The sequence below is a fragment of the Pleurodeles waltl genome, chromosome 4_2 (genome assembly GCF_031143425.1).
Source record: "Pleurodeles waltl isolate 20211129_DDA chromosome 4_2, aPleWal1.hap1.20221129, whole genome shotgun sequence".
NCBI classification, from domain to species: Eukaryota; Metazoa; Chordata; class Amphibia; order Caudata; family Salamandridae; genus Pleurodeles; species Pleurodeles waltl.
Window position 1 is genome coordinate 363,174,360 of NC_090443.1, and position 576,716 is coordinate 363,751,075.

A 576,716-nucleotide genomic window follows, 5' to 3' on the forward strand; every position below is an offset into this window, starting at 1 on the left:
ATACTTTCCTGGTTCAGCTCATAATCAGATTCAGAGCCTGTGTCTCCCTACTAGGCCAAGTTATTTACTCTACCCCCACCACAGTAGGTTCAAAGGCCTCACCAAACAAAAAAGGAATTAACATTGCTTGATCCAGATCTAGTGAAAAGAAGCGCTGGTCAGGAAATCTACATCTGTTAATTAGCTTATCATACTGCAACTGTGCTGAGACATTCCTGGCCCACACAAAGGAAGAGGGCCTGGACTCTAGAGTCAACACAGGAGGGAGCTTGCCTTTGCCATTTTGCTGTAAAGACTCAGGCAGCTGTTTCACCTAGGAGCGAAGGCAAGGCTCTTTCAACTGACAACTTGAAATCTCCAGATTGGATTGTCACAGGATGCTCTGCAGGAGGGTTGGGACAGGGTGTTGTGAGATTATTTGAGCGACTTTTGATGGACGCGTTATTTTATGTATATGCCTTCAGTTTGTGCCCATTAGCTTAGTAACAATTTATTTTTATTCATTTTTTTTTCTGAGCAGGAGCTTCATTTTGCGGTAATGTTTTATTTCTTTTTATCACATAGCCTAGAAACTGTTTTCAGCTCTTTTATTCTGACATTCTCATTATGTGCTTTGCTCAAGGCTGTACCCGGTATTGTTGTCAGTACAAAGTGGAACACCTCAATCTTTGCCACTTCATGAAAAACATATGTGTTTTTGCGTTTGGGCAGTTTTCTCAGAACACCAGCTGTTTTATTATAAAACATCCCTCTGCTCCTTATACATTATAGGGAGCGTTCCAGCCAGAAAATTGCCACTGCATGCTGTTGCTTCATTGCAGCTGTCTGCTGAGACTTGACATCTTCTCGACCTAAGTAGACCAACAGCCCTTTTTGCTACTACCATATCCAGGTATGGGAGATGGTATCTTCCTGGGGATCCGGAAGGGTGGATTAGGGCTAACACTGCTGTGCTCTAGTAGTGCTTTAGTGGCATAAGTAGGAATTCCATCACTTAGCATTCTGACACTATGGTACGACTTTTCTTATGTTTCATTTTCTTTGTCACCGCATTGCTATTATTATGTTTTATCATCCTAATTATTGTAGTACATGCCATTTTATCTAGAACGCAGTTGATGCAATAAAATATATTGAACTAATTTTTGCTTCTGTTTGTCTTTGCATGTGTGAGACAAATGTAACTGAGAGAAAATTATGGCCTGTGTACACCACGAGTTCCCTGAGAAATCAGAATGTCATACGCATGGCTGCCACAAATCACCACCATTTTCAGGTGCTGGTGAGGTACTGCTAGCTGGCCGGAAGGGTTAGGCAGACAGTTGTCACACTGTCTGGAATTAGACTCAGTTCCCACAACCTGGTGGTGCTGCCTCCAGAATCCAGCAGTCTCATTAGTATAATGAGAGCCAACATGACAAGGGGAGGAGTGATAATGTCACCTTGGGACTTTGACTCCAGCTGATCCTCAGGACTATCATGGGTCTCTCCAGGAGCATGGGCGCTGGCCTTTTTATGCCCCTTGAGGAACAGTTGGGTGAATGGACTGGCTGGAGGACCCTGGATGGTTCCCCTGGCCCTTGACTCTACTATTGACAAAGGTGTCTTGCAAGATGGCCAGGAGGCCCTGGGTAGTGCAGCAGGGAAGGTGTTCTGCTTGCTGTGCAGGGGTTGTGGAAGACACTTCCCAAGCAGAAGAGAGCCTCAGCAGTGTAGGCAAAGGACAGGTCTGGTGTAGGGAATACGAAAACCACGCTCCCCATGAAAAACATCATTTAAAGGCCAGGATGCCTGAAGAAAATGCTGCTGGTGGCTAGGGTCGACCACCAGGAGCAGAATGATGTCAAAGTCTGCAAGACTGGCCGAACTTACACTCATGTATAGCTTGGTTCCCCTGGGGACCGAGCGGAGAACAAAAGAAAGGGCATGGCTCTCTGCCATCCTTTTAGAAGATTCCCTGGGTTGGGCCAGGGACTGGTATTCAGCACAACAACATTATTTGCTGTCCATTATGCTAACTGGCATGTAGCACAGCAATGGAAGGACCTGCACTTCCATATGTCTTGGGCATGGGCTGTGGTTCAGGGTCTTCTATCGTGTTTCCACAGTTTGCCTCCAGTTGTTCTTTGGCCTGCCTCTCTTTCGTTTGCCTTCTGGAGTCCAGTGGACAGCAGTTCTGGTGATGGAGTCTTGTTCTCATCTGATAAGTGTGGATTATCCATTTCCATCTTTTTCTCATAATAATAGTGTCCATGTTATCTTACTTGCATCTGGTGAGCAGTTCCTGGTTGGAAATGGTATACGGACAGAAAATGAGCAAGACTCTTCTCCAGTTACTAGTGTGGAAGGCTGACAGTTTGGTGATCTTTCTTTTCTTCATCTACCAACATTCTGATCCATACAAGAGTGGGGACAGAACTCCCTCAGTAGGTGAACTCTTCAGTCAAGGCTAGGTCGTCTCCATGCATCTTGATTAGTGAAGGATTTGGGATGTTGAGTAACATGACTTCTGATATCTTCATGTTGATCTTCAGGCCCACTTGCTGTGCATAGGTAATGAGACAAGATGTATTTTCCTGCATATGCTGGTGTGTGTGAGAGAACAAGGCTAGGTCACCCACACAGTTAAGGTCCTCCAGTGTAGATAATAAGGTCCATCTGATGCCTCTTGTTTTGTAATTTGTTGTGCACCGCATCACCCAGTTGATGACTAGACTGAAAGGTAACACTAGCACCATGCATCCCTGTCTCACACTGGTCTTGACTTCAAACCTATACTCACCATCTCCCACCTTGCAGGTAAAATTATCATAGAAGATCTTGATGAGGAGAACTATCTGCTGTGCTGTGTTACAGGCTCACAGTACATGCCAAAGGCTATGGATACTGTCAAAGGCTTTCTCAAAATTAATGAAGTTGATATACAGTTTTATCTTGCACTGATATATGATGTTGGATAGATAAGGATCTGATCAACACACCCTCAGCTCCAGCGGATTCCAGACTGTTCTTTTCTTAACTGGCTGTCTACAGCATCAGAAATGTGCTATATGATTTTCACCAGTATTTTAGTCAATAATGACAGAATGGTGATTTCATGCCAGTTGTTACAGTTGGTTAATGCCCCCTTCTTTGGAATCTTGACAATGATCAGGGGTGTGGAATTTAATAAAATATCTACTTGTCCTTGGGACAGGTTGCTTCATAAATCTACTTGTCCTGTAAAACAAATCTAATAGTCCTTTTGGTGCTATGGAGTATGGTGGCAAATTATGGCAGGAATCTCATTATGTAGGAGCTCTGATAATAGCCTCTCTGATTATGCCAGGGATAATACTATAGTAGGGCTTGTCCACTAGTAATTTTAAGCCCTACTATAGCAATTGCCTTACCTTGCCACCTTTCCGCAGATCTAAATACTGGGGCTGGAGGAAACAGTAAGCAATAGTTCAAGGGCTGGAATGCCTTTCAGTCCGTGCAAACCTACTAAAATGCATTTTTAAGAATTTTGACCAGCTCTTCTCAAATCTTTTTCCATACTAAGAAAGGTTGGAAATTTACTCCTGACAAGGGCAGAAGTATACGTTCCTCAAGGGTTGGGAATAAAGTGGTTGGAGAGAAAGTGAACTTATAAACGTTCAGTAAATTTTCGCATGAACAGCTCTGCATATGCATATTCGCTCATGCTAAAATACAGTTCACAAATATTTTCTAGGAGGACAATTTCCTGGTGTACTTCTGTACATTCTTGTGAATTCCTGAAAGCCACTAATGCAAAGACATTTACCATGCATGACCTTTTGTGATTTTAAGAATTGGGCCCCTAATTGGGTCTGGAGTTACCCAAGACATTTTGTTTTTATTAAAATTCTGTTTCTCTCTCTATCCATCGATCAGCTGGCTTTAAGGTGAGTGATAGCATTCTGCTCTTCCACAGGGAGCACATTGGCACACAAAATAGTTTTGCTTACTGCCAGGAACTACTGTGGCAATGTGTGCTTTTTAAGAACAATTTGTTTTTATTTTGTTGCCAATGTTTGTTACAAGAGTGAGGGACTTGCAGCTCCCACAACAATAAAGTGTTACAAAAGCTACAACAATAAAGCATTGACAAAACCAAAAGTCTGACCATCAATGTCAGATCGGTTAGCTTTGCCAATCAATGCTTGTTTATTTTCATGTTTTCTAAAATCTTGTTAAAAATGGTTACACTGATTTTCCATTATGGATACTTTTTGGAAATACTAGCATGCATCAACAGTTTGCTAAATGATGCTTCAAAGAAATAGTACCTAGAATTTCACAGTAATTTAGCATTTTACTTGCATTTTTCGAACATTTTATTTTGAAAACAAAGAATCATCAATCTTGCTTACAAGCTTCTGAAATCATTTGCATCTAATCAAAGAGCATTCTGCGAACATTATGCGTAGCCTCATATTGTTATAATTTTCAAATGTCTGTACACACATTTATTTTACTGGAACTACTGTCAGTAGTGCAGTGCGATTTTACATCGTTTATTTGCAGTGCTAATCCTAATTTTAAAGGCTTTGCATTAATGAACCAGAAATACAAGTTTGAACAGCATTAACATATGGACACAAATATTACCTCAACTGTAGACAGTTCCCTTCCCTGTAAACTGGCAGCCCAAGGGTTTCTCCTGCAGGGGGTTGGGCCTACCTGTCCCACGGACAAAACAAACATGAAAACCTGTTGTCTTTGATTCAAAACAATGTGACCTGGGCATCGCAATATAAACAGTGTTGGATGATCTTGGCTGATGTTCCAGAGTCGGCCTTGACCATTTCTGCATTCAGGCTATCTTGGCCAGCAGCTTTTCCGTTCTTGAGCGATCGGATGGCAGTGATGATTTCTTCTTTCTGTGGGGCAGTGGTGTTCACATCCATGTCTGTCTCGGCTTCTTGGATGTCTGCTCCTTTGAGGATCGCCACCTTGGGGGGCTTACGTGCCTCTGACACCTGGAGAGTTATGTGGTGAGAGTTTAGTATTCTGATAAAGTTGCCATAGATGGACTGGTCAACGGGTACAGACCAGACAAAATGCAATCCACTTGTCCTTCGAGTTGGGGGTTAGGCACAAAGCTAGTAACCTTGTGCCATAAAATAGCGAGAAACACTAAGGGGGTCATTCTGACCCCGGCCGGCGGCGGTAGCCGTCGGCCTGGTGGGGACCGCCAGAATACCGCTGCGCGGTCAAAAGACCGCCATGGTAATTCTGGGTTTCCCGCTGGGCTGGCGGGCGAACGCCAGAAGGCCGCCCGCCAGCCCAGCGGGAAACACCTTTCCACGAGGAAGCCGGCTCCGAATGGAGCCGGCGGAGTGGGAAGTGTGCGACGGGTGCAGTTGCACCCGTCGCGAATTTCAGTGTCTGCTAAGCAGACACTGAAATTCTTTGTGGGGCCCTCTTACGGGGGCCCCACGACACCCCATACCGCCATCCTGTTCCTGGCGGCCGAACCGCCAGGAACAGGATGGCGGGATGGGGTGTCGGAATCCCCATGGCGGCGCAGCTTGAGGATTCCATGGGGCAGCGGAAAACCGGCGGGAGACCGCCGGTTTTCCGTTTCTGACCGCGGCCAAACCGCCGCGGTCAGAATGCCCAAAGGAGCACCGCCAGCCTGTTGGCGGTGCTCCCGCGGACCCTGGCCCTGGCGGTTTTTACTGCCAGGGTCGGAATCAGGCCCTAAATCTTCTGGGAACAAAAGACTTTCAAAGTCTCTGCATGAGACATGCATGACTGACAATAGTCAAAGTCATAAAACAACCTACTGACAGATTGAAGTAAGCTCTGAGTGTCAAGTTCAAGACCAAAATCAGATTCTGGAACGTACAGACTATGTATGACATGACCCCGGTGTAGGGGTTCCTATTTGGTTTTATTGGGAATCAGGAGATAGCTTAGACTGCTGGCTTGCAGGCCTGTGCCCCTGTCACCTAGTGACTTTTAACCTACTTAGCCTTCTCTGTTTTAGCACATTAATTTAATTATTTCTTTCAAGATGACTGCTATGTTTACAGTTAGGAGGATGTTTTGATTTCAACTTATCAGTGCCACACTGTGAAGGTGTCATTATCAGCGTCAAAGACAAGTGATATACATAGGTATTCACATCATGTACTTTCCCACTTATGTGGGACAGTAACATAATGTACTTTTCAGGGAATTATTATTTATATAATTGCAGCCCCAAGCATGCCTTATCTATTATTTGGGAACATACCTGTGTCAGGGGTCCTACAAGATCTGTATAAATATATCTCACAGAGACAAGGTTACCAGAGGGATTCCTATCAGATGCTATCAATGCTATCTATGCTACACGTCGCCTTGATGCAAACCCAAACTTCGTGTCCCCACGGGGTCTGATCTAGAGACCTCATTCCAAGGTAATGAGGGTTGGGGGGCTCTACTCATGGTCATGGCCCTGGCAGATTAGGCTTAACACACCTAGCTCTCTTTAGATTACAGATTAGGCTTATCATGCTAGGGTTTTAGGGATCTTTTTCATTTTATGTTATTGCAAGATGGAGGAGGTCCTCATAATCACGACTCGTTGTTACAATTATGTTTCTTGCACTTTAATCCTAATCATTGCATCCCATACAATTTACAGTAGATTTCAGTCTTGTTAATAAAACCTCTTGAAAACTTTACTGCATATCCTTCATTGCCTGTGTGTGACTGTGACTTGTTGCTCATGTGAGAAAAGGGTAATCTCTGTTTAACCACGATTCCCCTGAGATGTTGCACTGTTGAGTCCATGCGTAAAGACTGCCAAAAATCACCTTTTACTATTTAAGTTTTTGGTGAGGTGCAGCTTGTGAGCCGGCAGGCTTTGGCCAACAGTTGTGACTTGTTGTGGGATTGGCCTAGTCGTCTACAAACAAAAGTGCTGTCATCCCTAAATCAGCAGTCTTGCCTAGAGCAAGAGTCCCACTACGACACAGGAAAGCTGGCTCGAGTAATATCTGAGATGAGGCGCTACACCTACACATCCTGGGGACCAGAGAAATTAGGTGGACCGGATCTGTCAGAATAAAAACCACCACAGTAGGGATGGTACTATACTTGGGAAGTGGCGATGACCAGCATCACAAAGAAGTAGCCATCACTCTTCCTAATTGAGTGGAAGCCAGTCAACAGAGGACTTGTGACAGCCAGGTTAAAGGGCATGCACATCAATACCACTATTATCCAGTGCTATGATCCAACAAATGATGCACAGGAAACTGAACATATTCTACAAGCAAATACAAGCTGAGCTTCAAGACGTGCAGAACCACAACCTGAAAATTGTGATGGGAGACTTGAATGCCTATAGTGGGAAATGGCAACACAAACACTAACACAGCCATGGCAAGGGAAGGTTGTAGAAACATGAATTACAGTGGATAATGACTGTTGAAATTTTGCAGCACAAATGATTCTGGTCAGAGGAGGGACTCTTCCTCCACCGTAATATTCACACACTAAATTGGTGCTCACTCAAAGGCAGAGGCAGAAACCAGATTGACTACCTGATGATAAGTGACACAACTGGAGACGTTCACTGCAAGATATCAGAGTGAAACAGACTTCATCAATGATCACCGTCTAGTGATTGCTCTTGTAAAGCTGAAGTAAAAAAAAAACAGAATGCAAAACATCAGAATTACAGCACTTCGATATGGCATAATTACAGGACACCAAGAGGACATTTGTCTTACAAATCAAAAACAGGTTTCAACTACAGGCAGACATGGAGATCAGTCTGAGTCATCTGCAGATGCAATAAAAAAGAAATGAAAACAAGTCTCTTCAATATATGTGAAAAACAGTGAAACATTCCTGGGAACCCAAGACAAGAAGAGGAAAGTATAGATAAAACATGACACATGGCAAGCTACTGAAGACGGGAGAGCAGCAAAAAAGAATTCATGGAGGCCAAATCTAAGAGGCTTCAAGAAAGATACAAGCAACAGTACATAGAAGCAAGCAGAGCAGTCCAAAATGACAAGAGCAGACAAGCTGGATTACATGAATAACCTTACCAGCCAAGCAGAGGAGGCAGGAAGTAGAGGAGGATGGGAGAAGGTGCTGAAGATCACAAAGATAATCAGTGGTAAATCTTGTGCAACAACAATACCCCTATCATAGACAAGGGAAAGGCAGACTACTCATAACAAAGAAACAGCTGGAAGCACTCTGGTCCGAGCACTTCAAAGATGTCTCAAACAGACCAGTACCAACAAGTAAAGCAGCACAATGACATCAATTTAGGATTAGCTGGAAGGGGAGGTGTGAGGGGCCACCTACCCAGTACAGTTTTTGCCCCTGAGGGCCTACCCCTCTCATCTCCCTGGGATAGGACATCACAAGAGGTTGACACACGAAGGTGATCTGCTGAAAAAGAAAGATGCAAAGCATTGCTGATTCTTTGTACTGGGCTTTGCCTTCTTTGTCTCACATTGCTAAAGAAAACATGTTATGAAAGGGGGGAAACTCCCAGAGGCTGATAATTTAATCTAAAAGTGTACATTGCGTGAGAATGCTGGCTGTCTTCTATGTCTATGGTTGCAAGCTATTGTGAAAGTTCCTGAAAAATCTATTCCCACTCCCAGGTTACTATAGAGTTTACCCTCTCACCTTTCACAATAAATGTGTAGCACGTCAAGGTACTATTCACTGGTTTGCTTTGAAGGTACATAATACTATCTATACCTGCGAGGCATGCTTGATGATACACAATAGTCTTGTAAGACGCAGCGCTTCTACAGTTTATAAACGATCTGAATAACAGATTTCACTACTAACTTCCGAAGGCTGGAGTCAGCTTTCCTTGGATTCAGACTTGTGATCTACGGGTCATTGCACATCCCAGCCATGGGTGTTAATCTGACTAAGTATCCACTGGCCAAAGAGTTACATTTAGCTCATTGCCTTCTCTTTCATGGAAAATTTCCGTTCCAGCACAGTTCCCTTGATACACGAGAAAGTGCACGTATGATGCAAAAGGGGGCTGTCAGGGGAGTAAGGGCTAATTCCTTCACTAAAGACGGAGATCTAATAACAGAACAAGACCTATGTCAATCAAAGTAGATAGGATCCCAGTTACGGACTGCCAAATGACAAGCAGACTGAGAGGAAAGTAGTGACAGTACTGGTATTTGTGCATGTATGTGTAAAAAAGACAACAATGTGATGGGAACAACTTTACAGGAATAATACTAACAAAAACTCCAGTACTTATAGTTTGTGACAAATTAAAAAGGTGGGAATATAAGGATAAGGGTAAAAAAGGTTCCATTTCAGTAATCTATTCTCTGACATGTTTTACAGCTTCCCAAACGTCACAGAAATCCGCAGGGGGAAGCATGCAAGTTTGCGGAGGCAACCACATATTGGTTTTTAGTATGTTACATGCAATGGTTTGTGACAATCTTCAATTCTCTAAGATGGGTATTTTGTCATGCTGTGTTGCAAAACACAAACTATGGCAAGAGAGTGCTTCAATCCTGTTTATTTGCAGGAACCCAAATTACAGCCAGCATTAAACCACTCTATGTACTTTTCCTTTATGAAGATGAAAACACTAAGGCCCTCATTACAACCGTGGCGGTCGGTGATTAAGTGGCGGTAATTACCGCCAAATTATGACTATGGCGGTGATATCTCCGATAGACAGCCAATGTACCACACCAGCCGCCAGGGCGGAAACAACAGTCACCACGGCCATAGCCGTCTACAGCCAAGTGGAAGACAAAGTACCGCCCACCATATTTTGACTCATGAAACCGCCTTTTTCGGGCCGGTACCAATGCCATCAAAATCCTGGCGGAAACATAGCACAGAAGAGAAAGGACTCACCATTGGAGACAGAGGGAAGAACCACGCCTCCATGGAACCAGAACTGCAAGTCTTTCAGATGATCTTCTATGTTATGCTCCACCTGGAACACCAACGCCGGCGAAGACGACGGCGGTGAGTACAGCCTCCTAGCACACAAGGGAGGGTGGGAGGAAAGGGACAGTGACACGCACAACACACACCCAACACACACACAATACACACAACCATATGCATTACAAAAACAATTTGATCACGAAAATCTGCAAAGGCAAAAGAAATTTATGAAAATGATTGTAATCAGTCCAACAATAAAATTACAAATCTGATTTACACATTAAACAGATCTGTACACACGTATAAAAAAGGGACACTGCCCAGTTCATAGTTCACAGGGCCCACGTGGCCACAGGGCACAGTCCAAGGCCCCACTCGAATCCACCACCCCGAGAGAAGACTGCAGTGGCATCAGTTGGCAAATATGCAGGCACCTCGGGGGGAGGGGCACCTCAGCCGGATGCGGGAACAAGCCTTCTGGTTCTGGAGGGGGCAACATGCCCTGTGCTCTTTGTCCTGGGGAGTGCAAGGCCACAGTCTCTCAAGTGGGTGTCTTCCCCACTGGTTCTGGAGGGGGCAACATGCCCTGTGCTCTTTGTCCTGGGGAGTGCAAGGCCACAGTCTCTCAAGTGGGTGTCTTCCCCACTGGTTCCGGAGGGGGCAACATGCCCTGTGCTCTTTGTCCTGGGGAGTGCAAGGCCACAGTCTCTCAAGTGGGTGTCTTTCCCACTGATTCTGGAGGGGGCAACATGCCCATTAATTTGTCCTGGGGAGTTCCAGGTCACAGTCTCTCAGGTGGGTGACTTGCCCACTGGTTCTGGATGGGGCAACATGCCCATTGCTCTGTCCTGGGGAATGCAAGGCCACAGTCTCTCAAGTGGGTGTTTACCCCATTGGTTCTGGAGGGGGCAACATGCCCATTGCTCTTTGTCCTGGGGAGTGCAAGGCCACAGTCTCTTGAGTGGGTGTCTTGCCCACTGGTTCTGGTGGGGGCAGGCCACACAGCAGCCCTTGGAGGCTGGACTATATGGAGTCTGCCACCGGTGACGGCTGCACTGTGGTAGTGGTTGTGGGAGGTTCCTGCTCAGCCCCTGCACCCTCCCATGGCTGCACTGTGGTGGTGGTTGTGGGAGGCTCCTGCTTAGCCCCTGCACCCTCTGATGGCTGCACTGTGGTGGTGGTTGTGGGAGGCTTCTGCTCAGCCCCTGCACCCTCTGATGGCTGCACTGTGCTGGTGGTTGTGGGAGGCTCATGCTCAGCCCCTGCGCTCTCTGATAGCTGCACAACCACGGCTGGCAGTAGGTGTCCTGTGACAGCTGCGGGTGGCGGCGGTGTTTGGCTGGCAGCTTCCACTGGCGTAGATTGCCTCCTCTCCTCCTGCTCATGGGTTGGGGATCCCTTACCCTTTCTGGCACTGGTGGATGGGCTCTTCCTCACTCTGCCTGATAGTGCAGGCTCCTCCCCCTTCTTTGCAGCTGCTGCAGGCTCCTTCTCCTTCTTTGCAGCTGGTGCAGGCTCCTTCCCCTTCTTACCAGCTGGTGCAGGCTCCTGCCCCTTCAGTTGTTGGCCTGGAATCCTTTCCACCACTAGTAGGTGGTGCTACCACTGGGCCCGTGTAATGTTTGGCTGAGGTGCTTGGCTGTGTCCTTGCTACCGTGCCCATACGTGCAGCACGGGGGAGGGGTAGGGAAGAGGTCAATCTGGGAAAGGAAAAGCTTTTTAGGGATGTTGGGGCAGGAAGAGGGTGGGTTAATGGGAGTGGAGGATAAGGGAGTGGTTGTTGGAGGTGTTTGTCTGCTGGATTTGGGTGCAGGTGCTTGGGCTGTATGCAGTTGTGAGGTGGATGGCTGTTGGGTGTCTAAGTGCTTCCATTTGTGTACTTTGGGGGGGGACAGACACAGTGGGAGAGGACACAGGGTACACGTGCATGGATGTTGTGGAGGTATCTGCCAGTGAGGTGTGTGTTCTTCTTGGTGTGGTGATGATGCTGATAGTGGATATTGATGTAGTGCATGCAGGTGTGAGTGTGGACGTAACTGGGTGGGAGGTGGGGGAGGGGGATGAGGAGACAGTGGAGATAGTGGATGTTGTTGTGTCTGCAACTGAAAGGTGTTTGTCTGAGTGCCTGTGGGATGAAGTGTTGTGGTTGTGTTTGCCTGTGACACTCTTGGGTGTTGTCTTGTGTGCATGCTCGTCTGGCTGTGTGCTTGGGATGGGTTGGGGTTGAGAAGAATGGGACTGGGAAGTGGAAATTGGAGGGGGGACAGTTGAAACAGGGACAATGGCTTCCATCAGAGAGGAGGCCAGAGCCTGAATCTCTGTTGGGCCGCCAATCCACAGTGAATGCCCTCCAGGAATGCATGTGATTGCTGCATCTGGGCTGCCAGCCCCTGGATGGCATTCACAATGGTTGTTTGCTCTACAGAGATGGATCTCAGGAGGTCAATAGCCTCCTCTCTCAGGGCAGCAGGGCTCACAGGGGCAGGGCCTGAGGTGCCTGGGGCAAAGGAGATGCCCACCCTCCTGGGTAAGTGGGCACGGGTAACTCGCTGAGGGGCTACTGGGAAGGCAGTGCTGGGACGGGGGTGGCGGATGTACCTGTAGCTGGGGTGGGCACAGAGGTGTCCGCCACCACCAAGGAGGTCCCATCGGAGGAGGTATCAGAGTATGTATTGTCCCCTCCAGTTTCCGCTGTGGTGCTCCCCTCGCCCTCCATCCCACTTGTGCCCTCAGCGTCGGTAGACTCTGCCTCCAAGGTCCTGTGGGATGCAGCTCCCTCTGTCACCGATGCCTCTGCTCCTCCGCCAGATGATGCTAATGCACAGAAGGACAGGATGACAAAACAAGACAGGGGGGGAAGAGAGAGAGAGAGAGACAAAGGATACACAGGGCCAATGACGGCACCAACACCTCTGTTGGTGTACACAGCATCCTCACACACAGGGAACAGGCCTACGCACGGCACTACCAGTGTAATGGCTAGTCAACAAGGAATGAGAAGGGGCACACACCGCCAACTGCGGCACACCTGGGACCCACGCAGCCCTGACCAGGAGTGAATACTAACAACCTAGGTAAGCAGTACTTCACATTCAAACCCTTAGCCACCAGAGGACCTACGCTGCGATATCTGGCCTGGCCTAGGGGCATCCACTGACACACAACTACCACCCAGATACCACCACTCCAGTCATAAGTGGGAATGATAGCCACTGTACTCACCCCCTTGTGGCTGCTGTGATGCCCTCAAGTGCCCATCCAGCTCAGGGTAGGCCACCACCAGTATGCGGCCATCAGGGGGGTTAGGGTCAGGCGGGCACCCCTTCCTCGTTGGGAGGCCATTCCCAGCTGGGCTTCCGCGGTCTTTCATGCCCAGTTCTCAGTTCCTTCCACCGTTTGCGACAGTGGGTTCTCCGCCTGCCATAGACCCCCAGGGTCTACACGTCCTTGGCGATAGCATGCCATATTCCCTTCTTTTGATGGGCGCTGACCTGCAGAGGCAATACAGACAGAAGAACACCATTAGACAAACAATCCAGCCTGTCACACAAATGGCCCACCATACCCGTTTGCATCACCATTGGCACACACACAAAGTCCAGCCCAAAACATGTACACTGCCAAGAGGACATCCACCCACCCCCCTTACACCAGGCCTTCACACACAACTCCATGCATTCATGCCACATGCATCGTGCACACATTGTACTCACATGTTGGTCTGGAGGCCCATACAGCAGTCCGTACTAGGGTAGGACCCCATCCACCAGTCGTTCCAACTCCTCAGAAGTGAAGGCTGGGGCCATTTCACAGGCACACAGTCTATGGATGTTTCCAGACTCAGGTCACAGGAGCACATGCAGTGTAGGTCCTCTCCTATGGAAAGTCAGGAAGCAAGTGAGGAATCTGATAGAAAATGACAGTCACGTCCATGGCGGTGCATACCGTCACCGCTGGCGTAGATCACCATTGGCCACTGTACCCCATAGGGCCCAATATAACCAATGAGAAATTGCACGGTGGTTCACAATGCCTACTACAACGGCGCACAGCGTCAGCGGCATTACCTCACTTCTACCTGTCCCTCCACACGGGACACGCAGACGTTATTTCAGGGGGATGAACAGGTCTATCGATTGATGCTGCATCACAGGATAAATAGGCACATACTTCACAAATTACGCTGTCCCATAACATGATTGCACATTGAGGACTGCTGTTGTGGCTCCATTGTTCAGTTTGTGACAGACTATTCACTCTTGTGTCCCTTTGATACCTACCACTGTGGATGAATAGGAGATGGAGACATATCCCAGTGTACAGATCCCTGGTGGACATGGCTAACCTGGAGGACAGGCACATAATACTCATATATAGACTGGACAGGGCCACAATCACAGAGCTGTGTGCCCAATTGGAGCCTGACCTGTTATCTGCTATTCACCCCACTGGGACCCCCCCCTCTTGTGAAAGTGCTATCAGTTCTCCATTTCCAGGCAACTGGTTCTTTCCAAGTGACAGTGGTCTTGGCAGCAGGAATGGCACAGTCAATGTTCTCAAATGTGCTAACAAGAGTGTTGTCTGCCCTGATAAATTACATGTGCAGCTACATTACATTCCCCCAGGTTGAGGACTTGGCCACTGTAAAGTCTGGATTCTATGCAATGGGACATATTCCCAATATAATTGGTGCGATTGAGGGAACACATATTGCATTTGTGTCCCCACGCCAGAGTGAACAGGTGTTCAGGAATCGTAAGAGTTTCCACGCCATGAATGTGCAGATGGTGTGCCTGGCCGACCAGTAAATCTCCCACATCAATGCTAAGTATCCAGGGTCGGTGCATGATGCCTTTGTCCTGAGGAATAACAGCATCCCAAATGTGATGGCCCAACTACAGAGGCAGAGGATGTGGCTAATAGGTGAGCCCTGGTTCCCACCCAGTATATGTTGGTGTATGTCTATGGTGTGGGCCACATAGGATAGTGTGTGGCTAAATGCTGTCCCTCAATATTTGCAGGTGACTCTGGTTACCCAAACCTATCATGGCTGCTGACCCCTGTGAGGAATGCTAGGACAAGGGCAGAAGAACGTTATAATGAGGCACATGGGCGAACCAGAAGGATCATTGAAAGGACCTTTGGCCTCCTGAAGGCCTGGTTCCGGTGCCTCCATCTAACAGGTGGATCCCTGTGCTACTCACCCAAGAAGGTCTGCCAGATAGTAGTGGCATGTTGCACAACCAGGCCCTCAGACGCCGTGTACCTTTTCTACAGGAGGAGGAGACTGGAGATGCCCCTGGGGCAGCAGTGGACCCTGAGGACAGTGAGGATGAGGAGGCAGAGGAGGAGAATGTGGACAACAGAACATCTGTGATACGTCAGTACTTCCAATGACACACAGGTGAGACAGTACAACTTTACATTTCTATGACTTTGGTTGTATTCTGTGTGGCATTGGCATGCTGGCATTTCCCACTTCTTTGCCCACTTACGGTTTGTTACCTCTGGATATTCATTTTGCAGATGTTGGTGATATGACACATTCTCCTGGTGTGATCACAACTGCCAGCTATAGGTCATTAATTCTATGCTAATTCTATATACAGATAATTTGCAATGGCTGTAGCTGTTTCAATCAATACAAATTTGAAATACAAGAAATACTAGTAGTCGATTTTTATCCAAGGGTGTTTATTGCAGTGCTAAAATATAGAGGAGAAAGTGCAATGGAATGGGGTGATGATGGAGGAAAGTCCAGGGTACTGCTCCAGTCTGTTTGTAGCACAGGTGCATTGTCCAAGGGGACATTGGAAGGGGAGCAATGGTAGTTCAAGGTGGACAAGGTGACTGAGTGGGACACAAGGGGGACAATCAGGAGAGTCTCATTCCCTGGCGGAGGTCTTGGCAAGAGTCTCTGGCTTCTGCCTGGTTTGCAGGGAACGGTTGTAGGGTGGTTCATCTTCTGCAGGGGGAGGGGAGCTGGTGGCCTGTTGGTCCTGTGGCGGGGCCTCCTGGCCACTAGCGGCAGCGGAAGTGGAGGGCTGTTCAGATGACTGGATAGTGGTAGGGGCCCGCTGGTGTGACACTGTCTCCCTCATAATGTTGGCCATGTCTGCCAGCACCCCTGCTATGAAGATCAGGGTGTTGTTGATGGGCTGCAAGTCCTCCCGGATCCCCTGATACTGTCCTTCCTGCAGCCGCCTGTTCTCCTGCACGTTGTCTAGGATCTGTCCCATCGTGTCCTGGGAATGTCGGTAGGCTCCAAGGATTTTGGAGAATGCCTCCTAGAGAGTCGGTTCCCTGGTCATGTCATCCCCCTGGCGCACAGCAGTCCTCCCAGTTTCTCTGTTGGCCTGTGCCTCTGTCCCCTGAACGGTGTGCCCACTGCCCCCAGGTCCCTGATTGTCTTATGTGTGAGGTGTGGCCTGGGGCCCCTGTACAGGTGGGCACACTGCTGATTGATGTGTTCTGGGGACAGAGGTGTGGGTACGCTGGGTGGGTGCTGTGGTGTTGGTTCCTGATGGGGGAGGCTCTGTGGTGGTCTGTGACTGGGCTGGGTGACCGACTGTCCAGTGGTCCCTGAAGGGCCAGGTAGATCGTCCAGATCCAGAAGTCCAGAGTTACTGTCATCATTGTGGGCCTCTTCTGTTGGGGGACTGGATAGTGATGGCACCTCCTCTCCAGTGACATTGGCTGGGGCACCTGTGGGGATGTAAATGATGTATTATGCTTCAGGTGTCTGACATTTGTACTTCCCTAGCTTCCGCTCTATGGTTGTTGTTCCCCTGCCAGCTTTTGCTTGTGTATGTTGGTGTACTGTGGGATTGTTAGTTTCTCTATGCTGTGCATGCTTTAGTGACGAGTGTCCATGCAGGGCTGTGAGGGGTGTCCATGCATTGGTACAGCATGCAGGGCTTGGCATAGGGATTAGTGTGATGTGGTGGTGGAGTGTGTGGGATGGAGTTGAATGATGGGAGTGAGGGTGAGCGTGTGTGATGGCATGCAGGTCTGGGGGTGATAATTGTTGAAAGTTGACTTACCAGTGTCCAGTCCTCCTCCAACTCCGGCCACGCCCTCAGGGTGCAGTATTGCCAGTACCTGCTCCTCCCATGCTGTGAGCTGTGGTGGAGGAGGTGGGGGTCCACCGCCAGTCCTCTGTATAGCAAACTGGTGTCTTGCTGCTATGGATCATACCTTCCCCCGTAGGTCGTTCCACCTCTTCCTGATGTTGTCCCTTGTTCTAGAGTTCTGTCCCACGGCGCTGACCCGGTCCACGATTCTTCGCCATAGCTCCATCTTCCTTGCTATTCATATCTGTTGCACCTGTGCTCCAAAGAGCCGTGGCTCTACCCTGACGATTTCCTCCACCATGACCCTTAATTCCTCCTCAGTGAAATGGGGGTGCCTTTGTGGTGCCATGGGTGTTATGTGATGTGTGTTCATGAGGGTGTGTTGGGTAATGTGTTGGGGTGTGTAATGTGGAGAGCGTGAGGGGGGTGTGAGTGGTGTGTGTGTCTAGTTTTCGCAGTGGTCTTGGTGTCTGGTGGCAATCATTTGTATTCGTAAAGTGTTTGGGTACTATGGGTATGTTTTATATAGTGGTGTGTGTGGTGTGTTTAGGGGTGTCAGGTGTGTGTTGTTTGAATTGTCCAATGTGGTGGTGTTTTGTCTGTGGGTGTCCATTGTGAGCGCAGCAGTATGTGCCGCCAATGGTGTACCGCGTTGAATGTCGCTGTGGTGAATCATTGGTCATAATGTGATGGGTGTCCTGTTGGAGTAACTGTGTGGGTTTTGAGACCGCCAGTTTATCAATGACCTTAGGTCTACTGGATTTGTGTATGTGGCTGTATTCTGTCGGATTGGTGTCTGTGTGTCATAATATGGTGAACGGATACTCGCCAGCGTGGTGGTAAGTTGGCGGCGGTAAGCATCTTTTACCGCCAATGTCATGAGGACCTAAGTCCCATCCTGGGCTCGGCAGCTTCTTAGATGCAACACAAGTCCAAGCCATCAATCATTTTTATAGTAAATAAACGCGAGGCCCCTGTTCCTGCACACAGTGCCCTTTGGCCTCAGAAGGGAAGGATCCAACAGCTTCAATTTGTTCCGGGACAAGTCCCAGTACACCGTATTTTGCCTGGCTCGCTTGAACTACAGTTTTATTAAAATAGCTACTATTTTTTCTTTAACTCCTTGTAGTTATACATGTACTGTTACTTGTGTGATGTACTGCAAGAGATGGAAAGGTGGAAAGCTATGCTACACATTTGCTGAGCTCTGCACCCGTAGTGCACACTTCCCTTGTGTATGTAGCAGTCCAGTGCTAAGTTGCCGCTCTCTAAGTGCAGTGCGGGAAGGAGAGATCTCGAGTCTGTGTAATGTCTCCTCAGAAGTCGTGACGATATACTGCTCAGACTCAAGATCTCTGCTTCTCACTTGCAGCCTCTTTCCCACTCTTTCACAACTAGTCACAGGGTAGGGTGTGGTCAGTGATCCGACCTTGTGATGAGCTGTGAAATAGTGGTGACTTGGCTTACTGGCCCCAGACAGAAAAAGTTCCTGGTGCTGCAGGGCTTGAACTTGAAGTGCCCAGGACCAACTTTAAAGACAAGTCATCAGGGGGTTCAGATTAGCCCGGGAGGTGACAGCTTCACCGGACCTCACAGGACTGAGAGCTGGGAGATTGTCAGCCTGACAAACGCTGCTTGCAGCCAAGTGGCAAGTCTACACATTTGCATCAGTGGCTGATAAAGTCCCATGCTTGGAAAGGAAGCTAGAGTGGCACCCCAACAAGTGTGTGTATGTGTGGCCTCTTTTTTAAGAATGTCAAAACTAAGTATTCATACAAAATGAAAATCAATTTAGCCTAGTGAAAAAGATAAGGAAAGCGGAGTTGTGCTACTCACGTTGGCAAGCCGCCACTGTTGGCTGCTGCTTAAAGGTAAAATTAATATGTGGTTAAGTTTATTTGGTAAGTACTGGGCTGTATGTAGATGTTTGTAGATTCGGGTCAGCCATAAGGTATTTTCATAGGGTTAGAAGTTGGTGTTTCTCTCACTTAGAATACTTCATGCTGGCTGTCCGGTGGCCTGGAAATGGCTTTTCTACTGTTCTGCATCCAGGCTGCATGGTAGACGATGTAGAATGCAACCAGGCCTCTACCATACTATGTATCACACATGCAGCCAGAGTATGAGTGTTTGCAGTTATTATGCGCCCAGCACACAATACCTTGAACTGCCTGTCTCCTTGCCACAAGACCTTACACTGGCAACAGGCCTGTGTGCAATGGGCGATTGCCTCCAACGCCAGACGAAGACGGCTGCGACCCAGAGTGAGGCCTCCGTCGCAAACAACCACTGCCGGCAGATGACTGCAGCCCTGCACGCTGGTGGGAGAACAGCACAGGCACTAGGCTGCACAGGCACTAAGTGCCCTCCCAAGCCTATCACTGCAGCCCCTGCATGGGCGGAGAAGCCCATGACATCGGAGAGACTACCACTAGTTTGGAGGAGCGGATGTTATGCCACCTAGCAGTCGCTCACTGCTTCGCACCCAGCCTAGTATTCCCTAGACGGTGCACGCGGCTCACAAAGGGCCAAGGGGAGATCTTGAGCATTCTGATAGTGCTACAGGTGTGCAGGGCAAGGCAGCCCCCGTAAAGACATGACTGAGGCTGCACCACCCCTGTGCTGCTGGAACCAGTGATGACGACTGTAGATGCACAGAGCAATGCGTTCATCTACACCTGAGGTCAAACTAATCAAAACATTTTTTTTTTTTTTTAAAAGAAGAACAACACAAAGCGATCTTGTGTGATAAGGGTGAAGGACTGAACAGTGTGTGTGCCTGACACTGTCACAAACTCTGCAGAAACAGCCCAGGAGCAGTGTGACACTGAAACGGGAGGTGATTTGAACCTTAAAGCGGAGATATGTCAGCTCAACAACAGGATGCAGAGCCACCTGCACCCCAAAAGTGTGAGCATGCGTCCTTCATAGCGTTGCCGCCATTCAGCCAGATAGTAGATCCTGCTACGGCCACCCAACACTGGCACGAGTGGATTGGGCACCTTCAATACTATTTTTGCACCCTGTGTGAAACAGGCAGAGCAGTGAAGAGGTTCATGATGCTCCACAACTGCTGCGTGGAGTTATACGATTTATTCAAACACTTCCCCAACACTGAAAGAGCTGACTTTGATGCTGTTGTGACAGCCCTCAACCGGCACTTTGACCCCCAACTGAACCCTGACTCTGAAAGGTTCAATCTGAAGCATGTCCTCAAGCAGAAGAAGAATCCGTGGACATCTTTTATGCGTGCATCTGAAAGCTAGCAAGCACCTGCACGGACATCAACCAGCTGGATGAAGCTGGGGCTCAACTAATCCAGGCTTGTGCTTGTCCACCCTATGAAAACTCATACTTTGTCCGCCAGGCATCTTGAGATAAAATATCCTGATATTGGCGAGATTTCACCAACTGGCTGACAACAGGGCTGATTACATAGAAGTAGCACTGGCTAGAGGTACTGCCCTGTCAATATTGACTCGGACGGTCATTATCAAAAAGGAGTAGGTTGATGCCATCCGAAGACGCCCCACCCAGTCACTCGACTCTCCCCTTCCATAACACCCTGAAAAAGTGCGCAGTAACTGCAGACCAAGCACAAGGGAGGTGCTGCTAGGTATGCGGCCGCAAGAACCATTTCGCAAAAGTATGCCACAGTGGTGTGTCGAACACGGGCACAGGATATCGCGGGCGAGGGCGACCTACCCTCCTGCAGCTATCCCTCAAAGATGCTGAAGCGGGACACTTGGCAGAGCGGCTTGAATGCTTGAGTCACCCCAAGGACGATGATGACAACAAAGTCTTCAGAGTGTCTTTTGCTGGTAGAGGGAGCCATCGCAGAAGACCCCTGCTGATGTGCAAGGTGATGATTGGTGGGGCACAGCTCTCCACTCTTATCGAGACGGGCTCATCTGTAAACATTATGGACACAACCCAGTTCCACAAACTGGTGCCACAACCAAATCTGGCACCCTCCAAGCCCAGAACTTAAACGTATGGGGGGATGGAACAGTTGCCCTTGAGATGTGTTGTGGGTGTAACTGTAGAAAATGAAGGAAAGACAACTCATGCCAGATTCCATGTAACCAAGGGAGACATGGGCACCCTCTTTGGATTCTATACAGCGGAGGACTTAGGTTTAGTCTTCTCTGCCCAGCAGGTGCACGAATCGCATGCATAAAGCATCTTCGAGGAGCCCCTGCAACAGTTTGGAGGCCTGGGACACCGGAAAGGCCTGAAAATAAGGCTCCACATCGACAAGACCATCTGACCCGTAGCTCTCAGACACAGATGGGTGCCATTTCAGCTGCACCCACTAGTAGAAAAGAAACTGGAACAACTCTAATGACTGGGGGCTGTTGGACCTGACAAGCGTAGGGTGGTCACCTCAACTTTTTGCCTGACTCCCTCCACTTTTTGACACTGTTTTTGCTGGTTTTAGGACTCTGCGCACTTTACCACTGCTAACCAGTGCTAAAGTGCATATGCTCTTTGCCTTAAAACTTGGTAACCTTGGCTCATACCCAACTGGCTTATTTAATTTATTTATAAGTCCCTAGTAAAAGTGCACTACATGTGCCCAGGGGTAGAATAAATGCTACTAGTGGGCCTGCAGCACTGATTGTGCCACCCACATAAGTAGCCCCCTAACCATGTCTCAGGCCTGCCATTGCAAAGCCTGTGTGTGCAGTTTCACTGCCAGATAGACTTGCCATTTAAAAGTACTTGCCAAGCCGTAAACACCCCTTTTTCTATATATGTTACCACTAAGGTAGGCCCTAGGTAATTTGCATTATGTGATTTACCCTGACTAGAGCGAAGGTCCTTGCTTGGACAGGGGGGAACCTGACTGTCAACCAAAGACCCCATTTCTCACAGGGGTGATTGAAAAAGTGACAGGACCTGCCCATGGGTGTCCCCTTTGTAATAGGCCCTAAACCTAAGCAGCCAGGAGCCACAAGACCATGCACTGACATGCAGCTACTGTACAAATCAATATGCAGTGAACACATCACCCACACAGTATACCAAATAGTGGCAGACAGAAATGGAGCTTTTTTGTTCTTGAAGTTAGCTTATAATGCAGCTTACCACCAGCTAGAACTCAACACATAACATTGGTCTTTGCAGGTACCAGCGTCTCAAGTTTGGAATTTCATCTTACCCAGAGTTCTTCCAGGATGTCATCCAGGAGACCCTGTCCAGGTTAGTCGGTGTGCTGAACGTGAGTGAAGACATCTTGATATACTCAAACACCCCGGAAAACCACCATGTGAGGCTAAGAGTTACACTAAAGAGACTGGCTGACTGTGAGCTGACCCTCCACAGACAAAAGTGCTCATCCTACTCCAGTGCTGTTGAGTGTTTCGGATACCACTTCTCGAGCAATGGATTTCAGGTCGACCCGATGAAAGCTGGCACCATAGAACAGCAGCTGTCCCACAAAATGCGTGACATGTGAGAAGCTTCCTGGTGATTGTTAATTACTGTGGGCGGTCCATCTCCAACCTAGCATACTTTAACCCCTGATGCAGAACAGAAGAATGTCTCCATGTCAGTGTTACTTAGCTGCAAAAAAAATGATTTTTCAGACCTTTCAAACTGAAAAAGGAGACTCATAACTGAGTGCTACTCCTACATCGCACCTTGTGCACCGAGTGCGCCAGTAAAGTATTTAGAGTTGAAAAAAATGCGAAACATTTAGCGAGAAGCAACTCAAAATTCAGTTTAAATGAGTATTCTATAACGAATTCATTCGTGATAACGGAGTAGCGGAAAACAGACTTCGTCGGGTGGCGGTGCAGCCAAAATACTTCTGTTGATAGAAAAATACACATGCGGCACTTGCGCCCTCTGTATGCTAACGATAACGTCCCGACATAGAGGCTCTCCTTCCCAGTTATAGACACGCAAGGCATCCCCATAAGGATCGTACAACCTATACTAACAATCCAAGCAAATGCCTGCACTAGAGACCCACGTTTCATCGCCTGGGGAACACGCTCCTTGTCAGGCGTCTAGTTCGTCACGTGATGTTGCGTCGTTGTTAGGACGTTCCACTATTGGGAACTACGTTGATTTGTTAACTGCTCCAAGTTTTTGAGCAACAATACTTAGCATACTGGGACTTGTAGTTTCACCATTTCATCATAAACCCCAATCTACAAATATTTTCACTTTTACAATATCGGAACAGGCCTACAAATACCACTTGGCTTGGTGTTGTTCGCTGAAAAAACAGTACCGAGTCTGACTGAAAATCACCCTCGCAGTAGAAGAAAGGTAACGGCTATGGGTGGAAAAGCTATTCCAGTGTAATCGGCACTGCTCCAGGAATGAAGAGGGTTTAAAGCTGATAGGAGTTAAAAATGGGTTAAAGGCCAGATTGGGAGTAAATAGCGTTACGAGATTAGATCCGTGGTAGAAAACCAATTCAGCTGACAGACGTAAGAGAACCCCTCCGTCCTACAAGAGGGTTAGGAGTTCTGGATTTAACAAGGAAGGGGAGTTGCTCCTGGGAGGGCTATGAGAACTGTGCTCGAGGAACAGTGGGGTAGAAAACTGTTCCAGGTACGATTGCTACTGTCGCGGGAGAAGTTCTGCAAATCTTCCCTAGGGGTAGTAGAAATGCTGATGTGAAACGTATCCAGGGATGGAGGGGCAGTAGGACTGTTGCTGTAGTAGGAGAGGTTCTTTAAAACTGCTCCAGGGGTACAGTGTGTGGAACTGCTGCAATAAATCTGCCCCCGAGATAGAGACGCTACTGTAGAGGCAGCTATGGTAAAACAAAAAGACAAAACAGCTCCCTTGACTTCTGTGGGAGCTGCACGGCTTTGCTAGGCGGACTTGTTCCATGGGTGCTGAACAGCTCCCATGCGTACATTACTCCACTTCTTTGGTAAATATCGATGTAGAAGGTTTGTCCCATCGATGAAGGAGGTATTTGGGGCGCTTTTTTGCGGGTAATGTTGTGGGCCACAACAGGGAGGGCGGTGGGAGAGGCCGGGATGAGGAGAGACACGAGTAGGAAGTTTAGCACTGGAGCTATGTACAGAGACTTTCTATAAACGAGCAGCAGTTCTCGTCGAAGGCAGTCACTGACCGACGAGAGAGCCAGAGGGGCGGAGACTCGAGATGTCCCTCCCCAGGAGCAAATTTCAGCCCCGCCCAGGAATCGCAGGAACTTCTCCAAGGTACACTAAAGTTGCGAGAGCACAATCTTCTGTATCTTCTTCCACTGCCCTACAACCTTAACTGCGCTCAATGGAAGGCACCAGACAGCTGCTGAGGCTCTGCGTCCTGTTATTCCTTCAGCCCTTTGGGGGCCGAGCAGGTAAACAAGGTGGCTTCAAGACAGAGAGGCTATATTTTGTGCAGGGCGTGGAAGTTAGATTGCCACCTTCCTCAGAGAAATGCTGCCAGTTTTGGAATGCGAAAAATATACTTTGGTGATCCATAAATTGGGAGTCACCGTGTGGCAGGGGAAAGGGGTGGCATCACGAAGGGTGGTGTATTGACAGGCAATTTATATACATTTATGTTCTTATTAGAAAATATGCTGCAAAGAAATTGGCTAGATGGAAAAACGTGACAGAAAAATGTTCTGCTTAATTGTTCTTCAAGAGGCTACATGTTGAAATATCTAATTGGTTAAGGCATCTGGTGCAGAGATCTTGTGTGCCTAGCACATTTCAGGGGATAATAATAATGATAAGGTCACATTGGTGGCACGTGCACTTGTTGGAGAGATCTGTGTTTTGTCTAGTGTCAGTTTTGACGCATAAAGGGTTAATGTACCTGCCGCAAAAAACATTGTGTAACATGCAGATAACAGATTTGTATTTTATGTAGATAGGTTAAGTAGGTGTACTGCCTAACACAGAGGCCCCTTTGTTCCTTTCAGTTCATAAGTTGCAGTCCTTCTAATATCAACTGTGTGCTATTAACAGAAATCAAGGAGCTGCATGCAAAATGAAAACCATGGGTTTACATCCTTATTGTTTTTATTTCCAACCTGTTATTAGTCTAAGTTTGCAAAGAAGAGTTCTTTTGGGTAGTAGTAAAGTTTTGCAAGTATAAACAGCCCCAGCCAATGCGTTACAGTTTAAATCCTAATTTTGTGTTTCTCCCTATTATGCACTAAACAAATAGGCCCTCATTAGGACAGTGGTGGTAACATCTGCCTACCGCCACGGTGACGGCTGCCAAAACACCTTTGCCGTGGCTGCCAGTCGACCGCCATATTATGACCGTAGCCGGAATTCCGCCAGAAGGATGGCAGAATTCCAGCGTCAGCCATGGCGGCGGACGGCGGTAAGGTGCAGCAGCGCCATGCCAGTAGACCACTGCAGACCGTATCATGACCCATGATATGGCCTGGCAGTGTTCTGTTGTTGGATGCTGCTGCTGGCAGCAACGCCCCATCCTGTCTCCTGCCGTAGGACCCCCTGAAATCAGGTGTTGGGTGCTCCGACAGGGGAGGGGTGGTGTGTGTGTTTGTATATTTGTGTGTGTGTGTGAATGTGGGTGTGTGTTGGGTGTGGTATGTGTGTGCATGTGTAGATGTGAGTGTGCCTGTACGTGTGTTGTGTGAATGTGTGGGTGCTTGTATGAATGTAAGTGTGTGTATGAATGGATGTATGCATGCGTGGGTGAATGTGGGTATGACTGTGTGTAGGCATGTGTATGATGGTGCGTGCAAGTGCGTGTATGTCGGGAGGGGGAGGGTGGGGGAAATCCTTGGGGAGGGGGATGGGGAAGACCCCTATCAGTGACAGGGAAGGAATTCCTTATCACTGATAGTGCCTACCGCCATGGTTTTCGTGGCGGTACGGAAGCTACGAAACCATGGCTGGTGGCGGGGTCATAATCCCACGGGTGGGACAGTGATGGCCGTCTGGCTGGAGACTGCAGTCTAACAACCAAATATACACTGTTCCAAGATAGAAAAGAGAACACAAGGAAGTCCTATTGTTTGAAGCAAGAGCCCTCAAACATCCACATGGATGTTATGCTTCATCATCGGGCCTGCTCCTTGTCAGACCGGCGCTGCAATGTATGATGGGCACCCCACGAGGGGGAATCTTTGCCGGAGATCTTTTCTCAATGTTTTGGTGCCATAAACACAGATATAGGCACAGAATAGATAGGAGAGAAAAAAGGGAAAGAATAAAATTAGCTCAAAATCCAAATACAAAACAAATATTTATTAATCCAAAGGGGGGTCTTGGCCAAGGTTAAAACAACAAGGAGAGTGGGGAATGAGATAATGCCCATTCATTCTCTGAATAACATCGAAAAGCAAGGGGCGGAATTGCCTAACAACCCCTTTAATGGGTGAACATGTTTCGCGTCTCAAGGGTCCATACAGATCCAATGACTCTTCTTCAGGACCAGATAGCTCAATACTTCTCCTTTATTTTACATATGGATCTCAATCAGTCTCCAACGTTCCTGCAGCGGGGTAGGTTTTCCACAGGAGACCGAGCAGCGTTGAATATTTGCACTAGACTCCTGGCCCGTGGTTTCCTATGGAGCCTGATCCATAATGGGGGATGGTTGACCTTTACATGTGACTAGCCTGATGTGCAGTTGACTTTTGTAAGCGACCGGAGACGTTGAAACTGACAGTTGGAGACTGAGAACCCCAAAGAAGGTACCGGAGCGCTTCACAGGCACAGAGAGATTAAGTGATTTGCACAGAAACATTGGATGTTGTGCCTCCACTGAGACTCAACACACTGATCGCAAGTGCACTCACCAGTCCCCCAGGGGCAACAGGTACTCACCATCCCCCCACACCCCCAGCCGAAGCAGGCACCCACTCTAGCGCTTGCCAGCCTTTGGAAGGACTACTATGAGGGCCTCACGTAGTGACTCCATTAGTTGCCCCGCTGTATGTGCCTCATTGAACATGGTTAGCATGGGCTGCAAAAGGTGGTTCGCATGTGCTGCATAGTATTCAACAAGTAAACCGTCCGTGCCCGGAGCCTTATTGCAGACCATTTGGGTTAAAGCAGTACGGATCTCCTCTATACTAATGGGACCATCCAGTGCAGTGGTTTGATCCGGCTGTAGGCGCTGAAGAGGTAGCATATCCAGAAAGGTGGTCATTCGCCCAGGTAGGGGTGCGGGGTGGCCGCGTATAGTGATTGATATTAGGAGTAAAAGACAGTATTTATAGCCCCCTGTGTGTTAACTACTGTGCCTGAGTATAGTCTCATTGCCCCAATAGGAGAACGCTGTGGGGTGTCCCGGGCCACCCAAGCCAATAAGCAGCCTATCTATCACCCTCTGCATACTGTCTTCTTGCCTAGTGCCTGTAGTCATGTTTGCCTAGCCTGGCATCCGCTTCCGTATAGTTTGCCCGTATTGCCCAAAGAATCTCAGGGTGCGTCTCCCCGTTGGCCACAGCCACCTCTGCATCTCGCATTTTTGCCTCCACTGTGACCACCTCACGGAGCAGCACCCGCCGGACGCCCAGAGAAGTAGCCATGCAATGGCCACGCAACACTACTTTGTGTGCATCCCATTCAATAGCGCTGTGAGATGTTGTGTTATTGTTTTGTGCAAAATATGTGGATATGCATACGGTTAGCTCCTCATGAAAAGGGGGGGTCAGATAATGTTTCTACTCGCAGGCGCCAAGTCTGTATTTTCATGATCGGACGGCCCCACTTTAAGACCACCCTTAAGGGGCAGTGATCAGACATGGTTTGAGCAAGGTATGCAGAGCTGTGCACCCTTTGGATCATGGCTGCTGGTGCCAACATCAAGTCTATTCTAGTGTGCAGGTCTTGGACCGGGGAATAAAAGGAGTATTCGCGCTCCGCTGGGTGGCCCTGCCGCCATGAATTGTATAATCTGCTTTCTGATCTCCAGGCTGCAAACTCGAGGGAGGTGTGCCTACTTGGGGCGCTCGGCAGCTGGGGGGAGGGAACGATCTAGTACAACATGAGGTGCACAATTAAAGTCGCCACCCCACAAACTGTCCCCAGCTGGATCCTGAAACAAACTGGGTGTCAATGTGTTCAAGAAGCTCCCCTGGGTAGTATTGGGTGCATATATTACTATGAGTGCCAATGGTGTACTATCAAGATGGCCTTCAGTTACAACGTACCGACCATTAGAGTCTATTTGTGTGTGGTCTGCCACGAGGAGCACACCAGGTGTGACCCATATTACCATACCTTGCGCAAAGGATGTTGTAGTGGTACCGAATACTTGCCCCTTCCGGCTGGAGCGCAGCTTCCCAAGGGTGTCCTCTGATGAGTGTGTTTCCTGTATCATAGCTATATGTACCTGATGGCGCTTCAATTATGCATGAATACGATGTCTCTTGAGTGGTGTTGCCATGCCCTGCACATTCCATGTAATCCCTTTATAGCGTGTTATAAAAGATTGCGTCTGTGTAGCCATACATATAAAGGAGTCCAAAACTGCCCTAGGTTCACACTTACCCTCCCCGTTTCTACACTGATAAGGTTTATTTGCACCCTGTGTGAGATGTTGCTTCTACTCATGCATCTTCTGTTCCTCCCTGCTCCCAACTCACAAGCATTGAATGGTGGCAATAACAAATCCATTAAACATACTGAAATAAGGATACAATTTGGCCTAACAGGGGACCAAGACAACACTTCACGAACAACATTAAACTATAACAACGTGACCTGAGAACAGGCATGAGGGTTAACTGATCCATATGGAATAGTTCATGGGGGTGAGTGCCTTGTGTGTTGGCTCGAGTGCTCGGCTCACTGGATGATGGACTGGACCCTCCAGCCACTCCATGCTGTGAGGGGACCGATGTTCCTTCAGAAGGTGTTTCGGTGCTGGCACCTTTGGTATAAACTTATTTTCCCTGAGGCTGAACAGGTAGTCTCCAGGGATTGTTAGACTTTTTAACGAGGGATTTTGGTCTTAATTGTCATCAGCTGAGCGAGGAGTAAGTGACGGCCCATGGTTAGAATTCTCAGAGTCACTGCGATCTCCCCATTCAGGATTCGAGTCCGGGGATTCCTGTAGTGTTGCGAATGGATTGGATGTAAACTGCGTAGCCTCAAGCAGTGCCCGGGATCGTTCCTTGGCAACCTGTGCTGCAGTGGGTTTAGCCCTCAGTCCTGTACAACTCTTGCGTTTCTTCCTGGGGATTAACCATTGCTCCTCGGTGTCCGCCTTGTGTGGCGGTTGGGCCAAGCCCTTGGCATGGAACCAGGTCCCAGTGTCCTCAGGTGACATGAATATATGAGTTTTTGCACCATCCTGCACTCGCAAGTTTGCCAGATACAATAGGGCATACTTGAGGTTATGTTCACAAAGACGTTGTTTTGCCAGAAAGAAGAAGTTGCGCTTTTTTTTAACCTCCGCTGTGAAGTCTGGATAGGCAGTAATGTTTGCATCTTCGAATTTCCATGGCCCATGTTACAGAAGAGTTGGAGCACTAGGTCTCTGTTGAGATAATTGAGAAGGCGATCGATCAAAGGTCGCGTGTGAGCCCCTGGTGGAGGCAGTCTGCCCGGCACTCTATGAGCCCGCTCCACTGAAAATAATTTCGGCACCCTGTCTTGCAGACCGTTTCAGTGAGCCACTGTTCCAAGAACAGTTCCACATTGGGGCCTTCCACTCGTTCCGGAAACCCCACCAAACAGATATTGTTGTGCCTTGATCTCCCTTCTGCATCCTCCGCTCTTCATTGTAATGATGTCACCTCCATACTCAACTGTCTCATGTGATCCTGCAGTTCCTGGATTGTTGGGCGAATTGCAGCTATGTCTGCCTTTGTTTCGCCAACTCTTTCAGACGGTTTACCGTGGTCCGCACGCAGTAAGTTAACATCCTGGGTTATGGCATCAATTTTTGTTTCTAAATAAATTTTAGTGTCTAAGATGGCCTGTAGAACTTTTTCAAATTGAGAAGTATGATTATGAAGGGTGGCGTCCATTTGTTGCATGGCATAAGATGTCCCTTCCGACACTGCAGGTGGAGTATTTGGAGCAGTCATTACCGCAGCGGGCGTCCTGGATGTTTTCAGTTTGCCCAGTTTGGTTTCCTGTTATTGGGGTCCACCCCAGCAGACGACTCCCAGACTGACAGACTAGAATCAGTATCCACAGGGTGTATGATATAGTCCAACCTCCGGGGAGCGCAGCGTGTTCAGCTACTCCACTAGCGCAGGGGGACCTACTGCCCTGCCGTCGTGCACACCACCACGTGGCTCAGAGAGGTGGGCTGTTGGCACCAGGCTGGTTCAGACGTGCGTCTTAAATAGTGGGCGATGACTACCATATGACCCCCAGGCTGTGCCGGTAGGCGCTATTCAGCCTGGACACTTAAATACCGCTACGGAGGTGGCGTTACCACTATCAGTCTATGCATGTTCAGTGTAGGACAGTGCCATGTGACTCGAGTTCATCCCACACCGGCGTGCTAGTGAACCCAGTGTTGTTGGCGATGACACTGGGCCCCCCGGACAGTGCTTGCCCCAAATCTGGCTACAGGACCAAGAACTGGCCTGAGCCCAACGTGTCCCGATATTCTCGGGGTGCCCCTCAGCTCCTCACCTCTCTGAAAGGGTGTCCTTGCGTTTCCTCCCTCGAGAAGCCGGAGATCCGGCAGGCCTCACCACAAGGGTAATCCCGGGCCCGGCATGACTGCCGATGTTCCCCAGGCTCTGCACTCACCCCGCGGCCCCCACCAAGGCGAGCTGCTGGGCCCAAGCCGGCCAGGGAGAACTGTGAGGTGCTGACGCGGGCCGATGCGCACTGCCGAGAAGGATCCCCCGGTCCTGGTCGAACAGCCAAAGCGTGCACAGCTCTGCCTTCGCTTTGTGCTGCCCCCTGTAGTGACCCGCCGGGTCTCGAGATGGCCAGGCAGGGGTGGGTCGATTGCGAGGTGCTGGAGTGATCCAGTAGCCGTCTTGAAGCAGGATATTTAGCCGGCCGAGCGTGGAGCTCCAAGTTATGCTGCCGCTCCGGTTGCCATCTTGGCCATGCCCCCGTATTCCATATAAATCTTAAAAAGGGCTTACATTCCGCCCTTGATTTTCATTGTTTCCTGTGCTTGCCACTTACTTTTCTTTCACTTCTATTGGCTGAAGCATACTTTTTCCTGCATTTACCAATGCTTGTTCCTTGTTTCTTCTTATCTCCGCACCACTCAACTTTATGCCAATACACTCTCTTCTACAACCTCCAGTCTAGGCCACTCCACTCTCCTCTGCCCAGCTCCACTCTACGCCACTCTGAAACTCTGCACTCTATCCCACTGCACTCCATGCCAATACTCTCTATGCCTATGCACTCTGCTCCGTACCACTCCACTCTACGCCCCTGCATTCTAAGCCAGTTCTCTGTGCGCCACTCTAATCTACTCTGCACCACTGCACTCTATGCCACTGTATTTCACTTTATGCCATAACTATGCCACTGTTCTCTACCCTGCACCACTCTACTCAATGCCACTTCACTATACTCTGAAACAATCTACTCTATGCCACTGCACTCTACACCATTGCATTCTATGCCACTGCATTCTACACCACTGCATTCAACACCACTGCACTCTACTCTGCACCTTTGTAGTCTATGCCACTTTACGTCACTGCACTCTATTAGAATGCACTCTACGCCACCCTATACTACTGCACTCTACAACACTGCACTCTCCACCACTGAACTCTATGCCACACTACTCTGCCCCACTGCACTCTGTCACTGAACTCTGTTCCACTGTACTCTACACTACTGAACTCTACGCCATCCATCACCATGCACTGAGGCACTTTCACTCTGCACTCACACACTTATCTACCTTCACTCATGCACCACTCACTCTGCACAGAGAGCACTCACCATCCACCCAGCACTTATACACTGCTCCCACACCTCTTATCATTCCCATAGGCGAAACCTGATGCATTTACCAATGCTTGTTATTGGTACGTGAAGCAGTCTGTTGTGTGAGCGCTATACAAGAGCAGCATATTAGCTAATAAAACAGAGGAGTGGAAAAAAGCTGTTTACATATTGAAACTTGTATCTTTCCACACATTAACAGGTAGGGTAACTTTTAAGTGTAATGACGTGCCACGTTTTCAAAACGAATGCTTAGTTGATACATTCAAAAGGGGCAGTTTTCTATGTTCAAAACAAACGTGTTGAGCTCTTGGTTTAAAGTGCTAATGCTCATACTGTGGCAACTGTTGTGCTGCCATGCAACCTAGGGTATATATGTAGACTCCCTGTTGCCTACTGACATCTTAATCTAAACAACATTCTTCCACGTTCTGGCAATCGGCAAGCAGAGCCGTAAGGTGAAGGGTTTTACTTTCATCTTTCGGAGATGCCCATGTCCTTCTCCCTCAGCCTTTTGGCAGATCAGGCGAGATTCGGCATGCCGCGTTCATAAACCTTTGCTAGAAACCAGGCTGCCTGCCGCTCCCCATAACGTGGTACCTAATGTGTGGGGCTCATATGTCTACAAAGAACTTAAGGTGAGGTTAAAGTAGGAGCGGTGTTGGAGAGAAGGAAGGGGTTTTGTTGGTGGGAAAATAGTGGGAGATCGATACAGCTACGGATGTGGGGATATATGGGTCGTGGCATAAAGCGGATGGAGTCATGAGGGCGGAGTCACAAAGAGCTGTTTAGTGACAGATGGCTTTTGCAATATACTTTACAAACTCTTACCCCAAAAAAATTGGGAAACCTAGACCAAAGTGATAGTACAGCTATTATTTTTTACCTAATAGGACACAGATTTCTGGTACATCCTGCAGACATCTCTGTTGCACAGCATAATGCTGGTAAGACAACTGGGGTGGTCAAGACAGTCAAGGCACTTCCTGACGTGATCTGTATATAAGCTTTGTTTATAGGTTTGAATAAATAAGTAGCTCGGAAGATTGATATGTTTATTGCAGAGAATAGCACGTAGGTAACAAATTTCTGTTTTAGGTACGACAGCTCAGTAGTTTTAACTTTGTTTGAAGTGAATCTTATTTAAAATGCAGGCCCTGGTGACACCCTTAAACTCCCATGTCCTGGGTATCACTAGTCCTTCCTCGACTATGCACTCTAACATACAAATGCATTCATTTACAAGGCATACTTTTGATTCCTAGCAGATTAAACTCAGTCAATCATTATTTAATGTTGATACATTTGGTTTGTCTGGGTAGTAATTAATACTGGTAAGTGTTGAACACATTCATTTTGCATTGTGTGCTATGTAAATGGTTCTTAGTATAATTTCACACAGACTTAACTAACATTCCATTCCATGATATTACACTTTCATAGTCAATAAGTCTTAGACGTGTTGGAAATGACAGCTTCGTCTGCTATGCACTCGATAGTCTATCAGAAAGAGAGAGGCGGAACCAGGGCAGACGAGAGTGGATGTCAAGACAGACACATTTCGTGCAGCTTCCTATTTGAGGTCCACAGGTTGCTTCCTTTAGTTCAGCTCTACAGCTGTAAATAATTCATTACGAATGTTCAGTTTTATATTCAGCTTGCATCTTTACCGGAGTCACCCCAGCAGTACTCCGGCAACGAGGCAGTCCCCACTCTGCCTGTATTGGCAGCTTGTCACCATCGCTCCCTATACCTACTTGTTATGCCTGGTTAATATTTGTCTTGATGTGGTTTTCAGATGAGGGAGTTGTCTTGTTCATCGTTAAGAAGGAAACCGTGTCACTGTGAGGGAAGTGGCCTGAAGCCTGTGGTGAGAGGCATTGCTGTTTCTCCAGCCTCTGTGAACACAATGGCATTAGGTATACCACCACCCTATGGTGTGGGTGAGTCCTCTAGCCTCGCCATACGATTTGCAAACTAGATCAAGCACTTTTACATCTACGGTGCCATCATGGGAATCACAAATGATGTGCCCTAGAAGGGTCTTCTAAGCTGCGTGGGACTTGACCTACAAGACGTTGTTTTTGAACTTCCGTACTCGGGCTCTTGGTCTCAGAGACAGTTTGTTAAAGTACTTTCAGCTCCAGAAAACGGTTGTGAAAGATGTGTTCCTCTGCATGAGTCATTTATCAGATGAATCATTGAAGCTTTTGTCACATGCCTGGAAGTGCATGGCATGTAAACAAGTCAATGTGGAAGTGGCACTAAAATATCACGTCTTTGCTGTATACAAACCATCAACTTCAGGCAAACCCTGTTACAGAAGCAAAGGCGAGTAGAGAACCTTCCAGATCCAGTGAGTGCCGCCCAATCATCGAATATACATTGAGAAGTGCTGGATTGACACAGGTGCATTGAAACCACCTAAACCATTTCTGCGGCTTGAAAGACTTTCATATACCATCTCTGAAGTAGACTGAAGACTGTTCCAGGTGCAGACGTTAGTTCTTACACATACGTACACGACTGCCCTGTTCTCCACAAGAAATGTAGACACTATAGGAAGTTAGGTAATTTACGTGATGTATGCAGATGATAATTTATTTTACAGCCTGATTCTGTATCTGTCCAGATCTGCCCCCTACAGTGCCAAAATGTGCCACTTCATCTCACAGTTGGTAAATTAGTGTGAGAATTCACCACAGAAAGAATATTGTCAAGTTGCTCCCCATCATCTGTTCACTCTTTATCCACAGGAAAAGTCAAGGTATTTACCATTAAACGCTGCCTACTAACTGAACATGACAACATTAGTGAGCTAATGTTAGACATCAACATTTGTGGCACACCAGTATCCATTTTGGTCAAGGCAGAGCTTACTATAAATATGCTGACTAACACTGAATTAGTCAAATTACACAGTAGTGCATCTGTTTGCACCACTAATGTCTAGATATTTTTATGGCATGTGCCCGCCGTTATCTTATGAGGGCTTTTTCTGCTCATCTGGCTTTATGAAGGGAAGACTGGTGATTTTTTTCTGCACGATTCATGATGGCAGAGGCTGAATCATGGTTCCTCTTGAGCTCCTTAAATGTAGTAAAACTTGGCATCATTCAGGGATTATCTTTGACTCATTTCACGCATTGAAAAGTTGGATCACCTGGATTGTCTCGGATGTTTCCAGAGCCCCTTTGGCTTGGTAAGCTCACGATTAACCATATATAGCTGCACATCGATTACCATATTAAGCTGATCGCTCAGGATATAAGGGACATTTCTTTAACTTCCAGGACCATGTTGAGACTGGAAAAAAAAACTTCTACAGAAGGCCCTAATTGAACCTGTGTATGGACCTCTCACGTAGGCTCTCATTATCCTAATGAGACTACTGGATTTGAGCAGCAGAATCACTTGCGCTGTGGGGGACTAAGTCTAACCCACTACAGGTGACACCTGTCGGCCCAATCCGGGTTTTGCTCCGACTAACTAGCAGTGCCTCATCTCCACCCAAGAGCAGGGATGATTGGGCAGCCGAGCGCATGACACAATTGATTTCTCAGTGGTCACTCAGATTGCATCCGTGTCTCTCATTTACATTAGTCTCACATATACAAGGACAATCAGGCAGTATATGTTTCAGTAAGGTTTTAATGAAGCAACTGCATCTTAGATAATAAAGCATGTACTGCAATAACCAGGATGATAAAGCATGACAGGATTAAAATTGTGGCAAGGAAAGTGAAGCATAAAAATAATACTTCCATATTGTCACTAAAGTTGTTAAAATAATTCCTACCTAGGCTACGTTAGAGCACAACATGTTAAGCTCTAGTTCTGCCCTTCAGGTTCCCCTGAGCAGACATCATCCCTCCTACCTGAGCAAGAGGCCTATAGTCTACATAAGCAGCTGTAGCGAAGCGTTCAGCAATCAGCATACAGTTGTGGTCATCTGGCTGTAATCTCCCTCTAATGTGTACGGGACAAAGACGTTTTTTTATAATAAAACAGCTGGTAATCTGAGAAAATGTCCCTACGTAAGGATGTGTATGTTTCTATGAACACCAGAGACAAAGCGTTACCACGTTTACCAGCAACCTATCTTACTGCAGCCTTGAGAAAAGCACAGAGTGAAAGAAATGTCTTGTTTAAGAACTCAGTGCTGGCCTAGGCAAAGAACAGCTAGATAGAGAGGAATAAAACAAGACCGCAAATGTGGCTATTGTTAAAATAATAAACAAAGCTGAATAAAATATTTCTAGGTTAAAGTGCACAGCGGCAGGCCTTGTTAGCTAAAATAACATATATGAAGCTATAACTAAAATGGCTACACATTAGACGCATGCCCTGTATGTTTCCTATCCAAAAGACAATCTGGGTGTCAGATCCACATTTGTGGGGTCAGGCAACAACTGAATCTTGCCATTCAAAGAGGGACATTTGGCACCCCAAAATGATGACAGTTATGCTTTCTCAGTGGTGCAGTTATTCTGTAACCTTGACTTGAATAAAGGTTGCTTTCCACTGGAACTAAAGGAGGCCTCCTACAACGTCACACATTTTGTCATGCCCACAAGCCTGTTGAGATACAGAAGACAAATTTTCAGTAAATCTGCAGTTTGGAGGTTTTTCCCATGATGATACGCAAAGTGATCCTGAAAAGTTTGAATTTTAGTATAGCTATTTTGTTTTTAGCAAGCATATGAGACACCTCAAGGCTCTAACTGCAGCTGGCCTCACAATGAGCAAGAAAAAGTATGAATTCTGTAAGCCAGCCCTGAAATTTAAAGACACATATTCTCCCACTGTACCTATAATTACAGGCTCGGACAAGGTTGCATCACTTGCCTCAGACTATTTCCTTTGATGCACTCTCCTTGTATTTATTTCTTGGAATGGCTAGTTACTGTGCCAGGTACATTAGGACTTTTGCTTCTATTACTGTGCCCTTGTACAAACTGACTAAGAAAGAACATGACTTTTACTGGTATTGTCAGTGCGCAGCTTGCTTCAATGCCGTCAAGAATCACATCTCTATAGCCGTGCCTGCACACAGAGGTCACTGTAGATGTAAGTCGCCTTGGTCTTGGCATAATTCTGGCTCAGCATGAAGGGCACCCTGAAGTACCAGACATGGCTAAAGTCAAAGCCAGCCTTCCCACCTGAGATGGCATATCTCCAGGGGGGAGAGGATGCCCTAGCCATGCTATGGGCCTATCAACACTTTTATTTGTTTCTATATGACCAATCCTTCTAGGTCTTCACTGACCATCATGCCCATAATTTGCATATTTGAGGAAACCAGATTAAAATGGCACCAAGATTTAAGAGATGGGGTCTTTATCCCCAAGAACACTGATTCAGGATTGTTCATAAACTAGACAAGAAACATAATCCAACTGACTCTTTCTTCTCATTTTCCTTTGGCTAAGGCATCCACAAACTAGATACTAGACTGATTATACTCAAATCCATGGGAAGACATGTAGTTTTTCTTACACATGAAGGGCACAGAGTCATTGTTGCCATAAAAAAAGTATGCATAGCGAACTCTGATTGACGTTTCTTGGTCAGCTAGAGGAGAAAATACTTGATGCATGTCACATGTCAGAAAATTGGTAAACAGAATGTATTGAACCACTTCAGATGTCTTCTCTACTGAACGATTATTGTCTTTTCTGGCCACATACCAACTGAGAGTAGTTGCTGGTCGTCATGAACAAATATTTTCAGTTTCTGTAGAGTGTAGCTGTGGCAAGCACCACAGCTCATTTTGTAATACTCTTATTGAACTGGATATTTTGAACATATTCAGATTACACATGATCATGATGTCAGACAATGGGCCCCATTTAATGGAAACACATTTTGTGACTTAGCAGAGGGCTTACTATTTTGCAAGATAAGTCCACTTTGGCCTCAGGTAAATGGCATGGTAGAGTGATTCATGGCAGCCCTAAGGAAGGCTGTGCTGGTATCCTGGTTCACCCGGCAGCTCCTGCACTGCCATACTATGAGGTATTGTCAGGATACTCTTAACAACATGACTAGAAAGTCTCCCACTAATTTAGTGTTTGGGAGAAAAATATGTTTTTGCGTGACACATTCAGCCTCTGTTGTCACCCATTGATCATGAAGAAATACTGCAGAGGGATGCCTAGAGGAGAAGGTGAGATAAGGCTATTGCTGACAGACCACCCTGGCTTGGCCACAGATGTGCGGTGCTGGTGCATTTCAAAGGCTCACACAAAAACAACCCTCTTTTTGACTGTAATTTCTTATTGATTCCAAAAGTCAAAGGATGAATGCCTACATTAAATTTGGACCAGGGCCAAGACTGATTTGTATATGATTGATATCAGCCAGTGGCATATTTGTTGAAAACGATGAACTAGAATGCAATAGAAGGCATTGGCAGTGACTGAAAGCTTGCTGGTATGCCACCCGTCACCTTTGTGTTTTTCTTCAGGCGACACTCTTAAGTGCAACAGGGATAGCCGACCATGGGTCCCGCTGCAGGAAGGTGGGATATTATGTAGAGAGGCTGGTTAGACTTCAGTATGCAATACCTTCATGTTCCCTTCAGTAAGTCCTTTGGATTCCCTATAATAAATCCCGAGATCAGTCCTGGTAATATGACACAGGCTTTACTAGAGGAACATGTGTTAAGCATTTTAGAGTACCAACATGGGTGATAAGTAATTGACACAACTTGAAAGAAATCTGACACCAGTTTATAAAAATAAAGCAGATTTTTATAGAATTTTAGACACCAGAAGGAAGACAATCAGATAAGTATAACTGGTGGTATCAAGTTTTGAAGGGAAAATAAAATCAGTGCATTTCACTCTTGGAAAATAATAATGCTGCGGTCAATGTGAAATCCACTAGTGACGGTCTGTCCCTTGCATGTCAGGGTCAGTGAAAACCACTGGGTGGTAAGGTAAAACAGGTCCCAGGGTCCAAAAGCCAGTTGAATTCTGCCAGGCTTATAGGGCCTGGGTGCAGAGATATCTTGGCTGTCCTTAGTGCTGAACGCGGGAGCCGTGAGTGCTGGTTTTGCTGCTTGAACTGTGCTGGTGAGGAAGGAGATGCAAAATCTCGACAACAGGGCCACTGAGGCATTGGGTTGAAGATGCTGCAGGGTTCCCTCGAGGTACAGCATTGAATGAAGTTAGTGGTAGCCAACTGGCCACCAACAAGCCTTGACCACAGCAAGTCCAGTCTTTGGTCACTTCGAAATCCTGGAGTCTGGAAGAAAACAGTGGCCACCTGAAACTTGCTGGCAGGCAGGACCACGTTTCCCACAATAAACTAAACCATTACTTTTGGGTGATCCCCTGGCGGCACGATGGCCAGTGATTCTTTGGTTCCAGGAGTGCCTTTCTTGCCTGCTGCTGCAGGGGACTAGTACCTCTAGTACTAGCTGCGGAGAGGTTCCATTTTCCTTTAGGACCAGTCTGTGGTCCAGGATGAGTCACAGTCGTGCAGTGGCAGGATGGTAGTCACAGGTGCAGTCTTTGGCTCCTTTTTCTTTGGGCAGGTCCTGAAGAGGCAGACCCAAGTCTCTTCTTTGTCCTTTGTTGCAAGTTGATCAGATCTGGGGTTTGGGTGCCAGGGGAGCCCCTTAAATCCTAGATTAAGGGGTGTTAGCAGTGTTGGTGCTAGTAGCCAGTGGGCCTCTTGCCCCACCAGCTAATCTGCCCTCGAGCTGACCACTTCCAGAGGAGTGTGGCTCCTTTTCTACACAGAATCCTCTATTCTACCACTTTTAGAAATGGCAGAACCCATCTTCGGCTGTACAGACTAGGTAGCCCACCCTAGGAGTTGGCTAGTCTTCTGGGGGTGTATGCCTCCTCACTACCTAATTTTCCTGCCTCCCAGGGTGCAAATGTGCCTGAGGCAGGGGGTGGCTCCTTCCTTCTCTGGGAGGCAGCCTATGTGCATATCAGAGGGAGTGTGGGCTTTGAAGCTCACTGCTGTGATATGCAACTTCACTAGCCATCATGTCAGGGGGAGGTGAAACTTTCTGCCCAGAGGCCTTTATTTCTGATTCCTGGGAGTGTTCACACCTCCTATCAGGGAGTCAGATTTCTGTCTTGGCGGCAGCAGCTGAGGGCTGTCATCCAGGGCACGGGAAAGCCTGGGGCAACCAGGTGGGCAATATCTAAGGTAGCCACCTGGGTGCATGCCACATTAAATCCAACTTAGGGAACAGGTCTGTTTGATGAGATAAGTTGTTTGATACCAATCAGTGGGACCATAATGGATCTGGCAACCTTGGGATCGCCTCCGTGTCCTTATTAGAATTGAAACCTTCCTTTACAGTAGCTAGGACATTTTTCATTCTATGTCAGGACCAGAGGCGTGGATTAGGCTAGTTTAAAGCTTGCCGACCACTAGCGAAACCATACTCTGGACTGGTTTAAAATAGAAAGACTTAAATATGGAATCCAAAGACCAGTCAGCCTCATTGAGAGCCCCTAAGGAAAAAGCTTTGGATGCCATAGCCCCTCTCACTGAATGTGCGCCAAAAATAGATATGTCTATCACAGCCTCACCGATGACCCACTTAGCCCAACTAGTGATCGTAGGGGATGAAACAGCTCTTTGGGGGTTTGTCAGGGCAATAAGCAGTTGTCTTTCTCCTTGTGGACGGAGTTAATGCGTCATACCCTCATAAGCCTTGATCGCTCTGACCACAGATAACTTTGGGGCATCTGGAAACTTTGGAAATGAGATTATCCTGGAGTTATATTTAATACTTCTATAAATGTGAAAGGTCACTCTCTCTGGAGTGAATAGTCTACCTGTTATAGCCAACGCCCTGACGTCCGATACTCTACGGCAGGAAATGAGACATAGCAGGGTTGTCAGTTTTGCAGACATTTGCTTTCTGGAAAGGTGTTTATTGAAAGGCCAAGATAGAAATAAACACACCATCTTATAAACATGCTATAAGGAAGAATAACTAGGTTGAGGAGGAAACAAAACCTGATGCCTCTCAACAATTTGCACACTGAAGGATGCTGCCCTGCCAGGTGGCCCTCAATCAGAAGGTGACCCCCTGGGATGGAACGGAAAGTATTGATCGATCTACAGGCCAATCTGACAGAGGCTAGGGAAACCAGGAAATTAATTATATGCGCAATTTCCTGCCCCCATAGGATCCAATTTGCATTGGAGATACCAACCCAGCCGCCGATTCCGTGCAGAGCTATATCATCTATTCAACCCCTCCAAATAGGCCTTGGCGAGTAACGAGGCAGCTTCTCGCAATATTCCCAGGACTTTACATCTTTCCTGGTAATCCTCCAGACCATGAGACTGAGAGACCCCTTTGCTATCAGAAGGTGAAGGTTCCCAGAGGGGCAGAGAAGGAGATCTGGGAGAGGGGGTAGACAAATTGGGAAATACCAAGAAAGTTCCGTCCGAACTGGAAACCAGGCTTGCGATCTCCAAATCTGCATCACCACGTCCATCTTTTGTCTCAGAAGTTGGGTAGACTCCCTCATGATCATTGCGAAGGGGGGAAATGTGTTCCCCTGTTCAAGGGACCAGTCCTGGAGAAACGCATCCGCCAAAGTCGCCCGGGGTCTGGCCTCCAGCTACAGTAGCTGTCCAATAGATGGTCCAGTCTCGAGGTGATGATGTCCATGGAGAAGGGGCCCCATCTGTTCTGAATTGCTTGAAAAAAAAACCTTGTGGAGTTTCCAAAGACTTGCGCCGTGCCAATGACGCAATTGACAGTCCACCATCTGGTTGATGTTCCGCCAGCACCGAAATCTGGTTGTCGAGGCAATAATTCCATAAAGATTTCGCCAGGTCAGACAGGGCTTTCGAGCAGGTGCCCCCCAGATGGTTGATGTAGTGGACCGACACCACATTGTCCATCTTCAGGAGGATGCAGCTTTGAGATCTGACCTTCATCCAACATTTCACTGCAAAGGACCCCACCAATAACTCCAGGCGAGTGATATGGAGAGATTGTTCTTCAGAAGACCATTCTCCACCTGTGGTGAATTCCCAGCAGCGCGCTCCCCAACCGGAGGCGCTGCCATCGGACTCTATAACTAAATCCGGTTGAGAGCTGAAAATGGCGCACCCATTCAATACCTCCATGTGGGAGATCCCCCATTGTAGTTCCTCACTTTCCTGAGCTGAAAGGGGGATTACTTAGGAATAGATGGGACCCAAGCGTTGCAGGGCCCGGTAATGAAGGGGTCCCGGAAAAATGGCTTGAATGGAGGATAGGAGACCCACAATGCGAGCGAGGTGGCACAGGGAAAATGTTTCTTTGGCCAGAGTCCGTTTGAGTTTGTGATGGATCTTTGACAGTTTCCGAGAGGGAAGACTCAAGGTGACTTTGACTGAGTCCACTATGAAGCCCAGGAATTTAAGAGATTTGGAGGGAGTCAGCGCAGATTTCTACTTGTTGATGACGAAGCCGAGAGATTCCTGAAGATGAATGGTGGATTGGAGGTGAACGGACAGACAATGAGGACACTGGTCCATTAGGAGGAGATCGTCCAGATATATGATAAGCCTGATACCTCGGGACCTGAGGAACTCTATCACCGGCTTTAAGAGTTTGAGAGCTTTAAGAGTTTGGTGAAGCACCAAGGGGCCAAAGAAAGCTCAAAGGGAACAGAGGTGAATTTGAATATCTGTGCTTGACATTGAAACTGGAGAAAGCGACGATGCAGAGGGAAGGTGGGAATCGTAAGGTAGGCGTCTTTCAGGTCGAGACACACTAGCCAGTCGTCCGTCTGTAAGAGATCTTGCAGAAGATGGATTCCCTCGATCTTGAAATGACAGAAGACTACCCATTTGTTGAATTTGCTATGATTGATAAGAGAACAGTGCCCCCTGGTCCTCTTTTCCACTAGGAAGAGATTGCTGAGGAATCCTGAAAGATGTAGATAGGATCGGGTTAGCACCTTTTGTCCAAAAGCTGGAAGATTTCTTCATCCCCCAGTTCCATTTGGGCTGGGGAGATAGTTAAAGGCTGTAGTCTACTATTTTTAACTGGGGAGCTGTAGAACTCTATATGGAACCCGTTTACTGTATGCAGGATCCAGGCATCTGACATAAGCCTTTCCCAGTTGTGGAAGAAGCGTGCTAACCTGCCTCCCAGGTGACACCCCAAAAAGGGAAGTACACTCACCTTGAGGGGAATTTAAGGCGTTGTTGCCCTTTCTGACATCTCTGGAGCCACATTGTCTGGGAAATCGTCTTGTAGAAGGTGTCAAATCGGGATGTGTCCTGCCACTGTCCCCACCTGATGTCATGTCCTCTGGAGGCATTCTGAGGTGGGTGCTGGCCGATCACCCTCTTCTATGACCCGCACAGGCAAAAACACAGGGCGTGAAAAGTTTCGTAATGGATGTTTGAGTTTTATCCAGTGAGTTAAAGGTGTTCTCAATTTCCCCAGCTCACGGATGAAAGACTCCCTGAAGTGACCCCCTTGGGCTACTGGGCTAAGGTTTCATGTGAAATGAAGTTTTATGACTGAATACATTTCTTGGTTAATGGCTGCTGTTGTTGTTTTGCGTAGTTATGCATCAGTTTTGTAAATGTAACTCTGTTTACCACAATCCAATGGGGTTATGGTTAATTATATGCCCCAGCATTGACGTGAAAAATAGTTTAGCAGTTTCTCTGCTTTCAATCTATACACCGGTTATAATCTATGAAAGAGTTTGCTGACAGCCGTAAAATATTCGTCCACGCGGCTTTCAAAATAAGCATGTGTTTCCTGTTTAGTAATTCATTGTTACATTGTTCACATTGCATAATCTGTTTTAGAACAGAGTTCAGAGTGTCAGGTTGTTGGTTAGTTTTAGCCCGAAGCAAGTAAACGATTCACCTCTTACGGTAGTGAATCAGTTTTCAAAGCAATAACTCCTCAACAATCATTCTAAATTACCTTCTCCCTCCATACCACATCTTTCCCAGACCACCAGATCATCACCAGAAACACCGCGACTAAGAGAGGAGGCTACAGTCTATGCAGCTGAACTAACTTACTTATAGTTCCATCTGATCCGTTGTCCATAAATTGAATGCATCCCTCCACGCTGCTCTAGCAACCCTAACAGCACATCCAGGTAGCACAAACATATTGTGCAATATAAGAAGTTTATTCTTGTTAAAATCATTCGCTCAGTAACCATATTCTATACAGCCTACAGTATGCATCGTTTTAGTTTAAATGAGCACAGAATGCTGAATAATTATTATATGGGTGTTAGCATAGTCTACAAAAGCATGCTTCGTGCAACGTAGCCTGGGTGCGGTGTCGACTCTTAGTGAGCAAGGTGGAGTGCTCAGTTTAATGTGCAACACAGTATTACCCAATTCAGGTACATACAACAGTGTGGTGTTATTTTTAAGGTTGACCGATCCTTTCAGCTGCTCATGGTCTGTTAAGACAGCGGTTGGAACAGCAGTGTGCAGCTGCAAGTCCAAGGCTGCGGGCTGAGTATCCTGGGGTTGACTAGTACAAGCACATGGGTCCTATAAGGGTGGTGTGCCGAAAATGTGGAGGCTGGACATTGCAGCCTTTCAAGGGCAGTGATGCTGGAAGTCAAAGGGATTAAAGTCTGGAGACACAAACACACGCTCACAAAACAAAGCAGTGGCCACCCAGTCCCAAAACTTTGAATAATAACAGCAGTTTGGCCACGCAATTCTTGAGCTCTTTACTTGTGCTTCTGGCAGCTGGCCTCGGGATTCTGTCTTGTTCATGGGAGACATGCAGAGGATACACAGAGTTCCACTGTTGGTGGTTGCTGTCTTAGGTAGGGCTGGTGTTGGGACAGCAAGTCCCCTACCTGGCTTTGGGGAGCTGTGTGCCTTGCCCTCTGTCGTTTTCCTGTGGTTTCTGTTGTTTTCCCCAGTGAACCTGGCAATCATGCATACTCAGTGTGTGTTCTCCGTCTTTAAGTATGTGGTATTGCAGTGTAACCCTTTAGAGAGTGGGTACTCCCCTCTCTACAGGCTTTGTGGGAGTGTCAGAGGTAGCAAAGTGAATTAAATGGCCTCCCCCTACCATGTAAAAAATCTTCCCAGTTTTCCTGAACTAGAGTCCTTTACCCCTTTACCTCCAAACTGTGGGGGTCATAACTGCACACACTAGTACACATGTTGGTGAGTCTGAGGAGTGTGAGATATGTGAGTGTCAATGACCGTGTACATAGTGGAGTCCATAGTTGTGAATATCACAAGTGGTAGCTGTCATTGACCATGGATCCCTGGCCTTTGCTGACCTGGGAGTCTGTTTGTTTACAACCCTATCCCTTCTAAACCCTACCCCTCCACCCCGAGGTGTTCCTCTGGATGGGATTTCAGGCCATCAAACCTTTATACTTAACCTATAGTTGCCTCAGCACCTCTTCCAGAGAGTTCTCTGCCTCTCCTCTTCCTGTCTTGAGCTGCACACCTGAAGGATCTGGCTCGTTGGTTTGGAGTGAATAAACAGTCTTCCTGGAGTACCTGAAACCAGCCCAGAGCAAGCTGCTGTTTATTATGACCCCATACACATTCTTGTCATGCAATGCTAATGCCCGTTTTGTCAGGAGTAGCCCCCGGTGGTCAGTTTGCAGGTGGAGAGATTAGTTAGCTCTGGCCATAGGTACTGGCCGTTATAACTAGTACAATGTTCCAGAATTTTCCCGCATCCGAGGTAGAGATGCACAGAAGTGTAGCTAAGAAGACTGACATCCAGAAGTATGACTTTGTGGGTGGCTATCTGCCTGCAAAAATGGAGATAAGCTTGGAAGCAAGATTGAATAGAAAATGGTACTGCTCCCATCCTGCATGGGGAGACACCTCTCACGTAGGACCGTGGCTTTGTATAAGAATGCCTATTTTCAGGGAAGTCTAGGGCCCAGGCGACTTAAGAGCCTCACAGGAGCTGTCGTAGGACTCTGTTTCCTCAGAAGGTGAAATTCCTTCCAGCCACTTCCTTAAGTACTTTGCCGAATCATCATCTGCTTGGCATGTGGCCTATGTGAAAAGCTGTCACAATTGGAGACGAGAGGATAAGCCTGCTTCATTCTTGACCCGATCATGGCTGTAGGAAATCCTTCCGATTGACTCCAGAAGCCTTGAGAGTTACCTCAATTTAAAGCACTGACCTCAGGAGTATGAGACGTTGTTGGATGAGGTTACCCTGAACTCAGGACCATTGTGTACAGCTTTTATCCAAACCAGTTCCTGAGATATCTTAATTTGAACTTGAGGTCACCATCCTGTGAAGTTAATTGTCTCCAGCTTAGTATTTGCTTCCGACATTCATTGTGTGTTACCCAGAGCACCACCATTGCTGAACTATTTTTGACCGTGAACAGTGGAAACAGTTGTCTCAATTTTATTTATTCGAACTATTTTAGTGTCCCAGTATGCAGGCACTGGAGAGAGAGTGAAAGAGAGAGAATTAATTCATTAATTAATTATTATGAATGTGTTTCATCAAGTGTGTTTATATTTTTGCTCAGCTCTGCCCCAGTAGACAGGTGGCGGTACTGCATGCTTAAACACTCTGCATTTGAACATACTTTGCTCACCAGAAACACATGCTAACAGCAGAAAGGACAGGCATTCAAAAGGAAAAGCGGCACAAGCCTGTATTTATCTAAATATTTTCATGCCAATTAACATTTTCTCCATTTATTAAAGTAAAACGTTTTTTACATGAAGTTATTGAATTTCAACTTTATATATCTGAAAATTGTTAGTTGTTTTATAAACATTGCTAAAAGCAATTTGATTCAGTTTTCCATCCCAGAATACTGCACTATTGGCGTTTGATCATATCTGCAATTAAAGGAAGGTGGTGCACTGCACTTCGATACTGTATACACTGATTTGATTGTTTTTTCAAATAAACTTACAGCGAAATGCACTTTTGCATCCAAAATTTAAATTACTCACAGGCCTAGTAAATATCACAGTAAGTGCTGCAGCGATGTTAACTTTACTGGCAGCCATTATCAATATTTTAAGAGCTAAATATTGGTAATGACGAATAACCAGCAATAATATGCCTAGCGCTGCTCCGCTCATTGATTCCATTTGAGTCCATCAGAGCTATTAATCACACAGAGATTAACTTTAAGTAGTTTATTTTTAGGTGATCAATCTTCAATGAGAAAAAATCATGCAAAATGTTGGTTTATGTGAAAACGGGAAAGTTCACACTTTTCACATAACACAAAAATTAGGAATTTTTGTGGACTCTCTAGTAGCATGTATGTAAACCTTGTGGTACTCTGCCTAGTAAACCTAGGAAGCCAATGACGGCTCTACAAGTATACATCTACACCTGTTGCTTGTGGGTAGACTCTATAAACCACTTGCTTTGTGGTTTGTTTACATGTACAATGAGTTGGACCTCTGTTGTTTTTAGATGTTCTTCATATTTCTTGATGGCTTATCAGTACAGTCTATTGGGTGAATCCTCTAACATCCCTGAGCAAACTCCATATAGGATTCTTGTGTTGGCTTACAGTGTCTCCCATGGAATTGGTCATTTGATGCTAGTTGGTACACTTCAAAACCCTGGTTGTCCTAACTAATATCCATCAAAGTTAGGCTCTGCATTTGAAAGTGTCAAGCTTAAAGTTGGAGAGTGCCTGAATGCTTGACTGCATCCATTCTCACACTTTCCTCGACACTCCATGCTTATGTGCAGCTACATTTGGCACGCTGTGCTGCCTCCTTATTGTTTCAAACTTACAAACATCAAAACATGTTCCTCATAGGCCAACCTACAAGCAACATACTTTCAACCATTTACTTCTAAAGATACAGAGAACACAAAAGTAAATCGGTGTGCTTCACAACCTTACCAGGAGGTATGAAGCTCTAAATAAATTACGCAGTCGGAGCATGCAGAAAGCACTTAAGGATTTGTATGCGGTATGGAAAGTTCTGTATAACTCCCACTTTGCTAAAGGAATAAACCTGTTTCCCTTTTTCCAATGAATGGCGAATATCTCGACTTGGAATGGCATTGCACATTTGATGAGTTATTTTTTTGAAGCAAGTCCTTTGATGGAAGGGTGATTTTTTTTTTGTGTTTTTTTTTTTTTTTTAACTGAAATGTTTCTGCTGTGTGCTTTTTGCCAGCACTGGACATGTGGTTGTATTTTCCTTAAAGGTCTGGTGGGTCCTGAGCCTTCTGGTATGCTAGTGGTGTTTATAATACTGAAAATAATTTCTGGGGAAGCTTTTACATGACACTGGACACCGCTTTCACTTATTATTGCAGTGTTCAAGATGGCTTCCTAGGCTAGACTGATTGCCATCAGACAAGCAAGTCCTCCTTGAAGTACAGACATAAAAACCTCTCTCCTTCCTGTTTTAACAATTCTTATTACGCTTGTAGGTTAAATTTAGAAAATTTAGAAGTGTAAATAAAAACACAATTGTCACAGAGTGCCAAATCATATAGGTGACTGATTTATTAAAAATATTATACTATGTAAAATCAAAACTTAAGCTGTGGTTTAAATTCGCCCACGGCTCACTTTGAAATGCGGACGTTCTTAGGCCCCCTGCATTTTTTTTAACTCTGAGCTGTCAGTGACTTTCATATCAGATAGAATAGGATGTCTGTGTGCCCCTTAAAGCAGGAAGTGATGATCTATAATGAAGCCAATGTAACGGTGCTCAACCTGTCAGGGTCTGATTTTGACAACCATTCCCCTGCAGTATCACACACAAACATGAGCTAATTGATTGCATTAGCATATCTATAGGTAGTAGGCAAATGTCCCGTACCTAATTGCCTTGCCCTTGTTTTTCCACTTTTGTTCAGGAGAAAGGCTTAAAGCACTCAAAGGGCCTCCGAGTTCATGATTCTAACCTGGCCGCAGCACAGAGATGTCTTGACTATGCATATTCAACAAGGAAACATCAGATCTCAGATAGTCAGCCACAAACATGAGGTCATGTTGTTTAAAAAGTATATAGCTGAATTCCAAACACTTTGCACCATTTCAGTCCCAGTAATAAGCAAATTTCCCTGAATGTGGGCCTGAACGCTATCCAGATGTATATACACCAACCTGTGTAAATGTCACAGTTATTTGGCTAAGTACTAATGGATTTGTTTTGCAGACTGAAGCATTAGGTGAAGTTCAAATGGTTAATTTAGTCAAATATGTCAGCTGACTGTGCTTGAAATTATTCTGTTGTTCCCATAAAACAAAAAAGGAAGTCTTTCATGAGTCAGAAAAGACCTGAAGTGTCAGTGATGGCAAACCATGAACTGAGTTGATATTCTGTCCACTTGACGAGGTTGGTGAAATCACCTCAGAAGCTGCGGCCATGACCCCGAGGTGAAAGAGCTCCGTAACAAGGGAAACACATACTCAAACACTGATATAGTTTAATGCACTAAAGGTTCCTTAAGAAAGAGTCTGGGCTCTTATACAAGCAAGATCTTGGGTCGATGGTTAGTGGTCGCTAGCAAAGGTCTGCTACCATGTCTGAGAACAGAATCATGTTTAGAAATCTCTCACGAATTCTGAAACCACCCACAAGTCACCTCTTTAGAGGGTTGTTTTCTTTTCTTCCCTAAGAAACTGACCTAATGTTTCTAAAGTACTAAAAAATGTATCTTTGCAGATTGCTGGGTATCTACTAGCACATAAAGCTGTCTAAATCTTGGGCTGAACAGCCATTGCAGTATTTAAACACACCATACTGAGCCCAGACAGATTATACACTGCTGATTGGAAAAAAGATAAAACTACAGTGAGAGCAATCACTGGCATATGGCCATGCATTTGGAAACATAGAAAATATACTTCCTATATTTAAATTGTTGTTAACAATTTATTTACTGAACTCTGAAGGGGTAAACCAAGTGCAACTGTAGTTATTAATAATGGAGGGGGGAGAAGCGACAAAGAAAGTCATAACAGTATCTGGAGGCTGTGGCTCCCAGGAAGAAGACAAAGAGGAAAGAGAAAAAAGTACAAGGTAAGCTAGCTACTTAGGTGTATATAGTACATTAAATGAAAGCAGCAAATCCAAAGTAACGGGGAAGAGAGTAATAATGTTCCCAGTGTCTGTTTTGCAGAGTCATACATTATAAGTAAGGCTCCCAATTTTCAATTTTTGCTGATTTTTACAGATAAATACAGACAGAAAATAGTCTTAAAAGCGAAAAAATAAAGAAAATTGTGCTTGTTGCAAGTGACTCTCCATGCTGTCTTTCATGAATTCCGGGCCAACAGCTGAGCAGAAAGAAGGCATGGGGAGCTAAAAGCAGTATGAGATTTCCTTAAATACAGGCATTAGTTAACACATATTTGTATATAAAGTTAATATTTACATGGGGATGTAGTGTTTTGTTACATTTATCTGATTAGTCTGCTATATCTCGACAGGCATCAACGTATGAGTGCATGCTTATCAGTTAAATTAATGTGGAAGTATACTATTTTATGACTGTTTATTCTCAAAACACAGAATAAATATGGATTAATACCATTAAGATGGCCATAAAATAAATAGGGATAAATACAGACGGAACTGTGAAAAGAAAAAATTCCAGAAAACCGGAAGCCCTGATTATATGCTTCATAATGTCTTTCTGGTGTTTCACAATTCACAAGTCAGTTCCTGGCGCTCCACTCGAGGATAGCTCCTGTAGGCCTGCAGGCCCCTCAGTATCTGTGATTCTGGCCTGTAGCAAGTGAGAGAATTAGTCTTGGGCAGCCCTGTGCTTGCTAAACAACATTCAAATCATCCCTAACTTGCCAACCACCCTGATTCAATGTCTCTTATCTCTTCCTCCTCTGTGGAGTATAACATTCTGGGCATTTCAGCTATAATTAGTAAATCTGGGACATGTTGGGACATTCTCAATTATGCCTATTACATGTGTCTTAATGGCTTTCAGATTTTGCTCCAAGTGTGGCATCCTATCCAAAATAATAGCTAATAACGTTTCCATTGCCAAATTGTACCAAATTTTGTACCACCAATTTCCTGTTGGGGGTGAGGCTTCCTGCTTCCAGAATTGGGCCAATGGTAATCTTCCTTTTAAAATAAATGTGATAATAATTTGGCCAGAGAGTGTGTTTGGTTTGTGTGCTATCTTCATGGGAAGACTCAGGAGTATGAAGACTTGTGACAATAACAATTCAATCGGAGCCAGGTCTTTACCATGTTTTTACGCATTTCTCACTTGAACCCACCCAGTGTAGAGCTTGCATTAGTTTGTATGTATCCCTCTAGAGCAATTGATATTACCTTTCACTCGCCATTCTAGGAGTTCCCCCACCTAAAACCCTTTAGCCTTTCTGTGCCAAGCCATTATTTCCCAGAATAAAATTGAGGTTGAAATTAGTTGAGTCAAAGGAGATTGGAAAGTCATCACTTTTTTTACTTTGTACCATGTTATTCCTATGATTAGGGAGGGTCATTGTAGCTGGAAAAATACTACCAGAATTCACTCTGTTACATTATGTTTGGCACCATACGTGTCTCAAGGGGCTCGAGGTGTATCTTTCTTAGGTTAGCATCCATGGTTCCGTTCTTCATTCACCTATCTAGTCTAGGACTTAGCAAATTTGGGCTGCTTCTAAATTTAAAGAAATTTCTGGAAGATCTAGTCCTCTCTCCAGAGTTTTTTTTAATAATGTAATTTCACCACTCTAAGTAACCTAGTCCCCCAGACAAAAATTAATATGCACTTCTGTACATCTCTCAGTTAGTGGGAGAGTTTGAGCCATGTAGAGGATCAGAGGAGAAAGTTTATCTTTATAGAATTAATCCTGCTTAACCATGACAAGTCCAAGCAACCTTCAAAACGATGTCCAGCAGGGAGCACCTGCCTCAATCATTGTGCTGATTTGGGATAATGATGCTCATGTAGAAAAATTAGCCTTCAGCATACTCAATTCTCCTTTATTGAAGGTGAGGCAGGGATGGGTCTACTTCATAGAGGCAACATGATCTATATTTTGGGGGTTTAGGCATATGTATCCCCAATGACAAGCTAATTGGGTAGTAGTCTGTCAGGATTTCTACCCCTAATGTAGCATCTCAGACCAGGTCAGGGGAGCTCCATTCACAAGACAAATGTAGATTCTGGATTGAGGGGTGAAGCAGGATGAATAGTCTCTTTCCTGGGGGTGTTGTAGCTATCAAACATTGTGCGGGCCCTGGACCTCAATTCCACCTTCTAATGCCTTAGGATGATCCCTATCAATGTATTGACTTGTTTTTTTAACAATTTAATATTGTATTAAAGCTCCCCCACTGACAAGTAGGCCTTCTGTTAAAGTGGCGATTTTGGAGTATTGGGAGGTAAAACTTTGTTTTTTTAGCCTCATTGAGTCCATAGATACAGAAGACTGTTATTTTGCAATTGTTTATGCCTCCTCTGCTTCCCACCATCCTATTTGCCCTGTCTGTAGTTGCAGATCTGAGTTATAGGTATCTTTGTAGTAAGACTGACACCACTTTTATCTTCTAGATTGCATTGTGTAAAGCTGTCTAGGGAACCAATTGATGGAGCCTTTGTGTATTTTTCTAGTAGGCGACATTCTCTGAGCCATTCTCACAGCAAGGGTATTTCAACCGACTTCATCTTTTTATCAGGGTGCTTAGGCCCTGAACATTTATTGACACTATTACTAAGTCTGTTTTTCTCAGGGAACTGTAAATTGGATCAATATTTGGGTTCTTTTTTTAAAAACCCCTGATAGAGTAGATATATGTTGAGAACACATAGGGCCTGATTCTAACTTTGGAGGACGGTGTTAAACCGTCCCAAAAGTGGCGGATATACCACCTACCGTATTACGAGTCCATTATATCCTATGGAACTCGTAATACGGTAGGTGATATATCCGCCACTTTTGGGACGGTTTAACACCGTCCTCCAAAGTTAGAATCAGGCCCATAATTTGCTAAAGATTATCCATGCTACTTAACTTGGTGCTCGCAAGGATCTCCCTATCTACCTGTGACCCACTACTGCTAACTGGCATCTTATCATGCATTTAAACATCTTTAATTGTGACCACAGTAACCATATAAAAATCCATAATGTAGGGTTAAGCTGTTGTCCTTGTTACTGCACTTCTTGTGGTCAGACTGTTGTAGTGCACTAGAGGAGGCCCGCCAGGATACACGAAGGCAGATGGCCCACCACCTATGTTGTGTTGGAAAGTCAACATGAAAAGATTTCAAATGTCCGTGTTTCTTTGGATGCTTCACAACTAGGGATCTCTGAGTGTCAGGGGAGATGTTTATTGTTGGTTTAAGCTGGCTCCTTCTAGGATAAGTTTCATTATCGTCCAGCTTTTCCAATATGCTTATGAAATGTCTCTCCAATGATGTCACCCTTTCCTTCCAATTTATCTTGTTTGCGTGCTTCGGCAATAAAGGTTTCAACCTGTTCAAATCTTTTCTCAGTTTTTTAGAGGCTGTGATCTAAATCTGATGTTGCTTTCCCAAGGTCCTAGCATAAGAATATAATTAGGAATATAATTATGCTTTAAATTATCTTATTAACATCTGTTGCCCCTTGTTAATTGAGATTCGGCTTCAACTGTGTCTAAACACTGGGTCTAAAACATTTTAAGATTTTGGGGATTAATGAGTGCTTTGGCGGCCTCCTGCTTAGTGTTTCTTGCCGCGCTTCTGTGTAGCCAGTACCTCCTTTATGGGCAGGGTTTTGGGCTATTTAGTCCTCAAGGACACAAAGTTCCTCATTCATCACCAACCCCACTCCCAGTTTATGTGAAGGGGTCCCACGTCCTTTGGAAACCCATGCCAAAGGATTGTTCATCTAATGTGCTGTTGTTGCTGTGTGGCTGTTGGGCACATACACATTTTCATGCCCACAGGGAATCATTTTGAGTCTCTCAATGCATACAGTGCTAATGAATGACTCCAATCTCCCACGAGGAAGGATCAAGCCCTCCCTCAGGCAGACTGAAAGATCTAGCCCCACCCACAGCTTCTCAATCTAATAAGGCCATACTTGAGCAATCTACGAGCCATTTGTCATCTATAAACATGATGGGCTTGAATCTTTGATACGGTCTCCCAGCATACATTCATCACAAGACTGCACACCCTAGGCATCCCAGGAGCTGCTCTCAAATGGATCGTCCCTTCCCTCACCAGAACAATGCAAATATTCTGCCTTCCCCTTCACCTCCACACACAAGGAAATCATCTGTGGAGTAGCCCAAGGATCCTCGCTTAGCCCCACTGTCTTCAACACTTATATGACACCTCTGGCCAGCATCATCAAAACCCACTGACTCAACATCATATCTCAAACCGATGACACACTTATCCTCTCCCTCTGCAAAGACCACACCAACTTCCACAAATGTATGACAGACATCACCAACTGGATTTAAGACAACTGCCTGAAGTTCAACACGGACAAGACATAGGTACTGATTTTCGGAAACAGAAGTTCCCCATGGGACGCATCATGGTGGCCTTCAGAACTCAGACCTACTCCTACTCCCACTGATCATGCTAGGACTCTAGGAATCATTCTAGCCAACAAGCTAACCATGGCAATTCATGTCAGCTCTGTCTCCTCCGCCTGATTTTTCATCCTCTGCATGCTTCATAAGATATTCAAGTGTCTACCCCAAAGCTCAAGACGCCCCATCACCCAGGCCTTCATCTCCAGCTGACTGAACTACGGCAACGTTCTATACGCAGGGATTGCAGCTCACCTCCTCGTATGATTACAGACCATACAGAACTCCGCAGCCAGACTCATCCTGGTTCTCCCTAGACAAACCCACATCCCCCTCTAACTCAGGGAACTCCACTTTCTTCATGTACCGAAGAGATGCCAGTTCAAACTCCTGACTCATACATACAAGGTCCTACACAACTGCGGACCCACCTACTTGAACCACTGCCTGAACTTCCATCAGCCCACCAGACACCTCCACACCACGTCCCTTTCTCAAACCACTACCCCCGCATCTGAAGTAGCAGATGTGGAGGTCGCTCCTTCTCCTAACAAGCAGCAAAGACATGGAACTAGCTAGCTTTTCTTCTATGGACCTCCCCATCTCTTCCAGAGTCCCGAAAGTATCTGAAGACCTGGCTATTCAGCAAATCAACTGGACACTGCCAGCACCTGGATACCCTCGCTGGTAACAAGTAGCACTCTACAAATCTACTGATTGATTGATTGATTCTGATCTCTTGGAGTACAGCTGGTGCCTATACCAAAGTATGAAATACAAAATGATTGACATTCATTAGTGCACATGATATTATCTATTGCCAAGACACCTGAATGATAGAAACATTCCAGGTTGAAAGATTTTATTCTTTTTGCCTACAGACCATAATCTCTGCTGCTGGTGGGGCTAAGGGAGGCCTAGCTACATTTATCTCTCATAAAATTCCCTCTATTGGAGCTGAAGATGTCTGTTCTTCGACACACATTTTGGTTATATTACTCTCCCTTCCAGGAACATTTGATAGAGTATTGTTTAATTTTTATTATAATATTTTTAGCCATATCATTGTCATGTGATTGATCAATTTGATGTTTTCCTAGAGAATTTTGACTTGAAAAGTAAAAGTATCGCTTTTATAATCTAGGTGGGGATTTTAATGTTACCTGTCAATTCAGAGGCCAGCCTGTTTGAGTACTGTTGATGTGACCCATTCTAGACACATTCTAGATCAATATAAAAATAATTATTAGCTTTTGCAAGTAATATAGTTAATAGGGAGTGCAACCATATTCACACTTTAAAAGGAAACTCATAGGGAAGTACTATTGATTTTATACTGGCTGCCACTGACCTTTCCTTCTAATTAAACAAGTTTGAAGTGGTCAGCAAGTGTATTAGTGACCATAACTCTGTTGCTTCATGGAACCCAAACTTGAAGAACGATGGTCCATCATGAAAGGTCCTCAAGTTAGGGTTTACATATGAATAACTGCTTGAGGATAAAATAGGATAAGATTAATCCAGACTCCTTTATACATAAAGTAATTATCGAACATGAGGCAGCTCTCCTAATCCTGTCCGATTTGGCTGAGACTTGTTTCATTTGAAATGTTTTTCAACTATTATGGTGGTCTTTATGACATTGGCAGTCTATTCTGAAGATCGCCGTGGTGACGGCCACCAACAGACCGCTGCGGAGGCGGTAATCAGCCTGCGTGATTATGACACACAAACACAAAGCCGACAGAAACCAGCCACAACCACAAGTCTGCCAGACCTAACAAAGGCAAAAAACTATCAGACCCACCACCCAAACCGCTACGCCAGCAATACACCGCCCTCCAAATAATGACACACGAATCACCACAGCAGAATTTCAACAGCAGTCATCCATTGGCGTTGCACACCGCCGTGGCGGAATTGGGCACCCAGCACCACTTCAAACCCACACCTGACACATATACACACACCCTACATATCCACCAACAGCACTATAAAATACACCCTCACATAACCCACAATCCTTTGCAAACTTGGAAAAACTGCTACATCTTGTCAGGCCAATCCCGTAGAGAACTGCTCACACACACCACATCTACCTATACATCCGTCACGCATCACACACCACATACCCTACCACAACACTGAACACCCTCTGCACAACACACAACACACAATAGGCATGTCCCCACAAAAGCACCCCTGTTTCACTGAGGAGGAGTTGCGAGTGATGGTGGAGGAAATCGTCAGGGTAGAGCCACAGCTGTTTGGTGCATAGGTCCAGCAGATCTCCATTGACAGGAAGAAGGAGCTATGGCAGAGGATCATGGACAGGGTGAACTCCGTGGGTCAATAACCACGCACAAGGGACGACATCCGAAAGAGATGGAATGACCTACAGGGGAAGGTGCGTTCCATTGTATCAATGCACCAGGTCGCCATCATGAGGACTGGCGGTGGATGCACATGTCCTCCCCCACAGTTGACCGCATGGGAGGAACAAGTCTTGGAACAAGACTCCAGTGAGGCCTACATCCTGAGGGCCTCACTGTAGGGCTGGACACTGGTAAGTCACCATTACTAACCTACTTCCACTGAAACCTGCATGGCATGTTACCCCCTCACCACAACTCCCTACATCCTACTCCATCCCACACAGTGCACCACCCCAATGACCACACTTAAATGTGTACCCATGCATGCCCTACCCACTGCAAGCACATCCCTCCCAGCACTGCATGTTCACCCCCCAGCAATGCATGGACAGCATGTAGAACTACCAATCCCACACTCCATCACCATACACAACCAAAGGTGGGAGGACAGCACCAAACCCACAGGGAAAGCTGGAAATGCAGAATATGTGACAGACAATGTCCCTAACACATCACTTACTTCCCCACAGGTGCCCCAGCCAATGTCAGCGGTGAGCAGGTGCCACGGCAACCCAGTCCTCTACCAGAAGATGCCCTCAGTGATGACAGCAACTCTGGATGTCCCAAGCTGGATAAATTCCCTGGCCCATCTGGGACCACTGGTCAGTCGGCTTCAACATCCCACAGTCAGTCCACCACAGGCCCCCCCCACTCCGACTCCAACACCACAGCAGCCACTCAACGTCCCCAGACCCCTGTCCCCAGGACACGTCGATCAATAGTGTGCCCAGCTGTACAGAGACCCAAGTCAACACCACACAGGCAAGAAGGTGCAGGTGTAAGTGGGAGTGGGCATACCATTCAGGGGACACAGGCACAGGGGGCCAGTGACAGTGGGAGGTCAGCTGTGCGCCAGGGGGAGTCCAGGCCCAGGCAACCGACTGCCCTGGAGGCAGTCACACATGTCCTGGGGGCATGCCAAAAATCCCAGGACAGTCTGGGCCAGGTGATCACCATCATGCATGAGAACCAGAGGCTGCAGGGGGTATACCACCAGGCGGTCATGCAGCAGTTGCAGGGCCTAAATGCCAACATTACCTACATTGTAGGAGTGCTGGGTGACATGGCCAACACCATGCGGGAGAATAAAGCACACCAGCAGCCCACTTCCACTAGCCGGTCCACTCACTAGCCATCAACATCTAGTGGACAGGAGGACCTGCCACAAGACCCTCAGGCCACCAGCACCCCTCCCTCTGCAGCAGAAGAACCACCCCGCAAATGGTCTCTGCGACCCAGACAGACACCAGAGACTGTTGCCAAGACCACCGCCAGGAAATGAGCCCCTCCAGAATGTCCCCCTTGTGTGCCACTGAGTCACCTTGTGCACTTTGTACTGCCGTTGCTCCTCATCCTATCGCCCCATGGACACTGGATCTGTGCTACAAACCAACTGGCCACTACACTGAACTTTTCCTCAACCATCACCCCACTCTATTGCACTATCCCTTCATCATTATCACTTCAATAAACACCCTTGAACACAACTGGAGTATTAGTGATTTATCATACAGAAATGTGCAATGTATTGAACTGTATAATCCTGTGCATATTTCCTGTAATGTGTGAATCTATCAAACACATATGTTTAAGCAGTCTGTTGTCATCACATCAGTACACAGTTGTGATCACACCAACATCTGCAAAAAGGAGAGCACAGACACCGAGGGGACCAGTATGTTGGAGGGCGTGGGAAGCACCATGTGGGAGACAGAAGCGACGACTACAGACTCTGATTCCTCCTCCAATGGAAGCACCCTGGTGGTGGCAGACCCCTTTGAGACCACCCCAGCTACTAGATCTTCCGCCACCCACGTACCAGCACTGCCCTCCCAGTAGCCCCCCACCCAGTTGCCCGTGCCCACTCACCCAGGAGGGTGGGCATCTCCTTCGCCCCAGGCACCTCAGGCCCTGCCCCCGTCAGCCCTGCTGCCCTCAGTATGGAGGCTATTGACCTCCTGAGATCCATCTCTGTAGGGCAGTCAACCATAGTGAATGCCATCCAGGGGCTGGCATCCCAGATGCAACAATGCAATGCCTACCTGGATGGCATTCACAGTGGCTTGGCTGCCTTACAGAGATCGTTTCAGGTTCTGGCCTCCTCTCTGATGGCAGCTAGTGTCTCTGATTCTACCGTCCCCCCTCCAACTACCTGTTACCAGTCCCAAAGCCCTCTCTCCTAACCCATCCCACGCACACAATCTGACAGACATGCACCCAAAATAACAGATAGGACTCGCACAGACAAACACAGGCACCACACTTCACTCCACAAGCACACACACACCCAACACACAGATGCACATACTACAAAAGCCACTGCCTCCACTGTCTCCCCCTCCTCCTCCTCCCTCACAGTCACATCAACACTCACACCTGCATCCACTGCATCATCAGTCCCAGATCCCGCCACCTGTGCAGCCTTGCCCACAGTCACCACAACAGCAGGCACGCAGAGATGCACCCCACACACCACATGCGCAGTCACCACCACCACCATCACGACCTCATGCAGCACACCCACCTCACTTGCAGTCACCATACCTACATACATACACACGTCCTGTTTGTCCTCTCCCACCCTGTCTGCTCCCCCATTACACATAAATGCTCCCACTTAGACACCCAACAGCCAGCCACCTCACACATGCACACTGTCCATGCACCTGCACCCAAGTCCAGCACACCTACTCCTCCTACAGCCACTCCCTCTACCTACACTCCCAATCCTCCACCCACAAATTGCTTCCTTGGTCCTAAGAAGCTTTTCCTTTCCCGCCTTGACCTCTTCCCTCCCCACCCGTCCTGCTCATAAGAGAAAGATCCCTCCCCCCAGCTCAGTACCTCCACCTCCCATTTGACTTCTGTTCCTCCCCCTAAGACTGCACCTGCCACTAAGGGGCACAAGAGTGGCACTCCGGCCGCCCACACGAAGCCCACTCCTCTGCCCCCTAAACAGAAGGGTCACAAACTCAAGCCAAAGGACCTGCCTCCCAAGAAGAAACCATGATGTCCGCGGACTCCTCTGTGTCCCTGGAGGTGAGTGTCTCCTTTTATATGATGTGTTTCGGCCAGGCTTTTGGTGGAGGTGGTCACACCCCGGAAATCCTGGCGGTCTGCTATGTCATAATATGGTGGGCGGGTCGTTGTCTTCTGCCTGCCGGCAGATGGCTACCACCGTGATCAGTGGATGGACCACACTGGCGGTTCATTGGCTGTCTGTGGGAGGGATCACGGCCATGGTCATAATTTGTCAGTCTTCACCGCCAGCCTGGCAACGGTACTACTGCCATCGCCGGCTTGGCGGTCAGCTGAACGCCAAGGTCATAATGAGGGCCTATGTTCGTCAATTCAAAGTATGTTAACTTCTAAGTCAATCTGGCCTGAGGTGCAAACTTGTAGATGGTTTAATGTAGCCTGTTTAATGGTGCATAGACAACTGAAAGCAGTACTCCAATCTCACCCTAGATGCTCCCAAAGAATTATAAACGGTTGCCGGTTATGTCAAACTACCTTGGTGGCATGAAAAGAGACAAGACAGAAGTCTTGGGAATATCTAATGGAGGCAGGGAATGTTGAGGATAATACAAGATTTTGGGAAGTTGTAACTTGCACATTCGTTACAGACTATACACCTCGTAAGATTAGCGGAGTTGTGGGTGGATCACTTTTCAAAAAGATTCAAGTCGGATCTTAAAGAAGGCCAGCTACCTGACACATTTGGAAATGCTGAGATCTAATTGTGCTGCACCTCAATCCCCATTGCTTCTTTTGACACCATTTGCTGTCAACACATGCGATTCTCTGCCGCCAGTTCTCAGAGTTGTCTGCCTATTTCCTTTCCCCTTTATATCAAAAGAGGAGCCTTTTCGGAGTACCATGCTTAGGTTTTTGGGGATCAGCCATCTTGCCTTAAGCTCTGTCTCCAACTGACACCATTCTTAAACATGCACTCTCTATTTTTCATTCTCTGTGCTGGACATATATGAAACATTAATGTGCTTCATTCTAATCGCAAGTATGCACCTTTCTGTTTCCTTATTAGCTTCTTCTATTTCTACGTTCCTGTTTACACCTGTTTACCTCCCTAAAAGGTCTGTCTCTATTTGCTTTTGCTATGTCTTCTCACATTAACTGTACCTTTTGTCTTTTTCTCTGGGAATCTTTTCTTGCCATTTCCTTTTCTATCTCTAACTTCCCCTGTGTTCAACTTTGGTGAGTAGTTCCTTTTTTCTGATATTATATCTGTTCCCTTCCACTGGGAGTTCGTCTCCATCTCCTCACTGTCCTTAGCAATGTTTGCTTTTACACCATTCACTGACTACTGTGAATGCTATACTGATATCCTCACTTCTCCTGTTTCTCTCTCAGAGCACAATCCCCTCTCGTTTAATTTTTTTCTGTGTAGTAATCACACCTCAGAAGGTACTGCTCATCCTTTACATTTTATATTTATCAGTAGTTTCTGAGCATTCAGTATTACTTGAGTTTGCCATATATCCATAGACGTTTCTACTTGCATCACATATTTCCTGTATGCCATTGTCCAATAAAAAGCTGATTCTCTCTTTGCATTATACTTTCTTACAGTCACAGTGGCATCCTGAATACATTGGTTCTTTTGTTTTTGTTTTTTCTTACACATCCTACTCTATTTGCATGCTATCTCAGTTAGGGCTCTTGAGTACCCTTATCTGGCAATCTGTCCTCTGTAGATTCTTCATTCTGTGTTTCCCCTTAAATCTCATATGTCCACTGCAGTTCTCAGATGTCTCAAGTTATTAGATATTAGGTAGAATTTGCTTATACAACCCTGTGTTTTTCTTTACATTATTTTACTGGTAACTATGTTTCCCCATTACTCATGCCCAGCAGCAAGTTCCACCATGCAAAGAAAAAATACAAACAGCACTAGATCAGATACTCATGTCCTACACTGAGCAATTTGACTGTGTTGTTGCACCTCCCTATGTGTTTCCCTTATCTGTCCATCTCTCCATAGGTATTTCTGCTCTCCCTGTATTATATTTGTCTTCCATCTTGTCCCCAGTCATTTCTGCTCTCTGCGTTTTCCCTACTTGCCCATCTCTCTTTGACAGTTCTTGCCATCCTGCCTTCTCTGTAGCTCTTGATCTTTCTGCATTGATCAAATCATGTGAGTGAGACAAATCAACAAACTTTTTGTCAATAGCCCCTTATCTGTCAACATTAGTGATTGCACCATGCTGGATGAAAAATGCTGGATGAAAAATAATATGTTAAGTAGCATGGAGATGTCACAAGGTACTCTCTTTTGGTAACTTTCTTTTCCGTATGTGTGCTTCCTGTGGAACAGACTCGTGCATAATGATTATCAGTGGCTCACAACTATATTGCATGCCCACTTTTTTGATCCATATGCACACACATTACGACCTAGTTATATTGAAAAATGTGCAATATGATTCTATGCAAAAACCTGCAGTATTGCATCGTGCAAACCACGAATAATTGAACTGCTTTGTGTTGGAAATGTGCTGCATGCTGGTGGCATGCTTAAAAATGAGTATCTTCATGACGTAAAAAGTGAATTAGTGTTACACCCAGATCAAGGTTAAGCACGCACTTCTTTGTGTGAATGTTCACACTCTTATCAGTCCCTCCTTTACAAATCTCTTCATGCATACACACGTTTTAAGGTCAATTGTGTACTATATGTACTTTTCATCAAAATGACATGTGTGGAATAACATACGATTTCCTTCTGCCCATTGTTTCAACCTGTTTTAACTGGGCTCTACAAATCCACTAAAAGCCATATCAGACTACTTGGCAGGCTTTTAGTTGATCTGGCTTTGCATGAAATCGGATAGTGTTTCCAATATTTTTGCGTCATTATTCCATTTGAGATGGATTATCAGGGAAAGTGCAATATGCAGCGCAATTGCATTTGTCACTGTGCTTGCATCAACTTTCTATGCAAAATTCCCTTTGAGAGTGAAAGTTAGTCATTGATATAGTTTAAATCCCTTTGAGTCGCAACAGCATTCTCATTAAAGTTGAGTAAATCGGGACCTATGTTGCTTTTAATCTGTTGCACAGTCCAAAATAACTAACTTGTAATTGTATTTATATAGTGCTTACTACCCCTGACAAGGCATTGAAGTGCGTACTCCAGAACCCAAACTGGTTAGTGGTGGACTTGCGTAGGAAAATATGAGTTAATTTGAGCAGTGGATTAGTTTTCATGTTGATGAAGCTTGAGTTTGCTAATTTGTCCACTTGACTTGTGCATTCATTGTTAAATTGGAGTCCATGGTAATTCCGAGGTTTCTCACTTTCTAAGACACTTTACGAGGTGGTCCCAAATCATCAAGCTTGGCGCAAAGTGGGTCATAATTTTTCCAATTGTCACGTGAGTATTTCCATTTTGGAAGCATTCAATATGAGATGGCATCATGTCATCCACTGATCAACCGCTCTGGGGCAACTTAAGATTTAGTTTAGTTGATTTACCAATGTCTTTGAGGCTTTCCAGTTTAAGGAGTATTTGTGTGTCATCTGCGTAGTTGTATCATGTGAACTAAAATTCACTGGTCACTGCCGGTAATACCTTCATCATTAGTTAATGACCAAGTAACCAAGAAGTTATTAGGCACACAAAGATCTGCGTTTCTCCAGAGGAATTGAAGTGCTACATGCATCTTTAACCTTATATGGCCTGTATAATCACTACTTATTGTGCTAAAATAAACTAATGGTTTCTGTATAGTGGAAAGATTTTCTCTGTCAACACAGATAGATACAGGTTGGTGAAGAAGAATAAGTGGAGCACTCATGTAGAAAGGGAAGTTTAAGAACGGATGGTACAAAGGTACTAGAGCACACACAGCGGTTCTTATAGGTCAGTAGACTATTTCTAAGTGCAGCTACTTCTATCCATGACAGATTTGAGGCTCAGGAGATCATGACTTTGCCCCTATGCAGCGATATTCAGAGTACTGCCCCGGGGGCCACTTGTGGCTCTCTAGACCTTTACATGCAGCCTCCTAGTGACCAGCAGGAAGGGCTGCTGTTTACTTGCCTGAGCACTAATATTCTGAAAAAAACTTATATAAACGGTCAAACATTTATTTGCTAGTTAACTGAAGTTATGAAGTAACTTAGGTGGTATCCTGTACCACTTAAGCTTAGGAAATGCTTTCTTTTTAAAGACATCTTGCAATAAATGTGTAAAAGTAGGATTACATTAAAAAAGAGTATTTAATTAACATGCAGAAACGTTTCACCATACCACCAAACTGATGATTTATAATATCAGTGGAATAGATGTGGCGTGGATACACAGGTAGGCCAGTAAAGTAAAAATATTTTCGTCATAAAACATTAATTCTTGGTGTATGTGATATGTATTCGGCATGTTTAAAAAGTATCATCCATTTATATTAAAGTTCATTGATTTTATTTTGCTAATAATATAAAATGTGTAGCATAATGCACAAAATAAGTATGCAACTATATTCCTCTCACTAAAAAACATGGATGTAGACAATTTCTTGGTGTCTGTTCATCTTTCTGTCTTTTGAAGTATAGATAAATCCTAAATAAATATGTGAAAAGGCCCTCCAATTGAGCGTGCTATTTTCAACTCATCAGCGGCAGGATTGCAGGTTTTTGGGAGTTAACTGATCTCTGATCTCCATACAGTGTAAGGTGACGGTGTTTCCTGTAGCCCGAAGCCGTAGGGGAGGGGATGGCAAGCTATTCATTCTGAATGAGCAATTAAGTCACCTGGTGGGCCCTGCTCTAAGCTCTCTTATGCAAATTGACCTTGGCCTCCCACAATGTATTTAGCCTCCCTGGCTTGTCTGCTTTAAGCATGAGATTGGCCCGAGATGGTCGTCTGTTTGGCGATCCTGAATGTCCGCACAAGAGCCCGCTTTAGCAGATCCAGTGAGCCGAGGACCATCTGATGTGTTGCTGAAGCTGTGCTTTTGTACACCAAATAATGTTTGAAATATATTATCATCAAAGTTTAACGCTTTCTGGTTTCTATTGCTTTTACAAATACAAATTGCAAAATGTGTTTTTGGCAAGCTAAGATGCTTCTCTTTTCACTTTGGCCTTCAGACACAGAATGAAATGAACATTAGTTTAGATGTGAGAAAATGATTGCATGCCAAATTCATAGTTAATGCGCGCGTCCTAATCTTGTGCTTTAGAATTACAGTTATTCTAAATATGAAAGCATGCACTGTGATCTGCATGCTTCCACTTTTGTTTCTATAAATGTATATATTTATATCAGTCTTCGATGTTACAAATCTCCACAGTGAGGCTTTAACCCACCAAGAGCACTGACACATTTTTATTGGTGGTTACAACTTCGCACATATAGAAAGTTATTAAGACCAAAAGCATGCACATTTTTACAAACACAAATACTTCAGGTAGACGTTTTTATTCGATTTTTTGTTTCCATATTATTGTTGATCAATATTTGTTAGATACTGCAGTCAACAAGTATGCCAAAATACTCCCTTGGGAATGATCACTGAAATTGAAAGGAGATAGCGAAAAGTTGGAAAATATGTTGTTGTGCACTAATGCGAATCTTACTGTGTTAATAATGCAACATACAGAACGTGGTGGATGGAATGCTTGAATTAATCCCAGCAACTGGTAATTACTTGGTGCTACATTTGGACCTAGCCATATAAAATTAAGGTTTGACTCTGCTCCGATAGGAACTGTTTAGCCCAAACTGCCAGGCCAGTTCCTCCCTGAACTAGAACACAAGCACCCTTGGATTAATTTCACCCTCATTAGGGCTCATCATCGGGTTTAGTTTAGTTCTGGTGGAAGTGTGCACATGACCCCCTTCTGGGCATTCCCGTCACATCTTCAGTATGTTAATACTGCAGTCAGAAATCCCATTAAAGTGAAATACAGTAGTTTCGGGACGTGGACAAGGTCGGAGTGGCCTATAAGCAGAGCCACTGGAATTATGAGATTCAGGGGCAACAGCCTTTTTCATGTAATTGTGGATTTGCCACATAATCCATCATCTGCTACATAATCTTCAAGGGTTAATAAAAAAAAATTTCAGCTCACATGGTTCAAAAGTTGCCAAAAACTCTGGGACTTGGCTTCGTGCACAGCGGAAGACCCTTTTCAAAGATTGACAGGTTCAATCGCTTCTTGCTGTATGGTACTGTTAAAGTGAAACCATTTCCCAGACAGTTTTATCAAATGTAAAAATGACAAAATAATGAAGTCATTTTATCATGAAATGTGGCATTTTACGCCTTATAATTTGGCTTTCCATTTCACATAGTTTAGTCAGACCTGCTGCATAATTTGGTGTTTACCTGCTGCAGAACTCCAGTATGTCTGCCTTAGGGGCAATCTTGCAGTGCTACACATGCTCATTTAACAGGCCTGTGTGTGGACCGGTTTTTAGGCTTTTTGTGGGCCTGTTTTATACTCTGATGAGATGGTTTTACTGTTGATTTTCTTGATATTGCAAGCAATATTGCCCACAGCTAGGGCAAATGCACAAAGTTTTCCATACCTTACATAAGACTTAGCATACCTGTACAGTGTCTAAACTGCCCAATTTGCAAGCATGGGTCACTGTTTTAATATGATTCGTTAATATGGGCCACTTCTATTTCAGTGCTTGAGTGTATTTTCTGTCACAATCTGACCTTGGGCGTGGGATTATCATTTCATTATGAGGTGACTGCTTAGCAATGGGACTGATGAGTAACAGCAGAAATCACTGTTTCCACAGCGATTTTGAAATGTAATCCAATTTTCTGGAGCTTTTATTGCAAACGTATTTCCAGGATTTGCCTGTCAAAATGTGTCTTTGCAAACCCGATAATTTTGTATGTTTATAAATACAAGCTCAGGTGGACCCTCTCCTGCCGAATTAATAATTCCAAGATATTCTTAATGAGAACCTTAGAGTTTCCAGAGCAGAGTATTCATCTTAGTGTTACATCAGTGATAAAAGGTAGGGCTTCCTTGTCAAGGAGTGTGGAGATTTTTAAGAGGGTAGGTTGAAACCCTCCTGTGGTAGCTACGTTCACCTCTCTGTCAGTTATTAAAGTTAAGAGTTTTTCTTAGGGAGTGGATTTGCAATGGCCATTGAAAAACAAACACATTTAATTCCAGTAATATGTGAGGTTTCCAGTACAGAGTGTAACTTCTCTGACTTAAATTTTAAATGGAGGTCAAGGTGGATCAGGCTTATTGTTTTAGTGCCTTGTATGAGCAGTTATGTTTACAGTAGACAAGTGGTATTGCTTTGAGCTGAAAATCTGTACTATACAAAAACTGCGGGAATTGAAGTACATACTTAAGGTTTGTGACCACTGTTTCTTATGCTGTATTGTCTTAAAGTGGGTATGAAGTTTTGCATGCCTGTGGTCAAAATAGTTACTATTATCTGTTCAGACCTAATGATCTGCAGAGTAAATATCTGAACATTCCTTTTCGAGTGTTCCATCTGTTTCTACTCAGTTTGACTGTATGTGAGGTGCATCATTGTTGATACCTCTCTTATTAACCGCATGCTCAGAATGACTCTTGATGTACACTGTTACTACTCCTAATGTACCATACTTGTTTCTTTTCATTAAAAAGCAGTTAAAAAGTAACATGATCAAAATTGTGACCAAAAGAGCTAAACAGTATTTTTCTTCAAGTTCATAAGTTTGAGGTGAAACGCGGTGTGGGGTGAAATTCATATCTGTTTGCCTAGGGTGTTTGCTCCTGTGTCTTTTCACTTGGGTAATATTTATGTGATTTGGAAACAAGTCATTTTTGCATTCTCCATCTTGTGCAGCGGGTGTTTTTTTTTTTCCTTAGCATTTTAGAATAATACAAAGTGTATATCATTTTAACAATGAGTAAAAGTATGAACAGGGGTAGCTTGTGGATATTTCTGGATGGGAACATGTACAAAATGTATTCCTATTAAGACCAGGTGTGAGTGAATGTGCCACCAAATTCATATGGATATTGAAGAATCGTCTTCCCCAAAAATGTTTTTAAGTGTGCTTTTTTTCTTTGTTTTTTTTTTTTTTTGGCTGCATGGCTATGGCAGCGACTAAGATGGCCGTCTGCCTGTGAAGCTCCGGCGTTTGCGGCCCTGTTGCGATGGGAATATCAGCCATCATTGCCAATAATGAAACCCCCTGCCATGAGGATTGGTGGCTGAATACCTGGTTGCCCTAGCCACGGGGCGACCCCTTGCAAAATCCATCCGCTCTTCATGATATACCAGGGAGGTCCATGCAGCCCAGCACTGCCCCAGAGGCCCGGCGGTGACAGGGGCTGAGGGCGAGCCTGAGGCGAGACCACCGGGTCTCTTCGGTGCCACATGCCACCCTGCTCCTCACCTCCCTGGCACTTGCGCTGCCCCTGGAGATCGGGGCCTTGCATACCTGCATCGGAATAGCTCCCTTCGCTCTCAGGATGGCGCCACCCTGTATGGGCACTGATGGCTACTCTGGTCGATGCAGCGCAGAGGACCGGTCTTGCTAATGGAGGACCAGTGAGTGTACGGCGAAGCTACAGCAGGATTCTGCGCCAAGTTTGCTGTCCCCCTTCTGCATTACGGAGCGAACTTTGTGCACGATCATCCTCGGGTGGCAGGTGTGGTGGGGGCCACCCACCCCTGGCCTGTGTTTAGAACGTTTCTACCTTGACCTAAGGTGGGCCTGCCTCTGTGGGACCAGCTGTGGTCTGTGATCGACCTAGGAGCTGCTGGAGTCTGTCTGTCCTCCCCCCTGCCTGTTACTGCTCCAGAGGGCACCTGCCATGGGCCTCCACATTGATGTGTTGGCTGAAGGCCTGGACCCCCTGACACCACCTGTACAATGCTCCGACATGACTCCACCTGATACCCTATAACAGCGGTGCTTCACTCATCCTTGGGGCCTAGGAGCTGCTGACTGTAACCCTTTGCCTGCTGAAGTCATCAGTGGCCCCTACTGACTGCATCTGGAGCTCCTTACTACCGCCGAGGATACTCACCCAGGTGAGTGCATACTGTACCTTAAGGTCACCGCATGCATCATGCTACTGATATCAAGTGCCTGTACTATGGTGAGACTAACCCATCCTCCACCCTGCCCACCCTCTCTAAGATGGGCCGCAGGGACACCAAACAGTGCAAACTCCTATTTGATCAGCCTAAACTGCCACACTGCCCAGGTTTTCACTTTGACGTAAATGAATCCCCAGATAGATGCAAGGACCCTGAAACTCACAGCGGCACGATGGTCAAACTGACAGAACTAAGAGCTGGGTTTCTCTCCATTGACTCCCGATTCGACACCCTCAAGGGCTACACTGACCAGATAGGAGAGCGCCTTGATCATCAAAAGACTAAAATAGATGAAGCAGATGGGTGTATGTCTAACCTTGAAGATAGGGCTGGCTCCATGGTAAGGCGGCTAGAAAAGATGAAGCACTTCTTAAAGACAATGGCAATTAAAAATGAAGACCTGGAGGTGCAGTCCTGCAGGAATAATATTCAGATTGTGGGAATCGCTGAAACCACCAACATGGGCAGAGCAGATACGTTTGTTGAAAACCTCCTGATGGAGCTGTTCGTTTGCAGTATCTTTTCTCCAATGTTTGCGGTTGAGAGGGCCCACCATTCTCTCGGCCCACGTCCACCAGTAGGGACCCTACAAAGACTGCTCATAGCTCACCTTTTAAATTACAGAGATACAGTGCTACGCCTAGCCAGTGAAAAAGGTCTGTTGCAGTACAAGGGATCTGCCAGATCACTCTACCCATCCTTCACCATCACGGTTCAGGAAGACTGCACTAAACACAATGATGTTAAACTGTCACTACGTAAACCCAGTGTCAAATATGCTGTGCTTTATCCTGCCATGCTCCGTGTTGAGAGAAATGGAAAATTCTGTGTTTTTGACATCCCGGCAGAGGGTCAGGATTTCTGTCCGATGCACCTGGCCAACCAGTCGTCCAAGTGGACAACTCCATGTCCCCAGCCTCCTTGGCGAAATCACCTCCTGGTTGATGATCACCACGCTTCAGCATATTGTTGGCTCCTGCCAGTTCTCTTGCCTTCTAGTCGACATCACACGGGAGACTCCTTGGTGACACTGTCATTGATTATGCTATACTAATTGGCGATACAATGTTTGCAATTCATGTCTTTTCCTTTCAGGTCTCTTTGAACTAATGGGCCGCATCGTTTGAGGTGTTACCTACCCCCCAGTGTACACCAACCAGTTCTTCTGTGGGATGTGTGGTTTTTTTGCATGCTGTTATGGGATTTACTGGATAGTTTATAGTCCGGTATGGCTGGGACAGGAGGGGAATGAGTTGTGTTGTTGTGTTGGAAGTTTGTTTTTGTTTCCATTTCCACGCTGCTTTTTTTCATACATGGCCATTACATTGTGCTACACATGCATGCATGTGACACTCCACTGCATTACCATATAACTTGCCGCTGCCTATGCCCCCTCACATCATAGACATCCAGTGCCTTAAATGGAACATTTGCTGTTTAAATAATCCTCTGAAGGGGAGGCAGGTGCTGGAGTACCTCACCAGACACAGAACAACACTATCCTTTATCCAGTAAACCCAACACTATCCTTTATCCAGTAAACCCAATTGTCACTCTGTGATGACTGTCAGTTTGCTCGCACCTGGGGCCAGAGTCACTTCTTTCCATTTTACAGCGCCTACTCCGGTGGGGTACGTATTCTTGTCCCTAAGTCTGTGCCCTTCATCTACCAACTACACGCCACTGATGAGGAGGGCAGGTACCTTCTTGTCTTTGACACAATTGCGGACAGGACAATACCACTCACAAATGTACACGCTCTTAACATTGACATCCCTGAATGTTTCCATGGCCTTACTGCCCTAATGACTCACCTGCCCACTGATATTACCATACTTGGTGGCAACTTCAATATAGTAGCATCATCCCTTGCAGGACTCCATTGGGTCATCCACCAGCCTTAAACCGTGCTCACTCCATGCACTTAAGAGAACTATTGGATACACAATACCTCTCTGATGCATTGCGCACTCGCTACCCGACTGTTACAGGTTATACCTGCTATCCTGCCATTCCCCCCCACGATTCCTGGTCACACCTAGTCTACTGGTTTGTTTCTCAAAGCATCCTGCGCCGGACACAAGTTGTGAAACATCTACCTCGTACCCTCTTGGACCACTGCCCATTTCACTTGACTCTCTCAATGCAACACTCTCATGCTATTCCTAGGCACTAGCGATTTCTGGAGCTAGCAATTCAGGATGCCACATTTCGGTCAGATATTTTTGCGGCTGTTAATGAGTACTTTTCGTTGAACTCCGGCTCCATCGCTAAGCAGGCTGTGTTATGGGATGCTTTCAGAACTTATATTGGAGGGGTTTGCATCTCCAAGCGCTCTGGAATTTTAAAATGCTTCCACGGTTAGCCGGCTCGGGTGGAGAGAGAACTCCAAACTATAGACTCTGCCACCTCAATGGGAGCCCAAACACCTTGGGCGGCATAAGCAGCCACTCCTTGACTACTACTGCACATTATACACTATTCAGCATACAGACAGCGCCAGGGACATCGCATCCTACTTATCTGAGTTTGCCATGGTCTGGCTCACACGCAGTCAACAAAAATTCCTCACGGCCCTTATCACACCTGAAGAAATTTCCCAAACCATTGATGCCCTAGTTAGCTCTAAGGCCCCTAGAATCAATGGCTTTTAAGGGCATTTCTACAAGACCTCTAAAACGGCCCTAGTCCCTCACCTTTCTGAGGTATATGCGAAAGCCCTCGAGGACAGAATTCTCCCCCCCCCCCTCCATGTGGGAGGCCGTGGTGACACTCCTTCTTAAAACTGGCGACCCCCCACACCTCTGTACTTCATACAGGCCTTTGTCACTCAACTACGATAATAACATTTTAGCAAAAATAGTTGAAACACAATTGGCTCTCCTATTGGAGCATATCACCTTCCCCCTCCAGACCAGCTTTGTGACGCAACGTTCCACTGCCATCAACCTGTTCCCAATATTTGCAATAATCAACCAACTTAACCCCACCCTACAGGCAGTTGTTGCCCTTATGGACGCCGAGAAGCCATTTGATTCTCTTGCATGACCAATCCTGCGGGCACCACTTAATAAGCTGGGCTTCCCCTGGGGCTTCGGAGACTTAATTTAACTATGCTACACTAACACTGTGGCCCGGCTTTGGGTCAGTGGCCATCTAATTGAAATGTTTGTCATATCCCGATGCACGTGGCAGGGATGCCCTCTTTCTTCATTCCTTTTTAATATCGCCCTAGACCCCTTAATTCAGCATTTTCAAGAATGCCATCTGCATAGGGGACTTCGTTTCCAGAAAGGCCTCATTCCGGCTACTGTTTAAGCAGATGATATATTGCTTTTTGTGCGAGACCCTGCCCTGCATCTTCCCACTTACCGACATCACGGTCCCTTCGAGTATTCCCTACAATGGTGTGCAGACTCGGCTAAATATTTAGGCATCTCCTTTCACCGACAAAAAAATTAAATTATTCACTGTAACTATGGGCCAGCTATTGACACCCTCTCCTCTTAAGTTGACCAGTGGATCTGTCTTCCACTTTCTATAGCAGGTCGTATTGCGATCATAACAATGGTTGTATTTCCCCATTTCCTCTGTCTGTTCCTCAGCATCCTGATACCACTGAACATCTCCTTTTTCTCTACAATACATACCCTGTTAACTTTGCTAATGTGGGATGGCCGCTGCCCCAGAATTTAATGGGAGACCTTTACTCTCCCATACTCTAAGGGTGGTTTCCGAGTGCTGGATCTCCACCTTTACTACTAGGTGGCCCAATGCCATTTTTTCTACCACTGGTATCATCCAGATGCTAGACTTCCATACCTGAGGCCTAAGAGGCATCAGGTGGATCTGTTTTCCATGCTTTAGATTCTCCCGAAAGGCCTACCTCAAGAACCCTGGGACATCATACCCTTTCCATGATTTGGTGGCCATGGTCAAGGCTTCGCAAATGCTTAGGGTATGACTTCCTTTACTCAGCTGATATTCCCCTCAACGCGTATTCTCCACACACCAAATTTGCACCCTTGGTGACCTTTTCACAAATGGTAAACTAGACCTACGCTCCATCTTTGAAGTTGAGGGAATGACCTCCTCGATGGACCACTTTGTCTGCCTCTGCTTATACAGTACACTGAGGGAAAAATTGCCTACCTTCCCTGAGGAGCCACCTGACATCTCCCCTCTCACCATAGTAATATCGTCGGCAGACAGCACTAGGCTTGTATCCCGGCTATACAGCATCAGCTTTAAGCTGCCTCATCTATGCCGAATCGTGATGCAAATGGCTTGGGAGCAGAATCTGAACTTCTCCATCTCTGATAAGGTGAGCAGTTCTGCTACTTGCAGACCTAATTGGTGTCAGTTAATAGTCGACACAAACTTCTACATTACAAGTTCTTGCACCATGTATACCACTCCCCAGAGCCTTGCCAGAATTGACCAATCGTGCTTGCATAAATGCCCTAAGTGCACAGCTGATCAAGCTGACTTTGCACATCTGACATGGAATTGCACCATTATACAGGAGTACTGGCATGATATATTCACACTCATATCACTTATACTTGAACAAGCTGTTGACCCTGACCTTGTCATGGTGCTCCTGGGGTATGTCAGGCCTCTTGCTCCACACCACAGAAGATTTGCAGCTATGACGCTTCTACTCGCTAAACGACGCATTGCAGTACTGTGGGGCAGCTATAGAAAACCCACCATTGATGACTGGTTGAATGATCTTACCTTTTGTGATACCACAAGTGAACTATATGCCTCATTGTTGCCTCCCACATTTCGATCAAAGGATATTTGGGCTCTTCTTCGCTCATATTTACTAGAGGTGGGTGAAGAATTTTGCTCCGCCAAAGTGACGTGGAGCAGAGTTTTATTCTCTTGCTCGTGCTCGCCAATGTTAAGTTGCGAGCTAGAGAAATCACTAAGTTGGAGAGTGTCATTTCTGAACGTGAACAGTTGCGGTAGGCTGCGCCTGCTCGCAATGAGAAAGCCACTGCTGCGTTGAAGAATCAGCCGCTCGAGTAGAACATCTACTCAAGCAGCAGAAATAAGTTAACGTCCTCTGGCGCTCCGCTTGATGCAGTTTGCGCTGATTTTACAGCGTGGGTGAAACTCCTGGCACAGAAAATCAGGGCGAACAGCACAACTTACCCAAACTCCGTTGCTCATGGAACTCCGTGTAGCGCAACGTTTTTTTGGCCCTTCGCAGAGTTCCGCATAGCAGAACTCTGCGAACTCTGCCCAGGCTTAATATTTAGTGACTCAAGCTAAGGCTGGTATGACTTCTAATATGTCAACGGCATGGCACGGAAGTGGTGCTGCTGTGTTCTGAGCAGGTCGGTGTGACTAAAATGGATTGTCACACTTCAAGCAGCAGGTTGGAATATATGCAGCTAATTTGAAAATTCACTTCGAATTCGCCTACTAAGGATTTGTACTCTTTTCATGATTCTGTCTGGCTCCAGCAACCCACTTAGGGTGGAACTATAAATGCGCAGGACTACCGTAACCAGCATGCACATGGGCTGGTATTTGAATATATTAATCAGGTGCCTGCAATTGAATTTGCTGAACGAGCCAGGTATGTGGTCTTTAAAAGGAATGAGAGTCTGTAACACATCCAGCAATGGCTGCACCTACGAGGGTGATATATTTTTTAGTTTTTCTCTGCTGATGAAGGGATTAACTCTGAAACACGTGTCCAGAGATGTTTTATCGATATAGGCCTAAATTTTGAAAATACTGAAAGGAATTTGCTGTGAGTTGCTGAGTTTCGATTTTTCTAAATTAACCTGGTGGGAGTGCGCTTTCACTGAGAGGACGCTTTGTTTATAATTAATATAAATATATATATATATATATATATGTGTGGAATTGCACTGGTCTGTAAACATACACTGTTGGTACACAGACCTAGGCATCACTATAATCACATAATATCTCTGGGGATTTGAAATGAGTATCATTACACATTATCACTGTGGGGACTTGAACAACAGTATCATCACACGCTATCTCTGTGGGGACCTGAGCATCACTATATTCACACACCATCTCTCGGGGGACTTGAACTAATCTATCCTTACACACTATCTTTATGGGGACACGGCCTTCACGATAATCACACAATATCATTGTGGGGTCCTAGGCATCAGTATAATCACAAACTATCTCAGTCAGTTCTTGAACATTAGTATAACCACATGCCATCTCTAAGGCAACTATCATTACATGGTCATTTGAAGCAGACAACGTGTAATGGGAAGTTGATAAAAATTAACCCAGGAAATTTAACTTTGCCTTTCTAACCTAAACTATTGTATGTTTTATGGTCAGTCAATTATTATATCTACATGTACTTTCCTTATCTCCTAACATTTGTGAGAACTTAGAAATAGGCTAGGTGTCTTTGAGCTCCTTTAGGTGGAGTTGCAAGGCTACATTTTACTAGTTGGAAGTCCGTTTTGCATGTGCTCCTTGGGAAAAAAGCATATATGAATCAACTATCATGTGATCTAGATAGAGCAGTGAAAAATAAACATTTAACCATTGTGTTGTGAATGTATTCAATCACAAATTACAGTTTTGGAGTAAGTCCTCATAAGGGTAGTAACACATGTTCAGGTCCCCATTAGGATGGTTTTGTGCGTGCTATTAAATAAAGCTTTTTTGGCACAGTTTAAGCATGATTCTGTGTCCTGATTTTTTTTCTTAATGTTTGTTTGTTATTTGCATATTTTAAAATCATTGGGAAAGGCTAGTCCCCACAAGGCAAGTATCCAAACACAATCTCCACAAGGATGGTAACATATATATATGTTAGGACCAATTTTTCCCATAGACTTTATTAAGGGCATACTTATATTTTGCTTATAACCTTGCAGCCATTTGACGAATCTTTGTGCAATTTTCAAAACGTATTTACCATTCACTTTAGCTGCTGTGTGGAAGTTTTTGTGGTGACTTGTGAAGCAGGGGCTGAGAAAAGGGGGGACCCCAAAATGCCTTTTTTGCATTTTAAGTCAATGGGTATTTTGCGATCTTTAGACACGGCTGTAGCCCAACCTGCTGAACAGAATTACACCTGATTTGGCAGGGAACTAGATCTCAGTGCGCAGATCGTGCTTTTTGTGATTTGGTGTAAATCTGTTCAGTAGTTTCAGGGTAAAGGGAAAAAATATAGATCTCTATAGTCGCTGATCCTCTGTGCAACCTGCCTCGTAACTGTTAGGGTTTGTGCACAGCAAAGAGCATGTCCCCTCTCACTGCACTAGTGGGTTCTGTAATAGCTCCCTTTTAAACTTACTATTCAAACCCTTTCTTGTTATCTCACCTTCCCCCCCCCCCTTAGGCTTCTGTGTATGTTGTTTAATGTGCTGTTTTGTTTACACATTGGGCCTTGCTTTTACCAAGGCTTCTTTAAAACACTCCTCCCTAGGCCATGTGTTAATTCAACTCATTTGCATAATAACTGAAACTCTGCACACCTTTCAAGAACATGTGCAGCATGTGAGGACCACACCCAGCCCTTCAAACCACACCCAGCTCTGCTCACCTTTCAAGAACATGTGCAGCATGTGAGGACCACACCCAGCCCTTCAAACCACACCCAGCTCTTCGAACCACACCCAGCCCTGTCTATAAAAGGCAGCCCCCGAGCCTCACCCAGTGCTTGTGCTCGTCTACCTCCCGCTTACCTGAGAACAGATCCCTCGGCGCTGGCACTCCTGCTCTCTACAGACTTTCATTGGCTTCAATGGGCGCAGCTGCTGGCTCTTCCTTCTTCTGGTTTCCGGTTCCTCCTTGCCTCAGCCTCTCTCCTACAAACAACCTGCAAAAGAGAAAGAAGACAAGGTTAGACTGATCAGTATCTCTTGCCAGCAACAAGTAAGTGCAAAACTTTTTATTACCTGAAGGAACTTTGACAACAATTTCTGGATTCGTGTGTGGACGGTTTGAAGCAAGATACCTTCCACGAACATTGTGATTCAGGCTCTTTGTTGCAAGAATACCTTGCGGAGCTTTGTGAAACAAACATTGTTTTTTTTTTTTTATGGAACTTTTTAAGAATCGAACAGTGGAAACCATTAACAGCAAGGCAAACAGTAAATCAAGGACTTGCACAAATTACATGCTGTATTTTGATGTAAAAGTACAGTATTTGTTTTCCAAAAGATTCTGGAGATATGGGAAAAGTGAGTCTGCTATTGGGAATTTAGGCTTTAGTTATATTAAGATGAATGTTTGATATTGGTAATTCTGATAACGGTATTTGTTTAATGTTTTAGAAGCTTTACAGTAATAGAAAGCACATCCCAGAGCAGTAACACATTCCAAACCTGGAAACTCGAGACCAGGATCCAAGAGGTACTTTTAGAAGAGAATTTCTAATAAATAAAGGGATAGTCAGGAACCCATTTAGGAATAGGTTGCACTTATCTGTTCTTTGTTTATGTTTCATTAGGCACCAGTTTCTACAGAAGTCAGAAAGGGCCGCAGATTTGTGCAGCACTTCAACAGTGGAAACGCAAGAACGGTGTTGTCTCTTTTTTTATTTTATCCACTTCCCCCCTACCCTTGAGCTTCTGTTCTTAGTGCACTGTGTTAAAAACTAGTGTGCTGGAACAAGCAGTTTCAGGGTGGGGTCGGATTGTCTTCAACCTCCATCAGAACTGAACAAGAACTCAGGTGAGCTGGGCTTTGACAGAAGCACAAGCCTTAAAAAATTTCAGTTCTGGTGGACGATGAATACCGGGGAAGAAATAGAGGGCATTGACGTCACGGATATGGCGCAGACCCTAAATGAGGACTTGGCTCATAATGAATCAGTGTCTGGCATCTTACAACATATGCAAGAGGAAATAGAGAGATTAAAGATGGAGAATACCTCTTTAAAACAGGATTTAAGCAGGTATAAATTTAGGGGATCTCAGTGGAACACAGCTTTTACGCCTTTGTTTAAAACCACCTCAGAGACAGGGGCGCCATCAAAACATACAACTTTGCCTCCCCCAGTTGAGGTTACTGTTAATGTTCCTAATGCTGTGCCCTTAGCAGCACCTGAACGTTTTCATGGAGATAGTAACAAATTCCATGTTTTTATCCATCAATGTCAATTACACTTCGTTTGTAAGCCACAACAGTTCCCTACTGATGCTACGAAAGTGGCATTCGTCTTGTCTTATTTGGGTGGCACAGCAGCCAATTGGTCAATTCCTTTCGTGGATAGAGATGATCCCATCCTCCATAATTGGAATCAATTTAAACGTACCATGACCAGCCTTTTTGCAAAACACACTTTCATGCAGGCAAGTGATAATGAGCTTTTAAATCTTAAACAAGGTAACAAGGATTTATTGACCTATCTCACTAGTTTTAATCGTTTACTCACCGAGACACAGTGGCCAGAAGGAAAGCGTGTCTCCCTTTTTTATAAAGGTTTGAGAGACGAGTTAAAAGACGTGCTGGCTCATATCGTTGATTTGCCAGAAGACTATTCGGACTTTGTAGATTTAGTTGTGAAATTAGAACATAGACTAGGAGAAAGAAAGGGAGATAAATACAAACTGGAATCACGGTTAACTTTTATTAAACACGAGAAGAAAGACACAGATAATAAACTCCCTGAACCTGAGCCTATGCAAATAGGGACACTCAGAGGTCCACTCACATCAGAGGAAAAAGAAAGAAGGAGAAAACTTCAATTATGTTTATATTGTGGCAGGGCAGGTCACTTTGCCAGAGAATGTCCAGTAAAGCCTAAAACTCCACAAAAGGGTGCTGTTTCCTCCACCTCCTCAACTGGATCGGGAAACGATTAAGCTCGACAAGGGGAGAGGTTACTTGTTCGAGAAAACATCTTAATCAAACCTCTAATGCTGCAGCCTTCATGGTACCGCACATACCTAGACATTTCATAATTCAGGTCGTTTTAATTGTTACTACCCAAGTGAGGCATTCTCTCCCTGTCCTACTGGACTCAGGCGCGACAGGAAATTTTGTGGATAATAAGTTAGCTGAAAACTTAGGACTTCCTATGTGCCTAAAGCCTTGTCCAGAAGCAGTATGTGCAGTGGATGGGTCAGAATTGACCTCTGGATTAATCACAAAACAAACAAGTCCACTTGTTATGGTCTGTCAGAACGGGCACACAGAGGTGATTAGCTTTGATCTGATAGATACTCCTAATTTTGGTTTGATTCTCGGGGTACCCTGGTTAACAACTCATAACCCAAAAATTGACTGGGTGAATAGAACTGTTACTTTGGATTCCTCTTTCTGTAGAACCAATTGCTATCAAGAAGCAGGTACAGAACAGAGCACAGTATTACACTGTGCTAGTGTTACACAAGATGAACCAAGTCTCCCTCCTGAATATTCTGACTTTAAAGACGTCTTTGATCCAGTAAAGGCTAGTGTGCTGCCCCCACATCGGTCTTATGACTGCCGTATAGATCTTATCCCAGGGGCCCCTTTACCTAATAACAGAGTATATGCTTTGACTGACGAAGAAACCAAATACTTAAGAACCTACCTAGATGACCTACTACAGTCTGGGTTCATCCGTCATTCCACATCTCCGGTATCATCTCCACTCTTTTTTATCCCGAAGCCGGATAAATCCCTGCGCGCGTGTATCGATTATAGAGGACTAAATAAGGCTACAATAAAGAATAAATATCCTCTTCCTCTAATACCTGTGTTGTTGGATCAATTAAGACATTCTACTGTATACACTAAACTAGATCTGCGGGGAGCTTACCACCTGGTCCGAGTAAAAGAGGGGGATGAGTGGAAGACAGCTTTCAAGACAAAGTTTGGTTTATTTGAGTACACAGTAATGCCCTTTGGGTTATGTAATGCCCCTGCGGCCTTTCAGTTCTTTATAAATGAGGTCCTACACGAATTCCTGGACGTTTGTGTCATAGTATACATAGACGACATCCTCATTTACTCTAAGAACTCAGAAGAACATACTCAACATGTTCGTGCAGTATTATCAAAGTTAAAAGAAAATCATCTTTTTGCTAAGTTAGAAAAGTGTACTTTTAATGTCAGCAAGGTGGACTTTTTAGGATACTGCCTGTCACCTCAAGGAATAACTATGGATGTAAAGAAAATCAGTGCTATTGCTGATTGGCCAGAACCATCCTCTGTAAAAGATATTCAGAAATTTCTGGGTTTCGCCAATTTTTATAGGAGGTTTATTGCACATTTTGCAGACATTGCGGCCCCAATAACTACCTTGTTGCGGAAAGGGCAACAATTTCTTTGGACTGATGAGGCGGCACACGCCTTTCAACTCCTAAAACAAAAGTTCACTTCAGCCCCAATTCTGAAACATCCTGATCCTGACTTGCCCTTTTTTGTTGAAGCGGATGCTTCACAAGTAGCTTTAGGAGGAGTTCTCTCTCAACGAGATATAGTAGATGGCCAGTTACATCCTATAGCCTTCTATTCCAAAAAGTTATTACCAGCTGAACAAAATTACACTGTGGCTGAAAGGGAACTACTAGCTATCAAAGTAGCCTTTTCAGAATGGAGGCATCATTTAATGGGAGCCAAGTACCCAGTTACAATCTTTTCTGACCATAAGAACCTACAGTTTTTTGGATCACTTAAAGCACTAACACCACGTCAGATGCGCTGGTTAAATTTTTTTAGCACATTTGACTTTGTTATAACCTATAGACCAGGTGCACAACAAATTCAATCTGATGTGTTATCTAGATACGGACATACCTCAGACATGAAACAAGATAAAATAGGAGAACCCATTATTCCTCCCCAAAAGTTTTTGGCACCAGTACAACAGAAGGATTTCATCACAGATCTATATAATGCACACATGCAAATAGCACCTCTGGATTGGTTAAAGGATTCCCATAACACAATACAACGAGGTTTATTGTATCACAACAACATGCTGTTAGTGCCCACCTCTGAATTACAAACACAGGTGATAATTTGGCATCACGCCTCACCGTTGGCAGGTCATCCTGGTTGGGTAAAAACCCTGGAAAATGTGCAAAAACACTTTTGGTGGGACACTATAAGAAAGGACATTAAGCAATTTGTCACTACCTGTCCAATTTGTGCAAGACATAAATCTTCTCATAAGGCCCCTGACGGCTTGTTAATACCAATGCCAACACCCAAGCAACCTTGGCACACTGTGAGCGTAGACTTTATTGTAGGCTTACCACAAGTAAAATCCTTCACAACAGTGTTGGTTATAGTGGATTTTTTATCTAAAATGGCACATTTTGTACCATTACGGAAATTACCCACGGCGGCAGAATTTGCCGATATTTTTATAAGGGAAATTGTGCGTTTACATGGTTTGCCAAGCAAAGTGGTGTCAGATCGAGGGAGCCAGTTCAACTCTAGATTTTGGAAAAAATTATGTGAAAAACTGAAAATAGATGTGGCATTATCCACTGCTTTCCACCCAGAGACAGATGGACAGACTGAACGACTGAACCAAACCTTACTTCAAACGCTACGTTGTTTATTGGCTGATTATTCTAGTGAATGGTTGGAAGCTCTCCCTGTAGCGGAGTTTGTTTATAATAATACTGAGCATTCAGCTCTACTTTGCTCACCATTCTATTTCTTGCAGGGGTATCATCCAAGAGCTATACCCATTTTGTTAGAAGAGTCCCTGTTGCCTACAGTAACGGATAGACTAACAAGGTTAGGTGACATACAAGACAAAGCCAGGAAACATTTATTAAAGTACAAGGAAAGCATGAAAAGACAAGCAGACAAACACAGATCTGAGGCCCCAATGTATAAAATTGGTGACAAGGTATGGCTCTCCACAAAGAACCTAAACATAGAGGGATCCCGAAAGCTGCAACCACGTTTCATTGGACCCTTTAGTATAACTGCCATAGTAAACCCGGTAACAGTAAAATTAGATTTACCAAAAGAATATCCAGTACATACTACATTCCATGTGTCCTTGCTTAAGCCGTACAACCCAAAAACCCGACCTGAACCACCACCTCCACCCATACCAATTAAGGGAAATCTAGAATATGAAGTGAAAAGCATAAAAGACTCAAAAAGAATTAGTGGACATCTGTTTTATTTAGTAGAATGGAAAGGATATGATGAATCTGAGAATTCATGGGAACCAGCATCATATGTACATGCCCCACAGCTGATTAGACGGTTTTATTTAAAAAACCCAGGAAAACCCCGTCCTGTAGGAGGGCCTTTGAGGGGGGCAACTGTTAGGGTTTGTGCACAGCAAAGAGCATGTCCCCTCTCACTGCACTAGTGGGTTCTGTAATAGCTCCCTTTTAAACTTACTATTCAAACCCTTTCTTGTTATCTCACCTTCCCCCCCCCCCTTAGGCTTCTGTGTATGTTGTTTAATGTGCTGTTTTGTTTACACATTGGGCCTTGCTTTTACCAAGGCTTCTTTAAAACACTCCTCCCTAGGCCATGTGTTAATTCAACTCATTTGCATAATAACTGAAACTCTGCACACCTTTCAAGAACATGTGCAGCATGTGAGGACCACACCCAGCCCTTCAAACCACACCCAGCTCTGCTCACCTTTCAAGAACATGTGCAGCATGTGAGGACCACACCCAGCCCTTCAAACCACACCCAGCTCTTCGAACCACACCCAGCCCTGTCTATAAAAGGCAGCCCCCGAGCCTCACCCAGTGCTTGTGCTCGTCTACCTCCCGCTTACCTGAGAACAGATCCCTCGGCGCTGGCACTCCTGCTCTCTACAGACTTTCATTGGCTTCAATGGGCGCAGCTGCTGGCTCTTCCTTCTTCTGGTTTCCGGTTCCTCCTTGCCTCAGCCTCTCTCCTACAAACAACCTGCAAAAGAGAAAGAAGACAAGGTTAGACTGATCAGTATCTCTTGCCAGCAACAAGTAAGTGCAAAACTTTTTATTACCTGAAGGAACTTTGACAACAATTTCTGGATTCGTGTGTGGACGGTTTGAAGCAAGATACCTTCCACGAACATTGTGATTCAGGCTCTTTGTTGCAAGAATACCTTGCGGAGCTTTGTGAAACAAACATTGTTTTTTTTTTTTTATGGAACTTTTTAAGAATCGAACAGTGGAAACCATTAACAGCAAGGCAAACAGTAAATCAAGGACTTGCACAAATTACATGCTGTATTTTGATGTAAAAGTACAGTATTTGTTTTCCAAAAGATTCTGGAGATATGGGAAAAGTGAGTCTGCTATTGGGAATTTAGGCTTTAGTTATATTAAGATGAATGTTTGATATTGGTAATTCTGATAACGGTATTTGTTTAATGTTTTAGAAGCTTTACAGTAATAGAAAGCACATCCCAGAGCAGTAACACATTCCAAACCTGGAAACTCGAGACCAGGATCCAAGAGGTACTTTTAGAAGAGAATTTCTAATAAATAAAGGGATAGTCAGGAACCCATTTAGGAATAGGTTGCACTTATCTGTTCTTTGTTTATGTTTCATTAGGCACCAGTTTCTACAGAAGTCAGAAAGGGCCGCAGATTTGTGCAGCACTTCAACAGTGGAAACGCAAGAACGGTGTTGTCTCTTTTTTTATTTTATCCACTTCCCCCCTACCCTTGAGCTTCTGTTCTTAGTGCACTGTGTTAAAAACTAGTGTGCTGGAACAAGCAGTTTCAGGGTGGGGTCGGATTGTCTTCAACCTCCATCAGAACTGAACAAGAACTCAGGTGAGCTGGGCTTTGACAGTAACACCTAACACCAATGCAATTGGGAAACACAGTGTGTTATAAATTTGCAAGCACTTAGGAGAAACCACACTTTGAAGTTAAGGTTTATGACTTTGTGCAACCCCATCCCCCAAGAATATCTATCTCTCTCTCTCTCTCTCTCTCTCTCTCTCTCTCTCTCTCTCTCTCTCTCTCTCTCTCTCTCTCTCTCTCTATCTACCTAGGGTGCCCCACCTCCCCATCAGGCCCTGGGGACCCTGTCCCCCAGGGCTGTATCTAATATTTAGGGAAGGGGGCGGCTTCCCCCATACCCCCAAGGCTATTATGGCCAGAGGACCCCATCTCCAGGGCTATGTATTATATTTATGGAAAGGGGGCGCAGGACCCCTCACAGAGTCATTTTTGTCCCAAAGACCCCATCCTCCAGGACCCAATCTGTTAGTTAGGGTGGAGGGGGGGCCATACTAGGGTTAGAGTTTTTCTGCTTTAGAGAGCTTCCCATTCTCCAGTTCTTCTGTATAGCAACAGGTATTAAGTATTTAGTAGTACTTCCAGAGCTCAGCCCAGACCATTCAGAGACTCCTACTGTAGATAAGCTGCTTTTAGGGTGGTCCAAAGACCTGCGCCCTAAATTGAAATAGTCTTGTCTCCCTTGGGGCCAATATGTGTTTTTAGGCTAACTGCGGAGCATCCGGGTCTGGGCAACCTACTGATGAAACACCTTTTCTGTGCAGGTAGGCTAGTGGCCTCCGAGACCCAGCAAAGCAAGTTTAACAATCCTTCTTCCAGTATGAAGAATGGTAAATCACTCCTAAAAATAGCAATGGGTGCTCCTTGCATCTGCCTTGCTTAGGAAATCTGAACTATTTTCTTAAGAACACCATATCCCTAAAGAATAATAAGGCATCCTTGAGGTGGCGAGAATGGTGTTGTTCAGCATATTTTCAGGTGGCTCGGCATATTTTATGGTGGCACAGTATTTGCACATTTCAGAATGCCTTTTTGTCCTGTGTGGACCTTCCATTGGCCTGGAGCCTAAATTAAAATGTTTTGGCCACTCTTTCTTTACTGCAGTCAGAATAGACAAGACAGTTTACTTTATTAAGGGCATAGAAGATGGTAGATACATCTGTATATAAGAATGCACTACCTCCCCCCCCACCCCCAAAAAAAAGAATAACAACCAACTTTTGGAGTTTTATAGCCTACCACATCTTCTCACAGACACTGCAAAGTGCTGGGGTGAAAGCTAGGGAACATAAGAATTGATTGTTCAAAGGTAGTTAGAGTCCAACTCCTTATGCCTCAGATGGTCTAGTCGTGATATCAAACTAGGATTCAAGGCAGTACAGTCATGTGCCCATAGACATCCAGAGATCTGCTTTCACACCTTTAATAGATTAGACGCAAACTGGACCAGTACTGGCTTTTGGCAAGATTGTATGGGCTATTAGATGTTTCAAGCATCTAAGGTCTTTAATTTGGTGGGTCTTGTGGATGGTAAAACCAACTTAAAGCTTGTTCCATGCCCTCGTGACTACACGTTGAGTCACTGGATTACTTTCAGGGCTGGTTACTCATGGTTCCACAACTGTACCTTTAGGCATGACCTAGTTGCCAATTTAGTAGCTTCTGCTGTCTTTAACAACGCCCTTGTCACGTCTGCTTGAAAGAGCAGGAAGATTTTCAGGAGCATAGAATGATGTAAGTTGATATCCTCTTTTTCATTGGGGATCTGTATAACATAATGGTATCAAATAGAATATTTTTTTCTGTATTCAGTTAATGGAGTGGAACATTTGGAGGCATATGTTTTAAGACAATGGCCAAAAGTCTACATAGAACAATATCATGCAGGTTGTCTCAGTTTGGGCCTAAAGCACAAATCCAACATAGCACACGCTTTGAAAATATCTGCTCCCCACCAAGCAACTAATATAATACATTACTTTATGCTTCATCTAACTTTCAATATCAATGGCACCTTACTGTTGGTTATACGCTGAAGACAAGCCCCTAAAACAAAATAATCTCATTCACCTGGTGAGACACAAATGTTTTGGGGTTAGAACTCCTTGCTTACTGTCTGACTGACAGACTGAGTAACTACAATTGTACAACTCATGATACCAATCTACTGTGTCTGCTATGCTGGAAAAATATTCTAGTCTGCAGCTTTTTCTTGAAGATAAGTGCATGTAGGAGCAAACCTACGATCTAACGGACATATGTGGGCTCAGAGGAGTATTCCATTTGGACACAGCTTCCACTACCTCCAAACGGATGTGCTGAGATTCAGTAGAACCTGGAATATACATTTTGACACATGCAGCTAGAATTTGTAAAAACCAGTGCTGGATTGAAGGGGGAACCAGCCGGGTCCCTGATCCAGTAGCTGTTACTCAGCCTGATCGGGGAGCAATCTGGCCCTGTGAAATATGCTGAATTGGTCCCGGTGTAATTTGCCAACACCGGGACACAGTTCAGAGAGCCTGCACGTTGTATGCTTTCTGTTAGCTGCAGAAACGTGCAGGCAGTGATGGGGCTTGTTTATTTTCACTTTCAGCCATCTTGTTGGAGTAAAATCTTGGCTAGAAGCTACATGCACCGTAACATTTATCAAATGTAATTGGGAAACAAAGGCACATAGCGTGCTATAACTTTACAAGTAATTAAAAGAAACTACGATTTGGAGGCAGGTTTATGACTTTGTGCAACCCTTATATGTAAGGAATATGCAGGCAGTGTAGGAAATCCACATGTATCAGCATTTACACGGATCGCAATATAAATAGCTCTTGGTGTTTTTTTTAATACTTTTATAGTGCTACTCATCCCACTGTAGAGTGTGAGAGCACTTAACATCACAGATACACATTGACAATAAATTATTCAAGTGTGTAGTATAAATCAATGTACATGACTTTACAAAATATGTAGGGGTTTCAAGGTGTATAAGTCACACATCTTTACAGGTAGGGATATGCTAAGATTGTATAGCTGGGAGAAATACAAAGTCAGGATTTAAACGTAATACATTGCTTGGGGTTGTCCTTTATTTACTACCCAAAGAAACCCTTTTTAGCAGTCTTATAATAAAGATTGAGAGTAAACCATAAGGTTTTAAACTCTTGTTTTGCAATTTGGAATGCAGGTTCTTATTTTATTTTTTTTATCTTTTTTTATTGGGTTTTCTTAACAAGGTTAGATTAGTTACAAGGAGTTTTGGCAATTAATGTACTCTAAGCCACCAATGCAGTGTTATGACATGGTACAGCAAACATACAGAAGGGCTGTTCATGATCTTCAGGGGTCAGGTGTGTGCTGCAATGGGGAAGGTTCAGTGGTGGAGTATTTTGGAAACTATGACGGAAGCGTGGCCCATTGCAGAGAGACAGGCTGCATACGGAGGCCCCGCATTTCCTCGTAGCGGAGGGGTCTTCCTCCACTGCTCCCTTTTTCCGGACTGCTCCATGCCAGACAGTCAGAGAGAGAGGTGTCGGAGACCGCTAATGCATGGTAAGTGTATGTTTAGCAAGGAGAAGGGCAAGTGAGGTGAATCCGGTGCGTATCTTGTACTGTTGGCGACGTTAGAAGATCGCAAGTGAGCACACCTCCCACGTATGTATGTCAGTGAGTTCTGTGACGTGTTGCAGCGTTTTGTGTACTGTCTGCCAATAAAGGTGTAGAGCTGGGCAGGACCAGATCATGTGTTGCAGGTTCACGTCTGGGGATCAGCAGCATGGGAATTGCGCCTTTGCGAAAGGGAAAATGGGATTGAACTGGGCTGGGGTGAGGTATGCCCAGTGTAGCATGACAAATTGGAGGATTTTGAAGCAGGAGTTGTGTGACACCCGTTGGGGGAATTCCACGGCAGTGGCCCATTCCTTATCGTGCAATGGACGCCCAAATTCCTCCTCCCATGTACATCGATGTTGATCCAAGGATGGCATTGCTAGTGTGTGGATGGCTTTATAAAGCCAAGTGATAAGGTGGCTTCCGGGGTCCATCGTTAGGATTGTCTGCAGTATGGGGTGAGGCTTGGGTTCCATTGTTGTCATGTTCCAGGAAGTATGGAATGTGTGAACGAGCTGTCGGTGGATGAGGAATTGTCTGAGAGGGATGCCATAATCTGATGTCAGGTGGCCAAAGAAGAGGAGCTGACTGTTTTGGGAAAAAGGTCACCGGGTGTGATGATCAAGTGGTCCACCCAGGGGGCTAAATCAAAATGAATATAGTAGCCAGGAAATTTAGGGAGGCCTACAAGTGGCATTGTGGGCACGTACGCATGTGTATTTGTGGCAATGTGGTAGATTGTAGACATGCATAGGCACGTTGTATGGGCGGTGAGGGAAGAGCTGGGGACTCCAGGAGAAGAAGGCGGTGGATAGCTGGGGAAGACATTTATTCCGCTTGCTACAAGTCTTCCTAATATGTCTGCCACCTGTCCATCGAGATAACCACTGAAACTGTGCCGCTAAATAGCAAGCTTTGAAGGATGTGGCTCCCAGCCCCCCTCTGTCCATCGGCAGTTGGAGTTTGTGAAGAGCCATGCGACATCTCCCGTTGCCCCAGATTAAGTCACACATCAATGAGTCAAGTTCTCTGAAGAAGGAGCAGGGAGGGCATATGGGGAGGTTAGTGAAGTAATAGAGTAGGCGGGGTAGTATGATCATTTTTGTCAAGCACTACCTTGCCCAATGGGACCAGGGTTAATGAGCGGCAGACGTGCATTTGTGCATTTATGTCCACTAAGGCCATCCGCAGGTTGCCTTCAAACATGTCTAACGGAGTATGATGCAATCGAATACCCAAATAACGGGTAGCCGGTCCTTGCCACCGGAGGGGAGTTGTGCCTAGGTATTCTGAGTGGGGCAGCTGATCGAGTGGAGTGGGTAGACTGTGGATTTATCTCAGTTCACCTGAAGTCCAGTGGTCGGAGGGGTGTCGCAAGGGGTTCCATCGCGAGCGCAAAGAGAAGCAGTGAGAGGGGGCAGCCCTGTCGGGTCCCCCTACTCATCAGGAACGAGGCTGAGATGTAATGCCCCAAGCGAACTCCATAGGTTGGGTTGGCCTGAGGCAGTTACGTGTACACGAGTAAACCTGGCCCTATTTCGAACGGAGAGAGGACCTGAAAAAGGTAATGCCATGATAAGGAATCAAATGTTTTCTCCAGGTCTAAAATCTGACAGGCAGCAGGTAGAAAGCACTCTTTGACGCTGTCTTGGATGTGGAATAACTGTTGAATATTTTGGGATGTGCTGCGGCCGGGTACAAAGCCGTTTTGATAAATATGGATGTGTTCTAGGAATATTCTTGCGTAGCGATCTGCAAGGATCTTGCCCAGAACTTTGTAGTCTGATCCCATGATCGCAATTGGCCGGTATGATGACAGTTGTGTTGGGTTTCTGCCCTGGTACAGACTTGAGACCAAGAGCGATTCCCAAAGTGATAGAGGTAGTTCACCTATATCTAGTGCTACTTCATACATGGGGCACAGCTTGGGGGCAAGTGTAGTGAAAAAGGTGTTATAAAATTCAAGTGGTAGGCCAGCAAGGCCTCCTGTCTTGTTACAGGCCAGGTCTTTGATCACCTGTACCACTTCTTTGGTGGTTACTTTAGGGTCAAGGGCTTGTTGTGTGGCGGTGGGGATATGCAGCAACAGGAGTTCCACTAGGAACGCTTGGGAGTAGTCTTCTGAGGGTACAGGCAAGCAACAGGGGCAGCCCTCTAATAGCACATAACAACCTTCAGTGTCTGTGGTGGTGCTTAGGGCCTGATAGGGGGACTCCTTGGCAGACCCAGATCAGGGCTTTCCGGGTGTACGTAGAATAGGAAGTTGCATAAATTTGCATTAACAGATAACGTATTATGATAATTATTGATGCATTACGATCATAGCAGAGTGTCTATTTGTTGAGGCGTGGCAGGACTAGACTGGAATCCTTGCCGGGAGTCCACCGACATGATTGTATCTTCGTCCGGGGTGAAGAGATGAGGGCCTTTTTCATCATTGGAGGTTGTGAGGTGGGACGTCTGCCGCCGCAAGCATGGTGCACCGCCTGTCCTCGATGATTTGTTCTAAATCTGGGGGCACAGCCGCAGATGTCCGCTGGGCTCTTCCTGCTTGGGAGTGGCTTTGTTTCTTGTTCTTGGACTTGAGTGTGGGCTGGTGAGATTTGTTGTGGTCTGGTGCTGCCGCCCCAGATTGTTGACCTGTCTGGTCCCAGACCTCCTTTGGATCCCTGAAAAACAGGGGACGACGAACAGGTACACGGTGCGCCCTCTCCAGCGTGAAAAACGGTGTAAGTTCAGATGTCAAGGTGAAGGATTTAAACCAGATGTCAAGTTATTGCTTGAGATCTCGAACTTCGACCCCTTCCAACAAGCCCAATATACGGACGTTACGTCGGCGGGAGAAGCCCTCGATGTCATCCGCCCTGTCCTCCAGGTGACAGACCTGATCATGTAGCTCCTGTATGGCTCGTTGGTTGTCTTTATGGGCTGGAAGACGGTCATCTGTTTCTTGCCCGCAGCCACCTTAGCAGTGAGTTGACGCCATAGCGCTCAGATGTGTCTCCATTGAAACTCTGGAGCGCTCTATGGCTGCGAGCACCAGATCCAGTGTTTCCGGTTGTAGCACTGATGGTGTGTTCTTTTCTGGTTGGGTGTCGGTTATGGCATTGGGTGAGGGTTAAGGTGCCTGAGCTGAAGATGTTGAGGACATCGTAGCTGACTGAAGTCTGCCTTTGCTGTGGGTCACCATAGAGCGGTTGTCTCAGGTGCACGAAGTCTAGTAGCTTATTGGGGGTATGCTTTTGCCGTGGAGGACCACGGTGGGCCCTGGAGGCAGCAGCAAGGGGAAAAGTCTCTATGGTGTAGAATCAGGTGTGGTGGTAGAGAGTGGGTGGACACCACTCCCTGTCCAACCTGTCACAAGGTGCCTCAGAATCCCGCTGGCGTGAGGCAGGCATAGGCTGAAAAATTCAGGTCATCCGCAGGGTCCGTCTTCAAAGGGCCTCCCCCAAGGGGATATGTACTTTCCAGGAGACACAAGAACCCTCTATGGTACTTTGTGAATCAAAACTGTGACTAAACAAAATACAGATCTTAGCAGCAAGTGCTTTAACCTATCCGTGCGTCAGATGGCCATGAGCCATCTGATGCCACAGTGCTCATGTGCGTTGGACAGCTGCTAGTTGTCAGTGCACATGGAACTTGAAATCCCTCTGGTTCTAGCACCAGAGGGATTATTTTTACAAAGAAACTGTCTCGGAAGCTGGGAGAGAGCTCCTCAACACCTGACGCTGTTTCTTTGTTTTCATTTAAATGACGATCAGTGCGCAAGGCACACTGACGTCATTTCAATGAAAACTAAAGTTAAATGAGCTGATCAACTCATTTCACTTTCACTGCATCTGAGAGAATCTCCCCTTTCCAATGGTACCACTCCCTAGTGGATTCCTGCTTGTGGTTCGTCGCAGGAGGGCGCTTCCCAAGCAGGAATCCACCACTAGACACCAGGGAGGGGGGAGCGACCCCATGGACAAGTACAAAATCAGTTTTTCTGCCCCTCCTGGGGAGTCAGATGGGTGCAAAAGCCCCTGATCTGCCCCCCGGTGGGGCAGAAAGCGCAATAGGCACCAGGTACTACTTTTTTTCCACCAGGGAGGGGAGAGCAGACCCTTGGGCAAGGGCTTTTGATCCCCCCAATATTTTTTGAGGCAAAATCAGTCTTTCTGACGGGTAGGGCTTCCCACAATGGACATGGACATGACCCAACCCAAAATAAATGGGACTAAATTCTTTATGACCCCTCTGCTCTGGGAAGCAGATGGCGGCAAGCAGAAAGCCTACTAAGCACAAGGTTTATTTATTTTTTTTACGAAAGTTTAGGCTGCCCAGAGTGGGCATGGTAGTGCCCTCATCCCCCCAAAATGGGCACAGTCCTTCTACACCCCCCCCACTGGGGCAGATGGGGTAATTACCCCCAATCTGCCCGCTGATGGGCAGAAAACCCACTAGACACCAAGGAATAATGTTGTGAAAAAATAGAGTGGTGGGGGATGGTTATGCCCCAACCCCAAGTGAAGGGGGCAACAGTCTTTCTGCTTTCCCTGCAGACTGAAGCATCTCATCCCAATGGCAAGCAAGAAGATGTTTGACTCTTTTGAGTGGTGATTTTACACATGGGCCATGCGAGCTTGCCTAACTCCCAATACCGTCCCACTTGCAGTGGTGAACTGCTGTACTGTTGGGCTTGGGCAGGCTGTCGCCTGGGAAAACCCACCAGACCCAGACACTTCTGAAAACTAGAAATCTGGGGAGTCCAGGGTGGTGTGCTTTACATGCACGCCACACTATTTTCTTACCCACAATGCCCTGCAAACCTCCCACTATGGCTGAAGTCACACATTTTCAATACATTTCTGTGATGCAAACTTGCTGAATCCGCAGGAATCCACAAAATTCCTACCACCCAGCATTGCCCCATCTATACCGCTATAAACCCTGCCCCACTTGTGTGGCTGGCCTAGTGCCACTGTGGTAAAAATCTATCTCCATGCAAGGGCTTGCATTGTCCTTGTTTTGATCTCTTCCTAGGCCCAGCTACACAAGTGGGGTAGCATTTTTATTGACACAGGTGGAGCAATGCTGGGTGGTAAGAATTTTGTGGATTCCTGCTATTCCGGAACTTTCCATCACAGAAAGTTAGGAAAATTGTTTTTTTTAGTCAAAGTTTGAGGTTTGCCATGTAGCAAGACCCTCACTGACTTAGAGGTAGTAGAAGATCCCCCTACAGACGAAGAAGTGATATCAGAAGTATAAGAACAAACCATTGTGGCTGGGGTGGGCTTTTCATTTGAGGAGGAGGATGTACTACCATGTCTTTGCACAGCTGAGAAATTCAGAATGCATAATTCTCATTGTATGGTATAGTTCCAATGTTTTCTTTTATTTAGGTTTTTCTGCCAACATGTGGTAACTGATGGCTCTCTGGTTGGAATTTGATTTTGGAACAATGTTCATGAAATGAAAATAAAATCTTTTAAAAAAAGGTTGAGATTTGCAAGTGTTTCTGGGTAACCAAATGATATAAGAACCATGCAAGTCAGCCCACCGTGGATACTCCTGAGTGTCAGGTTTTCAAAATTTACAGGTTGGCTAGTTTTCCCTAGGTGCCGGCTGAGCTAGGGTCCAGAATCTAGAGCTACCCACATTAGGGAAAAAGAGGGTCTGTTTTCGTTGAAAAAATGTGCCACGTCCTTGTTGCTTTTTGGGCCATTTCCTGTCGCAGATACAAGGTCTACCCACACAAGTGAGATACCATTTTTATCAGTAGACTTGAGGTAATGCCAGGTGGAAGGAAGTGTGTCGCTCTCCACAGATTCCAGAACTTTCCATCACAGAAATGTGAGGAAAATTTGTTTTTTAGTCAAAGTTTGAGGTTTGCAAGGGTTTCTGGGTAAAAACATATAGTGAGAGCTACACATGTTAGTCCACCATGGATACTCCTAGGTGTCTAGTTTTCAAAGATGTACAGGTTGGCTAGGTTTCGCTAGGTGCCGGCAGGGCTAGAGCTACCCACATCGTAAAAAGAGGATCAGTTTTGGGTGGAAAAATGTGCTGCTTCCATGTTGTGTTTTGGGCCATTTCTTGTTGTGGGCACTAGACCTATCCACACAAGTGAGGTACATTCATTTTATTGGGGGGACTTGTAGGAGCATAAAATAGTAGAACATTTGTTATTACCAATTGGATTTCGCTACATTTGTGCCTTTTAAATGTAAGCCAGTGTATAAGAAAGATGACATTTTGAAAACTACTCTCCAAATCATACGCTATTACTGGTACTTACAAATTCAGAGATGTTGAAATATCCACTGCTTCTAAACTCTAGTTTAGAAATATATAAGTTTCCTTAATACACATTTTTCACTCTTCCTGTTTCGCTATAAGAATGGTCTATACTCAGTACTCAATGAAAAGCCTTTGTGTGGTGCAGATCAGTTGTTTGCTCTGGGTAGCTTGGAACCTACAAGCCCTATATACCCTGCAACCAGAAGGGCCTAGCAGACATAATTGTATATTGCTTTTGTCAATCAGTCTTTGTAACAAATAGTTGCAGATGAAAACGTTGTCACAAATGCCCATTTGTTTCTACTGACTTTAAATATTTATTTTTATTTCAACAATTATTTTCTGTGCTAAACCCTTGACGGATCTACACATATGACCCTTTGCTGAATTCAGAATTTTGTCTGCTTTTCAGAAATCTATAGCTTTTTTGGACCCCCTGTGGGTTTCACACTCGTTTTCACCTCAAACTGGAAGTAGGTTAAGAGCACAGAAATATGGAAAATAGGCTACCTCGTAGAAAAATGCAAAAACTTTGATACTAAATTAGGTTTCTTAATTCAGCTCTGCATGTTCCTGAAAGCTGGGAAGATGGTGACTTTAGTACAGCAAACCATTCCTGGCTGCCATTTTAAGGGGAAAAAACAGGCACTTTAATCTGGAACACTTTTTCCTAATTATAAAAAAAAAACCTCAATGTTGCTATATTTTACCTATTTTATCGGCCCCTCCCAGGGAATCCACAAACCCTGGGTATTTTTCCAATCCCCAGGATGTTTGAAAAAAGGACGTAATTTGGCATGGATAGTTTATGTGGACAAAACGTTATGGAGGCCTAAGCGAGGACTAAGCCAATTACCCAAAAAAAGGCTCAGCACTGGGTGGGTGGAAGGCCTAGAAGCGAAAGGGTTAATCACCAGAGTTATCTTTCCATTATTATTATTCTCTGAGATTTGGTTGGCGCACAAAGCTCTCTGCAGCAGGCCCATTAACCCCATAAGATATTCTAAAATGCGCCAATTAAGCCAGAAGAGATATACTGTCACGATTTTCCTTGGTGCCAATATCTTTGTGACAGAGTTTTGAAAAATGAAATGTAATCGTTGTGTGCCAGATTGTTTTTTCATGACTCTGCCCCTTGACACTCCACCCCCTTTTTGTTACCCACCTTCACCCCAATGTCTGGGTTCACTGAGTAATGTTTTTACAATCCCAGGACTGTTAACACCAGATCAAAATAACTGCACTTTAATCCCTGCGTAACCCTTCTCTCCTCCGCAACGTCTCATCGAGGCCCCTATGCTACACCCCCACCATACAAAAATAAGTAATAATATTAAGTAAACAAACTCACGATTCATTCCTTTCTGGAATGGTGCCGGGGCTTTGCCTCCGTGCTTCTATGCCGCTCGAAAATAGGCTGTTATCACAAATGGCGTCTTTTCACAAGACCTAGAGATATAAGGGCAGGGTGCATAGTCAACTAATTTTGTGCTAATATGACCTCAGCCTCAGGTCCATCACCTCACCGATAAAACATCACCTGACAATTTCCTCGTGACTTTATGACACCACACAGGCACAGGTGCATGCTTCTCACATAACCTGCCAGGAAATGTGAAAATGGGAAACCAGTGCAAATCTCCTGTACGCAACAAAGAAAATACTTTGGACCCGACCCACAAAAACATTTGCAAATCTCCACCTACAGTTTACATCCTCGCATGTTCACAGATTTGCACATTTGAGGAACTCACAAACTTATTGAACAGCACATATGGAATCCTACGACATCCATAGGCTTCCAGATTACTCATCCTAATGTTTTGTGACTTCCTAATTACGTCACAAGCTTGCACCTGCACTACGGACAGCACATTATTGGGTTCACTGAGACGGTTTGTGCCTACCACACTTAGCTTTTTTTAAAACTGTTTTTATTGGGGTTTTCAAGAAAATCACAGGGATACAGCAATACTGGCACACTCAGTTAAGTGGCCGTAGATTAGACCAGGGCAGTGAGCCCTCTTAATATAAGCCACAGAGTACAAAATACGTATTTTCTTGCCTTCGGGGTCTCACTGGTTGACTCCTTAGAACATCCACCCTGCCATGCTCATGGATCTCCTCTCAGGTACTCCTGAGATGACTGTGGATGTCATTTTTCATATCCGTTTTTGGTGTCTTTCTGTATCTCGTGCAACTTGTTCTAACCTCTGTCAGCAGAAAATTTACCATAGCAACCTTTATCCGCTACATGCTTGCAAGTTGCTTTTCTATTGCTCTTGGGTGGGATCTGCAGCGAATTTGTCCTTGTTTCCAGTAACTTTAAATTGCATTTACCATTACTGTGTTTTTCATATGCATGCCTGTCGATTACTCTCTGTTACCCCTGGGTGGACTATATAAATCACTTGCATCATTTACCATAGTTGCCTGTATCTAGTGCATGTTAGCTGGTTGCTCCTCTGCAGATGGAACCCAACAAAGAATTGTACCATTTGCACGTCTAGACCAGTAGGCAATCCTGCTTGCACAGGTACCCCTCATTGGTAGGGAGAGTCAGGGGCTGTCCCCCATGCAAAAAAGAAAAGGTGCTGATATGGAAGGGGTGGCGGAGAAACAAGAGTGTTCTCCAACATAACACATGGAAATGTGGATGCAACAGTCTGTTAAGGGGCAGTGTGAAATTTTCGAAAAAATGAGGTGTGGTGGGGATGGTGAGGCAGGAGGGGACTTGGATGTATTGAGCAGAAAACAGAAGCAGTTAAAAAAATTATTTCAAATTCGACTTCATTGGAATTGCTACTGTTAATAATGTAAGACTACCTTGTTATGACAACTATTTCAACTCAACATTTTCAGAGTCAACCATATTACATTCATTCGCACAGCTACCTCTCATGCTGCTAGTTTCAACTTCGGGCATAATAGCAGCAGCGCTATTGCAGAGATTTGAGGTTTGTATTCCACTCCTCATTAAGCATGACACCACAAAAGCCCCCAAATATTCTACCCTCGCAAGCACCACTATGAACCAGTCTCAAAAATAATTGAACGTAAAGCACCCATATTCTATCTCACACTCCTCTTCCTCTGTCCATCACACTTATGCTCTGCTATTTGATAGCATCTTTCTCATTGATACATGACACCTTGCAAATCAACAGCCTGTCAACTAAGCTTTCCCACAAGCATAGCGTGCTAACTACCCACCAGTGTCCTTCGGCTAATCATCAGGAGTATAACAAGCTATTTAAATGCAATTACAATTCAATACTGTATTTTTAAAGAATTGTTCATGATTTTTAATTATGCTAATTGGCCAGTGGTTGGGCATGCCTATTACTGTAGTAGTGAAGATATTAGCAAAGTGGCAGAAAACATCTTCTGGTCTACTTGTACTTAGAGTTTATTTGCAAGCCTTGTCAGCGATAATGCAGAGAAGATATGGTTTGCTGTCTAAGTTTCTGACTTTGGAACCTGGTAACATGAGTCTTAGTTTCTTCTTTTATTTTTGACCGGTAAAGGCTGGTTTTAACTCAGTTTCCTCAAATAACCAATAAGATTTATGTCATTTTAAACTATGCAAATAACTTTATCTCATGTAGACTAGCTCCAGTAGACATTATTCATTACTTCTATTTCTTTCTAAGCCGGACTGCGCTAATGTCATATTCCTAGGGCAGCCTGCGGATCGCATGAAGAGATTGTAAAATCAACTGAACACAGGCACCATACCCCCAGGGTGCCTCCGGGCGCCCAGATCCTTTCAGTCCTGAGCAACAGACTGCCGTTGAATGGTACTGTGAACTTCAACACTGCTCACTGTAAAACATGTCATCCATCAGTGTATGCTTTCTTTCTACCAAATAAGACTTATTTTATAGAAGCAATGCACTTTTTAGTTCTTCACATTTCAAGTTTGTTCCAGTATCTAAGTTCTGCAGCAGTTGAATTTTGCCTGCTGTTTTTCATGTAAGGCAGTTTGCCTCTGGACTTCCACGCTCATCCAACCACAATCTACTACATATGTACTTTCAATATGTAAATCATTGAACACCTAGCTTTTACTTTAATAACTACTTTTTATACTAGTATAAAAAGTATAATTACTTCAACCTAACTGGTGACTAGGATCCCAGACAATGCCTGGATGCTCATAAAAATAATGTAGACATTGATTTTTAGGGCCCTATCTCTGCTTTTAGTGATTCGTGTTCATTAGCTTTCGTTCTAATAAACTAAATGAACTGAAGAAATATTTGTGCGGTATCCTGAAACTAAGAGTGGGATGAATTGTTCATTGAATTAGTTTCCATGTCAGAATTACTTCAGGGTTCCGGTATGTGACCGCAAAGTGCACTTTATATCATCCACAAGTTAATGGGTTGGTGGAGAGAGCCAGTAGGTTAATGTGTGTGTTTGGTGGGCAATATCTGAAGGACTGTTTGTTTTTATATGTTTTCAAGATGACTCTTTGGGCACAACATAATGCTGTACCACTCCATTATGCCACAAGAAGTCATTTTGTCAGTTGTCTGCTGGGTAGCAAAATAATTACTCCACTGTGTCAAGGGGTGGTTTAGCTATAAGAGTAGGAAGAGTTTTGATCTAGAGGCAAGAGATTCAGACAGAAGAGGTGGTAGGAAAATTCAGAGTGTGAGTAAAGAGAAGTACAGTTTCCTCTAGTGTGGTAAGGTCAGTGATGCAAATGTTGGTTATTTTGTTAGGACAAAGTTGACAGATTATATTAAGAAGTGTTTCTTGATGTTTGATACAATGTGCCTGGCACAGATGTCATAGGAGTACTTTGGTTTGACGATGACTAATGGTGGAATGTGGAGAGAGTGGTCAATTTCCCAGAAGTAGATGAATGTATTGCTCAAACTGCAGTGAACTCTCAAGTGGCACATTGGAGTGCTTGTATACCACACAGGCTGGTTTAGCACAAAGTGTATGTCTTTGGGTATTCCCATTGAGAGTGAGAGAAGCTTTGAATGTATTTATCATGAAGCCAAGAGGTTAGATACCTGCCTCAAACCTTTAACAGCTAGCAAGCAAGCCACCCTAAATGAAGCCGAAGTGAATCGCATATTGTTTTCTCCATCTATCTGGGTGTTAAGCATGCAGTGACTTTGTTAGTAAGTCAGAGAGTCTTGAATGTGCTTTAGACCTTGACTAGGAGCCAGTGTAATCTTTTGAAGTGTGTCTCCCTGCAACATTTTGAACCCTCTGAAGCCTTCTAATTTGGTATGATTTTAAATCGAGGTACAGGAAAGCATAGTGTGGCATGCTTGGTTACCTTGTTTCTTCAGCTAAAAATATCATTCATGAAAACAGAGAATCAATGCATGGGTTGGAGTAGCACTTGTTCATCATGCCGAGTTATGCTGCCCACAGATTCCTGAAATCCTCTGTTCATGTTTTTTAAATGTCTAATAGCATCTTCATTGTTGCAGTAGTATCCACCCACCAACATCCTGTGCTACAATACATCATTCCTAGATTAATATTTAGGGCTGAGCTATAGCATAACATGTATTTGTGAAGTGCATGGTCACCCAATAGCACATTGTGGACTAGCATAGCAGATATTTGTTACCTAATTCAGTGATACTCATTTTATATGCCTAAGGAGGATGAAGAAGGTTTCAAACTTGTAACCCTGAGGTCAAACACAGACTTCTGCAGTGTATGCCTTTGTCCACTGACCCTCCCGACCCTTCAACTACACCTTTTACCCTAGAGAATCTTGGTCTTGGTTAAATTCAACCTATTGTTCGAGAAAAACAAGGATCAGACCTCACTAACAACATACAGGCTGTGGGTTTCAATCAGGAAGTTTGTCATCCAGCATAGACAGTGGGAGATGGTTAGATATAATATTCATTCACAATATAAAAATATTTAAATAGCTATGTTAAACCACTTTACAGCTGTTTAATCTGATCTTTATTTTGTTTCAAGATTCCGCTTTAATCTGGTGTGAAACGTTATCTCACTTAAAAGCTACAATCTTTCATGCTTCAGTCTCAAATTACAAAAGGGACAATGCAAGAAATTTGATGCAACCCAATATCCAATCAGAGAAGAAGCCACTGATGTGTCTGATTCAGAAATCCTCCTAGAGAATCTGCATCACTTATTTCTTCAACTCCTGACAAGTTTTCCCTACTAAAAATCCAAAAAGAAACATGTCGACAAAGTCTGCAGACAAATGCTATATTAAAGATCTGGATGAGCCAAAAATAATCGGTGACTTGTCAGGTCACGATCCGTCTTAAAAATAAAATGCAGAAAAAGCTATAAAATTGCAACAAATGATGTACATTAGCAACACATTAATGAAGCCTCAAACCATACAAGGGATATTTTCAGTGTCTACCAAGGACGCACCCAGTCTGATCGATTTCAAAATCAACCCAAATGCATTCTAGCAACAGTGTGAAAACTTTTGCAGTTTTTTATGATAACTATCAGAATCTGGGATCATATCTCCAGCAATTCAGAGACATTTCCTTTTCCTACAATTGATGCGTCTCAAGTTCAATCAACTCTCACAGTTTTTCCCTCAAGAATCGAGGAGGAGCTGCATCTAAAGAGCTAGTGCAGGCCTGTAATGCCTCATCACTTGAAACAGACCTCATGACCTTAATCAATTCTTTGTTTTTACAGCATACCACAGAGGTCTAATCTTGCCTGCTTGACTTGAATGTATGTATGTTCCTGCCTGCACAAATCACGAAGCGGTATCAGGGTAACTGTTGGACTTTTGCTTATGCAGGGTCATCCCCAGTCTTTTTCGCCTCCTGCCTCCTATGTTTTTCTGACATGTTGCTGTTGGCTTTTCAACTCTGAGCACTTTACCACTGCTAATCAGTGCTAAAGTGCATATGCTCTCCTGTTTAAATTGTATGTAAGTGGTTTATCCATGATTGGCATATTTGATTTACTAGTAAGTCCCTAGTAAGGTGCACTAGAGGTGCCAGGGCCTGTAAATCAAATGCTACGAGTGGGCCTGCAGCACTGGTTGTGCCCCCCACATAAGTAGCTCTGTAATCATGTCTCAGACCTGCCACTGCAGTGTCTGTATGTGTATTTTTACACTGTAAATTCGACTTGGCAAGTGTACCCACTTGCCAGGCCTAAACCTTCCCTTTCCTTACATGTAAGGCACCCCTAAGGTATGCCCTAGGTAGCCCCAAGGGCAGGGTGCAGTGTATGGATAAGGTAGGACATATAGTAATGTGGTTTATATGTCCTGACAGTGAAATACTGCCAATTTCGTTTTCACTGTTGCAAGGTCTGTCTCTCTCTCATAGGATAATATGGGGGCTACCTTTAAATATGATTAAAGTGTAGATTCCCCTAGAGAGTAGATGGACATGTGGAGTTTGGGATCCCTGAACTCACAATTTAAAAATACATCTTTTAGTAAAGTTGATTTTGAGATTGTGCGTTTGGAAATGCCACTTTTAGAAAGTGAGCATTTTCTTGCTTAAACCATTCTGTGACTCTGCCTTGTTTGTGGATTCCCTGTCTGGGTCAGTTTGACAGTTGGGTTGTTTTTCACCTCACACCAGACAGTGACACAAAGGGAGCTGGGGTGTGATCTGCATTTCCTGATTAGCCATCTCTGCTAGGAGGGAGGGGTGGAGTGGTCACTCTCATCTGAAAGGACTGTGCCTGCCTCTGACAATGCTGTCTCCAGCCCCCTGGTGTGTGTCTGAGGCCTTGCCTGGGCAAGGCAGGATTTCACAAGAAGGTGTGAGTCCCCTTTGAAGGAAGGTGACTTCAAAGACTAAAATGGGTATAAGAAGGGCACCCAAACTTACAAACTTTTGAAAACACTTCTGGAATCAAGGGGAACCTCTGCCTGGAGAAGAGCTGATCGCTGAGGAACAAGTGCTGCCCTGCCTGTGACTGTGCTTTGTGGAGCTTTCCTGCAGTGCTGCTTCTGCCAGAGTAAGAGGGCAAAGACTGGACTTTGTGTGCCTTCCATCTTGAAGAAGAAATCTCCAAGGGCTTGATGTAGAGCTTGCCTCCTGTTGTTGAAGTCTCAGGGATAGCAAAGACTTCTTCCTGCCAGCACCTGGAGTCTCTGGAGAGACCCCTACTCTGCTCTGTGGTGCCCTTCCAGTTCCTGGGACCCTGAAAGGAGAGGCTGGCAGCCTAAGGACAAAAATACACGCACCGAGCGCCGTGCGGAGAAAAGATCGACGCGAATCCGATCGCGGCTGAGAAAACGACGCGACGCCGGTTCCGCAGCTGAGAAACGACGCCGCAGGAAACGCGACCGAAAAACCGACGCCCGGAGCAGGAGAAACGACGCGCAGCATCGCTGACGGAGGCTGAGAGATCGCACCCTGCGCCGCGGGACTTTCGGATCGTCGTGTGGCTGGCTTTGTCAACGCGCACCGCCGTGCCGAGTTGTTTTCGACGCACACAGCCGTGCAGGGTTACTTTCGACGCACACGCCCGTGCGGGGTTATTTTTGACGCAAACCAGGTACATTTTTCACGCTAGCAGCGCTAGTGTGTTGTTACAACTACCTAAAGACTCTTTTTATTTTAAACCTTTTAAAAATCATAACTTGACTTGTGTATGTTGGATTTTTGTCGTTTTGGTCTTGTTTTGTCTAGATAAATATTTCCTATTTTTCTAAACTGGTGTTGTGTCATTTTGTAGTGTTTTCATTAAGTTACTGTGTGTGTTGGTACAAATACTTTACGCCCAGCACTCTGAGGTTAAGCCTACTGCTCTGCCAAGCTACCAAGGGGGTAAGCAGGGGTTAGCTGAGGGTGATTCTCTTTTATCCTAACTAGAGTGAGGGTCCTTGCTTGAACAGGGGGTAACCTGACTGTCAACCAAAGACCCCATTTCTAACATTGGTGGCAGCGGTGGGATTTGGACTTGTATTTGTACTTGACATACAGTAATTAAGTGTACACTACTGTTTTGATCTCAGACCACTACGTGACCACATACTACTTGTCTTGTGATTCTGCTTTTTGTTCTCTGATGTCCTACTGGAAGTATTGCTAATATTTTTGGACTTTGTTTTTGGTTGTGAAGCCTTTGCAGAATGGAAGTCAATTTCTGGCACCTATTTATGTATAAAAAGTGGCAGCTTAAAGCATTCTGCATGGAAAGGGGACTGGCTGTGAACAAGAAATCCAGAAGGGAGGATCTTGAGTCAGCCCTGTTTCAGTATGAATTGAAACGTTGTCAGGCAACACCACCAAATGAGTCTGAGGAGGATAACTACTCTGAGGAGGAGGACTACTCCAAAGAGGAGGGCAGTGGCCCTGAGGAGGGAACAGAAAGAGATGATTGGCTCCTAGCTCGAATCCGGAGTCTGGAAGAGCTAGATGCAGAGCTTAAGAGGGCTGAGGAGAAGAGAGCCTTAGTCCTGGAAGAAAGGAGGAGGGACTTAGAGATTAAAAAAATGATTTATGCTTACGAGCTTAAATTGAAAGAGCTGGAAGTCATGAGGGCTGAGTCCAGCTGGAATGGTGGCAGCAACAATTGTATATCCAGTGATGCTGCAGAAGTGCACATGCCCAGAGAGGTGGTGCCCTACTTGAAGGAGGGAGTTAACACACGCCAGGAGGTTCAGGGGTATGAGGTAGCTCCAGTGATGCACAGGGTCCCTGAGGTGGATTGGGGAACTGGCATGGGGAGTCATATTCCTACTGGTGGGAGGGACACTCTACTGACTCTAAGTGAGAGTGACAGGGAGAGGGGTTCCCCCCAGGTAGAAGTCCTGGTTATGGAGTGTGAAAATATCCCAGAAGAGTGTGGGTTGAGTGTCAGGGACAGTCAGGTACTGTCTCACCAGTCTCAGAAGGGTGATGTGGGGTGCTTTGTCAAAGCAGAGTCACTGGATGGTTGGGTGAAGGGTACTTTGGTTAATTCATGTGAGGGGCTGAGTGATGTAATTGCTGGAGAGCATATGTCTAGTCCTTATTTTCCAGAGCTATGCCAACACCAGGTGGAGTGTGAGTTCTATGACCCCAGGGAGCTTACAATGGAGGCAGACTTCTGGGTGAGTACCAGAGAGTCTGAAGAGGCATTTGGGGGTGCTCCTGAGAGGAGTGGTCTAGGTAGTTCCCAACCAGGTGAGGTAGGGAAGGATTGTAGTGTCCCAGGTAGGTCCCAGTGTAGTGGGATGGGTGAGGGACCCCATGTCCAGTCTCAGAGGAGAGGGAATGGGGATGGGTTGAGGCCCAAGGTGCCCGAGATCCGGTCCCAGGTCCTGGAGGGTTCCCTGCGGGAACCCCAGGAGAGGAGCCTAGCCTGTACCATAGGGCCATCTGTTGAGGGAGACCCCACAGTGTCAGGAGAACTTGGGGGGGCCGCTGTAGCCAGCGTCCCACCAGTTCTGGTGTCTGGCAGTACCACTCCTAGTGAGGGGGTGCAGAAGTCCAGACAGAGGGTTGAGAGGGGGTTGCGGACCCCAGTGGAGAACCTGGAGGGTCAGGGGTCAGCTCTGAGAGCAGAGCCCCCCATGAATGACCTTGGTGAGACCATTTCTGGGCTGGGGGGAATCCAGACTCTGTCAGATGGGCAGAGGTCAGGAGACCTGCGCCAGCCAGACTCTTGTGTGGCCCTTCGGGACAGTGTGTCCCTTGAGGGGGGTAAGTGTGCCCCCCTGGAAGTCCTGGTGTGCCAGGCAATGGTTCAACCGCAGGGTGGTGACTCTGGGTTGAATGATCAGGTTCAGGGGGTAAACTCTGACCTGATGGGGGGTAAGTGTGCTCCCAAGGAAGTCCTGGCGTGCCAGGCAATGGTTCAACCGCAGGGTGGTGACTCTGGGTTGAATAATCAGGTTCAGGGGGTAAACTCTGACCTGATGGGGGGTAAGTGTGCTCCCAAGGAAGTCCTGGTGTGCCAGGCAGTGGTTCAACCGCAGGGTGGTGACCCTAGGTTGGATGACCAGGTTCAGAGGGTAAACTCTGACCTGGTAGGGGGTAGGTATGCCCCCCAGGAAGTCCTGGTTTGCCAGGCAGTGATCCAGTCTGTGGGCACAGACCCTGGATTGGGAGGCCAGGTCAAGGGTGTCCCCCCTGACCTGGAGGAAGGGGCTACTGCTAACAGTGCCCCTACCATGTTGTCTTCTGGGGGGGCCACTCCTAGTTGGGTGGTTCAGGACCCCAGAAGAGAGGGCAGGGGGAGGGAAGCCTCACCCCTGGCCCTGGTCCAACCTGAAGGTACAGACCCCAGGTTGGAGGATCAGTTGCAGGTTAACATCCCTGCACTGATGGAAGAATTGTGCAGGACTGCTTCTACAAGCACCCTGACAGTTTTTGACTCTGGGGGTGCCGCTTCTGCAGGGAGGGTACAGAGCCCCAGAGGGGAGGACCAGGGTCAGGTTGTCATCCCTGACCTGGTGGAAGAGAGAGTGGTCAAAGGGTGCCAGGCACCTGGGGCTACCACCCCCCACTCTCCACAGTCACAGTGGTTAGAGAGGCCTGAGGTCGGGCTCTCATCCCTGACAGTTGTCTGGGGCCACTGTGGCTTGCTGTCCTGGTGGACAGAGTTGCCCCTGGGGGGGGGAGGACGAGAGTCACACCCCGGGGGTGGAGTGGGCAACACCACTGTGTTGGCCCTGGTGGTACTATCTGCCCATTGCAATACATCTGTGAGCAAAGTAAAGTTAGGTGTTGCACAGATGGTGTCTGTAGATGTGGAGAAGGGTTCCCCATGGGTTAGCTTAGTGGGCCCTGAGAGTATGGACAGAGGGATCCAACTGGAGTCAGGAAGGCGTAGAACTGGAACATGCCCCTGCTGTTGTGGGCCTGGGTCCCTGTTCTATCGCCCCAATCAGGGAAGTACATCAAGGTATTGATTGTTCTCCCCTGGCTTTAGGCTGGTAGGGGGTCGTGTTGGACTTTTGCTTATGCAGGGTCATCCCCAGTCTTTTTCGCCTCCTGCCTCCTATGTTTTTCTGACATGTTGCTGTTGGCTTTTCAACTCTGAGCACTTTACCACTGCTAATCAGTGCTAAAGTGCATATGCTCTCCTGTTTAAATTGTATGTAAGTGGTTTATCCATGATTGGCATATTTGATTTACTAGTAAGTCCCTAGTAAGGTGCACTAGAGGTGCCAGGGCCTGTAAATCAAATGCTACGAGTGGGCCTGCAGCACTGGTTGTGCCCCCCACATAAGTAGCTCTGTAATCATGTCTCAGACCTGCCACTGCAGTGTCTGTATGTGTATTTTTACACTGTAAATTCGACTTGGCAAGTGTACCCACTTGCCAGGCCTAAACCTTCCCTTTCCTTACATGTAAGGCACCCCTAAGGTATGCCCTAGGTAGCCCCAAGGGCAGGGTGCAGTGTATGGATAAGGTAGGACATATAGTAATGTGGTTTATATGTCCTGACAGTGAAATACTGCCAATTTCGTTTTCACTGTTGCAAGGTCTGTCTCTCTCTCATAGGATAATATGGGGGCTACCTTTAAATATGATTAAAGTGTAGATTCCCCTAGAGAGTAGATGGACATGTGGAGTTTGGGATCCCTGAACTCACAATTTAAAAATACATCTTTTAGTAAAGTTGATTTTGAGATTGTGCGTTTGGAAATGCCACTTTTAGAAAGTGAGCATTTTCTTGCTTAAACCATTCTGTGACTCTGCCTTGTTTGTGGATTCCCTGTCTGGGTCAGTTTGACAGTTGGGTTGTTTTTCACCTCACACCAGACAGTGACACAAAGGGAGCTGGGGTGTGATCTGCATTTCCTGATTAGCCATCTCTGCTAGGAGGGAGGGGTGGAGTGGTCACTCTCATCTGAAAGGACTGTGCCTGCCTCTGACAATGCTGTCTCCAGCCCCCTGGTGTGTGTCTGAGGCCTTGCCTGGGCAAGGCAGGATTTCACAAGAAGGTGTGAGTCCCCTTTGAAGGAAGGTGACTTCAAAGACTAAAATGGGTATAAGAAGGGCACCCAAACTTACAAACTTTTGAAAACACTTCTGGAATCAAGGGGAACCTCTGCCTGGAGAAGAGCTGATCGCTGAGGAACAAGTGCTGCCCTGCCTGTGACTGTGCTTTGTGGAGCTTTCCTGCAGTGCTGCTTCTGCCAGAGTAAGAGGGCAAAGACTGGACTTTGTGTGCCTTCCATCTTGAAGAAGAAATCTCCAAGGGCTTGATGTAGAGCTTGCCTCCTGTTGTTGAAGTCTCAGGGATAGCAAAGACTTCTTCCTGCCAGCACCTGGAGTCTCTGGAGAGACCCCTACTCTGCTCTGTGGTGCCCTTCCAGTTCCTGGGACCCTGAAAGGAGAGGCTGGCAGCCTAAGGACAAAAATACACGCACCGAGCGCCGTGCGGAGAAAAGATCGACGCGAATCCGATCGCGGCTGAGAAAACGACGCGACGCCGGTTCCGCAGCTGAGAAACGACGCCGCAGGAAACGCGACCGAAAAACCGACGCCCGGAGCAGGAGAAACGACGCGCAGCATCGCTGACGGAGGCTGAGAGATCGCACCCTGCGCCGCGGGACTTTCGGATCGTCGTGTGGCTGGCTTTGTCAACGCGCACCGCCGTGCCGAGTTGTTTTCGACGCACACAGCCGTGCAGGGTTACTTTCGACGCACACGCCCGTGCGGGGTTATTTTTGACGCAAACCAGGTACATTTTTCACGCTAGCAGCGCTAGTGTGTTGTTACAACTACCTAAAGACTCTTTTTATTTTAAACCTTTTAAAAATCATAACTTGACTTGTGTATGTTGGATTTTTGTCGTTTTGGTCTTGTTTTGTCTAGATAAATATTTCCTATTTTTCTAAACTGGTGTTGTGTCATTTTGTAGTGTTTTCATTAAGTTACTGTGTGTGTTGGTACAAATACTTTACGCCCAGCACTCTGAGGTTAAGCCTACTGCTCTGCCAAGCTACCAAGGGGGTAAGCAGGGGTTAGCTGAGGGTGATTCTCTTTTATCCTAACTAGAGTGAGGGTCCTTGCTTGAACAGGGGGTAACCTGACTGTCAACCAAAGACCCCATTTCTAACAGTAACATTCTGAGCTTTCCTGCTAGGCCACCAAACTAGACTAACATTATCACTTACATGAAGCACGTTTTCACTGCATTAAAGTTTTCTATGGGGAAAATTGAGATCCTGGAACCAGGCGAAACAGAATCCAACTCACCACCTTTCTATTGAATCCCTATTTTGTGCACGCCACCATGCTAGAAGCTTAGGACGTGTAGTCATATTTAATTGAGAAATGTCCATTACAGCCCAGATCGATGTGTTGGTAAAAAGCATCAATTTTTAGATCTCCCTCTGAGGAATATGCCCATTCCTCCATACTGACCATCAGATGTTGCTTACAAGAGGCTTAGTGATGGGTGGCCTGAACCACTGAAATGATGTGTACAAGATTCTCTCAAATAAACTCATAGATAGCCGACAAAGTCTTCAAAACCGGGTGACCTGTGAGCACATTGAGTGGTTTATGTCAGGATATCGGTGCCTAAATATTGTCTAACAAAAATATCCTGGCTTAAATATTGTGTATAAGCATTGTGTCCTGCTGGTTATAGATTATCCTTTGTTGGCACATCTGCCCCAGTATTTTAGCAAAACTATATTTAGGACACAAAGGAGCCTTTTCACCAATTAGTTTTGGAGTATGCAAAAACGTACTTCCGTAGTACTGTTTTACGTACTCTTGTATACCTTTTTGAATTAGCCCCAAAACATTGAAACTGGCAACACAACAGGTACGTTCAAGCAATATTCGTCTACCGTCATTACAAATAAAAAGTTGTGTGATCTCATTGCACCTTTACTAATATAGAACGGGACCTTCAGGCCCAAATCACAAACGCGTGTAAGCTTCCACAAAAGAATACTGGTTCCCGTTGTTACATGCCCCAAAATGCCTTTATGGAAAGGCCCCAACATATTTGTGAGATGCTACTAAGGCGATGACATACGGTAGCAGGCTCATGAAACCATCTTTAAACCCGGTTCACTGGCTCACAGTGGATGCAGTTATGGCTTTCAGAGTCCTCTTCACTGTCTGCAAGTTCTATGTGCTTAACTGGAAAAACTATCCCGCACTATCCTCCCAGCAGGCCCTATTTTCAGCAACAGCACATTTATTCTCTTGAACCTTCAGACGACAGAAGCACGAAGGAAAGTTCTTTGGAATCCGTGGCCTGAGGTTGTGCAGTGCACTGAACCAAAGACTTAGCACTGAGCCCCATTACAGTCTGTGCAGATTACTCTCACCTGCGGTCATGCGTTCGGGGGAAGTGACCAAAGAGTAGCTCAAAGGAGCTTCCCGTTCTCTGAACGAACTCAAACTTTCCTATCAGCAGTGCTGTCCTAAGGATGTTTTGGGGCCCAGGGCAAAATCTTTTACGGAGCCCCTTATTAATGTTTCTGCTAATTTAAGCCTGCGTAATGCCAAAACGAACTTTCAGAAACGGGGCTCACACAAACGCCGTTAAAATGTCTCTTTCCAGGACCAAAAAATACTCAAGATGCCACTGGACAAATAGGGAGAGAGACTCAGAGGAACGGAGAGGGTGAGATATGCAGATAGGAAGAGGTAAGCGAAATAAATAGAAAGTTTATTTTCCGGCGGGGGTTAGGGAGTGTTGGAGGTCCTGGGCAAGTGTCCACTTAGTCCATGCCTTAAAATGACTGCGAGTCAGCTGTACTTCCAGTATTTTAGCTCTTGTACATCGCTTTGGAGGGACCACAAGGAGATGCCCAGAGCAATATAAAACTTTGTAAAAAAAACATACAGCGTTTGCTAAGCGGGTCTCTAAAGTTGTTTATATGGTCGTCAATTTATTGCGTCTGTTTTTATTCAGTAATTGCTGAATGCCAGTTGCAGAAGCTCTCCTAACTTTTGTAGATATTTAAGGAAGGCTTGCATTCTAATTTTCATAATTCAGTGTGAGAAATGGTGCTTTTAGAATTTCTCGATCACACCCATCACGTTATTATTGTGTTTACCTTTGTACACTGAGGGTAACGTTAGGGCCTTTTCAACTTATTTTTATGTTATTCTTTTATATCCATTGTTTGTAAAAGTGCAAACCATGTGTTTTTGGTAAATGTGTTTATTTAAAAAAAAATCGTGTTTCGTTTTTGCGTGGCAGATTGGAAGCACAGTTCTTTTAATGTCTCTGGGCGTTTATTTATTAAGATCTGTTACCTTATAGTGAGAATATATTTAGTAATGGACAGGCGGTGTTAGATTTTAATGACGATGTCATGGTAGTCTGTTTAAAATGATATATACACTGCTGAAAAAGACTCATCTATACATAGCTGCCAAGGTTTCATGTTGCTATGTGTGACACTTTCATCATTTTAGTGTAATTACGAGTGACATTTGAAGGACTATGAGTGATACTTTCTCGCAAGCGAAATAAAGGGATGAAGAAGAGGGAATCATAGAAATATCGTAATATATCGAGAATCCTACACCTCCCGTTTTACACCAGCGCCTCCTTTTGGCCTTTGCTAAACACTACCCAGGGCTTACCTAGCAAAGTGAGAAACTGGAACAAGAAGGTTTTACCGCACCTCGAACACGGTTATTTTGCATGACAATCTCAGGCAGTGCGATCATGCGGGGAAATGACTGGATATGCGTTATTCTAACACAATACGTGTGGCACTAGGCGGGTCTGTCTTTTTAAGCATCATTTCTACTTGTATATTTGTAATTCCAATTTCTAGCCAACTATGATGTCTTTTGTTGTTGCAGGAATTCGTTATGCCACAGTGTACTGGATGAGCGACACTCAGACAGTACTGGTGAAAGATGTTTTGGACAGAAACGGAGATGCCTACGGTTTCTACAATGACACTGTTCAGTCCACGGGATGGGGTGTTCTGGAGATGCGTGCTGGTTATGGGTCCGAAGACAGAAGCAACGAGGAGATCATGTTTGCAGCTGGATATCTGGAAGGTTACCTCACCTGTATGTGAGTACGACCCAGAATTAGTATTTCTTGGCATCTTGTTTTACAGGGTGAGTGGTTGTGAAAATGCTTATAGTAGTAGTTTACGTTCATCTTAGTTCTGTTACAGGGGCCTACATCTCAGTTATACTGGGTCTGGGCCTCATATCCAGGGAAAGCTTGCAAAGCATGCTGATATTAGAACTGAAGAGGCAGGTCACACACAGTTCAGTTTATATCAAACCTAACAGTTTTATCGATCTTCACAGAATATTTCCAACGGTATTCCAGACAAAATGTCACGAATGCAGATGTTATCTTAGTTGAAAGGTGATTCGCTGCTGAGTTGTGGGACTACGAGCTTTTTTAAGAGGTTTATTGTACACATGAGAGGATTGTAGAGCAGTAATTCAATTTTCTCTTTAGGTCTTTGGTGTTGTGTCATTTACGAGTCTTCAGGGCTATTTCAGGCGCAGATAGGCTTGGAGCGAATTACGTCACCTAAGTGAATACCTGTACTCATGTCATGCTAGACTGCTTTTAGAAACACTCTGTGAATATCACTTGTGACAGTATAGAGAGTCTTAAATGAAAAACATCATAGCAGCTCTCTTACACTTTTGTTTTGTTCTAACCAGCACTTATAAATTATTGGTAATATCTATAATTTTCTCCATGTGGCCAAAGTGGGGCAACATAGCGAGGAGAGGTAATGTAAAAGTCCCCTTTCGAGGAATGCTTCCAAGTTTTTGATAATGACTACAGCCCTGTGAGTATGTCATCTCCCATGCTTGCCTCACAATCGGTTCCTCTGTTCATGTGACTCCCTTTAGACTTACCACAGACACAGCCACTGCTGATAAGTCAACCCATATATTTAGCCATATTTTCCTGCAACCCAGAGCCATACACACCATTACCCAGACAATCTGCTGTGTACATCTTTCTGTTATCACCTGTGTGCAGCAATAAAGTGTCCAACATGTACACAGCTACCTCTGATTCTTCCTAATTTCCCTCTCTTCTTTGTAATTCACTCCTGTGTGTTTATGTCTCCTGGGATTCTGCCTGTTTTAACAACATATCCATAGCTTTCCTCTCCATGTGCTTTGTACTCACTTTATTTGCGATTACTTCACTGTACTTTTTAGAGTTTTTAAGGCCCACAGGGTAGCTATATGGCCCAAAGACAGAGCACCTGCATCCTGTGCAAGTTCCTGACCATCTTCTCTTCTTGGGCACTCAGGGACAACGGCTGGAATCTCTCAACTTGACTGTGCCTTAATTACAGAATCTCAGGAGGGTCTATAAGGCTTCATTCTGTGGATCTCCTGTGCTGAATGAACTCCCAGGGGACGATCCCCTAAACTTTAGCTACTGCTGTCTTATAATTTTAATTTCCACATGGTTCTGTGTCTCTGGGATTTCGGACATTGGTCCCATGTGATTCTCAGCCCTAGATGGTCATTACGCTTTCTATACCTTTTCTCTGCATTCCTCCATGCCCTCAGCAGGGAACAACCTTTCCACCAAAATGGCCAGGCCTGGCCACCATGATTCTGCTCTCTCTTGGAGGAAAGATTTATAGTGCCATCTAATCGTAATTTCCATTTCTTAATAGAAGGTTTTGTCCTGGTCTCCCCATGCCTGGAAGCATCTTAAAGGACCATTGAAGGTGAATCAGTGAGAATGCCTCACAAAGGCGTCCTCTATCAAACACTGGTCAGCGACCTGTCCAACTTTTCAGACTCGCTTTCAGTCACATTTTGGTTTTAGCTCCAAATAATTCGGATCTTTCCCTTCTGCTCATTATACTTTGTCACACTTTTGTTTCAGTATTTGTACATTTGTTTCACGTTCTTTAGTATTTTTATAAATCACCCACCTTCTCATATCATGCACTACTAATTTCATGCTCTTCCTCCCCACCACTTTGCCTTTTACATTTGCCTTGTCACCTATTGCTTAAGTTTCTTGACCCTGCTTTGTCCTCCAGATGACTTTGGTAAGCCTGTCTTGTTTGCTTTCGTTTTTCTCCATCTTGTCCCTTTAAAAGTTTACTTAATGCAGCTCTCTTTTCTCTTTGTGTTGCTCATATTGTCCAAATATGTTTGTGTGGCTTAATAGAAAGAAATCTAAGAAAGATTCCAGCAATTTAACCTTATATTGTAAAATATCCTGTCAAGGAGCATTTCCTCCATGTCATAGCCATATTTTCAGGGAGCAGATGGGCACTACTGACCCGCAGCCCTCTGGCTTGGAAAGACCCCCTGCTGCATGTTGGAACATCACAGATTTAAACTTTAAACTGTTTGAACGTTTAGGTAATGGATCATCCTTCTGATAAAATCAAATCCTTTGATGCATCTAAGTGGACGTGGACACTAGCGTCTTTCTGAGGAATGGTGCTTGATGTCCCTTTTAACATGCAAAATAAGAGTGATTAAAGTCATCCAGGAATTTAAATTGCCTCTTTCAAATTCTTACACTCAAGTTTCAGAAATTGTACCAAAATGATTGTGTGGATGACACCAAAATGAATCTTATGACTCACATTCTTTCATCAAAAGTTTTGGAAGGAACTAGAATTAGGTTACGTTCTGGATGACAATCGTCTCATGGCCGTCAGTCAAGCTGGTAAGAGACTAATATACTCAATTTGTCGCAAAGAAATTCATAGTGATCTACTGGAAATTATGCTTCTACATGACACGAATACGTGGAAAATGTTACACTTGCTGATATCTCCAGATGAACGGATGGGATTCATATAAATCGTGACAAACTGTGGGAGTTGTATGATGGCTTTTAGTGATCAGTTTATGGGTATTCCTTTCTAACTGGTGGGGGGGCACCACTTTAAGTTTTGGGATTGTGATTCCTACAAGTTCATTAGTGGTTCTCTGCAGTCCAGTAAGGACTATCCTCAAATGTGAATGCTGATATTGTTGGGAATGTGGTGTGAGATTTGATTTGAGGGAGGGGGTGGTGTGTTGCACTCTGTAGTAGGAGGAAGGGGGGATGATCATAAGGTATTATTCAGGGTTTGGAATAGAGGGTGAATTATGTTAAATACAATGTTGGTGTCCACGTGGATCAAGGTGTATGTTGTTCCCTGTAAAGAGTATGAACTGTTTGTTTTGGAGGCACAGAATCTTAAAATAATTCCCTCTGAATCTTGTATGTGGTTCCGATACTCTTATTTTTAAGCCTGGTGTTAGCCAATACCGTTTAATTTTATTAATATATATATATATATATATATATATATATTAATAATTTATAGAGGCTTTGAGCCAGCCCGCTTCATCCATTGATCTGTTATGCCATTCACATTTGTGCTTCCACTTACTATACCATACATCAGTGTTTCCCAAACTCTGATCACAAGTGGGCAGCGTGCCAATTTTTGGTGGGTCAGGAAAATCCAAGCAATAAATAAAAATGCCTTTAAATTATGTGTTTATATTGTCACTGTGGCAGGGCGGCCGCCCGGGAACGTGACAAGGATAACTCCTCAAACGCTGCCAGGCCGCCCTCTTGGTACCCTGGAGGAACTGAGGAGAGGCTGTCACCTGGGAGTCCTTACGACTTCCAGGGGAATAGGTTGGAAGGAGAGCACCGGAGGGGAGAGACTGGATCGGGAGCAGACGCGGAAGAGGACCGAGACACGGAGAGGAAGAGAGAGACGTGAGGAAGGATGAGTAAGGAGTCGAGTAACGCGTAGGAGGGCGGACCAGGAGCTTTCCAAACAGGAGGAGAAGAATGAGAGACAGATGACAGAGGGAGAAGAATTGGAAGAAAGGAGGAACATTCCGGAGAGAGGAGATACACTCCCGAGACCCAGCCACGTCCCAGGAGGGATGTGGCTAGCAAAGGGTATCAATGGTTCCAGGCCCAGGAGTCCTTCACCTAGAAGAAAAGGGACATATCTTAAGAAGAGAGCAAGAAGACTAGGACAATTCAGGAAAAGAGAAGTTACACCTAAGAAAAGAGTCCTAACAGTATACAATAAAAGACTTGTGTGTAAAAAAATAGGTCGTCGGCTGGGTATATTCCAGGAGACAAGGAAGGCATAAGGCTCGGCCTTACACAGTCACATTTGCTGTGCGTCAGCAACAGAGGTCAAATTTCAGGCTGTCTTTGACAAGTTACTGCTTATTATTTTAACATGGGATTTGTGTTTGTTTTTCTTTCTCTAACTGCAAAGGAGAAGGAGTTTTTAAAGTGAATTATGTGAAAATCCTATGATGTCTTTGTTTGCAACACACTAAAAAATGTAAACACCTGTACATGAATTGTATGCATTGAGTAGTTAGGAAAGCAAAAATGAACATTTTTTGTAATTCCGAAGTGTGCTGGAAACAGACATGTTAATGGGATGAAAATAAATAAAGGTACTTTAATTGATGATACACAAATAATAAATATTCCCAGAAACCAAATTTCCACAGCATATCATTTGAGTGCTGTATGCTACATACTTGTATCAGTAAAGCTGCATGTCTGCGCAGAGTTAGTAGACATTTCAGTGGAAAAGGTGCTGTCTGTAAATGACAATGCGCTACCACATGATGCTTTATTTACATAAAAAAATCACCACTCCTCATATCCATAGGTGAGTTGCAAAAGTTTATTCTCCTAAAAAGTGGGTTGTAGTTCTAAAAACTGTGCGAACCACTGCTGTACAGCATTAGGGAATGGGCCAGCCCGCTACAGTCATTGGCTAACGTCACTGTGAATGATAGTGATGTGCTCCTTCCCAAGGAGCACATCGTAACATAAAGTAGTTCCCTGCAGTGCCAGGAGCTACCAGGGCAATATATGCATTTTGAGACCAAAAATTGGTGATGGCTTAAGATATTTTTAAAAATGTTGGTGAGGGTCTGGTAGCTCCCCTAACAAAAAAAGTTTTACCATAACCATGAAAAAGCAAGCATTGACAAAGCCAAATCGCTGACAGCCATTAGCAAACCTTTGAACTTCACTAATGCTTGTTTATAATTACAGAAAACTTTCTCAATAAAGAAAGTAAAACATAAAAAACTAGCATGATCAGCCTCCCTCAAGTCACAAGTTTTCAAGTTAGTATGATGCTCTGTAAAGGATGATACATGTTTCCTCAGTTTTACGTGTTTGCTACTCTCATAGTTTACAGAAACAGTACATTGAGTCCATACTTTAAAACTGTCCTTTATGACATTCTTGATAAATTAAAGGTAGACCTAGTTTGCTTTTTTCTGTTCAAATACATTTGATGTTTTATCATGTTGTACTGTATAAACGTGCCCTGCACTGGTGAGTGAAACTCTTTGGAAAAGTAAAACAATTATAAGGAATGACACCGAGAACTTCCCTGTTCTGGATGATGTCTCCTCACAAGAGAAACCCTTGTCACAATGATCCAACTGTTGTGATTTTTTGTCTTTTTCAGAGACATGTATAAACACTTTGACAACCTATTACCCCAACTGATAAAGAACAACACTGTGCTAGAAGCCGTGAAGAATTTCCTCTGGTGAGTGTTTGGTGAGCAAATTCTAATGAAATAAACTGATCCAAGAAAAAGTAGTGATTTATAGAGAAACGATAAAATAAATTAAAGTAAATGGAAATAAAAGGGGATGAGAAGACAAACCTGAAAAATAAACACTGCCTCTTTAAGGGTTGCTGAAGCTTCACTTACCATAGTACACTGCATGCAAGTTAGCCTTTGGGTTTGATTTGGTGGGGTAGAGGTCCTTTTGCCTTCCCAGGTTGAGATTCACTCTATACCCTTGGGACTTGCAATATCTACATGAAATGTACACCATCATATGCTTGCTCAGCACAGGTGAGAGCTAGGAACAATATGCGTTGGGGCCTGCAATATCTACCTAAAAAGTACCAAATGGTGTCCACTCTAAATATAATGTGTGCTGCAGACTCCTAGCCACTCCTCTGGGGGATTTGGGATTTGGGATGGGATGGGAAGAGCAGGGCGGATGAAGAAAGGCTAAGAAGAAAAGTCTTTATGACAGTTTGGCCACCTGCAATGAAACTACACAATTACTACTTCACACCATACCCTAGTATCACTCGTGTCTTGTAAACTAAAATTGGCATTTTGAAGAACTCACTTGATGCTCTCATGAAATTACACTCCATGTGGCTCAGCGTCAACTTATCCTCTTGGAAATCTACCACAGCCGCACTCTTGAAAATAGACATGTTCTCTTGGAAACAGGATAACCTTTCTGGTCTGGCACCTAGAGGCCTTCAATAAATGAACACAATCGGGCTTCCTAGGATTTAGGTCTGAAGAACAACAATTTCTTACTTCTGGAGACTTACGGATGCAATTTAGAGGCTGGTTCCTTTGTGGACTGCTGAGTCACTTAACTAAGCTAGTTTCAAGCCAAACTTTTATTGCAGTCTGATTCTAAACACAATAAAACTACCAGTAGTTAAAGCGTCTTACAAAGTTGCATAGAGTTTTCTTCCGAGACATTTTGTTTTTCCTCATACATTCCATTCCTTCATTCTACATAGTTCACTAGATACCGCGTAAATTGGATTTCACAGCAGATGCAATTTATAGTTACACTTGTAAATGTAAATCAAATTTCAATCACTTAAACATTGGGATTTCCTCTGCGGGTGTAATGCTCAAAATTTCTGCAGCACTGGTTTGAGATTGTTCGGAGACCAAAGCTGTTCTTTCTAGGCCTTTGCAGAATCGCAAGGCATACTGGTCCACAGTTTTATTACACAGGTCCTCAAAAAATCAGCACAAATATGCTTACGTGGGGTCATTTACCCAGATGTTTCTTTTGCTTCTGACACTTAAGCAGAATATTTTCTGTAACATAGCTGTCGTAAAATGTCTTTTAAAAGGGTAGGGGCAAGCTGTCTTGCAGCACATTAGTGACTGCAAAGCATATGTTCTGTATATACCTGAACGGAGAGTCATTCCCGTTTGAGAGCACCCAAGATCTGTATACTGCATCTGCATGACAAGCGACCCAGAACTCTTTTGATCCACAAATACTGCTGTTAGAGCTTGACTCTTCCTTTTGGAAGTAGCTGGAGCAAAGTGAACTTGTCTTAAAAGTGATTTGTCCCTAATTTTTAGAGTGAGTAGTTTGTTTTCTCTATTATTACTGGGCGCAATCTGGTGTTGAGTTGTTTCTTTCGAGGTTTTTTAGTCTGGCACAAATGTTTTTTCTCTGCTTTTGTTAAGGATTTAATAGATGTAAATAGGAAATCTATTTTAGATTTGTTTTGTTCTACACCTAGAATGTTGCAAGTGAATTTATACGCCGTGTAGTACGGGAAGTTTGTGTGTTTCAGGTATTTACATAATATTTTAATATTATTTAGATTTTCTCATCATTCATTGCCTGCACAACCTGGCCTATGACCATTCTCAATTAATTAAACATACAGGCATGTCCTACAAATCCTGTATGTAATCTACAGCCATGCACTATGTATAGAATATTTATGCAAAGTACACATATTGGCATCTACATACAGCTCCTGCATACATGGATAGTCATGCCTTGTGTGCATTAAAGGTGGGTACCAGTACATACTTATAAAGCATGAAAAATGGGTAACTGTTTTTATTTAATATGAAACAGTCATAACATAGGATCTGAGAAAGCAAATAGTGGTTGAAGGTTGTGTCAGACTGGCTGTGGTGTACATCTTCTATTGCTACAGGGAACAAGATCAATGGACAAGGAAACAAATTGAAGCCCAAAAGCGAGACCCACTCTGGAGACATGCAGGCTACATCACTGCCCAGCTGGATGGACTGTATGCAGGAGCTGCAGAGCAGGCCAGGCGACAAGGCAAGAAGGTAAAATGTATCCTAATCTCCAGGGTTCAGGGCCATGAGCACAGACTGGGTCTGAATTGGCAGCGTAAATAGCTTTCATCCTCAGGGTGAGGAAACACCAGGGCTGGTAGTTCCTCTAGCTCATGTATCTCATTGCTCTAAAAAACACAGGCTAAACAAAGTGGGAATGCTTGGAGAAAGGCAATGGAGGAAAGAAACAGTCTATTAAGGTGCAAGGTGGGAGGGGTTGGTTGTGGCAATTACTAAAAAAGCAAAGGCATAATTAATTGAATGTGCTTGTCTGGTAAGCACCAGCAGCCGTTTTTCATTGTTCCTTTATTTGTTCTATTAGTAGTGGCTCTTTTAAAGCTTTATTCGAAACTGTGTTTATCCTGAAATTGTTTTTATTTATTTTCAACACCTAATTTATACATAGAAGTATTTGTCACTTTTTACCTTGTATAAACTTACTGAACAAGCTCAGTATCCCTGGCCACCAATGTTTCAATTTCTTTATACATCTCCATGTTGTTGAAAGGCAGATATTGATGGGCCTGCTCCCCAAAACATTTTTAATTTGCCGATGATGTATATATGAGGTGACTGATGGAGTAGAGTGCTGTATCATGAAATGAGAGTTTCTTGGGCTTTGTTGCGTGACAGGAGTCTCCCTGCACAGCAACAATTCATCTTTCTAATTTTTCAGGTGCCTCATTTCTGTGGTTAACCAATCACAGTTTACTGCTTGCAATCACAAAGGGCATAGAGGGGCAGCTCATATCTTTTAGACTTTTGCGATGGGGGATGCTATTGAAAAAATTTGTTCAGAAAATTGATATTTTTTGTACATCAAATGTCGCCATAAAATTGGCTTTAATTTCCACTCTAAAGTTCACTTTTATCCACGGTACAAAATGTCAGTGGGAGTGACTGCAATTTCTGTTTAAATGTAATTAGTTTGAAAGGTATCTGCAAAGATAACTAGCGGCAGGAGGAAAGCCATTTGAAGCTCGGGATGGGGGGGGGCAGAGGAAAGTGCAGGGGGGAGCAGCATGCAGGAAAAAGAGCAACACACTGTATGCATTCCAGTGGAGTGTGTTGTACTCGCGACACCAGAAGAGTGGAGCGAGCGCGGCCGTTCTGGTGTTGCCTAGCGCGACACCAGGAGAGCGGAGCGAGCGCGGCCGTAAAGATCAAACGGTTGCTGCTCGTGTGCCGCCTCGGTACGCGTTTGGAGATCGGGGACATTTTTACCTTAAATAAAATTTACCGTGTTGCCTTCATCTTCGGTTTCCCTCGCATACTTCATTTGGCGACGGGGATCTCCAGACACTGCGGACCTGCGCGGAAAGTCTCTCGTCTGTGGCAATTCTACGTTTGAGGCTGTGACGACATTGAAAACAGAAAAAAAAAAAAAAAAGTTTTCAGCACTCGAGGGAGTGGTTTTGCTTCAAGGAAATATTCCAACTGCACGCAAAAATAAGCCCAACGCAAACTAAGGAGTTTATTTACTACTAAATAACAAAAAAAAAGGTATGGACCTGGTCTACTGATGATTTGAGCTACGCTATTTTACGTTGTCACAGTATATGTCTTCAAACAGCGTTTTACAGATTTAAGACAACTGTTCTCAGAAGGTTTATAGATTGTGTATCGGACATTTGTTGGAAATCTAACTTTTGATGTGAGGAAAAAAAAAAAAACATTTACATTCTGGTGTGTTGCAGACAATTCATCAAAATTGTTTTTTCAGTACAGTTATATTGTTTATTTTGTTAATATTTTTGAGTAGCCTCACCATGCAATCGGTTCTACCCCCACCGCCATTTCTAGACAGTCCAGGTGAACCAGCTATATGTTGGAAACAATGGTTTGATGCCTTCGAAACATATTTAGGGGCGATTGGTGCATCACGTTACAGGCCGGAACGGAAGAAATGTCTGCTGCTCCATTCTATTGGCTTTAAGGGAAGAGCGATTTTCAAGCATTTACCTGAAGTACTTATGGAGGATGATGAAATGGATGAGTATGAATCTGCAGTGAAGAAAATGAGCAACAGATTTGATGCTCCCCCCAGCTTGGTAGTGGCTAGACACAAGTTTTTTAAAAGAGTACAACGCTCAAGTGAAGATGTAGACACATATATTTCGGCGTTGCGTGTTCTAGCTGCAGAATGCCAGTTTGGAGTACTGGGTGATCAACTTATTATAGACCAGTTTATTTGTCAAGGGACAGACAAGTCTATCAGACAGAAGTTGTTATCACTGGACAATCCAACATTGGTGGAGACGATAAGGATTGCTAAGAGCATAGAATCTTCTATCAAGTCTTCTAAGGAAATAGAATTGGCAATGTCCAGCAGAGTCAATGTGGTTGTCAACAAGGATGACCAAAAGACTGGGATCAAGTCTTGTGGACAGAAAAACAACATGTTTGCCAATTCCAATGTGTTCTTTAAACAAAAAAATGTGTGTTTTAGATGTGGTAATTCTATGCATCAAAAAGGATTTAGGAGTTGCCCAGCTGTGGGTATCCAATGTAGGAATTGTGGCAGGTTGGGGCATTTTGCAAAAGTTTGTCAAGGTGGTAAACGAGATTCTGTCATGACGGTGTTGGAAGAGAATGATGAAGCGGTGGAGCATCTTATGGGAGAGGTTCAGGACATGGTTTTGTGTGGTTGATGGAGCGGTTAAGATTGGTGATCCGGATAATTGTGTGGATCCCTATGTGTGCATAAGAGTGGGAGACAAGTCGTTGCGGTTGCTAGCGGACTCAGGGGCTAGGATCACCATGATTACTCTGGAATTGTTCAAGTTGAATTGGGGAGAGCGGGTTCTTGAACCGCCAGACAGGGCTCCAGTGTCCTACGAAGGGAGAAAGATTGAACTTTAAGGTTTCTTTGAGGACATTCTTGAGTTTAAGGGGAGACGCATATTTGGTAAAGTCTATGTAGCGGCTAGAGGGTTGAATATTTTAGGCTGGTTCCATCAGGGCCTGTTTGGAATGGTGTTGAGACCTGGTACGTCTGAGCAGATTGCAGTATTAAGAGATTCAGGGGAGATTGAGGTCCTTCTTAATGATTTCCCTAAGGTTTTTTCAGGTGAATTGGGAAAGTTGCAGGGGTTTAAACATAAAATAAAAGTGAAAGCCAATGCTATTCCAGTCAAGCACAAATTAAGATCTGTTCCTTTTAGTGTGGGAGAAGATTTAGAAAGGGAACTGGAAAATTTACAGAACAAGGGGATTATAGAACCAATTGAATCCTCTTTGTGGCTCTCTCCATTAGTAGTGGCTAGGAAAAAGAATGGGGATTTAAGAATTAGTTTGGACTTGAGAGCACTCAACAGGGAAATTTGGGTAGATTCACATCCCCTCCCCAATATCAATGAAATGTTGTCCACTATCAAAGGTGCGAAGATTTTTACGAAGTTAGACTTGGCTAGTGCGTACCATCAGGTAGAACTTGATGCGGAGTCCAGGTTTTTAACAGCATTTGTGTCGCCTTTTGGTGTTTTCCAGTTTTGCCGTATGCCATTTGGGTTGGCATCGGCAGCTTCGGTGTTTCAAAGAATCATGTGTACATTGTTAAAGGGGATTTCCAACGTGGTGGTTTTCCAGGATGACGTATTAATTTATGCACCTGACCAGCAAGTGCATCACAATGTTTTACGACAGGTTTTACAGAAATTTATGACTCATGGCGTGGTTCTTAGGAGAGAGAAATGTCATTTCATGAAGTCGTCAGTTGAGTATTTGGGTCATGTAATTAGTCAGGAGGGTGTTAGTCCCAAACACGGTTTGATTGATGCGATCTCAGTTGCTCCTCAGCCTACAGACAAGGCTGGAGTTAAATAGTTTTTGGGTATGTGTGAATTTTACTCTCGGTTTATACCGGAGTATGCGAGTCGAGTGAGAGTTTTATCCAATCTATTGAAAGACAAGACCAGTTTTGTGTGGTGTTCAGAATGTGATAAAGCGTTTGAGGACATCAAGATCCTCTTGACACAGGCTAAGGTGCTGAAGCCGTATGATCCACGGTTTAAATGTTGTCTTACGGTGGATGCCAGCAATGTTGGTTTGGGTGCAGTGTTGACTCAAATGATTGATGGTGTTGAAAACACCATTGGTTTTGCCTCTAGAGTATTAAGAACACCAGAAGTGCATTATTCTGTTATCGAAAAGGAGCTGTTGGCTTGTGTTTGGGCCATTGAAAAATTCAGGTGTTATGTGTGGGGGAGACCTTGTTAAAAACAGATCATAAACCGTTAGTCTCAATTTTGAAAGGGACTAATGACAAAACAGGTACACCCAGAATTGCTAGATTGGTAGCGAGATTGATGCAGTATGATTTTGAAGTGACGCATATACCTGGGGGGGCGTAACGTGAGGGCAGATTTTCTGTCAAGATTTCACAGTCAGCGTAGCCCGTTGGTTGATGATTTTGTGGATGACGAATGTTGTATGATTGCAGCAGTTGAGGTTGAACAAGTGTGTGTATGTTCTGAGTCCGAGTGGAAGGAGAAGATGGCTGATGATATTGACTTGTGCACAGTTATGAAGTGTATAGTTCAGGGTTGGCCGTATGAGAGGGATTTGGCGTCGGCCATTCAGCCATTTTGGAAGGTTTCTGATGAGTTGACAATTGAGGATGGTATTCTTTTGAGGAACGACAAATTAATTCCCCCGGAAGGTTTGAGGTGTTCTATATTGAAGAAAGCGCATGATGGTCATTTGGGGGCCACATTGACAAAAAGACGAGTGAGAGACAGTTTTTGGTGGCCTCGAATGGACCATGAAATCGATCAATTAGTAAGGAATTGTGTAGTGTGTTCCAACTCTGACAAGTGTTTGAAACCTGTAACACCGCCCTTAATGCCCATAATGTGTCCTGATGGTCCTTGGCGTAAATTGGGTGTTGATATGGTAGGACCTTTTCACTCACTAAATTGTAAGTTGCGCTATGCGTATGTTATTGTTGATTATTTTTCAAAGTGGCCTTATGTCAAATTTGTTCAGGACCCGAATGCCAAGACTCTTGTGCTATTCCTGAGGGAAGTGTTCATGAGTGAAGGGTTTCCAGAGGAAGTCATTTCGGACAATGGAGTTCAATTTATATCTGAAGAGTTTTGGAGCAAGGGCATGTTAAACATCTGAGATGTTCTCTTTATCAACCCCAAAAAAATGGTTTGGTGGAGAGATTCAACCGTGTGTTGGGGGATTGTGTCAGGTGGGCATTGAAGAATGGGTGTGATGTGCAGGCGTCGGTCCAAGCAATGCTGTGGTTTTATAGAACTACTCCTCATTCCACCACGGGGGTATCTCCTTTTGAAGCTTTGAAAGGAAGAAAGCCCAATACGCAAATCAAACCTGGGTGGATGTCCAAGTTTTTCAAAAATATGCATGTTGGAGACCGTACTGACATTATCAAAACTAACGTGGATAACAAACAGTGTGCACAAAAGAGATACTTTGACAACAAGAAAGGTGCAAAAGAGTCGCCTATTGCAGTAGGCGATTGGGTTGCAGTAAAAGTGCCTACTTTTGTTAAAAAGGGCAATCCCAAATTTTCTGAACCGGTTAGGGTTGAACTGGTTTTGGGTAATGCTGTAAGGGTTCAGGGCGATAAGTGGTGGAACAAATCCAAGGTTGTCAAACTGAAAGGGAGATCGGATCCTCAGATTGCAAATAAGGGTGATTTAGTAAGACAGTCTGACTCGAATGTAAGTGGGGCTGGCTTAGTGAAACAGTCTGATTTGGGTGACAGTACTGGTGAAGGTTCGGTCGTGCGCAGGAGTAACAGAGTAAGAAAATTGTCTTGGAAACTGCGTCAATGAGTTACTGTATGAGTTGTGTTTTCCTAACTGTATTTATTAGACAACGGGTAATTTCGATGTATTTTCTGGCAACCTTAATTTCTTATGTGTTTATTTTTTTTATTGTGGTTTATAGCTTTTGTAAATATTGTTTTTTTTTTTTCTGTTGAGATGGGGGTTGTATTGTTTGAAAAAAACAAAGAACAAAAACTCAATGTTGTACTCGCGACACCAGAAGAGTGGAGCGAGCGCGGACGTTCTGGTGTTGCCTAGCGCGACACCAGGAGAGCGGAGCGAGCGCGGCCGTAAAGATCAAACGGTTGCTGCTCGTGTGCCGCCTCGGTACGCGTTTGGAGATCGGGGACATTTTTACCTTAAATAAAATTTACCGTGTTGCCTTCATCTTCGGTTTCCCTCGCATACTTCAGAGTGCCTAAAGTAAAAGAAAAAAATAGTTCCCAGAATGCAAGCAATGAAAGCAGCGGAAGAATACAAATCAACCAATCAGAAGAACAGTGCAAGATCACAATGCATCACACTGACAAACATAAGAATGGTGAGGAAAGCCATCAAAGTAAGAGGAGGAAACTGAGTTGGACAACGGAGCTCTCCAAACGTGAGCAAGAGCTTGCCCAAAATCCCTCGCTATGTATGTTGGATACAATAGGTCTGGCCAACAGAGAGTCGTTTGAACTTTTTGCAGAGAAAATAACATCAGTTCTAGCTACAAATGCATTCCTGAAAGATGACAAAATGCTTTTCTGACATACTGCATTAAATGCTTTTGTTTTCAGTGAAACGCCTCAGAAGGCATTACACAGAATAACAGCTCACATCAACTGTTTGCTACTCCCAAAGGTGCAAAAATTCACAGCCGAAGCTCTACCACTTCAAATTGAATAGTGTGTGATACCCTTATTTAAACTGTGCCTTCAATTATCAGTTTACGTGCTTTTTTATGTGATCCTAGGTGTTCTTCTTTCATCATATACCTAAATAAAAAACCTCTGCCTTCCACACTGAAGCTAAACCCGGGCTACAATTGCATCATTTTATCCAAAGCAACGCGTTTTCAGGCCGTTTGATCCCAAATATATCCTCCAGTAATTATAGTTCTGCTCTTCTGTCAGTTATCCTCTTTTTCCTTTCCAATTATTTCCTGATTCTTTGAAATGCTGCTGTGCATCTGTTTTTAAACATCTGTGGTCTCACTTCAACCGTCTTGCTTCCTCTGAGGCCCCACTACACACTTATCACAAGGTGTGCAGAATACGTGGTGGTACTTACCACACCTGATAAATCCCTGTACCCAAGGTTTGGGTGTTTACTGATTGCATTTAATAACTCCTATTCCAAGTTTGTCATGCTAGAATGAGGCACACCTTGCGGAATCGTTTTTTATTGCAGCAAATTCCATATGTTTTGTCCTTTTACATTTGTTTTCCCCAATAAATTTGACCAGGTTGCTCCTGGTAAATTCTTCTAGGGGAAAATTGTGGGGTGGGTGGGGTGAGGGAAAAGTGGAACCCAATAATTATAACATGTAGTAAATACTTCTTCCTCGGGTAAACACTCTATGCAGTAAATATTGCACAACTTGGAAATCTGACCCCTGTTTCCTCTTTCGTCATAAATAGTCATGTTTTATTTGAGCAGGTGGGCCCCACTGGCACTCATTTTTGGCGAAAAGCAGTTATATTTAATTTGTTCACTTTGATCCAGAATAAGCAAGAGAAAATCAGAGAAGGGGAAAATGGAGGATGACAACAGTGGAAAAACAGTGACAAAGGGAGAAAACCTAGATTAAAAGTAACATGCAAGAGTGAAATAAAAGGGCAGGGAGCGTCCAATGGTGGCCGAAAAAGCCTTGCGGTGGAATCAAGATTACACAGCTTTGGTATTTAGCAGTACCAGCATCTGGATGCTGGCAGCAGGCTTCTGAGATAAAAAGACGCTGGGCACCGACACATTATTTTTCAAATTAAATAGTCACTAAGAGTAATTTTTCTGTTCCACCTCTTAGGTAGGCATCATTTGTCTTCCTTTGCACCTCCTCTTCCTTGCTGATCCTTATACTTACTCATATTTATGTCTTGAACAAATGCTCTTTTCTGCCAATACAATGTTTAAAATTTTTCTCTATGCCCACTATTCTATGCATTTAAAAGTCTTGGGTTTTGAACATGTCGAAGCAACACAAATATTTATGTATTCCTCTGAATCATTTACCATTTTTCCCTTTTTTTTTGTAACTTTCTTTTTATTGACATTTTTGTAAAATAGTATATCTAATCAAATGACATCGTAGGCTACCCATTGCAATTCCATCCCCTTGTAGTTTCTCCCCATCTGGGGTAGGTTTTACATTGTTCAATGAGAATATGCAGTTCTAAGGGACGCTTGTCATCTTGTAAGTGGTAAGCGTTGCCATCACGTACAGTAAGTGAAACACATAAAAAACAATAATCAACTTTAACATACAACAAATAATCCATCCCTGGATGTGTCTAGAGTATCTAATAGGAGTTGGTGGATGTGGGTTCCCCTTGCTAAACCCATATGGGCCCTCTCCAGTCCCCCCCACCTGTCTCAGAATCTGGTTCCTAGATATGGAAGAGGTGCAAAGATCTTAGTCGGGGACCACAAGCAGTGAGGGGAAGCCCCCTGGAGAGGAACCTAACCAGGGGGTTCCAAATACAATCAAAGCTTCTGCATGAGCCCTCTCCTTTGTCAACCAGACGTTCCATGGCGAGGCTCCTCCACAACCGAGTGAACCACAGGGCTATAGGGGGTGGGTCTGCTTTTTTCCAAAAGGATGCTAGAGTTGTCTTCACTGCCCCCAGAGCTAGCCACAGAATGGCCCGATCCCCATATGATTGGTGCTGTAGTTCCTGAGCTCGAAGACCCAAGAGGACATGTTCCGGCGCAGTTGGAATGGGGTATCCCAACATCTCTTTCAGATGTGAGAGAATTTCGTTCCAGTAGGGGCGGATTGCTGGGCAGTCCCACCATATGTGTTTAAAGTCCACAAGCATGTCACAGCCACGCCAACATCTATCTAATACCTGTGAATATAATTTCTTAAGCTTCTCGCGATATAGGTACCAGTTATAAAGCAGTTTGTAGTGGGCTTCCCTAGCTGCCATTGAGCAGTTGTGCTTGGTTATATCTTGATATAGATAGCGCCATTGGTCCTCCCCCACCGTGACGCAGAGAACTTGCTCCCAGAAGGAGATGTGTCAAGGGGTCGGCGCTGTTTGTGCAGTAGCTAGTATAGAGTATAGTGTAGAAATACTGCCCCTCACCACTCCTCCCCTTTGCACAAATCTCTCCACCGGGAGAAGATCCCTTGTGGCTGCCTCCCTCATATGCGGCTGTGAGACCCAATGCACTAACTGAGTGTAATGGTAATGTTCGGATTGGGGGAGCTGAAAATCTCTGCAGCAGTTATTGAACGTCTGGAGTTGGTCCCCATGGTACAGATCTGCAATGCGTAAGCATCCCCCTTCTCTCCATCGATCAAAAGGTCCCGGAAGCTCCCCTGGTGTGAAATGCCTTATTAAAGTGGATAGGGGTATATGGCGAAGGGAAGGATGTAAGCTCATAGCCTCTAGTTACCTTGTTCCATACTTTAAGGGTAGTGGCGGTGGGTGTGCTAATGTATGCGTTTGGTGGTTGTGCCCCCTTGGGCTTCCATGGGATATCCCACCAGGTCTTGCCCGTCTCCGCCCTGTCCATATGCAGCCAAATCTTGTCTGACTCTCGGAGGGACCACTCAGCTAATACCCGCAGCTGTGCTGCTCTATAGTACAGCAGGAGGTCAGGGAGCGCCAATCCTCCCTTTTCCTTGGGGCGCACCAGTACTTTATTTGATACCCTCGCTCTTGTTCCCTGCCAAATGAATTTCGTGAAGTGTCCGAGTCTCAGCGAAGAAATCTGGCAGAATCTCAATAGGGAGGCTCTGAAAGAGATAGAGAAATCTGGGGAGTACAGTCATTTTGATACTATTGATGCACCCCAGCCAGGATAACCATAGCGGAGACCACCTCCGAAAGTCTTCTCGTAGTGATTTGATCAGAGGGGGATAATTAGCTCTCAACAGATCAGCCACCTGGGGGACAATTCAAATGCCTAAATAAGTGATTTCTTTCTTGGCCCAAGCAAATGGGGTCAGGGAGGCTATCTGGGTTATTACCCCTGCGGGCATCGACAGGTTGAGGAGATAGGATTTCCCAGCGTTTACCTTAAACCCTGCCACTTGTTCAAAGAGTGTCAATTCTTCTTGGATTGCTAAAAGAGATGTGCGGGGCTCAGTGACTAACAACAAGATATCGTCAGTGAATAGGAAGATTTTATGGTGATCGGCGCCAAATTTAATGCCTGGAAACGCAGGGCAGTCACTCACCCGTACTGCCAAGGGTTCGACACTGAGCGCAAAAAGCAGCGGGGAAAGAGGGCATCACTGCCTCGTGCCACGTGATAAATAAAAAAATTCCGAAGTTACCCCATTTACCGAGATGCAGGATCTAGGGCATGCGTAATTGGTCATTACCATGGTTATAAATTGTTCCCCGAATCCAAACCATCTCATGGTTGCCACCAAGAAAGACCACTCAACTCTGTCAAATGCCTTCTCAGCGTCTAATGCCAATAGAAGTGCCAGGATCTTTTAATTGTGAACCTTTTCCATTAAATGGATGACATGCCTCAAATTGGCATGTGTCTGGCGTCCCTTGATAAAGCCTGATTGGTCTGGATGTATCAGCTTTGGCATCACATCCTCTAGCCTCTGCACCAGGATTTTAGAGTATAATTTGGCATCAAGATTTAACAGGGCAATGGGCCGGAATGAGGCGCATAAGTGAGGATCCTTTCCAGCCTTGGGTATGAGAGTGATCAGAGCCTCCCCCATGGATGGGGACACCGCTCCCTCTCCTCGTATATAATTGAACAGTGCAGCGAGTTGTCCCGCCAGTTCTGCACCGAAGGTTTTATAAAAATGGGCTGTAAAGCCGTCAGCGCCCGGGGCCTTATGCAGGGGAAGGGCGTCTGTAGCCACCTGTACTTCTTCCGCCGTAAATGGTGCCTCTAGCATTTCATTCGTCTCCTGGGAGACCTGTGGCAGGTGGGTATTTCGCAGGTAAGATTCTTGGGCGTGGGTGGGTGGGTGATCTGAGTGATAAAGACGCTCATAGTGTTCTCCGTGTTCATCTGTGGCCTGCTCTATGTAGCCTTGGGCCTGTCTATGTGGGCTCGAAGCTGTCTTGCTAGGGGGGTGCCTATCTTATTGCCCTTGTCATAGTGGGATTTCTGTAGTCTCAGCAGTGTCAACTCTGCCCTGTTTGTATATGTAGCTTGTAGTTTACCTTTGAGGGACGCCACCTTCCTTTGAGATTGCCAGGTCGGGGACAATTTACGTTCTCGTTCAGCTACGTTAAGTTCACTTTCCAGAAGAAGTCGGTCTTTAGCCTTTAATCGGTGCATCGCAGATGCAAGTGAGATGCATTTGCCTCTTATGACCGCCTTAAAAGCATCCCAGAGGGTATGGGGGTTAGTATCTCCCACCCTATTATGTTGGAAGTATTCCCTGATCGATAGGCGCAGATCATTACGGGATGTTGTTTCATGGGCAAGCACACTGGGGAAGTACCAGCGCTTGGAAAACGTGCGTGCTAGTGACCAATTCAAACTAACCACCACTGGGGCATGGTCCGATATAACAATTGGATAAATGGCTACAGTCTTAAGAATCTGTCATAGCGGTTTGCTCAAAAATACGTAGTCAATCCTTGAATATGAGTGGTGGGTATGTGAGAAGAAGGTATAATCCCTCTCCAAGGGTTGCAGGGCCCGCCAGGAGTCGAAAATCCCAAAACGGCGACAGGTGACTTACTGATTTGGCAAAAGCACTTGTCTGTGATCTCTGTGGATGTGTTGTGTCCACACCAGGTTAAAGTCTCCCATCAAGATAATTTCGCCCTCTGCATAGCCCTCTAGTTCTCTCAAGAAATGTAACAGAAATTGGGTTTGACCGCTGTTAGGAGCGTAGACAGTAGCTATCGTACACATTTTCCTGTCTAGACTGCCTTTCACCATCAGGTACCTTCCCTCCTTATCTTTCTTAGAACCCGTTTCCCTGAAGTGGACTGATCTGCTAAACAGCAGCCGCAATGTTTTGTTGGTGCTGAAGCTAAAGCAATTTGAATGTAGTGTTTGTGACGAAGACGATGTCCCTCCCCCCTCTTTAAATGCGTTTCTTGTAAGGCCACTATGTCATACCTATGATCCTCGAGGTACTTTTTCAGTTGTGAACGCTTATTGGGGGAATTGAGGTCCTTCACATTCCATGAAAGTAATTCCAGCATCATCTCTCTGAAACAGCAACACTCTCACCTAAACCTCTGATAGTATCTCCAACACCCCGCACCATGATTCCCACCCTCCTCCTCTCAGAACACTTAGCCTGCTTTGGAGTTTCCCTGTGACTCTTTGAATATCGAAAGGGATGGTAGACAATGAACATACCGAAAGAACATCTCAAAAGAGAAATACAAACATAGTCTTAATAATATAAAACAACCAAATTCCTTACAGCCTTCATGTCATGGACAGGGTCCAGATCCACCTCCTCTCCCCCCACAGGCCTAGTCACACCAAAGCGTAATGCAAAGTCGGGACCCCCCCGAACCTCCAGGGACCAGCAGAAGCAGAGTATGTTCGAGTGGCAAATGTCGCTGAGACCTTTATTGTGTTTTCCACTTCCACACCTTCTCCTTGAGGGGAGACACCCCCGTCTTTCCGTTTCCCCCAGAGCTCTCAACCGGGGTCGCTCCCCAGCTCATACCAGCAGGCTGATGAGACTGTCCCTGATACCGGACCTCTATGTGGCTTTATCATCTGGGGGTCCTTCTACCTCTTCTCTGTTGTTTCCATTGGTCCGCCAGTGTGGGGGGTTATCTTCGCCTCACCCCTCTCCCACGCGGTGTCTGTATCACCCCTCTCTCCTCTAGACTCTAGGTCCAACGCGGCTGCCACCTCGTCCACCATCGAGAAATTGCATGCTTTATTGTGGAGTTCGAACGCCACACCAAAGGGGAAAGTCCAGCGATATCTTATATTCTTCTCTCTCAGAGCCTCCGTCACCGGCAGAGCTGTTGTCGTCGGGCTAGGTTTGCTGGAGGTATATCCTGGTAGAGAGCGCCTTGCACCCTGAAAGGAGATAGGATCTTGTTGCCTTGCCTTTAAAAGGATTCGTTCCTTCACCTTGAAAGAGCTTAATTTAGCCAGAACGTCTCTAGGCCGTCTCCCTTCGCCCACGACTCTGTTGCCCACACAGTGCACTCGTTCCACTTGTACCTCCAGTTGGTCCTCTCCCAGAAGGGTGGAAAACAGTCCGACTACGAAGGCCTCCAAATCAGTCCCCTCAGCTCCCTCCTCCAGACCTCTCACCCTTATGTTGTCTCGACGTGCTCGATTTTCCAAATCTTCACATTTCAGTGTGGCGAGATATAATTGCGCTTAAATATTTGTAATCTCCGTCTCCACCGGTGCAACTTTCTGTTGTAAGTTCTGCATTTGCATTTCCAAGTCTGTAGTACGGGACCCTACTGAGTCTACATCTGTTTGGAGTGCAGATAGCTTCCTATTGACGTCTGCTTGGAAGGCCTCCAGTGTCGCACCTGATATCTGTTGTGAGCTCTTCACGCAGTTCGGTTTTAAAAGTGCGAAGGGAGGACAGGAGGTCCTCCTTTGTGAGCGCCATCTCTTCCCCCTGTATCTGGTCAGCGCTCTCCACTCTGGCTGGGGAAAAGTAGCTGGAGACCCTGTTGGCCTGGATTTAGCGTTGTGGCATATGAGTCCGTCAGGGACCAAGCCCCAGTGCTTATTTGGGGGCTCTCACTCTCCTCAGAATTGCTCTCCTTCACATCGGGAGCTTCCTCTAGATCTCCGCTCTTATTTCACAACCCACTTCTCAAGGGGGGGTAATGGGTCCCTCCTCCTCCCCTGCATTGCTGTTGATTTTGCTCACCTCAGTTCTCTCTCGCCCCCCCTTGTGAGCTAGCCCACAGTGGGAGCGATCCGTTGGCTGGCGCCTGTATTCGCATCTTTGGGCTCTATTTTCTCCGGGCCCCCTTTGGATGTCTCTCTCCAGCTCTGCGCCTCTCAAAATGGCCTCCCTCTTCCTTCCTCTGTTCCCCATGCGCGTAGCCGCGCCATCGGAGCTCGGGGTGTATTCCCCAAAGCGTTTGCTTTCTCCCTCTGGGGGAAATCGTCCTGTTGCTGCTCCGGTGTTTCCGGCGGGCAAGGGGATGATTTGTGGGTGCTGGCCGCGCATTTCAATTTGGCCCGCCACCAAACGTACCGCTCAATAAGAGGAAGGAGGCCCTTTCTAGTCCTCACCTCGCCATTGTTGTGTTTATAGGAGGTCCCCTCGTGTGGCCCTTCCCGGCTCACGCGCAGCTCTGACGTTGGGGGTATCTCACTCCCCTTTTCCTTGTGCCCCGCAACTCACCCCTCCATAGCGGGATGCTGGCCTCTCACTGGCCCCACCCGGCTCTGACTCGGCCGGTGCGAGGCTGCAAGGCCGCGCCCCGACGCAGGCCGTGCACTCGATCGAAGGCCTCCGCCTCAGGCAGCGCGCCCCTCGCAGCCAGTGATCTCGCCAGGGTTTTCCTCTCCTGTAGTCCCGAAGCCAGTCTCCAGGTCAGGGGAAATCCGTTGGTGCCTCTTTACCACCTCACTTCATCGGGCCTGGGGGGATTTGGACGAAGCTGACGGAGCTCACGTCCGATCGGCCATGTTGGTTGGCACCTGTCCCCATTTTTCACTTTTTTATTATTTATTTATATTTTTTGATTTAGGAGGAAAAGAGTACAATGGTACCTCTAAATCATAAGTGCCTCAGTCTCATAAATGTGACAACACGTCATCAAGGTATACTTACAATACAGTTGCAGTACATTTAATTCATTCTTTGAAATTGATTTCATCTTTAGAGACAGAATCGTCTTATAATTCCCTTCCCCTAGTGTACATTTGCTGCCCAGATCTCTTCAAGTTTAGCCCTTCTGATTACTGACTGCGGCATCCAATTGATAATAGCACCATAACGTTTCCCACCACAGCACAACCCTTTCTGGATATTTTTCCTTCCAATTTAGTGTAATACTTAATGTCTATATAACTACAACATTAAATACAAATGTCCTAAATGTTCCTGGTATATTACCATCCGTGCCCTGCATAACACACTGTCCTGTCAATTGTATGTTGCCCGCTAAGATTGCGGAAATTTGTTTTTCAGTTTCAGACCAATAATCCCACAGCTTTGGGCAGTTTATAAACGTATGTTTATCATTGGCTGATTTGCTATCACATTGTCGATATCTGGAATGTTCAAACCTTTTCACCTTATGGAGCCTATGGTGTATGTATTAGAGCCTATTTATCACTGTTGACGTTGCAAATTTGAGAACCTAAATGAGACATAACCAATCTTTATAGCTGTTTCAAAGTTGCGCAAATTCACACTACCTCCTAGTTCAATGGCCCATTTTTCTGCTCAGAGAAAATTTGATATATCCTATGTATAGTATAACATCCCTTTATTGTCCGCCAAAAAATGTCACTTCACGGTGTCGAACTAATGGTTTACTTTGTTATCCCCATGTACTATACGATTTGCATGTACTTGAAGAAATTGTGCCTAGTAATAAAAAAATATTTTCTAGCTCCAGAAAAGATTTTAAAACACTGTCTTTAATTATCTGTCCTTGCAGTGTTACTCCATGTCGTACCCATACCTCATAATATGAATCATGAAAAATCTCAGAAAATGCCAATAGGCCACGTATAAGCGTGATTAGCAGGACAGCATATTTATGTCTATGTGGCCTTTATATTAAATGGGCCATCTTTGCAACCTTAAATCTGACACTTTTAAAATATCCCGGATCAAAATATCAAACCAATGCACCTTTATCAGTTATACCTAAGCACATCTTATACGTCGTTTGGCATCTTCTTGTGTCATGCTTGTCTATTAAACAGTGCATTTTTTTAAGCATAGCAGCCTTATAACAGGAGTTAAAATCCGGTAGCGCCCATCTTCCTCTTTTAAATGGTATTTGGAAAAACCTGATTGCTTTACGACGTTTCTAATAGTTCCATATGAATTGTCCAATTGCGGAATCTATTTTTTTGAGAAAATAATTTGAAACAGAAATAGGAGTGGACCGAAATAAATATAAGAACATGGGAAGTATAGTCAGTTTTATAATATTACATGTCCCACCAATATTAATGGTAATTTCATTCAAGTGTGCAACTTTCACATACATTCCTGTAATAAACAATGGTAGTTTATCCTAATTATATAAATTACCGGAGAGCATAATGTAACACCTAAATAGGTAGCTTCCGCCATAATGTGGTGGTCTTTCCTATATTCTCTATAATGTACAATCATTTGTATTTTCTGTGTATTTAAATGGTATCCTGAAACATCACCAAATTGTTCTGCTATACTCTGAATTATTTCCATAGTCTGTAAAACTTTAGGAGAGTATGTTGCCACGTGGTCAGCATATGCGGATATTTTAACCGAACGTCACCAGAATCATGGATTGAAGTGTCTGGTTATTGATTATCCTCCTGGTTTAACGTTCAGGGTAAATTTCAAACGAAAATGGCGAAATAGGGCATCTCTTTCGAGAGCTTCAAGTTCTTTTTATCCTTTGTGAGGTCATACCCATAGTTCTTACCCTAGCTTGGGAGATCTATATAGAGACAGTATGAGTTCTATCCTTTTCGTGGACACTTACATTAGTCTTAGTACCATCCATAGGAATCTCCGGGAGCCCCCTTTTTTTTATTCTCAATGTTGTGAATTACTTTAGGCACAGTGATATTTGTGAATAAACTCAAGAAACCTTTTTTCTGTATTTCTCCCAGGTGCTGTCCTTTTTTGCTGTTCAGTTTCTGAATGCAGTGGGTGACCTGCTTGACCTGATTTCAATGATGTTCCCGTCTTTCAGAGCAGATTGGCACTCACTTAGCATGGATCAGTCAAGGAAATACCGATGGGAAATGGGCCACTGTTCTGCACTCATCAAGGTGAGCCAGGGAACGTAAATAACAATGACTCGGCTATGAGTATCAGATGACTCTGTGTCACCAAAACACTTTTCCAGTCCTGGCTTTTGCTTATATATTGCTTTCAGGTGCAACTATAGTACAACTCTCAGAATGCATTGATTTGTACAATACAATAAAAACCAACATGTCTAGGTGACATAGTTATCTGATAACTCTAACCTCTACGTCCCAAACTGTCTACAAATTGCACAGCTTTATCGTTTTTCATTTTGGACTGCGGGAATTGGTAGTGAGCTCAGGGCATTGCCATACCTTGTGCCCCCAAACCTTAGTACTGACAAGGCATTGCTTAAGATCAAGAGTTATGAGTTACATAAGTTTGTGTTATGAACATAGGGTTTAGGCACTGTCATTTGTGATGCCATTTATGAAATCACCTATGACGTTATGAACTCTGCATTGGTGAAGTCACAATTGTGTAAATAATTCTAATTAGAAAATTGAAGTGGGTATTAAATTTTGAATCCTGACCATCTGAGATTGTAACTGATTTAATTTGATTTTTATGTTTGTTTGTTTCTTAATAGAGAACCATAACTAATTTAACTAAAGTTCGGTGCATTCCTGTGGTTTTAATATGATATAGTTGCACAAGTTCCTCTGTTTTGCCTGTATCTGTGCCATCAGTGTTTGAGGATCACAGGAAGGCTTTGGCCATGCTCTGCAAAATATAAGTGCATGATGTGGCCTTTTGCTATATCTCGTGCCTGGTCATCCCACCACTAGAGTCTGCAGGGCACCGCTTCCTGGCTGTACCCAGCAGGTAGCAGATGTAGAGTATGGCCTTTGGGCCTAATCTACTCCCAACTTTACTTCTCATATTGTCTGTTAGGCATGAGATTGCCCCCACCAGTAGACTGAGACAATTTGCTTCCCCTTTGGCCTGGCCTCTGTCTACCTACCTCGAAAGGCTGCTGGGCATGGCCTTCAACCACCTCCTTGTAGGTCTGAGCCTTGAAACACTTCTTTTGCTCTGTGCTCTAATGTCCCGGATCCTCAAAGCTTAAAGAATGTTTTTCTTTTTTTAGTAAGGGCCTATAGAATAGAGCAATCTTCTGAGACTTCAGCAATGTTTTCGATGGAATTGGTCTGTTTTTGTAAGCTACAGAAATGCTACTCACTTTCATCAAACTCTAAACCAATGCTCAGAACCTCATCCATTGTGTGCCTGCTGAGATTACACCACTGATGGCATTACCTGTCATGTCAGCATTGAAAGTACTTCTTTTTTATAGGTTTGTTTTGGGGGTATCTTTTATATTGAAAGGGGTGCTGCATTCTTCCTTATACAATTATAGCATTTGTATAGTGCTTCATACCCCCGATAAAGTTTTAAAGTTTTCCGATTTGCATCAGGTTCTTGGGAGCTATTTTAGAGGGTGTGGTTTGAAAGGGCATTGGTGTAGTAAGGACCTATATGGGAGATGCTGGGTGAAGTAGCATGCCATTCCGAGATGTGCTCTAAAGATGGTGCGGTGATGACACTGCACATAAACATGGGATGCCGAATAATGTGTGTCCAAGTAGTGTAGGCAACTATCTACCCAGTTATTCAGGATTTGACTTTTTGGGAAGCACAGCATTTTTAATGCGAGATAGTTGTGTAATAATTATTTGTATTTGAGTATTTGAGCAGGGATCAAATGTCATATCTTAGTCGTGCTAACTGAGACAAAGTCTTAATCAGTTTGACATTTTTTGAAGGACTGGATGTCCAAGACCGGCAACTGACCTAGATCAAAGAGCCCTTGTCTGCTGGCAGATATGAAGTTCCTGTTGATGGGGGGAAAAAAGAGGTCCAGCACCATGCACGGCACCATAAGCTGTGCTCTTTTGTTTAAAAGTGATGGAGGGCTCTAGAGCAGATCGAACTTTTGTTGGAACGGCCTTGATGGTGGCAAAGAGGGACATTGCGGCCGCCTGGAACTCCACCACGGGTCCCTCCCTCCGGAAATGGAGGTGTGGAGTGGACTGGTGCCCGACTCAAGAAAAAGTGGTGTATGAGTCTAGGGGGTGCCCCCACAAACATGGGAAGGTGTGGAGGAAATGGATGTGCTTACTTGATTGAAGTCTTTTCGGTGGATGTGTGTTCCTGTGTTTTTTTTTTCTTTTCTTTTTTTTTCTTTTTGTTATGTTAAGTGGCACCATTAACAACCTTTATGTTCTGAATCATTCTGGATGCAAATCAGAACCGGTAGTACTTGTTCATACCTGTGCAGGCTGTGTTGAGTTTTTTCCCTTTTTGTTACTTACGTTTTTTATTAAAAGCAATAAAAATTTGTAAATAAAAAAAACAAGTAAAATGTCTGGGCACAACATAATGATTGGAGGACATGTGAGATTGGACAGTTGAAATGTGAATCCCATTATTTAAACTGAGGACTCGCAGGTGCAGTCTGGATTCTGTGTAGCTCATGAACCACATGAAAGGCGACACCAAGGTAATATCATTAGGATAGTCTTGACACAAGATTAAAAGATTGATGGTGGCATATACAGTTTGAGGATAATGTAGATATTAGGGAAGATATGGGATATGCATCTTGTGTAGCAGCATAAGAGGGAGAGTAAAGTTACCACCTGCCCCTAGATTTCTTACTTACTGTGTAGGGAAGTCACTTTCCTTTGGCCAGATGGAGGTCAGATTGCAGGTAATCTATTTAGCACAGTCTACAGTCTCACACTCAGACACGTACAGTAGCTGAGAGACATTACCCAATGGCACAGGAATCAGTCAAATGGGTTTACAAGTTTTAATATAATTTACTTATCAGCTGCATAGTAGTACCATTTTAAATTGAAGGACACGAGGTCCAGTAGAGGGGTAATGTAATGTAGATAGTAAAGAGAAGGGATTAGACACCAGACACTTTCTGAATGACAGCAGTCTAAGGAAAGGTACAGACGATAAAGAGGAAGTGATGTTATGAGAGATCTGCTTGAGGAAAGGAAGCAATCCACCCGAAGAGAATGTTTTGTACTCTGTGAAGGATATGGGAAGGAGATGCGAATAGATGGTGTTTGAAGAGGAGTAAGAGTTTGTGTAAGAAAGAGTTGAAGGGTAAGAAGTTGCAGGAGCAAAGAGAGGTGAGGAGAAAGAAAGAACAGCTGTAGAATGTAAATAGGGTGGATGTTGAGGTGAGGTTGATAAAACCGCTGAAATAAATTAGTAAAAAGCAGAGGTGCAGGTGTGTGATGGTGGTGGAGGAGAGTGGGAAGTGGATGGATAATTTACAACCAAGAATAGATCGAATACCAGAGGAGTCGAGGTGGTGCAAGGAGATTATAATCAGTGGGATAGGGATGTGAGGCAGTTGAAGGTGAGGAGTATGATTGTGTGAAAGCAAAGAGTTGGTAGAAGTAAAGTAAACAATTCTGGAAAGTGAGGGAAGGTGGTGAGCATGTGAAGTGAGGGAAGATAAAAGTTAGCAAAAGGAAGGGGAGAGGTAAAAGATGGAAGTGTGAATAAGCATGAAGAAGAAGATATAATGGTTGGTAAGCAGGGTGGAGAGGAGGGAAGGAGGTGATTATAAGGAAGCAGCCATAATGTAGGGAGGAAAATGTTTAATTAGCTCTGCATAGTTGGCAATATTTTTGTCTGGATGATGAAGCACTTTGGTTCCTTGTTATGTGGGTTCAATTATTTTTAATAACGTTTTTAGAATAGTTCTGTAGCAACCGAAGCGTCAGCTACTAGAGCCACATGAATAATACTTGAAGTTTGTGTTAAGACTGTGTTGTTATAATGTGTGGCAGCACACTCTAAGCCACCACGCCTGCTTAGATTGTTTATTAGGCAGAAGTTTGATGCAGGTTACAGTTTTTAAATTGGGAGTAATGAACTAGAATTGAAGAAACAGAGGCTCCGTGGTAGAAATGTGATTTCTGGTTGGCTAGGGTCTCCACCTAAGCCAGGCAGAACCCACCACTCTAGTCAATGTAAGTAACTTCTTACACGCCGAAGATAACCTGTGCTCACCTCCCGGTAGATTGGCACAGAGCAGTCAGGCTTATCCCCAGAGGCAATGTGTGAAGCGTTTGCGTAACACACCCATACAAGTGACACAATAAATACACCTCAAAAAATGACTCCACACAGAATTATATGTAAAAATATGCTTCTTATATTGTTACTGTATATATTAGGCCATAAACATCGTAGATCATAAGTATTTTTAATACCAGCGCACAAGCAAGTAATCCTGATGGTGGTCTGCCCTGGCAGTCCAGCAGTCCTCCAGGAATGTAGCCAGCAGCGTCTGGTTGCAAGTCCCACCCACTACCTGAGCAGAATAATGTCAGGAAGTAGCAGCCATCAGGGCAACACACAGAAAAGCAATCCAGTGAGTCCTTTACGCCACCCAGCAAGTAGCAGGTGTAGGAAGCTGGCCTGGTGTGTGGTGAGCATCTATGGTGTTATCACCTTATACCAGGTCCAGGTATCCCCTTTTTAGTGAAATGTCGGCAGTGTCTAGTAGCCAGACTCTCTAAAGGTAGCTGTGGATGAGCAGCCAAGACTTATGTAGGAGACTTTCAAAGCTCATGCAATACCACTGTAGTCACACAGCACTTACACATGAAAGAACCACACAGTGGTACAAAAATAAAGGTACTTTACTTTAGTGACAAGTACTAAAATCACTAGATAGGCAATACTTCAATAAGAGGTAAGTAATCATACAATATATGTACAGTAGCAATCAGAAATAGGCATAAAAAGTTAATGGATTTTCCCCAAACTACCAAAAAGACTGAAAACAAGGATAATTCAACACCCAGACAAGACTGCAAGAGACTAGCGGTGGATTCCTGAGGAGGAAGACCTGAAAGAGAAGGGGACCAAGTTCAGATCTCTTGGAGGTGACTTGTCGTGGCAGGAGCCACGACTCGCCCGTCTGTGTTTGCAGGAGTTAGTCGATGGCGGAACGAAGACAGTCAGGAATGCAGACCTGGAGTCGGTGAAGAGTTCCTTGAGGATGCAGGTGATGTCCCACGTCAGAGAGAAGATTGCAGTCTGTCTGTGGCCTGGAAAGGCCAGCAACAAGCCTTGGCAAAGGCAAGAGTCGCAGTAGACAAAAAGTGGGACCAGCAAGGCCCAGAAGGACTCATCCCACAGGGATGGGGGGAGGGAAGAGTCCCAGGTGACCCTCAGCAGGGCAGATAGTCCATAGAAGAAAAGGCAGCACCAGCAGAAGAACCATAGGCAGGGAGCCCAGGAGTCAAAAGAGAGGACCACGCACCACAACTGAAGAAGGGTCCCACACCGCATGAGAAACACACAGAGGGCTGTGCATCACAGGGAAGACTGCTGGGGGCTGGGGCTACACGGAGCCTGAAGATCCCGCGGAGGAGATGCCAACAAGTCTTGGTTGCTGCAAGAGATGCGGTGCACGGGGGTACTGTCCTGTGTGGGAAGGCAAGGGCTTACCTCCACCAAAGTTGGACAGCTGGCAGAGAGGACCAAGGGGATCACTCCAGATCCATTATGCAAGATCCACACAGCTCAGGATGAGAGAAGATCCACGCAGCCGGTGGTCGATGCAGGGAAGCGACTCCTTCATGCCAAGGGATATTCCTTTTTGCTTCTTGTGCAGACTGAAGACTTGCCGCCCTCAGAGGATGCTCAGCTGGGGAAATGTTGCTGTTGCTGGAAGGAACCCCAAAACCAATGTTGCAGTGCGAAGTCGTCGCTGGAGCTGCAGATTGTAGGTTCCTGCGAAGTCCAGTTGCAGTTCCAGTGGCCAGAAGTCGAGGTAGATGTTGCAGAGGAGTCCTGCTGGGATCTTGCGAGTCTAATCTGAGGAGCCACCAAAGAGGCAGACCCTAAATAGCCCTGGAAGAGGGATTGGTCACCTAGCCAGGTGATCACCTATCAGGAGGGGTCTCTGACGTCACCTGCCTGACCTGGCCACTCAGATGCTCCCACAGGCTTCTGCCCACCTTGAATTCAAGATGGTAGAATCAAGGGACTCTCTGGAGGAGCTCTGGGCATCACCCCTGGGGTGGCGATGGACAGGGGAGTGGTCACTTCCCTTTCCATTGTCCAGTTTTGCACCAGAGCAGGGACTGGAAGTCCATGAACCTGTGCAGACTGGCTTATGCAAGGAGGGCACCAAATGTGCCCTTCAGAGCATACCAGTGGCTTGGGGAGGCTACCCTTCACAAGCCATGTAACACCCATTTCCAAAGGGAGAGGGTGTTATCCCCCTCTCCCAAAGGATATCCTTTGTTCTGCCTTCCTGGGCTTGAGCTGATCAAGCAGCAGAAGGGCAGAAACCTATTTTTAGGTATGGCAGCAGTGTGGGCTGCCCAGAAAACCCCAGAAAGCTGGTAGGAGCAATGCTGGGGGTCCCAGAGTGCATGAAATCCTACAACCAATACTGGCAATAGTATTGGGGTATGATTCCGAATTGTTTGATACCAAACATGCCTAGGTTTGGAGTTGCTATTATGTAGCTGGTCATAGGTAGTGAGCTACCCTCTGGGCTGGGAGGGCCTACCATAGGGGTAACTTGCAGTGACCTGATACATTGACCTGTAGTGAAAGGGGTGTATGCAGGCTGCAATGGTAGGCCTCCAGATACACTTTCCATGGGCTTCCCAAGGGTGGCATAATACATGCTGCAGCCCATGGGGAACCTCTGGTGCCCCAGTGTCCTGGGTACCATACACTAGGGACTTATATGGGGGCACCAGTATGCCAAATGTGGGGTGTGTAGTCCAAGCAACCAAATTTAAAGGGAGAGATAACAGTCGCTGTGGTCCTGGTTAGAAGGATCCCAGTGAACACAGTCAAAACATACTGCCAACAGGCAAAATGTGGGGGTAACCATGCCAGAAAGAGGGTACTTTCCTACAGCAGACAGCACTCTGCCCTAGACGTGGATTGGAGTCAAGCTGCAAAATACTGAACAGAGAAATGCCCACTTTCTAAAAGTGGCATTTTTTAAATAGTAATGTAAAATCCAAATACACCAGTAAGCAGGATTTCTCACTTTCATTCCATGTATACCAAACATACCCATGCTACTCCTTTCAGATCAGAAATTACCAATTAAAAATATATAAGGGCATTCCCAATGCCAACGTATGATAGGAGCAATCCTCACAGTAGTGAAAAGTAGTTTGTACTAGGACAAGTAAAACATAAAAGTACTTGTCCTACCTTTTACATATACAGCACACTGCCCATAGAGTTGTACAAAGCCTACCTTAGGGGTGGATTAGGTGTAGCAAAAGGGGAATTTAGGCCTTGGCAAGTAGTTTGAAATTCCAAGTCAAGGTGGCAGTAAACTGTGCATGCAGGCCCTGCAGTGGCAGGAGTGAGACAGGTTTGAATGGCTACTTCTGTGGGTGGCACAATCAGCGCTGCAGGCCCACTAGTAGCCTTTAATTTAGAGGCCCTGGGTCTATACAGTATACCACTTTACAAGTGACTTACATGCAATTTAAATATGCCTAACAGGTGTAAGCCAATCATACCAAGTTTTAGGGTAGAGAGCAAAGCACGTTAGCACTGATTAGCAGTGGTAAGGGTCCCAGAGTCTGAAAGCCAACAAATAGAAGGTCAGAAAAATAGGAGGAAAGAGGCAAAACGTTTGGGGATAACCCTGCAGAAAGAGCAATTTCCAACACTCGAGTACTAGACAGTCATGTGATTAGGATGTCAAGGACTGATAATTTTAATTGAGAGGTATTGTTTAATGTCTGGTGTAGGAGGTGCACAGCTTCAAGGCATAGTTGTTCACATTTATGCTGGAGCTTTTGGTTATTGTAGTTTGGTAGAATCATTTTGCACCAGAAGCACAGTAGACAGCACTGTTGTTCAGTAGCTTACCCCATAAGCCAAGAAGGCAGAACCTAGGAGTATTGACCAGTCACATAGCTCGCCATTATTGCTGGTGAGCAGCTGATAGAGATCAAACCAGTTTGCTTGAATTAATAGTAAATGTACCCCTTTGTGTGTAATACACAGGAGGTAGAACAAATTCTTCTCTCCAGGGGAAGATATTGGATAAGGTCATGTGATAAGCAGCAGGTGGTGCATTCGCTACATTCAGAGTTTTCTACAAACTTGCAACTATATATTGGGGGTGATACACATATATTTTTTTATATGTTCATGCTTTGCATAGAAAAAGTGCTGAACACAACCACATGCTACAGAATGGCTAGCTATTACAAGTGTCTTGTTTGAATCTTCCAGAAAAAATAACTTTCACTAGTGGCCTGATTCATTCTGATATTATTTTATTCATCTATTTATGGTTTAACTATTTATATTATTAGTAAGGTAGGTATACACAACTATTATGTATGTATACATTAATAAAATTAGGACAAAAGAAGACAAAAAATCCAAATGGACTGGTAATTAAACTAACTCTCCCTACCCTCCCCCCCTCCCCACAGGGACACTCAGACATGCGTTAGAAAGGGGGTGAAGTGTCAATTGTGTATTCATAATCAATGTTGGCTAGTATCTGCATTATGGGCAGTTTCCAGGAGACATCACAACCTCAGGTATTTAGGGCACGTCAGTTCCCATAGCCCTTGGGACAAAAGTGCAATAAATGGTTTCCATAGTTCACTGTAGGGGTCCCTTTGTGATATCAAGACTTAGGAAAGCTTTTCCATACCTAGAGTATGCCAGAGTCTGTAGAGCCAAGCCAGGTGCGTGGGTGCTGTGGCCGAGCCCCAATGTGCCAGGATAGTCTGATGTGCTGCTCCGACCTTTACGAGATTGAAGTGGGAATGTGGGCGCGTTGGGTAGGCCGAGAATGGTGTAGGCAGGGAATCTGGATAGTTGTATTTCCTGGAGGGTGTCTATGTCTTGTAATACCTGGTCCCAAAACTGGGAGAGCTCAGGGCATTCCCATAAGATGTGGAGCAGTGTGCCTGGCTGACCCCGATGTGCCCAGCACTGGCCTTGCGTGTAGGGTAGCATCTTTGGAGATGATGGGATGTATGATACCAATAGGTGGTGATTTTAATAGCCGTTTCTCTACTTGCAGTGTTGCAAGCGCTCTATAGTGTATCTCTCCCCACTCTTCAGGGTTCAGTTGTCTACCCAGTTCCTGCTCCCATCATATCTGGCTCGGGGATTTAGAGGTCGGGGAAGCCAAAAGTAAAAAGCTGTAGAGGTCTGATGACAAAGTGAAAGACTGTAGAGGTCTGATATCATACCCTAATCCGTGAGCTTTGTGAGAAACTATTGTTCGAAAGCTGTAAAGTGTCTCTGGGCTCTAGGTTTTATTGTGGGATGTGTTACCTAGTGCCTGACCTGGAGATAGCGAAGTCTTTTAGTCTCTGGCATCCAAAATGTCTTCTCGCAACTGTTCAAAGGAGAGGACACCGTCCTCCCCTAATAGCTGTCCTATGGAGCGGGAGCCACTCGCCTGCCATCGGTGAAAGGCATAGTGGTCTAGGCCAGGCATAAAGCCTGAGTTGTCGAGTATGGGCGTCAGGGGTTATTGTTACTCTGTCCCAGACCTTAAGCAGTGGCCTTGTAGAGTAAAGCCCCCAGGCTCGTTGTGGTCTGATGAGGAAGGGCACCTTCCGTAGGTGTATGCCCACAATTGCTCTCTCCATGAAAAGCAGTGGTTTTTCAGACTCTGCTCTTGATCATTCAATGAAATGGTGAAGCCGGGCGGCTTGGAAGTATAGCTTAAGGTTTGGGATTCCCTGTCTACCTTCTTTGAAGGGCCCTACAGCTATGTGCGTAATTAATTCGAGAGCGTTTATCTGCTCATACAAAATGAGACGTTGCCTGTTGGATAGATTCAATCATGCCTGAAGGTGGGTCCACTGCCTGTAGTTTGGCATTGGCCACAGAGCCTGTTGACCAGTAGTTACCCACATTTGTTCCACATAAAAGGCGTACTTTAGGCGGAGGAGAGAATATTCTGCTCTGTTGAGGTCTAGATGCTCCAGCTGTTTCATCATCGCCTCTAGTTGTCCCATACCCTACGCTGTACGCTGATGATTGCGCTCAAATTCCTTAGCTTGCTGCTGTAGCTGCTCCCTCTCCTCCTGGCGCAACGTATTGTCACCAGCCGAGATTGCTATAAAGGTTCCTCTGCCAACTGCTTTCAGCGCATCTCACCAGAGTGAAATGGGGGTATCGGCTGTGTCGTTGGTCAGTAGATAGGAGCAGATGGCTTGTTCAACTTGTTTGACAACGTGAGGTCTGTGTAAGAGCATCTCTCTCAGTCGCCATGACCCATGTGCTCGGATCAATGGAGGGAGAGTAATGTCAACCACTACTGCAGTGTGATCGGACAAGGAGCAGGGTTCTATCTAAATGTTGAAGACTAGACTCTGCAGTTCCCTTGTGCCTAGAAAATGGTTGAGTCTAGTGTAAGTTTTATGTGCATGGGAGTAGAAGTTTTAGTCCCGAGACTGGGGATCATGAGTAATGGGACAGTTGTGTAAGCGTTGAAGCGTTTTAGTAGTGTGTAGTTCCCCCAATAGGTTCCTTTCAGAAAGTCTAAGAAGCCTTCATGAGTGTCGCCAACGTGTATTCCCATTAGTAAACGTAAACAAGAACAATGAGCAATCGTCTCCCATTGGGTGCGAGGTCACTGTCTGTGGTCCGGCAGCTCCCCTTCCTCTCTGTGTCTCCCCCCGCTCCTCCCCGCACCCGCAACACACCTTTGCCATTCCAAGTGATTAACCTCTGGTCCTGTTGGTCTCAGACCAAGGGTCTTTCTTGCACTATAGTGACCGAATCGGGTTTCAAAGCTCTGGAAGGGGGCGGCCGCTTGTGCCAGCGAGCGCACCTGGAGCCCCTACAGTTCGCCGTGTTGGGACCGCCCTCTATGTTTGTGTGTCTGTCAATGCCAAGAAGGTCACATGCACCGGACAGTGAGTGAAGTTAGTGGAGCTGCCCCACCGAGTGGAATATGAGACAAAAGGGATGCCTTTCAAGGTCTTCTGCGTGCGCTTGGAGGTCCACATGTGGTTCCTTTAGGCGGATAACCTCTTGTTTAAGAGGCTCGAGTTCTTCATCTCTCCCAGACGTGTTGCTTCCAATATGGAGACCCTATCTCTGATTTCCGCAAGGTCCTTTTGGACCAATTTCAGGTCTTGAGACAGCTCCCTCTTAACAGATTGGAGATTATCCTTTAGCGATGCAAATAAGGCCTCCAGAAAGGAACGGGTCATGGGGCCCTCTCTTTCATCCTTCTCTAGCTGTGTGTCCAGAATTGTCTGGAGGGAGCAGTCAGGAATGGCTATTTTGTTAAGAATATCTTTGAGGGAGTGTTTCTTCTTGCTATGAGCGCCCGCCATGTTAATGTGTCAAAGCGTGGTGTTGATTGGGTTCCCCTGGTACTAGGAGAACCTCTTAGTCTCTGTTCTCTCTTCCACTCTCCTTCAGGTATCAGGAGGGCGACCTTGTTATCTGGACTGCTACGGGGCCAGGCTGGTCCAGTGTTGTTCCTCCAGTGTGCCGTCAGGGTCCTCTGGGCCCCTCTTCCCTGGGTCTCCTCTCCCCCTGCTGGCCCAGGCCGGTCCCACCTGTCTGCCGGTACCCATTGCTGTCCTTGTAGGTTTGAGCCTTCTGTGTCCAGGGACTGTCGTGTGGTAGACAATCCGCGTGATGTGGAGATGGGGGAAGCAGTATCCAACTGGCTCAACACGATGGGCAGGGTGGCATATTAATTAGGTGTAGTGGTTTGGTGGTTTGTCTCTACCACGGCGGCTCAGTGAGTCGGCATTGTAGTGCCCTCCCCCCCTTGGAGGGTAGATCAGACCCCGTCAGGTTCAGCGGTGTTTATTAGGGCTATGGCTTGTAGGTATCTGGTGGTCTTCAGAGTGTAGGCTGTAATCTGCCCCTAGAGCAGCTGCTGCTGAGACGATGCAAGCCAGCCCAACTGTTTGTATGGTATTTGGCTCCTGAGCTTCAGTTTGGGCTAGCGGTGGAGCTCCATATTCCTGCTACTGGTAGCTGCTTTGAAGGACCACCCCCTTATCGGAGTCATGCTTGTGTCTGTGTGTGGCTGTGGGTTTGGTGTCGTGCTTGTGCTGATCTGTGTTATCTCACGGGGGTCGCAGTGACCAGATGGCAGACCTCCCCCTGCAAAGACTATATCGAAGGGTAATTAGGTCCTGTTGGTGGCGTGTCTGTAGCTGGTCTTTTACAGGGCCTCCGTCGCCACGCTGGTGCAATTTACTTCTGGGGCCTCTGCACGCTGTGGACTTGCCAGGGCGGCCCGGCTACGGCAGGTGAGGCAACCGCAGTCACTGTACCCTCATTGCCTTAGATCGCTGAGTGGGAGATCGCACCCGCCGTCTTGGAGTTCGGATGGCGATGCGTCCGCTGCTGGCTGCCAGGGAAGGCATGTGTTCAGCCGATTGATCTACTTCCTTACTGTGTGGGCTGCTCCAGGGGGTGCTTTGGTGGGAGCCCACGGGGGCTCGACCGGCATTTCCCTGGGGCCCAGCGGGTGACGGAGATGGAGCGCAGGAAAACATGTCCCACCCCACCTCCATCTTGGCCACGCCCCCTTATTAATTTATTTAGGTTTTTATTGTGTCATAATGGTCTTTTCTGCCTGTTTGGGATGCCATGTTGCCCAGTAGCTGCAAGTAAATTGGTAGCTTTGCAGTATGTGTGATGGAGAGCATGGTGACATTGATTATCTGGGTGTTTTGAGCACTGTGTCCTATTTTCAATAGTAATTGTTCTGTCATTTGCAACCAGTGTCATTGAGTGTGGTTAAGATGGCTCAGATTCAGTGTGGATGGACAATTGGTAAGACAGACCACAGCTGAAGTCCTTCTATCCAATTCCTCAGCATTTTCACTGATATGATTGTCTTAACAGTTCAGTTTGTTTTCACTGATGTTTTGAATAGGTAGTCTCAGTGATGATCCTTAGGCTACGAACAGGCTTTACTTGCATGGGACATGGCCCTAATGTGTGGAGCTAGAGTAAGGATGACCAGTGTTCCATCACATAATTGAAAACCAAAACCTTGGTGTCAAAAGGATCAAGCTTTAGCATGTTCTGACTCATCTGAATGCCAAGCTTGGTTATGCATGCCTGAAACCTCTTAGCTAAGCAAGCTACGCCACCCTCCATATGCAAGCGTCTGACTGACATTGCCAGCCTTTCCAAAGAGATGTGCCATTGGCAGTATATATATGAGAGAAACAAAGGGAAATATGGTCACCCATGGATAATAGGCATTTCTAGTGAAAAGCCTCCTTCCTGAGTCAGTCCTCTTGCCCTTAAGGTGAAAAGGGAGTGAAGGCAAAACTTGAAAGCAAACCCTTCTGTGAAAAGCCCAGTTGGCATCTACTTGGCCAGGAAGTGATTCACTAGGCAGAGATTCTAGGCATTAGGGGTCCTTAAGAAATGGTACAGATCAACTCAGAAAATGAGCTGGCTTTGAAATGGATGTTGATCTCAATGCTGAGCGCTGCAGCATACTTTCTGTGTCTCCGCATAGTGGAAAACCTCTGCGTGCAAGAGTTGATTGTATTGGCCTTTTTCCATAGTAAGCAAATTGAGTAAAAGCACTCCTCTTCTATGAACTCTGAAACCAAACTAATAATGTAGTTACACCTCTTTTCTTGGCTATCAGCACTTCAGCAGGTTTTAGGCTACATTGAATCTGCTTATCTCTGAGACCATTTCAGTATCTTGAAGCATTTCATTCTTTCTGATTTAGAGTTCTATATAGCTAACATAAATCTTTTAAAATTAATGTACATTGTAGAACCTGTATCACTGGATATTTCCAGGGTTGTGACTTACGGAAAGCTGAAGCAAGGGAGTCTGTCAGAGGAAGACTACAGGAAACTGAAGCTAACTTGCTTGGAGAAATCAAAAAAGTACTTAGTGATACCCACAGCACAAAACCACTTGGACGAGCTTCCATAATGATACCTGGAAGCAGGATAATGGATAAAGCAGAATTTCTGTTGGCAGATAGTTCTTAGACTGAATAATTTAAAAAGTTAAGATTCCTGGTTAGGTTGTATATGTGAGGTAGTTCCTCGGTAGAGAATGTCACCACAAACACTGAACAGAAGCCACTACACAGACTGTTTTCACGTACCACAACTATGGCCTTTTCGTCACAAAACAAGATGTAAAAGTGGCGTCAGTTAGAAAAACTAAATCTCTATGAAGTCCTTTGTGCAAAAATGCACTTTTAGAAGTACCAGCCCTTTAGTAACAATGATGTCCAAATTATCCACATGCAGGGGGATCACAGTTTGTGTCTTGACAGTCTCAAGCATGAGGGGTGTACAATGCATATTGAAACAACAAAGAAACAAGAATCATATTAAGGGATATTGCAGGCTGAGACAGAACTGTGGCAAAGTGGGAGCAGCAGTGTGGCAAGATTTAAGATAGGATGGAGAGCAGTGAGCTGCAGTCTTGTGTCCAGTGAAGCACCGTTGGGTTATGCAGATGGAAGTATGGGATACTGACCCGAGAGCAGTCTCTGCAGGGGTTCATAGGATGGGCAGATGTATGAAACTGTCAAAAAGAGGATGTATGGCATGGAAAGGTCATATCCCCTTCACCTCTTAATGGTTGTCCCTTTCTGGAGAAGTCCTGACAAGTCCAAAAGAATTCTTCTAGGGTATGCTAAAGTCTGCACCTTTTTTAGACATCTTAAGAGTTTAAACCGAAGTCTTCCATTATTAAACACACTTCATTACTATGGCCCTCAATGACCATCAATCATTAACTGTTGATGACATCATGAAAATTTATGTCACACTGAATTTGACTGAAGCACACATTTGATTCCAGTGCTATCCATGGAAATTACATTGTACCTCATTTGACCCAAGGAATCACAGGAGTAATAGAATGACAATAAATAAAGAAAAATGTTTAAGGAGTAAAAAATGAACAGAACACTTCAAACCATCAAATGGAACAGAAATACCTAAAAATTAATATTGGTGTTAAAATTCACCTGAAATCGGCAGCACGTGAAGTGCAAACATGATTGGGCCCAGAAAAAGCAGCAAGATAAATCTAAATCTGGGTATTAATGTGGCAAAGAAAATTGCGGATAGTGTTCTACCTCTGTGAAGGTGCTGACCATGTTATGTTGACCGTGCCATATAATACCTAATTCTTTTTAAATATAAAACCACAATTCAATACAACATAATATCCTTACACTCCTTAAGACAATTCAGTACCTGAACTTTTGTTACAGTACTACCACCAAAATCCCAAATCAAAACACTGGTATTCCTTCAAGTCCAACGAGTGGGTGTAGCCCCTGGAATATCTATTGAACATCTCCGCTTGACTTGCCAAAACCAACAAATTATGAGTAATTATGAGTAATTGCAAAGACTAGACGTTATGCCACCTCCATTCCTGACCTTTACATTATATATCCAATTGCATTCATGATATCCACAACAGCCACACATGCGTGTCCTATCAGACTTAAACTTTGAAAAGGAGGGTTCCTACTCTATAATTGTACAACACTTGTTATGCAACAGTTAATTCTGTCCCGTGCATCAGCTCCACAGCATGGAGAACTTCCCATTTCTTTGTCCTTCTATGTCATGCTCAGGTTAGCTGGATATAAAAGCTCTTCCTTAATGTGGATCCTGCTCCTTTTTTCAACATGCTGGATTCACTTACAATCGTTTAGCAAACATTGGCAAAACGAATCATTCTGGGGTTTGCTGCCAGCCCTTTGACTTTTGCATGGGTTTTCTAATTTATTGTTGGGTGAGCTGCCAGACCCTTGCTAATAAAAATAAAATAAGAAACAAAAACATTGACTAAAAACCATTTTCTTTTAGTCTGTGAAAGCACACATTGCCATGGTAGTACTTAGCACTGAAAGGAACTGCTTTGTGTGTGGATGTGGTCCCTGTGACTGAGAAGATTCCCATCAATTACAGTGAAATTAGCCAATGGTTGAAGTGGAATGACCCACTGTCTATACTGTGTAATGTATTGCATTGAGTGGAAGAACAATGTGAAAAACACAACTAGAGACCAATGGATGAAGAGTGCTCTATATATAATTATAGTAAAATAAAACGACTATCAAATCTTTTAACAAGCATTTGCAATCCAATGGGTCTCGCATTTGCCAGAGTTAGAGCTATTAGCGTTGCAAATTCCTATGTGGACTTTTCTTGCTACATAAATTGGCAATGAAAAGTAAGATAGTTGACATAAGCAATACAATTCAAATTGCCATGATCGCCATGAGCATGAGAAAGAAGGAGAGACACAAAAGGAAAAAGAAGTTTGCTCGCAGTGAAACATATCGGCTAACGTGCAATTATTCATGTAACAGGGCCAATGTCCAAGGCGGTAACAAAACCGCCCCAAGGCAGGACAAAGGTAAAGCATTTACCAATGTCATCAAAGGATTTTTGAAAGGCAAGCCCACGAACGAGTGAAAGTGATGGGCGTGAGGGGGACGTGGTTAAAAGCCCACATAGATACCAACACGTCATAAAAGCAGCGCTTGCATGCTGCTATGCTCAACCTAAAAAGGGCCACTTCTGTCGCCAATTTGATTATGGAACAGTGAAAATTCTTAAACCCTTGCCAATAGACATGTTTCATAGCTCATGCCAGTTATTAGGAATGCATGCTCGTGGTTTCTTCTAACGCCATTATTCCAATAAATCTCATGCCGGGGGACATTTATGTTTATTGGTTTCATGTCCACAGAGTTACCGTTAGATTTCGATCTGAATACTAACATTGGAACTTTGAAGTACGGCCCATAGATTAATATTTACTTGCAGAGTCGTTAACTGTGTTTACACATTTGTTTCAGACACTTGTTAACTGTTAAACATAGTCTCTGTGCCTTGGGGCCTGACGCCCTTTGGAAACTAAGAAACTTAATTCTGAATATTAATTGTTCATAGAAACTGTATCGTTGGTTGTGAGTCAGCATTCAAAATAACCACTTTTTTAGTCGTTACTGTTTCGCAAATACACTGTCGTTATAGAGATTACCCTATTTTCTGTGATCACGCTCCCCACGTTCTTGTTGGTTTGTTCCATGTTAAATTACAGTGCTTTCAACTTTTCTTCTCCTTTTTTAAAATATTTTCAAAGTTGTACTTTTACTCTCTGGTAAGAATGATACGCCCGTTAATTTTTACATTTACCCTTCAGCTTAATATTCTCAGGATCAATTCTGGTCAGGGCTTTTAAAATAATTCCAGGTTTATATTGCCACATGACTCTAAGTTGAAATAAGCATATATTGTTTATGTAGATCCATTTTAAACTAAAACCTGAACATAATTGTAAAAATCATATACCTTAGTTGGTTATGCTTTTATTTACGTTGAACGAGTCAAAACATTATGAAACACTCGTTGTTAAAGTCAGTAAGCCTGGGCAAGTGTGCAATTTTTTAAAATACGTGTTTGCTGGCATATACAACATGCCAAACGACTGGCAAAAATATTAAAATGAAGGGGCAACTATGCAGACTATGCACTCCAGCCCTTGTAAGAAATTGCTCTTAGTTTCTAGCAATTGTGCTCAAGTGATTAGGCAAAATGCCATCACTCAAAGTACAAGAGAGGCAATGGATGAAGTGGCCGAGTCTTGTTATATACTGTGGTGTGTCGAAGCAAACTATTAATGGCAGTTGAACAGGCCAATTGATGTAAAGGACTGACTGAACGTATATATCTATATGTATTGCACATGTTTCGAAAATGTCCGTGTAGATATAGTTACATCAGAGTTTCCATTGACTAATCAGCACAAACATTTCTTTAAAAAATGTACATCTACACTGGATCACTCTTGACAAGTTTGTACAGTTTTATCAAGCATCTGCCAAAACTAAGTGGGGTCACAGAAATTACATTTCATTTTCTAATTCTGACAGGATTTTTTGTTCTCGGTGTAGAAAAAAATGGATGAGTAGAATTACCCCCTACCGTAACCTTTGAGTAGAACTTTACACAGAGAAATGCATTTGCTGGGTTTGGTGTAAATATTTTCAGTAGTTTTTGAGAAAATAGCTTTTAAAGTTGTTTCAGTCTGGGCATGAAGAGGTTCAGATAAAAAGTTAGACCTTTACTCTAAGAAGGTCTCTTCCACATACCTCTTGCAGGGTCAAAAGTAAAAAATATTCAAAGCTGATTGACCCCGAAAACTTATATTCCGATGGCCATTTTGGTTCTGTAAAGTCCAAAGCCTGTTTGACTGACTGAAGCCTTCTAATTTGCTGGCAACAATGAAAACTAAATGTGCTGCCGCACCCCTTACACGACTCAGTGCTTTGGTTCCTGAGTCCCGAAAATTAGACTGAAAACAGCCAAATGGGTGCCATGGTCAGGCGGTCCAAGATGGCAGATGCATTCTAGGAGTGCTCTGCCTCTGCCTTCTCCTCCTTCTGTCATCACCCACTGCAGTCAGTTGCACTGAACCTGCATCCGATGGGGGAATGACACCCCTGAGTCCACAGGAAACGACTCCCATTTTCCTTAGCTGCCGAGACACGCCCAGAGCCCTTTCGGAGGCCACTGGGCCTGATTGCTCCCAGGCCGTGATAAGTGACGGGCCGAGGGGACTGGGATTGAGAAGCAGCACTTCAAGGGCCAGGCAGCTGACTGCATCTGGGCATAGCACATCAGGGCACGGTGTGGCTCGGCTGGCATCCTGCCCTCCTGACCAATCTACCGCTCGCAGCCGGTGACCGGCGTGCACTCGGCCTACATGACTGCTGATAGAGTCTGTAGGGAAGGCTTACAGAGGCGCTACACGACTCGCTACATGTGCCACCCCTCCCCTGGATAATTTGGGGTGGGGGGGCAAACGGGCCAGTCATTGGCAAAATCTACGGAGGCACATTCCCCTCCAGAACATCGACCCGGACCACCCCCTGTGCCTGGTGCCTGCTACCTGCCTGGAGCAAAGACTCAAGCTAAGGGACCGAGCCACACGAGGCGCATCTAGCTTTATATGCTGGTCCCCCTCACATCCCACAGCCCAACCCTCCAGATTGTGCAGATGACCATGGGCTTGTTAGCGAGACGGTCTCAACCAGCCCAGGCAAATGACAGCAATACAGTACCACTGAAGGGTTGGGGACTGACCCCATCTCTTGAGGATATCAGTGTGAAACCAGGGTGATACCTGTCAAACATCGAGGAGGTGGCCGACTGACACAGGGTGATGGAGGGAGACTGACCCTTGGAGGGTGTGGTCCAGGAGATCACCAAAAACGTGTGTGTGTGTGGGGGGGGGGGTGATGTTTGTGTGTGGGCCCATGTAATTTGGACTGCTGAAGGCAGCACAGGGAAGGAAAAAGGTGCCAAAGCTCAAACAAAATGGATAAATACACATTCCCGGCCTAGACCCCAACAGCACTTCACCAACATAGCACCACCCAGACTCCAGGACCTAGCGACTGTCCTACAGGCCAATAAGTGCTGCCACTCAGCAGTGGAATCCAAAATCATGGAGGTGAAGGTGAACGTATTGCTCATGCGCCATGATCTCCATAGGGTTGTGGAATGAGTGAAGGAAACAAAGGATCGAGTTTCAACACTGGAAGACAATGTGACCACGCTGAAAGTTACCGTAACAAAGCTCCTCTCTGGCACCAACATTCTAGAAGCCAGTCGGAAAAGGGCCAAAAATAGATCACGGCAGAATAACATCCAAATCGTGGACTCACCAGAAGACCTCAAATCCAAAGACCCAGAGACCTCCCTGGAGTAGTGGCTGCAGTCATGGGTACTGGCGGTCAATCTCTCTCAGTGGTTCGCGATCGAGCATGCACACTGCTCACTAGCGCTATGCCACGGCTGCCAGTGGGCCCCGGCGAACACAGATTGTCAAAATTCTCAACAACAGAGAAGGGGACACATTCCTGAGGGTGGCACGGAAGGTGGAAGAAGTCCGACATCAAACCTCCTGAATCATGGTGTTCCTAGACTATAGTCGGTGGTGCAATGGAAATCATGCGACAAGGTTAAGCAAAAGCTCCGAGCCATGAATCAGCACCCCTCCCATACCAGCAACTGCAGCCCCAGGTTACGACCATATCCTGTCAGAAAGACAGCAAAGCTCAGGCCCCCAGGACTCCCAGGGATTCGATTCTCTCACCTTCAGCGGACGAGATGTTGGAGGGCGCTAACACTCCACATAGACACCCCTCCATGAACTGTTCCCGACCAGAGAACACCGCTGACAATTGTCCCCTTGGCTGAGCGTGGACTTCGCTGATTGCTGTCCTTTGATCTAGCTTGGTGTGCGGCTGTTTGAGTTATATGACCCTTTATACAGGAGATCCGTTTTTTTATGCTCTCCATTGTCATTTGCATTTGTTAATCTCAAATTTTGATTTGAAAACATGGTTGAGGCAACAGATACCTCTGGGGTGGAAGTGGGGTGAGGGAAGTAATTGTGGGGGCTGTCAACATAACACATGACACATACCTGCGAACCCTCTATTTCCACTGATTACTTGGTCAGGAAGCAAGATTAGAACCAAAATAACATGTCCCGGAAAGTCAACGGGCTCCTTGACTGAATTAAACTCACTGTGATGGTACGATATGTAAGACTCACCCAACCCATGATCCTTATGCTTCAAGAAACACACTTGCTGGACAGTGCATGCCCCTTCCTCTGCAGAATTGGATATGACAGAGTCTATCATTCCAGGGACACCAGAGGCTCCATATGGCTGGCCATACTCCCTCACAAGGCCTTGTTTCTGAAAGTGACTTCATATTTCACAAACACACACGGCTGCTTTGTAGTCATTGAGGGTCTGCTGTAGGGGTTTCACTATAATTTTCTTAGTACCTATGATCCCTCAAACCTGGTCTCTTCGACGTTAAGGTGATTCAGACAACCATACTGGCCCTTCTTCATGGCACCACGATAATCTGAGGAGACTTCAACACCCTTTCTGACCCAATCAAAGATACCTTGGGCCCCCTGTGTATCTCGTAGGCAGCAAGGGACACAACTCTGGGGCTGGATGGAATCACTGAGGCTCTGCAGTATCTGGAAATTATGGCACCCTCAGGCTACAGTATACACGCACACATCCGCTGCACATGTAATCACATCTTGCATCAACCTCATCCTACTCGCTGGGGCTTACTCCCTTCTTGAGTGACACCTAACACCCACCCAAAAGGCATCTCTAATCACTCCTCTCACTACTGCTCACCCCCGAACACAGGTATGAGACCCATTTGGTGCCTAAATGCTTGGCATCTCATGGACCCTCAATGCGAAGGCTTTCTGGCTACCGAGATCAAAGTCTACTTTCAAACAAACCAAGGTTCAGTTGCATCAGCCATCACACTGTGGGAGGCAGGCAAGGTCACTGTCAGAAGCATGGCCAAATATTACGTCAGATGGAAAGAGAGGAGCAAACAACAGCTCCCCACTAACCTCAAAACCCAAGTAACCCACCTGGAGCAATAAACCCAGGAGGATGACTGAGACACCTCCCACAGGTGGCTGTTGTTGGCTCATACTTCCTTCAAACAAGCGGCCATAGACGAGGTGCACCAGTGTTGGTAGTCAACAACCAGATGGCTCTACAGATGCAGAGACAAGAATGGTAATCTACTGCACTGGCTGGCCACATGAGATCTGACATCCAGAGTGGTCCTGGCGTTGCAAGAACCCTCATGACAGTGAACACAACGTCAGCAGTGCAGCAGCAATATCTGTGTGCTTTACACCTAATGCCCTCTCCCAACCAGTGAACAGATTATACCGCTTCTTTCATAGATTCTCCTCCCCACCTTTCCCAGCACCACGAGGAAGACCCTATAAGCCACCCAGACCATTGAGGAGATTAAAGAGGCTATCTAGGCGATTAACTCTGGCTAAATGCCAGTCCCACATGGCTTCCCCGAGGATTCTACTGCAAATTCAAAAACATGTGTGGTGAAAACCATCCCTTTGGAATTGGACTCAGCGACCATAGTGGTCATCCTGACGACAAAAGACCCAGAACCCGCTTGTATGGATTTCAGTCCCATTTCCCTGAATAACACAACGCTTAAAATACTGGCTAACACTATCACCTTGCTCAGGTCATCAAAGCTCTTGTCCAGTATGGTTTTATGTAGGGCTGCATTGCACGAATATATGTTCGAACAATGCATGCTGGAACCACGCATGCCTGAACAACGTGGTTGGAACAACGACCCTGTTGTTACCACTAATGCCTTTATCACGAATGCCTTAACAGCGATTTTTCGTTGTAAAGGCATTCCTGGTAAAGGCATGCGTGGAATGGCATGCATGGTTCCAGCATGCGACCCCTGCACCTAAAACTATTGTGACCTCCCACCCCACCCCTGAAACCTAAAACTACAATCGCCCCCCACCCCGCCCCTAAAACCTAAACTACCCCCACTCACCCCTAAAACTACCCCATCCCCCCACCCCTGCCCCTAAAACCTAAACTACCCCACCCCAAAAACCTAAAATTAACCCAATTCGCCACCCCCCCTGCAACTACCGGACCCCCCCCCCTAAAACTACAGCGACTCCCCCCACCCCGCCTCTAAAACCTAAACTACTCCAACCCCCCACCACGACCCTAAAACTACCCAAACCCTGACCCCTGAAACTACCCCGACCACCCACCCCGCTCCTAAAACTACTGTGACCCCCACCCCTAAAACTACCCCATGCCCATTCCTGCCCTAAAACCTCAAACTTGCTCGCCCCCGCCCCTAAAACTACTGCGACCCCCGCCCCTAAAACAACCCCACCCCGCCACTAAAACTTAAACTACCACAGCCCTAAAACTACTGGGACCCCCACCCCAAAACCTAAAACTACTCCGACCCCCCACCAACGCCCCTAAAACCACCCCGCCCCTAAAACAACCCGACCCCCACCCCACCCCACCCCTAAAACCTAAAATTACACCGACCCCCCCAGCACTGCCCCATACAACTAAAATTGCCCCTAAAACTACCCCCACCCTCGCCCTAAAACTACCCCCTAACCCTACCCCAGCCCCACTTACCTGACCGCGTCCTCTCTGATCTGGAGTCTGTTTTCCTCTGCCTTAACCACGCATGTTTGTTGTTCCAGACATGCGTGGTTAAGGCAGATGAAAACAAGGTAGTTGTTCATGAAAGCGTTGTTCCGCTTTCGTGGACAACGCACCTCGTTGTTCCTGGGTCGTTGTTGAAGCTGCTTCCCGCATTGCACGTCTCTGTATCTGCCATGTACATGTGGTATTGGCCCGGGCCCTTGAGCTCTGGGAAACCCTGTGCCCTATTACTTCTAGGTTTTAAGAAAGCATTTGGTAGGATTGACAGGACCTTCTTGGTGGGGGTGGTGGAGCGCATTTGGACCCTCATGTGACTTTTGTATGTATGGCGAACAGCCTGGGTCAGAATAAACAGGATACTATCTGAGGCCTTTCCTATTAGTGGAGGGTCCTGTCAGGGCTGCCCGCATCCCCCTTTCTATTCACCCTAGCGATCAAGCCAAGAGCTTGGTTGATACAATATGATACTCGGATGACCAGCTCGGACCGATGTGAAGTGATAGAAGACAAAATCGCTCTGTTGTTCCTGACAAATCCCCACCTTTTCAGCCCTTGGTGCCTCAGACTGCTACTTCTCCTGAATCAAAGCAAATCCCTACTAATGACGATCAGTGGCGACTCTGAGTCATTTGCATGGCAGATGTCCCTACCTAGTTGACAGCTGAGCTTTAAATACTTAGGCACCACAGTAGCCCTGGAACCGGAACTTACACAATACTTGAACCTCACACCCCTTCTCACCCAAATGAAAAAAGACCTTATGTGCTAGTGCAACATGTCGCTTAATAGTCTCGAAAGAGTTTCCTTCTCAAAATGATGGTCGTCCCCGTTTCTTATATGATTTACAAAACTGCCCACAATTGATCTCAAAACAGCTGGTTTGCGATGGTGGCTGCAGAAATTCGATCTTTGTTCTGGGCAGGGAATGCCTCCCGCATCACCATGACCAAATGCCTTCTCTCAACATATGACAGAGGATGTCAGTGGCCGACACACAACTATACCTTCGCCATCCCAATTATAGGTAGTGAATGAATCGTTTTGTGGCAGGCCTTGAACTCTCCCCCCTGGGGCTGGACAAACTAATGGGCCTCCTATATGCAACCCTATCCTGAAACGTCTCCCTGAGTCTACCAGGGTCCTCCCTGAGTGAACCAGACCTGGAGAACTTCGCTGCTGGTAATGGGGTGGAAGGGCAACTTGATCCAACATACCACCCTTTGTTAAAGCCACACTGCGCAATTACAAAGGTTCAACAGATGGGACAAGATGGGGATCTCCACTCTATGGGATATTTGGCGGGGAGCACATGCTCAGTCAAAGAACTACAAAACAAATTTCGACTGTCTAGGACCCACCTACACCAATATCTTCAACTCCAATACATCCTGGTAGTGCACCAGTCGATATTGGAGAACGTATTCCGCATTGGCTCTATCTGGAAGGCGGGGATACCTCAAATATACCACACGCTGGTGCTTAACACCCTGTGGTCATTGAGACACTTTGAACAGAAATGGTAAAGTTGGGTGGGAACCCTAGATAATGCTGAATGGTGTGCGGCATTTATGGCACCCCCTATCCCCTGGAGGATTAGCCATATCGTCCTGTTTCCGACAGATCCATCGCCACTACCTCCATGCTGTCTATCTCATATGCCAGCTCTTATGGCATTTAGTTGTGAGTCCGACCTGTAAACAATGTGACTGGCCCAATGTCAACTTCTTCCACAATGTCTGGCAGTGCCCTGTAATAGTTCATTTCTAAAGCCGAATCGGTGGTACCTTCTCCCGAGTGTTGGGGCACTCTATAGACCTGATGCCCAATTCCACTATGCTAGGAAATCTAGAGGAGGTGGGTGACACGTAGGGTGAGAAAAGGCTGGTGGGGATGGCCACCTTCTTGGCCAAAAGAGACATGGCTCCTAATTGGAAGAACCTGCAACCCCCCACTCTAGCTGCCATGAGAAGAGGGAGATGGACTGGGGCGCACAACAGCCCAAGAACCACCTTAAAGTATTGGGCAAATGATGGCAGTGTTATTGGCGGGGGCTCCCGTAGATGATGGATCAAGGCTGTGTCACGGATTTATCTGTTGTTTATCTGTTGCTAATCTACTATTTGAAGTCTGGAACTGGGGGCTGGGGCAACAAGTTGTATTATGGTTTTATAAAATGTAAAAATTCAGTAAGGTCGGTTATCAAAAATGAAAGCAGCCAAACGGGGCAAGGGTTACATATACTGACCACCTGGCTCAGATAAAAGGGTCCTCAAAGGACCCCAAAGAACAAAATGTAAAAATAAGAGGTACAGCCATCTGCAGAGGATTGGGTGTAGGCCCTGACTGACCCTCTCTGGGGTCAACCCTATTAGCTAACCTCTGCCGCTAACCCCTTCTGCACTTAGTCCAAGTCAATTAAGTATTCAGTGTGGCATACGATGAAAAACAAAAAAAAAGAAATCCATTGCAAATGAAAGCATGTTTTTACTTTGGTTATAAGGCCTTAACATTTGTTCAAAAATACTTAGAAATTCATTGAATAAACACAGTTAAAGTGGTGCTAAGGTTAGAAAGCAAACCCTAAACAACACCATGCTTTTTTAAATGAGGCATAAATTATGTCCCTCTCGTGCAGTACTTATGACCTCACATATGACATCATTCACAACATGTTAAATTAAATCATTGATTACATCTAAAATGACGTCATTTATGACATTAGTGGCTTAATAATAGCCTTGTACACAATTTAAAAGCACCCCCAGTGCAGTGGTGCTATGACTGCCCATGCACAATGCCGCTGCTGTCATTCCAGTATCTTATTGGATGAGAGGGAATAGGGAGGGAGAAGATCAGCAAGGATGGTTGCATGAATGAAAAAAGATGCTGTTACATATTTTTAAATAGCTTATATCTTTTGATTACGGCTTAAGGTCAACATAAAAAAGGCTAAAATGTGTTAATGAATAATGATTGATAACAGGTGCAAGCACAGACTTACTGAAAATATGAAAGACCTACTTCTTTTAAAAACGTAAGACGGAGCATCATCATAAAAGACCACCACAAAAGATGGGAGATGGGTTTAAATTCTGGTCAGAGCCGACCTGGATTGTATTTGAACTGATTCCTAAGGAGTGTGGTTCTTAATACCAAAATGGTCTACTCCACTTTACACAGAGAATACTGTTTTACTATCATCGCAAGATCGGTAACCAATAGCTTAGATGGATGTTTCAGAGTCCCTTGCTGGTGGTAATCCATACAGAGAAAAGATTATATCTTATTTAGAGCGAACTCTCATTATATTTTTCATGATAATGGAAAAAAGTGATGGATTAAACCATCAGGTAAATTGAAGTTTCTTCTCATTGGCGTTGGTAATCCTTATATAGAAACATGATGGATTAAACCTTCATGTAAACTGCAAAAACCTCTACTGCTAATAAGAATCTTTTGAGAGAATAGATGATGATAAAGAAATCATGTAGACTGAACACCTCACTGTTATTATTACGAATTTTTCTAGAAAAAAAGATAATGATTAAATCATTATGTAGCCCGAACTCCCTCGTACTCTCGATTATTGATAGTAGTAGAGAAAAATGAGGATTAAACCATCATGTAAACTGATTTCCCTTCTGATTCCCAATGGACTACCTTCCAAAGGATACTCCTTGACTGACTGTGCTTGGAGATTGGACCCTCCACCCACATTTGAGAGGATTGCTTCAAAGAAATGTTATGCCTTTTTTAAGCTCAGACTAGTTGTATTCATGCAACAATTGATTGGATGATACATGACAGGCTGTGTTTTCGTTCAGTGTTTGCGGAGCACTCACCATTCATTCATTACACTAAGGCCATAATTATGAGTTGTACAGTACTGGGGTGGTTTTATCGTACTGAAAAATTGCACATAGGATCTGTTTTTCTAGGTATAGAACCACAGGGAATCCCTTATCCCTGCGGTTTTATCACAACCATTAACCACTTGCCTTGGGCAGGAGGTACAGATAGGCAGGGGCCGGTTCTTGGCGAGGGTGTGAGGGATGGAGAGTGGTAGGGGAGTAGTAAATGGAATGGCTTTTTTTAAGCAGGGGAAACATTGTGTGCATCAGGCTGATAGGGTTAAAAAGTGGCACAAGACTTGGCCTTTGCTGCAGCCAAAGTCTCATGAGATTCATCTGGCTGTTTTTTTCCACTAGGAAAAATCAGGTCAGGTTCTTCCACATCCAGTAAATTCAATAATTGGGCTGAATGAAATTAACGAATTCAAGCATGTGTGAGCTCAAAAAAAAACAGACATTTAATGTAACTGTATTTTATTTACTCATTGGCAACAACAAACTTCAAAATCTCGTTCCTCCGGTCTGATTTCTTTTTCCTTAAGGTTCTTCCTGGGTATGAGAACATCTTGTTTGCTCACTCCAGCTGGTTCACTTATGCATCAACGCTCAGGGTGTACAAACACTGGGACTTCAACATTACTGACCCTGGAACCAGCAGTGCAAGGATGTCGTTTAGCAGCTACCCAGGTACAGTGCTTGCCCATACTCCTGCCATAAATGTTATTTCCACAGAACCGCTTCTCTTCTTTGACTGGGCTATGTATTGTGTGCAGTGATGACCAAGCATTTTATTTTACTAAAAAAAAGCACCAAATACTCTTAATTGGCCTCTCCCTATTACTCCTTGGCTGTTCCTATTACATCCATAGCCAATTAATAGAAGCCTTTTCTGACATCCAACGGGGGCTTCTTCTGGCTCCCGGCCACTTGGCACCCCTATACATTCCCATACAATATGGCTCAGGATTGGTGCTGTATCTGAAGATGTCGACCCCTCTATCCTGGACACTGGCACAGCATCTACATGCCATTTGCCAAAGCCAGTGGTTGCTCCCTGCCTATTATTTGCCCTCCAGACACTTCTTTCTGGACCTATCCAAGTAGTGGACTGACCCCATGAAGACAGTCTGAACACTATTTACTTTCACACACAGCCTGCTCAGTTTCTTCCTGCCGACCTCCATCAAGCGGAACAGAGAGACCATCATCAAGTACACTTTAAGGAGGAAAGGTACATTCTGATATGGAACAATAGCATCCCAGGGAACCTCTTTATTAGTTTGAGGACAGATGTTTTTATCAGCTTTGGAGAATCCTTGACTTTGGTATTAATAAAACTACGAACGTCTGTGCCACTGATAAGAAGGGGAAGGAGAACTTTCTGAATTTGTGCAAGGTTACGAGGCCTGGGAGAGCCAGTCGGGCAGCTTTCACCTAAGTGGTGAAAAATGTCAAAGTCTACTGAGATGATTTAACACATTGTGGTTGATTGGGAAGGGGACAAAAAGATTTCAGACATCAAGAAGAATAACCTCACTTTTTCATGAATAGTCACAAATACTTCATCCAGGTTTATACAGGCACCAATCTCATCGTATCAACACATTCTGTATTGAAAAATTTCCTAGCTAAATTAATGGAAAGTTTCTGTTCTATTAAGGGCACCGGAAGCTCAGATTATTCTTTACACTTTATTCCCAGCAGCCATATTAAAGAAACAAAACAAAACACATTTCCTAAAACCCATAGGAAAATTGGTAAAAACAAACAACAGGCAACATTTCCATCAAGGTACATCCTCCAGTCAGGTGTCAGGATTCTCCAAATAGTCCCTTGTCTCTAACTTCCAAATCTTCTTTCGTCGTGAAACTCACGCAATACCCTTTTGTACGCATCTTGTTTCCCAGTATCTGTGCCTGGAACAAAATAATTGAAATTACCACAAGAATCTGGACTATAATATAGTTATGTTAGCTAGGAACTTTTTCTGTGTCGGACTGGATGCTTGGATTATGCTAGTTCAAGGCTTACTTAGCACCAAATGGGCCATATCCAAAATTGGCTTAAAATAGAACTGTTTAAAGGTTGAATCTGAGCACCACTCTGCCACATTCATGATGTACTCCAAGCGTGCACCTATGCGGAAAGCTTTAGTGGCCTTTGCCTCCCTAGTAGAATGGGCATAACAAATTGTGAAATCAATTCCAGCTTCCTCCATGACCCACAGAATCCAACAAGCTATAGTGGGAGAGGAAACTGCCTTATGAGGTTTCCTGAGGGCAATCAAGAGCTCTCTCTACCCTGGTGGCTTTAAATTTGCAGACATTTCCTCATCAGCCTTTAGACATTGCACAACACAAAGCTTTGGCGAAACAGGGAAGGCTGGGTACTCTATAATCCTAGAGTTACAATTAGTCTTACGACTTACGATATCAAACAGAGAAGCATTTCCAGCTTCACCGCAATCTCCTTACGCGAGAGAAACCTATTAGGTTGCCGGATAAGAAAAGGTTGAGAACCTTATTAACATCCCAAAGTTCCAAATACCATGGTTCTGGGGGGAGAGCTAACCTTTAACCTTGTAAAAAGCGGCACACATAAGGATGTTCCCCCACAGGATTACCCTCAACAAGTACATGCCCTGCTAAAAATTGCAGACTGAAAGATATTAAAAGAGCGATAGGCCATGCCCTGCTGGGCTAGACTGGGCAAGAAGTTCAGGATCTGAACTACCTCTGCCCCCACGCGACTGCAATTCCATCGCACACACTAACAACACCATCTTTCACAAGTCCACCTGTATCGCTTGACTGTGCTGTCAGACTATGCCTTGGATAAGAAGTCTTCAGCCTGTGTCGAAAGGCCTGGGATCAACCATCTACCCCTGTAATCCTCCATGCCATCAGGATGAGAGATCCGTCCAGCACCATTTGCTATGGGTTACGATCCAGGCTGAGAAGGAGATCTAGAAACTCCCAAGAAAGTTCCAGAAGAACTTGAAACCCTACTGGTGATCTCCATATCAGTGTGATCAAGACCAACTCTGCGTGTTGCTACCTGACCAGGGCCGAGACTGTTGCGGTCATCGCAAACGGTGAACCTGCATATGCTTGCTCATTCCCTCAGTCTTGCAGGAATCCATCTGTGGCAACCGCCACAGGATGCAGTCTCCAGCTGAAGGACGGGGCAACTGATGGTCCAACCTGGAGGCAAAGAGATTCACTGAAAAGGGACCCCACCGCTCCTGGAGCATGGCAAAAACCTCTGGATCTAGTCTCCACAGGCTGGAATCCCAAAAATGACGAGACTGCCTGTTCCGCCACTAGATTCACTCAACTGGGGAGGCACTCCAGCATCACTGAAATCTGATGGTCGAGGCAGAACTGCCAAAAATTTGTCTCCATGTCAGACAGAACCTTTGAACTGGTGCCACCCAAGTGATTTATATATCAGACGGCTGAAATGTTGTCCCTTTTCAGCAGGGCACATGAGTGGATCCTGTCTTTGGTCCAACAGCAGACCGCAAAGACACTGTCTAAACGTTCCAAACAGTTGATGTGTAACACCTGCTCTTTCAGAGACCAACATCCTACTGAGGAAATTTCTCCACACCAACTGCCCGAGCCTGACCTGCTGGCGTCGGATTCTATGATAATGTCCAGGACAGATCCAAAAATTGCTCTCCCATTCCATGCTTCCATGTGGGAAAGCTACCAATGGATCTTCTCCCGCACTTCACCAGACTGGACTGACTGAGAATAAGCAAGGCCTCCCCGGAGATGCACTGCTTTCAATCTTTGCAGGGCTCAGTAATGTAGTGGTCCCGGAAATATGGCCAGGATGGAGGGCGACCCACCAGAGTCCCACCAGATGAGCGATCTGTCTTAAAGACACTGTCTGGTCAATGTTCTGCGCAGTTCATGCCGGATCTTGGTTATCTTCTGAGAAGGAAGACTCAGGTTGGCTTTGTTGGAGTCTGTGACAAGCCCCAGAAACGTTGCCCTCTGTGCTGACACCAGAAGGAATTTATTCACGTTTATCACAAAACCCAAGCTTTCCAAAAGATTGACAGCCATCTGCAACTGAACCGACAACTGTCGTAGGAGCATATCATCAAGATACACAATCAGTTCAATCTCCCTGCACACCAAGATACTCCACCACAGGTTTGAGCACCTTCATGAAGCACCAGGTGCGGAGGATAGACAGAAAGGTAGAGTTGTGAAGTGGAAGTCTGCTGACACCAGAAAAACTGAAGGAACCTCCAGTGTGGAAGAAACATTTGGAATGGCCAGGTATGTGTCCTTCAAGTCTAGACCGACCATCCAGTCCGCTGGTTGTAAGACATCTCAAAGGAGATAAATCCCCTCCATCTTGAAATGGTGGTAAACCAGCCAGTCGTTGAATTTGCGCAGATTCAGCACCGGACTCTGACCCCAATCTGCCTTGTCGTCTAACAGGATGTTGCTAATGAAGCCTTGAGGGTCAGAAGAGGTAAGACAAATGGGCCCTTTTGCTAGGTGTGATGCGATCGCTGCATCCACTAGCTTTGCTTTGAGCTAGGAAAACTGGATGGGTCTAGGACATACCTCCTGGTATGGGAAACCGCAGAACTCTATGTGGAAACTCTGTACTGTTTGCAGAACCCACAAATCGCTTGTGGGTGTTTCTCAAACATGGAAGAATTCTGCCAATCTACCCCCTACTTCTAAGAGGGAGGAAGTGGATACACTAACGAGAATTTGAGGCAGCGTCGGTTCCTCTGAAACCCCAGACTCTGGAGCGTCTGCGGCAGGTCGGGTAGAAGCTGGCAAAGCGGGCTTGATCCTGGAATTGCCTGCACCTGGAGCCTTGCTCTCTGGAATATTGGGAGGAGAACTGGCTGGTCGAGCGGCCACTACCTCAACCGACCTCACTGAAAAACAGTGAGGAGAACACCCTTGTCATAGTACACTGGGCTTTGTCCAAAAATGTGAATGTGTTCACAAACTTTCCGATCGCTTTGATAAAAGGCTCACCAAATAGTCCACCTTCAGCCACCACCCCAGTTTCAGAATCTGCCAAGTCCCCCTGCATAGGATCTACTTTAATCAAAAAAGAGCATCTCTGCTCAGTGGATAGCTCGCAGTTGGCATTGCCCAGGGATATGAATGCGTGCTGAGCTCAACCGAAGAGCGCTTCTGGGGAAATGAGGGATCTTGAAGTTTTGGCACCCTTTGCCATATCAAGGATCATGGTCATTGGGTCGAGGGCATCCAGGAGCTTATCCTGGCACGCCCACCAGGATCTGTCGATACCCTTTTTGGGATCCTTTCTGAATTTCACCAGAAATGTGGCCATCCTGGGGTTGAACTCCGGGGTCAGAGCTTCCATGCCATCTAAAGAAGGCCACGGACATTCCGTCTTCAGGTGATTACGGGCTTTCTTTCCTAATGGTGATCTTATCCTACTCGCCACGTAGTTTGCTAACTTCGTGGCCAGAGTCCAATCGGACGATTGAGGCTGGAGGAGCTCCTCCGGATCAAGCATGTCTGATCCCATGTCCATTGCATGGGTTTCAGTGGCTAAGAGAGAAGGGGAGGGATGCCAAGATCTGGACTATGGACGTCATTTAGGGGTCACCAGCGGTTGCAGCTGTGACCCTGCCTTGCCCCTTGTGACCCCCGACACTTCCTCTGTGACCCCTGGCCTTAGAGTTGGCAAAATCAGTGCCAGAAACACAGGGGCAGCCCATCCTTGCGGACGTTGGTTGGGGCTCTGCTTCCTTGTTTTCAAGCTGTATTTTTATTTACACTATTGTAATTAATATATTATTCACAATTGGTGTAATAAAAAATGGAGTACAGTTAGCTGGAATATCACCGTCCTTGGTAGCTGAGGTAAGTAAAAACCCTTTTAAATGTATGTTTTATGGATGCTTGCAGGTGAGATTGTGCTTATGTAAAAGATAGAGTGTCTATGAGTGACTGTATGTTTGTGTAAGCATGTATGCATGAGTGAAAGTAAAGATGAAATGGTGTGTGATGTAACTTCCGCTACCCATGGTATTATGGTAAATTGGGGTCCATGGTCTGGACGGACCAGGCTTTTCACCCGTGTCGCTGTGGACATAATCCCCGGTAGGGGCAGGCAAAACCAGACTAGACAGTGCTTTTGGCAGGGGCCCAGTGTCACTGGGTGCAGTGTGGGATTGAATTTAGACCAGGAATGCCTCCCAGAGGCGTAAAAAGGCATCATGATTCACCCCATCCTCTCGTGGACGTATGGCCGGTAAACACCGGTATTCTTGTGGCTGGGCCTGGCCCTTAGGCACTGGGGCCGTGGCCATCAAGGCCTGGGCCCATGTGGCACATGTACGTGTGATTTGCTGCGCTAGGTGCTGCTCCACAGGGGCCATCGCCTCCTCAAACGCCTTATACATAGATGCATCCACAGCATGCTCATGTCGTAAGGTGAACGGGGGCCCACCCACGTGACAACGCACTGCGCGCAGTGGTTTCAGCCACTTATGGAGACTGGTGCACAATGACCAACGCCGAGGCAAACCTTTAGGGTAGTGCTTAAGGACTGCAGTGTTGGTGCTGGGGGGGGGCAGCAAGTTAAAACTGGGCAGAAACACAATCAAGAGGAGTCCAGGGTGCGGGGAAACCACCCTACCTGGAAGGATTACAAAAGATATGGGTGAAGTCTGTTCCTGGGAGCGTGTCCCCACAAGGCAGGCAGCCTTGAAACAATAACACCCCCATCACCAAACACCCTAGACCGACTGGAAAAAAATGCGGTATGGGACGTCTTTTTCAAAGCCTCACAGCTAATGCTGGATGCTCTAGCCTACCAGTCTTCAAAAATGGATGTCCAGGTGGACATACTGAATACTATGGCCAAATCCATAGCAGGCATTGATCAGAAACTGGCAAATCTAAATAATCTGATTAAGAGAGCTCAAGGTTTTGCTGAAATGACAACAAATGACTGAACCTGTGAGCCCATAATCAAAAAGTTGGCCTCCCTTCCAGAAGCCTTAAACTCATTGATCATGAACCTCAAAGACAATCTAAACATGAGAACTTAGGAACAAACTACAACTGAAGTGCCATCCCTGGACCAGAGGGAGATAAGGGAATGCAAAAACTTGGGAGACGGAGCATATGGGTGCCTAAGGAAACAAACTGACAAAGTAGCGCAAGCCCAGGAGGAACTTAAATGTGATCAGTTTGGAGACCATAAGGTAAATACAGACCCGTCTATTCTCCCCGACTCAGTAGGGACTCTGTCTCAGCCAGTTAAGTCTCTTACAAAAAGACAAAAGAAACAACAAAGAAAAGCGAGAAACAAAAAAGCAGTTATTCCACTGTGCCCAACGGCAAAAAATCTGCGTCCCATCATAAGCCTGGACATAGGAGATGATATGTCCAGGCCAAATGACTCCTCGACAGCTACAAAGGGAATATAAAAAATAAATCAACCGTTTCAGATATTTAATATCAGAGCGGGCCAAACTAAATGTATGACCCAAAATTTAAAAGAAAAAAGTGAAAACGCACAAGCTTCTATTGAGGGGGATATGATAATTAATGACCAGCAAAATACACTAATATTATCTGAATTAGGCGAATTAGATCAAGCCTCCCAGTTCACAAACCTATACCAGCAGGAGAACAAAGACAAAAAAAGCCTGACTCCTAAAATAAGCAGGAGGTAATTTGAAGAAGAGGGCACAATAATCAGGGTCATCAACTCGAGACATGCTTATCCCCAAGGGGCTCAAATTGGAACCCAACCAGCCCAATACCAGGAAAAAAAAGAGAAATGTCAAAGCCATCTCGGGAGGATGATTACTCAAACAGATCAATAACAAGGCAAATGACCATAAAGTCAAAACACCTGACAGAGTAGTAGAAGACCCAAGGCTCGCCCAACTTGGTGAACAGGAGGGCAAAATAGGCAGCCCCGACTCCGGTATGCCAAATGACTGTTTGCAACTAATACTGGAACCTCAATACCAGTCTAGGGGGCGATTCGACATCTTAAACAGGGGAAACATATTGAAGCTACTACAAGCCACTCCTACACTAAAAGATATAAAATCCACTGATATCGTCTCTATAGAGTTTGTCTCAATGGAAAAGACAAATAAAGGAGCCCCTAGCGAAGCAACCTTGGTAACCTGGAGGACACCATTTCTGGTCAAAAGAGTGGCTGATGAAAAATGAGCTTTTCTAAAATGGGGAATTAAGCTCAGCACCCCCAAGCAAATTGGTTATCCTGATCCGTTAGAGGAACACAAAAACTCATCAAATCAACAAATATTAAAAGAGTCAGGCAAACCCTTTTCAGTCCTTAGGTCGGCAATTGGAAAAAACGAGGGTTACCCTCCAGGGGGCACTCCTTTTAATACGTATTCTTTAGTACACTCTGAATTAGGCCAGATATCAGAAATAACTTATTTAGAAAAACATCACTGACTAGTAAGTAACAGGACAACATCCTAACAAACTGATATAACACCCCCTTTCAGGTCTGCTCATGGAATATAAATGGGGTCAGACCGAACACAAACCAAAAAGATCTATCAACCCTATTAAAGAATTTCCACATCATCCTCCTTCAGGAGACTTGGGCTACAAACCCTTTTGAAATCGATGGATACACGGGGTTTTTCTCCCCAGCAATAAAGGAGAAAAAGTATGGCCATTCAAAGGGGGGCCTTGCTACTTTCAGTTCAGCAGGTCTAAAATTATTGTGTACTCGAATATATGCTGAAAACAAAGATTTCCTGGTTGTGAAGCTAGACGGGTGGCACAGGGATCTGTCAAGCCCACTCTTCCTAATCAATGTTTACATCCACCCAGATGCCCAATCCAAAAAACACGTCATTGAAATTGATATTTTTAATTGTAACTGCCCATCAAGACCTAGGCCCCCTGGAGCTTTTAATAACTGGGGATTTCAATCAAAAATTATTAAATCCCTTTGAAAGGGATACACAAACTATTTTGCAAGATCACTTATGGGCTGTACCACAACAATCTCTGGGGGAAATTGAGAGAGGAAAAGCCGGTACGCCAACACTCACTTTAGTAAAATACTTTGAGGCTCTTGGGCTTAGAATCCTAAATGGGAGATACCCTCCGGATACTCCGCCAGCATCTACCTGCTACGCTACCCAAACCCACACAATAATTGACTACACAGTGGCCACACTACTCTTGCTTACATCAATCACAAAGTTTTTCATCATAAAATCAGATATGAGTGACCATGGCCAGCAATGCCTGGAAATCGGATGTGATCCTCCTATTTATAACACTGCATTAACCATGCCAGGAGATGTCACTACAACAAATTATTAAAAAAACTCTGATGGTCTGAAAAACTATAGGAACCTACAGGGGCCTGATCAAGGGCAATATTTGCACAATGCAATATGGACATAACCAGGGATCCAAAAGAAATGTGGTCATTTTTCCTAAACAATTTTGCGGTTAGTCTTCTTGCAGATCAGCCACAAAAGAGATATCGAAACAAGGCACGTGGTGCAAATACAAACATAAATATAAATTATTCAGCGCATATTATTAAATTAAGGAAAGAAAGAAATAAAGTATTAACATTATACAATAAGGACCCGACAAATGGTTGTATTAAGGCAGACTTGAAAAATCTAAATAATGCATATTGGAAACAATTATGGGAACATAAACACCTGAAACATCAAGACCTTTGGGCAAAAGCCCTATTTCTAAGTAAAAAAACAAAATACTCAGGGCTTTTGGAAAATGGTCAATGATTTGAATAAGGCCGAGAACTTTGTTTAGCTCAAATATCCCGGAACCCGTCTGGGTTGACTATTTAAAACAACACTTTGATGAATCCAAGCTAGTCGATAAAATCTTAGAAGTGGCCACAGAAAAATCAAGTCCAGGGAAAATGACATTAAAATCCCTTTTTGTCCAAAAGGAAATTAAAGAAATAACTTTTTAAACAACAGAAGTCAGCAACTTAATAAAAAAAGCAGAAATTGGGGTGCTCCCGGCCCCAATGGAATCCCAAATGATCTGTTTAAATTAGATTCGACCTATTGGGGTGAAAATCTTGCCCCTACTTTCAATCATTGTCTATTGTCAAGAAGTATTCCTAAATCCTGGAAAGGAGCAATAATTTACCCAATATTTAAAGGAGGTAACAAAACAAAACCCGAGAGTTACCGACTAATAACTCTAATAGATGTAGAAGCCAAATACTATGCTGGTCTTTTACTAGAACACCTCTGTAGCTGGGCAACGGAAAATAGTATTATCCCTCCTAACCAGACAGCTTTCGTAAAGGGGCTAGGCACTGCTGCAAATATATTAACCTTATCAATGGTCATTGACATATGCAAACAAAAAAAACAGCCCTTGTATCTGTGTTTTGTGGACTTTCATCTGGTCCTGCGACCTCTCTTATGGGAGAAACTAGCTTCCTGGGGAATACCAGAGATTTTATTAAAAGCCATACAGCAGCTACATACAGACACGTGGGTAAGAGTCAAGGTAGGGGATGGCTCCTTCCTCTCAAGGAAAATTATGACAAAGCAGGGATTGAAACAGGGCTGTGTGTTGGCTCCATACCTTTTCAATCTCTTTTTATCTGACTTATCTGTGGAATTAAACAGGGTTAACGGGCACTCTCCAAAGCTCGGCGATATGACTATTTCAAATCTGCTATTTGCCGATGATGTAGTTCTTCTGAGCCAAACTAAAGTAGGACTTCAGTGACTCATTGTTAAGATTTTTGAATACGCAGAGCAGAGTGGAATGGAAGTTAACCGGGAAAAAACTAAAGTAATAAAAATCAGTAAAAAATCCTTAAAAATTACATTGGAATTCACAAAGGGGCCCTTTGGAACAAGTAAATCAGTACAGATACCTTGGTGTACTTTGTGATGAACGCGGTTCCTTTCTTTTCCAGAAACAGGAGTTATATAGAAAAGGTCACGTGTTATTATTCGCTTTCCAAACTTTAAAAATATTCCTCACCGGCCCCAGTTATCGGCCCTGCTTAAAGTCATTGCAGCCAAACTAATTCCAACTTAAGGATATGGAAGCAAAGCTCTGTGTGGTCAAGACGCTACTATCCTAAATAAAATCATTGGAAAAGTCTTTAGGTCCCTATTTCAGCTACCGGGACACACCTCATTAGCACAAATTAGGCTGGAGTTTGGTTACGCAAACCAAAGCACAGACAGAAAATCTAGCTACATCAAAGCCTGGAAACAGTTACAGCTGGCAAAGGAAACCCTGCTCTGTAGTGCCCTTTGGAAAGAGATCAGCTCAAACACCGCAACCACTGGGCGCCGGTACCTAGACCAGACATTAATCGACCTAGGGGCAGTGGAGGTGTGGGATACAAATATCTCTTACATTTCTTTTTTTTTTAAATTTCAATCGGATTGTAAAAAAAAGATCACTAATCATGGACAAGGATTTACTGGCTACTAGATCACATTCTTGGATGGTCATTAATGATTATAAAAATGTTAAGCTTCAGCCGTACCTGGAGGCAGGGTGGTCCAAGACAGACAAAAAACTTTTTATCAAATATAGATTTGGGATTATTCCGGGCAACGCCCACCTAGTCCCATGGGAACGCTCTCCAAAAAACCCACAGTGTAGGCTATGCGGTAACGGACATGAAGATATAATTAATTTAGTTTGTATTTGTAACGTTTTAAGAACTGAACGCAAACTTTTATTGAAGTCATTATTTATTCAGAGGGGTATACGGGCTTGTCGGCAAGTAGTGATTGCCTGCCTCAAACTCCTGGACATTGTTTTAAATGCCACATTTTCGAAGTTTCTACCCTTGGTATCACGAAAACTTCTAATGTTAGAGCACAACTAATATATCAAATCTCTGCACAGGTGTGCGGAAACCCCTTTTAGATAATAATAAGTTCTGGCACGCTTTTTATCATATATATTGTAGAATGTAAAACTGATATCTTGTATCGTATATTTATTTTTATAGAATGATGTGATGTATCGATGTATTGATTTTTATTAATTATGCATCAAGAATAACCTTGAACTTGAAACAATAATACAGACCCCAAAGGGTGTGCAAAGGCAGGCAAACCTATTCTGGACACGTGCAAGTTGTTCAGATTAAATGCAAGCTTCACAGCCTGTACAGGCCCTCTATAGTGAGGGCGTCACTCTCCGGGGGCAGGCAGAGGCACAGGCCAGCGGCCCACGAGTCTGGATCCTGACAGGAATTTCAAACTTGTGTGCTGAAACCATAGAGAAAAAAAACGCTCCCACAGTGATACCTAGCATCTGGAAGCCAATAACGCACTCTGCATACCAGGGAAAAATGAACAAATGTCACATAGAAGCGCAAAGCGGTCCCGTGAGAGCGGTTGTCAATGAGCAAATTGATAATGAAGGATGATTTAACATGATTGAAATTGTTGGCATCACAAGTTCACAATAAAGAATAATTCACTTTCCAATGAAAGACTGTTCTGGAATTTTTGTGACTTCAAGTGTATGCAAACCATATCTACTGGGATTGAGATTGAGTGCTGTGGTTAGACCTTGGTATTTGTAAATTTAGGAAATGTTGTACCAGAAAGGGTTGTTAGTGCTTCAAGCAACCACTCAGCAGGAACAGGGATGAAAAGGAACGTAAGTGAATTAACAAGCATTGGCATAGCCAATAGGTCTTGCCTATACAAGAGCTATTGGCTTTGGCAATGTGTTTTGCCATGTTGTATACCAGTGTGGCTGCTGTTCAGCATGGCTAAAAGTTAGTGGTGTGGAATGTCAGAGTGGAATGGGAGAGTAGAGTGTTTTGAGTGGATTTGCTGGAGTGTTGTAGACTGGAGTAGAGGAATAGAGGCTACCCCTCCCATGCCTGTAACATTTGTCTGTGAGGTGGCAGCAGCTGGGGCTGCAGTGGACACTTCAGAGAGCTGTAGAAAACGATATGAGGCACTCAAACAATTTCACATACAAAGTATATTCCCACGTTGTAATAGTAAATATAGTAGAAAAGACTTAATAATCCAAGTTCAAACACTTCTCAAAATATGTAGTCCAATCCACGTAATTTATTGAATCCAAACTTCCAGGGTCCCAACAGTCAATTCATCGGAAAATCATATAACATTCCAAGCCAACACGTGTTTCGTCATGGCGAAATAGCCCACACGACTTCTTCAGGGCTTATTTATGACCGGAATATGATAAAGACGTATCTTAGTGTCCGTTCAGAATCATTATCATTCCTAACCATCAGTCATGTCCACCTCGAAACAATCAGTGTTGACTGAAAACGTCGTGACCTACACGGTTAAGGTTATCGGGCAGAGATATATGAACCGGCAGAGATTAGTAACAAGAGTACTGTACGACAAGCTCGTGGAATTACTGATTACACAACCAAGCAGTGATTTCGAGGTGGACAGTTCCTGGCCTGCTCAACACATAGGAACTGAAATGATGCTTGGCCTGACGAATCAAGAGGCTGTAAAGAAGAGTGCCACACAAGCCAACAAATGGTAATTGACATGTGGGTTTCAAGCCCCTTACTGTACACAGCAAGTCTCGTAAGCGAGACGCATTTGCTAGCGCATGCACTCGCAGGCTCAACCTTAATAAAGAAAATTTTGGTATTCAGTAAAAGTAGGTTGATAATGGACAGATACATTACAGAGCTGTCCTCGATATACCGTAGCAATGTTTGCTTCAAGGTAACATGCTCACATCTAAATAAATTAGCAGGTATGTTTCACTCATGACTAGATAGGTACACCTCTGGGCTTTCCTTTGGCATTTATGTTTTCAACCTTTGGAGCTAATATTGTAAGCTAAATTGTTTTACATCTAAATAGAAAGTAAAGAATGATCCCTTTTATCTTTTCTTCTGTTTATGGTCAACTGCGGTCTTAATTAGACAGCAAGAATGTGCATAGATGTTATTATTAAAAGTTTCTTTTTAACAGTTTAGGTACATTCATGATTTAAAAGTTGTTTGTGTATAGATTTCGGTGAATGTCAAATTTGTTCTAGTGTGAAAGTAGACTCCCTTAAAAGGAGGTCCGGCCTGCTGATTGATGGTTTCTGAAAGGAGGCTCTTTTTTGGAAGAAGCTGAGTCTGATGAGAAGCTGGATCTTGCATCAGGGACTTGTTGCCAAAATGGATTCTGTCTTCCTAAAATCAACTTAAGTTATGAACATTCAGGAAGCACTAAACATAAAAATCCAAAGCAGTTCCCACCCGGCAGTAGTTCCCATACATACCCCTTTCCCTCATTTTCTGCATAGGCTTTCTGGAGTCATTGGATGATTTCTACATTCTTGGAAGCGGCCTGGTGATGTTGCAGACCACAAACAACGTCTTCAACAAGACTCTCTTCAAGAAGGTGGTTCCTCAAGCACTCTTCAGCTGGCAGAGGGTTCGTATTGCCAATATGATGGCCAAGAGTGGTAAAGCCTGGGCAAAGACCTTCTCAATGTACAACTCTGGTAAGTGGCATGTGAACTGCAGGGACTGAGAACAGTTTTTTACTATTTGTGTCACAGTGAATCAAGAAGCATTGTACTCCATTTGGACAGCCAGGTTACTCCCTAGGTACTCCCCTTGGGTAGCAAAGATAAGCAGTCAAGGGTTACTTCATGAAGTGGTAGAGGGTATGACACTATTTCTTTTAAAAGTAATATGTTTTTTTCTGGACAGAAAATAAAGTAGGACAGATTAAATTAAGAACATTACAGAAAAGTCATAACATCACAACGCATTTACAGTCCACTAACTGTCATAACACAGCTATTCCTGCAATAACCTGTTCATTTTATCTGTGCCCTTGATCTTGTACAACACTCCCTGCTAGTTAGCAAGGTGGACGCAATGTAAGTAATACATAGATACATAAATTGTAAACCTTTTGAGGTAGTGACGTGATTCCGAATAGACTACAGCACCTGTACGAGGCTGTTTCTTTTTTTTCTAAACAGATTTTGTTAGTTATCAAAAAATAACAATCTAAAACAAAGAGGAAGGCAAAGCAAGAGGTGGTATACATTTTAAAGAGCCGGTATAACAAAATAGCAACAGCATGGAACACCTTTACTTTGCTCCCCTAACCCATCCCTCCCACCCTCTGAGTCAGGCTGTCACTGTCAAGTAGCAATGGAGCGAAATTGTAAGTGTAGAGCCTAATAATACATTCAATATGTAGAGGCACCCTCTGTCGGAAAAAGTGGAGTGAAGAGCTGGTGATGGTGGGGCGTAAATTGGAGGAAGAGGGAGTCGCTGGATGAGATTTAATCAAGGGGTTGTGGCAGGAGGGATTGAATAGGTGTATTATTATGGGAATGCTGATCTGGGTTCTTTATGCTGACAAGTAATGTTTTCCATGCACAGGCATTGTCTAGTTTCCCAACACCTCATCACGCCTCCCGCAATAATAGGGCTTCTTCGCAACTTGCCCACCTCTCCAGTACCTTGCGCCAAGTCAATAGGCTTGGGCCCCTCACAGCTTGCGTTTGGCCAGTATCAATGCTAAGTCTTGAAATTGGCTAGTTACTATAGTTTTAGAAGTGTGCAGGAACCAATGAAGGAGCCAATGACCTGGAGAAGTGGGGACAGTTCTCTCGATAAGGTGTACCCGTAACACCATCTCAGTATGTAGTCAGGTGGGAACAAGTCCAAGTCATGTGGATAAAATTGGCACTCTTTTCCCCGCATCTAGGACAGGAAGTATTTGTTAGTTTTGTTCGGGTGAGGTAGGCCCTATACAATATGTAAAAGCCAATCAGTCTAAAATGAGCATTCCTGGATATCCTCGGGATTTGCTCAAGAATAGTTTCCCAAGCCTTTTCTGTAATGGGGGCCCCCCAAGTCCTCCTCCCATCTGGATCTCAGGGTATCAAGTATGCACAATGTGTCTGTTTGCAATGACCTATATAGGCATGTTACTGCCTTAAAAGTACCAGCTGACTATGCTAGCTATCGGCAACAGAGCTGGGCTTGAGGTTCAAGGCCACCAGATTTCCAGTGGTGGCAGAGGGCTGCTGTCACTGATCTATGTAGCTGAAAATGTCCTGGGGGAAGGTCAAAGTCCCCTCGGAGATTGTCAGAAGGAGGACTGATTCATGGAACAGTTGCCCTATCCTATCAATTCCAGCATTCGATCATTCTTGAAGGCCACCCCAGTCCCTCCATGCTGTAATGATATCAGCATGGTTAGTGGCCAATCCAGGGAGTAGGGTATGAGTATGTGACTTTTTAAGGGCTTGGGTCCAAAAGTTCCTGATGACTAGGTATTTTCTGGTATCCAGCGTAGGAGTATTACTGATTCTCAACAGTGTTTTAAGAAGAACTTCCAAGGCTGGGACTAGTGGACCCAATACTTTTTCAGGAGATTGCCTGCCTGCAATCCATTGGGCTTTCCCCTGTAGCTGGGCCACAAGATAGTAATATTCAAAGTCTGGTACTGCCAGCCCCCCCTGAGAGGTCGGTTATTGCAGTGTGGAAATGCCTACCCGCCTTCAGTTCTGGACCCATATTAAGGGTCCTAGCAGGGTACAGGGAGCCGTCAAAAATGATCTAGGTATCCACAGAGCAACAGTTCCGCAAAAGTATAAGAACCAGGGAGCACCACCATCTCCAGCAGGGCTATTCGCCCAGCAATGTATAGTGGTAGGGTCTTCCAAATATCTGTGTGTGTCTTAAATTTTTCTAACTGCTAGCCCCAGATTTCTATGGAAAATAGTGGGTGAGGGCAGTTTTCAAACAACTATGCTGTATTCATGATCTAGTAGCAGCCCATTTAAGTAGGGTTGGGATTTTCTACTATTCTTTTTGTCCCATAAGTGGAAGTAGTCTGTTGGCTAGGACTTTGCTTAGTATTTTATAGTCTACATTTAATATTGTTAGCCGCCTGTAGGCTGTAATGTCTGTCGCTTGTTTCCCAGGTTTTAGGAGTGGCACGACCAGTGCTTCACTGGTGGTCTGTGAAAGACTATCTGAGTGCTTGGCAGCTTTGAAAAGGCCTACTATGTGAGGGTTAGTTCTGAGGAGTAAACCCTACAGAAGTCCTCCTAAGCCTGGGGTTTTGCCCTTCACAAGCCCTTTAATTGCTCCAAAGATTTCCTGTATGGTGGTACCCGTTCAAAGGCTTTCAGCCTCAGCGGCTGTATTTCATGGGAGGGGAATGGGTGCTAGGAAGTCTTGTATTGCTCTGTAATGATGTTGGGACCTCCTCATTTATAACTCATGGTAATATTGTAAAAAACAATAGTTAATAGCTGATGCGAGTAGAGAGTATCTCCAGTAGGAGAAAATATCTCTACTATCGGTGTGCCCCTTCTAGGAGGATTGGCTAACCAGGCCAGCAGGCGACTAGCATAGTCGCTTAGTTTGTATCCCAACATTTTAGCTGTCCTCCAGTAGCATTTCCTGTAAATCCGGGTGTTCAGGGCATTGTTGTAGCTTATCTTCTGCATCATTCATTTGAGGGGAGGAGGTTATCTGCAAAGAAAGTGCCTTTTTTCCCCCTAGCCAGTTGGTATAAAAGGTCATCCAATGCTTCAGGTTTCAGTCTCCAGCTGGGTATCTTAGTATAAGGTCAGTGCCAGTTTAGGTGTAATAGGACTGGGTTGTGATCGAGAGGGTACAGGTAAGATATTCAATATTCAATGTTTTGCACTAGGCTCTGGATGATGGTAGAGCACGAAAAGGTGTTGAGGCGCATGTGTAGCTTGATCATGGGGGAGAAATATGAGTAGTCTTGAGATCGGGATGTCTGTGCTGCCAGAAGTCCACTAGGTCCCAGCTCCGCTGCCAATCTGTTAACGCTCGGGCTGTGCGGTATGTGGGGGAGTCATGTAGTGGGGAGTGCGAGCAGTCAAGGGTTGGGTCAGCAATACAGTTAAAATCACCACCAGTAATAGTAGCATGCATAAGGCAGAGGGTTAATTTGGCTGATAGTTTCACCATGAATGTTTTTTGATCAACATCAGGCCTGTACACATTTAGAATGCTAATGTCATTCCCATTAAGCTTGCCAGCAATTGCCAAATCCTTGCCCTCAGGATCTGTGATGGATTTGAAATGCTGGAAATGCGCCTCTGCTCTAATCCAAATCAACACTGTCTCTGAAAGGCAGCGCCCTATTTGGCTGTTAAGTGTGTCTCCTGAAGCAGGGCAATATGGACATTACGTCGCTTTAAGAAGGAGAATACTTTATAGCTTTAGACATAGTGTGTATGCACCAGACGTTCCAGAATATCATCTTATAGGCTGTTGCTGTTGCGGTTGCCATGGTAGTAGTAGATTCATTCTAACTGCTATTTTGGCTCTCACATATAGTGGGCAAGATGGTGGTCTCTGACTCACAGGGAACCCAAGGAAAAAAGTGATAACAATCACAAAAAACAATAACACCCAACTTCCTCTCCCAAGTATAAGAATTAGAATCTCTCCCATCCAAACTTTGGGGGTCATTCTTACTTTGGCGGGCGGCGGAGGCCGCCCGCCAAAGTAACCCCGTCAGAACACCGCACTGCGGTCGAAAGACCGCTGCAGTGATTCTGAGATTTGCCCTGGGCTGGCGGGCGGCCGCCAAAAGGCCGCCCGCCAGCCCAGGGCAAATCAACCTTCCCACGAGGACGCCGGCTCAGAATTGAGCCGGCGTAGTGGGAAGGTGCGACGGGTGCAGTGGCACCCGTCGCGTATTTCAGTGTCTGCATAGCAGACACTGAAATACTTTGCGGGGCCCTCTTACGGGGGCCCCTGCAGTGCCCATGCCATTGGCATGGGCACTGCAGGGGCCCCCAGGGGCCCCGCGGCACCCCCTACCGCCATCCTGTTCATGGCGGGTTTCCCGCCATGAACAGGATGGCGGTAGGGGGTGTCTGAATCCCAATGGCGGCGGAGCACGCTCCGCCGCCATGGAGGATTCAGAAGGGCAGCGGTAAACCGGCGGGTGACCGCCGGTTTACCCTTTCTGACCGCGGCTGAACCGCCGCAGTCAGAATGCCCTTCGGAGCACCGCCGGTCTGTCGGCGGTGCTCCCGTGGCCGGTGACCCTGGCGGTCACCGGCCGCCAGGGTCAGAATCAGGCCCTTTATGTCTAACTTAGATATTCAGCATATTTCTGGGTGGAGCAGTGCAGTGTAACCCAGGGCCAGTCGCCCATGCACCCATCCAACATTTAAATTAAAAAGAAACAGTAGGAGGTGGGGGAGCAGCAGGATATTTTGAACATTATCCTGTGGGAACTATTAGGGTGTCTGATGCCATCTCCTCCCGCCCTTAGCCCCCCATCAAGAGTTGATGGGATTTAGATTGTCATTCACAGTTCTGAAACTAACAACCGGTAGGATGGCACTCAATGTCGCCAAGGCAGAAGAGCAGTGATCTGAGTCAGAGTCGCCTTCCTCTATCTGCAGGGGCGGGCTAGGTGGACCAGTGATAGACCCACTTAGGGAGGCCACTGCCTCTACAACCCTCTGCCTTTTTCTTTGCACCTTTGCAGTCCTTGAGGTTCTTTGCCTGTGGGAGCGATGACAATACTGTGTTGATTCTGCTCAGGGTTCATTGCTAGGACCAGCTTGCAGTTGCAGATCGATCCATGCCCACACTTCTTGGGGAGTTTGGTAAAAGCGGCTACCCTCGGAGGTGGCAGCTCTCAGACGATCAGGGAACAGCATTGAGTATTGCACACCAAGTTCTCCTAGCCTTTTCTTTGCCTCTATAAAGACTGACCGCTGGAGTTGTACTTCTTGGGAGAAATCAGGAAAAATCATTATTTTGCTGTTTTCTATAGTGAGGGTGCCCCACAATTACACTTGTTTTAGGATGTGGTCGCAGTCCTTGTAATAGAACAGACGGACCATCACAGGTTTCGGTGGAGTTCCCGGGGCAGTGGTCGTGATGGCACTCTGTGGGCTCATTCTAGGGCAAAGAATGTGGAGAGGCCTGCTGGGGCCACATCTGTTTGCAACCAATTTTCTAAAAAGGAGACCATGTTGTTGCCCTAGAGGCGTTTGGGGAGGCCTACAATCTGAATGTTGTTACGCCATGATCGGGCTTCAGCATCGTCTGCCTTAGCCTCAAGAGTTTTCAGGTGTAATTTCAGGGTAGATAGCTATACATTGGTGGAAGCCAGTGCTGGAGACATGTAGGCCAGTTCTCTCTCAGTGGAGGTGACCTGATCTGCAAGACACCGATAGCCTTCTCTCAAGAGACCTAGATCCAAGCTGAGAGTATCAATTTTGGTTTCTAAGGCCTTACGTGAGGCTGTGATGGCTTGTAATATGTCCTGCAACATTGGGTTTATTGTAGGGCTCACAGAGTCAGACTGAGCTGCATCCATTTGCAGTGCACTGTCTGATCAAGGTTGTGCCATCGCCTCTAGGTCGAGTGTTCATATGTGGGAATTTTTACCCATGGTGTCACTGGTGAGGGTCCGTGAGCCAGCAAAGTAGCTGAGGTTCCAAACAGCCAAATAAAAGGTGGGGGGGGGAATTCCAGGAGTAGTTCAACAAACTCGCTATGTTCAACCCCATGGGTGGCCTCTAGGGATCACCACCTTCTAGTAGATTGAGGGTTGTATTGAAGTTTTTGAGAACCAGCTATCAGATTGTCCTCCCCTGCCATATGTCCTACCCGCTGAGGCTAGGGGGTATTCAGTGGTGTCACTTTGAGAGGACTGGGTGACTCTCCAAGTACGGGGTCATGGCCGCTAGTGACGGGGTAGCAGTGAACCTCTCCTTTTCAACCGTGCCACCCACCACCGTCATGACCGTCTTTAGTTCTGCAGAGGAGCAGCCAAAGAGTCAAGTCCTCATTCATGACTGGCATGGGGCACTGAGGTGGGTTTTGCAGACGGGCCCCTTTTTGCTTTCGAGGAGCAATTCTATTCCACTGGCCATGGGTAAGCTGACTTCTCTCCCCCCATGTGGCCCTTACTGTTCAGACTCTCCGCAGCTCTCAGCGTTTTAAAAGTCCTGGGCAGCGTTGTTGCCTTATGTATTTCTCAAGGTGTAGAGAGGCAGGTGGGCAAGTGATTCTTCAGCCCATGCACACCGGGAACTCAGTTGGGTTTTGCAGATGGGCCCCTTTTTTGCTCTCGAGGAGCAATCCTGTTCCAGTGGCATGGGTAGGCCGACCTCTCTCTCCCAACATGGCCCTTACTGTTTAAATTCTCCGCAGCCCTCAGTGTTTTAAAGGTCCTTTGCCGCATTGGTGCCATATGTATTTCTGAAGGTGTAGGGAGGCAGGTGGGAAAGTGATCCTTCATCCCATGCAGGCTTGTGTGCGTCCTCTTGCCGGTTGCAGCTAAAGCACGGGCTCACCCTCGTTGGCGCGTGTACCTCTCCTGCGGTTAGTCCTCTCCCGACCCCAACATGAATCCTACCACAGGGTCCTTTATCTGTGGCTAGGCCTAAGCAGCTACCAAAGCATAGGACTCCTCTGCCACAACAGCTCCCCCTTGGTCGCCAGTTGCCAGGGCGTCTTCTCTTCCCAGCCATGTGTTCCACTGGGCAGCCCTGTAGGTATTGAATTTTAATTGCTGGTAATAGCGCAGCAGCAGAATTCTCCTCTTCAGCCGTGACACCCACCGCTGCTCGTTTTAAAGTCTGCGGAGAGGGCAGTGTAGTGTCGGAGCACTACAATTACATGCACGGTCGCCAGCGCATGAAATAATACACGGACACAGGGTGCGTGTTCATGTGGTGCTAGCATCTTCTGTTCATTGCTTCGTAATTTCTCTCCCCCGCCCGCTGTCTCCCCCTTTATTATATAACCGCCCACATGTGACCGGCAGGCCAACCGCATTTAACACGGATACGGAGGGGAGTCGGGCGTCTCCCCTCTACTTACACTTTATTGGCAATAGTAGCGCCCGCGACCACTTACCTCGCTGACGCGACACTACATTCCTCCCAAAACCAAATAGCCGGGCCACAACCATGGATTGACATCGGCGTACAATGGTCCAAGGGTTCTTGTTGAATGGCAGATGGAACTTGCTTCCAGAATAGTGTTCCTTTAGCAGTACAGCATTTCCAACCTGTAAGTCTAATGCTCTTGCACAACACTGACAGCTGGCCTTTCGATTTACACTGATCCTTCTCTGATGGACCTTAAAATCATCAATGGTTCCAGTCTTCCACTGCCGGTGATGAGGAATGGGCTCTACAACTGCCCTACCTACGGAGGTATGCCCGGGTGCCTGACCAGTAGTAGAATGAGGAGTCTGTCGATAGTTCTGTAAAAAGGAATATATGATATTTGCTCGACTGTCCACTTGCTGCAGCAATCCGGACAACCTTGATTAAGGTCCGCATGAATCTCTCGACCTCCCCGTTCGCTTGGGGCCATTGCGGTGTGTTCTGTCAGTGTCAGATGCTAGTGGTCTCAAAGTAAGAGGCAAACTCCCTCCTCTGAAATGGCTGTTATCCATTTTTATCTCAGAAATAAGGCCATGAGTGGCCAGGATCTTCTCAATTTGGGGAATCATGACTTCAGTGGTGAGAGCGGGGATGATCTCTACCTCCGGATATCTAGAGAAAACGTCGATCATCACCATGGTGTATTGGCCATCAGGTAGACTCCCAAAATCGAGACCGGCTGAAACCCATGGTTGTCGTGTCCCTAGCTCCGCCTCAAAAGGGACAGGCCGCTGGGGTCCCCAGAGGCTTGACACCATTCACACGACCGCACCATGTTCTTGACTTGCTTGTCCATTAGGGAAAACCACACCTTTGTCAGCAATCGACTTTTAGTTTTCACCATGCCTTGGTGTCCATTGTGTGCCAACTGCACACCCGGTCAGTGAGTGAGGACAGAATGACTAGCCGGTAACCTCTCAGCAAGCACCCATCGAGATCAACTGATAATTCATCGCAAACATGATACAGGCTCTCCGTTATTCCTTTGGAGGTGGGTGTGAGCGAGTGTAATTGCTTCCTCACAGCGTGCCACTGGTTTGAACGGATAGCTTACAAAACTTTCTGAAGGCAGTTATCTTGCACCGTGGCCTGAATTATCATTTCAGTTGTGACAGGTAGTGGTCGGGAACTGTCAGACACATACCTCACATACTCCTCGGTTTCACAAGCTTCATGGATCTCGCTCTCTGAGGCAGCTTGCGGATGGCGAGACAAGTACTCAGCCGGGTTATCCGACCGCGACCAGTATTCCAAACAACATCTATAGTCGGGCAATTGGAGCATCCATTTTTCTATCTGTGGTAGGGGTTTCAACCCTGTCCTGTTGAATAGGGAATGAGGGGGTTATGGACAGTTGTTACGAGGAACGGTTGGCCATAGACATAAAGTTGAAATGCTTGCAAGCCCAGTGCACAGCAATGGCCTCTTTCTCAATTTGCGAACACCGTTGCTCGGTGTCAGTCAATAACTGGCTCACAAATGCCACTGGTGACCACTCATCATTGCCCTGTTTTTGGAGCAGCACTGATCCCAGGCCTTTTGGGCCAGCATCAACTGCAATTTTTGTGTCTTTGGGGGACTCAAAATATCGGAGTATGGTGTCACTAGATAGGGCATCCTTGGTGGCTTCAAACACAGTTTGTTGGGCTGATCCCCACACCCAAAGTTCCGAAGACTTCGTCAGGTTTCTGAGTGGCTGTGTTAACATGGAAAGGTCCTTAATGAAATGGCCACAGTAGTTGACCATTCGTAGAAAACTTTGGATTTCAGTCACATTGATGGGTGAGGGCGCATACTTAATGTCTTGCACCTTCTCAGGATCAAGTGCCACACCATCTGCTGAAAACACATACACAAAAAATGGATTCTGCTGGTGAAAAATTCACACTTTTGGTGGTGAAGTGTTAGGCTGTATTCTTTGATTTGGTGTAACACGCTCTTGAGCATGGCATTATGCTCCGGGATGGTCGCTGCATGGATTAGGATGTAATCACTGACGTTGATAGTGCCAGGCAGATCTACTAGAAGTTTTTGGATGACATTTTGGAGAACCTCGGCAGTGCTAGAGATGCCGAAATTCATTCTTTTGTAATGCCTTAATCCTACATGCGTCAAAAACTTAGTTATATAGCGTGACTCCTTTGCCAGAACCAAATGGTGATATCCTGAGCGCATGTCCAGCTTGGAGAACCAACAGGATCTGTTCAAGTCATCTATCGTGGGGGTCAGATGTCTTTTGCGCTTGATGGCGACTTTGGGGAGACGCATGTCTGCGCAGATGTGTACTTCTCCTGGTTGTTTGGGTTTCCGTGCGACCACTATTGGAGATACCCACAGCGTGGGCTCGATGGCTCGTTCTATGATGCCCTCTGTTTCAAGCTTGTCCAATTCTTTCTCCACCTGTGGTCTGAGGTGGAATGCAATGCGTCGGTGCTGGAGCGCCACTGGCTGAACGGTCTTATTGATGTCTAGCTTTACCTCTCTATGACACAAACATGTTGCGGAACTGGTGAAGGAGTTCAGTCACCGACTCTTGATGTATACCACAAGTGAATGTGACGATGCCCAAATCTTCTGCTGTTTGACACCCTAACAGCATCGAGGGGCATGTTCTGGCCATACGCGTACACTTTCACCTTTTGCTGTGTCCAAGGCAGGTTCAAGAACCATCTGGTGATGTACATCTGCGGCTAGTATGTTTATGGAGGCACCGGTGTCAACAACAGCAAAGGTCGAATGGGCGCCTACCTTGATCTGGCACAGTTGCTTTGATGATTGGGCCGCATTGCCTATAGTGAACAGGGAGTGGATGACATGTTCGTCAGCGTCGTCATCCTCCATGTCACCGCCTCTTTCGAACCTGCTTGCGGTGGCGTTGACAGAGGCGTTCTCTGGTTGTGGTCTGCTCGATCTGCACACCTTCACGAAGTGATTGAGCTTCCCACTGCCTGCGCATTTCTTTCCTCGGGTGGGGTAGTCACTTGATTGGTGTGATGGTCCACCACAATACCCACACTGCCTTGGTGATGGTCGGCTGTTTCTGGGTCTAGCTCTTGTTAGGAAACAATGCCACTGTGTTGACTGGTTCTTTCTTGATTGGTCTTTGCGGTGCCGCCTCCATAAGTGAGGCTCGGGCCTTGGATAACTATGGTGCGTCCCATTGTGAGGATGTCAGATAGGGCCCTCCCAGACTCCTCGAGGATTCTTTCTTGCAGCTTTGCTGACGCACACCCCTGAATCACTTGGCGTCTGATCTCTTCGGTCTCCTCTGCAAACCCACAGGTGCTGGCTAGGTCTTTGAGCGTCATGTGGAATGAATCGATCAATTCTTCTGCTTGTTGTCTGGCTTGCCTGAACACAAAGCGTTCGTAGTTGGTGTTTGCCATGGGTTTGAAATGCATATTTAGGGCAGCTATCAGGATCAAATGCATTTTGGGGGTGGCCTTCATGAGGTTCTTGGATATTTTGTAGATTTCTTTCCCCTCTGAGGTATAATATCATAGCTCTCTTTTTATGCATTTTCGACTTTGGTGGCCTCACAAAATAGTAGTACTCTGTCGTCCCAGTCCTTCCATCGCTGGGGTTGTGCGGATGGGGCCTTTCAACAACAAAAGGCTCGACTGGAGGGATGGCAGACATGTTGAGTCAGAGCAGGTAGTGTATGACATGGCCCTCTCTAATTTGCAGTGCGCGAGGTGGGGAGACACTTGCCTAAACCCCGCAGTGCATATGACACTCGCAGTTCGAAGCAAACACCTTGTGCTCTATTGTGCCACGCCCTGTGGGCTATGTCTGTGCGGTGTGTTCTATGACTCTCAGGCGATATATATTTGTACAAGAGTCTGCATCCAATATTATTGTTATTATTTTCTTATTTGACTGGAGTTCACTTCCCCAATGATGTGCAGCACTGTGGTCTCTGTATTGCATTTACTTGTGCTTATTTTCTTATTTGTTTTTTATTTTATTTATTTATTAATTTTTTTGAACAGTCACCGTATCTTCTGGGTGTTGATCGGATGGCAGATCAGTGAATCTGCGGCTGACATAAAATACTCCTCAGCTTCAGCACGCCTACTTCAACAATGAGCAGCGTCCAGCAGAGTGGCTCCTGCTTGGAAGCTGGCCAGGTGATTGAGGGGGCCTTGGAGCCGAGTGAGCATGCGTGAGCACGTGCAGAAGAGACGCGCTCCGCGCTGCTGGACTGGCATGGAGTGCTCAGATAGGCCGACTGCTGATTCCGCGGCCTCTGATGACGGTCGGACCTCGGGACAGGCGCTGGCGTGGAAACGCACCTGGCGCGAGCACTGCGGGTGAACTGCGGCTGCCACGGCGTGTGGATATCTCGTAAGGGTGCGACCCCTTGTCACCAAAATGTAGTGTCAGAGCTCCTATAATTACATGCGTGGTCGCTAGCGCATGAAATAATACACGGATACACGGTGCGTGTTTATGTGGTGCCAGCAGCTTTTGTTCATCACTTCATATCTTCTCTCCCCAACTCACTGGCTCCACTTTATTTTATAACCTCCCACACCTGACTGGCAGGTCAATAGCATTTAACACAGATATGGAGGGGAGTTGGGACGACTCCCGTCTGCTTCCACTTTATCGGCAATGGTAGTGCCCCGCAACCAGTTACATCACTGGTGCGACACTACAGGCAGAAGGGGAGTCAAGTCTTTTCTCAGGATTGGCAACTAGGCGCCGAGCTGGTAGTCATTGTTAGGGTCCCCTTTTATTCTCCAGGAACAGTACCACTCCAACGGCGTGAGAAATCCGACCCCCCATTCTCCGGCACAAACTTCACTGCTCTGTCCTGTCGCAGCTCTCCGCTCCTAAAAGGTTCTGGACCACGCTGTTGCATCTAGCATTTTTCAAGGTGTAGGGAGGTGGGTGAGGAACCAGCCTTTGCCTCTATTTAGACTTGTACCTGTGCCACTGCCGATTGCAGTCTAGGCACGGTCTTTCATTGCATAGGGGGCCACCCCCGTTTGCGCGGTGGTCCCAGCTTACTTCTCCGACAGCTAGGCCTCTCCCACCTTCGCCGTGGCTCCTACCTCAGAGTCTTGTGTCAGTTGCCAAATGCTGCCTCTCAGCAAGATTTACAGTGCAGGGGGGACAAAGTGAACAACTCCAGGAATCATCAATGGAGGTAAGGCCAGTCTTTTACACAGGTACTGACGGGGCAGCGCTTTTGGTCATGAGGCCATCACCGCACACACCGCAAGGCCGCCATTACTTATGTGTCACATCGGCCAGCCCGTTCATTGCCAAGATTCCACTAAGCTGGTATTTTTCCTCTTGCAGCTGTGTTCCAACAACTACAGGGAGTATGTGTCCCCTCGGATGGTCAGTTGGGGGGACCGATATTCAGCAGGATGGGGTCAGATGGGGCTAGGCTTGCTGGTGTACTCAAACTCTTCGTCCTACTTCATTTGCTGCAGGCCATATCACCGCCTGTGCAAGGCTGTTAATCAAACTTTTCAGCCCCTGTTGTCTCAGTGCAAGTTAAAGTATCACATTTTCACATTGAAATTGTAAGACGTGGCTCGAAGATAGTAACTTTCTTTTCCACACTCAGCCACAGTTCTGAGATATTTTCCTACGCATCAGGCAATCATTATTAGCAAGCAATTATACAAATTGCTAACACACCTTTCGCTCAAATTCAAGTCACATCAATCTAAAATCTGATCTATCGTTCTATACAGATAACTGTAATTTTACGTTATGGTTTTATTCATTGTTATTTTAAGTGCCAACCTTCCAGATAAATCTACGTTGTCTCAGGGAGTGTCTGGCAGGTAACAGGGTTGGGACTGATGTTGGTGCCAGGCATTGTAGGACCTCCAGGGCTTGCAGCCTTAGTGTGCAGCACCAAGATCACTCCGCAGTCTGAGATTGAATGCTTTCACTGTTAATTAAAAGTGTTTCAGAATCTTGCTGCACAGATGTATAATGTTATCCTTTCCCTTCCATCCTAGTATGTATGAGGGAGTCATAGTGGTCAGTGCACCGTAGTGGTACAGTTTAAGTAGTACTGGGCACAAAAGTGATGGCAACTCAGAAAAGAATGTGTAAAATATGTTAGAATTTACTAGCAGAGCAGTGTCGCAAGCTGGAAAATTTGTGAAAGCGATTGCATTTATTTATATATTTGGGAAGTTAATAAGCTTTACAATTTATAGAATGTTCCATGCATTAAAAATCATAAGGTATGTAACTATGATTTGAGAAAAAAAGCAGCCCAGACATCCATGACTAACTAAATTCAGATTAAAGGAAATTGAAAGCATTCTTGAGTAAAACCAAATAGTATGAACAGGTAGAATGCAGATGAGAATCGTCAGCCAAAACTCATCCTGGTTCCAATTTTCTTCTTGAAATTTATAAGAAAATATCCACTTCATAACTCACAGATTTTCTATCCCCAGATAGTAACAATAAGAGAAGCTCCTTCTAGATCCATTACAAAGTGCCAAGTTCTGAGAGGTACCAGTCATTATCTGTGTATGGGGTTGAAAATCTCTTGACTTTTAGCCATGTGCCCTTATTCTTCTCATGGCATGTAGCTCACCAACAAACTGTTTTTTTCTATGTACAGGACTTGTGTCACAGGTCTTTCAACAGATGTGTGTTCTGTGTGATTTGTGTGTGTAGATTTTGGAGTTTTATATTGCTCACACCTGACTCAAAAGTACTGAAAGGCTTACATAAGCACTAGGTTAAATTACACAAAGTCACATTTATTTATATATTTCTTAGGTATGGGGAGATTAAGTGATTCGCCCAGAATCACAGGATACGCTGAGACTCGAACCAAAGTCTGAAGCTCTGGCCGTAACTCCACAACTTCTTGTGTTGTTCCCTTACTTCTTGCTTCTGCTGGGTTGTAATGATCCACCTAAAGTGCAACTCCTTTAATTATTGGTGACTTTTGTCCAAAAGACCAGGCCATGACATAATTAACAGTAAGTGCCAATTGATCTGTAATTTGTGGAATGCAGTCCTTTTTACCTGCACCCACTACCCTCCAACCTTCCCTGTCTCCGAAAAGTGAATGTAACTAGTGCAGTGAGGGGTGGGGTGCCCCAGTGTGGATTCCATTGAATGTTCATAGCCATAGGCTTGTAGGATGCTTTAATAGCAATGGTAATAGAAAGTATGTGGCCTCCCCTTTTCTTCATGCATGTTCCTCTCTACTGCACCAGCCTTTCAAAGCCAAGTGTTCTGTGATTGGTTTTGGATCACGTCCCTTTCAATGGAACACAATATTTTCTTTGTGTTTACGTTCCCTTAAAAAAGCCAATTCCTGCAGTTCACCCAGTGGTCTGATAGATGTGGGATATGAATGAGACTGGCAATGAGACTGTGGCTAAGGTCATGACCATTGCAACACGTCTTCACAAATGAGATGTGCTCCTTATTTATCCATCCATCCTGGTTGGTTGGAGAGTAGGCCTTATAGTCATATTCAGTGTACATTATGAGATGTCTGCCACCCCTAAGGAAACTAGAATGACTGTGTGCCATATGGGAAGCTGTTTTCCAGAGACCTGTACAACACGCTCCTCCTCCCCCCAATAGTTTGAGTGCAACTTTTAATTTGATTGGTCAGTTAGTTTGGACCCAGCTTCTACTGTTCGTGAATTTAAACTGGCAAAGTGAGCTAGGTTTTCAAGATAACTGTTCTAATGCAAGGTGCCCTGTACACCTGTACAGAGCAAAGCATTGATCAGGGCCAGCATGTTTGGGTTTCTTGTCTTGAAGGAGTTGGGACCATAATCAGAAATTGAGGAATTCAAGTCTGCTTATGCAGACACCTGAGGGAAATGAATGGACTGTCTTGGGACCTTTGCGCATGCCTGCACTCTCTGAAAGAACAATCTGTACTTTGAGGACTGCTGCCTTCCTTGAGAGAAACAGCCAAGTAGCTCAAACTGGTTTTGGTCTAGTTGAGAATCATCACTGAAGTATATATATCACAGTGAGCATTGGACCCTCATCGGGGCATACCTGTTGCACCCAAGGTGTCACTTTAAACAAACAAGAAGATGATTAAATTAATGCTTAAATACTTCTTAGTCACTGGAAATAGCTCAGGCTGTGTTGAAGTCCATCATTTTTCACTCATTGTGCTACTCTGGACAGAGACCAGTTGTTAGAAATGGGGTTTTTCTGGTTGACAGGGGTATGCACCCTGATCAAGTAGGAACCACAATCCTAGTCAGGGTAAGTCACAAACACACCCTAAACTAAACTGTGCTCACCCTTTGGTAGCTTGGCACAGAGCAGGCAGGCTTAACTTAAAAGGCAATGTGTAAAGTATGTGTGCAACACTTAAAACATTAGAACAGTGAAACACCACACAAAGATACCACACCAGGTTAGAAAAATAAAAATGTATGTAATAAATAAAACAAAACCAAGACAACTAAAATCCTAAAAGAAGAACTTGAGCTACAGATGTTTTAAATTAACTGTAGTAAAGCTCTTAGAAGCAAAAAGTGTCAACCAGGGCTAACTGGTCGCATGAGAGAAGCGCCGGGATTGGTCTGGGCTGGCTGAAATGGTGCTCAGTTAGGGACTGGGAGCCAGTGCTCATTCTTCACCTGGCTTTGCAACACTGCTCGGGTGGAGATTTCTAAGAGTGCATGCCAGTTTGGCTGACCTAAGACGGTCCCAAACCCACATGCGCACTTACAGTGCACTGACTACTACTCCTGCCCTGCTGATGTGGATTATGGCCCTGCCCCGCCCTAGTCTTGGAAAACTGGCTGGGGAAGCAAAAAATAAAATGATAATAAAATAGTTTTTATTATCATTTTATTTTTCTGCTGCCTTTCAGCCGTTGGGGTGACACTCCCCAGCCATAACCAAGAGGCTGCCTCTGCAGTTTAGGCTGGGCTATTCCCTTTGGACCAGGAACAAGACTGATCTGCAAATGGATCATTACTGTCTGAACTAGCAAGTGGGGAAAAAACATGATAGACTGGATTGTGGATCTATCTAATCACCCTGTAGATTAGGTTAATTCAAGCAGTGCACTCATCACCTTCTTTCCTCAAATGAGACACGACAGAAACCCACTGTTTAGTGATTCCCTGCCCTTTCCTCATCCACTACTGTAAAGGAGGTACTTGGCAATTCAATGAGCTGTCAGTTGTGTCTGGTTCCTGTTGTTCCAGTGATGCAGGCAGTATTCAAAGAGTTGCCCAGGTGCCACTGAGTCCCGTGGACTTCATAAAACTGATCTGATAGAAGTTAAAGCAGTTGAGGACTATCATAATTGCCAAAGACGTTGAAGCCGCTTTCTGGACTGGCAAACCCCACTCAATGTGAGATCTAACGTCTGATGTACACAATTGTTGGACAGTCCTGTTTCCAAAGGAACACGGCTAATTTCCCAAAAATTGCTGTGTTCTTAACAGCCAAAAGCCTTGGCTTTTGTTGAGTAATGTTTTTTAATTATGATTTGGTTTTGCATGTTTAATTGACCAAGCTATGCAACTGTATTTGTAAGCCACTCACACAGTTAACAATATTAACTATTTTTATAGGGCATGTAATACTATCCATTTGCCATTTACAAACTCTGTAAATAACAGGGATACTTTTAGTCAGTATAGTGGTAGCCAATTTAGTGACTTTGGAAAATGAAAATGTGGGTTGTACAGTGGTAGGATTCAAGCTTATAACCTGCATTCATGCACAGATCAGCTGCGATCCCTTGACACACTGAACTGTTTTGCCAGTTTATGACAATACGGGTGATAGCCAGTTTACATTAATAGACTCTTCACTTTACTGTATATTTTTGGAGGGTGGTAATTGACCGTCGTTTATGGATTCAAGCAATCTCACTGGAAACAGGCAAGTCCATCCCAGCTTCAGGACATAAAATGTCTGTATCTTTTGGGTTTGTTGCGCCTTCACTGTTATAAGGCCTGACCAAGCCTATGTGTTCGGCAACAGAAAGATAGTGAAGAGATCTATAAAGATATCCTTAAGTTGCAATTTATGCCACAATTGCTATAGAGGGATTACATTAAGGTGTTGGGCAGATCCCCAAAACAAGCATACATTGCACTTTTTCTTTCATTGATGAGTTTGTTCACTGCATGAGCCAATGTAAATATCTGGTCTGCACATATGGCAGAGCATCAGAAGCTCTTGACAGTCGTTTAAGTAGATCAAAATAACATTTGAAAATAATTTCTGTATAGTAGTGCCTTATTTACAGCAATTCTTTTACAGTAAACCGTACTGCCTCTCTGAAGGTCGGGAACCTTTCCCTGTTTCAGTTATTTAGTAAACGCAAGACCAAGTAGGGTGCTCCATGTCATGTTTTATTACTTGATTAGTGAATCACAAGGATATGTATGTTGCAACTTTATTTCTAAGGCTTTTTTCTGATTTCGTAGAAAATCCTATATATGGAGAGCTTAAGAGAGATTTCTCACGGATCATTGTGTGAACTGTTAACATGTTCTTGGTACATCTTTGAGGATACGGCGAGTCTTTGTCGCAGGTTGCCAAAATGCCCAGAAATTTCCATTGCAATTGATCAAAGCATATAATTCAGTTAGTGAAGTTTAGTTATTTATTTATATAAAGATTTTACTCCCATCATAAAATCCTAAGGTTGCGGCTGTGAATGCTTACTGCTAATTTCCTTCTTTATCTCTTTATTTTTAGTTTCCTTGGCTTAGTCATTGAGCAATCCAAGTATAACGACCAGGGGCGGCTCCATCACAATGGTGAAGGAGCATCGCCCCCTTAACCCCCCCACCTGCAAAGACAGGATCTGGACGATTAAATGATATTTAATTATCAATTTATCTTTCAGCTGCTGGCTCAGCCAGCAGCATGTGAAGGGAGGGGCGAGATGGGCCACGGGAGGGGTGGAAGAGGAGAGAGTGCACCTAAGTGTGCATGTGTGTGTTGCCCGACTGTCTCAGGCCGACGAAACACACATGCACACTTAGGTTTCTCCAGCCTGGATGTGCTGAACAGCGGCGCTGGAGAATCTGCACAGACCCCAGGGTTGTGTTTGGGCAGCAGTCGAAGCCGCTCAGACCAGTCCTGATGGTGCTTTCATGCTATGTTTAGCATGAAAGCAGTGTCAGGATTGCTGGGGAGCCTAAGCTGGTGTCCAGCATCAAGAGAAGAGGAGCAACACGCCAGGAAGCGGTTGCGACGGCAAAATGTAAGTAGTTTTAAATATTTTTTGTTTCGTTTTATTCTCATCCCTGTACCTGTCCCTCCCTCGGCCCCCCTCATTGAGATATGCAGCGGCCAGTTTCCTCACACCCAAGCCTTTCTTCTCAGTGCTTGCAAATTGTTCTACCACATTTGCTTTTTGTTAGCAATTTAAACAACAGTCCTCCCAAGCACTCAATCCTTCCCTAACATACATGTGTCATGTCTGTCACATTTTAGGTTCAGGCTTTTGTTCGCAATGCAAACATCTCCAGTCTAAATGTCCTTTCGCTATGTATTGGGGAAAATGAAGGGAATTATTTTTGGGGAAAAGTATTTCTTTTTTTCCGCTCAGTGATTATGAATTATTCTACAAAATCCTTGAGATTCAAGACTTAAAAATAAAGAAACAATAACTGTATGACACAATTTGGGATCAAATTGCATCTGGACAGAACCTAGTGGCTGTAATCAACCGTCAGCTTGGGCACGATGTTTGTAGCCCTAAGGTGCTGACAATTAGGTAGAAAATTAGTAATGGGAAACTGTCTACTTCATTCAGCTCTTCGAAACTTAAAGACAGTGCCACATTAATGTTAATTTTAACATTAAAGTCCCTGGTCAAAAATCAATGCCATTGGTGTGGCTTATTCATCAAATTAAACAATCTTTAACCCGACACCCCAGTGGTTCCGTTGTTGAGATTTTGTATCCACTCCCTCACCGGCACCATATAAGCAGCAAAACCAGCACCGCGGCTCCTGTGTTCTCCACCCGGGAATAGCCAGGTCCACTCTGCAGGGGTTCTAGCAAGGGGTCAGGCTCCTGTCTTGGCAGCAGCAGTGGAGCAGCTGCAGGCTATCAGCCAGGGCGCAGGAAAGGATGGGCCAACCTCTAAGGAAGCCACCTGGGTGCATGCCACATCAAATCTGACATGGGGAACAAGTCAGGTTTAATGAGACAATTTGTTTGATACCAAACATGACAATTTTCAGTGAGACCATAATGGAGTTGACAACCTCGGGATGCCCAGGTGCCAGCCCATGTTAACCTATCGTCCTCTGAACACTTATTGCAGCCTTTAATGGAAAGAGGCTACTATAGGGACATATAAGATTACACTTATATAGCCACACTTTTAATGTATTAATGTAATGCACCATGCCTGCTGGGCTCAGGAAGCCTACCTTAGGGGTGACTCGCATATATTAAAAATAGTACTGTGACCTTGCCAGTCATGGTGAGAGCAAAGTCGAGTTTGGGCACTTTGCACTGCTCATGCAGTCTGCAGTGGCAGTAATGCTATCAGACTTTTACTTGGGTCACTCAGGGTAGCACGATCAGTGCTTCAGGCCATGGTGACCCCTTTAACTCCTATTCCCTGGGTACCACTGGTACCACTTGCCAGGGACATATATGAGGGTTAAAGTCTTTGCTAATTGGGGTTACTAATTCACATGTATAGGAAAATAGGATCTCTCTGACATAGTTTACCCCCACTTTTTGCCCGGTGTCAGTGTGTTTTGACTATAGTCCACTGGGATCCTGCTAACCAGGACTCCAGTGTCAGTGTTCTCTCCCCTAAATTTAGTTGGTAAGCACTTCTACACCCCACAATTGGCATACTGGTGTACCCATGTGAGTCCTTAATATATGGTACTTAGGTACCCAGGGCATTGGTACACCAGGGGTCCCCATGGACTTCAGTATGTATTATGCCACCCACGGGAGCCCATGCAAATTATGACTACAGGCCTGCCATTGCAGCCTGTGTGAAATGATGCTGCACCTTTGACATTCTAAGTTACCCCTATGGTACGCTCTTCAGCCCAAGGGCAGGGTGCATGGTGCTGAGTGTGAGGGTACCCCTGAATGACTAGAGGTATTCCCACAAACCCCAGACTCCACTCTCTGGGCTTTGTAATTGCGGGGAGCCATCTTAAGGTATGTAGTGGTCACTGGTCAACACGAGATGTCCAACTCCATAATGGCTTCATGGAACCTAGTCATGTTTGGTTTCAAACATGTTGGAATCATGCAACTACACCCATTCCAGTTCTAGTTGCATGATACCATGTACTCTGGGGGTTCCCTAGGGGATCCCCTATATCTGCCTATACAGCCTTGCATGGTCTGCATTCAAGCCAGTGCTGCCGCTGACCCCAGGCACTATTCTGCCGTCCTGCTGCTGAGTTTAACTCAAGCAGGAGAAGGCAGGATAAAGTATTTCCTGTAGAGGAGAAGTAGGAGTCTCTGGGCAAGGTTGGGACTGCTTCTGAGCACCACCAGACTGTTTTGAAGGGCACATTGGTACCCTCCTTGCAAAACCGTTTTCTACCAGTGCAGGAGCCCCTGGCTCCCACTCTGGCGCAAAAGCACATGAAGGACAGGGGAGTGACCACCCAAATGTCCAGCTCATCCCCTAGGGAGGTGCCTCGTGCTCTGCCAGGTGGCCGCTTGAGTCTGCCATCTTGAAAATAAGATGAGCAAAAGCCCCTGGGAGCATCTGACTGGTCAGTCCAGCAGAGCAGCGTCCCTGACCCCCGATAGGTGGGTCACCTCAGTAGCTGTCCATCCCCCTTCCTGGGTTACTTAAGGGCTTCCCTGGGGGTAGGACCCTAGATTAGTCTGCAAGACTCTTCTGCAAGATGCTTCTGCAACCTGGACATTGGATCCTGCTGCTGGACTTCGCCAGGACCCAATACAAGACTGCAACTAGTAGGAGGGCTCCTACTGCAACTTTGTCCCCAGGTATTGGAAGGACTCTGCAACTTCCAGGGTCGCTCATCCTCCAAAGTCACAAGGCCTCTGCCTGCATCAAGGACAGCAGAAGGAATCTCCCTTTGAAGTCACTCCCCTGCACCCACAGGCACCTCAACATCGACGACTGGTTTGTGGATTCTGCTGTCTCACAAACTCTTCAGTGCTCTACAACACAGGTGGTGGTTCAGTGGCTCTCCAGAGGTTTGACCTGTCTTCTTTGCAACTGGAAAGTCTGTGGTCCCTTGTTGAAGCTGCTGGGACAGAACCCCAGTGCACCCCATCTGCTTGTTGCCAAGGCTTGTTTTCTCTTTAGTCCGAAGACCTCCTAGCTCCAGGAAGCCCCAGCATCAAACAGCTCCATGAATGACATCCTCCCTGCAACTCCTGTAACGTGGGCATGCATCTTCTTTGTGCTGCTTAGGCCTCCCTTCGACTTCCTTTGCCTGCTGCCCGTGGGTCCCCCTGGGGTCTTCATCGATTCCTGCTGGCTCAACTGCTTGCTGAGGGCTGGCCCTGAATTACCTGCATAGGTTGAGTCCCTGGGACCTTGCTGTTCCTCACTTCTGCAGCTCTTCCCACAACACATATTTTGCATTTGCCAAGACTTGTTGGTAGTCCTGCTGACCATTGACCCCTATGAAATTTGACAACCAGCGTGGGACAGCTCGTGGATGACTCCTGGGATCTCCCTGCATCTCCTAGACTCCACAGCTGCATCTTCAAGGCCCCCCTCCTACAGTTAAGTATCCATGAGAAGGGTGGGCATTGCCCTTCTGCACCCCCTTGGCAACTCCGTGTCGCTTGTACTCTGTCCCCTCTCTCCACAGGTACTCCTTGTCCGGAATGCACGCCTGATTTCCCACTCACTGTAGCAGCGGGACATCTGAGGTCCCTATGGACTTTTACAAGAGGTTCTGATGCGACTTCACCCCTTTGAACCTGGGCTCCCTGGTGGAAATACTCCACTTCTCTGGGTATCCACTGATGGGGACACTCACAAACCTTTTTTGTCCCAATGGGCTTCCTCGGGGTCCTCTGGAAGGGTCCAGAAACATGAAAACTCGAACCACGGCTTCCCTATGTTATCCTAGTGACACCTGACCCTGGGAAACATCTCTGCACACAGGCACCAGGGGAATCCTAGCTATTTACCGCTGGTGTTTTCGTATTTCCTCGGTCCCTAATATCCTTGTGTGTCAGTATTGGTTAGTTGTGCATTTCGCATTCCATTTTTTAAGTTAGTAAGGGTTGCCTGGACTCAGTATAGGGTGCTCCACCTATAGGTGTACACCATATACTGAGACAGCTCCTACTACATGCATCAGATTTTAGGGCGAGAGCACTGGCACTGGGGCCTAGTTAGCATGATCCAGTGTACTTTCAGAGTCAAAACCATCAGCACTGAATAAAAAAAAAATGTGAAGACCATACAAAAAGGGCACTTTCCTACATAACCGCCCGCCACCCCAGACAAAACATGATGAGCAACTAACTTCCACCCTGGTAGTTCTCATCATCTAAGGAGAAGAACCTGGAAAGGCCATCTGCATTGGCAAGGCCACTTCCAGGTCTCTGGTCCTCTGTAAAGTCCACGCCCTGTAGGGAAATGGACCACCTCAACAACTTGGGGTTCTCTCCTGTCATCTGCATCAGCCACCTGAGAGACCTGTGGTCGGTTGAACCTTGAAGTGAGTCCCAAATAAGTATGCTCTCCGCTTCTTCAGGGACCAGACCACAGCAAAGGCTTCCCTCTCAATGGCACTCTAACTCGTCTGCTAATAAAGGCAACTGGTTGATTCTGGCCCTCGTCATTTGTTTGTGACAACAGTGCCCCAATCTCATGTTCAGAAGCATCTGTTTGGACAATTAATTATTTTCCATAGCAAGAAGCTTTTAAGACAGGTTCTGAGCACATAGCATCTTTCAGGGTGTCAAGGACCTTTTGGCATCTTGTGATCCAGATGATCTTCTTAGGTTGCTTTTTGGAGGTGAGCTGAATGAGAGGGGCCCCAATGGTACCATACCCTTTCCCACAACTCCTATAGTACACAGTCAAACCAAGGAAAGTCCTGACTTACGTCTGATTCTTGGGAGCCTACCAATCCAGTATGGTATGGATTTTAGGCTGGAGAGGTTGCACTTGGACTCCACCCACAAGGTGGCCCAAGTAGACAACTAAACTCAGCCCTATTTGGCACTCACTGGCCTTGATAGTTAGGCCTGCCTGCTGCAGGGCCTGTGGCTCTTCACCCAGATGGACCAAGTGACCCTCTCATGTTGAACTCAATACAGCAATATCATCCAGATATGCTTCACTAAAGTCTTCCAGACCTGAAAGAACTCTATTCCCCAACCTTTGAAAAGTGGCAGGTGCATTTTTCAATCCAAAAGGTATCGACCTAAACTGAAAGTGGCCTCCAGGAGTAGAAAAGGCTGATCTCTCCTTTGCTTCCTGGGTGAGCCCAATTTGCCAATACCCTGATGTTAAATCAAAGGTACTCAAGAACGTGGCTTAAGCCAACTTATCTATGAGCTCATCTATTCTGGGAATGGGGTGTTCATCAGTTCTAGTGACTACATTAAGACCCCTGTATTCCACACAAAACCTAATCTCTGGGTTGTCACACTTTGAGAAAGGTTTGGTGACAAGTACCACTGGGCTAGCCCAGGGACTGTCAGAAGGTTCTGTCACCCTTAGCTCTAGCATCTTGCTGACTTCAGCTTTGATGCAGGCCTTGACTGAGTGAAACGTCTATAAATTTTATTTTTGACAGGCATGCAGTGACATGTATCCGCATCATGAAAACAACATGTCGTCTAACCAGGGTTCAAGGAAAAGCGCTCAGTAGACTGGTTTAGGACTTTCCTGCGATCAGTTTGCTGGTGTGCTGTAAGAGAGTCTGACAACACAGCACTTTCTACTGAACCATCCTTTCGGTTATTTGACAGTAGGTCAGGTAGGGGTTCACTTTCCTCCTCTTGTCCACCATCAGTGGCCATGAGCATGGTCACGTCAACCCTGTATTAGTGTGGTGAACATGGAGTACTCTGTGAGGACTCTTAGGGGTGCCTAAGTCCAACAGGGAAGTGACTTCCTGTTTCTTTTCCAAGATGGGCTAGGGCCAAGTCCACAGGTCCTGGAGGGTTGTGAGAGTCACAGGCTTCAACACTCACACCAATTGATCTGGTTTGTATTCATCCAGTGCTGAATTTTGGTCATACCAAGGTTTGGCATGCTCTTGGCTGGCCTCCAGATTTTCCCTTTCCTTTTTCATATACCCAGTCATGTGACAACGCAGGGTCAGTATATAGTTCAGTATGTCACGCTTGGGCTTTTTGAGGGGTTTCTTTCAACCTTCCCTCGCCAAACCTAATCCACCTCTTATTGGATGGCCAAACAGAAGTGTAGAAGGACTTAAACCAACCGCCTTCTGTGGCAACTCTCTGTATGCAAACAAGAGGCAAGATAACAGGACATCTCATCTACTACTGAGTTTTTCAGGGAAGCCCACTATCATGCCTTTTTTTATGGTTTTGTTGACTCTTTCAACTAAACCATTTGTCTGGGGGTGTTAGGAGGTGTTTAACTTATAGGTCATACCACATCCATCCCACATAGCTTTTAGGTATACATACATGAAATTGGTCACCCTATCAGAAACAACCTCCTTAGGAATTCCCACTCTTGTAAAAATACCAAAAAGGGCCTTTGCTACTGCAAGGGCAGTGACAAACATAATGTTTTTTTTTGTACCGGTCCAGCTAGGGGGATGTCATGAGCTAAGGTTAGAATGAACACTCTGTGCTTTCAGGGGCCCACCCCTTTCCTTGCTGCCTCTGTTTTGGGGTTCCTGGCCTCAGTGTATGAAATCTCATCTTCCAATAGATCTTGTGGGTTCCACTGACATCTCCCTGTTTTGCGTTTCACCCTACTGCCTAAGGCCTTTAAAAATAAGGCAAGTCTTTTGCCCTTGGCATAGGGCCTCTCTGGTCAGGCCAGGGTGCAGTTCCCTCCTCAGGCACCAGGGCATCTCCCTCAGGAGAACTCTCCTTCTAGTCCTGTGGCCTCTTTGAAGCTGAGTGGTAAGACTTTCTGTGCTTTTTCTTGCTTTGGGATTTTGTCGGCCTTTATTTCAGGCTCCAAACTCTCATGATTCCCCTGTTGTGCTGTCTGTTCTCTGGTTGCCACATACACCCACTCAAGAAGACTCTGCATCCCTGCATGAGCCTTCCTCTCTGCTTCTGCTCAAGCAGAGGTTTCAAGGTCATTTCTCAACAGACACTCTACTGGGGTGGTCGAGGACACAACCACCTTCACTGGGCCAGTAACCCCTCACTATTCTAAACTTCCCAAAACCATGAGATGCAGCATACTCTCATTGTCCGCATTAGTGGCTTGGTGACTAACATCAGGTATAATTTGGTCTGGGGAAACCAGTCTAGCTGCCACCATAGTGACACTGACACCTGTATCCCTCAGAGCCTCTACCTCTGTCCCATTGATGTTTGCCTTTGTCTGCACTTCTTGCTTGGAGGTAAGACTTCCAGGACTTCAATATCCACCCCTCCCACAAACCTCTGACCTCTCCAGAGAACACCTCCATCCCCTCTCCTATGCTAGCCAATCCCTTGGACTGTCCATGACTGAGGCCTTTTTGGGCCATGAATGAATCCCCCTTTGTATGCCCAGACTGATGACAGTCTCAGCATATCCCTGCACCCTTTGTATGGTCCCGGTTCTTTCCCTTATACCCCATGCCTTTGGACTGGGATGCATCCCAGGGGTCACCCTCCTGAGAAGAACTTTTTTTTTTTTTTTAGAGAACTCTTTTTGTTGTTGTTGTTACTCGCCTCTTTCCCCTGCTGGGAAGTCTCTGCACCCTTTTTTCTGGTCGCTCCTACCATGGGTCTTCCTGGACACCCTGGTTCAGACTCATTTGTAAGCTGTCTTCCCCAGTTCTTTGGGAGAAGACAACTTAGAATCCTCCAAACGCTGATGCAATTTCTCTGTGGTACAATTAATTAGGATGTGCTCTTTCATAATCAGATTAAATAGCCCATCATAAGTGTCCACCTCATTTCCTTTTATCCAGCCTTTTAGGGTTTTGACTGAGGAGTCTACAAAGTTCACCCATGATTGGTTTTGACCTTCAACAGTGCCCCTAAACTTCACTCTGTACGTTTCGGTGGTGAGTCCAAATCATTCTATTATAGTTTCTTACATGTGCTCCGAGGACTTAGCCATATCCCCACTTGACTGAGAACAACTGCCACAATAGAGAGTCCCAATGCTGGTGACCAAGCCTTCTCGTCTTTCAGGTCCTTTCAAGGCTGCAAGCATTTGTCAATGTCATCACCATCACTAAACTTGGGGACAATCCCTTTGGGGATATTAGGTTCAAGTTTCTTCTTTTCCCTATTTATATTGCTGCACCGTTATCTTTAGGCTTTAAGCCCATCTTGACCCTTCTTTCTTCTAGGGCTAGTCTCCTTTCTCCAAGTTCAATTTTGCTCTCCTCTAGTGAAAGGAGGTCAAGCTCTTCCTCAAGAGTAACTGCCACCTTACCATTAGGAGGTTACAAGAGTGACTTCTGTCACTTCCTGCTGTTGCAGAGCGTATGGGAAAGGGTGGAAAGTTGTGGTCTTCACCTTATTCCCTATTATCTTCTACTTGGGCCAAGGCAACATCCTCATCTTCTTCAGGATCTTCTTCTGAGCAATTGCCATCCTCCTCCAGCCGTTCTTTCTTATAGGAGTTGAGGACTTTCTCAAGCTCCTCCTTTTTAGCTGTCTTTGGAAAGCTAGTACCCCTAATGTTGCTCAAGGCTCTCAGATTAATGATCTTCAGAGCAGGAAGGATGGACAGGTTGAGGTTCTTGTCAGCCTCCATTGTGCACTAACCTTTTATCTGAAAGTTGGGACCTTTTTTTTAAACTTTACCAAAACGTTTGAAACTTTTTCCTAAAGTTTTAATGTTTTAATTAGTTTGGAATGGTGGTCTACACAGGGCCCTAACAATTCCAATAAATCTTTTTGCTAGGAAAATTTGAAAAAATAATTTGGGTATAATGTCAATAGTGAATGTCTCATGCAAAGTCACTTATGACTAAGTGGTGTTGTGAAACACAAGTGCTGTATCCCACCGCTGCCACCAATGTACGAAAGTGTGGTGTAATGCAGTGAGGCAGGTTAGGCTTCACTATGCAATATCTTCACGCTATCCCAGATAGGTCCTTCAGAATCACACTAATACATCCCTAGCTCAGTCCTGGTAGTTTGGCGCAGAGCAGTCAGGCTTTACTAGAGGAACATGTGTTAAGCATTTCAGAGTACCAACATGGATGATAAGTAATAGACCTGACTCAATAGAAATGCGACACTGATGTATAATAATAAAGAATGGCACTTACGTAGTCTGTAGGCAGTAGCTCGATTGAATATCAAAAGAGTTTGATAGAGGGACACAATCCATTGTCGTCTAGGAGAGTCATGTATTGGTGAAAAAAAGAGGAAATGCTCACCTGTCTCATTGGCCTTGCAACCTAGTTTACACTTCCTGTCATTCTCCACTAGGGATGACCAGCGGGCAGTAAAGGCAGTTAACGGTAGCATGAAGTACCTAAACTATAAGAAAAGGTATCAGACACGAGCTGGTCTAATCACATCCAAAAAAAAGACTCTACTACGGGTTCATGTTTAAATTGAAGAAAACGTACAACCACTATCTTTGGACTTGGCCATCCGAGACGGAAACCTCTCCCAGAATCTCTGCTTCACAATAGGCACGGCATTTGCTGGTATGCTTCATGAAAGGTCCAGAATTCTTGTAGGCTTAGCTGTCCCCAGGTCAACCTCAGATTCCGGAGCCATCCTATCTTCTCAGCTGCTAACAACCGCCCTAATATGTCACCAAGGCAAACCTTTTATTTCAGCAGCTCCTCTGTTCTCCACATACATATCCAGTAGAGCAGAGTTCTTAAAATTGCCACATCAGTTATAGGGTAAATTCTGAGGTTGAGCCTAAGAGGCATCAAAGGGGTACCCCTCCCCATCCCTGTGATATTCCTAAGGACATTATTTTCTTTAACAGCTAGGGTATCTAATTTACTCTGACCCCCCAACTCAGCCCCATATAAAGCTGCTCCCCTCGTCCTACATTTTATATATATCAATTGTGGGGCTAATTGGAATGTATTGGACCTTTTTTGCCATCCTAACTATCGCGCCCCCTCTATAACTAATTGCATGGGAGCTTTTCGTTACCTGTGACCCACAAGCACCGAAGTCTGCTAATCTCACTCTCAAATAATCAAACTCAGAAACTCTTTCTATGCTTTCCGTGTTTAAAGTGACCTTGGCTTTCAGTTTCCTCCTCCAGGTGTAAATCAACAGTTTTGTTTTCACTACATTTATCTCCAGCCCAAAATCTCTACAAAAGGCACAAAAGTTGTTTACTGGATTTTGTAAAGTAATAGCATATCGTCAGCATTGAGCAAGCATTGTATTGTTTTCCCGCTCAAAGTAGGGGAATCATTGACACAACTATTCAGATATTCAATGCAATTATTAATCTAAAAAATGAAGAGTGGGCTGCAGGATATATCCCTAGCATACCACCTCTCCACCCTAACTGGATCAATTGATTCCCCCTTGCCACCATACCTGATCCATGCAAATGAGCCCTCATGTAAATGAACAGTAAGGCCAAGCAGATCTAGCGGAACCCCCATCTCTTGCAATGTACTCCAGAGCTTCCTAGATCAAAGGCTGCACAGAGGTCTAAAAAAGCTACATACAGGTCTCCCCACAAATATCCATTGTCTTCGCCTTGCTCTTTAGAAATCTAAAGACCTGATCTATAGCACTGGTCGCTGGTCTGAATCCTGCCTGCACACTAGAGATAGCGCCAGTCTGATCAATCCATTCCACAACCTTTCGAGGACCTGCTTGCAGAAAACTTTCTGCAGATTATCTAACAAGCTAATAGGCTGGAAGTTGGACGGGTTACCAGGATTACTCTTTTTGAAGATGGGCACTGTCTCGGCCCCCATCCATGTAGGTGGAATCAGGGCGTCAGCTGCAACCCATTACATCAAATATTAATATATGGCACCCAGAAGGTCGTATTAAATTTATAAAGATCGCCTGGATTTTTATTGAGGCCTGGGGGCCTCCCCCCCCGCTTGAGAGAGTCAACCGCTAAAAGGGTTTCTAGAATGGTAAATTCTACATTAACTAAGACCCCGGTCTATTAGAGTCTAAATTCATCATGCTGAGATTCATCATGCGGTAAGTAGAGGGAACTGATATATTTTTTATATAATTTTGGACAACAAAGCAAAGACAATCAGAAGAGAATAGCGGAATTATGGATATTGGAAGGAAAAATGAATTAGTACATTTAAATCTTGCAAAACAATAACCTTGCAGTCAATGGAAAAATGTACTAGTGATAATCGGTCACTTGCAGATCGAGTTCAGTGGATAACACTGGGTGGTAAGGTGAGGCAGATCAGGCTCAGGCAGTCAGTTTTTGCCTGGCTTGTAAGTCCCAGGTGCAGAGTGGTCCTCACTGTCCCTGGAGCTGAACACAGGAGCCGCAGGTGCTGGTTTTGCCGCTTAGACGGTGCTGGTGGGTAAGTAGATGCAAAATCTCAACAATTGGGCCACTGGGGCATCAGGTTGAAGATGCTACATGCTTCATGATTCCCTTGAGGCACAGCATTGAATAAAGGTAGTGGTATCCCGACTGGCCGCAAACATGCCTTGGTAACAGCAAACTCAGCCTTTGGTCACTTTGATGTCCTGGAGCCCGGGAAAAGCAGTAGCTGCCTGAAACTTGCTGGAGGGCAGGACTAGATTTCCCACAATGCACTAAGCCATTTACTTTTGGGTGATCCCTTGGCACGACAGATGGCCAGTGATTCTTTGGTTCTAGGAGTGTGATTCTTGCCTGCTGCTGCAGGAGACTAGTACCTCTAGTCCAAGGGAGTTCTGGAGTTGCCTTTGGCTTGCAGAAGGGTTCCCCTTTCTTCTGGAAGTAGTCTCTTGTCTAGAACGAGTTACAGTCATGCAGTTGCAGGGTGGTAGCCACAGTTGTAGTCTTTTGTGCCTTTTTCTTGTGCAGGTCCTGAATTTGCAGACTCTGGGTTCTTCTTTGTCCTTTGTTGCAAGCCTACCAGATCTGAGGTTCTGGTGCCAGGGGAGCCCCTTAAGTCCTAGATTTAGTGGCACTAGGTGTGTCGGTGCTAACAGCCAATGGGCTGCTGGTCCAAAAAGCTAATCTACCCCTGAAGTGACCACTTGTGGAGGAGTGTGCCACCTTTTCTACCAGAAGCCTCTATTCTGCCGCTTTTAATAATGGCAGAACCTTTTTAAGCTGTACAGACCAGGCAGCCCACTCTAGGGGTGTGGCTGGCCCTCTGGGGTTGTATGCCTTCTGACTGTCTTACTTCCCTGCCTGTCCGGCTTGCAAATGTTCTTGGTGGCAGGGGTTGGCTTTTTCCTCCTCTGGAAAACAGCCTACTTGCGTATTAGAGGTTATGTGAGCTTCGAAGTTCACCGCTGATATGCCACTTCAATAGCCATCCTGTTGGGGAGGGAGGTAGCACCTGGGAGTGTTCACACATTCTAGCAAGGGGTCAGATTCTTGTCTTGGGGGCAGCAGCTGCCGGCTGTCACTTAAGGCACAGGAAAGGCTGGGACAACCAAGTGAGCAACATCTAAGGTAGCCACCTGGGTGCATGCCACATGATATCTGACATGGGGAACAGGTCGGGTTTGAGGAGACAGGTTGTTTGATGCCAAACATGACACTTTGTAATGATACCATAATGGATCTGGCAACTTCAGGATACCCAGGTGCCAGCCCATGTTGTCCTGTGTCCCCCAGAACACTTACGGTAGCCCTTAATGGAAAGAGGCTAGTATAGGGATATATATATTGCACATATATGTCCATACTTTTAATACAATGCACCCTGCCTCCTGGGCTTAGGAAGCTTACCTTAGGGGTGGCTGGCCTCTATTAAAAAACAGAGCTGTGACCTTGCCACTCATGGTGAGGGCAAAGTCGAGTTTGAGCAGTTTGCATTGCTCATGCAGTCTGCAGTGGCAGGACTGCTGGCATCCTTTTACTCGGGTCATTCATGGTGGTACAATCAGTACTTCAGGCCCTGGTGCCGCCTTTAATTCCCATGCCTTGGGTACCACTGGTACCACTTACCAGGGACTTATAAGGGGGTTAAAGTCCTTGCCAATTGGGCTTACCAATTCACATGGATCAGATTTTGGGGGGAGGGCACTGGCACTGGGGCCTAGTTAGCAGGCTTCAGTGCACTTTCAGAGTCAAAACCATTAGCACTGGAGAACAAATGTGGGGGTGACCATACAAAAAGGCCACTACCTACACTTATCCTCTTCAGTTCAAATGTCCTTTGATCAAGCATCTATGATGTGCCCTGAAATATGTGACCAGGCTGCTTTGCTGGAAGGCTCGGGTTCAAACCCATGGATTTCTCCAGAAGTCCTTAACACAAAAGTCATTCTTCTAGACTAGGCCATAAAGGCCTGTGGTTAAATTTTAAAAAACTTACATTTTCAGCCACCAGGATATAATCTGCATCTTTCATAAAGGGAAAGATAGGCAGAAACACAAGGTACCCCCTAAATCAAACCATCTGCTAGCCATTGAGTGCAGCCAACTAAGATTACAACCTCATCAGATCCAATGTAAAGTGTGATTTTTCTTTTTTCTATTTAGTAATCTTATAAAATACTACTTCTCGATTTAGACTGGGAACGGCTGGAAACTTTGTCACCCAGCACTCCAAGAAGGTTTTCTTGTTATTCCTGTTCATATTTCCATATGAACTTCCTCAGACAAAATACTAAATTTCAGTTAACTTTCAATCTCATATTTAATCGTAGGACATGACAGAGCATCAGCAATATCCTTATGTGTAATAATACTATTGTTCAGTATATTCCTCTGTCAAAAGTATGGTGCTCATTAGATAAGTAACAATTTTACAGCTTGACATCAGTATTCCCAGTTCTTTGTGTGAGGGGATTATTTGGCATCTGTGCTCTTCTGTTGTGTCCTTTGCATAAGGCAGGAGTGTCCAGCATTAGGTTTTGCAGGCCGGCACCATGACAGTGTTTCCGGATTACCACCCGGTACATTTACATTCAGTGCATGGAAATGGGAATCAGTGCCTGGACCAATGTTAGATACCCCAGAGCAGAGCAATAAATGTAGCATAGGAGATGGAATAATTCTGGAATGCGGCAGCAAATAATGCAACAAATAATTTCATATATCTGTTCATACTGCAATTACCATGTAGCCATCTTCTACTGCCAAAATTATGTTGAAACGAATGAAAGTTTTTACAAAATTTGGCATAGGAAATGTAGTGTAGTTCCTGAGACCTGGAAGGCATTTGCTCACTTTTTACCCATTATTCTACTCTGACCATAAAGAGGTGAAAAAACCATCATCCCTATCAAAGTTATGTGGCAGTTTCTGGAATGCCTTTAAATATATTCATATACCACCTAGGTGACTGCGGTGGTGCTTTAATGGTTTGAATTCTCTGGGCTGGAATAGTGGGTGTAATGAAACTCTAATGTGATCATATTTACACTACTAAACTCTAAATTGAGTTTCTAGTGTGTCTCTATATATACATTATTGCTGCCATTTGTACAGGAAACTATGACAATACTGAACGATCTGTCCAGAATTGATACAGACAGCTTTAGAACTTTTTCACTCCTTTATGGAAGAGTTGTTATAGTATAGTAAGGCTGGGAATTTGTATAGTGCGAGAAACACCTGTGAAGGTATCCAGGAACTAGGTTTGGCTGCTCAGGGCTTCAGTGGAAGAGCCAGGTCTGGAGTCCCCTTCTGAATTCCTGGAGGGAGGAAGGTGTCCTGAGGTGGATGGGGAGGATGTTCCAGGCTTTTGCGGCAAGGGTATGAAAAGGATCGACTTCCTCTATTGCAGTGGCAGGGGCAGGGGGTGTGGGATAGGGGGAGAGAGGCTGAGTGCAGGGGTCTGGAGGGATGGTGGAAGCTCAGGCAGTGGTTGAGGTATGCTGGTCCTTGGTTGTGAAGGCCTTTGTAGGGGTGTGTCAGCATTTTGAATTGGCATCTTTTGTGTACGGGGTGCCAGTGGAGTTTCCTCAGGTGAGGGGTGATGTGGGTCCGTTTGGGGAGGTTCAGGATGAGTCTGAGCACTGAGTTCTTTATGATTTTAAGTCCCTTCTTGAGGTGTGATGTGACTCCGGTGTATAGTGCCTGCCATAGTCCAGGCAACTGGTGACACGGGCTTGCATGACGGTGCTTCTGGTGGAGATTGGGAGCCACTTGAAGATCTGATGGAGCCTGCGGAGGGTAAGGAAGCAACAGAAGAGACTGTGTTGATGTGGTTCTTCATGGGGAGTTTTTTGTCCAGGATGCTGCTGAGGTTTTGGGCTTGGTCTGTGGGGGTTTTGAGACCCAGGTTGGGGGGCCACAAGTAGTCATCACATGGTGAGGCAGTGTTCTCAAAGATCATGACTGTTTTATCTGTGTTGAGTCTGAGGCGCATGACCTATGTTTTGTATGTGTTGAGACTTTGTCATCCAGCACTCCAAGAGTGTTTTCTCATTATTGCTGTTCAGATTTTCACATGAACTTCCCCTGACAAAATACAACATTTCAGTTAATTTATAATCCCTGTTATCTTGCATCCAGTTGGTAATGTTGGTCATGCGAAGGTGGAAGTTGGCTTTCGCTGTTGAGGGGGTCTTTAGATAGTGAGAGGATGAGCTAAGTGTCGTCAGCGTAGATGATGTTCAGTCCGTGGTTTTTGACAATGTTGGCCAAGGGGGTTGTGTAGGTGTTGAACAGGGTGTGGCTGAGGGATGAGCCTTGAGGGATGCCACAGATGATGTTCTTGGGCTTAGATGAGAAAGGAAGAAGGAGAACTCCCTGAGTTCTACCAGAGAGGAAGGATGCGATCCATTTGAGGGTGTCATCTTGGATGCTGATCTGGTGGAGCCTCTTGATAACGGTGTGGTGGGAGAATGTGTTGAATGCTGCTGAGAGGTCAAGAAGGATGAGGGTGGCCGATTCTCCTTGGTCATGGAGGGTTATGATGTCGTCCGTGGCAGCGATAAGTGCGGTTTTGGTGATGTGATTGGAGCAGAATCCCTATTGGGTTGAGTCCAGAAGATCGTTATTCTCAAGATATTCCATGAGTTGTTGGTTGATAGCTTTCTCAAGGACTTTTGCAGGAAAGGGGAGCAGGGAGATCAGTGGGTAATATTTGAGCTTGTTGGGGTCAGCAGAGGATTACTTGAGGATGGGTTTGATTCTGGTGTGTTTCCAATCATCCTGGTAGGTGTCTGAGGTGATGTGTTGAAGATGTCCATGAGTTTGCTGATGATGATTTTGTTGTTGAGGTTGAACATGTGGGTGGGCAAGGGTCCGTGGGAGATCCTAAGTGGACAGAGCGCATGATGTTGGTACAATTTAAGAAAATCAAGCTTTCACACAGCCAATAGGTCTAGCTACTTTATTTATGAAAGTGATTCTTGAATTTTGTGAATTTGTGTATGTGGAGTGGATGGATCAGTGGGTGAATGTGATAACGAGTTAGCTATTGGATTGATGAGTGAGAACATGGAAGGATAAGTGAGTAAGTGATTGAATCATGGGTAGGTAAATGGCAAGCAAGTTCATCAATGGTTGAACAAGTTAGTGCACTGATATATGACAGAATGAATTGCTGAGTTTATTAATTATTTGATGTCTTGATGGATGCAGAAAAGTTACAACAATCATAGAGACTGCTGTCTCATACACCAGTAGAAATAGTGTTATAAAAATGTCACAAAGTCAATCAGGCCAGATTTGCAAATTACTTAGGGGACTTGGCTGTGTGCACTCATTTGCACCATTGCTTTTTAATCCTTGTGCATGTCCAGATTTGCAAACATCTTATTGGCTAATATTAGGGCAAGCTATTTTTCTTTTCTTTGTAATTGACAGTGTTTGTTAATGACACTATACCCCTTCCAATCCCTCCTCAAAAGTGATTTCATTAGCTGCTTTTCCTTAGTTTTGTGGCCTTCTGCACAGCAGTACGCTACCACTGCTCATTCCTAGATATCCCTCTGAAGTCAGCATAATGGGGGGCAGTACCTCAGGTCTTTACTAGAAGTCCCTCTGAAGTCCACAGAAAGGGTGCAGTTCCTCAGGACTTTACCAGTGGTCCCTCTGAAGATTGTTGAAAGGGTGCAGTACCTTATGGCTTTACTAGTGGTCCATCTAAAGTCCGCAGAAAGAATGCAGTAACTCAGAATTTTAATAATGGTCCCTCTGAAGTCTGCAGAAAGGGTGCAGTGCCTCAGGCCTTTTATAGAGGTCTCTCTGAAGTCTGCACAAAGGGTGCCTTACTTCAGGTCTTCAGTATAGGTTCTTCTGAAGCCTGCATGAATATATGCAGTGCCTCAGATGTGGTCACTTTGAAGTCAGCATACTGTAATGTTGCAGTACAATAGTTTGGCCGCTGCTAAAGGTTCCTCTAAAGTCAGCAGAAAGAGTGCATTAATGCAAGACATTGCCAGAGGGCTGTCCAAAGTAAGCTGAAAGGATGCAGGACCTCACTACAGGATACTCAAACGTCATCAAAAGGGTGTAGTGACTTAATGCTCTGTTCACTCTTAAGTCTCTCCATACCACTCATTTGAAAAAAATATCTGTTTGCAGTCGTCCCCCACCCCCACATACACAAACATATTGTCAACGTTTAATGGTGTCCTGTTCTTAGTACCTTTCTAATAATAGTATTAAATACATTTTAAGCCAGTGAACCTATGGGAAGGAATTGGCTGTGGAACTGGCACGGCCCGACATGGCTGGTGGAAGAAACATTAACGAGTTCATGGGGCAGGTATGTCCCAGTGGCCCCACAAATGCTGCCTTCATGGTCCCAATTTTGCTTGATGTCATTTGCATAAGCGTACACTCTTGAGTTCTGTAAGAATGAACATGCATATGAAAAAATGTATACATGCCCACAGATGCACTACAAGAACCTGTGTCTACAAGAACACCCTCCCCTATATTAATAAGTGTTTGTGAATGATCACATTTTCCAGAAGTAAACTATGGGGATCCCTGAGAACCGCCCCGGTGAAAAAGGAAAGAGGCATGCATTTGTCTCTAAGGGATTTCTCACTACAGTAATACCCCTATTATGATGTGACTGTTTACCATCATGTAGGATATGGATATGATCTACCTTTTTAAACTTCCCTTCTAACTTCTGCCAGGAACGTACAACAACCAGTACATGGTATTGGACCTGAAGAGGATAACGCTGAAGCAGAGCATTGCGGATCAGGCTCTTTACATCATTGAGCAAATCCCCACAAGAGTGGAATATTCAGACCAGACTAAAATCCTCAGGAAAGGTGGGTCTCAATTGGTTTAATTGATAAATTACATTTGGCCCTCTGTTACTGCTGTTTAACGTTTGCCGTACTTTAGATAGGCTAATGAACATATGTTTTGTGGCGCAGAATTAGAAAATATATGTGCACAGTTCTCACATGCCCAGCTTTTTCACAGTGAATGGCTGGCACAATAAATTTGTGATGAATCCACATTTTTACCAGATGGATTTTCTCAGGTGGACATCTGCACAAATACAGAATTATTGGCAGACATAAAAATACCATATTTATTTAATTTGGATTTCGGTTGTATGTCACAATGTGGATTGCCACTGTATTATGGGGCTCTACAGTGCCACTGCTACATTGTGGAACACCACATTGTCTGGGAAGGGAGCACGGTAAATCCATGTCTTCCTTTTATAAATGTATTTATTTAATTCACTCTTACATATTTCTTTATTTATTAACCTGTATCTTTAATTTGACTAGGAAAGTGAGATGGCAACAAGTTTTAAAATCTCTATTTTAAGGAGACTTTGAAGTACGATTGTGTGACAGTGATTCAACTCCTTGATCATACATTTCTGGTGGCACGTAACTAGAAGTGGCGGACTTTAAAATCATTTTGTTTTGTCCCCATGTCTCTTCGTATTGTGAAGCTTAGTGTCGCCCGCCCCCATGGCCACTATTTTCTTGGCATCCCACACAATGGCAGGTAAATCTGATCCTTTATTTACAACAAAAAGGTTGTCCAGGGTGGCACACAGAAATTCCCAATAAGGTGTATCTAATAAAAGAGACTGTTCGAAAGTCCATCTACCTGGATGCGCTGAGTTACTTATACCTTAATTAGATATGATTATGATCAAGGGGGTGTAAACTGATAGAATAGGTAGAAAGAGCTTAGTTGAGATATTGGGAGGCAGAGCTTGTAGAATAAATATATTTTCTGGTGTAGAGAACTGTTTCTGTGGCGCAGAGTAAAACGAGAAACCGAAAATGTTGGATCTTGTAAAGCACCAGTTATCCATCAACCTATTTGACTGTATCAAAATGTTGCAGTGCAGCCAGGCTTGGGTTTTACAATGACCACTACTTCTATTAGTTGAATCAATAGGAGTGACATTAAAGTCTTCACATAGGATCGGGGTATTGCCCCAGGATGCTAACTCAATAAGAAGCTGTTGGAAATGGAGAGGGGTAATCATTATTGGCTCCATACTCTGTACATAATCCGAAGTAAATGCCCCTACCTATTAGGCCAGCTATTACCCATCTACCAGTCCTATCCCTTTTAAATTTTGAGCAATTGCACATGTTGCCACGTATTAAAATGGCCACCCCCTTAGTTGGATTATTATAGCAAGAGACACTTACCCTAGGGTGCACAATTTGTTAGTCTCAACTTTGGTCAGGTGAATATAGTGAAGGCAGATTATATCAGGTTGCATGTATAATAATTCAGATTGAATCTTGGGAATTTTCAAAAGAGACTGTAGCCCATTGACATTCCAGGATAATATGCTCAGCCCCTGTGTGTGCTGTTTGCTGTACACATAACTCATTGATATACAAGATGAAATTAAAAATCTTTACCTCTCTGGGACCATCTAAATGCAATCGCTGTTTTTACTTTGATACCTCCCATCCACCTATTTCGCTTCACTCTGACCCACAACCCCATCCTTCCATCCCACACACACAAGCCCCTCCCACAAATAATCCTCCCACCTGTTCCCCAGCCTGTTGGGCCTGATGGGGTAATCCACCACTACAAAGCACATTTTCAGCTTCCCCTTCCCACCATGTTCTTTCTTTAACCACCAAAGTGTGCATAGCTATGAAGACAATTCTCCAGACTCACCTAGCATACATATGGACATTTTAAATCGTATAAGTCTAATGTGTAATGCAAAGAGTTCCATGTCCTTTTTGTTCTACCTACATGTCCTGTCTTATCGTTATATTTTTTAAAGAAGAGAGGAGGGAAGAAACAGAAAAGTAAAACAAATGACTGCAGAGATGGCCAAGATCCTGCGCAATGGCCACTTTAAGTCTGGAGTATTTAGACCATTGAGCTAAAAGTTTTTCAGTGTTTCTCTGTTGCAAAAACGTTAGTGGAGCCTATAAAGATGATTTTTAATTTGGTTGGCTTCTGCAGAAATGCCTGGGCCCCTACATCCTGTAATGAGGGTATCAGGCAGCGAAGTTGCAAGTGATAAATTACTGCTGCTGGATAAAAATCCAATCTCACAAAACAACGATACTCACTTTGGCTGAATTGTTAGGGCATATGTTGATATAAAAGTTGGTGAAAGATAAAATTACCAACATGAATTAGAGTAGCTCTAGGTCGTGAGTCACCTTCATCATTTGTAGATCGGAAAAATGTGAATTGGTGGGCCCATTGTATTTGACAGTCAGTGTCCTATTCACCGAGACTGAGAAATGGTTGCTGTATCAAGTATAATACAAATACTTGTTATTCATCCTCTTCACTACCTTCCGGAATACCAAGGATTCTGAGATATTTTTCTGCATCTGATTTTCTAGATCTTTCATTTTCCAAGAGAGATTCTTGGTAGCTGCTTCTTGTTCCCAGGTTTTCAGATCTATAACCTGTGTTTCAGTCCTCAAGACTGGCTATCCTTTGTTTAACTCAGTCATTTCTCTTGGCTATTGAAGTTAGCTTTTTAGACATTCTGTGAATTGCTAAATGTGAGATTTTGACCGGGGCAGAATCGTTTTTGTACTCGTTTTGGTATAATTAGAGAAGATTTATATTGAAAAAATAGTTGGGTGCTCCTATTGCTGTTGCCACTGCTGCTGAGTCTCCATTATCTCTCCACTAAGTGGTGCCTGCTGTCCCTGAAGTACCCGGTGGTGCTGCCTCACAGTTGGTTCAGCCAGAACGTTTGTGAAAAAGTCACACTGTAATTTACAATTCTATTTGATATCCAATCTCTTGTAAATTCCTGATTGTCATCCACTCTCTTGCTCCTTCTTCAGACATTTTTAGTTCCGACCTCTAGCTGGTTTTGTCAATCTTGTCCATTAATCTTCTAAGCCTTCTTCAGTTACAGAGTTTACAATGTTTAAATCCAGTAAATTGTCATCTGAGCAATCAAAGCCAAAATAAAAATCTCCAAAATTTCATTAGATACTGTGTACTGTGATGCATCTAGTGCCCTACCTAAGCTCAGGCAGTTCCCATCCTAGCACCAGAAGAAGATATGCTTCCCATTACAACAGAGGCACCAAACCTGGCCTTGCTGCTTCTGAATGCTCCAGTTGCTACATCAAGGTCACTCAGAGCTCCAACGACCATTGTAGGTTGTGCCATTCCTGTAATATTAAGAATGTTCTTGGTAGCCAGGGGTTGTCTATTTTCAGCAGAGTTCAGGGCTACATTGGAATACCAGGGTTATTTCATGGGCAAAGCACCCTTGTCAAATGCTGTAGATATGGTGTTAGCACCCCCAGTAATAGAGTTTATTTCTGGCAGAGTTAAGATTTAGCCCCTTTGACCCCAGATCCTTGGGAAGCAGAAGTGGAAGAGCCCTCTTCAGTTGTGGCAGTTTCTGCAGCTACAAACATTTTTGCTGCATTGTGGAGCTCCTGTTTATTTATGTTCTGTGCATTAATTATGACATGGTCAGCAGTTATATTTTCAGTGGCAAAGTTAATCTTTGTGCTTTCATTGTACTTGCCTTAGTGCAAACCAGCACTTTCAGCCCCAAGGTACCTGAATCTCTTTGCAAGCTGCAGTCTTCATTCCCCTGCCAAGATGCCGCTTGTCAGCAGGGGGCTCTGATCTCACTCTGTCCACCTCTAAAGATCCTGTTTCTGTGGAGCCACATGAGGAATCAGCAGGGGTGGAGGCCAAAGGTGATGAACAGCAAACGCCCCCTGCAAGCTTCAGCTACTGCCAGCGGATGCTAAGGAGGTCAGAGATTCTTCTTCCACCGCTGTCACTGTCAGGCTGGCCCTGGGGTTCCATGTGCCCCGTAGGCCATCACTGCTTGGAACCCTGGGAGGCTTATCAGCATGCCTACACCCTTTGGACACGATTGACAAGAAGGCATTAGGTGCAGTAGAGCAGTGAGTAAGTAGAAGCTGCTTAATACTGGAATATATCCCTAGGAAACCTATAAGACCACTCCACAAATGGATCAGACATTTTGTTCTTTAAATAGCTTAGTGAGATCATGTACTTAGTAACATTACTCAGGCATATGGAAATCATGTCAGAGCCCATTGACAGTGTAAATGTGTGGTCAGGTTCTGCAGGGAAGAGCTCAAAGAGTGGTGTGGCAACCCCTTCAGCCAGCTGCCATCTTGGTAACCGTGACCAGATCAACTTATTATGCCAAAAAAGCCAGAAGCTGAGATCTCTCTACAGCAAAACATTGATCTAATTAAAAGTAAACTCCAACAGTCTCTTTGGGATAAGGTTATTCAGTTGACTCATAATATTAAAGTTCTTTGAGAATAGTGAAGACATGGGTCGCTTTTTGTATTTACAAATTAAAGAAACAGTAAATAAGAATGCTTTTAAATTCATTAAGGATTCTGATGGTAAATTATGGATGAGATCTGGAAAGTTTGTGCAGGTTTTTCAAGAGCACTATGGAACAGGCGGGATGAGGGATGCCACTGGCAATGGTGGCCTTGCTCAGTCTCAGAGAAGATCTTCATAGACACTGCCAACGCCATTCTTTGCATGTCCATGGCTCCCAGGGCTGCGATCACACATGATACTTTGAGAGCAGTCGATGGTATGGGTATATCATAGCCCCCCTCTCTGCTAGCCCACATGGCCAGAAGAGGAGGAAGAGCTAATCACTTGCAATGCACCTACATGCTCTCATCATTTTTGTAACTTGGCATAAGACTTCGTCACCAGTTTTCTCCGGGGTGTGTCCCATTCCTGGGATAACATTCATGGATATATTTTGATAGTATAAACTACCTTGTCTCCCATACAATTTCTACTTTCTTCATGGTACTATGCATATTTGGAGCTATTTTGGATCTTACATTTTTATTCCACAACACGTGCTAGCTGTTGGATACCTTCTATGTAGGCCTTGAGAAAATCCAGTGTTGGCTGTATTGACAATTTGCTTTTTTCGTGTGTTATTTTGCATCAAATGGAGACAGGTTTCAAACTGAAAGACAGTAGAACTTTGGACTTTGATGGAACACAATGTGAATTGGGTGTTCCATTGTCATTTTTGTTTATCCTGTGTTTAGCAGGGGCCATTGTGACTTTCAACTTGGATGACATCCTTTGGTAGCAGGAGGTCTTTTCAGACATCGTAGTAGCACCATTCTTTACTCAATTTATATTGGCACTATCATCACACACCATTGGACTGTTGGATGTGCAGCAGTTCTTTCCATATTATCCTCAGTTTTGTATTGTCCTTCTTTACGTCACTGATCCCGGAACGTCACTGAAGCACCATCTGGAAATGTTAGAGAAATGAGGGGACTACTAAGTAATTTGGTGAATTGGGGCAAATCAGTATTCTTTAAAATTGGAGAGTGGGAATAAAGGGTGGACATTCCTGCCCCTCTCAAAGTAGTGATGGATGGTTTTAAATACCTGGGTATCTATGCTGTGCCTAACCTGGAACGATTCAGAGTTGAATATCTAGAGTCCCAGCCAGTGAAACTGCAAAGTGGCTTTGGCAGATGGTGTAAGCTCCCCCTGAATCCTTCTCAAATGGATTTGAAAAAGAGGTGCGACTGCTCTTATGGAACGGGTCGTCCCCATGGTTAGTCCTCAGACCCTTCTGTAGATCAGTGTACAACCGGGGCATAGCTCTTAGACACTTCAGCGTATACTACTGGATCTTCCAACTTCAGTTGATAAATGACTGGCTTTATGCCCCAGGAGATGACCTGGCGGTCTGACTAGATACATTCTCTATGGTCGGGCTAACCTGGATGCACTATTTGTGAGCAGGGTAGATTGAATCTCCTGGCACTGCTTGGAATAGTGCAAGAGCCCTTCTGGGAAAGAAGGGCAGGGTCATGATGGACACACTACTATGGCATTGTGTTGTGTTAAAGGAGGTTTTCAAACTACAGGGTTTCGCACTCTAGGACCCGATTGGTATCTCCAGACTGGGGGCATTGTAGAAGACAGAACAATCAAATCTTTTGTGGGGTTGCAAGAGGAATACAAGCACTTACACAAGCAGCTCTATAAATACAGCTCAGACAAGCCCTGTGTGGCAAAGCTATTTACCAGAATAAACTGCCTGCTTTATCCCCTCTTGAGAGTTATCTACTGGGAGGCCTGTTGCGGAGGAGGGCAGTCCCATCTATATACAAAGTGTTAATAAACAACATCTTCAATACTCTTGGGACCTTCAACAGCAATGGGAATGATAAGTGGGAGATTTGTAGGATGTGTATTGGGAGGCAGCCCTGATGCACCCTGAGAAGTAGCCATTAGGGCAAGGTTCCGTTTGATTCAACTTAAGGTCCTGCACTGGGTCTATATTGATAAGGCTAAACTCTACAAGATGGAGAAATCCCTCACATCTGATTGTCTGAGATGCTGAGGTGCCATGGGATCCTTCTTCCACACACTGTGGAAGTGCCTGGAGATCCTTGGAGACTGGCGGACATACTTGGGGAGGACATCCCACATAATCCCCAATTTGTTTTACTAGGAGTCCCTTGGGATTAATAAATTGCCTCGAGAAAGTTTTTGTACTGCTCACTGGGCCTGGTAGTCGCTAAAAAGGGTATAGCCCAGGCATGGATATTGCCTGCTTTACCAACCAAGACCAAATAGATTGCCGGAATGAATACATGCATGGGGGCAGGAAAGTAGCTATATTCGGAAGGTTCCCAAAGAAGTTTGAGAAGGTGTGGGTTCTATCGAGGGAATTTTACAGCCAGGGAATTGATAGTTCGCAGTCACTCATGCTGCGAGAAATGCACACTGAATAACTGGACAGATATAATCAACCATGAGGCCAAAATTACGATTGATCCGTTGAGCCGCACAAATCACTTCCAGGCATTACTTGAACATATAGAAGAATGTGGCGAGATACCTGCTTCCTGGTGTGAAACCTTCTGTTCTGTATTTCTAGAAAAGGGAAAAGATTCTAATTTCTGCTATTTCTGTTGAGCCATATCTTTGATCAACTGCAATGTGAAAATGTATTCAAAATTTTTGGTGAATCGTATTGCAGCAAGAATAGCAGGTTGGCTTGATAATATCCAGCATGGGTTTGTCCCCCAATGCAATACGACTTCGCTTACACATTTGGCCAGCTCCATTTTTCATGTTGCAGACAATCTCTGTGTTCCAGCAGGGATGATTACGCTGGATGCACACAAGGCCTTCGGCATGGTTTCCTGTCCCTTTTTATTGGAGACTTTGTCAGTCATGGGCTTTGGTATGAACACGCTATCCAGGATACGTTCACTATACTCAAATCTCTCTGCCAGGATAATTAGCATGAGAACAATCTCTGGTAAGGTATTGATGAGAAGAGGGGTGAGCCAAGGATGTCCCCTCTCCCAGGTATTATTTGCAGTCTATCTTGAACCCTACCTTTGACATGTGAAGATCTCAAGACACTTGCACCCGCTTAAAATTAATTCAGCTGCTTTTAGCCTGATATGGTTATGTTCACTTCAATCCGCACATGGCTTTTTCTTGAAAATGAAGCCACCAACTTTGGATCACTATCCGTTTATAAGCTCAGTCTCTCCAAGACCCAAGTTCTCTATAATCAGTCTAGGTCACATACATGTAATCGTTACGCTGCCACCTATTTGGGCACCCAGGTATCCCATTCCATCCCTGATATAAAACCATTGAACTATGACCCAATAATTTCCAAATCAAACAAATGTTTGTGCGATGTCTACCCTTTAGTCTTATTAGTAGATGTAATTAAAAAAGATGATGATTCTTTCGAAATCCTTGTATTTGTTCAGAACAATACCGTTGTACCTGTTTGCTACCTTCTTTCAAAAAGTTGAGAGATCTTGGAGCAAGTCTATTTGGCAATACGAACGCCCACTTTGTTTACTCTAACTTCTGACTGACAGGCACGGCTCGCCTCTTCCAAATCTTATAATATATTTTTGGACTACATTTGCGGACCAACTGTCTAAATGGTATCTACGATCACTATTCCTGGTTGTGCTTTAGAATAGTTTAAACTGATCCCTGTTATTTCAACAGCACGGGTTTTATGACACTGTGGGTATGTGCTTCCATTTGAAAAATATAACGGGCAAAGTGTCCATGCAACATATCACAGGATTTACGACTCTTTGGGATAATGCAGACTTCCCCCTCCACATCACATTTTTTTTCCAAGGAGTGGGCAAATCTAGCCTTCAAAATGTACGACAGTTATTCGCGGATCAGCAATTTTGCCCTTTCTGCCACTGCAATTCCCAACACGCTATCCCTGAAAGGGGTGAGAGACCGTAGTTTAAATATTATATATTATAGACGTGAAATGCTTACATTTGATAAAACAATATTAATAATTAATAATTCAAAGTATTAATAAAAGTAAAGATGTACTCATTTATGAACACTAATGCTGAATTAATAATAATTTTTCAGTTATATGTATTATTACGATCAAAAATTTTATTCATTAGAACTCGTATATCTTAAGTTAGCATGAGTCGCGAACTAGCTGTGTAACTCTCATTTAAAAGTATTTTCTGCTTCTTCAGTGTGCGGACTTGCAAATGACCATGACCCAGCTATTGTTCTTTCTGTATTAGTTTGAAACATGAAGGAATTTTCTCATCCGCATGCTAGCAGTTTTTTTTGTATAAAGTTATGTGCTTTGAAACATTAATGGACACTTCCAAGGACAATGAGACGAGGGGAAGAGAACTTTTGACCTGAGACGTGTGCCAAGATGGTGAAGTAACCCTGGACGTACCACCTACGAAAATGCTGATTATGAAGACCAATTAGAAGACAAGTTAATATCCAGAAATGAAAAAATGCATTACTTAATGTATAATTTGATTGGTTACCAATAGTGGGGTGTAGTTATTAACCAATAGAATTTTGGGGGAATGTATTACGAAAAAGGGATAAAAACTCATGACACGAGAGACGGCACGCATTAGGTAGGGAATGATATCGATTGCATCCAGAAACTCTGTCACTCTATTTGGTGATTTGAGACAGAATCATCCTAGCCCATAGACTGCCCTATTACACTTTCCTCCTTATGAGGAGGGTGTCCCTTGTTTCTAATTTAGATAGATTGACAGTGAAGTAACTGATGTCCTGAAGACGAAGACTGATCCTGTATGCTGACCTATCTCGAGGAGGGTAATTATTAATGCTAACGGAATCTATTTGCCTTTCTTTCTAGGTACCAACTGCTGTATGTTTAATTAGGTATCTTAGTTAGATGGTTTTCCAAATTGATGTTCTAAATTGTTTTGCATGAAGCCCAACATGCTAATGCTAATTTGAGGTTAGATGAGGTACTCATTTGACGGACGGAACTGACGTGACTGACATGTAGCTATGCTGAACTGATATTCTATGGTTTATTATGCACTATGATCTATTCTTTGCTAACGTATCTATCCTATGATTCTGATCATCGCATTGTTGAGAGTTTATCGTAGTTGCCACCTGGTGATTATGCTCTTATGCTTCTTGGTTTTGAGATTAATACATTTATTATTAGATTGTAATCAATAGGGAATAAATTCAAAAAATCTTCCTTCAAGGTGTGGTTATTTGAGTCTGCGAACTAATAAATGCGCCGAAGGATCATTGATGATTAGTGAGAAATATATTTTGATGCATGGTAATCTCGTCTTACGGAGACTCACCACTGGGTCCAAAGGTTCATCGACCTAAAACGAGTCTGATGTGTATAAATCGACATAGACGGACGCGTTAGCAGTTCTGGTAGCAGAGCGACGGTTAGGCCCTTGGGGGCCCTAGGACGGAGTTTTCATTTTTAATTTTGTTTTCTGTGATAATGAAATTTGGCAAAACGATGAGTGGCTAGGTCCGCCATGAGCTTTCCCGGGATCTCGGAGCCTGCCTAGATGAGTTGGGAATGTTCTCGGCGCCATAGTATATGTGGTTAGGGTCTTTGCGCTTGCTCAAAGCTTATGCATCTTGCAGGAGATTGTGAAGATTTGTGTGTATTTAGGCCAAATTAAGTGTTGTTTAGCAGGAGTGGGCGTACTCCACAGTATGAGAGTCGGGAAGTCGGCGCACTTCATGTGAATGCAGTGCTTATTGTTCAAAATTATCCACGTGGTTGGTTAAGGTATACGGACCTGTTGAGGTCTAAGACTCCGGAGTAGGATGAAAATTATGGTTTATGTTGTAATCTGTGCGGTTCAATAGGTCAATCGGGCGCGGTTGACAAGTCAAGTTTGAGTCACAACGTATGTATGAAACCTTCGATGGAGAATTGACAAACTCTAAAGTGCACTAGAGGGAGTCATTGACAAGTCGAGAGTAGGATTTGCGGGTCGAATTCTGCTTGCACATGTGGGATCTGAGAAGGAGAGAGTAGCGGCCGAGGCTTCAAGTGAAATCTCGGTAAAGTTCTGAAGCGAATGTGTTACCCTTCCTGTAGTAAACCGGCAGATTTGTATTGTCATTTTAAAGTGTCTGCAATAAATCGCATTAGTTGTATGAATTGTATGAGTTAGTGAGGCGTGGACAAGCCGCAAGACTTTGTCAGCTGCAGAGTGTGTGAGTGTGACGTCAGTGGTGCCACGCTGGGATAGGTCAGATGTCGAGAGGGGTCGCGCACGGATTGGCTGCCGTCCGTGAGAGGCAATAGGGTGAGCAAAGGGCAGGTGAAGAGTGTCCTGGGAACTAAGCCGTTTCCTGATTAAATATAAAAATAAAATGAATTTTGTTAAGGCATTCAAAAGCGCTTTGAGGGGAGATGTGTACATTGTCGCAACCGACGGGGAACCTACACCACCCGAGGGTACTCCAGCCTATACAGTTATGGAGGAAAAGGGTGTTGCACCTTGTTTATGGATAAAACAATGGCGCAAGTTGACAGAAAAAGAAGGGTGTCTAGCGTTTCCGGAACATGGGACATTCAATCAAAAGGTATTGGAGAACTTGAGGTGGATGTTAAGTACGCAGAAACCACCTCCGAGACCGGCACAATATGAGGCTCTAGCGATCTGGGATCTGATGGCTCTTAAACATAGGCAGGAAAGGTTTCACAGGAGGTTGACAAGGGCAGAAAAATCTTATGCAGAAGCAAGATGGGACAACGAGAATAAGATGTGGAGACGGGGAATAGTAGATGGGTTAAAGCTGTTTCCGGCGATAACACAGGGAGAAGAAATACAGGGAAAGAAAGCCTCTTGCAAAACTAACAAAGACTCAGGCAAAGTAAAAGAACAAAAAAGGTCTTGGGAAGAAGAAGATGATTCAGAGGATGAGGAGTTTATGGATAGATTGCTGCATGATCGACCACCACCTTATGCGGTGAGTGACGATGTTCCGAGCACTAGCTTGGATCCTGGGAACCAGACGCAGGAGAAGGGAGTTACTGATACGGTACAGACTAGCGATACAGCTTTGATACAGAATGGTGACAGTGTACCTACTGCACCAGACGTACCGATACAGTTACAACCTCCACCACAGATAAAAAGAATTTACCCCGATGTTCCAGTACTCGAAACTACTACGATCTTGGTGGTGCCGCCAGACCCGACATATACAAATCCAAGGCTAATACAGATTGAGTCAACCCCACAGTTAGTGTCACAACCGCCACAACTGATACCGGGGTATAACCCAGTAGCAGGTCCTTTGAAAGAGCCTGCACCAGGATTATTAGAGCAGACCTATGGTGTTACAGCTCCTAGAAGCCTGGGATCAGGTCGGACACCTGTCGCTATATCACTACCTATCACTGTTGGTCCCCCAGTACCATTATATGCACAGGAGAAAACCGGGACATGCGAACAGGGAGTTATGACTAATGAAATGATAAGAGGAGGGCCTATTAGAACTCCACAAATAATGGCCCAGGCAGGACAGGTCTGCGAACAATCAAGACCCTTAATGGACCTCAGTCCAATAGGGGCACCTCTTGAGGCAATGCGACAAGCAGGGTTGGGAGTCCTGACTCCCCAAACTATGAGTATAAATACCTCATATACTCCAATGATACATGCAGGCAACATTTCACTGCAAGGTTTTACAGTACAACAGTTAAATGAGTGGTTAGAGAAAACTTGCACATCACAAAAGACTACAGCGACTACAGTAACCGAAGCCAATCCCAAAAAGGAAAAACAAGATGAATATCTGAATCTTGTAAGACTAGGAGCAGAAGCTGCTGAGTTAGTGGAAGGAACAATGGGGGTGAACAGATTGGAATCCTACACTGAGGCAGAACTGAGATACTTATGCCCTAAGATTACCAAAGAAGTAGGGAAAATACACCAGAAATTAACGAATTTGGCAGATAAATACAATATCGACATTGGAAACACAAAACATTTGAAACGGAGTTACAGATTAGATTTTGACACGAAAGATTTTGAACACATGAGATCCGCAGGTATGAAGACACACCTGAAAGAATTGCTGCAGAGTGCGCAAATCTGGGGAGCATTAGAAAAATGGGAAAACCGATGGGCAAAGAAAAGAGACAAAGGGAAGAGGGATAGCCCAGGGTCTATTGAAACAACGACTACACCCAATCTGGATTCAGTAAAAATCCTGCCCATGAGAGAAACAGCTGGTGGTGTTTTAGTCCATGTGCCTTGGTCCAGGGGAGATATTTTGTCCTTTACAAATGATTACCCAAGGTTGAGAGAAAAACCGATCGAGTGGTATCAACAGACAGATAGATTTGTGAAGCTTGCAAAATGTCTTTGGGAGGACTTAAATACTTTGTTTGAGATTATTGTTCCACCGGATTTGTGGCTTGAGTGCAAAAGAGGGGTAGATTGGCCCACAAAGGAACCGGCAAGGGATAAGGCGACTGGAGCACCTTCTGAAGAGGTGATGAAATATTATCATAAAGTCATTGAATTTTTGAAACAAAAGGTGTCACTGAAGGTGACCGATTGGCAGAAAATCGACCGGACTTCGCAAGAAGTTAAGGAATCAATACATGCCTATTATGAGAGATTGTTAAAAGCATTTAAACATTACAGTGGTACTGAGACGATCGAGCTGAAAGACATGAATCATCTTGTGTTCAGATTTGTTGAAGGGTTGAGACCAGAGGTTGGTCAGATGATTAAGAACCATTTGATTTGTTGGCAAGCTAAACCGATTGATGAGGTGTTGCAGTATGCGAAATACTGTAGTGATGAAATTGAGTTAAAACAGAAAAAGCTGAAAGAGAAAGTGATGGTGATGCAGATAAGAGCTGCACAAGCTGGAATTCAGGGAAATGGTGTTCAGCAGATGATGCATCAGCTACCGCAAATGAACGGTGGGTTTCAGGTACAGCCGAGAGGTAGAGGTCGAGGTTTTGTGAATCGTAGTTTGGACATGAATAATGTTGTCGTTCAAAATGACGGGCAAGTAGTGAAGAGGATGTCACCATGTCATGCATGCGGGGACATGGGACATTGGAAGCGGGATTGTCCAAATATGGTGCATGATGGTACAGTTCAGCAGGGCATGAGTGTCGGTGCACACAGAATCCACGAGGTCCAAGAATGAGACAACAGAATCAGAACTATCAGAATAATTTGGTGCAAATGTCAGGGGTGCAACCCATGCAGCAAATGCAAATGCCACGTTTTCAAACTGTGCCAGTGCAACCAATGCAACAGCAGATTCCTATGGTGCCTAGACAGCAAATGCAGTTACCCCTAGCCCCGATCGGTCAGCAACAGGTGACGCTTCCTCAGCAGGTCACAGGTCAGGTAACGAGTCAAAACAATACTGTACAACAATTCCCATTACGAGGTGAAAATGAGATGAATGAAGAATGGTCAGATGACAGTTCAGACAGTGAAGAGTGCAGGCTTGCAGCCTCATTAGAAGTAGATCAGAGAGGCCCATATGTAGAGGGAAAAGTAATGGGCTATAAAGTTTCATTTCTGTTTGACACTGGAGCTACACGCTCTACAGTCCGCAGTGTGGAAGTACAGAGATTACCCTTATCGGGACGCACTATATGAGTGGTTGGTGTGGCTAATCAGTATTTGACAAATCCAATTACTGACCCAGTACAGGTTGAAATTGGAAATTTCCAAGGCCTGCATAGGTTTGTCGTATGCGACTCAAGTCCAGTATCCCTACTGGGAAGGGACTTACTATGTAAAACTAAGGGGGTCATTCTGACCCTGGCGGCCGGTGGCCGCCAGGGCCACCGACCACGGGAGCACCGCCAACAGGCTGGCGGTGCTCCCACGAGCATTCTGACCGCGGCGGTTCAGCGACTTACCGCTGCTCGGGGGAATCCTTCATGGCGACGGAGCGCGCTCCGCCGCCATGAGGATTCTGACAGCCCCTACCGCCATCCTGTTCATGGCGGGAAACCCGCCATGAACAGGATGGCGGTAGGGGGTGCCGCGGGGCCCCTGGGGGCCCCTGCCGTGCCCATGCCATTGGCATGGGCACGGCAGGGGCCCCCGTAAGAGGGCCCCGCAAAGTATTTCAGTGTCTGCCTTGCAGACACTGAAATACGCGACGGGTGCAACTGTACCCGTCGCACCCCTGCAACTACGCCGGCTCAATTCTGAGCCGGCGTCCTCGTTGCAGGGGCATTTCCTCTGGGCCGGCGGGCGCTCTTTCGGAGAGCGCCCGCCGGCCCAGAGGAAATGTTTAAATGACCGCCGCGGTCTTTTGACCGCGGTGCGGTAATTTCACGGCGGTACCTTGGCGGACAGCCTCCGCCGTCCGCCAAGGTTAAAATCACCCCCTAAATGTTCAATTACCTGTTCCAACGATGGAATAGAAGTTCAGACAAACAGTGATGATGAAGGAGATGAGGGCCAGCTCATAGAAGGAGGGGAGACGAGCGAAGATTACCCTCTAATTACTTTATTCCCAGTGTTCACTCTAATCGACTTACCTGCTGACCTACAAGGGCCCGTAACAGAGAGAGTATGGGACTTGACAGGAAAAGAGGTTGGATTAATTAAAGGAGTCAAACCAGTCAAGGTGCAGATAAGACCAAATGCAGTATTCCCACAAGTACCACAATATCACATGACTCAAGACGTACTCATTGAAGTGACACAGATAATTGCAGATTTTCTCAGGCAAGGAGTTTTGAAAGAAGTTTTGAGCAGTCCGTGTAACTCACCTATTATGGGTTTAAGAAAGCCCTGTGGGAAAGTTCGAATTGTGCAGGATTTGAGAAAAATAAACGAAATTGTGATAAAATGTTGCCCTGTGGTACCTAACCCAGCGGTAATAATGTTCCAAGTTCCTTGCAATGCTGAATGGTTTACCGTAGTAGACCTATCACAAGCATTTTTCTCAATACCGCTGCATGAGGACAGCCAATTTTTGTTCAGTTTCAAATTCCTGGATAAGGTGTACAGTTGGTGTAGAATCCCTCAAGGATTTTCTGAGTCACCATCCATCTTTAATCAGATATTAAAGAAGGATTTGGAACCTCTTGTGCTGCCTTTTAATTCAACTCTTGTGCAGTACATTGATGACTTGTTGATTGCATCCAAAACTAGAGACAGTTGTAAATATGATACTATTGCATTGTTGAACCATTTGGGAAAGAAAGGGCACAAGGTGTCACCTAAGAAACTGTAATATTGTCAGAAAGAAGTAAAATATTTGGGGCATCTAATTGAAAAAGGATCCCGAAGGATATCAAAGGAGAGAATAACAGCTGTCATACAAATGAATCCCCCAACAACAAAAAGAGATGTCAGGATGTTTTTGGGAATGGTGGGTTATTGCCGTCAATGGATACCCAATTTCTCAATCATTGCAAAGCCCCTAATAAAATTGACAGGGAAAGATGTCAAGGATGAACCATATACAATCACTTTGACAAAAGAAGAACTTGAGTCATTCTTAGAGCTGACGGAATGCATGTGCAGGGCCCCAGCATTAGGAATGCCTGATTATGAGAAACCTTTTCTGTTGTTTTGTCATGAACGTGATGCTTGTTCTTTGTCTGTTTTAACACAGGTCCACGGAGATGCAAATCGCCCTGTAGCATATTTTTCAGCTACTTTGGACCCTGTCGCAGCAGCCCTACCGGGTTGTTTGCGAGCAGTTGCAGCAGTTGGTCAATGCCTTTCCCAATGTGAAGGCATAGTTATGGGATACCCCTTGACAGTATTAGTCCCACATTCTGTTGAAATCCTGTTGACAAGAACGAAAACACAACACATGACAAATGCACGACTTACCAAATATGAGACGATTATTTTGGGGTCACCAAATATTACACTGAAAAGATGCACAGTACTGAACCCGGCAACTCTACTTCCTAATGAGAATACAGAAATCAAAGAGGGGGAAGAATTTGAGCATGATTGTCTTGAGGTGACTGACCTTTGTACCAAACCTCGCCCAGACATACAGGACATCCAATTAAAAGATAACGATTGCATTATGTTCGTGGATGGGTCCTGTTTAAGAGATTCAACAGGGACATTGAGAGCCGGCTATGCAGTATGTACAATATCTGGCATAGTTGAGGCCTCTTGGCTTGAAAAGGTATTTTCTGCACAAGTGGCAGAATTAATAGCTCTTACAAAGGCCTGCCATGCTGCTGTGAATTTGAAAGTTACAATCTATACTGACAGCAGGTACGGATTTGGAATTGTACATGATTTTGGTCAGATCTGGTCACAAAGGGGTTTTATGACTTCCTCCGGATCACCAGTGAAAAATGGAGAACAAATAAGAGATTTGTTACATGCAATTCAGTTACCTCTTGAAATCGCCGTGGTAAAGTGCAGTGCTCACACCAGATCACAAGACTTTGTGTCAATGGGAAATGGTTATGCAGATCAGGTTGCAAGATTTTGTGCATTGAATTGTATATCATTCAAAGAGCAGTGGGAATTGCTACCTCAACCTGAAAATGATACAACTTTGAATCTAGCATTACAAGTGGTTGACACTTTAGATGAGTTAAAGACACTACAAAACCGAGCTAACAAAGAAGAAAAACGTTCCTGGCAGAAAATGCAATGTGTACAAAGAGCAGATGATATATGGGTCTCAGATGATGGAAAGTTGGTCTTACCTAATAGTCTTCTGTCACAATTTGCCCGATTATATCATGGGTAAGCACATTTAGAAAGAGACGCCATGATCAGATCTTTTAAAATTGATTGGTTTAATCCAAAATTCAGACATGCCGCAGAAATTACTTGTCACAGGTGCATCATCTGTCAACAGATGAATGCTGGAAAAGGAACAGTGGTAAATTTGAGCCACATTGGAAGAGCTGGAGGTCCATTTAATAGAATACAAATGGATTTCATTGAAATGCCTGTTTGTGGAGGATTGAAGTACGTGTTGGTGATTGTGTGTGTTTTCACTCATTGGATTGAGGCATACCCTACATGTAGAAATGACAGTCTCACAGTTGCAAAACTATTACTGAGGGAATTAATACCACGATTCGGGTTCCCGGTTTCTATAGAATCAGATAGGGGAAGACACTTTGACAATGAGGTGATCAAGCTTCTGTGTGCAGCACTCAACATCGAGCAGAAGTTACACTGTAGCTATCGCCCTGAAGCATCAGGACTAGTTGAACAGATGAATGGGACCGTAAAATCAAGAATAGCGAAAATGTGTGCAGCAACAAACATGAAGTGGCCAGATTCATTACCGCTAGTATTGATGTCCATGAGAAACACACCAGATAAGGAAACAGGACTGTCCCCCCCATGAAATCCTCATGGGTAGAGCAATGAGGTTACCAGCGGTACCTACAAATGCCCTAGTGAATATTACAGATGATATGGTGCTGGATTACTGCAAAAGTTTAGCTGACGTGATACGCTCTTTCTCTCACCAGGTGGAAGCTAACACATTACCACCAATCGGCAAACCAGGACACTCTCTGCAAGCTGGAGATTGGGTGGTTGTCAAGAAGCACGTAAGAAAATCGTGTCTTGAGCCGCGTTGGAAAGGGCCATATCAAGTGATATTGACGACCACTACTGCTGTGAAGTGTGCTGGGGTTCCCAACTGGATACATGCCAGCCATACAAAAAAGGTAACGTGTCTTGTTGAAGAGGAACTTGACAATTCTGGTACAGCAACTTTGAGGGGAGAAGTCTCAGAGTCAGAGATCAATCAAGAAAGATCTGAGACTACAGGAGAGCCCGCTGAGAACAACCGCGTCCCTCACACTATCAGAGAGTTCGAGAGAGGTGACGGAGTGCCAATCTCAGTGGAGGCAGCAGGAGAACAAAGGCAAGGAGAGGTTCTCCCAGAAGCAGACGAATACAATTCAGAGCCTGAATACAGTATCGAACAGGAAGGAGAGAGAGACGGAGAAGTGGTAAATTTAAATCAGAACGAATCAGATCAAGTTCCAAGCTTATCAGGAGAAAACACCATATCACAAGAGGAGGGTGCTATCCAACGTCCTGAAGGAAAATGCTTAAATAAGACACATAGAGGTGATACATGGCCGGAAAAGTCACCTTTTACAATAAGAGAATTAACAAACGAGACAATAATAGAAGAAAGCGATACCTCACAGGTGGATGATCTGAGTGAAGGGGAACAGCAAGGTGAACGAAGATTAAAAAGAAAGAGAATAGCAAACCGAAGGTACACAGGTCCTGAATGGGCATATGCTACAACCTCTGAATGGCAACAAGAATTCTTGGCATTTTGTTTTGATCGAGAAGTGCCAGGCCAATACTACGGTACCTGAAGGAAAATAACAACAGAAAATCTTGGAAAATATATTAAAAGGAAAGAGACTTTATTAATCTACCGAAAAGAGACAATTAGACCTGGATTTGACATCAAGAAACAGAATTGTGACAAGCTGCTAACCTGAATTGACGAAAAGGGTCCTGGAGTGAGAGAAGACGCTGTAAATACGCAGAAAGAGTTTGCCATCTTAAGTTGATTGTCGATCTACTATTCTGATTCTATACAAACATGGCTTATAGTAACAAAGGAAGTAAGGTGTGTGGTTGGTTAGGACTTATGATAGGTGTTGTATGCGCAATAATGATTGTGGGAGTGATTGTGGGAATGCCATGGAGAGAGAGTGAAACTGTTAATGCAACTTTAAAACCTGAGACTACCACTACAACTAATAAACTATCACCATGGGAGAAATTTGAACAGGATGCTAGACATCTACATGAGGGAACTGATACAAAAGGGGAACTTTCTACTAATGTTTTCTATCGCTTATTAAATGAGTATGTGGAAACTATGGATACGAAAGATTGTTATGTGTGTACTAAAATTCCTTCATCTGTGCAGGAGGGGGTTACTTATCATAGCCTCCCTCTTACTTACGGGATTAGCTGCAGCTTGCTACTAGCAAGATTTTATAATCAAGAGCATGTACAATACTTTTATTCAAATCTGGATGTTGTGTTTTCTTTTGTGCCTGTAATTGAATTCTTAAATAAGCTAGCTAAAGAACATGATATAAAATTAGTTAGAGGATTCTTTGAGCCAACACTAACATTTGGAACTGCTTATGCACACCGCAACAATTTAACATGCTTACTGTCTCCTGTGGAGAAAAGCTTTTTAGATCATACAGATGATAGACGCAAAGCTTTAAAGGAGAAGTTAGAAAAAGGTTTAGAAAAACGCACTTATGCAAATGATTACGCTTATACTGCAATTAAAACACAAGGCAAATTAGCTATAGATGCATTACACGTAGGTAGGCTATGTATATATAGACCAAAATCCGATCAAGACAATTTGTTTGTGGGTACGAGTGAATGTAGACATGTGTTTTTGTTTCAGAGTAAATGGACCTTCATGTTAAATGGACAAGACCCAGCGATTCCTGGAATATATTACATCTGTGGGTTAAATGCATATTACCGTCTCCCAAAGGGATGGTATGGGACATGTTATTTGGGAATAGTTTTCCCAAAGATATACCAGATTGATGACTTAAAACAAATACCTAAATCTTCTGAAATACAACATTCTAGACAGAAACGAGAATCAGTGGCTGCTGTCATTGGTGATATATTTGGAGCAATAATCCCATCAGTTGGGGTTATCTTAAATTCTATGAAAATTCTAAAGTTGTCTACTATTGTGGATAACATGCTGACAAATTTTACAGGAGCAATATTATTGATGGATACTGAACTTGCTGCAGAAAGAGCTATGACTCTTCAAAATCGGCTTGCTTTAGACATTCCTTTAGCAAAAAATGGAGGTGTGTGCAGAATGCTTAATGAACATCACTGCTGTTCTTATATACCTGATAACAGTAAGAAAATTGGAAGCATGCTTACTAACCTGACTAGAGATAGTACAGATTTGAAGGATCTAAAAGAACCTGGAGCTTTGGAAAAATTTGAAAAGGAATTGCCCAGGTAGGAAAATGGTTTACCAACATTTGGAATGGAGTTCTTGCAAAAATTATGCTAGGCCTACTAATTGTTTTAATTTGCCTATTAGGATTATGGGGAGCATGCAAAATTAATGACAAAATTAAAAGAAACCTGTCCAAAAGAGCCAGACGGAATGAAGAAAGTGAAAGAGAGAAAATGTTCAATGAAATATGGGAAAGTTCACATAAAGGGCAAGATGTTGAAATGCGCATTATGCGCAAGGTGAAAAATTGAAGATCAAGAATTGTGTGATGACGAGCGTCATCAGAGGAGGGACTGAGAGAGCGTAGTTTAAATGTTATATATTATAGACGTGAAATGCTTACATTTGATAAAACAATATTAATAATTAATAATTACAAGTATTAATAAACGTAAAGATTTACTCATTTATGAACACTAATGCTGAATTAATAATAATTTTTCAGTTATATGTATTATTACGATCAAAAATTGTATTCATTAGAACTCGTATATCTTAAGTTAGCATGAGTCGCGAACTAGCTGTGTAACTCTCATTTAAAAGTATTTTCTGCTTCTTCAGTGTGCGGACTTGCAAATGACCATGACCCAGCTATTGTTCTTTCTGTATTAGTTTGAAACATGAAGGAATTTTCTCATCCGCATGCTAGCAGTTTTTTTTGTATAAAGTTATGTGCTTCGAAACATTAATGGACACTTCCAAGGACAATGAGACGAGGGGAAGAGAACTTTTGACCTGAGACGTGTGCCAAGATGGTGAAGTAACCCCGGACGTACCACCTACGAAAATTGCTGATTATGAAGACCAATTAGAAGACAAGTTAATATCCAGAAATGAAAAAATGCATTACTTAATGTATAATTTGATTGGTTACCAATAGTGGGGTGTAGTTATTAACCAATAGAATTTTTGGGGAATGTATTACGAAAAAGGAATAAAAACTCATGACACGAGAGACGGCATGCATTAGGTAGGGAATGATATCGATTGCATCCAGAAACTCTGTCACTCTATTTGGTGATTTGAGACAGAATCATCCTAGCCCATAGACTGCCCTATTACACTTTTCTCCTCATGAGGAGGGTGTCCCTTGTTTCTAATTTAGATAGATTGACGGTGAACTATCTGATGTCCTGAAGACGAAGACTGATCCTGTATGCTGACCTATCTCGAGGAGGGTAATTATTAATGCTAACGGAATCTATTTGCCTTTCTTTCTAGGTACCAACTGCTGTATGTTTAATTAGGTATCTTAGTTAGATGTTTTTCCAAATTGATGTTCTAAATTGTTTTGCATGAAGCCCAACATGCTAATGCTAATTTGAGGTTAGATGAGGTATTCATTTGACGGACGGAACTGACGTGACTGACATGTAGCTATGCTGAACTGATATTCTATGGTTTATTATGCACTATGATCTATTCTTTGCTAACATATCTATCCTATGATTGTGATCATCGCATTGTTGAAAGTTTATCGTAGTTGCCACTTGGTGATTATGCTCTTATGCTTCTTGGTTTTGAGATTAATATGTTTATTATTAGATTGTAATCAATAGGGAATAAATTCAAAAAATCTTCCTTAAAGGTGTGGTTATTTGAGTCTGCGAACTAATAAATGCGCCGAAGGATCATTGATGATTAGTGAGAAATATATTTTGATGCATGGTAATCTCGTTTTACGGAGACTCACCACTGGGTCCAAAGGTTCATCGACCTAAAACAAGTCCTGATGTGTATAAATCGACATAGACGGACGCGTTAGCAGGGGTATTTTTAAATATATACAAATCAACCTTTTTTCTTTAACAAAATGTTAGTGAATACCATGCTTTGAACTACTCTACCATACTCAATAGAAGGAAAGGATTAGCAAATATAAATAAACTGTTTACCCATGATCAAGTAGACAACTTACTCACACTAGCACAAAATTGGTCCTGTAAAATATCCACGCAGGTTGGCATGTCTCATATTACAGAATCTATTAGACTCAACAATCACTGTCCTAATGTCTCCTGACTGAAATTACATCATTATGAGGTCATACAGGATACCTACTGCATCCCTAACAGATTATCCAAATGTGAATGTCGCCTTAACTCGGAATGCTTCTGCTGTGGGGAGTCTATGGCTGATATAACCCATATTTTGCTATATGTAGCAGTATATCTCAGTACTGTGAACGGGTGTTCAGAGAAATATCTTGTTATACTTGATGATCATATGTCCAACCCCACAACTGTATTGTTCTGAGATCGTTCCTCCCAAATTTGCAGGAATTTGTATTCTTTATGGTAATCGCTGCAGGTCTGCATAGGACATAACTGGCTAGACTCTAATCTTCCTTCGGTTGGTTCTTGGTGGAATACATTTTACTATATAAGTGGGTTGGTGCTATCTGTCATCAAAGGCACCCCGGAAAGGAAGCTCCTGAAATGAGTCTGGGCCCCAATCATCAACTGGATGGAATGTTATAATTACTAGATTGAGAGAACCAGACATTGAGCTAAGCATTGCCGCTGCATATAGTTTCTCTCTAGCCCATGACTTATTCTTTGTTTCTCCCAGTTTTTCTTGTCGTATGTAATCACTATTTAATTGTTATATTGTTGAAGTAGTGTGTGTATCTCTGGTGCAACATCCATGTATTCTTCTTTTGTTACTTTTAAATAAAAATGCAAAAAAAGGCTTAGGTCTTTTTGTAATATCTGTAATTATATTCTCCATGTAAACTAAACATTTGCAAAGCCAGGACATCAGAATGAGGTATTTCGAGGAGGCATAGTGAGATTCCTCTTTAATTACTATATCAGGAGTGGTTCCTCCAGAGATGCAGAGGAGTGTCGCCCCACCTGCTGCGAGTGCAAATAAAATAAATAAAATGGCATAATAATGCCATTTCATTTTGCCCTCACACTTGCGTTGTGTATAGCACGAGCGTGCGGGCAGGGGGCGGGGCTGCATCCTGCAATTGCAGGCTGACTGCTGCCCCTTCCAGTGTGCATGTCGGGTTGGCCGGCTGACTTGCTCCAGCCAGCCCAGCTTGCGCACATTAGACCCAGAAATCCCCTGGCTGTCAAACAGCCAGGGTATTGCTGGAACAGGCTTTCACCCTCAAAATGAGCACTGGCCTTCCACCAATCCTGGAGCTGCTCTCATGCTGAGAGGAGCATGAGAGCAGCTCCAGGATTGGTTGGAATCTCGTTCCAGGAAGTCCTTCCATTCGTGCTCAGTGGACGCCTACGGAGCCGCAGATATGGTGAGTTTGGCCCCATCACACCCACCATATTTAAGACATGCAGGCTGCCGCTGTACTACAGTCTAGCTTGTATTGGAAAACAACCTTGTTTTTCAGTCTCAGAAGACACTCCTTGAGCACTGGTTTAAGAAGCAGTGAAACAGAATAGTGAGAATCTTGCAAATACACTAGCCTGGTCTCACTCTTGGTCCTGTCTGCCCCTGGCTACCAATTTGTAATGGCACAGTGTGTTGTGAGAGTAAAGAAAAAGCAGGCCACATACCTTATAGCCTGTAAAAGCCTTTAAATGTTCTTCTGTCTGCCTTGAGGGTTCAGAGAGATGTGTCTCCAATATCATATTAAAATTATGTCATACTGTATTTGGTTCGGTTTGCAAGCAAGATGCATGGGCCTATAAATTCCCCATGAATTTAGACATTACTAACCTGTACACGGGACCTCGGAACATGTGTTCATCTTCTCTTGCTCTTAGGCTACTGGCCTTCATACAACATCCCATTTCATGAAGCCATTTATGAGATGAGTGGCTATCCAGATATGGTCCGAAGATATGGTGTTGATCTGTCGTATGACCTGGCCCCTCGTGCAAAGATTTTCCGCCGTGACCAGGGAATGGTGACTGACCTGGAGTCCCTAAAGCGCATCATGAGATACAACAGTATGTGAAATGTCTCTTACTTCTGCCAAGAATGTGGGTATCTTCCGTTTGAAGTGGCATTGTTTCCTTCCTCTCACTCTGTATAACTGTGTTGTCTGTCACAGAGGCTTCATTCTTACGCTTGGAAGGAATATTTATGCTTCCAAATAAATATCTCTGATTCTTCTCTTCCCTAACAAGCTTTTCTCCTCTATACACATCCTCCTACTACCCTACATGTAAGGATGGCTATACAGAAATTAGGAAGAAAACAGAGAGAGGGAGTGGAAAAGGAGAAAGAGGAAAAGGGAAGGTCTCTTTTGGGAGGAAGGGAGGTTTTAGAAAATCTACATAGGTTCTGAGGTGGAATGACTCCATGTTTGAAAAGCAGAGAGAGGATAAAAACTGGAGAAAAGGTACAAGCACAGCTTCAGAAAGGTGGAAGTGCTGGAATTATAGAGCATTGCATGGCTAAAAGGTTTGAGATTTGAGTGGAAAGTAGAGATGTTTAACCGGGAAGCATGATGTTTGGATGAGAAACTTCACAGAAGGAGCCCAGTAATACAGGATGTAACACCAGTAATACCGTTATGCCTAATGAAATTACGTTTGAGAATATTTCTCAGTTAAAAAATATGCTACTTACTGAACCCGATGCTTCATGGTCAGGCATATCCTAATACCAAGCACAGCCAGCATTATGCCAGTCGAAGGTAGTATTTTGTTAAGAATGCCAGCACTTACAGATATCCGTTCTGCTTGTCTTGAGTATCCATCATGTCAGAGAAGCTAGGGGGCACGGGATGTTATGGTTGCATACACGTGGCAGAAGTTAGGTGGTTGATGTAGCAGGACACTGTCCTGGAATTAAATGACCAGGAGCATGGACACTCAGGCCCTCATTCCAACATTGACGGGCGGCGGAGGCCGCCCGTCAATGTTGCGCGTCAGGAATACCGCTCCGCGGTCCAGAGACCGCGGAGGGTATTCTAAGTTTTCCCCTGGGCTGGCGGGCGGCCGCCGAAAGGCCGCCCGCCAGCCCAGGGGAAAACGACCTTCCCACCATGAAGCCGGCTCGTAATCGAGCCGGCGGAGTGGGAAGGTGCGACGGGTGCTGTTGCACCCGTTGCGTATTTCACTGTCTGCAAGGCAGACAGTGAAATACATTTTGGGGCCCTCTTACGGGGGCCCCTGCAGTGCCCATGCCGTTGGCATGGGCACTGCAGGGGCCCCCAGGGGCCCCGCAACTCCCCCTCCCGCCATCCGGTTCCCGGCGGGAGAACCGCCAGGAACTGGATGGCGGGAGGGGGAGTCGGAATCCCCAAGCCGGCTTGGAGGATTCCTTGGGGGCAGCGGGAAACCGGCGGGAGACCGCCGGTTTCCCTTCTCTGACCGCGGCTAAGCTATGCAGAAGTCAATCTTGAAAAAAAAACACATTCTGTAAATTGGTTTCGGTGAAATGGTAAATGCCATTCATTCTAAAAATTTCCATTAAACTGTTTAGATGAAATGGTTTCTCAGTAATGGTATTCCACTAAGTCATTTTTCCCTGAAATTGCATACAGCCAAAGAGAAGAGGGCTGATGCATTAGTCCCAGCTGTCTATCTGAAGCATTTATGCTCCCATCCCCAAAAAGCAGACGTTTGAGGAGCCACTCAATCAGTCACACTTTTATCATGTGAACGTATAATTTGCTGCCATTGTCAAGGCCTGTAGTTGTGCAGTGCTTCTCCCTGCAATGTGCAGGCGATGGCCCCACGTGCTCTCAGTCTGAGTGACTGCAGACATTTATTGTGGTGTTCTTCCCCATTGACCTCAAGTGCAGCGCATTACTGTCCCCATGTGTGCCTCTCATTACTCTAGCCCACCCTCTCTGTGTGAGATTCTTTTCTGAAGTTCACTCTCTCCATGTGATCATATTTACAGTTCCTTACCCTTGTCATGTGAGCCTTCCTTTACTGCTGCGCTCCGCTCTTTGTTCTTGCTCACACCCTTTTTCCCTATATCTGTCTTCTCTCCAGCTCACTTTCCTCATGTGAGCCTCTACTCCTGACTTTATGTGCAGTCTTGGTTTGACCTGCATTTGATTAGTGCTCCTTTTAATTTGGAAATTATTGAACAATCTGTAATGTTGTCCCTTAGAACTGGTTTCTTATCTCTTGCAGACTACAGGAAGGACCCATACACAGAGTTTGATCCTTGCAACACCATCTGCTGCCGTGAAGACCTAAATCCCTCACTGCCCATTCCTGGAGGATGCTATGATACAAAGGTATAGAATGTGGTGCTAAAGTCTTGCACAGCCATCCATTGCCCAAGCTGTGCACTTTTGACTGTATCATTTATAGGTTTATGTTTCTAAATGCAGTGCACATTGACAGGTGAACAGGAATTGCTACTCAGTTCTTCCAGCCTTTGAAGCATAGTGACTTGGTTTGGGTCTAGTGGGAAGATACCCCGATAGCACCAACTTTTGGATGATTGCTTGATGCTGGGTGAAGGACCGAGCATTCTAGTTTCCCAGGTCCAAGCATGAATATTTTATCCATCCAGATTTGGCCGTTTGTTCTGTTATATGTAGTACCATAAACATTAGAATGCACAAAAAAATGGTTAGAATAAGCTACTGACTCAAGATCCTGAGAAGCTTTGGGATGACACTTAGACAGCACAAGAACTTGCATTAATTTATAAGGTTTTAAGTAGTGTGAATGTGGTTCAAAGACTTAAAATGCTTTAAAAGTGAAGGGCATATTTACAGACTAAAGAGCTGTGGAATGATAATGTCGAAGGGACAATGTCCTTGTGAGAGAAGGGAGCCAAGTCAGGTACTATAAGAAATCTTGATGAAAAAAATGTGCATATAGGTCGAGATCAAAAATAAAATTAAGTAAAATGTGATGAGCAAGACAACCAGTTAGAAAGATCAGGGCTATTATAGAGAGCTAGCAGTGGCAATAAAGGAGAAGATTTATGGAAAATAGGATAGTGAGTAAGACAGAGGCGGTATAGGATGGGGTGTGGGAGAAGCAATAAAGTTGTATCATATAAAAAGGGAAAGAACAAAAAAACTAAAATATTCAAGCGAGAAAAGAAAAATGGGTAAAAGAAGCCAAATGCAGGAGTTAAGAAATAAATTTAAAAAAGGATGTAAAATCAATAAAGTCTATAGAAAACAGCACTGATCGGATATACAATTGGATTTATCCAGTTTGCAAATGTCTTTCTGAAATACACACTTTAAAATGATTCTTAAATATTATGAGAGGGGTGTGCATAGAGCAAGAGAACTGAGCAATTTAACTGTATTCTTTTATTTTCTAAAAGTCAGGGTTGCTCAGAAAAATCTTTCAGAACTGTGGCCTCAAAAAATGTTCAGAAAGCAGGCTTCCTAGAAAAGAGTGTCTTTGTTTAAGACTTTGAGTGATGCAGGCCATCTTGCAGACTGTTAATGGGAAGCTGTTGCAGCTTCTTTACGATGGGAGTGAAGTGGTCAAATCGTATGCTTCCTGCGACAAAGGAAGCTATCATTTGTAAACCTGGAGCAAAGTGCATCTTTGAAATGCCGGTTAAGATTGATTTACCTTATCAAGTCAACAGAACAAGAGATTGTACTGTGGTCTCGGGATCGTGTTCTGGAATTAAATGCCTGATCCCTCACAGTAAACCCATTTGGTAAAATGCCCTCTTAGCAATACCTTTTATTTGAGTTTGGAGGTTAGGTCTTATGTCATGAGTGCAACCCAAAGATTTGTAACTATTAGTGACCACGGGATTATAAAACAGTATGTTGCAGAAGTCAGTCTAATAATGCATGGTGGTTTAGAATGTATAGGAGGAAGTAGGGGAAACTCACTTTAAGTGTATTCAGTTTCAAATTATAAATTGACAGTGACTGTTGATTAGTTTGTAAGATACAGGCACATTGTGAGATATTCATAGGTTAAGAAATCTTGAGATTAAGCAGAGTCCCAACATGTTAGTGTTATAAAAATTCTGAGATCTTGAGGCTGACGCACCAAAGTGGTATTAGTATAGATTCAAAAGTATTGGAGCAAGAATGGAATCTTGTATTTTTCCTTAAAGCAAGTTAACAAGAGTGGAGAAGGTGTTGACAGTTTTGGTCTGCTAAGACTGATTGCTTAAATACATTACAAACCAATGAATCAGTACACTAACTATCCCATATGCTCTTTGAGGATTTGAGGTTATTGAATATGAAGTAATTTACAGTATTGATGGCTACATATAAATCAAAAACAACTAACTGACATAAATTTCTAGTGTCAGGAAAACGAATAGCATCATCAACAATCTGGAGCTAGTCTGTCTTGATACTACAACCTGATTAGATGCCAAACTGGAAATTGTTTCACATGTTCCATGATCCTAATTTAGGTCTAGTTATTCCATTAGTTGTCCAGCATTACGTACTAAGTTTTCTTGCAGCCGTCATGTTTCGCCAGTAGCCTCAAGGCTACAAAATTAAAACTATTCCATACATATGTAAAGTTCCGATGTTAATATATCCGTGAAGTGGTGTCTGACTATGTAACACAGCAAACGGTGAGATTTGTGCACAGCGACTTGTAAACTTTACAGTTAACATTGTGACCTGTGCACTAATGTGTGGGTCATATAGTGATGGGTTTAGGCAACAGGGTAGTCTGCTTTCTGCAGAGGGGTGTTGAGTTGGGTCTGGCCGGAGATCCCATTGGAATTCACAAAGACATGTATTGATGACGAAAGCTGCTATGTCATCCTATCGGGGAGACTTAATGGTGTCTGAATACTGATTGGTAGCATTTACACCCTGAATGTCGGGCTAGCACAGTTTTTTTGCTCTCCTCACCCGAGTCCTCTCTTGTAACATACAGATGCTGCAGGGGATGCTGCTAACTGTGTTACAGATGTTGTGCTCGATAGATCCACCCCTCCGGCGGATTCACCTGTGTGCGATTGGGACAAAGTTTCCAAGACTGGCTGAGACACTGGGACCTCAGGAATGTATGGCAAGAGTGGCACCAACCCAGTCTAAGGGAGTACTTCACTTAGACAAGATAATAGGCTCCATGGGGCTTGCAGTTCAGGTCACATGCACTGAATGCCCGGACCGCACTCTCTCGGACCATAACCCAATATTAGTGGAAGCCATTGGGGAAGGCACACAGTGCTCATCCCTCCCTGGTGATTTTCGCCCAATTATCTACATGAACACACTTATAGGGGCCCCAGGACGAACCGATTGCAGACTACTTTACCACTAATGTGCACACTGCGTCCTGTACAAACATCAAAAGGAACACCTTTAAAGTTGTAATTCACTGACATCGCCTCAGTCAATCAGTGGGTGTGGAGCTCTCCAGTCTGAACTATCCACCTTGGAAGACGTTACCTGACACCTAGAAACCGAGGCTTTAGGCTGCCGTGAAGTCATATCGACCCTGAGGGAGACCAGGAGATGCACTCTGTTTGTCCTAAAAATGTTTTGCTCTGTGCATAGGTGTGACTACCCTACTACCTCTCATATGGAAGCTGGGCGAGCAGGTAAGCTGTTGGCATGGCTGTTTTGCCCGGGGTGCAACAGGCAGCCTATTACACAAATCGGCTGGCTAGAAGGGGAGATGCATATTCCCAGATACATTCATAACATGTTCACTGGTCATTATAGGAACCTATATGGGACTAGGGACCCCCCCCCAGTGGAGGAGACTCTGGATATCTTCCTGAACAGGGTGGCCTTGCTACAGCTAACTGCGGAGGACCGGGAAGTACTTGGTGCCCTACCGCACAACCTGAAATTACAGAAGCCATTAAGGGCTGGCTTGAGGTAAAACACCAGGGACTGATGGATTACTGGCTGAATTCTGTCAGACCTTTGCAACCTATCTAGTCCTAAAACTTTCTGAAATGTACAACAATGCCTTAGATTCTGGGTACCTACCAGACATGACCAGAGAAACTCTCATTGTATCTATGTCTAAGCACTCGATTGATGCTACGGATGTAACAGCTTACTGTCAACTGTCCATGTTAAACCTAGACTATAAGATCCTTATCAAGATGCTAGTGAATCAGCCCCCTCTTGTGCACGAGGACCAATATGGCTTAATACCCAAAATTAACACCTCTCATAACATTCTCCTGCATCCTTGAAGAAACAGTTAGGGCCCCGTTCCCTGAGGAGCTGGTCCTCTCCATTGACATAAGGGAAGGTCTTTGATTCCCTAGAGTGAGATTTTCTACAGGCGTTTATGTCTCAGATGCCCCTGGATGAGGACTGTAAGAAATGGACTGCACTGCTGTACTTGAATGTGCGGCAACAGGTATGCACTGGCAGGTAAATCTCTGCTGCCTTCGGGAGCTGCAGAGGCACACAACAGGATTGCTGTCTCTCACCCATACTATTTGCTTTGGTAGTCGAGTCATTCACCTGTCTGTTACGTCTGCAGGATCAGGACAAAGGGATTCCTTTACATGACAGGGTGCATGTGATCTTATTATATGCAGATTACATGCTGTCTTCCTAAGGGAGGCCCCAAACAGTTATGCTGTGAAGTGTTGACATGCTGTACGATTTCAAGCAGGTTGCGTAGTGCAGAGCCTCCAAAGTAACATAGCTTTTTGGCGGTTACTACAGTTTCCCATCATGGTTCGAATAGCGCAGACAAAAATTGTGATATTTCCCAGACTACTCTACTATTTTGTGAACCTCCCGATGGGGATACCGAGAGCTTGGCTCACTCAATGTTTTGCTTTGGGAATTTAATTGATATTGGAATTAATATGAGATATGCAGTGCACCCGAGTGTAGCTGCACATGCTCCCGAGGCCCTCGTCCAGAGGAGCCCTATGTGTCCCAGACTATGAACTATACTATTTCGCCATGCAATTGCAGTGGATTGCCCACTGGCTGGCAGGACTAAGCTTGCTTGGATTATGACACTTCAGGAACCCAAAAAGGGAGGAGGCATTGCTGACCATAATGCTGGGGGTCAAGCTTACACTAGTCCCCAAGCTTAAACGTCTCCACATTACTCTCCTGTGCTGGAAGGGGGCTTGCCATTGTGTGGGTCGACCCTGCTCTATGCCCCAGCGACACCGTTGGTGGGGTTACCAACCACCAGAGCAGGTTACTTCACTACCCGATGACTGATATCTTGGACAGAGGCAGGCATGGAGACACTTGTATACTGCTCTTCTGGGGCCTCTTTCCGAACACTGGAGGAGTTGACTGCTGAAAATAACTTACTTAGCACCCAATTCTTAACTTATGGGCCACTGGCCCTGATAATACGACGCATCCTTGGTGCTATGGAACAGGAGCTCACTGTCCATGACCTTGTACAGATTCTACTGATGTTTGGCCAGGGCAATCGCCTGGTCTCATGGCTATGTAGAACCATACTGGCCATAATGGTGGATGACTTACCAGCTCTGCAGGACAAGTAGGAGTATCATATCACTGGTAGCCCTTTTGCTGGGAAGAAATGGGACCAGACTCTTTAGCACTTGTACACTGACTCGTAACAGCTGGTTGAAGTTTACACAGTTCAATTACTTGCACTGTGCATATCTCAAACCCCATAGACAGAACATCATGCTACATACCACTGACCTGGGTTGCCCCAAATGCACCTTGACTGATGCAGACTTTTTCCACAAGGTGTGGAGCTGCCTGATCATAGTGCATTTTTGGTTGCAGGCCATGACAGATTTGGAACATGCACTGGTCGCCGCCACCTGAAGCAGAGATTTATCTCCTTAGGCTACATAGCATGTGACTCGAGACAAAACCTAGTAATAAATTCATTGACTTGGCACTGAGGATAGCCCACAGACATTTTGCTCTGTAATATTTTCTGAGACGTGGAAGCAGGAGAAAATGCAGGAGGATGGAGGAGGAGGAACGCAGTATCAGGCAGCAGTCCGCACTGGAAGAAAGGCAGAGGGACCGAGGGGCCAAGGCCAGACACAGATTGGCACAGATGGGCTTTAGGCCAAGACGTGGCACAGAAACTGCATTAATTGCTATTACTGAAGAAGCAAAAATGCAACTTGATAGAGGAACCGAAACAGCGATTATTTTGTTAGACCTCAGTGCTGCGTTTGACACAGTAGACCAGGAGGTTTTAATTGAGAGGCTACGAGAGGCGGGAATTACCAGGACCGCTCTTGATTGGCTTAACTCCTTTATTAAAAAAAGGTCTTATCAGGTATTGGAAAACTCATGCTATTCCAAACGTATTCTAAGTGGCTGTGGAGTTCCTCAGGGTTCTTCTCTAAGTCCACTGTTAATTAATATTTACATGCTTCCACTAGCTGAGATTGTTCAATCATTTGGCTTAAAACTTATCTCCTACGCAGACGATACACAACTTATCGTCTCTTTATCCAATAAGCAATTGGTTTTTGGGACAGTGCTTGGACCCTGCTTACGGGCAGTGGCTGATTGGTTGGCACTCAGTAAACTAAAATTCAATGACGGAAAAACTGAGCCTAGGAGTCTGGCTAGACCCCCTTTTGATAATGTTCCAACATGCTAACAGAATAGCGGGAACCTCCTTTGCACTCTTGAGGATGCTCAGGAAGGTATTGACAATTTTGCCTTTCACAGCTAAGAGACTGGTCATCCAGGCCCTGATAGGCACCCGGCTGGATTACGGGAATGCCTTATTTGTAGGATCACCCCAATATGTGGTAGACAGACTGCAGAGGGTTCAAAATGCTGCAGCACGAGTACTTCTGAATATACCTAAATATCAGTCTATTCGTAAGGGAATATCTTCGTTACATTGGCTTCCTGTTGCCAAGAGAATTTAATTTAAAACCCTCTGCTATATGTACAGAGCCCTACATAATCTCGGTCCCGAGATAAGCAGACCACTTGCCACCTTCTATATACCAGGCAGACGATTGAGATCCTTTTTAGCAAGTTTGGCTAAGATTCCTAGAGTTAAAATGGCAAGATGGGGAGAAAGAACCCTGTCTTTTCAAGGAGCAAAACTATGGAACAACTGCCGTTGAATATACGGGTATGTGCAAAGGAAGTGACATTCCGTAAAGCCTTGAAAACATGGTTATTCAGAGCCTGAATTATTTGATGTTGTGTTTCTTGCGATTGAGTTGTCAGCATAAAGCGCTACGAGGCCTCAGTGCAGATATTGCGCTATATTAACTTAATAACATAACATAAGTGAGTTGGCATGGAGGGGAGCAAGGCATTTTAAAACATCCTCATAGCTCCTTAGCACCAAAGCTCCAGCTCCAAAGCTGCAAGACACAAAACAAAATATACATTTGGCAAGCTGCCCTTGTATTCAAGTCCTCCTGCACCAACTACACCTGTGTCCACACCTACGCCCTGTTAAAGGCGTTTAGCCCCGGCACAACAAGTGGTAAGGTAAGGGAGCATCAGGTATCAGGCAGCCACAAGCACAGAAGTTTTGCAGACCTCGGAGACTAAGCCCATGGTAAAGCGCAATCTTGAATCCGGACCTTAGCCTAGGCGAGCTCCCCCAACTCCCACCTTAGTGCCCATCTAAGATTCCTGGTTTTAGGGCTCCCGCTGCGTGCTTGTGTCTCTATGTTGCAAGGCATTAACTAGGAGGACAGATGGCGCAGTAAAGCTACTTGGCTAAAGTTATGTGAACTTTGAATAGACCTGGCTAAGGACTCCTTCTGAATGCTCATGCCCTTTGTCGCTGTGTAATCACGAGGAAGTGAGGTGGCGCAGATAAGCAACCGGTCAGTCAATCAGAATCCATACTATAGAAGCCACCCTAAGTAGAAAGGATGCCGAAACAGAAGTATCTGACACGCAGAAAAGGGCAAGAAGACACACTGGTATCGCAATCAATTTACGGAGGCACTCTTTCATCTTCCAACCCTGAGGTCTCCAGCCATATGAAGCCAAGCAGGCAAAGCCGCAGCCCCACCCCTCCCCAGGGGATTCAGGAATCTTCTTCTGCTACTTATTCATTAAAGCGGTTCTTTTGTAAAGCTGCGGGAGCGGATGCTCCGGTAATGCATGAGGGGCCCCAAGACCAGCATTGGAAGCCCCACAGTGCAGGGGCCTCAGGATGACGGACTAGCATTTCAGTCAGCACTCCTCTCAATGTAACAAAACTCCTAACTCACGAAGTAGAAACAATTGGGGACTCTAAAATTAAAAGATCTCACTTCTGCCCTAGTTTGAGAGAAAGTGTCCCTTTAACAGAGTCAACTGATTCATTTAGAGCTGCTCCAACACAATTGTCGAAACCAAAGCTATCCTCCACCAACAGGCATGATAGTATAAATGGGGAGAAGTTATACAAAATTCCTTTGCTTCTTATAACTCCATCTGCTATAGTGACCAACGCAGGACTCAAATTAAACCCAATTCAGATGACGGTAGTGGCACAAGTTACTCAGGAGTTAGAGTGGTCCCCAGATCGGTTGAGCCCCCACCCTAAAACTCAGCAAAATGGTGGATCTTCACCAAATTTAAAAGGCTTTCACGTCATGCAAAGAAAGGTGAGTTTTACTGACCAGGAATTAGGGTATTTGTCTTATTGATTGCTCAGCAACATAGAAGCGCAGATAAATTAAACTCTCAAACCATCTCCTAGAATTTGGCATCAAGCTAAACCACCTGAAAATCCACTAAAAATGTGCCCATGCTTGCCAATCATTGATAAGCTAAGCTCCCTCCCTGATACACGGGGAGCACTAGCGGGCACATTTAAAGCTAATGTACCGAGATCAGAGCCTCAGGCAGTGATAGCATCCTCTCCCACCTTCAAAGCTTGTAACGCAAACTCATCCGGCACAGACACTTTACAAGTCGCAGAGCCCAGCATAACCTTCTGCAATTGCCCCTCAATTAACAGTTAGCCTATCGAGGAGGACAAAAAACTGCTAAAAAAGCAACCCAAGAAGCAACACTAATTAAAAAGAACCTTGATAATGTATAAACCTCTTAAAACTTCAGGAGTTCGGGGGGTACAGACCAAATAAAACTCTTTCCGATCTTCCTGCCCCAGTCGGTTCCGATTGAGCCTTCAGCCCCCAGTAATGCAACATCCTTGGTTTCCAAGGCAGAGTCAACAGCAGCCAAAGTGCCCCCTGCCAGCTACAACTGGGGGAGATGCAGGTCCCCCAGTGGGGTGTTCTAGATCTAAAAAAGGAAAATCGGATTAAAGTACTCAATCCAACTGGAATCCTCCTGAAGTGGTGTCAGAAGGCTACAGGCTACCAGCTGGGATCATCATCATGCACCCCTACGTGGTAGATACAATGTAGTGCCCCCATGGACAGGCAATGAGGCAGCATTTCAGACATCCCTGGACTGCAACTGCACTCTAGCAGTAGTGAGGCTTTAATGTCCTCCCACAACAGAGCGTGTTTAGAAGCCCCATTCTCATTGATGTTACAGCCCACTCAGGGCTGCCCAGCATGGTTTCTGCCATTGTGCATATAGAAGCCCAGCACCCTGCTACTTGCGTCGCAAGTGAGATGGATGGGCAGAACTGCCCTAAGCTACTCTTCATCCCTCGATACATCCCAAAGGGCCCAGTGGAAACTCTAAATAGAGGGAATCTGCTATGCTTGTTTAGTTACGTTCCAGCATTAAGTCGTCTGACATCAGAGGACCTTGGGGGGGTAAGGTTTGCTCCACCCATTTTTAACTCTACTGAGGAAATAACCATGCCAACTTGGAAGAGAATGGCCCAGAGAGATGCAGTCTGGGCTGAAAGAGTAACTTTCACAGAATGGGGCATTGACTTAAACATTCTATCTCAAGCTAAATTCCCATGTGTTTTTCTATCATCCTATCCCAGGGAACTTGCAACTAGTGTGCTGAAACGAACACCTTGGGGAAACCGAGGCTGGACCTCAAACCCAGATGACTTAGAAGGATTTACTATTGTCTGCACACACAACCAGATGGAGGTGTGTCCAGCCAGGGAAAAAGCTACACATAGCGTCTGGGGGGAGTTGTGGTCCGTTGTACTAAAAAGACAGAGGTACAGGCTCTAGCCTCAAGAGAGGTGTCACACATTTGACCTCGAGACCAAACAAATTGCTATCAATACTCTCTTGGAACATAGCAGCCCTCAGTAGTGTTAGAACAAACAGGGAAGTGCTGGCCTATTTGGAAGCAGATGACACCCTCTGCCTTCAGGAAGTTTGGGATCTCGCCCCATCAATATTGCCAGGCTTCCACAAGATCTTCACCCGTGCACTACGAACAAGTATGTCTGATCGCCCGTCTGGGGGCCTATCAACTTTCATCAAGCATACAGCTGACCTAGATGGTGGCAAACAGCAATAGCATAGCCCAAGTAGTCTCCATTAGAGGCCTAAAACTAAATATTAAGAACATGGGTCTGATTATGATTAACTGCAATATCAATGCCGCAAAAACATCCAAGTTGAAGGTGATCCAAGAATTGGTGAACAGTCTTGAATCTCTTGTTTTGGAACACCCCGCCCATGAACTCGTAATGGTGGGTGATTTTAATATCAGTGGCTTAGGAGAATCTCCGGACATCGGCCTTCCGGAGAGAGGGAGCCATATAATGCAGGAAATTTTGACAGCTTACAAATTGGTATCAGCACAAAGGGCGATTCTTATAAAAGAGAAGGAATGTTCATTCCCCTCGACTTGCCAAGGGTGATCAACCATAGACAATGGCCCACATTATAACTTTGGCGGTAATAACTGCCTACCGCCGCGGTGACGGCCTCCACTGCGGCAGAGACCATCAGTCCGCCAGATTATGAGCACTGCCTGACTTCCGCCACATTAAGGGCGGAAATCTGGCAGTGTTTATACTCGCGGACGTGGTGACCTGGTGCTGCTAACACCAGCACCGCCCCGCCAGTAGAACATCACCAGCCGTATTTTGAGCAGAAATATAGCCTGGCTGTGTTCTGCTGATGGGGCGCTGCTGGCGGTAGCAGTGCCCCTTCCCGATCCCTGTCGGACGACCTCCTCGCCGGAGTAGGTGAGTCGGGCGTCTGACAGGGAAGGAGGGTGGGAGTATGGGGGGTGTTGTGTTTGAGTGCTTGTGTAAGTGCATCTGTGTGTGTTGTGTTGTATGCGTATGAGTGAATGCGTGTAAGAATGGTGAAGTGAGTGCGTGTCTGCATGTCAGTGTGTCTGTGTGTAAGAATGTGTGTGAGTATGTCTGGACGAATGCGTCTGTGAATGCATGTATGCCAGTGTACGTGAATGGGTGTATGCGTGGTGTTTGTGTGCGGGGAGGGGGGGTGGTGTGAGGGGCGCTGTGACTGTAGTGGGGTGGGGGAAGGGTGGTGATGTGGGCACGTGTGCATTTGTGGGGTTGCGAGGGGTGAATGCGTATATCGGAGGGGATGGGGTATTTGAATCGGGGGTGGTAGGGTGAGGGGTGTTTGAATGGGGGGGGTGAGGTGAGTGTTGGGGAGGTGGGGAGCCGCCTACCAGTGACAGGGAAGGAATTCCTACTGCCAAGGTTTTCGTGGCATTGCTAACTCCACAGAAACCATGGCGGTAGGCTGGCTCAGAATGCCGCCGGCAGTACTCTGTGGGCCGCAGGGTGGGAGATTGACATCTCTTGCCCAGCGGCGGTATGAGTGGAGAAGTGGCGGGTTGGCTGCAGCCAACCTGCCACACTCATAATGTGGTGGTATGTACCGCCAGCCTGTTGGCGGTAATACCGCCACATTAACCCTGGCGGTCAGAAGACCACCAGGGACATAATGAGAGCCTATGGCTTTGTCTCTAAGTGCCCGGCCAGGCAACTGGTGCATTTCGAGATAAAAGAAAGGTTGGAATGTGATCTCAGCCCATTAAAATGCACTATGAATCTCCAGTTACAACCCTCTCTGGAGAGTAGGAACTGAGTATTTCAACAGGGGAAGAGAATGTAAAGTTGGTTAAAAGAATAAAGTGGAGGCCGGAGTATACAGCTTCAGTAAAAGCCTGGATAGGAAAGCAGGCCACAGTAAACTCGAGGCAGCAGGACTCGATTCTCAAGTGGTAGGAGGAGAACATTGAGGACCTCACCTCCCTATTGAAAGGAGATGTATCTAGATCTATCCTAACAAAACCTGGTGGAGCCTGGAGGCCAGCCCAGCAATATGATAAAGCTATCATCATCGCAAGGAGGGCCTTTCATAGAGCTCAGCAGTTGTACAAACAAAATCCTGCAATAAACTCAAAGGCAGAGGTTCATTGTAAGAGACGATGCCTTAAGAAAATAATATGGGTACACAAGGAGGCAAGGGACCAAAAAGAATGGGCAACACTATTTCAGCTGTTGAAAACCCCAACCATGCGCTTTTTGGGGAGCATGTGAACAAACTAAAATGCTGCAATTTAACAACAGAGAATGGTGTCCCAGAAGATGCCTGGGTGAGCCATTTTATAGGCTTTTACACTGACAGCCTTCCTCTCCAACTGGCCTCCAGCCGGTGGAGGGGAATGGCGGCCAGTGATCAGGGCAGGATTGTGGGTTGAGACCCCTTTCCAACTTGAGGATCCTGAGCATATAGAACTCGAATACATACATGCCAGGAAGGTGGAAAAAAATCATCACATGCATGAGGAAAGATGGGGCCCCCGGTCCCAACGGCTGTCCTGCATCCTGGTTTAAGTGTGGCCCTGATAGTTGTGATAGCTTGTTGGCTCCACTTTACAGTAGTGTGTTTCAAAATGCGACTGTACCCTAAATGTGAAGAGGGTTCATCCTGGTCATGGAGGCCAAAGCAAATGCTTGCATCCTGCTGGAACCAAATGGAGGCTTGGGCACATGAGCAACAGATGTTCCTGTTCTTTCAATCTGGCTTTAGAGTCGGGGCATCAACTGTAGACATCCTCTTGGCTCTATCTTATTTAAAACACCAAGCCGCCAACTCCAATGACCTTCTGCTCTTCTATTGCTTTGTCGATGATAGTGCGGCATTCGACAGAGTAGACAAGGCAACCCTATGGAGAGAGCTGGAGAAATGGGGCATATCCGCTACGCTGTTAAGAGCCATAATTTCACTATACTCCAAGACATGGATTTGAGTGAAAACTGGCACTTGCTCAGTAACCTGCAAAATTAAAACAAATCAGGGCCTGAAGCAGGGGTGTGCCCTGGCTCCCCTGTTCTTCAATCTCCATACAGCTGACTTACGGAAATGCTTGGAGTCTGGCGGTTTCTACCAAGCTTCAAATAATACAATATGCTGCCGATATATTGGTTACGCATCGTACAAGACCTGGCTTACAGCTCGTTCTGAATGCCTTAAACGTTTTTAATTGGACCAATCCAACTCCATGTAAATAAAGAAAAAATCCAAAGTTCTTATATTTGGGAAGTGTAGAAGTAAAAATAACTTGTCTTGGCGCTTGGAAAGTCTGAGCATCAGTACAGCAAGAACGTATAACTACCTAGGAGTAAGGTTTAGTGAGAATGGCACCCCAGTGGCACAGAGAAATGCAATAAAAAAAAAACGGTCGACAAATACATATGGGGTTGGTCAGTTAAGTCGACAACTGAGTTATGCAACAGCAGCCCCAATATTAGGGGCAGTGAAGGCGACATTCCTCCCAGCTGTGCAATACGGCCGTTTTGCTTATACAGGCGCCTTGGATGAAGTCCTGGAACAATCTCACTGTAGGGCATATAAGAAAACCTTTCAACAACTGCGCTATGTTCGTTGTTCCAGATTAAGGCTGGAACTGGGTCTGCTGATGGAGTCACTTGGTTGCCAAGCTGCTATGCTAAAGTATTGCACCAGGGCTAGAAGAGCCGATACACAAACAATAAAAGGTCATCTAAAATTCATTTTTGAAATTCCAGGTAATCCGCGGCACACTCAAGAAACAAGTGCACTGAAGTATGTTCAGTTGGACGACACTACCCTCCAGATAGGGGACGTTCCATTTAGCTCCTGGTAAAAAGTCATCAATCAGCAACCAAAGGCGATCTCGAGAGATCATGACATATTAACTCATGGAAATACGCCTCTGGCACAGTCGCTGAATGTTTCCTGCCTCACCGGATCACAGCATCCATACCAACTGGATGCCCTAAATGCCGAAACTCGGCGCCAGATTTTGTATATGCGGTTGCTGGCTTTGCCAATACAAGCTTTTAACCCTTCTTGGGCTAACTATAGACGCAAAAGTTCCTGTCAGTTTTGTTCTTGCCAAAATGAATCCTGGCTACACCTCTTCCGCTGTTGCCTCTCTGTAGATCAGTGGAAGAGATACCTTATTAGACCTGTAGCTCTGGCACTTTGGGCACAATCATGCTTGAATGCCTCCATCATATGTTTCTCTCACTGTGCCCCTTGGGCTCTGGCAAGATGTGCAAAATGTGTTAATATTTGCAGGCAGCGGCTGTCCCTGTCTGTAATGCTGGAATATACAGAAGATCCAAATCAAGCATAATAGCCAGCACCAGTTGTTAATTGGTCTTGCAATTGCACTGTTCAGTTGATGTTATTTTTATGCATGCTTTGCACATATTAGTCGCCTTACTTGATTGTGCGCTATTTGCCACAAGAAGCGGTAGTTTACTGTGCCGGACCCTGTAGAGGTTGCAAATCAATTATAGTAGCCAGCCCCGCCAGCTAATCCTGCTGGTGCTGGTTGTCTAGCGATATCGTACTGCCCGATCTGCTCTTATTAGTCAATCTTTCTGATAATGCATTGTCTGCTTATTTAAATGCAAGTTGCTCAGGCCCTTGTGCACAACATTTTTCATCAATTTTATCAGAATATTGTTTAAATCAGAGCAGGTTTTAATCATTGTAATGGTTTTTATTAACTAAACAATAAAACTTTATAACACCAACATGTCTGTGCCAGAAAACTATTTTTCGATAATAATGTGATAGTTTTAGTTTTACTTTAGTTATTGATGTCTGTTTAATATCAGTCTGTTAAGAAAGGAATGGACATAGCTACGATGAAACTAAGCTACAAGAGCATCACAGAGAGTCTAGTGGTTGCACTTGATATGCGGTTCATTCCTCACCTTTATTACAATTACTGAGCAGAACTCTCTTAGGCGGGCAGGTCCCCTCTTCAGCCGTTTAACAGTCTGTGTTTTAATGTCATCTCGGTCGGTGTATTTCTACTTCATATGTCTTATGTTCACGATGGGCAGAGAGGAGGTAGAAAGCTGACCGTAGGCGGTCCATAATTTCAACCTGCTTTCATATTGCAGTGGTGCATTGAAGTAAATGTCCTTGTATACTGATAGAGCGGTCCGTACTAATAATTTTACCTGCTTCGGACGCTCTTTAGGCCGATGAATCTTTTGACTTAGTGGGAACTCTCTGTACTCTTATATCGATCAGTCGCATCAAATCAATAATCAATAACGAACATAAGCAATACCTTGTTCGACATAACACTTAACAATTAATCCAGAATACATTTCGGCGAACCCTGACCTTTCAGTCAGGAATAATCACACCAGTTTATCCAAAGTTAGTGAATTTTATTTCCCTATATTAGCAAAGCTAGCACAATATATATATGTCTCAACACTAAATGATAAACGTAAATGAACATTAATAGCTGTCCATAGCGGCGAAACAAGTGCAATCTATGTAGCATTTGAATCACAAGGCATTCGATAATAGCAATGCAAATCACTAAGACTATAATCTGTAATGAACTAATAGCATACATTTAGTCAGCATAACAAGGTCTCAAATTGCATCGTGCAACATATGGAATCCTCACCTAACCTCAAATTAGCATCAGCATGTGGGACTTCATGCGAAAACAATTTAGCAACATTAATTTAGAAAACTCCTAACTAGGGCTCTTATCAAAATCAGCAGTTGGTTACCTAAAGGAAACACAATGCAATTTTACAATTTCCTTTCATATTTACCAATTACGATCAGCAATCAAGGAAGTCTTCGTCTCACAGGTATCGTTCTTCGGTCAGCATGGATACCGTTTGATCAGCATAGGACTGGGCAAAGGGGCAGGGGTGGACGGGGCAAGTGCCTCACGGCGGCAAGGTAAAACTACTACTTCATGCAAAGGGATCAGATCAAAGTTAAAGTCTCTAGGGCCAGAATCATTTAAAGTCTCTTTCTCTCGATTAGAGAAAGCATCAAAGTCTCTCAAAATGGCGTCGCAGCGAAGTGGGCCATAATAGCTACGAAGTCAAAATGGCGGGATGTCCGATGATAGAGAGAGAGTTTCCTCTCGTGCACCTGGTTTTTATAGACAACAGTTCAAGTCCAGTAGGGTCTTCCATTGGAGGGTTCATAGGTTAGCTTCAAATTGACCAATCAAAAACGACAGTTCTCAAGCTTTTACTTAAGCATACATTATCCTTGGAGATGGGTACGCAAGTTGCAACATTGTCTACCAATTAGCTCACTTTCAGAGCCTCCATTGTCCGCACCTGCAAATTGACCTTGAAGTAAAGAGAAAGTATGCCAGGCTGGCACAAAACCTTAAGATAAGCATGTGAACAGTTTCTGTGGAAAAATACAGCTTCAAGCAAAAATACACGTTTATTTGCACAGTGGAAAAATACGAGCATCTAAACCGTGAGACCAGGCAACTAGGCCAAAGCCTCCGCTAAAGTCATGCTAAGCTAAAACATTTCAAACAGGCAAATCGTAGCACACGTTTATGATTATGTCGGATTAGTGCAATTCTAATACACCACGTTATATAAAGCACGCGTATAAATGATGACGAACTACTCTGAGGGCACATTTTGTCCCCGTACAATCTTTATTAGTTCGGTTAAAGTCACACATGATTATTTCAGCACTACGTCTAAGCGTTAATAAATCAAAACCTTCATTTTCTGCTTCATCAATCCCTCCTCTGATGACTACTTGTCATCACACAAATCATGCCCACAAATTTTATTCCATTAAAATTCTGTCAGTTCCCTTTTCCTTTTAATTCCCCTAGTTTGCGCCTTGTATTCTTCTGCCATTCTTTTCATAATTTTCTCTTCTTTTCTTCTTTTAATTCTTTCCATAATCATTATTATTCCCCTTTTTATTCCCCAAATTCCAAATACACAAATTATAACTATTAAAATCCCCTCTATTATTTTTAACAATATTCCATTCCAAATTCCCCCAATCCAATGTCCCACTGAAGCAAGCCCTTTCCCAACCTTCTCCCACACTCCTGGTTCTTTCAGTTCCTTCAAATCTGCACTTTCTTTTGTTAGATTAGCAAGCATAGTTTTAATTTTCACACTATTGTCAGGTATATAGGTACAACAGTGACGTGCACCAAGCATTTTGCAAACGCCACCATCCTTTGCTAAAAGAATGTCTAAAGCAAGCCTATTTTGAAGAGTCATAGCTCTTTCCGCTGCAAGTTCAGCATCTACCAGGATTATAGCACCTGAAAACTTTGTCAACGTTATCCACTATAGTAGACAACTTTCTTATTTTGATGGAATTCAACACAACTCCCAATGAAGGAATCATGGCTCCAAATATATCTCCTACCACAGCAGCTGCGGTCTCTCTTTTCTGGATACGATGGGATCCAGATGTCTTTTGAATCATCGATACGTCATCCAGTTGATAAACCTTTGGGAACACTATACCCAAATAACATCTCCCCCACCATCCCTTTGGAAGACGATAATAGGCATTATGCCCACAAATGTAATATACACCTGGAATGACAGGATCAAGTCCGTTCATCATGAATGTCCATTTGGCCTTAAAGATAAACGTATGCTTACACTCACTCGCTCCTACAAAAATATTGTCATAATAGGATTCACCTCGATATATACAAAATTTCCCTACATGCCAAGCATCTAAAGCTATTTTCCCTTGTGTCTTTATAGCAGCAAAATCATAATTATCTACTGAAGTCCTCTTATGTAGCTCTTTTTCTAATTTCGCCTTCATTTGTGCCCTTCTATCATCTGTGCGATCTAAAAAGCTTATTTCTACTGCAGAAACTGAGCAAGTAAGATTCTCCCTGAGCGTGAGCCGTTTCAAAAGGTTGCATTGGCTCGAAAAATTCTCTCATTATCTTAGCATCCCAATCTTTAGCAATCTGGCTTAGCTGCGCTATTATAGGAACATAAGCAAAGGTAACATCATAATTCGAATAAAAATACTGTATGTTAGTTTGACCATAAAACCTAGACATTACTATACTACACGTAATCCCGTATGTAAGAGGCATGTGGTGATAAGTCACCCCTTCCTTTACTGAGGTCGGTATTTGTGTACACACATAACAATCCTTCGCATCCATAGTCTCAACATACTCTGTTAGCAAGCGATAGAAAACGTTATACGAAAGCTCTTTCTTATCATGCAAAAGTCTCTCATCCAATGCTAGTCTTTTCAATGGGGTTAGTTCAGTGACAGTAACAGGAGCAAAAGTAGAAGGCTCAATATTCTCATTCTCACCCTTTCCATGCATTCCAAGCACAATTGCCATTATTATTAGTACACATGTAATTACTAAACCTATACACACATATTTACAATATTTCTTTCTATTATTTTGCGTAGCGTACCTAGTCATGATCTATATAGAATCAGAGAGCTAGAAGCACTTATAAATGAAACTATTTAGCAATTCAGTTACAAAGCTGAACAAGCGCAATGTTCACACCGTCTTCTTCAGGAGGCCAGTCACTTATCGGTTAGCAGCATTTGTCTCAATTTGGCAATAACTCAGTCTTTTATCGGTTTAGCAAGTCTCATCCGGTTTAGCAATGTCTCAGCTGGTTGTTTGTTTCACGTTAGATTGTAGTAAGCAATATAATTTATTTCTCTTTCAATCGACAGAGTCTATGAAACTTTTCTTTTCTATTGGTATCTCTTCTTCTTCTTCGTTCTCGATGCTTAGAGATACAAACTCGTCAGTCCAATCGTCATTGACCGCATATGCCCATTCAGGACCGGAATATCTCCTGTTTGGTATCCTTTTCCTTTTCAATTTTGCTTCTCTTTTCGACTCTGCTTCGCTAGTACTTTCCTCTTTTGTCAAGTCTTTTTCTTCACTTGACGATTGTTCCACAACAGTCACTTCTTTTCTTTTCTCTTTCACTTTTGGCCTTCCTCCTTCGTTCAAACTTTCTTTACCCCTTTCTTTTATTGGTGAAATACTTAGTTTTCTCTTTGCACCGTGTCCGTTTGATGGACCTGCAATCTTTTCTGTGGAAGCTTGAACCTTTTCGTTCTTTTCTCCTTTGTCCCCTTCTTCTGGTGAATCGATCACGTTCTCTTTTTCTTTTTCTGTATCGTCTGCTTCTGGGAAAGCCCTCCTCTGATCAGGCTCTCCTGCTTTTTCAACTTTTTCGAGCCCTTCGCCACCGTTACTTTCGTCAGGCTCTTTATCACTTTCAGCTGCTTCAGGTTCCTTGTCACCTTCGGCTTCTTCAGGCTTTTTGCTACCCTTAGCTGCTTCAGGTTGTTTGTCACCTTCAGCTTCTTCGTCGCTGTCTGAACTTTCTCCTTGGTCTCCCCCAAGCGAGTTAGCGTCTTCGTCCTCAGAGAATATCTCTTTCTCTCCTGTTTCTGCCTGTTCACTTTCAGTTCGGTTTTGTTCTGTCTCAGCACTCAGCACTGCTTTGTCAGGCACTGGTAGTTTCAGCGCTTCAACTTCCTCATCTGTGGGACACAACACCTTCTTTGTGTGACTGGCGTGAATCCAGTTGGGAACCCCCGCACACTTCACAGCGGTAGTTGTCGTCAGGATCACTTGGAAAGGGCCTTTCCAACGGGGTTCCAGACACGACTTCCTCACGTGCTTCTTTACCACGACCCAGTCACCTGCTTTCAGTGCGTGTCCTGGACCTTGGATGGGTGGCAAGGTGGTCGCTTCCACCTGGTGAGAGAAAGAGCGAACCACGTCAGCCAGACCTTTGCAGTAGTCTAACACCATATCATCTGTAATATTCAAAAGCGCGTTTGCGGGAACTGCAGGAAGTCTCATAGCCCTGCCCATGAGAATTTCATGCGGAGACAATCCAGTCTTTCTATCAGGGGTGTTTCTCATTGACATTAGCACTAAGGGCAATGCGTCAGGCCATTTCAAATTTGTCGATGCACATATTTTCGCCATTCTTGATTTCAGTGTACCATTCATTTGCTCCACCAGTCCTGATGCTTCAGGGCGATAGCTACAATGCAGCTTTTGCTCGATGTTCAGCGCTTCGCAGAGTAACTTTATCACCTCGTTATTGAAGTGACTTCCCCTATCTGATTCTAAAGAGATCGGGAATCCGAAACGTGGTATCAACTCCCTCAACAATAGCTTTGCAACTGTAAGGCTGTCATTTCTACGTGTGGGGTATGCCTCAATCCAGTGACTAAAAATGCACACAATCACCAACACATATTTCAGACCTCCATGCACAGGCATCTCAATGAAGTCCATCTGCATTCTACTAAAAGGCCCGCTTGCCCTACCAATGTGGCTCGTGTTCACAACTGTTCCCTTTCCTGGGTTCATCTGCTGGCAAGTGACACATCGATGGCAAACTGCTTCTGCAGCTTGACGAAATCTGGGGTTAAACCAATCAGTTTTGAACAATCTTATCATGGCATCTCTCCCTAGGTGAGCTTGCCCATGATAGGACCGCGCAAGCTGTGATAAGAGACTGTTTGGCAAAACAAATTTTCCCTCATGTGAAACCCATAACTCGTCTTGTCTCTTTATACATTGTGATTTAATCCAGGAATCTCTTTCATCCTCCTTGACATTATTTTGTAATGCTTTTAGTTCATCTATTGTATCTACAACCTTTAAGGCAAATGCTTCAGCTGGTTCGAGTTCTGGCTCACTTATTGAATTCCATTCATCTCTGAGTAATATACAGTTCAAGGCACAAAATCTTGCGACTTGATCCGCATATGCATTCCCCAGAGAAACATAGTCCTGTCCTTTTGTATGAGCACTACACTTTACCACTGCAACTTCGGCTGGCACTTGAATGGCGTGTAACAATTCCCTTATTCTCTCCCCGTTTTTCACTGGGGATCCTGAAGAAGTCAGGAACCCTCTTTGTGACCATAGTTGTCCAAAGTCATGCACAATCCCAAACCCGTATTGACTATCAGTGTAAATGGTGACTTTCATCAATGCAGACAGTTGACATGCTCTTGTAAGGGCTACAAGTTCTGCTACTTGTGCAGAATAGACTCCTTGAAGCCATCCCGCTTCCAAGACCCCTGTTACCGTACATACAGCATATCCTGCTTTCAAAATCCCCATCCCGTCTCTTAGACATGAACCATCAACAAAAAGAATTTGGTCATTTTCATCAAGTTTAGTATCTTTAATGTCCGGTCGAGGTTTTGTGCAAAATTCAGTCACCTGAAGGCAGTCATGCTCGACGTCTTCAGCGTTCTCAATTTCGGCATTTTCTCCAGGGAGCAAGGTTGCTGGATTCAACGTAGTGCACCTTTTCAGCTGCACATTCGGTGAGCCCAGAATTATCGTTTCATACCTTGTGAGTCTTGCTCCAGTCATGTGCTGCGTTCGGGAGCGGGTCAAAAGTATCTCAACTGAGTGAGGGACCATGACTGTTACTGGGTGTCCCATCACTATACCTTCACTCTGAGTGAGGCTGATACCAACTGCTGCTACGGCGCGCAAACACCCTGGGAGTGCTGCTGCGACCGGATCCAAAGTAGCTGAAAAATACGCTACTGGTCTGTTTACGCCACCATGGGCTTGAGTCAAGACAGACAGAGAACATGCATCACGTTCATGACAAAACAATGTGAAAGGCTTTGTGTAGTCAGGCATACCTAAAGCTGGAGCCCTACACATGCACTCTTTCAATTCAACAAAAGCATCCATCTCATCTTCTTTCAGTTCAATTTGATCCAAAGCATCCTTCTGGGTCAGTTTCAGTAGAGGCTTTGCTAGAGTGGAGAAGTTGGGGATCCACTGGCGACAATAACCCACCATTCCCAAAAACTTCCTCACCTCCCTCCTTGTCTTGGGTGGACTCATTTGAAGTACGCTTGTTATTCTTTCCTTCATTATTCTCCGTGACCCTTTCTCTATCTGGTGACCCAAGTATTTCACTTTCTTCTGACAGAACTGCAATTTGGAAGGAGACACCTTATGTCCATTCCCTCCCAAATGATTCAACAGAGCAATGGTATCGGCTGTGCAGCCACTTTCTGTCTTTGACGCAACCAGTAAGTCATCAATGTACTGTACTAGGGTTGACTCGAATGGCAATTCTAAGGCTTCCAAATCTTTCTTTAGAATCTGATTGAATATTGACGGTGACTCAGAAAACCCTTGGGGAATTCGACACCAACTGTATACTCTGTCTAGGAATTTGAAACAAAAGAGGAATTGGCTGTCCTCATGCAGAGGCACCGAGAAGAACGCTTGTGACAAATCGATGACTGAGAACCACTCAGCATCGCAAGGGACCTGGAACATTATCACAGCTGGATTCGGTACTACTGGGCAGCATTTGACTATGATGTTATTTATTTTTCTCAAGTCCTGCACAAGTCGGACCTTTCCACTTGGCTTTATCAGTCCCATTATTGGTGAATTACATGGACTGCTTAATACTTCTTTCAGTACTCCCTGTTTTACAAACTCGTCAATGAGTTGGGCAACTTTCATGAGGGTGTCTTGTGGCATGTGGTATTGTGGGGTCTGGGGAAAGATTGCATTGGGCTTTACAGCCACTTTCACCGGTTCCACCCCTTTTATCAATCCCACCTCTTTCCCTGTCATATCCCACACTTCTTTCCCGACTGTCTCCCGTAATTCGGCTGGAATATCTTCTTCAGTTATCATCGGGAAAAGACAAATCAGAGGATACTCTTCATCTACAGTTTCCATCTCATCCCCCTCTACACTGTCCTCTTCTTCCCCATCACTGCTCGTCTGTATTGTTATTCCTTCGTTCGAACACATTATCGAACAACCCAATTTGCACAATAGGTCTCTCCCTAACAGTGCTATTGGGCTTGAGTCACATACCACAAACTGATGTACCCCTTGATAGTTACCGATGCTAACGGGTACCGGATCTGTTATTGGGTTTGTCAGGTGCCTGTTTGCTACTCCCACCACTTGAATTGTCCTCCCTGAGAGTGGCAAATTCGGTACTTCACTGCTCTTAACAGTTGAACGTGTTGCCCCCGTGTCAACCAAAAACGAGACACGATGACCCATTACTCTTCCCTCTACGTACGGACCCTTTTGATCAACTTCCAAGGATGCTGCAAGCACACAATCTCCTTCTTCTCCTGAACTTTCACTCTCCCATACATTGTTTATTCCACTCTCACTGTGTAATGGGAACTGTTGTACTGTGCCATTTGTACTCATTACCTGACCCGAGACCTGTGGAGGAACCATCACTTGCTGCTGACTCATTGGTGCCAATGGTATTTGCATTTGCTGATTAGGTACCATAGGTAACTGCTGTTGCATCGGCTGCATCTGCGTCATCTGCATACGAGGCATCTGCATCTGCTGCGGCTGCATAGGTTGTAATCCCTGCAACTGATTTACGGTCTGAAAATTTGGGCTTGGACCTCTCAATTTCGGTCCCCTCATTGTCTGAAATGCATTGACATCATTGTTTTGCTGACCAACACCTACACTTGCACCTGCACCTTCCTGCACCACCATCGGGCACTCGCGTTTCCAATGACCGACAATTCCGCACACGTGACACGGCATCACCTTCTTCATTGCCTGCACACCCGTCACAACAGTGTTCAAATCCGGACCATTATTCACAAAACCTCCTCTGCCTCTGCCTCTAGGCTGTGACTGAAACGCCATGTTTCCCTGCAACTGCGGCTGCGGTTGCGATATCTGCTGTTGGAACCCTTGCATCCCTTGCAAACCCTGCAAACCTTGCAAACCTGTCTGAGCTGCCTTAAGCTGCATCATCATCACCTTCTCTTTCAACTTTTTCTGTTTCACTTCGATTTCGTCACTACAGTATTTCGCATAATTCAACACCTCATCAATTGGTTTCGATTGCCAACAAATCAAATGCGACTTTATCATCTGACTTATCTCTGGCCTCAGCCCTTCCACAAATCTGAAGACAAAATGGAGCATGTCCTTTGCCTCGATTGTTTCTGTGCCACTGTAATTCTTGAACGCCTTCAACAACCTCTCATAGTAACTATGAATCGATTCTTTAGTCTCTTGGGCAGTTCGATCAATCTTCTGCCAGTCCACGTTTTTCGCGGGTACCTTTGTTTTCAAATGCTCAATCACCTTATAGTACAAGCTCATCACCATAGGTGATGGTGCACCCGTCTCCCTGTCTCTTTCTGGTTCACTTGTCGGCCAACCTACAGCTCTTTTGCAATCCTCCCACAAATCCGCCGGAACCACAATCTCAAAGAGAGTGTTCAGGTCTTCCCAGAGGCATTTTGCAAGCTTCACAAACCTATCAGTCTGTTGATACCATTCGATCGGTTTCTCTCTCAGTTTGGGAAAATCGTCCGTAAATGACTGAATGTCGCTTCTGTGCCATGGTACATGTACTAATTTACCCCCTGCTGTCTCCCTCATTGGTAACATGGTTACTGTCCCGCTGCTCTGTGGTCTTTTCTCATTGTGCTCTGTAGCACTGTCCCTCCTCTTCTCCTTCCTCTTTACCCACCTACTTTCCCACTTGTCTAGACACCTCCACACTTGGGCACTCTGCAGCAATTCTCTAAGGTGTGTCTTCATGCCTGCTGACCTCATGTGTTCAAAATCTGTGGTTCCAAAATCCAACCTGTAGCTCCTGCTCAAGTGTTTCATCTTATCTATGTCAACCCCGTTTCTGTCAGCTGCTTCCTGCAAGCTCTTATGTATCTTGTTCACTTCCTTCGTAATCCTGGGACATAGATACCTCAGCTCTTCTTCCGTGTAGGACTCTAACCTGTTCACACCCATGGTCCCTTCCACCAATTCTTTTGCTTCCATGTTCAACCTGACCCTATTCATATAGTCTTCTCCTTTCCCACTGGCTGAACTTTGTGTGGAGTTTAGACTGTGAACCATTGTGTCAACTGTTGCGCATTCACCCCCATCAGCGTAGCATTCACATCGACTGCCATTGATGGTTGCGGCAACTTCTCAGTATTCGATGTTAGAGGTATTATCAGTGGGGGACTCAACCTCACCAGTGTCGACTGAGCACATATGGGACTAAACTCCATCAAGGATCCGGGTCCATTTGGTTGAGCCGCTATCGGAGTTATCCCTGGAGTGTTCTCTATGCACCTCCTTTCTGTCCCACTCTGCAGCATCGATCCCTGACCGCTCATACCTAGATTAGGCTGACTATACAGAGGTACAGGTGGACCTACAGTAATGGGTAGTGATATCGCGTCTGGGTTCTGCCCATTTCCCATGTTCTGTGGCATGTTCATGCCCACACCATGGGTCATCATTGCCGGCATGCCCACCTGACTCCCCGTCATTTGAGCATGTGCGTTTCCCCCCTGCATCTGCTTCTGGGGCAGCAGAAACTGAGATGATTCAGCTTGTCCCATTGTTTGGTTGTAACCATTCTGTACTCCCCTTACGGTTGGTTCTAGAATTGTTCCTGTACTGTTATCACTGTTGTAGTATCCTGGCATCTGCGGCTGATAATTTTCTGCTTGTTTCAACACGGGCACATCTGGATATATTCTCCTAACCTGCGGTATCTGCGGGGTGAACAATAAACTCGAGTCCTTAGATCCCGATGAAGCTCCTGAACTCTGAGTTTCATTGTTCTGTACCGGTGCCGGAGGGGCAGAACTGGCACTTGGACCTTGTCCATTCTCTGCATAAGGCGGTGGACGGTCGTTCAGCAATTGCATTATTAACTCCTCATCCTCTAGCTCCTCTTCCCTTCTCAACTTTTCCTCGTCCTCTCTATCCTTGGAACACTTCCTGTCCGTCTTACAGGTAGCTTTCTTACCTGTCTCCTCTTCTTCCTTAGTAATTGCGGGAAACAATTTTATCCCCTGCAATACATCTGACCTCCACACCTTCTGTGCATTATCCCACCTAGCATCCGCTAGTGTCTTTTCTACCTTTCTCATCCTGGTCTCAAACTTCTTTTGCTGTTGCTGTCTGGCCATTAGTTCCCAAATCGCTAGAGCCTCAAACTGTGCTGGCCTTGGAGGCACCTTCATGTCGTACATCGTGAATCTCAAATTCTCTAGAATCCTTATATTGAATGTCCCATGTATCGGGAACGCTACGCTCCCATGTTTCTCTGTCAGCTTGTGCCACTGCTTTAGCCAAAGGCACGGAGCTACCCCCTTCTCTTCCATTACAATGTAAGCTGGTGTACCCTCGGGCGGCGTCTCCTCTCCTACGCTCGCTTTAATGTAAGACTCCCCCTTCATCACACTCCTGAATGCTTTAAAGAATTTCATTTTCTCGTCTTTTATTTCAAAGTTTGTAATCAATAGGTGACTTTAATTCCCGGAATACTCTTCGCCTGCCTTTCCCCTTCCAATCGAGCCCCACGGACTGCGTCCAATCCGTGCGCGACCCTTCTCTACAACCAACTTATCCCAGCGCGGCTCCTAGTGACGTCACACTCACACACACTGCGGCTGACAAAGCCTCGCGGCTAGTCCTCCTTCACTCACCTCTTTCCGTAACAACTTTCGCATGTATCGCGAGCTACCAAAAAATAAAACAGATCTGTCGGTTTACTACAGGAAGGGTAACACAGTCGCTTCAGGACCTTAGGGACCTTTCACTAGCCTCGGCCGCTATTCCGTCTTTCTCAGTCCCCACGTTCGCAAGCAAATCTGACCCGCAGATCTACTCTCAACTTGTCAATGATCTGTTCTAGTGCACTTAGAACCTTGTCAAAGCCCGAAGTCGAAGTTTCTTTCACTCCCTAACACACGTACCGACTCGTTGACCACGCCCGATCAACCTACTAAACCGCCCAGACCACAACATGGATCAACATACTCCGGAGTCTCTTGACCTCGCAGGGCCCGTCTCAACAACAACAACCACGTGGACCTTTTTATGCACAAAGCGCCACACGCACATGAAGTTCGACGACTTCCCTACTCTCACACTCGGAGCCGCACCTCCGCTATCTCTATGAAGTTCGACGACTTCACTACTTCTACACTCGGAGTCGCACCTCCGCTATCCTTTAAAAAGAAAATCCTTGCAACCTTTTCACACACCCTGCGGCAATAAGCTGTGCAAGCGCAAAACCCTAACTCCACTCACACCATCACTAGTACCGCCAACGCCGAATCCACACCTCCATTCTCTCCATTCGCAAGCTCCGAGATCCCAGGAAAGTCGCGGTGGACCTAGCCCATCATCATTCTGTCAATCAGTTTTATCCAAGAAAAATCTAATTCAACTTCTCAAGTGTGGTCTCAAAATGCGTAATCGTTAAATCAACACCATGTACTTTAGGAGTACAGGGTCCCAAAAGACGTAACCGTCCTCTGCTACCATCTACTGATAGAGCGGTCCGTACTAATAATTTTACCTGCTTCGGACGCTCTTTAGGCCGATGAATCTTTTGACTTAGTGGGAACTCTCTGTACTCTTATATCGATCAGTCGCATCAAATCAATAATCAATAACGAACATAAGCAATACCTTGTTCGACATAACACTTAACAATTAATCCAGAATACATTTCGGCGAACCCTGACCTTTCAGTCAGGAATAATCACACCAGTTTATCCAAAGTTAGTAAATTTTATTTCCCTATATTAGCAAAGCTAGCACAATATATATATGTCTCAACACTAAATGATAAACGTAAATGAACATTAATAGCTGTCCATAGCGGCGAAACAAGTGCAATCTATGTAGCATTTGAATCACAAGGCATTCGATAATAGCAATGCAAATCACTAAGACTATAATCTGTAATGAACTAATAGCATACATTTAGTCAGCATAACAAGGTCTCAAATTGCATCGTGCAACATATGGAATCCTCACCTAACCTCAAATTAGCATCAGCATGTGGGACTTCATGCGAAAACAATTTAGCAACATTAATTTAGAAAACTCCTAACTAGGGCTCTTATCAAAATCAGCAGTTGGTTACCTAAAGGAAACACAATGCAATTTTACAATTTCCTTTCATATTTACCAATTACGATCAGCAATCAAGGAAGTCTTCGTCTCACAGGTATCGTTCTTCGGTCAGCATGGATACCGTTTGATCAGCATAGGACTGGGCAAAGGGGCAGGGGTGGACGGGGCAAGTGCCTCACGGCGGCAAGGTAAAACTACTACTTCATGCAAAGGGATCAGATCAAAGTTAAAGTCTCTAGGGCCAGAATCATTTAAAGTCTCTTTCTCTCGATTAGAGAAAGCATCAAAGTCTCTCAAAATGGCGTCGCAGCGAAGTGGGCCATAATAGCTACGAAGTCAAAATGGCGGGATGTCCGACGATAGAGAGAGAGTTTCCTCTCGTGCACCTGGTTTTTATAGACAACAGTTCAAGTCCAGTAGGGTCTTCCATTGGAGGGTTCATAGGTTAGCTTCAAATTGACCAATCAAGAACGACAGTTCTCAAGCTTTTACTTAAGCATACATTATCCTTGGAGATGGGTACGCAAATTGCAACATTGTCTACCAATTAGCTCACTTTCAGAGCCTCCATTGTCCGCACCTGCAAATTGACCTTGAAGTAAAGAGAAAGTATGCCAGGCTGGCACAAAACCTTAAGATAAGCATGTGAACAGTTTCTGTGGAAAAATACAGCTTCAAGCAAAAATACACGTTTATTTGCACAGTGGAAAAATACGAGCATCTAAACCGTGAGACCAGGCAACTAGGCCAAAGCCTCCGCTAAAGTCATGCTAAGCTAAAACATTTCAAACAGGCAAATCGTTGCACACGTTTATGATTATGTCGGATTAGTGCAATTCTAATACACCACGTTATATAAAGCACGCGTATAAATGATGACGAACTACTCTGAGGGCACATTTTGTCCCCGTACAATCTTTATTAGTTCGGTTAAAGTCACACATGATTATTTCAGCACTACGTCTAAGCGTTAATAAATCAAAACCTTCATTTTCTGCTTCATCAATACTCTGCCTTGGTTGGTGGCCTCAGATAGGGAAAACGTGACGTTGCCCTACCTTAAAATGAGCCAGGCTACTGCCCCTTTGACGTGATCGCTCAGTAGCAGATCAGTCATAAGGTCAAAGGTTTACATTGGTGAAGTCAGCCGTCGCTCTACTGATGTATAGACAGCACTTACTTGCAACTCTAAATAGAGTGGTGGATAACCACAAGTTTGGTGGTGCATGAGCACCATTGTTTTACGCCAGTCCTCCAACACTGCATGACTCAACAAAAGGGTGCTAAAGTGCAGAGTTCAAAGAACATGGGCTATCTTGCCAACAAACTGGCCATCCATTGTTGGCACAAGGGGACAGAGGTCTGCCTCAGAAGTCTCAAGAGAAGGATCCAGAAAGCAACCAACTCTGTTTAGGTCCCCAGACTTTGGAACATGCTGTCTCTAATAATCTGGTCTTGATTCCAACAGTTTACATTGATTCTATTTACCACACCATTTTTACCTGCACCTTGTTATCAGAGATAGGTTTGTGCTATAAAGATGCATTACATAAAGTCATGTTTTAAAGCCTGGTCCTTTGACCAAAGGGTTCTAATATTTTCTTTTCCTTGCTTTGCAGGTTGCTGATTTTCATATGGCTGCCACCTTTACGTCCTATGCCATCAATGGACCAACCGTGTCAGACGATCTCCCACCTTTCAGCTGGAGTCGTTTTAACCAGACAGTCCACGAGGGCTTGCCAGAAACTTATAACTTCAGCTTTGTGCTCATGCAACCCGTCCTTTGATAAAGGTTTATTACCAAATATAGTGTACAGAGAGAGCATAGCTATTGTTTATTTAAATTTACAAAAATAAATCATTATATTTCAAAACCTTTCCAGTTCAAATTTTTGTTCTTGAACCTTACATTTTCCCCATTCGAAGAATTTTTTGTGTGTGTCCGATAGTACATTTGATGTGGTTTAGTGAGTTATATCTTATTTCATTATTTTCGTCTGTCAATAAGTTGAAAAAAGAACACTTCACTGAACATATTTGCTATTGACAATCCATTTGTTGAAATGGCCTACCGATAGATACAGTTCAGTGAACACGACTCATAACTCAAAATACAAACAGTAGGAACAGTAAATCAGTGTCCAACCAAATACTTGCTATTTATAAGAAAAGTAATATTTTATTTCTATCTCTACACATGTAACGAAGTGCAACATTCAGGAGCAACAATAATCCCCTTTGAGGCCAAGACTTAAGTCGTTGTCAGGCAAATCCCTGTGCCTTTCTCCTTCGCATTACATGTTCAGGGTTACACCACATTCACTAGTGGCTGCATCAGGGAATGCAAACTATTAGGCCGTACTCAAAAGTTCTCCGTTTTGACTCTTTAGCAACTTAGTCAAAAGTGTCTATTGTGCCACAGCACTAGTGTGTCCCCCAGTGCCCAACTAGCCCAGTTCACGTTTTCACTGCTCTTGCAGCACAGACAAGTTCAGCAATGGGCTCCCATGAGTCCTGCTCAGTTCAGAGAAGTCTGGCTGTTTGCGGCCAAGCAGCAGCACCCAGCAGCGGAAGCTCTCTGCCTTCTGAGTGGCACTGCAGGAGGTCCTTCAGATGTTGGAGCCGCTCCCAGCTCACTAAGACATGGTAAGGTGTTTTGGCTCAATGTGGGGGAATCCTTTCCTCTGCTCTTAATTGGAACCAGCAAGGATGTACTGTCATTTATGACCTCTCTGGCAGTCCTCTGCGGGGAGTCAGGGGCAGTTTACTCACAGTGCGGATCCAACCCGTGAATTGTAGCCTCAGTCTTTCTTCGGGCGGCGGCCCGAATTCTTTGGCAATGTTGGTACTGGCGGCCCCTCCTGGCATACAAGGTTGTCGTAGTATGTGGTGATACAGGCGCTGGCTCTTCCAGCCTCAGCACACTGGCCCAGATAATCATAGATCTTTGCACTCCTTAAAATGGTACTTTACCAGTGGCCCCTTCTGGCATACAGGCTCCCTGCAGCACTGTAGTAAAGTGTGGAGTAAGACCGGCACCACGCTCCACACACTGCTTATTCAACGATGACCCTACACTGCCATACAGGAGTTGCTGAAAACAGTCCTGCACACAGCCAGTGGCCCAATCGGTGCACAGCCGAAGCCTCACACCTCACACCTCACACAGGGAGTCCTCATGCGAGTCCCTAGTGGACCTTGATGTCTCCAGTATTGTCCTCTTCCTCAGAGGGCACAATGGTCTTGGCAAGCAGGCAGGTGCAGGTGCCCCAGGCTCCTGGGCAGGCTTTGTTGGTTTTCCTGGGTGAAGTCCCTCACCCAGAATGGAGACTAACAGACCTTTGCCCCCAGTTCTCGTCACAGGCAGATGTCTTGCAGAGCTCCCTTTCCCACACAGCCCATCTTGCTGCTTGGAAGATGACACATTTTGGGGGACTCAATCTCCTCTTCTTATAGTCCTTTCCCAGACACCAAATGTGTTTTAGGGTCTGGGTATTTGAAGTTTATGTTGGGATTCTGCTTCTTTTGAAGTGGCACTTCTCTTTTTTATCTTTCTTCATGAAAGCTGTCTGTCACAGCAGGCAGAACTCTGAACCTCACTGATCCACATCACAATTCATGGGAGTAACTGGAGTTCACACCTGGATGTCAACTACAGTGATATGTGCATCAACATTTTATTCCCAGACTCTAAGCCCTACTCTTTATGATATCCTTATCAGCCCCATCTCCCTTCCGGAGATGCATCCAGGCCCCTTCCTCGTGATCTATCACAGAAACAAAGAGCATTCTTTGGAAATGTAAAGGCAGTCTATCCCTTTTCCTTACAGTGTGTCCCCACACAGCTCTCAGGAAAGGAGCAACCACAAATCTGTCCTGGGGGATTCCTCTCCTCCCAATGTCTTCACCAGATGTTCCTGGGATTCCCAGAATGGAGCCTAGTGTCCTCCATACAATGCTCTTTGCAGGCACAGTTACTCAGTGTACACTCATAGCACACTTACTGTCCAGCACTAATACCTCTATGCATTGTACCCTTATATGTACACATGCATTCACTCACTCTGTGCATGCACTGTTCAGCACTGAAGCATTTCTATCTGTAACCAGGGTGTGTTATTTTAAAACACACAAACTGCCAGCACACACACTCACTATGTGCTGGCTGCACAACACTTCACTCTTCATGTATTGTACTTCAGACAAGCACACATATACCCAACACATCGTGTCTCTGCACACTCACTGCACTATATGAGTCATGTGATGTATTCCTCTTAGGCATACATACACCCTGTACATATACTAACCACACATGTACTGCATACTACTACTCCAACCTTGTACTGTACCCTTCCCAGGCACACACAAAACCAATGCAGCTGCACAGGACTCCACATCTACCTGATGTAGGCCAAGCGTGAGTTAAGCACATAGCAGCTGAACTTTTAAAAAGGTGAGTGTGTCTGTAGGCCTTGTTCCAGTGACACAGGGTGAAAAGGTCCTGTTCACTACTACTGATCACTAAGCAGTATGCGTGCACCACCTAGTTTGTGCTGCTTAACTCCTGGTGAAGCTGGTACCCTTCCACCACTATGAGGGTAGCTGAATAGTACAACAAGATCGCAATCCATGAGACAGGCCTTTGTAATGGCGCACCAGCATGATCATTAGGAACAAGACAACAGTTCAGTTGGCCACTCAAAGCAAGGGTACACTTCTCTTACCATGAAGCGGACTTTCCCATCCCAAAAGATCACACAACTAACGTCCATTACATCAGTAGACAGAGTGATCTGGACCTTATGTTGGAAGTCCTTGAACCTGTGGTTGTGATTGCTACAGTGTGTATTTTGCTAGTGGCAGGACCCCTTGCAGACACACTGAGTTACCTTTCACTAACAGATGATTGGTGAAATCTTCATCCTGAAGTAATGGACATACCCTTTTCCACACTTTTCCACACTTAGGTGTCCATATGTGGATCTCTTCCAGATTGCTTTACTAAGAAGTGGCGTTGTCTTTTTTCCCCCACGCACTTCCACCAAATGTTTTTCTGGGGGGATACCTTCAGGTTAAGCTGGCCATGGGGCCTGATCTACACATTCTTGTTAGTTGTTCAGTGCAAGAGGATCAAACGTTACTAATCCAAATCACTCCAAAGGATTTGGTACGGAGTGGGAACGTAGGCTCGTTGTTCCTGTCCCACACAGGGTAGACTTGCTTTTGCAGCATGATATTTGGGTCATCCCACCAATTATCTGATGCTTGATCAGCACGTTTAGGGATTGAGTAGTGTCAACTGTGGTCCTTCTGTTTACCGCCAGAAGTGGCAAACGTGATCTTGGCTGCCTAAAAACTTGCTACAAAATCTATTGATGTGAGCTACCAGTCACAGTTTCTTTCCTAGTGCAAGTCTCAGAGTTCGCAGCCCTTTCAGACTCATCCTTGACGTCCTGTGCTGAACTTTCTGTTGGCCAGCTGGTCTTGGTAGTCCTCGCTGTGAAAGGGTGTCTGCCTGCCTTGTCTGCCTTGGGGGGGACCTTATCAACTCTTTGTTTAGATCACCTCATTGTGGTTTTTTTTTCTAAAAGGTTTGCTTTACTTGTTAGCTGCCACGCCGTGTTTGTTCTAAAGTGGGATTTCAATTTGGTGTTGATCTTCATCATTGGCCACCAGTGGCTTTACCATTCAAACCGTTGCACATTTTATTGGTTTGATTACCAACTTTAAATACTGTATTCTTAGTAGCAATAACTTGGAACCTTATGGTTGGCAAATTAGAGGCCCTTTCGGATCTCACACCTTTCCTTGTTTATACTAATCAGGCAAGCTGGTACTTCGCACCTGCCCTTCCGTCTTACTGAAGGTTGAGTCTGCATTCCACATGGGCCAGTCCATAATTGTTCCTTCCTTCTTTCCTCCTCATCTCACTAACAAAGAAGAGAGGTTGCACAGACTGTACCCCTGGTGGGCAGTATCTTACTTTATAGAGTGGGCGATTAGCTCTTTGTAGGCTTTGCCCAAAGTAAAGCACTAACGATACAATTTAATGTTAGCTCATCTTGTGTATAAAATTGTGCTATGCCTTTGCTATGAAAGAGCCTCCAGCTGATATTTGTGCCCACTCCACAAGGGCCATTGTAGCTTATACTGCTTTTGTGAGGGGCATTTCAGTAGCTGGTATTTGCTTGGCAGCCCCTTGGCCCTCGCTGCATAACATTGTCTTGGGCTCAGGCACGCAGCCATTCAGATTATGCAAGGGCCTTTTTTCTTAATTTCCTTGGCTAACTAACCCTGCTCAATTTCTCCTCTCATACAGTATTTCTTAGGGCCTCATCTATATTTTGAAGAATGTATGGGAAGAAGTATCCATTAAAAGGAAAAGTTACTTACCCGTGGTGACAATATTTCGGGTGCATTCCTCTCCATCCTTCCTTCTTCGTGATGAGTTAGTGCAGGGATAATAAGACATCTTGGTATGCAGATAAGTCTGTAGTAGTTTTTTCACTGTCGTAAAAGCCCTTTACTCCTCATCACATGCCTTAGTGGGGTGTGGAAAACATAGAAGGAACTGCCGCCAGCCTTCCAGTTGGTGCAATATGTCAGCTGTCACATCACGGGTAGACGGCAATGCAGTGGAAGTCGTTTTGCTCCACCTGGCAGCGCTGAAAAGCTGTTGTTCTGGGAAGACATTTTCTGGATCCAGTTTGGCAGCTTGAGGATATTCATAAGATGAGAAATCTTTAGAAAACTGTGGGAAGATCTGGTATCCATCAGAAATACTGAGATCTTGCTTTGGATCCGAACGTTAAGACACAGACAAATAACCATTCGTAGAATGCTGAAAATCTATGTTGTTTTAGCTACCCAAACTATGCATGCAAGTCAACACCCATTCACTAAATGACAACCGTCAACATACAGATACATCTAGTCAGTAGTTGGACACACATGTCAAGGATGAAGTTCAGATAGCAGCTCTGCAAATGCTCATGAGACCTACTCTTCAAACGTTAGACCAAGAAACCACAGGGCCTCTGGCAGAATTGAATTGTAGCCGTTCTGTATGGCACTTTCTGAAAGTTTGTAAACTGCAGAAATCGTATCCTTAATTTTCCTGCTTTCGATCAAAAATATAGGCTTCGAACCAGCGCATCACAGGTGGCATATAAATTATGAAAGAACCTAAAAACAGATCTACGTCGTAGGGACATTATTGCTACCATGCACACATCTAAAGAATAAAACACCGCCTTTCCAGGAGTGATAAGATTAGAGTGAAAGTGGGCAAAACAATCTCAGATTCCAGCACAATTCTGCAAGTAAAGGTTCCTGTGAACGAAGAACCTTGGCTTCTACATATACTTCGCTGGTGTAACAGCTACCTGAGACAAACTTTTGAGTGACAAATATTTCAGGCACATTTCCCACAAAGGTTAAAATGTCCTCTGTACTGCTGCCATAATCAATGACAAAGCCTGGGGAGGAGCCCGACCCTAACAATGGGCAGCTGCAACAAGCAACATTAAAGAAGCTCCTGCTTGGCTCTTTGAACCTGTCTGTATCTTGTCTATCCATTGGCTTTTGAGGGAAGCAACCTGGTGACTGCCGACAAGCAAATGCACCTGCCAAAAACTGAAGCTGTAAAATGAGATGTAATTCCTGTGTGTAAGAAGATGCCTCTTTTGCATGTTCACCTCCACATTTTTGGACTAATGCTGAAGGTTTTTCGACTCTGAGGGTGCACTGAGGCCTGCTAACCAGGCCTCAGTGCCAGTGTTGTGACCCCATGCAAAGTATAGGTAGAATTAGATAGAACCAATTGGCAAGGCCTGATTTACTTATAAGTCCCTAGGATTTGGTACCCAGGGCATGTAAGGCAGAGTGTCCCCTCAGGACTGCAGCACTGCTTGTGCCACTCTTCATGTGACAAGACACAAAATGGCTCTCAGCAGCAACACTTCCAAATGGGTAGTTTTGCTGTGAGAGACATTGGTGACTCCATTGGCTAACGCAGGATTACCGGGTGACATTCCCACTCGGCTAACTTTTGACTAGGACTAGCAAACTGGGCCATGTGAGGTATTAAATTAATTGTGACATTAAACGCGATCCGATGCTGAGGTCAAAATTAATGTCACTATTTTTGTTGGCCACTTTTATGGTTGTGCTCTCTTCGTTCAGCGGCATCACAAAGGCACACACCCATACAGCTTTCTGACCTCCCAAGGAGACGTGTGAACAACTTCCAGGCCCAGGGACAAAGGTAGTGCCACAACAGCAAGGTGTCACCTGCTCTGCCAGGATGGCCACTTGGGGGATTAGCCTGGAAGCGTGCTTCATAGAGGAAGCTGCCTTTGAGCAGCAGCCTGGCCAAGTACCCCCGAACAGGATGCCTTTTTTCCTTATCGACAGCTTGGAGGCACGGCCAGAGAGGGTAAACCCACCCCCCAAACCGGTTTTGCAGCGGTCGTGTCGTCCCCAGGTAGCCACACCTCCAGGGTGGGCTACTTTGCTCTTCATGATCGAGGAAGGGTCATGCCATCTTGAAGGGCGCAAGAATGTGGCATTCTGGGATAGCCAGATGCCACAAATGACAGGAATGTCATCACTAGGTAGGACGGGCCCAATTGCCCTTTGGCTAGTGACTGTGTGTTCCCCTCAGGGCACTTTCATGGCATAAATGTGGCACCCTGGCACGTTGACCCACAGTACTCGCTGGACCAGGAAAGAAGATGAGAAGGAAACCACTCTGCACCTGTGGAAGCGTAATGCCGGAGGCTAGAGAGGCTGCAACACCAGAACTGCAGCTGCTGTATTTTGGGCTAGTGGAGTTTGGACCCTGTTCTGTGTGCCTAGCTCAGAGAAACTCTGACGCCGGCCCCATCCTGAAGCAGTGACTCCAAGGGTCAGTTGGCTGCACCTCCAGAACAGCTGGACATTAAGACTGAAGGAGCTCAAGTCACACCTCTGGCAGCCACAACAGAAGTCTTGCCGCTACTGGACACCTTCAGAGACAATTCAGAGATAGGCAAAAGGTACCTGTGTCTGCTGGACTAAATAGTGTTGGTTGTGACCAGATTTGTCACCCAAAAGGGACACCAGACTCCACCAAAGATTTGCCCATGAAAAAAGTGCAAGGTCTGCATCGCAGCCCTTGGAATCCTGCAAAGAGGAGTTTGTAGGACCCCAAGATCTGTGCACAGAGTTGCTCAACTCCCCTGTGGACTGAGTACTCGGCCGGACTTCACACCCGTAGACCTCACAGCATCAGGAGCATCCCTGAGCATCTTTGAACCTGCATCCCTCAGCATCAGGAGCAATCCATTATCGTCTATGGCAGTCACCCTGTAAAGATTGGATCTTGCTCTAAAAATGCTCTAGTGGCCAGGTAACTGTTCAAAGTATCCTCTATGGACCTCTGTCTTGCTAGGCTTGATCACCCAACTTACCCGGAGTTGCCAGACTAAGGGCCTCATTGCGCCACCGTTGTGTCATTGTTTTTTTTTGTCGCAGCGGTGGTGCTAGCAGTGCTCTACATTGCTCCAGATTTACAAATTGATTTATTGGCCCCATAGCGTCAGTTTGTAAAGCCTTGGATCACGTTATAACTGTGCCAGGTATTATGTATTCAGGGTAGGCCTTCCCACTTGAAACGCCATACGGAACTGATGCAGTGGAATTTACATTTCACTGTTGTAGGAAGTTGGCTCTGTATGTGCTATTTCAAAGTAAGGAATAGCATGCACAGAGTCCAAGGGTTCCCCTTAGAGGTAAGATAGTGGCAAAAAGAGATAATACTAATGCTCTATTTTGTGGTAGTGTGGTCGAGCAGTAGGCTTATCCAAGGAGTAGTGTTAAGCATTTGTTGTACATACACATAGACAATAAATGAGGTACACACACTCAGAGACAAATCCAGCCAATAGGTTTTTATATAGAAAAATATCTTTTCTTAGTTTATTTTAAGAACCACAGGTTCAAATTCTACATGTAATATCTCATTCGAAAGGTATTGCAGGTAAGTACTTTAGGAACTTCAAATCATCAAAATTGCATGTATACTTTTCAAGTTATTCACAAATAGCTGTTTTAAAAGTGGACACTTAGTGCAATTTTCACAGTTCCTAGGGGAGGTAAGTATTTGTTAGGTTAACCAGGTAAGTAAGGCACTTACAGGGCTTAGTTCTTGGTCCAAGGTAACCCACCGTTGGGGGTTCAGAGCAACCCCAAAGTCACCACACCAGCAGCTCAGGGCCGGTCAGGTGCAGAGTTCAAAGTGGTGCCCAAAACACATAGGCTAGAATGGAGAGAAGGGGGTGCCCCGGTTCCGGTCTGCTTGCAGGTAAGTACCCGCGTCTTCGGAGGGCAGACCAGGGGGGTTTTGTAGGGCACCGGGGGGGACACAAGCCCACACAGAAATTTCACCCTCAGCAGCGCGGGGGCGGCCGGGTGCAGTGTAGAAACAAGCGTCGGGTTTGTAATGGAAGTCAATGGGAGATCTAGGGATCTCTTCAGCGCTGCAGGCAGGCAAGGGGGGGGGGTTCCTCGGGGAAACCTCCACTTGGTCAAGGGAGAGGGACTCCTGGGGGTCACTCCTCCAGTGAAAGTCCGGTCCTTCAGGTCCTGGGGGCTGCGGGTGCAGGGTCTCTCCCAGGTGTCGGGACTTAGGATTCAAAGAGTCGCGGTCAGGGGAAGCCTCGGGATTCCCTCTGCAGGCGGCGCTGTGGGGGCTCAGGGGGGACAGGTTTTTGTACTCACAGTCTTAGAGTAGTCCTGGGGTCCCTCCTGAGGTGTTGGATCGCCACCAGCCGAGTCGGGGTCGCCGGGTGCAGTGTTGCAAGTCTCACGCTTCTTGCGGGGAGCTTGCAGGGTTCTTTACTGCTGCTGGAAACAAAGTTGCAGCTTTTCTTGGAGCAGGTCCGCTGTCCTCGGGAGTTTCTTGTCTTTTCGAAGCAGGGGCAGTCCTCAGAGGATGTCGAGGTCGCTGGTCCCTTTGGAAGGCGTCGCTGGAGCAGGATCTTTGGAAGGCAGGAGACAGGCCGGTGAGTTTCTGGAGCCAAGGCAGTTGTCGTCTTCTGGTCTTCCTCTGCAGGGGTTTTCAGCTAGGCAGTCCTTCTTCTTGTAGTTGCAGGAATCTAATTTTCTAGGGTTCAGGGTAGCCCTTAAATACTAAATTTAAGGGCGTGTTTAGGTCTGGGGGGTTAGTAGCCAATGGCTACTAGCCCTGAGGGTGGGTACACCCTCTTTGTGCCTCCTCCCAAGGGGAGGGGGTCACAATCCTAACCCTATTGGGGGAATCCTCCATCTGCAAGATGGAGGATTTCTAAAAGTTAGAGTCACTTCAGCTCAGGGCACCTTAGGGGCTGTCCTGACTGGCCAGTGACTCCTCCTTGTTGCTTTCTTTGTTCCCTCCAGCCTTGCCGCCAAAAGTGGGGGCCGTGGCCGGAGGGGGCGGGCAACTCCACTAAGCTGGAGTGCCCTGCTGGGCTGTGACAAAGGGGTGAGCCTTTGAGGCTCACCGCCAGGTGTCACAGCTCCTGCCTGGGGGAGGTGTTAGCATCTCCACCCAGTGCAGGCTTTGTTACTGGCCTCAGAGTGACAAAGGCACTCTCCCCATGGGGACAGCAACATGTCTCTAGTGTGGCAGGCTGCTGGAACCAGTCAGCCTACACAGATAGTCGGTTAAGTTTCAGGGGGCACCTCTAAGGTGCCCTCTGTGGTGTATTTTACAATAAAATGTACACTGGCATCAGTGTGCATTTATTGTGCTGAGAAGTTTGATACCAAACTTCCCAGTTTTCAGTGTAGCCATTATGGTGCTGTGGAGTTCGTGTAAAACAGACTCCCAGACCATATACTCTTATGGCTACCCTGCACTTACAATGTCTAAGGTTTTGTTTAGACACTGTAGGGGCACAGTGCTCATGCACTGGTACCCTCACCTATGGTATAGTGCACCCTGCCTTAGGGCTGTAAGGCCTGCTAGAGGGGTGTCTTACCTATACTGCATAGGCAGTGAGAGGCTGGCATGGCACCCTGAGGGGAGTGCCATGTCGACTTACTCATTTTGTTCTCACTAGCACACACAGGCTGGTAAGCAGTGTGTCTGTGCTGAGTGAGGGGTCTCTAGGGTGGCATAAGACATGCTGCAGCCCTTAGAGACCTTTCTTGGCATCAGGGCCCTTGGTACTAGAAGTACCAGTTACAAGGGACTTATCTGAATGCCAGGGTGTGCCAATTGTGGATACAATGGTACATTTTAGGTGAAGGAACACTGGTGCTGGGGCCTGGTTAGCAGGGTCCCAGCACACTTCTCAGTCAAGTCAGCATCAGTATCAGGCAAAAAGTGGGGGGTAACTGCAACAGGGAGCCATTTCTTTACAACTGTGTCACTCTTCAACTTCACTGCGTCAGAATTTTACCGCCTGCTCAGAGCAGGTGTAAAATTGACGCAGGGCTTTTCTCTGTGGGGGCCTCCTCACCTAGCTGGAGTAGCATCATTTTGTTTGTTAGTCCAGGTATGCGTGAGTTTAGAGCCTACAGATGCATCAGATTTTCTTATGCATCTGTGAAATCGTGTACCATGGAGCTCTGTATTGTAAATAAAACACATCCATGGCGTCCTTAGGGATGCATTGGGCTTACTCTTTCAAACTTTTCAAAACATTCCAAAGTTTTTGTTGACCAATGATTGTTTGCATTTGATGCTAAAGTTATTTATTACTTTACAATCCTATATCTCTGGAACCCTCCAGTGGATTTTGATGATCACAGTCTCTAAAGATTCATTAAAAATGTAATCTATTTTCCGAAACTTGCTCCTTGTTTCTGTCATGTCTTGTGACTTTCTTATTCTGTTGTTTGGTGTTGTTAAATGTTTTACTCATTGTTCCTTTGCTAAGCCTTACTACTCGCAGCCACAGCACAGGGTTGACCTTAAGGTCCAGTAAACATACCTGACTGGACCTAAGACAATATTTGTGAGTGTACTGCATGGAAGGGCTACCAGCTGTACCATATGATACATACCAAATCCTCACACCATGCAATCACGCCCGTCGTAAGGTCTACCTTTCAATATGGGCCTAAGTCGTGATCATATGTTTTCCTGGATGAGGGGTGTTGCAAAACCTGAAGCACCTCATCCACTTTAGGTTCCACACCAACAAGCACATCATCTGCAAGGATGTTCTTAACACTGGATGTCATCTGAGCGTTGAAGGACCCAAGGAGAGTAGTCTTTTCCGCCACTGACCCAACATATAACGAGCCTGAACATCTATGCGATCTGCTGAGGGATCTTGGCTAACAGTTGAGGAAACTAAGGGAACAGTTGGAATGTGCTGAGCAAGAGTACCCTAACTAAGTGCAGCAGGGCAAGATCACGCCACAGTTTCAGATAAATCAAGACTTTGGAAATTATTTCCATTTTGTTTCTTTTAATAAATCATATTTTGTAGATTTCCTAAAAGTCTGATATTGATCCAGGCTCCCCGGATTTGCATTAGACACCTATGGCAAAAAGCAACCATGTAATCCAAAAAACAGGTCACAGCATCAATTTCCCAAGCCGGAATGCAAAGAGATCGACCACCAAAGTGCCAAACTTACTGAACGTTCTTACAAAATCTCCCTCAATAGACAGAGGTCTTTGTAGAGGAGAAATACTACTCTGAACATCAGGCCTTAGATTCTCTGGGCCCTTCATGTGGAATATCTTGAAAGATTGATCTTATTTTGGCCACAGTGTAATCCTTACTGTAAATGAAGTCCCTGCAACTCAAAACTCAATAATGTTTGATTTAGGTCTATTTGGTATTATATTCTGTCATTAGCCAGGCTAATTAATTCTACACAACCTCCAAAAACAATTTAAGGTCTAAATATTCCATGGAAATTCCTCCCAGTAGGTAGCTGCTTACGAAAAGCCGCATACAACTTTGAGTGTGCCTCCCAACCATATTTTGGCCTGTCAGTCTTCAAGAATGCTAAATTGGAATGAGGAATGGAAACATCTTCTCTAGGTGGTCTGTAATCAAACACCACAGCAGATCTTGTGCAGTCTCTGGTGTCACAGTATTCCTGCTGTTGTACTGTTGCAACACTGGATTGCATAACTAGAAAACATGCCACAACAATGACCTCTAGTGGAGCAGTCTCTAAGACACCACAAGCATAGACTGATTGAGCAGAATCCCCACTATGAGAGCTAACACTCTGGAAAAGAAACTTGGAGTACATTTGTATTCTAAATAGAAATGCCCTCAATTGAAAATTAGTCAACCAAATTGAAAGTAGTGAACACTGTTGATGTCTTTATGAAACAGAAGAGCAGAAATACGAATCTGCTGGTTCCAGTGCTTAAACTGAACAGGTTGTTGCTGGTGGGTCCCACTGGCACTCTTTTTGGGGGACCAACACTTATTGTTCCTTATCAGACTTTGACCTTGAACAAGAGAGGGAAAAAGCAAGAGGAACAGTAAGATAGAAAGCCGATGACAAAGGGAGTAATCAAGGATGGAAAAGAACTTGCAAGAGTGGCATAATGAGGTGGCGAGTGGCTGGTGGGGGATTTAAAAGACATGAGGAGGGGGGCATGGCCGGGCCACGAGAGAAGATGGCCGCCTAACCCGGGAGCTCCATGGTGAGGCGGACTCGAGGGGGTGGCGGGTGTCGTGCGGCTGCCGCAAAGCAAATTAAAATCCCTCCAGAGGCTTCATGAACAACCGGAAAAATGATTGTTGTCAAAGAAGAACAGCAACAGCGGCGGGGAAGACCGCTGCGCACTTTGTCAAGTAGGGCCTGACTCAGGGGAGGAGTCGCATTTCCCGAGGCTAGAGAGAATCGGCCCGGCAGGAGGGAGACAACGGCCCCCCCCTTGCCCTCCTAACCCCGGTCAACTGTGCCTGCAGCATCGCACTGTCCTTCAGGATGCCGCATTTCTCTCCCTGACCTCCCCTCCCGGACCAACATCGGCTACTCCTCCCAGTCACCCAACCAACCGCACAATCGCAATGGCACGGATATTAACATCATAGTCAGAGCCTTCCTTGCCACCACGAGGTGGATAAACTGACCCCCCCACGGTCTGCTATGAGCAGAACGAGGATCCTGCTGGACGGCCCCTCCCGGCACTGAAAACAAGAAAAAACAACAACCAAAAGAACGAGCAGTCCCACAGTGGTGACCCCAGTCTTGCAACACAAATAGGGGTGGTCGGGCACTGACCAACCCACGCTCTCTTATCTTCATCAGCTTCTGAGAAAGGTAGAAGGGAAAGGACAAAGGCCTCAGACCTCACAAGGCTTCTTCCACAGACTGGCAGGCAAGTCAGGCCACAAATCCACAGGTAAACCGGCATGACAATTGCTATTTTCAGAGCCGCTCCAACATAAACGTACTACTTCTCCAGTGGCGGGTCCTAACACAGCCTCAACTCCAAACCGACCTTCCACGATGACAGACAGGGACCAACCTGCAACCATGGAACGGATACTGCAGGAGATTACTGCCACCAGCCGCCGGTTAGAGGGGATGGACGCACCTATCTCCTCCTTGACACTGGAGACCAAATCCATACGATCAGACATCGCAAGCTTCCAATCCCAGGTGACAGGGTTGGAACACCGTGTGGGGACCCTAGAAACCCATATATCCACTATCCAGGACAGAGACCAAGATCTTTCCTACCTAGCAAGCAAAGTGACGGACCTGGAAGACAGAAGAAGGGATAACATCCGCCTTCTCGGAATCCCGGAAAATGAAGAGGGTCCAGACGTACAGGCCTTCCTTAGTTCTGTCATACCCAAGCTAACTTCGCTGTCTTTCGACCCGCCGCTGGAATTCCAACGAGCACACAGAGTGGCCGCAAAGCGCCCTGATGGGGCCTCAAGTCCCCGCCCAATCACTGCGTGCCTGTTACGTCATACTCGGACCCGTCAACTCCTTCAAGTAGCACAAAATCACAGACCCTTCCGGGTGGAAAAATATGAAGTCCGTATAACGGCCGACTACTCCAAGGACACCAACGAACGCAGGAAGGCCTTTCTGGCCTTAAAACCCCGACTCCGCCAGCTGGAGATGAAATAAGGCCACTTCGACCCTGCTAGAATGTGGGTCACCAAAAATGGGGTCTCCAAAGACTTCTACAATCCTGATGACCTGAGACTTTTTTTGGACTCCTTTCAGTACCAGACCAAAGACCCTACCATCTCGAACCGACCACAGGACATTATGGAAGACGACAGCCATATCCCTTCCTCTGGACTTGAGAAGGGAAGCATGTACCGGTATGACCCTGATAACTGCCCTAGAGGCAGGGACTCGGAGAGACTAACCAGGGCACATGACGACAGGGGATAGGTCCTTCACGCTGTGGCAGCCCACACTCAGGTCTCGGAAAGAGACAAATCCCGTTCACCACTAAAACCGACTCCCTTACCCCCCTGAGCCATTGTTCTGCCACAGGGGCTATAAAGGGGATTCAACGAGACAATGATGAGAGCCTCGGAGTGTGACTGCCACCAGCCCGACGGACAGATGAGTATTTGCTCGGACTCTGCTTTCATATTCCATATTTCCTTTATTGCCGCTGATAAAGTCATTACTAAAGTGCTACTATGCCTCATCCACTATAATGTGAGACTATACAATGCAATGACACAATGTAAGATACCTATAGCTCAACTTAGTGTATACAATACCTGCACTCAGACCAGACTCTGTTGATACCCACTGTTCAAGCACAGGACAGGTTTCTGCCCCATACTGAGGCTAGGATGCAGTGACAGTGTAGCAGAAGCTACCTCTGACCTTTCGCCGAGTTTATATTGTCTATATTAAGATTACGAAATGTTTATTCCTACAGACTACACATAGGCCAAGGATCTGCCTTAAAATTTAATGTTCTGTAAGTACTCTTCTGAAGTCAAGCCAGGGAGATATTACCTGTGTAGGATGAGACCTATACGCACGCCTGTACCTCAAGTGAGTGCACTCATCTCTAGTATTTAAGCCAGACCTTGTTGATACCCACTGTTTATGCATAGGACAGGTTTACGGTTTACACCTTATGCAGATGTTAAGATAGTATTGTTTGTTGGTCTATACCCTCTCATACAACGTAGTATGAACCAATACTGCAACAGATGCTACTTCTGTCCCATCGCTGAGTTTACATTGTTTATATGGTCTATATTGCTAATATCAAGACTCAGAATTTGTATACTTCTACTATTTACCCATAGACCACTGATGTGCCCCAGAATTCAATTCAACACCATACATGCAATACTATGACACCAAGCTACAAAAGATGTTACCTATGTGGGATGTAATGTATGCACATGTATATGCTTGTATATTCTAAAATCCCCCCTGACCTGCCGTTGACCTGACCTACCCTCTCCACCCTGACCCCCCTTCCCTTCCTTCCCCCTTCCCTCCTGCCCCTCCCCCATCCACCAAACTGTCCCTATAACATAGAACATTGCATAGTAAAGATGTCCAGACAAGAAGGTCCCCCACTCCATTGTCAGGAGAACATAAATATATGAATAACTTCAGCTCTTATTCGTCAACAGAATGCCCCCCCCTCTACACTCACACTTAACCGCCCCCTCCCTCCCATCACTAACATAACAAGACTCTATTCTGTTAACAACCACTAATACACACACCTCCCCCCTCCTGTTTTAACCCTCTCCCCCCTCTCCCGTCTCCCTCCCTTCTACATAGGACAACCCCAGTATCGTCATTCCTCCCCACGACCCCCCGTGACATACCTACGATACTCCTCCTTCCTTCCTCTGGAGCCAGATAGAAAGCCTCTCAATAAAAGACGACGACGGCCGCCCTTCCCCTCCACCGCCCGACAGGTACCCGACCGTCAGCACCAGGAGCCCCTAAAGGAAAAGGACCCGCAGCCTACAGATCTATCCCTTTAGGGGACATTTTTCTAACCTCGCTCCTCTATCCTCATCCCAACCCTTTCCGGTCCCTTCCCTCTCTCTCTATCTTTCTTTCTTTCTTTCTTTCTTTCTTTCTTTCTTTCTTTCTTTCTTTCTTTCTTTCTTTCTTTCTTTCTTTCTTCCTTTCTCTCTCTCTTCCTCTCCCCCTTTCCCCCCTTCCCTTTCGACTACACCTTCCCATTCCCCCGTCCCATCTCCTCCCCTATACCTCTAAGCCAAGAGCCTCCTTTTTCTTCTTCCCACCTTCCTTCCTATCTTCCCTTTCTCTCTTAGCTCTATCTACCTTCCCCTCCCCCCCTTCTGAAGGATCACCTGGCGTCCACCAGCTATCCCCTTCCCCCTTCGCCATAACGCCATTAAGACACTCTCCCCGCCTCAATACAAATAAGCAGCCCCCCATCCTATCCTCTGAATCGCCGAGACCTAATAATCACATCCAATATGTCGAGAGCTTCCCTCTGTGCGACACTCCCACTACGAATCATTGTAGGAGGCTGGACTGGCTTGTAGTGAGTACCAAGGGGTACTTGCACCTTGCACCAGGCCCAGTTATCCCTTATTAGTGTATAGGGTGTCTAGCAGCTTAGGCTGATAGATAATGGTAGCTTAGCAGAGCAGCTTAGGCTGAACTAGGAGACGTGTGAAGCTACTACAGTACCACAAGTGTCACTTGCACAATACCATAAGAAAGCACAATACACAGTTATACTAAAAATAAAGGTACTTTATTTTTATGACAATATGCCAAAGTATCTTACAGTGTACCCTCAGTGAGAGGATAGGAAATATACACAAGATATATATACACAATAGCAAAAATATGCAGTATAGTCTTAGAAAACAGTGCAAACAATGTATAGTTACAATAGGATGCAATGGGGACACATAGGGATAGGGGCAACACAAACCATATACTCCAAAAGTGGAATGCGAACCACGAATGGACCCCAAACCTATGTGACCTTGTAGAGGGTCGCTGGGACTATTAGAAAATAGTGAGAGTTAGAAAAATAACCCTCCCCAAGACCCTGAAAAGTGAGTGCAAAGTGCACTAAAGTTCCCCTAAGGACAAAGAAGTTGTGTTAGAGGAATAATGCAGGAAAGACACAAACCAACAATGCAACAACGATGGATTTCCAATCTAGGGTACCTGTGGAACAAGGGGACCAAGTCCAAAAGTCACAAGCAAGTCGGAGATGGGCATATGCCCAGGGAATGCCAGCTGTGGATGCAAAGAAGCTTCTACTGGACAGAAGAAGCTGAGGTTTCTGCAGGAACGAAAAGGGCTAGAGACTTCCCCTTTGGTGGACGGATCCCTCTCACCGTGGAGAGTTGTTTTCCCGCCGAAAGAGCGCCAACAAGCCTTGCTAGCTGCAAATCGTGCGGTTAGCGTTTTTGGATGCTGCTGTGGCCCAGGAGGGACCAGGAGGTCGCAAATTGGACCAGGAGGTAGAGGGGACATCAAGCAAGACAAGGAGCCCTCTTAGCAGCAGGTAGCACCCGGAGAAGTGCCAGAAACAGGCACTACGAGGATGCGTGAAACAGTGCTCACCCGAAGTTACACAAAGGAGTCCCACGTCGCCGGAGACCAACTTAGAAAGTCGTGCAATGCAGGTTAGAGTGCCGTGGACCCAGGCTTGGCTGTGCACAAAGGATTTCCGCCGGAAGTGCACAGGGGCCGGAGTAGCTGCAAAAGTCGCGGTTCCCAGCAATGCAGTCTAGCGAGGTGAGGCAAGGACTTACCTCCACCAAACTTGGACTGAAGAGTCACTGGACTGTGGGAGCCACTTGGACAGAGTTGCTGGATTCGAGGGACCTCGCTCGTCGTGCTGAGAGGAGACCCAAGGGACCGGTAATGCAGCTTTTTGGTGCCTGCGGTTGCAGGGGGAAGATTCCGTCGACCCACGGGAGATTTCTTCGGAGCTTCTAGTGCAGAGAGGAGGCAGACTACCCCCACAGCATGCACCACCAGGAAAACAGTTGAGAAGGCGGCAGGATCAGCGTTACAGAGTTGCAGTAGTCGTCTTAGCTACTTTGTTGCAGTTTTGCAGGCTTCCAGCGCGGTCAGCAGTCGATTCCTTGGCAGAAGGTGAAGAGAGAGATGCAGAGGAACTCGGATGAGCTCTTGCATTCGTTATCTAAAGTTTCCCCAGAGACAGAGACCCTAAATAGCCAGAAAAGAGGGTTTGGCTACCTAGGAGAGAGGATAGGTTAGCAACACCTGAAGGAGCCTATCAGAAGGAGTCTCTGACGTCACCTGGTGGCACTGGCCACTCAGAGCAGTCCAGTGTGCCAGCAGCACCTCTGTTTCCAAGATGGCAGAGGTCTGGAGCACACTGGAGGAGCTCTGGACACCTCCCAGGGGAGGTGCAGGTCAGGGGAGTGGTCACTCTCCTTTCCTTTGTCCAGTTTCGCGCCAGAGCAGGGCTAAGGGGTCCCCTAAACCGGTGTAGACTAGCTTATGCAGAATTGGGCACATCTGTGCCCAAGAAAGCATTTCCAGAGGCTGGGGGAGGCTACTCCTCCCCTGCCTTCACACCATTTTCCAAATGGAGAGGGTGTAACACCTCTCTCAGAGGAAGTCCTTTGTTCTGCCATCCTGGGACAAGCCTGGCTTGACCCCAGGAGGGCAGAAACCTGTCTGAGGGGTTGGCAGCAGCAGCAGCTGCAGTGAAACCCCAGGAAAGGCAGTTTGGCAGTACCAGGGTCTGTGCTACAGACCACTGGGATCATGGGATTGTGCCAACTATGCCAGGATGGCATAGAGGGGGCAATTCCATGATCATAGACATGTTACATGGCCATATTCGGAGTTACCATTGTGAAGCTACATATAGGTAGTGACCTATATGTAGTGCACGTGTGTAATGGTGTCCCCGCACTCACAAAGTCCGGGGAATTGGCCCTGAACAATGTGGGGGCACCTTGGCTAGTGCCAGGGTGCCCTCACACTAAGTAACTTTGCACCTAACCTTTACCAGGTAAAGGTTAGACATATAGGTGACTTATAAGTTACTTAAGTGCAGTGTAAAATGGCTGTGAAATAACGTGGACGTTATTTCACGCAGGCTGCAGTGGCAGGCCTGTGTAAGAATTGTCAGAGCTCCCTATGGGTGGCAAAAGAAATGCTGCAGCCCATAGGGATCTCCTGGAACCCCAATACCCTGGGTACCTCAGTACCATATACTAGGGAATTATAAGGGTGTTCCAGTAAGCCAATGTAAATTGGTAAAATTGGTCACTAGCCTGTTAGTGACAATTTGGAAAGAAATGAGAGAGCATAACCACTGAGGTTCTGATTAGCAGAGCCTCAGTGAGACAGTTAGTCACTACACAGGTAACACATTCAGGCACACTTATGAGCACTGGGGCCCTGGTGAACAGGGTCCCAGTGACACATACAACTAAAACAACATATATACAGTGAAAAATGGGGGTAACATGCCAGGCAAGATGGTACTTTCCTACAATCATCTCATGGAATGTGCATGGTATGACGAACTACATCAAACGAAAAAAGGTGTTGTCTTATCTCCAATCTAAAATAGCGGACATAGCCCTGATTCTGGAGACCCATCTGGACAATACGGAGACCAGCAAGCTCCGCCGGGATTGGGTGGGAAGGGTTTCCTTCAACTGCTGTCCAGCAGACCAAGGGCACGGAGGAGGCACCCCTCGCAAATGCAGAGTAGCAATTTTACTACGCAAAACCCTTCCGGTTACAATTATCAAAACATGGAACGACCGGCAGGGGAGATACGTATTTGCAAAACTGAAGGTAGGAGACCCTTCCCTGTGCGTGGGCTCAGTCTGTGCGTCGACTGGTTCTAAATGATCTTTTTTCCTACAACTAAACCACCTCCTGACTGAAATAGGGACTACCCGCTATATCATAGGAGGGGACTTGAACCTTGCCCGGGACGCCATATTAGACAGAACGGGGCCTATCGACACGAGCAACAATCACTACAGGGCACTGCTAATGGATCTCATCACTGATGCAGGCTTGGCTGATTATTGGAGGCTGTTACACCCAAAAGACAAGGAATACACATTTCTGTCGCCTGTCCACGGTACCCAATCCCGCCTGGACTATTTCTTAGTATCGCGCACCATAGTTCCCCAATTCCACGATTCTATTATACTTGAAAGCGGACTCTCAGACCACTCTCCTACCTTGCTCCAGATTCAAACAGGCCTCGCCTCCCCCGGCCGTAAGCCATGGCGATTCGCGGTGCAAAGATACCGTTCCCCCCAAGGGAAAGAACAACTGAGGATCCACATACGTGGCCGACAATACCGGCTCTGTGGCCTCCAAACGAGTCCTATGGGCTGCAGCAAAAGCAACCCTAAGAGGCAACATGATGCACAACCCAGCACTGGCCAATAAGGACAGGATGACATGCCAACGAACCCTTGTAGACGACATCCGGAGGCTCACCAGGCAATACACCGCCCAGCCATCCCTTGCGTTACGCTGCTCCCTCGAACAAGCCCGAATGAACCATAACGAGCTCTACATTTCGCAGGCAGAATATGCACTGCAAAGATTGCGCGGCCGTCACTATGAACAGGGCGAGAAAGCGGGACGACTTCTGCCGGCACAACTTCGGCAGAGAGAAGCTGCTTCCGCCATCGCGGCCATAACATCCCCCTCAGGAGAAGTACTAACCCGCCCGCGAATTTGCGGCCTTCTACCGTCATCTTTATACCTCTGAGACAGCAACCACTACAGAGCAAACTGAGGCCTTTCTCACCACTGCCAACCTACCCCACCTCTCGGAGGCGGGTCAGGCTCTCCTAGATGGCGACATAAGCAGGAAGGAAATAGTACAAGCCATCAAAAACCTCCCCTACCACAAATCCCCGGGGGAGGACGGCTTCCTGGCTGAATTCAACAGATGGGCGGGGGAGGAGGCGGTCACTGCGGTACACAAGGCTCTCACAGAGGCATGCCAAGAGGGCTCCTTCGGCGCACTATCTAACAAGGCCACTATTGTTGTCCTGCCTAAACCAGGCAAGGACCCCCTACTCTGTGGCAGCTATCGCCCCAGCTCCATCCTGAACGGGGAAGTCAAACTCTTGGCTAGCGTTTTGGTGGCCCGCTTATAGAAAGTGATACCGTCCCTGATCCATTACACCCAAGTGGGGTACGTACTGGGCCGCACCTCCGGAAATCATATGCGTACCCTCTGTCATACTCTTCATGAATCCTTAAATATGCCGGAAGAGGCCCTGGCCCTGTCCCTCGACGCGGAGAAAGCGTTCGACCGTATTGAATGGCCCTACCTATTTGCCACCATGAAACACTTCCGCCTCGTCAAACAGTTTATCTCCAAAGTCCGCTTATTATATGACCATCCCACGGCGCAAGTCAATTACGGGGGCTTTCTATCGGACCCATTCCCCATTGGAAGAGGCACGAGGCAGGGCTGCCCTCTGTCACCGTTATTGTCCCTGCTAGCGATGGAGCCCCTAGCAGGCACCATACGAAATTCCCAACAGATACAAGGTATCCACTTAAAAGGAGGCATTTCCCAAATCTACCTCTATGCTGATGATATCTTGATCACCCTATCTGACTTGGAAAGGTCTCTGCCAGCGTTACTCTCACTCATAGAGGACTTTGCATCCCTGTCAGGATACCGGGTGAACTGGGACAAGAGCGAATCGTTACCCCTCTCATGAGTAACAACGAGGGCTGGAATCCCTGGTCTCCCATTCTAATGGACTCCGACACGCCTCAAATATCTGGGAACACTTGTCAACCGAGGTTTGGAGCACATGATCAGGGATAATCTAGACCCCCTCGTATCTAGGATGAAACAAGACTTCGCTAAGTGGTCGTTGCTGGGACTCTCCATGTGGGGCAGGCCACAGGCGGTCAGGATGGTCACCCTTCTGCGCTTCATGTATATACTAGGCATGCTCCCCTTGCACGCGCCTCTTACCATGCTTCGGGGGATAGATGCCTCAGTAAGAACATTTGTGTGGGGCTCTACACGCCCGAGACTGACACCAGCAAAAATACTGGCAAGGCGATCCCACTGAGGCTTAGGCCTCCCCTCAGTGGAACACTACTCATTGGCCCTACAGTTGTCGCAATTGGCATGTCTACTCCCTGGAAACACTGACCCCCCCCCACAGTGGGGGATCTTCTACAAGATCAACGCAAAGGATTAGGAGGGATATATACAGACCGCCCCCAACTGTCTAACCCGGTCCTCACGGCAACAAATGCGGCGCGGAGTAGGGCTCATCGCCTCCTAGGAGTGCGCCCCTTCTAACACTCACAAGCCCCTATAGAGGGAAACAAAAATATTAAAATAGGGGGTAACACCCTAAAATGGCCCCAATGGAGCAACGCTGGCATCAGCTATATAGCCCAAATCATAGATGGCGATTGGCTCCGACCCTTCGCCACCTTAAGATACGAATTCGACATACACAATAGTCAAGAATGGCGATACCTGCAGCTCAAGCACTGTCTACATAAAGTACTGGGGACCCTCTTGTGGGAAGTCAAAGCCTCGCCAATTGTCACCTATCTACAGACATGGGGCCGCCATAAAGGCGTAATGGCAGGCTTATACGGAGTGCTAGTCAACCACCTTTATTCGCAACCCCTTCTTGAAAGCCTACGCCTTAAGTGGCAAGACCGGCTTGGAACGACACACACCGAGGAGGACTGGTCAGATATCCTGAAAGCACTCGACAGGGGCACCCGAGAGGCTTGACTGAAGTTATGCCTATTCAAAATCCTCCAAGACTGGTATTGGACCCCCATGAGGCTCTTCAGGGCGGGTTTAATACTGCATGCAAAATGCTGGCGATGCACAGACCCTCACTGCGACCTATTACACATCTTGTGCCACTGCCCCTCGATACAACCCTTATGGGACAACGTGCGTCACACTCTGATGGACACCCTCCAGATACCACGCTTTTCCCGTCGTCACTCATCCTCCTCCACGATACGCACCCGTAACCCCCCTACCACACTCACGGCAGAGATTACTGCACACAGCATTAGCCACAGCCAAAATCTGCATACTCCGGCACTGGAGATCTAGCATCGCCTCCACACCGACAGAATGGATGACAGCTATGATACAAACTGCCACTCATGAACGACTAATCTATAACCTACAAGACCAAGCGGCCCTGTTCATAGAGGTCTGGAGTCCCTTTCTGCCAGGACCGTAGGGGTCCTCTTTACTCACACCACCTCCTCCCTCTCCCCCGCCCCACAGACACACTAGCTGGTGGACAGCCGAAGGATGTCAACAAGACCCTACTCTCCCTTCCTCCTCCCTTTTCTTCCCTTTCCCCCCTTTTTTTTTCATATGCTATATCACACGACCCAGCGTTTCGCTCTAACCTATCTTCCCTCTTCTCTCCTATGTTAACCTCTCCACCTCCCTCTTTCCCTGATCTCTAGATCTCCTACTTCGGACAGGATCCCCCAACCCTGCAACGCCTCAAACTTTAACCAACAATCCCATCCTTCTTTCTCCTTCCCCTGGACCGCGATGTCTCCCCCACCCCCTTCCTTCTACTACCCCTTCCCTCTCTATATCTAACTTATATTAGATGGACCAGCACTGAACCATAGCATCAGACCACAAGAATCCCTGAGTCTCACACAGTACAAGGGCACCTATAAAGACTTTCTCCGATCTGTCCCCCCTGCCCTACCCTACCCTCATACTCTAGATCTTATACCCCACACCATAGGCAAACACATACATATCCATACAAGACCCAACATGAGAGTTCATACCATAAAAGAAACTACTACTACACTTTTTGAGCCATCTGGATGCATTGACCTACCTCCCTCCCTTCCCCCCCGCCCTCCACCCCTTCCTCCTACTCTCCCCTCCCCTCTCCTCTTCTTCCTCCCTCACCTACTCCCCTCTCCCCAATTCTACCTTCCCTCCCCGCCCCTTCCTTCCATCCTCTCCCTTCTCTCGTTCTTACCTCACACCCCAATGAGCATATTCTATTCCTGTTAAATTTATATGCATGTCAATCGAGACTCCAGCCTTTGTCAAAACCATATGGGCGCCGCCCTATACTGTACTCTGTATCATCCTGTATCATTTTTCAATTTCCAATAAAAAGATTTAAAACAAAAAAAAATGAGGAGGAATCAAGACTACACAGTCTTGGCATTTTCCTGAGCAAACCCCAGCACTTATACTTTTACAAATTAAGCACTGGATAATTGCCCACAGTATCAAAAACAGCAAAAACAGAGTCCAGCACACATCAACAGCCTGGCAAAACAGAGGCAAAAAGTTAGGGGAGATCACGCCCAGGACGCCAGGTCTAACAACACCAATCTGCCTCCTTGTGATGCTGGGCACGTTTTATTCATCCTTATCAGAGACCTGTTCCCCACAAAAGCTTATACCTTAAAGGTATCTGTGAATAACCAACATCTGTGTTCTACATGAAACTTGATACTCTTAAAATTGAAGCATAAATGGAGAAGGGTACCTTTTGTATATGTTCATCACCCTTCTCCCTAGTTGCTCCAGCTTCACAGCTATGCACTTCTCATCGAAGATGAACTCACTTTCTAGTGCCACCCGAAAAGTAATTAACAGGCATGAATAATTTTGATTCCTTTGGCTATCGATGCATGTAATACTTAGTAAGAACTCTCAGTACCTTTTGCTTAATCTTATATGCATATAATGTGTACCATTATCTTGACATAAGATTGTACATAATCATATATACTATTAATGTGTCCCATAATCTTTACATTTTATTCCGTCGGTCTTCCTGTTCTGTCACCGGAACAAATGCCAAATTTAAGTACAATGATTCCCAAAGTCTCTAGCAATGTTCATCGTCCAGTGTTCAAAATAGTTAGTTTAAAGTTTGTTTCTTAACGCAACTTATTCTCAGAAAACTTCTCTGTACTCATTTGTTCTTTACAAAATAAAAAGCTGAACCCCAGCGGCAAGTTCCAGGCTTCAGCAGCACTGTAGCACACCTGCCTAGCAAGAATACTGTATAGGCTGCGAATATAAATTGTGAAAAGATGTTTCGAGTGTGACCAGGGAGGGAATTGTTGCAGTACGAAAGCTAGAGCTTTTGCCCAGGGAAAGCATTGTGCCCCTTTGGGTATTTAAAGCATGCAGTTATTGCCAGATTCACCTTTTTTGAATTGGTATCCTAACAGAAAGAGTTCATAAGCAGCCATTCCCATACTTTAAAAGTGAAACGCATAGTGTAGGATTCGTACTATTTATATAAACATTAGTAATTGTATGTCACTGCTATTATTGTTTCCCATAAAAGTGTGTTGGTTTATCATTCTAATTCAAAGTTAGCTTAGACCTTAGTTACCAGACTAGCAATCACATCGAGCATGGGGAAGATCCAATAAGATAAGTAGAAACACACTGGTGGTCATTCTGACCTCGGCGGTAAAAGGCGCCTACCGCCGGTCAGAAATCCTCCATAATCCCGCCGCGGTCGCGGAAACCCGCCACGGTCATTCTGACCCGCAGAAGGCAAACCTCCGAAAATCCGACCGCCACAACAGACCGCCAGACCAGCGGTTGGCGGAAAGGTGGAGGTGACAAAACCTCCACCGTCACGCCAACAGAAATACGCCCATGCCATTACGACCCACGAATCCACGCGGCGGTCATTCAAACGCGGTATTCCATTGGCGGGACACACCGCCGCGGTCAGAATACACACAAACGAACAAAACCCAGCCACATTGGACGATTTGAATCCCACACACCTGATACACATACACACACCACTCCCACACACACAATACAATATAAAACACCCACCCACATCACCCACAAACCCCTACGCTAAAAAATTCGTAAAGAAGGCAAGAGCGAGACACCAGCATCCAAAAAATAACAGCCACAGCCACTCAACACCATCACCCACACACTATCCACACACAAAACAACACACACCACCACACTCAACTCACTTAAATACACATACTCCACCCCACACATCATACACACCACCCCATGGCACCCCAAAGACAACCCCGCTTCACAGACGAAGAACTCAGGGTCATGGTGGAGGAAATCGTTCGGGTAGAGCCCCAGCTGTTCGGCACACAGATACAATACACTAGCATTGCCCGGAGGACGGAGCTATGGCAGAGGATTGTCGACAGGGTGAACGCAGTGGGACAGCACCCCAGAAATCGGGAAGACATCAGGAAGCGATGGAACGACCTACGGGGGAAGGTGCGTTCCATGGTATCCAGGCACAACATCGCCGTGCAGAAGACTGGCGGAGGACCCCCACCTCAACCCCCACAATTCACATCATGGGAGGAGGAAGTCTTGAACATCCTGCATCCTGACGGCCTCGCAGGAGTCGGCGGAGGAATGGATACTGGTAAGTTGAAGCTTCAATACTGCTTCCCCCCCACCTGCATGCCAAATCATACCCCAACCCTCATCCCCATCCTCGAACCCCACCCTCACCCCCACCCCCATCCTCACCCCCACCCTCACCCCCACCACCATCCTCACCCCCACCACCATCCTCACCCCCACCCCCATCCTCACCCCCACCCTCACCCCCACCACCATCCTCACCCCCACCACCATCCTCACCCCCACCCCCAGCACACCTATTCCCCGCCAATGTCTCACCATCACAACCCACACATCCCAAAACCTAGGCCTGCATGCGTCCACTAAGCATGGACACCCATCACCAAAGCATGCCCAATGCATATACACATCCCCCCCACAAGCCACCCTCACCAAAGCCCCCACACACGAATGCCAGCACTTGGGGACACGAGAACCCACAGATACACCCATATGCCACACATTGAAACTATAACCATACCTCTATACCCCTGCAGGACCCGACCGTCAACACACCGCGGCGGAGGGGCCAGAATTATCCACACCCCCCACCCAAGAGGCCGTCAGCGATGACAGCAGCTCTGTCGACCTGGACACCGATGACCAGCCCGGACCATCGGGGACCTCTGGACAGTCGGTTCCCCTCACACAGGCACAGGCCACAACAGACCCTAACCCCTCTGGGAACACCAGCACAGCTCCCACCCAGCGGGCCCATGCCTCTGTCTCCAGGGCGCGTCAATCTGCGGTGTGTCTACCACTACAGGGCACCCAGGATAACCCACCACCCCAACAACAACAGGGACCTGGGGGCAGTGGTAGTGGGCACACCGGCCAGGGGGCAGAGGCCCAGGGAAACAGGGGAACTCGGAGGGCAGCTGTGCGACAGGGGGGGGAGGAGAGGCCCAGGGAACCCACTCTCCACGAGGTCCTCACCACCATCATGGGAGCATACAACCGCTCCCAGGAGACGATGGCGACGGTACTGGCCCGGTTCCAGGAGATCCAGGCGCTGCAGGAGGAACACTATCGGGGGTACAGGGAGGACATCAGAGCCATCAACACCACCCTGGTTACCATGGTAGGGCTGCTGCAGGACCTCGTAAACACCAGGGCGGACACTGAACAACACCCAAGGGCCCCTGCCACTAGCCTGGACCAAGAACAGCCAACCACCTCCGCCGGCGCTAGTGGACAGGAGGCCCCCGCACAGCAGCAGCCCACCAGACCCCCACCTCCTGCAGGAGAAGAACCACCCCGCAAGAAGGCCCTGAGATCTCGCAAGAAGACAGAGTAGGATGTCAAGACCCCCGCCAGCAATGGATACCACCTGATGTCATCCCACTGTCCCACATTGTCACCCTGTCCATCCTTGAACTGCCCATGCTCCATCTCTCCACAGGCCTCTGGACAATGCACCTGTGTGACTGTTACTCTGGACTCTGCCATGGACATTCCTTCACCATAGCCCCCACCCACTTGAAACCACCCATCCCATTTTGAGCACTTCAATAAACACCTATTTTGCACCAAAATATCTGGAGTCTGGCTGTGATTTCAATAGATTGTAATTGACATGACAGTGAAAATATGTCCTTGTACATGGTGAAGTCAACAAACAGCTGCCACAAAGCTGTAGTCCATGGGGAAACGAAGCACAGGACTCGTAGTGGGGACCCCAGATCTGAAATAGGGAGGGAAAAGCCAAAACTCAGTCATCATACACTGGGGCAAATAGACAGGCAGCAGAGATGCTGGAGAGTAGTTAACATTTACTAAATTATCTTTGAAATGTTACCTGTGTCCTATTGGAAGTACTGTTCAATGATTCTGTCCCTGTTGTCTGTTTCAGCCCCGTCGTCTTCCTCCTCGTCACTCTCCTCAGGTTCCACCGCTGCCACAACACCACCGTCTCGACCATCCTCCTGCAGGAAAGGCACCTGGCGGCGCAAAGCCAGGTTGTGAAGCATGCAGCAGGCCACGATGATGTGACACACCTTCTTAGGTGAGTACATTAGGGATCCACCTGTCATATGCAGGCACCTAAACCTGGCCTTTAGGAGGCCAAAGGTGCGTTCGATCACCCTCCTAGTACGCCCATGGGCCTCATTGTACCGTTCCTCTGCCCTGGTCCGGGGATTCCTTACTGGGGTCAGTAGCCACGACAGGTTGGGGTACCCAGAGTCCCCCACTAGCCATACACGGTGTCTCTGTAGCTGTTCCATCACGTAAGGGATGCTGCTATTCCTGAGGATGTAGGCGTCATGCACTGACCCTGGGAATTTGGCATTTACATGCGAGATGTACTGGTCAGCCAAACACACCACCTGGATGTTCATTGAATGGTAATTTTTTCTGTTCCTGTACACCTGCTCCCTGTCTCTTGGGGGAACCAAAGCCACATGGGTCCCATCAATGGCACCAATTACGTTGGGAATATGTCCAAGGGCGTAGAAATCACCCTTCACTGTAGCCAATTCACCCACCTCAGGGAAAATGATGTAGCTCCTCACGGATTTCATCAGGGCAGACAACACTCTGGATAACACCTTCGAAAACATGGGCTGAGACATCCCAGAAGCAATTCCCACGGTTGTCTGAAATGACCCACTTGCCAAGAAATGGAGTACTGACATGACCTGCACCAGAGGGGGAATCCCTGTGGGTTGGCGGATGGGGGACATCAGGTCGGGCTCCAGCTGGGCACACAGTTCATGGATAGTGGCACGGTTAAGACGGTAGGTCAGGATAATGTGGCGTTCTTCCATTGTCGACAGGTCCACCAGCGGTCGGTACACGGGAGGATTCATCCGTCTCCTCGCCCAACCCAGCGGACGGTGCCTAGGAAGGACAACATGGAGCACACAGTCAAGCAACCCACAGGTACGTACTCACAGCTAGCACAGTATACGATTCTCTATGCAGTGAATGGCGTGTCTGAGTGGCTATGCAAGGCCTAGGCCTGTGTGACGCAGTTGAAATTGAGCCATGTGGGCCCTGGAAATGGCGGCTGCCTGACCTGTGAAGTGTGACAATGGGATGTGAGGTCAATGCGCTGGCGTGGCACACCGCGGCGGGCGGCGGGCGAAGACCGCGGCGCAAAGCCGCATTGGTTAACATTGAAGCCTATGGGTTTCAGGAGCCAATGGCGAAGGGCGCCGGCGGTGGCGGGACGCACCGCCGCGGTACGCACCGCCGCGGACGTGACCGCCATTTTCTATCTACTTATCCACTTGCGACTTGAACTTTCACAGGAGAGGACCTATACTGCAAGTGTTGCTGTGACCTCGGTCTGGAAGGGACAATGGCTGCTGCACCTGGGGAAAGGGCCCCTGCCTTCACTGGAGAGGAGTTGGAGAAACTCGTGGATGGGGTCCTCCCCCAGTATGCGCTACTCTACGGTCCTCCAGACCAACAAGTGAGTTTAATTCAATCTGGATTTGGGAACACTGGCTGGCTTGGGGGCCTGGCGGGGGGCCTGGCGGGGATGGGGGGCATGTTGGGCCTGGCGGGGGGCATGGCGGGGATGGGGGGCATGTTGGGCCTGGCGGGGGGCCTGGCGGGGGGCCTGGCGGGGATGGGGGGCATGTTGGGCCTGGCGGGGGGCCTGGCGGGGATGGGGGGCATGTTGGGCCTGGCGGGGGGCATGGCGGGGATGGGGGGCATGTTGGGCCTGGCGGGGGGCCTGGCGGGGGGCCTGGTGGGGGATGGGGGGCATGTTGGGCCTGGCGGGGGGCCTGGCGGGGATGGGGGGCATGTTGGGTCTGGCGGGGGGCATGGCGGGGATGGGGGGCATGTTGGGCCTGGCGGGGGGCCTGGCGGGGGGCCTGGCGGGGATGGGGGGCATGTTGGGCCTGGCGGGGGGCCTGGCGGGGGGCCTGGCGGGGATGGGGGGCATGTTGGGCCTGGCGGGGGGCATGGCGGGGATGGGGGGCATGTTGGGCCTGGCGGGGGGCCTGGCGGGGATGGGGGGCATGTTGGGCCTGGCGGGGGGCCTGGCGGGGATGGGGGGCATGTTGGGCCTGGCGGGGGGCATGGCGGGGATGGGGGGCATGTTGGGCCTGGCGGGGGGCCTGGCGGGGGGCCTGGCGGGGATGGGGGGCATGTTGGGCCTGGCGGGGGGCATGGCGGGGATGGGGGGCATGTTGGGCCTGGCGGGGGGCCTGGCGGGGATGGGGGGCATGTTGGGCCTGGCGGGGGGCATGGCGGGGATGGGGGGCATGTTGGGCCTGGCGGGGGGCCTGGCGGGGGGCCTGGCGGGGATGGGGGGCGTTGGGCCACTGGCAAGGAAAATGCTGACAAACTTGAACGTGGTATTTCTCCCTCCCTGTACGTGTCACATAGGTCCGCGCCCATGAGAAGATCGGGATTTGGCGTGCCATCGCCAAGGAAGTCCGGACCCTGGGGGTCCACCATCGACGGGGCACCCATTGCCGCAAGAGGTGGGAGGACATCCGCCGCGGGACCAAGAAGACCGCCGAGTCTCTGCTGGGGATGGCCTCCCAACGTAGGCGGGGTGCCTGCCGTCAACTGAGCCCCCTGATGTTCCGGATCCTGGCGGTGGCCTACCCTGATTTGGATGGGCGCGTGAGGGCAGCACAGCAGACACAAGGGGGTGAGTACAAGCATTATCTACTCTGTTGTCGCGCAGTGGAGGTGTCTGGGTGGGGGAGGAGGGCTGGGGGTCCCCCTAGGCCAGGGCGATATCTGTAGGCTGGGCACCCCCGTAAGCCCCTGTGTCCCCAGCCACCACCCTCAGTAGTTTGTCAGTACAGCCATCCCTGGGCCGTGTCATCCATGGGTGCAGTTGTCAACTCTAGGCGTGTAGGGCATGTTCCACGGAATGCGTAGCGGACCCCAAGTGCGCAACTTAGTGCAGGGGGCATCTGTGTCTGTCATGTCCGCTAACTGTACCGGAGATCCATGTACTCAATATCCCTTTATTTTTCTCTCCCCCCCCCCTTTTTGTTTGTCTTTCTGTGCTTGTGTGCATCAGCATCATCAGGCGGAGGAGAAGTGGCATCGGGGCAGGAGGGAGCTGCATCTCACATGGCCCAGGAGGGCCATGCCACAGAGTCAGACTGGACCAGTGAGACGGAGGGCGAGGGGAGCTCCACGACGGGGACGACTGGACCCTGCAGCGACACGGACACGTCCTCGGAAGGGGGCTCCCTTGCGGGGGTGGCACCATCCGTGCCCCCCGCCATTACAGGTACAGCCGCCACCCAGCGCACCATCTCCGCCCTCCCATCAGCCCCTCAGCGTTCGCCCCGTGCCCGCTCTGCCAGGAAGCCGGGCATCTCCTTCGCCCCAGGCACCTCAGGCCCTGCCCCTGTTACCCCCGCTGCCCTCAGTGAGGAGGTCATTGACCTCCTCCGAACGCTCATTGTTGGGCAGACTACCCTTTTGAATGCCATCCAGGGGGTGGAGAGGGAAGTTAATCGCAGCAATGCGTACCTGGAGGGCATTCATTCGGGTCAGGCTGCCCATCAGCGATCGTTCCAGGCTCTGGCCTCAGCACTGACGGCAGCCATTGTCCCTCTCTCCTGCCTGCCTCTACTAACTCCCTCCTCCCAGTCTCCTGTTCCTCTGCCTGTCCCACCCACACCATCAGACCAGCCTGCACACACCTCAACACCCAAGAGAAGCTCATCCAAACATAAGCACCACAGATCACGCAGACATTCACACACGCAACATTCCGATGCAGACATGCCAACAGTCACTACCACCTCTGTGACCCCCACCTCCTCGTCTCCCTCCTCCCTCCCTGTGACGTCTACACTCACACCTCCATTCACCTCACCATCAGCCAGTGTTTCCATCACCAGCACACCCTCCACTCCAGTCCGCACACGTGCAGTCACCACCCCCACTGCCATTTACACGTCCCCTGTGTCCTCTCCCACTGTGTCTGTCACCCCCTCTTCCACACCACACAAACGCAGCCACCCACCCACCCAACAGCCATCCACCTCACGACAGCCTATCCCTCCTGCACCTGCACCCAAAGACAGCAAACGTGACTCACCTACAACCACATCCTCTCCCTCCACTCCCATTCCCACTGTACCTACCACTCTCCATTGTCCCAAGAAGCTCTTCCTCGCCACTACTAACTTCTTTCCTGACCCTGAGCCCCCCCCTCCTTCTCGTCGGGGTAAGAAGAGCACCTCAGCCACCACCAGCCCTGCAGCCCCCTTGACAAGGGTGCAGGGGTATTGGAGCCCGCCAGCCCGCATGTCTGGGTCTTCGCCCAGCAGCAAGGGGACAGCCAGCCCACCCCCTGGGAAGAGGAGCAGAAGGCGGAAGGGTCGCCGCAGGAGCCCGCCTTCTACATCCCCCCCGGACACCACCCAGAGACAGTCACCAGCCACAGCTCCAAAGGGAGGAAAGGGCCACAGGCCCACGACTAAGGAGGGCAAGGGCAGCAAGTCGGAGAGGTCAGGCAGCAGGCCTGCTGCCCAGGAGGAGCCCACAACCCCCATAGCCGCTGCCCCGGGAGGAACCGGCACAGCTGCCCCGGGAGAGCCCACCACCCCCATAGCCGCTGCCCAGGGAGGACCCAGCCCAGCTGGCCAGGAGGGCCCCACCACCCACAGCCCAGGTGGGCAGTGAAGGAGCACCATCCCCGCTGCCCAGGAGGGCACCACCAGGCAATTAGCAGTTGGCCATAGACCGGCCGCCGTCTCAAGAACCGCTGAACTGGGCCCTTCAAGGCAAGGACCGCTGAACTGGGCCCGCCGTCTCAAGAACCGCTGAACTGGGCCCCGCCGTCTCAAGAACCGCTGAACTGGGCCCCGCCATCTCAAGCACCGCTCCGCTAGGCCCCGCCGTCTCAAGAACCGCTGAACTGGGCCCTTCAAGGCAAGGACCGCTGAACTGGGCCCCGCCGTCTCAAGCACCGCTCCGCTGGGCCCCGCCGTCTCAAGAACCGCTGAACTGGGCCCTTCAAGGCAAGGAGCGCTGAACTGGGCCCCGCCGTCTCAAGAACCGCTGAACTGGGCCCCGCCGTCTCAAGCACCGCTCCGCTGGGCCCCGCCGTCTCAAGAACCGCTGAACTGGGCCCTTCAGGGCAAGAACCGCTCCGCTGGGCCCCGCCGTCTCAAGAACCGCTGAACTGGGCCCTTCAAGGCAAGGACCGCTGAACTGGGCCCCGCCGTCTCAAGCACCGCTCCGCTGGGCCCCGCCGTCTCAAGAACCGCTGAACTGGGCCCTTCAAGGCAAGGAGCGCTGAACTGGGCCCCGCCGTCTCAAGAACCGCTGAACTGGGCCCCGCCGTCTCAAGAACCGCTGAACTGGGCCCCGCCGTCTCAAGCACCGCTCCGCTGGGCCCGCCGTCTCAAGAACCGCTGAACTGGGCCCTTCAGGGCAAGAACCGCTGGCCCTTTGGCAGACGTGGCAGGGCAGGATCTATCTCGGGAAGGGCTGCAGGATGTCCTCTGGCCAACTTGCCTCCTCCAGTGGCAGTGGGGTCTGTTATGGACTGTATGGACTGTGGCTTTGCTCTCCCCAGGATGGCCCAGTGGGCAGGCCTCCCACTGTATGGACTGTTTGGACTGTGGCTTTGCTCTCCCCAGGATGGCCCAGTGGGCAGCCCACCCACTGTATGGACTGTTTGGACTGTGGCTTTGCTCTCTCCAGGATGGCCCAGTGGGCAGGCCACCCACTGTATGGACTGTATGGACTGTGGCTTTGCTCTCCCCAGGATGGCCCAGTGGGCAGGCCACCCACTGTATGGACTGTATGGACTGTGGCTTTGCTCTCCCCAGGATGGCCCAGTGGGCAGGCCACCCACTGTATGGACTGTATGGACTGTGGCTTTGCTCTCCCCAGGATGGCCCAGTGGGCAGGCCACCCACTGTATGGACTGTATGGACTGTGGCTTTGCTCTCCCCAGGATGGCCCAGTGGGCAGGCCACCCACTGTATGGACTGTATGGACTGTGGCTTTGCTCTCCCCAGGATGGCCCAGTGGGCAGGCCACCCACTGTATGGACTGTGGCTTTGCTCTCCCCAGGATGGCCCAGTGGGCAGGCCACCCACTGTATGGACTGTATGGACTGTGGCTTTGCTCTCCCCAGGATGGCCCAGTGGGCAGGCCACCCACTGTATGGACTGTATGGACTGTGGCTTTGCTCTCCCCAGGATGGCCCAGTGGTCATGGAGTCCCCTCGTGGATCTGGCGTCGTGTACTCAAGTGGCTGAGGTGCCCCCCCTTCCCTTCCCCCTGAGGTGCCTGTCCTATTTTCTTTCTGATGCCCCTGCAGTGTTCTCTCCGTGGAGTTCTTGTCGTGGGACTGGGCCTTGCCCCTTTGCACAGGACCCCTGTGATCCACGGACAGTGGTTGGACTACATTTAGTAGCTGTATATATTTTGTACATAGTTTATTTATTTATTGGGATTACTGGTGTACATATTTCAATATATCTGCCCGTTTATGATCTCTTCTTTTGGTCTTTGCATTATTTCGGAGGGGGGTGGTTTGTGGGTTGTGACAGTGATCTGTGGGAATGCATTGATGTGTGTGTTGTAGTGGGTGTGGGTGGGTGGGTGTGTGCCGGTAATCTTTTCCCTCCCCTGTGTCGTAGGTGCCGTACTCACCGATGTCTTCCGCGCCGCCGGGCGTGCTCCTGGTATATGAGCAGGAATAGGAGTGCGGGGATGACCTGCAACTCTGGCTCCATACTGCCGGAATCTCGCGTGGAGTGCGTAGAGGTGAGCGTTTTCCCGTTCGTAGTCTGTTTCCGCCGTGTTCTTATCGGCGGTGCTCCCGCCCCGGAAAAGGTGGCAGATTGGTGGGTCGTAATAGGGTGGGCGGTACTTTGTCTGCCGCCGGGCTGTTGGCGGGAACCGCCGCGCTGTTTGTTTGTACCGCTGTGGCGGTCGGAGTGTTAAGTTGGCGGGCTGTGTTGGCGGTTCCCGCCAGGGTCAGAATTGCATATTTTAGACCGCCGGCCTGTTGGCGGCTTGGCCGCCGCTTTATCACCGACCGCCAGGGTCAGAATGAGGGCCACTGTCTTTTCTAGGTGTTGGAACACTGAGCACAATTTTACCAGCCAGGAAATCCAGCTAGCAAAAAAAATGTGGATTGAGAGGCCGGTAGCACACGTGATTTAAACTAGGGGATGCAACTTTATCTCCATTTTAACCCGCCTAAACGACAGATGTTTAACGACAAATGCAGCATATTTCAACAATTTGAAGGTGTGCTTACTTCTGAAGGTCTACTGACTCCGGTGTCTGGGCTTTTCCCTCGCTGTTTTTCTCTCCAGGAACTGAATTCGACTGACTGTTGTTCCTTTCAGGTGACTTTCCTTCTTTGTCCTATGTGAGGGCTGTTTCTCAGACTTACTGCTTACACTACTAAAAATAAAATTATAAGAAAAATTTAAATGGATTAATCTCATCATGTGCCCTCGCCTCGCAAACCTAAACAGTAGAAAACTAGGCAAATAATCTTCAGGGTACCACTCCTCAGCATCCCATACTTAAGATATGTAAAGCAGTCAGGGCAGTGTCCTCTTTGATTGTTGAAGGCCATAAAATATTTATAGATTAAGGTTTTGCCAAGGAACCTGTAAGCTTACCTAAACATTTTTCTAATTTTTGTCCTAGACACAGAGAGGATGGTTCTAAACCATCGGGTATGGGGATATGGCAAAATGACTTCTTACTTAGACAAGCATGATCCTGTCGAGATGGATTCACAGTACACTACAAGTTTCGGATGAACCTTTGCTTTGCTGTGTATTTATCTAATGTATATATTTTTTCTCAGTAGGTTATCATATCGTGATACTTCATTGAATGGAGTGCCCCTCCTTTATCTCAAGGTTCTACTTAATGTACTTACCTTTTAGACTTTTTCTATGTCTTGTTTCTGTTTTGTCTTGCTTGTTACTTTCTATGGGCTACTTGTTATTCTATTCATTATTTACAACTTCTAGGTTATGACTAAATAACACTTTTTAAAAAATTGCTTCTTTAAATGTTCATGGTTTATGCCATCGGATAACACAATGTAAAATTATGAGTGACTTACATAAGAGTAAGGTGGATATCTGTTTTACTCAAGAAACACAGATAGATGACGCTATTGTAATATATAAGACATAATCCTGGCTTGGTACAATACTTTTATCTCAGACTAAAGGGTGAAAAAATTGTGTTGCTATATTCTGTTTATGTGTAAATTACATATTACAATTTTGTCTCGTAATAATGAACATGATGGTCGTTTCTTACATATTCAAACTGATAAATGCTTCCTTCATTTGATTATTATTTAGCCTCCTAACGAGGACGATCTTAATTTTTGGCAGACAATGTCATCAGAAGTACTAAATACTAGTAATTTTCCTTTGATTATCGGTGGATATTTTAATATGGTCTCTGATTCCTTACTAAATAGAATTCCCCTAGTTTAATTTCATCCTTCTAAATCCTACTCTCTACTTAAGGCATTTTCTGCTAATACTATAATGATTGATAATTGGGGACTTTGCCTTCTTTTCAAATACTCATTTCATATATTCTTGCATTGATAATTTTATATCCTTTTGGAATTTGTGTCATTTGATTTCTCTGCCTATTATAGAACCTATTACTATAACAGACCATGCACTAATTCGATTTTATTTTACATTAGCTGATATTCCAAAATGTACCCTTAGATAGAGAATGAACACTGATATTGTATTGTCAGTTGAGAATCGAAATTAAATATTAGCTGCCATGGCTGATTAGTTTAATAATAATAAACCAAAAGCTACATCTAAAATCATTAATTGGGATGCCTTTGAAGCATTTATTAGAGGTGCCACAATCTCCATTCTGACGCATGAAAGTAAACACTTCTATTCTAAATTTAGTTCTCTAGAGTAACAAATGATCAAATTACCAAAATATTGAAATTGTTCATGTCCTCTAATTTAAAGATACAACTTCAAAACATTTGTTACTAATTCAATACCCTTCTTTGTAAAAGAGCTGCTCTTTTAACAAACAAAAATAAACTTTAAATTTAATGCCAATAGGTCTGATGTCCTTGCAACAAAAAGTAAAAACCATTTAAACCCTATAAGGTGTTCTAATTGTCAATTGATTCTTTCTAATTTTGCAATAGCTAAGGAATTCAGGAATTTTTACTCTAACCAGAATGTGCTTCAAAAATACCACCCAGTTCTTGAAACTAATTACATGACATCTATATGATACGATGAATGAATTTCGCAGGCGTTTTTGATGCACATGGACAACATTACATAGAATGAAATGTGATAAATTGAAATGCAGAGTGTCTCTTCTTTCCAACATTTTGCTTGGTAAAGAGATGATTGAGATAAATTGGTAGTTGGCTACACTCAGGGCCTTCTATGGGTGTCTTCAGAATGGGGTGATGATTGTAGATGTTCCAGTGAGTCAGAAAAAAAGTCATGAATAAGCATGGCATTAATTATATTAATAATCCCAGCTGGGAGGGTTGAGACAAATTTCTTCATGCAGCTATTGGGCATGTCTCCACTGGAAGGTCAGAGGCCTAAATTTTGTAAGGAGGTTTTGTCTGTTCTCATCCCTGATGCATAAGAAGAAGCAACGTCACTTTCGGGTAGGTAGGAAAGTAATACATTGATAAGGTGAATGTGCAATATCTAATGTATATTTTATTCTCAGTAGGTTATCATATTGTGATACGTGGAAGCCACCTGGACATTGCTGAAGGCCCGAAGAGATAAGCTTGGCCCCTTTTTCCCTCTGCAATCTTTATACACATCAGCACCTCAGGTCATTAGTTATTGCTGGACTCTTGGGGTGCTGAGCTCAGGGTGCGCCCCCTGGCATTGGTTCTTTCATTTGAGGTGAATTGCGCCCTTTAACTTCAATTCAGTCACAGAATGGGCCACACTAGATCGACCAAGGACCCAGGTGAGAACACCCACTCAGGCTTCGACACCACACCACTTTATATGGAGGAGACACAACTGGACGACGAGGGGCCCTGCATACAAAGTGGACTGCATTCTGGAGGCCATTAATGCCACTAGGGAGACTCTAGAGGCCAAGACAGATGATAGACATGACCACCCTGCGGGATGATCACCAAAACTAGTTAATAAAATGAAGCTTAACAAAACCGCCCTCAGCACTGTGCACCCAGTCATGGATGAGCTACAGAGACAGGTTGCATCTCTCACCGAAAAAGTCTCACTGCTGGATCAAAGGACAGAAGATGCAGCTTTAACTAATGGCATGAGTAGCGGTCACTAAAATGATGATCTTACTCAGGGTACTCTACTTTTTTGTGAACCTCTCTTTGGATACCCAGGTCCTGTTTCAGGTCGTTAGGCACTTTAGTGCGCGTGTTAATATGGAACAGAAGAAGATGTAGGACATCATTATGCACTCTTCACCGTTTGACCAGGGAGGGGGGACCTGGGAGTCCCGAACTTCAAGCTGTACCATATTGCAGCGCTGGTGCAGTGGCTAGTCTGATGGTTCATCAGCCAATATAGGGAAGAACTGAGACTGTACAGTACCCCCTATGAAGGTAGATCACTGATATCCCTCCTGTTGGGAAGTGCCCGAAACTACTACAAATTAAGTTGCATTCCTGGGAGAAATATATTATCGGGTCACTCAAGGCCGTACTCCCTGGCATTGCCATTGGTGGGCCTTCCAATGCCCTGGTGCGGTTATCTCACAGCAGGCAGGTTACGGACCTCGACTGCTGTGGATCTACATATGGTTCGAGACTGCTATGTCGAGTGCAGACTAAGACTGCTGGATTGTCTCATGGCAGATGCAGGCCTGCCTTTCAATTCCTAATGTATGCGGCTGTTACCTGGGCAGTACATGCACGGTGGCAAAGGGGACTGTCTGAGCCACTGGTGCACAAGGTCTTGCATATTGTCTTTACTATCGGATATGGCTGCCGGATAGTTTCCTGGATTTGTAAATCAGCACTACTCCAGACTTGACGCCGCTTTAACGGAGGTGGGAGATTGCCCTAAATAGAGACTTGCGGGATAGGGAATGACTGAGGGTACTGGAGCATGTTCACACTACATCACGTAATACCACATTTTGTTACACTCAGTTCAACTTTCTCCATATGGCATATCTCACCCCATACTGACACAACACAATACAGGGCACTTCTGAGAGATGTGCCCTAGATGTAGAGAAGTGGATGCCAATTTTATACATATGATTTGGTCATGCCCAGTAATCATGTGTTACTGGTGTTGCCTCAACAGCATGAGCAACATCGGAGCCGCCCAACTCGTCCATGACCCCACGCTCACCACAGGTCACACGCTAGACCCCATCTTCACCTCCAGTGACTGCATCAGGTACAGCAACACCACAGAACTCACCTGGACTGAGCACTCCATCATTCACCTCAACATCACCAGCTCACATTCCTCCCCCTCCAATCTGCCCAATGCCCCCTAATGCAACTGAGCCAAGGTCTCAAAGGACACATGGATCAACGCCTTCAACACCACGCATCCCATCTCCTCCAACAACCTAGACGAGAACGTCAGAATCTTTAACAATTGGATCACCAACTGCGTCAACAACGTCACTCCTATTGGCAACAATACCTGCAGAAGGTCCACCAGTCACAATAGCAGGTACACTGAAGACCTCAGAACTTCTAAACAACACTGTAAACACTTGGAAAGGAGATGGCACAGAAGCAAGGACACAATCGACAAGACTGACTTCAAGACAGCCCTCAACCTCTACCATAGACCCTACCATACCATAGAGAGAATCAAAGAAAAAGGCCTTATCCTCACACATTGAATCAAGCTCCAATAACAACAAAGAATTCTTCAACATCGTCAAAGAATTTTCCAACCCCTCAGCTGCAATAAACATTACCCCCTCACAGACACTCTGCGACAACCTTGCAAACTACTTCCATAACACGATCGCCAACATCTACAAAAACTTCAAATCCCAGCCCAAGGCCTCCGACTTCTTCAAGCAACACAACAACCCTGCTACCACCACAGACATCTGACTAACCGAATGGGGACATCTCGCCCCACAGGACTCTGCGTCCATTATGAACTCAGTCCACTCATGGGCCTCAACCGGCACATGTCCTCACAACATCTTCAGCCTAGGCAAAGACAGAATCAGCCACGTACTCACCACTTTATTCAACACCTCAGTTGCCACGGCCACCTTCCCTGAGGGCTGGAAACATGCAGAAGTCAATGCCCTACTAAAGAAACCATTGGCAGACCCCAGTGAACTCAACAACTACTGACCAATCTCCATGCTCTTGTTTCCAGCCAAAGTATTAGAAAAAGCCAATCAATAACTCTCCTCACATTTGGACTGGAACCTCCTACTTGAATCCTCCCATTCTGGATTCCAAGCAACCACTGCCCTCATCGCAGCAACCAACGACATCTGAGCCCTAGTCAACCAAGGAAAGACTTCGGCTTTGGTCCTCCTAGATTTCTCAGCAGCCTCCGATATGGTCTCCCACCACACACTCATCACGAGGCTGCACAACATAGGAGCATCCAAGAAGCTGTCCTCAGATGTATTGCCACTTTCCTCACCAGAAGAATGTAAAAAAAGTCCTTCTTCCCCTACGAAACCAAGGAAATCATCTTTGGAGCACTCCAACGATTCCCACTCAGCTCCATCCTCTTCAACAGTTATATGATACCTCTGGCCAGCATTGCCAAAAGCCACGGACTCAACATCATATCCTATGTCGATGACACACAACTCATCCTCTTCCTCTCCTAAGACACCACCAACACAAAGACCAACCTCCACAACTGTATGGCAGATATCACCAACTGGGTGAAGGACAACTGCCTAAGGCTCAACACGAAAAGACACAGGTACTCATTTTGAAAAACAAAATCTCCCCATGGGACCCATCCTGGTGGCCCTCAGAACTCAGACCTAGTCCTACTCCCATGCTAGGAACCTAAGCATCATTCTCAACGACAAGCTATGATAACCCAGGGCAACCCCGTTTCCTCCTCCTGCTTCTTCATCCTCTGCATGCTTTGTAAGATATTCAAATGGCTACCCCAAAGCTTCAAACGCACCATCACCATGACCCTCATCTCCAGCCAACAGGACTACGGCAATGCTCTCTATGCAGGGATCACAGCTCACCTTCTCCGAATATGTTGCAGCCAGACTCACCCTGGATCTGCCTAGATGAACCCACATCACCTCTACCTCAGGGAACTCCGCTGGCTCTCTGTACAGAAAAGATGCCAGTTCAAGCTCCATACAGGGCCCTACACAACTGCACCTTCTTGAACCACTGCCTCAACTACCCAGCTCACCAGACACCTCTGCTCCACATCCCTTTCTCTAACCCTCACCCCCCCCCCCCACAAACAACGTAGCAGATGCTGAGGTTGCTCCTTCTCCTACCTAGCAGTGAAGACATGGAATGATCTACCCTTTCATCTACAGACATCCCCATCTCTTCCAGGGTTCCAAAAGTCCCTAAAGACATGGCTATTCAGCTAATCAACTGGACCCTGCCAGCACCTAGATACCCTCACGGGTGACAGGTAGAACTCTACAGATCTACTCACTGATTAACTGAGGTGATGACTGACTCGAAGCACACACTAGATCGGGTACAACTTAATCGGAGGGAGGTGTCTTGGGATTGCCTCCCACCACAAAGTTGACTAAGGTAGGGCATAGATTCTTGAACTTAACACTGGCATTGGGCAGGTGCAACGTAGCCCTGTATTGTAGGTCTGCCGGGGTAGATCCCCACTTCAGGTGGAAGAAAGAGGTTGAGGGCTGGGCACTGGAGGAGGAATTTGTAATAAGGGAGGAAGAAGATAGGGAGGGGTCTATGACATCAGCCAATCGCAGATGACTGGGCATCCATTCTTATGGCTGTTACAGGGGCGGAGGGGGAGGACCGTAACATATGTCACTGGGTGGTCATGGATTCGGAAGGACACAACACAGGGACGCTGGGACCGGACCACCATGCGCCATCATGAGTGACATATGTGTTGGGAGGGACATTTGAGTGTTAAGTGACTCCGGTCTTGTTGCCCATGGTTATGTTAAGGGGGTCTTTATGTAAATGGTTGTAGACAGGCTTGGTTGCAGCAGATGTAGTGCTGTGTATTTGGGTAAGTTGCTTGGAGCCATCGCTGTGTGGTCTTGTGCCTTTTTGTAACGTTTTGCCTAACAATGCATGTTTCAGCTGTACTGTTGTGTAGCCATTTTAGTTATAGCTCCATGCACGTTAGTTTAATACACTAGGCCGCTGTGCACTTTGACCTAGATATATTTTGTTTGGCTTTGCATTGTTATTTTTACAATAGCCAGTTTTACAGTCTTGTTTTAATTTCTTCTATTTAGCTGTTTTGCTTAGCGCGGCACTGTGTTCTCAAACAAGACATTCTTGATCACTTTGTGTTTCAGTCAAGGCTACAGTTTGGTACATTGCCGTGAACGTGGTAGAAGTTTAGTCTCCAACATTCGTAGAAAATACACATCCTTACGTAGGGACATTTTCTTAGAACATTAGCTGTGTTATTATAAAAACACTTCCTAGTACCATTACATGTTAAGAGGGAGATTCTAGCCGGGAACCACGACTGTATGCTGATTGTAGAATGCTTCGCTGAAGACGCTAACGCAGACTACAGGCCTTTGCTCAGGTATGAGGGTCGATGTCCTCCCGGGGGAACCTGAAAGGCAGGATTAGAGCTTAACATGCTGTGCTCAAATTCTGATTCAGAAAGAAATTAGTCCATCGATTCTAGTGGCAATATGATAGCGTTATTCTTATGCTTCACTCTCATCGTCACCATTTCAATATTGTCATGTTGTGTTGTTCTGGTTATTGCAGCTCACGCTTTGCTATCTCAAATGCAGTTGTTTATTAAACCAGTCTTTAAAACTTATACTGCTTTCATTGTCATATGTATATGAGACCGAACTGTGAATGAGAGAACCAGATGCGACCTGAGTGACCACGACTTCCCTGAGAAGTATGATATGTCATGTGCTCGGCTGCCCAATCATCTCTACCTTTCGGGAGAGACGAGGCACTGCTAGTTAGCAGGGGCAAAACCCAGATTTGGAGCGACAGGTGTCACCCACTATGGGTCAGACTCAGTCTCCCACACTGTGGACGATCATGCTGCTCAAAATCCAGTAGTTTCATTAGAATAATGAGAGCCTACGCGACATGGCGCCTCCAACGTTTGGTCAGGCTCTAATTTTCTCTGTCTCATTATATATAATGACACCTCAATGCCGTGTGCGGAGGCGTCCGTGGTACTGAGGATTTCCACCACAGCTGTGTAGGTAATCCTACTACAACTGGCGGTTGTTCAAGCTTGAACTTTAAAAGGAAGTCCAGTCACATTTGTGGTGGACGCCCATGCAGCTTATAGAACAGAACTTTTTTACTCTTGGGTCACATTTCCAGCAGTTGATGGGAACACTAATACATTTCATCAGTATACACCTGCGAACGTGCCCTGACAATACAGAGCGTACGCATATTTAGAGATACCTCTATCTTATCAAGAACATAATAATTGGCTTGATGGCGCCCTACCCCATACAATATTACCCGTAAGGTTAGGTCCACTAAGTAACAATGGTCCTACCTGGCCTTCATTGGCCACCTATACACCACATCCTGTGGTTGGAAATGTAGCAGTAGCTGAGGTTTGTCGCTTATACATTGAATTAACAGCAATATATAAACGATTAGTACAATTTGTGATGCAAACATTAAATACAAACCCAGCACGTGCTGCTCCAGCACATCCACATGCAGTAACGCCAGGTATAAATCCTGCAACTGTACATTCGATTATGGGTAAAGTACCCGCCAAATGAGAAGAAACTCTGTTTTGGTTAGCACCGAAAATTAATTCGCTCTAGGCAGTATTTCCCCAAACGGGACCTCAGGATGAACATATATTATTAACAATGTGCTTGCCTTTCGGGATGGTCCCTACAGTAGAAAACTGCAATACCTTGGGTACAGTATTTGCCGTGCTCTACACAACTGCACACGGTACACCAACACTTGCCAATTTACCGAAAGTGCTGAAACAAATTAAAGATGAATATGGGGCTGCCCCAGCCCTAGATTTGGGGATGCAATTGATGGGCAATTTTGCCACAGTGTCCTCAATCATTTTAAGTAACCTTAAAGGAGAAGCAGTCGCACTTGCAGTGCGCATGCAGCTTTGTGACGTTTCGCGACAAGATCAAGAACGGGAGCTGCCTAAAATAATAGCAGAGACCTATTCAAGTATCGGAGGAGATAGCCTAGGGGCCAGACCATAAAAACCTAAATTTCAGGGTAAATCAAATAAAGATAAGGCCAAACAAACACCTGAGGGTAATATGAAACGCTGGGATGAAAAGCAACAAACGCCTAAAGAAGAAAGGGGAGAATCTCCGCGTGCGGAGACCCCACAGAATAGGTATAATCTCAGAAATAGAGATAATATCTAAACACCTGATAGATATCAATATACTAATACACGCCAATCTCGTTCCTTTCAGGACTCATCGGAAAAGAGAAATGAGAGAGGTGGGTGATCAGAGCGAAGAACAGAGTACGTGAAACCGAGACAGGAATCACAACGCTCTTCGGAGGTTTCTGGTAAAAAGGAAGAGAAACCAGCCCAACAAAAACAACAATTTAAAAAGCAAAAAGTGGCAGCAGTCACAGTCCGACATGCCACACAGGAAGAGGGTCCTCTTGCAGAACAAGAATTGGGCTCTAGCATTGCTAGACAGCGCGGCTGAGGTCACAATAGTTTGCCGGAATCTTCTAGAGCATCTGGAGGTGAAAGCAACTGATGACTTTATACAAGTAGAAACAGCGGACATGCGTGTCTCCAAGCCTGATAGGGTGTACAAAGTAACGCTACAATTAGAAGGAGACATTGAACGCACAATAGACACAATCTTTTGGGATCGCATAGTAAAAGTGTATGATGTCTTGTTGGCCAAACAAGATTGGCCGCCTGACTTTGTCCGTACCTGCCCATATGGAGAAGATGTCATTAAGCCTTCCTTCTCGCCCCTTGTTCCAGAGAAATTAGCTGAATCCTATTCCATTGAGTGGGCTCTAGCACAAGCACCTGCATTATACAGAAATCACGTAGGATGGGATAAGGAGTCCCCCTACCACGTAATTCCCATAAAAGTGAACCTCAGCCACAACCGCAGTATCCTTTAAAACATGAAGCAAAAGCACCAGTGAGAGAAATACTCACGCAATTAGAGTACCAGTGTGTGATTGAGCCCTGTGTCTTGCCAATAAATAACCCTTTATTCCCCGTAGCTAAACCAGACCATTCATACAGAATAGTCTTAGACTACAGACATCTAAATAGTCATACATTCCCCTTTGATATACAAAACTCACATAGCACTGCACTAATGAGCAACATAGTGCGTAAAAAATACAAAACAACACTGGACATTTCCAATGGGTTTTTCTGCCAGAATATATCGCCTGAAAGCAGAGACTTAACATGCTTTAGCGCACTAGGATTTCAGAAAAAATGCTGTTGTTTACCTCAGGGGTATTAGAACAGCCCAGTACTGTTCGCGGCTTGTGTCACTGCCATTTTACACGAGATCGACCCTGACGCATTGTCCTATGTAGATGATATATATCTCACGGATGATGAATTACTACAACAATTAAGACGGGTAGCCCACATTGTTGTAGGGTTTGCCGAATTTGGCTACAAATTTAATTTAAAAAAAAAAAAAATAGCCTTCCTCAGCGTCCTGTTTCTAGGATGTGACCTGTCAAGTGAAGGGAAGAGCCTAGCGCCCCAATTCTTAGAAAAGTGTGCACAGTTACAACCACTGAATACGATTCAAAAACTCCAATCATTATTGGGTTTCTATAATTTTGGTAGAACCTACATTCCAGATTATGCTACGCGCATAAAACCTTTATATGACCTAATACGTCCCGATTTTTCAAGTAAATTCTGGACAACTGAACATACACATATTCTTAGAGAATTGCAGACAGACATGCTTGCAGCAGAACATTTACACACAAGGGACAACAAAATACATTTGGTCATCAGGGTAATAGCTGGGGCCATCGGTTTCACCTACGTGACATTTAATGAAGGTGAGACAGTCCCGATTGCATACAAATCACATTTGTATTCAGCAGCCGAACAATGCTTTGGTCCCACAGAGAAAATTCTCACTGCTGTACAGATGGCTGTCATTAAAGAAAGACCTCTTGCCCAAGGAAAACGCATTATTGTTGTTTCTCCAGTCCCAGCCCTAGAGGCTATTACAAAAGTTAGCGTTCTGAATGCAAAAGCACTACATCCACGTTGGATACAATGGGCTACGTCTCTGACAGCCACTGATGTAGACTATATTTTCGACCCAAAGTTACAAACTCAGGAATTCCTATAATATTAAGTAGAATACCCAGTTCCAGCAAATACCTTGCCTATTGATCAGTATCATAGAGTCATGTACACCGATGGCTCTGCACAACCTGCAATTGGAACTAAACATCAATATTCTGCTGCTTGCGCAGTCGTAAGTGGCTATATGGAAAGGGATACATTTTGTCCTCTACATACCTTTACACAGACCCTAGGGGATTGTACAGCACAATTGGCTGAGCTAAAAGCTCTGCTGATGGCACTGGAACACACGGACCCGGCACAGCCTATGCTGATTGTTTGCGATTCATATTACAGTGTCCAGTCCTTTAATGACAACCTGCATTATTGGCACCAGAATGGGTTCAGAGACTCCAAAGGCAACACCATTAAACACAGACTACTGTGGGGGAAAAGTAGCTGACCTAAAAGAGACGCTATTGAATGTCCATGTTGTACATACACTTGGACACCAGCGCATTGGAATTCATGTTGCTGGAAACACATTGGCTGATGAAGCTGCAAAGTCAGCAGTGGCAGTAGCCACTGTAGCTGCAGTGACTCGCTTGAGTTCCAAACCAGACGCAGACATTTGGGCTGCCGTGAAAGCTACGGCTGATGGTATGCCCCATCATAAAGGATTTCCTAACAAATATCATTATCATATGGGAAGTATGCTGAACGCTGAAGTTAAGATACCAGGCGTAGGCGTACTAGACATCCCTAACAAAGATATAAGATCACAATTGATTAAAGCAGCACATGAGGGGGTAGCATCTGCACATGCTAGCGTGGCAGCTACAATTTCAATCTTACAAGCCCGTTATTGGTGGCCAGGTCTTTACAAAGAAATCAAGCAGTATGTCCTTTGTTGTGACATCTGTCAACAAATCAAAGTTTCCACTGCCAAGCGCCCGCCGCAGACACCCCTCTTAATTTCAAACAAACCATTACAGTGTGTGTACTTGGACCACTGCGGTCCCCTAACACCTGATAGTAATACAAATATATACTGTTGATTCATGCTCCAGATTTGTATGGGTGTGGCCACAACGCTCTGCTGACGCTCGGACTGTTATTGAAGATTTGCGAGTCTTTATCAGTACATATGCAGTTGCGGCCTTTCATTCGGACCAGGGCCCTGCTTTTGCCTCAATGGCATTCAGGGGCACCATGGCTTCGTTGGGAGTCCGACTCCAGTACTCGTCTCCATTTCATCCTGAGGGAAATAGTGTCTTGGAGCGATTAAACCGCGATTTAAAGCAATCCTTAACAAGCAGAGTCTTAGGTATGGGTCATAGTTGGCTTAATCACCTGTATGTAGTCCAGAGAGCACTAAATAACCTGCCTAGAAGGTCCCTGGGGGGTCGTACTTCATATGAGTGCCTGTTCAGAACTCAAATGTATGTTCCGGATCTTGATGGTCCTGGCGTGGAGGCAGCAGAACCACCTTTTGACATAAATGAACATGTCACTGTCTTACAGGAATTGCAACAGTTCTGTGATGATAATTCTTCCAAAAGTGCCGACTCCACAGGAATTAAGGATGTGCCAGTTACATCTACCGGCTGGATTCCCAGAGTTGGGGATCTTGTATGTGAAAAAGTCGCAGTGAAAAAGGAATTTGGCCCTTTTTATCGAGCACCCGTCCCTGTACTAGGGATAGACGGTACCAGAACTGTTATTCTACCACCGTTGGCAGGTGCCAAAGAAAATCATTTTGTCTCTATTGACAATGTCAAATTACACCATGTGGCCGATCCTGCACAGCCGTCCAAGAGGAACATTCAGTAGTTCCCAAATCCCTCTCACTACTGGTGAAGAAGTTCCACTACAAGTTGTTTATACCAACACCGATACCTCTCCGAGCTTGGGGAGGGTGGAAGATGATCTCTCATTAGTTCCACTAACGTCAACTAACTTAGAAACATTTGACCAAGTCAACTCAACTACAAGTCAAATGGATGGCGCTGTCTATAGTGTGCCACCACAGGAAACACCAACTCCACCACGGACAACGGCTACGCCATTTGCACGAACTGCCTCTGGTTATTTTGCCGACTTCAACGATGATTTCTCAGACTCATTCGCCTCTTCGACAGCTGATTTGTCAAGTGCACGTAATCTAACAAACTGGCTTAAAGAAACTTATTTCATTTTTCCATGGAACTATATATGGCTTTTCTGACTGTCCTAGCCTTTCTACTTTGGATTGGTTTTGTTATTACCTTTTTCTTATTAATACATGGTCATTTTCTTCCTGAAAGATCAACAGTTGAACAGGTGGAGGAGGTTTTGAAACCAAATTTTTCGTCACACAAAGTCTGAAGAGATTTATCCTTTGTGAACATTTCCGCAGTGCCAATTCCTGATGGGATTGTTTGGGACAAAGTAATGTTTGATATATATGGTCCCACGGAAATTATTCAAATACTGTATGTGTTCAAATGATCAATGAATGATATAGTGATACCAGGCATTGTATCTGATGATTGGGATGTGAAAACAGTTGATTCTATGATGACAGAATTATAATATTATACTGACTTTGAAAACGAAGATGTTTATCAATTCAAAGAAAATTGTGGTGATACGTTTTGCTAAAATTATTATGGGCACCACTTCATACATAGAGCGAGCAGTCCCAAAATGGTATTCAATTACACGCAATGGCAACATTGTCCAACTCCACCGCAAGGGAGTTCTAAAACATATTCTGAAAAGTTTGCATATTTTTTCGGCACAACCAAAAGAATGCTGAGTCGTATTACTTTAAGGTACCACCCACTAAGGATATACACATGTTATTGACTAATACGAATTTTATATACTCTGCAACCTTTGTTTCCCGGCTATCGATAGAAGGCTATGAATATTGGTCCAAATCAATTGATCGGAAAAGTGTCTGGGAAACAAAAAATTGGCAAATTAAGGGAAAAGAAACATTGTTTAGAGCATGTCTTATTCCTGTTGAAATGATCTTCTTAAATGAAACAGTGCAACAAACAAGTTGTTTAGGCTTAGCAACAATCAGGGAATTAAATATGCCTAGTATACCTGCCCCTGCAAAATGTTACAAATGACAAAAATACACGAATGCAACTAAAGATGAGCTTGATGAGTGGGTCCAGAATGGTACGTTTAATACTTCACTGACACGTCCAGGCTGGTGGTTATTGTGGCCAGTAGATACCAATGGGTGTCATCAACGTTTTATTAACTCCTCAGGGGGTTTTAGGACGAGTAGGCCAGACCCTCGCTATATATCTCCAGAACATGCAGATATTATTACAACATATAGTGTAGGAGAATTATGCTAACAGTGGCTAAAATCATCCCCACTGAACGCGGTTAAAGTACACCTCAATCTCCTGTCTAACTCCACTGACTTACAAGATTTCTTGTCAGGCCCCAGAACACCACGTAGGAAGTGTTTCTTATATGCAGTATACAGTGAAATATGGAAACTTTCCCAACAAGATGCTGCTGCCCGGTTAACGCAAATAGATCAGGAAAATCTAAAAAAGGCCTTAGCTGTTGTGGATAATGGGATTAATGCCTTGTCCGACCGGATATATACAATTAACAATATTGTCTCTTCTGCTATAGACATTATACAGTCTGATATGTCTTCTTTATACCATGGACAGAGTCAGATCAGGTCCATTATGCAGTTGGGTTGGACGCTTCATACATTGAAGGCGGGTCGTGTTCCATGGCAGCACGCCAGTGCAAGGGAAATATTTTCTTCTTTTAATCTAACGCGACACCAACAACTAATGGCTAAGAAAAAAGCGACTTAAGTCATGCTCAACATTGAGAAATTAGAAAAGTTGCCTTTTACCGTGGCTGAAATACCATCAGCAGAGTGGTTAATACACAGGGTTATTAATCTGCCTATTTCAACACTACAATTCACCTCCTGTTTAAAACACATTCCAGTAGGCAGATATGAAAAGCTGGGAGATAGTTACATCCATTAGGTGTGGGAGCTTCGCTTCTCGTTCAAATGCTTCAATGGCATGAAAGAAGTCTTTCTTAGCGGCAGTGAATGAAAGACTTCAGTCAGTCATTCGATGATTTGTAAACAGCTGTCCTTGCATGGGGCGTGTAACGCCTCGGCTGCAAAATTGGCTTGTTATCTTAAGGGAGTTCCAGTCCTCTTGATTAGACCCACGTTCCAGGTGCTTTCCTACGGCAGCTACATCCTTCTCAATAGTGAATACTGTTGTGGCATGCGAGCCGGAATAGTTTACGTTGTTTCGGTCTCTAAGGTGGTTACATGCTGCGGGAATGTACTGTTTCTCCCCACTAAATTTAAGGAGGTTACTGATATCTGGCCTTACATTGTTACTTCAAACGTGAATTTGGACAAGTTGAGTCGACTCAAGGCTTTATTGTTACAAAAGCATGTGGCCCTTACACCTGCACGCGAGACCTATGCACTTCAAGTGGCCAGGTCATCAGCAGAAATACAGTCCCTGTTAAATACGAACTTTCTGAGACACTTTGGTTAACTTGTGGGACTAATATTTAATGCGTCCAGCACGACTGGAATAGCAAATTGTTTCAAAGCTGTTTGTTCTGGTTTTGTTCACACCTTTTCCTCCATATTCAGTTTGATACCTTCAGCTATCCACTCAATTTTCAGTAGTATTTTTGGGGGATTTCCGATAACTTTGGCTTTATTAGCCGGCATCCTGCTATTGCTGTTGTTTATGCGCAATGGCTGTACCACTCCAACGAGGACAAATGACGGCACTCCCATCAGCGCAGCTGTGTCATGAACGTATGATGCAGCATTTTGGAGCAACACTCCTGGAGCATTTGGAGTGTGACTGGTCTTTGTCATTCAGACCGGTTTTGTATTGTGTGCAGCCCGTGTTCCGGTGCCTCTGGTGCTCTTTCGAACATGCACTGGAAGTTTGTCTTTCACAGCAGCGCCCCCCAGCAATAGATGCTGATCTGTTGATGTTCTCGCTGAGGGTTCATTACCAGACATGCACACTGAGGCTGCGTTTGCTATGTGAAGCTAATTATGAGTTACCCTTCCTGGAGGAAGTTGCTACCAACTCATCAATGGGCACTCCACGGGATGCCGCCTTGGTTGACACTGGGGCTATGGAACACACTTGCTCCTCGATCATTTTTGGCGCGGATTTTCCGGTTCTGTCACCTGCCGAAGTGGAAGATCTCCTGCTCTCCATGACTTTTACTTAATTTGGAACTTTTCTAAATTGACATTATCATTAGATTCGGTTATAAGCCACATGCTTATGTTTTAAATTGCCAAGTAGTGTGCTTGTGTGTCCTTTTAACTTGTCAAAATTGACTGAAATTTTAGTTTTGGCTTGAACCACTTTCAACCGACAAGGGGAGGGTGTTGTGTAGCCATTTTAGCTATAGCTCCATGCACGTTAGTTTAATACACTAGGCCGCTGTGCACTTTGACCTGGATATATTTTATTCTGCTTTGCATTTTTATTTTTACAATAACCAGTTTTACGGTTTTGTTTTAATTTCTTCTATCTAACTGTTTTGCTTAGCCCAGCACTGTGTTCTCAAACAAGACATTCTTGATCACTTTGTGCTTCAGTCAAGGCTACAGTTTGGTACATTGCCGGTGAACGTGGTAGAAGTTTAGTCTCCAACATTCGTAGAAAATACACATCCTTACGTAGGGACATTTTCTTGGAACATTAGCTGTGTTATTATAAAAACACTTCCTAGACCCATTACACGTTAAGAGGGAGATTCCAGCCAAGGAACCACGACTGTATGCTGATTGCTGAATGCTTCGCTGCAGATGCTAACGCAGACTACAGGCCTTTGCTCAGGTATGAGGGTGGATGTTCTCCCGGGGGAACCTGAAAGGCAAGATTAGAGCTTAACATGCTGTGCTCAAATTCTGATTCAGATAGAAAATAGTCAATCGGTTCTAGTGGCAATATGATAGCGTTATTCTTATGCTTCACTCTCATCGTCACCATTTTAATATTGTCATGTTGTGTCGTTCTGGTTATTGCAGCTCACTCTTTGCTATCTAAAATGCAGTCATTTTATTAAACCAGTCTTTAAAACGTATACTGCTTTCATTGTCATATATATATGAGACCGAATTGTGAATGAGAGAACCGGATGCGACCTGAGTGACCACGACTTCCCTGAGAAGTATGAAATGTCATGCGCTCAGCTGCCCAATCATCATCTACCTTTCCGGAGGGACGAGGCACTGCTAGTTAGCCGGAGCAAAACCCGGATTTGGAGCGACAGGTGTCACCCACTGTGGATCAGACTCAGTCTCCCACACTGTGGACAATCTTGCTGCTCAAAATCCAGTAGTCTCATTAGAATAATGAGAGCCTACGCGACAGTACCATTGACCAAAGCATTGTACGTTGCTCAGATTATTAAAATGTGATGCTGCTGTAATATATAACCTGAATTATTTAATAAATCATTTTTTTTTAAAGTATCTAGAGGACACATTGAGAGCTCTTGTCAATGTACTGTCATCCCGTCAAACATAACCTCTTATATTTGCTCAGTCCTACCCTTTTATCTCATTTGATAACAGTGTTCTGATACAATATGCATAATTGGATCCCACATCTGCTTTTGACATGATCTGTTGGTCCTGGTTCTGGACCCTTAAGTCAGAAACAGCAGTAGAAGGAGCACTGTCGAATTGTCCAAATTAAGCTTGCATGGGCCTCAGCTCAGATGTCTGGTATGACACAGGACTCAAAATTACTTTTATTGTGCATTCTACCATAAATGCCAAACAAACACGTCTACTGGAATCATTTCATTTTAGCCTCTACTTGTTTGTAGGGAATTATACACAATACAGAAACGTAATGTTTCGTCTGCTCAAAACCCACTGCTCTAATGGTTAGCTGTGCAATCCATACTACTAATACAGCCATGAAACCCATAGTTCTCAATGCAAAACTCAATAAATCGCCTTTGATGTGATAGATGCAATTACAAAAACATAACTGATATCTAGATAAGATTATATTCCACATTACTGAATAACGCTATTAATAAGACAACTGAAAATAGTATTATTTATTGGTTTGATTGTGTTATTATGTAATGTCAGTGTAGTTTTAGCCATTGTTACTTATTGGTATAAATATTATGAGGTCAAAAGCATTGCATTGGTGTGTTAGTCACAGTTATCTCAAGTAACTATAACTTGTGTCCTAAGGTAACTATAACTCACGCCCTCAACGTGCACAGCTTTCTCATCAACAATTTTATTGCAAATGTTGCAGTGATATTATCAATTATGTCATTTTATATACAATGAGTGATGTGATATGTGGGGTAATTAGCAGTGCATTGTGAGGGTACCAGTTCTAATTACTTTAGCGGACACCCTCCTATTAAGGCTCAGGGAGGCGGGCTGAGCGTCCGCTCCCCTTAATGTAGTGGGTCCCAAGGGATGGGCTCCCTGGGACTGCCATCTGCTCGGGGGCATTTGCCCCCTACCCCTAATTAAGGTACCCCGCTCTGGAGATAGGATCCCCTGGGCCCAAAATGGGCTCGGGGTAGAGGGTTCCCCGGGCCCAAAATGGGCTCAGGCTCCCCCAGCACAAATCACAGAGGTGTGGCTAACTAAAGAATGCCACAATTAATCTATGACTACATTCTCTTGAAGAAGTATCAATCAGAATTTCACTCATGGCACAACACTGAACTGCCACTTTCAACATCAAAGATGATACATACCAGATGCTGCACAAAAAACATGTCTCTTTATCTTGCTAAGCGTTCTGCAGCATTCAGTAAGATTCACCATGACATACTACTTAACCAAGTCATGTGTTTTGGTATTGGTGGGATGATACCTCAGTAGTTCAAATCATGGCTATAGGATCAGTGGCAGATACTGAAAATAAATGACTCCTCACTCTCTGTAGCAATCTCCTTTGGAATCCCACAAGGATTAATAGTGGTCCACATTTTATTCACCTTTTACCTCCTATGGACTTCTTAGATGTACTTGGATTCTTCCTACTGACATGCAGATGATTTACAGATTATACAATGATAAACAACACCTTCAGCAACCACATGCAGCCAGAGATGTTTTAAGGCATGGGCAAAGGGGGCAATTATTCAGAGCCTCCACCTTCCAAAGGGCCTCTATGAAAGTGAACTTTTTCTCTATATGACTTCTGTCTATTCCATTTCTTGCTCTCTCTGAACCTCTCTCCCCATTCCTACCTCTAACATACATACCAACATTTTTGAAACAAGAAAGTAGGAGATTTTGAAAGAAAACGGACATAATTTTCCTCATTCATGTACACTGAAGCAAAGGCAATGTCAGGCAGGTAACAACTAAAATTATGCTCTTTTGGCTTTAATCATGAGTCTCGCACCTAAATACCGTCTGCTGGCATGTATGTCCTAATCCTGACTCAGTCTCTCTAACCAGTGTCCTTTTGAGGATTTTTGGAGTCCTGGGCAGGACATATGTCAACTGTAACTGTTATGTGAGCCTGTAAAGTTTAACGTATACGTCAGTATTTTCTTGCATCAAGGAGGGCGTGGATGTCAAGAAATGGGAAATAAAATGTAAATTTGTTCATTATAGAAGTCCCCAAAATATGCCTTGCAGGGACCCCCAAAGACTTTAATTTGACACTGCATACAGCATTGTGTTTCCATGTTACAAAACTAAGGGCCAGATGTCCTAACATTAGGAATATAGATTTCCTAATTACGATTAACCCTGAATCGCAATGAGGAAATCAGTATTCCTAATGTACGAAACTCTTTTGAGTTTCATTTACGATCCTAGTGGGTCGCAAATAGACCTACCTCATGCTTCTTAAAGAGGTAGGCTGCAATTTGCGACTCATTAGGAAACGCTGCCACCACAGGGATGGTGGCCTGCTAGGGTCAGCAGACTACCATGTCTGTGATTGTTTTTAAATAAGGCAATGTTTTTAGGTTGAGCTTAAGCATATGACCTCTTGTACGCTTTAAAGTATACTTCTTCTGTGGGCTTCCAGCTATTTTATTTGTTCGTTTCAGTGTCATTTAAAAATCCTTGTTTCCTAGTGGTCAGTCATGCCTCTTTGTCCCTTCTTCTGTGTGGGAGCATGGACCAACTACTGTGTAATTATGCTTTTTTTACTTTGTTTCCTGCTCCTCTCCAGGGAAGCTTCCCATTGCATTTGCAGAGCATTCATCCTCTGAGCTTAGCCGTAAAAAGGCTATAAATTGGGCTGTTATTATGGTCACATTTGGCCTTTGTGGGCTCTCTGCACTCTCTCTGAGCTGCCTGGCTCCTGCCCTTCCTTGGCTTGGATTTTCTTTACCAAGTATGCTTGCCGGTGTGCTGAGAGCAAGGGTGGAGATCGCTTGTAATTGCTTGTAGCCTAGGCACCCAGCTCTACCAGGGCTCCGCAATCCTTAGAGACAGTGCCCACTTCTGCTCCCTACTGGAATCACACTCGCAGCTCCATCAGTGCACCTCCGTTCACACACTCCAAGCCCTCAGCCATGCCAATGCCAGGAACCCCACAAACGCTGTCTGCCAGAGCACCTCAGTTCTTGCAGTCAGTACACTCTGCTGCTCCAGTACTAGGACCTCGGTCACAGTTCCATCAGTACACTGCAGTTCACACACTCCAAGCCCTTCGACTTTGCCCGTGCCAGGACCCCCACACACACTGTCTGCCAGAGCACCTAACTTCTTAGTCAATACGCACTGCTGTTCCAGTACTCGCACCTTGGGTGCAGCTCCATCAGTGCACCGCAGCTCACACACTCCAAGCCCTCAGCTGTGCCATTGCAAGCAACCTCACACACACTGTCTGCCAGAGCACCTCAGTTCTCGCAGTCAGTACACCCTGCTGCTCCAGTACTGGGACATTGGTTGCAGCTCCATCACTGCACCTCAGTTCACACACTCTGCTGCTCCAGTAGTGGGACCTCGGGTGCAGCTCCATCAGTGCACCGCAGCTCACACACTCCAAGCCCACACATGCTGTCTGCAAGCACACCTCAATTCTTAGTCAGTACACTCTGCTGCTCCAGTAGTGGGACCTCGGGCAGCTCCATCAGTGCATTGCAGCTCACACACTGCAAGCCCTCAGCTGTGCCATTGCAAGGAACCTCACACAAGCTGTCTGCCAGAGAACCTCAGTTCTCGCAGTCAGTACAATCTGTTGCTCCAGTACTGGGACATCAGTTGCAGCTCCATAAGTGCTCCTCAGTTCACACAATCCAAGCCCTCAGCTGTGCCACTGCCAGGAACCCCACACACTCTGTCTGCCAGAGCACCTCAGTTCTCACAGTCAGTAAGCTCTGCTGCTCCAGTACTGGGACCTCGGACGCAGCTCCATCAGTGCACCTCAGTTCACACAATCCAAGCCCTCAGCCGTGCCACTGCTAGGAACCCCACACACGCTGTCTGCCAGAGCACCTCAGTTCTCGCAGTCAGTACACTCTGCTGCTCCAGCAGTGGGATCTCGCTCCATTAGTGCACCTCAGTTGACACACTCCAAGCCCTCAGCCGTGCCAGTGCCAGAACCCCACACACGCTGTCTGCCAGACACCTCAGTTCTTACAGTCAGTACTCTCTGCTGCTCCAGGACTCGGACCTCGGGCGCAGCCCCATCAGTGCACCTCAATTCACACACTCCAAGCCCCTCAGCTGTGCCAGTGTCATAACTCCACACACACTGTCTGCCAGACCACCTCAGTTCTTCCAGTACTAGAACCTCGGGTGCAGCTCCATCAGTGCACCTCAGTTCTACCCCGGCGAGGTCACTTCCATTCCTATACTGCCACCCCACTCTCATACAGTTCCATTACAGCAGGTCAATTCTAATATTCAGTCCCCCTACCAAGCCAATGCTGGACCCAAAAGAGCTAAACCAGTTCAGCCAGAGAACCTCAAGACTAACATCCAACGCCACTGTTGATGGGAACCACCACAGCTCCGCCAGAGTACATCGATTAAGGACTTTTTGCTTCTGTGGTTCAGAGGCAATGCCACTCCCATATTGGGCCCCACTCGCAGCTTCACCAGGGCACCTCCAGGCTAACACTCTGCAACACTGGCACGCCAATACTAGGTTTCACACATAGCTCCATTAACATACCTCACTTCTGACCTTGTGTGCCTGTTACTATTCCAGTACTGCAGCCCACATACAACTCTGTCAGTGCACCTCAACCCTAACCTGCAGCGCCCCATTATTCCAATACCAGGAATTACACAGCGCTCCATTTCTCATTCCTCACCCCCTGCCTTCCTGTTATTCCAGTATTGGGCCGGGACACAGCTCTGTTTATACCCCCAATCCTGATCTGAAACACCCCAATATTGCTATATTAGGGTTCACATACAACTCTGCTAATGCACCTCCTGCTGTTCTGCAGTGCCCCCTGCTGTTCTACACTCTGAATTCTGTTTTAGGACGTAGGAGAACCAATTCAAACTATTCTGAGGCTGCCATCTTTATTTGGGAGGGTCTGTTTCTCCTATCTCACTCCGTTCTTTCCTTTACTCTGAATGTTTTCTTTCTCCCCCACTTTTCTCTTTCCAGCTCTCAAAATCCACATGTTAAAAGTGTTGCTCTTTCTTTCAACTGTTTATTTTATACTCCTCTCCCTCTTCCTCTTGCTACCTCCTTTTTCAAACTTGCAAAAACGTGGTTATTTCTTTCCTTGTTTCGTTCCTCTCTTTTTTCTTCATCAGGCGTTCATTCTTTCTCTTCCCTTCATTCTTTGTCTTTTTTATATGCTTTTTCCTTTGACTTTGTAGGCGTCCTTTCACTTTTTTTTTTTTTAGATCTTTCTTCCTTCCTTTCTCTGGTATTTTTCTTATCTTTATCTGTCAAGTCACGTTTTACTATAAATCCCTCTTTTTCCCATCTGATGTGGAAGCCGCAAGTTACTTGTCGGGACCTGAGGTGTCAAGTGGTTTCAGGGACTGTGGGAAATGTGTCAGTACATACATGCCCTGGTTCTTTTGCTGCTTGTTTCTCTCACCATCTCTCTCTTTTTTTCCAATGTTCATTTTTCTCTTTTTTTTCACACGTCTTTCATTATTTTTTCCTCTTTATCCTTGGTTTCGCTAGCTTCCTTCCCTTTTTTTTGTCTTGCACATTTGCTCGATTTCTTCTGTTAGTTGTGTTTTAATTTTCTTGTTCTTTCTTTACTTTTTTCTTTTATTTTTTTGTGACCTCTTCTCTTACTTCCTTTTGTCTGTTGTATTCCTTTTGCTTCTCTTTTTCTGCCCCATCTGCTTTCTCTCCTAAAGCCTAGTTATCAATAGAGCAACAGGTGCATAGGCACCTGGGCCCAAAGACCTATAGACTTCAGTCAACTCTAACTACGGCTGTATCTTCCTACCAAAATTGCAGTCCACCATTTTCCATTCTTACTCCAGGGCCCATGACACTGTTACTACGCCACTTGTCCTCTCCATCTTTACTCCAGACTTCATCTTTCTTTTCACCCTCCAATCCGTCCCAAATGATATTCTTGTTTTAGTTTTTTGAGCATTACACTCTAATGCCACAAGTTTATTTCTGATAAAGGTTTATATGATAATTGTATATGTTTAAGATAGAGGAAGAAGGTAAATGGAAAATACTGGGCCACTGGAATTATATGGCAGTAAAAGATGAAATTAAGAGGAAGGGTTGACCAATTTATGTGGCAAGAAAAGTCCAGTTATGAATTTACAACACCAAATGCTCTAACTCAAGAAAATGTGAGACCTATTGCATTGCAAATGCATGTTTTTAAATGCAACCTGTTTTTCTACAAGGAAAAGGGGATGAGTTTAAAAAATAAACATTTAAGTTCAATTTTTTAATAGTACGCAGGGACCTCTTCCCCTTTTCAAATGGGTTCCCACCAGTTTTAAACTGGTGGTATAGTACTACTGTTTTGCGACCGGAATTTGGTTGTAAAATACACACCATACTGATTCAGTATTCAGAAGGGATGCCCTATCATGCCCATTCCAAGTACTGAATCGCAAAACACAAATTGTAATTCGAACAAGTTATTGAACCATATTGAACCATAATTTCGGCTTTGTACAGCCCCAAAAGCATTTTTCTGGTCGCAAACTGGCCGATTCTGTGTACCAGCCTATTTGCGACCGGGAAAAATGTTTGTATGTGCCCTGTATGACCAGTCTTTCACTGTGTTACTGTAATTAAGTGTTGCACAAATACTTTACTCATTACCTTCTAAACTAAGCCTGTCTGCTCTGTGTCAAGCTACCAGAGGGTGAGCACAGGTTATTCTAGTTTGTGTATCTGACTTGCCTTGACTAGGATTGTGGTCCCTGCGTGGACAGGGTGCATACATCTGCCAACTAGAGACTGCATTTCTAACATTGGTGATCAGCGGTGAGGATAGGACTTGTATTTGTGCAGTGCCGTACAGTAATTTGGTGTACACTACTACTCACACATAGACCAATTTGAATCAATTGTCTATGATGCTCCCTGGCAATTTTTTTCTCTGCTCTCTTCAATTCGAATTTTAGATTTTAAACTCTCCCTTTTTTATTTTAACTCTAAATCATGTCTCTGGTAGGAGGTTCTGCACCTGCAAGGATGGAGTTTGAGCTGGCCAAGCTGGAGGATTACACTGTGGCCCAGCTCAAGGAGTTCTGTAGGGGGTGTGGGCTGCCTGCAAGGAGCAAAAAGGCAGAATTGCAAAAGGCACTGAGAGCCTATTCTGAGGCCTATGCTTTAGCAAATGAGACCTTAGATGACACTGAGGATGAGGTGGATGTGAAAGATGACTTGGACCTGGGACTGGCTGGAGGCCTTGGGCTGCTGTCTTTGGGGGTGGCAAGCAACTTACTCCCAGGATTAAGGGCCACTTCCAGGGCAGGGAGCAGTGTACCTCCCAAAGGCCTGTCCCCAGAAGAGCTGGAGAACAAGAGGGAGGAGAGAAAGTACAAAACTGAGTTGGCTAAATTGGAGAAGGACAAAGCCTTAGAGGAGAAAAGGCTGACCGTGGAGATGGAGGCAAACCAAAAGAAACTATCCGTAGAAATGGAGGGGAACCAGAAGAGATTGGCTATGGAGGAACAATTGATGATATTGGCTCAGTAGTTGAGCCTGAGAGAGCTGCACATCAAGGCCAGGAGGCAGAGTTCAGCGAAGATGGTGGCAGCAATTCTACTGTGTCTTCTAAGGTCCACATACCTAAGACTTTGTTGTCTGATTTTGTGGTGGGAGGCGTTACAGAAAGGCATATGAGATTACCCAGCAAATGTACAAGGTTCCTAAAGAGGATAGGGAAGCTGATTTGTGGGGTGCTCACGCCTAATGAGGGGAGGGATGCCCTTTGACCTTGCCAAGGAGTGACCAGATGAGGTATCCCGCCATGAAGGAGGCTCTGATCAGGAAGTTTGATCTAACCCCAGAAAAGTACAGGTAGAAATTCAGGGATAGCCAGAAGGGTGCACAACAGACCTGGGTGGATTGTGTGGATTTCTTTGCAAGGCATGGAATGGTTGGGTGAAGGGCAGTGAGGTAAAAGATTATCAGGGGTTATACAATTTGTTTGCAACACAGCACCTGTTCAATCTTGGTTTTACAGCTCTGTGCCAGCACCTTGTGGATAGTAAGCTCACTCACCCCAGCGAGCTGGCTAAGGAGGCAGACCGCTGGGTTAACTCTCGGGTCTACAAGAAGGTATCGGGGGGGGGGGATTACACCAAGGGTGGGCAGGGTCTTCACCAAAAGAAACAGTGGGGACAAAAAGAGTAAGGAGTTCTACAAAGGACCCCAAAGTAGTTCTGCAGGACAGGGTTCCTCTCCCCCTTCTGAGAAAAAGACAAAAGTGGTTCCCTGAGAACAAGTCTGCAGGGAAGACTCCTGTGAAGTGCTTGAATGCCAACAGGAAGGGCACTACAATGGAGATGAAAGTGTCCCAAGCGGGCACAGCCCTCCCCCAATGGTGAGTAGCGTTTGGGGAGGAGATGTCCCTGGACAGTGCTGGGGAGGAAATGCAGTTAACCCTAGTGTCCCTGGTTGATAGATTGATGGTCCAGAAAACCCACATGCCTGACAGTCCTAGAAAGTACAGTCAGTGGGTGTCCATCAATGGGCAGAGGGAGGCAGTAATATAACCATCAGCTGTCATCTGGTGTCTTCAGAGCAGGTAGTCCCTAACATGTTCCACCAAGTTGTTGCTGCTGACAATTGTGAGAGCCACTATCCAGTGGCTCAGGTTCCATTTGAGTGGGAGGGGTGGGGGTCTCAAGTCTGCTGAAGGTATCTGTGAGTCCGTCCATGCCTGTGGATTGTCTGTTGGGCACCTACCTGGAGCACACCATCTGGCAGGAGGTGGAGCTCAGGTCACACTTGGAGATAATGGGGTAACCTGAGTGGGTGTGCCTGACCACATGGTCTATGGCACCTTGCGAGGGTGGTCAGGTGCACCTGGAGCCTGAAACTATGGCTCAGGGTACTGCCAAGAAGAGGAAGGGCAAGGGGCACGGGAAACCCCCTCTTGCGATTCCCAAGATCTGACCTTGAAGGGGATGCCCACTACCTACAGGAAAGGACACAGCTAAACTGGGGAACCTGCCTGAGCTGTCCATGTGGCCGCAGGAAGGGTGTCCCACCAGGGAGGAGTTCTGCGAGGCACAGAAGGAGTGCCCTACTCTTGTTGGCCTTCGGCAGCAGGCTGAGTCCCGGACAGCTGGTAATGTCCCTGACAAGCACCTGATTTATTGGGAGAATGGCCTGTATAGTGAGCCTAAGGACCTCGAGCCTGGTGCAACACCTGTTGATGGTCCCCCAGTGCTACATGTCCCTCCTACTGGGTCTGACTTATGATGTGCCACTGGTAGGTCATTTGGGACAGGATGAGACCTTTGACAGGCTTGTCACCCACTTTTACCGGCCTCAAAGGAGACAGAGCACCGTTGTGTACTGTAGGTCCTGTCAGATTTGCCAAATGAGTGGCAACTCACAGGGGAAATGCAAGGCCCCCCTACAACTTTACCAGTCTTTGACACCCCTTTTGAGCGGGTTGGCATCAACGTTATGGTGCATCTGGATTCCATGACAGCCATGAGAAACAGATTTGTTCTGGTCTCTAAGAATGGTGACTGCACCCGTGGTGGCCAGGGCACTGATAGTGATACTTACACATGTGGGTTTCCACAAGTAAGTGGTATCTGACCGGGGTACCAACTTCTTGTCTCATTACATGAAGGCCATGTGAAATGAGAGTGGGGTAACTTTTAAGTTTACCACTGCTTAACACCCCCAAACAAATGGATTGGCTGAAAGATTCAACCAAACCCTAAAAGGCATGATTGTGGCTCTATCTGAACCCATGAGGCTCCTCTTACCATGCCTGTTGTTCATCTACAGGGAGGTACTGCAGAAGGGTGTTGGCTACAGCCCCTTTGAACTTCTGTATGGGCACCCTGTGAGAGAACCTCTCACTCTGATGAAGGACTCAGAGCAAGCTCCCGGGAAAGCCCCCCAAGATGTGGTGAGCTACATGCTGGCCCTTCGCAACCAGACTGTGCATTTCACAAAGCTCCCCCAAGAGAACCTAGAAGCCAGCTAGAAGGACATGAAGTGCTGGTAATGCCAAAATGCCACTTTGGTGGAGTTTCAGCCTGACAAAAAAGTGTGGGTCATGGAATCCGCGGGCACCGTGCTCTGCAAGACCTCTGCTCCAGGACCTATGAAGCTAAGGAGTGGAAGAGTGATGTCACCTATCTTGTGGACCTCCAAACTCCTTGAAACCTCTTGAGGGTTCTATATGTGAACCGCATCAAGCCCCACTTCGAGAGGTCTGAAGTGACCATGTTCTTGGTAACGGATGATGGGGTGGAAGAGGAGAGTGAAGCTCTCCCTGACCTCCTATCTTCCAAGGAGCAGGTTGGGTCAGTGGAGGGTGTCCGCCTCTCCCCTACACTGACCCTAGATCAGCAGAAGGACTGCCACCAGTTGCTGGGGCAGTTGCCTCTTTGTTCTACAGTACCCCAGGACTCACTACATGATGCACCCATGATATTGACACTGGGGACAGTCCACCAGTAAAGAATAAAATGTACACATTGTCAGACAAATCTGTTGCTCATCACTGTCATGGGATCCAGAGGCACCATAATGTTGATGCCAACCCGCTCAAAAGGGGTGGCAACGACAGGTAAAGTTGCAGGGGGGCCTTGCATTTCCCCCGTGAGTTGGCTCTCCTCTGGTACCATCAAGGAAGAGGCCTCCAAGATGTTGTAACTTCGGGTTATTGAACACTTCCACAGCCCTTGGTCCAGCCCAGTGGTGCTGTTCTCCAAGGCAGTGCCATCTGATGTCACACCTGAACTCCATTTCTGTGTGGGCTACCATGAGTTCAATGCGGTCACTAGGATTGATGCACACCCCATCCCCATAGGTGATGAGCTCATAGATCGACTTGAACCTGCCAAGTTACTCAGCACGTTTGACCTAACCTCTGGTTACTGGCAGGCTGCCTTGACCTCTGAAGCTAAAGAGAGGTCTGCATTCTCTACACCTGAAAGGCACTTCCAGTACCAGGTCATGCCTTTCGGGTTAAAGAATGCCCCTGCGACCTTCCAAAGGTTGGTAAATCAAATCAGTGCTGGTTACCTGGATGACATTGCAGTCTTCAGCTCTAGCTGGGAGGGCCACCTGTACCACCTAAAGGAAGTGCTTCAGGCTCTGCAGTGGGCAGTCCTGACTATCATGGTCGGTAAGTGCCAGATAGGGCAGGGTTCAGTGGTCTACTTGGGACACAAAGTAGGAGGTGGCAAGGTGCATCTCTTGCAACCCACGATTGAGACCATTCTGGCTTGGAAACCTCCCAAGACCCAGACTGAGGTGAGAGCCTTTCTAGGCCTCACCAGATATTACAGGAGATTCATCAAGGGGTATGGCACCATTGGTTGCCCCCTTGACAGAGCTGACTTCCAAGGTGATCTGAACAGAGGCATGCCAGAAAGCGTTTGGTGACCTAAAGGGTCCTTGAGCACAGCACCAAGGCTCAAGGCCCCAGACTTCTCCAAACAATTTGTTGTTCAGACGGATGCCTCATTGTATCCCATAAGGGCCATGCTCGGCTCTGAGCATGGCCCCCGAGAAAAATGAAGAGGACCTGGATCAACCTGGATCCTTCATCATTAGGAGGTTACCTCCCAGGGAACAGAGCATGGCTCCACAGATGAATGAAGAGGGCCTGAATTAACCTGTATCATTCATCAGTAGGAGGTTACTTCCCAGGGAATAGAGGTCCAGCGTGAATGAAAGGGAAGCCTTGGCTGTGGTCTGGGCACTGAAGAAGCTAAGGCCATACTTGTTTGGCACTGATTTCCGGGTTCAGGCAGACTTCAGGCCGCTCAGATGGTTAATGAAGATGAGAGGTGAGAATCCCAAAATGCTGAGATGGTCCATCTCCCTGCAAGGAATGGATATTAGTGTTAAACAATGTCCTGGAACAGACCTCGCCAGTGCGGATGGTCTCTCTAGGATCTTCTGCTTTAGTGAAGAGAATTCCAAGGGGTTGAGTAGCTCTCCCAACTTTCACACGTATTAGACCTGGCATCCTTGGTGTGGTTTCCCCTAACTTTTTGCCGTCTGACCTCCTGTTTTTCTGACTCATTTTTGCTGGCTTTTAAGAATCTGTGCACTTTACAACTGCTGACCACTGCTAAAGTGCAAAAATGTTGATGCAAATCCTGCAAAGCCCATTGTAAACAATGGTGTGCCTCCTTTTAACACCTGCTCCGAGCAGGTGTTGAAAGTGCCAAAAAAAAATGACACAAAGAAATTTCTTAGATTTCTTTGTGTCATTTTTTCTGTCCCCCTAAAGGGAGAATGCCCTCTTTGCATACATTATGCCTGGCACAGGAACAATGTAGCGCAAAGGGTTACAAAATGGTGCAATGCATGCATTGCACCACTTTGTAAATTTGGCACTGCAACTTTGGCTTTGTTGTTCCTCATTAGCATAAAAAAATGACTCAAGAAGGCACCTAGAGGCTCTTAAATCTGCCCCAAGGTTAGTAAAATGAAGGGGCCCAATCAAAAGTCTCGTAGGCTCCTGAAATGTTTCCATGTTCAAAGTCAGTGGGATCCAGGAAGGAAGCTGCAGACAACAGATTCATTGTGTCCAGAGAAGGAAGTTCCAATGAACAAGCATAGTCAAATCCAGTTAAGATGCTGAAGGTGAGACAGCCAACATGGTAACCACAACATTAGAGCCAGATCCCAGGAATCCAGAAGCTGAATCATCCATATTGACTGGAACTAATGACTCATGGTATGCATCCAGCAGCAATGGCAGCCTCATAGGACAGCACTGAAGGTGCATCCTTAATGGACTCACACACAGATCCATATCCATAGATTGAACCAATTGAGTAGCCTGGCACAAGTTCAGTGCACACTCTGAAGGGCACAACAGACAGCGCAACACAGGCTGTACAAATTGTAACCCCAGAGGTCTAAAGGACAAAGACCAGTTCACATTCACTTCCTGGAGACATCCCGAAGTACTGTATCAAGTGTTCACCACACAGTAGGACATGTGGCAGATTCATCATCGTTTGGCCTCGAAATGGAACATACATCGCGGAACAAAAAAATAGGACCAAGATAGCAAGGATTACCACAACTGGTATGCCTCCAAAAACACTTGAAACCAAAGAGTGCAAAGAGGACGTTATCACTCCGAAAACAGTCTAGAACGTGCTCTCAAAGTCAGACCCAGTTCCTTTAAAAAGTCTACCACTCCAGCGGTATTTGAAGCATTAAATATTTAGTGAACAAGTTCACCAAAATGCTGCGGTAAGTTAGTGTGCAATAGCGATTGGACTTCAGAGGAAGACCTTGCAACCTGAAGATCAAAAGTCTCTTGGGCAGATGTTAAAGCAACGTCCTTCTGAAACAATAAGGCATTCAGTCGGCTCAGCTTATCAAAGTTAACCTTAAAAATAGGGATGGAAGGCCACATTGTAATTTCCGTAACCATGTGCGCTGGTGGAAATAACATGTTGCTACAGCAGGTCATGACCCTGGAGACCATCACCAGATATGGAACACCTTGTTTTATCCCACAACAACCTTGGTCACTCAGGACCAAATAATTCCCATTCAAGAGTAATAGGAACACTGGGCGAATCTAGGAGACTGGTGCGCCTTTCAGATAACACGCCAAATTGGCCATGGATGCAATACACGCACCATGCAGTGTCACCTCTTTGCAAAGTAATAAATGGCTGAATGAAGTCTCACATTTGTTTCCACAAAGGAAAACTTTAGTTTCCCACACGTTTGTAATTGAAAGGTAAAACCCAGGACTCATGAATAAAACTATCCCCGATAGCTTCTTATCTGCCTACTTGAAAATGTTTCAAACAAAATGTAAACTGAAATGTGCAGCAGAAAGTGTCTCAGCTACCACAAAGGGTAATTTCTCTAAAAGCTCTATGTTCAACATGGTATACGTTGCTTATTTTTTTGCCATTACTCTCTGTATTTGTGTTTAATTATATGGAGAAAAAAAAAATTCTATTGCGTTCAGACATTTCCATGCCACACGGTTTGATGTTAAAACTTGCAGTGTCCAATTCAGTTGCATAAGCAATATCAACTGACTTGTCCATGCTGTAAGAGAGACGTCATTCTATATGATATCAAAAGCACATCATAAAATGTTATTCAAAGAATAAACATGAGTTGACAGCATAGTCATACCATTGTCCACAACAGTAAATGTTTTTCTAAATTTTCCCTGCCAATCTGTCTTAAGTGTTCAGTAGTGTCTTGCTGAGAAATTTTCCTAATTTCATTGTAAATGGCATAGAGGAAGCCTTTTGGATGCGGTGATCTAGGACCTAACAAGAAATCTTGTAAATACACATCATCAGAAAGGAGAGATAAGTGTTCTTTAACTGCAGCTGCCATGTTGTAAGCATTGCTGACATAATTTCCCTACCCAATGGGTTGTGACTCCCCCTGAATGTTATGAGTGCAAGTATTGGGGGGAGTCTTGTCTGCTTGCTTTAAAACCCAAGGAGGAGTTTAATTTTTTTTACATTAAAACCTTTAGTGCCGACTGGCCACAGTAACCATCCACCTGGATCTGAAATCAAGAATGAAATGTACCATTTTGAATCATTTCATTTAAGTGCTCTTCCATGAAGTTTGCAAAATGTTGCCAATTGTCAAAACATGCAATTGAGGGAATGCTAGGTGTGTTCATCTCTTTCATTTTAACCAGACTCATACAAGTTCTTTGTTGCACTGTTTGTTCAGGAAAATCATTTGTCTCCTTCCAATACTCATAACCCTGTAGGGTCAGTTGGGATACAAATGAGTCCAAATAAATCAGGTTAGTTTGAGACAGCAGGCTTTTCTTTGCTGGGGAAGGGGTAAGCTTAAAATAAGAAGAACTCCGGTCTAAGAGATTGTGTCCTAACAAATAAGCAAACTTTCTCATAAAAGTTTTTTTAACTACCCACTGGTGGTGTCGGGTAATGTTCCCATTGTGTGTAATTAAAACTGCATTTGGAGAACTAGCTCTGTGTACATAGTGGTGAACATAATGATGATTGCAAAACAATTCACCATAATCAGCAGAATTCAAATGCAAATCTTCAGTTTTAAATCTAGTGTGGCTTCCAATTCAGAAAGCATGCTTCTTACAGTTCCCACCCCACGTACCATTCATTGGAGACAGCACCAGGAGTAATGATGTCATCCATAGCAATTTTGAATGCATACGGTATATGTAGTGTTTCTGTAGGACCAAAAATATCAAATGGGACCTTAGCACCACACAATTCCATCAGAAACAGTAAATGAAGAAATCTTCACTAGGGACAGGCCTCTTTTCACCCTATGTGAAGAAGAATGAGGCTTAAACATCTTGGCTATCAGTTCAGGAGCAGTGTGCTCTGGAAGGTAATATCCATTCAAAATCAAGAAAAAAGTTAACAAATCCAATTCAAATGAAAAGGAGAAACAGTGAAATAGAAAATCAACCATAGGACTAAGGAGGAATTAAATAGGTCTGCTTCTGCCAAAGAACAAATGCATGTACTCCCTGTAGGGAAGTGAGTGAAGAGATATAAGAAAAATCATCAATGTTGAGAAAGTAACCAAGGGCAGGCTGTACAAAAACAGGGAACTCACGCAGCAAAGAAGAACTGGTAGTCTCTTCCAAGGTGGTTTATAATAAACAATACAGTTATTAGAAACAGCAGTTGAAAACTGTAGTCTCACACCTTGGGCGTTTTCTGTATTAGCAGTTGCAACAGGAACTAGTAGAAATTCAGCATCTGAAGTCCCCAGCCGCAGATAAGCAATACATGTATTACTTAATGCTTATAGAGAGATTTTCTGCAGGAAAGTGAGAGGAGGCAGAGAGCTACCCAGAAGCCCTTGTGGCCTACTGTGTAGGACTGGCCCCATGGTGTAGCTTGATTAGATCAATCAAAACATTTTTTTTGTTTTTACAACCAGCAAGTGGAGGCAAAATCACAGTTCTGGTTACTTGAATGCCAAGGACTGGCACCGGTGCTGGGTATGATGGGCCAAACTCATCATTAGGGGGGGCAGTAAACTCTGCTTCTCTGGTGGAGGTTGTAGAGTTTTCAGCAAAAGCTTTGCCAATTGCAATGTGGCAGAGTTTACCGGCACCCACCCCTTTTATCACGTCTTCCCCTTTGTTAGTGGGGCTCCAAAGATAGCTGATTTACCTTTCCATATGGCCACCACTATTCCTTCCCAGAGTTGTCACTACTTGTTCATTGTCTCCTCTCTACTTCTATCTGTGAGTGTGTATGTGTGTCAGGGAGGAGGCGAAGCGGGTGCACAGCGCTCGCCGACCAAGAGCAGCACCCATCGGAAGAGCACAGAGTACAGACAGGAGGACGCAAGAGGCTGCATATTGTGGGGAGAAGTGAAAAGGGGGTTAAGATAGGCATGCCAAGGAGAGGAACATGGGAAGGATAGCCAGCCTTGAACTGGAACTCAGTGTATAACTGGGAGTTTTGGCATAGGCAGCCTGACATTAGAGGAAGCTGGTGTGAGGGCCACTGGGTCCTAGTGTTGGTTTCAGAGCTTGTCTTTTCATGGCAGTCTTTGGGGTAGAGCTGCAGTAGCATGTCGGGAAGTTGCGAGGAAGAACATAAGAAACTGGCCAAAATCATCAGCCACTGCAACTGAAATAACAACTGGCTGGACGTGTTGAAAATCAGCCAGGCTACTGAGATGAGTCAGAATAAGCCCCATTTCCAGAGAGCAACTGTGCCCAGGGTTAGCTGAACACTCCAATCCAATACAGATACGGCACATGACGATCCAGTGCATAAAGGGATCAGCTGCAGCCAAATATCCCCTGTACTTTAGCAATCCACTGCAATCTTTACCAAGGGATACACTGGACACCTGACACTCGATAACTAGAACACAACATTCACTACATCCAAGGGCTTACTTCACATGTCCCCGTGAGCACAAACATTGCGGCCTGAGTAAACACTTTACTGCTACACAACATCTCAAGTCTGACAAAATTGTTGGTCTAAATGTAATTGTGCCCTATTAAAACCCAGGCAAAGTTTTAGCCGTGCTGTTGAAGTTTTCAGTATGTGAGGAGCGCTGCGATATTTGGTAATTGAGAGGATGACTTTACAAGATTTCATTGCACTAGGAATGTGACATTAACTTAAAAACACTGGGTGCTAAAAGTGAGCAGCACTGCTTGCTAGGGTGTTCCGTTCTTTGATATATTGGTGTGTACACAAGAATGACATGGGCATTGTTAGATTTCGGCTTGGGAAAATGCATTGTACACAAAGCGGTCAATGTTCTTACACTGTTTGTATAAAACAGTATCACATTTTGAAAGCTCTGAATCATCCAAATAAGCCATGTAGAAAAATGTAATTGACTACAAATGTATTGCGCAAAAATACTATTTAATATTTAATCATGGGACCAGTCATCTATTAGCTTTAATTATTAATCACTTCAAATTCAGCAATTTTCTCAAAGCCGGAATTGTTGAAGGATTCAAATTCGAAGCAATATGGTGAACAAATGTAAGAATTGCTTCTCTCCTGCTCAGGTGCTGTATGGGCACATGTACAGATGAGCGAGACAGCATGTGTGCCAATGAACTGCAGGTCACTTAGCACCGGCCCGCCTACTTGATGGAGGAGCGGGAAGACCTGATACTGTATCACATAATCCAGGAAGGTGGGTCAAAACTACAGCTCGCGCATCACGCGCAAGGATATTCTAGTTCCAGACGATATGCTCTGAAGATAATGTTACCATACAATTTACTGGTTTTCAAACATAGGCCCTCATCACAACATTGGTGGTAAAAATCTCCTACCGCTGCGGCAACGGCCGCCAAAAGACCATCGCCACGGCTACCAGCCATCCGCCATATTATGACCACAGCCATATTTCCGCCACAAGAAGGACGGAAATCCTGCTGAGGCCATACTGGTGGATGGCGGTAAGGTGGCGCTTCTACCACCAGCAGCGCCACACCAGTAGACCACCGCCAGCCGTATTATGAGAAATAATACAGCCTGGCGGTGTTCTGCTGGCGGGCGCTGCTGGAGGTAGCAGCGCCCCATCCCATCTTCTTCTGGAAGACCCCCTGGATCGAGGTAAGTCGGGTCTTTGACAGGGGAGAGGGGTGTTGTGTGTGTGTGTGGGTGTGTGTGCATGTATGTTTGTGCATCATTGCGGGTTTGTGTTGAGTTTTGATTGCGTGCGTGAATGTATGGAAGTGTGAGTGCGTGTATGGTGAGAAATCGTAATGCATGTCTGCGTGTATATTTGGAAGTGTGTGATTGGATGTGTGCATGTGTGTATGTATGTGTGAATGAGTGTGTGTGAAAGGGCGTAGATGTAGGGGGTTTGGAAAGGTAGGGGGTGAGGTGGGGGGGTCTTTGGAGAGGTGGGGGGTCCTATCAGTGACAGGGAAGATATTCCCTGTCACTGATATGGCCTACCACCATGGTTTTTGTGGCATTACGAACGCCACGAAAACCATAGCGGTAGGTGGGGTCATAATCCTGCAGGTGGCACAATGGCGGCAGCCGGGCTGGAGATGGTTATCTCCAGCCTGGGGCTGCTACCACCATGGCTTCAGCCAACCCGCCAATGTCATAATGTGGCGGTAAGTACCGCCAGCCTGTTGGCGGTACTACCGCCACATTATCAACGACCCCCATAGTTAATTTTCTTGTTTGTTTGGATGAACAGTCTGCTTGTATCTGACTTCATATTGTAAGTAAGTACCACAGTGGTGAGACTTCGTGTTACACTGACTGTTAGAAAATTTGAAGGCAGACTGAGTGTCACATAGGGGTGACGGAACTCTGCTAATTTTGCAGAGTTTTTATGTATCTCAGCAGAATAAAAGTCCATGAGTTCCACCCATCCCTACTTCTTATCCATAATCTTCTCTCAACCTTGATCCCCGGTATTAGAAATCCAGCCAGAAGATGCTGGTTGCTCCTTCACTTTGTCAGTGGCAGAATGTTTGGTAATTTAATTTAAGCATCCATCTCAGAGGTCTTGTAATTCCTGTAGTACAGCGAAACGTTCATTGATGTCAAAAGGTGTGACTGCCACCACTGTGCCAGGATTATCGAGAACACATATCTGGACCCCAAATCAGACTTCATATGGGATGCAACCTCCCAAAGATCTTCTAGGCAGATTATTTAAAGCTTTCTGGGCTCCATACAGTTGATGCATCCAACGATGTCCTGAGCTGTATAGTATAGCTGCTAAGGACTGCTTTAAGTCACAGTTCTTCCTTTCCGCTATCGAGTTTCCCTCAGGATGACAGAGAGAGGAATAATGCTCAGCAGCACCCAGGGTTCCCATGGTATCCTTGTAGGCCTTAGAGGCAAACGTCGGTCCCTGGTCCGAGTGAAATGCTGCTACTGCATATGTCCTGACAAATTGTTGCAATTGCGATTGTTGTGGCCACACCCATAGAAATCTAGAAAATGAATCTACGTCCAGTAGAATGAATTTAAACACACTAGCTGAGGTCCGCAGTGATCCAAATACACACATTAGAGTCGTTTGTTTGAAACTAGGAGGGGTGCCTGTAGTGGGCGTGCTGTGGGAAGCATTAAATTTGCTGATAAATGTCACAACCGAGGACATACTGTTTTGTCTTTTTTAATAGACCATGCCACTAATAGTGTTTCTGTAGTATGGAAACTATAGCCGCCACATCAGCATGTGCAGATGCCAATCTCTCATGTGCTGCAATAATTAATTCAAGCCTGCAGTCCTGATTGGGTATCACTCGATCACCCACTCCAGAGATGCAGGCAAAAGGAACATTTTGGGCACTCAACAGATCAGACTATTATGCTGGATATTTTTAGGTAAGGGAGCACTATTGTGTGAACTATTGATGGCAGCCATGATGTCATCATCCACCCTCGTGTGAGAACGAGTAATCGCATCTACAATCACAGCTACTACAACAGTTTGGACTGATGCTTTTGCAGCTTCATCGGCCAGTGAATTCCCTGCAACATGCATTCCAACACGTTGATGGCTCAAGATATGAATTACATGAGCCTGGGGCAAGCAATCTTTACAATATGCCACCTTTTCCCAAAGCAGTTTAGAGTCTCTGAATCCATTCAGGCATCAATAATGTACATTTTTCAGTGTAAGACTTGACAAAGCAATACGAATCACACACTATCAGTGTGGGGAATTCATGATCCATATTTTTCAGTGCAGAATCAATACTTTCAATTCAGCCAGCTAAACAATAAAATCCCCTAAGGACTGTGTAAAGTTTTTTTGTGCATGAAATACTCCATCTTTTATGACTACACGTACTACTGTGTAAGTGGTAGAATATTACTATTCAGTGCCAACCGTGGGCTGAGTTGAACCATAAGTATATATTATGTAATCATACTGATCCAGAGGCAAAATGTCACTGGGCACAGGGTATTCTTGTTCGTACTGAAGGAATTCTTGAGTCTGCAAAGTGAGGCCAAAGACATAGGGGGTCATTCTAACCCTGGCGGTCGTCGACCGCCAGGGCTAAAATGACGGGGGCATTCTGACCGCGGCGGTTCGGCCGCGGTCAGAAGTGGAAAACCGGCGGTCTCCCGCCGGTTTTCCGCTGCCCTTCTGAATCCTCCATGGCGGTTCGCCCGCCAGGAACAGGATGGCGGTATGGGGTGTCGTGGGGCCCCTGGGGGACCCTGCAGTGCCCATGCCAATGGCATGGGCACTGCAGGGGCCCCCGTAAGAGGGCCCCACAATGAATTTCACTGTCTGCATTGCAGACAGTGAAATTCGCGACGGGTGCCTCTGCACCCGTCGCACCTTCCCACTCCGCCAGCTCCATTCGGAGCCGGCGTCCTCGTGGTAAGGTTGTTTTACACTGGGCTGGCGGGCGGCCTTTTGGCGGTCGCCCGCCAGCCCAGTGTAAAACCCAGAATACCCGCAGCGGTCTAATGACCGCGGTGCGGTATTCTGGAGGGGGGAACTCTGGCGGGCGGCCTCCGCCGCCCGCCAGGGTGAGAATCACCCCCATAGTCTACATCAGTAGCTGTCAGGGAAGTGGCTCACCATATCCATCTAGGATATAAGGCTTTGGCATTAGGAATGCTGGCCTTGATGACAGCCTCTAACACTGAAATGGGGGTTACAACAATTTTGCATTTCCCCTGAGCCAATGGTCTGTCCTTTATGACAGCCGTCTGAACTGCAGTCAATATTTTTTTCAGTGGATGCAAAACACATTTCAGCATTGGAATAGAAATGTGATTTATATGGAACCAGCACTTTGTCGCCTTTGTTGAAAGTGACATATGTATAACCAGTGGATCTTGCAATTATGCGTATGACTAAATTGGTTGTGTTGACACTAGTTTGTAAGTGTCTGGATGTAAGCATGTCCATTTGCAATAACCTGAGTATTTGTGTATGTTCTGATGTCCAATGTGTACTGGAAAAATCTGGCCAAATTAAATCATACAGTGGTTTAACCTGTTGTGCATAATCTGGTATGTATGTTCCTTCAAAGTGCAGAAACCCTAACACTGATTGTAGCTTTTTAAAGTGTTTGGTGGTTGTAAAAGAGCATATTTCTCCAAGAAATGTGGGGCAAGGGGTTTGCCTTCATTGGACAGCTTGTATCCTAAAAACAGGACACTGATAAAAGCAATTTTTGATTGTTGAAAATTGAATTTGTAACCGTATTCGGCAAATCCCAATACTATGTGATCTACTCTTGCCTAGAGTGTATTCATGTAATCATCCATCAGACATATGCCATCAACATAGGACAATGCTTCTGAGTCAATGTCTTGTAAAATTGGTGTTAGTTGGGCAGCAAACACTCTAGGACTGTTCTTATACCCTTGAGGAAGTCGGCAGAACCGTATTTTTACACCTGGGTGTGGAAAACACCATAAAATCTCTGCTTTCAGGCACTATATTTTGGCAGAAAAAAACTGTGGAAATGTCCAATGTCATTTTGTATTTTTTATGGACTATATTATTCATTAAAGCCATACTGTGTGAATTTTGAATTGCAACAGTGCGTGTGTGGCTGTTTAAATGTCTGTGATCTAAGACTATGCAATAGGAATGTTCTGGTTTCCTTACAGGAAAAAGATGAGTATTCACAGGAGACACACAGGGTTCAATTACTCCCTGGTATTCTAATTGTGAGAGACTTTCCCTCACTCAAGTGTTTGCTTCATGTTTGATTGGATATTGTAGTTGCACTTGTGGGCTAGAGCATATAGGTATTATATTGTAGGGGGGACCCTTATCCCAACCACCATGATTGTGGTATAATGCCAGGGCTTTGTAAGAGCCCAATATTTAGCATTTGCTTGTTTAACTGCTTTAGAGACAAGAACACAGAAGAAAGGTAATATTACATCTTCTCCTTGTGGGACCTTAATAGTGCATTGTATTTTGCCCTCACTTTGAATGTCCAATTCATAAAGTCTGTCAGGAAGACTCACCTGCTGATCTGGTGTTTCAACTTGAAAAGATTTTCTCGTTGCTCTTGAAACCAGAAACTCTTGAAGATTCTGGCAAACTATTATGACCTCTGCTATGCTGTCTAGCAGTATTAATGCAATATTTTGTTCTGAAGGAGTGTTCTCAATATGTGTGGCATATTTAATAACTGCTACTTTTTTCTTTTTGAACTGGGATTTTTGTTGTGGGAGTTTCTTTTCCTTTTTTATGATGATGTCAGATGAGTATTGTGAGTTTGTTTTTGGTTTCACATACTCTTCATGCCTCCCTCAGAGCGTTCGCCTGGTCACTCCTGAAAGAAACGAGAAGGACGTGTATGAATACACTGATACCTATCAGGCTGTATAAGTATATCACAGTTCTGTAAATTGTAAAACTTTTCAGTAGGCTCCGACTGCAGTGATCCACCCTGTGTTTTCGTTTTATCGTTATATTTTTGTTTGTCCCAGAGTTTTTCAGAGGTGCCTGCTTTGTATTATCATTTTGAGGTTTGCCTTTAAGCTGTGGCTTATTAGGCCTGGCTCCAAAATTAGCTCGACCTATAGATGTAAAGATGTTCAAAATAATTTGTTGTCATTTGTGTTCCTAGTCCACTGCAGGAACCTGCATGAGGTATTAGCATACTGCCAATACTGTTGTCTCCACTTTAATATTACTTAATATATTTGAGGAAACTGTAGCAAAGTTTCCAATTCATTTCATCCCCAGGTCCAAGGCATGGCAGCCCTTTATTCATTTTGAATCTGTTTTAGCACCTCAGGCAAAACAGCTATTGATTGTGTACCATGGGTTATGGTATATTGGCAACAAAGAAGGTGGCCCAGGTAACACAATATTCAATGGAGGAACCATACCAAGTGGTAAGCACTTGGTGAGAATTCTATGTTTATCTAGGGGTCCCATATGAGGAAACACTGTTTCAAGCTGATTTGTTTTTTGTGCAATCCAAAATGGAATCTCCTCCTGTCTGGTGGGAACATTACCCATGATTGCATTAATAGTGACTAGACTAATTGCAGGTACAGCTAACTGTGGCTGCACAGCTCGAAGAACCCTTACTGGGGCAGTTGTTATTGTAGACATAACAAACTGCAATAAACGTCTATATAGTCTAACCAGACCTGTGTACAAGGTACGGAGTTCACCAGCATTTAATGGTGCCAAATTTGGGTATCGTGTATAGCCGGCAAGGACTGGTCAAATCGCTCCACCAGTGCGGAGGGGAAACAGTCTTGCATTTTGCAGTACATGTGGAAGGCGGGCTTTTTGATGTTTCTGATGTTAATGGTATTTATAGTTGTTGATAAGGCCTGTATTGGTTAGGTGCTGTGGCCTCATTGTATGTGTGAATTGTTTGTGTATTTGTGTCTACTGCAGGAAAAGTGATCCATGACTAAAAAACTTCACATTTATATGTGTTGTGGCCTTCTTCCAAGAACGTAACATCTCCACCTGTGAGAGGGAGTCCCTGTGTACCAAATATGCTATAAAAGCATGTCTTCAATTAACCAGAATGTTAATCAGAATGTTAATTGGGTTCGCCACTGTAAAGAAAGGGAATCAAAGAGGGAACACAATAGTGGGGGGATACTTTTAAAGGTTCAAGCTTGAACAACCTACACACTGAAACAGGGTTTTCCTATTAGGCTGAGGAGGATTAATCCCTAATACCATGGGTATCTCCGTTAAAGGTGAAACGGGGACCTTGGGCACATGTAAAAACTACGCTGGAGACTCATATATAAGTACTTCACCTAAAACGTTTGTGGCACCATCTTATACGGTTCCTACGAATAAGGTAGGACTGTGTATCAGGTCAACATAAATGTCAAATGTAGCGGCTCAGTCCATCTATACTATCAGGAAATGTTGACACAGTTCCTAGCTATCTCACAGTCCCCCATCTGAACTCCTCCTAAACTCAGGATACCAGATGGTGTCTACAACCTTGAACGTGACCAGTCAGATTCCCAAGGAAATCATGGAAACAGATCGACTCTTTTGTTCTCACTCTGCATACCCAAGATGAGATAAAAGAACAATACGAGAATCTTTTCAAACATTTATTATAACAATTGTATTCTTGCAAAAAAAATCATGAGTTGCAATTATTAGGCAGATGAAACAAAGCACGGTAGCCAGTATAACGAAAATGGTGAAAAAGATAAACAGTTCAGCCATGATAACGTACCTATGTTAGCACACTCCTGTCCTTTATTAGCTACAGTATTGAGAGCATAATGGGAGTACCCTCTGCAAGATCAATTGGGATAGCCTAACCCCCCATACCTGGGTAAGATGCATCGGGAAGTCAGGAAGCTGGTGTGATGTAGTGCAGGCTATTGTCATTTGCAGAATAGAGGTCAAAGTCAGCAGGGCTGCATTTCGGTCACAGTGCACCGTGTTCCAAGATAATCCCAGCAGAAGTGTTCCTCTGCTGAATGTAGCACAGAGGCAGTTTTTTTTATAACAAAAGCACCATTCATAACACACTGTGTCAGAGGTGCAGAACTGATGCAATGATATGTCTGCAAGTAAGGAGCTGTCTCCAATGAATAACCATAATATGAGGGCACCGCCTTCTGTGTGTCTCGCCTTGGATGAAGTATACAAAATTTATGGCAGTAACGCTCACAAGGAATAGGCTGCATGTACAATGTTTTCTCATTCATTATGGCATAAGTGAAAAACCAAGTTAAAAGTCATCATCAGAAAGAAAGGCGAAGGTAAAATGTGCAATCTAAAATGGAGGCTCTACGCAGGCCCTATTGTGCTTTAGCACCGAGAGACATACAGTGAAGTGGCGTACCATGGAGTTTCATGTTATAGAGTAGAGTGGAGTGGTGTATCATAGGTTGGTGTATTATACAGTGTCTTAGACTGGAGGGCATAAAGCTGAATATCATAGAGTGGTGTGGCATATCATAGAGTGAATTGCTGTGTGTTGTAGAATGGATTAGTGTATCATAGAATGGAGTGGCGTGTTGCAGAGTGGAGTGTTATGGAGTGCTGTGTCATACAGTGGCATGTCGTAGAGTGGGTTAGAGTGGAGGTGTATAGTATAGAGCTGTGTACAGTGGAGTGACATGTAGTAGACTGGGATAGAGTGGAGTTTGCATTGAGTAGATTGGAGTGTCATACAGTCGAGTGTCATCGAGTGGAGTGTTGTTGAGTGGGGTCTCATCGAGTTCAGGAGAGTAGAGTCAGTTGTTCAGGAGAGTAGAGTGTCATAGAGTGGCATAGACTGGAGTAGAATATGGTAGAGTGAAGTGCCGTAGAGTTGAGTAGAGTGTCATATAGCGTAGTACAGTGAAATGGAATAGACTGTCGTGGAGTTGAGTAACAGCGGGGGCATAGTGTGGAGAAATGGAGTAGAGTAGGGCAAAGTGGCATGAAGTGGTGTAGAGGGAGCTTCATAGAGTGTTATAGAGTGGAGTACAGTGTCATAGAGTAGCCCGAAGTTGAGTAGAGTATTGTAGAGTGGAGTAGAGTGTTGTGGAGTGGCACGGAGTGGAGTATAGTTTCATACAGTGGAAGGGCTTAAAGTGTCATTGAGTGGAGTAGGTGTCATAGACTGGAGTAGAGTAAAGTAGCATAAAGAGTGCAGTGGCGTGTAGTGCCGTAGAATGGTGTAGAGTGGAGGGGCATAGAGTGGAGTAGAGTGTTCTACAGTGGAGTGGCATGGAGTGTGATGGAGTGGAGTGTTGTACAGTGGATTGGCATGCTGTAGAGTGGAGTGATGTGTCATAGAGTGGAGTAGAGTGGCATAAAGTGGAGCTGTCTAGAGTGGAGTAGGGTGTTCTTAAGTGGAGTGGCATGGACTGTCGTAGAGTGGAGTGGAGTGCCATACAGAGGAGTGGGGTGTCATTGAGTGGAGTGATCTTTTGTAGAATAGAATAGTGTAGGAAAGTACCATCTTGCCTGGCATGTTACCCCCATATTTCACTGTATATATGTTGTTTTAGTGTATGTGTCACTGGGACCCTGCCAGCCAGGGCCCCAGTGCTCATAAGTGTGCCCTGTATGTGTTCCCTGTGTGATGACTAACTGTCTCACTGAGGCTCTGCTAACCAGAACCTCAGTGGTTATGCTCTCTCTGCTTTCTAAATTGTCACTAACAGGCTAGTAACCAATTTCACCAATTCACATTGGCATACTGGAACACCCTTATAACTCCCTAGTATATGGTACTGAGGTACCCAGGGTATTGGGGTTCCAGGAGATCCCTATGGGCTGCAGCATTTCTTTTGCTACCCATAGGGAGCTCTGACAATTCTTACACAGGCCTGCCACTGCAGCCTGAGTGAAATAACGTCCACGTTATTTCACAGCCATTTACCACTGCACTTAAGTAACTTATAAGTCACCTATATGTCTAACCTTCACCTGGTGAAGGTTGGGTGCTAAGTTACTTAGTGTGTGGGCACCCTGGCACTAGCCAAGGTGCCCCCACATCATTCAGGGCAAATTCCCCGGACTTTGTGAGTGCGGGGACACCATTTCACGCATGCACTATACATAGGTCACTACCTATGTATAGTGTCACAATGGTAACTCTGAACATGGCCATGTAACATGTCTAAGATCATGGAATTGTCACCCCAATGCCATTTTGGCATTGGGGAGACAATTCCATGATCCCCCGAGTCTCTAGCACAGACCCGGGTACTGCCAAACTACCTTTCCCGGGGTTTCACTGCAGCTGCTGCTGCTGCCAACCCCTCAGACAGGTTTCTGCCCCCCTGGAGTCCAGCCAGGCCTGGCCCAGGAAGGCAGAACAAAGGACTTCCTCAGAGAGAGGGTGTTACACCCTCTCCCTTTGGAAAAAGGTGTGATGGCTGGGGAGGAGTAGCCTCCCCCAGCCTCTGGAAATGCTTTGATGGGCACAGATGGTGCCCATCGTTGCATTAGCCAGTCTACACCGGTTCAGGGATCACCCAGCCCTGCTCTGGTGCGAAACTGGACAAAGGAAAGGGGAGTGACCACTCCCCTGACCTGCACCTCCCAGGGGAGGTGCCCAGAGCTCCTCCAGTGTGCTCCAGACCTCTGCCATCTTGGAAACAGAGGTGTTGCTGGCACACTGGACTGCTCTGAGTGGCCAGTGCCATCAGGTGACGTCAGAGACTCCTTCTGATAGGCTCTTACCTGTGTTACTAGCCTATCCTCCTTCCTAGGTAGCCAAACCTCCTTTTCTGGCAATTTAGGGTCTCTGCTTTGGGGAATTCTTTAGATAACGAATGTAAGTGCTCATCCGAGTTCCTCTGCATCTCTCTCTTCACCTTCTGCCAAAGGATCGACCGCTGACTGCTCAGGACGCCTGCAAAACCGCAACAAAGTAGCAAAGACGACTACTGCAACCTTGTATCGCTGATACTGCTGCCTTCTCGACTGTTTCCTGGTGGTGCATGCTCTGGTGGTAGCCTGCCTCCTTTCTGCACCAGGAGCTCTGAAGAAATCTCCCGTGGGACGACGGAATCCTCCCCCTACAATCGCAGGCAACAAAAGACTGCATCACTGGTCCTCTGGGTCCCCTCTCAGCATGACGAGCGTGGTCCCTGGAACTCAGCAACTCTGAGTCCCCGACACTTTAACCTGCAGTGCACAACCTTCTGAGTTGTCCTCCGGCTTCGTGGGACTCCCTTTTGTGTCTTCGGGTGGACTCCGGTTCACTCCTCTTCCAAGTGCCTGTTCCGGTACTTCTGCGGGTGCTGTCTGTTTCTGTGAGGGCTCCCTGACTTGCTGGGCACCCCCTCTGTCTCCTCATCCAAGTGGCGACATCCTGGTCCCTCCTGGGCCACAGCAGCATCCAAAAACCTTAACCGCGACCCTTGCTGCAAACAAGGCTTGTTTGCGGTCTTTTTGCGTGGGAACACCTCTGCAAGCTTCTTCGTGACGTGGGACCTCCATCCTCCAAAGGGGAAGTTTCTAGCCCTCTTCGTTCTTGCAGAATCCACAGCTTCTACCATCCGGTGGCAGCTTCTTTGCACCCTCAGCTGGCATTTCCTGCGCATCTGCCCACTCACGACTTTGTCGCGACTCTTGGACTTGGTCCCCTTGTTCCACAGGTACTAAGGTCCGGAAATCCACTTTGGTTGCTTTGCTGGTGTTGGTCTTCCTTGCAGAATCCCCCTATCGCGACTTCTGTGCTCTCTGGGGGTTATAGGTGCACTTTACACCAACTTTTCAGGGTCTTGGGGTGGGCTATTTTTCTAACCCTCACTGTTTCCTTACAGTCCCAGCGACCCTCTACAAGCTCACATAGGTTTGGGGTCCATTTGTGGTTCGCATTCCACTTTTGGAGTATATGGTTTGTGTTGCCCCTATACCTTTGTGCTCCTATTGCAATCTACTGTAACTTTACATTGCTTGCATTACTTCCTTTTGCTATTACTGCATATTTTTGGTATTGGTACATATATCTTGTGTATATTTGGCATCCTCATACTGAGGGTACTCACTGAGATACTTTTGGCATGTTGTCATAAAAATAAAGTACCTTTATTTATAGTATATCTGTGTATTGTGTTTTCTTATGGTATTGTGCATATGACACCAGTGGTATAGTAGGAGCTTTGCATGTCTCCTAGTTCAGCCTAAGCTGCTCTGCTATAGCTACCTTCTATCAACCTAAGCTGCCAGAAACACCTCTGCTACACTAATAAGGGATAACTGGACCTGGTACAGAGTGTAAGTACCCCTTGGTACCCACTACAAACCAGGCCAGCCTCCTACAAATAGCATGTCGTTGAGTGGAGTGGAGTGGCGTGTGCGTCAGTTTCATTTGTCAAAAATCATTGTTTTTATTTCAATAGGTACCACTGTACTTTCTAGGTAATTTCACAAAAGTACAGTGATACATTGTAAACTTTTTTTAAATATATATGAATCAATAAAAATAGCTTCTCCTAGCTTTACAGTGTTTCCTCAACTTACTCATGTGTTCCTATACATAACAAACATAGGAATATGCTATATTTTGCATGAAAACACAGAAAAAAGGAAAGGTGTGGTCTAAACAATATGGATGCATTTTCATTTTGTAAGGGATTTCATTAAATAATTGTATTGTGTTTCGTCATCACCTGGCACAGCGTATACTGTAGCACAATATAGCACTACGTTTTTGTCTCTTACTACTTAAATATTATTAAACAATGTAGATCAAATAACAAAAAGGCCCCTTCCAACACCATTATTTATATTCCTGCCAAATGTAATAAAAATCTGTTTTGCCATTTTGCTGCTACTTCTATTTAAAAGGTCTAGGGAATGTGCAATGGTGGAAAAAACATGGTTTGGGACACCCCTTTATTCTTTGCACCCTCTTAACTAGTGACCAAGAAACTCTGCATCATCAGTAAAGTAAAAAATCAGAGGAATTCCTATCTGCCGGAATCCTAACTGTAATAATAGAGTAGTTATCGCACACAAACACACACCCACCCAACTCTCCTACCCCCTCCAACCTTTGGTATCTCCATGCTCTTTGAGTTTGTGAGCTTGAAATTAGCAATGATGTACTGTGCACAAATCAATAAAGCTGTAATTAAACATAAGAGTGTGTGACATTGTTAGATTTATTTGTAGTAATATTTAAGCAATAGCACTGTATATGTCATTCTTACCACAGACAGACACTGCCAATGTGTACCATAGATGCTTCAGATTGCTACCAAATCAGCCATTAGCAGCAGTTATTTCAAAAGTTATTCCTTGTATTTCTTAGCACATGACAAGTCCTGAGAATATGCCCTCTCGATTTATGTTGCACGTTGCATAGCCTGTATTACTTTACGCAAGTTACTTTATTCCAGGAGCCATCTACTCCACAACATGGCAACCGAATAAATGAGAGGCACAAGTCTAGGCCAGTTGTTAGCAATGAGTGTTAGAAACAGTGCAGTTAACAGTATTAAGCGCACAGTTGTTTGTACATAGGTTGTAAACGTTTTTTCTCAAACCTGTCCCCACATTGAGCACAGCTGTCTAACCGTTTTTATGCGAAAGCACTTTCTAAAGTAAATATGTTTAATTCAGAATTGTTTCGAGTTAGTGGCTCAGACTGCATAGCTCAAAAAGTAAGAAGAACCCGTACTTCTATGTTTCCGAGCCATGTTGTCAACAGCAGATCCACTACTTCTTGGAAATTGCTGCACTTTAGATAGTGCAATTGAATTAAAATAGAGGCAGAGCTGTGTCCTCCTTGACTGCATGCATTAATGTCAAAGTGCTATATCTCATGTTAGGTCTGCACCTTTATACAAATATCCAGTGCTTAATTTGTGAAAGAAAGAAGGCTGGTGTTGAGGTTCTGCTCAGAAGCCTGTCACCGGTTGATTTTAACATAGGCATGCTGAATATCAAGTCTTGTAGTCTGTAATTCACAACTACATTGCTCCATGCCCCTTTACCTCACTCTTGCAGGTTCCTGCTTTCTGCTTTTGTGAAGGTTTTGCCGTCTTTCTTTTTTTCCCTCTTTTATTTCAGTGTGGTTTCCTTCTGTCGCACTTGTTAGTGCGTCAGAGCCTTAATAAGTAAACTTACAAGGAGACGCGTTTAGGTCGATGAACCTTTGGACCACGTTCGGGGACTTCCCAGTACGAGGTGTCTTTTTGGCATCACAAATCAATAGATCAATAGCCAAATCAATTTTCACAGTAACTAATCAACAAGCTAATCAATAACGTTTAATAAGAATCAATAAGTTGAACACACCATGACCTTTCAGTCACGAATAACCACAACAATTTAGTTACGTGTTAGGATATTTATTTCCCTATAGATTACAATCTAATGTCTAATGTCATCTCTGTTAATCTCAATTTCAGTAAACTTCATTAAGAACTCTTCTGAATAGCAATTTGAACGCACTTAATCAATGCATAGAGAATATTCATTCAGTATTTAGGCACATCATTAATATAAAGCAATTCAGCAAAGTCTCAGTAATGCGTGATTCAACAAAGCAAGAACTCAGTCATTTGTCTATTTGCATAAGATAATTGTGAACACCTTAACTAACCTCAAATCAGCATTAGCATGTTGGGCTTCATGCAAACCATTTTAGAAAACATCTAAACTATGGTCTCTATCAAAATAGCAGTTGGTACCTATAAAGAAAAGGCACACAGACAATTTCAATTTTGCATCAGATAGTTACCAATCCAACAGATCAGCAAACAGCGTCAGTCTTCGTCCTCAGGACATCAGTCGATTCACCATCAGCAGAAATAGGACTGGGCAAAGTCTCGATATAGCATAGCTAAGGAATAGGATCTTCCCTCATATGGAGGAGAAGTAAGTATAGGTAAGAATGGGTAGAGGATGGTTTAAAGTATCAGGACAAAGCAAAAGAGTGAAGTCTCTGTGAGTGAGTGGAGTCTCTCCCGAGCTCCTTGGTTCGCTCCGTTAAATCAAAACTGTCTAATTAGCCCTCAACTCCTTATTGGATAATAATTGGTGCATCGTTATCTCTGTCCAATAATTCTTCACAAATCTTGTCAGAATTTTCCACAAACCACAGTTCTCATGTCGCCGATTGGTCCATGTTATTGACGTCTTCATCGGTTGGAATGTCAGATAGGAAAAGTTACACTTTGCGCTCCAGTCAGTGTCTCCATTGTTTTCTCCTACTACAGTTAGCCTTGCACCTGTTACGAATTACACTGTCATTCAGCAAGAACGTCTCCTTGAGCAAGTCAGTTCTCATGAGAAAGAATTTACTACGGCTACACACACACACACACACACACATAACTTCTGGAAAAGTACAGCTTCGTGTCCTTCGGGGAAAACAGCACATTGCAAGTTAGAAAATGCAGTTTAATACGAGACCAGGCAGCTAGGCCCAGTCCCTCGATAAGCTAAGGCCTTCTAATTTAATAAGCAACCTCTTAATACATAACTCTAATTATGATATGCTAATACAAATTCAAAACATTATTGCGTAATAATTCAGACTTAACAGCTTTCATTAGTCTTCGTATACATTGGTAGCCACTCCCCGTGTGCACATTTCAAACACGTGCATTATTTTCTGTTAACACGTTTTCTATGCAGCTTCATCACACAATATATTGCAAGCTTTTCATGTAAATATTGCTTTTAAAAAAAACACTCCAACACACTCAGAAAACTTCTGTTGTGGAAAATAAGCGCTGGTCTCCAAAAATAAGTGCAGTGGTCCCTAGTAGCAACCACTGGCTCAAATTAAACACTGCAGGGCATATTTATGGCTCCTGTTGGTCATGCACCAAGCAACGTGGTTTATGTACGACGGAACTCTTAAGGCAGATTAATGAAGTCAAGCAAGGCCACCTTGAGGCCTACCCAAGCCTAAACAAAAAGGTTTGTCCTCTTTGGAGAAGCAAGTCTTAATTCTGAGCAGATTCTTTATGCCAAATCCCTGACTTTATATAAGACAACAAATTAAATCAGATGCCCATATAAAACATTGGTAAACGTCTCATTCCCAGAGATAACCTCAGGTTTTTACAAACACTGGTAATCAAAAGATTGGCGTATGTGATGTGTCCTCCCTGGCAGAGGTGTTATGAGGCATGGGCAAGCTGGGCAATTGCCCAGGACACCCTCCTTCCAAGGGGCCCCCCTGGGAGAGTAAACCTTCTCTCTATGTGACCTCTGTCTATTTGATATTTCTGTCTAATCCTTTCTCCCTCTCTGTCCACCTCTACCTCTGACTTTGTCTGTCTATGCTGTGACATTTTAAGGCTTTTTGGGACCCAGGAAAGACATATTTCACCTGTTTTTAAGTGTGACCCTGGTAAAGCTTAATATAATTTAGCATTGTTTGGCATCATGCAGGCTTGAATTAACAGAAAATGTGTAATAAAATTATAAGTTGCTCTGTACAGGCCCCTCCAAAATTTGCTTTGTCTGGGGTCCGCCAAATCATTAAACTGACACTGCTTGCTGGCCTTCCAGTCAACTGGGCAGTCAATCAGAAAGCTGCCCATCATACAGCCCCAAGACTGATTACAAACAAGAAGAAATCCGACCATATCACCGCAGCACTAATTAATTATAAATTGTACCCCTTTAAATGTCAGCCATTACCCTGCTTTCATATATTTTCAAAAATCGACTGAAAATCCCCTAATCTTGAAACTGCTGGCTAGCCTCTGAACTGATTTGTTGGTGTCTCCGACTGAAAAGCGTTCCCTACTATAAGTGCATACAACTTTCAGCTCATCTGAAACTCATCTGTTAATTCACTACATCTTGATACTCTCTGTAAAGCGATCTAACATCATCTTGGATGAACACTGCTATATAAAAACATTTAAATAAATAAAATAAAAATGGTGAACAGAACAAAGACAGGATACAAAAGCAGACTCAAACAGGGCAAGATGAAAGAGTCGGGAATGGTATAATTTAAAATGGAGAAAAAGAAACAAAAGGAGAAAATGACAAGTTTGTGAGCAGACAATAGTTATAGTGAGAAAAAAGCTAAAGGGAAGGGGCGAAATTAAAAAATAGAACGAGATCCAGGAGAAAGAAAGAGAAGCTGGTTGCGAAAGAAGAGATCTGTGTGCAAACCACAAAGAGCGAAAAAGTAAAACAATATGGCGAAAGAGAGAAAAAACACAGCGCTAAAGGGGGGCGTTATGCGTGGTTGAGTGAAAGAGGGTCAGAATAAGAAAAGAAGATTCCACTAAACAAACACGTATCAGAGAAAGGGAGAGAAGAAAAAGTAAGAATCTACAAGCTGAGAATTTTAGAGATAAGCACGAGCAGCGCATTAAAGTAGAAAGCAACAGAGGGCAGAGCAAAGGTGAAGGGCGGAGTTACGAGTTTACAGAAGGCACGGCTGGGAGCAAACAGAAAACAGGCAACGAATCAGGGAGGATAAAAGCGCAGCAGAGCCCGGAAGAGAGGCACAGAGGAGTCGGGAAACCATGGAGTTGCTGGCTGCCCTCAGGGGCCTTCTGTCCTCCTGCTTTCACGCTCCCTCTCTGTTCCTCTTTTTTATCACCTTCATCCTTTTACTAGACTTCATGAAGCGCAGGAAGGGCGGCACTTCCTACCCACCCGGCCCTTCGTCCTGGCCCTTTTTCGGCAACTTGCTGCAGGTGGATTTTCATAAACTACCCAGGTCCTTCGATCAGGTAAACTGTTGTGAAGGGAAGGGAGAGGGAGGAGAGGGGGAGGTGGGTAACCTGGCTTTAAAACTGGCACAAAACCCAGGGTAGGACTTGGGCAAAACTATAGACCCGGGCATTAAAATCAAAGCGGGTCCTGTTAGGAAACCAGCTAACTAAACAAGTATTTGCAATGCAATCAGTCTCGCATTTGCTAGAGTTAGAGCTATTGGCGCTGCAAATTACAATGTTTTTTACCCATGTGTTTTGGTTTGGAATGGAGCTGAAGTATGTGGTGTGAAATTATGTGGGTTATGTTGTGTTATGCCATGTTGTATTATATTGTGTTACGTTGTGATATGCTATGTTGTTATGTTGTGCTATGTTGTATTATGCTATGTTGTGTTATGTTAAGTTATTTTATGTTGTGTTATATTGTGTTATGTTATACTAAGCTATGTTGTGTTGTGTTATGCTATGGTGTGTTATGCTATGTTTTATGTTATGCTATGTCATGTTATGCTATGTTGTGTTGTTATGCTGTGTTATTTTATGATATGGCGTGTTATGGTATGCTATGTTGTTTTATGTTATGCAATGTAGTGTTATGTTGTGTTATGCTATGTTGTGTTATGTTACCCTGTGCTACGTTGTTATATTGTGTTATGTTATGCTATGTTGTGTTATGCTATGCTATGTCACGTTGTGTTATTTTATCCTATGCTTTGTTGTGTTATGTTATGCTATGCTATGTTATGTTATCTTATGCTATGCAAAGTTGTGTTATATTGCGTTGTGTTATTCTATGCTTTGTGTCAGTTGAGGGGACGGGAAACTCAATCCGCCAAGCTAGGACAGAATAAACACCAGGCGAGCTAGGCCGCAGGCACTTTATTTTTTGTTAATTTTGTGAACCTTTGTAACCGCTCTAGGCCCCCAAGGGTGGTATACAAGAGGCGTGACAGCATAAAAAATACACCAAATAAAGAGGCTCATTTTATTTTCACGAGGGCAGAAGGAAAGTTAAAAGTGCATTGTATTGTTACAAAATATTCAGAATTAGCAGGTGGATTTATACAACGAGTTAACCCTGATGTGTCTGCTCGCGCTGTGAGCGCCTTGCAGCGAGAAGCAGCAAGACAAAAGAAAAAAAAGATCGCCCACGCTGAAGTATATTAGCAATCGTGCAATTATCCATGTAACGGGGCAGTCTGCAAGGCGTGACAAAAACCATATAACATTTACCAATGACATCAAGTGATTTCTGAAAGGCAAGCCCATGAATGAGAAAAAAGTGATGGGCGTGAGATGGGTGTGGTTAAAAGCCCACAATACTAAACATGCCAAAGCACTTGCACGCTTTACTTGAAACATGGCCCAGATAGCTAAAAAAACAAATGGCCCAGATAGGGAAATCAGGACAGTTTTGAACTTTAACCCCTTAGCTGCTGGGCCTTTTCCCCCCCAGTGTCGAGCCCTTTTTTGGCTATTTGGGGTAGTTCGCGCTTAGGGCTTCATAACTTTTTGTCTACATAAGCTAACCACGCCAAATTTACGTCCTTTTTTTCCAACATCCTAGGGATTCTAATGGTTCCCAGAGTTGGTGGTTTCCCCTGGAGGAGACCAAGAAAATAGCCAAAATACAGTGAAAATTTTGTTTTTTCCCAAAAAATGGGGAAAAAAGGGCTGCCGAAGAAGGCTTGTGTTTTTTTTCCCTGAAAATGCCATCAACAAAGGGTTTCTGGTGCTGAAATCACTATCTTCCCACCTTTCAGGAACGGACAGACTTGAATCAGAAAACTAAATTTTTCAACACAAATTTGGCATTTTACTGGGACATACCCCATTTCTACTATATTTGGTGCTTTCAGCCTCCTTCCAGTTAGTGACAGGAATGGGTGTGAAACCAATGCTGGATCCCGGAATGCTAAACATTTCTGAAAACTAGACAAAATTCTGAATTCAGCAAGGGGTCATTTGTGTAGATCCTACAAGGTTTTCCTACAGAAAATAACAGCTGAAATAAAAAAATATTGAAATTGAGCTGAAAACAACAGCCATTTATGTTTTACTCTGTAACTTTTTCCTGCAATGTCAGATTTCTGAAAGCAATATACCGTTTTGTCTGCTGGACTCTTCTGGTTGCGGGGATATAAAGGGCTTGTAGGTTCATCAAGAACCCTAGGTACCCAGAGCCAATAAATGAGCTGCACCCTGCAGTTGGTTTTCATTCTATACTGGGTATACAGCAATTCATTTGCTGAAATATGAAGAGTGAAAAAGAGGTATCAAGAAAACCTTTGCATTTCCAAAATGGGATCAAGATAAGGTTTTGAGGAGCAGTGGTTATTTGCACATCGCTGAATTCCGAGGTGCCCATACTAGCATGTGAATTGCAGGGCATTTCTCAAATAGACGTCTTTTTTACACACTCTCTTATATTTGGAAGGAAAAAATGTAGAGAAAGATAAGGGGCAATAACACTTGTTTTGCTATTCTATGTTCCCCCAAGTCTCCCGATAAAAATGATACCTCACTTGTGTGGGTAGGCCTAGTGCCCGCGACAGGAAATGCCCCAAAACACAACATGGACACATCCTATTTTTTTTATAGAAAACACAGCTGTTTTTTGCGAAGTGCCTACCTGTAGATTTTGGCCTCTAGCTCAGCCGGCACCTAGGGAAACCTACCAAACCTGTGCATTTCTGAAAACTAGAGACCTAGGGGAATCCAAGGAGGGGTGACTTGCGGGGCTCAGACCAGATTCTGTTACCCAGAATCCTTTGCAAACCTCAAAAAGTGGCTAAAAAAAAAAGTTTTCCTCACATTTCGGTGACAGAAAGTTCTGGAATCTGAGAGGAGCCACAAATTTCCTTCCACCCAGCGTTCCCCCAGGTCTCCCGATAAAAATGATACCTCACTTGTGTGGGTAGGCCTAGCGCCCGCGACAGGAAATGCCCCAAAACACAACGTGGACACATCACATTTTTTCATAGAAAACAGTGCCTACCTGTGGATTTTGGCCTCTAGCTCAGCCGGCACCTGGGGAAACCTAGCAAACCAGCACATTTTTGAAAACTAGAAACCCAGGGGAATCCAAGATGAGGTGACTTGTGGGGCTCGGACCAGGTTCTGTTACCCAGAATCCTTTGCAAACCTCAAAATGTGGCTAAAATAACACGTTTTCCTCACATTTCGGTGACAGAAAGTTCTGGAATCTGAGAGGAGCCACAAATTTCCTTCCACCCAGCGTTCCCCCAAGTCTCCCGATAAATATGATACCTCACTTGTGTGGTTAGGCCTGGTGCCTGCGACAGGAATAGATCACCCAACGGTCAATGTTGGTCCTTACGTGAGGCAGCTGTTGACCCTGGGGTGATCCATTCCTGACACAGGCACTAGGTGTAGGCACTCAAGTGGGGTAGTGTTTTTATCAGGACAGGTGAGGAGTCACTGGGTGGTAGGAATGTTGTGGATCCCAGCATATTCCTGTAGTTTGTGTGACAGAAATGCGAGAAAAATTTAGGTTTTTTTCAACATTTCAGCTTTGCAGGGTATTCTGGGTAAGAAAACTTTGGGGAATCCACACAAGTCACACCTCTGTGGACTCCCCCGAATGTCTAGTTTCCAGAAATGTTTGGGTTTAGTGTGTTTCTCTATATGGCCGCCGAATCCAGGACCAAAAACACAGGTGCCTGCCTTACAAAACCAGTTTGTTTTGCCATAGACAATTTTGATGTCTCCACAATATGATTTGGGTGGTGGAATTTGGGGCTGAACTAAATTGGGGAGCTCCCAAGAGAGCACTCTCTCTTTGCTTGCCGCCGCATTCACCTGCTCTCTGGGTTGGCCTAACCCACTATTACCCAGTTGCACGAACAGCTTGCGAAGGGACAGCAGGACTGTCCTCATCACCTCCCTCATAATGTACTGGAAGAGGAGTTTTCGAATGGGACTCCTCTGACTGAAAAATCACTCCCAGAGTCTGCGCCATTGTCCTATCCCTCAGATGCTGTCTCAGTATCTGATGTATCAATCTCTGATCCTATGTCAGAGCGGTCCTCTATAACCCGAGTGCAGGCAGCAGTCATCCATCAAGATGCCATCTCTGCTATTGGCTGAACTGTTGCTCTAAAACACTAGCCTACGTAGACAGTCACAAAATCGATGGTGTGTGTGAGATACGTGCAACAGTAGAGGCCACCTTACCTGCGCTTCTTCCCTCAATCAGCACGTACTTTCAAGACACTCAAAAAAACACCTTGTCACATACCATTCGTCACAGTCTTTAGCACCTCCTGCGCCCAGTCCAACAATCATTATTGGTGCTCCCACCCCCTCCTCCTCGGATTCCCTCATTACCACCCAGCAAAAGTGCCCTTCATCTCTCCATAGACTTTACTAATGTACTCAGCTATTTACATAAAATACAGATGTGCTCTTTGCAGTAGGCATATAAACCTTCTGCGCTTCTTTATGGCACTAAAACTGCCACTAGACAAGTCGGACCCTTTTCCCCCCAGGGAAACCACACACATATTGACAAAAGTGATATATATATGACAGCCAACCACCTGAAACTCAACTCAAGCAAAACCGAAATAATCCTCTTTGGCCCACACAAAAACACCTGGGACCCCCCATGGTGGCCCACCACGCTAGGCCCTGCACCCACCCCCGCCAACCATGCACGCAACCTCAGCATCATCCTAGACTCCTCCCTCTCGATGACCCAACAAATCAACGCTCTTACCTCCTCATGCTTCAACAAACTCCGTATACTGAAAAACATTCAAATGGATCCCCACAGAGACCAGAAAAACTGTCACTCACGCACTCATCAGCAGCAGGCTTGATTACGGAAACGCCCTCTACGCCGGCACCACTCTAAAACTCAAGCGCAAACTACACGCATCCAGAACTCAGCAGCACGACTCATCCTCGACCTCCGCCGACACAAACACATCTCTCCACACCTCAAATCCCTCCACTGGCTCCCCATTGACAAAAGGATCACCTTCAAGATCCTCATCCTCGCACACAAATCACTCCACAACACAGGCCCTGCCTACCTCAACGAGAGTCACCTTCCACACCCCCACACGAAACGTCCGCTCAGCTGACCTCTCTCTCGCCTCTGTCCCCCGCATCAAACACACCACCACCGGGGGCAGATCCTTCTCCTACCTTGCACCCAAAACCTGGAACGCCCTCACAACCCACCTTCGCAAGACACAAAACCTACTTCTTTTCAGGAAGGGCCTCAAAACCTGGCTTTTCGAACAGTGAACCTCCCAGCCCCTTTCCCTCCCCCCGTCCCCCCCCCCCAGCGCCTTGAGACCCTCACAGGTGAGTAGCGCGCTTTATAAATCTCTTTGATATAGATCTACCTCTATATATATATATATATATATATCTATAGATATATCCATGTACCTAGATATATCTATCTACATAGATATATTTAGATCTATACATACATATTTTTTTTTTTAGTTGTTGTATGGTTTCCTTGGGGGCCAAAATGGCCCCCAGGGAAACCCTACAACATCTAAAAAAAAATATTGCCTCCACAGGGGGTCACCCTGCCCACGGGCGACCCCCTGTCATTTCATTATTTTTTATTTTATTTTTTAAAAAAAAAAATCCCCTGGGGGGGCGCGATCGCGCCCCCCCCCAGGAGGCACCTACCTTTAAAAAAAAAAAAAAAAAATTATGCCGGGGGGGGGCGGCCCGTTTTCCGGGGGGGCCGCCCCCCCAAAGTGAAATCCCTGGTGTCTAGTGGGGTTTCCTGGCCCCCGATCGCAGCTGTGCTGCGATCGGGGGCCAGAAACAGTTTCAGAAGGCCTCGTAAGAAAGGGGAGAGTCTCCCCTTTCTTACGAGGCCTTTTCAAGCTGCGATCGGGGGGGCCAGGAAACCTGAAAGTGTTTCCTGGCCCCCGATCGCAGCACAGCTGCGACCGGGGGCCAGGAAACACTTTCAGGAAGGCCTCCCCTTTCTTACGAGGCCTTCCCGAACGTGGAAAAGGCCGTTTTCCCCATCAAAGCAGGAAGCGGCCGCAAGGCTGCTTCCTGCTTTGATGGGGAAAACACCTTTGAAACGTCAGCGCGCCTCGCGGCGCGCTGACGTCACAAAGGGGCGGGGGGAGACACGGAAGCTTCCGTGTCTCCCGAGGGAAGTTAAAAAAAATAAAAATCCTCGGGTGCATTATTAATACCCTTCCTGGTGTCGGCCACTGGTCGTGACCCGCACCAGGGAGGGTGTGTGGGCGTCGGCCAGTGGCCGACGCCCGCACTCAACAGGTTAACCACCTCAACAGGTTAATACATGCTCTATTGGTATTTTGCGTGTAATAAGAGACTGCATACATTTGTTTCTGCTGCAGGCAACGTCTGTGGCAATATCAGGAAAATCAAAACGGAAAAACAGGCCCACCTGGACATAAAACCGGCCCACAAAATGGTAAAAATCTGGCCCACACACTAATGTGTCACACCAGCCCATCAGACACTGCCTGATTGGCAGGGCCCCGGGTATTATGCGATTGTGCGGCCTTGGCAATTTTCACATAATTACAGATTTGCTGCTTTTGCCACATAATCCATTCTCTGCTGCATAATCTGCAGGTTTTAACCCAAAACAATTCTAGCTCAAACGGTTCAAAAATTAATAAAAGTGCAGTAACACGTGTTGGCACGCAGTGAAAGGCCCTTTGCAAAACTAGACTGGTCACATTTTTGTTGCTTATTGCTACGTTGGGTATTAAAATGGTGCTAAGTAGGTGTAATCAATGCCTAGACAGTGTTATCAAGTTCAAAACGCTGAAATAATTGGGTAATATTATTACAAAGCGTGCTGCATTATGTTGCATATTTTGCATTTTTCTGCCGCAGAATTCACTAAACCCTGCTGTATAATTAGGCCCCCACATGCCGCATAATTCCAGTGGCCCTACCTGTAAGTCAGTCCGCCTCTAGCTTCACCGCTCAACGTTTCCATCCTCCAAAGGTAGTAATGTCTTAGCTGTAAGGTAGGTCAGTAAATCGAACTTTCAAATTAAAACTTGTTTATAACATCATGCCACAAATAATGATACCTCCTATTTACCGTTTTCTGAGGTTTTCTTTGTTCATGCAAGAGTAGTTTACCTAGTTTATGCTTTAACACCAGAAGACATTTATTGGAGAAATGGGGGCAGAAGGGGAGGGGTGGAGAGCAATGAGTCTTTGACCACATTTGTGCGGTTAAATTCCATAGCCCTCTTTTCTAAATCAGGCCCTTTTAAAAGATACAACTCTATTTACCATCCTTGATTGCTTTCACGTTTGGGAGATAAATTAACATAATTAATAATTCCGTCATCCAAATGGAATGAAATAGACTTAAATGCTGAAACACGAATGGTTAACAACAGAATCCACGAAGGGGCATGGCCAATCGTAGCAGGATGGAGGAAGTGGCATAGAGCCACTCCCCCAGGAGACCCACGATCTGGCCCCATCCAGCTGTTGGCCCCTGCCGGTTGCCTTTCGACTGCAGTGCGGAACAGGAGAAGGTGTGAGATGAGTGGCGGGGTCTCTTTGTGGCCCAGAAACGACACAGAGACCACCAGTTGTTCTGCACAGGACCGCAGCCGTGAGGCTAGAGAGGCCGTCTGATGCAGGCGGCATCGGCCTCATGTGAGCACAATGCCTCCTGGGGACAGGTGAAATGTGCAACCAGGGGGCATCCCTTCCTGAGCAACTCTTGAACCGCTGGAGGCTCTCGGAGAGTGGGGGTGGGCTGGGACTGCCACATTGACTGACTGACACCCTAGGTGGAGTGCAAGGCCAGAGCTGCGGACCGGATGAGCCACCTGGAGTGGGCGGCAGTGGCCCCCTGGGGGACAAAGCACTCCGCTGGAAAGCAGGAGGCCTGTGCAACGAATGGTACCTGATTCGATTTAGGCTGCCTCAGGATAACCCGATAAATTGGAGCAGCCCATGACAGTGCAGTATGGTGGGCTTCAGGCGGCCTGCATGAGGCTAAAGATGCAGAGCTGCACAAGAGCATAAGGGACAGAAGGCAGTGGCCTCTTGAAAGTGCAGCGCACCCCCACCCTTGGAAATAGGAGGCTCAGGAGACTACAAGATGCCCTGCTGAACGGTGTTCGGGGGCTAAAGTGAGATACCTGTGGGGGTGGCAGCTTTGAGAGCAAGGCTGAGACATTGTGAGGAACAACTCTGCTGCACAGGCCTGCTTGTCATTGAGCCAATCGGAAGAGAAGAGTTTAACGCTCCCATTACGGAGCCAAAGTGCCAGCTGGCAAGCCAGTACAATATCCCAGGACTGGATGGGTTACCTACCGAGTTTTACAAAGCGTATGAAGCTCTACTGGTCCCCAGGCTATTAAAACTATGTACTGCTGCCCTCACTGTGGGGAGATTGCCCACAACACTCAGTCGGGCATTACTGGTCTTGCTTCCAAAACCCGGGAAGGACCAATTAGAGATGACATTCTGTTGTCCCTTGTCAATGCTAGGTACGGACTATAAAATACTTTGCAACATCATTGCAGTAAGACTTCTCCAACATCTCCAACATCTGGTTCACATGGACTAAAACAGATGAATACCCACACTTAATATCTGCAGGCTATATTGACTGTTGGAAAATGCACCAGCAAGATGGCCGTATGTGGTGTGTGTAGTGCTGGAACTGGAAAAAGCATTTGACACTGGTGATTGGGAGTAGGTTTGTTACTCTGACCAAAATGTGCACTGACTGTAGGCTGCAGAGGCTCATAAGGCTCCTTTATTCGGAACCCATGGTATGTGTGAAGACAGGACAATGTGTCATGGTCCCTTCTCAGGCCAGCAGAAGCACATGTCAGGGATGTCCACTCTTTCCACTGGTTTTCACCTTGGCAATTGAGCTATTGGCACAGAGGCTTAGATACATGGTCATAAGGGTGGGTATCACTGATGTAGAGAGCAGCCTGGCGGAGTTCCGAGCCACCTAGGGACTGGCGGTGAAATAGTTGAAGACTTGCTTATTACAGTTCCCCTGTAGTGCCTGCTTCAGCAATTCCTGGTTGATGCACATCCCCTCTGCTAGGAACCACGCACCTTTTGTTACTTGTTACATTTATCATGCCATCTGTGACCTCATCTATAGTAATCTCACGAAAGTCGTTGCCTCCCTCCGACCGCAGATTGAGTTCTCGTGCACGCTTTTGGTGCAGGGTAGAATGTACCTATGAAAAATGGTGATACTCCTTCGTCTCTTGTATTATTTTCATAATCTCCTAGTAAACATTGCACAAAGCATTTTTCATACACTTCATGCAATTTTAGGGGGCACAGGAAAGCACTGTTCAAGATGCAGCTGCTGGTGAATAGAGTGGCCTCTGGTCCCTAAATTTTGAACATTATTACTTTCCAGTGCAACTGCAATGGCCCACCCGCTGGATGGCGGGGCAGTAGGTAGAGGAATTGGGAATGGACTCCAGGCCTCATGCACAGCAGATGGTGAGAGAGGCTTTCCTACCACAGGGGGTGCTCCCCCAGTAGGCCAGCGGCTTGTTGCAAGTGGCCCACATTAATATTCGGGGGAGTTTATGCCTCATGCCAAAAATGCCTCATTATCCACCTGGGACATGTTTAGGTTCCATCCGACCATTTAAAGGGCTGCTCAGGGGGATGGGTTGTGATACAGTGGGAAGCGATCAGAGAAAGAACCCTGGGAGATCTCTTCCAAGATGGAGCGCTTGTCTCTTTTGACCTGCTGAGTGATGTTGGGGCCTCCCAGCAGGGCACTTCCTGGCCTTTGGCCAGTTGGTTGCCAAACTTGGACGATTGTGGCACAACACCAACACATAACCCTGTGAGCACCCACTCATACTAAAAATGGGAGAAAGCCATTGTCCAATAACATGGATGACACTGGCCCTTTCATGTCTAGTAGAGGATCCCTTAATAACCTGTTGCATGACCTGGAAGAGTGATGTAGGCTGAGTATTGACAAAGAAGGAACGGGACAGGGTGCACCTATACCCATGAAAGGTCTCCCGTAATGTCCCAATTCCAGTACGTACAGCACAATGTAGTACATAAAGCTTACCTCATTCTGGCACAACTCCAGAGGATCTTTCCTGGATCTGCATGGACTTACCCACAGTGCATTGAGCCTGAGGTGGACATGGCACACATGTTCTGGAGCTGCCCACTAGTTAGGGACCTATGGCTCAAGGTCATGAAAAAGCTTGCCAGAATAACTGGCCGCAGCAATCTATGCATAGTATGGCAAATGGCATGTTGGGGTTATATAAATGCAGACACGCAGGGGGTGCTACAATCTGCGTCATTGATTTAGTGATGCTGATGGTCCATTGATTGGTCGCCATGCAATGGAAGGCTAGAGAGTTGCCCGGAATGGTATGAAGTAGAGCTGAGGCTGTGCCATTGCGGGAGGAGGAGGCACCAGGACTGAGAAATAGACCCGTTGCAACAGACTGGGAAGGTCTACTGGATTCCTTGCAAGGCCCCAGGTAGACTGTGGTGCCTGGAAATGAGAACATTGACTTATTGGTATAGTATGTCCTCTTCATAAATTCTGGCCCCCCCACCCGCTCTCAGATGTTCAAAGAGGGGAAGTGCGGAAAGTGCACTAAGGTTGCGGATCATGTCATCAAAGTACAGAATTATAGGATTTATCATACCACGTTGAGGGTTGCGAAGGGCTAATGAGCCATGGAACAGGAGGGAAAGCTCTCTGTGTCTGCTGCTAACTCGACTTATTGCTTGAATTGTTTCTACGCTCAATAACTCTGAGGAAGATGTTTCTTCTGATTACCTTGGAAATGTATAACATGAATTTAAGGACTGATGTGGAATTACTGCTCGCATTGATATGTTTCATTGGCTAACATGTGCTGGCCTGCATAATGTGTTGTTAATGTCAAAACCCTAATAAAGATGGCTAAAAAAACAACAGTACCCACCATGGATACTGCCCAGTGATCACCTACTGTAAAGAAAAGGTCTCACAATCTACTTCTACTTGTTCCCCATTATATAAAAATATTAGGGGGGAATTTGAATTGGGCACAATATAGTTAGCAAGCGGTCATGCCATATTGTAGGTGCATGTACCACACAGGTGCAAGCCTACAAACTTTTATTTACCAATTTGGATCAGTGATAAAAAAAACATTGACAATGCTAATAGGTCTGACTTCAAAGGAATTTTGTATATTGGATGGAATGCTTGAATTAATCTCAGCCAGTTTCGGCTTTAGGGCGGTGCGACCAGTGTAGACACAGCTGGCACTGACCCCTGGAAAGGGGGGGGAGGTGGCTGAATTTCAAAATAACTTATAGGTTTAAAAGCAACCCCCCCCACCCCCCAGGCCCTTCCATAGCACCGAATCAGCACTTATAGCGGTCTTGATTTGAGTGCCGCTTTTGACACAGTAGACCATTGTGTTCTAGGCCTTACGATGTATAATTCTGGTATCAAGGGCTTAGCACTTAGTTGGCTTTTATCTTTCCTTGAAGATAGAACTTTCAGAAAAGCTCCATTGGAGTTGTGGGGTACCACAGGACTCTTTGCTTAGCCCAGTATTGTTTAACATATATATGGCCCCCTTGGCAGAGTTGGTGGAATCCTTTGGACTATCGCTCGTCTCATATGCAGACGATACGCAGTTGGTGGTTTCATTTTCCACAAACATAGGATTGGAAGGAAACTCTTTAGCCTCATGCCTACAGGCAGTTTCCGGTTGGATGAAGCATAGTATGCTCCAACTTAATGGGGACAAAACTGAACTAATGATCCTGGGCCAACATCCTGACCCCGGTACGATCTTTCTCCCTCCCAGTGTTATTGAGGAATTGCCTCCCCCCCCCAAGAAACACATTAAGGGGGTGATTCTAAGCTTGGCGGGCGGCGGTAGCCGCCCGCCAAGCGGGAACCACCAGAAGACCGTACCGCGGTCAAAAGACCGCGGCGGTCATTCTGGGTTTCCCACTGGGCTGGCGGGCGACCGCCGAAAGTCCACCCGCCAGCCCAGTGGGAAACACCCTTCCCACGAGGACGCCGGCTCAGAATGGAGCCGGCGGAGTGGGAAGGTGCGACGGGTGCAGTTGCACCCGTCGCGAATTTCAGTGTCTGCAAAGCAGACACTGAAATCCTTTGTGGGGCCCTCTTACGGGGGCCCCTGCAGTGCCCATGCCAATGCCAGGGGCCCCACGGCACCCCATACCGCCATCCTGTTCCCGGCGGGCGAACCGCCAGGAACAGGATGGCGGTATGCGGTGTCAGAATCCCCATGGCGGCGCAGCAAGCTGCGCCGCCATAGCGGATTCCCATGGGCAGCGGAAAGTCGGCGGTACACCGCCGGCTTTCCGCTTCTGGCCGCGGCTGTACCGCCGCGGTCAGAATGCCCGGCGGTGCACCGCCAGCCTGTTGGCGGTGCTACTGCCAACCTCCGCCCTGGCGGTAGGTCAGAATGAGCCCCTAAAAGTCTAGGAATCTGGTTGGACCCCCTCCTTACGTTAGAACATCACACGAAGAAAGTCTCTGCCACCTGTTACGGACTTCTGAGATTATTAAGGAAGGTATTGGGAATACTTCCTCCGCTTGCTAAACGGCTTATTGTTCAAGCAATTATTTTGTCTCATTTAGATTATGGCAACGGTCTATTCATTGGTTCATCCAAATATGTAACAAGGAAACTGCAGGTAGTCCAGAATGCTGAAGCACGCCTTCTATTAGACATTCCAAGTCATGCCACAGCAAAACCAGCCCTTGCTTCCAGTGGAACAACGTATTAAATTTAAATCTTTGTGCCTGATCCACAGATCATTACACAATAGGGGCCCCCCTTTGCTAAAGACGTTAGCAACATTTTATAAGCCCACCAGAGACCTGAGGTCCGTAACTTCCCCTCTTGCAACAATTGCAAAATTAAAAAACACTAGATGGTGTGGCTCTACGATGACATACCTGGGCTCTAAACTGTGGAATTCCCTCCCTCTTAGGATTAGACTAATCAGCCATGAATTGGATTTTCGTAAAGCTCTTAAGACTTTTTTTTTTTTTAATATATCTTTTATTGCATTTATTGTATTGGTAAAACATGCCGATGATAATGATATTACTATAGTAAATCCCCACCTGTGTTCTTAAATCCCCCTCCCCCCATTGTCATTTAAAGTTCTTAATTCAGCAATTCTCTATAGATAAGCGGTGACTCACAGACACGCAACATTCTGTGTTGTAGGCGTGGAGGTCTGCTCGGATTCGGAGTCCAAGGTAGTAGTGCCGTCCTCTGACGTGGGAGCGTCCGGGGTCCTCAAGTTCTCCAGCATTGAGTCCCATTGTGTGGCATTGTCTCTAGGTCTTTGTCCCTGTAGAGCCTCTTTCAGTAGCACCGTTCCCTCAGTTTCCGCCCATTTCTGCAATGCATTTTGCCATCTATTCACTTGGGGGCTCATCGGGTCCTTCCAGTGCAAGGTTATTTCTAGCCTAGCTAGAACCAGAGCTAGGTCGATGAACCTGTTGGATATTTTGTGAGCTGACGGGCGGGGAAGTCCCCCAATATTGCCACTATTGGGGATGGAGATAGTGTCCTTTCAGTGCTGGAGGAAATGTTCCTGAAGATTTCTATCCAGTATGAACCGAGTTGAGGGCAACTCCACAACATATGTACAAGTCCTGCTGCTGGTTCAGCACATCGGGGGCAGCCAGAGTTGTTTGTGCTGTATATTTTAGTTATCATTTGCGGGGTTAAGTAGGCTCTGTGGTAGATATACAAATTTATTAGTTTAAACCTTGCGTTTCTGGACACTGAGTAAATGTGGGAGGTAATCCTAGCCCACTGCGATTCGTCCATGGTGGTGTCTAACTCTGTCTGCCATTTGTTTTTGAGTTTACTTAAGGGTAAACATGTGCTGTTCTGTAGGGATTTATATATTCCTGAAATCACCCCCTTCTGGTCACCTATTGAGTAGAGAAGGCTACAGCCCCCGTGGGTAGGCGGCTCAAGTGATCCCGTACCCCATATTTTATTAACGGTTCTGGTTATTGCGTTATAGGTAAGGAACAATCCTGACGGGAGAGCGAACTGATCTTGTAATTCTACGTAGGTGTGAAGCTTCCCGTTGCTAAATAAATCTCCCAGTTTTATAATGTTATGCGTCACTAATTTGTTAGTGCCCAATAGCATTTGGCCTCCTGAGATATGTTTCAAGCAGATTAGGGGGGCCTCTGGTGCGTATGGGGTCTTTGTGCGGGTGCGGTTTATGTATTGCTCCCAACAATATCTTGTCGATTCCCACTCTAATGGTAGTTGTTGTTTTGGCTTTTTGGGGTTCAGTAAAATACTCAGGATTTTTTCAAGTGGGCAGTTCAGGGGGATCTGTAATTCCTTTGCAACTGGGGGTTCATTAATGAATTTTGCCAGCCATTGTAGTTGCCCTGCCCAGTAGTAAATCTCTAGATCTGGGACAGTCAAGTCTCCCTCTGTGGCAGGTCTCTGGAGGGTGCGTAGAGCGATTCTGTGCCTACTCGATCCCCATATAAAACTCGCAGTCATGGATTCTATGCCTCTGGACACTGCTTTCGGGATTAAGAGTGGGATAGTGGAGAAGTAATATAGCAGTCTAGGCAACACTATCATTTTGAGCAAGGCAGTTCTTCCAGAGACCGTTAGGGGTAGTGTGTCCCAGAAGTGCATACTAGCCCTGATCCCCCTGAGAGCTCCATGTATGTTCCCTTCCAGCAGGTCTTCAATTTTGTGATATATGTTAACCCCTAAATATTTAAATGGGTTTGGGGTCCAGGGCAGACCTCTAGTGTCTATAGGTTCCGTGGCGCCTTTGATCATTGGAAAAATTGAGGATTTTCTCCTGTTGATTCGGAGTCCGGAGGCTACTCCGTAGCTCTCCAACATGTCCTTTCTCCTGGTAGGTCTACTTCCAGGTTCCTGAGGAAAAGTAGCATGTCATCTGCATAGAGGGCGAAATGATGTGTCCAATTACTAATTGGGATACCCTCAAAGAACCTCCCGGATCTGGCCATTTGAGCAAGCGGTTCTACTGCTACAGCGAAAAGAAGGGGTGATAAAGGGCAGCCCTGTCTGGTTCCTCTGCCTACTGGGAAAGGGTCAGAAATAGTGCTGCCTGTTCGCACTCTCGTTGTGGGATTGGTGTATAGTAGTTTTGGCCAACATACGAATCCCTCTGTAAGTCCTAACTTTAGCATGACCTGCGCTAGGTAGTCCCACCTCAGACTATCAAAGGCTTTCTCAATGTCCACTGAAATAATCGCCGTTTGTGACATTGCTAGGGGTATGGAGTGGAGCACTGACAGCTCTTAAGACTTGGTTGTTCTAAGATCAGCTGCCTTTCCGCTTAGTCTATGGTTACTGGTCCAGGGCTGGGAGTCCTCTTGGTAGCCATGCGCTATACAAATACAGTCAACATAACATAACATAACATGTGGTGTGCAAAATAGTAATGGACTGGGATGAGGCTCCAAGTACCAGTGGCTGATACTAATTTAGGCATTCCATCCATCAATGTTTTGTATACTTTAGTATGGGAATGTGAAGTATTACAAGTAGATAGAAAGGGAATAAATGTGTGGAAGCAAAGAACTGTAGAATAATATTGGTGTAGGTTAAAAAGTCAGGTGACAGTTGCACTGTCACACCAGACCTAAAAATACATGTAGATTAATGACTGCCTTCCTCCCACCTTTGCTGCTGACAGAGGAAAAACAACTCAAATTATCGAGCTATCCAAGAGGCTTTGATAGCATTCCAGTGTCGTGTGTGCCCCTGAAAGTTCAAGACTAGACAGCTGGATAAATAAGCAAAATGATCACAGCAGTGTGGAGAGCATGCACTTTTTTGTGTGGAAGCACACGTCTGCCCAAGCAAAACATGTACTTCCTGCTCGCAACATGTGGGTGGAGCCAAAGCCGCTCTCTATTAATGCTCTCATAATTGTCAGGCAACAGCTGTGCTCACAAACCAGACGGTAGTAAGTAGGGGAGGAGAGGCAACTCTGAGAGAGCAATGTGAAGTGGGCAGATGAGAGGGAAACAGAGGAAGTACATGTGGGTGAACGGAACATGGAGCGGGTGGGGAGAAGCACACATTCCACAGACATTTAGACGGATTTCAGGCAGAGAGAAGTACATATAAGAAACTACTGGAAAACACATGCACTGCTATGGAGTGCTTAAAATAAAAGAAAAAAGTAGCTTTTGAATAGCGAGTTGCAGAAGTAAGCAAAAGAGATGGTAAAAATGCTATGCTCTGTGGGAGAGATGAACACAAAATGACAAGTTGGGATACAAATATGTGGCAGGCAAATGAGAGTAGCAGGAATGCCAACCAATGGCAAGCAGCAGGTGGGCTCCAAAGCCCTTTATGTTTTTAGGAAGCCAACAATATGTTTTGTAACAGACAGGACATTTGATGTTTAGTAGGCTAGACCTAAAGCTAGCTTGACAGGCCCCCTAATAAGAAAGGCAATTTACTCTGTGGGCAGACACCACTACTAGTCTTAACTTCTAATCCTGGCTTTACCACTTTATCTGTATATTGTGTAAATAAACACTGCTTTATAAATCTGGGCACATCCCACAACACAGTGACATTTCTCTGGAAAACATGGTCCCTTGGCCTTTCCATCAGAATCACAGCAACCCTTTTTGTGGTCTAGTGCACTAGCTGGATGCTGTGAAACCAGGAGGCATTGATTTTAATCCCAATGTCCCCATTTTGACAAACGTCTTGCTTTGGAATTCATTCTGGTCTCCTAATTTTTTGTGGTGCAAAGTTGGGAGAAATGTAGAATACATTTGAAACACTCTTAGTATGAAAAGCTTATGGTGGGCAGACAGTGCCCACTCTGATCGTCTTACAGCTAAAATATAATATTGTGGAGAAATAAATGCCTTGGTAACATGAAGTACTGCATCATGATCTGGTTCTCCAACCAAACTCTTTGACCTTGGGCAAATTATATTCTTCCTATGTCTCTGTCCTCTGAGGTGAAAATATGTGTGCACTTAGAAACGGTAAGAAGCAAACATCAAGGGCATTTTCACATGACTGGCCATGGGTCACACACTCAGGGCTGTGTAACTGGAAGACCCAAATTTCCAGTCAGCATCTCTGACGGTGAACATATCTCTTGAGCAGCATTGTGCAGGAACCCTCCTGTGCTTCTGCTCCTCTCTGCTAGCCACAGACAGGCACTTCTTTCAGAACTCACAAACTGCTATAACAGTGTGACATGGACACGCTGCTTGACCGCTCAAAGTAACCCTCCAGGCAGCTAGCTGTGAGCAGTGAATGGTGAGACATTTGGCAGCCTGCACCAGCAGAGTGCAGGCAAAAGGACAGGTCACAAAATGTGTGACAAACTTGAAGAATACGGGGCGGTTGATCACACAAAGCGTGGATGAGCAACTCATGGATGGACCTGGTACACTTGAGTGCGTTGACCGTTTATTAGGAGGGTTTTGTCATTAAAATCAATACAAAATAAACATTTATATCTGCATGAATTTGACTGAATGAATGTTTTCTATTCAGCTGGTCCCACTGGAATCTTTGGAGACAATCTATTTTTGATAGTTTGATGTAGCTTTACTAAGAGGGAAATCCCATTGAAGTAGATAAATGAATCCCTTTCTAGACTATGAAAAAGGTTAACTAAGAGGATATTTCTTCAAGGTTACTTAGGGTGCACGCGTAATAGGGGCACGATATAGACTTGTTAAGAGTGTGATACATTGGAAGTCGAGGATTTAATCTCTTATGGAAAATTGATTAGTTTAGTTAATGCCATTCACGTAAATACAGGAAAACAATGTATGGTTCACTAAAGTAGATATATATGACAGCAGAACAGTTAAAATCAATGGAGATGTATTAATGAGTGGCACTACATGATGGTTTCCTGAAAAGGTGGCCTCACTGCTGTTAAAAGAGGTGGGTCATTTATACAAGCGTTTATTCACGTACTCCATTCATTTCATTTTTTTTAATGTCTTGTTGGGTGTTTGAAGAATATTCCAGTAAGCATTGGGAAGTGGTGTGAGATTTATATCATAGAAACAGACTGTGAAGGAGAAAAATGGGAAACTGACCATTGCTGGTTGGTAGGTGTTAATTACAAAATCACTTCTTCATGCTCTACAGTAACTTGGAATACAAAAGATGAAAGCCCCTCTTTAATCCGGGTAACATTTCTTTAAAAGCGAGTTTTTTAATTTCGATATGAAATGGAACGGGCATTATGCAGTATCAAGGCTTGGATCCTTGGGTAGAACAATTGTGGGCTTACCTTACTAATTCTAGTCTCCATGGACGTTGTTTCACCAACTTCCTAGTGTTATTTCTGTTGCTACAACTGCCTTCGAACCCACCCTCTGCCCATGAAAGACATAGCCAGCACTTAGAAAATAGACCTTTAAAGCCCCCAACCAACTGTATGACACTATGGGAAGTGGTAATAAGTGAACGTCTGCCTGGGCATGCTATGTGTTTTCACACACACTTAAAAAAAAGTAGGAAATAAACGTGAAGGTGCTGCAGGTTAATAGAATATATAACTGATAATGGCCACAAACACCCAGCTACTTAAAATAACAAAATCCAACAAAGGACCTCATTTTTAAAGAGCAATGGACAGATTTCTTGAAGGATGTATTTTAAAGACATTTGTCTGACTGTAAAACATAATGCAGAGAATACAATTCCAAATTCCACATTTTCCCAATGTTACATGTGGATGATTTACATTAGGTACACATGAGGTTGATATAAATCTCTTTAGTAAACGAAGAGTAAATAAGACTTACTTTTGCATGTAGAAAGACAGAGTTCGAATAGTAGGGATTCTTTTTGGCTTGATGAAGGGCCAACATTCCTTATGGGCTTACATTAAGGACCAAAACATGTTGGCATAGTTATACTAAAAAGGATGATTGAGACCTGTTCCCTCGCTCTTCATCCAAATGATGTTTTAACCCTGCTCTATCAACCCTTTAAATAAAGAAAACTCCTTAGGGTTAAGTAAAGACAACTTTAACAGTGAAACCTGGCTCCTTCACATATCCAGCATCGTTTATTCAGTACTCCTTCATTTAGCAGTTGAGACCTTGGTGGTGGTGCTATCCTACCAGGATGGGGTTAAACGTTTCCCTTCAGTATCTATGAATTTGCTCCTACAGGATACAGGCACTTTCCAAACAGATTAAGGGCAAATTCCGTTGTCATATATTTTGTGCGGATGAATTAATTCCCTGATGCGTCTGACTGGATCTCACAGCTTTAAAACACAGGCTGTTGTACAGAATACCAGTATAGGCCTTACTTGTAGACATAATGAATACTAGACATACAGGTCTCTGGACAGACTATGCTCTGATACCAAATCAGGTCTAGGAAAATAGATTCATACAAGTCGCATGTTCCAGTTAGGTTCTGAACGTCTACGGAGTATTTATGTAGGGTCTCTTACAAGACAATTTTTCAAAAATCGATATAAGTGTATTTTCTGTAGATTACAACCTAATTACTATATTGGCTAAAAGCTGTAGGGAATGCTGAGTGCTATGAAAGAGAACTAATAAAGTATTGTAAAGTCTGCCCCCATAAAAAAGACAATTGTGCATCTGAAACAAAATCCTGAGTTCCAAGCAAGCAAATATATTTGAGCTGTACAGTGTGCAGTGCGAATCTGAAACATTGTGCTGCAGTAGGAAACAGGGAAATTGAAAATCGTATGCCAAAAAATAAAAAATGTTAATAAACCTCCAGGACTTCATGCCCAATACGGTTCATCTGCCAGTTAAAAGCCTATCAGAATTTCTGTGCCAGAACATAAAATACCATCCTTATTGATTCCATCATATGCCAGGCTGTTGACATCATATACATGTCTAAAATATGTTTGATTTTTTCAACTATTTCAACAGGCTGCTTAGTATGGTTGGGGAATCTACTTAAATAATCTTGGGCTAATAAGAATGTTCAATGTGTCTGCATTCTCAAGGTGCTATGAAATACACCAGTGTATTGCTCAAAGTTGAAGCCTATATAGGTTAAGTAACGACCCTCCACAGCCACCTCTGCCTCTTTTTCCTTCCTTGTCACCCCCTTAAAGGTTTCTAAATCTTCGCCCACTCCTAAGTCCAGTATAAGATGACATTTTGATTTTGGGTTGTCATTCTACCTGAGAAAAAGGGCAAACTGGAAGCCTCTCTAGTTGCAGTCTGGCATCCAGATGATGGTGCCCTGAGACAGCCGCCACGTGTCCACCTGTCTCTACCCACCCGTCATCGTCTTTATTGCTTCCTAATTTCCATTTTCTCCCAGTATAATGATGGAGTTAGAATGGACAAGGGTTTGGGAGGCGGGGGCAACAACTAAAAGAAGAACAGGGGCAGCTGTGGATTTTTGAAAACCCAGGAGTGGAACAACTGCCTCTGTTCTTTCAGGCAATATCCCTGGGAAGTTAAACATTCCATATCCGCACAGTGCTTTTCCAACATTGCAGAACAGAATTGCAGTTGTTCATGAGAGCGGGTCATGGAATCCAGATCCACCCTCCCACTTGTGGAGAGCGGGGGTAGACATTTCCACCACATGAATATGATCCTCTGAGCCTCGTCGGATCTCTCCATCAATAAAGAGCTCAGGTTAGCTGGTAGGGTTATTCACAGGGAAATGGTTAGCTGTTTACACGATTGAACAATGTGTCTTTTAAAATATGGAAACTTTCATGGAAGATGTCCAATACGTTAAACATTTGTGCCTAGATGAGACTACAAGGTTCTTTTTTTGCCTCAGAAAGGCTTTCTGTTCTAGCTGATGTATGTTCCGAGACTTTTATTTTTACTTTCTGACTGCCAGATCCTGACAGACTAGAGTAATTGCTTCCTGGAAACATATGTCTTTCAGGAACTAATGTGGAATTGGGATCCTTGCAAGTTAGATCTCTTTTCCTTCCGCCAGAACTGTCAGCTTCCTCGATTCATTAGCTGGAGGCAAACGCCCACAGCCTTTAATGAGGATGATGATTCGAGATGCTTTGGATGACCATTTAGCATTAGGATACCATTTCTAAGGCAAAATCGATTTACCTTGTTGTTTAAATTTGAAACTACTCCTAGTGTTGTGTTGCCTACCAGACCAATGTTTAGTCAATTTTTGACATTTCACATTGTTGCAATGCCATTCACTCTCTGCATATATGTGTGTGATCATGTTCACTACTTTGTCCACCACCGTTTAGACAGAAGAAAACCTTTTAATTCCAACTGAATCGATTGTTACTTGTCACATAGGTGTTTGTCTTGTGCGGACACCGTGTTAGTACTATGGCAGTGTGTTGAATAAATGCTCCCTATTTTGAGAGTTAAATATTAACGACCTGGCGCAATTGGAATCTGTTTGAACATTCACCCTTATTGCTTTGCTAATATGAATTTATTTGTTGGTGAACTTGGATTTGCTACGTGACCCTGTTTGCTGGGAGTTGCACAACACTTGGCAAAGTTTATTTCAAACTTATTGGCTTTCAGGTGGTGAAGTGGGCAGTGAAGTACTGTAGGAATGTATTATTACCACTAATGCTGCACGTCCACGTTGTGAGTGTAGATTAGTGTAGGAATGTATTACAAATACCAATGCTGCACGTTCACGTTGTGATTGTGGATTACTGTAGACATGTATTATTAATACCAGTGCTACACGTTATGTTGTGAGTGTGCATAGCCTCAAAAAGCAAATAAACCCATCCCTATTTAATCCTGCCACACTGAACTTTGATTTCCTTGCTTTCAGACTTGCCCTGGTTAATATTTGGTTGTCTTTATTGCATGTGATTATAAACTAGATAATGTTTCCATCTCTACCCTTGCGGCTGAAAATCTTTATTATCATCTGTTTCTGAAGTATATTCATTCTGTTTTACAACAGTGGATATTCATTCACAGTAACCAATACACTGCCTGTGTGCTGTTCGTTTTAATACTTGGCCAGTAGCTAAAACCATAGAACAGATTTACAACATTTCAGACTGAACCACTGAGCTGTTGTGCATTACCAAAAATATGTCTTATAGTGGACTTGTCGTACATGAATTAGAGCCACACCTGTACATGAAAAAAAGAGATGGCTTCACCATTATTCCACATCAAGATATAAATTTAAGAGCCATGTATGCAGGCATGGGTGTTATATGTTTTGGGGACATTTGACATGAACCAATTGCATACATTATGCAAATTAGGAAGATCTGTCATTGCTGGTTGTAAACATCCTTGTCTGCTCTCTTTTTCCCTTTGTAACTTTCTTTCTGATGCTAATTTTCCAGATATTCCTATGGGGGTGCTGCTTCTTGATCGTGCCCTGCAAAAACTTTGAAAGACAAATTGCCTAATTTAGAGTTTGGCAGATGGGATGCTCCAGCACAAACGTGATGGATATCCCATCCACCATATTACAAATGCTACTGAATATAATGCACTTGTAATATGGCGAATGGGATGTCTGTCATGTTTGTGATGGAGTATCCCATCCACCAAGCTCTAAATCAGGCCCCAAATGATGTGCTTGGATCCTCCTTGAGGCTTCTTAACAATGTTAAGAGTGCTCTCGGATAACTTTAACGTACTATTGCCTGAATAAAACAAAAATGTTTTGGTCATGGCAAATCCTTCTAATTTTTTCCTGATTCCACTTTTGCCATATCTCAGAGAAGTCACTGTACTATTACTGCTCAACTCCAATTTTCTTTTGAGATACCTATAGTTTTTTATTCTTTTTGGGAAGTATTTCATTCTGCCATCATCACAGAATCAGTGGTCTTTATCTACAGTACACAATCTTAGGATGGAGACAGATTTGGTGATACCCTGATCTTGTAGGATTTTTTCTAACCTATTCACCACTGCTGACTATTACTCCTGTACATCTTCTAGACTAGAATTGGTTGTTCCTTCAGGGTTCAGCCATTGCACTTTCCTTTTTAACTTTTATTTAAAACCATTAGCTAAACGTCTTCATACCTGTGGTGTGAAATATTTTATGAAAGCTATGATACCCAGCTGATCCTTAGGCTACCAAACAAGGCCTGTCGACTGACACAAGCTTGGCATCTGTGTACATTTTAAATCTCAATTTAACCAATTCAAAAGCTATTGGGACGAAATTGGATTGCCTTTTTGGGTGATATATTATGTTTGAACCCAGTGAGTTAATCTGTCCCTAGTACTCAGGTGCTGGTTTTTCCTATGACATAAACTAAGACATTCTACTTAGTAGCTGCTGTCTATCCTTTTACTGACTGTCATCTAGATTATGAAAATAGGATTCATTATGGCATGTCAGACCAAGTCCTTAACAGACTGCAGTGTTTACAGAATATGATTGCCAGAATAATTTTAAGATTGAAGAAATTCGGCCTTGAGCCATTCGACTCCGGGAACAGGGCTATTCATGGCACTGGAACACGAATCATACAAAAGAAACACATCAAATACCAGCACAGTTACACCTTCTTCCCCCACCCCTGCCGCATTATTCTAGATATTCTGTTTTGGAGATTAGCAACAACCAGCCCAGCCAATTATCATGCATCAGATGTGGTTCTAAGGCATTTCAGAGTAGTGGGCCCCACAGGAGGCCCAGACGGCGGCCCGTGGTGGTGCCGCCAGTCGTCGGGTCCGGATTTGAATGTTGTGGACGGCTGGCCCGTGGCTGACACTCTGGTCGTTGCTGGGCTGCCACAGCTGAGCTAGTGGCCCCGGCCACCCACAGCCTGACTCTGAGTTGCAGTGGTGTGAGCAGCAGGGCCCCCCCAAGATAAAATAGATTTTTCGTTCATCTGTGTCGATTCCCACCAGAGTCTCTCCGCACAACTCAACGTCTCAGTCCAGGTCCCCACAGCAGCTTAGAGACTAGTCGGAGTCAATGACTGGCGGGTCGCATCAATCATCATGACGCACAAGATCACGCAGCAGACCCAGCCCACCTGGCCCCGTCCCCGCAGCCTGGGCACTCACAGACAGTGCCTGACAAGATCAACTATGGATACAGTCACTAGAGAGTCTTCTAGTCTTTGGATCCATATCATGAGAACGCGACTGACAGCTGTTATACAGTGTTTCCATCCCTGTTTAACATTTTGTATGAAAATGTTTTCTGCATATGTGCACAGAACTTTAATAAAGTACTGCGTGTGAAAGGCTTCTTTATTATCATGCCTACACGTTTTTTTAAAAGTATGATCAGGTTACAAGGGCACTATGCTACTTACTGCCCTTCCGTTTCTGGTGTTTTGCAGCAGTTTTAAGATCTTCTTAGGGTTTCTCCTTGCTCAGAAGGGTGAAATATCTGATATTTGTATATTTCCCTCGTTTTCATTGCCTGATGTGTGCTCGCGAGAAAGTGTCACTCATGGTTGTGAAAATGTCACTCATAATTACACTTATCACAATGTCACGCAGAGCAGTCTGAAACCTTGGCAGCTATGAATAACTAATGACCGTGCATTCGAGTGAGGGCAACACGACGATGCATATCTCAAATTCTGAAAGGCTATGGGACATGGCTCGTCAGCTATCCATGTTCTGTAATTCTTTTTCTTCTCACGTTTTCAAAACCCTTAGGAAGGAGGGAATTGGCATACCGATGACATCGGAAGACGTGATGTAACATAGCCTTTTGATACTGAGGTCATCAAAGAAAGTCACATCGGTAAAATGATAAAAATGCTTAAAGTATCTTAAGTCAACAAAACATCACTAAAACGAGCGCGCAAATGAAGCAGCAAAGAATGGATAATATGCACAGCTTTCTAGATGGCACATGGACAAGGAACTGTATAAGGCACATGTTTGTTATGTCAAGAGAAACTGCTCCCCATTGGTGGGAAGACTTCCTTTACCCTTTTCTTTTGTCAGGAGTGTTATAATTAAAGTCAGATTTGAGTGATGGTTCCAGCTCAACTCTCCAGTTGTGAGTTGATGCCTGTTGCAAGTGAGAACTGAACGTGACTTTTAAATGTGTAAGTTCATAGAGTTAAGTGACATTTGAGGTCGATGTTTTCTCAATTATCCTTTTCGGTGAACATGTACTTTACATCAACTCACTAATGTAAGATTATTGTATGTAAGAGCAGGCAACACTATTTATCATATTAGCCATATAACGTCCCCCTAACAAATACACCTTACTGTATGTGTCTACAAGAACACAACACGCTGAACTACATGTGCCACACTTTTACCACTATCCACCAGATTCTAGCCCAACATGCAAAAACTTTCAGGATAACCATTGACCATATAAATGATTTTTCCGCAGTTATTCCAAGAACACTCCAAAGAATCTGGCATGGATTCACCCTTTCTGTCCCAACATGACCTAGCCCTTTCCTAGATATTGCTAGTGGCTCTGATGATTTCAAGACTCGGTGGGAACTTGCTGGACCTTTTGTCACAGCTTCTCTCTTCATTCAGATATTCAGGGTTTGGCGAAGGATTTGCAATAAGTCCGACATACGTGTTATCTCATAAGTAGGGAAGGGTTTCCTTACCAGTTGTGTGCATCTGCACAGACCACCTGTGAAATGGCTTGTCTCCTTTGCCAATGAAAAGACCAGATAAGGTTGAACAGTGAACACGTTTAGATCGTTTGATTTATGTGAGAGTAACAAGCTCGTCAGTAATGAAACTCACATTGTTTTTTTTTTTTACAACCACATTTCTTGCAAATGGATCTCATGACAAAATTGCTGTTTGTGCTTTCGCTTGTCCTCCTGGGGAGGGAACCTTTGTACTTCTTCACACCAGATGCCACACCTCTGCCACACTTAACCTGGCACCACCTCCCTCCCTTTAACACTTACTTTCTTGCCTTTTCTCTCTGGAAGCCCCAGCTCAAAAGAGATGCTTCTCTCCTAAAAATTCACATACTCTCAAAACTCTATGTTTACTCCATGCCCTTCTGTTGTGTCTCCCATATCAGTTCCATATGACACAGGCTTCAGCAATGTAGACTTGACACATCCACTGCAAAAATATCTACAGTATAAAATATCTCCTTACAAAATGTTGGCCAGTTTAAAATTTCTAAATCCAGCCAAACTTGCAATCCCCCATTTAAAAAAAATAGGCTAATATAGTATCCTGACTCAAGTTCTAGGATTTTGATGGCACTTGCTATGTGGTGGGTTTAGCTGCATGTCAAGCGCTTTGTAAGGAGGTACTTATAGATGTACGTTTTAAAAGTAGTTGTTTTTCAATTCATATTTTGCAGTCTTTGTTTTAGTGTGTTTTTCCATGCTTCTATAGTATCACATTCATGCAGACAGGATGGTGGAGGATGGGATTTTTCTGCTTCTATTGGGTCAGAGAGAGAGGCAGGAGAAGGCGGGTCAGACAGAAGACTCTCACCCACCATTCATCTCCTTCACTCTGGGCGTGACTTGATAACACAGTGCAAGCGAGTGCTTTCCCTTATGTTGACGTATTAGTGAAAACAGGTCTTGGGTTTCCACTGTTATTTGGTAAGAGCAGTGAATATTCATGAAAGCATAACTAGTAGTATCATACCGCAATTTCTGGCTCATTCAAAACTGTCTGGTACCTGGTGACTTAAAATGTATGAGGTGATTGTAAGCATTAGGGATAGCACAAATTGTCAAATGTTTTTGCAAACCGCAGCCTTATGTGTCCTCAGTATTTAACCCTGAAATGCATTAAATTGACCATGATGCCAACGAGGGTAGATATTTCTGAGTTTGATGCTCACCCCATACCATGGTACTCATAGCTCTGTTTGATCAGTTGAACATGCTTTAGCACTGGCCATGGGCAAACTTTAAGCATGAAATGAGGGTTGGGTCTTGACATAAAATGTGAATAGTTGGCTAACATAAAAAGGACAAGGCCAATCAGTGACAGTCATGTGAGGTAGTGTGGGCAAGGATCTCCACTTCTCCAATGCGTTTCTTAAGCAGTAACTTATTTGTAGCTGTACTGCACTGTTGTCCTACAAAGGGGTTTGTATGGATATTGAAAACTTTTCTTATTGAAAGAGTGTTTTATGAGAACGTTATTAAAACAATACATTTTCCTATTATGTACATCTCTATGGATTGCACATTTATTCAAATTTCCCAAAAATGAACCTTGAATTGATTTTTATGCAGTACTTTACTTTTTTTTTATCATCAAGGCTTTTTCATGTTAGATTTATGAATATGTACTGTGATTTGTATATTGAGTGAGCTTGGCACTCTTCTGGCACTCTCATAATGGAAGCTGGCGCAATCCGTTTGGGTGTTGAGTAATAAAACAGTGCTATACCTTTGTGGTTAGTATATTCATGTGAGTAAGAGTCTGTTACACTTTTGAAAGGTACCCCATCGTCAGGTCTATATTCTGCGTGTTTCTCTAATGAACGTAAGTCTTGTTGGCAAAGATCTAATTTCTTATTTTCAATGTTCCTTCCAGCTAAGTAAGAAGTTTGGGAATGTATTCAGCTTCCAGTTGGGTTGGATTAACCTGGTGGTTGTGAACGGGTATGATGCTGTCAAGGAGACCCTCGTCACCAAATCTGAGGATACTTCAGACCGCCCATCCATGCCACTCATGAAGAAGATGGGATTCAGGAAGGATTGCGAGGGTTAGTATGGATGAACTAAGAAGAGGACCATATGCCTTTGAAGCACATTACACATCAGGAATGGGGGAGTTTAGTAATGTTATATTGACCTCAAGCTAAAAGGACTTTCAACAAGAGTGGCATTGCAAGTGTAGTGATTGCTTAAATATAAAGCTATTAAAAGAAAAAGCTCCCTCATGTGGGTGGCTCTCCAAACCACACGTCCCAAATAGTCAAAGATCACTTGCATGTCATTGGAGCGCACAACTGTCAATTCAATGAACTGTGCAAGTGTATGCTGTAATTAATTGAAAAAGAGTATTTAAATTACTCCTCTAGAACGAACTGTTTGTTTCGTACCAAACAAAGCTCATGCTTTTACCAATATCCAATGAAACCATGATTTACTATATCAATATCAAAACCTCTAACTTGAAAACCGGAATGTCCATGATTTAATGCAAAATTGTTAGTGATATATCTATTAGCATATATTTGTTTAATAATGTTTGTTCATAGGCACACAGTATATTAAGTTAAATTCCCCCAGAAAGAAGGATTTTTAAATGCTTTGGGAACGTTAGAATAAAAGACAATATTGAATCAAAATAATGGAATAATGATCAATACAACTGCAAACAAGTACATACTTGAAAATATAGAAATGAAAACAGATTTGATCTCCCTTTTGCAGTGCTTCTCCACCAAGACAGACATTTTAGGGTATATCAAGTTTGAGGGAACAAACTGTGCAACTGCTTTGCTTCCCTGTTCTTGTCCCCCTTCAATAAATACCTAAGTGCTCAGCTTGCCTTACTTGCTTACTTTGGTAGTCATCTTTTCCATCACTCACATGGATTGAAGAACAAGGGTCTGCTTCCATCAACAGGCCTTGACCATCATCATCCCACTCCCCTTTCGCCCTTTTTAAGTAATAGAAACTCATTTGAGTGATCTATGCCCATTCAAGAGAAGTACTTGTTCTCTGCAGTCCAGTTCTTGATTTACTCAGTGTAGTTACTTGAGCATACTGCAGATGGATTTCACAAGACTGACAGGGAGAGGATAAGATCTCTATTGTTTCTGGCTTTTTGCTAGCCAAACTGGGTGTCTGGGAAGCAACATTCACATCAGTTAAAGAGAACACATGCAGGGGCAGATATAAACACATAAACAATACCCTGGAGACATTGAAAAATTACTTAGGAAGTTAAGGAACATTCATACCTACTTAGGATGATCTTTATGGCTTCAATTCTTTTATATATCTGACTTCATTTCATTCTTTTTCAGCCAGATTTGTATCCAGGACAGTGTCAAAGTCGTATCAAAAACTTCATACAGCACTCATGCTCCTAAATAGGAATAATCCAGTAATTGCTGGATTGCAATAATACAACTATATCATGCATTATTTATTTATTTCAGTAGTGTTTCCACAGAAACAATACAACCATAAAAATCATCCCTTTAAATGTCATAAAATTACAGTACTATTTAAAATATAATTACAGTTTAAGAAAAGATCCAAAAATGTAGTTAATCAATAACATGTTCACTGAGGGTGAGTTTAACAATAATGATAGTGCATCCTTATATGTTTTTACTGAAAATTTAAAAATATAAGTCCAATAAAGTTGTTTAGAAAATAAGAAAAAACAGTACATGAATCATTTTACAGATGAACAATTTAAATGCAGTCTTTTAGTCCGAAGACAGAGTTGTAAATCTACTTCAAAGCTTTTTATCCGCATTAATTTCTTTGGCCACATACTAAGTGTTATTTCTTTTATATGAAAACACTTCTTCGTTTTAAGTCCCAATGATTTTACACCTCCTGTAAGAACATATAGGGCCTGATTCTAACTTTGGAGGACGGTGTTAAACCGTCCCAAAAGTGGCGGATATACCACCTACCGTATTACGAGTTCCATAGGATATAATGGACTCGTAATACGGTAGGTGGTATATCCGCCACTTTTGGGACGGTTTAACACCGTCCTCCAAAGTTAGAATCAGGCCCATAGTTCTTATTCAAATCCTGAAAGAATTTTCACTAAATTAAGTTTCTAACAAGTTTTCTGGACTAGCAAGCAAGAAAAAAACATAATGGATAACCTGTCATTAAGTACGACATGCTGTTCCTGTTAAACACACCTCGGTGTAAATCATTTCGGTAGAACTAGCACTGCTAAGGCCAAGATAGTGTTTTCAAAGTTGAGATTCAGCAAGGGTGTATTTATTTATGGAACTTATTGACTGTGCTTCAGTTGTGTATAATGCAACCAAAGGTATTTTCATAATATATATAAGACTTTAGTCGTGATTGCACATCTTTTTTATCCTGAATTTTAAAACATTGCTGTAATACATAACCTGTTGATTTTGTTCTAGATCAGTGGTTCCCAACCTGTGGTCCGGGGACCCCTGGGGGTCCGCGAAGCCTTCTCAGGGGGTCCGCGAGAGCCTAGAAAATTAAAAAATCTGAACTAATATTGACAAATTAGGTCTTCAGCTTCCAGTAATGACTCAGGCTGGGGTCCACGGATTCCCATGATGATTCAGTGGGGGTCCCTGGGTTCCATTAAGGTTAAAGTGGGGGTCCACAAAAATCAAAAGGTTGGGAACCACTGTTCTAGACAGTTGGCATCCGTCATGGGTAGTTCAAGACAAACTGCTTGAAAGAGACACTCCCAAATAAATGTACTCTTCATACTACTTCAAGCGTTTTTCCTCTATAAAACCAGGAACAGGGAACTTTTTAATCCTGTGCACCCATTGTCATGATTTTGGTATTCCATCATTAACAGAGAGATAATGGTGTTCCATAAATGGAGCTGTTGTGAAGCCATTTTAGTTATAGCTTCATACACATTATTTTAGCAAACTAGGCCTGCTGCTGTGCACTTTAACCTAGACATATTTTATTCAGCTTTGTTTTATTATTTTAACAATAGCCACATTTGCGGTCTTGTTTTATTTTCTCTATCTAGCTGTTCTTTGCCTAGGCTAGCACTGCGTTCTTAAACAAGACATTTCTTTGACTCTGTGCTTTTCTCAAGGCTGCAGTAAGATGGGTTTGCTGGCAAACGTGGTAACACTTTGTCTCTAGTGTTCATAGAAACATACACACTCTTACGTGGGGATCCTTTTTTGAAACATCAGCTGTTTTATTATAAAAACACTACTTTGACCCATGTGCGTTAGAGGGAGATTCCAGCCAGATGACCACGACTGTATGCTGATTGCTGAGTGCTTCGCTGCAGCTGCTAATGTAGAATACGGGCCTCTTGCTCAGGTATGAGGGTTAATGTCTTCCCAGGGGAACCTGAAGGGCAGAATGTGAGCTTAACATGTTGTGCTCTAACATAGCCTAGGTAGGAGCTATTTTGAGGGTTCTAGTGACCATATGGTAGCGTTATTTTTATGTTTTACACTCCTTGTCACAATTTTGATTCTGTCATGCTTCGTCGTCCTAGTTATTGCATTACATACTTTATTATCTAAGATGCAGTTACTTCAATAAAACCTTATTGAACTTCATTCTGCCTCTGATTGTCCTTGTATATGTGAGACTAATGTAACTGAGAGAAACGGATGAGATCTGAGTGACCACGATTTCTCTGTGGAGTCAATTGTGTTATGCGCTCGGTTACCCAATCATCCCTGCTCTTGGGTGGAGATGAGGCACTGGTAGTTAGCCGGAACAAAACCCGGATTAGGCCGAAAGGTGTCACCTGCAGTGGGTTCAGACTCAGTCCCACGCAGTGCAACTGATTCTGCCACCCAAATCCAGTAGTCTCATTAGGATAAAGAAAGCCTATGTGACAGAGCCAGGGTGTCAATGTGTCTTTGTAAACCTACAGAGATAAGGGCCATACAAACTAAGTAATTTCCATGCATTAAAGTGGATATTCCTTTTGCCTCAAGTTGTGATAAAAGAGCATTGGCTTTTTTAACGTGGGAAATCAGATAGATATACAGAGAACAACGATGTGCTAATGCAGCCTTGTTTTAAACCGTTGTTAACTTTAGTTTTAGTGGCGTACCCATTTCCAGAACCCATAAGAACTTTTGTTCAGTTCTTTGAATGGAGATTCAGTACTGGATGCAAAAGCTCAATGAGAATACCTGCTTTAATTAATTTGGGCCAAAAAGTTTCTCTCTCAAGGCACTGCTACAGTCTCCAAATGTACATAAACCATCATTTTCTGAAGCCTTATATATTTTTAATTAACGTACACAAGCACAAAATATTACCTGTTTTGGAGCCTGGGCAAAATATAATAAATTAGCTCACGTTGTTACCCAGTGCAAGAGACATTTCACAACTATCTTCCTGTGACATCGAGAAAAGCAATCTGAGGATAGCTTTTCAGTAAAATAAAATCTGCCTTTTTTTTTTTTTTTTTTATTTTTTTTTTTACAAAGAGACATGATGTTACTAGCCTTTTGTGAATGTTAGGTAAAATCAACTCTTAGACAGTAGTCAATAGCAGATTTAATTAATTCAGCCCACAAGTTGAGGTGTAGTTCAACTACAGTATATTAGCAGGAATGGCAGGACCTTGGGCTCGCGAGTTAATGAGATAAAGGATTATATTTACTCTCTCCGCTATGGTAATCTCTGCCCAAGAGTCCTTGGTGATAGAAGCTAGCATCATGACACAAGGGTGTTTTTGTTGGAATGTATGATTTATTAAAATAGTCACACCAGTGCTCTTCATCTTTCAGGATTGTCTTTTTATATTAAATTGTTACCTAAGCTTTTCGCAATCAGGTACCACAATTTAGGAGCTTTCCCAGATATGATTGGAAAGTGTGTGTGTGCTTTGTTTATCCTGAATTCACCTACCTTATTGTCATTAAGTTGTTTCTTTAGTTCTTTAGCTTCATTATCTGTCCTGCAAAACACTGAATTTACTGTTAGTTCGCTTGATAAAGGAGGCTGTTTTGACCTGAAAATTAATTCTCTTGAAGAACATAAATTATCTTCAATAGTGTCAATAGTCCTCGAGTCTATGATATTGTTTATTGAGTATGGTAACCATGAAAATGTATCATCGGCTAAGTCTTTATTCCAAATATATGTATATGCGATTTGAACAACATCCTAATTTAAAAGGAGATTCTACTGATTCCTGAAGTAAAATGTCATATAAAGCAAAAGAAATGTAAAGCTGGTGGTAATCACTCCAAGTACCCTATTTAATTTACCTATTTTGGGAAAGAATACACTGGCTGCCAGTGCAACAACGCATAATGTACAAGGCACTGACTTTGACTCACCAAGCGTTTTATAACAAGGGGCCAATGTATCTTAACAAGGGGATCAAGGAGTACCAACCTGGGAGACCCTTGCGGTCTAGCAATGCTAGTTTAATTGTGGTTCCCCGCTTTAAAAGGCAACGTAGAGGAGGCTCCTCCTTCACTGTAAAAGTGGCCGATTTGTGAACCGCTGCCTGAACAAATTAGGAACATAACAGAGGAAGTAAAATTCAGTAAGGAGGTGAAAACATTTTTGTTCACGATCCAGGGATGAGTGGACTTGAAAGGCCCCCTGCTTCCTCCGTTCTCAGCAACTAAAGCACAGGGACACTCTTCTTGAGTAGCTTTGCACTATAGAAGACAATTTTCATTCATTCATTTTCATACTACGTTTAATTTCAGATTTTGTGACTCATTTTGTGCCTGTGTGACAAATGAAGATATCATCTATCGGTGAGGTTTATATAGATTTTTGCCAGGTCTGACTTCCCGATTCCACATCCCTGAATCTGCCAATAATGAAGGCTAGGGGTAGCTTAACAGCCCAAACTAAAAAGATGTTTGCATGACTACCACATTTCTTATTTGATGAAATCAGCAGTGCCAAATCCCATTTTGTATCCAAGTGTACAAATCTGCCTTTATTATATGCAGATGGGTGACTATGGTGCTGAAATCACCTGAACTATTAAGACTGCCTTAGGAAATAAATCACATAATGGAGCTCAAGTAATGAGGATTCCAATTTACGTGAGGGAGAGAAATAAACAGTGAAAAATAAAAATGCATGCAAAACTCCATCGTAAATCGTAAGAAGGTGACCTGCTGTGTAGCCCTCGATTTCAAGCAATAGAATGCCTAATTCTCCTTTGACTGACCTTTGGTATACTGAGTTGCTGAAACACAAAAAAACTATGGCCCTCATTATGTAATTGGTGGTAAAAACCACCTACTGCGTGGCGCAGGCCGCCAATAGACCGCCACCGTGACTACCAGCCGTCTGCCGTATTATGACCACAGCCGGATTTCTGCCAGAAGGATGGCGGTAAGGTGGCGCTGCTGCCACCAGCAGTAGCATGCCAGTAGACCGCTGCCAGTGGTATTATGACCCATAATACAGCCTGGCGGTATTCTGCTGGTGGACGCTGCTGGTGGCAGCAGCGCCCGTCCCGTCTCCTGCCGGAGGACCCCCTAAACACAGGTAAGTGGGTGCTCCGACAGGGGAGGGTAGTGGGGGTGTTGTGGGTGTGTGTGTGAATGTTTGTGCATGTGTGTATGTGGGTGTGTGTTCCGTGTTGAATGTGTGTGCATGCATGGAGGTGTGAGTGCATGTATGTTGTGTTCTGTGAATGCATGTCTAAGTGTATGTACGAAAGTGTGTGCGGATGTGTGTGTGAATGGATGTATGCATGCGTGGCTGAATGTGGGAATGGGTGTGTTTATGCATGCATGTGTGCGTGTGTGAAGGGAGGGGCGTGAATGAAGGAGGGGGTTTGGAAAGGAAGAGGGGTTGGGGGGAATCTGTGGAGGGGGCTGGGATGGGGAAGACCTCTATCAGTGACAGGGAAGGGATTCCCTGTCACTGATAGTGCCTACCGCCATGGTTTTCGTGGTGGTAAGGGAGCCACGGAAACCATGGCGGTAGGCGGGGGTCATTATCCTGCAGGTGGTATAGTGATGGCCGCCGGGCTGGAGATTGATATCTCCAGCCCAGCGGCCGTTAACGCTGTGGCGGTTGGTGTGGTACATTGGCAGGTTGGCTTCAGCCAAACCGCCAATGTCATAATATGGTGAAAAGTACAGCCAGCCTGTTGGCAGTACTTTCCAACATATTAGCACTGACAACAGGGTCATAATGAGGGCCTATATCATTATCTATATCAAAATCCGTAAGTAACCAGGGGCTATATGTACCAAAGAAATGAGTCAGAGCGACTTGCAATTTGCGAGTCGCAAAACTGTATGTTCAACAGTGTCAATGACGCTGTTTGCGATTCACAAGGGGGTCGCAAATGCCCTAACTCATGAATTTTCATGAGGTAGGTCACAATTTGTGACCCCCTTGGGAATGGCCACCCTCACAGGGATGGTGGCCTGCTGGAGACAGCAGACCACCATGTCTGTGACTGCTTTTAAATAAAGCAGTTTTTTTTTTTTTTAAATGCAGCCCGTTTTCCTTAAAGGAAAATGAGATGCATTACAAAAAATGAAACGTTTTTGTTTCATTTTTTCAGAGCAGGCAGTGGTCCGTAGGAAAAATGTTTTTACTGCCATTCACAAAGGGGAAGGCGTCCCATGGGGACCCCTTCCCGTTTGCACATTGGTTAGCATCAGTGTGACACTGGTGTTAACTACGATTGTTTTGCGACCGCATTCGCGGTCACAAAACAATCATACATGGGACTGCGACTTGCAGTTAGGAAGGAAACACCCCTTCCTAATTGCGACTCACAATCCCTTTTTGTGATTCGGGAAATAGTTTGCCGAATTGCAAAAATGGGCTCCAACATACCGAAGTGCAGTTTGCACATCGCAAACTGCCCGATTCGCTGTTTGTGATGTGCAAAATGCTACGAACATGTAGCCCCAGGTCTCCTGAAGACATATTACTGAAGCATCATCAAAATTAAACCCAAAGTTCCTTGATTTAAGAGGATTCTGAAGTCCAGAAATTTTCCAACTGCTCAACTATGATACTAATTCTTGTTTCCATGATCCTACAGTTGGCTACATGGAATATTGCTTTGAGCGGCTCAAGTGAGGACTATTGGGCACTTATTAGGCTAGTATTCTAAAAAAAAAAACAGTCTTGTGACAAGGAGAGCTTGAACTGATTTGTTCAACTTGTGTGAAAAGACTGGGTGTTAATTTGTTGAGTGAGTCAATGGACAATTTCTCATTCTTGGCTGATGTGTAGTATGAGAGCGAGGATGGAACACAGGGTAAATCGAAGCAATTTTGCATCAAGATGCAGAAGCCTTTCAATTTCAGCAGGTGCAATAGCAGTGGATCGAAAATGTTTCAAAGGGACAGGAAATCCTTTTTTTTTTTTGTTTAAGTGTAAAGAATGATGTTTTCATTGGTCGATATTTTTAGTAGTTTTGTACATTGGTTTGTATATTGGTGTACTGACAAACCCATATCCTTTAGTACTTACTCAATGACTTAATATAAAAGTTGAATAAGGCAAGGGAGAGGATCAAGTCCTGAGGCCACTGTAGGATATTTCAGATCTTTCTGAGATGTATTTTCCAAATCTTACCCCTTGGTGTATATTTGTAATAAAGGAAGAAAATCAACCCAGGGCTTGACTCTGAAAGCCCATGTAGGTGTTAGACCTGGCATCCTTGACGTAATCTCCCCTGTCTTTTTTATCTCTGCTTCCTATGTTGTGACTGTGTGCTGGACTTTGTTTTGCTGGTTTTTGGTACTCTGGGCACTTTACCACTGCTGACCAGTGCTAAAGTGCAAGTGCTCTCTGTGTAAACTGTATGTGTAATTGCCTTTCCCATGATTAGCATATTTGATTTACTAGTAAGTCCCTAGTAAAGTGCACTTGAGGTGTCCAGGGCCTGTAAACCAAATGCTACAAGTGGCCTGCAGCACTGATTCTGCCACCCACATGAGTATCTCTGTAAACATGGCTCAGACCTGCCACTACAGTGTCTGTGTGCGCAGTTTTACACTGCCAATTCGACCTGGCAAGTGTACCCACTTGTCAGGCCCAAACTTTCTTTTTTGTACATGTAAGGCACCCCTAAGGTAGGCCCTAAGTAGCCTAATGGGCAGTGTGCAGTGTATGTGAAAAGTAGGACATGCACTGATGTGTTTTACATGTCCTGACAGTAAAATACTGGCAAATTCGTTTTTCACTGTTGCAAGGCCTGTCTTTCTCATAGGTTAACACGTGGACTACCTTTTATTATATTCTAAGTGCAGTTTCCCATTGGGAGCAGATAGAGGGTTGGAGTTTGGGGTCTCTGAACTCACAATTTAAAAATACATCTTTTGGTAAAGTTGGTTTTTAGATTGTCAGTTTGAAAATGCCACTTTTAGAAAGTGGGCATTTTCTTACTTAAACCATTCTGTGCCTCTGCCTGCTTATGTATTCCACATCTGGGTCAGACTCACAGTTGCCCCGTTGTGAGTTCTCTCTAGACAGTGACACAAAGGGAACTGGGGTGTAGCCTGCATATCCTGATGAGTCTCCTATGCTAGAGTGGGGAGAGAGCAGCTGACACTTATTCCTGAAAAGGCTTGCCGGTTCTCACACAATTCAGTCTCTAACCCTCTGGTGTGTGTCTGTGGCCAGGCTCGAGCAAGGCTGGATCTTGTGAATAACAGAGTCTTTCCTTTGAAGTTTGCTGACTTCAAAGGCAGAGAGGGGTATACGTAGTGGACCCAGAACCCCAGATTTTTAAAACACTTCTGGATCAAGAGGAACCTCTGCCAAGGAGAACAGTTGAAGCGCTGGAGGAGCAGTACTGCCCCTTTGCTGTGTGTGCTTTGCTGGATTGGCCTGCAGTTGCTGCTTCTGCCTTAGAGAGGGCAAAGACGGGACTTTGCTGTGTATCCTGCTTGTGAAGTTTCTCCAAGGGCTTGGACTGAGCTTGCCTCCTGTTAAGAAGTTTCAGGGACAGCAAAGACTTCACCTACCAGCGTCTGGGTTCACTTGCTGTGGACTCTAACTCGCCAGGTGGTGCCTGTTCCAGTTTTTGGGCCCTTGGGAGTGAAAGCTGTTGGAAAACCAAGTACACTGACTTTGGACAATGCCCCAACTGACTCTGCTGCTAGAAGCCGTGGTCCCCACTGGAGTACAACAACTCTGACTGAACCCGCAGGCCCGACGTCGCCACAGCCTTGCTGAAGTCCACGACTCAGTGAGTCCCGAAGTGCTGTGTCACCGATGTCCATGACACCCAACTCCACCGGAAGTGTAAAGAACGGACGCTTTTCAGCGACGCCTCCTCATCTCCAAAAGCTCTGCAGCAAGGAAGCCACACCTCGCACCAACACCTCTGCTCCTCTGCTCTGCAGCCCAGGAACTGACACCGCACCGAATCCAGCGACGCCTCGATCCCCAACTCCGTGCACCGGCTTGCTTCCTCATTTACACAAGGTACTGTAACTGGGGGTTCGAGTGACTCCGTGACCGGTGCCATGGGCGTTGGATTATTGGAAACGACTCCGTCACAACGCAGTAATATCACCAAAACAAAGCATTTGTGTTTCAAAACACTATATTCAAGTTTAATCTTTGAAAATTCCTGACTTTGCTTGTATATGATGGATGTTTATCCTTTTGGTCTTGTTTTAATCAGATAAATATTGACTATTTTTCTAAACTGGTATTGAGTGATTTTGTGGTGTTTTCACTGTGTTACTGTGTGTGTTGGTACAAATACTTTACACATTGCATTTGAGGTAAGCCTGACTGCTTGTGCCAAGCTACCAAGAGGGTGAGCAGGGGTTATCTGAGCTGGGTATCTCCCTTACCCTGACTAGATTGAGGGTCGCTACTTGGACAGGGTGTAAACCGACTGCCAACTAAAACCCCCAATTCTATCAGTATGGTTCTAGATCTCATATCAGTCTGCCATGGTCATCTTAGTTGAAATCCACTGATAAGTGAGTAAATGAGTATCGCCTTTGTTCGTTTTGCAGTATCTATCATCCAAGATTTTCACTGTACTTTAAACACAAGCTTGGTAATCTTTGTCAATAAAGGCATTCAATTGCTTTGCAACATATCTATTGCAGGTTTTCTCTAATCAAGGGAGGTTGGATACAAGACAAAAGTTAGAAGACCGGTTGGATTGAGATTCTTTGGGGACTGGGTTAATTTGTCAAATCTTTAATGAATCAAGGAAAATTTGATAGATGATGATACATTTATCAGGTCATGCCAAGTATTTTTGAAGAGGACAAATGCAAGTGGGAAAAACAACATGTTGGTTTATGTAGCTTACTAAGGAAAGGGAGACCATAAATGTTGGTGGCAATAAAATGTTATAGTTATTTGTAGATTTTGGCAAGTTAACGTCCCTTGATGAGTAGTCGGGTCACAATTTGTTACTGGTGGGACATGTCTTGTCTGTAAATGAGTATTGGAATTCCTCAACTTTAGCGAGTAATGGTGTGAGCATGGATTCTTGGCGAGTGATAGCACTGGATCAGATGTTCCAGAAAAGGGATCAAAGGGATTAGGCAACATTGTTTTTTTTTCTTGGCTATCATCGGAGTTAGCCAATAAAATAGCATATTTCTTATTCTTCCGATATTGGCGTGGAACATAAAGGATTTTAATATTATCTATTCGTTTTCCAGGCTTCTGCTCAGTTTTCTTTCTCTGCATGGTTGATATTTTTGATAATATTTTAGTTGAAGAGAGGCCACTAATCTGTATGAATGATACCATTGTAGTACTTATTGTTAACAGTGTCACTGATGTCAGCCGTTGATCAAGTTGCGCCATTATAGCATAAATGTGGTCTTGATGCATGGTAGGTTATAGTTTTATTACTGGGCAAACTCAAATTTATGATACATGAGTACTGATGGCTAAGTTTCATGTAAAGACATTAATGTTAAAGGGTATAGGATAGTGTCTGTTCATTCACTTGTACATGGGAAGGAGCATTTAATGATATGTAGAAGAGGAATAAGCGCCACAGATAAAAGGAAAACAGGCACTCAGAAGAGGAGCACAAGCAGAGGGATCACTGCACATGGCAGAAGAGCAGCTGTAGTAGGCATAGGAGAAGGCACAGTAGAAATATGAGGCACAATCAGTAAGTAGAAATATACAACACAGAAGAAGGTGCAAAGGAAATTGAGTTTGGCTGAAGTTATGTAAGAAAGAGTAGAAGCATGAGCAGGATGCACCTTCTCAAGACAGCCCTCTGATGGGATGAAAATGGGTCCCCGAGGCATCCCCTTGCAGGTGAGTGCAGTGAGTCACTGCACCCGCCTGCAAGGGGATCTCTAATACCACTGAAAAGTGCAGGCAGGTTGCAGCCTGCAGCTGCTCCGTATTTCTCTTGAATGCGCTGCCATGGGGACAGCAGAAGTTCGAGAGGAGCGCATTCTGTCTAAAAGGGTGCACTTTATCTGTTTGCACCCAGCACACCTGTTTTCAAACATCCCGGGGATTCTCAAGGTACCCAGGGTTTGTGGATTCCCCTGGTGGGGATGGAGAAATTAATCAAAATACAGCCACATTTTGAGTTTCTGTGGAAAAATCGGAAAAAGTGCTGCAGAAGAAAGCGTCTGTTTTTTTCCCTGCAAATGGCATCAAGGAAGGGGTTGTGGTGCTAAATCACCATCTTCCCAGCTTTCAGGAATAGGCAGACTTGAATCGGAACAACTAATTTTTCAACCCTGTTTTGGCATTTTACTGGGTCATAGCCCATTTTTCCTGTTTTATGTGCTTTCAACTTCTGTCCAGTTTGTGGTAGAAATGGGTGTGAAACCAGTAGTGGATCATGGAAAGCTATACATTTCTGAAAAGTAGATAACATTCTTAATGCAGCAAAGGGTAATTTGTGTAGTTCCTTCAAGGTTTTCCTATAGAAAGTAACAGTTGAAATAAAAAAATATTTAAATTGAGTTGAAAAAACAGCCTTTTGTGTCTACGTTTTCATCTGTAACTTCGTGTAACTATGGCAGATTTTCGAAAGTAATATACTGACCCTTCTGGTTGCAGAGATATACAGGGCTTGTAGGTCTCACCAAGAACCCGAGGTACACAGAGCCAATAACTGAACTGCACTTTGCAATGGTTTTTCATTGTGTACCTGATATACAGGAATTTATTTAGTAAAATATAAAGAGTGAAAGATATGTATAAAGCAAACCTATGTATTTCCAAAATGGGCACAAGATATGGGGTTTAAAACCAGTGGTTATTTGCACTTGTCTGAACGAGGGATTACCCATAATAGCATGTGAATTAGAGGGCATTTCTCAAAATGACTTCTTTCTTACACACTGTCTTACATTTGGAAGGCACAGATGCAGTGAAAAACAATGGGTAATAACATTTGTCCTACTATTTTGTCTTCCCCTAAGGCTCCCAATAAAAATGGTACCTCACTTGTGTGGGTAGGCCTAGCGCCTGCAACAGGAAACGGCCCAAAACACAACATGGACAAATCACATTTTTCCACTTAAAACTGACCCTTATTAATTACCTGTTTTGCAAAGGGGGGGAGGGGCACCTGTCTTTTTGGTCCAGGCTCAGCGGTCATTCAGCGGAAACCTACCAAACCCATACATTTCTGAAAACAAAACACCCGAGGAAGTCCAGGGAGGTGTGGCTTGCTTGAATCCCTCAATGTTTACTTACCCAAAATCCCCTGCAAACATCAAATGTAGCTGAAAACCCCCACATTTTCCTCGCATTTCTGTGTGGGATTACTGCGCCGGCACACATTTCCTACCACCAAGCGTTTCCCTCGGTCTCCCGATAAAAATTATACTTCACTTGTGTAGGTGGGTCAGGTGCCAGCAACAGGGAAGGCCAAAAAAACATAAAAATTGAGGAGGAACCAAAGCTGGTCCGAAAGAGCAGTTTATTTTTCAAATGTTTTTAGGCTTACTGTACTTTGGGCACCCAAACAACTGGGGCAGAATCTTTATCAGTATAGATAGGGCAATGCTAGATAGCAGGAAGTTTGTGGATTAATGTGGATTCTGGAAGTTTCCATCACAGAAATGTAGGGAAAATGAGTGATTTCAGGTAAGGTTGGAGGTTTGCAGGGCATTAGAAAATGGTGTGGGGTGCATGTGAATGAAGCACACTGCCCTGGTCTCCCCCAGATGTTTCGTTTTCAGAAGTGCCTCAGCCTGGTAGGTTTTTCCAGGTGGCAGCAACCCAAATCCAAAAAGTGCAGCCACTCACCATTGCAAGTGGGATGATTTTGGGAGTTAGCCAAGCTCTTAGCCCATATGTAAAATTAAAACCCAAAAGAGTCAAATGTCCTATTGCTTGCCATTGGAATGCGATGCTTTAGTCCAAGGTGGGGATTGAGAAAGACTGTTACCCCTTCAGTTGGGGTGGGGGGCAATAACCATGCCCATGGTGGTGATTCTTTAAATTCACTGGCGTCTAGTAGGCTGCCTTACCTCCCAGGGGCGGATCAGGGGTAATTACCCCATCTGCACCTCAGGGTGGCAGAAAGATTTTGTCCCCTTTTACTCAGGGCGGTCATGGTCCCACCCCTCTTTTAAAAATCTTCCATGGTGTCTCATGGGCTTTCTGCCCCCCCGGGGGCAAATCAGGGGTAATAGTCCTGGGGGGGCAGAAATACTGTTGCCTTTTTTGGTGGCTTGGGGGCATTGTCATGCCCATTCAGGGCAGCCTCCACCCCTACACTAATTAAAAAATTAAAGTTCCTGGTGTCTAGTGGGCTTTCTGCCCCTGTCAGAGGGCGGATCGGGGTAATAACCCCCATCTACCTCACCACAGGGGGGGCAGAAAGACTTTGGTCCCCATTCATATGGAGTGGGGGAACCACGCTTTTATTAAAAGCAAAAACATCCTCAGTGTCTAGTGGGCTTTCTGCCCCCCCCACCAGGGGGGCTGATTGCAGGTAATAACCTCATCTACCCCCCCCAGGTGGGGCAGAAAGACTGTGCCTATTAATTAGGTGGTGGGGCATTGCCCGCCCATTCTGGGCAGACCCCACCTTTTTCTAAAAAAATAAATAATCCCTGGTGCTTGGTGTGCTTTCTGCCCCCGGGGGGGGGGGGGAGGGGACAGTTGCCCCATCTGCCCTCCGGGGGGGCAGAAAAACAGAACTGTGCCAAAATAATATAGGTGGCCCTTGCCCCAGGTGCCGCTCCCCCTCCCTGGTGTTTGACCAATTCCCACGCAGGGCTTCACTTGGGAGGGGTACCATTTGAAAGGGCAGATTCTCCCTTTTTCAAAGATACCTTTCCCGTCTGGATCGTTGCTTGGGGGGGCTGCGAAGGCACCACGAGCACCGATGCAGAGAAAGTGAAATGAGTGAAACTCGTTTTCAGATAAATCACGTCAGCACGCCTCATGCCCTGATCGTCATTTTGCTGAAAACCAAAAAAAAACGTCAGAAGGTGGGGAAGCTGTTCCCCACCTCAGAGGCTATTTGTGGCAGCAGGGAATCCCTCTGGTGCCCATACCACACGGATTTCCTGTCTCGTGTGTGAGGACAGTTGGGAGCCATCCGACGCACACAATCACTGTGATGTCAGGCGACTCCCAGCCGTCTGACGCACGGAAGCTGTTAAGGTGGGCTGTGGCGCAAACAGGGAAAGTTCACCATATAGGTAATACGGGCCCAGGGTAAGTAGAGGAAGGAGCATGAGTAGCTATAAATTAGTTCATGTATTAGGAAGAGATAGGAATATGAGTAAATGTGAATTGGAATAAGTGCAGAAATACAGAGGGTTTAGAGTAGGCATTTCAGAAAGAGAGGATTATGAATAAGAGTGTGAGTAAGAAATAAATAGAAGTTATGGTAATATCCAGATGTTTTGGTGTGGGGTAGTAGTAGGGATAAGCATAACGTGGAAGTAAATCTGGGTTTAGGATTAGGAGTAATAGTGAGGAGAGTAGTGGAAGTAGACATTTGGATGTAGTAGTGCCATATAGTAGTCTAGGTAGGAGTGGGAATGGTGGTAAGGTGGGATTAAGTGAAGGGGTGCCTTTACGTTGTAATGTATGGGCAGTTCACTGTCCATACATTGTAATAGAGGCAGTATTTAGGTGGCCTAATGCACCAAACAGCCAGTGACATGATAATAAAGGATAAAAACTTGTGTAGTTGGATGAAAAATTTGAATTGTACTTTTATTAAGCTGTGAGTTGAGGGCCCTGCACCAAAGCAGTGAGAGGTTTGCTCTGAACATTTCTGTGTTTTCCTCTGTTTCTGCTATCCCAAAAACTCTGACAGACAGCAAAGACTGCCTCCTGGACAGACCTGAAAAGAACTATAAGCTAGGTGCATGTTGTGCTCACTCCCTTTTGAAACATAAGAAGGCATCAGGGAGGAAATAATATGCTCCAAAAAGTGAAACAAAATGACATTGGTTTATAACATTTCATACATCTTACAACGAATTTATTTGGTTCAGCACTATATCGGAGAACCAAAGCTGTTCAGTGTTGTTTTTCTTAAAGTTTGGGATTCTGAACATGCAGAAGAGTAGCACTTTGAATGTTACATCCCTTCTGCTTTTAACATCAACAAAGAGGCCTCGAGATCTTTGCAAGCTTGAATAAAAGAGGGCGCGCATGGGTAGAAGTATCAGTGCTTATGTTCTATCAAAAAGAAATGTACTGATCCTGTGTGAAAGGAAGCATACATTGGCTGCATTATCTTTTGTGTAACTTCTCTTTGAGTTAGGGAAGCTTATGCTGCCATTGCACATTCTGTAATACTTTTTTATGTTAGTGTTGCTGGGCAAATTCCTTTACAAAAGCCTTCCCAACAGGCAGTATAAAGAACATGTGAGAGTGCAGGATGCTGGGATACAGGGCACTATTGGAGGAAGTGCAGGGTGCAAGGATGTGGGAACTGTGATGCAGAGCACCTCGGACATTAATTCACCAAAATGCCAGGGGTAGCGGAAGTGACATCACACACCCTTTGACCTTCACTTTCACTCACACACACATACCCACTGATTCACTCATACAAAGACTCACATAAACACTCTCAACCACAAGCATGCACTCATCATACATTTGAAAGCATTTTTTCTGCTTACCCCAGCTGCAAGGGAATGTTATATTCCACCTAATTGCACTGCATTTTTATGGCACTAATAGTTAATAATGTAATGTTATTCACTATGAGTGTAATACAAAAAGTAATTAAGCAAGGAGAGCGGAACCCCAACCAAAAGCTGCCTCTGTGTTCCTGCCAGTGGTTTTGCCACCTCAGATGCCAGAAGTCCCAAAGGCAATGCCAGGGGGTCGCAAGGGGCAAGCCATAGCCCACCTATGCAAGCCAATAGTGGCCATGGGGACCCCATTGATTGGGCCCAGAAACATACTTGTAAAGGGGAGGGTGGCGTGCAGCCCCCCCCCCAACCTGAGCCATAAGGGGCCTCGGCAGCCAGCGGTCCCTTTAAGCTGTGCACACGCACTCATTCTTGTTTTTCATTGCCCCGGGAGCCAGCCAAGGCACGGAGGACAAAGGCGTCTTCTGTCACAAACATTCCTCCTGTCTGCTGCTGTGAGTATTTATCGCACCCTTGCTGATCCTGAGGCACTTCTGTATAACAAGCATGTTCTATGCAATAGGTCTCTAATTTGTGATAGAGCTATTGGTTTTTGTAAGTGACAATGTATTTTACCTATGTGTTTTGGTTTTGAGTGTAGTGGATGTATGCCAGGTGCCACAGCAACCCTCCCAGGCCTGTCACTGCAGGAGAGAGGACACAACAAGGCCGCCATCATGGGAGTGTTTTTGCCTCATTCCTTCAGACTGGCTGTGATACACTAGAGATGCAACCCTTTCTAGTGTGTTTACCTAATCTTTTATAGCACCAAACAAGCCACAAAGAGGCACCTTTGTGGCATTTAACCTGGAGAACGAGGGGGTCAAAAGATTTAGGATCAAAGAAGAGGGGTCAGACATATATTTCTGTGTTAAACTTTTAAAGGAATCATTCCTTTACATTAGCAATACCAGCCTAACTTTCAAAAACATTGACTCTATACAAAGAGAATAACTGAATAGGCTGCTTAACTGAACAGGAGGCTTCAAATGTGTGTAGATTGGTGAAACAGAGCTTCAATGGTAGATGGACCAACAGGATAGGTTCCCGAGGTGCGACATCTTTGACCTTGGGTTAGTGTTTTAAATAGAAATACAGAAGGGCTGGTACTCTGTATTCATTTAAAGCACTGCCTTTGGTTAATAGTTTTATGAAAGCCCTCGGCTCAGGACTGGACTCTGTAGAACAGACACGTGTACCTGAATCTCCTGGGCATGGGCGGTGTCTTTTCAGTGCATACATTTGTGCACTGGCTGATGGTTTTGAAGTCACAATTGTTTCTGTTGGACTAGCTACTCAAAATTTGAAGTCTTGGCCTTGCCATCTGGACCACTTAGAGTAGAGCAAGGAGCCCTGGTTTGGACGATAGAGTGTTTTTTCATCTAGACCAGTGGTGCCCAGTGAGGCTCTTACAGGGCTGGTTCATTGTCATTTGGTCTGGCTATGAAAAGAATTCAAGTTTCTGTTTTATTGGGAATTCCAGGTAGGTCCAGAACCATGTCAGAGTTTCTTGATACCCACATAAGATAAATTACTTAAAATAATTATCATGGAACTTATTTACACAGTGGTTACCCTGCAGGCCTGGCATGGATCGTGCGTGTTTGTTGTCTTATACAAAAAAAGACTTCATTCAGAACAACACGTTTGCGTTACATAAGTACAATCAGTGGCTGGTCCTGGTGGCAACAGTTTGTGAAACAACATTTCTCCTGTTTAAAACATCTCCTGTCCATGGAGTTTTTAGTTACTGTCCAGGATTTACTTTGAGATGTAGCCCTTGGGGTGTGTACCCATATAAACAAACACATGTTTATTCCTATAGACACATGGAGGCATGGTGAAGCAATGAGAGTAGCACCAGTAGAGGCAGGAGTGAGAAAAGGGGCACTTGATAGGGTCAGAAAAATATTTTCTTGACATTGATTTTCCATGTATTTGATAACCACAGCAGTAAGAAATAATGCATAGAGTTTACATCAAATGATGCATAGAAACTTAGTGGAGTGGTTATATGAAGCCTGGGCCTGGAAGAGAGGAGAGCCTGTTAAATATTACTGACTGTGACAGACAATGCATGGATCATTATACACAGGAGTCTAGAGGGTGATGGGGAAGCACTCTGCGCCTGTGACAGCGACTGTGGGAGTATTCAAAGTGGTGTCTCTTCAAACAGGAAGCAGTGCTATTCGAGCGCTGTTTTAGACATCGCTTCTGGAAGTGGCATCTGCCAAGTCGCACTAGGTTTAAGGGGACTCATCAAATTATGTCTTTTTTTGTACCTTTCTTGCGGATTTGAGACTGAATCCTGAGTTCTAAGGTGGCTGCTGCCACATCCTTGGTGGTGGCAGCTGATCCTCCACTGCGTGAAACATACATTTTTAAAGGTTCATTGCTCAAAAACTACTGAACATATTAACACCAAGGCCCTCATTATGATCTTGGTGGTCTGGGCCGCCATGCCGGCGGCGGCAGGAAATCCCGCCATCCGGCATGGCGGCCCAGACCGCCACATAATGAAGACAGGGAGGGCCGTCATAGGCGGCCCTCCTCCACCGCCAGGCAGCCCGATGGTGGACGGTATCATTATCCGACAGGGCAGTGCTGCTGCCCCTCGGATAATGGTCCCATTTCCCCCAGCCTTTCCAGGAAAAGGCTGCAGAACGGGTGCTCTGGGGCCCCCCTGGGGGCCCCTGTACTGCCCATGCACTTGGGCAGTGCAGGGGCCCCTGTGCAGTGCCCCATCGCACAGGTCACTGCCCGATTGCACCCGCCGCACAGAGGCATTGACGGCAGCTCCATGTGGAGCCTCCGGCAATGTCCCGGCCAGGCATTCTGCTGGGCTGGCGGGCGGAAACAATGTTTCGTCCCGCCGGCGCAGCAGAATGTTTATTAAATGGCCAGCGGGGTCCCAGGGAGGGGTGGCGGTCAATAGAAAGACCGCCAGCATGAACACAGTGGTGTTAACTGCTGTGTTCATAATGAGGGCCCAAATCATGAAAAGCATGCTTTCTGGATCCAGAACTAGCTTTATCCAAAATTTGGTGTAATTCTGTTTAGTAGTTTTTGCGGTATCGCTGTTCTTTTTTCCTATTGAGAAAAGAATTGGAAAACACGCAGCAGCCATCTTTGGATGCAGGACTCAGACCCAAGTCCTACAAGAAAGGTGACAAGCATTTGCAATGCAATGGGTCTTGCATTTGCTTGAGTTAGAGCTATATTGGCATTGTAAATTCATAACTATAATTTTCTTGCCACATACAGTGGTCAACCCTGCCTCATAATTTCATAGTTCCAGTGGTCCTGCATATAGCTAAAGGACTTACATTTACCTTCTTCCTCTTTCTGCAGCAAACAAAATAAAATGTTGCCATTTAGCACCCTAATTTAAATCTGCCATGTTAATTCCAATAGAATACCACTTTCACCACCCCACCATCAGAGTTGCTAGCTGGCTAACACAATTCCCGAAAAAAGACACAAGACAGCCACAGAGGTGAAATGAACTAGAAGGGTCTATCATATAAACATATCAAGAGTGTTCAAACAGTCATAGTGTAATAAGGATGTTAAGTTGGCCTGAATTATGGTCATAATTGTAGTAAGGAGAGATTATTAAAACATATACAATTATCATATAAAACTGTATCAGAAAAAACTTTTGGCAGTAGACTGTAATGCTCAAAACAGCCCCTAGAGGGCACCATAGCAAAAATATCATTTGTAAGAAAATGGTCATGTAACCGTATTGTAGGGCCCTACAGGAGATAATCCCATAATAAAAGACAGAAGAAAATAATGCAGTGTAATCACATAATCTTAGCCCCTAGAAGGTGTGTTTGGGAGTAGCAGGCCTACTGCAATGACATTACCAACAAGGCCTTTAAAACAAAACTTCTCCCAGCTGTAAAACAAAGGTTGTAGCCATGAGAAAGCTTAAAAAAAACAACAACAAAAAAAAACACTGAATGGTGGGAGGGATAATAATTTTGGAGTCCCCATTAACATAGTGTGGGGACCCAGAGATAATGTAGACAGAAAGAGCACATTGTGGTAATTGTTTTGAAGGTGGTCCCATTGTCCTAGGACCACCACAGGCTGAGTTATGAGCAAAACATTTTTGTAAAAGTAATGCACTGCACAGCATTATGGGCCAAGTTTTTGTGCCGCAAGTATTATAGTATGTTGACTGCAATACTCACACAGCCCCTAAAGGACACCACAATAAAAATAGCATTTGGAAGAAATATTGTCATGTAACCATACAGTCAACCTTTAAAAATGCATAACCACATGAAAAAAGAATGTGAGAAAGTAGGGTAGTGTAACCATACGTATAGGCCCTCGAGAACATAGTGCATTACATGTTGCAATGAAATTACAAACAAGGCAATGAACCATAACTTCTCCCAGTTGTAAAACAAAAGCTCCAGCCATGAACATGTTTAAAAAGATGAAGCATGGTGCTAAGGATGGTGTTTTGAAGTACCCACTAACATAGTGCGGGGATCCAGAGATGATGTAGACAGAAACAGCACATTGTGGTCAATGTTTTGAATGTTGTCCCATTGTCCTAGGACTACCGCAGGCTGAGTTATGAGCAAAAATATTTTGTGAAAGTAATGTCCTGCAAAGCTTTATGGGACAAGTTTCCATGCCACGAATATTTTAATATGTTGATACGACTATAATGCTTACAACAGCACCTAGAAGTCACAGCAATAAAAATAACATTTGTAAGAAACATCGTCTTGCAACTATATAGTTGGCCTCAACAGGGAATAACCACATAAAAAGGAAATGGTAATGAATAATGTACTATAATCATATATTTAGCCCCTAGGGAACATAGTACATTACATATATTCAGGAGTAGCAGGCCTACAGCAATGATATTTCAAAAAAGGCCCTTAAAACACATACTATTCCCAGCCATAAAACACAAGTGTAAGCCATGAAAGACATTAAACAGACACTGAATGGTGGAAGGAGTTATTATTTTGGAGTCCCCACTAACCTATTGTGGGGACCCAAAGATGATGTAGAAAGAAAGAGCACATTGTTCTGAATGTTGTGGTGGTGGTCCCATTGTCCTAGGACAGGCTGAGTTATGAGCAAACATGTTTTGTAAAAGTAACGCCCTGCAAAGCATTATGGGTTGAGTTTTCCCAGGTGCACTGAATATTGTAGTATCAGCTCTTTGGTTGTGCCAGGAGAGCTGCTTTCATGTTTAGGGTTTCTGTTTTACATAAAGCATTCACCAATTGCAAGTGTTTTAAAGAGAGAGCCACTAGAAATTACTCTGATTAGGTAACTGTGAACAATGTGACCAGCGCTTCGATACCACCGATCGAGCTCACATTGTTGTACCTGTTCGCCCCCTGAGCGCGGTGGCCGCCATGCAACATGAAGGGGAGAGTCAAAAGAAATAGTTCGCCCACACTGAAGTATATTGGCAATCGTGCAATAATCCATGTAACAGGGGAAGTCTGCAAGGCGTGACAAAGATAGCCTCAAGACGGGACAACTGTAAAGCATTTACTAATGACATCAAGTGATTTTTGAAAGGCAAGCCCACAAACGAGTGAAAGTGATGGGTGTGAGTGGATATGGTTTAAAGCCCACAATACTTACAACAGGCCAAAGCGCTTGTGCGCTCAAACTAAAAATAAAGACAAAAGGGGGCAGAGTAGGGATACTCTGACCCCCCTATACCTGCTCTTGGGGTCCCAGAGAGACCCTGGTTAGGGCCAAAAACAAACATTTTGCCACACATGCACAGAGGATCCATACATTTTTTTTTAAATGGGGGCTCCTGAGCATTTAGAAAATCACCTCCCACGCTGGGGGCAGGTAACGGGAGGGAGACACTTTTTTATTTGGGGGAGAACGGTGTGTGGCCCCATCTCTAAGCCTAACAAGACCCCAGGGACTCCATACTCCAAGACCAATATTTTATTAACCCCTTTGCTGCCAGGCCTTTTCCTACTCCTGTGCCAGTCCTTTTTTTGCCTATTTGGAATAGTTCTCGCTTAGGCCCTCATAACATTTTGTCCACATAGGGCTACCCATGCCAAACTTGCGTCTTTTTTTTTTCCAACATCCTAGGGATTCTAGAGGTACCCAGACTTTGTGGGTTCCCCTGAAGGAGGCCAAGAAATTAGCCAAACTACAGTGAAAATTTTGTTTTTTTCAAATAAATGGGAAAAAGGGGCTGCAGAAGAAGGCTTGTGTTTTTTTCCCTGAAAATGGCATCAACAAAGGGTTAGCGGTGCTAAAATCACCAGCTTCCCAGCTTTCAGGAATAGGCAGACTTGAATCAGAAAACCCAATTTTTCAACACAATTTTGGCATTTTACTGGGACATACCCCATTTTTACGATTTTTTGTGCTTTCAGCCTCCTTCCAGTCAGTGACAGAAATGGGCGTGAAACCAATGCTGGATCCCAGAAACCTAAACATTTCTGAAAAGTAGACAAAAATCTGAATTCAGCAAGGGGTACATTGTGTAGATCCTACAAGGGTTTCCTACAGAAAATAACAAATGGAAAAAAAAAAAATTGAAATTGAGGTGAAAAAAAACAGCAATCTTTCTCTACGTTTTACTCTGTAACCTTTTCCTGCAATGTCAGATTTTTGAAAGCAATATACCGTTACGTCTGCTGGACTCTTCTGTTTGCGGGGATATATAGGGCTTGTAGGTTCATCAAGGACCCTAGGTACCCAGAGCCAATAAATGAGCTGCACCCTGCAGTGGGTTTTCATTCTATACCGGGTATACAGCAATTCATTTGCTGAAATATAAAGAGTGAAAAATAGCTATCAAGAAAACCTTTGTATTTCCAAAATGGGCACAAGATAAGGTGTTGAGGAGCAGTTGTTATTTGCACATCTCTGAATTCCGGGGTGCCCATACTAGCATGTGAATTACAGTGCATTTCTCAAATAGACGTCTTATTTACACACTCTCTTATATTTAGAAGGAAAAAATGTAGAGAAAGACAAGGGGCAATAACACTTGTTTTACTATTCTATGTTCCCCCAAGTCTCCCGATAGAAATGGTACCTCACTTGTGTAGGTAGGCCTAGCGCCCACGACAGAAAATGCCCCAAAACACAACGTGGACACGTCCCATTTTTCTACAGAAAACAGAGGTGTTTTTTGCAAAGTGCATACCTGTAGATTTTGGCCTCTAGCTCAGCCGGCACCTAGGGATTCCTACCAAACCTGTGCATTTTTGAAGACTAGAGACCTAGGGGAATCCAAGATGGGGTGACTTGTGGGGCTCTCACCTCACATTTCGGTGACAGAAAGTTCTGGAATCTGAGAGGAGCCACAAATTTCCTTCCACCCAGCGTTCCCCCAAGTCATAAAAATGATACCTCACTTGTGTGGGTGGGCCAGGTGCCTGCAACAGAAAAAGGCCACAGACTTGTAGAGATTATGGGGGTAGCACAGCAAGTTGATAAGCACATATTCTTCTTTTATACATCTTTAGGCTGACTCTGCTTTAGGGACCCACACAAGTGAGGTGTAATTTTACTTGGGAGACTGAGGGGAACGCTGGGGAGTAGGAATTTTGTGCTGGAGCGTTGATCGTACAAACAAAAGTCAGGAATATATGCTTTTTTAAGCAAATTTTGAGGTTTGCAAAGGAGTCTGGGTAAGAAAATGTTGGGGCATCCACGCAAGCCACACCTCCCTGGACTCCTTGGGGTGTCTAGTTTTAAAACATTTCTTGGTTTGGTAGGTTTCCTTAGATGAAGGCCGCACCCAGGACCAAAAACATAGGTGCCCCCTCCCCCCCAAACACAGGTAGTTTTGTAATATATCATTTTGATATGTCCACATAAGTCTGTGATGTGCCAAACACTAAAATTGTGAAAAGAAACGCACTTAGGTTATGTGAAAAAGACCCCTCACCCACCAACCAAGTTGGTGGCATGCTTCATCATCGGGGTCCCACCTGAGACACCTAGCGTGTCACAAGTGTGCTGCGATGCCTGATTACAGCGGAGCAGGTTTTTTTATTTTTACCACACATACTGGTTGGATTTGGCACGAGGGTGAGTGATGGTTCAGTAGATAAAATGTTATTAACAAGAGATTTCACAAAAGTGAAATGCACTGGTAATAAATGAAAGGCCAAAAAACTGAACCAATGACTCACAGCTCGTGAGCTGTAAAGCCACGGCAAGGCACCAACCGCTTTACAGTCCATTCACACACCTTTCATACATGACATGCACAAGAGCATTCACGCCGCCAGCCACGGGCCCAGCACATTACAACACTCGCATCGAAAGACAGCGCCAGTCAAGGGCCCATCACTTTCATGCGCCCATATGTCTGATACATCAATCACACCAGCTGATGAGTGTGTGGACTGGCGTTTGGCTGGCACCGCTAGCCAAGCGCCACACCACCCATACCGCCAGCCAAGCGCCACCCCAGGCCCACCGCCAGCCAAGCACCACCCCAAGCACACCGCCAGCCAAGCGCCACCCCACCCATACCGCCAGCCAAGCGCCACCCCAAGCACACCGCCAGCCAAGCGCCACACCACCCATACCGCCAGCCAAGCGCCACCCCACGCTCACCGCGAGCCAAGCGCCACCCCAAGCACACCGCCATCACTTCTTTTTTGTTTATAAACAACAAAGTTTTACCAACAGTGAAAATGAACATATGAAAATATAAAATAGGCAGTTTACGCTCACTGTATTTCCCAAAAGTTTTTCCTGGTGTGGTAACTTCGAAAACAGCCGGGCACACACAGCCCAGGCTTTGAAGGGCAATCGGGGCAGTACATCCGGCTCTCCCTCCGGATTGCTCTCCGGGCACATACTCTACATTTCTTTGTGGGCAAGTCTTTTTTGGGAGTGGGAGGAATGTGATCTGGAAAGTGGCGATCTTTCAATCTAGCCACTTCCTCCACCACTTCTACTCTAGGAACTATTGCCTGTTCCAACACAATAAGGCTCTCTATCACTGACTCCTGAAATTTAACAAATGTCATCCTTGACTCAGGTGAACAATCCTTGAACACAATAAAAGCATTAAAAGTTGCCAAATGAAATAAATGTAGGGCCAACTTTTTATACCACACGTAAGACTTACGAAGAGCAGTGTAAGGTTCCAACCTCTGATCTACTCTATCAACACCACACATGTGCCTATTGTAGTCCAAAATGCACGCAGGTTTGCGCACTTCCGCAACCTGACCCCAAACAGTCACAGGGGAAGTACTCTCATCATGGATGGTAGATAGCATGTATACATCCCTCCTGTCTGAAAATTTCAGAGCTAGCAGCTCATTATTCCGCAAGGCACTGCACTGTTCCCTCTCAAGCTTTTTACAGACAAGCTCCCTTGGATAGCCTTTCCAGTTCAAACGGATTGTGCCTCAAGCAACAGTGTCCACTCTAAACAACTCCTTGAACAACTGCACTCCAGTGTAGAAATTATGTACGTACAAATGGTGATCTTTGTTAAACAGTCGTCAACCAAGTTCCCACACAATTTTTTCGCGAACTCCAAAAGTGGCCGGCCAACCAGGAGGGTCAATACTGGAATCCCTAACAGTGTAGACCCGGAAATTATACACATATCCTGTACTGCTTTCTGACAGCATATACAATTTAATCCCATACCGTGCCCTCTTACTAGGAATGTACTGCTTAAAAACTAAGCGCCCCTTGAAAAGGACTAAAGACTCGTCCACACTTATCTCTTTGCCTGGAACATAGACCTCTGAAAACCGATCTACAAAATGATCAAGGACAGGCCTAATCTTAAAAAGACGGTCACAATCAGGGTGATCTTGTGGGAAGGCTAAACCATTGTCTACAAAATGCAGCATACGAAGAAGAAGCAAATAGCGATTACGTGTCATAGTTGCAGGAAATATAGCCGTTGCCATCTAGGGACTAGTAGACCAATAAGAAGCCAGTGACGGCTTCCTGATCAACCCCATCAAAAAAGTCAAACCTAAAAACTTTTTAATCTCTTCCAGATATGTGGGAACCCACTAAGTAGCTCTAGACTGAGGCCTAAGTCTGGCAGCATTGTCCCTCAAATATTGCTCTGCATACAAATTAGTATGCTCCACAGTCTCTTCCAAAAATACATTGTCCATAAACAAGTGAAAGAAATGAACAGGCACACAGTTTTCCGTATTGACTCTACACCCTGGGAGACCAGTAAATGCAGGTAACTGTGGCTGCTCCATGTTTGGGGCAATCCAGGTGTCAGGTCTTCTAATGGGAAACCCTTCAGCCCCAGGCTGCTGCACTCTTGGCACATCAATGTCCTCCTCTACAACAGGCCCTTCATCTGCACTGAGAGTAGCTTCCTCATCAGAAGAATACTCTATGACAGAAAACTCACTGCCAGAATCTCTCAGTTCCTCCTCTGCCTCAGATGCAGAGTCAGTCTCGTAATCATGGTCTGAAGACGACTCAAAGAGCATGCCAACAATCTGCTGAGCGGTCACTCTGTGGCTAGCCATGATCCTCACTAACAACAAATGGATTGCCAACAACAACTAGCACTAAAATAAGTAATAAACAAAGTGTAGCTTTATCACAAATAGTTATGTACTAAAAAACGATACCACTCACTTGCCTGAAAAAGCTACTCAGGGGTCGCTGCCCAAAAACAAAGAAAATAAATTCCCTGGTGTCTAGTGGTTTTCGGACCCCCCTGGGGGGCCGAAATAGGATTAAAAAAATAGCCCCCAATGGGAGCGACCCTTGCCCAAGGGGTCGCTCCCAAAAAACATAACAAATACAAATTCCCTGTTGTCTAGTGGTTTTTGGCCCCCCCTGGGGGCCGAAATAGAAAAAAAACAGCCCCCAATGGGAGCAACCCTTGCCCAAGGGGTAGCTCCCAAAAAACATGACCAAAATGATTTCCCTGGTGTCTAGTGCTTTTCGGCCCCCCTGGGGGCAGATCGGCCAAAAAATCGGCCGATCTGCCCTAATGAGGGGCCAAAATAGGAAAAAAGTAGCCCCCAATGGGAGCGACCCTTGCCCAAGGGGTCGCTCCCAAAAATAAACATAAAAAGAAATCCCTGGTGCCTAGTGGGGATTCCTGCTCCACGATCGCGGGCAGGGCCCGCGATTGTGGAGCAGGAATCCACTGAAAACAGGCACAGGGGGAAAGGAAAGACCCTTTCCTTTCCCCCCGTGTCTGTTTCCCCCCCAAGCTCCCAAAAAGGGAAGGACTCACCTGTTCCGAGTCCTCTTCCCTCGACGCACTGGAAGCAAATGGCTTCCAGCGCGTCCTCAGCAATACTTGATGACGTCGCATGCTGTGAGCGCGCTGATGTCATCAGATTGCCGAGGGGGGGGTCGGGTGGAAGCGGAAGGGATTCCCCTTCCATCCACGACCAGGGGTGTGTGGGTGGGGGGCCCACGGGGTGAGCGCTAGCGCTCCCCCGTGGGCTGGGTGCAGGACGAGGTGATTTTGTCCAAGCCACTGTACCGGTTAAAGGGGAGGAGGCGCGAATCCCTCTCCCTGAGTCATTGGATGGCCCCAGGGACCGCTTCACCTGAGACTGGCTCAGAAATGGCATCCCGGGCCCTACAACCCCGAGAAACTGTCTCATCCCAACTTTAAGAGCATGGGCAGGGAAAGAGCAATGTGTTTCCACCTGACTGGAACACAAAGCAGCCCCTGCCAGGTGGAAGTACAAAACGTTTACCTGCCTCTGCCTCTGCTCAGAGGCCAGGCACTGCCGCCAATCCCAAGCCGTGCCTGCAGGAGTGGATGTTTGGCCGCAGGGCCTGGTCGAAGGCAGAGGGTTGGTTTTACATATGTTAATAAAGTATTTCTTCACGTTAAAAACCATATAAATTCACTGAGCGAACCAAAGGTTAAAGTGACGTTATAGTTAGGCGAAGATGTCCCTTAAAACATGCTGTTTTAAACATAGAAAACCTATTAAATTCTCCAGTTATAGTTACAGTTATCTCAAGTAACTGTAACTCACGCCCTCGCTATGCACTGCTAATTACCCCACAAATTATATTACTCATGACATCATTGATAATATCACTGTAACATTTGCAATTAAATTATTGATGAGAAAACTGCTTAGCCTTAGCTCGAGAAAATTACCTTAGGGCACGAGTTATAGTTGCTTGAAATAAATATAACTTAGACTGGTGAATTTCAGTGGTTTTTTTGTGCTTAAAACAACAAGTTTTAACTAACCTCTCCACCTAACTGTAACGTCACTTTAACCTTTTGTTTTTTCAGTGAAAAAACAAATATACATTTATTTTCACTGAAAACACAAAGGTTCAAGTGACATTATAGTTAGGCCTTCAAATTAGTTCAGAACTTATGCTTAAAAACCTTACAAAACTACTGAAACTCACCAGTCACAGTTCAGTGAACTAACTATAAGTTACATCACTGTCATGCCTTCTTATGACCTCAGATATTATATAATTCATGACATCTTAAATGACATAATTGATGACATTTCAGATAACATCACTGGTGACACCTTCCAATGATTTTGATAGCATGCTACAGGCTTTGTGGGCTAGAAGTAATTCAACGAGCTACACATGTGCACAGTCTTCTATAACCAATTAACTAATACTGGACACAACATTTGACAATGTACAGGACACACTGCATAGCTTGCTCTTTCCTTCTGGAGTGTGTCTTTGCCTTCAGGCATTAGATTGTGCCTTTGCACAGCAAAACATTTATTAATATACCCTGCTTATACCTTTTAATATTACATCACATACCATCTGAAATCATAGCATTTATAACAGCACTTATGACATCTCATATCCCATCGTTTCTGAGAGCAACATGCAGGGCAGAGTGGTGAGTTATAGTTATTGCTGTGTGGTTATTGAGCTGAAAACACTGTGTATGGGGGAGCGCTAGTTAAAATAATGTAAAAGCTGTGATAAATGATAAGTTTAAGGTATAACTAACTTTACATTTTTTATGTTTGTGTACTTGATGTTTGGTGTGTATAGAAAGAAGAAATAAAATTATAGTAATTTAAATGTGATGTATACATTAGAAATTTAAGATAGAACTATCACTTTACAATTTCTAATGTTTGTGTTTTTAAGTTTGGTTTGTACAGAAATACAAAAGTTTTCCTAACTATAACCTTTGTTTTTTTTTCATTATATATATATATATATATATAATTTTTTTTTTTTAACATCAGAAAGAACCCCCACACTCAAGGATCTCAGAATCTTAAACAGTTTTATTCAAGCAGTGTGACGCTGCAAACACCGGCGCGTTTTTACTTAGATTGAGCCTTCATCACTGTATATATATAATTCTCAATTACATAGTGGCAGTCGCTATTGTGTAGTCATAGTTCGGTCAGACTTTCCATAGGAAGAGAGTTTTTGTTTTGCTAATAATACATGCATATATGAATAAATTAGCCTTTAATCAAGTATCGTTATTGCTTTGCTCTTCTGTTGTTGGAATGTAGCTTGTTTCTAACACTGCACAAACCATAGAGCTGTGGTTTCTAATATAAGCAACTGCATTATTGACAAATGTATAGTGTCACTCAAAAACAGTTTTCTAAGAATAAGGTTGAAGGCACTTTAATTAATTAGTTTAAGTAGGAGTAAGAGAATGATAAGAGTATGAGGAAGTTGCAATAAGAGCAGGAGTAATTAGTAGTAAACATAGGTGTAAGAACAGGAGTAAGGAGTAGTAACAGAAGTAAGTCAGTGAAACATCTGCTGTAGGGAGGAGGGAGAAAATTAGTAGAACTTAGAATAAGTAAGTAGGGGGAAGGATAGAGCAGTGTCAGAAGCAGAAGTAAGTAGGAGCAGGAGCCAGTAGGACTAAGAGTGGGGCTAAGAGTTACTAAAAGTAATTAGAACATTGGAATGTTTGCGCTCCATTGAAGACAGTGGAGTGCTCCGGGCTTTTACTGGCCGGTAAAAGCCCGGAGCGCCAACGTTCCAATCTTCTTTGGTCGCAGCAACAGCTATGAACAAAGCCTCACTGAGCCTGAGGGGATTTTAATCCCTTCCAGTTCTGTGAAGCCTTTGTTTTATTTATGAGAACATTCTGCCCTCTAATGGCAGAATGTTCTAATAGCCTTAGAACCCACCTTAGCGGGCTCTACCGGCTATTAAAGGCCCTCTACCTTGTTAACGCGAAAGCGGTCCTTTAATAGCCGGTAGAGCCTGCTATGCCGGTTTCTAAGGCTATAATGTAGGCTTAACTAAGTGTAGAAGTAAGTAAGAATATGAGAAGGAATAAGTGTAAGTACAGTTAGGAGTAGTAGTAAAAGTAGGAGTATAAGTTAAATGTGGCGGTGAGAATAGATTTAATTAGGAGTAAGTAGGAATACAATTTAATATATATGAGTAAAATTAAGAGTAGGCATAAGTAGGAGTAATGGTAGGCATGAATAGAAGTAATGTAGAAGTACAAGAAGGAATAACGGTAGGAGTTACTAGGTGTACCAATAAGTAGGAATAAGTGCTAGTAGGCATAAGTAAATTAACAAGGGTGTATTTGAGAATATGAATAGCAGTAAGTAGATGAGGCAGTCAGAAGTAGCATGAGTAGGCAGAATTAAATAGGAGTATTACCGAGATGCACGTAGGAGTAAATAATAGTGAGTAAGAGTTGCTGTGTGCAGGCATTATTAGTTCTAAATAGGAATAAGAATAGGTGTAACGGTAGGAGTAAGTGTGGGAATAAGAATATGACTAGGTATAAAAATGGAGAACACATCATTACTGTGTGTGCGTTTGTGAGTCTTCGCATTACATTTTAATTGATGACCATAATTTTTTGTTATACAGCAAGAAGACTGAATTCTCTCAAATTACAAAACGCAGTTTGAATTTCCTTGCGAGGAATCAGAAACAAAATAAAGTTAGGCCCATAGTTATACTTTTTGATGCAAAACCACATTTGCGCAGTTTTGCGTCAAAAAGTATAGCGCCTGCTTGCCGGGCTATTAATGGAATGGCGCAATCCGGCGCAAAGGATGGGCTAGCGTAAAAAAACAAAATTGCATTAGCCAGATGGGTGTGGCGGTAATAGAGAAGGAGGTTTTGCACCAAAAAATTACGTTAGGCTGGTTAGAGTAAAAAGATATGACTATAACTAGCCTAACGTCATTTCTTGACGCAAAACCATCCATACCACATGAGTCCTGTCTTATAAAAGACAGGAGTCATGCACACAACCCCAATGGCCAGCACAGGGGACAACTGTCCCGTGGGCATGGCCATTGCACCCAGTGCCATGTAGGGGGCCCATTCCAGGGCCCCCAATGGCACTTTGTAAAAAAAAAATATATACTTACCTCTACTTTACCTATACTTACCTGGGATGGGGTTCCCCATCCTGTGGTGTCCCTCTGGTGTGGGTGGAGGTGTTCCTGGGGCTTGGGGAGGGTAACTGTGGGTTCTTTCCATGGTGTTTGACCATGGAAATGGGTCCACAGGTCTCCTAATGCCTGCCCTGACCCAGGCATTAAATAATGGTGCTAAGCAGGTTTAACGCCATTATTTAGGCCCTCCTCCCTCCTGTTCACCATTTTTGCACAGGAGGATAAATAAGGCGCTAGGGCCTTAGAATCATTTTTTGGATGGGAACGCCCACCCTGCATCTCATTGACACAAGGTGGGTTCATGCATCCAAAAAATGACTCCAACTCCAATATTTTGACGTTAGACTAGTCTAGCATCAAAATATAAATATAGAGTTAAGTTTGCGCTGAATTAGAATTAAAGTGAATGACGCTAATTCAGCATAAACAGAGTATAAATCTGGGCCTTAGAGAGCAAACACCACAGTTTGGCCTACAGTAGCCCGTTTAGGCTATTATAAAACAAAATAACTAAGCAATAAAAAATGAAAGCCTGCTGCTAGTTTTCCTCACTCTTTACAATGCAGCATATTTTATTCCAAAAATACACACATGCGTTTAAAAATAACAAGGTAAAATTATTTAATGCAAAGTGATCCTGGGATCTAGAAATAAATCAATAATCCTTTGTGTCTTGCGATGGACATATGGTTTCACCATAATGTCATGCTCTGCCTATTTTAGTGTAGTATTTAAGCTGCTGTGCCGATCTCGGGCCCTGAGCCACAGGTTAATAGAGACCTCGTGTGACCTGAACCACAGCAATGAATTTCAGAGCTTTATACCACAGGCACCGCTCATGACAAACATTATCTGTCTATATATCATATAATACTACAACCACAAGTGGGCTTTAGTCCATCCTCATTTCGGTCATTGCTTTTTTACGGTAGCAGTTACATTTTGGGCCAGTCCAGTGTTATCAGATATAGAAAAGGCAACTAAGCAGCCTCCTTCAGCCATTGGCTCTTCTGCTAATGTCGTTGCCATTTTTTATCAGCCCAGAGGACATCATTTCATGTTTGAAGCGTCAGGCTATGCGAGTGGGTGGCATGTGGGCATTTTCCTGTACCTCCGCCTTGGGAGGAGCAAGCATCAAGAATAAAAAGTAGTCAGTTCTGCAAAACAGTCCTTCCTGCTTGTATTCTCATTTACTACGAAGAAGCACTTCAGACAGCCGCTCATTCAGCTACCATGAAATATTGAAATGAGCAACTCACCTATATCGCTTTAAAACTGAATTTTATGTTTTTCCAACATCTGGCTAACTTGCATATTAAAAAGGGGCTGCGTGAGCATTACTTTCCTTTTGCATATGTACAAGAAATGTCAGAAAAACCATGCAAAATTAGACAAAATGCAAATCTAGTAATTTGGGCTTAAAAAGTTTTGTTGGCAAGGGTAGCTTACTTAAGTTGGGTCCGTTTGCGTTGTTCTGATATTCCAGCACTGAGATTCTTTCCACCCGAGTAACCTCAGTTACACCACGTGACATATTGGCTTAATTTTTGGGCATATCTCGTAAAGTCCTGGTGTAACTGAAATTTTGCCTGGGCTTCAAAATAAACTTGTGGGGACATTGTTTACCGTACGAGGAAGTCATGCAAAAAAATGACGCAGCCACCAGAGAGTTAAGTGCCCCTTTGAATCTTGTCAGATATGAGTAAAATATTGCAATCACGAATTTTTTTCGTAGCTTAATTTAGCACTTGAGCGACAGATTACACAAAGAAGTTTCTTTTTTGATGCAGTTGAAGAGCTTGTTGCCTTGTTTGCTGACAGTGCGGACAAACATCACAAAAACTCTGCTTCCCACGAAACCAAAAGAGATATAATCCAGCACCTCCAAAACATGGACAGGGGCTCCCCCCGCCTCCACTGGCTCTGTAGCTCTCACTCTTTCATAGCCAGGCCCAAATTGTGTGGCAGAAGGCGAGGGGCCTGCGAACACCACAACTCATGTCCGCAAGTCCTGACGGGGACCATTTGGGATACATACCCCTCTGTGGCGCGGCCCTCCGTTCCTTGTACAACTGACTCACTGAAAATGACCCTAAAAGCTTCTCCGACTGACACTCAACACCTCTTTCCATTAGCAGACCTCCGCACTCGGGGGCCTCGGGCGTTGGTCTGATGTGTTCCCACTTTGCTGAGAGCTTTAGCCCTGGCCTCTGCCACCCACAATTGTCCGGGACGCTCGGGACACCTTAACAACATGCCAGCCTGCTTGCCTTGTGGGGAGATCTGCCCACCCCTAGTGGTTGGGCCGACACTCTCGACAGATGCATCCCCCACCCGCTCACCCCACCCCACACCCCATTTCTTCCCTGGGAGTTTGACTCCTCCAGTGAGACCGGTGCAACTGGGCACCAGCTTTCTGAAGGCATGAATTGAGCGGTTAGGCCCTGTTGACCTCTTGTTATTCTTTCTCGCTCAATTCTTAACTCTTCTAGGTCGGATGTCTCACTGGGGGTGGGGTCATTTATACGCCCCTCACGCACACACAGTGCACCTCCATACACTCGCAGACGTGACACTTCTAAACCACTTGTCCACCTTCTTAACCATACCTCACCTGTGCTCCCGCTCTTGACTCCAGCACCCGCATATGAGTTCATCCAAGCATCCACCCAGAGGTACAGCAGACACACTCACCCCCACGCATAATGACCACTACACAGCACATTAAATTACTCTTGCTTAATACTAAGGGCTTAAACATGTGCTTATTAAGCGAAGGCAAGTCTGGCACTACCTCCTCCTGCAGGACCAAGATGTCATCTTTCTCCAAGAGACCTACTTCTTCTGGGAGGACTCACACCACATGTTGCGACTGAAATATCTGATCCGCTACTGGGCTCATGCCTCTACTAAGATGGCGGGGTAGCAATTATGTGTAAGGCAGGTTTCTGCACCAAGGTACTGAAAACAATTTGGGATAAAAATATTCTTTACTTGAAGTTAACCTTTCATAGGGGCCGCCACCCACTCTCCATACTAAATGTCTGTGCCCCCAATTAGACACAAGATACCTTTCTCAGATATTTACTGCAGGACCAGCTGAAGAACAAGACGGGTGACATAATAGTGGGTGGTGGCTTAAACCTGGTGTGGGACCCCGAGCTTGACCGTAGTACTACATTGATCCAAGGTACTGGGGCAATGTTCGCAGCACTCAAATGTGACCTTACTGATCTGGGGTTAGTGGATGCATGGCGTTACAGACATCCTGGCATGCACGACTATTCCTTTTATTCACATGTACATACATCATGCTTTTTGCATACATAAATTATCTCTTTCTCACCCATTCTCTTCTTCAAGAGCAGGAGACCTATCATCTCTGGCATCTCCACCTCAGACCAGGCCCATGTAAAATTAATTTGGACCAGAGGTGGGGGCCTGGTGACGGGCGATTCCCTCCGCATTTGCTTAGTGACCTGGTCAATGTTGCCAAGCTCCAAAAGCTGATCACAGACTACTTTGATCTCAATGATCTACCAAACGTATCAGCACATTCAGTCTGGGATAGCTTTAAGGCCATCATTAGAGGGGTGTTATCCACTATTGCTATAGCTCGATCACAGGAATCTCGACTGTTGGAGACAGGCTTGGCCGCTGAAATTTAAGACTCTAGAGGATCTTGACCAATCCACCCTCATCAGATGCAATAGGAGGCAGCAGACCTTGCTGTGGGACCAGTTGGGAACCCATAGAACTAACAGGGCAGGTCAATCCGTTCTTGCCTTGAAGCAGCTGTTTACGAAGGGGAAGATAAAGTTGGTGCACTTTTCACCCAGAAGCTGCAACAGCAACACGCTCAGGCTCACATAGCTAAGATCCAGACAGGGGACTCAACATGGGCAACCACTGAACAAGCAAAACAACAGGTATTCCAAAGCTTATGCCAAGTTCTCTACACCGGGCTAGATGCTCCTCAAAATCTCAGAGACGCTTATTTGTGCACCTGTGACTGGAACCCACTCGATCCACAACATTCTGAACTTTTGCAAGCTCCTATCACCCTTGCTGAGCTGCACCGTGCCCTGCAGGATCTTCCAACTGACAATATGCCTAGCCCGGATGGCTCCTGGTTTCTTTCCACACAGCTTTCCTTCCCCTTCTCCAGGATCGCTTACTTACATTATTTAATTTGTTTGGCCTTACCCCCATGTTGGCAGTGGCCGAGATTGCTCTTATTCCTAAACCCGGTAAAGATCCCACTCTTTGCACCTCCTACTGTCTGAATGCCCTCTTAAACACGGACACCAAGATCTTCACCAAAATTCTGGTGAATCGGTTGGAGCAATATCTCCCATGCCTCATTGACCTGGACCAGGTGAGCTTCATGCGTAATCGGCCGGGAACAGACAATATTCGTTGTGTCACGCATCTGGTGGAAAAATCCCACCGCCATAACATCCCCTCTTGTCTTCTCTCGTTCGACGTGGAGGTGCCTTTTGACAGGGTTAGTTGGACGTTCCCATGGGTGGTCCTTAAAAAGATCAGCCTGGGTCCAGGTATGCTTAAACGGAATATGGCTTCCCAAGTCTCTCCAACGGCCACATTTCAGGTTAATGGTCAGACTTTGAAACCAATCTATTTGGCGAGAGGTACCCGGCAGGGTGCCTACTTTCACCCCTGCTGTTTGCCTTGGCAGTGGAGCCTCTGGCCATCACTATCTGGTGGACGGAGCCCATCGTGGGCATCCCTTTAGGTGGGTGCCCCCACAAACTGAGTTACTTCACAGATGACATCCTTCTAACTCTCACCCAACCAGCTACCTCCCTCCCAGCAGTTGTGTGCGTTCTTACAGCCTTTGAGCAGATCTCTAGTTTCAAGGTTGACATGTCTAAATCGCTTGCCCTGAACCTCATGATACTAAGCAAGACCTTCCTGCTTTACAGTCCCTAGTACCGTTTCAGTTAGCCCCATGGCCCATTTGGTACCAAGGCCTTAATGTGACCCCCACCTTGACTTCATGAACAGAAGCCAATTGATGGCCATATCGGAAGTCCATTTTAGAGGTCTTCCGCAGGTAGAAATGACTGCATGTGCCATGGCTGGGTCAGCTCAACGTCATCAAAATCATCAAAATGACAATTCTCCCAAAGGTTCTATATTTATTTCGAGCCTTGCCCACTCCCATCCCTCATGAAAGTATTGTATGCCTCCATCAGGACATACACACCTTCATATGTGGGGGGCAACCGCCCTAGGCTCTCTAATGCCATTCTAATACTCCCCAGGGACTAGGGGGACTGGCCTGCCCTAACTTACTTGAATATTATTGGGCAGTGCACCTCTGCTACATTTCCAAATGGGCAGCCCATGAGAGCGAAAAACACTGGTTCCCTATGGACCAGGCCATGGCTTACCACCCCCTGTAGCACCTTGCCTGGCTTTCTAAGCATGCTAGACCACAAATCACTTATATAGCCACTCTTACTAAGAGCGTCCTTGAGGCCTGGGACAGGATTTGCTATCAAAAAGGGCCTCACCATGTTCTCCTCCCCACACACCCCAATTACTCGTAACCCGGACTTCTCGCCAGCCCTCGGGTGCATTTATTCCTCAGCTGGGAAGCAGGTGAATGCCATATTCTGCACGACTTGTTTGGGGGGCACAACCATTAAGACATATGAACAATGCAAAGTTGACTTCTAGGTACCTGAAACGGCCCAGCTTCAATACTGCCAGCAGTGCCATTGCCAGCTTTTCCCATTCACTGTTCAGGGGGCAATGTAGGGCTACACACTCTTTGAGACACTAGTTAGAGCCTATGACGGCACTAAGGGTCTTATATTGTGCAGCTATGAGGTACTCCAACACTCAGCACCATCGCTTCCACAGAGGTATCAATCACAGTAGGAAGACGACACCACTGCGGGCATCTCCCAGAAACAATGGAAAACACTGGTGGGACATCTCTAAAATTAACAGAAGCATACCACAGTGCGAGACAGCATACAAATTAATGACGCAGTGGTACTACATGTCAACTCGCTTTCATACTCTCAATTCCCAACTACCCCAACCGTTGCTAGCGATTCAACGCGGCACATGGGGACTTCCATCACATATGGTGGTCAGGTGCTTTAATCACAACCTATTGGAAAGAAATCCTTGGCCATATCAAAGGCAGGTTGGATTTCCCCCTTCCCTACTTTTACCAGACGGTCATTCTGGGCACCAGCCTTATAGAGCTGGAGTCAATGACTCATACTGACTAGCACCTCATTCGCCATATGCTGGGCGCAGCCAAGCAACTCATAGCCCTGTATTGGAAGAAATCCTCTGCCCCCCTACCTCCCCCCATCGCACTGTGTTCATGCGCCTCTGGCATGTCATGGCCATGGAGTTCCTATGCCATAAGATAGTACATACTGACACCAAATTTACCTGTATTTTACAACCATTGATTAACTATTTCACCAGCTTAAAAAACTCCTGTTTTATGCCACCCAGGCTCAGAGCACTTCAACTCTTTCACTAGACGCCCCAGCTACAGAGTGAAATTGACACAGTGGCATTGACCCTCAAGACCCCAGCCACCTCTCCTCCGCCCCTCCTCTCCCCCCCGGTGTCCTTTTGTTCCGAGATTCCTTCCCCTCACCCACCGTCAGGACATACTCACGCATTGGTGGTCCTGCAACTCATCCTTATGATCTTTCTTGTTATGTTGTTTACCTACTTTTTTTTACTCGCTATTCCTCTGTGGACATGAGCACAGTAGCCACACCTTGCGTGCCCCCTTCCTGAACACCACATGGCTCTGTGGACTTGTCTGCTTTCAGTCTACTGCATCATCTGTTATTTACCTTTGTAATATTGCAATGTGTGGCAGTGTAAATGATGCCTTTTGATGCTAACAGTGTCATGTGTTGTATTTCACTTTAATTTATGGCAAAAAGAAATTCAATAAACAGACAAGTTAAAAAAATGGTTTCTCATCCATCCCCCGCCAGCGTGTTTAACTCCCTCATGCAGGGTCTGACTAGAACAGAAAATAGGCACAGGCACCAGGGATAGCTTATCTATTGGAGTTAGGGAGCGTTGATCCCCTACTGCGAGCTACTACACCCCAGACAGCCTCCATATCGCAATGCATTTAGTTCCTGTGGGGTAGGGGTGGGGCTACAGAACAATGTGGCGAGGATTGATTGAGTCTGTGTTAATCAACTGCCCATGTCAGATTGGCCGTTCTTTTGCAGTGGCCAGCCTGACGTGCAATCCTGGCTACGTGGGAGCTGGATGAGCTTTGACACAGCCCCATCAGTGTCCAATGGAGTGTTGTTTTTTTCCCTGACCTAGCCTATCCTGTCACTGCTATTATGCTGTTTGGTATTAAAAGCAACATGACAGCAGTGCTTGGATTGGCTGGGATGCTACTGCTCAGTATGCACATCTTTGATGGGCAGCGCAAGTCCAGAGGATCAGCTCATCAAAGTAAGGATATTTTTCTTTATGTTTATTTTAGTTGAAGTTTAGTTTGTATTGCAAAGGTTATTGATGCACATTTTATATAAATAAAACCTACCTATGAATAGAATGTGCTCTGATCACCGCTGCAATACAAATTTAAGCATGTTTCAATTTAGAAAAATGATTTAACTTTTATGTGGTGGATGTGCCCCACCACTTCTAAAAGTCGCTAGCCACTGCTGCCAGGCACCAATATAACAGTGGCCCAATTGGCGAATCAGATAGCTTAAAAAAATGGCCCACATTTGCAGATCAGGGCTGTTTTGAACTTGGTAAGGACATGCTGTGTAGGAGTTGTGCGAGGTGTACGAGATTGCATGAAATCAACAGTAAAAACTGACCGTGAGTGAGCGTGGTGAGCAATCCTGACCATAGGAAGAGGGATTTGGGAGGGGTTCCCCCCCCCCAATACATTTTTGAAAAAGTTGGAAATATTATACGTTTTACAACACATGTTCATCAAATACCCATATCCAGTCATTTATTAGACAGATGGGGATTGGCGACATAAATGCATGATTCAATGAATAAATGAATGAATAGTTCAGTGGGTGAGGAGTGGGTGGATGAACTAGTTCAGAAATGGATAATTAATAATAGCTTTTAGCTACGTCTCATCGTACTGATCAAGGGTGGGTGCCCTGGGTTTCATTTTAGCTTCAGCATTAAAACATCACCCTTCTTGCCATCACCAATCCACGTAAAACATCTAGCCTGGATATATTTAACAGAAACACTAATTTAGCGCCTTAAAGAATTAAACACAAAACATTAAGATTTAATCTACAACAGCAGAGAGAGATAACCATGCAGTGGCCCAGTTGCACCACATGAAAGCAGGCAACCTTGCATTAATCCTGCCTTCCACCTTGTGTTATCCTAAGCAATTCGTTTTTTACAGTGGCTCAATTTCACTCTGATCCAAGCCACAGTAGAAACGCACTGCATTCTCCAAAAGCCCTTAAGATCAGTGCTGCTTTATACGACCCTCAAGGTGCATGTAACCTAGTGGTGTAGAAAAACTTGAGCCCCACCCCGCCAAGTAAACGGAGGGGGCCCCACCAGCCCCCTGACCCAGTTAGGAGCTCACAGGCTAGTGACCTGCTGCCCGTGCACAGCCAGCCAGTGCATGGTATGTGACTAATGCTGCTGAGGGGGCCCTCTGATGCCCCCCGAATCGCGGAGACTAATGTTTAACCATTGCTGTAACCAACCAAAGGTAAAAACAAATGGTTTTTAAGTGGTCTGACTAGCACATTTTAAAACCATTTGTTTCACATTGTATTTTTAAAGCATTGGAGCTCTCCAAGCAGCAAACACATCTGGATCCCAGGAACAAACCCATCCCTCACCAGCAATAAAACCGGCCCCCATCCTGCCAGCCCACTGGGAAAGCACTATGTGCTAGGTAGAGCCAGTCCAGGCCTGAGCCTCGTGTTGCCTTTGTGAAGGGCGCACTGAAGAGAAAGTCAAGGGACTGCTGTGCATTTGCAGAAGATTAAATCTGACCTACACCCTTTGAAGATCAGGGAGAAGCACTGTCAAACAGGAAAATAAAATATGCACCTCAGTCTCAGCACCACAGGCAATGTACAACTGACATGCATTTCCCATCTAATCCGATGATAGCTCCACTAACCAATTTAAGGTCACCAAATATTCCCAGCACTAAAAAATGTTTTCACATGCCTCATTGGTTGCAAGCATTTGGATGTGACACCATCATTATACCAACTAGGAGATCTTACACTGTTTGACATTTTGCTTGCATACATGTTCGACTTTTTTGTGACTACGTCTTAATATAGTCCTTAAAACAGCTATTTCAAGATGGGTATTTCATTATGAAAGAATTAAAGCAGCCAATCTCAGAGAGGCAGTACCAGTCTTAACAGTGGAGGATCACTGTGCCTTTTCTGTACCCAAAGGAAAAGTGGCAGAATGTTTTTGTCATACAGCCATAAATTGTGGTACATCTGACATGAGATCCTGTGTTGCCCATGCAGCCATTCTGGTAGACAGTCCCTGACTGCATGCTTCTTGAGTGGGAACTGGCAAACTTTACCGGGGTGCTTCAAATATTTCTGCAGGACACATTTCACTACAGGCTAGTAACAGTGGCTCTCATTTCAAGTTGTGCATGAATAACAATGCTATCCTACAACTGGATTTATGGATACTGCAGGTTAAGGTAATAATGCATGTCATACTACCACCACTGTATGACCTCATTATCAGTTAGCCTGGTTTGGGTGTGGGGATTACAGGGACCTGGAAACTCTGATTATGGCCAGTAACTCTCCATCTAAATCCAGCCAGTATAAATGTATGTCCCTGAAATAAGGAATAACCTTGAGGACCCACAATTTTTGAGTCCTTTTTCTCTGGTTTCCCTGGTTCTGGGGGAAAATCCACTGACATTTGCCACCTGCTCCGAGCGGCCTGTAGATGTCAGCGACTAGAGTGGCGCTGTGTGGGTTGGGTGGGGGAGGTTCAGCAGTAGGGAGGGTTTCCATGGTGATGGGAGACTGTGGCCTGCCTTAGGGGAGGTTTGTCTCTTCCCCTATGGTGCTGGAGGGGGTGAGCTGGGATTGGGACGTTCCTGTGCCTGCATCCCCAGCCCCTTTCTAGTCACACCTTTAGTGGGTTCGGATTCATACCCTGTAAAACCGGGTCTGGTAATTTCAGGTCCACCATCACTGGACCACTCATAGTATGGCAGAGCAGAATTCTTAGGACACACTTTTTCTGAGAAAACCTCTGTGCCATGCACATAATAAATACCTATATGTTTTCAACTATGAAATGGGAAATGTGGAAATTGATCCTTGATCACTGATTTAACTGCTGAAATGTGTCCCTGAAAAACCACCAAGGATCTGGTGTTACAAAGCAGCTCATAATACGATTTAGGCAGAAAGTTATTTTCCCATCGGAATCCGGATATGATGTATAGTAGTAGATGAGTGTTTGCTGCAAAAATATTCTTGTTTGGTATACAGAATGAAAGATTCTGGATGCTGCTAGAAATAGTGCTGTATTTGAAGCAATTCTTAATCCCCTACTATGCACCTTCTTTTAAAATACATTTAGTGAAATGCCACTCGGAAAAGTGTACTTATAGAGTAACAACTAATACTAATGTACTCCCTTAATTTGCCAGAATGTGTGTCCTAATCAGAGTCCTCCAAAATCGCAAAGGAGAACCAGCCCTTGAAAAACCCCAGCTGTTTTTTTAACAGTGACCAAAACTTTCTTGCCCACGTATATTTCTTATTTTTCTTAAACTTATCAATGTTGTTTTTCTGATGAGTAAGACCCATACTGTGTACTCCGTGTGGAGCACATCTTCCATTGGATTTGATGGGGGAAAAGGAACAATAGGAAAGCTATTTCTTTGGGAGGTTTGAGAAGAAAAATATGAAAATGCTACTCTGAGGTTTGAACAACTTCTGAGTCTAATCCATGACCTAAATCTCTTTGTAACTCATTTTGTTGCCTCTGATTTGCCTTTGGTTAACATTTCTATGAACAACTTTTAGTGAGCCTAGCCTTGTTCTGCAGCAGTATAAGAACCCTAACTTATCTTAATTGAAACTCTACAGGCATCGTAATGGCACGGTATGGCCGTGGATGGAAGGACACAAGGAGGTTCACAATCTCCACCCTGAGGAACTTTGGTTTGGGGAAGAAGTCCCTGGAGGAGAGGGTGACCGAGGAGGCCAGCTGTCTCTGTGCTGCCTTTGAGACCCAAGATGGTAAGACACACTCCTAGAATACGTCCACTTTCAGGGAAGCCCATTGTGTTCTTATATCCTGTCTAGTTAAAAGCAGAATTTGCACCAAGCATTCATGAGATCCAACAGTGCTTTGAGGGTGACTTGCATAGCTGTAGAAACATTAATTCTGAAGTGAAAATTGTCAGCCTTCAGCGTAGCACGTCTAAGAAAATGGTGACAACTACTAGATTGCTTGTTCAGTACAGGCCCCGGGCAATACAGTCTTGTTCATGTTTCTATAGACTGAATTCATGATACACGACCTCAACCTGGTAAGAGGACTTTCAGGGTGGGTGTAGTGGGTGTTTGTGTCTGCCTGTGTTAGCGCACGTGTGTGTGTTATTGTGCATACTTACTTATGTTTATGTGTATGCCTCTGGTTGTATGAAAGCTGGCTGAAGAATGAGCCATAGGATTATGCTTGGGCATATGAGGGTATGAAACCAAACATATGATGGAAAGATTTGGGCAATAAGCATTTAAGCCTGAGCATATCCATACAATATGTGGCTGTACAGTGGCATATGAACCTGGGCACATATTAGGTAGTTTGTAACACGTGTCTTTACTAGGTCATATGATAGGTCAGCGTTTCTCACACTGTGGGTCGTGAGCCGATTGTTGGTGGGTCGGGGGAGTCAGAGTACTAAATAAAGTTGCCTTTAACTTCTGTGTTTATCTTGTCACGTTTGCTGTTGCTTCAAAGACGGAAGTCAAATGTCAGGTTATATCTTCTGACAAATCGCTGCTTATTCTTTTAACATGGGATTGGTATTTACTTTTCTTTCTCTGACTGCAAGGTTAGAGGAGTTTTTAAAGTGAATTATGTGACAATCTCACTGGAGTACAGCGAATGTGAAACGAAATACTGTAGGATGTAATTTTTGCAACACACAACAAAATGTAAATGCCTGTAAAACTAAGTGTATGCATACAGCAGTTAGGAAAGCTAAAATGAAGCACATGTTTTGTATTGCTTACGTGTGATAGAAACAGAGAGAGAGGTTTTGGGAACCACTGTGATGCGTAATCCTGGGCAATAGGCATATGGGGCTATGAATGGGCATATGAGACCCTACCTTGCCATTCAGTGACTGATTCTGTGTACTGGCGAGATGTGACTGTGTATCGGAACATGAGACAGCACTTGGCTTATGATGATTGAGCCTTAGTTTAGGAGGCTGTGCATGTGAGGCTTGCCCAGGCATTTCTTCGTGGCATCTATGAATAAAGGGCAGTATCTGGAGAAATGTGCAGTCTGGGCATATGAGACCTTACTGTGAGCTTTATTGAACCTGAGTTACAAGGTGTATATGAGCATATTAGTTATTCACTTGCCAGCAGCAGGGAATTTCTACAGGAAACGTTATGCATTGCAACTGTAATATATTTAGGACATTCGTTTGGAGAGGATGTATAGAGATGATGATTGGAGAAGGTGAAAAAAATCATGCTATAACATATGAGGAAGCTATGTTAATGAGAGATCGTCCGTGCAGTAGTCAGCAGCTACTCCTGTGATCTGATTTTATTATAACACCTCGACCAGGGTCTTCAGACTTCCAACAGGACTCCAGTAGTATGAGATGTTGTTAAATCCTTCTTAGATTATTGCAGTCCATTGTATGCTGACCTTTTTCTTACCAAAGCCACAGCTGCTGGAACTCAGTCCCTGTACATCTGCAACAAATCACATCATTGACGACCTTTTTTGAAGATGCACCAGTTCTAGGCATCTTAGAGGCTACTAGTAACACTCACGTCAACAGACCAATTTGTAGTGTGTGTCAGTCACTCAGTATACATTATCGTTCAGCCTTGCTCCTCGCATAACACTGACAAACCCACCCCAATACTCCATAACCGTACAGAATAATTGAAAATTCCTCATGAACTCCCTCCGAAATACGTTACCACTCTCAACACAATAAACACTTTACGCACGTGTCTCTGGTGAGACGAGATGCCTCACTCAATTTTTCCAGCAACAGTTAGTACATTATTCCCCATGAGCATTACCTTCTACTCCAATAGGGACCCCAGCTAAATAAATCCTCTCAAGAAAGTCTACTGCCTTCGTCCACCATACAGCAACACCAACCTAGCCAGCATCACCATTCCAGAATGAAGCCAAAGCTGGATTCTACAACACACTTGTCCACACACCTACTGACCGCTCACTTCACGCCGATCAATTTGCTACCAGCTCTAATAATCTCTCTCATCCACGGGAACTCAAACAGCCTCTCCGGCATCTATGTGCTAGAGCCATCGCAATCATCATTACCAACATGCAAACTTCACTCCGTTCCTCTATCAATTTCAGTTTATTTAAGAATAAAATCCCCATAACTTAAAGCTAACGAAAAATACACACATAAGACTAAATGCTATCTAAGTTATATGTACTGATAAGACTCTGCATATTTAAATGAGAACTTACAAATCATAGGGGTTGCAGTGCCCACGTGGGCTAAAAATAAATACAGACATGAGTTTTGCATCTGGTTTCGGAAACAGATCTCTATTAAATTGATTTTACTTTTTCAATCTGCATGTGTCAGACTAATGGCTGAGAAGCAGCACCATTTGACAGGCCAACACCACTCACTACCAGTCACAGCTCCTCTCACGGTCACACTACGATTAGTTAATGAAGGAGAGCAAAACTTGCCAGAGTTGCAAGTTAGAATATTGTTTGCAAACATATTGCCTGGCACTAATTTCATATCTTACATAGCTATCTATTTGGTGTTGGTTTTCTATTTTAACTCCAATGGGGTGATATGTTTGTCAGTATATGAAGGGCACAATATTTTTCTGCGGTGATAGTCCATGAAGTCCTGGTTCCATACCCTTGAGAGGTGTAGAAACACCTTGGACAAACAGGACACCTCCAGAGGTAGTAGCAGCACCTATAGGGGATAAAACAACAAATGCACAAGGTTATATATATGAGCTGTAGTGAGCAAGAGCTTAAATAGGATGCTTCTGACTTTGTCTCCTTTCACACAATACCTTCATCTGCAGGATGAAAACCCTAAGTGTGAAAAGGGAGTGGGAGGTGGTCAGAGGGCTGTGGGCTGTGGTGCAACAGACAGGTAAGCAAGTGCAGCTGCTGAGCTCTTGGAGAAATATTAATAACATAAAAGTGCAAAATTTTGATGAGGGTATGGGGAACAGCAGGCAAGAAAATGAAATGTCTGGCAGCAGTGTGCAGCTGCTAAGCCATCACACAAAGTTTATTAATGAAGCAGGGAGTGTGGATGGTGTGGGAGCAATGGACAAGCGGTGGTAGGATGTATGGTTGGGAGTATCGACTATAAGTGGTGCTGACGAGAGATAGGGAAGAAAGCGGTAAATTCCAGTGGTGGCGGCTGCAAATCTCAAGTGGAGGGGCGGCCAGGGAATAAAAAATAATAAAAGAAAACATACCTCTTCCCGTCGCCACCACCACCTTCCACCTTGATCCTCTTCTGGGGTCCCAGTATTCACTGGGACACAGCACAGACTCCCCAGCAATTCTAGCGCTGCTTTAATGCTAAACCTAGCATGAAAAGTAGCGTCAGGATTGGTCTGAGCAGCTTGGACTGCTGCTCACACACAACCCTGGGGTCTTTGCAGTTTCTCCAGCCTAGCTGTTCAACATAGCCAGGCTGGAGAAACCTAAGTGCACATGTGTGTTTGGCCATTCTGAGACGGATGGCCAAACACACCCACGCACTTAGGTGCATTCTCTCCTTCTCCCCCTCCCACCTCCCGTGGCACAGCCAGCCCCTCCCTTCACATGTTGCTGGCTGAGCACACGTCTGAAAGATAAAATGATAAAGAAATATCGTTTTATCTTTCAGCTCCTAGCTTAGCCGGGGGGGGGGGGGGGGGTGGCGACGCTCCTTTGCCATTGCGAAGTATTCCCCCCTGGCAAATTCCCAAGTATTCTGAAAAAAAAATAGCCTTCTTGCATCGGCAGCAGAAAGATGAAAGTCAGCCAGTCAAAATGATGGTAAAGGAGCAATGTTCTAGCAGCAGAGACAAGCAAAGGAATAGGGAGGAAAGACATTGAATAAGGAGCAGAGAATTGAGACAGGCACGAGAGCCATTTAACCATGACTAAGGACCTGACCCAAAAGCCACTGTGTATAATGTACTCTAGCCATTAGGTCTTCAACAACAGCTGAAGCTGTCTTTACGCTAGGCTTAAAAATAACTGGTGAAATATAGCATAACACAAAAGAAATAGAACAATATCCTACCCACAGGTTTGTGCAGGATTTGTAGCTTCAAAGGTCTAGAGATCCACTGTCAGTAGCATCATCCAGGAATGTAGGGCAGCTTCCTGTTTCCCAGAAGGCCTTTGTAATGGAAGTCGAACTCGGTAATTCCCCTCAACTGAGCTGGTATTTACAAAGGGGAATGCGAGCTACCATCTAAGATTGGAGGTGGAGCCACGATCTTAGATGAGGATCAATGACTTGAGGCTGCTGTCCAGCAATTTCCACACCTAATGGGCGCAGATGCTGGCCTGGCCTATTGTTTTCAGTTTCATGTCGCTCCCCTATAACTGTCAGCCTATTTGACCTGTATTTGTATAAAAAAAAGTGCACTAGATCAATGTGCTGGTAGGTAAGCTTGCCTGTGTCTGATTTCTTAGTACCCAAGGCCTGGAATGTGAGATTGCTTTTTTGTTGTATTCACATATTCCTTTTATAAAATGATTTATTTTATTGATTTGTGAGGTGTTGGCTTACAGTATAGAGTCACTTTGTAGTGCTAGGTCTTTCAGAGTTTTCAGATAGGGCTTCTCACACTTGGTCAAAGGTTGCAGAGTCAACACGATCTGGAAATTAATTCAGCACTTGCTGGCCAGAAGAAATAAAGTTTTGTGGAGCCTACTCCACTAAATCAAGTGTGGTTGGTCCCTGAAGTATCTAGCAAGCCTTCTAGAAAGGCTTGTTTTCAGCTTCCTTTTTAAAGATATAAGGAGTGATTTTCTTTTTAAGCCTAATCTAAGCGAATTCCAAGATCTATGCCTAGAATTAAAATTTAAGCAGTAGAGTATTCATAGGGCTAGAGATACAATGATACAGGCATATAGTAAATATATTAAGGTAGAGGTAGAGATATTAGAGTATATGTAATACTAGAGGTGCTAGGGTATAGGCAAAGGTATAGGCTGACGTGGAGGTGCCAGGGTATAGGTAGGAGTAAAAAGGTATTGACTGGGATTGAGGTACTATGATGAGGGTATAGGTAGGACAGAGGTGGTAGGATTAGAGGTACAAAGGTATTGGTAGGATAGAAGTACTAGATTGTAGACAGTTGTGGGGGTACAGGGGTAGAAGTAGAGGACATTAAGAATTGTTGGGGAATAAAGGGAAAACGATACAAGCAGTGAGTAGATGGACAATTAAAGTGGCAGTGGTATAGTGAGGACCTACAAGGTATTAAGAGTAGAAGTACTAGGGTATATGCCTTTGGAGAGGTACAAAGGTACACATAGTGGTAGACGCAGTACGGTATAGGAAGAAGTGAAGATATAAGGCTACAGGCAGTAGGCAGAGAAACAAGCGAAAAGGTAGGGATGGATATGCTAGGATTTGGTTATTGTAAGGAAATGCCTCCTTGGCATGGTTGCCCCCTGACTTTTTGCCTTTGCTGATGCTATGTTTACAATTGAAAGTGTGCTGAGGCCTGCTAACCAGGCCCCAGCACCAGTGTTCTTTCCCTAACCTGTACTTTTGTATCCACAATTGGCAGACCCTGGCATCCAGATAAGTCCCTTGTAACTGGTACTTCTAGTACCAAGGGCCCTGATGCCAAGGAAGGTCTCTAAGGGCTGCAGCATGTCTTATGCCACCCTGGAGACCTCTCACTCAGCACAGACACACTGCTTGCCAGCTTGTGTGTGCTAGTGAGGACAAAACGAGTAAGTCGACATGGCACTCCCCTCAGGGTGCCATGCCAGCCTCTCACTGCCTATGCAGTATAGGTAAGACACCCCTCTAGCAGGCCTTACAGCCCTAAGGCAGGGTGCACTATACCATAGGTGAGGGTACCAGTGCATGAGCATGGTACCCCTACAGTGTCTAAATAAAACCTTAGACATTGTAAGTGCAGGGTAGCCATAAGAGTATATGGTCTGGGAGTCTGTCAAACACGAACTCCACAGCACCATAATGGCTACACTGAAAACTGGGAAGTTTGGTATCAAACTTCTCAGCACAATAAATGCACACTGATGCCAGTGTACATTTTATTGTAAAAAACACCACAGAGGGCACCTTAGAGGTGCCCCCTGAAACTTAACCGACTATCTGTGTAGGCTGACTAGTTTTAGCAGCCTGCCACAAACCGAGACATGTTGCTGGCCCCATGGGGAGAGTGCCTTTGTCACTCTGAGGCCAGTAACAAAGCCTGCACTGGGTGGAGATGCTAACACCTCTCCCAGGCAGGAATTGTCACACCTGGCGGTGAGCCTCAAAGGCTCACCTCCTTTGTGCCAACCCAGCAGGACACTCCAGCTAGTGGAGTTGCCCGCCCCCTCCGGCCAGGCCCCACTTTTGGCGGCAAGGCCGGAGAAAATAATGAGAATAACAAGGAGGAGTCACTGGCCAGTCAGGACAGCCCCTAAGGTGTCCTGAGCTGAGGTGACTCTAACTTTTAGAAATCCTCCATCTTGCAGATGGAGGATTCCCCCAATAGGGTTAGGATTGTGACCCCCTCCCCTTGGGAGGAGGCACAAAGAGGGTGTACCCACCCTCAGGGCTAGTAGCCATTGGCTACTAACCCCCCAGACCTAAACACGCCCTTAAATTTAGTATTTAAGGGCTACCCTGAACCCTAGAAAATTAGATTCCTGCAACTACAAGAAGAAGGACTGCCTAGCTGAAAACCCCTGCAGAGGAAGACCAGAAGACGACAACTGCCTTGGCTCCAGAAACTCACCGGCCTGTCTCCTGCCTTCCAAAGATCCTGCTCCAGCGACGCCTTCCGAAGGGACCAGCGACCTCGACATCCTCTGAGGACTGCCCCTACTTCGAAAAGACAAGAAACTCCCGAGGACAGCGGACCTGCTCCAAGAAAAGCTGCAACTTTGTTTCCAGCAGCTTTAAAGAACCCTGCAAGCTCCCCGCAAGAAGCGTGAGACTTGCAACACTGCACCCGGCGATCCCGACTCGACTGGTGGAGATCCGACGCCTCAGGAGGGACCCCAGGACTACTCTGATACTGTGAGTACCAAAACCTGTCCCCCCTGAGCCCCCACAGCGCCGCCTGCAGAGGGAATCCCGAGGCTTCCCCTGACCGCGACCCTTTGAACCTAAAGTCCCGACGCCTGGGAGAGACCCTGCACCCGCAGCCCCCAGGACCTGAAGGACCGGACTTTCACTGGAGAAGTGACCCCCAGGAGTCCCTCTCCCTTGCCCAAGTGGAGGTTTCCCCGAGGAATTCCCCCCTTGCCTGCCTGCAGCGCTGAAGAGATCCCGAGATCTCCCATTGACTTCCATTACAAACCCGACGCTTGTTTCTACACTGCACCCGGCCGCCCCCGCGCTGCTGAGGGTGAAATTTCTGTGTGGACTTGTGTCCCCCCCGGTGCCCTACAAAACCCCCCTGGTCTGCCCTCCGAAGACGCGGGTACTTACCTGCAAGCAGACCGGAACCGGGGCACCCCCTTCTCTCCATTCTAGCCTATGTGTTTTGGGCACCACTTTGAACTCTGCACCGGACCGGCCCTGAACTGCTGGTGTGGTGACTTTGGGGTTGCTCTGAACCCCCAACGGTGGGCTATCTTGGACCAAGAACTGAACCCTGTAAGTGTCCTACTTACTTGGTAAAACTAACAAAAACTTACCTCCCCCAGGAACTGTGAAAATTGCACTGTGTCCACTTTTAAAACAGCTATTTGTCAATAACTTGAAAAGTATACATGCAATTTTGATGATTTGAAGTTCCTAAAGTACTTACCTGCAATACCTTTCGAATGAGATATTACATGTAGAATTTGAACCTGTGGTTCTTAAAATAAACTAAGAAAAGATATTTTTCTATATAAAAACCTATTGGCTGGATTTGTCTCTGAGTGTGTGTACCTCATTTATTGTCTTGTGTATGTACAACAAATGCTTAACACTACTCCTTGGATAAGCCTACTGCTCGACCACACTACCACAAAATAGAGCATTAGTATTATCTATTTTTACCACTATTTTACCTCTAAGGGGAACCCTTGGACTCTGTGCATGCTATTCCTTACTTTGAAATAGCACATACAGAGCCAACTTCCTACATTGGTGGATCAGCGGTGGGGTACAAGACTTTGCATTTGCTGGACTACTCAGCCAATACCTGATCACACGACAAATTCCAAAATTGTCATTAGAAATTGATTTTTGCAATTTGAAAAGTTTTCTAAATTCTTAAAAGACCTGCTAGGGCCTTGTGTTAGATCCCGTTTAGCATTTCTTTTAGAGTTTAAAAGTTTGTAAAAGTTTGAATTAGATTCTAGAACCAGTTTTAGTTTCTTAAAAAGTATTCCAACTTTTAGAAGCATAATGTCTAGCACAGATGTGAATGTGGTGGAACTCGACACCACACCTTACCTCCATCTACAGATGAGAGAGCTAAGGTCACTCTGTAAACTAAAGAAAATAGCAATGGGCCCCAAACCTACCAAAGTACAGCTCCAGGAGCTTTTGGCAGAGTTTGAAAAGGCCAACCCCTCTGAGGATGGCAACTCAGAGGAGGAAGATAGTGACTTGGAGGGAAATTCCCCCCCTCCAGTCCTACTTAGGGAGAGCAGGGCTTCTCAAGCCCTGACTCCACAAATAATAGTCAGAGATGCTGGTTCCCTCACAGGAGGGACCAACAACTCTGAAATCACTGAGGATAACTCCAGTGAAGAGGACATCCAGTTAGCCAGGATGGCCAAAAGATTGGCTTTGGAAAGACAGATCCTAGCCATAGAGAGGGAAAGACAAGAGATGGGCCTAGGACCCATCAATGGTGGCAGCAACATAAATAGGGTCAGAGATTCTCCTGACATGTTGAAAATCCCCAAAGGGATTGTAACTAAATATGAAGATGGTGATGACATCACCAAATGGTTCACAGCTTTTGAGAGGGCTTGTGTAACCAGAAAAGTGAACAGATCTCACTGGGGTGCTCTCCTTTGGGAAATGTTCACAGGAAAGTGTAGGGATAGACTCCTCACACTCTCTGGACAAGATGCAGAATCTTATGACCTCATGAAGGGTACCCTGATTGAGGGCTTTGGATTCTCCACTGAGGAGTACAGGATTAGGTTCAGGGGGGCTCAAAAATCCTCGAGCCAGACCTGGGTTGACTTTGTTGACTACTCAGTGAAAACACTAGATGGTTGGATTCAAGGCAGTGGTGTAAATAATTATGATGGGCTGTACAATTTATTTGTGAAAGAACACCTGTTAAGTAATTGTTTCAATGATAAACTGCATCAGCATCTGGTAGACCTAGGACCAATTTCTCCCCAAGAATTGGGAAAGAAGGCGGACCATTGGGTCAAGACAAGGGTGTCCAAGACTTCAACAGGGGGTGACCAAAAGAAAGGGGTCACAAAGACTCCCCAGCAGAAGGGTGATGAGACAACCAAAACTAAAAATAGTAAAGAGTCTTCTACAGGCCCCCAAAAACCTGCACAGGAGGGTGGGCCCAGAGCCTCTTCACAAAACAATGGGTACAAGGGTAAAAACTTTGATCCCAAAAAGGCCTGGTGTCATAGCTGTAAACAGCATGGACACCAAACTGGAGACAAGGCCTGTCCCAAGAAAAGTTCCACTCCAAACTCCCATCCAGGTAACACTGGTATGGCTAGTCTCCAAGTGGGATCAACAGTGTGCCCAGAGCAAATCAGGGTCCACACTGAAGCTACTCTAGTTTCTGAGGGTGGGGTGGATTTAGCCACACTAGCTGTCTGGCCGCCTAACATGCAAAAATACAGACAGCAACTCTTAATTAATGGGACTAGAATAGAGGGCCTGAGGGATACAGGTGCCAGTGTCACCATGGTGACAGAGAAACTGGTTTCCCCTGGCCAATACCTGACTGGAAAAACTTACACAGTCACCAACGCTGACAATCAGAGAAAAGTACATCCCATGGCAATGGTTACTTTAGAATGGGGAGGGGTCAATGGCCTGAAGCAGGTGGTGGTCTCCTCAAATATCCCAGTGGACTGTCTGCTTGGAAAGGACCTGGAGTCCTCAGCATGGGCTGAGGTAGAGCTAAAAACCCATGCAGCAATGCTGGGTATCCCTGAACTGGTGTGTGTGAAAACAAGAGCACAGTGCAAGGCACAGGGTGAAAAAGTAGAGCTGGAGTCTGGAAAAATGGCCCAGCCTACCAAGAGAACAGGAAAGTCAGTTGGGAAACCAACTGCAACACAGCAAAAGAAAGGGAACCTCTCTTCTCAGGAAGAAGTTCTGCCCTCTGAGGGAACTGAGCCTTTGGAGCTTGAACCTTATCAGGTTGAGCTCTTAGGCCCAGGGGGACCCTCAAGGGAGGAGCTGTGTAAGGGACAAGAAACCTGTCCCTCTCTTGAAGGCCTTAGGCAGCAAGCTGCTGAAGAGTCCAAAGGCAAGAAAAATGGAACACATAGGGTCTATTGGGAAGATGGGCTCCTGTACACTGAGGCCAGAGACCCCAAACCTGGTGCCACTAGGAGAGTGGTAGTGCCTCAGCTGTTCAGAGAGTTCATCCTAACATTGGCCCATGACATTCCCCTTGCTGGACATTTGGGACAAACCAAGACGTGGGAGAGGTTAGTCAACCACTTCTACTGGCCCAATATGTCCAACATGGTTAAGGAGTTTTGCCTCTCCTGCCCCACCTGTCAAGCCAGTGGTAAGACAGGTGGGCATCCAAAGGCCCCCCTCATTCCACTTCCTGTGGTGGGGGTGCCCTTTGAAAGAGTGGGTGTGGACATAGTTGGTCCACTGGAACCTCCCACGGCCTCAGGAAATATGTATATCCTGGTAGTAGTGGATCATGCTACCAGGTATCCTGAAGCTATTCCCCTTAGGTCGACTACTGCCCCTGCAGTAGCCAAGGCCCTCATTGGTATCTTTACCAGAGTGGGTTTCCCTAAGGAGGTGGTGTCTGACAGAGGTACCAACTTCATGTCAGCATACCTAAAGCACATGTGGAATGAGTGTGGAGTGACTTATAAATTCACTACACCTTACCATCCACAAACTAATGGCTTAGTTGAGAGATTCAACAAGACATTAAAGGGCATGATCATGGGGCTCCCAGAAAAACTCAAAAGGAGATGGGATGTCCTCCTGCCATGTCTGCTTTTCGCTTACAGGGAGGTACCACAGAAGGGAGTAGGGTTCTCACCCTTTGAACTTCTGTTTGGTCATCCTGTAAGGGGACCACTTGCCCTTGTTAAAGAAGGCTGGGAGAGACCTCTCCATGAGCCTAAACAGGACATAGTGGACTATGTACTTGGCCTTCGCTCTAGAATGGCAGAGTACATGGAAAAGGCAACCAAAAACCTTGAGGCCAGCCAACAGCTCCAGAAGTTTTGGTATGACCAAAAGGCTGCACTGGTTGAGTTCCAACCAGGGCAGAAAGTCTGGGTTCTGGAGCCTGTGGCTCCCAGGGCACTCCAGGACAAATGGAGTGGCCCTTACCCAGTACTAGAGAGGAAGAGTCAGGTCACCTACTTGGTGGACCTGGGCACAAGCAGGAGCCCCAAAAGGGTGATCCATGTAAACCGCCTTAAGCTCTTCCACGACAGGGCTGATGTCAATCTGTTGATGGTAACAGATGAGGATCAGGAGGCAGAGAGTGAACCTCTCCCTGATCTTCTGTCATCAGACCCAAAAGATGGTACCGTAGATGGAGTGATCTACTCAGACACCCTCTCTGGCCAACAGCAAGCTGATTGTAGGAGAGTCCTACAACAGTTTCCTGAACTCTTCTCCTTAACCCCTGGTCAGACACACCTGTGTACCCATGATGTGGACACAGGAGACAGCATGCCTGTCAAGAACAAAATCTTTAGACAGTCTGACCATGTTAAGGAAAGCATCAAGGTGGAAGTCCACAAGATGCTGGAATTGGGAGTCATTGAGCGCTCTGACAGCCCCTGGGCTAGCCCAGTGGTCTTGGTCCCCAAACCTCACACCACAGATGGAAAGAAAGAGATGAGGTTTTGTGTGGACTACAGAGGGCTCAATTCTGTCACCAAGACAGATGCTCATCCAATTCCAAGAGCTGATGAGCTCATTGATAAATTAGGTGCTGCCAAATTTCTAAGTACCTTTGACTTGACAGCAGGGTACTGGCAAATAAAAATGGCACCTGGAGCAAAAGAAAAGACAGCATTCTCCACACCTGATGGGCATTATCAGTTTACTGTTATGCCCTTTGGTTTAAAGAATGCCCCTGCCACCTTCCAAAGGTTGGTGAATCAAGTCCTTGCTGGCTTGGAGTCCTTTAGCACAGCTTATCTTGATGATATTGCTGTCTTTAGCTCCACCTGGCAGGATCACCTGGTCCACCTGAGGAAGGTTTTGAAGGCTCTGCAATCTGCAGGCCTCTCTATCAAGGCATCCAAATGCCAGATAGGGCAGGGAACTGTGGTTTACTTGGGACACCTTGTAGGTGGAGGCCAAGTTCAGCCACTCCAACCCAAGATCCAGACTATTCTGGACTGGGTAGCTCCAAAAACCCAGACTCAAGTCAGGGCATTCCTTGGCTTGACTGGGTACTACAGGAGGTTTGTGAAGGGGTATGGATCCATTGTGACAGCCCTCACTGAGCTCACCTCCAAGAAAATGCCCAAGAAAGTGAACTGGACTGTGGACTGCCAACAGGCCTTTGACACCCTGAAACAGGCAATGTGCTCAGCACCAGTTCTCAAAGCTCCAGATTATTCTAAGCAGTTCATTGTGCAGACTGATGCCTCTGAACATGGGATAGGGGCAGTTTTGTCCCAAACAAATGATGATGGCCTTGACCAGCCTGTTGCTTTCATTAGCAGGAGGTTACTCCCCAGGGAGCAGCGTTGGAGTGCCATTGAGAGGGAGGCCTTTGCTGTGGTCTGGTCCCTGAAGAAGCTGAGACCATACCTCTTTGGGACTCACTTCCTAGTTCAAACTGACCACAGACCTCTCAAATGGCTGATGCAAATGAAAGGTGAAAATCCTAAACTGTTGAGGTGGTCCATCTCCCTACAGGGAATGGACTTTATAGTGGAACACAGACCTGGGACTGCCCATGCCAATGCAGATGGCCTTTCCAGGTTCTTCCACTTAGAAAATGAAGACTCTCTTGGGAAAGGTTAGTCTCATCCTCTTTCGTTTGGGGGGGGGTTGTGTAAGGAAATGCCTCCTTGGCATGGTTGCCCCCTGACTTTTTGCCTTTGCTGATGCTATGTTTACAATTGAAAGTGTGCTGAGGCCTGCTAACCAGGCCCCAGCACCAGTGTTCTTTCCCTAACCTGTACTTTTGTATCCACAATTGGCAGACCCTGGCATCCAGATAAGTCCCTTGTAACTGGTACTTCTAGTACCAAGGGCCCTGATGCCAAGGAAGGTCTCTAAGGGCTGCAGCATGTCTTATGCCACCCTGGAGACCTCTCACTCAGCACAGACACACTGCTTGCCAGCTTGTGTGTGCTAGTGAGGACAAAACGAGTAAGTCGACATGGCACTCCCCTCAGGGTGCCATGCCAGCCTCTCACTGCCTATGCAGTATAGGTAAGACACCCCTCTAGCAGGCCTTACAGCCCTAAGGCAGGGTGCACTATACCATAGGTGAGGGTACCAGTGCATGAGCATGGTACCCCTACAGTGTCTAAATAAAACCTTAGACATTGTAAGTGCAGGGTAGCCATAAGAGTATATGGTCTGGGAGTCTGTCAAACACGAACTCCACAGCACCATAATGGCTACACTGAAAACTGGGAAGTTTGGTATCAAACTTCTCAGCACAATAAATGCACACTGATGCCAGTGTACATTTTATTGTAAAAAACACCACAGAGGGCACCTTAGAGGTGCCCCCTGAAACTTAACCGACTATCTGTGTAGGCTGACTAGTTTTAGCAGCCTGCCACAAACCGAGACATGTTGCTGGCCCCATGGGGAGAGTGCCTTTGTCACTCTGAGGCCAGTAACAAAGCCTGCACTGGGTGGAGATGCTAACACCTCTCCCAGGCAGGAATTGTCACACCTGGCGGTGAGCCTCAAAGGCTCACCTCCTTTGTGCCAACCCAGCAGGACACTCCAGCTAGTGGAGTTGCCCGCCCCCTCCGGCCAGGCCCCACTTTTGGCGGCAAGGCCGGAGAAAATAATGAGAATAACAAGGAGGAGTCACTGGCCAGTCAGGACAGCCCCTAAGGTGTCCTGAGCTGAGGTGACTCTAACTTTTAGAAATCCTCCATCTTGCAGATGGAGGATTCCCCCAATAGGGTTAGGATTGTGACCCCCTCCCCTTGGGAGGAGGCACAAAGAGGGTGTACCCACCCTCAGGGCTAGTAGCCATTGGCTACTAACCCCCCAGACCTAAACACGCCCTTAAATTTAGTATTTAAGGGCTACCCTGAACCCTAGAAAATTAGATTCCTGCAACTACAAGAAGAAGGACTGCCTAGCTGAAAACCCCTGCAGAGGAAGACCAGAAGACGACAACTGCCTTGGCTCCAGAAACTCACCGGCCTGTCTCCTGCCTTCCAAAGATCCTGCTCCAGCGACGCCTTCCGAAGGGACCAGCGACCTCGACATCCTCTGAGGACTGCCCCTACTTCGAAAAGACAAGAAACTCCCGAGGACAGCGGACCTGCTCCAAGAAAAGCTGCAACTTTGTTTCCAGCAGCTTTAAAGAACCCTGCAAGCTCCCCGCAAGAAGCGTGAGACTTGCAACACTGCACCCGGCGATCCCGACTCGACTGGTGGAGATCCGACGCCTCAGGAGGGACCCCAGGACTACTCTGATACTGTGAGTACCAAAACCTGTCCCCCCTGAGCCCCCACAGCGCCGCCTGCAGAGGGAATCCCGAGGCTTCCCCTGACCGCGACCCTTTGAACCTAAAGTCCCGACGCCTGGGAGAGACCCTGCACCCGCAGCCCCCAGGACCTGAAGGACCGGACTTTCACTGGAGAAGTGACCCCCAGGAGTCCCTCTCCCTTGCCCAAGTGGAGGTTTCCCCGAGGAATTCCCCCCTTGCCTGCCTGCAGCGCTGAAGAGATCCCGAGATCTCCCATTGACTTCCATTACAAACCCGACGCTTGTTTCTACACTGCACCCGGCCGCCCCCGCGCTGCTGAGGGTGAAATTTCTGTGTGGACTTGTGTCCCCCCCGGTGCCCTACAAAACCCCCCTGGTCTGCCCTCCGAAGACGCGGGTACTTACCTGCAAGCAGACCGGAACCGGGGCACCCCCTTCTCTCCATTCTAGCCTATGTGTTTTGGGCACCACTTTGAACTCTGCACCGGACCGGCCCTGAACTGCTGGTGTGGTGACTTTGGGGTTGCTCTGAACCCCCAACGGTGGGCTATCTTGGACCAAGAACTGAACCCTGTAAGTGTCCTACTTACTTGGTAAAACTAACAAAAACTTACCTCCCCCAGGAACTGTGAAAATTGCACTAAGTGTCCACTTTTAAAACAGCTATTTGTCAATAACTTGAAAAGTATACATGCAATTTTGATGATTTGAAGTTCCTAAAGTACTTACCTGCAATACCTTTCGAATGAGATATTACATGTAGAATTTGAACCTGTGGTTCTTAAAATAAACTAAGAAAAGATATTTTTCTATATAAAAACCTATTGGCTGGATTTGTCTCTGAGTGTGTGTACCTCATTTATTGTCTTGTGTATGTACAACAAATGCTTAACACTACTCCTTGGATAAGCCTACTGCTCGACCACACTACCACAAAATAGAGCATTAGTATTATCTATTTTTACCACTATTTTACCTCTAAGGGGAACCCTTGGACTCTGTGCATGCTATTCCTTACTTTGAAATAGCACATACAGAGCCAACTTCCTACAGTTATCGGAAGAGGTACAAGGATAAATCCATGAGTAGAAGATGGGGGTAAAGAAAATTGTAGTTGATGGAGGATTGTCAGAATAACTGAATTTGTGCTGGCTTCAGTTTACCAAATTCTGCTCATGTTATTGAGGAAACTGCACAACGCTCCCTGTCAGCTTTTTCCTACACTTCCAGTCCATGATTGTCTCAGATACGACACTGTTCAGTGGCATCCAAATGCACCTGAAGCAAAGTTTTACTACACATTACCCACCAGGGCTTCTTTGACGCACAGGGAAATACCTTCTCACCCCTAGGGGAAAAAAAGCGAAAAAGCTGGGTTCTGGATTTTTTTGCTGTGGTTGGTTGGTGAAATGCCCTGTCTGAGGAAGGGCTTTAAAACTCCATCTGTTTTGAAAAATCCTTGAAACAACATTTAGTTGTCCTATCTCTGTGGTCTGTATGAGATATGCTAGTGAGCTGATTAATGAATAGTCGAAGGGGGAGAGCATATAGGAAGAAAGTGAAAAGAGGAAGAAGGTAAATAGGGCAGAAAGGGTATGTGAAGGTGGGGGTGCGGGTAGAGAGGGAGGTAAACAAGGAATTCGTGTATCCAATTAGAAAAATACAGTGCGTGGAATTTTTTCATGAAGTGTGTCCACCAGATTGGGTTTGTTATGCTGGGGAAAATCTGGTTCGTGCAGAAAGTGTCTCCACAACATGTTTCTTCTGTGTGATCTTCTACAGATTCACATACAACTACCGTGCCACTTCCTATATTATCAATCCAAGCTCTGTGCACCTTTATCTGTCTGTGCCCTTTATTTTTAACCTCATCCAGGCCTCCGGTTCCTACCTTTCTTCTGACGTGGACTCATCGCCTCAAACCATAAACGGCTGCCTCAGCTAACATAAATGTAATTGCTCCTGCAAACAACCCATTTAGAGACGCTTATCACTTTTGCTACACCATCCCCCCTCTGTTCATCCCACATCCCATTTACCACCTTTCAGCTGCTAGGCTGATAAGTGCCTCCTGGTTGTATGACAGAACTACGCATGGCTTGACAACGGGGTGGGAACCACGATCGCGTCTTTACCACGCATGTCTTTACCAGTCATGCCTTTACTACAAATTTCATTGTAAAAGCATGCTAAGTAAAGGTATATGTGGCAATGCCATGCAAGGTTGTGTGATACAACCCCCTGACCCATTTGCCCCCTCCCTAAAACCTAAAACCTACCCCACCCTGTCCTAAAAACTACCTCGACCCAACATCCTGCCCTGAGCCCTAAAAACTACCCTGTCCTAAAAACTACCCAAACCACCTAGCCCCACCCTGAACCCTAAAACCTACCCACCCTGCCCTAAAAACTACCCTGACCTTTCGCCCTAAACCCTAGAACCTACCCTGCCCTACCCTAAAAACTGCCCCCTTCCTGTCCTAAACCCTAAAAGCTACCCTGCCTTGTCCTAAAACCTACCCCACCCTGTCCTAAAAACTACCCGACCCCCGCTCTAAACCCTAAAACCTACCCTGTCCCAAAAACTACCCCACCCTGCCCTAAAAACTACCTTGATCCCTTGCCCGGCCCTAAACCCTAGAATCTCCCCTGTTCATAAAACTACTCTACCCTGTCCTACAAACTACCCCAACCCCCTGCCCCAAACTCTAAAATTTACCCTGTCCTCAAAACTACCCCAAAGTGTCCTAAAAACTACCCTGATCCCCCACACCAAACTCTAAAACCTACCATATCCTAAAAACTACCCCACCCTGTCCTAAAAACTACCCGAACCCCGCTCTAAACCCTAAAACCTACCCTGTCCCAAAAACTACCCCACCCTGCCCTAAAAACTACCATGATCCCTTGCCCCGCCCTAAACCCTAGAATCTCCCTTGTTCCTAAAACTACTCCACCCTGTCCTAAAAACTACCCCAACCCTCTGCCCTAAACTCAAAAATGTACCCTGTCCTCAAAACTACCCCACTGTGTCCTAAAAACTACCCTGATCCCCCACCCAAAATCCTAAAACCTACCCTGTGGTAAAAACTACCCTACCCTGTCGTTAAAACTACCCCAACCCCTCACTCTGACCCTAAAACCTACCCCGCCCTGTCCTAAAGACGACCCCACCCTGTCCTAAAACTACCCGACCCCCGGCCCTGAAACCTAAAACCTACTACCCCGCCCTGTCCTAAAAACTACCCAGAACCCTTGCCCCTGCCTGAACCCTAAAACCTACTGTGATCGGGCAACCCCGATCACTTCCTGGACAGCGGCCGTCGACTCCGGGTCGGGTTTCCCAGACACGTCAGAGCCGCGTTCCCATGTTACCATGGGAACGCTCGAGGCGTCACTACCGCGTTTCCCTGTTTCCAGGGAAACGCTAGAGACCTTCCGGGACGCGGGAGGTCAAAAGACGTCAGAACGCGTCGAGAGGAGAGAAGGAGGAGAAAACGGCGAAAGAAGCGAGGAGCGAGAACAAGGAGCAGGACAATAGGAGACGACGGAGCAAGGGGCCGACAACGGAGGAGACGTGAAGAACGAGGCCGTAGAGGAAGGAGCGCAGGAGGCAAGGACCAAAGAGGCCAGCCACGACCCCTGAGGGTCGTGGCTCACAAAGGTACGGTCCCTCCTAGGGACAAGGGAAAGAGACGCTAAAACCCCACCGGGGAAGGGAACTGGGGAGGGGTGAGAAGGGAAAGGGGGGGGATAAAGGAAGGGCACAGTCCCTTTAAGGAGAAAAGAGACTGACTATCCTGACTTACCTGGGAGCACTGTGGGGCACCTAAATGAATCACAGGCATTTTTGTGTAGAGACAGCGCACAGGTGAATGCACTCTCTTTCTATCTCCCCACTTACCCTTTCCCTGCTTCCTATCTAAAGAGAAAACCCCAGAAATATCCTTGTACTTACCGTGGCGTTCTTCTGTTTCTCTTACCGGAACCTTCCTGGAGCCACCCCGAGTTCTCAGAATCCACAGACCTAGAGGAAGAAGAACGAAGAATTAGAAGAAGAGACACTAATCGGGTTACGCCATACCAAACTGAACTCTTGGTTTTGAAACGCCTGGGCAAAGAAAGAAAATAATAATAAAAAAAAACTCTTCCTTACCATACTACCCAATCTCCGCCTGGTTTATGCCGTTCAGCCTGTCACAGTGGTGTCAGAAGTAGGATTAAACCGCGACGGCTGAGGAACGGTATAAACAATGAGTGAAAGTCCTAGCCTAGAGGACATGATTAAGCAGCTGGCAGAAGGCCAGAGCCATTTACAGCTGGTCTGGGAAGCTCACCAGCAAGAAGCCAAGGAGGATAGGGAGGCCTTGCAGTCCGCCCTAAAAAGTCAGGCCACCATCTTGGCGAACAACCAGCTTGTCCATGAAACAGCCATGAAAAAGTTAACTGAGACCATAGCTGCCAGTAAGGTTCACCCTAATGTCCCCAGTTCGGTTCTACAACGATATCAGGAAGGGGAAGATCCGGACTCTTTCTTTACTAACTTTGAACGGGTCGCTTCTTCAGCTCAATGGCCCGAAGACAGATGGGGACAATACATCGCTCCTTTACTCACCGGTCTTATCCAGGCAGCTTATCAAGCAGCCAATCCAGCCGGTACCACATCCTACAAGGACATAAAAAGGAGCATTTTGGAACGGGTGGGCCACGATACCGAGTACTATAGAGTAAAATTCCGTAAAGTAAAGTGGGGACAGAATGAGGACCCCCGAACCTTCTACTTCAGGGTTAAGGACTTGGCACTCAAATGGTTGGGGCCTATCTGAACTAACCGAGAGGACGTTATCAAGACAATCATCCTCGAACAATACTTGGACTCCTTACCAACTAGTACAAAAAATTGGATAAGACAACATCCAAATGTGGATACAGACATGGCTATAGACTTGGCCTGTGCGTACCACAGGTCCACTGACGTGAGATCACTACAACCTCGGCCCAATCTCAAACCCCTCACACCTCCAGCAAAGCCCGCACCGAGATATCCTATAGAAGACCCATTCCCACGTAAACCAGGGGAGGGTCATCCAATACCAGGACCCCAATGTTTTAACTGTGGAGAATGGGGACATATAGCTCGCATGTGCCCCAGGAAGACAGAGGGGGTGGAACCTATGGAGATAGGAGTAACACGACGCAGGGTACTATGTACTGGGAAAGGGGAAACCACATTTAAACAGACTTTAAAAATCAATGGTCACCTCCTCTCTGCCCTCATAGACTCTGGATGTAGTCAATCGGTCATCCGACAATATCTCATAGACCCGGTGGATGAGAACACCAGCCCAAGAGTTACCATTTGCTGTATACATGGCGATAAGGAGCAATACCCCCTTACCACAGTAGAGTTAGAGTGGGGGGAATATAGAGACCTTCTTCCCATGGGAGTTATGGATCAACTGATTGAAGAATGTATTGTTGGCACCGACTATGTGCATTTTCAACAACTCTTAAATGGTACCCAAAATCAGAAGGAGAGCCTCGAATGGTGGACCGAGGCCCCTTTTTCTTATAGCACCATTGAGTGTCCCCCATATCGTAGGAAACTTTCCCGTCGGGAAAAAAGAGACGGAAAGGCGAAATTTCGAGAGGTTAAAGAAACCAGACAACCCATAAGAGTGATAGCAGAGAATTATAGAGCACCCATAAGTTTCCGCCAACATCAGAGAGAGGACCCTACCCTCACTCATGCTTGGAGAACAGCAAAAACTGAAGAAACCGACGAGGTGGGTCCCTATTTTTTAGTACAACGAAACCTTCTGTATAGGGTAACCACTACCAGGGCCGGGGAACGCAAACACCAATTAGTAGTCCCAGAAGCATATAGAGACCTAGTACTCCTCCTAGCCCACAATCAACCGGGAGGGGGCCATTTCGGCAGAGAAAAAACCGAGGAATATCTCCTCCGGAGGTTCTACTGGCCAGGGGTGTTTGCCCACATCAGGAAATATTGCTCGCAATGCCCTAGATGTCAACTCACAGAACCAGGCCGACCCCGGAAAGCACCCCTCCTACCTCTTCCCATCATCGATATCCCGTTTAGTAGGGTGGGAATGGATCTAATTGGACCCTTACTTCCCTCATCTAAGGGACACACTTATATACTGGTTATCGTAGATTATGCAACAAGGTACCCCGAAGCCATTTCCCTTGCCAGCATGACGACGAAAACGGTAGCTCAGGCAATGATAACGGTATTCACTCGGACAGGGTTTCCCCGAGAAATACTCACTGATCAGGGTACGCCCTTCATGTCCAACCTCATGAGACAGATATGTAGGATACTCGCGATTACCCAAATCAAAACTTCAGTGTATCATCCACAGACAGACGGGCTCGTTGAACGATACAACCGGACTATTAAAACTCTATTAAAGAAAATAGTCGACGAAACGGGGAGGGATTGGGACCAGAAACTGCCCTTAGTTCTCTATGCCATTCGAACCCACGAGCAGTCCTCAACAGGACATAGCCCGTTCGAACTGGTGTTCGGAAGGCAACCCCGTTCCCTTTTAGATATGGCCATCGAGACCTGGGAGGAAGAAGAGGAAGAGGAAGGACGACCATTGTTAGAATACGTCCAAAAGCTTAAATCACATTTACAAGAGTTATGGGAGAATGTACGACAACATCTGGAAAAGGCCCAAGAGACTCAAAAACAATATTATGATAGGGGAAGTAAATTGCGTACATTTCTTCCTAATGATCAAGTCTTGATTATGCGACCCACGTCAGACCAAAAATTGTTAGCCAGATGGCAGGGGCCATATAGGGTTATTAGAGCAATCTCCCCTGTCACCTATCTCTTAGAACTAAGTGTCAACCCCCCAAAAAAACAAATTTACCATGTGAATCTCCTCAAGAAATGGAAAGCAGAGGATGAGGTTAGCGAGACGGTAGCAATGGGCCTTCTTGTATCTCCCATTAAGGAGGTAGAGATAGAAATGTTTCCCTTTGGGAATCAACAAAAGGAAAATATACCCTGTATCAACACTTCCCTGACAATGTCCAAGAAGGATCAGTTGTACTCCCTGTTAACCCAATACCCACAGGTTTTTTCAGACATACCTGGCAGAACTTCCCTGATCTATCACAGAATAAGAACACCACCAGGGCAAACTGTCCGACAACGGCCTTATCGTATTCCCGAGGCTAGGAAACATATCATAGAAGAAGAAATAGTAAAGATGATACACTTAGGAGTAATTGAGCCCTCTGTCAGTCCCTGGTGCTCTCCAGTAGTTCTGGTCCCAAAACCTGACGGAACAGTTCGCTTTTGTATTGACTTCCGACAACTCAATGCAATCTCTATGTTTGACTCTTATCCTATTCCCCGTGTGGACGATGTCCTAGAGAAGCTAGGAAGAGCTAACTACATGTCTACATTGGACCTCACTAAAGGGTATTGGCAAATTCCCCTTTTCCCCGAAGATAAAGAGAAAACAGCCTTCTCTACTCAATCCGGCCTTTATCAATTCACAGTGCTACCCTTTGGTCTCCACGGAGCCCCGGCAACCTTTCAGAGGTTGATGGATAGGTTATTAAAACCCTTCCACTCATTCTCTGCAGCCTATCTCGATGATGTCGTCATTTTTAGCGACACTTGGCTAGACCATCTACACCATCTCGACCAAATTTTGACCACACTGACAGGAGCAGGGTTGACGGCTAATCCTAAAAAGTGCATATTAGGGAAGAATGACATATCATATCTTGGCTATCAGATAGGCAATGGTACACTGCAACCACAAATGACTAAGATTGAAGCAATTCAAAATGCACCAATCCCAAAAACGAAAAAAGATTTGCGTTCCTTCTTTGGGTTAGTGGGTTACTACCGTAGATTTATACCGGGTTATTCCACTATTGCGGCCCCCCTTACTGATTTGTTATCCAAACATCACCCCAACAAGTTGGTCCCTTTTTCAGAAAGTCAGTGGACTAGTTTTGAACGTTTAAGATCCTCTCTTACCTCGGAACCGGTTTTGCAATGCCCTGATTTTTCTAGACCTTTTCATCTGTACACAGATGCTTCTAATGTGGGCCTTGGGGCGGTGCTCGCGCAGCCTGACCCGGACGGTAGGGATCACCCAATTGTGTTTGTCAGCAGGAAACTTCTTCCCCGGGAATGTCATTACCCCACCATTGAGAAAGAGTGCTTGCCCATTAAATGGGCAGTGGAGAACTTGCAGTATTATCTCCTGGGTAGACCTTTTCTACTGTATACCGATCATGCGCCTCTTACCTGGCTTGCCTCACATAAGGATTCCAACTCTAGGATTTTGCGCTGGTTTCTTGAACTACAGCCTTTTTCCTTCCAGGTCTGCCATGTCCCTGGGTCGCAACAGGGTCCTGCAGATTACTTGTCCAGGTTTCCTTGCTCTACTCCGGTCCTCGAGCAGGACCGTTCTTGGGATGGGGTATGTGATCGGGCAACCCCGATCACTTCCTGGACAGTGGCCGTTGACTCCGGGTCGGGTTTCCCAGACACGTCAGAGCCGCGTTCCCATGTTACCATGGGAACGCTCGAGGCGTCACTACCCGCGTTTCCCTGTTTCCAGGGAAACGCTCGAGACCTTCCGGGACGCGGGAGGTCAAAAGACGTCAGAACGCGTCGAGAGGAGAGAAGGAGGAGAAAACGGCGAAAGAAGCGAGGAGCGAGAACAAGGAGCAGGACAACAGGAGACGACGGAGCAAGGGGCCGACAACAGAGGAGACGTGAAGAACGAGGCCGTAGAGGAAGGAGCGCAGGAGGCAAGGACCAAAGAGCCCAGCCACGACCCCGGAGGGTCGTGGCTCACAAAGGTACGGTCCCTCCTAGGGACAAGGGAAAGAGATGCTAAAACCCCACCGGGAAAGGGAACTGGGGAGGGGTGAGAAGGGAAAGGGGGGGGATAAAGGAAGGGCACAGTCCCTTTAAGGTGAAGAGAGACTGACTATCCTGACTTACCTGGGAGCACTGTGGGGCACCTAAATGAATCACAGGCATTTTTGTGTAGAGACAGCGCACGGGTGAATGCACTCTCTTTCTATCTCCCCACTTACCCTTTCCCTGCTTCCTATCTAAAGAGAAAACCCCAGAAATATCCTTGTACTTACCGTGGCGTTCTTCTGTTTCTCTTACCGGAACCTTCCTGGAGCCAACCCGAGTTCTCAGAATCCACGGACCTAGAGGAAGAAGAACGAAGAATTAGAAGAAGAGACACTAATCGGGTTACGCCATACCAAACTGAACTCTTGGTTTTGAAACGCCTGGGCAAAGAAAGAAAATAATAATAAAAAAAAACTCTTCCTTACCATACTACCCAATCTCCGCCTGGTTTATGCCGTTCAGCCAGTCACACCTACCCTGTCCTAAAAACTACCCGGACCAACCCCGCCCTGAACCCTAAAACATACCCGTCCTGTCCTAAAAAGTACCCTGAAACCCCAACCCCATACTGAACCCTAAAACCTACCAAGCCCTGTCCTAAAAACTACCCGACCGCCCCAGCGCTGAACTCTAAAACCTACCCAGCCCTCTCCTTAAAAATCCCCTCAACCACCCCAGCCCCACTTACCCAGCGGCAGCGTTCCTCTCCTGGCTGTTCCTGCTGTGTGTCTGAACCACGCATATGCCTTAACCACGCATTTGTGTGGTTGAGGCACATGCGTGGATCAGGCAAGTGTGGTAACGCTTGTGTGGCTATGCTGCGCGGTGCTCCAGCCACGTAGAAAAGCCTGTTTGCTTTCACAATTTGCCTTCTTACCTCTCTAATACTCTCACAGCGACACTGAACCACAATATAGCAAATGTAACTTTGAAAATACCTCACTGCCATTGGGATTATGTTGTGTTCCAAATTTCTCTTGTATGTGTATTTTTACCTCAACAACCCCACAGTCTCCTAGTACCCTTCCTTCCCTTGCTGCTTGCCCGGTAAACCAGGCTATCACTGGTACACAATATCCAAAGTCCAGCATTCACCTTCTTGCTATAGAAGTTGTGTGGGCATGTGTACAACCGACCACTGTGAGGGGTGGAAATGGAATTAGACGAGGGCACTTTGGTCACCTGGCCAATTGCTGTCCCACCTTCTCCCACCCTTCTCATGCTTATCCCTGCACTGCCCTTTCAAAACCAAAAGAATTCTCCTTACAACTGCTCTGTTCATGTCCTTGGACATCAAGCATGTTGGGGAAGTGGTAGGCTCACTTGCTTCTCTCACAATGTGCAGTACTATAGATGTGAGTATGCTCCGCCAGTTTGAAAGTTTTATCAGCAGCTAGTGCTCAGATCACCTACTCTCCTCTAAAGACATATGAAAAATGTGAATCTGATCGACTGACGAGCATAAAGGGGTGATATGTTAACCCTTATGTTGTACTAAGAAGATGTTAAAAATAAGCATTCTCATCTCTTGTTCCTTTCTCCTCAGGTTGCCCCTTTGACCCACATTTTCTTATTAACAATGCAGTGAGTAATGTAATATGCTCCATCGTCTTTGGGGATCGCTTTGAGTATGATGATGAAAAGTTCCAAAGGATGCTGCATATCATGGAAGAGAGTTTGAAGACTGGTACTGGACTTCTCCCCCAGGTAGGACAGGCATATTGGCCAGTGTGCTGTTATTTGATTGTCTGGGGTAACAAATTGCAAAAATAAGTAACAAATGTCATGATTTCAACCCAATTCTTAGGTATTGGAATGCAAGAGGGAACCCATGCCTGCTTTCTCGGGTTCTCCATTGTTTCTCCCTCTATTCTTCTGACAGCTACTCTACTTTTGATTGAAGATCTTCTATGTTACTTTGCCAGCAATATTACTGCTCAGTTAGATATTTTTTAACAATGTTTCAAATTAATGTTATTCCAGGATCACTGCGATGGCAATGATTGCCTGTAGAAATTGCAGTGATCCACAGAGATTAAAAATCTTTTTTATGCTTTTTGTAATTTAGACTTGTCTCAGCTCATACTTGAGGGCGGGGTGGAGTTCCTCAGAGATTAGAGCAAGGAGGAATAATACACTTAATACTCTTCTCAGAGGCCATTCATGCTCTTCTAGGGCCAGATGTAGTAAAGTAAAATTTAGCGACTTGCAAATTGCGAGTCTGACCGACTTGCAATTTTCAACTCGCAAAATTGTATGCGGAAAGGTGTCTCAGACACCTTCTGCGACTCGCTATGGGGTTGCAAAGACCCACCTCATCAATATTAATGAGGTGGGTCGCAGTTTGCGACCCCATAGCGAGTCCCTGCACTCACAGGATGGTGGCCTGCTGTAGTCAGCAGACCTCCATGTCTGTGACTGCTTTTGCAATAATGCAGTTCTTTTTTGTCATTTTGCAGCCCGCTTTACTTAAAGGAAAACGAGCTGCAAAATGAAAACTAAACCGAAACCATTTGGTTTCGTTTTTTTCAGAGTAGGCAGTGGTCCATAGGACCACTGCCTGCTCTGAAAAAATATTTTTTTCGGCATTCACAAAGATAAACATTTTGCGAATGTGTTACCATCAGTGTGACACTGGTGGTAACTGCGAGTTGGTTTGCGACCGCATTCGCGGTCACAAAGCAACTCAGCATGGCGATGCGGTCGCAAATAGGAAGGGAACACCCCTTCCTATTTGCGAGTCGCATCCTCAAATTGGGAGTCAGTACCGACTCTCAATTTGAGGATGAGCATCGCGTTCGGCCTTTTGCATGCGCAAACTGCGTTATTCGCAGTTTGCGACATGTAAAAGGCTTCCTACATCTGGCCCTTAGTCTCTTCTTTCATTATATTTTCCTATAGTATACCATCATATACTATCTCAAACCTTCTGATGAACACATTACAGTGAAATGTAATTGGTTTCACTGTTGGTCTAACTTCTGATACAACTGAAATCTACAGGAATCAGAAAAGAGTCCCCATATATCGCTTTTTAACCTGTGGCTAATTTCTGGTAAAATAATTGTACAGGGGGCGTGGCCAAGATGGCGGCACGCTAGGACGTTCCTGCCTGCGCTCCGCCGCCCTGACCCCGAAATCTTCTGGCTGGCCTGACGAGGGGGCATCCCAGGACCCCCCCCCCCCGAGTTGACGGGTGCTGCTGGAGGCAGGGGGCAGCCTGATCGAGGTCTTGCATCGCGCGGCGCTGCCCCTGCAAAGAGGAGCGGCCGGCCCAGAGGTGCGTACGGGGCCGCAGAGCGGCTTGGGCGGTGCCCTGGGCCGCGAAGTGGTGCCTTTCTCCGGCGGCGGCCTGAGAGTGCGTCTGGAGGCATCGGAGCCTCAGAGGGATCCTGCTGGGCCCCGCGAGTCGCGAGGGCATGGAGGGGCTTAGACCCCAAGAGTAATTGCCGTTTAGCTGGAAGGAGCTCTTTGGAAGACCTGGTTGGGGCTGGATGGGAGCCCCTCCCCCCACATTGGACCTCTCCGGGACCGTGGAGGGACATAGAGGTGCAGCCGCATAGAGTAGAGGCCTTTGTTTGATCCTTAGGTCTTCATCCCCACCAGCATGGACCATAAGTAAGTGCGGGCCAGTTTGCGAGGCGGCAGAGGCCACAAAAGGCGAAGTTCCGTGGGAGGAGGCTACACAGCGCGCAGGCCAGACGCAACATCTGTTACGAAGACACCTGGGGATTTGGTTCCAGACGGAGCGTTTGGAGAGACTTGGGGGGGTGTCCTGGCGAGCTGAGTAGGGTTCACAAACCATGGCGACGGCCAAATCCAAGCGGGAACGCTCAGTGAGAGAGATGTTGACAGGGACCTGGACGGCATCAGGGGGCATGGCGGAGGATCCACCAACGACGAGACCACTAGACGCTCGGACGGAGATGGAGTCGGATGAGGGCTCGCCAGTCACGAAGGGCTTTCTAACCTCCCTGTTTGATTCGCTCCGCAGCGACATCCAGGAACTTCACAGGGACATATCCCAGGAGGTGAAGGAGCTACAGGGAGAGGTTACCTCTCTGGGAGATCGTGTAGCGCAGCTGGAAGATGGCGAAATTCCCCGGGGTGAGGAGGTGGCGGGCCTGCAGCAAGAGGTCGTTCGTCTCCGAGAGCAGCAGGCCCTCCTTCTTAGATAGCGGTCGAGGATTTGTAAAATCATTCAAGGAGATAAAATATCTGCATCAGAGGGGCCCCGATGGGGGCGGAAAAGGAGGACATTGGAGAGTATGTGGTGGGCCTGTTTTGCTCTCTGCTGGGCATGGAGGACACCCAGGAGATAGTTTTGGACAGAGTTCACCGGGTGGGCCGTGCTGGTGACCCTGGAGACCGTTCCCCAGATATCCTGGCCTGTCTCCACAATTTTGTGCTTAAAGAGATGATCCTGCGGCGGGCTCGCAATCTTCGGCAGGTACTCTTTAGAGAACATGAGCTCCAACTATTCCACGACCTCTCAGTGCGGACCCTGCAGAGGCGAAGAGAATTTAGACCTATCACGGAGCACTTGCGGGCGCATGATGTGTCTTATTCCTGGGGCCACCCGTTCCGCTTGGTCTTCCGGTGGGAGGAACAGCTACGGCAGGTGCGATCCATTTCGGAAGCATTTCGGATCTTGGGTCTGGAGGAGAACTCCCAGGATGTGAGCGAGAGGGTTGCCCTGCCTGGGGGGGGGGCCCACATTGGCGGCGGAAGGAGAAAAGAAGGAAATTGCAGCACCCTATGGCCTCAGAGCTGAGGTCGGAGCGGGAATCCGTTCTGAACAGCGTAGCCGGCAGAACTTCAGCCTAGTGGAGGGGGGGCGGGACAGTCCCGAACTGCGGATGGCCTTGATGTTGATGGCTTGTTGGCCACTGAGGAGGGTCGGGGCGGTGGGGGCGTTTGACCTGGTTTACCAAACATGGATGGTTCTAAGGCCCTGTGGACACACTTCCTCGTGAAGCTGCGTGTGCGAGGACTTTTTGGTTTTGAGCACCTGTTGTGCACATTGTTTGAATGTTGCTGTGTTTCCCTGCGACGCTGGCTGATGTGTGGAGATAGTCTCAGGCCTTGGTGTTTCAGATGGTTCATCTTCTGGCCCGGGGGGGTCCTCTTTCTGTTGGGTCCCTACCCTTTTGAATGCTTCTCTCATTATAGGGTATGATTTTTAAATGTACAAGCTTGAATGTCCGAGGGCTTAACAATCCTACGAAGAGGCTAGCCATCCTGTCTGCCTTGGAGAGGTCGGGGAGCCATATATGCCTGCTGCAGGAAACACATCTCGTCCCAAAAGATGTTTACTGCATGTGCTCTAAGTGGTTCCCTAGACAGTTCTGGTCTTCGGCATCAATGAAACATGCAGGAGTTGCGATATTGTTGGCGCGCTCATTCCCTGGGGAAGTGGTGACAAAATTGCATGAGGTGCAAGGTAGGCTTTTAGCCATGAGATTGAGATTGGGGGGGGGTTTCCTTCACTATTGCTTCTATATATGTGCCCAATTCTCAGCAGGAAGTCTTTCTAAAACAGGCTCTGACCCCGCTCTTACAATCCCCGGATGGTTCTATCCTGGTGGGGGGCAACTTTAATCTGGTAATGGATGGAGATTTGGATCGCTCAGGCCACCGGTATGGGCAGACGGGGTCAATGACAGTGGCAGGGCGTCAATGGTTGAGTGAGTGTGGCCTGGAGGATGTGTGGAGGAGGGCGCATCCCAAGTTAAGGGACTATTCCTTTTATTCGGCAGCGACCAAGACATATGCTAGGCTTGATCTTTTTTTGGCTTCGCAGGAGCTTCTTCCCCAGGTTAGGGAGTCAGCGATCGAGCCTCGATCCATGTCTGATCACGCTCCAGTTACTGTTGAGGTTGCCATGAATATGGGGCGCGTGGGCGTATCAGAGTGGCGATTCAGGGACTCGATGCTTCAGAACGCTGCAACAGTGGACGCAATTCGTAGTGCAATAATAGATTATCTTAGCCATAACGATGATGGGGCCACTTGTATGGCGACGCTGTGGGAGGCACTGAAGGCGGTATTGAGAGGTGAGGTGATGTTGCTGTCAGCTAGGGATAATAAAGCAAGGAGATTGCATTGGAGTGCTCACATAAGCATACTGGTGCTCCGAGAGTCTGGCGAGAGCTTGAGAAAGCGAGGAAGCAGTTGATACGGTTGGATTGGGACAGGGCAGAGTATGCAGTGGTGCGCCTGATGGTTTTTCGCACTTTTTTACAAGACCTTTTGTGTGGAACTTGTACCGATATTAGTGCGACTTTTCAATTCCTTCCGGCAGACGGGGGCTCTCACAGCCAGCATGCTGGATGCCACGATTGTGGTTATCCCGAAGCCGGGGAAGGATCCCGAAGAGTGCGCCTTCTATAGGCCTATTTCCCTCTTGAATATCGATGCCAAACTGTTCACTGGTATTCTCGCACACCGTCTCAACTATTACATGCCGGGCCTTGTAGATCCCGACCAAGCTGGATTTATACTACACAGACAGTGTAGTGATAACACTAAGAGACTGCTTCACCTATTGGATAAAACGGATCGCTCACGCAGGGAGGCACTCTTTCTCTCTATCGGTGCCGAAAAGGCGTTCGATAGGGTTCATTGGCCATATCTGTTCAGAGTCCTTGAGCGTTTTGGACTGGGCCTGGGTTTCATGGCTTGGATTCGTTGCATCTATCCGGCGCCCTGGACGGCGGTCCGGGTCAACGGAACACGCTCGCTGCCGTTCCCAATTCAAAGAGGGACCCGGCAAGGGTGTCCGCTTTCGCCTCTCAGGTTTGCGCTTTATATGGAACCCATGGCACAGCGGCTTCGCGATAACCCTCAGATCAAGGGAGTGAAGTTCGGGGGAGATAAGCACATCATTTCATTGTACGCGGATGATGTGATTCTTACCCTCTCGGAGCCTTCGAACTCATTGCCTGCACTAATGGAGATACTGGAGGGATTTGGACGGGTTTCGGGATTCCAGATAAACATGTTGAAGTCCCAGGCCATGAGCAGGTTTATTAGTGTCGAACATGAAAGAGATCTGAAGGCCCGATTCCACTTTATATGGTCTTCCTCAACAATCCCGTACTTGGGGATTGACTTAGGGTCTACTGTTGCCCGCACGGCGTCGCTGAATTACACAAAACTGACTCGGGAGGTGCAGCGCGACCTAGAGACATGGGGGAGACTTAGGCTGTCTTGGCTAGGCAGAGTGGCAGCGGTGAAGATGACCATCTTGCCGCGTGTTCTCTACATCTACCAGGCACTCCCGGTGGTGCACCCGCCATGGACGATAGCAGCCCTCCAAACAGCGATTCTAAAATTTATTTGGGAAGGTAGGGCGCTGCGGTTGCCACGATGGGTGTTGTATCACCCTAAGCAGGAGGGGGGACTGGCAGTCCCCTGCCTTCTGCGATACTTTCAGGCTGCACAATTGCGTTTTTTATTAGAATGGAGCCGCCCGTCTTCCGAGAAACATTGGTGTTTCCTGGACCAAGCAGTGGCTGGCTCCCATATATGGAAAGAGCCCTGGCTCCGCCGCCGCCACAGAGCGCGGGGGTTGTATGTGTCCCCGGTCACGGAGGTGTCGATGAGAGTATGGGATGTGATAGCTAGCAGACTGGGCTTGACGACATTTCCGTCTCCAGTGACTCCCTTAGGTGCGAACCCTGATTTTGGCCCGGGCCTGCAACGGGAGGCACTACACCACTGGTACGAGGGGGGCTGCAAAAGGGTGGGTTACCTTTTTGACGAGCAGGGGGTGATCCCCTTCGAGCAGATGAGAGAGGTCTATGTCTTAACGGAGGCGGCTAGGATGATGTATTACCAAATACGGCACTGGGCCATGTTGCCAGTTAATAGGGCATTAATGGACAGGCCGCTAACACCATTTGAAAAATGGATCTTAGTAAAAAAAGACAATAAGCGGGTGATCTCGGAGCTCTACGGCCTCCTAAGGGGGGACACCCGTTCGCCTAAGACTAAGGGTCAGCTGAGGTGGGAAAGGGAACTGGAGAGAGAGCTGTCTGATGCGGAATGGGAGGGTGTTTTCTACAGGACTCACCATACGGCCTACGGTGCGGCAGGCACGGAGACAGCCTATAAGGTGGCCTCCTATTGGTACTACACCCCAGCAAGGATCCATGCCTGGGATCCCACAAAGTCTAGCCTTTGTTGGAGAGGTTGCGGGGGGGGGGAGGAACGCTTGTGCACATGCTATGGCATTGCCCTAAGCTTCACCGGTACTGGGATAATATTATAGATGCTATTGATTCAGCATTTGATACACAGATCCACAGATTCCCGGCTTATACTTTGCTGGGCTTGCCTAACCCGCTCACCTTCCCCCTGAGATCACTGAGGGGGCGGCAGATGGCCTTGGCCTTGAACGCGGCACAGTAGCTGTTGTTGGCCGTGTGGGGGACTGACAAGATCCTGATAGTAACCTCATGGCTCCACAAGTTGTGGTTCATTCTTGCTATGGAAAAGCTCACTTTAGCTTCACAGTAACGCAGGTGTGAATTTAAAGAACTCTGGCAACCATTCTTACAACTACTCTCCACGGAATTCACAGAATTGACATGCCCGGCCTATCTGAGGGTGCTAGAACTGACTTGAGTGAAAGGAAGGGAGTGAGCATTAGAGAACTATACGCAGGACCAAGATTGAGTGGAATCTAGGTTTGGGACTGAGTGATGGCTGTATGATGTACCAGTAGCAGGGAAACAATGTTAAAGTTTTGTTAATGTTTATTGTCACTGTACAAGGAGCTTGCCTCATTTTAAGGCAATTGTACCAGTTTGCTATAATGCATATGTGATGTTTATAATTGAAAATAATAATAAAGAGATTTGATCCATAAAATAATTGTACAAAGACGTCCGGAGTAAGTTGTTATGTAGGAGCTTTATAATACACGACCTCAGCCACCACCTGCGTGGATCAACTTTTACCATTGAAGACCCAGTGTTCCAATACCCACAGGACCACTTCAGAGAAAAAACTTGCCCCAGTGTTCCAAAATGCACAGTTCCGCCTTCAGCCCAGAGTGTTCCAGCTCACAAACTCAAGTAGTCAGCATTCAGTACATTCGTGCTACATTTAGGCAATTGTCAGCTGTATCCAAGCATCTTCATCATAAATTTCAATTCCTGCTAGTACTGGGTCTTTAATGTATTCTTACAAAGGGTGCACCAGTAGCAGAAAGTGCTGGCTTCAGGCATTAAAAGAGACACCAGGCAGTATTTTGAACATTTAGCGCATGCAGATGTGCTCTATCTGGAAATCCCAACTTTGAATCCTGGCAAGGCAGACTTACAACCTCATTTAAAGTCTGACGGGTCGCTCACTAGCCCACAAATTCAGAGGAAACCCTGGCCTCCCACTCCACAGATGAAGAACAACATGCTTTATTTAGGTAGCCACACTGACAACACAGAATTTCCCAATCCTGACTATATCAGTGGAGCTACCTTTAAAGTGGCTTCATGGAAATCACTGCATCTTTGATGAGTGGGTGCCCTGGTTGAGGTACCCACTCTGAAAGTATTCTGTTCTGCAAGAATAAACTCCTAAACCTGATGTTTGTTCATGTAGAATAAAACAAAGATGGCACAATACATAGGAAGTTGACTCTCAGGCCATGGGGGTAATTGTGCAATTTCTCTTTCGAGGACTGCAGTGTCTCGCATGGGAGTCCTAGGAAGGAAACAGATGATGGTCGCCGCACTCCAAATAATCCGAGATGATTGCCACTGTGGCCAGGGGTTCCTTTGATGGTCTCCTCCATTTCCAGCCTCTCATTAGGATGGGGAGCCGCATATTTGGTGAAACATTGCATCAAAGCTTTAGAACGAATGTACTGTTTCACAAAATCCTAAATTACCCCTCATTGTTGTATCCTGTTAAGTTCCTTGCATAATGTGTCATGAATTAGATAACTGTTGAATGAAAACAGATCCTTTTACATGCATGTATCTTGATGTACAGGTTAGATTTGTAAGTGAAGAAACTAAAAAAACTGGAGACTTAAAACAGTCTTCAGGAGTATAGATAAAATTAACATTTGTAATAGGGAAATTTGATGTCTTAGAAGTTATAATTCCGTGTTTAGAGAATGCAGCCTCAGGCTAAAATTATTTTGAGGTCAATAAATTGATTTGGCATTGTGAACAATGCAGTACGTATTATACTGAAATACTGCTTGCATGAAACACAATAAACAAAATACATATGTAGGTAATACATTAAGGGGGTCATTCAGACCCCGGCGGGCGGCGGGAGCCGCCCGCCTGGAGGGAACCGCCATATGGCCGCTCCGCGGTCAAAAGACCACGGAGGCCATTCTGGCTTTCCCGCTGGGCTGGCGGGCGACCGCCAGAAGGCCGCCCGCCAGCCCAGCGGGAAACCCCTTCCCACGAGGAAGCCGGCTCCGAATGGAGCCGGCGGAGTGGGAAGGTGCGACGGGTGCAGTTGCACCCGTCGCAAATTCCAGTGTCTGCTGAGCAGACACTGGAATTCAAAGTGGGGCCCTCTTACAGGGGCCCCTGCAGTGCCCATGCCATTGGCATGGGCACTGCAGGGGCCCCCAGGGGCCCCACGACACCCCTCACCGCCATCCTGTTCCTGGCGGTCGGAACCGCCAGGAACAGGATGGCGGTGAGGGGGTCGGAATCCCCCATGGCGGCGCAGCAAGGAGACCGCCGGTTTTCCTGGTCTGACCGCGGCCAAACCGCCGCGGTCAGAATGCCCTGCGGGGCACTGCCAGCCTGTTGGCGGTGCTCCCGCATCCCCGGCCCCGGCGGTCCTTGACCGCCGGGGTCGGAATGACCCCCTAAATATGCTACTTACGTTTTACTAAATATGCTCGAAACCAAGAAGCGCACTCCCACAACCAGAACGCAAAATATGCTACAATGGAAAATATTGCATACAGATCCAAAACAATGATACAACATTGTGAGCTCACACATCACAAAAACCACACACATTTCTCCTCAAGCACAGAAGACAAATAAATAGACGCAATTAAATCATGCAGAGTCATATTTATATTTGTTTTATTATGCACAGCACATATCAGCAGGCTATCTATTTTGGTTGGTATCCCCACAGCTAAATGCAGCTATTGTGAGCTTTTATCCCTGGAATGGAAGATAACATGCTAACCCGGAAATACTAAGTCCAGATTTGGAGACCCTATTCTAGGGACACATCTGCTCCGATTTACCATTTGGGTAAGGGCACCAGGTGTAGGCAGGGGGAGCTTCACATGTTCCTGCAGTAGAGGGTTGTGCAGCAGCCGTGCAGCGCATATATGCCTGAATCATACACAGTGTTACCTGCTGGAATTTCTGGATTGTAAAATCAGGCACAGGGTTCCTACACTTAAAAAATCTGGTTGTGGGAACACCGTCCTCTTGTGATTGGGTAGAGCTGTATCCCACCTTGGGATACTGATCCTCCTGACAAGTAACCAGCGCTCTGGAGGGGGAATGGTTATTTCTTATCTAGTAATAAATGGAATAAATAGAGGCTGATAATGTGAGTCTACTGAAGGAAATCAGAATGGCTAAATAACTATCTACAGAGAACAGATCTTAACTGATGTTAGTTGTTAAAGACACATCTTAATATAATAAGAAATGTGAGTTGAACACTTATTCATTGTTGGAGTGTTATCATGCACACATTTCCTTAGACTGTAACAAGAATGTTAAACTGTTTGTCCCACATGTGAAGGTCAGGAGCTAGAGGTGTCAAATCAAATTTGAATCAAATCAGTGTTTTTTATTGTTGGGTTAATAAATACCATTCCAATAAAAGCACATTAACAATACAATGCTTCAAAACTAGCAGTTAACATAATTGTCAGATGAATCAAGAGGCATAAGCTAGAGTTGAGACCCCAACTAGATCCCCACAAAAGGAGACTTTATATTATTATAATGCCAGCCATGTACAGAGGGTCAGCACCCTGACCATTCGATTTGTTATTCAAGTGCTTATTGTATAAATACGTCCAGGGGCCGGCAGCAAGCCACCTAATGCGAAAAGTCTCAATAAAGTGTCATGTGCTGTGCCTTTTAATGCATCCATTGGTATATTATGCTGCACCTTCAATGCATGTCTACGATATGATGCCAGTGATTCAAGATTGGTTGTTGAATACATTGTTAAAGTGATAATTATATGTGTAGGTCTTGAGACCAGCGTATGACTGCCTAAAAATGGAGTAGCAATGATGTGCCTTATACTGTGTGTTCTAGTTAATCCATGAGTACATCAAACTAAACGCTCATCCATGTCTCCAATATCATGCCAGTTGTATAAGTGCATGCCCAGGGCAATAGCTCCATTCAGACAGAGGGCATGACTGGACATGAAGGGCCTCTTTTACCTTCTCCACCTCGGATATAATTTCAATAAACGGCCCACGAGCTGTAGATCCGCCACACACAGACACTCAGTTGTTGCCTCACTTGACTTTACGCCCAGTAGATTGAAGCATTCACGTCGGATCTTCCTCCTAAGGGACAAGAAGAGTGGACATAAACAGATTACTGTGCTTTGGTTCCAAGCGGTATCCACACCGATTGCAGCAGGGGCATGCAGCCCTGTTCAACTATGGTTGTAAAATTTTGTGAGCAGCAGCATGACGGTCAGTCTTTATTTTTCTTGTTGTGTGTGTTGTGTTTAAAAGTAAATATGGTGCTGGAACAGCAAGGCTTAGGATGATAATTAAAGATGTGCTCTTGAGAACTTAGTGAAAGCTTTTATGTTATTCTTGAATGAAAACAACTTTGCTGCTGATTTGGCAACGACTTTCAAATGATTGTAGTGAGTCTTGTATTTCCAGTACTCACTTGCTGTAGCTCATTGCTGGGAAAATAGCTAAGTCATTCCAAATCAGGCTTTTTAATGACACTTCATATTTGTTCCTCAGTCTTGAACAATAGTTGATGAATTGTAAATTGGTGAAAGTTGTAACATCCGCCATTTCTAAACTCTAGCAGTAGTATACAGATTTGTGCACTTTTTGGTAAACCAAATACTGCCCCGATTGTACCTAAGTATATTTTCAGTAAGTTGTTGTGTAGCTTTGAGACCCATATGGAATTGCTGCTACCATTCAGGTTTTTAATTCATTTTTTGCAATTGATTTTGCAGATAGCTGGTAGGAGTAGAAATTGCCCTTAACTGATATTAGCATCTAACCATACACCTAGATATAAATAAGATCCTGTAGTTGATTTCTTTTAGTTTCCTATCTGCCATTTGTGCTTGATCTTGGAATTGCCAAATTAAAAAAAAAATTATTTTGACAAATTGAATTCTAGTTCATTCCTCTTTTTTGTATTGCTAGAGTCAATTTAATGCCGTTTGTAGGCCAATTGCAGTTTGGTTCAGCAATGCGGTATCATCAGCATACCCTATTAGGAACACTTGTTTTACCCCTAATTTTGGAGGAAACATTTTCAGATTGGCCAATGATGATATAAATTTAAAAATGCTGGCACCAGCACACAACGTTATTTCAGGCCCTGATTTTCCTAGAAATTGATGTTCTATTGCCCAGCTTTATTCGGATGTGTCAGTATATAGAAGTCTAACTGCCTTGAATAGGTGCTCTGATGTATCCCAAGCCTTCAACTTTCCCCACAAGGTATTCTGATTGACCTTGTTGAAAGCTACAATGAAATCTAAGAAGCATATATCTAGGCCCTCATTATGACATTGGCGGTAAATGTCACTTACTGCTGCGGTGATGGCCGCTATCATACCATCGCAGAGGCGAACATCTGTTCGTCATATTATGACATACGCACTATAGGTGCCACGACTATCCAGACGTCACACCATCAGGAGATTAGGAAAGATTTGCAGGCCCTCAACACCGCCATGGTCTCCTTAGCAGGGGTGCTGGCTGATATGGTCAACATCATGAGGGAATATACAGCACACCAGCGTGCCCCTTCCACTAGCCAGTCAACTAAACAGCCCACCACATCTGCTGCAGCTAGTGGACAGGAGGCCCTGCCACTGGACCCACAGGCTACCAGCACCCCTCCCCCTGTAGAAGGTGAACCACCCCCAAATGGTCCCTGTGACCCAGACAGATGCCAGAGACACTTGCCAAGACCAAGACCACCACCAGGAAATTAGACCCTCCTGACTATCCCTCTTGTGTTCCACTGTCTCAACTTGTCAACTTTGAACTGCCATTGCTCCCATTCCTATGGCCCCTTGGACACTGGACCTGTGCTACAAACAGATTGGACCAATACCCTGGACTTACTGCTACCATCAACCCATTCCACTGCACTATTTATTCTATGAATTTCACTACAATAAACACCCTTGAACACAACTTGAGTGATAGTGCTTTATGTGATGAAAATGTGCAATTATGTTAACAGTTACATCTTGTGCAATTGACATGAACTTTGTTATAGTATACAAATAATGACCTGTAGCTGTCTGTAATCATCACATCAGTACACAGTTGTAATAACATCAACATCTGCAAATTGAGAAGGCATAGGTGACTGTCAGTTGAGATACAAAGGAAGTGACTGCCACACTGCTACAGCCACACAGAAAACATAAATAATTAGAGGAATGGTCAGTTGCACTCCCTTACCTGTGTGTCATTGGAAGTACTGCCGTATTACTGATATTCTGTTATCCACATCCTCATCGTCTGCCTCCTCATCCTGACTGTCCTCAGTGTCCACTGCTGCCACAGGGGCATTTCCAATCTCCTCCTCTTGTAGACAAGGCACATGTCGTCTGAGGGCCAGGTTGTGCAACATGTAGCATACTACAACTATCTGGCAGACCTTCTCAGGGGAGTAGCACAGGGATCCACCTGTCAGATGGAGGCATCTGAACCTGGCCTTAAGGAAGCTGAAGGTAAATTCTATGATCCGCCTGGTTCACCCATGTGCATCATTATACCGATTCTCAGCCCCTGTCCTGGCATTCCTCACACAGTTCAGGAGCCAATACAGGTTTGGGTAGCCAGAGTCACCTGCAAGAATAGAGGGACAAACATTAGCCTTACACAATGGTATGGTGGATGACTCCAGAAGGCATACACTGACATATATTGGATGGGCTCTCAGGCTCACCTATTAGCCCCACCCTGTGCCTCTGTAATTGTGCATTACATTTTGGATGCTGCTATTCCTCAGGACGAAGGCGTCATGCACGGACCCAGGATACTTGGCAGTGATGTCGGAGATGATCCGCCGGGCACACCATTTGCACATTGAGTGAGTGGAAACTCTTCCGATTCCTGAACACCTGTTCATTGTGGCGTGGGGAAACAAATGCAATATGTGTTTTGTCAATTGCCCCAATAATATTAGGAATATGTCCCATTGCATAGAATCCAGCCTTCACAGTGGCCAAATTTTCCACTTGGGGGAAAGGTATGTAGCTGCACATGTGTTTGAGCAAGGCAGACAAGACCCTTGCCAGCACTGTTGAGAACATTGGCTGTGACATTACTGCTGCCAACCCCACTGTCACTTGGAAAGAACCAGTTGGCAGGAAATGGAGCACTGATAGAACTTGCACAAGAGGGGGGGATCCCAGCGGGATGACGGATATCTGATATCAGATCAGGCTCCAATTGAGTATACAGCTCTGTAAATGTGGCCCTGTCCAGTCTATAGGTCAGTATTATATGCCTGTCCTCCAGTGTAGCCAAGTCCACAAGGGGTCTGTACAAGGGCTCTTGCCTCCTCCTCCTATTCCTCCGTAGTGGTAGGTATCTAAGGGACACAAGAGTGAGAAGGGTGTCACAAACTGAACAATGGAACCACCACCCCAGTGTAACTGAGCATGTATGTATTCGGACAATGTGAATGGCAATGTATGTACAATTTACAGCAATGACGCAGTTTCCAATGTCTGATTGTTAGCCACCACCATAAAATGGTGACTGCCTGTAAGTATGGACAGATGGAAGTGATGTAACTCTGCCGGCGTTGGGCGTCATGGTGGAAGGCAGTCGTGCAATGCCGTGCTATTCCTCATTGGCTAAAATGAGGCTCTATGGAGTACAGTGTCCAATGGGGATCTCTGGCGGCGGTGATGTGTACACTGCTGTGGACGTGACCGACATTTTCTGTCTATAACCTCACTTGATTCCTGATTTTCCACACGACAACACCTACACTGCGTGTGCTACCTGTGTCTGGATCCTGCCATGGCCTGTGTGACTGGAGAAAGGGCCCCTGCTTTCACTTCAGAGGAGTTAGAGCACCTGGTGGATGGGGTCCTACCCCTGTATGGACAGCTGTAGGGGCCTCCAGACCAACAGGTGAGTTCACCATGGGGACGATGCATGCAACAAGGTTGCATGGAGATGTGTGTGGTGCAGTGTGTCATTTGGGTGGGGGGTATGTTTGGTCGTAGTGTACATGCAGGGCTCCGGGTGATGTGTGTGCCAATGGCGATGGAAATGTAATTTGTGGGCCATATGTGTGACAGGCTGGATTGTTCGGTTAATGGTGTCCACCCGTCTGTATTACCCAGGCAGGTCAGTGCCCATCAGAAGAAGGGATTGTGGCGTGCCATCGCCAAGGAGGTACGGACCCTGGGAGGTCTATGACAGGCGGAGCACCGACTGCAGTAAAAGGTGGGAGGACCTGAGATGCTGGGCCCAGAAAACCACAGAGGCCCAGCTGGCGATGGACTCCTAGCGAGGGCAGGTTGTCCGTCGGAACCTGACTCCCCTGATGGCCTGCAAACTGGCAGTGGCCTACTCAGAGCTGGATGGGCGCCTGAGGGCAGCACAGCAGCCACAAGGGGGTGAGTACAGTGAGCGTGACAACCATTTTTGTTGCCTGGCATGGGATCCTGGTGGTGGGTTTCAGTTAGTGGGTGCCCCTTAATGCCAGCTCAGACATTGTTGCGTGGTCCAGCTCAAGGGAAATGAGTGTATAGCAAAATCTTGTAATCTAGCTAAGTGGCATTCCATGTCAGACAGGGCTTAGTGGGTCCCAGGAGGGGTGCAGTTGGCAGTGGTTAGCTCACATCTTGCTGTGGTACCTAGCCAATGGAATGCCACTGCGATACTTATTGCTCACTTCTGATCTGTGTGTGTGATAGTAATGTGTATTTTCTTCTGTCATCCTGTCCATGTGTGCATTAGCATCATCTGGCGCAGGAGGAGGGGCACCAGCGACTGAGGGGGCTTCATCCCACAGGACCCAGGAGGCAGAGTCCACAAATGTCGAGGGGACCTGTGAGACGGAGGACGAGGGGAGCACCACGGCGGAGACAGGAGGTGACAACTCAGACTCTGATTCCTCCTCCAATGGGAGCTCCCTGGCGGTGGCGGACACCTCCGGACCACCCCAGCTACAGGTACAGCCGCCACCCCGTACTAGCACCGCCCTCCCAGTAGCCCCCCACCGAGTTGCCGGTGTTCGCTTACCCAGGAGGGTTGGGATCTCATTCGCCCCAAGCACCTCAGGCCCTGCCCCAGTAAGCCCTGCTGCCCTGAGTGAGCAGGCTATTGACCTCCTGAGATCCATCTCTGTAGGGCAGTCAACCATAGTGAATGCCATCCAGGGGCTGGCATCCCAGATGCAGCAATGCAGTGCATACCTGGATGGCATACATGGTGGGTTGGCAGCCCTACAGAGATCGTTTCAGGCTCTGGCCTACTCTCTGCTGGCAGCCAGTGTCCCTGTTCCTACCGTCCCCCTCCATCTACCACTTCCCAGTCCCAGTCTCCTCAACCCCAACCCATCCCATGCACACATACAGACAAGCATGCACCCGAAACATCACACAAGAGTAGCACAGTCAAATACAGGCAGCACACTTCAGGCCAAAAGTACTCACACAAACAACAGACAGTTGCACACACAACAACATCCACTGCCTCCACTGTCTCCCCCCCCTCCTCCTCCTCATCCTCCTCCCTCACAGGCACATCCGCCCTCACACCTGCATGCACTGCATCAACAGCCACCACCACAATCACCACATCAAGCAGCACACACACACCTCACTTGCAGACACCTCCACAACATCCATCCACACATCCCCTTTGTCCTCTCCCACCCTGTCTGCCCTCCCAAGAGACACACACGCACGCACTCAGACTCCCAACAGCCATCCACCTCACACACGCACACTGCCCATGCACCTTTACCCAAGTCCAGCAGACGTACACCTCCAACAACCACACCCTCCACTCCCATCCCTCCTCCCACATCCCACCTCAACGTCCCTAAGAAGCTTTTCCTTGCACATCTTGACCTCTTCCCACCCCCTCTGCCCCCCGTCCTGTCCATAAGTGCAGGGTCCCAATGATCCAGCACAGCACCTCAGCTAAACAGTCTGCCACTACTCCCATCAAATCTTCAGCTGCTGACACTCCTACTGTGAGCACACCTCTGCCTCAGAAAGGAAGGACTATGGTGGTGAAAGACGAGGGACGTGAGACAGGGACAGTGGAGGCACCTCTTAGTCCTGGAGGCAAGGACACAAGTGACATGTCAAAGGCCAAGGGGACCGTCACAAGAGGGGACATATGGATCCCCCTCCACCACCAAAGATTGCCAGGGATCCCACTCCACCACCAAAGAAAGAGAAGGTTCCCACTCCACCACCAAAGACAGGCAAGAGGCTCCCTCCACCAGCAGAGGGCAAGGAGACCCCACCTCCAGCAGAGGCAGCCAGGGCTACACCACCACCAGCAGAGGGCAAGGCACCCTCACCTGCAGCAGAGGCAGCCAGGGTTACACCTCCACCAGCAGTGGGAAAGGAGCCCTCACCTCCAGCAGAGGCAGCCAGGGTTATACCTCAACCAGCAGTGGGCAAGGAGCCCTCACCTCCAGCAGAGGCACGCAGGGTTACACCTCCACCATCAGTGGGCAAGGAACCCTCACCTCCAGCAGAGGCAGCCAGGATTACACCTCCACCAGCAGTGGGCAAGTAGCCCTCACCTCCAGCAGAGGCACAGCAGCCCTCACCTCCAGCAGAGGCACAGCAGCCCTCACCTCCAGCAGAGGCACAGCAGCCCTCACCTCCTGCCGAGGCACAGCAGCACTCACCTCCAGCAGAGGGCATGTAGGCCACCCTCCAGGGACCGTTGTGCAAGGAGCCCCCTCCAGAACCAGTGGGCATGTTCGCCAGTTCAGATACTGTGGCTTTAGACTCCCCACCAGAGACAATTGGGCAAGGAGCCCCCTCCAGAACTAGTGGGCATGTTCCCCACTTCAGAGACTGTGGCCTTAGACTCCCCACCAGAGACAATTGGGCAAGGAGCCCCCTCCAGAACCAGTGGGCATGTGCTCCATTTCAGGTGATGTGCCCCCTGACACCCCCTGAGGTGCCTGCCCATTTCCAACATGATGCCCCTGCATAGTGGATTCTGGATTGTGTCAGATGTCAAGTTGGGCCTTGGACTGTGCTCTGTGGCCATGTGGCCCTTTTGTACTTTGGATGGGCTGTTGGCCCATTCTGGACATTGACGCCTGCATTTGCTTTCAAATAGACAATATGGTGGCTGTTGGCATCAAATTACAGTGTTCCTTAATTCTCAATGTGGTCCTTGTTTTAATTTAGATGTGGGTCCTGTGACATTGGTTTTACTCTGCAGCTGGTGTGTATGTGAATGGTGTGTGTGTGTCACTCTATTTTTCCTTCCTCCCTCCCTTGTGTGCTAGCATTGGTGTTCCAGGAGGGCCATGGCATAGAAGAGCATCGGGAAATCTTTAAGTTCCGGTTCCATGGCGGCGGTGGACTCCTCTGTGTCCATAAGAGGAGCCTTGTTGGCTAGTAGACTGATAGCTGTCATATTATCCTTTTCTGAAGCTTGTCTGAAATTCTTGAAGAATATTCAGACTGATGGCCCAGTCCCCCAATTCGTCCAACAAGATTCTGGTGAATGCTTTCACTTCCACATCGAAGAGGACTCCTGTTCTGTAGTTTTGGGGATTGTTTTAGGCCCCTTTTTATGGATAGGCTACATAATTGATCCCCTAAAATTGTCTGGAATGGTGCCCATGGCTAAGATCCATTTATCATGTGTTAACAAATGGTTTTCCCAGGTGTTCTAGTCTTGTTTAAAAACTGCCATAGGGACTCCATTTGGACCGGGTGCTCTGCTGCTTCTTAGGCTATTACTGTTCTTAATATATTGGAACTGAAGATCACTTATGACAAGTTTTTTATGTATCTTCTTCCTTAGACCAGTGGCCTTTATTTTCGGTATTTCCTGAGAATTGATCATAAGTCATACTATCATTTGAGCAATTGAAAGGACTTGCTAGTTCCTTTGAACGTAGTAGAGGTTGAACGTAGTAGAGCTTTGACAGATGTTTCTTCCAAAACTCCTCATCAATTTTATTTTCGATATTAACTTCCAAAATGTCGTATTATCCTTGTATGGGCCACTCTTTTAATATCAAACCATCTCTTGACCTCAAATGCCAATTTAGCTTCCCCACATTTTCTTTTGTATTTACTTGTTAATTGTTTTATGATTAAGTTGTTATTTTCCCTTTGCTCACACATTGTTTTAACTGTTTGATGAGTTCTTTGCAAACAGTTATAAACTCTTCTGTGTTCCATATAGCTTTGCTCATATTTTTACTTTGCCCACAATAATACTGTTTTTGTGATGTTGTTCAGTTCTTTCTTTATTGCTGAAGTTCGACCAGGGATTTCATATTATTCCAGAGTGGGATTGTCAGTAGATCTTCATTCAGATGATTCATTTCAATTAGAAGATCATTCCCTAAACCTGTTTCCACTCACTGTACGTTTAGGATTCTGTGGGATACTCCTTTGGTTGCTTTCAAAAGCTTGTGGTCACGTAGCTACCATACTTGAGAGACCTCAGACAGATGAAATATAAAGAGGAAAGGAATCCACACATGATGAATAAAGGGTTATGATGTAAAGAGAGACCTATAGTGGCTCAATGTGGACAGGGGCATCAGGCTTCATCTTGGAAAAGCATTAGATAATTGGAGTTCAGTAATATATTGTTGAAGAATAAATTGAATAACGAAGCAGGGTGTGGGCCCTATTATGGCAGGATGCCCCTGTAGAAATCAAAATGGATGGTTGAAAAGGACAAATACATTCCTCTACTGTACAAGTAAGCCAATTTCTGTATTAAAGGTTGTTCAGAAAATGTTGTTGTTCTGAAGAAGGCAAAGCTTATGACCAGGAATACTGCTGAAACACCACATAGACAGTGTTTATATATGTTTTGATAAGCTCTTGACAGTTTTTATGTTTTTTGATCAAGTTTTCTGTATTGTCATAAAAAGCCTTTTTATATGAATATGTTTTATTATGTACACTATGCGTAAAGAAATGGTTTGACATGAATGAGGGAATTTATAGAGTGTACTTGTATGTTTATGAAATTATTTTTTATTAGTAAAAAGGTATTTTATGAGAAATTAATAAAATATAACAAAATCATTGCATACAGACGAAACAGATTTTTTTATACTAGGGTGTACAAATACACGATCAGTCTCGATTTGAAAGTGAATAGAGGACATTATCAAGTGCATTCTATTCTTACCTAAGGGTTGGGGGACAGGTTGCCCAAGAGGGTAATGATTTTAGACACATAATATTTACATATTTGTATATTATTGCAGTCATGTGTAAACTTCAGTTATAAAACATTTAGTGGATGATCTAGATAACAGCTTTTAAAAAAACGCCATGCCAACCAAACTCCTAATAGCCATGCCACTTTTGGGAGATGTGGTGAAAACACATGAGGTGTTATAGACCACTTAGAAACTTAGGAGAGGGAATGCACTTGGCCTAGATTAAATGTTTGGTGAGTCCTATGCACTTAGCATGGAACTATATGGGGTTTGTCAGAATTATAAAATGGTATCAGCAAATATGTTATGATCCAACAATTTTACAAGCTGCCTTCTATAGGACTTTTTCTCTAATAAATATTGTCTGAATAATTTTTGAATAAATTCTAGCTTTTCATTTAGAAAGCTTTTTCCCAGGTAATCAACAGTGTTCAAACTTGCTTGCTTTTGTCAAGGGTATTTGTGTACCTTTTAACTGTAGATTGACGTACGACATGGGGAATGGTAGTGAGATTTCAAATCTTGTTAAATAATTAACATGATTGTCACCTAATATTGTATATTGTATAATATTTCATTGGAAGAACCATGGGGATAAGCTGGCCGAGGAGACAATTAGGTAAAAAGAGACATGGAAGCTTCTAAAAGAATATTAGAGTAGGAAGTGTCTATGTTTTAATTTAAAAAAATCATGATGTGCTCTTCCTGTGCTGGGACCTTTGTAAGTGAATATTATACTCTTTGTAACAATGTAATTTGTTTATTGGTACATTGACATTGAGAAGTCACTTGTAATTCACAGGGCTGGACTAGAACTCAAAATCAATCCTGGCAAAATCTTGCAAATAAGCCCACCTGTAGAAGACTGAAAGAAGAATCAGGCCATAGGGGCTTTAATGGGTGGGTCATCGCAGCCCAACCAGCTCTAAAAACAGCTGACCTATACCTGGCAGCCCACCGGGAAAATGTTAGAGTTGTGGAATGGCCAGCCTGGCCCTGTTGTTCCCCGGAAATCATAATGATTAGCAGCCCTCTTGCACAACCGCACTTCTTCAATTAATTTGTTTATCTTTATTTGTTTTTATTTTGTGCTCCATTTTTTACGTATATCATTTGTTTTTTTCAGTTTATATGGTTAGGATTAGGTGGTGTTTTTAAGATGATATCTGATGTTAAACGTTTCTATATAAGAATGGCAGTGTAATGGATTAGAATCTCATGTCATTTCACTAAAACTGTTTTAAATCTAAAAAAGAAGTTTCCACTTTGAAAGGTTTGCAAGACAAATTCCAGATGCGGCATTCATCCCCTGTCAGGACAAAGCTGCAAACAGTCTCCAACAGAAAGGTTGGGATGTAAAAATAGCTTAGAAGCATTAGGGAAATAACAAGGGAAGTTTTTGTAAAGAAAGTAAATGAAAGGCATAATTTTTTAAGTTCTAACCAATCCAAAAGAGGATAATGGAGTCCGAAATCACCAGGAATACTTGACAGCGCAAAAACAGCAGTGATCTTGCCAGAATCTAATCCCACATACAAGGTTTCCTTTTTAATTCCCATTCTCCCCCCCATATTTACACTTTTCACTGTCAATCGTGTCTGAGACACCATCAAGCCATCCTTTGTTACTGTTATAACCATCTACAACTACTTAGGAATGTGAGAAAAATGCTCAAAAGTCGTTTCCCTTGTCTGCCTTATGTTCACATTACCCTAATGGACCACTGGCAAACGGGTAATGTACTAACTACGCTAGGTGGAAACATCAGTTCTCCAAATGGAAGTGCTGGTTCGTGTGGAGCATTGTGTGGGAAAGGCATGGAATTCAAGTAGATATGGGTTTAGTGAGGGGTCATGGAAGCAGTTATCCATGGGGTCTTCATATATCAGTGTGGTGATGGTTCTGGCACCACAAAAGAAGATGGATATTAGTGTATTCTGACTCTTTGTGCCTTGCTTCAAAGTCTGTGGGAATCTTACCTACACTATTCTTATTGTAGTTGTGCTGCTGCAGTGTGTGTTGGGTTGATTTCAGACATTTGCTCCTCCAGTTTCCATGAACAGTACTGAAGAATGTGAGAAGATTCACACAAGGTCATCATCAGACTTTGGCCCTCATTCTGACCTTGGCGGTCTTTTCGCAAGACCGCTGAGTTACCGCCGCGGTGAAGACCACCGACCGCGGCGGTGTGCCGCTGTGCGCATTCTGACCGCTGGGAGCGTTCCGCCGGAAAACCGCCAGCAGCCACACTGGCGGTCGGCGGGAAAGTGGAGACTGGTCAACCTCCACCGCCACGCCAGCAGAACACCGCCCACAGAATTACGACCCACATTTCCGTGTGGCGGTCTTCTGTTGGCGGTCTTCTGTTGGCGGTCACGTCCCTATGGCTCCCGTCGCCTCCCGGAGGACCAACGCACAAGGTAAGTTGATCGTCCGTGAGGGGAGGGGGTGGGGGGGTGTTGTGTGATGTGGGCGTGCATGGGGGTGTGCGTGTGAGTGTGTAGAGGGGGTGTGTGAGTGCGTGTATGCGGGCGGGGGGTGCTGCTGTGTCTATGGGTAATGTGTGCTGTTCGGCAGGTGCGCATGTCGGCATGTATGTGTGCGGGTATGTGTCCCCGTTGTGTATGTGTGTGTAGGGGGTGTGTATATGTGCATGTTGGGGGTGTGTGCATGTCGGGGTACATGTATGTGCATGTCGGGGTGGGGGTGGGGAGGGGGTTCGTACCACCTCTGGGGGGTGGCAGGGGGGTGGAGGGTGTGGGGGGAGGACTCGGGTGGGTAGTGGGGGGTGGGGGAGACCCCTATCAGTGCCAGGGAAGGAATTCCCTGGCCCCGATAGTGCTTACCGCCATGGTTTGCACGGCGGTTCCCGCCCGCAAGAAACCGCGGCGGTAGGCAGGGTCATAATACCCTTGGCGGTCTTGGGACGACCGCCGGGCCGGAGTGCGCAAACTCCAGCCCCGCGGTCATGACCGCCGTGGCGGTCGGAGTGGAGAAGTAGCGGTCGGTCGCGGCGGGGACCGCCGCGGTCAGAATGCCATTTTTAATACCGCCGGTCTGTTCGCGGTCCGACCGCCGTCTCTCCGCCGACCGCCAGGGTCAGAATGAGGGCCTTTGTGTCTAATGAATACTAGAAATTACCACCATTCTAGAATGTGGCATGAAGCAGATTCAAATACAAGTTGAACTGAGGCTTGTGTACATTACAGTGCTGGCATCAGAGGCCATCGAAGTGTAGGTTCCTAGTGCCATTCAGGGGCAGAATATTTCTTAATGAATGTACATGACAGTGGTACTGACAGGGGAAAGTGGAAGTACCTTCTGAGATACTGGTTTATTTATTTATAAATGTAGTAATATGAGTAACATAGCACAGAAATAAGGGGAGATATCAATAACAGATTGTTATCCAGATTGTAAGCATACTTTTGCCCAAAGACAATGCCATGGTGCTGAGGAGTGCAAAGGACCCAGATGAAAACGCTTCTGAAAGATGGATGAAGGAAAAGAGCCATGACCTGAGAGTATTACCAAACTGTAAAATGTTCATCCAACAGACACAGCTGAAAGGATGGATAATTCAAATGATTAGCAACCAAGAATGAAATGAGTGAAGATTTAAAAAAAAGAAAAAAAAAGGTTGAAATGAGTGACTACCGAGTCACGATCTTGGGATTGAAGGAAGATGGTAAGCAGTAGAAGGATCTAAAGTTCTGTTTTGCAGTAGACTGGGTGTTTACATATTTTGAGATTTGTTGATATGATAAATAATGAAAACAAAACAATGTACTAATGAAGTTGTGTAAAGAGCACAGTTAAATGAGCGTCAACCTGGTGAAGACAGTATTAGCCATTTTGTTGTTCAAATGTGAAGAGGTGAATTTCAAGTGCTGTTTTAAAATCATATAGCAACATCTTTTGTGTGTGATGTCTGGTGGAGATGCCGCCGTAAGTTTAATGATCAAGACCTTGAGGCATTACTTGGAGGTTTAGGAATAACCAGGAAACTTTGACGGGCCAAGATTGCATCTACGGAGTTAGACTTTGGAAAAACAGTGTGTGTGCGGAGGTGTCACTGATTGTCTTAAATACCAGTATTAATAGTTTGTACATACCTCTGTTTTTGGCTGATAGTAGTATGACCCAGTGATGGTTGGACAATGTGAGGTTATTTCTTTGGTGGTTGTGGAAGGCTTGTGTGTCCAGTTTTGCTCTTTATCGAATGGGGACGATGAAGAGAGAGGGAGATTAACCAGTAGGCTACTGCAGAATTCCTGCTGCTTTGGAAATAGTGCAGTGATTAGTACCTTGTTCATGTGGTTGGTCATACGTTTATAAAACTTGGTGCCTGGCTAACATGGCTGTAGCACTGGTGAATGATTTTAACCAGAAATGTTGGGTTTGAAGAGCCTTCCCAGCAGAGCAGTTCGAGTGACCAGCCACTTTTAGTGGCTGGGCCAAGAATGACAGCATATAGATAGGCACACCGAACATAACAATATTGAAAGGCAGCCCAGAGTAATAACTAATGACTGAGATTAATTCATTCATTCCAAGAATAGCTTTTTGTCTTCAACAATAGATAAACTGCTCTTCTGATTTAAGGAGCTGCATATGTTTATACTTGTACACCACCTAATCATTGACTGTCACTGTTTGAGTCAAATACATGGAGCCCTTTCTTTTAAAAGACCCAACCTCATGTTTTCCTCCACATTGTGCCCCACAGGTGATGAACCTGTTCCCTGTGTTGGTGCACGTCCCTTTTCTGATGCGGAAAGTGTTCCAACCGCAGGAAGATATCTACTGTTTTATGAAAGAAATTATCAAGGAGCACCAGAAGACATTTGATCCCGCGACGACGAGGGATTTCATTGATGCCTTCCTTGTTGAAATGGAGAAGGTAATGTAACATCAGAATCCAAAGATATGGGGTGACAAATGTCTAAAAATGCTCATATACCTGGTATATAATTAACTATTCCTTGCTGGACAAAGAGGTCCCCACAAATTTCAAGGTTGGAAAGTGTTGCAAATGTTATATAAATTGTAAATTTTTGATTGCAATTTCATGAATTTTATTTAAACATATTTACAAAATTACACACACCTCTAGTTCCAACCTAGACATTGCAGATCTCCAGACTACTTGACACAAATAGTATCGATTGACTGACCGAAATTCAGTTTCACACAGATGTCACAGGGAGTGATATTTGCAATTTTTACAATAAATGGTATTGTTGTAACATAAAGTATGAATTGCATGCATGGACATGTACTAACATAAGAGTGGTGTACTAGAAGTGGGAATGCGATCCAAGATTTGTGGTGCTAAACCCACATTAAGTTACCTTTGATGCTCCTGCTTTCCCCATCTGCTGTAGTGTGGTCTTTCCCTAATTAGGACTCATTAACAGTCCCTCCATTTTTGTGGGTAAAAACACCACATGAGATAAATATACTTACCACATGTATTGATTTTAACCCTGAGCTTATTGTGCCTACCATTTTGAGTATTAAATATCGGAAAGGGAAGAAACAAGAGATTGCATTTTGCCACTTCTGACCTGATTTGCCTACATACAATTTTCCCGGTAATATCTAGAGGAATTTGCGTAGAAAATATTATAGTTTGGGTGCAAATAACATTTGACATGAAATTGGCACAAAGACCATTGGCGCTCGATTTTGAATTTGCGTGAATACCCTTCTGCTGTATTGTGGCCCTTAGGCCTCCATTGTTCCTTCCTGCCATTTTTACTTGAATGGTTTCATCATCTTTTCCATCTCTTGACTCTTTTCCCTAGAGCCACACAACTGCTACTGTGTTTATACCTCTGACGTATTTAAGTGTCCCTCCTAGCACAAAGTCATTCTAACTCTGTATTTAATTTCTTGGGATATTTAATTGCCTTCTAATAACCCCCCACCTCCCTGTTCCAATATACTTATGTAATTGAGCTCTTTATATGTTTCTGACATCACTCTTCTCATTTTTGTACCATATACTTCTGCTGTTTTCCATGTCCCTCTACTGTATTTATACCAGTGAAGTATATAAATGCTTCGCCCATCCTGTATTGTGTTCCCATGTGGTATTTACATGTCTGTCTCATCCCTCTCATTTCCCTACACTCCAGCTGTTATATCAGTGTGGTATTTAAATTACTTTTTCATACATCCTCTCTCCCACACCACTGTTTCCCTCTGCTTATATATTTCACTGCCCTCTTCCATTTCTACTCAGTGATAAGAGGGGTTTTAATTAGCAACCTTTGTGAGCACACCTGGCTTTATTTGATCTATGGTAAATTATTTATAAGGGATCGCATTAGAGGTTTGATGGACCTTTTGACTATGCTTAGAGTTATTCCACCATGTACACAATCTTTACTCATATTCTAACTCTGCAACAATGTAACATGTTCAACAAATCAAACATCAGAACTTTGAGTCAGTAATCGTCATGCACCATGACCCATGAGGCCATGAATAACCACACCTTTTAATAAAGTTAGAAAGTTTAATTCCCTAGATTAACAATGCTAACATCACGTAAATTAATCTCAAACCCAAATGGGATGCATATACAAACAACACAGGCTGACCAAAGTGGCAGAAGATTCTCAATTTAACCAAAGCATTAATCATGAAACATTCAACAGTTACCGTACAAATTAACAATAACAATAACAATAACTGAAAAAGCGAGATGACATACATCTAGATTTGACAGATGAACAAAATCAATGCTTTGTTAATAACATTTGTTATCTCATGGCAAATTAACTAACCTTCCAATTTGAATCGCAAGTTTGGGCTTCATGCAAAAGTGATTTTAGTCAAAAGTTAATTTGGAAAACATCTAACTAGGGCTCTAACAAAATAGCGGTTGGAAAAGAATAAAAATCTATAGCAGAAACAATAGCATTTTGTTATATCTTTCTTAAATGGATCAGCAAGCTGTGATTTCTTTATCAGTTGGAAATCCGTGTGGTCAGCTTCAATAAAGAACAGCGAAAATGGATTGATTGGGCCACGGCTAGGCTCTAAATTAACTTAACCAACTTAGAAAGGGCATCAAACTAAGAAATAGCATCAATAGCATAAAACACAATTAAGCTATAAGCTAAAGTAAGGAAGACATCAGAAATTTCTCTGCTCCTTCAATGGGACTGGAACAAGACTGAGCTAGCATAGAATAACGCGTTTCTGTTGAGTGTAGTTGGGATAAACTAAAACGCATTAAGTATTTTCTCACGTTGCTATTGGTCAGAATATTGTGTGTTCACAGCAGAACCAATAAAAGTTAATTTCTAAATCTATGATATAACAAGACAGTCTTTCACACGTCATTGATTGGCTCCTCTTGTCCCGTTCCCACCACCAGCTTTGTAGCATAACTTCTTAATTGCAATCATAGCCAGCCAGGTCAGTGAAGCCTTTGTTAAGGGCTGAGAACATTTGCTTCTCACGCATCAAGGTAACATTTGTATCCATATGTAGTACACTACATTTAAACAAACAGTTCTCACAAGAAAATTTAAGACATCAACTTGTTTATCATTGCAAGGTTACAAATCTATTTGGTCAGCACTGCCTGAACAATGAATAAGTGTTAATTTTCTGCCTTTACTAAAAAATGTGCAAACATTTAGTTATGCCATGAAGCTTAACATGAGGCTCTGTCGACTAGGCCCAAAATCTCTTAATTACTCAATGCCTAATATATTTAAGCAAATACATAGCATTAGTACATTAGTATGATCCACTAATACATTTTATTCTACATGTGCACATTACTTAATCTATTAATATTAGTTCTTTATTAATGTTGTACATGTTATGTTGGCCACTCCAGTGGGCACATTTTCCAAAACACTTGAATTCACTATGTTAGCATGATTCATGTAAATTCTTAGCTATTAATCAATGCAAATCTATTAGTAATTAATTCAGCTTTCACACCTTCACTTGTATGGAACTACCAGGGCTACAGACTGTGTACACACTTTATCATGGAACTGTCGGTGACTACTTACTGACATTCATCTTTATACTATAGGCCAGATTAAAACTCTGCAAGACAGAGGAAACCTCGGAAGCCAAGATGGAAAGTCCCTCAACAAAATTGGAGACTAGCGATTAATCTTCTCCATTATCCGAAATGCAGGTCTAAAATCATCGCTGACACTGCTATTCTTCATCTTTATTTATTTTACAAGCATAGATCCATAGTGACTTTCACATTGTCAGGCTAGCAATGAGTCACCTGGATTATTTTTGACACCATTGGGAGTAGGATCTGTAGTATCAATACAGTCATTAACACATGTCCTTATTCTTCTCTTCCAGACTAAGGACAACCCCAGCGACACCTTCTCTCTGGATAACCTTATCATTACCGCTGGTGACCTATTTGGCGCTGGTACAGAGACCACTTCTACCACCTTACGCTGGGGGCTACTCTATATGATCCTGTATCCAGACATTCAGAGTAAGTGGTACTGTAGTGTAGTATGGTTTTGGAAAGAGTTTACAATAAACATTGGTAAAGCCAGGAGGTCTAGAATTATTGTGACAAATAGGCACGCAGACATGTTTGCATGAGGCACAACCTTAAAGTCAGACCTGTTAGCTTCATTGAAGTTTGGTTGTGGTGTTGGCGGTGGGATTAATTAGTTTTGGGAATATTGGTGGAATTGGAAGAGGCGGTATCGGAAGAGGTATGGTGCTGTCGATAATGGTATTGTTTTTTTCGTGCTGTGGGTGGTATTGTGGTCTTGGTATTCCCTTCGTTGGAGGTTTTTGGTATTGCTGATGTTATTGTTGCTGGCGTTGAAGGTGGTATTGATGGTGCTGTTTGTGGTATAAGATGGTGGTGGCACTAGTGTGTGCTACTGGAAAATGTATTAGTACGGTGGTTGTGATTTTGGTGGTGGTCTTCGTTGTACTGGTGGTGGTATTGTTGGCAATGGTAGTGTTAATATTAGTAGTGGTATTGGTATTGGTATTGTGGTGGAGGTATCAGTAATAGATGATTTGTATTGGTGGTGGTCTTAGTGTTGTACTCGTGGTATTTGGTTTCTTGGCATTTGAAGTAAGCATTTGCATTAGTAAAGTTTACTTTTGGATGAAAAATAGTCCCTTGTGCATTGCAGTGCACGCTTTTCCCATGGGGGGGGGGGGGTGATACACCAAATGCCAATCTCATGATGTCAGAAAGAGAGATTTCTCTGTGCTGATGCAATGTGATGGACTGGTCGAATCCAAAGGCTAAGGGTGGCTCTTCCAAAAAAGCTAATGTTACCCAAAGCCCACTTTATGTGTATTATAAGCAATAGGTCTTGAATATCTGTGCTGTCAACCAGATCTTAAAAAATGGGACTCCTTTGAGTTCCCTCTGGCATCTCTTCATTAGAGCTGAGTAGCAACAATCGTTCCATAAACTGATTGGATAAATCAGCTGGCTTTATGCTTGTGTGTATTTTAATGTCTAGTTGGCAGTGATATATTGCACTTACTGATAATGCATCCCTCCCAAAAGTGCCCAATGTTCTTTAAATTCCACCATTCAATAAGGTAGATGCATTTGTAGTTCAAGTTTCCTGTTCATCTTCCTTTGTCTTAGAGATAAAAATGGGTTTGATGTTAACTCAAGCACATAATGCAAGTTTCAGATTCGATGCTGTTAAGTAAGCTGTGAGCTGTGTTATCAATCATGGGGAAATTAGGGGCTACAGCAGGATCGTATTCGCTGTGCCTGGACTGCTTTGAGACCACTGTAAACATCCGCTCCTAAAAACCAAGTCCCAAACAGCGACCTCTGTCAGTTCCCCCATTTGGCATATAAATATACCAAAAGGACTATGAGAACAAATGCTGTTGGTTAGCTAAATCTGAAGGAGCGTTGCTTCATTATATCTAACACCTGTTGTGTGTTATTCTGTACTTTATGTGCATAGCATATAAAAAGATAGCAACATGGAAAGGACAGAGCTTCTATCCAAGGCCTTTTCATTCAGCTACCTTCATACCTGTTTGAGTCACTACTAGAAGAATCTTAATAGGGTAGTAACTGTGGATATCGTTCCAGGAACCACAACTGCTTCTCTCTCAGTTGCTCCCCTGCACCTTGACTTTGCTGTCAACCTTCTAAAGTCCGAACTGACGGCTGCTTTTGATAAACCTATCCTATTAAAGCGAACAAAGCCACAAGTACTTGGTTCATACCTGCAATCAAGTAAGAGGGCTTTGCACGTGGCAACCTGAACACTCATATACTCGTTCTTTACCTGAGATAATAGAATAAGCTTACAAAAATGTCTTCAGCATGATAAGCAGACTAGATCTAAGGGAAAACCTGACTCTCATAATGAACAAACATTGCCAGGTGCTTGCTGACTTGCTGAGAGAATGTTCTGGGATAGTTAACATCCTTCTCAGACCACAATGCAGTTCCATGAAGACAGTAAGTTTGCTAGAATCATGGAATATGATTACTCTTCTTCTGACATTTTTTAACATCTTCTTCATGTTCAGACAAGTGGGCTGTTCCAGTCCTTCTGAGCTCTCTTTTGGTCACTGCGTTGCCCCAATACCTGAAAGTGAGGTATCTTCACAACGTGATAATTGCTGTGACATTTTTACTTTCACAATTCTGGCTCTGGCACAATCTTCACATTTACAGCGATTCTTCATTCCTCTTTTAGGTCTGGGTCAGAGCCACTGCCATGAAGAAGGCACCCATTGTTCCTTTAGGCAAAACAACTCATTAGCATTTACGTGATCTGCTTAGTAAGAGGCATTTTCTTTTCTGCTAGGTTTGGCTAATTTTGCACACTGGGGGTCCCATATGGCTGACTAACTTCTTTGCAATCACCCATTCCTTAGATGACCAATATACCTACTTCAGAATTGATAGTTACAAAACCGGGTCTGGTGATTGCATTAGACAACCAGTGATTTATCCAGGATTTAGGATGCTGTACATTTGTGCCTTGAGACCCTCACAGGCGAGTAGTGCGCTTTACAAATGCTATGATTGATTGATTGATATTTAGTGCTTTTAGATCCAACCCCAGTATTCCATGCTGGTAATCATATTACTTTTATAAATCATCTTGCCCCCACTGTCATTGGTTGCACCAACCTTCACTGGCACTGATGTTTCCTCACAGAACTTTCTCAATTGTCTTTAGCTTCATCCCTTTCCATTCCAGTTCTTTTCTCTTACTTGCAACGTCCAACTGGACGTGGCTCTTTCACCAATCTTGTTCACCATCTATTTACAACCTTTATAGCTTATCATTCATTCTTTTGTATTTTGAGTTTAATAATGTGCTCATGAGGTCCAAGTCCTCTTTCATGTGGATCAATACTCCTCAACCACGACCTTTGATTTTAGGGACTGTCTAATTGCCATACAGATATGAAAGACTGAGAATTTCTTCAAACTGGCCATCAACAAGAGAGAATTTTTCACTGTGGGTGAGGCAAACTTTTTTGGTACTCTTACATTTGGCAGTCGAAATTTAGAAGGTTCACTCCAGCTTAGGAAGCAGTCAGAAATTTAGGAGCCCTGTTTCAAAACAGGATCGCGACGACTGCCCAAGTCCTTTTTTTATGTTATACCATGGTTGCACACTGATGAATGCGTTGATCTCTTCCTAATGAGATTATGCTAATGCTCTTTTTTGGACCTCCCTGCATTATAACCTGTAGATATGCAAAGGATTTGAAACTTCGTAGCTAGACAAGTTTGTGGTGTAAAAGGACTCAGCAACACTGGACACCTTATAGACTGCCTGTGGTTAAACTTACTGAGTTATTTTCTTTAAAGCTTCATCTTTCCTGTTTGCACTCTCGGATCTGAAGCCAAAGAGCAGCTGACAGTTTGTGCCTTGAAGAATACCTCACTCAGAAGGATGCTAGCCAAGCAATAGAACTCTCTTAACTCTCTTCCTCACAATATTCATCCTTTTCCAACCACGTCCCATTCTAATAGTTGATTGCAACACTTCTGTTTAGCTTCTGCTCATGCCCGGATCCTGCTCTTATTTTCTGCCCCCAGAGGCTAGTGCCAATCAGATGTTCAGTATTCTTGTGCTTAAAATTCTCTTGAAACCAATTTTCATTTATTTATTGATTCTCGTCAATGTATGGCCTGGTTGTTTCTACTTTTACAATGGTATTCACTTGCAACACATTAGAAGGAAGATAACTGAACGTCCGAGGAAGCCCTTTCAATCCATTGAAGGGCTCATTGTTTTACTGACAGTGATTGCTCGAGTATTTCCACAATTATTCAGTGTTTTATTTTAGGTCTGCCTACCAAACTAGAAACATAGCAGATGAAAGCACATTTAAAATAATTGTAGCAGACTATTTCAGGCTGTGTTTTTTGTCCAATGCTATAAGGTTGAGGCGATGAGAAATTTCTCTTATCCCATGTGTTTGCCTAGTTTCTTTATATTTTGGAGCCCTTAGTTTTGACCGTTGTGCCTTCAGTGTGGCATGATTCCAGATTAACAGACCGCAGGCAGTACAGTCTGTATAAATGCCATGCCCCTTCTCTTTCAGTGTAGCTCCTGCCACTGCAGGGTTAACCTGAGAAGGGGCCAGGATACAAGCTGACACTCTGGGAAATGGAATACATCCCTTATTTGCACATTTTAAAGCAAATGTAGAAATACAGAATATTCTGTCCAGTTGTGCAATGCTAGGAGACTGAAGATTAAGGACGATTAACACCACATTCAGGGGCTATCTCCTAGTGACCTAAATGCAATATTGACAGGTAGCACCAGTGCTATAGCAGACTTCCTGTAAGTGAAAAGTGTAATGCAACTTAAAAATTTACAGATAGACGTTAGTAGTAACAAATGATACCAAAATAATATACTTGTTTGAATGCGCATATAGGAAGATTTTAATTAGTATGGGAGATGAAACCTAATATTTTTCTTGCAAGCAGGCTGAATCAATGAGACCAATTATCTGTCCTGGGTAGACGAGAACTCTCAATAGCTTATGTTTGCGGCTCCACTATGGCTATCTCCCAGATTTCAAATGGAAGCCGAGATAACAAGAGAAGATAAGGAGCAGAGCCAAAAAGCAGTGGCCTGCTCACTCTGTCAGGAATGTATTCATTGTATGCCATCAACTATTCCTCTTGGAGATCTCCTGCTACCTGTAGAATAATTTATATATGAACTTAGGCATTTTGAAGTATCCCAGAACTTCTCAACAATACTTTTTATTTCTTGAAAGCAAGTGTCACAGGATATCTCAGACTATGGGAACTAGGTTAGGGCTGGGTTTACGACAAGCTATATCTACATAATACAAACTACTGATTGGATCACTTTTTGACGGGTAGAGAGGAAGAAGTCCCTGCTTGCTGTAGACAAAGTTGGGAGAGGAAATATTCAAAGGTTATTTCGATGTATGACTTGAAACTTTTTCTAAGGAATTCCACTCAGAACTGCAGGACATTTTCCCTAGTTACCCTTGAGACAAAGTGGCCTGTATCCTCTGAGGAAAGGAGATTGCCACTTGTTAAGAAGCCTGTGAGCTTGACATGGGAAGGTCGTTTACTATACCCTTAGAACCCGCCGTAGCGGGCTCTACCGGCTATTAAAGGCCCGCTCCCCGCGTTAAATGCCCGAGCCGAAGGCGAGGGCATTTAACAAGGGAGAGGGACTTTAATAGCCGGTAGAGCCCGCTACGGCGGGTTCTAAGGCTATTAGAACATTCTGCCACACAGGGCAGAATGTTCTATTAAAAAAAAAAAAATGTTCACGGAGCCCGAGGGGATTTAAATCCCCTCGGGCTCCGTGAGGCTTTGTTCACAGCTGTTGCTGTGAACAAAGCGAACATTGGAATGTTGGCGCTGCGGGCTTTTACCGGCCAGTAAAAGCCCGCAGCACTCCATTGTCTCCAATGGAGCTACCAACCTTTAAATGTTCTAATAGAGGAATATATTACCAATATATAAATCTGTTGTGGAACACGGCTAGGAGCTGGAAGGTTCTACAACAGAGGAGGCCTATGGCACATTTGAAAGAATCATGATAAACTGCATACACTGTAGGGTATTGTAGACGTATTTCGTGAGAACTCTCCTAACAGCTTAATTTAAGTGAACAGAGGCTACTGGGGCCAGTATTGGGAATTTCTGAGACAGTCAGCTTGGATTATGCCCAGACTCCCTTCCTTTTCAGGGTATACCACCTTTGTGGTGGACAGAATCTGTATATTTGTGAGTATTTCTCATAGTTTACAAACCGAGTTCAATGAGGCTTCCTGCAGAGCCTTCTTGACTTGGTGAAGACCTTGCCAGATATTGCCTTGGACTTTGTCCTGTTCGATTCCTCTAAAATCCTGAAAAGGTCAGAATTTATTAGATTCGACTAAGGAGGACCACCAGATCCAAATAGCTCTGTGAAGTCATGAGTCCACCTTTCATTGCATCTGAGTTCTGTTCTGAGCTTTTCACCCAGAATACAAACTTTCATCAAGGACTCACACGTCGCATGTTCAGTACCCTGTAACAGTCCTTAAATCCAGACCCCAGTTTGGTCTTGCTTGATATTTTCTTGTTTCATATTTCTTTCTAACTGCATATGTAACATTTACACCTGGAACAGACTGATTTCTTCATTCCGTGTGTGATTTCATGGGTCTGCCAGTAAGCTTGCTTATGACATTCCCCCATCCTCCTCTTCCCAATAGATTTACACTCTTTATCGTTTTTCTCTGTTTGTTTTACATGTTTCCACAATAAATGTTGATCTTTTGCTTTAAAAAATTCTGTTTGGTTGAGTACCTTTGCATTTAAGCTAATCTACCAACGGTGAACCAAGAATACCCTTAGTGAAACCTGTTTGCCTTTGGGGGTCTTTCAGTATGGGCAGTGTGAGAGTTCAGTCAGACGTAACATTTAGACTGTGGCCTTTCTCTCACTTAGCCTGTCAGCTTTTTATAGTTGAAGCATATGCGAGATGCTGAGCTATTTAAAACCTTACTTGTAACTTCTTGGTACATACTGTGTGCTGTTTTCCTCATAGTGGACTATACTAGGATATTTTTGTTCAAAAGAAACTGGGATTTTTTTGTTCAGAAGATACTGGGATTATTACCCCAACAGGGTTCAGAAGAGAGTCCAGGTTCTAGACAGAAGCACAGCTTGAGACATTGTAGATAATATCTAGTGTTGGAGAGGTGCTCCAAGGTGCTCAGCTCTGTGAAGTCTTTCTTGCAGCTTCCATGTGCACATTATGTATTTGCTTATTTTCCAGTAGCTTTTTTGTTAGATACTGACCTGTTCCCTGCTGGGCTAAATCAGCAATCAGGTCTCATTTTGATAAGTTCTGCAACTAAGGAAATTAAACACTAGCTTGCATGTTTCTTTAATTGTGTAGGCATATTGTTTTACGTTGTTTTTAATTTTGTATGACACAATATACCATCATGAAATGATTTGTAGCTTGATGTGGCCCTAAATAAAAATATGGTGTAGGTGCTGATAAAAATTCTGGAGCTTTCCTCCAAGCCTGTAGAAGTGGGATCTCAAACCTAAGGTGTAAGGACTCAGTTTAGTGCACCCGTTAAGTTAGAGAACCCCAGTGGACTGCAGTACTAACCAAAATCCACCAAGCTATTTTTGGCGCAGGCAGTGCTTTCAGGTTTCTTACCAGAAGTCCAGTTAAAAAAGTTCCGGGACACAGTGGTAATCAAAACAATTCATTATGAAGACAACACACTCAAAGTCGGGACTTGTATTTTTAAATGTTATTTTAAAAGTCTTAATCTTGTACAGATAAAATGCATGCTAATGACACAGAATGAGAGTAAAATTGCAGTTGAAAACGTGGCTTCCTATACCCTAAAGCTACTTATAAACCCTACATTCATTTAGTAGGCCAAAACATAATATATCTTATTCCTGTGAATCGAGCATTTGTAAGTGATTACACAGCATACCTTTGGAAACAGCAATTCTGTCTGTTTGTAATCAGAGCTTTGCTATGGAAGAACAGACTTGTGCTTCAGCCAAGAAAAGAACATAAGCCCTGGCATGACAGCTCCTTGTTTCTGTAGATAGATCTTCTGAGGTATCTCTCCAGTTGAGAGCAAAATCTGGATCGAGAATTGGCAAATCAGTGTGACCTTGGTATTAACCTCTTGGGCAAAGACCTCTCCTCTTTAATGGTCAAAAACCTGGGTTTTTATTGTATTTTAGTCAACTATGTTTTTTTTAAAAACCTAATTTTGATAAATTGATATCTCCTTAGACTACTGTATCACAGACTAATATACGTAAACTTAATCCCATATGTTTACATTAAAGGACAGTAGCATGCTCGTCTTGAACATCCATAGGAAGCTGTTATGATAGCAGGTGCATAATCAGGCTATATATAGGGCCTACTGACTATACTGGCAAGGGATAGGTGTCCTATTCATTCAGAATGTGAGTGAGCAATAAAGATGCTGTAAACGTCACATTTGAAGGGCGTTCAAAGACAGAGGTCAAATGTCAGCTTTTTTCTTCTTACAAATTCCTGCTTATTTTATCTTGGAGACTGGAGTTTACATTTCTTTCTTTGACTGCAAAGTCAGAGGATTTTGTAAAGGGAACTGTCTGACAATCATTGTGAAACAAAAAGCTGTAGGTCTGTATTTGTTTTCTGAAACTCAACATTTGAGTAGATTATAAATGGACAGTACACATATTTAAAAGCATATCAACAATTTGGAAAAATCATTTTTTGTCATTTAGAAGTGTTATGGAAAAGATTTTATTAGGAATAAAAAAATCAGGACACTTTACTTGGTGATATGCAAATGGGAAATATCAGCAGAAACCTAAGTTGCAACCAATATAGTTTGTACGTAATACAGTTTGCATGTCAGCAGGAAATGTGTGTTCATTTCAATGGAAAATGTGCTCACTGTAAATGACAGTGTGCTACCACATCATGTTTTAGTAACATATTTATTAAAAGTGAGATTTTTTTTGATAAACAATTTTTATTAGTTCTAAAACCTGAAATACAAAGGTAAGCATGGCACACCTGATTCATAAAAGCTTTTAAAATTGACATCTGGTTGTTCCACAATAATATTCTAACAGTCTCATTTCACCAGAACTATTGGTACTTAGGAGTGGTGACAGTTTGGTTCTCTCAATGAGCCTTATAGCATGTTGCCCAGCCATTTCCCCCAGACCTTGGCATATCTGCGTGGGCAGCCCCTTGCTTTGTAGACTGGCTTCTCCTGAAGCGCACATCAGTCCACCCCCTTTCGCCATTGTCCAAGGGACAGAGGCATGGCCAGTTTCTATTCCTTTGCAAAATCTCTTTTAGCCCCTAAAATGGACGTACTCGGGAACGCACGCTCCATTCTTGTGCCTCCAGTTCCCTCCATGACCCCCAGGAGTGCCATCTTCGGGGATAGTGGGACCTCCCACTCCATAATATCGGTAAGTTCTTGCAGTAATGCAACCCAGTAATGTTGCATAGTCAGGCATTCCCATATAATGTGGTAGAAATGTGCAGGGGTAGTGTTGCATTTGATGCAGGCAGGGTTTGGGAGAATCCCAGCTCTGTGAAGTCTGTCAGAAGAGAAATATACCCCATATAAGTTGTACCTCTGTATGAGCCCGAGTTGTGATGACATGGTGCCGGTCCCTGGAGCCATCAGTGTATCATGCCAATCTTCCTCTTCTAGTGGACCCACCCATTGTTCCCATTTCATTGTAAGATGATGCAGGTCGCCCGGGGTGTTATTAATCAACATTTCTATATAATTGGGACACTCCCCTTTTCCTCATCGCCCCCATCAATAATTTAGCCTCTAGTGGACTGTATTCTGGCAATGGATTAGCATTAGTAATGTGAGTCTGTACAGCGTGGCAAAGCTGGAGGTATATATAAAATTGTTTGTGTGAGAGGCAGTAGTCTGCTTGGAGGTCTTGAAAGGAACACATATGTGTGTTCCACCAGACGCCTCCCAACTGTGATATTCCCAGTTGGTCCCATCTGGTGAATCCCTGCAGGGCTGCGGATTCTCGTAGCCAGGTGCCTCTCCACAAGGAAGTGTGCTGGGTCGGGACAGCTGTCCATTGCATGTGTCGTAAGGCTGCCCTCCATGCCAAAAACATCATACTCGTCCTGGAGGCCAGTTCCTGGGAAATCGGTGATCCATAAAGGATGTCCACGATTCAAGAAAAGGTCAGCGTGCTGAGTTATAGTTTGTATGCTGGGTCCGACCATTTCCCCAGTGAACCAATCATTGATGGGCATTAATTAGGTTGCCACATAGTGTAGGTAGAGATTAGTCATGCCCAGGTCCCTGTCATACAATGTTTCTTTGACAGTTTTGCAGTGCTATACAATGTTTTCTTCCTCACCAAAGGAACTCTGTGATGGTGGCATCGAGAGTTTGGAACCATGAGCATGACAGTGGAAATGATATGTTTTGAAAAATATACAAAAACCTTGGAAGCACCATCATTTAGAAAAGGGATGTACAGCCTAGTACATTCAGGAGAAGTGTACGCCATTTTGCCATATCTGTCATTGCCTGTTATGTGAGCAGTTTCAAGTTTAGGGACCAGGCCAGCTCTGGTAGGGGGGACATCCAGATTCCCAAATATTTAAAGCTTAGCTGCCTAATGGGCAATGTGTCTTACCAGTGAAAGCAAGATCGCGATGGCGACAATGGGACTAATATTGACTTTTGTAGGTTCACCCACAGTCCATAGGCTTCTTCAAAGCATCTTAGTAGCTGGAGGCTGCTTGGGCCACTGTCAGCCGGGTTAGCCAAGTAGAGGAGGATGTCGTCTGCATGGAGAGCTATTTGATCTTCATGTTTGCTGCTCCATCCACATCCCTTAAACAAAGGGTCGTTTCTAATCAGTATCTCCAGAGGTTCCATAACTAGAGCAAATAGTAGTGGGGACAACCCTGATGAGTCCTGTGCTGAATAGGGACGTCCTGGGATAGAGCGCCGTCGACCAACACTCGGGCATCGGGCGTACATACAGCGCTTGTATTAATCTGCAGATTTGTGTGGCCATATACTGGTTTGCTGCAACACCAAGTGTAAGTATCTCCAGTCTACTGTATTGAACGCCTTTTCAAAATCAACAAAGAATAGTGCTAAGTCACCAGGCAATCAATGACGTTGGGCCAGGGCTATATGAAGCCTACGGATGCAGTGGCACGTACCATGGTTTGGCATAAATCCACATTTATCTTGGTGTATGAGAGTGGATAATACTTGCTTAAGGCGTGTTGCCAGTATTGTAGCAAAGATTTTAAATTCCCCATTTATAAGTGAAATAGGGCAATACTCTGTGAATGTTTGGGAAGGAGGCTGGATCTTGTGGATTACCACTATAGTTGCCATGTCCAGCTTTGGGGTTGTCCACTTCCTTGTAGAGGGCTAAAAGCCTCGGCGCTAGGAGCTCTCAGAATTTGATAGTATCCTGCCAGGAAACTGTCAGGCCCCGGCATTTTCCCTTTGGCTAAGGCAGAAATCGCCAATTGTGCCTCAGTGATGGAGATGGGCTCATCCAGGCCCTCCCTTTCAGAGGGAGCTAATGTAGCGATTGAAACCTCTGTCAGGAACTGGGCCGAATAGGCAGGGTCCACTACTGGGGATGCTTTATAGAGTGTCCAATATTAGTAAGCAGAGGCCCCTACCACCTCCTGATATCTTGGTCCCCTTTAGGTCCTGAATCTCTGGGTTAATTCTAGATAGCTGGTGTTGGGATGCCAGCCAGTAGAGCAGCTTTCCGGTTTTATCCCCCGAACCATATGTTCTGGAATTGGAAGCGCAAAGCAGTTGTTTGGCCATCTCCTTGGACTGGTTGTGTATTTCCTCCCATAGCAATGCCAGTCTGTGCGAGTCTGTCTCTCTGGCGTGTGTTGTTCATTTGGTTTCAAGCCACAAGGCTTGGACCTCCAATTGCATTATTTGTAGCTGGCGCTTCCGTTCATGGGTGTGCACAAATCCTTTAGCCAGACCCCTCTTCACCAATTTACTAGCCGCCCATATGGTTCCGGCAGAGGGGACAATTAATTCATTGATATCAAAGTAGGCCTGTAGCTCGGCCTGCAGGTAATACGTACATGCTTTGCATTGTAGGTGCCAGGCATTAAGGCGCCAGAGAGGTTGGACTCCACCAGCCTCCATTCCCAGCTGTACAAGGAGAGTGGCGTGGTTGGAGATACCTCTTGGAAGTATCTGAATGTGAGTTATGATTTTACAGTCACTAGTTGGTACCATAATAAGATCTATTCTCGAGTGTGTATGATGTGCTGCTCACATATGGGTAAACAGCTGGGTCCCTGGGTGCCATGCTCTCCACACGTCATTTAGCCCCAGCCATACAAGTCAATCTGTCATATGTCATGCTGCTGTGCCTCGGAAGTGAGTGTGGGCCTGATGTGTTGACATTTTGATCTGGGACTGCATTAAAGTCATCGCCGATCCACATCATCCCCTGTGGTAGATCGAGACTTGTCCTAAGTAGTTCTCCCAAGCAAATCTTCAGAGCCGCCGGAGGGGGTGTAAACACCCACTAAGTTAATTGTGCAGCCCTCCAATCTGCCTGCTAAGCTTATGTAGTACCCATCTTTGTCTCTATTGACCGTATCTACCCTCATAGGGAAGGAGTGACATAGCAGGATGGCCACTCCCCTTGCTCCCCAAGTAAATCTAGCATGGTAAATTCGATCATACGCTCGCCTCGCTAGGAAGGGGTAGCATTCTCCCATTAAGTGAGTTTTTGGAGCATCAGGATTTTGGCCCCAAGGCGTTGTGCAGAGATCAGGACTGCAGTATGCTTCATTTTTTGTAAGAGACCATTAACATTCCAGGACAAGATTTTAAAGGGTCTTACCATATTGCATCTGAGGTATTATGTTGTAATTTAGAAGATTTGGATTGTGAGGAGTGGGTCCCTGCCTCTGCCGCCTCTCCTCTCGATGCCACCCCTCACCCTAGGTCTCCATGGCATCCCAGTTTCGTTGATGTTGACCTAGCTTGTTGGGACGATTTATGCCTCTGTGACCTCTGTCTACTTGGTTTTGGGGTTCTCCTCGGAGCTACACTGAACATGCAAATACCATTACGAGGGAGGGTTACGCCTGATATTCAGCAGTGGCTGTTCCACTTTTAGCTATGTCGACGCCGAAGTTGGCATTTCAAAAACATATGTATTGTTTTTGTGTACGACTTGGAGGTGAGCCGGGAAGAGACGGCGGTATGCAAGTCCCATCTCCAGAGGTTTCTGCTTGACTTCTAGGTACAAACTGTGCTGTTGTTGGATCTCCTTCATATAGTTTGGAAACAGGGGGACCTTAGCATCACCACAGTGCAGGTCTGATTGAGACCAGGCTTCCTGCAGGTCTGCAACCCTGTCTCTAAAATTAAGGAACCAGGCTATTACTGGCCTAGGTGGGGCCCCGGGAAGGGGTCTTGCTGCAAATGTATCATGTGCTCGCTGTATCACAAAACCAGCTGAAATGCAAGATTCTGGCAAACAAGATTTAAACCAGTGCTCAAGAAAGTCTGCCATCTGCTGGACACCCACATTTTCTGGGATCCCGAAGATACGGATACTGTTATGTCGCGAGTGATCTTCAGCATCCTCCACTTGGCAGTGTAATTCCGAGGTGCGGGCCAGAAGGGTCTTTACTTTGGTTTTGAGAATTTTTACTTCGTCTTCCACCTCCAAGATTCGTGATTCTGCTTTGGTGATCCTAGTTGTAGCATTGCAGCGGTCTTGTCGCAGAAGAGCAATGTCCATTCTCTCTTCGCCTATTTTATTTTCAACAGCCTCACGTGATGTTTGAATCCCTTGAAGTATCATAGCTAGGTCACTCGTGGATGGGGCTTGGCCGTTCCCTCCACTGATGGGCCCACCACGTATTGCTCTATGCGAGTTTGTGCTGTAGCTGAACATGCTGCCTTATCCTTGCCCATGATGATTATGGTCTCGATCTCGCATTCTCCAGGCGATGCCAGTAGTGTGGGGCACCTGTGTCCCCTGCCGGACTGTAGTGGAGCTTGTTCCGTGTGTCCGCTTTCACCTCCCCCGATCTCGCGCTCAAGCCAATTCCTAGAAGTAGGGCCGGCTCCAATCCGCAGCAACTACGGTTCGCCGAATATGGATTTACAGGTTACACACTGTCCGGGTAGCAGATTCAGGGGCTGCTGGTCAGTGGGCTTCTTCAATCTGTTGCATTTTAGTTTGAGATGGGCGACTATTCTTTCTGCCAGGATCTCACTCCGTTACACAGTCCGTACTGGAAGGTTTATCGTTGTGAGCTATTACTTTGCTTTGGGGGCCAGCCCCCAGATTAGTATTTCTATTCTTTCCCAATTGTCAGCATGTTCCCAAAGCAAGGGTTATAGGGGGGCTGTTTATGAGGTCATTGCAGCCTTCTTTGATTGTCTGGTCAGGCCCACCTCCGGGGCCCCCCTCCAGGCAGCCCAGACCTGCGTGATCCCGTGGCGCCAACCGCATTAGACCCAACACGTCCCTCATGCTCCGCTATCCAGGGGGATTGGCACGCAAAGGGAGGACCCTGCGGGGCTATCAGCATTGATTTTAATGGTTTTGCGGGGGCAGGTCCTCCATCCCGTCCTCCGGGCCCTTTCACATTTCATTGCTTCCAGCACAGCATTCCACGGATCGCAGTGCGCCTTCCAGATGGCTTGCTGCCTCTCCCAAGGGCCGCACGCGCAGCCCCTCTAACATCTGGTCCTGGGAGGCCTGAGGCACACCCCTCCCTTTCTCCCACCCCTGGTCGTGGGGGCGTGAGAGTGCTACAGGATGTTCATTTGGGAGGGGGGCTCTGTGGAGGGGAAGGACTCACTGATGGCTGGTTTTCACGTACGGAGCAAGGAAAGCACCCGTCTGTCTTTCTGGCATTTCCTTTGGCCCGGCAGGCCTTGACCTACAGCAGCTCACTTCTTCTCCTTGGTAATCAAAAACAATGTCAGCTCACAATGGAGGACTACATTGTGAAGATAAGAACAAGTACAAAATGTCTGCCTACATTGGAGGCGTTCATGTCTTATCAGCAGTTTACAAGGAGAACGTATCTCTCACTTTTTAATACAGATGCTAGTTGAATTAAGAACAACGAAAGCTTTAGAAAGCAAATGACTCAAGACGGGAACTGTTATAGTGTTCACAAAAGTACAAAAATAATGGTTGTGAGGTCTGAGAAGCATGGAGAAATCTTTGGAAACTAGGATGATTGCTAGTGTCCTGTGGAAATACAAAACGGTGCATAGTCTGCAGGTGTGAAGAAGACGTTAGCTCCATTATAGTGGTCTAATCTGGGAACATGAGCAGTTTGACAGGGTTCAAAGATTAAGTTAGGGTGTGAGCAAGTACATTCGTTTTTCTGATTGGACAGTCTTGAGTATAAAGAAATATATTGATATTCATGAAAACTTTGAAAGGAAGTCTTTTGGATGGCCAAAACACAAAGACACCCATTTCCAACAGACAAAAGTCTTCTCACCCTATCTGTGAACAGCTGGCATCTGGTAAGCTATTTGTAGGCATGACCAACTAGCACTTATTACATATTCAAAGCAATATGAAACAGCAACCAAAACTGACATTTTCAAGATTTTATCTGTGAGGACTGGAATTAATGCCACAAATTGAGATTATATGCACACTTCATGGCAGTGTGCCTGGAGTGCTACAAGACACTGTGCATAAGGTAGGCCTTTTTCACGTTTCGCCTGCACAGCCCTTGGGGACATCTCTTGTATTAAAAATAAATCTTAAAAGGGGTTTAGAACCTGCGCATTACTTACCTTTACTTACCATTGGCTGGCTCCCATGTGGCTCCCACATCACTTTACTTGCCATTGTCTGCTCCATGTGGCTTCCACGGCACTCTTGTTTCCTTACTGGTCATTTCTCGCCTTCGTCATCATGCAATGGAGCCTGGACCAAGTACTGCTTCCAGTGGCCAGTGTCCTTCCACTGGCTGTATGCTTCTGGAAGTATTTTTTTTACTCTGGTTCTTCCATTGTTAACATTTCTTGTCATCTATTCTTCTCACTTTCGCCCACTCTTCCTTCTATAAATATTTTCCCACTGTCCTTATTACTACCCTCCCATTCCTATTTCTCAGGTTTCTCCTCAGAACTCTGCTTCTGGTTTCTGCTCCACCATCTCATGTTCTCTTCCCCTTGCATTTTTTCTGCTGTTCCTCCTCTCTTCTTCCACTTTTATTCCTGTACACATTGCACATTCTCCCCCCTTGGTGCTTTCTTCTGTTCGTATCAGACACTCTTGCTTTCTCCCCTGACTCTTCTGTTTTTCTATGGCCTCTATCATTCTCTCTTCACCCCGATTCTCTTTCCATAGGCAACTGTCACCCCTTATCCTTTTGCTTGTGCTCCTTTCTTTCCTTCCCCATCAATTGGCTGCACCCTTACTGCGGACCATTGAGTGCTGTATTTGTAATGGTCATTGGACAAGAGCTGCACCATGCTGCTTCCCCTGGCAGCTCCTGCTGGGGCCATAACATTACACTCTGGCACCCAGTCATTACTCACCACTTCCTTAGTGGATGAAGATGGGCTTTTGGGTTTAGGCGCAGGAGAGAGGACGTTGATCAGCTATTTTTAGGAACACCACAGATAGAAACCAGGTAAGCATGCTGCACGCTCTTTTATTGAAACACAGAGCTTGTCTGGCACCCGCTTGTAATTCCTAAATTCTTTATTGTTGTCTTTTTTATTAGCATGTGAGCGGTGCAGCCACCGAGCCTCCTGTACAGTGAACACAGCATGGGTTGAAGACCCTTTGTCCCTGGCAACACTTCCGGACCGAGAGAGGCTCTGTCTGGGTGTGGTGCACTCTAGTTCAGTGGTTCCCTCCACATTGGCCAGTGAAATGGCCCTTGTGACGTCAGATAATCAGCCTTCTGCGAGTGTTGTTTGATTAGGGCAGAGCCTGTATGATCGTTATGCTGCCAGAGCAACATTGTTATGCTCCACTATTGCCCTAATGGTGCACTCAGCAATCTTGTACGTAAGACCATGATGTGATCTATTTTATCATGCTCCATCCCTTCAGCACCCACTGACCTACTACCAGTCCCATAGACCTTGCTCAAGGTCGATGGGAATCTCCCGATCTCATTTACTTCTACAGTGAGCCCTCATAGACACTCCTCACCCCATAGGACAAATTCAATGACCCCCATAAACTGTGCCATACACTCACCATGCCCTCCATTCTGAATGCCCAATGGCTCATCCAATAATGAGGCAATGTCAAGGACTCCGTACCTGAATAGCTGAGACACTATCCACTGATTGGACCTGCTGGTTTGCATCCCACTGAGATGCATGCCCAGAAACCCAGTGCAATATATAGTAGCTGAGGTTATCATGGGATGTGTTGTGATTTAAAAGTCCCTCACATGCTAATGGATGTGCACCCCTGCCCTAAGAGCCCAGCTGCAAAGATATCAGGATCCTTGGTGCTAATTTTTTAGTTGTGTCCAAAGTGTGCACCATAACCTAGGCCTGTCTCACAGATTGTGGTCATGCCTAGAGTGCCTACCCTGATGTGGTGTGGTGAAAGACAACCGACTTTCTCTAGGAGCAGCATGAGTGTGGAGGTGGGAGCATACTGTGTTATACGTATTAGTGACAATAGAGTGGGACATGCATTATTGGGATTTGCCTTCACAGCACTGGCGCTGTACTTGTGAAAACTCTTGTGACTAAAAACAAAATAAAGCATTAGGAAAGCCCATAGTTTTCGCCTATTTGAAATCTATTGGCTTTGTCAGTGTGTTATTTGCATGTTGCACAGCAGTTGAGCTGACTTGCATATGGTTAAGTTAAAAAAAGAACAAGCTATTACACAGACAAAGATGGCTGCGTCATATGACTGTTTCTTTTTTTTTTTACTTTAAGCCATGATGCACAGCAGATGAGCTGCTGTGTACCGTGTAACCTATTGGCTTTGCCAGTACTTGTTTGTATTGACTTGTTGTCAGTTCTCTTCTGAAAGAACACAATTTGGTCTCAACCTCAGTCAAGAACAGAGAGGATACCTTATTCTTGGATAAAATTAAATAATTATATTTTGTGTGCCTTGTTGTGGTCCTGGATGACAAGTTTTCTGCTCAATGTGCCAGTCATTTCAATATATATATTGAATATTTTGGGTGAAGTTTAGATCCCTGAATGGGCCAAAGTAATCAAGCGGGACACACTGGCAGCTGATCTTGAAAATGTTACTATGTTTAAGTTTATTTTTAAAGTTAAATAAGCCATTACAGTAGAAACATTACATACATCTATAACTCTGGAATAGAAAATGGAGAAAAGTTTAAAACTCGAAAGCATAACATTTTAGCAGTACACACAGAGTCGTTTTGACCCAGAGCTAACACCAGTAAGTTATTCAAAATACAAATTCTAAGTGCTCTGGCATCCGTTTTCTACTTGGACCTGATGTCAGGTTCAAAAGTGCATTGCCAAACCACGTTCAGGGTGCCAAAGGGCAGACATGGGCTACTGGGCTCCAACCGTGGTGGTTGAGGTGGTTTGCCACTGGTGTCCATCCAACTTTGGCTGTGCAAACTGGGCCAAGTGCAATCCTTTCTGCACTTGATTCTGGATAGCAAGTGTGAGCAGCCCAAGGCTTCTCAAGAAGTTAGTATTTCGATCACGAACTCGACATTCTACAAATAGACTCAATACCTTAAAGGTCTAGCCCAGTGCTTCGTTTAGTAAAAAGCAAGAATTACACAACAAAAATAAACACTATACTATTCACTGATGAATATAGGGTCAAATTCCCTGATAACATCCTTCAAATATTGATATTCGCTTCTGCTCTAATGTCCTCTTCCCACACAGGTAACTTTTGGGCACTATAATCCTTAATACTTGTGACAGGGCCATGAATTATGCAGATCATCATGGTCACTCCTTGTAGGGGTTGAGAATCACTTGATTGTACCAATGTTCTCCTTGGGGTAGCATGCCTCAAGCCTGGAGCACGTGCCGTCTTCAAACATGCCTCCATTCAGAAGCTGTACTTGTGACGGAGTCTCATGATCCCGGCACACTGGCTCCCCCAGGTTGGGAAGCAAGTCGCGTGCAGATTGTGCTTGCAAAAGATGTTTTGGGGGTTTCAACAGTGCTGGCAAAAGGTAGCACTGGTCTAGATTTCGGATTACTGCCTGACTCATGGAGGGGTGTGCTGACATCTGTAGGTAATGTGGGGAGTATAGAAATCAGCTTATCCAAGCTAACAGTTGAGATGAGAGGGAGTTACATGGTGGAACGGCAGCTCACATTTTTAAAGACATTTTAATATTCAGTTTTTTACCTAGAACAGTCATCAAGTGCAACATTCAAATGAGCTCTCATGGCCCCTTGACAGTGCCATAACAATACAAACCTGGTTCTCCCTATTCTCTCCTATCCCCTCCTGGATGAACCAAGTGCAAACATATTGGATATAGACATGTAAATAAAAGGGAAAATACCCTGCAACAAATCAATATTATTTATACAAGTGTGAAGCAGAATTGCTACAGTGAGGAACTTCAGTAATTACTCTTTAATCCTAAATTGCTGCTGCGTCATACCATTATTCCCCATAAAGTTTCAATGTGAGTAATGTTTTGGGGGTGTTGTATTCATAGGGGCTCATTTAGAATCCCCTAGCACCACTGGAACGTCACTTTCAGCGACGTTTCCGTGGCGCTGGGTCCTTTTCCATATTTACAAGGCAGGGCTAAGCCACTTTGCATGGCTTAACACCGCCTTGTAAATATGGGACCCCAATGCAGTTTTCTGCAGTAGAAGGGCCTGCAATGGGTGTTGATGTGGGTGTTTTTTACTCAACGTCCATAGCTTTTGACACTGCCCCAGATTTACGAGAAATCGTAAACCTGAGGCAGCACCTAAAACTAACACCCAGGGGTGACGTTAGAGTGGTGCAACAAGGAGAAATACTTTAATTTCTCCTCGTTTTTCCTTTTTCTATGTATGCTGTATCCTGTCTTTTTGGCGATTTGTAAGAGAAGAACAATTAAAATCAGGTAAGGTTCTCAATCAAGGTTTTTATTGCCTAGGTGGGATGCCCAGTGACACAGTTGGAGGTATTGCAGTCATTCCTGTTCATGTACTGAGAATGCTATTGTACAATCAGTAAACAATCTTTCCGTACCTTCTCTAAAGACAACTTCCAACATTCAGCAGTCCCTTACCATCTATTTTGTGTATGTGTCCTCTTCTAAAGCTGGACCAAAGTCAAGGATTTGATGTATTGATGTGCATGTTGAAGGGAAAGTAGTGCTCCTTATATCCTCTGAGACTTTGGGCCAGACTTATCATGCACTTTTGCAGCTGCTTCTGCAAAAATGTAGTTTGGTATGTATGAATTCCAATTTGCTATTTGGTAACTTGTTTCTGAATCGCAATTTGGAATTGTGACTACATGCTGCTTCATTATTAATAAGGGTCGTGTTAAGGGCGTCCCTTCCTAATACCAAATCGCAGGGGTATGTAAGAATCTTTTGTGATGGAAATATGGTCGCAAAACATTCACATTTTACCACCTAATTCAACCAGGGGGTAACCCATTCGCAAACGGTAAGGGGTCCCCCTTGGGACCCCTTTCCCTTTGTGAATGCTTGCAAAAACATTTTTTTAAGAGTAGGCAGTGCATTTAAAAAAAAAAGATTGCTTTATTTAAAAGCAATCACAGACATGGTGGTCTGCTGAGCCCAGCAGACCACCATCCCTGTGATTTTAGCGTTTCCTAATGGACCGCAAATTGTGACCTACCTCATGAATATTAATGAGGTAGGTCGATTTGTGAGCCATTGGGAATCGCTAAATGAAACTCCTGGAGTTTCATACATTCAAATAGTGATTCCCTAATTGCGGTGTGCAGAAAATTACAATTAGGTAATCGATATTCAAATAAATGATACATCTGGCCCCAAGTCCCTTATTCCCATAAGAGGACATGTAATGTCTGATACCTCTATACCTGTGCCCATTTATATATGCATTGTTGAGGAAGCCATAAAATGTCACAGATCAGTCAGTTCATTATTGCACAGTCAATGTGAGGCCAGTGTTTTTGTGTTGTTCAGAGGGGCCATTCACAAGATCTCCAGCTGACTATACTATACAGGGGTAGTAGTGATGTCTGCCTATACCACGGTCACACCACTTCCCAGGACTTCTGCAGAAGCGAAGATCTTCCACCATTCCCCCTTGAGGTTAATCCTTATTATCAGGAGTGAAGACTGATGCTGGTGACTAACTCTGGGTAAAGGGGGTTGGGGAGGGACAGAGAGAGTGAGTAATGGTTCTGGTGTGCCTGGAGCTCCCGTGAAATTATTATTAGCACCTCAGAAGAAGGTAAAATACAGTGAAAAGGATAGCAGGTGGGTGTTAATCCTTCTTAATAGGACCTCTTGTGTTCTGTTGGCAAGACACACTTCTTTATTACAGAAAGGTATTCTACAACAATAACACAATAATTTCAGACAACCATACATGAATGTTTTACAATCAGCCTGAGGTCCATGAAACATGGCAAACAAAAATTACTATAGGAAATTTAAGTCCATGTGAAGGGCCCTTGAGCACTGACTTCTGGGTTGAATCCTCAGTGGGAATCCTTTAGCCTCTGCTCAGAGGATTCGGAAATCTTTATCTGTCCTTAACGTTGTGTTACTTAATGTAACTAGTCATTTTCTTTTAGCCAAGGCTTTCTTACTCAAACTCCAATTTCTAGGATGTCCTTGAAGAGAGATGGGATATTAAAGCTAGAAGCACCTGGTTAGTGCACAAATTCTTCTTATTAGGACCTCTTGTGTTCTGTTGGCAAGGCACACTTCTTCATTATGGAAAGATATTCTACAACAAGAACACAATAATTTCAGACAACCATACATGAATGTTTTACAATCAGCCTGAGGTGCGAGTCCATGAAACATGCCAAACAAAAATTACTATAGGAAATTTAAGTCCATGTGAAGGGCCCTTGAGCACTGACTCCTGGGTTGGATCCTCAGTGCAAATCCTTTAGCCTCTGCTCAGAGGATTCAGAAATCTTTATCTGTCCTTAATATTGTGTTACTTAATGTAACTAGTCATTTTCTTTTAGCCAAGGCTTTCTTACTCAAACTCAAATTTCTAAGATGTCCATGAAGAAAAACGGGATACCAAAGCTAGAAGCACCTGGTTAGTGCACCAACCTGAGGGCCGTACAATTGCCCAAAATAACTGGAGCATTAAATGGTGAAAAGATTGTCAAGGCACTGGGAGCTTGGCGACACTGGCTGACTGACCAGGTTCATAGGTTCAAGAATGTTGGAAACTGTATCAAAAGGAACAGAGTTCCAAGAGGGGTTGTTGCCTCCCAGCTTTCTGGCAAATATGTCCAGGTTATCCTTGTCCCAGGCATTGGGACTCAGAACACAAGGATGATGCTGATGGGAGATACAGTGCTCTCTCAAGATGGATAAACAAAGCCAAGTAGGGGACTGAGTGTGAAAGCAGTACTTAAAGTATGTCATGCACATGTTAATCTGGAGCCTTCGTGAAGATTACTAAGAGTATCCTGTCAATTAGAGGCCGTCTCTGGCAGGAAATTATGACAGTTACTAGAAGAGTAAACAAACGCATTAGGCACTTGACCCTTCCTGTATATTACTGAACATTTCCTGTAAATTAGAAGGCTCTCTGTAGCAAGAGACAGGCAGGAAATGGAGGCCTTTAATTAGATGGTAGGGCAGCTGAACAAAAAACAACAAGCAAATATATCAGGTAACGTTGAGTTCAGCAGTAAACCAAGGTGTTTAACTTATTTTGGGATGGAAAATTGAGCCTTTAATTTACCTTTAATTAGATGGTAGGACAGCTAAACAAATAAACAACACACCAGCATATTACGCAACCTTGAGGTCTGCAAGAAACAGAGGCTTTTTACTAATCAGCACCACATGTTTGTTCAAGCAGACATATCAAGCATTTGCACTTAAATAGATCTTGAAATAGTGCACTTAAACTAAAGTGCGGAGGATGACTAAATAAAGTGCATAGCAGGGTGCATGGCATATTCCAAATTAGAAAACAGTTGAAAGTGCATAGCTGAGTACTGGCCACTAGAAAACAATGAACAAACAGCTCAGGCATACTGAGGTACAACAATTACTATCCTGGATCCCAAGATGGTCACCACTTCTTTCCATTCACGGTGTCCATTCTCTGACCCCCACTTTCACCTCCTTCAACTCTGGACCTTAAAGAGGACTTCACCATTCTCTTGGCCTGCCTTTGTTAGAGCACAGAGTCCCTGTGCTTGAATATCCCACTTGTTGCAGCTGATCACAGGGTCACTGTACCTGGAGCTCATCACTAGTGCAAATGCAGTTCACCGAACCAACCCCCTCCTTACAAAATTATTTGAGATGCATTTGTAAGTTGGTATGAAATTCTGTTATGTTGCCCCAGGGCTTACTATGGGTCTGTGGGGCTCTGCCTGCCAATCCAGCCTGGATGCAGCCTCCTGTAACCAGTAGCATAGTCAGTGTGTTATGGGTCCTACTGCAAGGAAGGAGATTGTCACATTAGCTGCTGTTTGAATTATAAAATACACCAATAATGAGGGTTCAGTGGGCCCATCAGGCCTCTGGTCCCCAGTGACACTACACCAATTGGTTCTATATCCTTGTCTGTAACTATGCTAATGTTTATATATAGGTAATGTCAGAAGCGGTATTAAGCCTGTGAGCTGTGTTACTAGAATCATATATGTGACTGAAATGCTGCACGTGTAGTTACATACCTAACATGACTCATACTTGTTATGGGGCTTCCAGGAAGGGGGTGGGCTTACCACCTATGTGCTGCCCTGTAGCATGCCTTTCTCAAGATGAACTGCTGTAATAATATTCAACCCATTTTGTCAGCAGCTGGGCTTCAACGTCTGTGTTGACACTGGGCTTATCTTTTCTTATTGGTGGATACAAGCACCCAGGCACGCTTTCACATGCACAAACGTACATGCCCAGAATCATGGGCACACAAAACACACAGTCTCTCTCTTTCTACTTATTTCTCAACAATCTGAACAGATTGAACAAATTGGAACACTGGCACACTTGTCTCTGCCTCTGCCAATGCATTGTTTGTACAATCAGTCCAGCTTATATAAAACAGAAATACACTCGATTCTATTATTACCAAAATCCCAGTTTATTGATTTTAAACATGGAATGTCTAAAATCTGTCCTTTTTATTATAGTGTTTCTTAAAGCACTCATAACAGCCATGCATTAATGGCTGCTATGTTAAACTACATATCAGCTCACATTCACACATCCATGTAACACTTCTGCCCACCCACTCGTGCATCCATCGATATGTTTGTATGTGTTTCTGTACCTGTCTGACTTAGTGTGCATGCATGTGGTTTGCCTGTGTGTATGTGTTTCTTTTAAAGTATTGTATGTGACTATATTTGGTTTGTCTGTGTGAGCATCAAAGAAAGTACGTGGCCCAACACCATCTAGGCACTATATAACAGTTAAGCAAAATCCAGATGTATTGGCTTTGGCAATGCTCGGTGTATCTCTGTGTTTAAAACAATGGGGTTTGGTTGTGAGGAGATTTTGGTATAGCAGCACATCTCTGCTTTGACGTGGATCAGTGGGAATTTTTCAGTAGGCGTTTTTGGGCTTGTTGCTGAGAGAAGGCTTTGACATTTGTAAAAAGCATATCTTGTTTCTAGGTCAAGTGCACAAAGAGATTGACACAGTGATTGGACGAAGTAGAAGGCCCACAATGGCGGATCAAATTAACTTACCCTTCACCAACGCTGTGATCCATGAGATCCAACGCTGTGGAGATATTGTTCCACTATCACTGCCACACATGACGTCCTGTGACACAGAGATCCAAGGATTCTTTGTCCCTAAGGTAAGCAAAGTCTCCATTCTTTTCTTTTCTCCGTCCATCCCAAAGGTTAATGAAAACTCCCAGCTCCAGGTGCTTATAATCACTGCTTATGTCCCAGATTAAATTAATAACGGTTTCCAGCTAATGTGATATTAATGACTCTTACCAGGGAATTTGATGACTACTCCCATTCCAGGATGATATTAAGTTCTACTTTGTTCCAGGGAATATTATGCCCTCACTAAACCCTGGGTGAAATTGCTGACTCCTCCCTGCCTTGTTGAGATCATATATCAAACCCGGATTTTTGTGACTGGGGGTGAATGTTTGCATTGTTCAGCATTCCGTCCATCGTAAAGTCTATCATCTGTTCTTTTTGCATTTGTCACCCTAAGTGGGAAGAGTATGCCCAGACGTGGTTCCTGTGCTTACTGGGCCATTGGATTCAGATTGGCTGATAAAGAGTGATACCTGGAAACTGGTTCTAGGATACTTGTTTCTGGTCCAGGGAGGACCTGGCTTGGCAGTTTAGGTGTTCCCATGGGGAACAGGATCAAGACTGAATTGCATATGGCAGGGTCCAAACTGGGGTGGCATGGTGAGCAAAAGAACAATGGATTAAACCCAGATCTGTGACTGGGGTAAGTGTTTGCATTGTTCAGTGTTCTGCCCATCATCCTTTTGTGTTGCTAAAGTTGCCCTAAGGGGGAAAGGTATGCCCAGACGTGGGTCCCGTGCTCACTGTGCCACTGGATTCAAGCTAGACTGGCTGATGAAGGGTGATACCCTGAAACCGGTCCCAGGATGCTTGTTTCCGGTCCAGGGCAGCCCTTGGCTGGCAGTTCGGGTTGGACTGTTCCCATGAAGAACAGGGTCAAGACTGATTTGCATATGCTGGGTCCAAACTGGGGTGTCATGGTGAGCAAAAGAACAATGGATTAAACCCAGATCTCTGAGTGTTTGCATTGTTCAACACTCCGTCCATCATCCTTTTTTTGTTGTTATTGTTAAGATCGATGACAACTCCCAGGTGAAACAAAGGGGCACCATCATGTCTGTTTATCATAATCTGTACTTGTTGTTCTCATTATTACCAAAATGGGTTGAATCAAGTTGTTTATTTTGTTCTCTGTTCTTGACGTTTTTCTCCCTATTTGAAATTCTTGTGTCAGCTTGTATTTGGAGATCCATTTCAAACAGCACTTCCTGGTGAAAGTTTCACTGGATTTTTCCTCATACTAAGAGAGTGAAGAAAGTTGATCACATCACCCCATCCTAATGCAACTCCATTGTCTTTACTCGCAGGCCCACATTATGTTCACAACAGCTTTATTTGCAAAGCCACCACAATCATCACCCTGCTTATTCTGCAGACAAGTTCACCATCTCTGGTGGCTCTTGTCAACCCCGCAGCCAGGACAACATCAGGCTGCAGACTAAGAAGTATAAAAAAGTGAAAAAAACAAGGTAGCATGCTTTGTCATCTATGCACATAGGATCTGGAACAACATCCCAATTTACATCAATATTGCCCCATGCCTCTCCAGTTTAGGAAAGAGCTCACCCACCCACTTAAAAGTACACTACATCACAGGGCATTAACAATCAACAAACTAACTACCTAACTAACTACTTGTTGGCGTTATTTTTTTTTTTACAATGTACAGTACTCTGCTGCCGTTTGACTGGGTTTGGGTTATAGAAATACTACATATATACATAAAAGAGAGAGAGCTTCAGCCCTGTGCCTGCCACCTCTTAGTAACTTTAAACACAGATACTTCCATTAAACCTAAAGTCTGCATCTATAAATGTTTGGGGTGTGTTAAAAGACACATTAGGGAAAAAACAGCAAAGACATCGGCCAAAATATCCCAGCCTGGTAAGTGTTTTTCTATCTAGCCAGAACAGATTGAAGGCACCATGCATGGCACAACACCACTTTTTTAACACAAACTTTATTGCATTTTGCTAAGATAGGCATGTGCTTACATTTATAACTGACATATGAAGAACAGTTATGAAGCATATGATGTTACATTTGTCTCTGAACAGGTCAGAATTATTGTAGGATGTAACACAACAATGCAATTAAAAAACAAGGAGTTCAAACCTCCCACCTCTCCCGGTCCCATAGGCCATGTCACCTAATCTAGGAAATCCAAGTATGCATCGTCACTCAAGAGGGTATATAGAGAGATCAGGGTTAGGCTACAATGGGCATCACACCTGGATGGACAGGGGAGGGAAGGGGGCAACCAGAGCACCATTCATAACCCTCAATCATTCACAGTAATACAGAAGAACTTACCTTGTGTCATGGGGTTGTCAACAAAGTAGCACTTTCATCAGGGGAGATGCAAAATATTTGCTGAGGCTGGTTCGTCAGTTGTCATGTCCTGCACTTTGAACCCCTATAAAAGAGCATCCCACTCCAAGGAGATGTTTTTTTTGCGAAGGTCACAATACTCATCTCGACGAAGAAATGCACTCTCCGCAAGCGCCTAGTGGGCCACCTCTTCCTGCCATTTATCGAATTTCAGGGCTGTTAGGTATTTTGTTTGTCATGGTATAAACCACTTTTCCAATAATAAGACCAGATCTGCAAACCGCAGTGTGACCTTGGAACTACGCAGCCATGGATGGAGGCCCAGAAGGCACTGCCCCAGTGTACCCCATTGATCTAGCCCTGTCACATCCAAAAGGACCAATGCTACTCCTGCCCAATACTGGGATAAATGGGGACAGTTCAATGACATATGTTAAAGGTCAGCCTCTGGAGCCCTAAAACAGGGACAGCCGGAGGAGTCTAACAAGCCTTAGTAGTGTTAAGTACGCCCTGTGTAAAACTGAGAACTGGATAAGTTTAAAATCTAGAGTTGAAAGAGACTTGTTTAGCATCAACTATTTTATGTGCCCAGTCTCGCTCCAGATTTTCCTGAATGAAGTCTATTTCCCAAGTCTGTTTCAAAGGAGTCTAAGACAGTTCGATGTGTGCTTGCAGTACTCGGTAGAGCCAGCGGACATGATGTCTCTCAGTCCCCATGGTGTGCAGTGCTTGAAGCAAGTTACGTGGGTTAGCTCCCATCTGCGGCCCAATAGTACCATACATATTGGATTATACGGGCATGCGTCATAAATAATGTCTCGAGGAGCCCATGAGTGTGCACAAAAACTGCATGTTACAACAGTGTGCCATCTTGAAACAGCGTTCTCACCGTCCGCCAACCCTCCTGCTCCCACAGGCCCAATCAATGAGCTGTGAGCATTCCTTAGGACGTAGGAAGACTGTGGAGAGGAATATTCTGTGCATATGGTAAGGTGCCCACTGTGTACCTCAGCGTTAGTTTCCAGTAGGCCTGGGCTATCTGAAGTAAGAGAGGACATGTCAGAGTCGGGTCACCCCGGGGCATATTAACCTATGAAGTTGACCACGATTAATCGAAGTTGGTGTGTAGCCTATCTCCGACAAATTGTGATCCGCTAGCCAATATGACAGCCACTAAAGTTGCTCCACATTGCAAAACACCTTAAAATGAGGGGGCCCCCAAACCACCGCTATTCGTGAGAAGCTGCAGTTTAGTGAGGCCCACTCTGCGGCGCCCAATAACCCAGGCGAGTTACCCAACCAAAGTATTCTGCATACGGAACACCCAAGCTGGCACCTCCACATGAAGGTTCACAAAATAATACCGAAATAGCTGTAGCATAATCATCTTCACGAAGGCCAGCCGGCTTGCGACCAATATGGACAGAGTGATCCAAAAGGTAATTTGTTTTTTAAATGAATTGATCCCTCTTACAAGGTTGTTCCCAAGCAGGTCTTTCATATCCCGATTGATGTGAGTATCCAAGTAGCGAAAGGTGGGGGCTGCAGAAGATAGACCCTTATTGCCGAATTGCAGCATCATCTCCATAGGACTGTCAATTAATTGGAAGGCACAGGATTTTTGGATGTTGATACGGAGGTCAGAGAGTGTACAGAAGGATGTCAGCAAACGTGGTATGCCCTGCAACCCCGTACAGAGGTCTTGGAAGTATAGGATCATATCTTCTGCATACAAGGTCAGATAATGCATCTTCTGGCCTACTGGTATACCCCAACCAAAAGATTTCTGATGAATATGTTGTGCTAGAGGTTCTAGTGGCAAGACAAATAAAAACAGCAATAGGGGACAACCCTGTCTAGTCCCACATGCAACCTGATATGTGTCTGAAATATATGGTCCTGTTCTAGCACTAGCCATCGGGACCTTATATAAGAGGGTGACCCATTGAATCTACTCCAAGGGGATTCTGTAGTGGGCTAACGCTGCAAATATAAAGTCCCACCCCAAGGTGTCAAAGACTTGGTGCATGTCCAATGGGGCGCAACCTGAAAATGTTGATCACACGGAACAGCCAGCAAATATTCAGTGAAGTATTGCAAGAGGGTACAAAGTTGCATTGATCCCTTTGCAGTAACTGTGGAAGCAGCGGAAGAAGTCTATGGGCATGGATCTTACTCAAAATCTTATATTCGGGGTTTAAGAGAGATAGAGGGACCAGTAAACAGTGAGTTCTAATGGTGGTTTATCTGGCTACAGCAGCAATGTCACTACTGTCACTCTAGTAGAGGGGTAAGCAAATCTTCCTTTAAAGAATTATATAGCTTTTCTAATTGTGGCACTAACTTGGAGGCATATGTGGAGTAGAATTCTATCACAAGCCCATGTGATCCTGATGTTTTGTTCCTTGCCAGTTCCTTAATGGCCCTACATATCTCTCCCAATGATGTAGGTGCACTTAAGACTTCCTTCTCGCCCAAGGACAGTCTAGGTATCATCACCTGCTGTAAGAATGCCGCAACATCTGCTGGATCCGGGGCCGGGAGGGGTGTATGGAGAAGAGCATAGAAATCATGGAATGCTCTATTAATAGTTTGCTGGGGAACATATAATCCACAAACCAGGGGTCATGTATGGGTAAGATGGGTGTGGGTGTAATGTCAGATTGTATCATACACATTAGCAATAACCCTGACTTGTCCATCTCTGTATGTATTTTCTGGGTGTCGGTTTTATGGTCAATCATACAAAGTCGCTCCAACAGCTCCACATATCCAATGCAAGCATCCTGCAGTGCCTCTGCAGCTTCAGTGTCATTGAGCGCTTTTGTTTCTTGGGGGCCTAACTTGCTTCCCAATTGTGTTATCTCCCCATCAGTTCCTGTCAAGCCCACCACCACCGCACCAATGGAGGATACATGAACTATGACCTTAAAGGCCTCCCAGTGCACTAACAAAGAAGAGGCTGTACCATTGTTCTGAGTGAAATAAGTGTCTATGGTATTGGCCAGTGACTCCCTGAAAACTGCATCGCCCAGAAGAGCTAATCGCAGACGCAAGGTGGATATCCGAGTTGGCACTTGCCCCCAAGAGAGTGTTATTTCGACAGGGTTGTGGTCAGAGATCGTCTTGCACAAGTGTGTGCCGTGTGTCATATTGGGAAGGAGAGAAGTGGGGCAGAGGAACCTATCAAGACGGCAATGCAAGGTGTGGGGATATGAATAGAAAGTGTATTTCTGCATTGTAATGTTCCGTCTGCACCAGATGTCAGAAAGGCTCCAGCTTTCCACCCATTTTCTCAGCGTATTACACTGATGAATAAAAGCAGTGGGTGGCAGATGAGGGTGCAATCTATCCAACGTGATGCCCAGAACTGCATTAAAGTTTTCATCCACCACACAGGGATATACTGCCCACTCTGCCAGTAGGGAGGAAAGATGTGACTGGAAGACATCTTGTTCCGTATTAGGTGCATGTATGCACCCAAACACAGTTGGAGCACCAACTAGTGTGCGCCTGAGCAAAGCATAGCATCTCTTAGTGTCAAGGATTGCAAATGGAACCCCAGCTCGGTGCCAAATCCTTGCCCCCTTGGCAAAAGCCAAATAGAAAGTGTGAAACAATTGTCCCCTCCATTTTCTGCACAGCTTCTGGGCCTCGTGGGGGGATAGGTGGGACTCCTGCAGAAATGTGATGTAGGCACAACGTCTATTGTGTTGTGCCTTAACTCTGTGTATCTTAAAGACAGACCCAAGATCACTTTCTAGGTGACAATGTTATAAGTCTTCAAAATCGTGGCCATAAGTGACATCTATGTTGTGCCCAGAATCTCTCCCCAATACTGTAGTCATCCCTCTGTGGTGTATCTTGCCTCCTACATGTGGTGTAAAAGGTGACAATGGCAAACTACAAACATTCAAGCTCAAATACTCATCCCATCTTCTAACAATCACCAGACCCAAGATTAAGACCAGCAACAACATATCAACTTTGGAAAAAACCTGTGCTTTCGCAAAGGGGGTGCAATTGGCTATACGATTTAGATAGAACCCGGTGAGGGGGTCGAACCATACCCACCTTGAGAGGTCACCCAGACCCAGGCCCTAGTTGTGAAGGAAAAGAACATATCAGTGGGACAACACCCATTATCATGCACATAGATGTCAACATTTTTTTTGGGAATTTCTTATATTGGTTTTTCAATAACAGGATACAGACAATTATCAACATGGTCTTGTCGACAATATCAAAGCAGATGGGGTATAACTATAGCATTATGTTAGGTGGTGAGGATGGGATATGACATGTATATAAACTAGTACAATATACACATATACTCAGTTTGTTCTTGGAATTCTAAAAAATGAACATTGGTCACCACCTTTCGTTGATGAATTGTGTCATTACAGCATTTTTACTATATAAACATGTTGATAGCCCCCTTCAAACATGTAGGGGGGAGAGGGAATTCAACCGGAGGGGGAATACAACTTTACTAGTGTCTAGTCTGGTCTAGTGATAGACAGTGGGAATACCACGTTTCACAAGGGAACCTGCAACTCGGGGTAGCACATAGGGGGTAGGAAAGCAGTAAAGCTTCCTGCTATATGTTACATATGCATTACCGGATGTATAGGGGTGGTGGAGAGAATCACGTCTTAGTTTCAGGTTCATGAGGAAGAGCCGCTTCGAGACCTTCGATGGGGTGATGGCTGTGTTCAGAGTGAGGGTAGCATTGCGGCCACTGGAGGTAGGTTATGGGTTGCTGCCTCATCAGTCTGTTGTGAAGTTTGTTTATCTGCTAATTTCAGCAGGTAGGTGTCCCATTATGTGGCCACTCCACTCCTGCCCCGAGATCTATGGTCTTGTGCTAATGCATTAGTCTCAGTCATGGCCCACCGTAAGGTTGTACATCACCAATTGTCGATATTGGGGGGGCTGAGCTGCCTTCCATGACATGGCAATAAACCTTTTAAGCAATATTAACGCCAAGTTCACAAATTTTAAATAATGTTCGGTCTTCTTAGTTCTCTTTGTGATCCCCAAAAGGCAAAGGAGTGGGTCTGGTGTGAGCGTTGTACCTATGATCTCTGACTCATGTAGTAGGACCCGGGACCACACGGGGCGCAGTGTAAGACAGTCCCATGTCATATGTAAAAAAGTGGCATCATCTATCTTGGGTTGTGGGAGGAGGTTTCTGGGAATATCCTGTGAAGGCAATGTGGTGTTAGGTATGTTTGCTGTAGATAGTTGAATTGGGTATACTTCAATCTACTATTGCGTGAAACTTACTAAACGTGCTCCAATGCCATTTCCCATTGCTCGTTTGTTAAGTTCAAGCCTAAGCAATCCTCCAATCTAACCTTACTTTGTGGTTGGCGGACGGCTTGAGGCTCTCGCAGTGCTACATATAATGCTGAGATTGCCTTGCGGTTATGTCCCTGGGTCAGCATATAGTGTAGTCCGCTGTGGGTCAAGGGCTCAGACGGTCCCACCTGCCATGCTTTGCCTATCACTGCGCTCACTGCCATGTGGGCAAGGAATTGTCCCAGACCATGTTTTTCCATAAGGTCTCGGAAAGGTAGCAACAAGCCATTGTTGTATAGCTCTCCTAAACGCAGTAGTCCGTTGTCTTTCCAAGGGGCAAAATTGTACAGTTGCTTGAGGCGTCATAACTGAGGTATTTCCCACAATGCGAGTTGTGGGGAGTACAGCATCAACGCTTTCGGTGGTTGGATATACCGCTTCTAAACTAACTGTGCTGTCCGCATAAGCAGGCTGGGGGCAAAGCGTTGCGACCCCGAGTCTAGTAGCCATTCAAGCACCCTTCCCTCGCCCAATGTGGCCTATACTATGTCCCATTCCGTCGTCTGATCGCCAGCTATCCAACACATTGGCCGTTGTAGCTGGGCTGCTGCAAAGTAGTGTTCCATGTCGGGGACTACCATTCCTCCTACCATTCGGTGCTGGAGCAGGCTGAGGGAAACCCTCTTTCGTCCCTGTCTCCATATAAGCGTTGTTAGTAAGCTTCATAAAGTTCAAAAAAAGGTTTCTCTGGGGTTACCGGTAGTGCTGTGAAAAAGTATAAAATTTGGGGCAGCACCAACATTTTAGCTATGGACGCCCAGCCCATAGGAGACAGGGGGAGTCCTGTTCAGATGGGTAAGGAGTGGCGGATAGAAGTTAGAGCCCTGCCATGATTTCCCTCTATTGAATCTGCCTATGTATGATATATATGTATCCCCAGGTACCAGAAGGTCCCCTGTGTCCAAGGAAGTTGCCCTCCACATGGGTGCATAGGCTGTGGGTTATCCATAGCATGCAGTGAGAAAACACAGGATTTCCCCCAATTTACCCTTAATCCTGATGCCTCACCAAACCAATCCAGCAGATCAAAAAGAGCCGGGAATGTGCCCGCTGCATCTCGCAGGTATACCATGACATCATCTGCATATAACAATGTAATGTGCCATAGTCTTCTGTTCCGTAGACATATTGCGAGGGGTTCCATTGCCAGTGCAAAAAGCATTGGTGAGAGGGAGCAGCCCTGGCACATTCCCCTTTGTATAGAAAAAGAGCAGGAAATATGGGTTCCGGTGCGCACCTGCGCCTGAGAGCCATTGTATAATAGTTTCACCCAGCGCAAAAAATTGTGACCAAATCCGAAGTGCCAGAGGACCTGCGTTAGATATGGCCAGCACAAGGTGTCGAACACCTTTTCAAAGTCTAGGGAGACGGCCATTGGTTGGCCCGCCTCCTTCGACACTGTGTCCATAATATGACATACTTGTCTGATATTATGATGCGTGGTTCTGCATGGTACAAACCCACACTGGTCCGGGTGTATCAGGTGGTGAGTTAATGGTATCAGTCTATTTGCAAGGATTTTACTCAGAATTTTATAGTCAATATTTAACATTGACAGTGTGTGGTATGAGCTCACGTCAAGGGGATCCCTGCCCGGTTTAGGAAGCACTACTATAAGTGCCTCATGAAAGGAGCCTGATAGTTCCCCTTGCCGGTGGGCAACTTCATACATGTTCAATAGTCACGGTGCAATGATATCCCTGAAAGTGGCATAATATTCTACTGGGAACCCATCCGTACCCAGCGTCTTCCCTCTAGCCATTTGTTGGATTGCCAAATGTATCTCATCTATTTCCAGGAGCTTTCCCAATTCACTCATTTGGAGCCGCATTAAACGAGGCAAGGTGAGACCCTGCAGAGACAATTGAGTTTGAAGGGAAGAGGAGCAAGCTTGTGAAGAGTAGAGTTGCTCATAATAAAGGGCAAAGGTTTCATTAATCACCTCTTGCGTGTTTACCACTTGGCCTCTACAGTCTCAAATCACTCCCAGAATAGTTGTGGGGGTTTGAGATCGCAATAGCCACGCCAATGTGCATCCAGGCATATCGCCCTCTATGTGTTGTCGGAATAAATGTGACTTATAATCTATGTTGCAAAGGTGTTGAAGTTCCACACGATAGCGGCACCGTTTAGCTGTCAGGAGAGGGCATGCAGGAGGGGAGTAGATCGCTTCCTTTTTAAGCCTACGAATGCTGTCTTCTCAGTCACTGTGTGTATGAGGGAAGACCTCACTCCCCATGATGTGGCTATACAAAGGCCTCCTAATACCACCTTCATTGCATCCCATTCCACCCTTAAGTCACTCAGTGAACCTGAATTGGTAGCAAAGTAATCCGTGACACAATTTCTTATCATTTCTCAGCATGCAGTATCATGCAGGGCCTCCAACCTCATTCTCCATGTGGGGATGGGCAGCCTAACCCTACCCCATTCGAATGTAAGTTTAAGGGGATTATGATCTGATAGTGTCCTGCCCAAATACTCAGAGTCTCGTATAAGAGGTCAGCTCTCGGAATTACAGAAGAAATAGTCCAGTCGGGTATTGATCTGATGTCCCGGTGCATAGTAAGAATATTCCCTGTCGCTAAGGTGATAGAGGTGCCAAATATCGTGTAAATTTAGAGAGGAGGACCATTGCCGGAAATGTTTAGTGCTCTGTATACTCGGGGTGTTCAAGAGGGGAGGTATTGATTGATCTAATTCTGTATCATGTATGCAATTAAAGTCCCCTCCCCATAGTCCTTGCGCTTTGGGGTCCTGTAGGAGGACTGGAGAGAGCGTATTTAAGAAGGCGCCTTGTGCTGTGTTGGGGGCATATATCAATGAAATCATGATAGAGCGCCCATCTAGTGTGTCTTCTAAAAGAACATAACGGCCTTACGTATCTACATGAGTTTTCTGTTTAATGAAAGGCACCTCTGGGGCTATCCAAATAAGAGCTCCCCTAGCATAGGCAGAATATCCTGTACAGTATACCTGCCCCCTCCATCTTCGATTAAGTTTAAGCAATTCTACGTGTGTCTTGTGTGTCTCCTGTAGGCATGCAAAATGCACCTGTCTACGTCTGAGATAGGCATACACCCCGTGTCTTTTAGCTAGGGCACCCATCCCCCGAACATTCCATGTTAGTGCAGCGTAACCAGAAACAATAAGAGCGGTATACAGTGTCCAATGCATTCCTCATCCCCCCATCCCCTACCCCCAAACATGCCCCCCAAGTGTCGGAGGCTCCCCCTGTCAACTAGACACATCTGAACTACAGAAACTTTTTTAACAACTTCCCGAACCCAGGCGTGAACTTCAACAAGTAGCATGCCAAAAATTCCCAGACTGTTCATTCAATGCATAATGGTGATAGTTGAACACTATTAGCCCATACTGGGGGGGCGGCGGGCCACACACTTATTCACACCCTGCGGGGGAGGTTGAGGATGTTCTGCAAAAGAAGGTCTGAAGGAACGGGCCCCTCGGAAGAAGATCACTTAGGGAACAGATGCCTATAAGGGGGATACAAGCAGCCGATAAGCGAGCCAGCTATAATGCAAGCACTCTTCTGGTGGGGAGTCCACGAGGCTCAACATGGACCAGTGTTCCTGTCCCTATAAGTCATCAGCTGTACGAGTAAGCACTGGTCCCTCTTCTTCGGAGGTCAGTGAGGAAGCTGGAGTGTCCACATCAGAGCCTGGGTGCCTTGTCGGTCAGTCATCCAGGACATGGAAAGGGCTGAGTGCCAGTTGCGAGGCTTCCAGTACCGCATCTGCTCACTCTTTAGCCACCTGGTCTCGAGTCAGTCTGGTTCCTTGCAGTCTGCATGCTTGTCGTCTGTCACGAGGTGTCAGTCAGTCCGTCACATCCAGAACTTCCCCTGGAGTGCGTACCAAGCCTTTGGCGTGTAGCTACGTCCCCACATCTTCGGGGGTGCACACATCTGGGTAGCCTCACCATCTACTTCCCTCAATATAGCTGGGAACAAGAGCGCATATCTGAAGTTTAGTTCCCTTAGGCTTTGCTTCACCTTACCATATGAACTGCGTTGTCTCTGTACCTCCGTGGTGAAATCAGGGTAAGCTGTAATCTCTGTGTTCTCATGTCGCCATGGACCTTTTGTTCGGGACAGCTGGAGGATCAAGTCTCGCGCTCTGAAATTAAGTAGGCGAGCAATGATAGGCCGTGGTGGGACACCGGGTTTTGGAGGCCTCCCAGGGCCCTCTACACTGAGAAGAACTTTGAGGGAGTGCCTCCCAGCACATTGTCGATCAGCCATTTTTCCCCAACTAACCCCACATTGGGGCCCTCAGTACGCACATAGATGTCAAACATTAGCGAAATTTAGACCACATGCAGGCCAGCCAATCTGTAGTACAGGTGCATCGAAAATAAATGAAATTCATAGCTGTTTGTGAACAACCAAGAGGTAATCTAGAGCCCCAAAGCTGGAATCAGTAGCTAGTAAAAAGAAGAATACAAGACATATTGTGTACCCTACTCATTCTCATCAGCCCTACAAGTTGTGAGTCATCTGCGGGGTGGCTAATGAGAGCAATGCCATGCTGCCCACAGAATCCGAATCAGAAACACTTCCTTGTGATGAACTGGAGCAGATTATTCCATCTCAGGGAAGTTGCCAAGGTGATCGCTGACCATTGTCCCTCCCGTATTTGTGGGGGAGGAGCCGACCCTGGACCTCTCCAAGTGGCAGGACAGTGCTTCCCACGCCGTACATGCTGAGGTTTGGGCTGTGTCAGTTGGGATGTGCGCTGGCCCAGTGAGTCTGGGAAATTAAGTTTCAACCAGTACCAAGCCCCCACCCCCAGTGTGTCAAAAAAGAAGGTGCATGCTTTGTGTTTCACCCTCAGCCTGGTGGGGAATAGTAAGGCATATTAAAGACCCACAGATTCCAGCTGTTCTTTGACCTCTTGAAATGAAGAGTGCCTCCGCTAAACAGCTAACGTGTAATCCGGAAACAAGGAGACCATGGCGTTTTTCAGAAGGATGGGTGCCTTTTCGTGCACAGCACACAGTAGTGTGTCTTGGTCCTTAAAGTTGAGGATATTGACCAATGTGGGCTGGGGCAGTGCCGTAAGAATGGACCGCTTCACAGGAACCCAGTGTGCCATTTCCACCGTGAACAACGTGGGCAGTCCGGATGGGACCACTGTAGAACTCAGCTAGTCCTCAACAAATTTGGTTATGTTAGGGCCCTCCACTCCTTCCAGTGCCCCCACTATTCGGATGTTGTTTTCATAAGCTCTCCCTTCTGTATCGTCCACCTGGTCCTGGAGCCGCTCCAGCTGTTGGTGCAGATGAGTGAGCTGTGCAGAATGGTCCGCTTGACAAAGGGTCAAGGTCAAGAGTGTTAACTTGTTTGTTTTACCCTATCTGACGATTTGCGTTGATCATCTTTAAGGATGTTAATACCCGTCTTAATTGTTCCCAGGCACTGTTCAATTGCCATCCTTGATTCACGTATCTCCTGAAAGATAACATCCAACTTGTCAGCCTGGGCAGGCATGATGGTGGGGGGTCAACGTCATCGGTTGTCTGCACGACTGGGCTCCCCATGGGTGTAGACCTGGAGCATGAGTGTGGGGCCAGTGTATCAGGTTTATGTTTAATGCGACGCATTGTTGCCAAAAATGGTATTCAGAGGACCAGGTAATCAATGCAAAGGACAGGGACTGTTCACACCTGTCGCACCTCTCAGGGGGCCTGATATTGTAGAGCAAATCAATTGGTGGGGTTCCTCACCTTTTGCCTCTGCCAGTATCAGCACTCTGCTTTAGCAGCAGGCAAGTCGCTCACTGGGCAGTCCGCCACATGCCCATCCCCTCCAGGGGTGTAGTACTATTCCATTCCACGTTCACCAGGCCACAGCCACCAATTATAGTGCCCCTTCTCAGGCAGGGAGAACAAGAATTCCGTTCCAGGCCCCACTACTCGGCATTCGTAGGGCCAGTAAAGGCCGGGTATGAGTCAAGTCCTTAGCACAAAGTATTCACTGACCATGCAGGCTTGAAGAGCCACTAATCCAGAAGACCCCTAAACTCTGGCCATGAAGAGGCAGGGATCCTGCACAGCCAACGTCCAGGAGAATGCCGGTGCAATGATGGGCAGGCTAATCCCCGGAGGTAGGGGGGAAGCCAGTATATTCTGCTGCACAGCCTAATATGCTGACAAAGTGGAGCAGCCGTTGGGGCCTATGCATAGGCCCATCAGAGCCCTTCCTTGTGGCCCAATATTGTGGGGGGTCAACTAGAGGCTCAACGGGCTCACCCCGTAGCACCGATATTGGGCAGTATTCCGTGGCCTCCAGCTGTCGGCCACTTGCTCCCTCCAGGCCAAAGAATGCCACAGGGGTGTCGTCGCTCATCAATTAATGCCCGTTTTCACCATAGGGTGGGGTGGGAGTGTGGCAGAAAACAGACCAATGTGCAATATCGGGCTTGCCCCTCTCTGCTCTTGGCATTTGGCAATAATCTTCAGCCGACTTCCGTAGCGTGGTCAAGGGCAGTAGGCCACCAAATACCAATGATCCGTTGCAGGCAAGGCCCTCACTCTTGGGCCCGCCTGTGTCTCTCCTCACCTCTTACAGTTGTGGCTCTCTGCACAGGCATGTGATCCGGTCACAGTCCACCCCCCCAGCAGTGTTGCAGCTTCACAAGTGCTCTGCTGTCATCCCTGGCCTCTGGTCGGGAGAGCCGTGGCCTTAATCTGGATAAGGCTGCTCCTGCCACCCTGGGCACCAATGCTTCTCAGGTCTCGCTGGGAGTCCCCACCCAAAACAGCACTCTTGGTGCAGCACACAGCCAGCAGTCACAAATTGTCTGTCTTGTCTAGCGATGTTGTGTGCTGTGGGTGGCGTCTAAAGGATTTTGGGGCAGGGTCCTGGAGCCTCTGGATTAAGCATCCGCCATCTTGGCTTGGCATCTGCTCAACATCCTATGATTCTGGGCAAATCACTTAATCTCCCAGTGCCTACAAAAAAATGATTGTGTCCTTGTGTAATGTAACTGCTCATGTTAAGCACTCCACTACCTTTGGTTGGGTTAGTGCTATATAAAACTGCAAAATAGTGACACATGTATCTTAGAAATGGAACTGTGAATAACTTAGTGATTCACATTCCTTCTAAAAGGATCTGTCATTCACCACTGGACTGTGGGCATGTGTCTCCTTTTTCTAATTTTTATTTGCTATTTCCCTTCTACAATGCTTCTTCTTCTTTACCCCAACCAATCTGCTCTCTTACTCCCACAAAATGTTTCTGCCTTTTCTCTTTGCTGGGTGCACTCTCCCGTCCACAATATTTCTGTCCCTCCATTTTCCTTGTCCCCTCTCTTCCTTTTTTTGATTGATACCTCAGCACCTGTCCTTCCTCCTGGCTTCCCCTCTTCTTTATTGTCTTCTGTTCCTTTTTCTCTCCCTTGACTCTATGACACACATTTGTCCCCATTTTTCCCTTTTTTATTTTGATCTCCCCCTCCATGTCTCCTTAGCCCCATTCATGTGAGCTCTCTCCTTTGCTTTTCGTCTTTCCTTTCTATTCCAATCTCTCATTCCTTATCTCCTCACTCCCGACTGTCTCCCTTCCTTGGTCTCTCTTTCCCTGCCTCATCTCCTCTCTCCCCTCTCTTCCTCCCCATGTTCCCTTGTCCTTCGTTTGTCTTCTCTTAGTATTGCTGTAGCTTTTTCTCCTTTGTTCCACTCCCCTCCCTCCCTACAAGGTACTTTGTCCCTCCCTCAAGCCCTCTTTCTGTTTCCTCCTTGCTAATCCTCTTTCTGTCTTCCATGACCTGCTACCCTTTGCACACCACCTTAAGCCCTTCTTTTACAAATGAGCCTTGTCAGGTATATTAGTAAGGGCTTGATTTAGAACTTGGTGGAGAACATTTGGGTGGTGGGTTGTCACAACAGTGATGGATATCCCGTCCACCGAAATCTAAAACCCATTATATCCAGTGTCAGTTGGCCAACTTCTAAATCAGGCCCTGAGTCCCAAAATGCACAGTTTAACTTAAAAAAAAAAGTCCAGGGTTTGTCCTGTGATATGGTGTTCGACTGTGACAGACAATCAAGTAACAAGTGTTACCTCTTTGTGCAGACCTTTCACACATATAAAGTTTAGTGTACAGGTAATGAACGCCATCTGAATTTGTCTACGGTACACTCTTCTCTAGGGAGTCGGAATTTTCATCAACCTGACATCAGTGCTGAAGGATAAGACTCTCTGGGAGAGGCCACACCAGTTCTACCCTGAACATTTCCTGGATGCCAACAGGAACTTCGTGAAGCGAGATGCATTCATGCCTTTCGCTGCAGGTAAATAAAAACAATGCGTAATTTAACATAGTGATTAATCATAGGTATCTGTTGTGGCAAATTGGCAGGCTGAAAGTTTGATTGTTGCTGATCCTGGTACATAAATGGATCAAGCATGTCTGCAGATGTGCCAACTTTAGAAAAATAGTCTTTACACAGAAGAACAACCAAAATGTTTGTGTAAATATAGGTAATTAATGTATGTAAAACAACAGTGATTCACACCAAACTCTTTCAAAGTTTGCTTATGTTTATAACACAGCAACATTACTGTACATAATATGATTGCAAAGCGAGCATTATAAAGGTTCCAATTACCAGAAATGGTTTATACCACAAAGCATAAACCACACAATCAAGTGGATCTCTCAAGAATAAGTACGTAGTGACCCAGTGCAAAAAAACAACAAACAAGTAGCAGTGAATCTACGCTGTACAAAAAATACACTGATATGTTGGTATACAAACAACTGTAGCGTAGCTATTCCATTAGAACAGGCTCATAGTGGCTTGTATAAATATACATTATGAAACAGCAATCATTTTGATTGTTATGTATGTCGACAACGTTTTTACCCCTAATACAATCCAAGAGTCTTATCAGAACATAGGGATACCCTGGAGACCTACTAGCACCCAGAGTGAAATTAAACCCTTAGGTAAGCTGTGAAGTACAGCTTGCAAAGCGTGATCCCAAATAATCACCTCAGTGTAAGAGGTAAGTTAAAAATACTGACGGGTATAGAAACCCATGAAAGAAATGGCTAATTGCCCAAACTGAGGCGATTATTCTAGATCGTGGTGAAAAGTTGTTCTCAATGTAGATTTCTAGAGCATTAACCTAATTTCTATGAGAAAAAGAACTCCTTCATGTAATTCATTTCTTAAAAGGAATGCTTTAGGTTTTACCATCCATCAAGATGACTTCGTGTGCCACAGTTTTGTCATTAATACAGAATGTTTGCACTCTAGTTGTTCATTAGACCACTGTGGAGAGGGAGGGATTAGAGCCACAGACTCGAATAGTGGAGGGTGGGGGCAGGAGCATGGGCAGAGGCAGCAAACGGACTATGCTGGGTAAGCGAGAGGGGCAGTGGCAGAAGAACAGACCATGCAGGTCAGACAGGAAAAGCAGTGGCAGAAAAATAGACCTCGTAGGGCCAGTGAGAGTGCAGTGACAGCACAACGGACCAGGGCAAAAGGGAGGGGGCCAAGGGGATGCACATGGACAACAGAGGGCAGGGATGGGCCAGTGTCAGAAAGCTGACAACGCGGGACAGGTAGGTGGGGCAATGGCAGCACAATTGACCATGGAGAATAGGAGGGGGGATTACACATGGACAACGGAGGGCAGGGTGCAGGAAGGCAAGGGCAGCAAGCTGATCACATAGGGCAGGCACTTCACTAATGACATCATTCAAGCTACTGCTCTTCAAATTATTGCATTAATTGGTAGTTAATTTCATGTTGTGTAGAGCCCACACTCATATAAATGATAGATTGACTGTATGTATGTATTGTTCACAACAGGAACAGTGTAGTCCTAGAGACATGTGTGACTTAGTATGGTAGAAGTTATATGGTGCAGGGTGTAGCTATCAGTGAAGTTTTAGGTGCAAGTGTACTTTATTTAAAAAAGGTAGCAACTATTCAAAACTAGGGTGAGGTTCAACTAAATTGTGGCTCAACTCAAAGACCTGTTATCAAAAATATGTGAGAAAAAGGTTTTCCTTAGAATACATCAGTCACCTGTAGATTTCAATGTACATACTGATGTTAAAGAATTGTCATGTTGTCCTAGATACAGTTTCTATATAAACTAGAAATGTAGATTGTGCAGAAACTTATTTCTAGAAATTAAGGACCTGATTTAGATATCGGTGGATGACTTACTCTGTTACAAAGGTGACAAATATCTCATCTGCCAAAATCTAAATCCCATTATGTCCTATGGAATTTAGATTTCAGCGTATGGGATATCCGTCACCATTGTGATGCAGTAACTCGTCTGCCAATATCTAAATCAGGCCCTTAGTGACAATTCCAGAACATTTTGCATTGGTAGAGAATGTATAATGTATCTGGGACTCTCTTACAGGTGGTTTAGGTTGCACTATAATTGTAAATGTTGTTGTAATGGTGCACACTTTTCTGCTCATTTCAAGAATATGTGTAGGATACTTTTACAAGGTACTAAGGGTTGTCCAGAGGTCCTGGTTGTGCATCCCTTGTCATTGGTTATTGCATAGATGTGAAGCTGTTGACTTAAAATTCTCTGTTAGATGAGGTATGTTACAGGTACATTGCATTAAGGCAGATAATGACCAAACACTTTTTTAGTAGTCAAGATTTAACAAATTAATGATCACATTAATGTCAACAGAAACATTACATTTCTTATGCAATTGAATAGCAGTAAAAGTAGAGCATAATATCCAGTAAATATAGGCAATTTCACAATAATGCTTTATTTCTTGCATGTGAAAGAGTCCACCATTAGCACTACAGCGGTAATAAAAGACAGGGCCTAGATGTAGCTCAATGCATATCTTCCAGTGTGAAATTCAAATGTTTTCATTTATTGGATGATGTCATCAGTGATGTTATCAATTATGCCATTTGAGATTTAATCAGTGATGTCACTTACCACGTCGTGATTGATTTCACATGTGAGGTAAGAAGCAGTACATGGCGGTTGTGCCCATATAGCTATCTGAGTAAACTATAACTGATTAATTTGAGTGAGTTTTTTTTTTTTTTTCTGTGGTTCATTGTGCTGCCACTGTCCTCCGTTGCTGCCCCTCCTCCTTGTTCTCGAATAGCAATCCCTTGCCCTCTTCCTCCCTAGTTCATTGTGTTACCACTGCCCCTGTGTTGCCAACACCCTCATACTGATACTGCCCTTTGTTGCTGGCCCTGCCTCTTTGCTCTCAATGTGTCTGCCCTCGCCCCACCTTCCCTGCTCCGTTGTGCTGCCACTGCCCACTTTTGCTTTCCATGCCCCTTTCACCCTTGTTGTCAGGCATGCCTCTGCCCTCTCCCTCCCTTGTCCATTATGTTGTCACCGCTCTTGTGATGTCACTGACGTATGTTGCTGCCCTTTCCTTGCCCCTAGCCCTGCCCTCCCTTCTCCTTGTGCCCAGTCCCCTGTTCTCCATGTTTGTGCCCCAGCCCCCTCAATTTGTGGTTCATTTCGATGCCATTATCATTGTCTTGTCACTGCTCTCAGTTGCTGCTCCTGCCCCTCCCTCAAGCCTTCTGTTCCTTGTGTGTTTGTTCCAGCCCTTTCTTCCCTGGTCTATTGCTCTGCCGCTGCTCCTTTACTGCCTTTGCCCTCTGTTGCTTGCTGTTGTTTCCCCTCCTTTCTCCCCTTGCTGCCTGTTTTCCGTGTGCGTACCCCTGCCTCCTTCCTCCCAGGTCTTTTGTGCTGCCACTGCCCTCTGATGCTGCCCTTCCCTTCTCCACCCCACCCCCAGCCCAACCCCCTTTCTCTTTGTGTGTACTCCTGTCCTCTCCCTCCCTGGTCCGTTGTGCTGCCCCTGCCCCATACTCCCACGCTCTCTGTTGCTGCCTTTGCTTCTCCCCACTGCCTCTTGTGCTCAATGTGCATGCCTGGCCCCCCCTCCTTCCCTGGTCTGTTATGCTGCTGCAGCCCATGTGCTGATACAGCTGTCTTTTGCTGCCCTTTCCCCCTCCATTGATGTTCTGAGGGTTCAGGTCTCTGCCCTCCTCCCTGAACTACTGTAGTGCTCCTATTTCCTCATTGATGCACCTGCCCCTAACTCCCTCGTCTGTTGTGCTGCCACTGCTCCTCGTTGCTGCCAATGTCCCTTTCCCCCTGTTCTCCATGTCTTCGTCCCTGTCCTCTCCTCCCTCAGTCCATTGTGCTGCCACTGCCCCTGTGCTGTTACTGTCTTTAGTTTGTGCCCCTCCTGCCTCCTCGTTTGCTGTGCATGCTCATGCTCCCTCCCTCCCCGGTTCATTGTGCAGCCACTGGCGACCGTTGCTGCTTCTGCTCCCCATTTTCTGTGTGCATGCCTATGTCCCTTCTCTCTCTGGTCCAGTGTGCTCCCACTGCCCCTGTGCTGCCACTGTCGTCACATGCTGCTCCTGACTCCCTTCCACCTCATTTTTTTGTGTCCATTACCCCATCCCCTCCCTCCCTGGTCCATTGTGCTGCCACTGCCCTTTGTTGCTGCCCCTGCCCCTCTACCCTGCCCCATTTTCACCATGGGTCTGCCCTTGGCCTCCCTCCTTGGTTCCTTGTGCCAGCCCTTCCTCTGTGCTGTCACTGTCCTCCGTGGCTGCCTCTGTCCCCCGATCTGTTTGCGCACCCATTCACTCTTACTCCATGATACGTTGTACTGTCAGTGCCCATGTGCTGCCACTGCCTTTTGCCCCCTCTTCTCCATGTGCAGGCTCCTGCCCCTCCTCCTCATTCTTTCTGTGCATGCCTCTGCCTCTCTCCCCACCTTGTTTTGCATGTGCATCCTCCTGCCCCCTCCTTTCCTGGTTCATTAAACTGCCACCACCCATGTGCTGACACTGCCCTCTGTTGCTGCCTCTGCCCGTCACCCTGCCCCTTGTCACTGCCGTTTACATGTACGTGCCCTGGCCCTCCCTTCCTGGACCATTGTGCTGCTATTACTCCTGTTCTGTCACTGCCCTCCCTTGCTTCTATGCCTCTGCTCTAATGCCCCTCTGTTCTTTGTATGTGTGCCCCTGTGCTGTGTCCCCCTGGTTTGGTGTGCACTGGATGTATCACTGTGCTGCCAATGCCAGCCACCACTCCTCTATTGGGATGGAGGAGCGTCACCCCTCTCCCCCCCAGCAGCATCCGCTGCAAATCCTCTACCAAATGAAATGATAATAAACCATGTTTATTATCGTTTTGTTTGTTACAGGGATGGAGCATTGGGGATGACGGGATGAGGGGAGTGCACTGTGCCCTCCCCTCACTGTGCTCGCAGTTGCCGGGCTAGAGAGAGCCTGACCAGGCTGCGAGTCTGCCTGGGAATGCCGTGGCTGGGCACTCCATTGGCCACAGGGAAGGCTTGGGAGCCTGTGCCTGCCTGCAGCGACAGGAGAGGAGTGGCGCGGCGGCTGAGAAGCAGGTAAGTGATTTTGTTTGTATTTTTTTAAATTAATTTGTCCCCCCCATGCCCTGTGTGCTCCTCCACCCTGGCACCCCGCGCCGCCCTGCCCCAACAAACCCCGCAAGCCGCTCCTGTCCGGTGCCCTCTTATATTTCCACAGCTCCCTCATTCTCCATGTGTATTCATTTACTCTCTCTCCCTGGTTGGACCCCCACCTGTCCTTGTTCTTTTCTTCATGTGTGCCAGCGCTCCCTCTGTTCCTGGTTGATTGCGCTCCGACTATCCCTGTGCTGCTACTGCTGTCTGTTGCTTCCCCTACCCTGCTCTCCTCTGCCCCCCTTAAGTTCTCCGTGTCCATGCCCCTCCTCATTCGTTCCTTGGTTCCTTTTGCTGCTACGTCCCCTGTGCTGTCCCTGCCCTGTTACAGCCCCTGCAGACTGCCACTGAATAATGTACATATAATACACAGTGACAGTTACCACTCTGTACTTATAGTTTGGCCAGAGTTTCCATAGGAAGAGCGTTTTTTTTTTTTTCCTGTTAATTTTAGCTCCGCTTGACGAATCTGTACGAAATTTTCTAAGTAAAATAGTTCATCCATCTTGGCTTCTTCATGGCAGGTTTTGCGCTGATCAGTCCAACGAGGGTCAAGGAAAAAAAGGGGGTCCCAAAACTCTGATTTATTTGTTTGTAGTGCAGACAAAAACAGCTCAAATGAAGTCCACAACATTTTTGAAAATCTTAGGACTTTACTTACAAAGCATGCATTTTGTGTTTGCTGAAAATGTTGCAGTCGCACCATAGGTCTCGGAGACTCGGTCACTAAGTCCTGATTTTTTTTTAAATGAAAGGTCTCAAGAGGGAGCAGGATGGGCACCCCGTTAGTCTTAGTACTATGGGGCCGGGGGAAAAGGGGGCTAAAAGATATATGAAAAATATTATTTGCTTCGGGCGCAACAGTACCAGCAACCGGTACTGCGGTACCCAGTGGAAAAATGACACCTAATCAATGACACATGGTAAACAGGCATGGGTATGAGACAGGTTACTGTGTGACGTATAAAAGACCTCCTTCGCCATCATAAGATGCAGTGAGTCCGAAACTACCCCAAACGCAGCCACCAAAGCTCTAATGTCACAGCACAATAGTGGATCAGGAACACTCACCATGTTTGCCTGGCTCAGCGCAAGGAGCACACACCAGGCAAAGCAAACACGAGTTTCAAATCACGCTTCCTGTTACCAGTGGCAGTGGGACATGTGATATTGCTTTTGTTGTGCACCCTCCACACCACTGAGGAAAACTATGCTACTAGATTTCTGATCTAGTCAAATATGTTCTAAAGCCCACCAGGTAAGGGGAAGAACTGTCACATTCTCTCCATCACTGCACACTTGGATTTTTTTAATTTAGATTTTGCTTTTAAAAATGTAATTAATGGAGGATGAAAATGTTTATGAATATATGACACTACTGGAAAATATGCATACCTTCTGATTTTATGGGCAGAAGCCCGAGAACACTAGCACAGAAACAACTGCACAAAAACATCTTAAAATGTTGCACAAAGATAGGGTTAGTATATTTTGTTAGCCGCTGAGGAGGTTAATTATCGGTATTCCATTGTGGTTCTTTTGTTTTTCTTAGCTAATACCTGCACACTTAGGCCCGTATTTATACTTTTTTAGCGCCGCATTTGCGCTGCTTTTTGACACAAAAACGTATTTTGCAAGTTTGCGCCGCTTTTGCGTCAAAAAATGACGCAAATGCAGCGCTAAAAAAGTATAAATATTGGCCCTAGAGCGCTGTTTACTACCAGCACCACCACCATGTAGTGATAGGTTCTGGACTGGGTTTTTGTAAACTATCTTCTTTGGATGGCGGCCAGGTGGCAATCTTGTGTCAGTTATTTCCCTTTTCCATTCTTGTGTTTGCAGTTTAAGTAACGTTTTTTTTTAGGTCTTGCCTGCAGGCAGCGTGCATCTTCTGTCGCTTGGCGACAATCTACTACTTTAAAAAAAATCTAATAAGGGGCTTTTAGCCCACCCATTACCTACCATTGGTTGACTTCATAGTCACTCTCATTTCCTTGCTTCTCGTTGACCAGCATGTGCAGACTTTATTTCCTCTTTCTGTCTTTTTCCCTTCAATGGAGCATTGACCAGTACTGATTAATGACTTTATTGGTGACCTTCTTCTGCATGTGCTCAGATGGAAGTACTTTAATGTTGCTTTTCCTTTGTCACCTCATCGTGTTGACTCCTCCCTTCAGCCCTCCACCCCTGTTGCCTTCCTCGCACTAGCAATAGCAACAAAAAAAAAAGAGCCCTATGATGGGGCCGCTTTCCAGAGTCAGATTACAGTGTGATTTTTGTCGCAAAGTCAGACTGTAATGTTACAACGTAGTGGCAGGCTTCGGAGTTACCCGTGTTTCAAAGACAGACTGTTTTATGTCTCAGGATCCCATCAGAGTGAATTTGATAAACGTACAGTAGGGTTTTCTGTGTCCTAAACATCGACTGCAAAGTTCTCCAATACTTTTGGATTGAGTTTGCACTTTATAAAACTACAAAAAAATAAAACTGCATTTGGTCAAACGGGTACTCATAAAAAACAGACAGTCGTTACACTATTCAAAATTCAAAAAGGGCATGCCTTTGGCACAATTCACGTGCTTATAAAGACGCCTTCCATACATTTGACAGAGTAGTAACCTAAATTATTATCTAAAACTTTTGTCCCTTCTTTACCTCCTTAAATCATGAATGAGGTCCACAGTGTCATTAGATGGACTAGTTCACAGGCACAGAGCCGCACAAAAGCCTACGACTGATCATCTCATTTCAGATGATGTCACAGTATGTCACTATGTTGCTCGTCATGTACCTGACGTGGAGTGAAATCCTCTGATGCCATAATTGATGAGATCCGTTGTCCACGATGTAGGCGGGGGGGGAGTGGCTGTAGCAATGGAGGAGTACAGGAATATACCACCCACTAAAAAGCTTAAGGAGCTGCAGAGCTCTCTGATTCCCAGAGGCAGGCTGCAATGTTATCCCTGTTCTCCACAGAGAGACCGTATGTAGTGCTATGTCGTATTGACTGGCTTCATTTTCACCTTTTTTCCCAGAGGTCTATTGCAGTGCTGCCTATATCCCACAGGCAGACTACAGTAGCGTCTGAGACAACAGAGAACATCAGTCACTGATTTGCATCCTTATGTAGTGACTGATTTAATATCCCATTGCGGATGCACTCTGTCCACAGCCCCTTGTGTGTTGTGAGCTCTTTACTTTCCCCTCCTGTGGCAGCTGGTTTATGTATATCATACACATAGGGCCTGATTACAACTTTGGAGGACGGTGTTAAACCGTCCCAAAAGTGGCGGATATACCACCTACCGTATTACGAGTCCATTATTTCCTATGGAACTCGTAATACGGTAGGTGGTATATCCGTCACTTTTGGGACGGTTTAACACCGTCCTCCAAAGTTGTAATCAGGCCCCTAGTTTTTTCTTTCACACCCATACAACTAATATGCCGCTTAACACTAGAATTAGTGTGTTGTAAATTAACTTACACTTGGGACTCTGATGGGGAATGAACCATCAGTGAGGAATGGCTTTACCAAGTCACTAGTGCTGACATTTGGTAGTGATGGCATGATGCAGCTGTGCTCTGCAGAAACTGCTAGTGCTACAATAAATAGCAATGTGTGACCTCTGCATGTTCCACCTGTTCTTATGAAGACCTTTAGGGCCTGATTTATGAAACGTTAGCACCACCTTTGTGTCGTTTTTTGACCCACAAGCGGCACAATCTTACAAAATATATATTTTGTAAGCTTGCGCCGCTTTTGCGTCAAAAAATGATGCAAAGGCGGTGCTAACTTTTCATAAATCAGGCCCCATTAGTTCTGAAATACGTAGCAGAGTCAGGAAACGTGCAAGCTACTGACATGAACTCCATTGACAGGCCTTGTTGACAGACTGTGAATGGCTGAAAATGCCAGTGCAGGGATAGACCCAAGCACAGGTCATATCATCCACCACTGTTGACATACAGTTTAGTTCACATGGCTTTGTGCGTGATGCGGAGAAGCACTGCAGCAACTTTCAGTGCTGCAGTAGATATCAGTGCATCACAGGTGCATGATACACCTGTGCAACGTATACAACTCTAATGCTGTGATAGACAACCTTGTGCATTGCTGATTTTGTGCACTACCAATTTGTGAAATGGATGCCCTTCCCTTCCTGGGATGGATAGGGTCGTGTTTCTGGAAGTGTGTCCAGTGTCCACTGCTTATACATATACATCTAATGCTGAGATAAATACGGCAGTGCGAAATGTGCATGGTACCCCCGCCACGCACAGTTTTCTTACCAATTGCTTCATTGCAAATATTGTACTAATATTATCAATGATGTCATAGAAGATGTCATGAGTGATGTAATATGTGGGGTAATTAGCAGTGCATGGCGCAGGCTTGAGTTATAGTTACCCTAGGACACAAGTTAGTTACTTGGGTTAACCATTACTATAACTGGTGATTCTTTATGTTGTTTGTAGTTTAAAATGTTACGTTGTTATTGAACATTTCACCGAGCTATAATGTTACTTTAACCTTTGTTTTTTTTCAGTAAATTTCCAGGTTTTTTTAAATGCAAAAAGCCAACCCCTGCTGTGCACGACCTTCGGCTGTGAACGGCGGTAGGTTAGCCACAGGGCCTCGATATGGTTGGCCACAGGGACCACCATTAGGTTTTATATATATATATATATATATATATATATATATATATATATATATATATATATATATATATTTATCTTTTCTACATTGCATAATTAGCACCACCCTGTGCCTGAAAGGTTATTGTTTTGACTTATACTGGGTGTTCCCATGTGTCTGGACAAAGCTAAACCTCTCCGCTATAATAATAGCGAAACCTGTGTCAGGGTTGCTTTTGCTCATTCCAAGTTGCCTTGGATGGTATTTTACCAATTCAAAGCTGTAATATTGTGCTTGGAGTGGTGAAGGTTTTTTTTCCATTTGCAGCTCTGCAAGGATAGCACTGTGCTAATCCTATGCTTAAAGACTTTGTTAAATATATGACAAAATACTTTGTCCCTTTCTAGCTCGGTGTGGATGGCAATGTGCTAATCCTATGTTTACAAATTTTGCTAGAAATGCAGACATTTGAGGTGAGCAAATTTACAATGTTGCCAGTGTTGTAGGGTGATCTGTACTAGAGCTGGGGAACTACCCAGAGTTCTATATTATCTTCTTACACAACCACCGCTCCACTTCGAGTGCTTGGTACGTGAGGGCTGCCTCAAGATATCTTCGTTTTCCCCAGAAACACAAAACGTGCACTCCGGAGGATTTGCTAAGTAATTTATTGGTCCACACAACAAAAAATAATTAACTTTAACAGAAAAGCCTGTCTTAATGCCAAAGACTGACCGTATAGCGGGCATTTAAATGAATAAAATGAAAAACAAATATATGTTCAATGGCATTTATGGCTGTTGATACACATGCTTTGCATACTCCAGCCTTCTAGTGTTGGATCCAGAGTGTTGCATGGTGTTTTTCTTCGCGGAAGCATTTTTGAGTCACAGGATCGAGTGACTCCTCCCATTTGTCGGTCCGGCCACCGACCACGCACCCCAGTCTGGGGTGATCTCACACGTTTCAGGCCTACTTCACTAAGCATCACTGAACAGTATGCTGAGCTGATGGAATGGACGTCGTTTCGTTTCTGTCCTCAGTGCCTCTCGAAAATTCCCCCACACCGACCAACATCTGGTGCCTCTCTCTCGATGACCAAGAAGCTACCCGAGACGCCTGCAAATCCTTCCTGTCAAAGAAGACCCTTCAGGATCGAAGAGCTTGTTGGTTGGAGATGGCCCACAAGACTCCAGACGATACTCCGGGCATCTTTGGGGAGGAGCAGGAACAAGAGGAGGCATTCTCCATCTTGGACTCTGACTCCGACATCCAGTCGGATATCAAAAGTCACAAGGTAACATCCTCACAGCCCGTGAGTACTGTGGCCCCTCCTGCCCATCCTATCACTGTAGAAAAGCCCCTTGCAGAGGTAGCTGGACTGCCACTGCCACCAGGCCATTGTCTGATCCGAAAAACTGTTTCGGCTGCCCTGCCCTCCGGCTCGGCTACGAAAATAACTAAGACCAAAACACTGTCTTTGGCTTCAGTCTCTGGCACCTCAGTCTGAGACATTTCGGTCCGAACTTCAGCTCCGAGTACTTTCATACGGACCCAAACAGCTACCACTTTCATCTCAGTGCCGAGCAAGTCACACTGACCGAAAACTTTGTTGACGAAAACCAAAGAGACAAGATCGTCAGGGCAGAAGAGCTCTAGCCAGTCTTCAGCTATGCCTTCACATGTGGAACCTATTTTGGAGACCATAGACGTGGGACAATGCCACCTCCATATCCAGGAGGGTACAGGGTGCATTATTGCTTTCCCCCTCTACTTTTCAAGAGGAATGTTTCCCTCAAGGAGGCTTGGGACACTTCTCCACCTCCAAAGAAGGTTACCAAGGATAAGGCTTCCTCCACACCTACCAATCCTTCTCCACTTATTCCTCCTCCACCTTCTATGCCTCCTCCACCCTCTGCTTCTCCTCCACCTCCCACCCCTTCTTGTTCACCTCACTCACCTACTGCAGAAGATTTTACACCTCAGGGATCCCCTATATACACTGCAGAAGATTTGAGTGGGACACAGCAGGACCCTGATCCATGGGACACATATGACCCTGATCCCATGTTGATTAACAAGCCAGATTTGTACCCCCCACAACCCTCCCCACTGGAAGACAGCACATGCTATCAACAGGTAGTAGCCCCCTTCATAATTTTGAACTGCAAAGGGACCCAATCAAACAGAACTTCCTGTTCAATACCCTTACAATCCCACATAGAGATATACATTTATCACCCTAGAGTCATAAAAAATATACGTCTGGTCCCACTAACCCGCTATATATCTGGTCCCACGTCCCTCCAGACTACATAGCCGCTAATACTGCAGGGAAAAGGCCACAGAGGCTTCTCCTCCTCCAGATAAGGAGAGTAAAAAGCTGGATGCTGCCAGGAAATTCACACGCCTTGCTGGCGAAATACGACTGGGCTCACTGTGATGAGATGGAGGTGCTCCTCCAATTTCTCCCAGATGAGCACCACAAAAGAGCACAGCAGATTGTTGCAGAGGGGCAAACAATCACAAATAATTCCACCAGCTGTGCACTAGATACTGCAGACAGAGCTGCATGTGGTGTTAACACCACTGTGTTAGTAAGGAGGCCCGTGGCTTCAATGCTCTGGATTCAAACCAGAGGTCCAGCAGGCAGTGCTTAATATGCCCTTTAACAAGGAGCACCTTTCGGCCCTCAAGTGGACTCCATCCTCGGGAAGCTGAAGAAAAGTACGTACAAAGCCAAAACCATGGGTGCTCTTCAGTCCCTCTCACAAAGGGGTACTTTTCGTCACCCCCCCCCCCTACATTCAGAGGTGGTTACAAATCTACAACCTCAGAGGTGTCTATTTCCCAGCCCAGACAGCCTTCAGCCTCATATTCTATGAGGTTTCTTCAGGGGAACCTATAGAGGCAATAACAACCAAGGCAGAGGTAAGAGCACCGCCACCTGATGCTCTACCTCCACTGCAAAGCAGTGATTACCTCTGTGTTCACCCCATCCACTCCACACCCGTTGGGGGACGACTTCAACATTTTCATCCAGAATGGGTCAACATCACCACGAGCCAATGGGTCTTTTCCATTATCCAACATGACTCATTACCACCCTTCCAAACAGTCCCCCTCGCACTCACAAACTATCCCAAGAGCATCTCACACTTCTCAAACAAAAAGTTCAGTCCCTACTTCTCAAAGGGGCCAACAGACCTTTCCTCTTACAACAACAGGCATCAGGAGTATATTCCATATACTTTCTCATTCCCCCAAAAAACGGCTCTCTCAAGCCTATTCTGGACCTCAGACCATTAAACCACTACATTCTCTCACAACACTTTCATATTGTTACTCATTGAGGCATTATTCAGTTTCTGAAACAAGGCGACTTTATGACGGCCTTAGATATAAAGGACGCCTGTTTCCATATTCCCATCCACCTTGCACACCAAAAATACCTATGATTGATGGTGGTAGGCACAATTTACCAGTTTGAAGTCTTGCCTTTCGGAGTCGTGACTGCTCCCAGAGTCTTCACAAGGTGCTCAGCAGTAGTCGCCGCACACATCAGAAGTCAAAACATGCATGTGTTCCCTTATCTAGACGACTGGCTCATCAAAGCCAGTAACCTACGACGGTGCGAACATCACAATCAGTTGACAGTCAACCTGTTTCACATGAGATTCTCAATCAACTTTGTCAAATCCCATCTATAACCTCTTCAGATACAGCCCTATCTAGGAGCTGTTATCAATGCAGAGTTGGGGGTTACCCTACCCCACCCGGCTCGTGTTCAAAGTTTTCAGTCTCTGCTTCCCCAGTCTCAGGCGAATCGTACATACACAGTCAGGACAATCATGCGTCTGGTAGGGATGATGGCCTCCTGCATTGCCAGCCTTCCCCATGCCAGACTCCACATGCGTTCCCCACAGCAGGGTCTATCTCGTCAGTGGTCTCCGTCACAGGGTCTCCTGGAGGATCTAGGGTTGTTAGACCCCCATACTCACTGCTCTCTGCAATGATGGAGCACTACCTACCTGTTGAAATGGCAGCCTTTTCTGGACCATGTGCCTCAGGTTATTCTGGCCACAGATGCATCACTGATGGGTTGGGTCTCTGTGATCTTAGTCACCGATCCCTGCATATCAACTACCTCAAGCTTCAGGCAGTCTTTCCAGCCCTGAAAGCGTTTCTTCATCACTTGTCTCACAAGGTTGTCTCAGTCCTCACGGACAATATGACAGTCATCTATTACCTACAGAAACAAGGGGGGACTCTGTTGTCCCAACTCTCACAACTTTCATAGACAATTTGAAAGTGGGCTCTCCATCACCACATTCACCTGGTGGCAGAGTATCTCGCAGGAATGGACAACGACTTTGCAGACCTGCTTAGCAGGATGCAGCAACAAGTCCGCAAATGTGAACTCCACCTCCAAGTCCTTCAAAAATACTTCCTAAAGTGGGGAACTCCTCAGATAGACCTTTTCGCCACAGCGAATAATGCAAAATGTTCAAGCTTCGCCTTCAGGTATCCACACCCTCTATCCAAGGGCTCTATGGATTAACTCATCAGGGATATTTGCTTACGCTTTTCCACCTCTCCCTCTCATTCCATTTCAGGTTCGGAAGATCAGACAGACATCTCTCACCATGATCCTGGGAGCTCACACTTGGGCCCATCAGCCATGGCTTGCCACACTTCAGGACCTCTTAGTAGTTCCCCACGAGAAGCTCCCCAACAGGCCAGACCTTGTCAATCAAAATCAAGCACAGATCAGACATCCAGACCCCACGTCACTCAATCTTGCGATATGGCTCCCAAAGTCATAGAGTTTGGTTACTTAGGATTGCCTGAGGAATGTAGAAACATTCTCAGGGAAGCTTGTAGACCCACAACTAGAGCATGTTATGCTGCAAAATGGAGATGTTTTGTATGCTACTGTCAACCCAAATGTATTAATCCCATTAAAACTAATGTCCACGACATTGTTTGTTATTTACTACACTTACAGAAAGCAAATTTAGCTTACACTTCTATTCATTTACATCTCACAGCTGTAGCTGTATAGCTACAGAACAGACAACATACTTCCTTGTTCAGAATCCCAGTCATTGAAGCTTTAATGGAAGGACTTAAAAGGGTTATTCCACCCAGAGTGCCTGCTGCACCATTCTGGAACATCAATTTTGTGCTTACCAGGCTCATAAGCCCTTGTTTTGAGCCACTTCATTCATGCCCTCTTCAGTATCTTTCTTGGAAAGTGGCATTCTTAGTCGCCATCACATCACTCAAACGTGTTAATGTGCTCCAGGCCCTAACGTTGGAAGAACCTTTCTTCCAGATTCATAGCGACAAGGTGGTCCTTCGCACTACCCCGAAGTTCCTTGCTAAAGTGGTTTACCAATTTGTATCAACCAATCCGTTGAACTACCAGTCTTCTTTCTGCAGCCTGACTTAGTTGCAGAAAGAGCTCTACACACTTTAGATCAGGGGTCTCCAACCTTTTCTGTAACAAGAGCTACTTATGTTCAATGACAATCATCTCGAACTACTAATGTTAGCAGTACACATTCAGGAGCATAGTATCCCCCCCCATCCACTCCATGGCTTCACAGGAATTTGTAACCAAAGTTAATCATACACGCTCTGGGTGTAGCGGTTTCTTCTTGGATTATAAATAACAAGGGTTGTGGTCTTAACCCTATCGCTGGCACCAGCAGCGTGAGTGCATCGTTTTTTTGACCAATTGGATTGACATTAATTTTAGCGATGGCACCTGGCACCGGTTACAAATTCATGTGAAGCCATGGAGTGGACTAGGGGATACTATGCACTTGTGTGTGTACTGAACACTTGAAGACAGAATTGACTGGAGGTTTGTACTTCAAAAGCGCCTGGCATCACTCCATGGTTGGTGAGTGTATATGATGCCAATGCGGCCCTGCAAGTATTACTCAGAGGCAATTGGGGCCCGAAAGCCTTGTTATTAAACAGAATCTTTGATGAACTGAAATGGACTGGGAAGTAAATGCACATATTTAATAAATAAATTTGGGAGGTGTGTAAAAGAACTAACTACTAATTCCATAATGGCTCAATCCATATGTAAACCATGACTGCAGCAATGAATGGAGAATGACAGCTGAAACCACTTTGAAGAATACAGAATGTCGAAACATGTTGTGGTATGCTGTTTGAACAAATAAATTAAGTTAATCATACAAGCTCTGGGAGTGCAGCGGTTTCTTCTTGCATTACAAATAACAAGGGCTGTGGTCTTAACCCTATCGCTGGCACCAACAGTGTGAGTGCGTCACTTTTAGACCAATTGCATTGAAATATATATATATATATTTATCACCTAATGGCAGTCGCCACTAGGTAGTTATAGTTAGGACCTAGTTTCTATAGAAAAAACTTATTTGGTTTTGCTAATAACTTTGGCTCCGCTTGATGAATCTTCACGAAATGTTCCCAAAAACGTGCACGCTCACATCAGCTGCTGTCTGGAAAGTTTCAGGGTGATCCATCTGGGGGGCTGAGAAAAAGGGGAGGTCCCAAAATGCTTTTCCCCTATTCATTTTCCTATAGGGATTTTGAACAGTGATATGTCAAAAACTACTGGATGGAATTATACCAAATTTTGCAGAAAGCTAGCTATTGGTCCAGTAAGAGCCCTTTTTGTAATTTGGTATAAATCTGTTTGTTATTTTTTGAGAAATTAAAGGAAATCCAAACTTGTATATATAGGGCCGCAGATTTATTGCTAACCCAATGCGAAGCATCGCAGCTCCACGGGACAGAATGAAGCAGTGTGATTGGGTGGTTGCAACCTGTGGAGAACGTTGCGGCCACCATCTCATCAGCTGGTGCACGGCCCCAGGGGATGGAAATAGGGTTGTAAATAATGAAAGGGGTCAAGGTAGAGGTACTCTGACCCCATAAAGTTCACCAAAGAGTGCCCAAGGGACCCCTTATGAGTTTAAAATGGTTCACAGCGTTTTTTTTTTTTCATGATCGCGTAGTCGCGATTCTGTCATTTCCCCCTCAGTGCCCCCTTTAACATCACAACAGAGTTGTGAACCCTGCTGCAAAAACAAAATAATCATTTATATACATGCACTTGCTGACAGACCTGCTGAGAACCTCACTCACAGACCCACACAGACGCACCCACTGATAGATGCACTCAGACATTAATGCTCCCACTCAGAGACCCACTGAGATAGTTATGCACCCACTTACATACCCACTCAGACTCACATACTCACTCAGAGATCCACTCAGAGACACACTCAATACTCAGATGCTGCTGCAGCCACTCACACACCCATTCAGACTCACACTCTCACTCAGAGTACGACTTAGAAAGTCATGCAGCCAGCCACAGCCTCACTCAGACATTCATGCACCCACTCACAGGATCACTCAGGAACTGATGCTCCCAGTCACAGAACCATTTACACTGTCAGACATTCACTCACAAACTATCTCAGACACTATTGCACCCACTGATAATTTACGGCACTCATGACATCTTTGATAACATCATTGTAATATTTGCAGTAAAATTTTTGATGAAAAATCTGTGCATGGCAGGGGCGTAATTTATAGTTACTTTGGGGCACGAGGAGTTATAGTTACTTGATGTAACTATAACTATAACTGGTGAATTTCTATGGTGTTCTGTGGGTAAAACATCAACTTAACTATAAAGTTGCTGTAACCTTTGTTTTTGCAGTGAATTTCTATGTTTTTTTAACACACACGTTGATATAACCAACGCCTTCGGCAGTAGACCCACTGATTTAAGCCTGCAGATTTACAACGGTGGCCGCGATGAGCCCCGTGGATCGATCCAGGGATCTTGTAAAATGTAAAATAAACAAATAGTATTGATACATTTTCTGTGAATTATTTATAACTTTACTACATTCATATCATCCTCCTGGGGTCAGGGAACCTCTACACTGACCCCATCATGTAGCAACCCTATTTGAGCCCCGGGGACTGTTTCTGATAAAACAAAATAGCAGGTGAATTGCTCCCTGGAACTGAAATGGAGGTTGCAATGAAGCTAAAACGTTTATGATACAGATCCAGTGACCCCGGGGAATGTTATGAATGTGGTAAAGTTGTAATTAATTTGTAGAAAATACACAAATGCTATTTTCTTAAGGTTTTTGAGAGCCGCTGATCCATCAGTGGGGCTCAGGGCGGCCACTGCTTTAAATCCGTGAGTGGATGCGCATATCTCGGAAAACATTAAAAAAAGTATATGTATACTCACACATCTACTCAGACATCCATAAAGATACTCTTACACTCAGTCAGATACACTGTCACTCCAAGTCTCACAGCCAGACACACACTCACATCCAGCCTCACAGCCAGGGACACACTCTCACACCCAGACACACCCTCTTACACCCAGATAGACACTCTCACACCCACTCTCACATCCAGAAGCACACCTTCACACCCACTCTCACACCCAGACACACCCACTCTCACACTCAGACACACTCTCTCACACCTCCTCTGCCACCCAGACACACCATCTCACACTCACTCTCACACCCAGAGACAAACTCTCACACCCACTCCCATGCTCATACACACTATCTCACACCCACTGTCACACCCACACACACCCTCTCACATCCACTATCATACTCTAATACACCATCTCAGACATAGTCTCACACCCAGATAGACACTTTTGCACCCGCTATCACATCCAGACTCACACTTTCACATCGTCTCACACCCAGACACACACACTCACACAGACCCTCTTGTACCCACCCTCGCACTCAGACACACTCTTTCACACCCATTCTCACACTCAGACACACTGTCTCACACCTCCCCTGACACCCAGACACACCCTTTCACACCCACTCTCACATGCAGACATACACTGACACCCAGCCTCACACCCGGAGCCACACTCTCACTGCCCCACTGACACTTAGACACATCTTCTCACACACACTCGCACACCCTCTCACACCCCCTCTGACATCCAGACACACCCTCTCACACCAAGACAGACACTGTCACAGCCAGTTTCACACCCAGACTCTCTCATGCCCAGTCACACACTCAGACAGAGACTTTCATACCCAGTCTCACATCCATATACAACACCTCCCACTCACTCTCAAACCCATAGACACCCTCTTACTTCTACTCTCACACCCAGGAAGACACCCTCACACCGTCACACCCAGATAGATACACTCACCTACTCTCACACTGAGACACCCTCACTCCCACCCCCAGTCAGATACTCTCACAGCCAGTCTCATACCTAGTTATACACTTTCACACGTACCCTCACACCCACAGAGACACTCCTGCAGTTTATGGGCAGCAGAACATATGAAAGGGTCAGGGTAGAAATTCTCTGGCCCAGGAGTTGATTTAAAGTGGAAGATTACTTAATAATGGGTTGAAAATGCCTAATATTGTATTTTTGGTGTTTTACGAGATTCACGGATGGATCTGCGGATCCGAATTATATTTTTAACAAACTGAAATAAACAATTAAGAAATAAATCTATAGTAAAAAGAGTTGGCTCTAAAAAGAGCCTTTGTGTTTATGGGGTGTTCTTGATAACTACACATGTAACAGGATGTAGTGTCGCAAGTTCTGTAGGAACACTCTGTTGCCTTTGTCTGTTATGTGAACTCTATCATTTCTGTATATACTATCCATATCAAACCATAAATTATTGTGGTATGTAGAGCCCATGTTTCCTAGATTTGTCTATTTGTGAACAGAATTTAGTTGACCAGTTCCACTTCTACCTTTGGCAAATATTGGATAAAACAAAGGAAGTGTGTGGAAAAAGTAATAGTAATTTTCCAAAGGTATCCTTCATTAGGATATCCAAACCTAACCCAGTAGCTGTGTCTAAGTCATTGCCACCACAGTGCACAATCATAAGCTCTGGATGTTGGCAATGCTTGATGATTCCAGTGAAAGGAGGAAATTGATGCCACGTTAACCCTCTCTGGCCAATTCAAGTAATATCCATATTAGATAAATCCAGGTCTCTGTCAATGTCACTCTCTATTGCACTCTCTCTGGCCCAAAACATATATCTGTGTCCCACAATCCACACTCTGAGCATTCTGGAGGGAAGGTGGAGTACCACTCAGGAGAAGGCTCCAGCTGAATGAGGCAGGATTGAAATGAAATACAATTGAAAATGGAGGGTACTAGTTGAAATTTGAAAGAGCACCCTTTATTGGTTGTTTTACATATGTTGGTGCATAGAGGTAGGTAGTGATTTAGTGAGAAAATAAAACAGATGTGGGATTCACTTTTGAGAAAGTAGCAAAAGTGTTGCTATTTGTGATATGTGAGTTATTTGATAAAGTCAAACACATGCTATTTTTCATTTAAAAGTAAGCATGGTGCTTGGAAAAACTGTTGTGAACTTGTGACCTACTGCTCTAAGAGAACGTTACAAGGTACGTTACCATGGTAGCACAGCTAGAGGAGCATGGAGGGAGGCTATATAAAAGACTAGACTGTGTCTTTGTAGGTACAGTTCCTCTGGGGAAAAATGTTTAAAAGTATGTTTAGGTGACAATACATTTTGTATTCAAAGAGGAATATATATATAGCATTATTTGAGAATATATACTAAAAATACATTTTGTCCTTCTGTGTGGATCCTTGGATCCAAACATGGAGCTACACAGGGGGCTGTGCTGAGCACCACTGTGGATCCGCAGATCTGGTGAAAACTGGTGTGGAATTGGGCTATCCTTTGAGGAGTGTTGGTAAGGGTTAACTATGAGATCCAGTCAGAAGATGTGTAGCAAAAGTTAAATATAAAAGAGCCATTCTGATTAGTTTTCTGATTGAGTAACCCTAAAAGCAAAGATGAAAAGGTTGCCATTAATGGGTGCCTTGCATGAGAGTGGTGTACCATTCTTCTGCTTGTTTTTGCATCTTTTCAGTAAGAAGATAGTGTAACTGATACTGAGAAACAAATATACAGACCTATAAACTGACTTAACAGGTATGTGCAGTATAATTTATGTTAATTTAAAATGTGTTACTACAAGGATAATTGTATATAAGATGAATGTGACTGAACAGCATGTTCATAACAACTAAAAAGGAATATATATATATATATATATATATATATATATATATATATGATAACAATAAAGAAAGGTAGAATAATCAGTTAAGACAGATTACAGTTCCCTTTAGGATACAAGACTCAAACCTTAGGTAGGTAGGCCAGAGAGCAGGGTTCTTTGTTATTAAGAGGTGAAACATGTTCTTCTCAGTTTAACTGAGTTACATGTGGCCTTGCAGAGCCTTATATTCACATTTCTATAAACTTTGAAACAGATACTGCAACTCATATTCCTATTAACAGAAGGATAGAGCCACTGACTTAGTAACTTCGATACTTAGAGGGCTGATTATACATTCATGTCTACAACCAGACAGTAGTTATGTTTACAACAGTATTGTAGCCACTTGCACACAGTTACATACTCCTCTATTCACCATATGTATTTAAACATTTAGTAGACGCTAATAGATGCACTAATACCATCAGTAAGTTATGTAGACAAATACTGAGAGAACACACTAACCTATTTACACAAGTACTACTTTAAAGATGGGTGAAGCTAATACTGCAGACTCCAATTTTACTCTCTTACTGTAATCTCCAGTTCCCATTAGAAAGGCTGCTTAATAATCCTCTATCATTTTACTGCAGAGGTCGAGCACTCAGCTAGTTTGTAAGTAGGTGAGATAGCATGATGTTTTGTGGTTAAAACAGTAAACACATCCTTATAAGTTTCACTAAGTTAAACATGCACTTGCTGACTCCTATGTTCATGTACATATATAGTTTGCAGGCCATATTGGTGCTTCTATACATATTAAAAGAAAGATACTGATACAGCAATTCAGACACTGAAAGGACTGCATATACATTTATTCAGACATCCAGGCAGCAGTTATGTTTTCATCAGTAGTGGAGCCAGTTGCACACACAGTTACATACCTCTGTATTTACCATATTCACTTAAATATCTGATGGGATTCTCATAGTTTTATTAATACAGTCAGTGAGATAAGTAGTCAAATACTGAAACAACCTACTCACCTATGTAAATAACTACTGCTTTAAAAATTTTGATGCACATTCGGCGCAAACCTTGCACCATATTTATACTATGACGCCCGACCCCATGAACGTCAAAATTCCTCCGTGTGCGTCCTTTTCTGGAAGCGGGAAACCCCTTGCGTTAATGACATGCAAGGTAGACGTTCCCGTCCAAAAAATGACTTTAAGGACTGTGCGCCTTATTTATACTCCTGTGTCATTTTGACGCACAGGAGGGGGTGGGCCTTAAAAAACGTCGCCCAGCCTGCTGTGCACCACTTTTTAACACCTGGGTGAGGGCAGGCGTTAAGGGACCTGTGGGTCTCTGACTATGGAAGCAGTCCACAGGTGCCCTTCCCTGCCCCAAGGGACAGCCCCTGCCACCCCCACCCACCCCTGGAGGACTCCAATGGATGGGGGACCCATCCCAGGTAAGTACAGGTAAGTTGAGGTAATTCTGTACCTAGCAGAGTTTTAACCAGAGAGGACAGATATTATAAAAACAAATATGTTGGATACCTACTATGCAAGAAGAAGTCTACATCTCAAAAATATGTGTCTTTACGAAATTCTGCAGCACTATAGGAACAAAAATAATGTTTTGGAAAACATTGATGAAGGCAAAGATGGTGTAGCTGGTTGCAACGGTTGTTTGGTTTGTCATGCAAAAGGTAACTTGGTAAACCATAGAAAACGTACTTGTCAAACTGCTGAGAAAAAAGGATTTTTCTACCGAGCATTTCTCCAGCTATTCAAACCTTGGCATTCTGAAACAGAGTTACTTAGACAGTATGACTGCTATGAAGACTCTTTCAATGCTATAAAAAACAGCATTAGGTGTCCAATATTTGCCATCTATCTGAAAAAGTTAAATGAAGAAATTGAACAAGAGGAAACAATTGCTAATGATATAGTAAAGGATAGTTCACAAAGCAGCCAGAGTTCTGGACCTCTCAGTCAATAGCCCATAATCGAAAATGAAGCTGCCATAGCGATGAATAAGGTGAATATAGCAATGCAACGAGCAAGAGAAGAAAATGTTGACTTGGACCAGTCAGTAGAACAACCCAGTGATGAGCAGAAAGAAATATGTATGGAAGTTAAGGAAAAAATAGAGCATGGATGCCTCCACTAAAACAATTATTATAAATGTTTTGTGATACAAGTTCTAACCACTTATCTGTAAAACACTACATTCTCCATTTTATTGCGTGCAGTAACAGCCCCTATTCAATTAGCTGCACACAACATCAAAGGAATTTCCTTGCATCATCTACTTATGATCCCTGTTGAACACAATAATAAACGGGAGCACCAAAAGTTATCTAGAGACGCTTGTCACAAAGTTTCAAGCGTGTTGAAGAAATTAAAACTTTTAATGAGTGATGCTCTTCTTTGTACATATAAGAATGCATCAGATATTGAAGACAGAGCATGACATACTTTTTGGAGGAAACCATGTAATTGTTTTTGGCGATTTATTACTACTTATCCTGGTGAAAGGACAGCCTGTGTTTAAGACACTCTTACATGAAGAAACTCGTAAATCTTTAGGAAGCATTGGAAATGTGAAAATTGGTTTGAATTCCCAATATAAATAACTAATTAGAAGCATGCGTCAAGCATCTGATATGCAATATGGAAATATTCTGAAGTATATTAGAGTAGGAATACTGTCAAAAGAAGGAAAACGTTGCTTGGAACCTTAACTTATAAAGAACATATTTCCTTCCGAAAAATCTGCAGGACAGCTAATGTTTGAATTGATTCAACAACATAAATCTATTGTGTGTCTAATTCCTACTCTTCAAAAAACCTCTTTCAATGAACAATTATTACAAGAGGAAAAAGGACAAAAATTAGAACTGACATCCATTGATAAAATGGAACACCAAGGAGTGAGAATACTGTTAAATGAAAAACTACAATCAAAACTGAGTTCTTGGGAGAAGTCGGTTTCCAGAACTGGGAGATTAGAAAAGTGTTTACGTGTTTGTAGGAATTAAAGGCTGATCTTGTGGCATGATTTAAATGTTGAGGAAGAATTAGTTAATGGAGCCATGGGTAAAATAATTGATTTCATTTTGTATCCAAACAGAAATGAGGCTCAGTACCTATCAATTAAATTTGATTATCTTGAAGGTGCAAGGTCTGTTGCACGTTTTTTGCTTGTAAAAGACTTGTATGTTCACAGAAAGCAGTTTCCGGTGTCTTTAGCAAGGTTTAAGTGTAGATGTAGCATTTATTAACATTGGTACTATTGTATTCAAAGAAGGTACGTCATATATAGCATTGTCACAGGTTAGAACTTTGTCCGGTTTGTATGTCATATCGTTTGATGACAGTAAAGTAAATCCTGATCCGAGTTGTGTGATAGAGTATAACCGTTTGAGAAGCCTCTATGCTCTTCATTTAGGACATTACCCAGTTTACAAAAAGCCTAGAATCCTACCAAAATCTAAGATTACAAAGGATCAGACTGACATTCCTGTGAAAAAGAAGACAAAAGAGAAGAAAGAGGTATTGGAGAAAAAAAATACTAAAAATACTGATAAAATTGTTGGTTACCAGTTCTCAAACCTCTCTGAAGTCAACTGCTATGCCAACGTACTTCTAATTGCACTATTCTCTTTACCTCCTCTCGTTCATGCAATTAAAGACAAAAAGGATCAAAGCTTGTGCTCTGCCCTCTTTAGCTTTTAAGAACACTTGTGCAGTTATAGAACAAAACCATATTCTGCATCTTTTATTAAAGATCTTGCAGATTTGTGCACTGGATCTCTACACTTCATTCAGAAAACTCAAGAAGATGCCCAAGAATTCTTGATGGTCCTACTTTGAATCTTGGATGAAGAGAGGATACCTATTGATGAGCTATTTGGACTAAGGTACTGATGGCAGCATGACTGTGAAAATTGTTCCTTTTCTTCCAAAACGGAAATTGATTCAGAACGATTCATCTACTTAACTCTACCAGACTGTAAAACTATCAGTTTTGAAACATTGTTTAAAGATGCATCACAACACAATACCTGCACAAAGTATACAGATCTTAAATCAACTTTGAACATAAGAAGAACTGGGAAGTATCTCATCTTAATGCTACAGCAGTGCAATACAGATAGAACTAAATTGGAAACTCCAATTACAAATTTTAAAGCTGGACACATCTCTATTTCTGGTAAAACATATACCTGTAGAACCATTATTTTTCATGAAAGAGTGTTATTTCTGGACATTACACCATGTACAAAAATACAATTGGAAAGACAGAGTGTAATAATAGCAACCTTACATTCAAGCACAGATTACACTAGAAATTACCAAATTCTTACCTTCTCATTCTTGAACCAAAGTTCTAAAGGGAATTACTACTGAAAAAATTGAATAATACATCTCTGGGGCTTCTAATACAATAAATCAAGACATCCTGCGGCCTAACAAGGGTGATGTGTTCATAATGGATTTCAAATCTTCAAATCTAGTTACTCTGGCAAGGAAACAACAGAAATAGCACTAAATTGGAAACACAGATCACAAACTACATACCAGGACAAAGGTCTGCTGAAGAGAAAATGGAATACTGCTTAACTTATGTTTCAAGAACATCTGGAAAACTATAAAATAATAACACCACTGATATAGTCTACTCCTGTTGAGTGGATTACAAGATTTTATGACATCATGCAGCCCACCAAGGGTGATTTTTTTTATATGCGTTTTCACTGACCACTATGATTCCTACACATTAGCTATATTATAAAACTATAATACACATTATACTATTTAACAAGTAGAGATGAGACAGTTTGGTAAATATTTGTAATGAGTGTGATACATAGTAATGTTAATTTGAAATAACATGCTGTGTACTTATGTTTTTTTTTTACAGTCTCTGACTGTATATGTATGGTATATAATATAAATTAATAGTATACATTATTTGTGTTTTGTTATTAACAACTACTTTTCTTACAGATTGTGAAGTTTTAATATATAAATATGAAACTTTTATTTTCATTTTCTCTCTTTCAACACAAATTAAAGGACATCTTTTTTTTCAGTAATTTAGGTAACTAATTTCATCTTGCTTCATTCATACATCATCCATACATGTACTATGTACAAAAATATTAATACTACAACAGAAATACAGACCAATTAAAACACACCCTAACATATGCATACACTGTCACACCCAGGCAAACACTGATGCAAACACTGACACACCCAGGCAAACACTGATATATATACTCTAACACGCCCAGGCAGACACTAATACATACTCTAACATACCCAGGCAAACACTGATGGATACAGTATTACACCCAAGCATACACTAATGCATACACTGACACACCCAGGCACACACTGATATGACCCCTGACATACCAAAGGACACACTGATTTATACACTGATACATGCAGGCATGTACTAATCCAAACACTAACACACCCAAATAAACACTGATGCATACACTGACACACCCAGGTACACACTGGTATCTACCCTAATATGCCCAGGGACTCAATCATGTATACACTCATACATGCAGGCAAGTACTAATCCACACACTAAGACACCCAGACACACTGATCCATACACTGACATACGCAGGTGCAGTCTTACGCATACACTGACACACCCAGACACACTCTGATACATACACATGCACCTAAGCCAACACCCACTTACGCTCATGCACCCTTCTACATACTGATACATACACTAACACACCCAGACACACACCTATACATACACTGGTACACCCAGATATACCCATACATGCACTGACACACCCAGGCACAGTCTGACACATACACTAACAGACCCAGACACATTCTGATACATACGCTGACACATCTAGGCACATATTCATGCATACACTGACACACCCACTGATGCATGCATTAACATAGCCAGGTACACACTCATCCATACACTCATAAACCCAAGAACACACTGATGTACAGAATAACACACCCATACAGACACTAATGCATACACTGGCACATCCTTTGAAACACCTATGCGTACGGTAACACACCAAGGCAAACACTGATACATACGCTGACACACCCAGTCACACACTGATATATATCCTGACACACCCATGGGCTCACTCATAAATACACTGATACATGCAGGTACTGACTAATTGAGCCACTGACACACCCAGATAGACACTGATGCATACTCTTATACACTCTGACAAACAATCATGCATACACTGACATAGCCAGATACACACTCATCCATACACTCATACACCCAAGCACACACTTATACATACACTAACACACCCAGCCACACCCTGATGTGTCTGCTCACATACCCAGACAGACACTGATGTGTACACTGACACACCCAGACAAACACTGCTACATATACTTACATAGTCAGGAACACACTCATCCATACACTCATAACCCAAGCACACAATGACGTATAGACTAAGACAGCCAGGCAGACACATTGACACACCCAGGGAAACATGCATACAGTAACACAACCAGGCAAACAGTGATGCATACACTGACTCACCCAGGCACACTCTGATATATACCATGATGCACCTATTGCGATCTATACACTGATTCATGCAAGCACCTATTAATCCAGAGACTAAGACACCCAGACAGACACTGATGCATACACTGACACACCCAGACATACACTGATACATACACTGAGATAGCTAGGTACACAATCATCCATACACTCATAGACCCAAGCACACACTAACAAACAGACTAACACACCCAGGCGGACAATAATACATATATAATCTAACATGCCTAAGGAAACACTTACACATGCAGTAGCACAACTAGGCAAACACTGACACATACACTGACACACCCAGGTACACTCTGATATATACCCTGACACACCCTATGGAACACTGATCTGTATACTGATACAGGCAGGCACATACTAATCCAGAGACTAACACAGCCAGATAGACACTGACACATACACTGACACACCCAGAGAAACACTGATGCATACATTGAAATACACAGGGAAAGAGTGATGCATACACTAACACACCCATGCACACACCCATCCCTACACTCTCACACCCAGGCACACCCTCATATGTATGTTGACATATCCAGACAGAGACTGATGCATACACTGACATAGCTGGAAAAATCCGATGCATACACTAACATAGCCAGGTACACACTCATCCATACACTCATACACCCAAGCACACACTGACATACACACTAACACACCTAGGTAGACACTACTGCATACACTAACACACCCAGGCACATACTGGTATATACCCTGACATACCAAGGGGCTCATTCATGTAATACAAGATACGTGCAGGCACATACTAATCCAGGCACTAATACATCCATATAGACAATAATGCATACACGGAGGCATACACTAACATAGCCAGCTTATCCACATACTTATACACCCAAGCACACACTGCCATACAGACTAACACACCCAGGCACACACTAATGCATATACAAACACACCCATGCACACACTGGTATATACCCTGACACATCCAGGGACTGATAATGATCCCGCGTTTACATGCGTGGTTGGTGGGCATTTGCGGGGTACCAAAGGAGGTGAGCCACCATGTGTCGTTCCAGTGGGAGTGCTTGTTCCCGAATGTGAGGATCTCTGTTTTGTCTGAGTTGAGTTTGAGAAAATCGGTGCTCATGCAGGAGGCAATGTTGTTCATGGTGTTTTGGAAGTTGGTTCGTGCAGTACCATCTGAGAGGGAGAGGACGAGCTGGGTGTCGTTGGCATAGGAGTCTATGTTGAGTCCGTGGGTGCGTGTGATGTCTGCCTCAGAGTCACGTAGATGTTTAAAAGGGCTGGGCTGAGGGATGAGCCCTGGGGGACACCAAAGATGATATCTTTGGTTCCGGAGATGTAGGTAGGGAAAAGGATCCTTTGTGTTTGGCTGAAGAGGAAGGAGGCGATCCAGTTGAGTGTGTTGTTTTGAATGGCAATGCTGTGGAGTCGAGATGAGAGTGTGGTGTGAGACGGTGTTGAAGGCTGTGGATAGACTGAGGAGGATGAGGGCTGCTGCTGCTCCTTGATCGAGTAAGTGCCTGATGGCATCTGTGGCTGAGATCAATGCAGTTTCGGTACTGTGGTTTGGCCGGAATCCGGTCTGGGAAGGGTCGATCATGTTGTTGTGTTTGAGGTAGTCCGTGAACTCGCGGTTGATGGCCTTTTTCAGGACTTTGGCAGGGAATGGGAGGAGCGCGATAGGTGATAGAGTGGTAGTTCTTGAGTTCGCTGGGGTTGGCTGAGGTTTTTTTCAGGGTGGGCTTGACACCAGCATACTTCCAGGCACTGGGGATGGTGGCTGTGGAGATGGGGTTGTTGATGACTTCTGTGAGTACTGCTCTGATAGTTTCTCCTGCTAGGTTGTAGATGAGGTGCAGGTAGGGGACCGCGGGGATCCAGAGTGATGGAGGCCATGATGGAAAGGGTGTCTTCAGTGGAAAGCTGCTTCCATTCATTGATCTTGTTAGAGGGGTAGTGGTGGGATGGGGTTGAGGGGTGGTCGAGGCTGGTGGGCTGGGGGTCAAAGATGCTGTAGATGTCTGTAATCTTGTGGTGGAAGTGATCCGCTTGTCGCAGAGGGCCTGGGAGGGGTGGGTCATATTCTCTGTGGCAGTGGGGCAGCAAAACTCTTTGATGATGCTGTGTCTGGCGTGGTTGGTGCTAGCCTCAATCCGAGTGGTAAGTGCCTCTTTCTTGGTCTCTCTGAGTCGGTGGTGGTATCTTTTGAGGGCGGTCTTAAGTGTGTCTAAGTTGGAGGTGTTCTTGTTGGAACGCCAGTGTCTCTCTAGTTTTCTGCAGTGTTGTTTGAGGGTCAGAAGTTCTGGGGTGAACCATTTGGCTTGTTTGGTGAGCTTGCTCATGGTGGTCCTCTTTAGCAAGGCGATGGGTGTCGGCAGCTGAGGAGATCCGTCAGAGATGTTTTACAGGTGGCTTCCAAGGGTGTCTGCGGGGACAGGTCTGGTTTCTTTGAGAGCAAGGATCCAGGGACTTATACACATCCATACGCCTATACACCCAGGCACACACTTATCCATACACTGACACGCCTAGGCACACCCTGACATTTCTGCCACTAACATACCCAGGCAGAGTGATGTGTACACTCCCATGCACACACCTATCCATACACTGACAAACTCAGGCACATGCTGACGTGTACAGACACTGATGCACACAACAACATACCCAGGCAAGCACTGATGCATACCCTAACATAGGCAAGTATACACTCATCCATACACTCCTACACTCAAGTATACACTGACATATAGACCAACATACCCAGGCAATACATACACCAACACACCCAGGCATATACTGATGCATACAGTAACACACACAGGTAAACACTGACTTGTACACAGACACTCAGGCACACACTGATATATACCCTGACACACCTATGGGGCATACTGATCTATACAGTGATGCATGCACATACTAATACAGGCACTGACACACCCAGTTAGACACTGATGCATACACTGACACACCCAAATACTAATGAATACACGAACATGCCCAGGCAAAGAGTAATGTGTACACTAACACACTTATACACACACTTATCCATACACTGACACACCCAGGCATGTCCTGACATGTATACTGACATACCAAGACAGACACTAACGCACACACTAACACACTCAGATACACAGTTATGTATACAGTACACACAGAAACACACTGTAGTATACTATATTATGTATCATAACACAGACACAGCTCTTTTTTGAATAAATGGAATGTTCTAACAAGAACCTTTATTTTTTTTGGACGTTTTTTTTAACCATTTCTTTTTGTGGTTTTTATTTCTTGAGAAAAAGTAGCTGTGAAACCGACAACAATAAACAAAGAAGCAATGTGCAGTTTCTAAAAATAATAAACATTATTTCAAATTTGTCAACAAAAAAACAGCAATAATGGTTAAACATTGAAAATCTCTGTAACAGATGACACCTTTGCAGAAAACAGGATGTGGCAAGTTGTACAGTAAATTACTGTGCCTCCTAATTCTCACGATACTGATAGGACAGTGATGGTAGATGTTGCCTGTCCTTCTGCAACAGCTGAAGATGAGGTACCTCCTCCCGAATTCTTGTCTCTCATCATCCTCCTATAGATTCTTTTGTGGATAATACGAAGATGCTTCCACACTGAGCTTGTGATGTGTGAGTACTTCTTGGTAGTGCATTAGAGAGCTCTTTGCCACGGATAATGCATGTAACAAAGTTAGCTGAAACTTTTTTTCTCCAGCAGGAATTGTGAAGTATTTCCACACTGCACTTTGTTACTTCTGACGTGATCTACCCTCCTCATCTTCCATGCTGGATTTTTCTTCTTGATATGCTTCAGAAGATGCACTAGCCATTTTAACAAAGTTCAAAATCTCCAAAACCTCAAAAGCAAACAGAGAGACTAGGGGGCATATTTATACTCTGTTTGCACCGAATCTGCGTCAAAAATTTTGAAGCAAATTTGGCGCAAACCTTCCACCATATTTACACTATGATGCCGACCCCGCGAACGTCAAAATTCCTCCGTGTGCGTAATTTTCTGGATGTGGGAAACCACCTTGCGATAATGACATGCAAAGTAGGCGTTCCCGTCCAAAAAATGACGTTAAGGCCTGTGTGCCTTATTTATACTCCTGCGTCATTTTGACGCACAGGAGGGGGTGGGCTTTAAAAAATGGCGCACAGCCTGATGTGTGCAATTTTTAACGCCTGGGAGAGGGCAGGCGTTAAGGGACCTGTGGGCTCATTTCCATGGTCTCTGACTACGGAAGCAGTCCATAGGTGCCCTTCCCTGCCCTTAGAGACACCCCCTGCTACCCCCACCAACCCCTGGAGGAAACCCATGGATGCGGGGACCCATCCCAGGTAAGTACAGGTAAGATGAGGTAAGTATTTTTTTTTTTTTTTTTTAAGTGGCATAGGGGGGTCTCACTTGGGCCCCCCTACATGCCACTGTGCCCAATGGCCATGCCCAGGGGACAGAAGTCCCCTGGGCATGGCCATTGGGCAGGGGGTCATGACTCTTTTCTTTGCTAAGACAGGAGTCATTTCAATAGGGATTGTGTGTCAAAAAATGGTGCAAGTCCGGTTAGAGCCATGATTTTTTACTCTAACCTAACTTGCACCATGTTTTGACGCACAACCCCCATTCTTCCCTACGCCGGCACTGCCCGGTTAGAGTTGTTTTTTTTTTACTCTAACTAGCCCGCAGCACCTGCTAACGTCAATCCATAAATAAGGCGCCTGCCTGGTGCTTTGGAATGGCGTTAGCCGGCTGTAAATTTTTTGGCGCAAACCTGCGCCGGCGCTGGTTTACATCAAAAAGTATAAATATGGGCCTAGATGTCACTACTGCCTCCACAGTGTTCAATCTAGAAAAGAAAGCTGCAGGGTGTGGCTAAAACTATCATATGGTGTGGTCCAAATACAGCCAATGAAATGGGAAAGTTTCTTTTTCACATTGGGTGGATCCGCTGTTCCCTTTGTGGATTCCCAGTTCCCGATAAATTATAAAACCACATATTTAATAGTAAACCAACTATAGGGAAACACATATAGTTACATATAAGAGCACCCTAATACCAATATGAAAAACATAGGGCCATGTACACTGAACATAACCTTATAAAAAAAAAAGGGAGCTCTGCGGATTAGGAGCTGCGGACCCATCCCGAATCATGTGATTGGATCAAAAACCATAAAGTACGGCTGTCCACATTTTCTGGCACCATTTAGGATCGGCGGATCCTAAAAAAGATCTGAAAAAAATACAGTAAATATAGTTATATTTAAATTATTAATACTTTATTACTGTTTTAGGTACCTTATTTTGTTTTCCTTTTTTATTTCTAACCCTTATCCTGACTACGCCTTCCTAACTGTTTCTCTATACTTAGTATATTATCTCTATCATTTTTTCTCTTTTTTATTCCTTACTGAGTCCATTTTTTACTGTTTCTTAAATACCTCCATATTGCTTTTCCCTACGTTTTATTACTTTTGCTTCTTGTTTGCCACAATTTAGGCCTCTTGCAGCTTTTGATAGCCCTGTAGCTACACACGAGGTCATCCAACTGCCTCTTGGAGTCTACTTCTTTGTCCTGGTTGCAAGAGAGAGCAGGCCCAGTTCTGAAGGGCTTCTCTCTGGTCACAGACAGCAGGTCCAGTCTTCTTCTGACCTTCGACAGTTCACAAAAAGTGTTCTCAAGAGGTTGCCTTGGGATGCCGCAGTCTTTCCTGGCAATATTTGAAGGGCGGGTAGACTACTGGTGGCTCCTTAACCAAAGGGATACACATTCTGAGGAGTAACCTGCTCACTTTAGAAGCAGTTCCTGTTTGTCCTACTGCAAACAATCACACAATTCCCCTCACTCCTAAAATCCAAGATAGGGGAACCCTTTTTCCCTTGTACAGAGCCTTTGTGTCCTCCCAGATGTGTGGCCAGGGTAATGAGCATTCCCTCGTCTTTAGGCATCATGAGGCAGTTTTCTCCCCACTGGGTTTGGTGCCATCCTGACTGCGAGAGCAAAAGCTCACACCCATGCAATTGTCTCTGCTCTGAGAGCAGTTTTCATACATCATCAGGACTAATCACCCACTGGGCTACAGTTGGAGAGATAATGCAGATTAGCGTCCATGAGCTTCAGGCAGGGAAAAGGTACCTTTCTAAAAGTTATTTTTCTTTTTTTATTAAACATCCAATTTCACCATTAAGTTGGCATGTAATAAATATTAAAACAGTGATATGTTCATGTTTCCAGCTGGTTCCAACCAAGAGATAGCAGCATGCAATATTAATCCTGCTTCCTATTGTTTTCTAAAGGGCAGCCAGAGCCTTCTTACAGTGAAAATAACCTTTGGATGGTAGTCACTGTAAGGATGTTAACTACTACATGCCATGCACCCTTCTTTGTGGGCTGCAAGGCCTACTTGGGGGTGACATTAAAAGGATGGTTTTCTCCTGTCAAAAGGCGTTTTTTGACAGGTTGCATTGTAGATTTACACTACAGCAGACAGACTACACATGTTAGATCAGTAGTTATGCTTGTCCTGCATCTGCAGAGGATTGCAAAATAGGTGCTGCAGTTTGTAAGTGATGTTTAGCTTCTGGGCGCTGGGTGAACTTTCTGTCCCATATACAAGGGACCTACTGGCAAGTTAAATGTGCTAATTAGTAATACCAATTCGACAATGTTTAGAGGGGGGGGGGGCACAGACAGGTTTCTGCTGGTTGGCAGATGAGAGGTGCACAGAGTTCTAAAGCCAGCAAAGAGGATAAGGCAACAAGCTGGGGCAACATCATGCAAAAGATGGCATGGACTCACAAAATCCTTCCCTATAAGTACTTTAATATTACAGGTACATGCTTCCAGTGAGTTAATAATATGTACCACTTTCCTGTGCTGTACATTACCTGGACTAGCACAGCCCTTGCCTACATATTCCTGGTACATGCCCCATGGGTTCATGGCATGTGCCTCACTGTTGCCCTGTTCCACATGGGAGGACCGGCGGAGTACTGTGAGAGTACTGCGGTACCAACATAAACATTTTAAAAAAAACATTTTTGGACCCTAGTGGTGTCCCTAGTGCTCAGGGTATCCCTACTCTGCCACCCTATACAGTTTTTCGCAAACATTTTCAGGGCAAGTGAACCAAGTCCCTCAGTCCTGTAATGGCACCTGCAACATTTTCCTCAGTGTTGTGGCTGACAATCACATCAATGAAATGGCTGATGGAAAAGAAAGAGCTCACTCAGCTAATCAGAGGGCCCTATTTTTTAGATTCTCGTTACTGTGGTACTGTGGTAATCATCCGTATATGCTGAATTCTTTTATCACTTCAAGACCAACCTGAGCACTTCTTTGAAGGTCCCTCCCATGTCCGTTTTGTGATTTGGATACATCTATTCAGCTATTTTTTAGAAAATTAGTTTAAAAAATAGAGATGCCTAGATGAGACATGTCCAGATATGGTCAGATTGGCCACTTTAAAGGGGACTAGTCAATCCTGATTGGTTGGTCACAACTGGAACAAAATGTTGTGGCAGCCATTACAGGACTCTGAGACATGGTCCCTGTGTCCTGAAAATATATAAGAAGGCAGGATGAGTACACACGGACCCTAAAGGGCATGTGGAGTGTTCCACTTCAGGAGTCTGGGATAAATGTACCCATTGAAAGGGTGATAACTTGTATTAGTCACAGTATAGGATATTTGATGGTGATATACTACTTTCAGGAATTCTAAGGTGATTTTACCCTGTGTAAAATGCTGACCTTCTGCTGGGTTTTGTTGAACCATGTTTGGGAGGAAAATGTTTTCTCCTATGATTTTCTCTTAGAGGTTCTGGAAGGTGCCATAGACCCTAAAAAGAGAGCATTTATTCTGTAAATACATGCTGTCTTCCTCACCCATGCAAGGCCAAAAAGTCTGACAAATTGAGCCAAACCTGTACCTTCACGCAGCATCAGCCTGTCAATTGATTCCCCAGTGTTCTACTGCAGTCTCTCCACAGTGTTCTAATTTATTTATTTATTTTAAGAGTTCTAATAAAGCTGAAATGTGACCCAAAGGTATCAGAACAACTAAAGCACTAACATTCTTATTTATGACAAAAGTGTGGCACACCTGAAGCCATCTTGATTGAATTAAAGCTGTAAAACATAAAATATTTGCTTTAGAAACGAAAAATGAGGAGGGTCATTTTGTCATAGAAATGATGGTTTATGATGGATAAACAAAATTAGGACACATTTTCTAATAGTTCTCAAATATCTTTCTCAGCCATTTCAGTAAAACACTCTGATATACAGACGTAAACATTTACTTTCAATACCAGAAGCAGTCTGCCATTTAAATCCATGGCGATCAACTGCAGATTTACCACAGTCTTCTAAGGAGCAACAATAGTACTAACAGTCTACATTTATGACACAGTGTGGCATATCTGAAAGCCATCTTGAGCGAATCAAAGCTAAATCAAGTGATCAATTGAGTAAAAAACATAAATCATAACAACTAGTTTGAAACTAACAAAAACATCTCCCAACAGAGCCGCCCAAGAAAAAAGAGGCCAAATGGTGCCCAAATGTAGTACAAATATAGCCCAATGAAAGAAGTGTGCAAAACGTTTAAGTAACTCACGCAACAATTAATCAAGTGATCAATTGAATAAAAAACATAACAAAAAGTTTCAAAGACTTTTAATTGCTCTTCATTTTACCTTTCAAGAGCTCTAATCATAATTTCTCAGAGAAAAAGTACTCCCTTATTTTGTTTTTTTTCTAAAGGGAATGCTTTAAGTTTTGCAGTTTTGATTCTATGAAGATGACTTCAGGTGTGCCCACGTTCTTCATTAGAACACTGTGGAGAGGGAGCAGGGACATGGACTTGGATAACGGAGGGCAGTGGGGCGGGAGCAGGGGCAGGGGCAGGGGCAGCAAACTGACCACTCAGGACAGGCAACAGGCAGTGACAGAACAATGGACTGTGGAGTGCAGGAGGGATGGGATAAGGGCATGGACTTGGAAAATGAAGGGCAGGAGGTAGAATGGCAGGAGCAGCAAGCTGACCAAACTGTGCAGGAGGCAGGAGTACAGGCAGCAGAATAGACCAATGATGTTACACTTGTGTGACTGATGGATCGAGTGCAGTGTTAAGGACAGGACTCTTATTGTATGATTTCCACCTAATGTTTGGGCTTTTTGGATTGATGCTGCAGTTTTTTCGACTTTGAAGTGCACTGGGCCCTACTGAGCAGGCCCAGGTGCATGTGCTCTGACCCCTCAAAAAGTATGTGCAATTGTCTAGTCCATAATTGACATGCTTAACTTACCTATAAGACTGACCCTATTATATGGCTCAAAATGTACCCAGCTATTAAGGTAAATGTCACTAGTGGATTGTAGCACTTAAATGTGCCACCATTGCAGGAACAGGGTGAAAACAAAGCTCTAGGTCAGGCACAGCAGCATAGTCAGGTGGCTTTTAAACCACTAACCATACATTTAAAAATAAAACCTTTTGCCAAGTCCAGACCTTCCTTTTCAATATTCATAAGTCACCCCTGGGAAGGCCTTTAGAAAGTCACCCCTTGTTACCTTCAAATTTCTTGTAGCGAGGGAAACAAAGAGTCTGCTGGTGGAAGGAGGTGTGATCTCCTCCTAACAAGATGGCCAGAGGGCTGTGGCCGCAGATGATCCAGCTTCAAATAGGCTAATGCCTCTGATAGGCAAATACAAGTCATACCTTAGCTTGCACACTCCTTTGTGTAAGTAGACAGGCTAGCATCTCTCCCAGACGGTGGAAACCTGTTGTAGAACCGGATTTCCAGGAGGGATGACTCATTATATTGGACACAACTCAGAGGTGTGTTCCTAGCTGTGACCAAGAGAAGAAGGGTTCTAACGTTTTGGATTTAGGCAGAGAAATACACTGTGATTGTTTAGTACCAATCCACCAGGCAGTAATGTAAGAGTGAGTAGGGTTGCCCATGGGAATTTTACCCTCTTTGGTTAGGGAGTCCTTCCCACCCACAGTCTAGAAATTTGCATAAAAGTGGCACCCCTGGGTACCTTCCTCAGAACACTACTGGACTCGGAAAGAACAGGAGGACTGCACCTGCTGAACCTGTGGACCTCAGAAAGAAAGGCTGCACCAAAGAGGACTGCTCCTGCTATTACAGTCATGGATAGAGACCCAACAGGCTAAACCTGCTCCCACTTGTGCCAAGGATCAGTGAGTGGATTACAAGGGCTAGTTGCCTAGCCTCCTGTTAAACTCCTTGAATGCAAATGCTGAAGAATCCCTGAATCTGGAAAGTGTCCAGCTGACTGGTTACAACTTGACTTGATGCCACTGGTTCAGCTCGTGAGATTGAGTGCCAGGTTCCAAGAGGTGGTGCCAGGTCCTAGGCACTTGGCTGGTGCTAATGTGTACACTTTCTCCTAAAATTAACTACAACTTGTGTGCCTACAGCTCAAAGATAACACTGTTTGAAAAAGAACCTGAGGCTACCACACTGCCAGTACTCAGCTCTCCTTCACTGTCATCGTCAAAGTATGCCTGTGCTGTTGACTTGCACCGCTAAAATGTTTTGCAGGTTTGAGGATAGCCTCAAACATAATCTAAGACCCAAGGTTCATACCGGGCCATTGGACTTTGCCTGTCCACTGATGTCAAGCCAACAACCAATGCAAGCTGCTGAAGGCCCTGCAGATGAGCCTCACCGACGATGAAAAAAAAATGAAAAGTTCCTAAGTGTGAAGGTAAAAGCTTGACTGAAACAAGCCAGCCCTGCATACAAACAGCACCCAGACCCTTCCATTTGAGGCATATACAATGCTACTACTAGTAATAAGCAATGATTTATTACATTTTTTGAGTGAGTTGCGGTGATTTATGAAAACCTTTGAAAAATCAGAACTCCGGTGCCCTTCATCAGATTTTTGTCCTTTTGGTATATTTTTAAAGATAATAGCATATTATAGTTGTATAAATTGGAGAGGAATTGTTAGTGTGTCATGTTTCTTACTTATTAACTGTTTGGTACTGGTAAATGCCTTATTCTTGTTTCCTTGAGGTAAGCATGACTGTACTGTGTCACAGCTACCCAGGACTGAGCTAGTGTTTAAAATTAAAGTCACCTACCTTGACCTTATTCAGAATAGTGACATTATTACTTGATAAGGTCTCACAACCACCCCAACTAATAATCCTCTCACTCACATAGTGGTATCCTGAAGAAACATGCTTATCATTTTTCAGGCAAAACTTGCTGTCATATTTTAGAGGATTAAGTTGTTTCAACATTTACCACTTCATAACAGGTAAGTGAATGATTAGAAAACATAGGGGCTTATTTACAAGCCCCTCCATGCCTTAGAACATCACTTTTACTGACTGTCTGGTGGCGCACACTGCAGGGCCATATTTACAAGGCCACGTAAAGCCACCCTGTGTGGCTTTTCATGGCCTTGCATATATGGACTGAAGTAACGCATCGTAAGTCGCTGCATTGCCTCACCCTGCAACAGGAAGGCGTGCCATGGGTGTTAAGGTTGTTGTTGCCACGCAACACCCATTGCGTCTGACGCATTCCCAGATTTATGAAATTTGGTAAAGCTGGTAATGCGTCAAAAGCCTACGCCTAAGGGAGGTGCAAGCAGGAAAAATACCTTTATTTCTCATTGTTTTTCCTTTTTCTACAGGTGTTGCATTCTACAGCACACATAGAAAGAGGAAAACGCCTCTCACAACTGCTTTTGTGCAGGACAGTGTCCTTTACTGCACAAAAACAATCATCCCTGCAACACAGACACCCTTGCATCATGGTGCAAGGGAGCCTGCATTGGAGCATGTCAGCCCATTGTGCACCAGGATGGGGGAATAAACAGAAATGCGCCATATCTCATAGATACTGCACATTCCTGTCCTTTTCTTTTGCGCAGGGGGATGCTGCAAGAATGCTTGCGGTGCTGCCCTGCGCCAAAAGTTTGCAAATTTGCCCCATATCATTACTTCATCCAGTAATTGTATTTCGATTCCTCTTTTTCTAAACTTGTAGTAGGTCTCCATCCACTGTTGTCCATTTGATCACAGAAAAGATTATTGGCTTTCAACATGGCTGTAATAAATTAAATAGAGTGCTCTTCCTTATGTTTTGTTTTCAAGCTTTGAAAATGGAAGACTGGAAGATTCCGCCCAGCACGTCAATACTAAGTTTTCACTGTTTTTGCCAAAGAAGTGATTTATTATCAAAATACAGTATTTGACAGGGAAATGTTTAGACTTCCGTAACTGGATGGACTTCCAAATATGCTATCTGTTGAATTTTATGATATTATCTCCCAAAAATGTAATTGAAGCAGTTCCTTGCTCTCTTATTTCTCCAGTGTCCTAATATTTTGCCTTTCTCTTTTTCCCACACTGACCTCTAGGTCGCCGCGTGTGTTTGGGGGAGCAACTAGCCAGAATGGAGCTTTTTCTCTTCTTCACCACTCTCTTTCAGCGTTTCACCTTCACCATCCCAAAGAATCAGGCCAGGCCACGAGATGACCCCTTTTATGCCTTCACGCAGTCCCCTCACCCCTACCAGATCTGCGCCGAGCTGAGATGAAGTGGTGATCATCGGATCACTCCCTCTTTAGAAGTCTCCCAAGTTTCAGTTCTTCTTGTGAAGAGTTCCTCCCGCGGATACTGCAGTCGCCAAGGATGCTGTAGGATGAATACATCTGTAACTTTTTAAAATAAAGTATTCGGCTAACATCTAACCTTGTCACACTTTAGCACTATATATTTCTTAAAGCAATTCTCTTACATCAAAGGTCTTCAAACTTTGTTCTAAATAAAATGTTTACATGTCGAGTCGTCCTCCACCACAACTGTATGATAAGCAAGGGGTTGAGTGAAGTCGGCATGCTTTTCATTTCAAGGGTACCTACTATTTAGCCCATAATGTACACTATACGAAGTTCTAACAGTGTAAATGCGTCAAACGAAACCAGAAATTTACCTATATACACTGCACCCCATAGCTGGGGTACAATGGCTCCTCACATCCTTTGGCCCTGATTCAGTTGCAACGGTGCACTAATGATATATTATTGCCCTGAGAACCAGACTATCTACTCTGTGTCTTTTGCCCAGTGCTCTGGGTCATTGCCCCAATGCCTAAAGCTGCATGTCGCTTCCCCTTTGGGGAAATACACTCTCAACACATTTTAACACCACCTTCTCTGCCTGCAAGGGTACCCTGGGCGCTAATGCTAGCGAAAAATGCCTGCCTTACTTCCTATTGGGTAGCAAGACACCTGTATTTATGGTGTAGTGGCCCCTCACACTCATGGTCCCAAGTGCCACTGCATCTACTGCACTAATGATAGTTCGGGCCTGACAGGCGGTCTACTCTATTTTGCCCTTTGTTTTAAAAGCAAGCAATGAGCCTACACATCTCACCACTTTTCCCTTGGCCTTCACTTCAATGCCTAAAGGAACACTGGTACAGCAGGCCAATTCCTGATTTATTTTTCAAATGCTTAATGAGTAAGTAGGTCTTCCTACTTCTGCACTCACATATGCCAATATGTTTTTATTATGCTTTGCAATTTTATCTTTATACATTTTTGTTTCTGCTGTTAATTCCTAATCTCCGTGAAGACTGAAATGATTGATTTCCATGTTTCACTTTATGAAGACAAACTAGGCACTGGCTCAACTCCCCTGACGCTCAGCTCTCCTGCCACTACTTTCTGTACCTGTGCTTGCACATGACCCTCATTATATGGAGTTGGTCTCTCTTCAATCGATAATCTGTCTATCAACTCATCTTCTCTATCAGAATCAATCTCATTAGTCTCTGATTCTTTCTCATGTCCATGCTATTCTTTTCTGCTTCCTTCTAATTTCCATGCTTTTTCTTGTAAACACAATCTTACTTTCCTCCAATGGTTAACAGCCGTACCAATTTCTCCTTTTAACATTTTCTTAACTGCTCTCTCATTAACCTTGTAGTCCCAAACATTCAAAGCTTTGCACAGGACAGGTCTATCCTGCAGCTTCAACTCAAACATAGCACACCTCAAATTCGCAATCTTGTTCACTTCAACTGTACCAAACGTAAGTAACTATACCTTTTTATTGTCAGCACTAACTCTATTGCATTTTTTGAACCATAAAAATGTATGTCATTTATGATCTATCAGCATCTTGTGTGTGGGGGTACTCTTCCATTTGCAGTAATCACTGGCTTATTCAAACGTGTACCAGTTTCTTACCTCAATTTATTTCACTATACACAAAACTAATTCAACCAATCACAGTACAATTTTAAAACAAGATTTGCAATTGAAAACTTACACAAAACATGTACCTTGTTTCCCTACCGGAATACAGCACACATATCAAATTCACCACAGAATAGGAAACACCCCAGCATTTAAGGTGCTTTCACTTACACCAAGCTAAGTTTTCGCCTAGCGACAGTACAGCTTTGAGTCATTGAATCTATTTCCGTGCACAAGAAATGAACAACACCACCCAGCTTAGTTCATTCGCAGTTAGGCTATTAAGACTACGAAGGACTTAAACCTATGAAAATCTAACCTATAGTGAAACGTGACGCCACACGCCTTTTCAGCTGACAACCTTAATATTTTATCTTCAGATCTTCGATTTGATTTCCATAATCTGCTAACCTTATAAATAAATTCAAAACCCTTTTGCATAAAAATGACAATAAATCACAATATTGTCATCGAGGCACAATTTAAAAAAGCTTCAACAATTCGTGCAAACATTACTGTGAGAAAATGGGGTGTATTATATGGTGTAGTTGTGTGACCTCATCGTGGAATACATTCACTTTTTTGAGTTGGGTCAAGTTAGGCTGGTTTGTTAAACTGTAGGTCAACAGTGGGTAGCTGTGGCTTTGAGCAGTCAGGATTAAACAAAGGAACTAGTGCAAAGCATTTAGAAATACCAAAACAATGGAATGAAGTCATGCAACACAAAATAAATCTGACACCAATATTTAAAAATAGGCTGTATTTTTATGAATTGTTAGACACTAAAACAGACAAAATCCACCAGAGTGGTCTGGAGGTACAGATGTCTAAGTAAAATGTGTACCTCAGTTTTTCATTCTAAAACGTGAACAAGAACAGGTAACCGTTTAGTTTGGAAATTTTGTAAAACTTGTAAAGAGGTGTGTTTGACTACTCAGACTTGCATGGGGTGTCCAAATCCAACAAGGAGATGGTCAGGCAGGCAAATGAGGAGTAGTAGGACAGTTAGCTTGGCACCAAAGCAGTCTCAAGTGCAGTTCCAGGTGGTATGGGCAAAGGGCAAACCACTACATATTTCAATAGGGTGGTCCTAATGCAAGAGATACATGATGCTGAAGGTGCTGTAAGATGCTGAGGATGCAGTGTGATTGACAAGGGTCTTCCTGTGGCTACTTCTCAGTCCGGGGTGGGGGGTGAATTGTGCCCCAGAAGTCGATGTCCCATGAAGTCCTCTTTGGTCCAATTGCCGCTGGACTACTGGTCTCCGGCCACATCAAAACTAGTTCCACCTAGTGAAGGCTAGTATTAATCTTCGGTGACCAAACTGCACTCCAGTGACTCTCCGAGGCCCAGCAAATTCAGGTGCTAGTTTTGAGAATGAGGACTTTGTTGTCCAGGATACATGCCTTCACTCAGTGTGTTTCACATAAGCTTTATTCGGCCAACAGACCATCAAAGCAATACAATACAATACAATATAATATAATAATATAAACCATAATGTCATAGAATTTTTTTTTTAAAAAAGAATGATCCATGTTTGCCCGTCTTAAAACAATTTCAACTCATTGTAAATAAAAAGTGCGTATGCGCCATGCTGTTGCTAAAAACTTACTTACTGCGTAAATTGTCACATTTGAATTGTGGCTTTTTAAGATCCGCAAAGCTAAAAAACATTTCCTTAAATTCAATTCCCTACAGATTTTATATATCCATTTAAACCTTGGGATTGAATAGGCGGGACAAAAAAACATAAAATGTTCTACTGTTTCGGAAGGAATGCCACATACAGGACAGGTATCAGAGCTTGACTTAGGTCCCCATCTGCTCGTTAAGGCCTTCAGGGGTAATGTTCCAAATCGAAATCTGGCATACAAACTTTTGCCTAACAAATCAGGTATTGTATCTAAGTATGGTTCAAACTCAGGGTACCATTTAAAATCAATAAACGAGTTAGTTAAATGACCATTCGATTTCTGAGAAATGTAATTATTACATATGTGGGACCAGTAAGCTCTCTTCAATACTTTTACATGGGGCTTCACAAGTTGCTGGGGATTCTCCCAGAAGTTCCGCAGTCCTAGCATGCAAAACCAACTAGATACGTGTTTGATCCATGGTATGGACATGGAGTTAGAGGTTTTTTAACAATTCTAATAGGGAAGACTTATATATAGCCAGTTCAGGAACTACCCAAAGCCTCACCCAATATAGTAGGGGCCGTAAGATAATCAAATCGGCTATACGTTTAAGCCCTAGATCTAAAAAAAGGGGGGTTAATGGGGTGCTAGTGGGACAAGCACATAGAGCCCGTGCAAAGCTATTCTCAATTTTAGTTATCCTACTACTATCTGTCATGCCCCAAATCTCTGCAACATAAACAGCAGCACCCTGTGCATTGGCCACATAGATCTTTACTGCTGGAGACACAACTTTATCGATCGTATTCCTGTAAAGGCGTAATATGGATGCTGCCCGATGTTGCAAAAGCCCGCCACTCTTACCGACTTGTTCGTCCCAGAGGAGTGAGTCTGTAAGCCTCACACCCAAGTAGTCGATAGAGCTAACCTGGTCCAAAATAGCTCCATCTAACCTGATCGTACACTTCTTACGAGAGCCAGAGCGAAGCACCATCAATTTTGTTTTCTTCGAGTTCAGCTCTAAACCAAAATTCCAGCAGAATGATTTAAATCTATCCACAAGAATTTGCAGCCCCATAGGGGTCTTTGAGTCATCCGCAAAAAGAAGAATTGGGATTTTCTGATTGCCTAAGCTGGGAGCATCATTCTGGCATGTCATGAGTTCTTGGACCACCTCGTTAATGAATAAAGAAAACAAAAGTGGCGCTAGGACACATCCCTGACGAACACCTCTTTTAATGGGAAACTTGTTAGTCAGTTCGCCTTGGTTACCCCATCTTACTTGAGCGTATGTGCCTTCATGCATACGTGTTAATAAATGAATGATATCAGATGGTGCCCCTCTTTTGTGTAGCACTCCCTAAAGCTTGTCTCTAGGTACCAGGTCAAAGGCAGAGCGCAGGTCTACAAAAGTGACATATAGTGTTTGCTTTGCCAAGACTACATATTTCCAGTGTAGCACGGTCAACCTAAATGCCTGGTCAACCGTGCTAACTCATGAGCGGAACCCTGCCTGAAGTGGTGATAGGATCTGCTGCTCCGTCACCCAACTCGTCAGTCTAACTAACAATTGTTTTGCAAAAAATTTTTGTAGGTTGTCAATTAAACTGACCGGTCTGTAGTTAATTGGAAGATTTACGTTGCCCTTTTTATATATTGGAATAATTTCAGCACCCTTCCACGTCTCAGGGATCTGTCCTCCTTTTGCGATTTTGTTTGACAGCATATTAATATACCAGGTCCAGATGGGTAACTCTGATTTATAAAGGTCACCTGGAATTTTATCAGGGCCTGGGGCTTTACCTGTCTTTAGAGATTTAATGGCGTCTGCAGTTTCTTCTAGAGAAAAGCAAATATAGCTTTCAGAGTTAAATAGATTCCCACTGGACGGAGAAGTGGCAAGGTTAGCATTGGGTGCAATTGGGAGGTATAATCCCACTTTCTCACAATCGACAGTCCCAGTGGAGGCAGTTCCTTCGTACAAGAGAGAGAAATGATCCACCCAGGTACCAGGTTGAATATGGTTCCTTTGTATAAACCTACCCCCTCTCTCGTGCTTAGTCAGCAGTTCCCAAAAAAGCGTATTGTTGTTTGTTTTAGTAGCATCTAGCAAGTCCTGCCAAATAGCATCTTCCCAAGCTTTCTTTGATTGTAGGATTATCTTTTTATACGTGAATCTTGCTTGTTTGATTGCCCCCGTATACCCGGCCAGTATAGCCTTCCTTAACTCAGTCTTAGCCCTCATGCATGCATCATTAAACCAACTGCTGTTAGGTGAACCCCCATATTGCCGGTTTGCCGTGGCTACCTTTTTATAAAAGACACTTTGAAGTTTAACCATCATATCTTCGTGAATATCAAGAAGTGGAATGGCTTCTGGTTCGAAGTCTTCATAGGCTGACAGATTATCTAAGAACACTTGGTAGATCTTACATAGCAAATAGGGGTTTGACATGACTTTTGGCCACCTCACCTTTGTATAAGCATTGTTTGAAATAGGGGGAGGGGCCATTGATGTTTGCATATTCAAGGTTCTACCAAAGATATTCCCAGCAAGGGTGAGCAACAATGGAAAGTGATCACTCTCGCATCTTGAATCTACCCTCATATCTAGCAGCAATGGCCAAAGACGCACATCCACCAGAAAATAATCAATTACGCTGGCCACAGAACCTCGTAGGAATGTCGGTGCCAAGTTTAAATCAGAAGGAGTTCGACCATTACAGGCCCTTAGGCCAAACTTTAAGCATAGTGTAGCAAGCTGAGTTGCTACACGAGAGCGTGGAGGATAACTATCACCATCCAATTGTGCAATACCCCATAATTCGTCCTCATCCGCAGTTAAATCACTAAGAAACGCTGAGGGTTCGAAAGTGCAATTTACATCCCCTGCAATAATTAAATAGGAATTCGTTTGTAGCGTGTCTAAAAAGTCAAAGAGTAAAGTTAAAATGTGTGATTCTGTACCACGTGCAACGGAACGGGCGTAAACATTAATTAAGATTATGTTAAAATTTTGATTAAAAGAAATTTGTAAACCCATCAAGTCGGGACAATCAAATTCTAAAACCTTATAGTCGCATTGGAGCTTTGAATTTAAAAGGATTAAAAGACCCCCTTTTGCGCGACCAGTTGCTTTCTCTGAAGGCAGTGCAGGGATATTAAATGAAAGAAACCCATCCATGCTTGGTTGGCCCTCGGCCCAAGTTTCTTGAAAGAGACACACATCTTGTGACTTTATATAGGCAACCCAGTCCACATCATCCAATTTCCTAGCAAGGCCCGCAAGATTCCAAGTCATAATGGATAACCCATTAGTTCCCAATGCAGCCCCATGTTTAGGGGATGGAACATCCTTATAGTTCGACTCGATAGCAAGGTACTTCTCTAATTTGTCTATTGAAGGTGCCACTAGATTATCCTGATAGGCGGCTTCCTGGGCAGACAGTCATACATGCCCCGGATGCAGAAAGACGCCTTCTTCCCTAGAGCCTCTCTCATTGGTATTAGCAATTGGGACAAACACAGGAGTCTGTTTTGGGTCATTTAAATTAGCGGCCAGCCTGATGCCTCCTCCTTTTAGCTCTTTGTGTTGTCCCTTGCGTTCAACAGAGTCAATAAGTTGGTCTGCCAAGAATTTATCGTGGAACACAATCATGATTACATCGAGGTTTGACCCAGGGGGACTCCATCTTTCTGTTTTTTGAATGTCCGAACGTATAATTGAAAGGCAACCCTGTCGATTGCGTATCCAGTAAATAACCTTATTAAGTCTAGACTCTTGGTCCTCAACAGACCTGTGTGGCAACTTTGGGACATTGCTTAGGAAAAGAGTGTTGGCTCTGTGTCTGGGACCAATGCTATTAGGAGTCCCGCCTAAAGCACTATTTGTTCTTCGAGAAGGAAAAATGCAAGCTGGATCCTTAATTTGATGGTTGTCAAATAACTTCCTATTGGTTGACAGAGGGCTATCCCTATTTATCGGTAAATTGGAAGTAGGATTTTGCCTTGAAGCAGACTGACGGTTCAATGGGGCAAAGAGGCTTCCAATAGGATCTTCCCCGTTCCTTGTCTTGTCTCCGCCGAGGGGGATACTATTGCACCCAGTGAGTATATTTCTAGGGTTCATAATATAGGAAGGTATACTACCTTCAGCGACCCTCCTATGGGATCCAGCTCTCTGGGCGTGATTAATTAGCCCCTCACGTGCTTTAGTATTAAATGTAGCAGAATCAGCTGCCAAAGTCCCACCTGCCCCTTCTGCCTCTGTCTTCTGGCAAATGCATCCCGATAGTTTGGCCATATTCCCTTGTAGCAGTTTAGTTAGCTGCAAGACTAGATTCTTAATTTCGTCTACTCTCTGGAGAATTAGGGGCAATTTAGCTGCATTGTCAGACACATCAGAGCACATGTCAGTAGTAATAGGCAGGGAAGAGGCAGCTTCAATAGCCCTAGCAGCTGTAGGAGGGTCGTGGACCTCAATCGCAGCGCTTCCCTCAGACAGAAGCTCGAAACGATTTTTGCATGGAATATTAGGGACCAGCCTTATCTCCGGACTCAATGGTAGGGGTGTGCGTTCCATTTCCTCCATGTGCAAAATCTCCTCGGTTTGAAAGTGATTGGAGATACTGCTACCAGTCACGATACTCTGCAGGGAAGAGGGAGCAGTGGCATTAACAGCGGATGATTTCCCTGCACAATCTGTTGAACCCCCAGTATTTACTGGTCGAGCTTCCCTATTCTTGATAAAAAACTCCTGAATCGTTTTAGGTTGGAGTGGAGGCTTCTTCAAGGGCAAAAGGCCATGAGTGCCTAGTTCGCTGTTAAGTATAGCCTCTACCTCCTCGAAAAGTTGATCAATCTCATCGAGTGATTTCGATTCCCCTTGGGCAGGTTTAATAGTTGTTTTCCTAGGTCGTTTTTTCTGCTTTTTTATACCTTCCAGTGGAGCCGGCGGGCCAACAGCCTTCCTTTTCCCCATAATTCTAAATAAAAACAGCAGATACAAGTAATTAGAGCTGAGGTTGTTACCGGACTCTTGGCAGCAAAACGATCCTTCTAGCAGGTATGTTGTGGTTTGTGTCAAATCAGGTCCCAGAATCTGAGTAACAGAATAGAGAGACGGAGCCCAGCCCGGCCTCAGACGATCAAAGACAGGCGTAGACGGGCCCTATGTTTGAGAAGGTGTCCGGGTGGGTAGATAGTTATCAACCACTGCCCAGGGGCCTTGGGAGTCGGGATAAGAATGATATAATTCAGGCCGACCTCCTTTGGCCACACGATGTGGGTTGACAAGGCTCCTTCTTTTCAACAACTCCTTGGCAACAACGTGCTTCCTGTGTACGAAAGGGGGGTGGCCCAGCCCGGCCTCTTCCGGGCCCTGCCTCTCGTCACTTCCCCCGGACTCCTGGCCAATCAGCGCGTCCCGCGACGGCGGGAGCGCTCTTCCAATTTAAAGGGCTCCTGCCCTGCCTCTCGTCACTTCCCCCGGACTCCTGGCCAATCAGCGCGTCCCGCGACGGCGGGAGCGCTCTTCCAATTTAAAGGGCTCCTGCCCTGCCTCTCGTCACTTCCCCCGGACTCCTGGCCAATCAGCGCGTCCCCTTCACTCAGTGATGATCAAGTGATTGCGGCTACTGACTGGTCAGAATGGGCGTCTTCAGCTTTTGTGCTGCTAGTGCTGTAACAGGAAGTCAGCCTGCTGACTCTTGGAGTTCACCTCTTCTGTAGGGTGATGTTTCCATGAGCCGGGCACCTCAGGCAGAGTCCTCTCTTTGCTAGCCCAAGCATCAGCATGTACAGTACTGCGGTTGACCCAGCCTCCCTTGCCAGGTCCAGGGAACAGCATGGCAGTCCTTGCTTGGTCCTCTCTTCAGCTCATATTTGATCTAAGGTCTGATGTCAAGAGTCCCATATTTATGTCCTGAAAGTGTCCTGTTGGGATGAAGTGCTTACTAGCCAGTGGACTTCCAGGTCCCTTCCATCTGATGACAACTCCTGCAATGTGTGACTGTTAGCTATCCCAGAGTGCACTATTCTGATCACTTCCAAGATTGTGGAACCCTTTTCTTGGTGTGTGGAGCTTGGTGTGTGGAGCTTGGTAGCCCACCCTAGAGGTGGCGCTACCTGAAGGCTATATGCTCACTGTAAAACCTATTTGACAACTGGCTTCCCCTCTCTGTCCCTGATGCCATTCTGTCTACCTGGACAAAAGAACAGCCCCTCTTGTGTGTGTTCACCATTAGCCCTTCAAAAGGTGCTCACATATAACAAATGGTCCTGAGATCAGGGAGCGAATGCAATGTGACATAGTAGAAATCACGGCAAAAAGAACAAACAAATCTTTCATCAAGCAATATTTTTGGGACATACCGGTTTTGAAGCCACTGCTGAAGTGCCATTATTATGATACAAATTTTAAAAACTTTGATTTTCACGAGTCATGGATGTCTGTGGTACAAAAGGATCCCCAAATTCATTGCATATGCAAGTCACACATGTCTTGTAAACCAAAAATCCCTTCCTAGGGGGACATGGGCCATGATCTGCACTGATGACCTGTACTGATGACCTGTGCCTAGTAACCCTTCTAACAATGCAAAGTGGAGGACACTAGGTAAGGAGCATGACTAATGTTCATAGCCATTAAACCAATAATTTCTAAAGATACGTAAGCTTTGCTTTGCAAACATCTCATAATTGAACTGATGTCAGTATCTAAAACAGAAGATCTTTCAAAACCTTTTTTCAACCATCCTTCTTCTTGGCCCACCCATGCTTCTTCTATCCCTCCAAGATCTAGAATCTTGGATCCAGGTTGCTACTTCTTTCTGTCTAGGAGTTTTTCCTGTCATCTCTGGCCCTACCGTCTACTCCTGTGTACCCTTTCTGATCCTGTCGCCAAGTGTCCTTTTGCCTTCTCTCTGCAAGCTTTCAAGGCCCCACAAGGATAAAAAAAGGTGTCCTCCCAATAGTAATACAGTACTGCTCCTTCTCATTCTACACTTTGCATCCATTTTCTAGCCCACTGTGCCTTCTCCGGCAAAACGTTGTGTAATTCCGCTTGTTCCTCTGCTGTATTCTTTTGGTTTCTAAGAAGTAGCTCAGTCTTTTCCCTCAACCATGCCCAGATTTAAACTCTGTTTGTGCCAAATTTGCGTCATTTTTCTTTACACAAATTCGGCATAAAACCTAACTCCATATTTATACTTTGGCGCTACACCCATCTAGCATAAAAGTTATGTAGTTAGCATCGTTTTTTGCTTGCGGGAAACTACCTTGCGTCAATGAGATGCAAGTAGGCATTCCTGTGCAAAAAATGGCGATATGGCCTTAGCACCATATTTATCCCCCTGTGCTAAAATCATTCACGGGGGGGAAGGGGGCCTTAAATAATGGGCCATTACTTAACGCCTGGGTAAGGGCAGGCGTTAGAGGACCAGTGGGCCAATTTCCATGGTCAGCAACCATGGAAGTGCCCTTCCCTAGCCTCAGGGACACCCCCGCGCACACCAGAGGGACACCAGAGGATGGGGGGGACCCCAACCCTGGTAAGTAAGGTAAGTACAGGTAATTATTTTCAATTTTTTTTTAAAGTGCCTTTGGTGGGGCCTAACCTGGGCCCCCCTACATGTCTCTACTATGACAGGAGTCATGTCCATGGGGGTTGCATGTCAAAAAATGACGCTTGTCTGGTTAGAGGCATTTTTATACCTCTAACAAGAATAGCATCATCCTTTGATGCACGACTTCCTGTTCCCCCTACGCCTCCCCCCCCAGTCTAGCATCCTTTTTTATGACACTAACCTGGCCTTACCGCCGGCTACCGTCATTCCATTAATATGACGCCCAGCCTGCACCTTGGAATGTTGCTAGTTGGCAGTAAACCTTTTCACGCATCTCCATGCCCTTACTTGCCTAGCAAATGGGTGAGCTAAGGAGGAAATATGCTCAGCCAGCCTTTCTTTTGCCTGAGGAATGTGGGAGAATTCCTGAAATGGATCAGAATCCATTTAAAACGAATTTTCTACAAGGAAACGATGCAAAGCTTAATCTCAATAGATAGCCAACAGAGTGGCAGCACACTGGCCCTGCAACTTTCATCCACTGCCACTCCTCCAGGTCTGGTAGAACACGATTATGACTGTGGCTAAGAACCCATCGCTATTTGGAGGTCGTCATTATTATTCGCTCCACTGTGGAGGTTTGTTGGCCTTAGCAAGTGGGTCATGACCGGAAGCAGTCATTGGGAATCTGACTCAGGGGAGGGACAGAGCAAAAAGCTTTAAAGGTGGTCTGGCACCTGGTAACCCCATATTTGTACCAATGATGTGGTGCAACACAGAGGTTGCATATTAAGTTTTGACACCCACCCACCTCAATGCAGCTCCATTAAAGCCTATTGTAGCAGTATAATGGAATTGATTCATGAGGCCACCAGGGTGCCTCCTTTTGGGAGAAGCCGTTCAGGGGTGAGGCAGGTTGGAAGTGGGAGGCTGACCTGCTGGTGGCCTTACACTTCTAGTTATACCTTGGGTACCGACAGGGAATGCGTTGCATGATCAAGAGTCACTGGATGCCCCAGGAGAGACCAATGTTCTAAGCATTCTCTGGAGGTGTCAGAGATGTATGATGTGTCACTTAATGTCATCTGGTCGTTCTGTACTATGCCACCCCCATAGGGAGATGTAACTAGGATATGTGCAATTTTGTGTTCATGTTTGCTGTGTAATTTGCTGTATTTTGTATTGCGCAATGTTAATGGTTGGAGTGGTTGTTATTCCACCTTCTTTCATGTGAAGTAAATTTGCCACAAGCTGCTGTGTTAAGCGTATTGTGGCCCAAAACAAGAGTTTAGAAGATGATCTGGAGGACCAGGTAGGATTGCATGCTTCCTTACCAACCATATTCAAGAACATTAGAAGGGATATGCCCACTACAAGAGCAAACAAGGATATTAAAATCATTGATGATTCCCTGCCAGTTCCCTTGACCTCAATACCATGGCAAAATCACTGACTGTCTTTCCTATATCCCTATTGGCCCATACACAGAAGGCCAACATTCAGCTTGAGGAGTTCAACGTAGTGGATATAGTAGAGAAGTGCTAAACAAACACTGGGGGATTATTTACAAGTCCCTTGTGCCGCCTTAGCGTCACCTTTGTTTTACGCTGCGGCAGTCTCCCACACTGTGCCACATTTACAGACTGACACAATAGGATCATTGCACCCATTTGAAAAAAGCCCTGTGCCACATTATACCTGCAAAAGGTATAATGAATGCAGGGTGGGCATTCCAACGTTAAAAGCCATGCAGAACTGGTGCAGTGAAATTTACTACATTTCACTGTGCCATTTTGCACCCTCACAGCGTCACTTTTTTACTGCCTGCTCAGAGCAGGCGTAAAAGCAAAGCTGGGCTTT

At 45.2% G+C, this 576,716-nt stretch overlaps 2 protein-coding genes across 2 annotated transcripts; both read left to right on the forward strand.

The window, feature by feature from the left end:
* Window positions 1–24,147: 24,147 nt before the first annotated feature.
* Window positions 24,148–269,751, forward strand: PLBD1 (phospholipase B domain containing 1). The gene is made up of 11 exons (XM_069231448.1): window positions 24,148–24,315; window positions 110,162–110,381; window positions 115,792–115,875; window positions 118,065–118,203; window positions 134,949–135,110; window positions 162,585–162,729; window positions 176,355–176,555; window positions 213,288–213,428; window positions 237,681–237,866; window positions 240,012–240,118; window positions 269,497–269,751. The coding sequence occupies exons 1-11, from the start codon at window positions 24,246–24,248 to the stop codon at window positions 269,662–269,664; spliced, it is 1,623 nt and encodes a 540-aa protein (XP_069087549.1). The 5' UTR covers window positions 24,148–24,245; the 3' UTR covers window positions 269,665–269,751.
* An 87,836-nt stretch (window positions 269,752–357,587) lies between these two features.
* Window positions 357,588–564,139, forward strand: LOC138292718 (cytochrome P450 2D15-like). Its single transcript, XM_069231449.1, has 9 exons — window positions 357,588–357,872; window positions 385,378–385,549; window positions 429,057–429,209; window positions 454,703–454,863; window positions 479,506–479,679; window positions 483,135–483,276; window positions 507,619–507,806; window positions 523,656–523,797; window positions 563,807–564,139. Exons 1-9 carry the CDS (start codon window positions 357,663–357,665, stop codon window positions 563,983–563,985), a joined length of 1,521 nt encoding a protein of 506 aa, XP_069087550.1. The 5' UTR covers window positions 357,588–357,662; the 3' UTR covers window positions 563,986–564,139.
* The last annotated feature ends 12,577 nt before the right edge of the window (window positions 564,140–576,716 follow it).

Coding starts and splice junctions, on each gene's coding strand:
- PLBD1 (XM_069231448.1), top strand. CDS start 24,246: ATGGAAGGCACCAGACAGCTGCTGAGGCTCTGCGTCCTGTTATTCCTT. Junction 176,556..213,287: donor CTTCTCAATGTACAACTCTG/GTAAGTGGCATG, acceptor AACTTCTGCCAG/GAACGTACAACAACCAGTAC. Junction 213,429..237,680: donor GACTAAAATCCTCAGGAAAG/GTGGGTCTCAAT, acceptor TCTTGCTCTTAG/GCTACTGGCCTTCATACAAC.
- LOC138292718 (XM_069231449.1), top strand. CDS start 357,663: ATGGAGTTGCTGGCTGCCCTCAGGGGCCTTCTGTCCTCCTGCTTTCAC. Junction 357,873..385,377: donor TACCCAGGTCCTTCGATCAG/GTAAACTGTTGT, acceptor TGTTCCTTCCAG/CTAAGTAAGAAGTTTGGGAA. Junction 479,680..483,134: donor TCCTTGTTGAAATGGAGAAG/GTAATGTAACAT, acceptor CTTCTCTTCCAG/ACTAAGGACAACCCCAGCGA.